The sequence below is a fragment of the Macaca fascicularis genome, chromosome 10 (genome assembly GCF_037993035.2).
Source record: "Macaca fascicularis isolate 582-1 chromosome 10, T2T-MFA8v1.1".
NCBI lineage: Eukaryota > Metazoa > Chordata > Mammalia > Primates > Cercopithecidae > Macaca > Macaca fascicularis.
This window is the reverse complement of record NC_088384.1, coordinates 35435791-35984574: the sequence shown is the minus strand read 5'-3', so window position 1 is coordinate 35984574 and position 548784 is coordinate 35435791. Positions and strand designations below refer to the sequence as shown.

At 43.9% G+C, this 548784-nt stretch overlaps 6 protein-coding genes, 6 long non-coding RNA genes and 8 pseudogenes across 58 annotated transcripts; 9 read left to right on the top strand and 11 right to left on the bottom strand.

Annotated features, from left to right (window-relative positions):
* Window positions 1-70406: 70406 nt before the first annotated feature.
* On the bottom strand, window positions 70407-417788 carry LOC102125700 (phosphatidylinositol 3,4,5-trisphosphate 3-phosphatase TPTE2-like; annotated as a pseudogene).
* LOC102124692 (putative inactive beta-glucuronidase protein GUSBP11) lies at window positions 97962-158821 on the top strand. 18 transcript variants are annotated; one of them, XR_012418368.1, is made up of 20 exons: window positions 100961-101106; window positions 106255-106626; window positions 108946-108982; window positions 109093-109177; window positions 110511-110585; window positions 111650-112133; window positions 113396-113543; window positions 122272-122339; window positions 123435-123456; window positions 126455-126555; window positions 127953-128292; window positions 130638-130747; window positions 131225-133941; window positions 134587-134698; window positions 135100-135181; window positions 145532-150895; window positions 154108-154273; window positions 155231-155473; window positions 156296-156417; window positions 158686-158821. XR_012418368.1 is itself a non-coding variant. In XM_074003198.1 (4 exons), exons 1-4 carry the CDS (start codon window positions 100280-100282, stop codon window positions 111000-111002), a joined length of 696 nt encoding a protein of 231 aa, XP_073859299.1. In that variant the 5' UTR covers window positions 98113-100279; the 3' UTR covers window positions 111003-113272. The 18 variants fall into 18 exon arrangements, 4 of the variants coding, with proteins under 4 accessions (XP_073859299.1, XP_073859298.1, XP_065378639.1 ...); XR_012418367.1 differs by lacking the exon at window positions 109093-109177; XR_012418361.1 differs by lacking the exons at window positions 106255-106626; window positions 109093-109177; window positions 154108-154273; ... (1 more) ...; window positions 156296-156417; window positions 158686-158821 and adding exons at window positions 97962-98036; window positions 100113-100290 and having other exon boundaries at window positions 100951-101106; window positions 110511-112133; window positions 145532-150891.
* On the bottom strand, window positions 141885-144530 carry LOC141407789 (uncharacterized). Of its 2 annotated transcripts, XR_012418374.1 has the most exons (3): window positions 143195-143220; window positions 142720-142841; window positions 141885-142210 (listed from the first exon to the last, which is right to left on the bottom strand). It is a non-coding gene; the product is annotated as an uncharacterized lncRNA (long non-coding RNA). The 2 variants fall into 2 exon arrangements; XR_012418373.1 differs by having other exon boundaries at window positions 142720-144530.
* On the bottom strand, window positions 145939-147244 carry LOC135965494 (ral-GDS-related protein-like). Its single transcript, XM_065522571.1, has 3 exons — window positions 147034-147244; window positions 146558-146661; window positions 145939-146065 (listed from the first exon to the last, which is right to left on the bottom strand). Exons 1-3 carry the CDS (start codon window positions 147214-147216, stop codon window positions 145939-145941), a joined length of 414 nt encoding a protein of 137 aa, XP_065378643.1. The 5' UTR covers window positions 147217-147244.
* LOC135965497 (uncharacterized) lies at window positions 159113-163768 on the top strand. Of its 3 annotated transcripts, XR_012418371.1 has the most exons (4): window positions 159113-159254; window positions 161410-161590; window positions 161693-161843; window positions 162900-163768. It is a non-coding gene; the product is annotated as an uncharacterized lncRNA (long non-coding RNA). The 3 variants fall into 3 exon arrangements; XR_012418370.1 differs by lacking the exon at window positions 159113-159254 and having other exon boundaries at window positions 159706-161590; window positions 161757-161843; XR_010578498.1 differs by lacking the exon at window positions 159113-159254 and having other exon boundaries at window positions 159706-161590.
* LOC135964388 (uncharacterized) lies at window positions 163899-178053 on the top strand (annotated as a pseudogene).
* On the top strand, window positions 174271-184203 carry LOC102146131 (immunoglobulin lambda-like polypeptide 1; annotated as a pseudogene).
* Window positions 189210-274561, top strand: LOC135964418 (aspartate-rich protein 1-like). Of its 21 annotated transcripts, XM_065522568.1 has the most exons (11): window positions 189210-189708; window positions 195368-195435; window positions 196403-196424; window positions 199441-199529; window positions 200934-200955; window positions 203666-203775; window positions 204252-204273; window positions 204576-204617; window positions 208131-208212; window positions 245965-246043; window positions 251833-252444. In XM_065522568.1, exons 1-11 carry the CDS (start codon window positions 189699-189701, stop codon window positions 251920-251922), a joined length of 636 nt encoding a protein of 211 aa, XP_065378640.1. In that variant the 5' UTR covers window positions 189210-189698; the 3' UTR covers window positions 251923-252444. The 21 variants fall into 21 exon arrangements, 6 of the variants coding, with proteins under 6 accessions (XP_065378640.1, XP_065378641.1, XP_065378642.1 ...); XM_065522569.2 differs by lacking the exons at window positions 208131-208212; window positions 245965-246043; window positions 251833-252444 and adding exons at window positions 206810-206972; window positions 207618-207733; XM_065522570.1 differs by lacking the exons at window positions 208131-208212; window positions 245965-246043; window positions 251833-252444 and adding exons at window positions 206810-206972; window positions 207607-207723.
* On the bottom strand, window positions 214911-226077 carry LOC102124288 (ral-GDS-related protein-like). Its single transcript, XM_045364080.2, has 12 exons — window positions 225260-226077; window positions 223018-223190; window positions 221454-221647; window positions 221013-221329; window positions 220029-220244; window positions 219553-219656; window positions 218991-219060; window positions 217364-217438; window positions 216808-216882; window positions 216221-216244; window positions 215746-215867; window positions 214911-215236 (listed from the first exon to the last, which is right to left on the bottom strand). Exons 1-12 carry the CDS (start codon window positions 225425-225427, stop codon window positions 215197-215199), a joined length of 1578 nt encoding a protein of 525 aa, XP_045220015.2. The 5' UTR covers window positions 225428-226077; the 3' UTR covers window positions 214911-215196.
* Window positions 218536-231711, top strand: LOC135965496 (uncharacterized). Of its 6 annotated transcripts, none has more exons than XR_010578492.2 (6): window positions 218536-218876; window positions 221220-223892; window positions 226320-226485; window positions 227443-227685; window positions 228508-228629; window positions 230578-231711. It is a non-coding gene; the product is annotated as an uncharacterized lncRNA (long non-coding RNA). The 6 variants fall into 6 exon arrangements; XR_012418369.1 differs by lacking the exon at window positions 218536-218876 and having other exon boundaries at window positions 222918-223347; window positions 223453-223892; window positions 230578-231502; XR_010578494.2 differs by lacking the exon at window positions 218536-218876 and having other exon boundaries at window positions 221247-223888; window positions 230578-231645.
* On the bottom strand, window positions 282672-285318 carry LOC135965502 (uncharacterized). Its single transcript, XR_010578503.2, has 3 exons — window positions 285155-285318; window positions 283504-283625; window positions 282672-282995 (listed from the first exon to the last, which is right to left on the bottom strand). It is a non-coding gene; the product is annotated as an uncharacterized lncRNA (long non-coding RNA).
* Window positions 287297-288063, bottom strand: LOC135965495 (ral-GDS-related protein-like). The gene is made up of 2 exons (XM_065522572.1): window positions 287823-288063; window positions 287297-287450 (listed from the first exon to the last, which is right to left on the bottom strand). Exons 1-2 carry the CDS (start codon window positions 288003-288005, stop codon window positions 287343-287345), a joined length of 291 nt encoding a protein of 96 aa, XP_065378644.1. The 5' UTR covers window positions 288006-288063; the 3' UTR covers window positions 287297-287342.
* LOC135965493 (uncharacterized) lies at window positions 306226-354277 on the top strand (annotated as a pseudogene).
* On the bottom strand, window positions 349996-352646 carry LOC135965501 (uncharacterized). Of its 2 annotated transcripts, none has more exons than XR_012418372.1 (3): window positions 352483-352646; window positions 350831-351995; window positions 349996-350322 (listed from the first exon to the last, which is right to left on the bottom strand). It is a non-coding gene; the product is annotated as an uncharacterized lncRNA (long non-coding RNA). The 2 variants fall into 2 exon arrangements; XR_010578502.2 differs by having other exon boundaries at window positions 350831-350952.
* Window positions 361584-366131, top strand: LOC135965499 (uncharacterized). The gene is made up of 3 exons (XR_010578500.1): window positions 361584-361600; window positions 363617-363738; window positions 365997-366131. It is a non-coding gene; the product is annotated as an uncharacterized lncRNA (long non-coding RNA).
* LOC135965696 (uncharacterized) lies at window positions 371633-381280 on the top strand. The gene is made up of 3 exons (XM_074003271.1): window positions 371633-371869; window positions 372003-372267; window positions 380830-381280. The coding sequence occupies exons 1-3, from the start codon at window positions 371633-371635 to the stop codon at window positions 381144-381146; spliced, it is 819 nt and encodes a 272-aa protein (XP_073859372.1). The 3' UTR covers window positions 381147-381280.
* LOC107131005 (cytochrome c-like) lies at window positions 397894-398211 on the bottom strand (annotated as a pseudogene).
* On the bottom strand, window positions 406521-406633 carry LOC135965773 (U2 spliceosomal RNA; annotated as a pseudogene).
* Window positions 417789-465961: 48173 nt separating the features above from the next.
* On the bottom strand, window positions 465962-468147 carry LOC102126086 (tubulin beta-8 chain-like; annotated as a pseudogene).
* A 30374-nt stretch (window positions 468148-498521) lies between these two features.
* Window positions 498522-499576, bottom strand: LOC102123891 (26S proteasome regulatory subunit 10B pseudogene; annotated as a pseudogene).
* Between the last annotated feature and the right edge of the window lie 49208 nt (window positions 499577-548784).

Below are 548784 nucleotides of genomic sequence, written 5' to 3'. Positions count from 1 at the left end.
ACAAAATTTTGCCCTTTTGCCTTATAAATTGAACGAATAAGAAAATAATTAGATGTGTTTTGGCATTTTCCAAATTTAATAAGCTTAAAAGTATCATAAAAACTCTTCTTTTTACTTTTAAAAATTTAAGATGTATCCTAAAAAGGAACTTCAAGTAATCCATTTTATTCGTGAGTTCTACCAGAGTTCAAGAAAGAAATCATGTTACTTTAATTTTAAGAGCATAGAAAAAGATGGAGCATTTTAAAACTCATACAAAAAGACTAACATGACCATGACTGCAGATAAAGTAAGTATTCAAAGTATCAATAGCTTTCCTTACTTTGCCATAACAAATCACAAAAGAAAAGTAGATTACAATCACAATAGGAAAAAGTAGTTATTAAATTTATAGAAATGGACTAAAAATAAATAAGATGCACTTATTTAAGCAAACTGCAAATCTTTTATGAAAAATTTAAATCTAAATCCTGAGTGTGAAACATCAAAAAAAAAAAAAAAAAAAAAAAAAGGAGATAATCTTAGTCCCGAAATTTCTATCTAAAAAGACGGAAATTTCAGGGAGTCAGAGGAAAAGGGTGGACTGGAGACAGGACCAACCTGCAGCTTCCACCTGGATGGACAGAACAGTGTGTGCAGAATCACACTGTGAACTTTTGCTCAAGAACAACTCCAGAAAAGAATTCACAGACCCTTTGAAAGCAGCATCTTGCTGCCTCAAACTCCAAGAGACAGCTGAGAACCTGAGAGCTCCCAAAGTGTGAGATGGGGAAAAGTCAGCCTCTGAACACACATCCCCATGGGGGAACCTGAAAATCCAGGTCATGAGAGAAGGAACTGACCTTACCTATAGCTGAAATGGATTTAGGTAGCTAAGTGAAATATACAAGTAGAAGAAGCAGCAGGGAGAGCCCTGTAGGCACTCACTGTCCCCAGCTCAAGACCAGGGAAGCCATTCCTGGCCATGTCTCACAGGGGTCCTTGGGGACGGCAGCCAGCAAAACTAGGGAGGGGCACAGAGTGAAGGACACTCCTAGTTGAACCTGATAATAATTTCCACTGAGCAAAAATTTTCTTGAGCAGAATTGGGGTGGGGGAGCCAATGGGAAGTGCAGATACCAGCACAGAAGTTGCAGCCAAAGGTGCAGGCAGATGGGGAGAGGTGAGGCCTGGGAGCCATGCTTTCTTTCTCAGTGAGGAGGCTTATAGCCTGGGGCAGGATTTCAGCCCTGCTTGCCGGCTGCCTGGATGTAAACTCAGTGCTGTGACTGGGGCACAGCGAGAGTGAGATGGCCTTGCTGGCTGTGTGGGAGCTGGGCGAACCAGCTTTCCTCCACTTTCAGGCAACCTTTATGATGTAGTAGAAGCAGCCATAATCTCCCTAATAACATAACTCCACTGGCCTGGGAACCACTACCCCATATGCCACAGTGGCTGCAGCAAGCACCATCCAAGGAGAGTCTGAGCTCAGACCCACCTACCTGTGTCCTCACCTGATGGTTTTTCTCTACCCGTCCTGATAGCCAAAGACAAATGACATAAACTCTTGGGAGCTCAATGGCCCCACCCATCACCTGGGAAACCCAAGTATTTATCCTGGCCAATCTAGGGCAAGCTTACATCCCCCTTCTACCGCAGCTGGTGCTGTCTTGCAAGTGCCACCTGCCGGCTGAAGGCCAACCAACTCAAGCTATTACAGCAACTCATACCAGAACAATCCTGCTCCAAAGAAGATAACCAGAGCTGTGTCCCCAATCAGCTTCACTCCTAGCACAACTAGCATTCAAGAAAGCCAGTGCACTAAACAAAACTACAACCAAGGACTCCCGCAGAGTCCACTTCACTTCCCTGCCACCTCCACTGAAGCAGGTGCTGGTATCCACGGGTGGGAGACCCGAAGACAAATCACATCACAGGACTCTTTGCAGACATCCCCAGTACCACTCTGGAGGATGGTAGCACTGCTGGGTAGCTAGACCCAGAAGGGCAGTAACGATCAGTGAAGTCTGGCTCTCAGGAAGCTCCAACCCTAGAAAAAGGAGAATACCACATCAAAGGATCACCTCGTGGGGAAAAAACCCTGAACAACTGCCCTTGAGTTCCAGATCTTTTCACTGAAACAGTCTACCTAAATAAAAAGAAATCAGAAAAGTAATTCTGGTAATATGACAAATCAAGGTTCTGTAACACCCCAAAAACATCACAGTAGCTCTCCAGCAATGGACGCAAACCAAGACGAAATCTCTGAATTACCAGAAAAAGAATTCAGAAAGTTAATTATTAAGCTACTCAAGGAGGCACCAGAGAAAGGTGAAAACCAATTTAAATTTTAAAAACAAGTTCTGAGGAGAAAAATGGCAGATGGGAAGCAGGACTAGATTCCAGCTCCCACTCAGACGAAGACAGCAGTGTGTGGAGACATGCATCACGAATTTTTGCTCCAGAACTACTGCAGGAATAATTCACGAAAGTCAAGAAAACCCACAGACCTTCTGAAGAAGTGGATTGCTCCTGCAGGACCAGGGAAACAGCTCAAATACTGTGAGTGCCCAAATTGTGAAAGTGAGAAACGGGGAGCATCTGCCCCTGAACACATACCCTCATTGGGAAACCTGAAGGTCTAGATCATAGGAGAAGGATCCAATCTTACCTGAAGCTGAGTCAATTTAGAGATCTGAGCAAAACACAGGGGTAAAGGAAGCAGCAGAAAAAGCCCTGTGGGCTCTCTGGGTCCCTTGGGAAGCTATTTAATACCTGTCTCACAGGTGTCCTTGGGGAGAGCTGCCAGAGTTACTGGGAAAATACCACAGTGAGAAGGAAAGCTCCAGCTGAACGTTGTAACAATTCCAACTGAATGTGAAGTCTCCTAGCCAAAACCTGGGGGAGGGCACGAATCCTGTGTGTAGACTCAACAGGTGGGGAAGCATGAAAGCCCTGCTTGCTTTTGCACCTGGGAGGCTGGTAGCCTGGGGCAAGTTCTCAGCCTTGCTCACTCACTTCCTGAAAACAGACTTAGAGCTGTTGGTGGGGGTGCACAGTGGGAGTGAGACCTTTTGGGTTGCATGGGAGATGGGTGAAGCCTGTGACTGCCAGCTTTCCCCAGCTTCCCTGACAACCTGCATGACACAGCAGAGGCAGCAATCCTCCTAGGAACATAACTCCATTGACCTGGGAACCACATCTTCATCTCCCAGAGCAGCTGCAGCAAGACCTGCCCAAGGAGAATCTGAGCTCAGACATGCCTAGCCCTGCCCCCACCCGACTGTCCTTCCCTACCTACCCTGGTAGCTGAAGACAAAAGACATGTACTTGGGAGTTCTAGGGCCCCACCTGCTGTCTATTCTCCTTATACTATCACAACTGTTGCTCTCTTGAAAGCGTCACCTACTGGCAAGAGGCCAACCAGCACAAAAATAGTGCATTAAGCAACTAAAACTAAGGACCCTCACAGAGTCCATTTCACTCCCCTGCCACCTTCACCGGAGCAGGTGCTGGTATCCATGGCTGAGACACCTGCAGACAGTCTACATCACAGGACTCCGTGCAGACACCCCCCAGTACTAGCCTGGAGCCTGGCAGCCCTGTTGGGTGGCTAGATCCAGAAGAGAGATAACAATCACTACAGCTCCGCTCTCAGGAAGCCACATCCCTAGGAAAAAAGAGAGAGTACTACATCACAGGAATAGCTTGTGAGACAAAATAATCTGAACAGCAGCCTTGAGCCCTAGATCTTCCCTCTGACATAGCCTACCCAAATGAGAAGGAAACAGATAAACAATTCTGGTAATATGACAAAACAAGGTTCTTTAACACCTCCAAAAAATCACACTAGCTCAACAGCAATGGATCCAAACCAAGAAGAAATGCCTGATTTAACTGAAAAAGAATTCAGAAGTTCAGTTATTAAGCTAATTAAGGAGGCACCAGAGAAAGGTGAAGTCCAATTTAAGGATATCCAAAAAATGATACAAGAAATGAGGGGAGATATCTTCAGTGAAATAGATAGCATAAATAAAAAACAATCACAGCTTCAGGAAATAAAGGATACACTTTGAGAATTGAAAAATGTTCTGGAAACTCTCAGCAATAGAATCAAACAAGCAGAAGAAAGAATTTCAGAGCTCAAAGACAAAGTTATTGAATTAACTCAACCCAACCAAGACAATGAAAAAAGAATAAGAAAAACTGATCAAAGCCTCCAAGAAGTTTGGGATTATGTTAAGTGACCAAATCTAAGAATGATTGGCGTTCCTGAGAAAGAACAGAAACCTACAAGTCTGGAAAACATATTCTGGGAAATAATCAAGGAACACTTCTCCAGCCTTGCTAGAGGCCTATACATTCAAATAAAATAAGCCAAAAGGACATCTGGGAAATTCATCACAAAAAGATCATCACCTAAGCACCCTGTCGTCAGGTTATCTAAAGTCAAGATGAAGGAAATAATCCTAAGAGCTGTAAGGCAAAAGCGCCAGGTAACCTATAAAGAAAAATCTATCAGATTAACAGATTTCTCAGCAGAAACCCTACAAGCCAGAAGTCACTGGGGCCCTATCTTCAGCTTCCTTAAACAAAACAATTATCAGCCAAGAATTTTGTATGAGGTGGACCAGATGACTCTTGCCTTGCCATGTCTAAGGTGGACAAGATGGCTATTGCCTTGCCATGTCTAAGTGGGATCAGATGGCTCTCACATTGTAGCTTCATAAATGAAGGAAAGATATAGTCTTTTTCAGACAAACAAATGCTGAGAAAATTCACCACTACCAAGCCAGCACTATAAGAACTGCAAAACACACAAAACCACACCCAACATTATACTGAATGGGGAAAAGCTGAAAGCATTCCCTCTGAGAACTGGAACAAGACAAGGATGCCCACTCTTACTATTCAGCATAGTACTGGAAGTCCTATCCAGAGCGATCAGACAAAAGAAAGAAACAAAGGGTATCCATTATCAGTAAAGAGGAAGCCAAAGTGTTGTTGCTTGCCAAAGATATAATTGTATACCTAGAAAACTCTGAAGACTCCTCCAAAAAGCTTCTAGAACTGATAAATGAATTCAGCAAAGTTTCAGGATACAAAATCAATGTGCACAGATCAGTACAAACTTTGCCGAGTTCATTTATCAGTTGTAGGAGCTTTTTGGAAGAGTCTTTACAGTCTTCTAGGTATATAATCATATCACCATGGCAAGGCGAGTGCCATCTGGTTGACAGATATGGGAAGGTGAAAGCCATTTGGTCAACCTTAGACACGGGAAAGCAAGAACCATCTGGTCGGCCTTAGACATGGCAAGGTGAGAGCTTTCTGGTCAACTTTAGACATGTGAAGGCGAGAGCCATCTTGTCAACCTTAGACATGGCAAGGCGAGAGCCACATGGTCAACCTTAGATATGGGAAGGCAAGAGCCATCTGGTTGACCTTAGACATGGCAAGGCAAGAGCTATCTGGTCGACCTTAGACATGGCAAGGCAAAGGCAATCTGGTTGACCTTAGACATGGCAAGGCAAGAGTCATCTGGTCAACCTTAGACATGGGAAGGGAAGAGCCATCTGGTTGACCTTAGACATGGGAAGGTGACAGCCACCTCACTGACCTTAGACATGGCAAGTCGAGAGCCATCTGGTCGACCTCAGATATGGGAAGGTGACAGCCATCTGGTCCACCTTAGACATGGGAAGGCAAGAGCCATCTCATCGATCTTAGACATGGGAAGGCAATAGCCATCTGGTTAACCTTAGACATGGCAAAGTAAGAGCCATCTGGTCCATCCTAGACATGGCAAGGGGAGAGCCATCTGGTCAGCCTTAGACTTACAAAGGCAAGAGCCATCTGATCTATCTTACTCAGAACAAAGCAACGTCATCTGGTTGACCTTAGACATAGGAAGGCAAGAGCCATCTGGTTGCCTTAGACATGGCAAGGCAATAGCCATCTGGTCAACCTTAGACATGTGAAGGTGAGAGCCATATGGTCGACCTTAGACATGGCAAATTCAGCAAAGCTTCAGGATATAAAATCAATGTGCACAAGTCAGTAGCTCTACTATACACCAACAGTGACCAAACTGAGAATCAAATAAAGAACTCAACCCCTTTCACAGAAGCTGCAAAAAAAAAAACCAATACTTAGAAATATACCTAACCAAGGGGTGAAAGGCCTCTACAAGGAAAACCACAAAACACTGTTGAAATAAATCATAGATGACACAAACAAATGGAAACACATCCCATGTGCATGGATGGGTAGAATTAATATTGTGAAAATGACCATACTGCCAAAAGCCATCTAGGAATTCTGTGCAATTCCCTTCAAAATACCACCATCATTTTTCAGAGAACCAGAATAAACAATCCCAAAGTTTGTATGGGACAAAAAAAAACACAAAAAACCCATACAGCCAAAGCAAGACTAAGCAAAAAGAACAAATTGGGAGGCATCACATTACCTGATTTCAAACTACACTAAAGGCCATAGTCACCAAAACAGCATGGTATGCATATAAAAATAAGCATATAGAACAATGGAACAAATAAAGAACCCAGAAATAAAGCAAAATACTTACCGCCAACTGATCTTTGACAAAGCAAACAAAAACATAAAGTGGGGAAAGGATACCCTATTCAACAAACAGTGCTGGGATAATTGGCAAGCCACACGTAGGAGAGTGCACCTGGATCCCCACCTCTCACCTTATACAAAAATCAACTCAAGATGTATCAAGGACTTAACTCTAAAACCTGAAACTGTAAAAATTCTAGAAGATAACATCCGAAAACTCTTTCTAGACATTGGCTTAGGCAAGGATTTTGTGACCAATAACCCAAAATCAAATGGAATAAAAACAAAGATAAATAGGTAGGACTTAATTAAACTAAAGAGTATTTGCCCAGCAAAAGGAACAGTCAGCAGAGTAAACAGACAACCCACAGAGTGGGAGAAAATCTTCACAATCTACCCATCTGACAAAGGACTAATATCCAGAATCCTGTATGAACTCAAAGAAATTAACAAGATAAAACCAAACAATCCCATCAAACAGTGGGCTAAGGACATGAACAGGCAATTTTCAAAAGAAGATACACAAATGGCAACAAACATATGAAAAAATGCTCAGCATCACTAATGATCAGGGAAATGCAAATCAAAACCACAATGTGATACCACCTTACTCCTGCAAGAATGGCCATAATAGAAAAACTAAATAATAGTAGATGTTGGCATGGATGCAGTAAAAAGGGAATACTTCTATACTACTGGTGAGAATCTAAACTAGTACAACCACTATGGAAAACAGTGTAGAGATTTCTTAAAGAACTAAAAGTAGAACTATCATTTGATCCAGCAATCCCATTACTGGATATCTACCTAGAGGAAAAGAAGTCATTTATGAAAAAGATTTTGCACACACATGTTGATAGCAGCACAATTTGCAATTGCAAAAATATGGAACCAACCGAAATGCCCAGCAATCAATGAATGGATAAAGAAACTGTGGTATGCAGATATGATAGAATACTACTCAGTCACAAAAAGGAATGAAGTAATGGCATTTGCAGCAACCTGGATTGGATTGGAGACTATTATTCTAAGTGAAGTAATTCAGAAATGGAAAACCAAACATCTATGCTGTCACTTGTAAGTGGGAATTAAGCTATGAGGATACAAAGGCATAAGAATGACACAATGAACTTTGGGGACTCGGGGGAAATGGTGAGAAGGTAAGGGATAAAAGACTACAAATTGGGTTCAGTATACTGCTCAGGTGATGGGTGCAACAAAACCTCCCAAATCACCACTAAAGGACTTATGTAACCAAATACCACCTGTTCCCCAAAAACCTATGACAACAAAAAATTTAAAAATAAAGCAACTAAAAACAGTACAGCATGTGGTTGAAAGAATCTCCAGAGAAATAGATATCAGGTAGAAAAGACAATCACAACTTTTGGAAATGAAAGACACGCTTACAGAAAAGCAAAACACAGTGGAAAGTTTCAAGAAGAGAATTCAAACAAATAAAAGAAAGAAACTCAGAGTTTGAAGAAAAGGTTTCCAAATTACCCTAATCTGACAAAGACAAAGAAAAAAAGAATTAAAATAAATAAACAAACCTCCAAGAAATGTGAAATTATGTTAAACAACCAAACATAAGAATGTTTGTGTTCCTGAGAAAGGAGAGAAATTTAAAAGTTTGGAAAATGTATTTGAGAAAATAATAGAGGAAAACTTCCCTGGTCTTGCTAGAGATCTAGATATCCAAATACGAGAAGCTCCAAGAACACCCTGGAAATTGATCACAAAAAAGATCACCACCTAGGCACACAGTCATCAGATTATCAGGGAAATTTAAAAATTGTTTTAATTGAACAACAATAGTGACATAACCTATCAAAACCTCTAGGATGCAGCAAAGGTGGTGCTAAGAGGAAAGTTCATGGTATTAAATGTCTACATCAAAATGTCTGAAAGTGCACAATAGACAATCTAAGCTCATACCTCAAGGAACTAGAGAAACAAGAACAAACAAAAGGCAAACCCAGCAGAAGAAAAGAAATAACCAAAAGCAGAACAAAACTCAATGAAATTGAAACAAAACAAAATGAAAAAACACAAAAGATAAATGAAACAAAAAGCTGGTTCTTTGAAAAGATAAACAAACTCCATAGACCATTAGTGAGAGCAACAAAGAAAAGAAGGAAGAAGATCCAAAGAAGCTCAATTAGAAATGAAATGGAAGATTTACGACCAATACCAGAGAAATCATTCAAAGCTACTGCAAATACCTTCATGCGCACAAACTAGAGAACCTAGGGGAGATGGATAGATTCCTGGAAATATACAACACTCCCAGATTAAACCAGGAGGAAATAAAAACTCTGAACAGACCAATAACAAGTAGCAAGATTGAAACAGAAATAAAAATATTGCCAACAAAAAAAGCCCAGGACCAGATGGATTCACAGCTGAATTTTATCAGACATTCAATGAAGAAGAGATACCAATCCTATTGAAAGTATTCCAAAAGAGAGAGAAAGAGGGAGTCCTCCCTAAATCATTCTATGAGGCTAGTATCACTCTAATACCAAAAACAGGAAGGGACATAACAAAAAAAGGAAAATACATACTGAAATACCTGATGAACATAGATGCAAAAATCCCTAACAAAATACTAGCTAACTGAATTCATTAGCGTATCAAAGAGATAATACACCATGATCAAGTGGGTTTTATATCAGGGGTGCAGAGTTGGTTTACCTTATGCAAGTCAAAAAATGTGGTACACCACATAAAGAGAATTAAAAACAAAAATCACATGATCACCTCAATAGAGGCAGAAAAAACATTTGACAAAATCCAGCATACCTTTATGATTAAAACCCTTAGCAAAATCAGCATAGAAGAGACATACTTTAAGGTAATAAATGCCATCTATGACAAACCCATAGTCAACATTATAGTGAGTAGGGAAATGTTGAAATCATTCCCCCTGAGAATTGGAACAAGATAACAATGCCAATTTTCACCACTTCTATTCAATGTAGTACTGGAAGTCCTAGCCAGAAATATCAGACACGAAAAAGAAACAAAGGGCATCCATACCAGTAAAGAGGAAGTCAAACTGTTGCCGTTCACCAATGATATGATCATATACCTAGAAAACCCTAAAGACTCATCCAAAAATCTCCTAGAACTGATAAATGAATACAGTAAAGTTTCAGGATACAAAACCAATGTACACAAATCAGTAGCATTGCTATACACCAACAGTGACCAAGCTGAGAATCAAATAAAGAACTCAACCCCTTTTAAAACAGCTGCAAATAAATAAATAAATAAATAAATAAAATACTTGGGACTATACCTAACCAAGATGAACAACCTCTACAAGGAAAACTACAAAACACTGCCAAAAGAAATTATAGATGACATCAAAAAATGGAAACACATCCCATGTCCATGGATGGATATAATCAATATTGTGAAAATAACCATACTGCCAAAAACCATCAATAAATTCAGTGAAATTCCCATCAAAATGCCATCATCATTCTTCACAGAACTAAAAAAAAATCTTAAAAATCATACAGAACCAAAAAATAGCCCACATAGCTAAAGCTAGACTAAGTAAAAACAACAAATCTGAAGGCATCACATTACCCAACTTTACGCTACAAGGTTATAGTTACAAAAACAGCATGGTACTGGTGTAAAAACAGGCACATAGACCAAAGGAATAGAATAAAGAACCCAGAAATAAAGCCAATTACTTACAGCCAACTGATCTTCTACAAGGCAAACTAAAATATAAAGTGGGGAAGAGACACCCTATTCAACAAATGGTGCTGGGATAATCGGCAAGCCATATGTAGAAGAATGAAACTGGATCCTCATCTCTCACCTTATACAAAACTCAACTCAAGATGGATCAAATACTTAAAACTAAGACCTGAAACCATAAAATTTCTAGAAGATAACATTGGAAAAGTTCTTCTAGACATTGGCTTAGGCAGAGTTCAGACCAAGCATCTGAAAGCAAATGCAACAAAAACAGAGGTAAATAGATGGGACTTAATTAAACTAAAAAGCTTCTGCACAGCAAAATAAATATTCAGTACAGTAAGCAGACAACCCACAGAGTGGGGAAAAATATTCCCAAACTATGCATTCAACAAAAGACCTAATATCCAGAATCTACAAGCAACTCAAACACATCAGCAAGAAAAAAACAAATAATCCCATTAAAATGTGGGCTGAGGACATGAATAGAAAATACTCAAAAGAAAATATATAAATGGCCAACAAACATATGAAAAAATGCTCAGCATCATTAATTATCAGGGAAATGCAAATCAAAACCACCCTGAGATACCACTTTACTCCTGCAAAAATGGCCATAATTTAAAAATAAAAAAACAGTAGATATTGGCGTGGATGTGGTGAAAAGGGAACACGTTTACACTGCAGGTGGGAATGTAAACTAGGACAACCGCCATAGAAAACAGTGTAGCGATTCCTTAAAGAACTAAAATTAGAACTACCATTTGATCCAGCTATCCCACTACTGAATATCTACCCAGAAGAAAAGAATTTAAGAAGACACTTGCACGTACATGTTTATAGAAGCGCAATTCGCAATTGCAGAAATATAGAACCAGCCTAAACACTCATCAATCACCGAGTGGATAAAGAAAATGTGGTATATAGGTATACCATGGAAGAGTACTTAGTCATAAAAAGATATGAAATAATGGCATTCATAGCAACCTGAATGAGATGGGAGTCTATCGTCGTAAGTGAAGTAGCTAAAGTCTGGAAGCCAAACATCGTATGTTCTCATTCATAAATGGGAGATAAGCTATGAGGATGCAAAGGCATAAGAATGACGCAATGGACTTTCGGGACTCAAAAGGAAAGGGTGGAGGGGTGATAGATAAGAGACTAACATTGGGTGCAGTGTACACTGCTTGGGTGATGGGTACACCAAAATCTCAGAAATCAACACCAAAGAACTTATTCATCAACCAGACACCACCCATTCCTCCAAAACTATTGAAATTATAAAAAAAAAAAAATTAAAGATGGAAATTTCAGATGTCAGTGTGTATGTGAATTAATAAAGTAGTTTTAAAGTTCATCAAGCAAAGATGCCATCTAATAGTAGCTACTTTTTTCTCCAATAGTGAGTGGAGGTCAGCTCCCACTGGACATCGGGACATATTATAATCCTAGACTACTGTGCTGATACAAAACACACCCATGGCATCAGCATGATAGTCAGTCATGACTTACATTACATATAAGAATTTAAGACATGAGAAATGCAGCCTTTGAAATCAGTAGAGAACAGAATTGTTTTGAGAAAGTTGTATATTATTTAGAACTTGAAAAAATCAAAAGTATAAATTTCAAAAAACATCAAGACATCAATAGAAAAATAAAATTAGTAATATAACTTTTTATATTCTTGCAGTAAATTATTCCTTTTACACTTGACATGAAATGCAAATATTATGAAGTAAAAGATAGACAAATGTTACTAACCAAAATGATCAAATCATTTTGTTAGCAATGTATTGGTAAATAATGTTAAAAAAATAAGTGAAAGATTGAAAGAAAATGTTTACTATATATATATAATAAAAAGATACTATTCAGAATATACAAAGAGTTCATTCCAATAAGTAAGAACTTGCAAAACCCAATGAGAAAATGGGCAAAGAATATTAAGAGGAATTGCACGGAAGAAAAAGACAAATTGTGTATAAACAAATGAAAAGCTGCTTCATCTGTCTAATGGCCAAACTGTCTATTAAAATATAAGATAGTATTTCCCCTATCTCATGGATAAAATTAAAAAGTACACATCCATTACAGAAATTACTTGTAATATCCATTACCTCACAAAACAATGGAAAGGTATTTATTTGTAGTGGAATTCTGAACAGATTCCCCAGATAAAAAAATCAATAATGACCAAACTAATTGGGAGAGTGATAAATTTAACAAACCTTATTTTTTGATCAGTGAAGACTAATTTTTTATTTATTTAAAGATTTTTTGATTTAGCCTTGGATAATAAAGTCAGCTAATATAGGGAATGTTCACTAACATATATAAATTCAAATGAATTGTTAATTTAGAATGATGATTTAATATCAATAAAAGTTGTCTAAATTTTTCAGGAAAAACAATATATATAATATATATATATATAAAACGTCAGGTAAGTTTAAGAGAAGGCAGACTGTATCCTGTTTATCATCTTGTGCCTGTTTTTATTCTGATTCAGCATACTGCATGAATTTTTTTAAAAAGCTTTATGTGGTTGTGCTGTTCCGCTCCTCTCAGGTAATATTTGATTGTTCTGTCAGAAACAATTTTAAGGTTTGCAGAGTTGTATCTCTATCAAGCAGTCCGATTAGAGGAACTTGAACCTTTAGATCATGAAAGAGCTTCCTTTTGACTTGTCATAGTTGGCATGGAGTCTGTGCCTTATGATGTAAGCAATGTGAACATCGTAACGTCTTCAAGGTTTCTATCCACGAAGACATTAGCCAAAGAAGTGGGGTACTCATCTGATGATATCCGAGATGAAGAATAAGTAAAAGCCATGTAAGAATCTTCCAGAAAACTGAATTCATCTTGGATTCTTTGGAGAAATGAATTCTGACATGGAACTTGGGGAAGGTTTTCTGTATTTACCTGAATTACATCTGACTATAGTTTGTTGAGAATTATTCAGAATTAAGCATGTTTAGAGATATTCACGGATTTTGGATATTTGAATAGCATTTCTCTGATGGCTAAAACGCTTGGAAGATGGTGTTTGTTTAGCAGTAATTCAAGAGTCAAGGCTCCCCAATTAATTGACTGTACAGCAGAAACCCAGTTCCTGAGATAGCGGCAGAAGATGTCCAGGAAAGAGTTAGCAGCAGTATAAGGGGCTTGCACTATACTATACTTGCACTTATATAAGAGGCTCTTGTCATGTCAGAACAAATCCTGGATTGAGATGATCCACATTTCTTATTGTTCTGTAGGTGAACACTGTCACACACCAATCAGCATTTTAGTCTTTTAAAGGCAAAATAAATTGACGCAATGCCTCATAGCACTTTGTCAGTTATTGAAGAAGTGTTCCTGGGATGTCTTTATTTAGATTTTGAATTTTGCACGTTAATAAAACATAATGGAAGTCCTGGATTTCAGGACTTTTCATCTTATCACATACTCTCGTCTCAAAATCTCATTGTCCATTTCTGAAACCCAACACGCTTGGAGTCATAAAGCAAAGAATTTTTAAGCTGTTGGGCTAATGTAATGTGTCAGCCAGAACAAGTAACAGCTACTTCACTGGGGTTCCCAAGCATTTGAAGCTGATATCTGTTTCTGCATGTTTTCAAGGAGAAAGTTATCATCAGATTATGTTTGTCTACTATACATGAACACAGTGTCTTCTAGTCTTGCTAAAATTGAACTATATTTGTTTGTAAAGAACCTACACACTTCAAAGTAGTTTTCTGTACATTTGATGGCCTTTATATATACATTCACCTCCCCTTTCTGATTTCTGAAAACTCAATTTGTCTATCTCTGATGGAAAACCAGCTTTTCCTCCAATCTTTCTGTCTCTTATGGTCATGACAAATGCCATTTGCAAGAAACAATCTAAAGGCACCAGATGGACATGATATTCACAGATGTCTCTCTGAAGATCCTCACTGACTTTGTTTTTCTGCTTTCCTTTAGTTCATCACAAAATGAAATGTCTTTTAACTGTTTTAAAATGGTACAATATTGGAAACCAACATGAAAGAGTTATTCAGCAACCTCATCACTGGTCAAAGTCAACTTGTACCTTTGAAAAATGCTCCCAAGAAAAGTGTGTTGTTTCACTCAAAGATTTTAAAAAATGTTTTTAACTTCTTGCATTGCATGAACTACTAATGAGAAAATATTTTAAATTTCCTTTCTGTTTCTCCGGATTCCAACTGTGTCTTTAGAGATCATCTAAAAACTTTTGATTCACCACACAGGAAGCTAAAAAAGCAACTCTTACCTGATATGTACTCAGAGGTGCTCTGGGTTTTATACTATCCATCACACATGCCAAACCAGGCTCCACAAAACAGGAAACAGGAACCTAAGTAGTTTCATTGTTTTTGTGCTCAAAAACATGGGGTGCTGTATCCTGAGTTCTGAAGCAACTGAAATCTATGTTGTCACTTGTAATACTAATGATAGGATGACTGGAGTAAGCTATTTTTTTCTGCAACTAACGACTCTTTAAATAAGTCTTAAGATTCTTGTGATCAAGTTGATACCTCAGGTAACGTGTTGTTTACAAACCTTCACAAAAGCATAGCCAGTTAAGGTTGTGTCCATATTCAAAGACAGTTTATACCAAATCAAAAACAGTCTCATACTATTTGGTTGTAGAAAAGAGAAAATGTAGATTTCTTCACCTGTGATTTACCTGATGTTTCTATGGAGGGCTCTCTTAGGGGCTATTTCAACAAACATGACATTTTCCCCTCATTTGGCTGCAGTTGTGAGAGCCTGGATGAAACCAACTGGCTCTGGAATGTTTCTGTATCAATATTTGCCAGGAGTCAAATCTTCACAAGCTGTTTTTCCTGTTGTTATTGAAATCAGTTCCATTTCTGGCTTCATCCTCCCCAAATTCCCAATGCTCTCTTTAACATCTTTGCACACTGGATCCCTTATATAATTGTAATTAGCAGCTGGAACTGACAGAATATATGAAATATCTTGCTTTTCTCAAACTGCTGAACCACCTCTTCAGGACACTTGGCTATAGCTTCTCCCTTTTCTGACAGGGTACAGGAACAAGGACTGTTAAAGGTGCCTTGCTCATTCTTTTGGAGGACACTAGAGCCTTTGAATTTCTGTTCTGAGAACCTAAAAAAGCTCTAAAAATTAAAGTCCCTTATTAAAAAATAAAATATAAATCATAACTACATACAATTAAAGGTATTACATGCTTTACTACTATATCCATTTCATAGTCACCTCCTGTTGCTATTGCAGTCAGCTCCAGTGTTGCAAGTATCCACGTAAAACACCGGGTGATGCTCGTCATCTCCACAGGAGCAGTTGGACTCGCTGGTAAATCATGTTTCACAGTGAAAAGTGATCTCTCGGGGTATTTTCTAAAATTATTTTTATGGGTGCATAGTAGAGAGATATGTGTATATATATATATATATATATATACACACACACACATGAGATATTACGCTCAAGGCATACAAAGCATAATAATCACATCAGAGTAAATAGTATATACATCACCTCAAGCATGTATCATTTCTCTGCATTACAAACATTCCATGTATGCTTTTTTAGTTTTAGGTTTTTTTTGTTTTTTGTTTTTTTTTGAAACTGTTTCACTCTTGTCGCCCAGGCTGGAGGGCAGTGGCACAATCGATCTCAGTTCACCACAACCTCCACCTCCCGGGTTCAAGCAATTCTCCTGCCTCAACCTCCCGAGCAGCTGGGATTACAGGCATGTGCCACCACGCCTGGCTAATTTTGTATTTTTAGTAGAGATGGGGTTTCTCCATGTTGGTCAAGTTGGTCTCAAACTCCCGACCTCAGGTGATCCACCTGCCTCAGCCTCCCAAAGTGCTGGGATTACAGGTGTGAGCTACCACTCCTGGCCTGTATCTTTTACTTGCTATAATCATGTATTCTGTTAAAACTTAAGATTGTAAGACATGTTGTTCTCTGTTGCCACATAGTGTTAATTATACTTTTATTGAGTGTAATAATATATTGCCTGGATATACCACAGTTCACATAATCATCTTCCCGTCTGTGAAGAATATCACTGGTATGTTGATAGAGACTGCATTGACTCTGTGGATTGCTTTGGGTAGTATGGACATTTTAACAATATGAATTCTTCCAATCCATGAAAATGGAATGTGTTTCCAATTTTGTCTCCTCTTCACTTTCTTGCAGCAATGTTTTATAGTTTTCATTGTAGAGATCTTTCACTTCTTAGGTTAAGTGCATTCCTAGGTATCTTATTTTATTTGTAGCTATTGTAAATGGCGTTAGTTTCTTGATTTCTTTTTCAGATTGTTCACTGTTTTGTATGTTGATTGTTTTCATCCTGCAACTTTACTGAATGTGTGTATCAGTTCTTAGAAGGAGTCTTTAGGTTTCTCAAATATAGGATCACATCAACTTCAAACAAAAATAATTTGACTTCTTTCTTCCCAGTTGGATACCCCTTATTTCTTTCTCTTATCTGAAAGCTCTAGCTAGAAATTCTTGTATTTTTCATGTTTAGTGAAATAGTGTGAACCACAGAACCCAAAGAAAGTACCACAAGTGATGCATAAAGTGCTCCCAAGAAGCAGAGAAATACCATAACCTTGTAAGAGAAAGCCGTGATACTTGATATGTATCATAGATTGAGGTCTGCATCTTTGTTTGCTTGCCATTTCAGATAGATGATTCATCTCAGAAACATATGAAGTAAATTTATGTTACCAATGAATTCAGTACAGTACTGAAAATACACTTTATCTTCCTCATAATTTTCTTAGTGACATTTTCTTTTGTCCACCTTATTTTTGTAAGAATATAGTATATAACAAAAAATTAGCCAGCTGTGGTGGCACACGCCTATAGTCCCAGCTACTCAGGAGGCTAAGGCAGAAGAATGGCTTGAACCCAGGAGGCAGAGGTTGCAGGGAGCTGAGATTGCACCATTGTACACCAGCTTGGGCAACAAGATCGAGACTCCATCTCAAAAAAAAAAAAAAAAAAGAATATAGTATATAATACACTGAACCTACAAAATATGTGTTCATTGACTGTTTATGTTATGAATAAGGCTTCTGGTCAACAGTTGGCTATTAGTAGTTAAGTTTTGTGGGAGTCCAAATTTATATGTGAATTTTCTACTATGCCCCTACACCCCACATTGTTCAAGAGGAAAGGAAAGGAAAACATTAGAATGAACCATGTGGGATTGGACTGAAATGGAGAGTGTCAGTAAGAACTTGGGATTTTCAACATATTTTGATACTGAAATTTGGATTAATGTAAGCATGTATGTATGTGTATTTATGTATATGCATATATTTCTCTGCTCTGTTCCAGGAGGAAGCCTGTGAGCAATGAGAACCCCCACAGCCATATACACATCTGCTTCAACTAGTGGCCAGATCTTGGTTTCTAAATATCATTCTCCCCTAAAAAAAATCTGGTCTGCCAGAAAAATGGCTGATTTCAGGCCTGGGGAAGAGAAAGCAGATGATAAGCTTGGAAGACTGTGTGGCATAAAATAAAGAAACGCTTAAAGAATAATGGCAAAACATCAGAAAGACATGAAGTCAGCCTGAAATGGCTATCACTGGCCAAGTCTGGGGGTATTTGAACACCAAAATAATGTTTTCCCTTCTCCCCTGTTTGTTTGTTTTGTTTTGTTTTGTTTCATTTTTTAATCCATGTAGAAGGTATGAAAGAATAAGAAATCATCATGCAGCCACCATCAGGCCAGCATCACTCATCATAGTTAAATTCAAGCAAGAACCATCAATGCAGCCAGGTGTGGTGGCTCATGCCTGTAATTCCAGAACTTTGGGAAGCTGAGGCTGGGCGGATCCCTTGAACCCAGGAGCTTGAGACCAGCCTAGGCAAATAGCAACACCCTAGCTGTTTGGGAGGCTGAATAAGAGGATCGCTTGGGCCCAGGAGGGAGTCTGAGGCTGCAGTGAGCTGAGCTTGTGCCACTGCACTCTAACCTAGGGTACAGAGCATGACCCTGTCTCCAAAAAAAAAAAAAAAAAAAAAAAGAACAGCAAAGAAAAAGGAAAAAAAAAAATCATCAATGCAATACTAAATCTAGTGGGTGAAATTTTGAGGTGTAACTAGATATTTATAGAGCCACAAAGTATTGTCACACAAGATATCAGTGAAATACAAAAGGTAAACAGTAACTTTACCATGGACAAACCTGACAGATACTCCTTAACCAAAGAAGCAAAGTCAACACTGTCCAGCAATGAAACCAACTGACAGCCTCCAGATATGCTCCATAAGTCTCCAGATAAGTTGTATTGGGAAGAAGTCAGCTTCACCTGTGTGACATTCCTGCCTGAATGATATAATCTTAATCTAATAATGAGGAAACATCACATGAACACAAACAGAGAGAAAAGCCATAAATAATTGACCCATACTCTTCAAAAGCATGAATGTTACGAAAATCAAAGAAAGGCTCAAAAACAGTCCCAGATTAAAGGAGAACAAAGAAAGAGGACAATTGGACCCAGCACATCATTGAATGTGAAAATCCCCCATCTTGGATTTTCTTTGGCTATAAAGGATATTATGGGGGAAACTGGCAAAATCTTAATAAGGTCTGTCAATTAGATATTAATATTGAATCAATTTCAATTTTCTGATTTTGATAATGATAATCATAGTTATGTAAGAAAATTTCTTCTTTTTAGGAAATAGGAAAGTATTTAGAAATAAAGAGGCATCATGTCTGTGACTGACAAATGGTTCAGGAAGAGAAATATATATTATGTACCTACATTTATATTTATTTAGAAAGAGAAGAAGAAAAGTGAGTGAATAAGTAAAGCAAATGCAGTAAAATGTTAACATTTGGGGAATGAGACCCAAGGATTCTTTGTACTATTTTTATAATTTTTCCTTAAGTCTGAAATTGTCAAAACAAAACATGTCTAAGAAGAAAAACAAATTTTTAAAAATATCAACAAATTATATCCCATTGCATGAAATAAACCATGCAACCATGTTGATCTAAGTAAATGAATAAATTGAAGATTTTATGAGGAACAGAGATATTTACATAGTCTTAAATTACCTCCCCACAATATATCAATTAATTACAAGATGAAAAAGTAACACTGCAGAAAAGAAATCCAGCAGATACCATCATTAATTGTCAAAGCTAATGTCACCAGTAATAAGACAAATGAAAATTATAGGTTATATGGTAGGATGCAATGAGAAGATCCCAGGATCATCGCTGAGGTACTCTTGCCAAAAATAATACAATCTAAATCTCATCATAATGAAACACCAGGAAAAGACAACTGAGAGATATTCTATACTCTGAAATTTACTCTTCAAAAGATTCAAAGTCATGAAGTCAAGGAAACCTGAGGAACTGTTCCAGACTGAAGGAGTGTAAGAGACACACATCTAAATGCAATCCATGGGTCTGAATGGGATCCGTGTGCTATAAAGGACATGACAGACCATCAAAGCTCAAAAGAAGCTGAAGATTGAATGATACGATGTAGTAAAGTTAACTTACTGATTATTAAGATTGTATTGTAGTTATGTAGAGTGTCCTGACTTGTGGGAATACCTACTAAAGTAATCAGGAGTGCTGGCCTAATGCCAGTAATTTACTCTCACATGGTTCAGAGGGATAATTATTTGTAGTATAACTTGGAACTTTTCTATAATTTTAAGAGTGTTTCCCAAAAGTTCACAAATAAAAATAAAAATAAATAGAAAAGATGAAAAGCCTAAAGCAATTCATATATTTCCAGGAGAAAAGATCTACATACACCAGTGCTTAAAATCAAGAATACGTAAGTTTGATGGCACTACAACAATTGACATACATCCAAACGTTGACAATGACCACAGTACCAATATGTCAAAAGGATGTGTCTAAATCAAAATCTATCACCATATAAAAATTACAAAATAAGAATAAACCATCAATTAACTCCACTGAAGTATTAATGACAACTTAGCTGCTTGGCTGTTTAACCAGATGGCATTTTGAAAGTTTGAGTATGTAAAACTCAAAAATACTAGTTTTCTTCTTCTTTCCTATTTTTTGTTTGGTTGGTTTTTTTTTTTTTTTTTTTTTTCCTTTTCTTTTTTTGTTTTGAGATGTAGTCTTGCTCTGTTGCCCAAGCTAGAGTGCAGTGGCATGATCCTGGCTCACTGCAACCTCTGCCTCCTGGCTTCAAGCAATTCTCCTGCCTCAGCCTCCTGAGTAGTTGGGATTACAGGCACGCGCCACCACACTCAGCTAATTTTTATATTTTTAGTGGAGACAGGGTTTCACCATGTTGGTCAGGCTGGTCTCAAACGCCTGACCTCATGATCCACCCACCTCGGCCTCCCAAGTGCTGGGATTACAGGCGTGAGCCACCACGCCTGGCCAATAATACTAATTTTCATTTGTAAGATCTACTTGAGAGTTAGTCAAGAGGACCAAGAAACATGATTTTAAATACTATATAAGTTTTCAACAGACATGCATGATACAAAAATATTTTCCTTTAATAAAGATTTTCACATGTCATATACATAATGGGAAGCAAATTGTCAGGTAAACAGACCAATAATGACATTTTGCTATCTTTCAGATATTTCTGGTTAAAATCAATACATATTTCTTAATATTTCCAAACTATATCTTAATTTATAGTTGACTCATTAGTAGGTCCTAGATGAGGAACCACATATGATTCCAATTCAAATTCACCAGCATCTGGAAAGAAAAAGAAAGAATTACTTATCTCAAATATTCCATAGTTAACTAAGTGTAAGTCAGTAACATGAGGCGAGAACTTTATCCATGCTAATAAGAATAAAAAATACATATGCAAAATCACAATACAAAATTACTATGAAATATAATTTGGTCATAGTCACAGATTGAATTATCATTGTGATTAAGTATCAGAGTTCCTGGTTTTCTCATTTTTTCATTCATTTATTCAACAACCATGTGTTCAGGAACTAGGACAAGCACCGAAATTACAAGATGAAGATGATATAGTCCACCCCTCAACATTGCAGGTTGTAGTCAACCTGAAACACAAACAGACACACAGGCAATTTCCATAGACAGTCACGGACACCATAGCAGGTATTAAACATAGCACTGCTGGAACACACAGAAAAGACATGTATCTCAGTTTCATATCAATATTGTAGGCTGTTTGCTGGAGACAATATGTAGGTTAATAGCTTAAGGACAAGAAGGAAGAACAGCTGATGGAGGGAAGAACACGTGCAGAGAGCTGGAGCTGAGGAAGGTCCCTGTGTTCTGCATAGCCGACTTTGGCGAGATGCTAGAGCGATGGGACAGAGTATGGCAAGTGATGAGAGATGAGGCTGAATAACTTGACAGGAGCCAAACTGATTTGGGTGTTTTTACTCCATGCTAGGAATCTGGAACCTTTCCTGGGGGCAAAAGTAACCCAATGACAAAGTAAATGACTGGAGATTTAAAATGTCACGTGTCACGTGGCTGCCTTTGAACTGGAGTAGCCTGACTGAGTGTTACTAGATGAGCCTGGAGTCTGTCTCTTGGCCTTAAATCACCACCATAAACCCAGGAAATCGATGATGCCTTTGTTGTCTGAGAACAGTTTCAGTGTGCTGGCTGGCAGGTCCCTAGAGATGGCAGAAGTGAAGGAAGTGTAAAGCCAGAGAAAAAAAGACAGATTTCTTGAGATTTCTCTGAAGTTATGGTACATGATGAATTAATGACGGGTTAAGTATACTTTTAATTATAAATGTTAATGCTTTCACATCTTTCATTAGTGGTGTGTATGAAAACATATTTAACATATTACCTGTTAACCAAATTATGGAAAAGGATGCTATTTACTATTTGTAGTTTGTTTCAGAAATCAATGAATTAAGTTTAATTCATAAACTTTGGCAAGATACCTTTTTGTAGCTCTCCAGTTATACTGTCTTGAAACTCCTACAGCATCTGAAATACGTCAAATATAATTTATAATGTTTAAGTTAAACAAGAGACATTATTATGAGAATGATACATCACTTACAAAAATGTAGCCTTTTATATAATAATTTCAAAGGCTAGGTCTAATTTGAGAATTGCTCAAATAAACAATAACCACATAAATAAAATTCCTACTTATTTTAAGTTTAGATAACAGAGAACATATATGTGTTATGCTGTTTAGATTAATCTGATAAAAAGTACAATTGATATATTAAAAATAACAACTATATCATGGTGAAAAGAACTAAGCTCTGATTTTTATCTTATCCAAATTCCTACCTAGGAGTCTGGGGAGTCATGCCCTAGAAACCATACATTCTCATCAGATGGGTTTTATTTAACTCTATATATTGTGACTTAATTTTCAATCTGACTCTGGCATAACATTATGAGACATGGAAAAAAAATTAACCCCAAAATATATTTCTTGCCATACCTTGAAATTGCCCTGCAAAATCTCTTATGGGAAAAGTCCACATTCTATAGAGAAAAATCCTTGCCTCTTTGTTCTTTCTTTCTTTCCTTCCTTCCTTCCTTCCTTCCTTCCTTCCTTCCTTCCTTCCTTCCTTCCCTCCCTCCCTCCCTCCCTTCCTTCCTCCCTTCCCTTCCCTTCCCCTTCCCCTCCCCCTCCTCCTTCCTTCTTTCCTTCCTTCCTTCCTTCCTTCCTTCCTTCCTTCCTTCCTTCCTTCCTTCCATCCTTCCTTCCTTCCTTCCTTCCTTCCTTCCTTCCTTCCTTCCATCCTTCCTTCCTTCCTTTCCAGAACCAGGAGATAATCGACCAATAGCCAGGCACCCTTTTAAAAACAATTTATAACCTGCTGACTCTAAAGTGTGCTATCAAAGTGCTTCCTCTGCTCAATTAACACTTGGTCTCCACAATCCTGGTTATCTTTAGGTTATCTATCTAGGCCATCCACAATCTAGGTTATCTTTAACCCAACATTCCTTTCTATTGATCCCAGGTCTTTAGACAAACTCAACCAATTGTCAACTAGAAACGTTTAAATTTACCTATAGCCTGGAAGTCCCCGCTTTCAGTTGTCCTGCCTTCCTAAGCCAAACCCATGTATTTCTTAAATGTATTTGATTGATGTTTCATGCCTTCCTAAAATATATAAACCAAGCTGCATCCCAACCACCTTGGGCACATGTTCTCAGCAGCTCCTGAGGATGTGTCATGGGCCACAGTCACTCAAATTTGGCTCAGAATAAATCTCTTCAAATATTTTACAGAGTTTGACTCTTTTCCCCCACAGTGATAATGATAACATGATAGCCAATGCCTTCACAAATTTGGGGTATAAAGACATTTTTCTGACTAACAGGTTTAGGAATAGTTTGAGAGACAGTTTTCTATAACTTTTTTTGTGAAAATAACATTATAGATAGACTTTTTTTTCAAAAATTTTTTTATTATTATACTTTATGTTTTACGGTACATGTGCACAACATTATAGATAGACTTTATAAAATGGGTAACATGACAAAATCATTACTAGCCAGGCCTTGTAAAAGTAAAAACTCAATTCCAGATAAAGGGAGAAGCGTTTATCAAAGAAATCTTACATTATCATTCATTAACACTATGTAAAATGTGCAGTTTTACATGACTTCGGCTAACAACCTACTAATGTAATGTTATTATTTTCTTTTCTTCCAGAAGCTCTTCTCCTAAATACTTCCTTTGTGTAATATATTTTATTAGTTCATGATACCGCAGTTACAAATACTTTCATAATACTTCCATGTTACTTAGATTACAAATCAAATACTTTTCTTGATAGGCTTCTTACTTTTATCCTCAAGAAGTCTTAACTCTCTAGATAGAGGATGCTTTCTGTATAATAGATTTAAGTAAAGGTCATTCTTTTCCCTCCGAACTCTACAGGGTAGAAGTAATTGTATCCTGGAGCTGCCTCTCCCTACATAAATCCTCTTCCAGCCTTTTGCTGACTTTTGAATGTTTTACCACACAAATGACGCTGAGGGCAACTGCCTTTGGGAAAGAGATACCAGCTCAGATTTGAAGGGTCAGAGGGAAAAGGGACAGACCAGAACACAGGGAGGGAACTGTTCTGAAAGGGGATTCCAAGAGCTGTCAGAAGGGTTGATGGCCCCAGTTTTATCCTGGCTGGTGGCAGGCAGGGGTAGTTCTGCCCATATTCACCAGTGAAAACTGGCAAATATGAAATGACTTTTCAAAATCTCTTTCATTTTATTCTTGCTTTACCATTAAATAATATATTTTCCAAATAATTCTCTTACTAGAAATTCAGAACTGTTGTCACCCATTGAATGACTTAAAACAGTGCCTGGTACAGGTTATAGAAGGAAGATGGAGAGAAAAGCATCTTGGTGACATTAATCACTGTCCTATTCAGTTAGAGACAAAGGTGGCATCAATGGCTTTGGAAGTGTGTAGAGCAACAGCTTAGGAGAAACTGAACATTGTCAGAGGAAATAAAAAAAGCTTAGTAAACTGCTCATCTTCATTTTATGCAATATACCAACCAAATCAAAAGCTACATTAGCTCCTAATGAATTAAAATATATAAACTTTTCATTAAACACATTCTTCCTTTCTCCATGGTCTTTCTGTTTATTTCCAGGTGGAGATTATGTTTCAGATGGTGGAGGTGGCTTCAAGTCCAACATTAATAAGGGGAACACATTTGAAACTTCATCTGTACTTTTTCATTTAAAAAATCAGTAGGTGACAAAATTATACACAGGAGAACAATGTACCAGCAAATTTTAGCTAATTAGAAACATTCTCTCATAACCGGTAGTTTTCAAACTATGTCCCAAAGAAATCTAAGGTTCCACACAGGACACTGCAGGATTAAAAGATAAGGAAGTCACAGTTTAGAGCTCCCATCCTTCCCTTAGCCAGACAACTGAACTTCTGTTTTACAGAACACAGTTTCATAGACATTTTCTTAAAAAGGAAAGCGCTATTCTTCAATATTTTAAGGTATGCCACCAGTGTAGTTAAAATCCCTAAGTTTTCATAGGAGGCAACACAGGCTCAGAGAGATTGTAGCTTGCCTGAGGTCACATAGTGAATTAGCTACATATAGGCCAGGAATGGGCTTCAGGTCTCCTTACTGAGCCTGGAGATCTATGCCAGCTGCTTCCTTCTTACTCAGAAAACGGACATAGATTTTAAAATATAACTCAGAAAATGCACATGTAAAACTGTCACATAGCTCAATAATGTTTAGGCACGATACAGAAAAGACTACTTCTCTAAATTGTAAGTTTGAAAGTTATGAAAAAAATTAGAAACAGCAATTAACGTCAGAACTTTTGTTAGTAGCAGTGAATGTACTCAATGTATAAAGAACATTTTTTTTTTTAAGTCACAGGACAGGGAACATGAAATAAAGAGCCTTTAGGTGAACTAAGCAAGCTGAAGCTGAGAAAAATTCTTCCTCAAAAGGACTATTAATTTTCTCCAAATAAAACATGGTTTACCACAATCAATCAATCAAGTCAATTATCCATGTTGTGGGTTATTTATAGCAAAATTGAAGAGGAAAAACAGATTTATCTTTTTCATCTAGCACACTTCTGTCCACCTCCTCATCATTACAAAGACATGGATTTAATTTCAATTACAATTTAAATTCAGGCAGAAGTGATAGGAGAACCTTGGCTTCCCTGACCTCACATTTCCACATGAGGACTAACACGCTCTCTACCTTCCTTGTGGGAAGATTTACCAAAAGGGTGAATTTGTGCTTGCTTGGTTCTGTGTCTCTCCTGTGAAATGATATGTCTGCCCACAGTGACATGAATTCAAGTCAGCTGTCATCTCTGCAGCAGGCAGCCTGCTTTGGGGATGAGTATCGAGCTTTCTCCACTTACAACTGTGTGTGTGAATGCCTAACCTGGGATGAAGTGTTCAGAAGCCCACTGTGCCCGCACATCTGAGCCACATCCCCCATTAGTTACTGGGAGTCAGTAATAAAAGCTAGTATGTTGATGCTCATCTGTCTGACTCCTATGTTCTCAACTTCAAAGGGGATTTGCTGCTTACCTCCCCACAGCCTTAGCAAGAAAGCTGACCTTACAACACGTATACCAATGCTTCCTTCTTCCTCAGTTACATGCTCTTACTGTACATTCTCCAACACACCCAACTTTAAGAGGAGAAAAGTCGAAAGGAAAATTTTAGAAAAAGGAATATAGTGAAATCAATAGCAATGGGAAATCCCAGTAAATACAGATATATAGTTCATTCATTCAACAATAGTGTATAGTACAGGCTACTGTCAATTAACACTTGAGATCCACTGGCTGGAAAACACTGCAGCATTTTTCGAGACTGATTTAATAAATACATGCACACCAAACACACATTTTTATAGCTACTATATTTTCAGTAACTTTTGATGTTTTCAAATTAAACTGTGACAGCATTCTCTATTTTAAGGACCATTCAAGTGTAGTAAAAGTAAACATGCACTCAAGTGCATTAGAATCAAATATGTTTGCCCATTTAAACCACTGCAATTCAACATAAATTTAAATAGGCTAATGAATGGAAGAAATGATATTCGTCCATCTGTAATTATGAAATACATATATTTTGTCACAGAGAAAATAAGTGGGGAACAGTCTGCTGATTGAGGAGCTAAAGGATTCAGCACAGAGCCACACATGTATTTAAAGACCTTGTGAAAAAAGTGAAGAGAAAGAATGGGAAGAAAGTGAGAGATTGCCTGAAACTTTCAAAGGATAAAATGAGTACTGGACATTTGACTAAGAAAGTACAATAAAGTGCAGACAGAGGCTGGGCGTGGTGGCTCACGCCTGTAATCCCAGCACTGTGGGAGGCCGAGGTGGGCAGATCACGAGGTCAGGAGATCGAGATGGTGAAACCCCATGTCTACTAAAAATACAAAAAATTAGCTGGGCATGGTGGCGGGCACCTGTAGTCCCAGCTACTCGGGAGGCTAAGGCAGGAGAATGGCATGAACCCGGGAGGGGGAGCTTGCAGTGAGTCGAGATCGTGCCACTGCACTCCAGCCTGGGCGACAGAGCGAGACTCCGTCTCAAAAAAAAAAAAGTGCAGGCAGAAGGAATTATATAGAACATATATAAATGACATAACAAAAGGTTAATCAAACACTGCCTTTGTATCCAGAGTAAACAGCATAACTATTATGATAGTTTCATTGGAGTTAAAATTCAGAGTAGACAGGCACTGCCTTCGTGATGCAAACAGGCCTCTTTTTAGTCAGGAAGAAACACAACTCACTCAGTTGAGACACAATGCTCCGCCATGAAAAAAAATCAAACATTTAGAAATGTTGTTTTAGCTTGGATGTACCCATATAACCACATTTAGCTAAAGAGAAAGCATCTTTGAGAAATAGAGAAATTACTTAAATAAGCATTTCTGAATGTGTCCGCAGTGCACCCAAAATCTAAAACCAATCAATGTAAAAAAGAGTCTTCCTATTTAAAACATTAAAAGAAAACATTTACTCAGTGACTACTGTGGGCTTTGCATCTGAAATCTTATTAAACATAAACCTGAAACCTTATTAAACATAAACTCGTCAATGTTCAAAAGTTTATTGAAGACCACAGATTCATGAAAGTAAAAACTAAACATCTAGAGAACGTTTAAGAATCTCACAATAAGAGAAGTTTTTCCCTAAATTACAAAAAATTCAAAGGTATAACATAAAATATTAATAAATTTGAATCCATTAAAAAATTGGGTTTACGCTCTGATATCTAACCTGTACACCACCCCATAGCAAGAGCCTTAGCTCTGGGTATCTTTGGATAGATGAAATTTCCCAAAGTTCTTCAAGTGCATTTTCCTGAGAATATTCTATAGATATTCTATTTTTCTAACATTTAATATTCTATAGGTATTCTACTTTTCTATCATTTTTATAATGTTGTAATAGTTACATTTATTGATATATGATCCATCAAGTCATTGTACTAAGCACTTCTATATACATCAATAAACTCATTTACCACAACTCTAAAAAGGAGAGGTTACAAATAGAAGCAAGCTGCAAGATTTTCCCCAGGTCTTCTGATTCCACTTCTAGTGCTCCTCCCCCAAATCACAGATCCTTCTGTGGTGTAAATATGTAAATACAAAAGAAGCTTATTTCTCCAAGACCCCAAAGGTAAATAAGATGAAATGTACAGAGCTCTTCTTAGAAAATCATGAGATTACTTGCTGTTGCAATAACTTTTGTTTCCTTCACAATGTTGGAAACAGTATTAAATGTGAAATAGGAGAAAACACTAAACTATCTCACTAGGAACAAAAGTAAGTATACGTTATGGTATCGTATTGTTTCAAAAAGCTTTTTGTACTGAAATAAGATACCACTTGGAGAAAACTGTTACTCTCAAAAGTAAGGAGAATCACATTCAAAATATAGTCTCTGAATTGACTGTACTTTTTTGCAAATAATTAACTTCTCCAATAACAAATCAAGGGGATGAAATCACTTCCAAAAATTAGAACATCTATTGTTAGTAGCAAGGGTTTGGAGATAATGGGGAGATCATCGATTCCTATGGAAAATATTAAAAGCCTCTCCTTAGGATGAGGCCGTCATGAGAGTCACTGCTTAACCACTGCACTCAGATGGAGTTGAATTTAAAACATGACTTTATCCAACGGCCAGAAATGCCACCACTACCACCACCCCCAACAATACAGACACACATGAATGGTTTTAAGATATTCTCTATTTGCCAAGATACATATGGTTGGATTTTAAATATATATACACGTACAAACATGTATACGCACACGTATTTGAAAATGACTGAAAGGAAATACCTGAGAATTCCTTTTCCTTCGAGCCAGTGCTATCTCCCTTTGTTTGCAAAGGTGATTGGTCAGGATTTCATCTTGTAATATTCTGGCATTCTTTTCTCGAGAAAGTTGCCTCTGGGTGTCACTCAGCTCTTGTACAACCTAGAGATACATTAGATTTTTGGTCTAATAAACATTGAAAAGTCTAAAACATTGAGAGCAGAACCTTTAAAAAAAAAAAAAAAAAAAAAACTCTTTAATAAGTAGCCTATCAAAACACAAGAACCGGCCGGGCGCGGTGGCTCACGCCTGTAATCCCAGCACTTTGGGAGGCTGAGGTGGGCGAATCATTAGGTCAAGGGATCGAGACCATCTGGCTAACACGGTGAAACCCCACCTCTTCTTAAAAAACAAAACAAAACAAAACAAAAAACAAAAAATTAGCCGGGCGCGGTGGCGGCGCCTGTAGTCCCAGCTACTCGGGAGGCTGAGGCAGGGGAATGGCTTGAACCCGGGAGACGGAGCTTGCAGTGAGCCGAGATGGCGCCACTGGACTCCAGCCTGGTAGACAGAGTGAGACTCGATCTCAAAAAGTAAACAAACAAAACACAAGAACCTTTTTCCTTGAAGAATTACACAAGCTTTAATAGTATAAGTAACACCTAAATTCATCAAAGAGCAAAAACAGTTTTTAAATACAAGCAGATACAGTGTGGTGAGGTAAAATTTCTTTGCAAAATATTTAACTAGTTTCAATACAGTTTTAAAGCTATTTAGCCTGTATTTTAACTTAAAAATACCTAACGGAACATTTATGTTAGTGATCAAACTCAACGTACCCTTCACTCAGAAAACATACTGAGCATCTATTTGATACCAAGGATATAATAAATAACTTTAGCTATAAATGTCATCGTTTATTTTTAATTTTTGATTTTTTAAGACTAAGTAAGTTATTAAAACAAAGGGATATTATAAGTAATACTGATGAAGTAAAATTAGAAATGGAAACTTTCTACCAAAGATGATTTTACCTGGTTCAAATTATTTCTTACTGTCCTCAATTCCATATCTCGTGTTCTCAGAGTCAGTTGAAGTTGTTTGTTCGCTTCAACTTCTTTCATGTACTGCTCTTCTTTTCTTCTTAAGTGTCCCGATTTTTTCATACAATGTGTTGGCATTTTTTCTCTTCTCTTCTTCTTGTCTTAAGGCAGATCTGCAGTGAAATATGTTTATCTTAATATTAGTTTCATTAGAAAATAATAAGTTCATTTTGTGATCTGGCTCTGCATATGTTGGCTGCTTTCTTAGTAAAATGTCTACACTTGTGAATGTTTTTCCTTCCTAGTTCTTATATTTCCAATTTCTTACTTCCATCTCTTCCAAATGATGCATACTTGAAAGGTAAGGAGGAAAGAACATTCTGGTAATTGGGAAGTTTCTGATCCTAGTAACTCTGGCGAATATTATAGAAAAGGATATTGGAAATTATTCACCAACACTACAGGTAGAAAAGTAATTTTTTCCCCTATACAGTTGTAATTGCTCCTCAATTAGAGAAAGTTATTTAGAGTTAGCTAATTAAAAAGAAGTTGCCATTTATAAACATGTTTATAAATTCACTAGAAATGTTCATCTTCATGAAATAGTGCAGATATCTCTAAAAATGATTTACAGTGTAAAAGAGCACCTTCATCTGTTTTTCACACATGTATCAGCAGATCGCTATAATGCAAGACTAGGCCAAGGAGTCTAACCGGTTACCCCACACTTTTGATGTTTCTTTTATGGGTGACACTTTGGACAGTATGTGTTTTTCACATAGAACTCTGAATTAATTTTATATGTGGAAAAGTGAGAGATGTTGAATAAACGAATCAGAAATCACTTTCCATTTCAACTTTTATTTCATGCATAGTAAGAATAAAACTATAAATTTAAAAGAATTAATCTGAGTTTTTTTAAAAATGGACATTTCATACCGTGTTGGCTACACTGTAAGCTAATATAAATTTTCTTGTGAACAACTGAGAAATATTGATCAAAGACCATTTGTTAAAAGTTTTTATAATTGAACAAAAAAAATCTATATTGAAGAATTTATTCAAAGTAAATAGCCAAAAATATAGAAAAAGATTTGTATAAAAAGATGTTCCTTGCAACATTATTTAAACACAAAAAACTTTAAAACCCTCAATTCAATTTGCTAAATCAATGATGAGATTGCCATATAGTAAACTCCTATACAGTCATAAAAATGATGATTTAAAAGAGTAAGCATTTAGTTATTTGTAGAAGTATTCACAGTAAAGAACTTGTTATATTATATCAAAGAATTTCATGCTCCAGAAGGCTCAGAAGTTCTCTCCCCTGTTCGGCCCCAGAAGGTAAGTCAGTAAATACCAGAATTCTTCTACATATTTTTAGCATAAAGGAAATACTTCAGCCATTTCTTTAAAACTAGGGTGCCATGCCTCAAACTGTAGAAATCTCGTTTCCATTCATCGTTTTGATGTTCTAACTGTAATTTTATTTCTATTGTTTCAGATAACTCCTTTTGTAGTACATGGATCTCATTTTCCATTTTTTTCATTTTTTCTGTAAGTAGTTTACAGTGATTTTTTTCAACTTCTATTGATCTTTCCCATGAATGAATGGCATCCTGAATTTTCAGTAGGTTAACAGGATCTGTATCAGAAAGAAAACAAGATAGACCTCAGATAAATGAGTACTTTTTGGATATAAAAAACTGCATTTTAGCATTCAGTCACTCCTCCCTGAATAAATATATATTGCCTACAATGTGGAAGACATTATGCTAAGTTCTGCAATGAAACAGGCAAGACCTCTGCTCTTGTTAGCTTCAAGTGTAGTGAAGGATAAAGACAACAAATATAACAATTTTAAATCCAGATAGATGTTGTCAGAGAAAAGAGTTTTATGAACACATAAGAGAATTTGACCTGTTTCTCTGAGGAAGAGATGGCTACCCTGAGCAATGAAGGATGGAAAGGTTAAGCAAAGGGGGAAGAAAGGCATTCTAGCCAGTCTGCGGCATGTGCTGAAGCTCTGCTGCGATCCACTTCTAGCCAAGAGGGAGCAACAGGTACTGATCTTCCTTCTTACCTGAAACAACCAAAAACAAAACAGACAACATACGTTAAGCAATGATTTTCAAGAATGTGAACTTCAGGCAAAGAAGACACTCATCCCTGAAAGACAGGAAACACAGTAAGCCTATGAATGCCCCAAGCTGCCTGCCTTGACACTTTCCAGGCCGTGACAGAGGAAGAACAAGACTGAGGTGGAGTCTACCAGATGCCTTGAGATGGAGTGATGAAGCTGAGAGACTCATAAAACCAAAGCAGAGAGACCACAGGAAAGAACACTGGACGGGAGAGCGCAGTGCGGGGAAAGAACTCTGGAGATCTGCAGAAATCTCCTCTCGGGTATTCAGTGCTGGCAAACTATCCGAGACCAAGGAAGAAAACTATCTGAAAAATTAGAGGGAACCATGCCTGGTAGTCACACAGTGCCAGAGGAGTGTCCATTTCCATGAGCCAGGATGGAAAAACTCATACTTTATATACAACAGTGGATAATCAGAAAGGTTTCACTTCAAGACTGGGCAATTGCTCAATCATAAACATAAGATGAAAAAGGATCTGGCTGTTTATAAGTGACTGAACTGGAGCTCAAAGTAAAGCTTGAGAAGATAAGTAGGGGCGTGGAAGATATTTTTAAAAACTAAATTACACTTATGGAAATACCAATTACAATGTCTGAGACAAAACTAAACTGAATGGAAATAAACACAAATTAGACATCACAAAAAACAAGATTCATGAATTTGAGATGTCAGTGAACTGTGAGAAAACTTCAGGCAGCTGGTAGGTAAGTCCCTTAAGAGGGAAGAGAGAGACAGAACAAGATATTTGAAGAGAAAATGGCCAGGAACTTTCTAAACTTAGTTAAAGTTATAATCCCACAGACACAGGATGGATCTGGCTGGGTGACAGGAAACGAAAGTATACTATTGTAATTTTCGTATACCATCTATGATGTGGTACAATATTACTTGAAAGTGGATTGTGATAAGTTAATATCATATACTATAAATCCTTCAGCAACCACTAACATAGCAAAACTAAGAGTTACAGCTAATAAGCCAAAAAAAGATTTAAATGACTCACAAAAATTACTTGACTAATCTAAAATAAAACAGAAAAAGAAAGAAAAGGGAAAAAACAGCTGGGACAAATAGAAATGAAACAGCATGATGACAGACAAACCTGACTATATTCATAATTGCATCATAAATAAAACTGGCCTGAAAAATCTCAATTAAAAGGCACATTATCACACTGGATTAAAAAGCAAAACCCAATTACATGCCACCTCTAAGAAATGCACTTTAAATGTAAAGACACAAATTGGTTAAAAACTGAAAATGATAGACCACGCTAACACTTGACAAAAGAAGTCTCAGCAGGAGTGGCTGTATTATTATTTTTTCTTCGAGATTTATTTTTTGTTTGATGAATCTGACACCAGTCGGGGAGAGGAAAATGTGGTGACCCGGCAGAAAAATACGGCCCCAGAGGAGGGGCGGCTTCTTCCTGCCTGGGTGGGTTTGGTGCTGGGGTTTATTTGTTATTATTTTTTAATTTGTTGCTGGAAGTTTTATTTACTTTTATAAATCTCTCCCCAGGCTTGTGAGCTTCCCCTCCCTCCCGCCTCCCCTTCCCCTGCCCCCAAATTTCATTTTTAAAAAGTGAGCTTGCTCGCAAAGCGCATCCCCCAAGCTCTCACAGCTGTAATAAATAAGGAGCACCTGTAAAACAGTAGCTTGCCTTGTGAAGTGACTCTGTACAACGAAGAATCTAGAAATACAGTATGTACACCGCCTCCTCAGGCCGTGGTGCTTCAAGGCCAGCGCCACACCATCCTGGCCCTGCCCACCTGTGACTCGCCACCCCTCCTGCTGAGGCTCCTTGTGGGGCAGGAGCACCTGGACACCTCCAGAGGGAATAATTGCTTTGAGTTAGTAAACAGATACACTGAATCACAAGGTGATTTTTTTTTTTTTTTTAGTTTTCTTCCTTTTTGATTTTTTTCTTAATTTTTTTCTCCTTTTTTTTTTTTCCCCGTACTCATCAGAATGGGATACTCCACAACTGTCTCACCAACTCAGTGCCAGTACACATGCTCTAGAGGACTTCTGGACTCACAGCTACAACTGTACAAGTGCACACGAGTGAGTCTACCCTGTTATCCTCCACCTACTGATTGAGGATCGAATTGCACATTTCTCTTAACCATGACAGAAGAAAGCAAACAGTGAAACAGAATCATGGGTGATTTTTCTCACTTTCCCTCTTGTTTTCATTGGTTTGTCCATACCATTCTAATTATCATGAAAGGGCTCTGCGTATAAAGAGATTGTCTCACTGACTTCCTGGATCACTGAAAACCATCAGGGTTGACGTTTCCTGACGCCCCGCAAATATTACCCCTCGGATTATTTTACACCTTGAGGGCATTTTGGTCTTCAGTTCAACACTCTTGCTCTTGCTCTTCAGTTCAGCACTCTTTCCAAAGGGGGCGCTATTTAGGGGAATTTAAAGAGAAAGCTGAGAAGAATAAACATTTACTGAGTTCTCCTGGCATTCAGTCTCTGAAAAACCACAGTATAAACTATTCATGCAGCTTCTTACATCTGTCAAATCGAAAATTAAAAGCCATAAAAGTGTAACACTGAAAATATGGCGTCAAAAAGGATAAAGGTGGCCTTTGTAAAAATAACAAGAAAAGTATATTAGCCAATAAGATATTCTAACTCTTCATTTAAAAGTGCATCCTGGGCAGGACAGACATGACTCTGAAGGGTTGGGCCTCCAGGACCACCCCTCTCCGCCGTCAAAACGTGAACAGTATAGGTCCAAAACCATACAATGCAAATCACAATTCTTAGTGTAGCAGCAAAACCACAGCAGTTTTTTAAAAGATTTAAAAAGATTTTTTGGGTTCCAATCCATATCATCTTCCAGCCTCAGCCGCTGAGACTTGAAGACGTAGCGGGGAGAATACCTACATTGGTCCTTGTGGCTTGTTCATATTTCGTTTTTTTTTTTTTTTAAAGCCAGGGGTGAAATCCCTAAGATTTCATAGCAAAAAATCTTGCCAGGAATAAACAAGGCCATTTTATAATGAGAAAACATTTAACTGATTAAGAAGACATAATGATCCTATACGTGTTTATGCACCTGATAACATAACGGCTTTATTTTATTTTATTTTATTTTCATTTATTTATTTATTTTTTTTTTTTTTTGAGACGGAGTCTTGCTCTGTCGCCCAAGCTGGAGTGCAGTGGCGCGATCCTGGCTCACTGCAAGCTCCGCCTCCTGGGTTCACGCCATTCTCCTGCCCCAGCCTCCCGAGTAGCTGGGACTACAGGCGCCCGCCACTGCGCCCGGCTCATTTTTTGTATTTTTAGTAGAGACGGGGTTTCACCGTGGTCTCGATCTCCTGACCTTGTGATCCGCCCGCCTCGGCCTCCCAAAGTGCTGGGATTACAGGCGTGAGCCACCGCGCCCAGCCCATAACGGCTTTAAAACATGTGAAGCAAAAATTGATAGAACTGGCTGAGCGCGGTGGCTCACGCATGTAATCTCAGCCCTTTGGGAGGCCGAGATGGGCGGATCACAGGTCAGGAGATCGAGACCGTCCTGGCTAACACGGTGAAACTCCGCCTCTACTAAAAATACAAAAAATTCGCCGGGCGTGGTGGTGGGCGCCTGTAGTCCCGGCTACTGGGGAGGCTGAGGCAGGAGAATGGCGTGAACCTGGGAGGTGCAGCCTGCAATGAGCCGAGATCGCGCCACTGAACTCCAGCCTGGGCTACAGAGCAAGACTCCGTCTCAAAAAAAAAAAAAAAAAAAAAAAAAAAAAAAAAATGATAGAACTACAAAATGAAATTGGTAAATTCAAAGCAATCTCAGATTTCAATACTTTTTGCTTAAGAAGTGGTAGAATAAGGAGACAGCAAACCATCAAGAGCAGAACAGACCTGAGCAACATCACCCTGCTCCAGTACCCATGGGACACCTATCAAAATAGACCACATTCCAGGCCATGCAATACATCTCAATGAAAGGATGAAAGCAAAAGGATGTAAGCCTTACAAAGTATGTCCCTGAACACAAAGTAATCAAATTAGAATTCTATCAATAACAAAAGCAACTCTTGAAAATACTCAGATATTTGAAAACTAAGTAACATACATCTAAATACCCTGGGTCAAAAAGGTAATGAAAAGATAAATCAAAAATATTTCAAACTGCCGGGAATGGTGGCTCACACCTGTAATCCCAGCACTTTGGGAGGCCGAGGCGGGCGGATCACGAGGTCAGGAGATCGAGACCATCCTGGCTAACACGGTGAAACTGCGTATCTACTAAAAATACAAAAAATTAGCCAGGCGTGGTGGCGGGCACCTGTAATCCCAGCTACTCGGGAGGCTGAGGCAGGAGAATGGCGTGAACCTGGGAGGCGGAGCTTGCAGTGAGCCGAGATCGCACCACTGCACTCCAGCCTGGGCGACAGAGCAAGACTCAGTCTAAAAAATAAAAATAAAATAAAAATAAAAAATTCAAACTGGATAAAAATAAAAAAATACAACATATCAGAATTAGTAAAATGCACCTAAAACAGTACTTAATAAACCACTTTGAGCACTGAATATCATATTACAAGAGTCTCAAATCAATGACCATGACACCTACCTTAAGAAACTACAGAAAAAGAAGAGCATATTAAACCCAAAGCATGCAGAGGAAAGGAAAAAATAAACCTGTGTCATGGTCTGAATGTTTGTGTCCCCCCAAATTCATATGCTGAAGCCTAATCACAGAGGTCATAGCATTGGGAGGTAGGACTTTTTGGAGATCGTTAGTACATGGAGGCCACAGTCTCATGAATGGGATTAGTGTCTTTATACAAGGGACACCAGAGCTCTTCTTTGCCCCTTCTGCCATTTGAAGACACAGGGGAATAAAAGACATCTGTGAATAAGGAAATGGTCCCTTACCAGACACCAAATCTGACAGCACCTTGATCATACATTTCACACCTCCAGAACTGTGACAAATCAATTTCTGTGGTTTAGAAGCTACCCCCTATAGTATTTTGTTATAGCAGGCCAAATGGACTATGACATCAAATACGAAATCAATATAACAAAAAAATATGGAAAATTAATAAGACTAAACACTTCAAAGAGATCAATAAAAGTGATAAGGCTTCCTCTAGCCAGGATACTCAGGAAAAAGAGAAAATAAAAATTGCTAATTTCATGAGTATACAGATTCTACAAATACTTAAAAAAAAAAGTAATATTATTGCTTTTATGTGAATAAACAGGACAAGTGAGATAAAATTAACAAATTCTTTGAAACACAAAAATTACCAAAGCTCCATCAAGAAGAAGTAGATAACCTGATTTGCCTTACATCTATAGAAGAAAATAAAATCATAGTTGAAAACTTGCCTACAAAGAAAACTTCAGCCCCAGATAGCTATGCTGATGAATTTTACCAAACATAGGAAGAAAAAAATTCTACACAAACTCTCCCCAAAAAGTAAAGACCAGGAGTACATCCCTATGCATTACTCTGAAGCAAAATCAGACATTTATATTACAAAAAATAATCATAAAACAGCTCCCTTGGGAACATGGATACAAAAATTCAACCAATTTTTGAAGCAACCAAGATATCCTCCGTAGGTGAATGAATATACTGTGGTACAGCCATGCAATGAAATATTATTCAGGGCTTTAAAAAACGAGCTATTAAGCCATGAAAAGATATAAAGGAACCTTCGATGCACATTACCAAGTAAAAGAAGCCAATTTGAAAAGTCTACTTACTGTATGCTTCCAACTATATGACATTCTGGAAAAGGCAAGACTATGGATATAATAGAAAGATCAGTGGTTGCCAAAGACTTGAGGAGGGTAGGAAAGCACAAATAGGCAGAACACAGAGGATTTTCAGGGAAGTGAAAACACTTTGTGTGATACTATAGTGATGGATGGATACATGTCATTATACCTTTGTTCAAACCCAGAAAATGTACACCACCAAAAGTGAACCCTGATGTGGACTATGGACTTTGGGTGATTACGATGTGTCCATGTAGGTTCATCCATCATTGCAACCGTATCAGTCTGGTGAGGGATATCGATAATGGGGAGGCCGTGCATGTAGTGGGGGGTATATATGGGAAATCTCTCTGTACCTTCCTCTCAATTTTGAAGTGAACTGCTCTAAAAAATAATCTTTTAAAAATTCTAAACAAAATTTTTAACAAATTGAATCCAATGATATATTAAAAGGATAATATATCATAAGCTAATGGGGTTTATCCCAGAAATACAGGGTTGGTTTCACATTAAAAAATCACTGTTACTCATCACATTAACAAACTAACAAAAAGAACTATATGATCATCTCAGTACATAGAGGCATTTGATAAAATTAAACATTTATTACTGATTAAGACTAAAAAAAAACTCTCAGTAAAGTAAGAATACAAGAGAACTTCCTTAGCGTGATAAGGAGCATCTAGGATAAACCTACAGCTAACACATGTCATGATGAGAAACAGAATGCTTTTCCCATAAGATCGGGAACAACACAGGGATGTCTGCTTTCACTACTTTTATTCAGTGCATTGAAGATTCTAGCCAGTGCATTCAGGCAAGAAAACGAATACAATGGAAGAAAGAGATGAAACTATTTTTATTTACAGCCATGATCACATAATAGGGGTGAGGAAACTTCAACCCGTGGGACACCTTCTTGTTTTCATAAATCAAGTTTCACTGGAGCACAGCTATGTTCATTATTTATGTATTGTCTATGGCTGCTCTCATACTTCAGTGGAAGAGTTGATTAGCTCCAACAGAGACTGGTTTGCCGCAAATCTTAGAATATTTACTAGCTTTAATAAGAGCATACTTCGAGAAAGAAAAGGTTTGACAACCTTTGGTCTATGGAGAAAATCTTATCCAATCTATTAAAAAGAAACTACGCAGAAAGCAAAGGTCAATTGAACTTCTTCAAAATTAAAAACCTCTCTTTAAAAAATATTAAGAGAATGAATAGTGAAGCCACAAACTGGAAAAAAAATTCTTGCAAAAATCATAGCCAATAAAGGAATAGAATCCAGAATACATAAAGAACTCTTAAAACTCAACAAATAAGAAAACAACAGCATAATATTTTATTTGTTTATTTTAATTAAAAAAAATTTTCCCATAAGTTATTGGAGTACAGGTGGTATTTGGTTACATGAGTAAGTTCTTTAGTGGTCATTTGTGAGATCCTGCTGCACCCATTACCTGAGCAGTATACACTGCACCATATATGTTGTCTTTTATCCCTTGCCCTCCTCCCACTCTTCCCTGCAAGCCCCTAAAGTCTGTTGTATCATTCTTATGCCTTGTGCCCTCGTAGCTTAGCTCCCACATCTCTGTGAGAACATACGATGTTTGGTTTTCCATTCCTGAGTTACTTCACTTAGAATGATAGTCTCCAGTCTCATCCAGGTCATTGCAAATACCAGCATAATATTTTAAATGGCAATAGATTTGAAAAGACAGTTCTCCAAAGATACAGATGGCAAATAAGCACATGAAATTATACTCAACATTAGTAGTCATTAAGATAACGTGCATTAAGACCATAATAGTATGCACAATACACATCCAGCAGAAAGGCAAAAAAAAAAAAAAAAAAAAAATTAAGTGTCCAGAAGTCCATGGTGTGTGTGACAATACACAGCAAGTGGAGCTGTTGTTTACTGCTGATGGGAATGGATAATGGTACAAATATTTTGAAAAACAATTTAGCAGTTTCTTAATAAGAGGATATGAAGGGGTATCAGGAGACTTTAGCGGGTGATGGATATGTTAACTATCTCCATTACGGTGATGATTTCACAAGGGTGTATGTATGTCAAACCTACCAAATTCTACATCATATACATGTGCACTTTATCAAATATCAATTATATATCACTAAAGCTACTGACAGCAGGACCACACATCTAAGACAGTGGCTGGGACACAAACAGAAAGAAGAGTATGAAATGATGCAGCAGAGAGCTGGAAAATTGAGATCTTTAACCTTATAGCGATGAGAGTAATAGCTAGCTTTCAAACAAAAGGTAATAGCTAGGTTTCAAGCAAAAGGACAGCATGATCAGATATGAATTTTAAAACATATATAATTATGGTTGCCTAACAGACCATGATTTAGGAAGGTGGGATAATAAGGAAAATAGTTCAGAAGTTATTGCAGTATTCCAGGTGGTGGACAATGGTAACCTGACCTTGAGGAAAAGCACAGGAAAGAAGCAGAGTCAACCAAAAGACTGGGAGTGCCACACACATGGAGTACAGTGGAATTAGCACAGCTCTTTGACTGAGAGTGCATAATATACAATCGTTCTTACTCTCTTTTGACATAAGGCATCCTTCTGGGATGAACATCACTATAACACCTCAGCACTCTATAGTGCAGTGCTAAGCAAAGTGTGCACACACATTACTACAGGATACATAAAAATACCTTATATTTATGTAATGGTAATGGTCCTACCTTTACAATCCATGCCAAGTTCTTCAATGAGCAATATAAACTTTTTGTAATTAGAGTAAGGCAGCTCACAACACTCTGAGGCTATTTCAGATGACCAAGTTAAGTCATCAAAGCCATCTATAGAATGGATTTGGTTTCTGACCTATGAAATAAATAACAACATATCAAAAATTTCCACAAAAAATTAGAGCATGTACTAAATGTAAAGAAGTGGTAATCACCCATCTTTTGATATGAGCAAAAATGTCAGTAAAAGAACTGATTTTTTTGATAAAAGGATACCTTTATCAATAACTACTATTTTTTTCAACCTTTGTTTTAGGTTCAGAGGGCACCATGTGCTGGCTTGTTAGTGGATAAATTGCATGTTGCTGAGAGTTGCTGTAGGAATAATCCCATCACCCAGTTAGTGAGAACAGTATCTGATGGTTAGTTTTGCAACAAATGACACCATCCCCGCTTTCCCTCTCCCCTGAGTGTCTTGATCCCATCTTTGTGTCCATCTGTATTCAATATTGAGCTCCCACTTATAAATGAGAATGTGTGGCATTTGGTTTCTGTTCCTGCATGAGTAGGCTTAGGATAATGGCCTGCAGCTGAATCTATGTGGCTGCAAAGGACATGATTTCATTCTTTTTATGGCTATGTGGTATTCCATGCTGTATATGTACCACCTTTTCTTTATCCAGTCTACTTTTGATGCGCCTCTTGGTTGATCCCATGCCTGTGCTATTGTGATTAGTGCTGTGATGAACATACGAGTGCAAGCATCTTCTTGGTAGAAAGATTTATTGTACTGTGCGTATATACCCAGTAGTGGGATCGCTGGGTCAAATGGTAGTCCTGTTTTACGTTCTTTGAGAAATCTCCACATTGCTTTCCACAGTGGCTGAAGTAATTTACATTCCCACTCTAGCAGCATATAAGTGTTCCCTTTTCTCTGCAACCTCACTAGCAACTGTTGTTTTTTGAGTTTTTAATAATAGCCATTTTGTCTGGTGTGAGATGAGATATCATTGTGGTTTTGATTTGCATTTCTCTAATGATTAGTGATAAGCACTTTTCCATGTATTTGTTAAGCACATGTATGTCTTCTTTTAAGAAGTGTTTGTTCATGTCTCTTGCCCATTTCTAAAGGTGTTATTTGCTTTTTGTGTCTTGAATTGTTTAAGTTCCTTATAGATTCTGGATATTAGACTTTTGTCAGATAAATAGCTTGTGAATATTTTCTCCCATTCTGTAGGCTGTGTTTTTACTCTGTGGATAGTTTCCTTTGCTGGGCAGAAACTCTTTAGTTTAAATATGACCCACTTGCCAATATTTGTTTTGTTTCAATTACTTTTGGAGACTCAGTCATAAATTCTTTGCTAAGGCTGAAGTTGAGAATGGCATTTCCTAGGATTATCTACTGGAATTTTCATTATTTGCGGTCTTACATTTAAGTCTTTTATCCATCTTCAGTGAATTTTTGTATATGGTGAAAGGAAGGAGTCCAGCTGCAATCTTTGGCATGTGGCTAGGTAGTTATCCCAGCACCATTTCTTGAAGAGGGAGCCCCTTCCCCATTGTTTGCTATTGTCAATTTTGTCAAAGATCAGGTGGTTGTAGGCATGTGACTTTATTGCTGGGTTTGCTATCCTCTTTCATTGGTCTATGTGTCTGTTTTTTGCCAGTACCATGCTATTTTGATTAGTGTAGCTTTGTAGTATATTTTGAGGTTGGGTAGTGTTATGTCTCTGGCTTTGTTCCATTCACTTAAGATTGCTTGGATGATTCAGGCTTTTTGGTTCCATTTGAATTTTAGAATAGTCTTTTCTTATTCTGTGAAAAATGACATTGGGGCCAAGCATGGTGGCTCATGTCTGTAATCCCAGCACTTTGGGAGGCTGAGGCAGGTGGATCACTTGAGCTCAGGAGTTTGAGACCAGCCTGGGCAACATGGTGAAACCTCCTCTCCACAAAAGATACAAAAATTAGCATAGTGCCATGCACCTGTATTTCCAGCTACTCAGAAGGCTGAAGTGGGAGGATGGCTTGAAGGCCGGGAGGTGGAGGTTGCAGTGAGCTGAGATCACACTATTGCACTCCAGCCTGGGTGACAGAGTAGGACCCTGTTTCAAAATAAAATAAACATGACATCGATAGTTTGATAGGAATAGTGTTGAATCGTAGACTGCTTTGGGCAGTATGGCCATTTTTAACAATATTGAATCTTCCTATCCATGAGCATGGAACATTATGCCATCTGTTTGTGTCATCCCTAATTTCCTTCAGCAGTATTTTGTCATTTTTATTTTAGAGATTTCACCTCCTTGGTTAGCTGTATTCCTAGGTATTTGATTCTTTCTGCGGCTATTGTAAATGGCATGTATTCTTGATTTGGCTCTCAGATATTTATTGCTGTATAAAAATGGTATTAATTTTTGTACACTAATTTTGTACCCTGAAATGTTACTGAGGTCATTTATCAGATTTAGGAGATTTTCAGCAGAGTTTTTGGGGTTTTCTAGGTAGTGATTGATATCATCTGCAAAAAATATATATATAGTTTGACCTCCTCTCTTCATATGTAAATACCTTTTATTTATTTTTTTCTTGTCTCGTTGTTCTGGCTGGGACTTCCAGTATCATGTTGTATAGGAGTAGTAAGTGTGAGCATCCTTGTCTTGTTCCAGCTCTCAAGGGGAATGCTCCCAGCTTTTGCCCATTCAGTATAATATTGGTTGTGGGTTTGTCATAGATGGTTCTCATTATTTCGAGGTGTGTTCTTTTCATGCTTTCTTTGCTGAGGGCTTTTAACATGAAGAGATGTTAAATTTTATCTAAAGCCTTTTCTGAATCCATTGAGATGCTCATGTCGTTTTTGCTTTCAATTTTGTTTATGTGGTTAATCAAATTTATTGATTTATAGTTGAATCAACCTTGCCTCCCAGGAATAAAGCCTGCACATTCCTGGTATATTAACTTTTTGATGTGGTACTGGATTCAGTTTGCTTGTATTTTGTTTAGGATTTTTGCATCCATGTTATTCAGGAAAATTGGCCTAAAAGTTTTCTTTTATTGTTGTCTACCTGGCAGGTTTTTGGTATCAGAATGACACTGGCTTCATAGAATGAGTTTGGGAGGAGTCCCTCCTGCTCAATTTTTGGTAACAGTTTCAGTAGGAGTGATACTAGCTTTTCTTTGTACATCTGGTAGAATTCAGCCATGAATCTATTTGATCTTCAGCTTTATTTTTCCATTGGTAAACTTTTTATTACCGATTTCATTTTGGAATTCATTCGTGGTCTGTCTAGGGTTTCAGTTTCTACCTGGTTCAGCCTTAGGAGGGCTGTATGTTTCTAGAAATGTTTCTTTTTCTTTTTTTTTTTTTTTTGTGGTTTTCGAGTTTGTGTGCATAATAGTCTGTGAGGATTTTTTGTATTTCTGTGGAGTCAGCGGTTATGTCACCTTTGTCATTTCTGATTGCAGTTATTTGGATCTTCTTTTTTCCTTATCAACGTAGCTAACAGTCTGTCAATCTTGTTTATTCTTGCAAAAAACCAATTATCAGTTTTGTTAATCTTTTACATGGATTTTTGCATCTCAAATTCATTCACTTCAGCTCTGATTTGGGATATTTCTTTTATTCAGGTAGCTTTGTGATTGGTTTGTTCTTGTTTTTCTAATTCCTCAGGTGCGATATTGGTTCTTAATTTGAAATTTTTCTAACTACATATGTAGGCAGTAAGCACTATAAACTTTCCTCTTTACATTGCTTTAGCTGTCCCAAAGAGTCTGCTATGTTGTGTCTCTATTTTCATATTTTTTTTTCATTTAATTTCACTCTTTATCCGAAAGTCATTCAGAAAAAGGTTATTTAACTTCCATGTAATAGTATGGTTTTGATATATCTTCTTGGTATTGATTTCTATTTTCATTGAGCTGTCAGCTGAGAGTGTGGTTGGTATGATTTTGCTTTTATGAATCTGCTGAGACTTGCTTTACGGCCACACATGTGGTTGATCTTAGAGTATGTGCCATGTGCAAATGAGATGGATGTATTAATATATTATATTTTTGTTGGGTGAAGTTTTCTGTAGCTGTCTATTAGGTACAACTGGTCACATGTCAAGTTTGATCTGTCTAACACTGTAAGTGCAGGGTTGACCTCTCCCACTGTAATTGTGTGGTTGTCTAAATCTCTGTGTATATCTCTAAGAACTTATACATCTTTGTGCTCCAGGTTGGGTGACAGTATATATTTAGGATAGTTAACTCTTCTTGTTGGATTGAGTCCTTTTTATCATTATATAATTCCCTTGTTCATTTCTGATTGTTGTTGGTTTAAAGTCTGTTTTATCTTAAGTAAGAATAGCGACCCCAGCTCTTTGTTTTGTTTTCTGTTCACCCGATAGATCTTTCTCCATCCTTTTCCTTTGGGCCAATGGGTGTTATTACTTATGAGATGAGTCTCTTGCAGACAGTTGGGACTTGCTTCTTTATCCAATTTGCCACCCTATGTTTTTTCAGTAGAGTGTTTAGACCATTTATATTCAAGGTTTGTATTTCAAATGAAAAGGATTTCATTTCTCCCTTGCTTACAAAGCTTACTTTGGTGGGACCTGAAATTCTTGGAATTTCTTAAGAATGTTCAAAATAGGCCCCCAATCCCTTCTGTCTTGTAACGTTTCTGCTGAAAGGTCTGCTTTTAGCCTGTTGGGGTTCCTTTCATAGTAACCTGCCCTTGTTCTCTAGTTGTCTGTAAGATTTTTTCTTCTGTGTTGACCTTGGAGAACCAAATGACTATGTGTCTTGGGGATGGTCATCTGGTATAACATCTGACAGGGCTTCTGTGAATTTCTTGAATTTGCATGCTCACCTCTCTAGGGAGACTGGGGAAATTTTTGTGCGCAATATCTTAAATATGTTCTCCAAATTGGGTGTTCTCTCTTCTAATCTTTCGGGATTGCTACTGAGTCATTGTTTTGTTCTCTTTACACAATCCCATATTTCTCAGAGGTCTGATCATTAAACATTTTTTTCTATTTTTCTCTGCTTGTTTTGCCTTGATGGAGCAGTCTTCAGTGTCAGAGATTCTTTCCTCAGCTTGGCCTATTCTACTGTTAATGCTTCCAATTGTATTTCGAAATTCCTGTAGGGAATTTTTACTCCCAGAAGTGGAGTTGGGTTCTTTCTTGAAATAGTTATGTCATCTTTCAACTTGGATTGTTTTACAGCTTTACTTGGATTGGGTTTCAGCCTTCTCTTGTTTCCTGATGAGTTTCCTTGCCATACAAACATTGAATTCTGTTTCGAAGATTTCAGCCATCTCCATCTGGTTAAGCAGCATTGCCAGGGAGCCAGAGTGATCATTTGGGGGTAAGAAGACACTGGCTTTTAGAGCTGCCAGAGTTCTTGTGCTGGTTCTTTCTCATCTGTGAAGGCTGATGTCCTTTCTTCCTTTTAAGCTGCTGTACTTTGGCTTTATAATTTCATGTTTGAGGGTTTGACTGTGGTGCAATGTAGTTATAGATGAATGGCTTCATTTCCGGATGCTTTCAGAGGGCCAAGGCTCAGCTCCACACTCCTGGGCTGAGTGCTCTAACCCTAGGTGGTTGCAACTAGGCCTGTGGCTTTGTTCTCCGGTCTCTTGTAGTTGACCACTGATGGCCTGGGGGAAAAGGTGCTCCCAGACCACTGGCAAGAGAACTCCACTGGGTGCTGGGGATGATAGGGCTCTGGTGAGGCAACGAAAGGCTGCAAAGAGAAGCACTCCAGGGGGCTGCTGTGGGCGGAAATGCTTTGGAGGGTAGGTGGGGATTCCTTGGGCAGCAGTGCTTTGGAGGGGTCGCTGGCTGCTGTTTCTAATTACTTTTTCAAAGTAAATGTCTTTACAATCACAGATTCTCTGTTTTTTCACTTTACCTCTTTTTTTATTTTTATTTTTATTTTTTGAGATGGATCTCGCTCTGTCACCCAGGCTGGAGTGCGGTGGCGCGATCTTGGCTCACTGTAAGCTCCGCCTCCCGGGTTCAGGCCATTCTCCTGTCTCAGCCTCCCAAGAAGCTGGGACTAAAGGCGCCCGCCCACCATGCCCAGCTAATTTTTTGTATTTTGTTTAGTAGAGACGGGTTTTCACCGTGTTAGCCAGGATGGTCTCAATCTCCTGACCTCATGATTCGCCCACCTTGGCCACCCAAAGTGCTGGGATTATATGCGTGAGACACCGCACCCGGCCAACTTTACCTCTCCTAATGTATTTTTTAACAATCATATTCACTATAACATATTTTTAACAATACCTTGTCCTTCTCATTAGATGTTTTCTTCGTAAGCCTAAAACAACAAAAAGTTCATGTCAGGCAAACGACAAATATGTAAAATACAAAGAATATCTAAAACTATTGTCTTGTGTATAAAATCTCTGTATTTGTTATGTATTTCTCTTATTCTTAAAGTTTACGGGTAATTTTTTTTTCTTCTTTTGAGACAGAGTCTTGCTCTGTCACCCAGGCTGGAGTGCAGTGGCATGATCTCGGCTCACTGCAACCTCTGCCTCTGGGTTCAAGGGATTCTCCTGCCTCAGCCTCCCGAGTGGCTGGGATTACAGGTGCGCACCACCACACCTGGCTAATTTTTGTATTTTAAGTAGAGACGGGGTTTCACCGTGTTGGTCAGGGTGGTCTTGAACTCCTGACCTCGTGATCCACCTGCCTTGGCCTCCCAAAGTGCTGGGATTACAGGTGTGAGCCACTGCACCTGGCCTACAGGTAAGTTTTTTACAGGGAATGGAAAATACAATTATTTTATACAAGGGAGATTAAACTATAAACAGAAAAAGCTACATCAAGGGTCAAAGAAAATATACTGCTAATTAACTATACAACCCAAAATTAAATTTAGAGTAAGCTTTTTGACAGCCACAGCAAAAGGAAAAACAGGTTACTTGCATTATTTGATAGAAGATATATACCACTTTTTGTTATTGTCATTTTCAATGAAAACAAGCTATTTGGAAAATATTACTTATGTTCTTATATGAGAGAAATTCCTCTTAAATGTTATTACTTAGCTTTTCAGGCCTTAGTAGGCAGTTGGATGCTTTCTTCTAAGCCCTGTACATCTTGTAAAAATGCACTTGAATCCTCACTGCAATTATGTGAGGTGGGTAATGTATCAGCTATTTTATAAAGGAAGAAATCAGGCACAGGAAACTCATGTAACTCTCCCCAGCCCTACAGCTGGTCGATAGCAGACCCAGCATTCAAACTCGGGAATTCTGGCTCCAAAACATGTGTTTCACAGCGTGCCATGAACTCAGTATTTATTTTCAGCTGTTTTTAAGTGATACGATAGCACATTAATCCAGACTTTCATTCTATTTCTGGCCAAAATTATAAGTAATATTTTCTGAATCTTGCAACTAAAAAAACTACTAAGAACTTATACATAGGCAACTTTAGAAACCTACTTTCAATGAACAAACAATTCAATTTTTTGCTAAAGATCCATCAACAGGCATTCATTCATCTATTCAACCATTTATTCCTGCATTCAACTAATGCTTCTTGAGCACACAATATATGTCAGTTGGTCCAGGAAAACATGGTTGTTATACTTCAAAACTGTATAATCTAAAAGTAATAATCCTTGATAGATCATCAGTAGCTTGCTTTTCTATTGTACATAAACAGAATCATCCTCTTCTCTCCAGAAGCTAAACAGCTATAGAGTTGACATACCTAATATTTCTGAGTACCTCACCAAATCATAGCTATTTATGATGCTATTATCAAAGGTATTGTAATATCAATCACCAAGAAATATGTAAATACTATTTGGTATGACCTAATGTTTGTACATTTATTATTACATTACTTTAAAGAATCTATCTATGATAGTTTAACTTTTCGGTCATAATTTTTATGTTCAGTTTCATTAGAATATTCCATTTCCAACTCAATTCTGAAGGAATAACCTCTTACCATAAAATTATACATGAATAGCAGAGGGAAAAGAATTAGTTTACTATAAATCTTTAAATAACACTGTATCAAGCTTTCTAATGCTTAGGCGTGCAAACCAAATTAAATCTCATAAGCATGCCCTTCTCTACTGGATCAATTACAAAAGAATACAAACATACTCTAAAAACTTCTATTTTTAAAATAAAAGAAGAAAACACCCTTGAATCCCATATTCCTTTTCACTTATTACCCATTTCTTTGTTGCCTTTCACAGACAATGTTCTCTCTAGAAATGTCTACTGTCATCCACTAGAGTCAGGGTTCCACGGTGATCATTTATTGAAACTGCTCCTTGTCAAACCCACTCATCCTTATCTTTTTTTTTTTTTTTTTTTTTTTTTGGTTTGAGACGGAGTCTCGCTCTGTCACCCAGGCTGGAGTGCAGTGGCCGGATCTCAGCTCACTGCAAGCTCTGCCTCCCAGGTTCACGCCATTCTCCTGCCTCAACCTCCCGAGTAGCTGGGACTACAGGCGCCCGCCACCTCGCCCGGCTAGTTTTTTGTATTTTTTTTAGTAGAGACGGGGTTTCACTGTGTTAGCCAGGATGGTCTTGATCTCCTGACCTCGTGATCCACCCATCTCGGCCTCCCAAAGTGCTGGGATTACAGGCTTGAGCCACCACGCCTGGTCTCGTCCTTATCTTAATCGATCTTTCAGCAGCATTGCTACTGTTGAGTATTCTGTAGCTTTGAAGTATTTTACTATTCTATTTTCAGAAAAAGTAATCACTGCTAACGTTCCTTTACAGAGAAATAAAGAACGCATCAATTTTACCTTCTTTCTTTCTCATCTATTTCAGTTAAACTGCTGTCATCAGTCACTTGCAGCAGATCATGAGTTATTAAATCGGCCTTCTTAAATACTAGCAGAGTCACAGATTCTGTTGTGATCCATTCTTCATGTTCATTTTTCTTTACTTTCTTCATATGCAAGGCAGGGACACTACTTCAAAAAATTCATTAAAAAGATAATGTTTTCTAGTAATTCTACAGACAAAAAATAGTAAACCAAATTTTTATAAAACTGCAACTCTTTTCCATCTCAATTCATTTCTTAATACAAAAACCTGTTATGAAGTACCAACCAAATGCAAGGAAATGTATATTCTCTGCTTCAAAAGACTGATAAATACACAATTATACTACAATGCAATATGTAAGAGCTGATCTATGAAAAGCTTTTCTGAGCACAAAGAAGGCTTTACAGAAGTAGCAAAATGTAAGGGAAGCGCACGAGGAAAAATGTACACGAAAGTCATCCTACTTAGAGATCAGGATGTGAGCACAAAGTCTGGGCACGTGGCATCTAGGTGATTCCTAGGAACCCGAAAAAGTGTAAAATAGAAAGAAGCAAAAAATCAGAGATGCTTTTCTGTAAAGTTTTAATGAGCAGAAAGCATCTGGTTAAAGTTGCCTTCCAGTTAGGAAAGGACTGACCTGTAGCCATGGTAACAAGTAGTTACCCAGAACCAGTTTTAAATCTACTCAATGACCAGTGGCCTCACCCACCAACCAATCAATGTCAGCTGCTTGCTTCTGACACAGAAACAATCAGAGACAAACTCACTCCAATCAGTGAGCCTGGAAATGCCAGCCAATCCACAACAATCTCACTCTGATAACCATGCTGCTCCAGGTGATGTCAACCCATTTATTCCTTTAAAACTCAGCCAGTCCTTCAACTCCACTCTTACCAAAACCCTATGTAAGATCAGCAGCTGCTCCATCAGAAGAGACTGTGCCTGACCACCACATCTCTCCCACTATAGATGGAAATGAATTCCAACCTTGCCTTTTTTTTTTTTATAATCACTGAAGGCTTCTAATGCTTTGGGAAAATGTTTTCAAGTCAATTACATCTACCACCCCTATATTTTATTTTGCTTAAGAAAATACAAATGAAGTTTGCAATTCCTTTGGTCCACAGTACCATAATTAAAACTATCGTAATTACCAGAAAAAGAATAATTTGTGAATAACCACAATATTGGGCTTTTCTCCCTAGATGGAAAGAGCCAACAGAATCCAAAATATGAATATAACTTCCAGATAAAATTGTTAAAATGAACCCACGTCAAACTGGTTTTTAAGTAAGAATCCACTTAATGTCTAAATCAATATACCCAGGGTAAATTCTATTCACTCATTTGATAAATACTTATTAAGTTGATACACACTATCTGCTAGGCACTTTTCTAGGCACTGAGGGTACAGCAATAAATAGGAATCCCACTCAAGAGTGAAGTAAACACACAATAACAAATACAATCGATAGGCAAAATATACACTACGCTAGAGGGAAAAAACTAAAGCAGGAAAATGAAAGGTTTTATGTGTTGGGGAGGAGGGCTGGTAGAAATAGTAGAATGACCAGAAAGGGTCTTGCTGAGAACATGGCTGTTAGACAAAGACCTGAAGGAACGGAAGGGGCAAGCCGGGAGGATATCTGAGGGAAAACCATCCCAGACAGAGTGAACTGCCAAGTACAGAGGTAAGTCTGGAGTGCTTCAGGAACAGCGAGAAGTTTAGCGTGGTTGGAACGGAGCAAAAGGAATAGAAAAATAGAAGTTTAAGTTGGAGAGATAACAGGTCAGGTCACACATTGCCTTTTAGGTATTAGAAAGAACATTGGCATATATTCTGAGAGAAATAAGAGGCAATTAGGTTGTGAGCAGAGGAGTGCCATCATCTAACATGTTTTAGCAGGTCCTCTGGGTTAAGAATTCATAAACAGAGAATTAAGAAAAAGAAACAAGATCAACTGGCAGTCTGTTACACTCATGGAGAATAACATGGTAGTGGCTTGAACATGTAAGATGTGACTGGCTTTTGGATATATTTTGAAGATAGGCCTCGTAAGACGTGACGACAGATTAGATGTCAGGTATCAGAGAGAAAGAAAGACAGAGAGAGATGAGTCAAGGGTGACACGAAGGTTTATTGGCAGAGCAACTGAATGAGTTGCCATGTACCCAAGTAGGAAAGACTACCTGTGGGGAAGGTATGAAGAAGAGCATCAGAAGCCCAATTTCGGACCTGACAAGTTTGCGATACTCAACAGGTGACCAAAGAGAGATGTCAAGGAGGCAGATTGCAGGTCTGAAATTAAGGAGAGAGACCTGGGCTGGAGATACACATTTGGACATCATTCTCAATATACAGGATAGTAACAGTCATGAGAAAGAAGACTGAGGACTGAGCCGTGGGACATGTCAATGTGTGAAAGGTAGGGGATGAGGAGAAGCAAGCCAAACAGACTGTGATAGATGAACTAGAAAGGCAGGAGAAGCCAGGTGAGGGAGAAAGATCCTGAAAGCCAAGTGAGGGAAGTGCTGAGAAGCAGGGAGTTCTCTGTTGAGTGAGGCGTTGCTGGTAGGTTGAATAAAACAGGGTCTCAGAAATTATGGCTGGATTTATTAAAGTGAAAATCAGTGGTAACCTTGAGAAAAACAATTTTGGAGGAGTGATGGGAGAGAAAATTACTGGAGTGACTTTTAGAGTGAATGGAAAGGAAATGTGAGCCCTCAAGTACAGGCAGTTCTTTCAAGGTCATCCTCCCTAAGTGGCATGATCATGAACCATCTAATTTACTTGTCATTTAGCTGCATTTTTCTAATCTTATATAATGAGTATACAGTCTATTTTAACACTTTGAAGATTTTTAAAATACATATGGCATTTAAAAATGCAAAACCAGGGTATTATAAGTTCATAAAATTATAGAACTAAAAAGACTACTGGAACATTTCTAGATTACAGATGCTGATCATCATTTTGCTCATATTTATAAATAAATACCACAGAAAGACTAAACGTTTCATGGGCAGTATTTTGTGCTTGATAACAGCCATTTAACTCTAGGATATTTTATCCTCATCCAATGTACAGAGTAATGACTCATATTAAAATACTGAGTTCCACAACAGGAATAAAAGGTGATCAATGAAGGAAACAATCTTATTGTATAAACCAAATTTTTGTAAATTATATAGTATGAAGTCCTTAATGTGTATGTATTAACATAAATCATGGCTTCCTGTAGGATCTAGTCCCAGCAGTGAAGGTCTCAGGTGAAAGGAATGTTGAAATTTTGACACACTACTAAATTACCATTCAAGAAGAATTTACCAATTTCATTTACCCACAGTGTATGAGAATCCCTTTTTCCTCACATTTGTCAACAATGGTTATTATTTTTAAATAAAATATTGATATAATTGAAAAAATGGTACCTCTTTATTTTTTTGCATTTTTATGATCAGGCAAGGCTGAATATCTCTTGTAAAAGTGTAAAATTTGTCAATCATGGATATTTGCCCAAATTAGGGTTACTTTTATAGTACAGTAGAAATGATCTACTGTTAAATACTGTTAAATAGGCTTACCTATCGCACTCTTCATGCTCTGTCCTAGGAATTTGCTGACCGTCAGTTTCTCCACTCTCTCCTTGTTGAATATGGTCATCAGTGGAGCCATCATGTAGGTTTCTTGATGCTTCTGTTTCATTCCTTGCATGCTTCTTCCTTTCTCCCTCAGCCTTTAGTGAAAGTTTCATAGATAGGATAATTGTTATCATTTTATCCAATTGAAAAATTGTTCTGTTTTAATTGATTGTATCACTTCACAGTTTAACTTTCACAATTTTAGTCATTAAAATATTTTGTGCTTATGTTATTATATATAGGATTATATATAGAATTATAAGATATAAGTAGCATAATTTTATCACTGACATTTGTATAAAGTTAGCTTTATTTCTGTGTGAGTGAATGAGACAGAATTTTCCAAAATTTCAAAAGGGCTCTTCTAAATTTTATCCTTTTATTTCCATCCATTCTTTGCTATCTCATATGAATTTTCATCCATTTAACTGGGAAGAAACAGAAATAAAAAGACAAAGACAAATATGCGTCATCTTCTGCCTTTACCTCCTGGATTTTACATCACACAGCCAGATTTAGAGGATGTGACATTTGGGGCTTCAGGAAGAGAAAGGAAGCCCCTTTCTTCACTAAGCTATTCTGTTTCCCACCACATTTTATAATTCTTTTTTCTTGTGGCTCCTGGGATATCAAAAAAGTGAAGGTGCTCACTGAAATACATGTATATACACACACACACACACAATCAGCCCAAAGAACACCAGATGAATACACTGAAAGACTACACCATGCCATATAGATATCAGACTGTCTAAACAGGAACGAAAAAATCCTACAATCATCAAGAAGAAAGCATCAAGTCATCTATAAAAGAAACCTGATCAAACTAACGTCAACTTCTCAGCAGAAGTCTTACAAGGCGGAAGAGACTGGGATCCTATTTTCACAATGCTTTAAGAAATAAACTGCCATCCTAGAATTTTCTCTCCAGCTAGAAAAAGCTTCATAAATGAAGGAGAACAAGTCTTTTCCAGACCAGCAAATGCTGAGGGAATTCTTCACCACTAGATCAGCCCTAGAAGAAATGCTCAAAGAAGGCCTAAACATGGAAAACAGCTGTCGATGTTCATCATTCATAAAAACACACTGAAGTGTAAAATTCATAGCTAGTATACAGTGATTCATGCATACAATGCAAGCATTTTAGGAGGCCAAGGCAGGAGGGTGACTTGAGGCCAGGGATTTGAGACCAGCCTGTGCTATGTAACAAGATGGCATTTCTACAAAAATAATTTAAAATAAATTAGCTGGATGTGGTGTGTATGCCTGTAGTCCCAGCTACTTGGAGGCTATAGTAGGCAAATCTTGTCTTGCTATAAAGGATTACCTGAGGCTGCTTAATTTACAAAAAGGGAAGTTTAATTGGCTCACAGTTCTGCAGGCTGTGCAGTAAGTGTGTCATTAGCATCTGCTCCTGGTGAGAGCCTCAGGAAGCTTACAATCATGGAAAAAGGCAAAGGGGAAGCAGGCACATCACATAGCAAGAGTGAGAATAGGAGCATGAGGAGGGAGGTGCCACACACTTTTAAACAAGCCACTCTCATGTGAACTCACTTAATAGCAAGGGGTTGGGCTAAACCATTCATGAGCCAAATGCTCCCATCATCCAATCATCTTCTATCAAGCCCCAACTCCAACACTGGGAATTATATTTCAATAGGAGATTTAAAGGGAACAAACTTCCAAACCATATCATTCCACCTCTGGCCCCTCAAATCTCATGACCTCACATTTTGAAATATAATCATGCATTCAAAACAGTTCCTCTAAGTCTTAACTCATCCAGCACTAACTGAAAAGTCCCAAGGCCCAAGTCCAAAGTTTCATTTGGAGATGAGTTCCTTAAACCTATGAGCCTGCAAAATCAAAAAGAAGTTATTTACTTCCAAGATACAAGAAAGCTACAGGCATTGGGTAACAATTCCCATTACAAAAGGGAGCTATTGGCCAAAATTAAGGGGCAAGAGGCCCCAGGCAAGTCTAAACCCAGCAGGGAAGTCATTAAATCTTGAAGCTCTGAAATAATACTTTTTCTGACTCCATGTCTCACATCCAAGGCACATGGGTGCAAGGTGTAGGCCCCCAAGGCCTTTGTCAACGCTGCTCCTGTAGCTTTGCAGGCTGCAGCCCCTGTGACTGCTGTCACATGTTAGCGTTGAATGCCTGTGGTTCTTCCAGGTGAAGGGTGCAAGATGCTAGTGGATCTACCATTCTGGGGTCTGGATGTCAGCAACCCCCTTCTGACAGCTCCACTAGGTGGTACCACAGTGGGGACTTGGTGCAGGGAATCCAACCCCACATTTCCCTTTGGCATTGCCCTAGGAGAGGCTTTTTTTTCCCTGCGAGGGCTCTGTCCTGCAGCAGGCTTCTGCCTGGACTCAGGTTTTCCCATACATCCTCTGAAATCTAGATGGAAGCCACCAAGCCTCCTTCACTCTTGCATTCTGTGCACCTGCAGGTTTAACAACGTGTGGAAGCCACCAAGGCATATGGCTTGTGTTCACTGGAGTGGCAGCCCAAACTGTACCTGAGCCCCATTGAGTCTCTGAAGCCAGAGTGGCATGGATGTGAGAAACAGTGTCATGGAGCTGAGCAGAGTTAACAGGGCCTGGGCATGACCCCTGAAACCATTATTTCTTCCTAGACCTCTGGGCCTGTAATGAAAGGGGCTGCCTAGAAGAGCTCTGGAATAACTTCAGGTCATTTTCCCTAACATTTTGGATATTAGAACTTGGCTATGTTTTAGTTATGATAATCTCTGTAACAAGTGGCTGCTCCCCATCCCATTGTATTTCTCTCCTAAAAAGGCTTTTTCTTTCCCTATTACATGGCCAGGTTGTACATTTTCCAAGCTTTACACTTTGCTTCCAGTTTAAATACAAGTTGCAACTTTAAGCCATTCCTTTTCTCCCGTATCTGACTGTAGGCTGCTAGAGGCAGTCAGGCTACTTCTTGAACTCCTAGCTGCTTAGACAGTTCTTCTGTCAAATACCCTAAGTCGTCATTTTTAAGCTCAATATCCACAGATCCCTAGGACTTGGGCACAATGCAGCCACACTGTTTTCTAAGGCATAACAAGGGTGATCTTCATTCCATTTCCCAACAACTTTTTCATTCCATCTGAGACCTGGCCTTCACTGCCCAGATTCCTATCACATTTTGGTTCTGACCACTTAACAAGTCTCTAATGAAGTTCCAAACTTTCATCTTCCTGTCTTCTGCTGAGCCCTCCAAACTCTGCCAGTCTCTGCTAACTGCCCAAACCCAAAGCTGCTTCTGGTTTTCTGGTATTTTTATTGTAACACCCAATCTTTGGTACCAATTTTCTGTGTTAGGCCATTTTTGCATTGTTATAAAGAAATACCTGAGGCTGGTTAATTTATAAAGAAAACAGGTTTAATTGGCTCATGGTTCTGCACACTGCACAGGAAACATGGTGTGAGGGCCACAGGAAGCTTACAATCATGGCAGAATGCAAAGGAAGTGCAGGTGTGACACATGTTGAGTATGAGAGCATGGAGAGGGGGAAGTGCCACACACTTTCAAACAACCGTATGCAAACTCAGAGCAAGAACTCACTTTCGCCAAGGGATGGGGCCAAACCATTCATGAGGGATCTGACACTATGATGCAAACACCTCTTACCAGGTTCCCCTCCAACATCAGGAATCACATTTCAATATGAGATTTGAAGGGGACAAACATGCAAACTATATCAGAGGCCAAGGCAAGAGGATCACTTGAGCTTGGAAACTTGAGGCTGCAGTGAGCTATGATTCCACCACTGCACTCCAGTGTGGGTGACCGAGTGAGACCCTGTCTCTAAAATAAATAAGTAAATAACATAGAATAAATTTAACAGGATTCCTAAAAACAGTTACACAAAGGGTGAGAGAAAGAAATCAAATGGCAACATGACAGAACTCCATTAGACCACAAACACAGACAGAAGGAAACAAGGAACAAAGAACTTTTAAAACATCCAGGAAACACATAACATTACAACAGGAACAAAATCTCACATATCAATATTAACCTTGGATTTAAATTGATTTAATGCTCCACTTAAAAGATATAGATTGGTGGAATAGATTTAAAAACATAACCCAACTCCATGTTGCTTACAACAATCTCACATTAACTGTAAGGACACTTATAGACCAAAAGTAGTGGCAGGGAAAAAGATACTCCATGCCAACAGAAACCAAAAGTGAGCAGAAATAGCTACACTTTTATTATATAAAACAGATTTTAAATTAAAAAAAAGTTAAAAAGACAAAGAATGTCATTATATTATAATAAATGGATTAATTTAGCAACAGGATAAAAACAATCTTAAATATATATATGCACCTAAAACTGGAGCACTCAGATTTATACAACAAATATTATTAGAACCACATATAGATAGCAACACAATCTGAGTGGGGAACTTCAATACTCCACTGACACCACTAGAGAAATTATTGAGACAGAAAATCAAGAAAGAAACATTGAACTCAAATTGGACTTCAGACCAAACCGATCTAACCAGTATTTATAGAGCATGCTACCCAGTAACTAAAGGCTATACATCCTACTCATCAGCACGTGGAACATTCTCCAAGATAGACCATATGTTAGGCCACAAAATAAGTCTCAATAAATTTTTAAACATCAAAATTATATCAGGTATCTTTTGAAAGCACAGTGGAATAAAACTAGAAATCTTAACCAAGAGAAATGTCAGAAATTATAGAAATAAATAGAAATTAATATGCACTGGAATGATCTTTGGGTCAGCAAAGAAGTGAAGATGGAAATTAAAAAAAGATTTTGACACAAATGACAATGGAAATACAGCATACTAAGACCACTGGAATTTTATGACACTAAATGCCTACATTAAAATAATACAAAGATAATGAATTAACAACCTAACATTGTGCCTTAAAAAATTAGAAAACTAACCACAAACCAAATCCAAAGCAGAAAGAAAGAAATGACAAAGATCAGAGAAGAACCAAATGAAATAGAAACCAAAACAACAATGCCTAGGATCAAAAACCAACAGCTGACTCCTGGAAAAGATGAACGTAACTGATAAAGCCCTAGCTACACTAACCAAAAAATGAGAGGAAAGTCAAATAATCAAAATCAGAAATAAGAAAGAAAACATTACAACTGATACCACAGAAATAGAAAAGATCATCAGAGACTATTTATTATAAACAATGATTCGCTAGAGGAAATGGAAAAATTCCTGGAAACATACAACCTCCCAAGATTAAACCAGGAGGAAACAGAAATCCTGAATAAACCAATAATGAATTCTGAAACAGAATTACTACTAAAAAAAACCTCTGAACAAATAAAAGCCCAGGACCAGATGGATTCACAGCCAAAATCTACCAAACATAAAAAAAAGAGCTGGTACCAATCCTCCCGAAACTCTTCCAAAAAATTGACAAGGACAGACTCCCCACTAACTCATTCTGTGAAGCCCGTATTAATCTGATATCAAAACCAGACAAGGACACAACATAAAAAGAGCACTACAGACCAGTATCCATGGTAAACAGATGCAAAAATCCACAACAAAATGCTAGCAGCCTGAATCCAACAGCACATTAAAAAGATAGTAAGTACATCATGATCCAATGTGTTTTATTCCAGGGATGCAAGGAGGGCTCAAAATATGCAAATCAATCAATGTGATTCATCTCACACACAAAATTAAGGACAAAAACCTTCAATCATCTCAATACATGTGGAAAAAGCATTTGATAAAATCCAGCATCCTTTCATGATAAAAACTCAACAAACTAGGCATAGAAGGAACATATCTCAAAATAAAAAAGGCAATATACGATAAACCCACAGTCAACATCATATGGAAGAGGTAAAAAGTTGAAAGCATTCCTCTATGAACAGGAACAAGACAAGGATGCCCATTTTCACCTCTCCTGCTCGACAGAGTACTGCAAGTCCTAGCCAGAGCAATCGGCAAAGAGAAAAGAAATAAAAGGCATCCAAATTAAAAAAGAAGACATCAAATTTTCTCTCTTCACTGATGGTATGCTCTTATGTCTAGAAAACCCTAAAGACTCCATAAAAACCTCCTTAGATTTGATAAATGAATTTAGCAAAGTTTCTGGATCAACACACAAAAATCAGTAGAATTTCTCTACTGCAGCAACCTACAGATTCCACCCAATTCCTATCAAAATCAGTGTGAGAACTGAATCAAGAAGACAATCCCATTTACAAATAACAACAAAAATAAAATGAAATAAAATACCTAGGAATCTATGTAACCAAGGAGGTGAATGATCTCTACAAGGAAAACTACAAAATATGGCGAGAGAAACTGTAGATGACACAAATAAATGAAAAAACTCATGCTCATGGATAGAAAAAAATAATAGCATTAAAACAACTGTATTGCCCAAAGCAACCTACAGATTCCACCCAATTCCTTTCAAAATACCAACATGATTTTTCACAGAATTAGAAAAAAAATCCTAAAATTCATATGGAACCAACAAAGAGCCACAATAGCCAAAGAAATCCTAAGTAAAAAGAACAAAGAAAAACTGGAAAATCATTAAAATTAGAAAATAATTTAAATTCAACTGTTAAAAATATTACTCTATGTCTAGCTCCTCCTAAATCACTGGATTATAATTAAGAAGTAAAAAATAATTCACCTCACCCTGAAGTAGGAGAGAAACATGAACCAGAAAACTGTCATTGTTTGTTTGCCCTCAACTTAATTCATGATGTGTTTCAATAGGACGGCTATAGTCAATAATAACTTAATAATAATAATAACTTAATTGTACATTGTAAAATAACTTAAAGAGTGTAATGGGATTGTTTGCAACTGAAAGGATAAATGCTTGAGGAGATAGATACCCCTTTCTCCATGATGTGCTTATTTCGCATTGCATGCCTCAGTCAAAATATCTCATGTACCCCATAAACATATATATCTACTATGTTCCCACAAAAACATTAAAAATAAATACATAAATAAAAATGATGATGTGTTAAATCTACCAAAAATGAATTAGCAGATGATTTGTAGCGTTGCAAAGTCCTCTTTTCCTAAAAAGATTTTACCATATGACACCTTAAAGGCCAAGCCCTACAGTGCATTTAAGCACTTTTTCTAAAGATTACTAACTGGAGAAGAGTAAACTTTAAATTATTCAGAGCCCAAATCAGCATCAATCAGAAAGAAAAAGCAAATTCTTAAATTTTATTTCCAATAATGTATCATAATAAGATAGTGTTATGTATCTAGATACACTCTCTGCTTAAATCCAGTTCTAATTTATTACAAGGTCCACTAATGACAGTGGGTTTTAAAATTAGTAACATTTACTGATTTCCTGCATTGAAATAAGTCACAAAGTTACTGTTTGTGTCTTAACACCAAAGATCCCAATCTGCAAAGCACGATTCTCTTCATCAGCAGTTGGGTTGACTTTATAAGACCATTTTCTCCCTGAACATGGACAACGAAGTCAACTAGAGACCAAAAGCTAAAATAAATCTTTAATGTTGGTACTAATGATCAGCAATATCAATCTCCAAATTTTGAACTCCTGGGAATGAGTGCTCCTTTCACATGAATGTAGCTCAGTGGCCTTTACTGCTCAATTGTTTATCATTTCTAATGCTAAATAGTAAAATGCAACATTTAACATTACATTCTTTATCATGTAAGGAGGTTATAAAAACGGAAGACCAAATAAAATTCTAAACATTGTTTGCCTCTATATCAAGAGTTAAACAGTAGCTATGAGATACTATAGATTCTAAGAACATTTTAAAGTTTATATATCATTAAAAATGCTTTCAAAACTAAACATTAAATTATGATCTATTGATTCCAAACAGCTAGTGTGAAAGGTAATTTCATTTGGTCTATGTCACGTCATTAAAGCAAAGCAAACAACATAAAATCAGTATTTAGGTTCAAATTTGTACACACCTGTGGCTTGTTCTTTTCACTTCCTTCAAGCTTTTCTGGCTTTTGCTCTGATGTCACTTCTAAATCTTGTTCTGCTGACAAATCCATATAGTTAGTTAAAATGAACTACGTAGAAGAGTTAGATAAAGGCTAAAGTCAATATAAAAATATTTTATAAATTGAGAGTTTAAACAAAGCTTAATGTTTAGTGAAATATTTATTTCTTTAAGAAATACTTCCAGTTATCCAAAACTTCAACAAACCCCTCCAGGACACTGGATATCACCAGTGCAAGCCACACAAAACAGCTCAAAGATTTTCTCACAAATGTATCTACCCAACATAAATAAACAAAACCATCAGAAACAAAACAAAGTGTAAAAATACACTAAGAACATCTATGGTAACACTGTATGCTGTTCTCTACTTCATAACAGTGCCGTGTTATTTATTTTATTTTTTTGAGATGGAGTCTCGCCTTGTTGCCCAGGCTGGAGTGCAGTGGCATGATCTAGGCTCACGGCAACCTCCACCTCCCAGGTTCAACTGATTCTCCTGCCTCAGTTTCCTGAGTAGCTGGAACTACAGGCATGCACCACCATGCCCAGCTAATTTTTGTATTTTTAGTAGAGATGGAGTTTTACCATGTTAACCAGGCTAATCTTGAACTCCTGACTTCAGGTGATCCACCTGCCTCAGCATCCCAAAGTGCTGAGTTTACAGGCATGAGCCACTGCGCCCAGCCCAGTAGTATCATTCTTAACGACACACTACACCTATGATCAGTGATTTCCAGAATTACTGTAACCATTTATACTTTTACCAGTGCACAGCCTGTTCTCGATATCTGAAATGTTTTCCTCTATCATTCTAACCATTTCTTTTTCATCACTCACATTGCTGTGTGAAGTATTCCTTGATTCTTGCTATCTTTCCTTAGATAAACAGGTGTCTCTTTCCTTGAGGCTGACTTAGTACTACATTGATTTTTCTAGTGTATCTTTACCGCCTGAAATGTACATTCTTTCTATGCATGTCTATTACTCCCTTTGTCCTAAACTGTATGGGACAATCTTTCAAATCACCTTTTCTTTTGTTTCATGTTTTTGAGACAGGGTCTTGGTCTGTCGCCCAGGCTGGAACACAGATGTGCGATCTCAGCTAACGACAACCTCTGCCTCCCGGACTCTAGGGATTCTCCCACCTCAGCCTCTGAGTATCTGGGACCACAGGCACGTGCCGCCATGCTCGGCTAATTTTTGTGTTTTTTCCAGAGACTGGATTTCACCGTGTAAAAAAGGAAATGAAACTATTGGGGTGCAAAATATTTTATGATTTATTACTATATAGATCTGATCGTATACCTGATTAAAGACACTGAATTTAACTGGGACATAAAGTAGAACACATATTAGATGCAGTTATTCAACAGATTATGTGTCCTAGTAAAATTAAAATGTATTTTCATGTTATTTTTAAATGACACCACCTTCCTTCAAACCAATATTCCTAGTAAATTGTTACTCATTAAAACAAGGTGATACACTATGTGGACACAGCCAAAAAGACACCATCTAGCAAATTCTCAAGGATACCATTCATACTGGGAAAGTCAATTCTATACTACATAAAGTCACAGAAATTATTAAAAATAACTTAATTTGGGGGTTTGGAAGGTGCTTTTTGGGCTACATTTTATATAGTTACAACTGATACAAATTCAGCCCTATGGAAACGGAAAAACAAAGAAACCACATTGTGTTTGAGCAGGCAATCTTTACATCCTTGCCTACATTTGCCCTCCAGTCCCAAAGTTCTATGTGTAATCCTTGGACTCACATTCAAGTTTATGTTAAACACTAGCCTAAACAAAATTACTTATCCTTCTCATTCTCTTTGTTATTTTTATGTTGCTTTGGTTAAAGGAAGAACACAAATGCCCTGCTGATAGGTCCTCTGTTTGGTTGTAGCTTGTATAAGGAGGGTGTAAATACAATACACACTTTGCCACAAAATGATTCTTTAAAAGTTACAACTATGGTGTTATGAAGCCACGTACAGCTATGCTGGGACTGAATTCTCTATGCTTCTTTATTACCTTCTTTGCTCTCTTTGTTTTCTGGTAGCTGTGACTCACACAGGTCATAGAGAGTGTAATTCCAAAATAGAAATGCAGCTGCAGTGGTCATCTTTTCTTGATCTATTAAGTTCATCTGCCCCAAGTCTGTGGATCCCAACACAGTTTTGGTCATTGGTGGAGATACAAATGGACATAGATCACTAACTTTCAAATTCTCAAATCTTTCGTGAATCTCATTACTAAAATCCAAAGCTGAAAAAGCTGAAAGTAAAGTTGTCATTATTAGAATGTAAATCATAATACAACTTGACTAACGTGGAGAAATTCCTTCTAAAACAGAAGCAGTCCCTTGTCCTCCATTCCCCCAGAAACACACCACTCCTGCATGGCTTATTGTATTCTGCATGTCCTGTACTTGCCATTCACTCACGTCGGTTTTATTAACAATCATCTTCGACATTTTTATTTTTTAGTGTTACTTACTTTGATTCACTCAGTGATATTATATATTTTGTTTTCCATGAGAGCTTTGTTTATTAATAATAAAGAGTCTTCAGGAATATGAACTTTCTTTTACTAATGAAACTTACGTTTAACCATTAGACACGTGATGGTCATAAGATCATGGGTGATTAATGGGCCGGAGTTATAATGGCTATTGGAATGCATGGAAATGCATGCTTATATTTTAAATTATTCAGCTTCAGTTTTTGATATAGTAAATAATCAATAAATACAATCCACTTAAACAAAAGCTCTTTGGAATCTGCTATCATTGTGGATTTTTTTTTAGGGTTTTTTTTTTTTTTTTTTTTTTTTTTTTTGAGACGGAGTCTCGCTCTGTCGCCCAGGCTGGAGTGCAGTGGCGCGATCTCGGCTCACTGCAAGCTCCGCCTCCCGGGTTCACGCCATTCTCCCGCCTCAGCCTCCAGAGTAGCTGGGACTACAAGCGCCCGCCACCACGCCCGGCTAATTTCTTTTTGTATTTTTAGTAGAGACGGGGTTTCACCGTGTTAGCCAGGATGGTCTCGATCTCCTGACCTCGTGATCCGCCCGCCTCGGCCTCCCAAAGTGCTGGGATTACAGGCTTGAGCCACCGTGCCCAGCCTCTGGAATCTGTTATCATTGTTTAATGTTTTCATCTTTTTCTCACCATGAAGAGAGTTTAATTAAATGTGGTAGTCATAGCATGAAATACTATAGAAAATGTAAACTCAACTAGAGCTACTTCTGAAAATAGTGATGGATCTCTTTGATCAAATGAATGGGTGTGAACAAAACATATCAACTGATTTCAAAAATATAATGCTGAGTAAGCAAAAGAAAGCTGCTGAATAATATATATAATGTACAATCATTTCTATGAGTGAAATTTTAGGACAGAAACATCAATTCTACATATGATTTATGGCCATACACATATACAGTAAAATGTATGAAAGCTGCATGACAATGGCAAACACCTAATTCAGGGTGTTGGTTACTTCTATGCAATAATTATTAATTGTACAAAAAACCCTAAGCCTATAAAGTTTCAGAATCACTCTTTGAAATGAGTGTGTCTGCCAAATAGCCATGAAAAGATGATTACTTTCCTCATTTTTGTAATCCAAGATATTCACTGCACACACACACACAATAATCAAAGCATTCGATTTGCTTCAGATTGTCAGTCTAACAACACTAGGATGAAGTAATTAAACTTAATACAAAATTGACATGTTAGCAAGGAAAGCTTTCCTCCAGGTAAAGATCAGAATTCCAACAAGCATTCCCAACACGGGAAAAACTGTAGTCTCATAATTCACCTCTGTGGAACCTGAATGAGTATAGGTATTCCCAACTGAGAACTTCAGCCTAGCAACATGTAAGAGAAGATACATCTAAGTTAGAGCTTATGTTTTAAAAATCTCTCTATATTGGCCGGGCGCGGTGGCTCACGCCTGTAATCCCAGCACTTTGGGAGGCTAGGCGGGTGGATCATGACGTCAGGAGATCGAGACCATCCTGGCTAACACGGTGAAACCCCGTCTCTACCAAAAATGCAAAAAATTAGCCTGGCGGTGGGCGCTTGTAGTCCCAGCTACTTGGGAGGCTGAGGCAGGAGAATGGCGTGAACCCGGGAGGCGGAGCTTGCAGTGAGCCGAGATCCGGCCACTGCACTCCAGCCTGGGGGACAGACCGAGACTCCGTCTCAAAATAAATAAATAAATAAATAAAAATAATAATAAAAAAAATCTCTCTATATTATGCTTCTAAGTATAATGTTTTTCAAACATAGATACCAACGCTAATATCTGCATTATATATATCAAATCTATCCATCAAATTTGAAAAAAAAGACAGGAATATGAAGACTGTTAGCATTTAAAATATTTTAATGTGCTTCTTTCCAGAGTTAAATTTGTATTGCAAATTGCAGATGAAGCCAGAGCTGAATTCTACCAGATGTACAAAGAACAGGTACTAGTTCTATTGAAACTATTCCAAAGAATTGAGGATGAGGGGCTCCTCCCTAACTCATTCTAGGAAGCCAGTATCAGCCTAATACCAAAATCTGGCAGAGAAACACACGAAAAGAAAACTTCAGACCAATTACTCTGATTAACACAGACACAAAAATTCTTAACAAAATTCTAGGAAACAGAATCCAGCAGCACATCAATAAGTTAATAAACCACAATCAAGAAGACTTCAGTCCAGGGATGCAAGACTGGTTCAACATATGCAAATCAATAAATGTGATTCACCACATAAACAGAACTAAAAGCAAAAACCATATGATCATCTCAATAGATGCAGAAACAGCTTTTGATAAAATCCAACATCACTTCATGTTAAAAACCTCAACAGACTAGGTATCAAGGGAACATACCTCTCAAAATAATAAGAGCCATCTATGACAAACCCACAGCCACCAACCGACTGAATGGGCAAAAGCTGGAACCAATCCCCATGAGAAATGGAACAAGACAATGATGCCCACTCTCCCCACTCCTATTCAACATAGCACTGGAAGTCCTACCTGGAGAACTCAGGCAGGAGAAAGAAAGAATAGGCATCCAAATAGGAAAAGAAGAAGTCAAACTCTCTCTCTTTGCTGATGATATGATTCTTTATCCAGAAAACCAAAGACTCTGCCAAAAGGCTACTAGAACTGATAAACAACTTTAGCAAAGTTTCAGGATAAAAAAATCAATGTGTAAAAATCAACAGCATTTCTATACACCAATAATGTCCAGGTTGAGAGTTAAATCAAGAACAGAATCCCATTTACAGTAGCGACAAAGAAAATGAAATACCTAGGAATGCAGTTAACAAAGGATGTGAAAGATCTCTACAGGAGCTACAAAACACTGCTGAAGAAATCAGAGATAACACAATTAAATGGCAAAACATTCCATGCTCATGGATTGGAAGAATCAGTATCATTCAAATGGCCATACTGCCCAAAGCAATTGACAGATTCAGTGCTATTTCTATCAAACTACCAATGTCATTCTTCACAGACTTAGAAAAGAGTATTCTAAAATTCATATGAAATCAAAAGAGGGCCTCCACAGCCAAAGCAAATCTAAGCAAATGGGCAAAGCCAGAGGCTTCAAACTATAAGGCTATAGTATCCAAAACAGCATGGTACTGGTACAAAAGCAGACATATAGATCAATGGAACAGAATAGAAAACCCAGAATAAAGTCTTACACTTACAACCATCTGATATTGCAAGGTTGACAAAAACAAGCAATGGGGAAGGGATTCCCTATTCAATAAATGGTGTTGGGGTAACTGGCTAGCTATATGCAGAATAATGATACTGGACCCATACCTTTCATCACATACAAAAATTAACTGGAGATAGATGAAAGATTTAAATGTAAGACCTCAAGTGATAAAAATCCTAAAAGAAAACCTCAGAAGTACCCTTCTTGACATTGGCCTTGGGAAAGAATTTTTAACTAAGTCCCCAAAAGCAATTGCAATAAAAATAAAGAATGACAAGTGGGACCTCATAAAACTAAAGCGCTTTGGCACAGCAACAGAAATGATCAGCAGACTCAACAGACAACCCACAGAACAGGAGAAAACATTTGCAAACTATGCATCCAACAAAGGTCTAATATCCAGAATCTATAAGGAACTTACACAAATCAACACAGAGAAACCAAATAACCCCATTAAAAAATGTGGAAAGAACATGAACACATACTTCTCAAAAGAAGACATATGAGTGACCAATGAACATATGAAAAAATGCTTCACATCACGAATTGTCAGAGAAGTGCAAATCAAAACCACAATGAGATACCCTCTCACACCAGTCAGAATGGCTATTAATAAAAAGTCAAAAACAACAGATGTTGGCAAGGCTGCAGAGAAAAGGGAATGTTTACACATTGTTGGTGGGAGCGTACATTAGTTCAGCCACTGTGGAAAGCAGTCTGGAGATTTCTCAAAGAACTTAAAACAGAGCTACCATTTGACCCAGTAATCCCATTATTGGATATATACCCAAAGGTAAAAAGACCATTCTACCAAAAGACACGTACACTGATATGTTCATTGCTGTGCTATTCACAATAGCAAAGATATGGAATCAACCTAGGTGCCCATCAGTGGTGGACTGGATAAAGAAAATGTGGTACATATACACGATGGAATTCTACGCAGCCATAAACATGAGTGAAATCATGTCTTTTGCAGCAGCATAGATGGAGCTGGAGGCCATTATCCTAAGCAAATTAATGCAGGAACAGAAAACCAAATACCACATGTTCTCACTTATGAGCTAAACAGCAGGTACTCTTGGACATAAGGATGGGAACAACAGACACTGTGGACTACTAGAGGCAGGTGGAGGGAGAGGGGTGTGGGTTGAAGAACCACCTGTTGGGCATTACGCTCACTACCGGTGTGCAATATACTGACGTAACAAACTTGCACACATACCTCCATATGTAAAATTAAAGTTAAAACATTTAAAACATGAGTATCATTCTGATCTAAGTTTCTTGAGTTGTTCAAAGAATCATTCATTTTGTATCCTAAGAAAGCAATACCCAAAGAGGCCTTAAACGAGTTTTCTTTGAATAAGTAAAAGCAGAATAGTGTGACAACTCATAATTTCCAGAAATTGTGGTGGGTCTTGGAGGTCTGGGGAAAAGAAACCTTAATGGTAATCTCCTTGTTTCAAAAAGTGAAATCCTTAAAATAAAAAAGGGGGTTTCCTTCCTTCCTGTATTTCTAGTATTGAAAAAGACAGATCTTACTCTTCACTGAGCCAGCTAAGTATTTTCCCCCCTATTCACCTAAACCCAGGACATACTCTGCCCTCTGTAGATTATTGCCATGTGAATTCTAAAGGAAATAGTATAGCCTATGTTGTGTCTACACATGTTTCTGTCGTATGAATGGCAGGGTGTAATATTAACATGAAAGGAATTTGAAAGCATGTTCTACGATCTTTTCCTCAAAGGGGAGCCAGATCAGGGAGAGTAAAGGAAAAAGGCCTTTAGTTGGGCTGCTGCACTGGCAGTTGGAACCTTTTCTGGAATATTTAGAGGAGAAAAAAGTCATCTGCAGCGAGGCCACTCACCAGCCTAGTGGGGCTCTGCTGCCTTCCGTGCCCACCATGGCTCAGGGCTCTACTCTCATCTGTGCCACTCTGGTACCCACAGCCCTTATATCAAGTATTTTTCTATTTCCACTCAAAAATTAAAAAGCTCCTATGGCAAACTCCAGACACTGAGCTGCTGAAGTGAGTGGTCTGAGTGGTTAGTGTGCTGGTTACAAAGTTGCTATGCTGGAGAGATTTGCCTTGAACTCTCAAACCCTGTATTTTCATGAACTGTCTTTTAGTGCTTTCTGTAGAGTGCAAGGTTTTTCAGGAATTAGTGTATCGTGTTTTAGCAGTGACACTTGTCTTATCAGTTGTTACCTTTCATTTCCTGACGAACTCATCTTGGTCTAGATTGTTGAGGGCCTTGCCAGTAAAAGGAAAATCATTCAAATAAGAATAATGTCAATAAAGCCAAAATAGAACGTTTTCAAGGACAATCATGGCCTGAAGATACAGTGGCAATAAAGGTATTTTGAATAAAGTAACACCCACAGGCTGGGCATGGTGGCTCATGCCTGTAATACCAGCACTTTGGGAGGCTGAGGCAGGCAGATTGCTTGAGTTCAGGAATTTGAGCCTAGCCTGGGCAACAATGCCAAAACCTCGTCTCTACTAAAAATACAAAAAATTAGCCGGGTGTGCTGGCATGTGCCTATAGTCCCAGCTACTCGGGAGGCTGAGGTGGGAGAATCACCTGAGCCTGGGAGGTTGAGGCTGCAGTGAACCAAGATCAACCCACTGCACTCCAGTCTCGACAACCAGAGTGAGATGCTGTCTCAAAAAACAAAAAATACAAATAAAAAATTTGTTAAAAAAAAAAAGTAGCACCCAGCACCAAAGAGGAAATAATAATGGTTTCCTGTAGACATAAGGCTAAGCAGTGTTTATAATGAAAAGATGACCTCCCTTCAGAGCTCCTCCAAGCTTAGGTGAAGTTGGTTGTGAGCAGGAGCAGTGGATTTCAAAATAATACACCTAGATTACCCTAAGAACACAAAATTCTTTTGACTTCACTTACAATTTTATACAAAAGCAGAAGTTACCAAAGATTACTTATCCTTCGTATTTACCACAATCTTTTTACCCCAACCCCTGTGTCTATGTGTAATTAAAGGAAGCTTGTCAAGTAAGCTACCTATTGAATACTTGGAATGAGAGAGGGTGTGCTGGGAGTTGGGGGACTGCTTGTGTGAAACATTTCTCTCTCCTAGATTTAAAACTTAGTCTTTGTTGCCAATCTGTTAACAGACAGTTTGTAAATGAAGGGGAAGAAAAATATATAAATTAGCTTTCTAATCAATCTGAAATTACAAATGTGAACCACAGCAGGGAAAAAATACTTGATCAAAAATATGTAAGTAAGTGGGTGCTGGGGAATCACAATTTTTAAATATCTCAAATTTTTGATATGAAAGTTCTATTTCAAAGTTTTCAAAATGATGCCGAATGTTCCTGCATACTGTGTTCCAAATGTATGTACACACAAGATGGAAACTGTGAAGTATGTGCCTTCAAAAAAGAAAAAAAAAACTGACATTTTACCTATATATATTTAACAGATTTATCAAGAACATATGTAAACATATATAAATACAGATATCTCATCAAGGAAGATTTAGGACATATGAATATGTGGCAGGGGTTGGAATGAACATAATTCTTTCCCAGAAGGGGAAGGGGGAACTATACTTAATTGGATCCAGCTACAACGTAATTGTAAGTCACTTCTCACCAAAAAGTACCTCCACTGCAAATTGTGGTGGATACATTTTCCATGTTTTTTGTTTATGTGGATTATCCAATTCATTTCTTGGTAGATAAAGCCTAAGAATAGAAAAAAAAATTATTACATTTTCTACTGGGGCTAACCGAAAAGCCACGCAGTTGGGTACCCACGTTAGAGCTGGAAGAAACAAAAAAAGAACCTCATCATGAATAGAACTTCGGCCCCTTTTTTGTGTCTCAGTTGGCTCCTTCCACCTTTTTAGTGAGACTTAAAAATCCTTTAATCTTCAGCAACACGTGAGTAACACATGCTGACTCTCTTACCATTGCTTTATATGGAATTAATGACATCCAAGTTTAATAAAATATCTCCATTTCTAAATGGGACAGAAATCAGTCAGGATAGACATGAATGAAAACCCAGGAATAAAATACTATATCTCTTTTAATTTATGTGTGAGGTTTGCAATTTTTTGAATTTTTACAATCAGACCTTGGAAATGACCTTGAGGAGTAGGATATAACTCCCACAGGCTGAGCATTCCAATAATGGAACACTAGGCATGAATTGGTTAACCCATTTATGCCTAGTGTTCTAAATGATAGAAGTTAGCATTTTTGGCTAAACAACAATCTCGTAAGTAACAAAAACAGCTTTACCAAGTAGTATGTAAATTTAAATGTTACAGAAATCTTTAGAAATGTATATAAAAGTAAGAATAAAAGTGATCTAGCTTATCACTTCTCCAAAATGAACATAGTGTTTTAAAGGAAAAAAACTATCCTTTAGCAAGAACCCCTTTTGAGGAGCAGCATCAAATGAAGCTTCACCCAGGTCTCATTTTGAGGGACTTTGCTCATGTTAGAAGAAAAAGCTTATTGCTTGTATGCATCTAAAAACAAAAAAAAACAACAACAACAACAAAAAAACTTGTAAAAACTTTCCATCAAATCCAAAGTTCACTCTATCAAAATCCATTAAATGTTTTGCATTGCAAGTATGTAGGCCAGAGGTTTAATTTGCCGTTGCCTTGCTGGACTTAAGGAGTTATTAGATCCAGTTCACATTTGAAGAAAAGATTAGGACTGGATGTAACAATAACTATCAATTCATGCCACATATAATCATAGCCACTTCTTCAACTCTGACCTACATCATTTACAACAATTTTGTCCTTTTGTATTGAAGAGTATGGTTGACACAAAAAAAAAATCTCAATTTTTCACCATCACAAAACAAATGCTACTTATAGTGGAGAACTTCTAAACTGAGAAATGAGTTTCCAAATATGGTAGAAGGTTTTTTGGAACAATAATCTCCAAGCCCAGCTAATAACTTTTCAGAAAGTTTTCCCAATTCAGTTACTAGAAAGCCACATTTAAATGGCTATTTAAATAGACTATTACTTAATGATATTTTTTAGCTATATTCCTTAATACTGTGTCTTGTAACTTCTCCTAGATATAAGTGTGTCAGTCAGCTTTTCAGCTAGCTGAAGCCTCCCTAGGTCTTGTCTCACTTTAGCACAAAATTTGGTGGTGGTTCGTCATTGGTAAATCAGCACCTACTGACGGGGACCTGCCATACTGAAGGCGCTAAGCAGACTCATATTGAACTTCTTTGAGAGGAATTTACTACCACACTAAAAATCTGATTATAATACTTTTGAACTCATAACACAGTCCTATGGCATGGACCTTGAGGATACTGCAACAGAGGGTCTCAAGAACAAACGTATTCTTAAAATAACCAAAATAAGAGGAGTAAGGCAATGAAAAATGGTGGTTCGATAATTTTTTGCTTTCTATAAATTAAGTTTATGACAACCAGCAAAAGACTTGCCATTATACCTTATACATAGACATTGAAGATTAGGCTGTTTCTATCGGTTTATATTATATTCATACCTGTTACTTTGAATAAAAGATGTGTTGAACCAGAAGAAAAATGGACAATTGTCATAGTATTTAGGAAGACTCTAAAAAGAAAAAAAAAAAAACATTCAAAGTAAAACTGATCCCAAGAACTAATCATTCCAAAGAAATTAAAGTTCCTTCCTTTATTCCTTTATATATTTATCAATTATAACCATTAAATATGTAACACTCTGCAATCTATAACAATACACTCAAGATACAAAGGAGGAGGCTTGAAGAAAATGCTATTGTATTCTTTTGCTGTTTCTATCAACATTTTCAAGGAAGAGTATTTTTCCCATGATAGGTATTTAATTTAGATGCTGATATTTGAATCTGGTTTAGATAGTGCCAAACACACTCTACTAAGGACCTATGCCTATATAGACCCAAGTATATTGTAGTGAATTCTTATCATTTTTTTGTTGCCTCAGCATCCCTTTTAAATATAAATTGGACTTTCTGATAACAGAAGTGGGGTTCAGTCACCCTCAGCAGTTTCCAGTTCACCTCCTCCCAGTTTCTCCATGTGACTGATCCCGATGTCTGTCTTATACAACCTTCTCCTGGTGACCACTTCATTATGGGACAGCTAGATATAACCTACTTGACTCACCCCACAGACCCCCATACTCTACAGGGACCATGTGGATATATCAGTGACCACCTCTCAGTCACAGCAGAGACTCATGGCTGCTTGCATGAAACCAAATTAGACCTCCCCGCAGGAAACCTGCTCAGGTAGCACCTTACATCCCAATAAAGGCTTCCACTCTCAGGTCCTTCCCCCTCTCTCGCTACTGCTCCCACCCATCAGTCGAGCACAGGTCCCCCTTCCAGTTGGCCCTGCGAAGCATGTTGCCCTCTTCTCTCTGGAATTAATAAAAAACTGCTTTGGTTATTTCATGTGTTGTATTGTGCTGCCTTCTCTGTTTCACCCAACTGAGTCACCCAAACCTAACTCTCTTTCCAGTCAGTGCTCCCAGCTACTCGGGAGGCTGAGGTGGGAGGATTGCTGGAGCCCAGGAGGTTGAAGCTACAGTTAGCTACGATCACGCCACTGCACTTCAGCCTGGGTAACAGAGTGAAACCCTGTCTCAATTTCTTAATTTTTTTAAAAAGGTGCAAAACAAAATGTAATCATTGCTATGCAGTAAAACATACTTTTTTTTTTTTTTTTTTTTTAGCATCTTGGCTTTTACTTTTTTTGTTTATTTTGTATGTTTTGTATTTGAGAATATATGAAAATTAAGAAAAATTTAGAAAATTTACAATTAAAAAACAAACAAAAATTATTTACATTACATATGCTCTTTTAAAAAAATTTGTTATAGATCTGATTTATTGTTTTCCTCCCCCTCCCTTGTTGGTAATTGTAGTAAAGCAAATCTTAAATAAAATCATTAGACCAGACAAGAACAATGGCAGAGGCTATTTTGTGATTACTCACCGAAGAGAAAAACTGCACCTTCACATCATCATACAGAGGGGGACCGAATGTCGAATACATCAGTTAATACTCTGTCTGTTTCAGTGTCATGCAATATCTGTGAATGAACACATGGAATTGAGAACTATAAACCTAGATAATGATAACAATGAGGTTCCTTTTCACTTATCATGACTTCCTATATTTATCAAGTATTTTGGTTTCACAGCCCAATCACTACATGTATAAATTATAATCTTTTCTAGTTGCAATACTATTGTTTGTGTGTGTGTGTGTGTGTGTGTGTGTGTGTGTGTGTATGTTTTCGTTTGCTCTTTATTTTTTGAGACAGAGTCTCACTGTCACCCAGGCTGAAGTGCAGTGGTGTGATCTCGGCTCACTGCAACCTCTGCCTCCCAGGTTCAAGTGATTCTTCTGCCTCAGCCTCCCCAGTAGCTGGGACTATAGGCACATGCCACCACACCCAGCTAATTTTTGAATTTTTAGTAGAGATGGGGTTTCACTATTTTGGCCACCCTGGTCTCAAACTCCTGGCTTCAAGTGATCTGCCCGCCTGGGCCTCCCAAAGTGCTGGATTACAGGCATGAGCCACTGCACCCGGCCTGTTGTTTATGTCTTTTAAAGGCCAACATGTCTGAGGGTTATCATGAACCACTTTTCTTTTTCTTTTTTTTTTTTTTTGAGACAGTCTCACTCTGTCACCAGGCTGGAGTGCAGTGGCATGATCTCAGCTCACTGCAACTTCCACCTCCTGGGTTCAAGTGATTCTCCAGCCTCAGCCTCCCAAGTACCTGGGACTACAGGCATGTGCCACCAAGCCCAACTAATTTTTTTTATTTTTAGCAGAGATGGGGTTTCACCATGTTGGCCAGGATAGTCTCGATCTCCTGACCTCGTGATCCACCCGCCCTGGCCTCCCAAAATGCCGGGATTACAGGCAGGATTACAGTGCCCTGCCATGAGGCACTTTTCAAAAGTGTTTCACTTTTCAAAAGTATTGAATTTTCTATTAGACTTTAATCAATTAAATATTATTATTTAATGTGTGTCATTTGATGTTCATGTGTTAGGGCCTTTTTTGAGAATACATTAAGAAGCTCAATTTTAAAGCTAGCATTGACATTCAAAAAGCAATGCTTAACTCATCATGGTTTTTTATTTTCTAAATTTAAAAAATAACAATGGGGGTCTGTAACACTTGGGGGTTGGGCCTGCATGCCCCTTCCAAGGGAAGGGGAGAGTGGGGTCCCCCTACTCATCATATTTTATCAGAACTCATGTATTTGTCAATGGGATCTTTGAACTTGACCAGTGCAGGCTGCTGGATGGAGTGACCAAAGATAGGTCAAGTTTTGGAATGAATGACTTTGAAGCTATATTATTTCTTTGACTCACTCTCATATAAATAATAGCACCCACAATAAGAAAGGTCTATGCGAGGCCCTGTGAAAAACACAAAAGGAGGTACAGACTCGGTTGGCCCCTTCAGGGAGCTGTACACATAAGAAACAATAGTAGAATGGTACATAACTGAATATGATGATAAAGACTGGGTTTGCTGTTAGGCACTACCGGGGACTAGTTAACAGAAGGTGCAGAATGTGAAAATTTCATTAAGAAGGTAGAAACTGAATTGGGAATGAAGCAGTTTAGATCAAGGAAGAAGAGCTCTGAAAATCCAAAGGGAGGGAAAAAGACCAGCAATAACACAAGGTAGAAATTAGAAACATGGGCCGGGCGCGGCGGCTCCCGCCTGTGATCCCGGCACTTTGGGAGGCTGAGGCGGGCAGATCACCTGAGGTCGGGAGTCCGAGACCAGCCTGACCAACACGGAGAAACCCCGTCTCTACTAAAAATACAAAATTAGCCGGGCGTGGTAGCGCATGCCTGTAATCCCAGCTACTTGGGAGGCTGAGGCAGGAGAATCGCTTGAACCCAGGAGGCAGAGGTTGTGGTGAGCTGACATTGTGCCAGTGCACTCCAGCCTGGGCAACAAAAGCAAAACTCCGTCTCAAAAGAAAAAAAAGAAAGAAAGAAAGAAAGAAAATCGGAAAAACAACAACAAACAATGTCGGGCAGTGTGGCTCATGTTTATAATCCCAGCAGGTTGCAAGGCTGAGGTGGACAGGTTGCTTGAGCCCAGGGGTCTGAAACCAGCCTGGGCAACATAGCAAGTCCCAGCCTCTACAAAAAATAAAAATAAATAAAAAAAATAAAAAAAATTGGGGGATTGCTTGAGCTCAGGAGGTTGAGGCTGCAGTGAGCCATGATCATGCCACTGCGCTACAGCCTGGGCGACAGAATGAGACCCTGGCTCCAGGCAAAAAAAAAAAAAAAAAAAAAAAGGAAAGGAAGAAAGGAAGGAAAGAAATAACCAACTAACTAACTAAATTAGAGCTGTGTTCCAAGAGCCAAAAGGGATGACCCAGTTTATTTGGAATGAAGTCTGCTGGTCAAGCTACTGATGGAAAAAAGCTCAGGTATTACGTTAGGGCCATTATATCTTAAGAGCTCAAGAGCCAAGGAAATAAGAGTGAAGGTGTTGAAAAATACGGTGGGGCATTTCCTATGGGACAGAGAGGCCTGGTAATTATCACACATAACACTTATTTAGTGATTTATAGTTTACAAAGAAACTTTCTATATATTATCTAATTTAATTCCCATCACACTTGAGATGTGATATTGATTTTACAGATAAGGACGTTGAGCCAGAGGTGTGAACTGGCTCTGACCACGGGCACACAGTGTGTCTTCTGCTCAACCTACAGTTTTTCATAATGAGAGCAATATTTCAGGACGCATATTTCACGACTCTATACATTGCATTACATAAGGAGAAAGAAAGGGTAAGGAGACCACTGCAGAAATCCAGGCATGAGCAAAGGAGATTCTGGACAATTAGTGGCAGTGAGAACAGAAAGGAAGGAGAACACTGAAAGCTCTCAAAGGCATCATCTACAGAGATTGATGACTGACTGGATTTAAGGGGCCGAGGCAAAGAGAATCAAAGCCCAAGGCCTGAGTGGAAGAAGGCTGGTGCCATTTGCAGAAGCAGAGAGAAAGCTCATTGATAATTCAGACTGGCTGATGCATTTGAGTCGGAGTGGAAACTGTTCATGTTGTAGCTCCTGCATCTACAACTCAGTGGGTGCTCAAAAATATCTGTTCAGTCAATGAATAAATAATAGTTGAAGTAAGGGGAATGGGTCATTCTTTAACTAAGAATAAAGCATTTGCTAAGAACAGAAAGCCAAGGGTCAGGCCTGGGTGAATGCTCTCAGTCAGGAGAGGCCAAAAAAGCCGGGGTGGGGGGAGGGGGAAGGGGATGGCAGGGAACAGGGTCAGTAATAGGAGAATTTGAGACAAAGTCCTGGGTAGGAATTCTAAAAGTTTATGGTTATTAGACCATGAAGGATGCTTTCTTGCTATTTCAGAAAAGGTATATAGTTTTAGGCATTTCTTCATTGTAGCAAAACATTGACTACCAGGTCCCTTTTGCTTTGGATAAAGAGGTTCCTCCTCAGTTCATTCACTCTTGCATTGTTTCTCACAGGGTCATCCCACAGAACCTCTGACTTAGAATCACTTGGGACATTGCTAAGTCTATAGATTCCTGGGCCCCATTCCAGATTTCCCAAATCATACTTTGGGGGTACAACCTAGGAATATAAATCTTTACAAGCTCTTTGGTGGTTTTCATGCACACTAAAATTTTAGAATCAGTGCTATATAATAAAAGAAAATGACTGGGAAGAAGAGAATTGGCTAAAAATGACCGGGTATGTAAATTAAAATCCTTAATACATTCCTGGGAACACACTCAGCATTTGTAGAAGTGTGAAAGGCAAAGCAACACTGAACAGAAATAAATTCTGGAAAGCACCCTGAGAAAACTGTTTTGAGCAAACAGGTTAATTTATCTCTGGTTTGCATCCAAACCCAGTGACACCAAGTTGATGGTAACCAGAAAGCGTTAGGGAATCTCTTTATGGTGAGTGATAGTTTAGGGAGGTGAACATTGCTGGTTTGACATTCAGCCTTAAAACAAACATCAGATTTTTTTCAATTCACGTGTTTTCTCTTACTGAACAATTTCCTAATGAAGTACTGGAAAAAGACAACCTTTTTCTCCATTACTGTTTGGACTTTTAGATCACATACATCGCCTGTTCCAACACCTAAATGAAATTAAAAAGGTAGGTTGGTTAGCGTGAAGATCAATATGTCTCACTAATTAACATCATGGATTAAAAAGAGAAAAAATTATCCAAGCTAACAATGTATCAGTAGTTACTTATTTGGTCTTGCATGGATTTTGTCTTTGAAAGACAAGGTTTCAAGCCAAGTTCTGTCTCCTAAAGCAGATTTTATAAGACTAGAGAAGAGAAAAAAATACATAGAGTTCAGCTTCAAAGACTTAGAATCCCATCACTTTATCTTTCCAGAAAAAATATTTAGGGAAGGTAAGATGGGCATGGTGGCTCACGCCTATAATCCTAGCACTTTGGGAGGTCAAGGTGGATGGATTACTTGAGGTCAGGAGTTCTAAACCAGTCTGGCCAAGATGGTGAAACCCCATCTCTATTAAAAATACAAACATTAGCCAGGCGTGGTGACACATGCCTGTAATCCTAGCTACTCAGGAGGCTGAGACAGGAGAATTACTTGAACCTGGGAAGAAGAGGTTGCAGTGAGCTGAGATCACACCACTGCACTCCAGCCTGGGCGACAGAACAAGACTCTGTCTCCAAAAAAATAAAAGAAAAAGAAGAAGAAAATTCAGGGAAGGTGACTTGCAACCTTTCTTGCTAATGTGTTGCTTTCTTCAGACTTCTAATCAGAATGATTCTTAATAATAAATACTGTAGTTTAACTACTTTAGCCCTACTTTAAGGCCAGTTCCTGATGCAATCTCTATAAAAATATAGGATAGTTAGATCCAAAAATTCCCGTGGTGTTCAGTGTATATTTACAGACAAAGGCTTTTTTGTTCCTTTTTTTCAATTCAAATGACCCACTTCCCTTAGCGTTTCCTCAAAGACTTGGTTTCTCAGCCAATTAATTTTTGTATTGCTTGCCTCTCAACTCTACATTAATTTTAATTCAAATATGTACAAAACTGAAGGTAGAAAATTAAAACAAATATTTTAATAAATTAGTGTATTATCTTTGATAGATCATCTCATATGCTGTTTGTTTTCATTTAATTTTGTTTTCACTAACACCATGATATTCATTTGTCATTAGAAATCACAGTATCTTGCCTCAGTTCCCTCTTTCCCATTCCAGTTGCAGAACTTCTTTCTATTGATGTCGACCAGAAATCAGTGAAATGTAGAACTAAACTCAGAAGGCTCAAAATCCTAGGCTGTCTGTGTGGACACCAGCATCCTGGCACCATGGCACCTATAGCACCCAGCACTGGCACCATCTCAGGTCCACAAGCTGGCTGCTAGCAGAGGTTTGCCTTAGGGGTTCTGAAGCATAGCCTCCCTGCTACCTCTCTGGCAGCGGGAGTGGTGAGGCCCCATCCCTTCCACGCAGACACATCCTGCTTTCCCACCTCCCCTGAGTGTAAGCTGTCAGTGAGAGGGTTACAGATGAGGAGAGAGGGGAAAGGGAGAGCCCAAGGTGATGAGAAAAAAAAATATGCCTGTAAAAGAAGGTGAGAAAATGATACGATCTGGAGACACCTTCACCAAGGCAAACTCTGAACTACAGGTGGTTTGAGAAATAAACAGTCTTGAGGGTACATGGTCCTCCTCCTCCCTCATCAGAGGCTCACTCCGCCCTGAAAAGTCCACCGTGGTTTGAGACCAGAGGAGCAATGAGAACGGGAGAGATGGGAAGGGGATGAAGTCCCCCAAATTGGTGATGGAAAAGAAAAAGTGAAGAACATCTAAGGGCTGGCAATCAATGGGCAATTGCAGGAGGAGTTCATGTGTGAGGACATGTAAAAAGACAGGTATGAGTCAGGATCATTTGCATATACAACTATGAGCAAAACCCTCCCAGAGTGGGAACATTGGCCCTCCTGTCAATTCTTCATTTATACATAAAGCACTTACCACGAATCGAATAAATAATGAATCTTTTTATAAAGAGTATCCGTCTTGGAGGGAGATTCCAGTTGTAGAGATGTTTCACTTGTGCAAAATATCCAACATATCTATTCTGAAAAGCAACAGAAACCTTACTTTAAGTGGAGATTGAAAAGTCTAAAGTCTGCATTCTTTTTTTTTTTTTTTTTTCGGATAAAGCTTGTTAAGGGAGGTAAGTAATTAAGAAAACATTTACTGGATGCCATTATATAACCAGGCGTTTTTTGGGATGCTGCCTCACAACTATCTACCTTGAGGGAAAAATACTGAATTCAGAGCAATGGGGAAGTAACAAGGATGCAGCCAGGTCCTGTTTATAGGCTGCTTAAGGTTGAGACGGCAACTAATCAGAAGCACAACAAAACAGTTACAGCATCATCAGTGTCCAGAGAGAAGCTTAGCTGTGACTGAGTTGGAGGAAGGCTTGTGGTTTGGCGAAGAGCAGCTTCCTGGGCATGAGAGAATATGGTATAAGTGAAAACTCCAGAGGATACCTCCATACCTCAAGCAGGCTTCCTGTCATTCTTCTTTGGTTCCTGACAGCTAGAATTTCTTCACTTTGCATTTCCTCAGTTCTGTTTTCACAAGGAAGCCCTGGAATTCTCTTAGCCTTGTCCTTTCCCCGGGGCAAGCTGTTCACAATGGCTCTCCCCTGAATCTTTCTTCAAGGCATTGAAGAGCTCTGGTCCTGAATCAACTGGTTCAGAATCCAAAAGTTGGCCATCATGGTGGCTCCCGCCTGTAATCTCAGCACTTTGGGAGGCCAAGGTGGGCAGATCACCTGGCATCAGGAGATTGAGACCAGTCTCGCCAACAGGGTGAAACCTGTCTCTACTAAAAGTACAAAAATAGGCCACATGTGGTGATGGGCACCTATAATCCCAGCCACTCGGGAAGCCGAGGCAGGAGAACCATGTGAAGGCAAGAGGTCGAGGTTGCAGTGAGCTGACATTGCACCACTGCACTCCAGTCTGGGCGACAGAGCTAGACGCTGTCTCAAAAATTAAAAACAAAACAAAACTCATAAGTTCACAGACTGTTCCTTAGCCATTGGGAAATGTTCATTAAAGTAACTAACCCACCGGTGTTCATTAAGGTAACTAACTGCCATACTTTCCTTTAGGAAGGGCCATTCATGAGGAAGGCTCATGAAAGTTCTTAACTTAGGAGTAGATGCAGTCCGTAGAATGGCCCACAATGCAGGATCAGAATGCAATGGTGTCTGAGAATCACCAGCAGACACAGAGGCCACTCTGTCCTGAGGTCTTGCCAACACAGCTCTCAAACGTGCAGCTGAGTCCCTGTGTTGCTTTTTCAGTGAATCAGAAGAGATTCAGTTGCAACCTTTGCTGTGCTAGTTCTGGACTAACGTTAGGGAAACTGTGCAGGACTGCAGAAGAGATGGGGATGGGGAGATGTGTGGGGAGAGTTGTTGAAGGAGCTCCATTTAGCATCCCCTTAGCTTCTGCCACTAGATTCTCCACCTCTCCCTAAGGGCTGTAAACCACCAGGGCCCTCAAGCTGCTTGTACTCCCATGCTTCCTTCTCCTACAACTTAAGACAACGTGGACTTGTAGTAGAAATTAATACAACCAACACATAGGAGGCACTCACTACAAACAAAGAGGATATTATGAGAAAAGGGTGGAAAGATGGGTAAGCCATGGGCTTTGCCTTTAAAGGGGATACAGAAGTCACCACTTCAAATAACTAGAGAATAACGCAAAGTGATGTAGTCCCTAAAACAAACACAAAGGACTTTAAGAATTGAAAAAGCAAGAGATGACTTCAGGCTGAGAAGGGAAAAGGACTCTAGGAAAAGGGGCACGGGCAATGGCATGAGGGTATCAAGTGGCCATAGGCTGGGAAACAGCACACAGTCTAAATGTGTGGCGTGTGGGATGTGTGCATGCACACAGCGGAAGAAAAGGTTGGAAAAGTCAAACTGTGGCTCCCAAGTGACAGGTTGAAACATTTAGTTTATTGCCATTGGCAGTGGGGACATAGTATGGATTTTGAGCATGGAAATGGCAGGATTAGGGCTGCACTTCAGTAAATTCACCTATTACTTTTAGCTTAGGGTCTATGACTATCTTTGTTTTGTTTTGTTTTGTTTGGGGCTTGGGTGTGGGAGGAAAGTATCAGTGGATAAGGCTGAGTTCTCCTGGCCCAAACTCAAGGTTTGGGCCCAGTAGTTAGAGTGTTCTTCTCATAGGGCCAAGAGTACTCACTCAGCTTCCACCACTTAAAGAAAAACTCATTTACAGCCACATCCGAATCTATTCAGGAATTCCCAACCCACTCTCACTTCGGTTTCACGGGCAACATAGAAAAGGCAATAGAAATGAGAGGCTGTGCACAGCGCGGGCTCCAGAGACTGACATTGAGATTTCAGTCCTTGGTTCAACAGTTACTTTCTCTGAACCTCAATTTTCTAATTTATAAGATGAAAATCATAGTAGGACCTACTCAAAGAGTTACTGAGAATATTAAATGAGATAGTGAATAGACAACTCTTAGAATGGTTCAGCAAAGTCTAGAACGTTGTAAATGCTATAGGATAAACATCCCGGTTTCTGCAATAAACAAATTACAAGTAATAAAAAATGGTGAGAAATTTATGAACTTAGATTCTTAAAAGAGAGTTAGGAGACACAGCAACCAAGCGAAATATGTGGACTTTGTTTGAATTCTGATTAAACAAACTAAATTTTCAAAGATTTTAAGACAATTTTGGAAACAACCATGGACTACAAATTTGATATTAAGGATTTTTAAGGTATAATATTTTTAGATATGATAAAAAGTGTTAAGGTTTTTTGTTGTTGTTTTAAGAGTACTTAAATGTCATACTAAAATGCTTGTGGGATAAAATGATCTGAGGACTGAAATTTCCTTTAAAATTAACCCAGATTTAGGGAAAGCAAGAGTGGAGAGTGGGGTTGGGGGGTTTGAGTGGAGTGGGAAAAGAATGGATGAAACATGGCTGGCTGCAGGCTGAAATGACTGTTGCAGCAATGTGATGACTATGTGAGGATATATTGTATGATTCTCTGCTTTTGTATATGATTAAAATTTTCCATAACAAAATATTTCTAAAAGAAGAAACAGAATAACAGTGTATATTTCCTATGGGTGTTATGGGTATTAAATGAGATATGTGAAAGTGCAATACTGTCTGATATACGGAAGGGGTTTTGAAAAGTTTATTTCCCCTTTTATTTTCTCTTTTAAAATACACCTCCCTGACAACACACAGAAAAGACACACAGAAAAGACACACACACACACACACACACACACACACACACACACACCCCAGGAGTCATCCAAAAACAGACTTTGTGATGTTTTGCAAGGGTTGAATTGCCCTAATAAGGGTTTGTGAAGGACTTGGATCTTTTTTAACATTGAAATCAAAGGCTGGTGATTTTAGATAAACTTCAGGGTCCTGGAGCCTTGGGTACTGGACCTTCCTACTTTGGGAAAAGAATCAACTCCTGAGCTCCATAAACAATAACCAGTATAGAACAGAAAGCAAGATTCTCTGGGGAGAAGACAGAGTCCCCAACATGTGGGCTGCACCTGAAGCATGACCCTCAGACTCAGGAAGGGACCAAGGCCTGTTGCAGGGCACCCAACTGCTGCTACCTGATCACCAGAGGAGAAGAGTCTAAAATGAAACCAAGTAACAGGTGGCAACCTTAACCCACTCCCCTAAAAACCAAAACTCCCACTTTTAAAAAGAAAACTTACCTGAGAAGGAGTTTCTACTCCCTGAAATTTATTGCTGTTGGTTTTATCTGTTCACCTTTCTCCAAAATAATACAGGCTTTCCTACAAAACAAACAAAAAAAAGGGTACAATACAGCCATGGTTCGTCTGCACACGTTCCTTTCCTATATTAGGTACCCTTAGTGTTTCTACACCCACCTTCTTTCCTAAAGTCAGTGATTTGTTTGTTTGTTTGTTTGTTTTTTGGTAGAGTCTTGCTCTGTGACCCAGACTGGAGTACAGTGGCAGGATCTAAGCTCACTGCAACCTCTGCCTCCTGGGTTCAAGTGATTCTACTGCCTCAGCCTTCTGAGTAGCTGGGACTACAGGTGTGTACCACCATGCCCAGCTAATTTTTTGTATTTTTAGTAGAGATAGAGGTTTCACCATGTTGGCCAGGCTGCTCTCAAACTCCTGACCTCAAGAGATCCGCCTGCCTCAGCTTTCCAAGTGCTGGGATTAAAGACGTGAGCCACCCGTGCCTGGCCGCAGTGATCTTCGGGCAGAGGCTATCCAAAATAACAAAATTAGGACTTCTCTCATTCAAGGATTCACAAATTCAGAAAATTTTAGAGCTAGAAAGACCTTAGGAAGCATCTGGTCCAACCCTTCTTTCCATATTACAAATGACAACACTGAGACCAAAAGAAAACCAAGCAATCCGCCCTGGAGATGCTGCAGCCAGTTAGAAGCAGCTCAGGCCAGGAATACAGGTCCCTGGATCTCAGTCTAGGGCTCTGGATCAATAGCTGTCAATGACTTTCAAACCGTTTGTTTTTTAAGCTGCAATCCACATTAATAAACCTAGGAGAAACACAGACACACACCAATATTTAAACCTTTTTATATTTTCTATTCTGCTCTATTCCATTTTATTTTTAAAAGATGTCAGTTACAACCCAGTAACTTTATTTTACAACTCACTGATAAATCATGATCCATAGCTTGAAAAACACCATCCTAGAACATCCATTTTCAAAATCTGTGTACCTCAAATTAGAGAAACCAAAGGTGGTGGAATTGGAGTGCTGGGCATTGTGCATAACCACCACCTCTTCCCGAGACTGTAGGCCAAACAACTCCAGCAGAGCTGCTGGAAATGGCAGCAATTCAGCAAGAAAATGGCGGAAAAGAAAATGACTGAGAACTCTGCTTGAAGTGGAAACAGCCCACCTTGTGTTATCAGAAATTTCTAGAGGTCACAGACTCCACATGTATTGACTAAGCAAAGACATTTACATTCAGGAGAGGCTTTGAGTTGTGAAATGTTGCTTTTTATCTACCTAAGAGTTGTGAGGATGGTCAAGGCTGGAGTTATCTAATTAAGCTTGATACTATCCTCATGAGGAAGGAAGAAGTCATGGTACTGGCAGGAGTAAGAGCAGAGCCACGTGAAGTGAGGGAAGCATCTTGATTACTGAATTTTTTTCATCTGTATAACATGGCTTTACTCCCCTCACCTTCATCCTTCCCCATCAGGTCTTGTCTTTATTTAAAATGTTGATATTGTATACATCATAGATTTTTTGCATTAATTTTTGTTGTTAAAATATTGCATTGAAATTATTTTAACTATTGCAATTTTTAGCATTCCCTTAAATTTTGCACCTCATTGACCTCACTCTAGTCCCGGCCCAAAGGGATTCTTAAGTCAGCTACTAACTAGTGCATGTTAAACAAGAAAGTATCGAAAACAGAGTTTCTAAAAACTGCTTCTCTAATTATAATTTTACTAAGCACCATGACTAAAATAATCATCTTAATGTCCTACCAGTGATGTTTCAGAACTAGCAAACTCAATTATCATAAGACAAAGTTTGTAGAACATCTTTAATACCTCTGCAGTTAAAAATATTTCAGAGGCAATAAGGAAGGCACAAATCATAGTTCCAGTTCTTCCTAGAAAAGAAGTTAGTTCAAGGAACATATGTGGTATAAAAATACACTCAGAAATATTCAAGGAGTGCATTTTAAGTTGATTTTCTTTCTTTTTTTGAGACAGGGTCTTGCTGTGTTACGCAGGCTGGAGTGCAGTGGCACAATCTTGGCTCACTGCAACCTCTGCCTCACAGGTGAAAAACATGCAAATTACATTTACAGTAAAAATATCTCACCACCTGTAGACAAAAGGCCACGATGAGGTTTTTACTAAATCTATAAGAAAGCAACAATTCATGTCTTTTATAATTTTTTTGGATAATAGGAAAAAAGAAAAATTCCCAACTCATTTAGTACATTAATATAACTGATTCCAAAATTGCACAAATACAGTAGAAGAAAAGATAACTTTACACCAGTCTCACATATAAATGTAGATTTAAAAATATACATATATTTTCAAAGTGAATTCAGCAATGTAGAAACACCAAGTGCCATTTCTCTTAACGATGCAAGGATGTTTTTTCCAAGATGGCAGATGACAGGCTTTTAGAATGCCTCAGTCATTTGGCAGTAGTAAGCAAGTACATAAAGACCAACTCTGTGAGCTTTCATTCAAGAAAGAAAATGGCAATTCCCCGGAATTCTAAAGGACATCCCAGATCCTGGGGAGGACAAGGCAGGCAAGCAGCCCTCATGACAGCATTCAATTGATAAAAGTGAGTGGAGTGAAGCCTCAGTATGTGAGAGAGACAGACAGCACCCCTCTATCTCACATTCCCACTGGAGATCCAAGCAACCCGGGCAGAGGAAGAGTATTGTTTCTCCCAAGCCTTGGAGCTAACTTGAGGAGAGACTTGGAGACTTTGTGAGGGAAAGACACAGGGAAACGCTGTCAGCATTTTCCCAAACCTGGACTGAGAGCTGGACAAGACTGGGGGATTTTCCCCAGCTGGCTCCACCCATCTTATGCCCCCAATCCCCCTATCCCTAGGGCTGAGGAGGCAGCTCCAATTAATGTGCACTCCGGAAATCAGCCCATTGCCTGAGGCCACAGAGAGCTCCTCCCAATAAACAAGGATCAAGTAGGTAGCCAGCAGCTCTGGCAACAGCCAGCTCTTACCCATGGCGCCATCTACTGGCTTGTAGGTCAAACCACACACCCAGTATAAAACCTGCAGACAGAAGTGCATGGGGCTACAGAAGCAAAGCCAAAAAAGCTTACCTAGCAGGCTCTACAGTCCACCCCCTAGGGAGGAGGGAAAGGAAAAGAAGAAAATAATAATAATAATAATACAGGAGAGGAAAGAAAAAGAAAAAGTCCTACCCAAACAAAAATAATTACACAAATTAGAAGTGCTAGCATCTCCAGCTAAGAAGGACCCGTGCAAGAAATCAGGCACCATGAGAAATCTGAATGCAGTGACACTAACAAAGGATCACACTAGCTCTCTGGCAATGCTTCCTACCAAAATGAAAACTGAGAAATGACAATAAATAATTCAAAGCTTGGGTTGCAAGGAAGCTCAGTGAGATTCAAGCTTGAAATCAACAAAAAGAAAATTCTAAATCAATCCAGGAAATGAAGGAAGAGATAAACATCTTAATAAGAAATCAATAGAACTTCTGGAATTAAAAAAACTCACTTAAGGAATTTCAAAATACAAGTGAAAGCTTTATCAATAGACGGGACAAAGTAGAAAACATAATTTCAGAGCTTGAAGACTGGTCTTTCGAACCAATCCAGTCAGACAAAAATAAAGAAAAAAGATTTTTTAAAAGTGAAGAAAGTCAGAAATATGAGATTCTGTAAAGTGACCAAACCTGCAAATTACTGGCACTCCCTAGAGAGAAAGAGAAAAAGAAAAGAACCTGGAAAACATATTTTGTTTCTTGAAAATAATTCAAGAAAATTTATTAAATCTTGCTAGATAGACATCTAAGTACAGTGAAGCCAGACAGCGCCTGTGAGATATATAAACAATGAACATTACCAAGGCATATATTCGCCAGACTGCCACTGTCAAAGAAAAGCCCTGGAGGCACTAGAGAAAAAGGCCAGATCACATACAAAGTTAGCCCGTCAGGATAACAGCAGACTGCTCAGCAGAAACTTTACAAGCCGGGAGAGATTGAGGGGTCTATTTTCAGAATTCTTAAAGAAAATAAATCATAATCAAGAGATTTATATACTGCCAAACTAAGCTTCATGAGTGAAGGAGAAATAAAAACATTTTTTCTAGAGAAGCAAATGCCAAGAGAGTTCATTACCACTAGATCAGTCTTACAAGAGATGCCTAAGGGAGTTCTAAACATGGAAATGAAAGAATGATACCTGCTGTCATAAAAACACACTTAAGTACATAGCTCACAGACCCTATAAAACAACCATACAATAGAAAGTACTGAAAAAAAAAAAACCACAGCTAACGATTTCATGATAGGGTGAAAATCTCACATGTCAATATTAACCTTGAATGTAAATGGTTTAAACACACCACTTAAAAGTCACAGAGTGGGCTGGGTGCGGTGGCTCATTCCTGTAATCCCAGCACTTTGGGAGGCCAAGGTGGGCAGATCACGAGGTCAGGAGATCAAGACCATCCTGGCCAACATGGTGAAACCCTGTCTCTACTAAAAATGTAAAAATTAGCCAGGCGTGGTGGCACATGCCTATAATCCCAGCTACTCAGGAGGCTGAGGCAGGAGAATCACTTGAATCCAGGAGTCAGAGGTTGTGGTGAGCCAGTATCGTGCCACTGCACTCTAGTCTGATGATAGAGTGAGATTCTGTCTAAAAAAAAAACCAACAAAAAACAAAAAACAGGCTGGGTACGGTGGCTCATGCCTGTAATCCCAGCACTTTGGGAGGCCGAGGTGGGTGGATCACCTGAGGTCAGGCGTTCGAGAGCAGCCTGGCCAACATGGTGAAACCCCATCTCCACTAAAAATACAAAAATTAGCTGGGCATGGTGACAGGCACTTGTAATCCCAGCTACTTGGGAGGCTGAGGCAGGAGAGTTGCTTGAACTTGGGAGGTGGAGGTTGCAGTGAGCCAAGATTCTGCCATTGCACTCCAGCCTGGGCAACAAGAGCGAAACTCCATCTCAAAAAAAAAAAAAAGAAAGAAAAGAAATCATTCCCTTTGCAGCATCATAGATGCAGCTGGAAGTCATTATCCTGAGCAAATTAATGCAGGAACAAAAAACCAAATACCATATGTTCTCACTCATAAGTGAAAGCTAAACAATGGGTGTTCATGGACATCAAGATGGCAATAATGGACACTGGGCAGTTCTAGAGGGGACTCAGCAGAAAAGGGCATAGGCTGAAAAACTAACTATTGGGTCCTATGCACAGTACCTGGGTGATGCAATCAATCATACCCCAAACCTCAGCATCACACAATATTACCAATAAACCTGCACACGTACTTCTGAATCTAAAATAAAAGTTACATTGTACCAAAAAAAACTAAGCTCAAAAAGGAAAAAAAAAGTGTTTTGCCCATTAAAAGACAAGTAATAAAAGAGTACAAGAATCATCCTATATCAGAAATCTATATTAATGCAATTTATATGCAGGCTGGATGGCACCCAAGCAAAGAAGGCTTTGCTTGCAGAAGGCTTGTGGAACCCTGTTGAGGCTGCATCTTCTTCACAGCCATCAGATTGTTCCCTGAGGTATCTGCTTAGCAGTGCACAGGCTATTTACATGGAGGGCTTTGGGGAGCTGTGGGGTTTGGGTTTGGCTGGGGCATGAGTGTTGGCTGTGGGATCTGTCACAACCTGGTCCTATGGGACACCCAGTCTGGGATCCTTCTTCCCAGACCACCATCCTGCCTGTCACCGCTCCTATGGCAGGTCCACAGCTGCTTGCTGGAAGGGTGTTGGGAAGTGTTGGTCCTCCAGCTGTCACATCCTCCTGTTCAGCTGAATCCCAGCGATCCTCACTTAGAGTCTGGGTCTCAGAAGGCTGTGGCCCTGGGTTCTTGGCTGGCTGAGTTGGTGCTTTTGTAGCCTCTGGGGCTCTTGTATGTGAGGCCTGACCTGAGTTGCTTCAGGAAACTTTTGCCACTGAGGCTGCCTCCTGCTTAAGAGCAGAGCCTTTGTGTGGAGATCTGGCTGGCCTCCCTGGCGCCCAGCCTGTCCTGTCCTGTTATGTCTGGGTTTGAGGCTGTGTGGAGGGCTCTCTTCCCATAGAGGAGGCAAGGCCAGTCATGTGGGTCAGAGTGAAGCATGGCGATCCCAGCTGGCTCTGCCCGTCCTTTGACTGCAGGAGTCTGAGAATGACCAGGCCTGGGGAGCTGCCCTTCCTGGGAAACAGCTTTTCTCCTCCCCTATTGTGGAGTTTCTGGATGTGACCCAGAGGGCGCTGGGCCTCTGTAGCATGTGCTGGGTGTAGCCGTGTGATTCAGGGTGGGAGGTGCAGGGGATCATCTGCTCTGAGCCAGGTAAGACCTGGACAGGACTGGGGCAGCCCTCAAAGAAGCCAGGTCTGATGGGAGAATAAGCATGGGTAGGGAGGGGACAGGGTCACTAGGGCTGTGTGTCACCTGTTCTTGCTGCTTGGTCTGCCCTGGGAGTGAGAACAGAGGTGGAGGCTGCTGTGGACCCACTTTGGCTTCCGAAAAGCAGGTGTTCATGTGGGGAGAAAGGTGGGTGGGGGACAAAGCTGGTCTCTGAGGTGTTGAGTGGTTGTTTGTATGTCTTTGTCCTTTTTCTCTCTGCTGTCCCCAACAGCTCTGCTGTACCAGCCCATTGACCAAATACATCACTCAGAGCATCCTGGTCCTACACACGAGTGTTAAGGCCCCTGAAGGGCCAGAGAGGGCTTAGGAGTTTCTCAGAAGCCTGAGCCCGGTGTGAGAGGGCACCAGAGTCACTGAGAACAGACCATTTGAAAAGTCGGGCAGAGGGATCCTGGGCCCTGAGTGTGCCTGCCTGGCCTGAGGTAACCAGGCCAACAGGGCCAGGGCCTCAATAGAGCTTAGCTGCTGAGCTTGGCAGTTGGCCAGTTGCTCTCGGTGGAGGCAGGAACATCCTGATTCCCCAACCCCTGTCTTTTGGTCTCCAGGATCCTTGGAGCAGCTGCAAGGTAGGTAGAGGGGTGTCTCTCCCAGCTGCTTGGTGAGATGAGCCTCCACCTGGCTGCCTCTGCCAGGAGAAAAGAGTAAAGACTGCAGCAGGGAGAAAAGCCAGTTGGGGCCCTTTTAGAGTCAACCCTGCTGCTCTGATTCTAATTTTCAGTTCAGATTTTGCAGGCATGAGTGTGGGTCCCTGAGTGCCCGCCCTTTGAATTCTTTTGGTGAGGACTAAGCATTCCCCAGGGGCTTCTCATTGAACCCCAGAAACACGGCCCCCATTTACCATCCCATACCTTCCCAGGACCTGCTGAAGCGCACACCTGCGGACCACCCAGACTGCCTGTCACTACAGGATGCCCTCCGCATCTCCCAGGACTTCTTTCTGGCATTAGTGATGACATTGACCCCCTGGACTGCAGTCACAATGGACTCCCAAGGGTCAGGTGAGCTCAGGGCCCAGCAAGGCCTCACACTCAGGTTGAGGAGCCCAGGGTGGACCAGATCCCCAGTTTCTTCTCTTACGGCACAGGTATCACTTTGTACCCCTGGTCTCTGCAAACCTGATCCCCCATTCCCAGCCAAGGAGAAGTCTTTGGTCCTTGGTCACCCTGATTTGATTCCCTGCGGCATTTTAAGCCCTAGGCTGAGAGCTTTAAGCCCAGTGTTTCAATAATTTTCCTAAGAATCCACTGAGCCAGAAGAGGAGACAGGCCTGGAGAGTCTCTCCATGTCCACCACACTGTCTTTGAGCTGTGTCAGAGCTGGATTCTTTACCTCGGGCAGGCTGTCTGGAGGCCCCAGGCATTGTTCCCCACACCAGGGAAGTCAGCCTGTGGGTACCTCATTCTTGATTGCAGATGCCTGCCTCTGGCCAGCGTGATGTCATCAAGGTGACCAGGGAGGCTGAGGGAGCAGGAGATCTCAGCCGCTTTACATTGGCCTGCACAAGCAAGAATCAGGGAGTGAGCCCCACATGGGGAAAGGCTAGTACTAGAGGTGGCCAAGGCCATCCACGTTGCTGGAGCATTTTACATGAGCTCCTGGATGTCAGACAGCAGTTTCCATGGGGGCCCTTTTTGGTGCAAGGGTGGGGGTGAGCTCAGTGAGGGGAAGCAACACTCAGCATTAGAGGCACAATTCACCCCTGTGGGTCAGCACCCTGGCCCAGATCAAAGGCTTCCTGACCGATAGAGGCTGTTAAGTGGCCCTTAGGAGTGAAGACTGCCTGGGTTCATGCTCCTGTGTGACATTTGTGAGTGAGGGGCGGGTCTGGAGAGTGCCTGATGGTGCATAGGGAGCTGTTTCTGTGCAGTTTCTGGTGCCACTTTGCAATATCACGGAATGTCACTAGTTTGTTTTTCTCTGGGGATATCTGAAAAATCTCTGGAAGACGTAGAGTAGCATCAGTTGTAGGTCATCTTAACCGTACGCTTTCAGCACACGCACCTACATATTGTAGTATACGTAGGTCACACGGTGTGTCATGGAGACAGGAAAGGCTGGGACAGATGGTCGCAGCCCCACAGAAGCCCTCCTGACTCTGAGGGTGGCTGAGGGGAACTATGGAAATCCTCATGGAGTGGAAACCATCCGGAGCCCAGGTGAGAGGCGGCTGCAGGTCCCCCTAGGACACTTCTGTGGCCCCAGCGACGGCAGCCCGGGGTGTCTCATTCCCTGGGTGTTCTTTTTTAAATGTGTCCACCATACATGAATTTGGCTTTGGTTCCCTTGTTGGGTCTTGTTGTTGTGTATTTTTGTGTGAATGCCAATACCACATTGTTTGGATCACTATAGCTCTTTTTGTCATTTGTAATCAGGGAGCATAATACATCCATGTACTTTGTATTTTCCAGTGGTGAGATTGCTAGATGACATAGTAGCTGTATTTTTAATTTGAGGAGGAACTGCCGACTACTGCTCATAGTGCTTGATCCTGGGAGGCAGAGGTTGCACTGAGCCAAGATTGCGCCACTCCATTCTAGCCTGGGCAACAGAGCGAGACTGTCTCCAAAACAAAACAAAGATTCTCTGCGACAACCACTGTATCGGCCCCTCAGGAGGGAGGGTTTCTCCAGGGCAAGGTGAGGGGAAGCCCAGTGATGGGAGTGCTGCCTGGAGAGGAGTCAGTTCCAGTGGCTGGGGCCCTGGGTTTTGGCCGAGGACTGTGCTTTGGCAGCTGCTCTGCCTCTCATAGCCCTTCCCAGCTGCACACATGGGGAGTGTCAGTGTGCAGTCACAGGCCTGCCTCCTTTGGGCCACTTTGTGACCATGATTTTTGCCTGTGGGGCAGGGTAATTTCAGGATCTAACTTGATGCACTTGGATGTTCTCAGCCCCAAAAGGCAGCTCTTCTCATTCTAGCCTTTTGTTTTGTTTTGTTTTGTAGAAATGGGGTCTTGCGACGTTTACCAGGCTGGTCTCAAACTCCTTGGCTCAGGTGATTCTCACAACTTGGCCTCCCAGTGAGCTGGGATTACAGGCATGAGCCACTGTGCCATGCTAATTTTCTTACTACTATTTTTTGTAGAGCTAGGGTCTCGCTGTGTTGCCCAGGCTGGTCTCGAACTCCTGGCCGCAAGTCACCCTCCTGCCTCAGCCTTCCAGAATACTGGGATTACATCCCCTTCTTACCTTCTCTGCCAGAAGAGCCCCCGTAGTGTGTGAGTGCTGAGTCATGCAGTCTTCTGGGTGCCGAACGGGCTTTGCCGATCTGGTCCTGGGCTCCGTATGTGGACGTGATCTGTGTGAACAGCTACTACACTTGGTATCATGACTATGGGCACCTGGAGTTGATTCAGCTGCAGCTGGCCACCCAGTTTGAGAATTGGTGTAAGACTTATCGCAAGCCCATTATTCAGAGCGAGTACAGAGCGACAGAATTGTAGGGTTTCACCAGGTAAAAGGTGTTGAACTTTGTGATTGCGTGTTCTCTCTGGGCAGAGATGTCACTTGCCTCCCCTGGCCTGCCCTGTGCTCACTGCAGTGCTCCCCTTGCTTCACCTTTAGGCTCACCTGCCGCTACCCCATCCACATTCCCTTCTTGCCAGCATCCAGGCCTCTGCCCCACGCGCTTGGTCCTCAAAAGTGGCCTCCTTACTGGCCTTGTTTCCAGACAGCCTCCTATCACCCGTTCCCAAGTGATATTTCTAACTCCTGACTTCAAGTGATTTGCCTGCTTTGGCCTACCCAAATCCTGGGATTATAGACGGGAGCTGCCACGCCCGGCCTGTCCTCATTTTTTTATCCCTCTCATTTTTTCATCTTCCTCACCAAAGATAGGTTGCTTTATCTTGTCGGGTTTTTTTTTTTCATGTGGATTCCTGAACCCCATCCAGCCCCTTGTTCCCTCCCCAGCCAGCTCACACTCATTTGTCACAGCTCCTGGGACTCCCGTTGACACATAAAGAACAGCCCCCCACAGTGGACTGTGCTGTTCTGTTTGCACCCTTAAATTTATCATGCTTACAGAATGCCACTCCTGCAAACTAGTCAAGAAGGGGGAAGTGGCTCGTGGATATGCACCCTTGCTCATCCTCTTTGAAAAGGTAACCAGCTCTGATTTCTTTTTTCTTTGAGAGGGAAGATCATTCTTGTCACTCAGGCTGGAGTTCAGTGGCACAATGTTGACTCACTGCTACCTCCGCCTCCCGATTCAAGTGATTCTCTTGCCTCGGCCTCCCAAGTAACTTGGATTACAGGTATGTACCACCACGTTCTCCTAATCTTTTTTTTTTTTTTTTTTTTTTTTTTTTTTTTTAGTAGAGGTGAGGTTTCACCATGTTGATCAGGCTGGTCTTGATCTTTTGACCTCAAGTGATCCACCTGCCTTGGCCTCCCAAAGTGCTGGAATTACAGGCATGGGCCACTATGCCTGGCCCCAGTTCTGAATTCTTAAGAAACTCTCGAGAGGTTCTAGGTCAGCACTGATAGACCTGGGTTCTGCAGTGCTGGGTGTGGTGGCTCACACCTGGACTGCTAGCACTTTGGGAGACCGAGGTCAGAGGCTCTCTTGAGCCCAGGAGTTTGAGACCAGTCTGCACAACATAGACCCCATCTCTACAAAAAATTTAAGATTAGTTGTGGCCAGGCAAGGTGGCTGACACCTGTAATCCCAGCATTTTGGGAGGCTGAGGTGGGTGGATCATGAGGTCAGGAGTTCGAGTCCAACCTGACCAACATGGTGAAACCTCATCTCTACTAAGAAAATACAAAAATTAGCTGGGTGTTGTGGTGTGCGCCTGTAATCCCAGCTTCTCAGGAGGCTGAAGCAGGAGAACTGCTTGAACCAGGGAGGCAGAGGTTGTAGTGAGTCAAGGTCATGTCACTGCACTACAGTCTGGGTGGCAGAGCGAGACTCCATCTCAAAGAAATAAGAAAAATAAAAAATAAAATTAGTTGGTTATGGTTGTGCTTGCCTGTAGTCCCAGCTACTTGGGACGCTGAGGTGGGAGGATCGTTTGAGCCCAGTAGGTCACAGCTGCCGTCTGCCATGATTGCACCACTGTGCTCCCACCTGGGGGACAGAGTGAGACCTTGTTTCAAAAAAGAACCGTTGCAATGATAGAAATGCCCCATATATGCACTGTGTGAAATGGTGGCCACTAGTTACATGTGGCTATTGAGGTCTTGATATATGACTAGAATAGCTGAATTTATTTAGTTTAATTAAAAATATTTTTTTTTTGATATAGCCTTACTCTGTTGCCCAGGCTGGAGTGCAGTGGCATAATCACAGCTCATTGCTCAACCTCCTGGGCTCAAATGATCCTCCCTCCTCAGCCCCCGAAGTGGCTGGAACCACAGGCATGCGTCACCACAGCTGGCTAATATTTAAACTTTTTGTAGAGACTGGGTCTCACTGTGTTGCCTAGGCTGGTCTTGAACTCCTGGGCTCAAGTGATCCTCCTACCTTGACCTCCCAAAGTGCTGGGATTATAGACCTGAGCTGCCATGCCCAGCCTGGTTTAATTTCATTATACATACATACATACAAACATACATACATACTTACATACATACATTTACTTATGATAGTGTCTCGCTCTGTCACCCAGGCTGGAGTGCAGTGATGCAAACACAGCTCACTAAAGCTTTGACCTCCGGGGCTCAAGCAGTCCTCCCATCTCAGCCTCCCAAGTAGCTGGGACCCCCAGTGTGTGCCACCATGCTTGGCTAATTTTTGTAGTTTTTGTAGAGGTGGTGTCTTGCTATATTTCCCAGGCTGCTCTTGAACTCCTAGGCTCAAGCAATCCTCCCCCTTCGGCCTCCCAAAGTGCTGAGATGACAGGCATGGGCCATCATGCCTGGTCCCAAGGCATATTTTTACTTCTAGTGTAGTTCAGCCTTAAGACTGTACCAGCAGATAGAGGAGGAAAAGTAAGATGAATTGAATATCAAATTATATTTATAAATAAAGCAGTTACTAAGTAATTACTTTCTTTTCTTTCTCTTTTCTCCTTCCTTCCTTCCTTTCTTTTTCTTTCTCTCTCTTTCTCTCTTTCTTTCTTTCTTTCTTTCTTTCTTTCTTTCTTTCTTTCTTTCTTTCTTTCTTTCTTTCTTTCCTTCTTTCCTTCTTTCCTTCTTTCCTTCTTTCTTTCAACAGAGTCTCGCTGTTGCCCATGCTGGAGCACAGTGGCATGATCTCTGCTCACTGCAAGCTCCACCGCCCAGGTTCACACCATTTTTTTTATACTGTCTCACTCTATAGCCCAGGCTGGAGTGCAGTGGCTCAATCTCAGCTCACTGCAATCTCCACCTCCCAGGTTCAAGAGCTTCTCCTGCCTCAGCCTCCCAAGTAGCTGGGATTACAGGCACTCACCATCACGCCCAGCTAATTTTTGTATTTTTAGTAGAGACATGGTTTCACCATGTTGGCCAGGATGGTCTCGAACTCCTGATCTCAGGTGATCCACCCGACTCAGCCTCCCAAAGTACTGGGATTACAGGCATGAGCCACCACGCCTGTTCCTGGACTGCTTTTTAATAAAATTTTACTCCTGCTTTGCAACTTGCCTCTATCTGGTATCTACCTTGTGACCCTCAGTCAAAGTCTTTCTTCTGAGGAGGCAAGAATTGAGGTTGTTTCAGTTGTGTATGGATTCACCACCGGGAACTCGGATACCTTCCACCTGTAACAGGTCGAGGACGCTAGGTGAAAATGTTATGGAAGCTGCATGCTTTTTACAAATGTAGTGGTTCTCATGTCCAGCCACAGCCACTGCACCTGCGTGAAAGTCCCCTGAATAAACCTACGTCTTTTTTACTGTCTCCAGATCTCTTTCAGATTCCTTCTACACAGTGCCTTCCCTACTGGAGTAAAGTGGGGTCCCGCAGGGCACCCTCTCCCTGCAATTTTTTTTTTTTTTTTGAGATAGATTCTTGCTCTGTCACCCAGGTTGGACTGCAGTGGTGCGACCTCGGCTCAGTGCAACCTTCACCTCCTGGGTTCAAGTGAGTCTTCAGCCTCAGCCTCCTGAGTAGCTGGGATTACAGGCGCCTGCTATCATGCCTGGCTCCTTTTTTTTTTTTAGTATTTTCAGTAGAGAGGGGGTTTCGCCATGTTGGCCAGGCTGGTCTCGAACTCCTGGCCTCAAGTGATCCGCCCACCTCAGCGTCCCAAAGTGCTGGGATTACAAGCGTGACCCACTGCACCTGGCCTCTCTCCCTGTATCTTCATGTATCTTCAAAGCCAAGAAGGAGCTTCTGTCCCCTTGGTTAGGGTCGGGGTCCCAGAGGTCCAGGATCAAGGCTACGGCCGCCTCCCAAGGACGTGCATCCCTGCAAGAGGCTGCATCCCCCAGTCATGAAAGAGGCTCCCGTGGGGCCTGCTCCAATTCCTGCTGGGGAAAGCAAGTGGAGGTGCCCCTTGAAGAAACGGGGATGCCACCAATCTCAGGGGTTCTGTCGTGGCCTGGGGCCCTGGATCGTCCAGCCTCTGCTGGGATGGGAAGGAGACGACTCCCTTCTTGGCTGGAGCTGAGGGTGGGGGTCTCGCTTCCCCAAAGGCCTAGCCCTGGATTCCAGCCACAGGTCCTCCTGGGCAGCACCAGGCGCCGCCCCGCCCCTCCAGGCCTGGCAAGCGCCCTCAACAAATATGGCGCCGACGGGGTCACGCGCATCACACCGCAGGCGCGTCACGCGACAGGCCCGCAGGGCTTCCCCCGGGCCGCTCTCATCCCCTCAGACTGGCTGCCAAGACAGGGAGCGGGAGGTATGACCTGGCTGGTGGCGGTGTCCTGGGCGGCTCTCAGCAGCTGTTGTGTGGCTGCCCACAGGCGCTGCTGGGCGGGATGCTGTACACCCGGGAGAGCCCGTCGGGGGAGGGCAAGGAGCTCCACTGCCTCTGAAGCTTCCCAGCGGACTTCTCCGACAACAGACGCCGGGGCTTCCAGGAGCAGATGTAGGGGCGACCGTTGGGAGGCGCCCGGAAGCCCGGCGTTGGGAATGGCGAAAGCCCCGGCGCCCTGAACCCTCCTTCACCTGAGTGCCCGGGAGTTGGGGGCCTTGAGGAGGTTAAAGGTCAACTGGCTTGGGGGCGCGGGGTTGGAGGACGGGAGAACCCGGGGGACTAGGGGGACCGGGGAGGGCCAGGGCGGAGGAGGCGGGAGGAGGAGGAAGCGCTCCTGTCCAGCCACGTCGGGAGGCGATAGCTGAGCCCGGGCAGTGTACTCTCTTTTATTTTTAATTTTTGAAATGTTTTTGAGACTGGGTTTGACCCTGCCGCCCAGGTTGGAGCGGAATGGCGCAATCCTAACTTCTGAGCTCAAGCGATTCTCCCGCCCCAGCTTTGCAAGTTAGCTGGGGCCCCCATACCTAATTTAAAAAAAAAAAAAGAGAGAAAGAAAGAAAAGAAACTTGGTCGGGCTTGGTGGTTCACGCCTGTAATCCCAGCACCTTGGGAGGCCCAGGCGGCCGGATCACCTGAGGGGAGGAGTTCAAGACCACCCCGGCCAACGTGGTGAAACCCGCTCTCTACTAAAAATAGAAAAGTTAGCCAGGTGTGGTGATGAGCACCTGTAATCCCAGCTACTTGGGAGGCAGAGGCAGGAGAATTGCTTGAACCAGGAAGGCGGAGGTTGCAGTGAGCCGAGATCAAGCCACTGCACTCCAGCCTGTGCGACAGACTGAGACTCTGTCTCAAAACAAAAACCAACTTTTTGGTTTGTTTTGTTTTTTAAGATACAGCGTCTCAGTACGTTCTCCAGGCGAACTCCTGACCTCAAGCCATCCTCCCACGTTGACTTCCCAAAGCGCTCATTACAGGCATGAGCCACCAGACACTCGTCAGGCCTGAGGGGCAGGCCCTGCACAGAGCTGGGCCCGGGGATCAGGAGGACGGGACAGTTTAGACATTCTGATGTCGGCTCTGCTGAGGGGGGAAGGTAGCTTGGTTTTCAGGGTTCAGATAGAGGACAGACAGTGACATCAGACCAAGGACGCCACCCCTGTTGCCCTCCTGACTTGGAATGTGGTCAGCAGAGAAGTGGGATCCGGTGAGGTCTGGGCCGCATTTGCCTGTTCTACCTCCTCTTTTTCTTTGTCTTTTTTTTTTTGAGAGAGGGTCTCGCTGTGTCACCCAGGCTGGAGTGCGATGGCATGATCTTGGCTCACTGCAGCCTCTGCCTCCTGGGTTCAAGCGATTCTCCTGCCTCAGCCTCCCGAGTAGCTGGGACTACAGGCGCCTGCCACCACTCCCAGTTAATTTTTGTATTTTTAGTAGAGATGCGGTTTCACCATATTGGCCAGGCTGGTCTCGAACTCCTGACCTTGTGATCCGCCTGCCTCTGCCTCCCAAAGTGCTGGGATTACAGGTGTGAAGCACCGTGCCCAGCCTACATCCTCTGTTTCTGACTTTGTGGTATTCAGTACAAGAGAAAGAGAGGAGAGGGCTGGCTGCCTGCCGGCATGGGCCTCACTCACAGTGTCCTAAGCAAACTCCCCCATCCCCCTAACCAGCCTTCCTCCCTGTGACAGGCAGTGGGTCATTTGCATCTTAGTCACAGGTCTGAACTTTCTTGCCTCAGGCTGCGATGTGCCCCTGGGTTCACCCCTGTCTCCGGAGATACTGGGTGCTATCCGCTCCAACGAGGATCTCCTGGCCCCACTGGTCCAGGTGTACAACCTGCCCTGGCAGTGGACCTGTCATCAGCAGGTTATCTGTCTTTTCCACCAGGAGTCCCCGCCATGTGTCAGAGCTTGTGCTAGGCCTGGGGGCACAGCTGTGCAGCACACTGGTCCCAGATCCCTTTGGGGGCCTAGGAGCTGAGCCCAGCCCTTCTCTTTGCAGTCGGGCCCCACCTTGGACATACCGTTTCTCTGCATCTTCAATGACATCAGCCAGGACTGGGCATTTTGTCAGCTGGGTGTGGTATGAATGGGAGGTGACCCTGCTGAAGCGATGGATCCAGGACCTGTACACAAGAGTGGTACTGAGGATTGGCAGTGCCCACTTCTATGCCATTGTGGTCAGTGTAGCCATTAGCAGGCAGGGCGGGTGGGTGGCCACAGCTGCTGAACAGCCTGGGACCCTCAGATTCCACCCACAGCCTCTCTCCTGGGTTGGGACAGTGGGGGGCCTTACCCTGCCCTGGGGGCTGTGCCCTGTGTAGGGGGATAGGTGGCCTGATCTACCCCACTGGGAAGTCTTCCCATCTGGCTGGCAGGCCCCTGAGCCCCATGCTGCGGGTTATGTGAGGGGGTGCCCGATAGCAGAGCCCCTCCTTATGCCCCGACCTGCCACCCCCTCCCCATATCTCCTATGTCTGCAGTGGGTGAATGGTGTCCACACGCTAGAGCATGAAAGGGGCTACCTCCCCTTCGAGGCTGACAGCAGCAGCGTGTTCCCGGTGGGGCCCCTGCCCTCCCGCCTCTGCTTCACTGTCGCCATCAACAGCACGCTCACCCCCCAACCCTGCCACTAGGGACCATCCGTACGTGACTGACACGTCCAAGTGGGTACCATCCTGCCTCCACTGCACGCACCCACCTTCCCGCCCCACCCTGTGGTCTTCCTGCCAGAGACAGGGTGGCCTTCGCAGAGAGGAGGCCCTGATCTGGGGGGCATGTGAACTGAGGGCAAAAGACCCGTGGCAAGGGCCCAGCGAACCACAGTCCTCCCGTCCTAGGTATCCCAAGGGTTACTTTGTCCAGAACACAGACTTTGACTTCTTCAAGTACGCGGGACTGCAGCGGTCTGTGCTTCTGTACACGACACCAACTACCTGCATCGATGACATCAACATCACCACCGGCATGGAGCGAGACAGTGGTGACGGCTTCTGGTAGGATCCTCCCTCAGCGGGGCCCAGGGTGGCTCTGTTTGTTCCCTATTTGGAAAACTCTCCCAGGAAAAAGGTTCTCCCAGCATCTCTAAACCTTCACAGGTTCCCATCCATCTACGAAGCTAAAATCCAGGCTGTCTGAGCACGCACGGGCTCCCGAGATCACTCATGTGGTTGATCTCACTTGGAGAAGAGGGGTCTGGCCTAACGTCACATAGCTCAGGGTGGCACTCCTGTCCCTTCCCCACGGTGCTGCTCTCACTCTCGCTCCCCTTGTTACACATTGTGCTCAAGGAACAGGCAGCTTTGGAGGGCCGGGTGCGGTGGCTCACGCCTGTCATGCCAGCTGTTTGTAAGGAGGACTTGGTAGGAGGATCACTTCAGGCCAAGAGTTCAAGACCAGCCTGGGCAACATAGTGAGACCATCACCCCAAAAAATTAAAAAAAATTCGCCAGGCATGGTGATATGTGCGGGTAGTCGCAGCTACTGAGGCAGGAGAATCAGTTGAGCAAGGGAGGTCAAGGGTGCAGTGAGCTGTGACCGCGTCACTGCACCCTGGTCTGGGCAACAGAGGGAGACCCTGTCTTTTTTGTTGTATTTGTTTTTGAGCTGGAGTCTCACTCTGTAGGAGCCCAAACTGGAGGACACTGGTGCATTCTTGGGTTCACTGCAACCTCCGCCTCCCAAGTTCAAGTGATTCTCCTCCCTCAGCCTCCCGAGTAGCAGCGATTACAGGCACCTTCCACCGTGTCCAGCTAATTTTTGTGTTTTTTTTTTAGTAGAGCCAGGGTTTCACCATGTAGGCCTGGTTGGTCTTGAACTCTTGACCTCAGATGACTCACCTGCCTCGGCCTCCCAAAGTGCAAGGATTACAGGTGTGAGCTACCGTGCCTGACTGGGATACCCTGTTTTTAGGGGAGGAAAAATTATTTATTTATTTTTAATATATCTTTTTCCTTTTGTGAGATGAGGCCTTAGACTGTCGCCCAAGCTGGATGGCAGTGGTGCAATGATTGACAGGTGTTTTGGGTCCGCAGTTGTAAGTTTCAAAGAATTTAGGCTAGGTGTGGTGGCTAATGCCTGTCATCCCAGCTCTTTCGGAGGCCACGGTGGGCGAATTGCTTGAGCTCAAAGGTTTGAGACCAGCCTGGGCAACATAGTGAGACCCTGTTTCAAAAAGAAAAATAATTAAAATAAATAAAGAACTTAAATAAGAATCACACAGCAAAGGTGATGCAGCATAGAGCAATTTATGTAACGGGAAAAGTATTTTGCAAGTGAAGTGCAGAATAGCCTGCGCACAGTTGCTCACACCTGTAATCCCAGCACTTTGGGAGGCTGAGGTGGGTGGATGACCTGAGGCCAGGAGTTCTAGACCAGCCTGGCCAATATGGTAAAGCCCCATCTCAAACTCTGTCTCCAAAAGAAAAAAAGACAGTGAGTTGCGGCACACACCTGTAATCCGAGCTACTTGGGAGACTGAGGCAGGAGAATCGTTTGAACCCAGGAGGCAGAGGTTGCAGTGAGCCAAGATCGTCCCACTGCACTGCTGGGCATGGTGGCAGGTGCCTGTAATCCCAGCAACTGGGGAGGCTGAGGCAGGAGAATAGTTTGAACTCAGTGATGAGAGGTTACAGTGAGCCGAGATGGAGTCACTGCACTCCAGCAATCCTGAGGAGGCTTAAGAACTAAACATAGTATGGTCTCCTGGATGAGATCTTGGGACAGGAAAAGAACATTAGGGGAAATAGTAAAGAAATCTGAATCAAGATGAACCTTAGTTAATAATAATATATCGGTATTGGTTTACTGGGACCGGGGATGATGACTCACATCCTAGCACTTTGGGAGGCTAAGATGGGAAGATCTTGAGGTCAGGAGTGTGAGACTAGCCTGGGCAACATAGCGAGACTACATCTCTCTAAATTTTTTTTTCTTTTAGTTAGTCAGCATGGTGGTATGCACTTACAGTCCCAGCTGCTAGGGAGGCTGAGGAGGGAGAATTGCTTGAGCCCAGGAGTTTGACGCTGCAGTAAGGTGTGACTGTGCCACTGTGCTCCAGCCTGGTCCAATTTTTCATTAAAAATTCTTTTTTCTTTGAGATGGGGTTTCACTCTTGTTGCCCAGGCTGGAGTGCAATGGCGAGATCTCAGCTCACTGCAACCTCCGCCTCCTGGTTTCAAGTGATTCTTCTGCATCAGCCTCCTGAGTAGCTGGGATTACAAGCGTGCCCCACCACTTCCGGCTAATTTTGTATTTTTAGTAGAGACCGGGTTTCTCCATGTCGGTCAGGCTGGTCTTGAACTGCTGACCTCAGGTGATCTGCCTGCCTCGGCCTCCCAAAGTGTTGTGACTATAGGCATGAGCCACCGCGCCCGGCCTTAAATTTTTTTTTTTTTTTTTTAACTAAAACAAGGTCTCACTGTGTATCCCAGGCTAGTCTTGGACTCCAAGACTCAAGTAATCCTCCCACTTTGGCTTCCCAAAGTGCTGGGTTCATAGGTGTGAGGTACCATGCCCAGCCAGGTTTTTTAACTGTAGCAATTTACCATAGTAATTTAAGATGTTCATAAGAAGGAAGCCAGGTACGAGGGTATGTGTGAACTTAGTGCTGTCTTGGCAATTTGTCTGTAATTCTAAAACTGTTTTAAAATTAAAAGTTTACTCAACTTCCCAATGTGCTGCTAAAGAAAAAAATAATAATAACATTAAAAGTGTTTTATTTTGAAAATATTTCTTATTTTTTTTTTGAGACAGGGTCTCACTCTGTCACCCAGGCTGGAGTGCAGCAGTGCCAAAGTCTTGTTATGCTGCTCAGGCTAGATTCTAACTCCTGTGCTCAAGCAATTCTCCTGCCTCAACCTCCTGAGCAGCTGAGACTACAGCTTGTGCCACCACAGCCAGCCAAAAAGTTTATGTTTCTTTTTTTAAAAAAGAGAGGGCTTAGGACTTCCTGGAGCACAGACTTCAAATAGCAGTTGAGTCCACCATTGTGCTCCCTTCTCTCTGGATCTTTCTTCCTGAGTGCCTGTGAAAAACAAGCTTTGGCCCTGCCTGTGCGGCTCCAGCCCACCGGTGATTGTCGTTTCCTGACGGCCAGTCCTGTGGACTCTGGGCTTGCTTAGCCAACCCCACAAATGCAGAAGCCAAGGTTTTACCAATCTATCTATCTATCTAGATGTATGTCTGTATATAGCTTTTTTGTTTGTTTGTTTGTTTGTTAGAGATGGAGTCTAGCTTTGTCACCCAGGCTGGAGGGCCCTGGCGTGATCTCGGTTCACTGCAATCTGTGCCTCCCGGGTTCAAGCAATTCTCCTGTCTCAGCCTCCCGATTTGCTGGAACTACAGGCCTACACCACCACACCTGGCTAATTTTTGTATTTTTATTAGAAACAGAGTTTCATCATGTTGGCCAGGCTGGTCTCAAACTCCTGACGTTAGGTGATCTGCCTGCCTCAGCCTCCCAAAGTGCTGGGATTACAGGCTTGAGCCACTGTGCCCGGCTAGAAGCCATCCATTTCTATATCTATGCAGATGTGTGTCACTATATGTTTATGTATCTCTGAATCTGTGTATCTCTCTTACTGGTTCTGCTTCTCTGGTTTGAACCCTAACACAACTATTTTTTTTTTTCTTTTTTTGAGGCGGAGTCTCGCTCTGTCGCCCAGGCTGGAGTACAGTGGCATGATCTCGGCTCACTGCAAGCTCCGCCTCCCGGGTTCCCGCCATTCTCCTGCCTCAGCCTCCCGAGTAGCTGGGACTACAGGCGCCGCCACCACGCCCGGCTAATTTTTTTGTATTTTTAGTGGAGACGGGGTTTCATTGTGTTAGCCAGGATGGTCTCGATCTCCTGACCTCGTGATCCGCCCGTCTCGGCCTCCCAAAGTGCTGGGATTACAGGCTTGAGCCACCGCGCCTGGCCTGTTTTTTTTTTTTTTTGAGTTGGAGTCTTGCTCCGTCACCCCAGCTGGAGTGCAGTAGTGTTATCTCTGTTCATTGCAACCTCCGCCTCCTGGGCATAACTAGTATTTTATAATCTTAGGAATTCAAATGTTTTTCAAAAGATCAAACTACATATTTAAATACATATCCAATACAAACTTTTGAAATGATATTATGAAGCATTAAGTAAAATTCTACATTATTAGGCCAGGGACGGTGGTTTATGCCTATAATCCCAGCACTTTGGGAAGCCAAGGCGAGCAGATTGCTTGAGCTCAGGAATTTGACACCCCCCTGGGCAACATAGCAAGACCCTGTCTCCACAAATATAGAAAAATGAGCTGGGCATGGTGGTGCGTGCCTGTGGTCCCAGCTGTTTGGGAGGCTGAGGTGGGAGAATCACTTGACCCTAGGAATTTGAGGCAGCAGGGAAGCATGATTGAGCCATTGCACTCCAGCCTGGGTGACAGAGTGAGACCCCATCCCACCGCCCAAAAAAAGTTAACATCATTATATAATTGTACTCTAAATTATTAGCAAAATGAAAGAAAATTAAGTATTATTTAAAAATAGGCGAGGTGCAGTGGCTCATACCTATAATGCCAGCACTCTGGGAGGGCAAAGCAGGTGGATCACCTGAGGTCAGGAGTTCGATACCAGCCTGGCCAACATGCTGGAACCCCATTTCTACTAAAATTGCAAAAATTTGCCCCTTGTGGTGGTGCGTGCCTGTAATCCCAGCTACTCAGAAGGCTGAGACAGGAGAATCGCTTGAACCCAGGAGGCGAATGTTGCAGTGAGCTGAGATGGAGCCACTGCCCTCCAGCCAGGGTGAAGGAGTGAGACTCCGTCTCAAAAATAAATAAATAAATAAATAGCTAAACTTTGGTTCGAATGGACATAAAGATGGAAATAACAGACATTGGGAACTCCAAAGGTGGGGAGGGAAGGAGCGGAAAGGGTTGAAAAACTGCTCGTTGGGTACTATGGTCAGTGTTTGGGTGATGGGTTCACTAGAAGCCCAAACCTTAGCATTTTGCAGTGTACTCATGGAACACACCTGCACATGTGCCCCCATGCATCTAAAGTTTAATACAATAAAAATAATGAACTTAGTGCAAAAGACAATTGTAGACGTTTAATCATAAAACACTTAAGATAAAATAGCACTGATTTTTTGTTTTGTTTTGTTTTGTTTTTTTCAGGCAGTCTCATTCTGTCACCCAGGCTGGAGTGCAGTGGTGAGATGTCAGTTCACTGCAACCTCTGTCTCCTGAACTCAAGCAATTCTCGTGCCTCAGCCTCCCCAGTAACTGAGATTACAGGCGCATACCGTCCGCCTCCTGGGTTCAAGTGATTCTCTTGCCTCAGCCTCCCGAGTAGCTGGGACTACAGGCACCCGCCATCACGCCTGGCTAATTTTTTTGTATTTTCAGTAGAGACGGGGTTTCACCATGTTGGCCAGGATGGTCTTGCTCTCCTCACCTCATGATCCGCCCACCTCAGCCACTATAGCCTTGAAATCCTGGGCTCAAATAATCATCCTGACTCAGCCTCCTGGATAGCTGGGGCTACAGGTGTGTATCATCGTGCCCAGCATTTTTTTTTTTTTTGACTTTTTCTGCAGAAACAAGCTCCTGCCATGTTGCCTGGACTGGTCTCCAATTCCTGACCTTAAGTGATCCTCCCACCTCAGCCTCCCAGTGTTGGCATTACAGGCATAAGCCACTGTGCCAAGCCTTTTATCACATCTTGAAGTCAGTAAGAAGTGGATCATCTTGTCTGGCCGGGCACGGTGGCTCATGCCTGTAATCCCAGCACTTTGGGAGGCAGAGGCGGGCAGATCACGAGGTCAGGAGATCGAGACCATCCTGGCTAACGCAGTGAAACCCTGTCTCTACTAAAAACACAAAAAATTAGCCAGGGTGGTGGTGGGTGCCTGTTGTCCCAGCTGCTTGAGAGGTTGAGGCAGGAGAATGGCGTGAGCCCAGGAGGCAGAGCTTGCAGTGAACCAAGATCACACCAATGAACTGCAGCCTATGCAACAGAGCGAAGAGACTCTGTCTCAAAAAAAAAAAAAAAAAAAAAGTGGATTATCTCATAGACCAGAGATTTCAGAACAAGCCAGTATTTTGGCTATTCTTGGCCCTTTGCATTTTTTTTTTTTTTCTTTGAGACAGAGTTTTGCTCTTTTTGCCCAGGCTGGAGTACAATGGTGCAATCTCAGCTCACTGCAACCTCTGCCTCCCAGATTCACGTGTTTCTCCTGTCTCAGCCTCCTGAGTAGCTGGGATTACAGGCAGGTGCCACTACACTTGGCTAACTTTTTTGTGTTTTTATAGTAGAGACGGGGTTTGCTGTGTTGGCCAGGCTGATCTGGAACTCTTGACCTCAGGTGATTCACCTGCCTCTGCTTCCTAAAGTTTTGTGATTACAGATGTGAGCCACCACACCCAGCCTGCATTTTCATATAAATTTAGAATTAGCCGGGCATGGTGGCAGACATCTTTAATCCTAGCACTTGGAGAGACTGAGGTGGGAGGATTGCTTGAGCCCAGGAGTTTGAGGCTTCAGTGAGCTGTAATTGCACCACTATACTCCAGCTTAGACAACAGAGCAAGACGCTTTCTAAAAACAAAATTAGAATCAGCTTGTCAGTATTTATTAAGAAGTATGTTGAGATTCATCCTAATGATGACTGTTTGTTTTAAAAAAAAAAAAAGCGCTGGACGCAGTGGCTCACATCTGTAATCCCAGCACTTTGGGAGGCCGAGGCAGGCAGGTCACAAAGTCAGGAACTCGAGACCATTCTGGCTAAAACCGTGAAGCCCCATCTCTACCAAAAATACAAAAGAAAAAAAGAAAGCCGGGTGTCGTGGGGGGCACCTGTGGTCCCAGCTACTTGTGAGACTGAGGCAGGAGAGTGGCGTGAATGCGGGAGGCAGAGCTTGCAGTGAGCCCAGATTGTGCCACTGCACTCCAGCCTGGGTGACAGAGCGAGACTCTGTCTCTAAATAAATAAGTAAATAAATAAATAAGAAAAGAAAGAAATCTGTTTGGATTTTGATAAGAATTACATGTAATCTACAAATCACTTTGAGGAGAACTGATGTTTATGATACTGAGTATTCCAATCCATGAACATGGTATATTTCTCCAGACTCACACAAATATTAATGAATGCAAAAGAAAACATCAGAATGGTAGGGTTTTTGATTCAGAGAACACCCATGGGAATGTCGTTCTGGCACTACTTGCCTTCTAAGGGCTGCCTCTGCTCCTTACTTCCTTTTTCTAGGTTGCTCGATTATTATGTGAACTTGTCATATGCCCAGTGCTGATTGATTCAGGGGAACGCACCTGCCCAGGCCAGTCCAATAAATGTCCTTACACAGATTTTTCAAACGGAGACAGAAAGAGAGTTGAACCAGGTTCTCTGATTGCAAAATACAAAATATAGGAGCTCCCTGTAACCATGCTTCAGATTATGTGAACTAGAGGGTTGGGGGAATTGCTGAGAAATAAGGACAAATCTCAAAGAAACGGAGAAATGACAAGAGAAGAGAGTGGTGTTTGAGTCTCTGGCTCCACAGAGTTCTTAAGGCCAATGAGTTCTGAGAGATAGTCAGAACTATCTTGTTTATGAATTCCATGAGACAGTCCATAAATCTGTCTTTAGGCTTAAGCTAGTTTGAGTGGGGTTTCTGTCACTTGGAACGAGTCCTGACTACTGCAGTGGAGTGGAGTTAAAAGGTATAACCTCAATAGGTGAGCTAGCTCACTTTAAAAGCCTTCCAGTTTGAATTACACTCCATTCCCTCTGGTGCCCCTAGAAAGAGCCTTCTCTAACACAGGCCTGGAACCAGCAGACATGCTTTTGTTTTTTTTCTTTGCAGGAATTTTACTGCCTTGGTTTGGGACAGATTATCAGAGGTGGGCACCGTTATCTTCTCTTTCATGCAGGATTTATCACTTGTAAATATTTGTCTTATGTTTGGATGCTACATTTTGGTTAGAATTTAATGATCATGTCTCTCATCAAGATTACCCACATGATCACCCTAAGGCTGTTGTAAGCCTGACAAGTACTCCATATGTCAAGATGTCAAGTGCAACCCAAAATAAGATGTAAGCACCAAATGGGACTGAGAGAGAAATGCTAGAAATCTTCACCCTTTCTGCCTTTCTTGATAATAACCATGCATGCTGTGAGGGAAATAGTGTTACAGTGATAGAAAGGTAAGGTTCTGAAATTTGAAGAGATTGGAGGCCAGGTGTGGTGGTTCATGCCTGTAATCTCAGCATTTTGGGAGGCCAAGGTGGGTGGATTGCTTGTATGCAGGAGTTCCAGATGAGCTGGGCAACATTGTGGGACCCCATCTCTAAAAATAAAAATTAAAAAAAACTAACTGGGTGTAGTGGCTCACGCCTATAATCCCAGCTACTCATGAGGCTGAGATGGGAGGATCGCTTGAGGAGGTCAAGGCTGCAGTGAGCTGTGATCATGCCACTGCACTCCAGCCTGGGTGACAGAGTAAGACCCTGTCTTCAAAAAAAAAAAAAAAAGCATTGGAGGGAAGAATTTTTGAAGATACTGTGGTGCAGGGAAAGGGCGTGCTGTGTATATGCAGATGGTCCTCAGCTTTCCAAACTTAACTCTGGAACAGGCTACCTTTCATACATTTTATATACTGTATACTGACAGACCCAACACACTTTTCAGAGGACACATTTGAGCCTTTTTGTTTTTTTTTTTAATGTTTTTAAGACAGAGTCCTGCTCTGTCACCCAGGCTGGACTGCAGTGGCACAATCTTGGCTCACTGAAACCTCTACCTCCTGGGTTGAAGTGATTCTCCTGCTTCAGCCTCCCAAGTAGCTGGGACTGTAGGTGTGTGCCACCACGCTCAGTCTGGGCAAGCAGCCCCAAGAACCCAGCCGATGTGAAGGGTCCTGTGGTCGGGCTGGTGGGACGGGGTCGACGGCAGAGCCCCAGGGTTTGTCTGGGTGGAGCCCGTGCTTCACCAGGAGAGGTGAGTGGGCCAGGTGTCCCAGGGGACAGGAAGCTCCAGGCCATGCCAGGCTTAGGCCTCCCCACACCCTGCCAGGACAGTTTTGTGTGCTGTGGGAGAGACCCCTAGATTCCAAACTTAGACTCCAGAAACCAAGAAGGAGGGAGCACAGCCTGCTGTGGGTACACACAGGGAAACTGAGGCTGCAAAGGAAATGACTGGGCCAGGACACCTGGCAAAGGTGACTTGGGAGGTCCCCTAGGAAGGTGGAGGGTTGTCTGCTCTCCAGAGGGCTCTAGTGGAAAGGAGGGAATTAAGAGGGAGGGAGAGACCCTGGGTGGACCAGATGGCCACACCATGAACCCTCCCAGAGACTTTAGACAGAGAGAGGTGCTCCACAGCACCCCACGCTACCTCTGCCATCTCTCACCCCCTCCTCTGTCCACACAGATCAGCCCAAGGCCATCCGCTCAGTCACTGTTTCCGCCATCTTCTGAGGAGATGCAAGCCAACAAGGCCACACTGGTGTGTCTCATGAGTGACTTCTATCCGGGAATCTTGACAGTGACCTGGAAGGCAGATGGTACCCCCATCACCCAGAGCGTGGAGATGACTGTGCCCTCCCAACAGAGCAACAAATACGTGGCCAGCGGCTACCTGAGCCTGACGCCCAAGCAGTGGAGATCCCACAACACCTTCAGCTGCCAGGTCACGCATGACGGGAGCACCGTGGAGAAAGACAGTGGCCCCTGCAGAATGTTCATAGGTTCCCAACCCTCACCCCACCCACAGGGGCCTGGAGCTGCAGGATCCCAGGGGAGAGGTCTCTCTGCATCCGAAGCCATCCAGCCCTTCTCCTTGTACCCAGAAAACCCTCAAACATCCTTTGTCAACCAGAAATCCTGCTCCCTCTCTTCATTTCTTATCTCTCATACAATTTGATGCTTCTCCTGGGTGCTCAGTGTGGCGTTGGGGGAATCCTGGCACCAGTGGGAAAGCAGCCTGGAGGAGAGGATCATAGGCTCCCAGGCGTGTCCCCTGGGGAAATAGGCCAGGATACGAGGAGTCGGCTCACTGAACACCGGTCCATTCATTCTCTCCCACCTCCCCTTCCTCCTTGCAGCTCACCCTCCAACTCGCTGCCTGTGTTCTGGAGGGAGCTATTTCTGGCTGAGCCTCCAGATACACCCTCTGTCTCTGTCCTGGTCTGGACCTTCCCCTGACCCACGGCCTCTCTTTCCTCAGCCTGGAAATCCTACTCTAGGCCTGGATTCCCTGTGCTTCTGGCTCTGGCCCCTGGAATGCCGTCCTTCCTCTCTGCCCAACTCCCCACCCCCAAGGGCTGGACTGTCTAGGATGCTCCCACACCATCAAATTCATGAGCTCTTAAATTTGGAGCCCACTTTGATTTTTCACCTGACAGCAGGTTCAGAGGTGTGAGAAAAATAGGAGGAAGTCAGGAAGGAAACACACATGAAAGGCCTGCAAGAGGCTCAGGACACATGTAAAAGATAGGCTCTGAGCTCCCCAGGAACCAGTGCAAGAACGGCAATAGGTGCTCCATCATTTCTTTCTTTCTTTTTTTTTAGATGGAGTCTCGCTCTCGCCCAGGCTGGAGTGCAATGGCACGATCTTAGCTCACCATAACCTCTGCCTCCCCGGTTCAACGAGTTCTCCTGCCTCAGCCTCCTGAGTAGCTGGGATTACAGATACATGCTACAACACCCAGCTAATGTTTGTATTTTTATTAGAGACAGGTTTTCACAATTGTTCAGGCTGGTGTGCTCCATCATTTCTAAGAGATTAAACAAGTGTTTGCTTGAAGGAAGTTGGTGTTTTCAATGCTGAGGCCAGGCAGCTCATCATAATTAAAAGTGGGGATGTGTTTTACCCAAGGCCTCACTACTGATGGGATTTGGGCTCTGACGTGTGCACAGGTGACTGCCTGGCAGCCCTAGGACATGGAGATTTTCTCAGATGTTTGGCACAGAAAGTCACTGACCATCTTTGGAGGAAGCATCATTTTTGGGAAACACTTCTCCATTGGATCCTGAGCCTCAGATGGATAACCAGGTCCTGTGATGGGAATTTCTCTGTGAGGCTCCCTGGGTCTGGGGCTCCAGCTGCTCTCTGAGAAGAAGGTGTAGGGGGAGAGCATGGCCCAGCCACACCCAGCCCCTCCTGCATGGTTCCTGCTGAGCAGGGTGTTAGAGGGGTGGGGGCACCACCAGTGGTCAAGCCAGTGTTTCTGATGGTGGGGCCAAGGAAGGACACTCAGGGCATCCTAGGGAGTCTCTCCGATGGCTCCTGTTTGACTTTCCTGTGGCTGCTGTCACAAATGACTGCTAATTTAGAGGCTTAAAGCATTACGTGTTGATTCTCTCCCTGGTGTGGGGTCAGACGTCCAAAATGAATCCTAGAGTGCTAAAATCAGGGTGCCAGTTAGGCCAGGCTCCTTCTGAGGGCTCTGGGGAGAATCCATTTCCAGGATTTTTCCAGCTTCTAGAGGACACCCTGGGCTCCTGGCCCCTTCCTCCAACTTCAAAGCCAGAGCTCAGCATCTTCAAGTCTCTCTCCCACGCTTCTCTCTCTCTCCCCACCGTCTTCTCTCACCCTCCCTCTTTCTCTCCCTTTCTTTCCCTCCACCCCCACACCTGCTCTCACTCTGATCCTCCTGCCTCCTTCTTTCCCTTATAAAGACCCCACCTTGGACCCACCCAGATAACCCAGGATCATCTTCCACCTGAGGCTCCTTCACATCCTCACATCTGTAAAGTCCCTGTGGCCACACAATACTGCACATGGACAGGTCCCGGGACTGGGACACAGCCATCCCTGGGCCCTAATTCAGCCACCCACAGCTCCTTTCCCTCCTTCCTCTCTCCTCCGGGTATAAGAAGGGAATGCAGAGAGGTTGGTCAATGAATACACACCTACAGTTAGATGCAAGGAGTGTGTTCTAATGTTGGATAGCAGAGTAGGGTGGCTATGGCTAGCAATAATGTATTGTATATTTCAAAATAGCTATAAGAGAGAACTTCAAATATACTCAACACATAGAAATGGTAAATACTCAAGGCCATACTCCAAATTCACTGTCTTAATGATGACATGTTGGATGCAGGGAACCAAACAGTACATGCGCCTCATAAAAATGTTCAATGTTATGTATCAGTATAATATTTTCTACGAATAAGAAAGCAAAAAAAGAAGTTAAGCATAAACTAGCTATTTGACCTAGCAATTCCAGTGCTAGGAATTTATCTAGAAGAAATGAAAGCATGTGTTCAAAAAGATGTATACATAAATGTTCTCAACAACCTCACTCTTTCCAGGCAACAACTGGAAACAACCCAAGTGTCCGTCAGCTGGAGAATAGATAGACCCATGTGGTCTGTGCATACAGTGGAGTGCTGCTCAGTTATACAAAGAAAAGAAACTATGGATACAGGCCACAGGAGGGATGAACTTGAAAACATTACAGTAAGTGAAAGAAGTTGGTGGGTATGGACATAGTTTTGAACTGGCAGAATTTTTCTGTGTTCATCGGGGTATTATGTGTTGAGTCCCTATTGATCAGGTACTGTGCTAGGTACGGCCATTAGAGAAATGAGAAGCAGACACCAGCTCCATTGTGATGAGACTCACCCGATCAGCCATTTCTGATGAACACTCAGGTACCCTAACTCTCACTGCTCACATTTATAGGCTTTACTTAATGCCACTTAAACCTCCCTATTCCCCAAGTCTTCTTTCTTTTCCATTTTGTTTTTTAGACAGAGTCTTGCTCTGTCACCCATGCTGGAGTGCAGTGGCACCATCTTAGCTCACTGCAACATCCGTGTCCTAGGTTCAAGCAATTCTCCTGCCTGAGCCACCCGAATAGCTGGGATTGTAGGTGCCCACTGCAACACTGAGGTAATTTTTGTATTTTTAGTAGAGACGGGGTTTTGCCATGTTGGCAAGGCTGGTCTCAAACTCCTCCTGACCTCAGGTGATCCGCCTGCGGAGGCCTCCCAAAATGTTGGGATTACGGGTGTGAGTCACCACACCTGGCCCCCAAGTCTCCTTTCTTTCCAGCTCCCCTCATTAGACACAGCTTTTTAAAGCAATCCCTGCCATACCCATGGCTGCAATTGTTTTTTATATGTTCTGATGACAAAAAAATTTAAATGTCATTTTTATATAGCAGCTTTATTTTACATGACACCTCATTCACTACGATTGTAAATTCAAAGTTGCTCTAAGAAAGTAATAACTAGGCCGGGCGCGGTGGCTCAAACCTGTAATCCCAGCACTTTGGGAGGCCGAGACGGGCGGATCATGAGGTCAGGAGATCGAGACCATCCTGGCTAACACAGTGAAATCCCGTCTCTACTAAAACAAAAGTACAAAAAACTAGCCAGGCGAGGTGGCGGACGCCTGTAGTCCCAGATACCTGGGAGGCTGAGGCAGGAGAATGGCGTAAACCCAGGAGGCAAAGCTTGCTGTGAGCTGAGATCGTGCCACTGCACCCCAGCCTGGGTGACAGAGCAAAGACTGTCTCAAAAAAAAAAAAAAAAAAGGAAAGTAATAACTAAAAAGTTGTCATATTTTAGTATGCAAATTTTAGGAAATTTCTGTAATGGTTTGACTGTGTATGTGTTTTTTTAAAAAACGTGACTTTTGATGTCACAGAATGGAGTTATCCTACAGAGGTTTCTATCTAACTTTCTACCAGAGAGCTCCATTTGAATGCAATACTTAAGAGTCCAAAGCTATGTCTTTTTTTTTTTTTTTTGAGACGCAGTGTCGCTCTGTCACTCAGGCTAGAGTGCAGTGGCACGATCTCGGCTCACTGCAAACTCCACGACCTGGGTCCAAGTGAGTCTCCGGCCTTATTCTCCTGAGAAGCTGGGACTACAGGCACCCGCCATCGCACCTGGCTAATTTTTGTAATTTTAGTAGAGATGCGGTTTCGCCATGTTGGCCAGGCTGGTCTCAAACCCCTGACCTCATAATCCGCCCAGCTTGGCCTCCCAAAGTGCTGGGATAACAGGCGTGAGTTATTACACCCAACTGAAAACTATCCTGAAACTGAAAACTTACCTATTCGTCTTCCTACATTCTCTGTGTAGGAGAAAGTCATTGCTATTTACCCAGTCCTTCAAACTAGAGCCTCAGCAGCCTGTTTTTCCTTTTACTTGCCCTGTTCTTCCACATCTAATCATCTAGCGCTTCCTGTTCTCTCTCCCAAATGATCACAAGACTTTTCCATCCACTGCAGTCATTTCCACTACCTTTAGCCTTACCTGTTCTTCCAGATGAACATAATGTCTCTCTCTCTTTTTTTTTTTTTTTTTTTTTGAGACAGAATCTCTCTCTTTGGCCCAGGCTGGAGTTCAATGGCATGATCTTGGCTCACTGCAACCTGTAACTCCCAGGTTCAAACAATTCTCCTGCCTCAGACTCTTGAGTGGATGGGACTACAAGCGCCTGCTACCATGCCAGGCTAATTTTTATATTTTTAGTAGAGATGGGGTTAGTGATCCACCCCCGTCAGGCTCCCAAAGTGCTAGGATTACAGGCATGAGCCACCGTGCCTAGTTGTACCAGGGTTTTGTTTTTTTTTTTGTTTTTTTTTTTTTTTTTTTGAGACGGAGTCTGGCTCTCTTGCCCGGGCTGGAGTGCAGTGGCCGGATCTTAGCTCACTGCAAGCTCCGCCTCCCGGGTTTACGCCATTCTCCTGTCTCAGCCTCCCGAGTACCTGGTACTACAGGCGCCGCCACCTCTGAGTTTCTTGCCAAGGGTGACTTCCAGTAATAACTCCCCCGCACTTTCCTCAGGACTGGAAAGCTCAGGCAGCCCAGGGTGAATAAAAGGCTGAGTAGTACCGTCACCACAGAGGGGCAGGGTGGCCACAAGGTGGGCAGCAGCAGGGATGGGCATTGTGAGGCATTGTGTGGGGCTGTGGGGCTGGACATTGTGAGTCACTAGCCTGACCTGGCTGTTTCCTGGTAAGCAGGTGACATAGGAAGCTTTGTGGTTATAGGCATCAGCCAGGGCCAGCAACCCTCCGTCGGTAGCTGGTAGTGTAAGGAGGAGGAGCTCCGACTGTGCTGTCTCACGGCAGTTTTTGTGCCTCTCGGCGCTTGTCGTGTTCATTTATTTTTCAAAGAAGACAGCAGGTCCCCGACCTCATAGATCAGCCAGTTTGGGAAGTGGCGGCAGAGTAAGGGCTGAGGCCCCAGATCTGCCTGGGGTCAGGCTGCTTCTACAAGTGCTGTGCCAGCCTCAGTAGTGTGGCTGCTAGGACAGCACCATTTCAGTTTCATCGAAGTCTCAGGCAGGAGTGGAGAGGAGTGTGGGTGCCCCATGGGGTGTATACTGACCTGTTGTATCAACTCCAGCTGTAGCTGGTGCAGGGGGAAGGTGGCACCCTGTTATGAATCTGTTATTTATGAGGCTGTGGCTGCTGCAACATCAGCATCCACTACTGTAGAGCCTGGCAAGCTGGATGTGGGAGCCACGGAGGGCCACGAACTGCAGCACATCGGCAACCAAAAGATGCCCACAGGTAAAAAAGCCACGGGTGCCGTTTACTCTCTGGCACACCCATGGCCACCCTCACCCCCTTCCCATAGCCTCATCCCCAGAGACATCCTCAGCTTCCAGCTCCCTCCTGCCCATAGCCAGCTTTCCCAGATCTGGGGCATGGGGGCAAAGGCTGACTCTGCCTCTTGTCTTTGTCATTGAGGCTTTTTTGATCTAGAAAAGGGAGAGCCCTTTTTTCAATGAAAATTCAAATACCCCAATTTTGGTATCCCCATCCCATTCTCTAGCTTACGTATCTGGCCAGTTTGGTACCTAAATAGAGGAACCAGGTAAGGGTCAGATTGTTTCTTTTCTACCATCCCTTAAGGTAGCTTATTTTTTAAAATTTTTATTTATTTATTTATTTAGATGGAGTCTTGGTCTGTTGCCCTGGCTGGAGTGCAGTGGTGTGATCTCAGATCACTGCAACCTGTGTTTCCTGGGTTCAAGTGATTCTTTAACCTCAGCCTCCTGAATAGGGACTACAGTTGCCCGCCACTACACCTGGTTATGTTTTTGTATTTTTAGTAGAGACGGGGTTTCACCGTGTTTGCCAGAACGGCCACAATTTCCTCACCTTGTGATCCACCAGCCTCAGCCTCCCAAAGTGCTGGGATTATAGGCATGAGCCACCGCGCCCAGCCCACATCTTCCATTTCTTTACACTGTGTGTGCGTCCACTGAGTCAGTGGCTGCTCATGCTCGCCCCAGCCCCCGACAGTGGGACAGTCCATCATGGGGATCAGTACCTGGCGAGTGCTGAGCCTCACTCACCCAGTTGTGCAGGAGGTCTCCAGTGAGGGTGATGGGCACCAGGCTAATGATAATGTTGTCCTGAGTTCTGATGTGGCACTGGCCCTTGTCTGTCTGCTATGGATTGGAGCATCTCTTTTTATTTATTTCTTTATTTTTTGGAGACAGAGTCTCACTCTGTCACCCAGGCTGGAGTGTGCAGTGGCTCAATCTTAGCTCACTGCAACCTCCACCTCTCAGGTTCAAGCGATTCTGCAGCCTCAGTCTCCCAAGTAGCTGTGATTACAGGTATGGGCCACCATGCCTGGCTAATTTTTGCATTTTTAGTAGAGACAGGCTTTCACCATGTTGGCCAGGCTGGTCTCAAACTCCTGACCTCAGGTGATCTACTACCTTGGCCTCCCAAAATGCTGGGATTACAGGTTTGAGCCACCACACCCAGCCATGGATTGGAGCATTTCTAAGGCTTGAGGTAGTCGTATTATGAAATACAATGCAGTATCTTCCTGATCTTCCCTGCTTTGACCAAGTGCTGAGGAATGAGCCCAGCACTGACAGATGTTGACCTGCACTGTTCTACATGATCCCTTACACTTCTCAGAATCTGTGAGCTGACCAGAAGCCTGTGGGCTTTCTATGTGTATTTCACAGTAATGTCAATGCCAACATCTCTTGTTCTCTGTACCTTTTGCTACCCAGGGTTATGTGACCACTGGGGCCCCAGTTGATGATGGGCAAAGTTTGGCAGGTTATAGGCCACACAGTTCCAGGGGCACACATACGTGCTGGAACTCCCAGGTGTGGGGTCTTATCACCAAGCCTGAGTGATGACACAGTTGAGTCATACAGACCATCAACATTGGGACCCATTTCTGGGTTCACTTTTGCCTCTTCCATTCAGGAGGTCAAAATCTGGGTTCACTCCTTTCTGCACTCTCTGTATCTAAGGAGTAGGGATATTAAACTGACTTTCAGGTACAGCTGTGGTGAGAGAAGAAAGAGGTCACTTATGTAAAGTGTATGGTGGTGCTGAAGTTTCTCTTCCTTTCTATTAGAAGAATGACATGACTTGGGAGGCTGAGGTGAGAGGACCACATAGGCCAGGAATTCAAGAAAAGTGACACTTGTACTGTGCTGGGCATGTGGGCCACATTTTAGGGATAAAACACACATTTACAGACACACTCACAATCACTACACATTGATTCACCCCTAGCTACCTTCCAGCCCTCCTGCACACAAACCCAGACCGTCTAAATGATATGGCTGTCTCCAGGGACTCTAGTGGATGATCACAGCTCTTCACTGAGCCATCTGTTTCTCACACTGCACTCCAGGTCCTCACTCCTATCAGGAACCTGAAGCCAGGCAGTCTCTCCAGACAAAAACAGGCAAGAGAGTCTCCCACAACCCATCACTTAGACTTGTCATCAGCAAGGGAGTGGTCTTAGCATATGTACAGTGTTAGAGAGGCGAATGACACACACTGGGGCCGGTCAGTGGGCAGGGGAAGGGAGAGCATCTGGATAAACACCTAATGCATGCAGGACTTAATACTTAGGTGATGGGTTGACAGGTGCAGCAAAGCACCATGGCACACTTTTACCCATGTAAGCAACCTGTACATCCTGCACATGTATCGCAGAACTTAAATAAAAAAAAAAAAATTAGGAGGTGGATGGATTGTCTGAGGTTAGGAGTTCGAAACCAGCCTGGCCAAACTGGAGAAACCCTGTCTCTACTGAAAATGCAAAAATGAGCTGGGAGTGGTGGCAGGTGCCGGTAATGCCAGCTACTCAGGAGGCTGAGGCATCAGAATCACTTGTACCCAGGAGGCAGAGGTTACAGTGAGCCGAGATCGAACCATTGCACTCCAGCCTGAGTGACTGAGCTAGACTCCGTCTCAAAAAAAAGAAAAAAGGGAAGAGCCGAGGAGAAATATCACAGGGTGAGTACTCATACCTCTGAGACCCCTTCTGAGTAGGAGTGAGCAGGACCTGGCCTTCCTGCCTGCCGAGAGCATGGTGTGGACATCATCCTAAATGCCTCAAGAATGGAGTTTCATTGCTTTCTCTTGTCATCTCCATCTCTTTGTGCAATGATGGCCGTGACACCAGCAGAAATTGGTGAGGGGTCAGAACAGGAATCAGGTCCCCGCTTGTCTGACACAGAGCAGACAGGACACAAGTCAGCAGGGATGGACTTCAGGGTCAGGACAGACACAGACAGGTCCCACGCCTGATCTTCCTGGGGCTGGAACAGATGAGTTTTTCTTTTTCACCTCTTCTGGAAGTCACTTGAGGGATGGTCCTTGAGGAGACACTGTTGGCCAAGGGTTTTCTGGCCCAGAAATGTGTGTATGTGGTCTTCCTTTTTCTTTTTTTTTTTTGAGATGGAGTCTCACTCTTGAGTGAGTGGTGGGATCTCACTGGCTGGAGTGCAGTGGTGCGATCTCAGCTCACTGCAACGTCCACCTCCCAAGTTCAAGTAATTCTCCTGCCTCAGTCTGCTGAGTAGCTGGAATTACAGGCATGGGCCAGCATGCCCAGCTAATTTTTGTATTTGTAATAGAGACGAGGTTTCTGCATGTTGGCCAGGCTGGTCTCGAACTCCTGACATCAGGTGATCCACTCGCCTCTGCCTCCCAAAATGCTGGGATTACAGGTGTGAGCCACCGTGCCTGGCTGAAATGTGTTTCAATGGGACAGACCCCCTAACACTGGGCCTGTAGCTGCAGCACTCCCGAGTAGCAGGGGAGGTGGGGAGGGACGTGAGTTCCAGTGCACCAGGAGCTCAGCAAAGGGATGGTGACGGATTCCAGAGTCCAGCTCATCCTTGCAACTCTTCTGTGGAATCCAGAACACATCAGTTTCCATTTATTTTATAGAAGGTTTGGAATCTTCAGTGTCAAACTCTATCTGTGTTGTGTCTTCCCACAGGTTGGATAGAGGAACCCTGGCTATGGGCATTTCCTGCCAGGGCAGTGACTGTGTCTTCCTCATTAGTCCTTATCCCAGAGGTCAGTCCTGGGGAGATCATGTTAGGCCCCATGGGCATTGCGGTGAACACATCCCTGGGATGAGTTCTAGGTCAGCCCTGGGCTGGGATCTAGCGCAGGTGTGGAAATGTTCCCTTCTCAGTCTGTCCAGCCTGTTGAGCCCTACACCAATCCTGGAGCCTGCCCCAGCTCCTGAGTCAGGGTCCCTGGAGATGAGGTTGAGCTATTGAGGACAGTGAGGTGCCTCTGGCCCTCGGCTCCTGCTGCTCTGATCCTGTCTAGACAGGGTGTGCAGGGCCACGCTCTTCCCTTGTGTGCATGTGTCCCCCCTGGAGGCATCCCTCTGGATCTGGATGTTGTCCTCATTGTTATATCCCCAGCCCCATACAGTGACTGGACCTTTTGCAGATGTCCATTAAGTAACCATAAATGTATGGTAGGAGCAGAGCTGCGAACTATTTTGCAAGAAAACACCAGGCGAGGGGAGTCATGTCTTCCTCATGTCTGGGTCTCCTGTGCCGTCTAGTGCAGTTCTCGGTCATATATGTGCCTCTTCATATTTAAATACATTTAAATATTTACAATTAAAAGTTCAGGGCTGGGCGTGGCGTCTCATACCTGTAATTCCAGCACTGTGGGAGGCCGGGGTGGGTGGATCAGCTGAGGTCAGGAGTTCGAGACCAACCTGGCCAACATGGTGAAACCCCATCTCTACTAAAAATGCAAAAATTAGCCCATGTGTGGTGGTGCATGCCTGTGAACCCGGCTACTCAGGAGACTGAGACAGAAGAATCACCTGAGTCCGGGAGGCAGAGGTTGCAGTGAGCCGAGATCATGCCATTGTACTCCAGCCTGGGCAGCAAGAGTGAAACTCTGTCTCGAAAAAAAAAAAATTCAGAACTTCACAACAGCCACCATGCAATCCCCCAGTAGCCTTCTGTTCATGCAGCAGAGAGATTTCCATCCCCGCAGAATGTTTTTTCACATCTGCTATAAGCCTGGCTGAGGGGCTGATTATTGAACTCCTCTAACTCAAAGCGTGCACCTTAAAATGGGAATCTCAGGGCTGTGAGATTGGAGGTGAGACCTATAATGGGCCATTGGAAGGAAAAAGTTGAAAGGTGGTTCCTTCAGTTCCTCTTTCTCACTTGAAGGCTGGCAAGTGTGAGCAATGCCTTTCTAGAGACCTCTGACTCCCCAGAGCCCAGGGAGAGTCTGACAACACCGAGGGAAGGGCAGAGTGATCTCGTACAACCCAGTGTGGCCTCACCTGGAGTAGGAGGGTGGGTGAGTTGCTCTCTGGAATAACTTTTTGTGGAGTTTTTGTCTTTAAAGATTGGCCAATGGACACCGTCCATGAGGGCAGCTGCAATGAGGCAGACCTGCAGGTAGAGCATGATAGTCTAGGAGGATCTCTGGGAGCAGTTGGGTGACACTTGTTGCTTTGGAAATCAGGAAAAGGGCAGTGAAATCAGAACCAAAGGAAATATGTGTAGAAGTGTGACTTGTTCCTTTTGTATTTTAATAAGATAGAGATGAGGTCATTTGCCTCCATGGGCTTTGTGTGCTGTGTTTGTAACCATTTTTTTTCTTGCTCTGGTGTTTAATGGTTACCAGAAGATCAGTTTTTCCTGTCTATGTCACAGCAAACATCAAAGCCTTGATCTTTGACTTGGGAATGCAGAGTCTTATTAGGTCCAGGCACTGACTAAGATGCGAGATATCTGGTGAGACTCCCTCATGCTCACTAGTTGAACATAGTTGTTTCTCTGAGATGGTCTCAGAATCTTCAGTCCCACGCTCCATATGCCGCATCCAGCAAAGCTCCCTGAGGGACCCACAGTCTCCAACCACCAGGGCACTGACATTAACTCTGTGTCCTTTTAGGCCCCCCTGAGGACAGCCTGAGTTTAAAATCTCTACCAACAAGTGAGGAAGATAATGATGATGCCCAGGTAAGACTCCCTTTCTTTGCATTCTAAGGAAATGGTGCTTTCCTGATGTGAGAAACAAACTCACCCATTGAAACCCAAAGAATGGAGTCAGAGGCCTGCAGAACAGAGAAAGTGAGAATTTTAATGATGGTCTTGCAAGATATGTATATATATAAATAAAAATATAATATATTTTTATGTAATATAATATATAATATATAATATAATATAATATATATATTATATAATATAATATATATTATATAATAATATAATATATAATATATAATATAATATAATAAAATAAAATATAAATATATTTTTATTTATATATATATATATATATTTATGGTTGTCTTACTGCATTTTGTGGAAGCCCACAATGCATTGCCATCCTAGTCAGCTTAGGAGCTCTTCAAGTATTTGACTTGTGACCTAAGTAGCTGGGCAGGCTGAGAAGAACAGACCAAGCAAGCTATTTTGCAGGCTAGTGAACTTTTAACTTAGACTGTACTTCTTTGTTAAAGTGAGGACAACTAAGCGAGGTGGAAGGGGGACCCAACAAGCCGGCATTGCCCATCCAACCATGAGCCTAGTATTTCTTCTGTGCTTTGCTGAGCTAAACAACTTCAAGGCACTTTGTCTTAAAAGTGGACCACTGTATACACTATTTCCTTCACCTGATTTCTTTCCCTCTCAATTAATTTTGGTATAAGGATATGATGGGACACATTATGTACAACATACACAATAGTCCTTCTTGGGGTGGAGTTCACTGGGAATGTCTTCCCATCTAATACATGACATGGTAGGATGTTTTTGAATGACAGCATCCATCATCAACTGTAATGCAGAGGCATTTTCGTCCACACCAGTTTCCTCTTCGAATTAGGCATTGTGAGTTTACCAATCTAAATCAACTTCAAAGAAATTCTGTGAGAAAAGCTCTTGTCTTTTCCATGCATGTCCTCTATGCTAGAGTGTTTTGTCTTTGATATGGACTCAACCACTGTTTCAAAAGTAGTTTTCTGAAGTCATCAACAGAAGAACGGATCTGTGTAAGGGGGCAGCAGAATTGATCTGATCCTCATAGCATCTTCTTTTGTCTCATTACAGATTTTACCATCACCTGTCCTGGGTACGTACCTTGAACTAACTCATTTTATGAGAAACAAATTTGCTGGCTTGAATATATAGAAACCTTAATCTGGATTCCTGTTAAAAAATGTTGGGGGTCTGTTGAGAGCAAATGATTTTGCAAGTGTATAGGTATGACCAGAGGGGCTGTAGAAATGTGTGTGAACCCAGAGGACCAACCAGGAGATTTTGTGTGAGCCAGTGAGTCTTCACCGGGAGGAGGAGAAGTGAGTGCACCTCTCACTGACTTATCCTGACGTTGGTGGTTTTAAAGAGTGGATTTTGGAAAATCTCAGCAGGGAAGAGGATGCCTTTCCAAGACTTCAGATGGGGTCTAATAAAACAGCATTTCCAAGAACCTTCATGTTATACCTGCTGCTTGGGAGGCTTAGGGAGGGTGTAGAAAGAGAAAAAGGAAAAGTAAATATAAGCCACGTTTGTTATTTTCAGACTTTAATGTCATCATCATGAGGAGTACTATGTTCATGGGCTTTTGAGTATCCTGTATTTTCAATCACCTCTTCTTGGTTTATTATTTAAAGATGATTTTTCGGAGAATACCTGCTCTTTTCTGCCTGTGCCACTGCAAAATGTCACAGCCTTTGGTTTGGGACATAGTTCTGTGACAGGCAGTTACTTAATCCTGAATATAAAACTCTTCTGCAGTGTGCCCAGATGCATAGGAGAGGTTGATCCACACCTTATGAACTTAGGTTTCATGGCAGGACATTCATTTGTCTGTCCTTGCTGTTTACCTCTGGTATCATGCTCCCTGGGTATGGAGGACAGAATGAAAATTCACTGTGGGCTCACTGAAAAGCTCCAGTGTCTTCGAAATGGAGGGAGAAACACAGCCTTGAGCACACTGTCAGCATTCCGTTTCTTCATGTGAATGAGAATATGCAGTTTTACCATCATTTGTGGAAGTTGTTTTCCTTTCCCCATTGTGTATTCTTGGCACCTTTGTTGAAGATCAGCTGTCTCTGTATGTATGCATTTAATTCTGTGCTCTTGATTCTATATCTGTGATACTTATGGGTGTCCCCCACAGTAGAAGCATGGTGTCTGAATTTTTCTTTTTTTTTAAATTTTTTTATTTTTAGATTTCAATCTCATGAATGTGCATCTTTCAACACTATTCTTTTTCAATATTGCCATGGCTATTTGAGGCACATAAAAGTTCATTAAAATCTTAGGATTATCTTTTCCATTTCTGCACAGATGGCTATTGCCAGTTTGGTAGCAGTTGTTGTTAGTCTGTAGATCATGTGTGTAGTATTGTGTGTTAGTTAGGTTTAGTCTTCCTATCCATGAATATGGGAAGCCTTTCAACTTACTTGTACGTTCTTTACTTTCTAGAATCTTTATGTTGACATCTGATTAGTTAGATTTAATGTGACTGATATGAATTTGTGATTTCTTTTTTTTGTTTTTTTGTTTTTGAGACAGAGTCTCACTCTGTCACCATACAGGTGTGCAATGATATGATCTCTGCTCACTGCCACCTCCACCTCCTGGGTTCAAGTGATTCTCCTGCCTTATCCTCCTGAGTAGCTGGGTCCACAGATGCATGCCACCACATCCAGCTAATTTTTGTATTTTTAGTAGAGATGTGATTTTACCTTGTTGGCCGGGATGGTCTTGATCTCTTGACCTCATGATCCACCCACCTTGGCCTCCCTAAGTGCTAGGATTACAAGCATGAGCCACTATGCCGGGCCAAATTTGTATCTTTTGCCAATATTTTGTCTGTCTGAATGATTATGCATCAAATAAAAAATATTATGTATGCTAGTTAACCAAAAATCACCCCCATACTCAGGGACATTTTTTCATGAATTTGCTCATTTTCTATTGGTATACATTTCCTCATTTCAGTAGCTCATGTATATTTGAACCTGGAAACTTATCCTCATGGCAGAAAGTTTTTAGAGTCATGTCTCTCAGCTTCACTGGTGTAGGTTGCGCAGGCTGTGTGAGCTTGGCCTGTTTGAATGAAGCCTGATCTTTAGCGAATCTCCTGAGGGAGAGTGACACAGCTGCTGAAGCCCTTGATCACAGGAACCCAAAAAATTGTATGCACACACCATGGTTCCAGAAGAAGACTTACAAAGAGGAAATCATGACTATTTTTAATTTTAGCATTTTAATAATTAATTTTTTAAATGACCTCTATGAAAAAGAAATTGTGATCCATCTGGTGCAGTGACTCATGCCTGTAATCCCAGCACTTTGGGAGGCTGAGGTGGGCAGATTATGAGGTCAGGAGATGGAGACCATCCTGGCTAACATGGTGAAATCCCATCTTTACTGAAAATACAAAAAAAATTAGCCAGGCGTGGTGGCGGGTGCCTGTAGTCCCAGCTACTTCAGAGTCTGAAGTAGGAGAATAGTGTGAACCCGGGAGGTGGAGCTTGCAGTGAGCCAACATCGTGCCACAGTACTCCAGCCTGGATGACAGAGTGAGACTCCGTTTCAGAAACAAACAAACTAACAAATGAACAAACAAACAAACAAACAAAACTGTGTGATCAGTAGAACAGAGTAATTTGGTTAAAATTGAATCCTTTTCACCAATAAATTAAGTAATTAATCCTTTAAAACAGATGCTAGATGTAGTACCAGCATAATTGGGTGCTAATGTACTTACACAGTCTTGAATACGTTAAGAAAATGCTGTTTGTTTCGTAGAGTTTCAAAACATTTGAGATGGAGGAAGGCACTCTTCCATTGACCCTTAGTGTGTGCTTTATTTCCATTTTGGGTTGACTGTTTTGTGTTGCTGCATGATGTCTTTAGTACAAGGCCAAGGCCTCCATGTCTCATGTCTTTCCTGATCCCCTCCTTTGCCATCCCTCTTCCACTCAGGGGAATAGCCCAGCATCAACTCAGTCCATGCTTGTTAATCAACCACCTCCATACACCACATCCAGAAAAGCTCCCTGAGTGACTCACAGTCACCAACCATCGGTGCACTGATCTTTCTTGTGTCCTTCCAGCTTTTTCTATGGACAACCTGAGTTTAGTATGCCTACCACCAAGTGAAGATGATGACTGGGGTGATGATGATGATGATGATGATGGTGGTGATGATGTCCAGGTAAGAACACCTTTCTTTGTCTTGTAAGGAAATGTTGGTTTTCTGATGTGAGAAACAAACTCACCAGTCCAAACCCAAAGAATGGACTCAGGGAGCTGAAAAACAGCAAGAGTGAGATTTTCTTTCCTTTTTTTTTTTCTTTTTGAGACAGAGTCTCACTCAGTTGGCCAGGCCGGAGTGCAGTGGTGCAATCTCAGCTCCATCTCCTGGGCTCAATGAATTCTCCTGCCACAACCTCCCGAGTAGCTGGGATTACACACATGTGTCCCCATGCCCAGCTAATTTTTGTATTGTTAGTGGAGATGGTGTTTCAGCATGTTGGCCAGACTGGTCTCGAACTCCGGACCTCAGGTAGTCTGCCCACCTCAGCTTCCCAAAGTGTTGGGATTACAGGTGTGAGCCACTCCACCTGGCAGAAAGTGAGACTTTTAATGACAGTGTTGCAAGATCTGGTGTCTGATGGGCAGACACACCCAGCACACTTTCCACAAGCAATTTATCTCCTAGTGTGCATTTCCCTCCCCTGGTTCCTCATAGGCTGAGAACTGTGGGGTCACAATCTTCCCAGGTGTTGCCTATTGATTTTTGGGGAGAGACTTTAGATATTTTTCTAGGGTTGTCTTACTGCATTTTGTTGCAGCCCACAATGCATTGCTATCCTAGTCAGCTCAGGGGCACTTCAAGTATTTGACTTATGACCTAAATAGCTGGCCAGGCTGAGAAGAACAGACAAAACGAGCTATTTTCCATGCTAGTAAACTTTCATCTTAGACTAATCTTCTTTGGTTGAAGTGAGGGCAACTAAATGGGGAGGTGAGGGGTCCCAATGAGCAGTTATTGCCCATCCAATCAGGAGCCTGGCATATCCTATTTCTTCTATCCTTTGCTGAACTAGACCAGTTCAAGGCACTTTGTGTTAAAAATGGACCACTGTATACATTGTTTCCTTCATCTGATTTCTTTCCTTCTCAATTAAGTTTGATATAAAAATATGACAAGGCACATTATGTACAACACACACTATTCTCTTTGTGAGGATGGAGTTCAGTGGCAGTTTCCTTTCATCTAATACACGACACACTATGATGGTTTTGAAGGACAGCATCCATCACCAACTGTAATGCAGAGACGTTTTCCTCCACACCAGTTTTTCTCCTTGGATGAGGCATTGTGCATTTACCAACCTAAATCAACGTCAAGGATAAATTTTGTGGGAAAAGCTCTTGTCTTTTCCATGAGTGTCCTCTATTCTAGAATGTTTGGCCTTTGACTTTGACTTTGACTCACCACTGTTTCACAGGTAGTTTTCTGAAGTCATCAAGAGACTCACAGATCTGTGTAAGGGGTGCAGCAGAATTGATCTGATCCTCATGGCATCTTCTTTTGTCTCGTTGCAGATTTTACCATCACCTGTTCTGGTTACGTACCTTGAACTAACTCACTTTCTGAGAAACAAACTTGCTGGCTTTAATATATAGAATCCTTAATCTGGGTTCCTGTTAAAAAATATTGGGGGCCTGGTGAGAGCTAATGATTTTGCAAGTGTATATGTATGACCAGAGGGGCTGTAGAAATGTGTGTGAACCCAGAGGACCAACCAGGAGATTTTATGTAAGCCGGTGTGTCTTCACCTGGGGGAGGAGAAGTGAGTGTACCTCTCCCTGACTTATCCTGATGTTGGTGGTTCTAAAGAGTGGATTCTGGAGAATATCAGCAGGGAAGAGCATACCTTTCTAGGTAGGTAAGAAGATTTCACACGCAGTCTAATAACACAGCATTTCCAGGAGCCTTCATGTTATACCTGCTGCTTGGGAGGCTGAGGGAGGGTGTAGAAAGAGAAAAAGAAAAAGTAAATGTAAGTGAAGTTTGTTCTTTTGAGTTGATGAGATTTTGAGTATCCTGTGTTTTTGATCACTTCTTCTTATTTATTATTTAAAGATGATCTTTCTAGAACACCTGCTCTTTCCTGCCTCTGCCACTGCAAAATCTCAAAGCCTTTAGTTTAGGACAGAGTTAATGCTGGAGACAAAATTCTTCTGTGGTGTGCCCAGAGGCATAGGAGAGATTGATCCTCACCTTATGAACTGTTAAGTTTCCTGGCAGCACACTCATTTGTCTGTTTTTCCCTGCTTACCTCTGGTATCAAGAGCTCTTCCTGGGCATGGAGGACAGAATGAAAATTCAATCTGGGCTCAGTGCAAAAGCTCCAGTGTCTTGGAAATGGAGGGAGAAGCACAACCTTGAGCACACTGTCAGCATTCTATTTCTTCATTTGAATGAGAATATGCAGTTTTACCATCATTTGTTGAGGAGGCTTTCCTTTCCCCCCATTGTGTATTTTTGACACCTTTGTTGAAGATCAATTTACTGTATATGTGTGCATTTAATTCTGGGCTCTCTATATCTGTGAAACTTATGAGTGCCCCTATGCTAGAAACATACTCTCTATATTTCTGTATTTTTTGTGTGTGTGTGTGTGTGTGTGCGTGTATTTCAATCTCATGAACTTGCATCCTCTAACACTTTTTTTAACGTCATCATGGTTACATAAGGCACATAAAATTCATTAAAATTGTAGGATTATCTTCCATTTCTGCACAGATGGCTGTTACCAGTTTGATAGTAATTGTGAGTCTGTAGATCATTGTGTAGTATTGTGTGTTAGTCAGGTTTAGTCTTCCTATCCATGAATACAGGATGCCTTTCCACTTATTTGTACCTTCCTTATTTGCTAGAATCTTCATGTTGACAGCTGATAAGTTAGATTTAACATGACTGATAAAAATTTTTGATTTCCTATACCAATATTTTGTATGTCTGAATAGGCATATATATATGTATGTATGTATATATATATATATATATGGAGAGAGAGAGAGAGAGAGAGACAGAGAGAGAGAGAGATGGAGGTTGACTCTTCTTGCCCAGGCTGGAGTGCAATGGCATGATCTCGGCTCACTGTAATGTCTGCCTCCCAGGTTCAAGCAATTCTCCTGCCTGAGACTCCTGAGTAGCTGGGATTACAGGCGCTCACCACCATGCCTGGCTAACTTTTTGTATTTTTAGTAGACACGGGGTTTCACCATGTTGGCCAGGCTGGTCATGACCTCCTGACCTCAGGTCATCCACCTGCCTCAGCCTCCCAAAGTGCTGGGATTACAGGTGTGAGCCAAAGTACTCGGCCAAAAAAATAATTTTTATGTAAGCTAGTTAACTAAAAATCATCCCCATACTCGTGTACATTTTTTCATGAATTTGTTCATTTCTATTGGTATACATTTCCTCATTTCAGTAGATAATGTGTATTTGAACTTTTAAACTTATCTTCATGGCAGAAAGTGGTCAAAGTCACGTCTCTCAGCTTCACTGGTGTAGGTAGAGCTGGCTGTGTGAGCTTGGCCTGTTTGAATGAAGCTTGATTTTTAGGGAATCTCCCCAGGGAGAGTCACACAGGGGGTGCTGAAGCTCCTGATCACAGGGCCCCAAAAGGGTGTGTAGAAGTCATTCCAGAAGACTTATAAATGGGAAATCATGACTATTTTTAATTGTAGCATTTTAATACTGAATTTTTAAATGATCTCTATGAAAATGAATGTGTGATTAATAGAATAGAGTAATGTGGGTAAAATTGAGTCCATTTCACCCATAAAATAGGCTTTTAATCAAGTAATAAATCCTTTAAAACAGATGCTAAATGTAGTATCAGCATGATTAGATTCTAGTGTACTGACACGGTCTTGAATACACTAAGAAACGGCTGTTTGTTTAGAAGAGTTTCAAAACATTTGAGAGGCAGGAAGGCACTCTTCCATTGACCCTCAGTGTGCATTTTAGTTCCATTTTGGGTTGACTGTTTTGTGTTGCTGCCCGATGCCTCTAGTACAAAGCCAAGGTCTCCATGTCTCATGCCTTTCCAGCTCCCCTCCTCTGCCATCCATCTTCCACTCAGGGGAATAGCCCAGTATCAACTCAGTCCATTCTTGTATATCAACCACCTCCATACACCACATCCAGCAAAGCTCCCTGAGTGACTCACAGTCACCAACCACCGGTGCACTGATCTTTCCTCTGTGTCCTTCCAGCTCGTCCTGAGGACGGCCTGTTTTTAAGATGCTCACCACAATGCAAAGATGAAGATGATGATAATGGTGATGTTGATTGTGATGATGATGATGATGATGATGATGTCCAGGTAAGATCCCCCTTTTTTGTCTTCTACATCAATGTTGCTTTCCTGATTCTTTACTTCTCAATTAATTTTGATTTGAAAACCTGGTAATGTACATTACGTACACTGTACACTATTGTCTTTGTGGGGCTGGAATTCAGTCAGCGTGTCTTCCCAACTGATACATGGTACACTATGCTGCTTTTAAATGACAGCATGCATTATCAACTGCAATACTGAGGCATTTTCCACAATACCAGTTTTCCTCCTTGGATGAAGCATTGTGCATTTGCATATCAAATTAAATTTAAAGGTAAATTCTGTGAATAGAGGTCTTGTTTTTCTATAGCTATCCTCTGTGCTAGTCTTTGGGGATTTTGACCTATGGCTCAATCACTGTAGTACCTTCTGGTTTTTTATCGTTGTCAAGAGAATAACAGATCTGTGTGAAGCGCACAACGGAATGTGATTCTCATAATGTTTTCTTTTATATAATTGCAGATAGGAGCTTGGAAAGGAAACGGTATGTACCATGAAATAACTCACTTCCCGAGGGAAAAACTTGCTAGCTTCATTGTATAGAAACCTGATTCTGGGTTCCTGCTGGGAAAGAGGCTTGGGATTCTCGTGAAAGTGATTTTGCCAGTATAGAACTCTGGCCCAAGAAGCTGTAGGAAGGTTTGTCAATCCAGAAGAAAGATTAGGGGATCAGGTAAGAAGCAGCTTGGCATGGGAGAAAAGCCCATCATTCAGCTTCAGCTAACGTAGGAGGAGTGGGTGAGTCACACTCTCTAATGACTTATCCTGGTGTTTTTGTTTCTAAAGACTTGATGCTGGAGAGTATAAGTGATGTGGAGACTCATTCAGGTAGGGAACTACGTGCCAGTAAAAACCCAATGGGAAAAGTTTCCCAGGAGCCTCCAGGTTATCCCTGCTGATTGTGAGGAGGGGCTGAAGGAGGGGGTATGAAATCAGAAGGAAAATGTAAATGTGTGTGAGGTCTGGCTTGTTGTTTTCAGTTTCTTGGCATCATGGTAAGATCTGTCTGTATGGGCTATGAGGGTGCTGCGTTCATGAGAGATTCTCTTTGCAGTCCACCTGCTCTTTTCTTTTTGTGGAACATCAGAGCCTTTGGTTTAGATTAGTCAACACTCCTTGGGATTGGTCATAAGGGGTGTAGGCTTAAGCACTGGGTGTCATCTGTGATGAAGGGAATCTGGGGGACACAGCTCTCTCACAGGCATTTCCTGGAACCTAGAGACACAGTTCTTCTGCTGTGTGTCACGGGGAAATGGAGAATCACCCTCTGAACTTTCAGGACTTGTTAGTGCACATTCATGTTTCTGTCCTCACTGTGTGCTCCTGGTTTAAAGAGATCTCCCGGGGTGGACGGCGGGGTGAATATTCACTCTAGGCTCACTGGTAAAACTCCAGGCTCCTTTGAAGGCAGAAGGAAAGTTTGACCTTGAACACATTTCCAGCCTCCACTTCCAACCCAGTCACAGATTCTGAGCTGAGGCTTCTTTCTCCCCAGTTCTCTAATTTTGGGGGAAGCCAAGAGTTCCCACAAAAGATGGTATCACACTATTTCCTGTCTTCAAAAATTTGGCTTTGGTTTTGTTCTGTAAGTTGACATTCATCACTCAAGTTCTAGACTTTTTGTTTGTTTCTTTCTTTCTTTTTTCTTTTTTTTGAGTATTTGGATTGCTGTTCTTGCCTTGGTTTGCTAAACATAATAAGCCCCAGGTCTATCCATGCTGCTTAGGACATGATTGTGTGTTCTTCTTATGGCTGTGTAGTATTGTGTGATGTGTATGCACCACATTAAAAAAAAAAAAAAACAAACCTCAAATCCACTGTTGCTGGTCACCTAGGACGCTTCCACATCTTTGTTCTTGTGAATGGCATGGCCATGAATGCGGGAGAGCATGTGTCTTTTGATAGAATGATTTATTGTCTTTTGGGTAGATACCAAGTGTCGTGGAATTGCTGGGTCTGATGGTAGTTCTGTTTTAAGTTTTTTGAGAATCTCTCAACTGGTTTGCACAGTGTGAACTAGTTTTCACATTGACCAAGAGTGTAGCAGCGTTCCCTTTCCTTTGCTGCCTCACCAGCATGTTGTTTTCACTTTGGAAAATTACCCATTGTGACCAACATGAGATGATATCTTATTGTGTTTGGGAGTTGCATTGCACTGAGGTTGTGCATTTTTTCATGTTGGTTGATCACTTGAACGTCTTCTTTTTTTTTTTTTTTTTGAGACAGTATCTCACTTTGTTGCCCAGACTGGAGTGCAGTGGTGCAATCTTGGCTCACTGCAACCTCTGCCTCCTGGGTTCAAGTGATTCTCCTGCCTCAGCCTCCTGAGTAGCTGGGATTACAGACAACTGTCACCACGCCCACCTAATTTTTGTATGTAGATAAGGGGTTTCACCATGTTGGCCAGGCTGGTCTCGAACTCCTGACCTCAGGGGATCCACCCACCTCAGCCTCCCAAAGTCCTGGGTTTACAGGTGTGAGCCACCGTGCCTGAGTAGCAGTGATTGTTTTTGTAAGGTAAAGTCAATAACAAAAACTAGAGTTTTTGACTTCTGTTGTTGGAAGTGGTTTTTTTTCTATTTTTCTCTTTTGTCTGTTGTTTGCTTTTATATCCTGTGAGCTTAGATTCAGGTTTTCCTCAACTTAAACTCACTCTGTGTTTTCCTGCAGCAGTATTATGCTTTTAGGTCTTGTGTTTAGGGTTTAATGTATTTCGAGTTTGTGTTTGTGTATTGTATAACGTCAACGTCTTATTTCATTCTTTTGTATGTGGCTATCCAGTCATTTCAGACTGCTCAATTGAACAGACTGCTGACTCCTCATCTCATCCTTTTTCCCCTTGGGGACACAGTCCCACTCATGCTGTCACCCAGACTGGAGTGCAGTGGTGAGATCTCAGCTCTCTGCCACCTCCGCCTCCTTGCTTCGAGTGATTCTCCTGCCTCATCTTCCCAAGTGGCTGGGATTGCTGCTGTGCACCACCACACCTGACTAATATCTTTTGTATTTTTACTAGAGATAGGATTTCACCATTTTGGCCAAGCTGGTCTGAAACTCCTGACCTCAAGAGGGCCACCCAACTCGGTCTCTGAAACTGCTGGAAGTACAGGTGTGAGCCACAGCACATGGCCTCATTGCATCTTCTAGGCATTCTTTGAAAAAGAATGTGTTGACTGCAGGTATGTGTTTAGATTCTCTTAAGTCCCTAGGTTGATGGATTCATTTTTATGCCACTACTGTAGTCTTTGGATGAGTGGAGGTGTTACATGTAATTTGAAATTGGGGAGTGTGTGGCCTCCAGTTGAGTTTGTATTCCCTAGAATTGCTTTGCATATTCAGGTTCCTTGGGTCTTCAGTGGATCCATGTGAACATTTAGCCGTGTATTGTTAACATTGCATAAAATGTTTGTTTTACACTTCATGTCCAGAATTAGGGGTGCATTAGGACATTGTGATACTTGTTTGTATACCTTGAGTATGGATAAAATCAGGGAGTTTCCCATGCTTGTGACCACGTGTAAGTTTGATATCTTCGATGTGTGAACATTCAGTATCCTCCTTGGTAGCTACTTTGAAAACGGCATAACCATATGGTTAAGTATCATCGCCCTGCTTTGGAGTGGAATACCAGAATGTATTCCTCTCCTGTAACTCTCTGTGTACCTATTGCCAATCCTTGAGGTCCTGTCCTCCACCTAGTCTGTGGTGACCACTACTGTATTTTCACCTTCAGTGTGTTAAAGTTTTCAGCTCCCACATGAGTGAGAACATGCAGGCTTGGTCTTTGTCTGCCTTTCTGATGTGATTGAACAGAATATCTGCAGGTGCAGCCATGTTGCTGGAAATGATAGGATTCCATGAATTTTGATGGCATAAAAGTATTCCATCCTGTCTGTGTACCAGAGATTCTTCATCCCTTCATCTGTGGATGGACAGGTAGGCTGATTTCTTTTCTTGGCTTTTGAGCATAGGGCTGAATGCCACCTGGGATGACAGATAATCTCTTCCATGTCCTGATCATGTCCTCTGTGTATATACCTAGGAATAGAATTGCTGGAGAAAATGGTAGTTGTAGTTTTAGGATTTCAAGGAACATCCAAGTGGTTTCTTTAGTGTGCATACTAGTTTACCATTTCCCACCAGATGTGGAGACAAGTGCCTCCTCCGGAAATCCACACCTTGATTGGATTGTGTTTTCATATGTTTCAACTTTTTTCTGGTAGCATCTGTTGCATGTAGAGTGAGATGGAATCTTGAGTGTGTTTTTTATTTTTATGTGTGTGTGATAAGTGGTACTTGCTATGTTATTGTGAATTTGTTTTTAATTTGTTGTGTAGGACTGGGCAGAGGACCTGAAGACATGAGGTTGATGCACAGGTCAAAGAGAAGATTCTCACCATCGCTGATGCACACAAAAGTGTAAGTGAAAATCACACTCAGATTTCATCTCACTCCAGTTAGAATGAATACTAGCAACATTTGATGGCAGTTTTGTTTCTATAGAGTGTGTGTGTGTGTGTGTGTGTGTGTGGGTATATACATTCACCCACACACACACAACCCAAGGGTGCAAGGGACATTTTGACATATGTATGTGTAGTATCATGATCAAATCATCATATCTGGCATCTCTGTGATCTTCCATCATTATTATTTCTCTGTGGAGAGAATATTCAGAACCGTATTTTCCAGCTGATTTTGAAAAAATTTTCTAGATTCTGTTGACCCTAGTCACCTAGTCACCCTGCTGTGCAATAGAACACCAGAACAGATTCATTGTGTCTCCGTGTCACTCCGTACCTGTTACCAATATCTAAGTGTGGTTTTGATTTACGTTTTGCTGTGGTTAGAGATGTTTGCCAAGTTATCATGAACTTGTTTCAATTTGATGTATAAGACTGGGCAAAGATCCTGAAGACCTGAGAAGGATGCACGGGTAAAAGATTCTGAATCAACATTACTGATCCTCACCAGAAGTCAATCAAAACCACACTCAGATATCATCTCACTCCGGTGAGAATGAGTGTTACCAAAATGGGACGGCAGTTTCATTGCCGTAGAGTAGGTGTGTATAACCAGCGGGTGCAAGGGACAATTTGATCTGTGTAAAGGTAGCATCATAATGAAGTTGCAGTGTCTGGCACCTCCGTGAGCTCTAGAGTTATGGTTTCTCTGTGGAGAGAACATTCACAACTGACCTTTGTAGCTGTTTTGAAAATTTTGGTTTTCTGTTCTTGCCTTTTGTTCATAATGGCCTATGGCTCTGTCCAGGTTTCTGGTAAGAGCATGTATTTGTGTTTTATGACTGTGTAGTGTTCCGTGGTGTGTATGTACCACATTTCCTTTCTCTGATCCACTGCTGATGGGCACCAAGGCTGATTCATGTCTTTACGATTGTGAGTAGTACTGCCGTGAACATAGGAGTGTATGTGAGTTTTGGATGGAAGGATTTTCCTTTTTATAGATCCTTAGGAGTGGGGTTGCAGCGTTGGGTGGTAGTTCTCTTTTAGGTTCTCTGAGAAATGTCCACACTGCTCCCCAGGGGATCTGAACTAGTTTGCATTTCCCCCAACAGTGGACCTGCATTTCTTTGCTCATCTGCCCCAGCAGCCTCTGTTGTTGTGGACTGTGTGTCATAATTGCCATTCTGACCAGTGTAGATCTTATCTCCGTATGTTTCTGATTTGCATTTCTCTGATGATCAGTGAGATCGAACATGTTTTCATGCTCGTTAGTTACTGGTACACCTCCTTTTAAGTGTTCATGTTCCTTGCCCTTTTATAACTTGTTGTTGTTGTTATTTTTTTTTCTGATTTTATTTGTTTAAGGTCTTTATGGTAAATCGTAGATATTAGACGTTTTTCAGATGCGTAGTTGGGGAATGTTTTCCCTCATTCTATAGGCTGTGTGCTGACTCTGTGGTTGTTTCTTGTTCTGTGCAGCAGCTCTTTTGTGTTTTAGGTCCCACTTATCAGTAATTGTTTTTGTTGGCATTGCTTTTGGGGACTTGACATATAAATGCTTTGCCAAAGCCTCTGTCAAGAAGGGTATTTGCTAGATTCTCATGCATGATTTTTTTTAATAGTTTCAGGTATTGGATTTTTATGTATTTATGTATTTATTTACAGACCAAGTCTCACTCTCTCATACAGGCTGGAATGCAATGGAGTGATCTCGGCTCACTGCACCTTCCAGCTTCTGGGTTCAAGTGATTCTTCTGCCTCATTCTCCTGAGTAGCTGGGAGTACAGGCACGTGCCACCACGCCCAGCTAACTTTTGTTTTTTTCTTAGACATCAGCTTCACCATGTCGGCCAGGGTGGTCTCAAACTCCAGGACCTCAAGTCATCCGCCTGCTTCGACCTCCCAGTGTGCTTGGATTCCAGGAATGAGCCACTGTGTCCAGCCCAGCGTTTTACTTTTCAATCTTTGATTCCTTTTGAGTTGCTTTCTGTACATGGTGAGACATAGGGGCCCAGTGGTATTTCTTCTGCATCTAGCTAGGTCACTTATCTCAGGACCACTTGCTGATAGGGAGTCCTTTCTCCATTGCTTATTTTTGTTGATTTTTTTTTCAAATATCGATGGTTTCAGGTGTGCAGGTTTATATCTGGGTCTTCTAATGTGTTCCACTGTTCTGTGGAACCGGGTCTCCAGCTTTTCAGTGAAAATGCCAATCCATTACCTTGTCTATCGGTGTTTTCTTGGAGTGTTTCCTTTGGTTTAATGTTTTTAAATACCTTTAGCAGCCTACATGTATGGATTTCTTTTCTAAAATAATGCACACCCTATGTTTTCTTGTTGGAGTTTTGTGGTTTCAGAATTGAGTTTTAGGTCTTTAATGTATTTTGCATTGATTTTTGTGTTGCGTGACATAAGGGTCCTATTTCAGTGTTTTGTATGTGAATATTCAGTTTGCTCAAAATCATCTATTGGACAAGCTCTTTTTTTCCGATTGCATCTTTTTTGTGTTCTTTTGAAAAACGTGTTCACTATATGTAAATTGGAGTTGAATATTTGGTTTACTCATTCTGTCCACTTTCTTAGTTTATGCCAATAAAAGATTGTTTGGATAATTATAAAAGTTTGTGTTTTTCATTCATGCTTTTAGCTTCTAAGTTTGTATTTTGTGACATAATTTCTATGTTTATTATAGACTAAAGGGTACAAATGCAGATTAGTTACTGTCTTTGGTATATTCCATGACACTGAGACTTGGGGTCCAAGCAACCTTATCATGCAGCCAGTGGGTGTACCCACCAGGTAGGTCTTCGGCACATACCTCATGCCTTCATCCTTTTTCATCGGACAGTCACCAGTGTCTGTTGTTTTCACTTTTACGGTAGGGTGTATTCAATGTTAGCTCCACCTTATAAGTGAGAACATGTGGTATTTGGTGTTCTGTTTTTTCCTTATTTCTCTTTAGATAAAGGCCTCCAGCTCCTTTCATGTTGCTGCCAAGGACATGATTTCCTTCTCTCTCTTTTTTTTTAATGGCTGCCTAGTTTTTTGTGGTATATGTGTAGCACATTTTCCTTTTCTGATCCACTGTTGATGGGTACCTAGGCTGATTTCATGTGTTTGCCATTGTAAATACTGCTGCCATGACCATTTGTGTGCATGTGTGTTTTGGAGAGAAGGATTTCTTTTCCTCTGTGTATACCCCAGTGGTGGGATTGCTGGGTCAGATGGTAGTTCTGGTTCAAGTTCTTTGAGCAGTCTCTCCAAAGTGCTTTCCATGGTGTCTGAACTACTTTGCATTTTCACCAAAAGTGGACCAGTGTCCCCTTTCTCTGCTGCCTCAGCAGTGCCTTTTTTTGTTTTTTAACTGAGTTATCCCCATTCTGACCAGCGTGAGATAGATTACATTGTGCTTTTGATTTCTATTTCTCTGATAATTAGGTTGAGCATATTTTCAATTTGTTGGTTGCTCATCATCATCTTTTGAGAAGTCTGTGTTTATATCCATTGCCTATTAATTATGAGGGTGGTTTTGCTAATTGATTTGTGTAAGGTCTTTAAGGTAGATTCTGGATATTAGAACTTGGTCTGGTGCATAGTTTGGGAACATTTTCTCTCATCTTGTATGTCGTCTGTCTACTCTGTGGGTAATTTCTTGTGTTGTGTGGTGGCTCTTTAGTGTATTAGGTCCCACATGTCGATTATTGCTGTTGTTGCAGTGTCATGTGGGGTCTTAGGCATATAAATGCTTTGTCAAAGCTGATGTCAAGAAGGGTATTTCCTAGGGTCTCTTGTAGGATTTTTGTACTTTGAGGTCTTCCACTTACATCTTTCATTCATCTGAGTGAACTTTGATACATGGTGAGAAGTAGATGCCTAGTGTTACTTACTCTTCTGCATATGGCTCGCCATTTATCCCAAGACTATTGAAAAGGGAGTTCTTTCCCCATTACTCATCATTGTGTATTTCATCCAGCATCAGGTGGTATGAAGTGTGTGGGTTTACAGGTTCTCTATTCTCTTCCACTCATCCATGCGGAAGCAGGTCCCTAGAGTTTGAGTGCAATTTCACATCAGGGAGTGTCATGCATCCAATGTAGTTTGGATTTCTTAGAAGTTCTTTGGAAATGCAGGGCATTTCCTGGTCTCACATGAACTTCAGCATTGTTTATTTCTATGTCTTTAAAACCAATTTGCTCTCTAGTATAGTTATACAATTAAAGAGTAGAGCGGGACATTTTAATCCATGTATATGTACCTTGTGTAATGATGAAAGCAAGGGATTGACTGACTATCTCTGTTACCTTGTGTAGTTATTATTTATTAGTTCTCTGTGGTCACAATATTCAGAATCCTTCTTTTCAGCCTTTTTTGGAAAATATGGTAGGATACAGTTAACTCTAGACATCCTGCTGTGGAGTAGAACAGCTGAATTTATTCCTGTCATCTGAGTGTAACATTGCATCCATTTCCCAGTTCCTGTGCTGCCTCCCCAACCCCCAGGCTCTCTTCACTACTATGAAATGTTCTACTAGGAGATAAAGTCGTTTAGAGACAAAGTTGATCTCATTCTCATAGGCATGGAATCATGCCGTGTTTATTTCTCTCTTCCTGGCTCATTTCATGGAAAATCATGTCCTCCAGGTTTCTGTACGTTGTTGCAGATGACATGGTTTCATGAATTTCTATGGCCGAGGAGGATTCCATTGTGTACCGCAGTTTCTTTATCCCTTTATCTATGCATGAACAGGTAGGTTGATTGGATACCTTCGCTATTGTGCATAGTGCTACAATTGCCATAAGAAGGCCGATATCTCTTCAACATAACAGATTTCATGCGCTTTCTGTGTGTAACCAGTGGTGGTATTCCTAGGTGAACGGGTAGTTGTAAAATGTTTAAGGCACCTTCAACTGTTTTCCTTCATGTGTATAGTAATGTACATTCCCACCAATAGTGTATAAAATCTCTTTTTCTGCACTTCTACATTGGCCACTGCCTGCGAATGTATGGGATTTTTCTTGTTTTTGGTAAGTTTCATCCTAATTAGAGTGAGAGGTATCTGAGTGTGGTTTGCACTTAGACATGTGTGTGATGATTAGTGAAGTTGAGCAGCTTCTCTTTGACCTGTCAGTCAATTTCGTGATTACTTTTCAGATGTGCCTGTTGAGGTTCTTTGCCCAGTTTTAGCTTGGGTATTAGATTTTGTTCATTTTCCCAGAGTAGTGTTAGTTTCTCATACATGTTAGATTGCAATCCCTTTCACAGATATGTTTCTGCTGAACTTTCTTTCAATGCGTAGGATGCCTTCTTTTTTTTATTATTATTACACTTTATGTTCTAGGGTACATGTGCAGAACGTGCAGGTTTGTTACATATGCATACATGTGCCACGTTGGTGTGCCGCACCCATTAACTCATCATTTACATTAGGTATATCTCCTATTCTATCCCTCCCCCAACCCCCGGACCCACCACAGGCCCCAGTGTGTGATGTTCCCCTTCCTGTGTCCAAGTGTTCTCACTGTTCAATTCCCACCTATGAGTGAGAACATGCGGTGTTTGGTTTTCTGTTCTTGCGATAGTTTGCTGAGAATGATGGTTTCCAGCTTCATCCATGTCCCTACAAAGGACATGAACTCATCAGGATGCCTTCTTTAATGGTTCATTGTTTCTCTTTCCCATGCAGACGCTCTCAAATGATGTATAGTCCCGTGTGTTTGTATTTATATTTGTTAGCAGTGATTTTTGTGTCCCATCCAAAAAGAACAAAAAATAAGAAAGAAAAAGTAATGCCAAATCAATTGCATGGCCTAAGGGTTTGCTGCCATAGATACTTTTTGCTGTTGTTTTCTTTCTTTTTTGCAAACTGCATGCATAGACACAAGTTTTGCTGCAATAAACTCCCACTTTTCTTATAGGAGCTTTGTGGCTCCAGGACTGGATTGAAGTGTTTATTTTGTGTTGATTTGGGGGTATCATATTTCAGACCCTGAAATGTTGATTTCTTTGACTTGTTTTTGTCTGATATACCACAATGGGGCTTGTGTTCTTGTGTTCAAATTAAGCTGTGGGACATCCTTTAGATATTGGGTTCAAACAATTCTCTCCTTCCTTGATGTTCCCTTAGGGGAGAGGTGTCAGAAAGACTGGGAAGATCCATAGTGGGAAAAGGTTATCTGTATTTCCTGGAGACTCATGGCCAGCTCCCTTGTGCACAGGACTTCTGGAGAAGGCCAGCCCTACCACTTGCATAAATACCTCCCATCTCCAGCCCTTCAGTAAATATTTAAGTGATTCATTAAATATTTACAACTTAAAAAAGTAGAGTAACCCAGTGGAACTTGAATTTAACTAGAATTTAGGTTTGAGAGTAATTGGTCAGTAGAACAAGTGACATAGATTGGGTGACATACTGTGGTTTTTCAGTGTTTTTTTGTTTGTTTGTTTTATTTTTTGTTTTCCTTAAACAGAGTTAGCAATAATTAATTTGAATAAAGAAGGAAAACGTTAAACGGTTGGCAGGTGTAACGCGAACGCTATTCCATGACTTGTTCAGCCATAGCCTCAATTTGACATGCTAGACGATGAATCCTAAAGACTGGTATACAGTTACTGCACTGGAGTTACTGTTCTCATTCCAACAACTATAGAACATTCTGAATAGTGTTTTAAAATTTTATTTTAACAAAAGCTAAGAAAAAAACCGTTACTTATACACTAAAGAAAATAAACATAAAATGGTTTCCTGCCTGACATGCAAAAGTCCCATGACCTGATCCTGGCCAGCAGGAGTATCTGGTATTGAGGAGCGGGGTCAAGATGTAGCTGAGCTGCCAGCCACCTAGATGTGATTTCCTGGTGTCTCGGGTCTGGGTGAAGGATGATGCAGAGCCAGTGTTCTGGCCAGCATCCCAATAGGGCCCCAGCCACTGCAGGATGTTTCCCGCCTACTGGGATTCGGGCTCCAGCTGACAGGACAGCTTGTAGCTGCAGGACAGAGAGGCAGCTGTGAGGCCACCATGAGCCACACATCGGGTCCCTTCTCATTGCCTGCCCAACTGGAATCCTGGGTCCCCAGCAGTCCCCATGCAACAGGGCTTGATGCTGGTGGTGGAGTCATGGCCATAGGCTCTCTGCAGCTGTCCACAGGAGAGCCTCCTCTAGGCCAGGTGGGGTGGCTGACACCTTTACTGTCAGTACTTTGGGAGGCTGAGGTGGGTGGATTGCTTGAGGCCAGGAGTTTGAGACCAGCCTGGACATCATCGTGAAACCCCACCTGTACCAGAACAACAACAGGAGAACAACCGCACACGGTGGTGGATAGCAGTAGTGCCAGCTGCTTGGGAGGCTGAGGAAGGGCTTGAGCCCAGGAGGCAGATGTTGCAGTGAGCAGAGATGGTGACACTGCAGTGCAGCCTGGGCGACAGAGCCAGACCACATTTAAAAAAAAAATGGAGAGCCTTCTCCCACCCTCTGCCCATGTGCCAGGCCCTCACCTCTCCTTTTCACTGAGCTGCTCCATTCTTGAGAAACAAGTGACAAATTTCTGCAGAGGCCGAAGCCTGTAATTCATGGCAGCCACTTGGAGCAGCTGCATTTCTTGCAGAACTCGGACCTCCTAGAGACAGAGGACAGGATGCTGACAGGGCCTGGGTGGAAGACACTGAGGGGACCTTTGGCAGGCAGGGAGAAGGGGCTGGTCCCTGGGGCCATTCTGTGAAGGGGCCCCATGCAGCCCCCAGCCTGTTCTCAGAGTTGGATGTGAACAGTCCCTCCTGCAGGAACTTGTCTTTGATTCCAGTGCCTTTCCCACTCTCTCCACTGGGATAGGTCTCCTCCTCCTCCTGTGTGTGTCAAACCCTCCCAGTAAACCTAAGATGTAGAGGATGGAGCCAGGGAGTGTCCTGCCCAGGGTGGACTGTGACGTCCACATCCCCAACCTCATCCAACGAGAATGCCCCAGCTGTTCACCTTCTTCCTCTTGTTGCTGTTGCCCTGGAAGTCAGATAGAGCCCATCAGAAAGGTCCCTGGCCCACAACAGCCCCACCCCATCCCTTCCCATGCTGCACTACTGCCAGGGCCACCAGGGTTAGGGGATGTGCACATGATAGAACTTGAACCTGCCTCGGGCTCTGGGCTCTAGGGCAGGGGTCATGGGAGCTGAGGCTCAGGGACCTTCTGCCCCAACCCTCTGAGATGACAGACAGAGAAACTGAGGTCTCTCGTAGAAAGAAAGTGCTCAGTGACCCTGGAATTGCCTGCCCTTGGAAAGGCTCAATTTCACCCTCCTATTATGGGACTACCCTAGGGAGAGGCTGAGTCCAGCTCAGCCCACAGCTCAGCATCGTTGCAGTCAGGCAGCTCTGCAGCTTCACCACTCAGGGATAGGGGCTGGTGACTGCCATGGAGCCTCTGTCAGTCAGAGGTAATGAGATGGGCCTGGCACCCCCTCCCACAGGAGCAGCTGTGAGACTCTCAGGAGAGGAGGTTTTCCAAGGGCTGAGATCTAAGGGCTCCGTCCAGGCCCCTCTCCTCCCAAGCCTCAGGATCCTGGTTCCCAAGCAGCCTGCCCCAGGCTCACTCACATCCAGATCATCCGGGATGGCCGAATCCAACCTGTGTAACTCAGTCAGAAAATCCCCCAGGAAGGGGACCACGCCCTGTGCCATGGAGGGGTGGGGAGGTGGGAGGGGTAGTGGTGATGAGTATTGACCCTGAGGTGCCTGCCCAAGGCCCTGTCCCATGAAATCCCATCAGCCCCTGTCTCCCAGAACCCCCCTCCCCAGGTCTCCCAGTTGTAGCAGCCAAAGACCCTCAGCTACCTTTCCCAATTCTCTGCCTCCTCTATTCCAGCTGACCTCCAAGTCTGGCAATCACTCCTAGTTACCTCTATGGTGGGATTTTAACAAGTCACAAGCGCCTGTGGTCCCAGCCTTACCCTTCCCCACATCCACTCTGAGTCCTGCTTTCCCAGACCCTTGCTCTGGTCTCTCCAATGGAGGTTTTCCAGGCCCAGTGGCCATAGGAGGACAGGGCTGGGGAGGAAGCCCCCGCTGTCTTGATACGGAGGTCTCCAGCTGGTGGGGAAAAGAGCCCTGTCCTCTGATCCCCTGCGGTCCCTCCATGCCACAGTCTCACTCACCTCCTTCTGCCTCCGTAGCCTCATCTGGGCTCTCTGGGGGTTCCTCTCCTGGGTGGCCACCTTAAAGCTCCCCGCCTGCCAGGTGTCAGGGACAGGGACAGTGAGGCTGTCTTCCCTTCCCCCAGTTATACCCCAGCCACCCCACACTTGGAACCCCAGGGACTGGCGTGAGTCACCTGGCACAGTGTTCATACCACTGGCCAGCTCCACACTCCCTGTGTGTGTCACCCAATCATACAGCCAGGCCTCCCTGAGACTGTTTCTTCTTCTGTAAAGAGCCATGAAAACCACAGCTACCTCACAGGGCCTCCTGAGTACTGTTTCCTGTAGCTGTTGTCATTGTTCTACCCCTCATCCCTCTGAGGAAGAACCATTCAGGAGCACCCTCCAATTGCTTTCTTTTCTCGAACCTCATTTCCACCCTGTGAGGCCCGCACTACAGGCTCAGCATCCCTTCATTTTCCAGATAAAGAAACAGAGACCAAGAGTGGGCAGTGACTCCCCAGGGCCCCAAAAGAGAGAGCACCTCCTCCCCCTACTGGAGGCTCCGTCTCGGCTGCCTTCACCCCACATCCCAGCACCACCACCCATCAGGGTCTTGTTCTCTGGAGTCTCTGAGTGTCTAGGACTCCAGCCTTGCAGAGTCGTGATGGGAAAGGGACAGGGCATTTTAGGAGACCTGGTTAAATGGCTCCTGCGTATCTGAGCCCCACCAGAGTCTCTGCCACACAAACGGTTTGCGCCATGCCAAATCCACGGTTTGGCCTCATCAGTGATCCCCCAGGGGAGTTCCATGCACAGAACTCTCTCTTCCTCCACTCAGGATGTGGCCTCCTGAGGCGACATCTCTGACGGATATGGCAGGGTTTTCCAGAATCCTGGGTGGGGTGGCATGTTGCCTTCTCATTTGCATGGAGTTTCGGAGATCTGGTTGGGGAGGATCCCCTAGGAATGCATGGATCCCCCAGATACTTGTCATGAGCCTTTGTCACTGCTAATTGTTGAGAATCCTGTGACACGACCATTTTCAGATGTCTGCAAAGCGCAGAGCGGGGAGTCCCAGCAAGCACCTACATGTGTCCTGAGTTTGCCCATTGGTACCCATAGCTGGGCAGTCTACTGGACTCCCTGGCACATGAGCTTCCTCTGTTGTTGTTTCCCCCAGTGTGGGCTGCAGTCCCTGCCCATGGAGGTGCGCTGCAGACAGATGCAGCAGCAGAGGCCTGGCTTCCTGAGGAATTGCTCCCAGTTTGAGGAAGGAAGAAAGTCCCACCTACAATGACCACCCGCCAGCCTGGAGGAAGCTCCATGCCAGCAGCATTGACCAGCATGGGAGCCAGAGCCCTGCTAATGCTGCAGCTCATCACCCCCACTCAGAAGCCCAGCAGCCATTGCCACATCCCATTTCCAGGACCTGCTGTCCCCGTGCCCCCACGCGCCCATGGACCCACACACCTTTCCTCCTGTTTGCCCAAAGTAGGCCTGGAGGGAATTTTTCAAGTGCACTTTTTGTAGGTAAGTCAAAACATTACAAAATAACCACTGCACACCGGGTCCAATGCCCTTCCAAACTCACTCTTTTCTCTGACCCTTAAACACTTGTGCCGCATCTCCCAGACTCCATTGTACCTTGATCAGCAGGTCCCTCTTCACTGCAGTGTCCTTTTTGCAGAGTTCTTTTAGATATTTTGTGCTCTTGCTATTGACAGAGGAAAGAAAAAAGGGTAAATTTGGGAATCACTTGGGAGATTTGTGAGTTCCAATCCCTTTTGTTTGAAAACTCAATGAATCTCGGCTTCCTGCGTGAGAGTTTCCAGTGGGGTCATCTGATGACAAGGGCTCCAGAGGACCAGGGTGGGACTGTCATGCTCCTCCCCTGGCCCATCTCCACTTCACATGAGCCCCTGCGTGTTCACAGTTAGCTTCCAGCTGGACACAGTTACACTGCTGGGTACAAATACCTGAAAGCCTCCAATTGGCTCCAGTCTGTTCCTGATGGTTAAAAAACCTTCCTCCTGAGTTAGAAATCCTTGCCTAGGAGTCCAGGGCAGCTTAGTGAGCACACCCACCAGCCCATCCCTACCTCCAACGTCCCTGTTCTCCAAGAACCTTTCAGAGTTTTTGAGGGCACATGGGGAGACCTATGGGTCCTTAGGTCAACTCTGGTGCTCCCGTGGAGGGAGCTCCTCACCTGGACACTCCTGCCCACGTCTTGTGTAGCCGATGTATTGGGTTGCTGCGCAGAGCAGAGACGATGGCGTGCACTGAGGAGAAGTTGTTGAGGCGTAGGCACTCCTGGAGAGGGAAGAGTGAGCTGTGAGGTCCAGAGTTGGAGTCTGACCCACTTCAGCCTCAGCCCTCTCTGCTGAGATCTCCCTTCCTGAATGAAGCAGAGGCCCAGGGAGCCTCAGGAGGGTACACCTGGGGCTGAGTGAATGTCACTCATCTAGGAAGATTTCAGTTCAACCCAAGGAAGGTCCCAGGTCAGAAGTGAGCAGCCACTACTGGGCCATGGGGGTCAAGGTCAGGGAAGCTCTGGGAAGAAGGGCTTAGGGGATGTGCAGGGCTCAGGCTAGAGATACAGATGCCAATCCTGAAAGCCGATGGCGGAGAAGAGGCAGTTCCCCATTTTGAGAGAGGGAATCCCAAGGCCCAACCATGGCTTACCCTGGCCACCTTGATCCAGTGCTCCACCACCCTGGCCCTGTCCTGGGCCCTCATGCTGTGGTCCCCGAGGCAGGAGGTGGTGACACAGTTGGTGAGCCTGTTGAAGTGTGCAATGGTGGCACAAACTGTGGGTGCCACATGCTCACTCCCCTTCTGATGTCGTTGGCCCCAGATGGAGCCCATGCATTCGTAGAGTTCCACCTTCTTGAACAGCTCCTTTGGGGGAGGAGGAGAGCGTCACGGACACAGCACAGCCCAGCTCAGAGTCACCCAGAGTCCCAGGCAGGAAGTGAGCTCACAGTCATCCACAGTCTCTGGCATGAACAGAGCTGGAGCTGAGAAAGCTTTAAAATATGCTCCAGACCTGTGGGAGTCCCTGCATTTGGTTTTCTGCCCACCGAGGGCCCTGAATGCATCATGGCCCAGAACCCAACAAGGGTGGAAAGTGAGAGTGACGTTTTCTTCCAGGCCATTCTCACTCCAAGAACTAGAAGGTGGCTCAGGCCTGCCCATCCTGAGGCCTCTACTTCCTCCCATCCCAATCAGCCCTCTACTCCTTCTCTCCATACCGGTGCAGTTTCCTTGCAGCAGCTGCAACACTGGGCTCTGTTTGGGTGTCTGCCATAGAATCTAATATGCATGAGATACCTAATTAGTGCTGAGGGTAGTGAGGCTCCTGAGCAGCTGGGTGAGTGACCCATGGCCCTGCCTGCCCCTCACTGATCACCTGCCTTGTCCTGCTTTGTCCATCCCCCGTCATTCAGTCTGCACAGTCACTCTGTGCAACTGGCACGGGTGATTTCCCATCTCTGCTGTCCACATGCAGACAGGGAAGGCTTGTGGGTGAGGAAACTCATCCAGATCCCATGGTTGGTAAGAAGTGGGGCTGAAACTGGACCCAGGGCATTGGCTGCTCTTCAGGGAGAGGCTGGTCTGAGACAGCTGGTGCCAGACGCACAGCCTGCAAAGCCCAGCTGCTCACCGCATCTATGAGGGTCAGCTGCTCTGCCAGCAGCCTGGGAGGGAAGGTGGTGATGTCAGGCCGCTCCTCAGTGTGTTGGCTCTTGACAGTCCCGGGACAGGGACAGGGTGACTCTGGGGCTGACTGTGGCTCCAGCACTGTTCCTGGAGGGGGCCCTTCCCCTGGTGCTGGTGCTGGTGTTGAATGTCGATATCCTTGTGCATCCAGGGCTACAGGTGACTCTGGCTCCAGAGCAGGCGGCAGTTCCGCCAGCAGTGGTGGCGCTGGCTCCAGGGCCAGGATTGTTAATGCGTGTTGCCCAGGAGGTGGAGCAGGATCTGGAAAAGGAGAAAAGGTCACCATTCCAGTCACTCCTCACTGGGATTTCCAAGTATAGAAATGACTGGATGGAAATTAAGGGAATTGTACCCCGAAAACACCAGCCCTGGAAAGTCTTCTCACCATCTGGCTTGGCCTCCTTGGGCTCCGGAAGCACCAACTGGCCTAGGACAATTCCCTGATGGTCCTCCAAGCCCAGTCCAGGCCAGGTGAAGGTCCTGAAGGCCAGCTTTATCCAGAAAGATGACCGTTGCAGGGCCTGGCAGCAAACTGAAGGGTTTTCAGGGGGCCAGGTGAACAAAATGGAGCCGGTGGTGCTGGTGATGGAGTGGACAGCTGAGTCAGAGGCCTGGCCTTCTCCCACACAACCCTCCAGGGCACCCTTGTGTGGTTCTGGGTCCCTGGCCTCTTGCTGCCTGTGTAGAGGACAGCCCCACCCTACCCCAAGCCATCAGTGCTGTCCTGGAAGGGGCAGACCTGGCCATGTAGCAGGGCTGTACGGACCCTTCTGCGCCCCAGCGTCCCACTGACATTCTCTTCCCAATGGCCCTGGAGCACAGCACTGTGCACCTGGGCACTCAAGACTGCAGCTCCAGGCAGATTTGTGAGCAGCTTGCTCATTAAAGCTCCAGCTCTGGTCCTGGGGTGAGGAGGGTAGGGGCAGATGTTGGGTGGAGGAGGACAGGGAGAGCTGGGAAGGCACGGTGCTGGGGATGGGTCTCTCAGTGGCCAGTTGTGACCTCAACCTCACGTCTCCTTTGCAAGGGACCTAAGTCTCCATTTACAGAACTCACTATTTGCCTCGTGCAGGGGAAGTCCCCAGATGTCAGCCTTGTTGTGGGAATTACAAGACATATGAACCCCAGGGCTCCTTTAGTCTCTCCCCAGCGAGAGTCCACATATTTCCCCCCATGTTTTGTGGGTGAAGAGGCCCTTCAGAACCCTAAGTCCCCCCAGTTGATACTTGTTGGGCTCCGTCATTCTTGTCAGGATCTGGGAGGATGCCACCATACGTAGAGGAGGCCATGAGGGTTTCACCTCTAACATTCTGAAGATACCATTTGTTTATTGTGTCTACTGTGAGCACCTGACTCTGGGTAGAATTGAGGCCCAGGGATGGTCATCTGCCTTGTTTATGAAATTATGCCAAGTCACAAGAAGAACGATGCACAAATGAAGTGTTTTGTATGTATGTGTTGAATGAGTGAACCCCAACCATTGGAGAAACTCAGTGAGCCTCTCCAGATGTCAGAGAGGGCCTGTGGCTCCTTTCTCAGCATGAAGGGACCCCACTTCTGTCTGTATCAAGGAGAAAGTCCAGCCAGAAGGAAACTCAGACATCGTTTACTAATGCCATTGCAGACTTGCTTTCTATGTGCCTTTCCAAACAGGAAGAGAGATGGGCCATTGTGGCAGAATGCTGAGAGCTGCTTCAGTGAGGGGGAAGAGAAAAGTAATAAACATGAATCACAGCACCCACAGCAGATTGTCCAGAGTTTTAGGCTCTAGGGACCCCTTTGTTTGCTGTGTCTTAGATCATTCAGTCCCTACAAGAACCCTGTGAGGTTCATCTTCTCATTACTCCCTGTTCCAGAGTAGCCAACTGAGGCTCCAAGAGGTGCATCTTCAAGACACAGCCAGTAGGGGACAGAGGCACCTCGGTGCCTTGGAGGGGATGGACACTCACCTTCTAACCAGTAGTTCCAAAAAGTGTGGCACGGTGATAAAGTCCCAGGAGGGACCCAGGCAGGTGGCATAGGAGGAGATGGGTTTAGTTAGAAAGGCTGGAACCAGGGACTCCAACAGCTTCTCCCTTGTGCTGGGCTGGAAAGTTGGCATCCTGCAGATCTCCTTTTCATACTAGGGGGACAAGGAGGGACATGAGAGTCAGTGGTAACACCATGAACCACCAGAGGATCGGGATCTGGAACTCACACCAAGAAGCATCAACCCTTCAGGGACTTGTGCATGTGGAGAACCTGGGTGCCCATGGTGAAAAGGGTTCTAGGCTTTCAAGGTAAAATTGCATGTGAGGATGGGGAAGGATAAAATGATTCATGCCTTCAAGGCATCAGCATGGTGAATGTGAGCTGTGGGGCAACAGCACCCTCTGTATCAACAGCCTGCATGAAGAGCATCATCCCTGCACTCCTCAAAAATCACCCTCATGGTGGAGAAGAGGAGACGCGGGCTTTTGGATGTCAGATGCTTGCTCAGCAGCACCCGGGTCAGAAGAGAGCACCTTCCACAGGGAGGACTGGATGAAATTCCCTCTAGGCCACCTGAGGCTCTGCTTCTTATATGGAAGGGAAGGGTCTGGGGAGGTCTCATCCCCTCCTTATTTTAGTGACAGCACACCGGACAAGATGCTCTAGAAGAACCCTTTGACTTAAAGGGATATGATTGTTTTTGTTCTTTAACATGAATGTGAGTCTGGAGAAACAGCTACGGCCATCCCAGCCCCGGTCAAGGGGAAAGTGCCGGAAGACTCCAGGGTGGGAGGAAGCGCATCCCAAGGCCCAGGATCTGCCAGGCGACTCGTGGAAGAGAAAACGCAGGCAGGTATTGAAAGCGGGAAAGCTTACGGAAATGTATGGTTTAAAGTGGAAATGAAACAAGGTGATTCTCTCTGCCACACAGACAGCAGATTGACAGAAAGTTAAGAACATGTTAGTATTCAGGGGAGGTTGTGTTCAAAGAAGCAGCTACGTTCAGAGGCTGCTGGTGACCCTGTGAGCAGCTGGAGCCCTTTTGGAAAGTCAACTGGCTACACCTGTTGAAACTTGCTATCTGCAGATCCTTTCACCCAGATTTCCCTTTCCCGGGTGTGTGTCTTCCGCAGGGGATTTGTGTATTTTATGGGTTGAATTGTGTCCCCTCCCCCAAATGTAACTGTTTCTATTCTCAACCCCAGAGACTCAGAATGTGACTGTGTTTGGACACAGAGTTCTCCAAGAGGTAATTCAGGAGAAGTGAGTTCATTAGGGTGGCCCCTAAGTTAATAGGCCTGCGCTTCTTACAAGGAGAGGTGGTCAGTGCACAGAGAAATTCAAGAGAAGACCCTGTCATGACTGAGATAGAAATCAGCCATCTCCAAGGCAAGGAGAGAGGCCCAGAGAAACCACCCCAGACTGACAGTTTGACATTGGGCTTCCAGTCTCCAGAATTGTGAGGAACCAGATTTCTGTGGTTAAGCCATTCAGTCAGCGTACATGTTATGGCAGCCCTGGCAAACTGCTCCAGCCTATTAGGACACACATAGGATTATGCTCCCTGTAGAAAGGCTGCCTAGAAAGGGAATTTTATCACGACAGGCTCCACCAGCACTGAGAGGCTGACCCGCTGTGGAGCATGGCCTCCCTTAAGGAATATTACAGTGACATGCAAGAGTGCAGCAGCTGCCTGGTGTGTCTGCAGGGATGAGTTCTCTGAGATGACACTTTCAACACAGATGCATAGAGTAGCTTCACCTTCTTTTGTTGTAATCACCACCCCCCCCCCCCATCTTGTTTGTGTAGAAGTGTTGGATTTTAAGTCCTGGAAGAGGTCAGCAGGGCAGGGGAGCTGCCTGTTGCTGGACATACACTTAGGGTGGGGAGTTAAAATGATAACAGTATGAGTATGTGCTACAATGTTACCATCATACCCAATCCTTGTAGCAACATGCTGAGATACTCCTGGCATAGCATCAAGTGAAAACAGAAGGATTTTCTCTGATCTTCCTCTGATAGGTGAAAGGGACTTTGCCTGTAACCAAGTTGCCACTGGGGACTAATGGCAGCCAGATTCCTTTGGGAGAGGACAGTGGCTCACTCAAGTGTGAAAGCCCTAGGACAGAGCCTAGGGAATCCCCATATTCGTGTTTGAGTCCTGGGCCCACCCTGGTTTTCTGGAATCCCTGTCTGTGGAGACCCTTCTGTGTCCAGTCTCACCCCAGACCAGCACTGGCCGTGGTTGGTAGCAGGGGGCCCCTGCCCTTCTTTGAAGAAGATGGAGAAATGGAATCCATCCAACAGCTCCTGCTTGATCTGCTGTGTGGAGCTCTGCAAAGAGAGTGAGCCAGGCGAAGAGGTGTCAGTGGCCTGCCTGGCTGACCCCATAGTGGGACACCCCCATGAGAACTCCTCCCTGGCACCCCCTTCCCCAACAGGATTTGGCACATAGGAGCATCTGCGTAGACCTCCAGCCAGAGGAGCTTGAGATCTCTGGCAGATGACAGCTTGAGGTCCTGGGATTCAGATCTGAGCAGACAAACTGTGTCCTCGACACTCACCTTCCCATCCTGAAGGCATGGTCTGGGCTGTGAACCTGACATACTGACCAGGCTCCCAACCCCCGACAACCTACCTGCTCCTGTCCAGGGAGGGCCCCTCTTCTCCTGTTTCCCCAAACACATGGGGAGGGGCTCAGCACTGCCCTAGTGGGCACAGTTGAGGCCTGGCCTGGACAGGCCTGCCCTGGGCCCTGTGTTACCTGTGGGTGCCTTCTGGCAAAGGGCCAGAGGCGTCGAGGGTGAGGGTTGTACCAATGTCTAGATTCTCGAGAAACAGTCTCATTTTGGCCTCTCCTGCGACGAGGAGGTCGGCAGCATGTTGGGACACAGCAGGAGAACATGTTGTTCTCTGGAGTGTCGACTATCAACTGAGCTGGAAATGGGGCTGTGTGTATAATATGGGTGCCTAGTTACCAGAATTCTAAGTTCTGTTGGGGTCTGTCAGTAAGGAAGTGAGGTCACATCTTGTAGGTTCCACAAGATGGAACCTGTAAGCACCTCCTTTCCATAAGACCTACTCAAAGGCCCCACTGGGCTTCTGGCCGCTCACTCTCCCCCATCAACTCCTTACCTTTCACCATTATGCCAAAGTGTGCCCCTTCAGCACCTTGGGAAGACCTGGATGTAACCAGGGTCCCAGGTTTGAGGAGATAGTTCTGGGTCAAACAACCTTTATCTTAGCAATTGTGAGACCCTAGAGAACTCCTTTGGTGTTTTGGGGCCTCCCCAGCATGCACAATGGGGGTTATGCTAGCATCTCCTTCCTAGGGAACTCATGAGGTGTGTTTGAGATAGATTTATAAAACTCATGGTGTGGTGTTCCCTGTAGATACTGCACACACTTACAGATGGAAGAAATACAAGAAGGGGTGAGAGGTAGCATAGAAGAGAACTCCAGTGGGACTGGGGTCCACAGTGTGTTCTCAGGAGAAGACACTTTTGCTCTGGGCCTCGTCTGTCATTCTACAACAGTGGAGATTGAGATTAAATGAAATTCAGACCTCCACGTCTGACATTGTACCTTCCAGTGCCTTCTCGTCTTATTTAGACCCAGATCCTGTGCCTCATCTCAGCCTAGGGTGGGCAGCATCCACAAAGACAGCATTGAGGGGTTAGTGACTCCCTTCTGAATGATGGTATATGACACAGATGATGGAGTCGCACTTCTGGGCTAGTTCAGGATGTTACAACAAAGAGCCATAGCCTGGGGATCTGATCAAAAACAGAATTATGTTTCTCCCAGTTCTGGAGGCTGGAAGTTGGATATCAGGGTTCCAGCCTGGTCAGGCCTTAGTGAGGACTCCCGCCCCATCACTGAGCTTTTACAGTGCTGTCCTTTCCTTGGAGGATGGCTCAAATTTAGGAGCATGGGTAGACCTCCATTCAAACCCAGCTCCCACTTGTAGCTTGGTGATCGTGAGGAAGTCATAGAACATCCCTGTGCCTGTTTTCTCCTCTGAGAAATGGTGTTAGTGAGAATTGCTTCCCTTTTTAATCACAGAAAATAAAATATGCAAAGAAGTAAACTTGGTGCCATTGGGTGGAGAGTGAGAGCCCAGCAAACCAGAGACATCAGCTTGCCCACATCAGTGGTGACGACTGCGGAGAATGGGTGAGGCTGGGGCAGGAAGCAGGCCAGCCTGCCAGAGCCCAGGAACGGGTGAAAGGTAAGAGTGAGCCCCTCAGTCTGAATTCTCAGGGGACACAGACATGCAGGGGCTGTGGGGAGCATAATCATCAGGTCTGCTCTCATTCCCCTCGTTCCCTCCGTATCTGACATGGTCCCAGGGCCCCTCTCCCTGTGTTTCCTCTCTGCCCTGCTTTCTTCCTGGCTGCCCTCCCAGGACTCATTTTTGGCCCTGATCAGGTGGAGTCTTGAGGTAACTATAGGTCTGTTAGTAACTCCTCTGAGCTTCAACCCGCCGTTTGTTGAGACCTCTGAGCTTAGTCAGAGACCTCCTCCTGCTGGGACCTGAGAGAGGGCTGGAGGGAGCTGACAGTGCAATGGCAGTTTTTCCTGGGGCTGCCGCTCCAGGGCCCAGTGACAGGTATCTGCTGAAGTGGAGCTTTCTTTTGGGTCTCTGGGGTTCTGAGGTGTGATTTTCCCTCTGAAGACAGGCGGAGCCCCTGGTGGGTGCCTTCGCCTCAGAAATGGGTCCCCCTGAGCTGGGAGCTGTGCTCTAGCCTCAGTGTGCTAGGACACCTCTCACCTGGCCCTGCCCATTCTGGCTTCTGAAGCCCACAGAGAGGGTCTGTAGAAATTGTTAGATATGAAAGGGCTACAAATAAGTCACAGGAAGTATATTTACATAACTCAGTGGTTTTCAGCCATTACTGTACTTTTATTCAGCAGAGGAGATATTTTAAAATGCGAATACTCTGTGTCACCCTGCGGAGATTTGGATTTATTTGATGAGGCAGATGACAGGCATCTTTGGTTTTTTGTTTGCTTGTTTGATTGTAACAGGATCTTGTGCTGTGGCCCAGGTTGTAGCGCAGTGGCATGATCATGGGCACTGCAACCTTGACCTCCCAGGCTCAAGGAATCCTCCCTTCTCAGCCTCCCAAGTGGGTGGGACTATGGGCATATACCACCATGCCATGCTAATTTTTGTGTTTTGTAGAGACAGGATCTCACTATTCCACCCAGGCTGTCCTTAAAGTCCTAACCTCAAGCTGTACTCCTGCCTCTGCCTCCCACAATGCTGAGTTTACAGACGTGAGCTACTGTGCCTGGCCCTGTATCTTTTAAGAGCTTCCCTAGTGCTTTGAAGAGGCACCCAAGCAAAGAAGGCTTTGCTTGCAGAAGGCTTGTGGAACCCTGTTGAGGCTGCATCTTCTTCACAGCCATCAGATTGTTCCCTGAGGTATCTGCTTAGCAGTGCACAGGCTATTTACATGGAGGGCTTTGGGGAGCTGTTGGGTTTGGGTTTGGCTGGGGCATGAGTGTTGGCTGTGGGATCGTCACAACCAGGTCCTATGGGACACCCAGTCTGGGATCCTTCTTCCCAGACCACCATCCTGCCTGTCACCGCTCCTATGGCAGGTCCACAGCTGCTTGCTGGAAGGGTGTTGGGAAGTATTGGTCCTCCAGCTGTCACGTCCTTCTGTTCGGCTGAATCCCAGTGATCCTCACTTGGAGTCTGGGTCTCAGAAGGGTGTGGCCCTGGGTTCTTGGCTGGCTGAGCTGGTGCTTTTGCAGCCTCTGGGGCTCTTGTATGTGAGTCCTGACCTGAGTTGCTTCAGGAAACTTTCACCCCTGAGGCTGCCTCCTGCCTAACAGCAGAATCTTTGTGTGGAGATCTGGCTGGCCTCCCTGGCCACCATTCCAAGCCTGTCCTCATATTTTTATCCCTCTCATTTTTTCATCTTCCTCACCAAAGATAGGTTGCTTTATCTTGGCGGTTTTGTTTTTTTTTTTCCATGTGGATTCCTGAACACCATCCAGCCCCTTGTTCTCTCCCCAGCCAGCTCACACTCATTTGTCACAGCTCCTGGGACTCCCATTGACACATAGAGAACAGCCCCCCACAGTGGACTGTGCTGTTCTGTTTGCACCCTTAAATTTATCTTGCTTACAGAATGCCACTTCTGCAAACTAGTCAAGAAGGGGGAAGTGGCTCGTGGATATGCACCCTTGCTCATCCTCTTTGAAAAGGTAACCAGCTCTGATTTCTTTTTTCTTTGAGAGGGAAGATCATTCTTGTCACCCAGGCTGGAGTTCAGTGGCACAATGTTGACTCACTGCTACCTCCGCCTCCCGGTTCAAGCGATTCTCTTGCCTCGGCCTCCCAAGTAACTTGGATTACAGGTATGTACCACCACGTTCTCCTAATCTTTTTTCTTTTTAGTAGAGGTAGGTTTCACCATGGTGGTCAGGCTGGTCTTGAACTTTTGACCTCAAGTGATCCACCTGCCTTGGCCTCCCAAAGTACTGGAATTACAGGCATGGGCCACCATGCCTGGCCCCAGTTCTGAATTCTTAAGAAACTCTCGAGAGGTTCTAGGTCAGCACTGATAGACCTGGGTTCTGCAGTGCTGGGTGTGGTGGCTCACACCTGGAATGCTAGCACTTTGGGAGACCGAGGTCAGAGGCTCTCTTGAGCCCAGGAGTTTGAGACCAGTCTGCACAACATAGACCCCATCTCTACAAAAAATTTAAGATTAGTTGTGGCCAGGCAATGTGGCTGACATCTGTAATCCCAGCATTTTGGGAGGCTGAGGTGGGTGGATCACGAGGTCAGGAGTTCGAGTCCAACCTGACCAACATGGTGAAACCTCGTGTCTACTAAGAAAATACAAAAATTAGCTGGATGTGGTGGTGTGCACCTGTAATCCCAGTTACTCAGGAGGCTGATACAGGAGAACTGCTTGAACCAGGGAGGCAGAGGTTGTAGTGAGTCAAGATCATGTCACTGCACTCCAGTCTGGGTGAAAGAGCGAGACTCCATCTCAAAAAAAATAAGAAAAATAAAAAATAAAATTAGTTGGTTATGGTTGTGCTTGCCTGTAGTCCCAGCTACTTGGGACGCTGAGGTGGGAGGATCGTTTGAGCCCAGTAGGTCATGGCTGCCTTCTGCCATGATTGCACCACAGCGCTCCCACCTGGGGGACAGAGTGAGACCTTGTTTCAAAAAAGAACCCTTGCAATGATAGAAATGCCCCATATATGCACTGTGTGAAATGGTGGCCACTAGTTACATGTGGCTATTGAGGTCTTGATATATGACTAGAATAGCTGAATTTATTTAGTTTAATTAAAGATATATATTTTTTGACACAGCCTTACTCTGTTGCCCAGGCTGGAGTGCAGTGGCATAATCACAGCTCATTGCTCAACCTCCTGGGCTCAAATGATCCTACCTCCTCAGCCCCCCAAGTGGCTGGAACCACAGGCATGCGTCACCACACCTGGCTAATATTTAAACTTTTTGTAGAGACTAGGTCTCACTGTGTTGCCTAGGCTGGTCTTGAACTGCTGGGCTCAAGTGATCCTCCTACCTTGACCTCCCGAAGTGCTGGGATTCCAGACCTGAGCTGCCATGCCCAGCCTGGTTTAATTTCATTATACATACATACATACATACATACATACATACATACATACATACATTTATTTACTTATGATAGGGTCTCGCTTTGTCACCCAGGCTGGAGTGCAGTGATGCAAACACAGCTCACTGAAGCTTTGACCTCTGGGGCTCAAGCAGTCCTGCCACCTCAGCCTCCCAAGTAGCTGGGACCCCCAGTGTGTGCCACCATGCTTTGCTAATTTTTGTAGTGTTTGTAGAGATGGGGTCTTGCTATATTTCCCAGGCTGCTCTTGAACTCCTAGGCTCAAGGAGTCCTCCCGCTTCGGCCTCCCAAAGTGCTGAGATGACAGGCATGGGCCATCATGCCTGGTCCCAAGGCATATTTTTACTTCGCGTGTAGTTCAGCCTTAAGACTGTACCAGCAGATAGAGATGGAAAAGTAAGATGAATGGAATATCAAATTATATTTATAAATAAAGCAGTTACTAAGTAATGACTTTCTTTTATTTCTTTCTTTTTTTTCTTTTCTTTTCTTTTTTTTTCTTTCTTTCTTTCTTTCAACAGAGTCTCGCTGTTGCCCATGCTGGAGTGCAGTGGCACGATCTCTGCTCACTGCAAGCTCCACCTCCCAGGTTCACAGCATTCTCCTGCCTCAGCCTCCTGAGTAGCTGGGACTACAGGCGCCCACTATGATGCCCAGCTCATTTCTTGTATTTTTAGTAGAAATGGGGTTTCACTGTGTTAGCCACGATGGTCTCGATCTCTTGACCTCGTGATCTGCCTGGCCTAGACTTCCCAAAGTGCTGAGATTACAGGGTTGAGCCACCACGCCTGGCCATGTTGTTTTTTTTTTTTAAACCTCCATTTTCTTCTGGGTTAGATCATTCCCTGGCTGTCTTTACCCTAGCATCAGTGAGTCCTGCAGTCACTACAGCCCCCTGTGAGGTCAGATATTTTCGTCACCATCAAGTGGATCTTTATTTTTTATTTAACATTTACAATTCTGCCAGTTCTGACTCTTAAATTATCTTTGCCTTGAATTCCAGGGTCCATCTCTGATATTCAGTGAAGACGACCAGAACAGTCTGCTAGAGCAGTACCATCTGGGTCTGGATCAAAAATGCAGAAAATACGTGGTTGGAGAACTCATCTGGAATTTTGCCGATTTCATGACTAACCAGTGTAAGTGGCAGTTTGGCTCATGGGATAAGGTACCCGTCCTCATTTTTTCAGGTTGCCTTGCCCTTTCTGGATATTTTGGTTGTAAAAATATTGGAAACAAAGTGAGGAAGCTGGTTTAATCCATGTAGGTCGCGCTGAGGATTTCCTAGGTAAAGGAAGTTCTGCTTAGGAAGTAGGAAATCAGTCAGGTCCCCGCTTCCCAAATACAGTCAAAAAGCAAACTGGAGAGTCTCCTACAGTGAGATGGAAATGGTTAGCTTGCCTTTTTCTTTGTCTATTTCATAGCCAAGTAGGAAGGAAAAACTGGACCTCATTATGGATTTACTTTTGGGATACACTGATTATTCAGAGGAAGGTACAAAGCCTGAGAAGCTGAAGGTATTTCAGTGTGTTGTATATTACTCACTTGAAAAAGCAGGCTCATCAAACACAGGTGAGTTTCAACACATCTTGAATATGGCAACATTTAAAAGTCTTCAGACCAGGCATGGTGACTCATGCCTGTAATCCCAGCACTTTGGGAGGCCAAGGTGGGAGGATCCCTTGAAGCCAAGAGTTTGAGACCAGCCTGTTAAGCAGAGTAAGACCCCATCTTTACAAAAAATAAGCACATTAGCTGTGTGTGGTGGTGTGTTCCTGTAGTTCTAGCTGCTTGGGAGGCTGAGGCAGGCAGATCGCCTGAGCACAGGAGTCGGGGGTTGCAGTGAGCTGTGATTGCACCACTGCACCTGAACCTGGGTGACAGAGTGACACCTGTCTTAAAAAAAAAATGGGTCTTCAAAGACCAGAAGATCTGTGCTGTCACATTGGGTGACTGACGGGCTGCAAATTTTGCAATGAATGTTTCCCATTTCTTCTTAGTTTATGGACTTAACACCCTTGGCAGTTTGGTGGGTTGGAGAAGGATATGGTGATGGCGGGAGTTACAATACATTACTTATAGGGGAAGACAGGCTTTTAAAGGTTAACGCTTAAAAGTGAGAAGGGAAAAGGGATGAGTGAATGAACAAGATGAGGTGAGAGGGAAGAGGGAAAGGGAAAAGGAGAACAAGAAGCTCTTCTCTGCATGGCACCTGGGATGAATGGTTTCTGGGGACATCCCTGATGGCAGTTTTGTGGAGAGGCACAAAGATTTCTGTGGTAAGAAATGAGCTGTAGGCCCAGCGCAGTGGCTGACAGCTGTAATCCCAGCACTTTGGGAGGCCAAGGAGGGCGGATCACCTGAGGTCAGGAGTTCAAGACCAGCCTGGCCAACATGGAGAAACCTTGTCTCTACTAAAAATATGAAAATTAGCCGGGCGTGGTGGCAAGTGCCTGTAATCCCAGCTACTCAGGAGGCTAAGGCATGAGAATCGCTTGAACCCGGGAGGTGGAGGTTGCAGTGACGGAAGATTACGCCATTGCACTCCAGCCTGGGCAACAATAGTGAAACTCCATTTCATGGAAAAAGAAAACAAAACGAAAACCAGGGGGACTGGGCACAGTGGCTCATGCCTGTAATCCCAGCACTATGGGAGGCGGAGGTGGACAGATCACGAGGTCAGGAGTTTGAGACCAGCCTAGTCAACATGGTGAAAGCGCATCTCTACTAAAAGTACAAAAATTGACTGGGCAGGGTGGCAGGCGCTGATAATCGCAGACACTTGGGAGGCTTGAACCCAGGAGGTGGAGGTTGCAGTGAGCCGAGATTGCACCACTGCACTCCAGCCTGGGCAACAGAGCGAGACTCCACATCAAAAAAAAAATAAAATTAAGTGAAGAAGGAGGAGGAGGAAGAGGAAGAAAAAGAAGAAGAAATAGTTAGGTGTGGTGGCTCAGGCCTATAATCCCAGCAATTTGGGAGGCAGAGGAGGAGCAGGAGGAGGAAAGGAGGAAAAGGAAACAGCCAGGTCAGTCGTGGTGGCTGGTGCCTGTGAGGAGGAAGAAGAGGAGGAGGAGGAGGAGGAGAAGGAGGAGGAGAAAGAAACAAACAGCCAGGCCTTGTGTAGTGGCTCATGCCTGTGAGGAGGAGGAGGAGGAAAAAGAAATGGAGGAAGAAAAAGAAAAGGAGGAGGAAAAAGAAATGGAGGAGGAGCATTAAAAAGAAATGTAGGAGGAGGAGGAGGAAAAAGAAATGAAGGAGGGGGAAGAGGAGGATAAAGAAACAGAGGAGGAGGAGGAGTTGGAGGAGCAGGAGGAGTTAGAAGAGGAAGAGGAGGTGGAGGAGGAGGAGGTGGAGGAGAAGGAGGACTTGGAGGAGGGGGAGGAGGAGGAATTGGAGGAGGAGGAGGTGGTGGGATTACAGGTGTGAGCCAATGTGCCTGGCTGGAAAGCACATCTCATCATGAGATCTGGAGGGCACATATCCGAACCACATTAGCCTTCAAGGGAAATTCCGGGCACCTAGCTATTCTTGAGAAGTGAATTAGCAAGTTGATAAGAAGAAGGTAGTAATTGGCTGGGTGCACTGGCTCACACCTGTAATCCCAGCACTTTGGGAGGTCGAGACAGATAGATCAACTGAGGTCAGGAGTTCCAGATCAGTCTGGCTAACATGATGAAACCCCATGTCTACTGAAAATAGAAAAATGAACTGGATGTGATTACAGATGCCTGTTTTCCCCGCTACTGAGGAGGCTGAGGCAGGAGGATTGCTTGAACCTGGGAGGTGGACGGTGCAGTGGGCTTAGACTGGGCCATCGCTCTCCAACTTGGGAGACAGAGCGAGACTCCGTCTCAAAAAAAAAAAAAAAAAAAAAAGAAAGAAAGAAAAAAAAGGATAGAAAAAAGGTAATAATAGCTCAGAACAATAGCCACCCAAGTCGGTTAGAGCCACAAGATATTTGATCCCCTATAGAAAGTAAAGATAACATCTTGACAAATGTCCCTAAGTTGTTTTCAGAAGTGCAGATCTCCACAGGATGAAAAATGCTGACAGCTTTCCCTTCGACCTCAGATAAGGGTGAACCCAAGACTGAACTCTCACTGGCGTTCTTTATTCCAAATTTCTTCCTGAGGGGCCTGGAGGGAATCACACTCACAGGTAAAAATTTAACACACCTTCTGCTGATCTCAAGGTTTTAGATAAAGCTTTGCTTTCTTACCAACCGTAAACTGAAGAAATAGTTGATTGGCCAGGTGTGGTGGCTCATGCCTGTAATCCCAGGAGTTTGGGAGGCTGAGGCGGGCGGATCACCTGAGGTCAGGAGTTAGAGGCCAGCCTGGTTAACATAGTGAAACCCTGTCTTTGTTAAAATTACAAAAATTTGCTGGGTGTGGTGGTGAGCACCTGTTATCCCAGCTACTCAGGAGGCTGAGGCAGGAGAATCACTTGAACTAGGGAGGTGGAGACTCAAAAAAAAAAAAAAAAAAAAAAAGAGAAAGGAAGGCATCTTCTCTGGCACCCTTTAGTCTTATTTTTTTCTTTTCTTTTCTTTCTTTTGTTTTTTTGTTTGAGATGGGGTCTCGCTCTGTCACCTGGGCTGGAGTGCAGTGGCACAATCTTGGCTCACTGCAACCTCTGTTTCCCGGGCTTCATCAATGCTCCTGCCTCAGCCTCTCATGTACCTGGGATGATAGTGTGTGCCACACCACCGGGGTAATTTTTTTTTTGTTTTTTTTTTTGTATTTCTTGTAGAGACCCTGGCTGGTCTCATTATGTTGTCCCGGCTGGTCACAAACTCCTGGGCTCAAGTCATCCTCCTGCCTCCCCCTCCCAAAGTGCTGGGATTACAGGTGTGAGCCACTAAGCCCATCCTGAATTACTGATTTTTACATACTGTATAAACTTTTGCATCCTACTTGTTCTTTCTTTTGTTAAATGTGGCCTAAAGCTGCCTCATAAACAGTGAACTATATCCTAATTTAAGAATGTAAGTATTTCACTAAAGGAATATACAAGTAAAATTTTAAAGAAAGAAAATAAGAAAAAAACATAAACATTTGAGAAAAAGCCTTTAGGCCTTGTCAGTTTCTAGAATGTGTTTATTTTCACTATGCTGGGGACTCCATTTCCAGTATTAAGGTCCATTCCCAGAAGGTGGATTTGCGAGCATGAGAAAAGGGGTGGGGGAGTAATCGTGCAAACAACTGTGTCCAGTCCAGGTTCCTAGGACCAGAGGGACCCCTCTGTATGGCAGAGGCACCCGACAGCCGTACCTGATGTGGACCCTCAGAATGACTTTATGTTCGAAGAAGAAAGTGTGTTCGGAGCCGCAAGCTAAGGAATCAGGAGTGACAAGATCCTGGAAGGATGCCAACCTGTGAAACTCTGAGTCAAGAGGTCAAGCTGGGCACTTGGTTTCTCAGGTCGACCGCTTGGCCCTCTTCCAAGTTGTGCTTTCCTTCTTTCCTTTACTTCCTGTTCTAAAGTTTTTAATAACCATTTTTTTAAAATACTACCTCACTCTATAGCCCAGGCTGGAGTGCAGTGGCTCAATCACATCTCACTGCAACCTCCACCTCCCAGGTTCAAGAGATTCTCCTGCCTCAGCCTCCCAAGTAGCTGAGATTACAGGCACTCACCATCACGCCCAGCTAATTCTTGTATTTTTAGTAGAGACATGGTTTTACCATGTTGGCCAGGCTGGTCTCGAACTCCTGATCTCAGGTGATCCACCCGACTCAGCCTCCCAAAGTACTGGGATTACAGGCATGAGCCACCACGCCTGTTCCTGGCCTGCTTTTTAATAAAACTTTACTTCTGCTTTGCAACTTGCCTCTAATGGTTTCTACCTGATGACCCTCAAATTCTTTCTTCTGAGGAGGCAAGAATTGAGGTTGTTTCAGTTGTGTATGGATTCACCACCAGGAACTCGGATACCTTCCACCTGTAACAGGTCGAGGATGCTAGGTGAAAATGTGATGGAAGCTGCATGCTTTTTACAAATGTAGTGGTTCTCATGTCCAGCCACAGCCACTGCACCTGTGTGAAAGTCCCCTTAATAAACCTATGTCTTTTTCACTGTCTCCAGATCTCTTCCTCTACTCTTCCACAGGGTGCCTTTGCTACTGGAGTAAAGTGGGGTTCCGCAGGGCACCCTCTCCCTGCAATTTTTTTTTTTTTTTTTTGAGATAGATTCTTGCTCTGTCACCCAGGTTGGACTGCAGTGGTGCGACCTCGGCTCACTGCAACCTTCGCCTCCTGGGTTCAAGTGATTCTTCAGCCTCAGCCTCCTGAGTAGCTGGGATTACAGGCGCCTGCTATCATGCCTGGCTCCTTTTTTTTTTTTTTAGTATTTTCAGTAGAGAGGGGGTTTCGCCATGTTGGCCAGTCTGGTCTCGAACTCCAGGCCTCAAGTGATCCGCCCACCTCAGCGTCCCAAAATGCTGGGATTACAGGTGTGACCCACTGCAGTTGGTCTCTCTCCCTGTATCTTCATGTATCTTCAAAGCCAAGGAGTTTCTGTCCCCTTGGTTAGGGTCGGGGTCCCAGATGTCCAGGGTCAAGGCTACGACCGCCCCACAAGGAGGTGTATCCCTGCAAGAGGCTGCCTCCAGCAGTCATGGAAGAGGCTCCCGTGGGGCCTGCTCCAATTCCTGCTGGGGAAGGCAAGTGGAGGTGCCCCTTGAAGAAACGGGGATGCCACTAATCTCAGGGGTTCTGTCCTGGCCTGCGGCCCTGGATCGTCCAGCCTCTGCTGGGATGGGGAGCAGACGACGCCCTTCTTGGCTGGAGCTGAGGGTGGGGGTCTCGCTTCCCCAAAGGCCTAGCCCTGGATTCCAGGCACAGGTTCTACTGGGCAGCGCCTGGCGCCGCCCCGCCCCTCCAGGCCTGGCACTCGCCCTCAACAAACATGGCGCCGACGGCCTCACGCGCCTCACGCCGCAGGCGCGTCAGGCGACGGGCCCGCAGGGCTTTCCCCGCGCGGCTCTCATCCCCTCAGACTGGCTGACAAGACAGGGAGCGGGAAGTATGGTCTGGCTGGTGGCGGTGTCCTGGGCGGCTCTCGGGCGCTGTTGTGTGGCTGCGCGCAGGCGCTGCTGGGCGGGATGCTGTACACCTGGGAGAGCGCGTAGGGGCAGCGCAAGGAGCTCCACGCCTCTGAAGCTGCCAAGCCGACTTCTCCGGCAACCGAGGCCTGGGCTTCCAGGAGCAGAGGTACCGGCGACCGTTGCGAGAGGCGCCCGGAAGCCCGGCGTTGGGAATGGCGTAAGCCCCGGCGCCCGGCACGCTCCTTCACCTGAGTGCCCGGGAGCTGGGAGCCCTGAGGAGGTTCAAGGTCAACGGGCTTGGGGACGCGGTGTTGGAGGACGGGGGAACCGTGGGGACTAGGGAGACTCAGGAGGACCAGGGCGGGGAAGGCGGAAGGAGGAGGAAGCACTCCTGTCTAGCCGCGTCCGGTGGCCAAGGCTGAGCCCTGGGAAGTGTCCTTTCTAATATTTATTTTTAGTTTTTGAAATGTTTTTGAGAGGGGGTTTGACCCTGCCGCCCAGGTTGGAGCGGAATGGCGCAATCCTAACTTCTGACCTCAAGCGATTCTCCCGCCCCAGCCTTGCAGGTTAGCTGGGACCGCCACGCGTAATTAAAAAAAAAAAGAAAGAAAGAAAAGAAACTTGGTCGGGCTTGATGGCTCACGCCTGTAATCCCAGCACCTTGGGAGGCCGAGGCGGCCGGATCACGTGAGGCCAGGAGTTCAAGACCAGCGCGGCCAACGTGGTGAAACCCCATCTCTACTAAAAATACAAAGTTAGCGGGGCGTGGTGATGAGCACCTGTAATCCCAGCTACTTGGGATGCAGAGGCAGGAGAATTGCTTGAACCAGGAAGGCGGAGGTTGCAGTGAGCCGAGATCAAGCCACTGCACTCCAGCCTGTGTGACAGACTGAGACTCCGTCTCAAAACAAAAACCAACTTTTTGGTTTCATTTTGTTTTTTAAGATACAGGGTCTCAGTACGTTCTCCAGGCTGATCTCGAACTCCTGACCTCAAGTCCTCCTCCCACGTTGACTTCCCAAAGCGCTCATTACAGGCATGAGCCACCAGACACTCGTCATGCCTGAGGGGCAAGCCGTGCACAGAGCTGGGCCCGGGGATCGGAGGAGGGGACAGTTTAGACATTCTGAGATCGGCTCTGCCAAGGTGGGAAGGTAGCTTGGTTTTCAGGGTTCAGATAGAGGACAGACGGTGACATCAGACCAAGGACGCCACCCCTGTTGCCCTCCTGACTTGGATGTGGTCAGCAGAGAAGTGGGATCCGGTGAGGTCTGGGCCGCGTTTGCCTGGTCTACATCCTCTTTTTCTTTTTCTTTTTTTTTTTCTGTGAGAGTCTCGCTGTGTCACCCAGGCTGCAGTGCGATGGCACGATCTTGGCTCACTGCAGGCTCTGCCTCCTGGGTTCAAGCGATTCTCCTGCCTCAGCCTCCCGAGTAGCTGGGACTACAGGCGCCCGCCACCACTCCCAGTTAATTTTTGTATTTTTAGTAGAGATGGGGTTTCACCATATTGGCCAGGCTGGTCTCGAACTCCTGACCTTGTGATCCGCCTGCCTCTGCCTCCCAAAGTGCTGGGATTACAGGTGTGAACCACTGTGCCCAACCTACATCCTCTGTTTCTGACTTTGTGGTATTCAGTACAAGAGAAAGAGAGGAGAGGGCTGGCTGCCAGCGTGGGCCTCACTCACAGTGTCCTAAGCAAAGCTCCCCCATTCCCCTAACCAGCCTTCCTCCCTGTGACAGGCAGTGGGTCATTTGCATCTTAGTCACTGGTCTGAACTTTCTTGCCTTTGGCTGGGATGTGCCCCTGGGTTCACTCCTGTCTCGGGAGATACTGGGTGCTATCTGCTCCAACGAGGATCTCCTGGCCCCACTGGTCCAGGTGTACAACCTGCCCTGGCAGTGGACCTGTCATCAGCAAGTTATCTGTCTTTTCCACCAGGAGTCCCCGCCATGTGTCAGGGCTTGTGCTAGGCCTGGGACCACAGCTGTGCAGCACACTGGTCCCAGATCCCTTTGGGGGCCTAGGAGCTGAGCCCAGCCCTTCTCTTTGCAGTCTGGCCCCACCTTGGACATACCGGTTCTCTCCATCTTCAATGACATCAGCCAGGACTGGGCATTTTGTCATCTGGGTGTGATATGAACGGGAGGTGACCCTGCTGAAGCAATGGATCCAGGACCTGCACACAAGAGTGGTGCTGAGGATTGGCAGTGCCCACTTCTATGCCATTGTGGTCAGTGTGGCCAGGAGCAGGCAGGGCGGGTGGGTGGGCACAGCTCCTGATCAGCATGGGACCCTCAGATTCTACCCACAGCCTGTTTCCTGGGTTGGGACGGTGGGAGGCCTTACCCTGCCCTGGGGGCTGTGCCCTGTGTAGGGGGATAGGTGGCCTGATCTACCGCCACTGGGATGTCGTTCTTCCCGTCTGGCTGGCAGGCCCCTGAGCCCCATGCTGCGGGTTATGTGAGGGAGTGCCCGATAGCAGAGCCCCTCCTCATGCCCCGACCTGCCACCCCATCCCCATATCTCCTATGTCTGCAGTGGGTGAATGGTGTCCACACGCTAGAGCATGAAAGGGGCTACCTCCCCTTCGAGGCTGACAGCAGCAGCCTGTTCCAGGTGGGGCCCCTGCCCTCCCGCCTCTGTGTCACTGTTGCCATCAACAGCCCACTCACTCCCCCACTGTGCCACCAGGGGCCATCCGTATGTGACCGACACGTCCAAGTGGGTACCATCCTGCCTCTACTGCAGGCACCCACCTTCCCGCCCCACCCTGTGGTCTTCCTGCCAGGGACAGGGTGGCCTTCGCAGAGAGGAGGCCCTGATCTGGGGAGGCATGTGAGCTGAGGGCAAAAGACCCATGGCGAGGGCCCAGCGAACCACAGTCCTCCCGCCCTAGGTATCCCAAGGGTTACTTTGTCCAGAACACAGACTTTGATTTCTTCAAGTATGCGAGACTGCAGCCGTCTGTGCTTCTGTACACGACACCAACTACCTGCATCGATGACATCATCATCACCACTGGCGTGGAGCGAGACAGTGGCGATGGCTTCTGGTAGGATCCTCCGTCAGCGGGGCCCGGGGTGGCTCTGTTTGTTCCCTATTTGGAAAAAGGTTCTCCCAGCATCTCTAAACCTTCACAGGTTCCCATCCACCTACGAAGCTAAAATCCAGGCTGTCTGAGCGCGCACTGGCTCCCGAGATCACTCATGTGGTTGATCTCACTTGGAGAAGAGGGGTCTGGCCTAACGTCACATAGCTCAGGGTGGCAGTCCTGTCCCTTCCCCACGGTGCTGCTCTCACTCTCGCTCCCCTTGTTACACATCGTGCTCAAGGAACAGGCAGCTTTGGAGGGCTGGGTGCGGTGGCTCACGCCTGTCATGCCAGCTGTTTGTAAGGAGGACTTGGTAGAAGGATCACTTCAGGCCAAGAGTTCAAGAGCAGCCTGGGCAACATAGTGAGACAATCACCCCCAAAAATTAAAAAATTCGGCAGGCATGGTGATGTGTGCCGGTAGTCCCAGCTACTGAGGCAGGAGAATCAGTTGAGCATGGGAGGTCAAGGGTGCAGTGAGCCGTGACCGCGTCACTGCACTCTGGTCTGGGCAACAGAGGGAGACCCTGTCTTCTTTATTTGTATTTGTTTTTGAGCTGGAGTCTCACTCTGTAGGAGCCCAGACTGGAGGACACTGGTGCACTCTTGGGTTCACTGCAACCTCCGCCTCCCAAGTTCAAGTGATTCTCCTCCCTCAGCCTCCCGAGTAGCAGCGATTACAGGCAACTTCCACCGTGTCCAGCTAATTTTTGTGTGTGTGTTTTTTTTTTTTTTTTAATTAGAGCCAGGGTTTCACCATGTAGGCCTGGTTGGTCTTGAACTCTTGACCTCAGATGACTCACGTTCCTCGGCCTCCCAAAGTGCAAGGATTACAGGTGTGAGCTACCGTGCCTGACTGGGATACCCTGTTTTTAAGGAAAAAAAATTTTATTTATTTATTTATTTTTAATATATCTTTTTCCTTTTGTGAGATGAGGCCTTAGACTGTCACCCAAGCTGGATGGCAGTGGTGCAATGATTGACAGCTCTTTTGGGTCCGAAGTTGTAAGTTTCAAAGAATTTAGGCTGGGTGTGGTGGCTAATGCCTGTCATCCCAGCTCTTTGGGAGGCCACGGTGGGTGGATTGCTTGAGCTCAAAGGTTTGAGACCAGCCTGGGCAACATAGTGAGACCCTGTTTCAAAACGAAGAAATAATTAAAATAAATAAAGAACTTAAATAAGAATCACACAGCAAAGGTGATGCAGCATAGAGCAATTTATGTAACGGGAAAAGTATTTTGCAAGTGAAGTGCAGTATAGCCTGGGCACAGTTGCTCACACCTGTAATCCCGGCACTTTGGGAGGCTGAGGTGGGTGGATGACCTGAGGCCAGGAGTTCTAGACCAGCCTGGCCAATGTGGTGAAGCCCCATCTCAAACTCTGTCTCCAAAAAAAAAAAAAGACAGTGAGTGGTGGCACACACCTGTTAACACAGCTACTTGGGAGACTGGGGCTGGAGAATCTTTTGAACCCAGAAGGCGGAGGTTACAGTGAGCCAAGATCACCCCACTGCACTGCTGGGCATGGTGGCACGTGCCTGTAATCCCAACACCTGAGGAGGCTGAGGCAGGAGAATAGCTTGAACTCAGTGGTCAGAGGTTGCAGTGAGCCGAGATGGAGTCACTGCACTCCAGCAATCCTTAGGAGACTTAAGAACTAAACATAGTATGGTCTCCTGGATGAGATCTTGGGACAGGAAAAGAACATTAGGGGAAATAGTAAAGAAATCTGAATCAAGGTGAACCTTAGTTAGTAATAATGTGTCAGTATTGGTTTATTGGGACCGGGGATGGTGACTCACATCCTAGCACTTTGGGAGGCTAAGATGGGAAGATCTTGAGGTCAGGAGTGTGAGACTAGCCTGGGCAACATAGCGAGACTACATCTCTCTAAATTTTTTTTTTCTTTTAGTTAGTCAGCATGGTGGTATGCACTTACAGTCCCAGCTGCTAGGGAGGCTGAGGAGGGAGAATTGCTTGAGCCCAGGAGTTTGATGCTGCAGTGAGATGTGACTGTGCCACTGTGCTCCAGCCTGGTCCAGTTTTTCATTAAAAAAAATTTTTTTTTGAGATGGGGTTTTGCTCTTGTTGCCCAGGCTGGAGTGCAATGGCGAGATCTCGGCTCATTGCAACCTCTGCCTCCTGGTTTCAAGTGATTCTTCTGCATCAGCCTCCCAAGTAGCTGGGATTACAAGCATGCCCCACCACGTCTGACTTATTTTGTATTTTTTGTAGAGACCGGGTTTCTCCATGTTGGTCAGGCTTATCTTGAACTCCCGACCTCAGGTGATCCGCCTGCCTCGGCCTCTCAAGGTGTTGTGATTATAGGCATGAGCCACCGCGCCCGGCCTTAAATTTTATTATTATTATTTTTTTAACTAAAACAAGGTCTCACTGTGTATCCCAGGCTAGTCTTGAACTCCAAGACTCAAGTAATCCTCCCACTTTGGCTTCCCAAAGTGCTGGGATCATAGGTGTGAGGTACCATGCCCAGCTAGGTTTTTTAACTGTAGCAATTTACCATACTAATTTAAGATGTTCAAAAGAAGGAAGCCAGGTACAAGGGTATGTGTGAACTTTGTGCTGTCTTGGCAATATGTCTGTAATTCTAAAACTGTTTTAAAATTAAAAGTTTACTCAACTTCCCAATGTGCTGCTAAAGAAAAAAAAATTAAAAAATTAAAAGTGTTTTATTTTGAAAATATTTCTTATTTTTTTTTTGAGACAGAGTCTCACTCTGTCACCCAGGCTGGAGTGCAGCAGTGCAGTGTTGGCTCACTGCAAGCTCTGCCTCCCAGGTTCAAGCAATTCTTCCACCTCAGCCTCCCAAGTAGCTGGGATTACAGGCGTGCGCCACCACACCCGGCTGATTTTTGTGTTTTTAGTAGAGACGGGGTTTCACCATGTTGGCCAGGCTGATCTTGAACTCCTGGCTTCAAACAGTTCACCCGCCTTGGCCTCCCAAAGTGCTGGGGCTATGGTCGTGAGCCACTGTGGCCAGACTATTTTTTAAATACTTTTTAGAACCAAAGTCTTGTTATGCCTCTCAGGCTAGATTCTAACTCCTGTGCCCAAGCAGTTCTCCTGCCTCAACCTCCTGAGCAGCTGAGCTACAGCTTGTGCCACCACAGCCAGCCAAAAAGTTTATGTTTCTTTTTTAAAAAAAGAGAGGGCTTAGGACTCTCTGGAGCACAGACTTCAAATAGCAGTTGAGTCCACAATTGTGCTCCCTTCCCTCTGGATCTTTCTTCCTGAGTGCCTGTGAAAAGCAAGCTTTTCACAGGAGCTGCCTGTGCAGCTCCAGCCCGCCGGTGATTGTCGTTTCCTGACAGCCAGTCCTGTGGGCTCTGGGCTTGCTTAGCCAACCCCACAAATGCAGAAGCCAAGCTTTTACCAGTATATCTGTCTATCTAGATGTATGTCTGTATATAGCTTTTTTGTTTGTTTGTTTGTTTGTTACAGTCGGAGTCTAGCTTTGTCACTCAGGCTGGAGTGTAATGGCACAATCTCTGCCTCCCAGGTTCAAGCGATTCTCCTGCCTCAGCCTCCTGATTTGCTGGAACTACAGGCATGCACCACCACACCTGGCTAATTTTTGTATTTTTATTAGAGACAGAGTTTCATCATGTTGGCCAGGCTGGTCTCAAACTCCTGACCTCAGGTGATCTGCCTGCCTCGGCCTCCCAAAGTGCTGGGATTACAGGCGTGAGCCACTGTGCCCGGCTACAAGCCATCCATATCTTTATCTATGCAGATGTGTGTCACTGTGTGTTTATGTATATCTGAATCTGTGTATCTCTCCTACTGGTTCTGCTTCTCTGGTTTGAACCCTAACACAACTATTTTTTTTTTTTTTGAGTTGGAATCTTGCTCTGTCACCCCGGCTGGAGTGCAGTTGTGTGGTCTCTGTTCATTGCAACCTCCGCATCCTGGGCACAACTAGTATTTTATAATCTGTTAGGAATTCCAATGTTTTTCAAAAGATTAAACTACATATTTAAATACATTTCAAATATAATCTTTTAAAATGATATTATGAAGCATTAAGTAAAATTCTACATTATTAGGCCAGGGACGGTGGTTTATGCCTATAACCCCAGCACTTTGGGAAGCCAAGGTGGGCAGATTGCTTGAGCTCAGGAATTTGACACCCCCCTGGGCAACATAGCAAGACCCTATCTCCACAAAATTAGAAAAATGAGCTGGGCATGGTGGTGCGTGCCTGTGGTCCCAGCTGTTTGGGAGGCTGAGGTGGGAGGATCACTTGAGCCCAGGAATTTGAGGCAGCAGGGAAGCATGATTGAGCCATTGCACTCTAGCCTGGGTAACAGAGTAAGACCCCTTCCCACCCCCCAAAGAAGTTTACATCATTATATAATTGTACTCTAAATTATTAGCAAAATGAAAGAAAATTAAGTATTATTTAAAAATACGCAAGGTGCAGTGGCTCGTACCTATAATGCCAGCACTCTGGGAGGGCAAAGCAGGTGGATCACTTGAGGTCAGGAGTTCGATACCAGCCTGGCCAACATGGTGGAACCCCATTTCTACTAAAATTGCAAAAGTTTGCCTGGTGTGGTGGTGCGTGCCTGTAATCCCAGCTACTCAGAAGGCTGAGGCAGGAGAATCGCTTGAACCCGGGAGGCGAACGTTGCAGTGAGCTGAGATGGTGCCACTGCGCTCCAGCCAGGGTGAAGGAGCGAGACTCTGTCTCAAAAGTAAATTAATAAATAAATAGCTAAACACTTGGTTCAAATGGACATAAAGATGGAAATAACAGACACTGGGAGCTCCACAGGTGGGGAGGGAAGGAGCGGAAAGGGTTGAAAAACTGCTCATTGGGTACTATGGTCAGTGATTGGGTGATGGGTTCACTAGAAGCCCAAACCTTAGCATTTTGCAGTGTACTCATGGAACACACCTGCACATGTGCCCCGTGAATCTGAAGTTTAATACAATAAAAATAGTAAACTTAGTGCAAAAGACAATTGTAGACGTTTAATCATAAAACACTTAAGATAAAATAGCACTGATTTTTTGTTTTGTTTTGTTTTGTTTTGTTTTTTTCAGGCCGTCTCATTCTGTCACCCAGGCTGGAGTGCAGTGGTGAAATCTCAGTTCACTGCAACCTCCGTCTCCTGAACGGAAGCAATTCTCGTGCCTCAGCCTCCCTAGTAACTGGGATTACAGGCGCACACCTTCCGCCTCCTGGGTTCAAGTGATTCTCTTGCCTCAGCCTCCTGAGTAGCTGGAATTAGATGCACCCGCCACCGTGCCCAGCCAATTTTTGTTTGTTTAGTGGAGATGCAGTTTCATGATGTTGGCCAGGCTGGTCTTGAACTCCTGACTTCAGGTGATCCACCAGCCTCGGCCTTCCAAAGTGCTGGGATTACAAGCATTGGTCACCGTGCCTGGCCAAATATTTTTCTTGAAGTCCTTCATCTTTAAATAATCTCATTTCATTTTGATGACTTTGAGATTATCTGACAGAATTCTTGGGGAAAAGGTTAGGACTGTAATCTTTTTATTGACAGCAAGCAGTGTGTTTTGCTCCAAAAAAATCGTTCTGCTTTCTTTTGGTCTTTGGGTTTCATCATGTATGAATGGGGAATTTTTTTTTTTTTTGAGACAGGGTCTCACTCTGTTGCCCAGGCTGGAGTGCAGTGGCATGATCGTGGCTCACTGCAACCTCCACCTCCTGGGTTGAAGTGATCCTCGTGGCTCAGCCTCCTGAATAACTGGGATTACAGGTGCACACTAACACGCCCAGCGAATGTTTGTATTTTTAGCAGAGATGGGGTTTCAGCGTGTTTGCTGGGCTAGTCTTGAACTCCTGACCTCAAGTGATCCGCCTGTCTTGGCCTCCCAAAGTGCTGGGATTATAGGAGTGAGCCATTGTGCCTGACCTAGATGGAGATTTTAATCGATTCCTCAAATCAGTTTCAATTCTGTCATGTTCATTGTCTGCTTCTTCAACAAGTCTTTGAACCAGAGTTAAGAATAATGTTCTTGTGTCAGTAGCCAGGCACAGTGGCTCATGTATGTAATCCCATCACTCTGCGAGGCCAAGGTGGGTGATCACCTGTCAGGAGTTTGAAACCAGCCTGGGCAACATGGCGAAAACCCGTCTCTACTAAAAATACAAACATTAGCCAGGCACGGTGGCAGGTGCCTGTCATCCCAGCCACTTGGAAGCTGAGGCAGTGGGTACCTGTTTGAGAGGTTGAGGCAGGAGAATGGCATGAGCCCAGGAGGCAGAGCTTGCAGTGAGCTGAGACCACGCCACTGCACTCCAGCCTGGGCAACAGAACGAGGAGTTTCTGTCTCAAAACAAAAACAAACAAAAAAAACCCCACAAAATAAAGAAGTGGATTATTTCATAGACCAGAGCTTTCAGAACAAGCCAGTATTTTGGCTATTCTTGGACCTTTGCTTTTTTTTTTTTTTTTTTTTTTTTTTTTTTATAGAAAGAGTTTCACTCTTGTTGCCCAGGCTGGAGTGCAATGGTGTAATCTCAACTCACTGTAACCTCTGCCTCCTGGGTTCACGTGATTCTCCTGTCTCAGCCTCCCGAGTAGCTGGGATTACAGGCGTGTGCCACTATGCTTGGCTAATTTTTTATTGTTTTTATAGTAGAGATGGGGTTTTGCCATGTAGGCCAGGCCGGTCTCAAACTCTTGACCTCAGGTGATTCACCCGCCTCTGCTTCCCAAAGTTCTGGGATTACAGGCGTGAGCCACAACACCCAGCCTGCATTTTCATATAAATTTAGAATTAGCCAGGCATGTTGGCAGACATCTGTAATCCTAGCACTTGGAGAGACTGACGTGGGAGGATCACTTGAGCCCTGGAGTTTGAGGCTGCAGTGAGCCATAATTGCACCACTATACTCCAGCTTAGATAACAGAGCAAGACGCTTTCTAAAAAACATTAGAATCAGCTTGTCAATATTTATTAAGAAATATGTTGAGATTCATCCTAAGGGTAACTGTTTATTAAAGAAAAAAAAAAAGGCCAGACTCAATGGCTCACATCTGTAATCCCAGCACTGTGGGAGGCCGGGGTGGGTGGATCCCAAAGTCAGGAGCTCGAGACCATTCTAGCTAAAACCGTAAAACCCTATCTCTACCAAAAATACAAAACAAACAAACAAAAGCGGGGGGGAAGGTGCGGCGGACGCCTGTATTCCCAGCTACTTGGGAGGATGAGGCAGGAGAATGGTGTGAACACGGGAGGTGGAGCCTGCAGTGAGTCGAGACTGCGCCACTGCACTCCAGCCTGGGTGACAGAGCAAGACTCTGTATCAAAAAAATAAATAATAAAAAGAAGAAAGAAATATGTTTAGATTTTGATAAGAATTACATGTAATCTAGAAATCATTTTGAGGAGAACTGATCTTTATAATATTGAGTATTCCAATCCATGAACATGGTATATTTCTCCAGACTCACACAAATATTAATGAAGGCAAAAGAAAACATCAGGATGGTAGGGTTGTTGATGCAGAGAACACCCATGGGAATGTCATTCTGGCACTACTTGCCTTCTAAGGGCTGCCTCTGCTCCTTACTTCCTCTTTCTAGGTTGCCTGATTATCATGTGAACTTGTCCTATGCCCAGTGCTGATTGATTCAGGGGAACGCACCTGCCCAGACCAGTCCAATAAATGTCCTTACACAAATTTTTCGAACGGAGACTGAAGGAGAGTTGAACCAGGCTCTCTGATGGCAAAATATAAAATTTAGGAGCTCCCTGTAACCATGCTTCAGATTATGTGAACTAGAGGATTGGGAGAATTGCTGAGATAAAGGGACAAATCTCAAAGAAATGGAGACATGACAAGAGAAGAGAGTGGTGTTTGAGTCTCTGGCTCCACAGAGTTCTTAAGGCCAATGAGTTCTGAGAGATAGTCAGAACGATCTTGTTTATGAATTCCATGAGACAGTCCATAAATCTGTCTTTAGGCTTAAGCTAGTTTGAGTGGGGTTTCTGTCACTTGGAACAAGAGTCCTAACTACTGAAATTGAGTGGAGTTAAAAGGTATAGCCTCAATAGGTGAGCTAGCTCTGGCTTTAAAAGGCTTCCAGTTTGAATTACACTCCATTCCCTCTGGTGCCCCTAGAAAGAACCCTCTCTAACACAGGCCAGCAATTGGCAGACATGCTTTTGTGTTTTTTCTTTGCAGCAATTTTACTGCCTTGATCTGGGACAGATTATCAGAGGTGGGCACCCTTATCCTCTCTTTCATGCAGGATTTATCACATGTAAGTATTTGTCGTATGTTTGGATGCTACGTTTTGGTTAGAATTTAATGATCATGTCTCTCATCAAGTTTACCCACATGATCACTCTAAGGCTGTTGTAAGCCTAACTGACAAGTATTCCATATGTCAGGATGTGAAGTGCAACGCAAAATAAGATGCAAGCATCAAATGGGACTGAGAGAGAAATGCTAGAAATCTTCACTTTTACTGCCTTTCTTGATGATAACCTTGCATCTTGTGAGGGAAATAGTGTTATAGTGATAGAAAGATAAGGTTCTGAAATTGGAAGAGATTGGAGGCCAGGTGTGGTGGTTCATGCCTGTAATCTCAGCATTTTGGGAGGCCAAGGTGGGTGGATTGCTTGTACCCAGGAGTTCCAGTTGTGCTGGGCAACACGGTGGGACCCTGTCTCTAAAAAAAATAAATAAATAACTGGGTGTAGTGGCTCACGTCTGTAATCCCAGCTACTCAGGAGGCTGAGATGGGAGGATTGCTTTAGGAGGTCAAGGCTGCAGTGAGCTGTGATCATGCTACTGCACTCCAGCCTGGGTGACAGAGTGAGACCCTGTCTCAGAAAAAAAAAAAAAAAGATTGGAGGGAAGAATTTTTGAGGATACTGTGGTGCAGGGAAAGGGCGTGCTGTGTATATGCAGATGGTCCTCAGCTCTTCAAACTTAACTCTGGAACAGGCTACCTTTCATACATTTTATATACTGTATACTGACAGACCCAACACACTTTTCAAAGGCCACATTTGAACTTTTTAAAAAATTTATTATTTTTTTAAGACAGAGTCCTGCTCTGTCACCTGGGACATAGTGCAGTGGCACAATCTTGGCACACTGAAACCTCCACCTCCTAGGTTCAAGCGATTCTCCTGCCTCAGCGTCCCAAGTAGCTGGGACTACAGGTGCATACCACCACGCCCAGCTATTTTTTTGTATTTTTAGTAGAGGCGGGGTTTGACTGTGTTAGCCAGGATGGTCTGGATCTCCTGGCCTGGTGATCCCCCCGCCTCGGCCTCCCACAGTGCTGGGATTACAGGCGTGAGTCTCCGCGCCCAGCTGGACTACTTTGAATAGGTCTTAATAGGTTTTAATTGTTAATTATTTTTAAATTGATTTCAAAATCTTCTACAACATGGATGAAACTTGAAGACATTATACTTAGTGAAATAGGCCAGACACAAAGAGACAAATGTCATTTGAGTCCACTTTTATGAGGTACCTAGAACTGGCAAATTCACATAGACAAAAAGTAGCTTTGAGGTTATCAGGGCAAGGGGGAAGGAAGAATGGGGTACTGTAGTTAATGGGTTTAGAGTTTCTGTTTGGGAAGATGAAAGAGTCCTGGAGATGGATGGTGGTGAAGGTTGCCCAAGTGTGAATGTACTTAGTGCCATGGGGCTGTACATTTAAAAATAGTTAAGTGGAAATATTAATGCTATGTATGGTTGACTGCAATTATAGAAATGGAGCCAGGTATGGTGACTCACACCTGTAATCTCATCACTTTGGGAAGCTGAGGAGGGTGAATCACCTGAGGTTGGCAGTTCAAAACCAGCCTGGCCAATGTGGAGAAACCCTGTCTCTACTAAAAATACAAAAAATTAGCCGGGCGTGGTGGTGCATGCCTGTAATCCCAGCTACTCGGGAGGCTGAGTCAGGAGAATTGCTTGAATCCGGGAGGTGGAGGTTACAGTGAGCCAAGGTTGTGCCATTGCATTCTGGCCTGGGCAACAAGCGTTAAACTCTGTCTCAAAAAAAAAGGAAATGGGGCTCTATGTAGCAGGAGAGAGAGAGGGAGGGAGAGACAAAAAATATTATACTTCTTTTTTTTTTTTTTTTTTTTTTTTTTTGTTATGGAGTCTTGCAAAAGAAAAAGAAAAGGAAATGGGGCCGAACATGGCAGGAGAAAGAGTGAGAGATCAATTTTTTTTTTTTTTTTTTAGATTGAGTCTTGCTCTTTTGCTAGGCTGGAGTGCAGTGGCGTGAGCTTGGCTCACTGCAACCTCCACCTCCTGGGTTTAAGCCATTCTTCTGCCTCAGCCTTCCGAGTAGCTGGGACTACTGCTGTGTGCTACCATGCCCAGCTAATTTTTGTATTTTTAGTAGAGATGGGGTTTCACCATGTTGGCCAGGATGGTCTCGATCTCTTGACCTCATGATCCGCCCACCTCAGCCTCCCAAAGTGCTGGGATTACAGGCATGAGCCACAGCTCCTGGCCAATATTACACTTCTTTTTTTTGAGACAGAGTTCCTCTCTTGTTGCCCAGGTTGAAGTGCAATGGCACGATCTCAGCTTACTGCAACCTCCACCTCCCATGTTCAAGCAATTCTGCCTCAGCATCCTGAGTAGCTGGGACTATAGGTGCACACCTACACCAGGCTAAATTTTTTTTTTTTTTTTGAGACGGAGTTTCACTGTTGTTGCCCAGACTGGAGTGCAATGGCATGATCTTGGCTCACCGCAACCTCTGCCACCTGGGTTCAAGCAGTTCTCCTGCCTCAGCCTCCCAAGTAGCTGGGATTACAGACATGTGCCACCATGCCTGACTAATTTTGTATTTTTAATAGAGACAGGGTTTCTCCATGTTGGTCAGGCTGGTCTTGAACTCCTGACCTTAGGTGATTCCCCCTCCTTGGCCTCCGAAACTGCTGAGTTTACAGGCATGAGCCATAGCACCCAGCCTTTTTTTTTTTTTTTTAATATTTTAGTAGAGATGGGGTTTCGCCATGTTGCCAAGGCTGGTCTCAAACTCCTGAGCTCAGGCAGTCTGCCCACCTTGGCCTCCCAAAGTGTTCGCATTACAGGTGTGAGCCACCGAGCGCAGCCCAATATTGCAATTCTTAAATACACTTCTCTATTCATTAATTGTCTTAAATGTTATATTCTCATAATTTTAAAAGAGGAAAGAGTTTTTTGGGCTGGGGCATGGTGGCTCATGCCTGTAATTCCAGGACTTTGGGAGGCCCAGGTGGGTGGATCACTTGAGGTCCGGAGATTGAGACCAGGCTGGCCAACATGGTGAAACCCTGTCTCTGTAAAAGATAGACAAGTTAGCTGGGTGTGGTGGAGCATACCTGCAGTCCCAGCTACTTGAGAGGCTGAGGCATGAGAATTGCTTGAACCCAGGAACTCAGAAGGCGGAGATTGCAGTGAGCCGAGATCATACCACCGCACTCCAGGCTGGGCAACAGAATGAGACTCAGGAGGAAAAAAAAAAAATGGTTGGAGATGGTGTCTCATGCCTGTAATGTCAGCACTTTGGGAGGCTGAGGCGGGGAGATCACGAGGTCAGGAGTTCAAGACTAGCCTGACCAACGTGGTGAAACCCCATCTCTACTAAAAATACAAAAACTGGCTGGGCTCGGTGACTCAAGCCTGTAATCCCAGCACTTTAGGAGGCTGAAGCAAGTGGATCACGAGGTCAGGAGATCGAGACCATCCTGGCTAACATGGTGAAATCCCATCTCTACTAAAAATACAAAAAATTAGCTGGGTGTGGTGGCAGGTGCCTGTAGTCCTAGCTACTCAGGAGGCTGAGGGAGGAGAATGGCGTGAACCCAGGAGGTGGAGGTTGCTGAGATTGTGCCACTGCATTCCAGCCTGGGTGACAAGAGCAAGACTCTGTCTCAAAAAAAAAAAAAAAAAAAAAAAAAAGCCAGGCGTGGTGGCACGTGCCTGTAGTCCCAGCAACTTGGAGGCTGAAGCAGGAGAATCGCTTGAACCCGGGAGGAGGAGGTTACAGTGAGCCAAGATGCCACCACTGCACTCCAGCGTCGGTGACTGAGTGAGACTCCATCCGAAAAACAAAGTTTTTCTTGAAAATAAAAAATAAAGGCCAGGCAGGGTGACTTACACCTGTAATCCCAGCACTTTGGGATGCCAAGGTGGGTGGATCACAAGGTCAGGAGTTTGAAACCATAATGGCCAACATGGTGAAACCCTGTCTCTACTAAAAATACAAAAATTAGCTGGGCGTGGTGGTGTGCGCCTGTAGTCCCAGCTAGTTGGAGGCTGAAGCAGGACTATCAGTTGAACCTGGGAGGCGGAGGTGGCAGTGAGCCGAGGTCGCATCACTGTGCTCCGACGTGGCGACAGAGCAAGACTCTGTCTCAAAAAAAAAAAAAAAATCTCGCTGGGCATGGTGGCTCATGCCTATAATCGCAGCACTTTGGGAGGCCCAGGATCTTGAGACCAGCCTGGGCAACATGGTGAGACCCCATTTCTCCAAAAAAAAATTTAAGAGAAAAATAGCTGGGCGTGGTAGCACATGCCTGTGGTCCCAGCTACTCAAGAGGCTGAGGTGTGAGGATCGCTCGAGCCCAGGAGATCAAGGCTGCAGTGAGCTGTGATGGCGCCACTTCACTCCAGTTTGAGTATCAGAGTGAGACCCTCTCTTAACAAATAAATAAGCAAATAAACAAAGAAAAATCTTATGTTCACATCACAAAACCAATCACCAATTACTAGACCAGCTTCTAAGGTAGAAACACTCCGGTCTGAACCCCTGGCAGGGAGCTTGCACCCAGTAAGCCCCAGCTCAACACCACATCCTTGTACCAAAGAGAGTTTGAGATTAAAATCCAGAAAAGCAAAGTTCACTCTTCTTGTGGTTTTAGAGTCTCAGAAGGTGGTTTTATTGTTTCTTAATCATATTGAGCCTTCTTTCAGCTTTAAAGGGAATGTCACCGGGTACAGTGGCTTATACCTGTAATCCCAGCACCTTGGGAGGCCAAGGTGGGCAGATCACCGGAGGTCAGGAGTTTGAGACCAGCCTGGCCAATATGGTGAAATCCCATCTCTACTGAAAATACAAAATTAGCCGGCTGTGGTGGTACATGCCTGTAATCCCAGCTACTCTTGAGGCTGAGACAGAATTGCCTAGAACCTGGGAGGCAAGAGTTGTAGTGAGCCAAGATCACGCCAGTCTGGGCGACAGAGCGAGATTCTGTCTCAAAGGAGAAAAAAAAAAAGGGAATGTCTAGATGCAGTAGCTAAGTACGCAGAAGCCATTTCAGTGTGGGAGGCGAGGTGACTGAGTCCAGGGACTCCAGGTTTCTGGCTGAGGGGTTGAGACCGCCCATGGTCATTGTGATGAGTTGAAGGTGGAAAATGAGCTGGGCTGGGGGAAGGTGGTCATTTCCTCTGGATGTGATTAGTTTGAGAGTCCTGTTGGGTAGTTCACTGGGCATGGTCAGTAGGCAGTTGAGCTGAGAGGGTTTGGAGCTGGGATTGACTCCAGCCTCACCATGTGGGTAATAGTAGGGGTCACAGAGTGTGAAGATGGCCAAGAAAGAGGACTGGGTGGGGGTCTGGGGGAGTCAGCAGCTGGGCATGGGCCATGGAGAAACAGATGCCAGGGGAAGAGGAAAGGGGAGTCAGACCCCAAGGGGAAAAGAGTCACTGGAAAGAGGGGCAGCCCCGTGTCACATCCAGCAGAGACACCAGGTACAGCAGAAGGACTTTGGACATGACCATGAGGAGTGCCTTGTTGGCCATGACCTCGGAGAGATGGGGGTGAGAGCATGGAGGACCACACCATGTTCCCAGCACAGAAAACAGTGCCTGGTAGACAGGATTCATTTATGGATGGACGGACAGGTAAACGGATGGATGAATGGATAGATGATAGATGGATGCAAAGACAGATGAATAGGTGGACAGATGGAATGAATGATCAGAAAAGGCTTCATGAAGAAAGTGAGACTGAGCTGCATCTCCATGGATAGATATGAAAGCAGAGGAATCTCCTCTTGAGTCGGGAATGACCCAGCAACCTGGTCCAGGGAGGAAGTCAGCCTGGCAGCCTGGCTTGACTGGGGACACTTGTGGCGTATTTCAGAGGCCCTTAAAATGGAGCCAAGTGAGGTTGGGCAGGTCTGAGCCAGCTCAGCACTCCTCAGCCACACCGCACAGCTGCCTGAGGGGATGTGTCACTCAGGGAGTTGCTCGGACTCACTGGGCCAGGTTGCCATCGGCACCAACAGCTTCAGAGAGTGGGACACAGGCTGCGGTGACTCCAAGGCTGTGGACGGCACCTGCCTCAGACAGGGAACAGGCACAGAGACACTACTGGGATACTGGGCACCCCCTGCCCTGTGCCTAGGTCACAACCTCCACACTGCAGCCCTGTGCCCCTCACACCCAGCAGGTTCCTGCTCCAGCACAACTCCTGGACTGGCCCCAGGTGCTGGCCCCGGAGGTTTCAATCCAAGCATAATTCACCAAGGCATGTGCTTGACAGTGGGACCCAGCTCACCGTTTTAGGTACGTGGCTCTGACAAGTTTCCCCAGCCTGTCCCACCCTCTCCTGTCTCTGGAAAAGTCTGCTTTCTTTCTCTGGGGCTTCTTCTCTGCCCTCCAAGTCTTAAGCATGGAACCCTTCCTTTCTCCATGGAGTCTGGGGGAAGCGGGCTAGTCTCAGGGTATCCTGCAGGAAGGGCCACCACAGTGGGAACAGCCGCCTTCAGGTTCCAACAGCAGGACACAGCCTTTGCCCGGTGCCTGGGCTGAGATTGGGCAGGGTCAGGGCTCCCCGCCTCTCCCAGGGCAGATGTCTGAGTGAGGGACAGAGGCCAGTTCTGATGAGGGGCCCTGCAGTGGTCTTGGAGACAGTCCCCTGGACCCCCGGGTCTAGGCTGAGGGCTGGGTGCTCATCCAGCCTGGGAGGGCCACACGGGGGCCTGGGGACACAGGAGTCACTCCAAGGGGAGACCAGTGGAAGGCACAGGACTCTGGTTCTAGGCTGCAGCTCTGTGGCTTGTGCTGGGTCATGAGGACATGGGGACACCAAGGGAAAGATGAGACTGGGCGAGGTCCAAGAGCTCAGCTATCCCAGGACAGTAACAAGAAAGGAGGGGGTCTCTTGGGGCAGAGATGTGTCTGTCCCTGGAGCCCCGTCACCTCTGGGGCCCACTGTCTCTCTGTTCACTGGTCAACCTCCAGTCTTCATTTGAGGAATGGCACCTTAGACTCAGGAGGTGACTAGCAGGCAGTAAACGGGGGTGCAGAGAACTCCAGGGCCACCAGGTGAAGTCCAGGGGCATCAGAGGCTGCTGGGGTGGCCATGGGGCTGCAGTGACCCAAAGTCTGGGGGAACAGCCCCAAGAACCCAGCCAATGTGAAGGGTCGTGTGGCCGGGCTGGTGGGACGGGGTCGACGGCAGAGCCCCAGGGTTTGTCCGGGTGGAGCCTGTGCTTCACCAGGAGAGGTGAGTGGGCCAGGCTGGGACACAGCCTGGTGTCCCAGGGGACGGGAGGCTCCAGGCCATGCCAGGCATAGGCCTCCCCACACACTGCCAGAACAGTTTTGTGTGCTGTGGGAGAGACTCCTGGTTTCCAAACTCAGACTCCAGAAACCAAGAAGGAGGGAGCACAGCCTGCTCTGGGTACACACGGGGAAACCAAGGCTGCAGAGGAAATGACTGAGCCAGGACACCTGGCAAAGGTGACTTGGGAAGGCCCCTAGGAAGGTGCAGGGTTGTCTGCTCTCCAGAGGGCTCTAGTGGAAAGGAGGGAATTAAGATGGGGGGAGAGACCCTGGGTGGACCAGATGGCCACACCATGAACCCTCCCAGAGACTAGACAGAGAGAGGTGCTCCACAGCACCCCACGCTACCTCTGCCATCTCTCACACCCTCCTTTGTCCACACAGGTCAGCCCAAGGCCACCCCTCAGTCACTCTGTTTCCGCCATCTTCTGAGGAGATGCAAGCCAACAAGGCCACACTGGTGTGTCTCATGAGTGACTTCTATCCAGGAATCTTGACGGTGATCTGGAAGGCAGATGGTACCCCCATCACCCAGGACATGGAGATGACTGCACCCTCCAAACAGAGCAACAAGTATGTGGCCAGCAGCTATCTGAGCCTGACGCCTGAGCAGTGGAGGTCCCGCAACATCTTCAGCTGCCAGGTCACGCATGATGGGAGCACCGTGGAGAAGACAGTGGCCCCTGCAGAATGTTCATAGGTTCCCAACCCGTCCCCCACCTATGGGGGCCTGGAGCTGCAGAATCCCAGGGGATGGGTGTCTCTGCATCCCAAGCCATCCAGCCCTTCTCCCTGTACCCAGTAAACCCTCATTAAACATCCTTTGTCAACCAGAAATCCTGCTCCCCCTCTTCATTTCTTATCTCTCATACAATTTGATGCTTCTCCTGGGTTCTCAGTGTGGCGTTGGGGGAATCCTGGCACCAGTGGGAAAGCAGCCTGGAGGAGAGGATCACAGGCTCCCAGGCATGTCCCCTGGGGAAATAGGCCAGGGTAAGGGGAGTCAGCTCACTGAACACCGGTCCATCCATTCTCTCCCCCCTCCTCTTCCTCCTTGCAGCTCACCCTCCAACTCGCTGCCTGCGTTTTGGAGGGAGCTATTTCTGGCTGAGCCTCCAGATACACCCTCTGTCCCTGTCTTGGTCTGGACCTTCGCCTGACCCACGGCCTCTCTTTCCTCAGCCTGGAAATCCTACTCTAGGCCTGGAGTCCCTCTGCTTCTGGCTCTGGCCCTTGGAATGCCCTCCTTTCTCTCTGCCCAACTCCCCAACCCCAAGGGCTGGACTGTCTAGGACACTCCCACACCATCAAATTCATGAGCTCTTAAATTTGGGGCCCACCTTGATTTTTCACCTGACAGCAGGTTCAGAGGTGTGAGAAAAATAGGAGGAAGTCAGGAAGGAAGCACACATGAAAGGCCTGCAAGAGGCTCAGTACACTTGTAAAAGATAAGCTCTGAGCTCCCCAGGAACAAGTGCAAGAACGGCAATAGGTGCTCCATAATTTTTTTTTTTTTTTTTTTTAGATGGAGTCTCCCTCTGTTGCCCAGGCTGGAGTGCAATGGCACGATCTGAGCTCACCGTAACCTCGACCTCCCAAGTTCAACCAATTCTCCTGCCTCAGCCTCCTGAGTACCTGGGATTACACGTACATGCTTCAACACCCAGCTAATTTTTGTATTTTTATTAGAGACAGGGTTTCACCATGTTGTTCAGGTTGGTGTGCTCCATCATTTCTAAGAGATTAAACAAGTCTGCTCGAGGGAAGTTGGTGTTGTCAATGCTGAGGCCAGGCAGCTCATCATAATTAAAAGTGGGGATGTGTTTTACCCAAGGCCTCGCTATTGATGGGATTTGGGCTCCAACATGTGCACAGGTGACTGCCTGACAGCCCTAGGACATGGAGATTTTCTCAGACGTTTGGCACAGAAAGTCACTGACCATCTTTGGAGGAAGCATCATTTTTGGGAAACACTTCTCCATTGGATCCTGAGGCTCAGGTGGAAAACCAGGTCCTGTGTTGGGAATTTCTCTGTGAGGCTCCCTGGGTCTGGGGCTCCAGCTGCTCTCTGAGAAGAAGGTGTGGGAGGAGAGAGCATGGCCCAGCCACATCCATCCCCTCCTGCATGGTTCCTGCTGAGCAGGGTGTTCGAGGGGTGGGGGCACCAGCAGTGGTCAGGCCTGTGTTTCTGTGGATGGGACCAGGGAGGGACACTAGGGGCATCGTAAGGAGTCTCTCTGATGGCTCCTGTTTGACTTTCCTGTGGCTGCTGTCACAAATGACCCCTAATTTAGAGGCTTAAATATCACGTATTGATTCTCTCCCTGGTATGGAGTCAGACGTCCAAAATGAATCCTAGAGTCTAAAATCAGGGTGCCAGCCAGGCCAGGCTCCTTCTGAGGGCTCTGGGGAGAATCCATTTCCAGGATTTTTCCAGCTTCTAGAGGACACCCTGGGCTCCTGGCCCCTTCCTCCAACTTCAAAGCCAGAGCTCAGCATCTTCAAGTATCTCTCCCACTCTTCTCTGTCTCTTCCCACCGTCTTCTCTCACCTTCCCTCTTTCTCTCCCTTTCTTTCCCTCCACCGCCACACCTGCTCTCACTCTGACCCTCCTGCCTCCTTCTTTCCCTTATAAAGACCGCACCTTGGACCCACCCAGATAACCCAGGATCATCTTCCACCTCAGGCTCCTTCACATCCTCACATCTGTAAAGTCCCTGTGGCCACACAACACTGCACATGGACAGGTCCCGGGACTGGGACACAGCCATCCCTGGGCCCTAATTCAGCCACCCACAGCTCCTTTCCCTCCTTCTTCTCTCCTCCCGGTATGAAAAGGGAATGCAGAGAGGTTGGACAATGAATACACACCTACAGTTAGATGCAAGGAGTATGTTCTAATGTTGGATAGCAGAGTAGGTTGGCTATGGTTAGCAATAATGTATTGTATATTTCAAAATAGCTACAAGAGAGAACTTCAAATATACTCAACACATAGAAATGGTAAATACTCAAGGCCATACTCCAAATTCACTGTCTTAATGATGACATGTTGGATGCAGGGAACCAAACAGCACATGCGCCTCATAAAAATCTTCAATATTGTGTATCAGTATAATATTTTCTATGAATAAGAAAGGCAAAAAAGAAGTTAAGCATAAACTAGCCATTTGACCTAACAATTCCAGCCCTTGGAATTTATCTAGAAGAAATGAAAGCATGTGTTCAAAAAGATGTATACATAAATGTTCTCAGTAGCCTCATTCACTACAGGCAACAACTGGAAGGAACCCAAGTGTCTGTCAGCTAGAGAATGGATAGACCCTTGTGGGCTATGGATACAGTGGAGCGCTGCTCAGTTATACAAAGAAAAGAAACTATAGATACAGGCCACAGGAGGGATGGACTTCAAAACATTACAGTAAGTGAAAGAAGTAAAACTCCATGAGGGAAGTTGGTGGGTATGGACATAGTTTTGAACTGGCAGAATTTTTCTGTGTTCATTGGGGTATTTGGTACTGAGTCCCTATTGACCAGGTACTGTGCTAAGTACAGCAATTAGAGAAATGAGAAGCAGACACCATCTCCATTGTGATGAGACTCACCCAATCACCCATTTCTGATGAACACTCAGGTACCCTGACTCTCACTGCTCACATTTGCAGGCTTTACTTAATGCCACTTAAACCTCCCTATTCCCCAAGTCTTCTTTCTTTTCTATTTTGTTTCTTAGACAGAGTCTTGCTCTGTCACCCATGCTGGAGTGCAGTGGCACCATCTTAGCTCACTGCAACATCCATCTCCTGGGTTTAAGCAATTCTCCTGCCTGAGCCACCCAAATAGCTGGGATTGTAGGGCCCACTGCAACACCCAATTATTTTTGTATTTTTAGTAGAGACGGGGTTTTGCCATGTTGGCAAGGCTGGTCTCAAACTCCTCCTGACCTCAGGTGATCCGCCTGCGTAGGCCTCCCAAAGTGTTGGGATTATGGGTGTGAGCCACCACACCTGGCCCCCAAGTCTCCTTTCTTTCCAGCTCCCCTCATTAGACACAGCTTTTTAAAGCAATCCCTGCCATACCCATGGCTGCAATTGTTTTTTATATGCTCTGATGACAAAAAAATTTAAATGTCATTTTTATATAGCAGCTTTATTTTACATGACACCTCATTCACTACGATTGTAAATTCAAAGTTCCTGTAAGAAGGTAATAACAAGGCCGGGCGCGGTGGCTCAAACCTGTAATCCCAGCACTTTGGGAGGCCGAGACGGACGGATCATGAGGTCAGGAGATCGAGACCATCCTGGCTAACACGGTGAAATCCCGTCTCTACTAAAAAAAAAGTACAAAAAACTAGCCAGGCGAGGTGGCGGACGCCTGTAGTCCCAGCTACCCCGGAGGCTGAGGCAGGAGAATGGCATAAACCCAGGAGGCAAAGGTTGCTGTGAGCTGAGATCGTGCCACTGCACCCCAGCCTGGGTGACAGAGCAAAGACTGTCTCAAAAAAAAAAAAAAAAAGGAAAGTAATAACTAAAAAGTTGTCATATTTTAGTATGCAAATTTTAGGAAATTTCCGTAATGGTTTGACTTTGTATGCGTTTTTTTTAAAAACGTGACTTTTGATGTCACAGAATGGAGTTATCCTACAGAGGTTTCTATCTAACTTTCTACCAGAGAGCTCCATTTGAATGCAATACTTAAGAGTCCAAAGCTATGTCTTTTTTTTTTTTTTTTTTTTTTTTTTTTTGACACGCAGTGTCGCTCTGTCACTCAGGCTAGAGTGCAGTGGCACGATCTCGGCTCACTGCAAACTCCACGACCTGGGTCCAAGTGAGTCTCCTGCCTTAGTCTCCTGAGAAGCTGGGACTACAGGCACCCGCCATCGCACCTGGCTAATTTTTGTAATTTTAGTAGAGATGCGGTTTCGCCATGTTGGCCAGGCTGGTCTCAAACCCCTGACCTCATAATCCGCCCAGCTCGGCCTCCCAAAGTGCTGGGATTACAGGCGTGAGTCATTGCACCCAACTGAAAACTATCTTATTCACCATACCTATTCCTCTTCCTACATTCTCTGTGTAGGAGAAAGTCATTGCTATTTACCCAGTCCTTCAAACTAGAGCCTCAGCAGCCTGTTTTTCCATTTACTTGCCCTGTTCTTCCACATCTAATCATCTAGCGCTTCCTGTTCTCTCTCCCAAATGATCACAAGACTTTTCCATCCACTGCAGTCATTTCCACTACCTTTAGCCTTACCCGTTCTTCCAGATGAACATAATGTCTCTCTCTCTTTTTTTTTTTTGAGACAGAATCTCTCTCTTTGGCCCAGGCTGGAGTTCAATGGCATGAGCTTGGCTCACTGCAACCTGTAACTCCCAGGTTCAAACAATTCTCCTGCCTCAGACTCTTGAGTAGATGGGACTACAAGCGCCCGCTACCACACCAGGCTAATTTTTATATTTTTAGTAGAGATGGGGTTAGTGATCCACCCCCGTCAGGCTCCCAAAGTGCTAGGATTACAGGCATGAGCCACCGTGCCTAGTTGTACCAGGGTTTTCTATTGAGTTTCTTGCCAAGGGTGACTTCCAGTAATAACTCCCCCGCACTTTCCTCAGGACTAGAAAGCTCAGGCAGCCCAGGGTGAATAAAAGGCTGAGTAGTGCCGTCACCACAGAGGGGCAGGGTGGCCACAAGGTGGGCAGCAGCAGGGATGGGCATTGTGAGGCATTGTGTGGGGCTGTGGGGCTGGACATTGTGAGTCACTAGCCTGACCTGGCTGTTTCCTGGTAAGCAGGTGACATAGGAAGCTTTGTGGTTATAGGCATCAGCCAGGGCCAGCAACCCTCAGTCGGTAGCTGGTAGTGGAAGGAGGAGGAGCTCCGACTGTGCTGTCTCAAGGCAGTTTTTGTGCCTCTCGGCGCTTGTCGTGTTCATTTATTTTTCAAAGAAGACAGCAGGTCCCCGACCTCATAGATCAGCCAGTTTGGGAGGTGGCGGCAGAGTAAGGGCTGAGGCCCCAGATCTGCCTGGGGTCAGGCTGCTTCTACAAGTGTTGTGCCAGCTTCAGTAGTGTGGCTGCTAGGACAGCACCATTTCAGTTTCATCGAAGTCTCAGGCAGGAGTGGAGAGGACTGTGGGTGCCCCATGGGGTGTGTACTGACCTGTTGTATCGACTCCACCTGTAGCTGGTGCAGGGGGAAGGTGGCGCCCTGTTATGAATCTGTTATTTATGAGGCTGTGGCTGCTGCAACATCAGAATCCATACTGTAGAGCCCGGCAAGCTGGATGTGGGAGCCACAGAGGGCGACGAACTGCAGCACAGCAGCAACCAAAAGATGCCCACAGGTAAAAAAGCCACGGGTGCCGTTTACTTACTGGCACAGCTATGGCCACCCTCACCCCCTTCCCATAGCCTCATCCCCAGAGACATCCTCAGCTTCCAGCTCCCTCCTGCCCATAGCCAGCTTTCCCAGATCTGGGGCATGGGGGAAAAGCTGACTCTGCCTCTTGTCTTTGTCATTGAGGCTTTTTTGATCTAGAAAAGGGAGAGCCCTTTTTGCAATGAAAATTCAAATACCCCAATTTTGGAATCCCCATCCCATTCTCTAGCTTACGTATCTGGCCAGTTTGGTACCTAAATAGAGGAATCAGGTAAGGGTCAGATTGTTTCTTTTCTACCATCCCTTAAGGTAGCTTATTTTTTCAAATTTTTATGTATTTATTTATTTATTTAGATGGAGTCTTGGTCTGTTGCCCTGGCTGGAGTGCAGTGGTGTGATCTCAGATCACTGCAACCTGTGTTTCCTGGGTACAAGTGATTCTTTGACCTCAGCCTCCTGAATAGGGACTACAGTTGCCCGCCACTACACCTGGTTATGTTTTTGTATTTTTAGTAGAGACGGGGTTTCACCGTGTTCGCCAGAACGGCCACAATTTCCTCACCTTGTGATCCACCTGCCTCAGCCTCCCAAAGTGCTGGGATTATATGCATGAGCCACCGCGCCCAGCCCACATCTTCCATTTCTTTGCACTGTGTGTGCGTCCACTGAGTCAGTGGCTGCTCATGCTCGCCCCAGCCCCCGACAGTGGGACAGTCCATCACAGGGATCAGTACCTGGTGAGTGCTGAGCCTCACTCACCTAGCTGTGCAGGAGGTCTCCAGTGAGGGTGATGGGCACCAGGCTAATGATAATGTTGTCCTGAGTTCTGATGTGGCACTGGCCCTTGTCTGTCTGCTATGGATTGGAGCATCTCTTTTTATTTATTTCTTTATTTTTTGGAGACAGAGTCTCACTGTCACCCAGGCTGGAGTGTGCAGTGGCTCAATCTTAGCTCACTGCAACCTCCACCTCTCAGGTTCAAGCGATTCTGCAGCCTCAGTCTCCCAAGTGGCTGTGATTACAGGTATGGGCCACCATGCCTGGCTAATTTTTGCATTTTTAGTAGAGACAGGCTTTCACCATGTTGGCCAGGCTGGTCTCAAACTCCTGACCTCAGGTGATCTACTACCTCGGCCTCCCAAAATGCTGGGATTACAGGTTTGAGCCACCACACCCAGCCATGGATTGGAGCATTTCTAAGGTTTGAGGTAGTCGTATTATGAAATACAATGCAGTATCTTCCTGATCTTCCCTGCTTTGACCAAGTGCTGAGGAATGAGCCCAGCACTGACAGATGTTGACCTGCACTGTTCTACATGATCCCTTACACTTCTCAGAATCTGTGAGCTGACCAGAAGCCTGTGGGCTTTCTATGTGTATTTCACAGTAATGTCCATGCCAACATCTCTTGTTTTCTGTACCTTTTGCTACCCAGGGTTATGTGACCACTAGGGCCCCAGTTGATGATGGGCAAAGTTTGGCAGCTTATGGGCCACACAGTTCCAGGGGCACACATACGTGCTGGAACTCCCAGGTGTGGGGTCTTATCACCAAGCCTGAGTGATGACACAGTTGAGTCATACAGACCATCAACATTGGGACCCATTTCTGGGTTCACTTTTGCCTCTTCCATTCAGGAGGTCAAAATCTGGGTTCACTCCTTTCTGCACGCTCTCCATCTAAGGAGTAGGGATATTAAACTGACTTTCAGGTACAGCTGTGGTGAGGGAAGAAAGAGGTCATTTATGTAAAGAGTATGGTGGTGCTGAAGTTTCTCTTCCTTTCTATTAGAAGAATGACATGACTTGGGAGGCTGAGGTGAGAGGACCACATAGGTCAGCAATTCAAGAAAAGTGACACTTGTACTGTGCTGGGCATGTGGGGCCACATTTTAGGGATAAAACACACATTTACAGACACACTCACAATCACTACACATTGATTCACCCCTAGCTACCTTCCAGCCCTCCTGCACACATACCCACACCGTCTAAATGATATGGCTGTCTCCAGGGACTCTAGTGGATGATCACAGCTCTTCACTGAGCCATCTGTTTCTCACACTGCACTCCAGGACCTCACTCCTATCAGGAACCTGAAGCCACGCAGTCTCTCCAGACAAAAACAGACAAGAGAGTCCCCGTGACCCATCACTTAGAATTGTCATCAGCAAGGGAGTGGTCTTAGCATACGTACAGTGTTAGAGAGGCGAATGACACACACTGGGGCCTGTCAGTGGGCAGGGGAAGGGAGAGCATCTGGATAAACAGCTAATGCATGCAGGACTTAATACTTAGGTGATGGGTTAACAGGTGCAGCAAGGCACCATGGCACACTTTTACCCATGTAAGCAACCTGTACATCCTGCACATGTATCGCAGAACTTAAAAAAAAAAAAAAATTAGGAGGTGGATGGATTGTCTGAGGTTAGGAGTTCGAAACCAGCCTGGGCAACCTGGTGAAACCCTATCTCTACTGAAAATGCAAAAATGAGCTGGGAGTGGTGGCAGGTGCCTGTAATGCCAGCTACTCAGGAGGCTGAGGCATCAGAACCACTTGTACCCAGGAGGCAGAGGTTACAGTGAGCCGAGATCGAACCATTGCACTCCAGCCTGAGTGACTGAGCTAGACTCCGTCTCAAAAAAAAGAAAAAAGGGAAGAGCCGAGGAGAAATATCACAGGGTGAGTACTCATACCAGTGAGACCCCTTCTGAGTAGGAGTGAGCAGGACCTGGCCTGCCTGCCTGCCGAGAGCATGGTGTGGACATCATCCTAAATGCCTCAAGAATGGAGTTTCATTGCTTTCTCTTGTCATCTCCATCTCTTTGTGCAATGATGGCCGTGACACCAGCAGAAATTGGTGAGGGGTCAGAACAGGAATCAGGTCCCCACTTGTCTGACACAGAGCAGACAGGACACAAGTCAGCAGGGATGGACTTCAGGGTCAGGACAGACACAGACAGGTCCCAGGCCTGATATTCCTGGGGCTGGAACAGATGAGTTTTTCTTTTTCACCTCTTCTGGAAGTCACTTGAGGGATGGTCCTTGAGGAGACACTGTTGGCCAAGGGTTTTCTGGCCCAGAAATGTGTGTGTGTGGTCTTCCTTTTTCTTTTATTTTTTGAGATGGAGTCTCACTCTGGAGTGAGTGGTGCGATCTCATTCGCTGGAGTGCAGTGGTGCGATCTCAGCTCACTGCAATGTCCACCTCCCAAGTTCAAGTAATTCTCCTGCCTGAGTCTGCTGAGTAGCTGGAATTACAGGCATGGGCCAGCATGCCCAGCTAATTTTTGTATTTGTAATAGAGACGAGGTTTCTGCATGTTGGCCAGGCTGGTCTCGAACTCCTGACATCAGGTGATCCACTCGCCTTGGCCTCCCAAAATGCTGGGATTACAGGTGTGAGCCACCGTGCCTGGCTGAAATGTGTTTCAATGGGACAGACCCCCTAACCCTGGGCCTGTAGCTACAGCACTCCCGAGTAGCAGGGGAGGTGGGGAGGGACGTGAGTTCCAGTGCACCAGGAGCTCAGCAAAGGGATGGTGACTGATTCCAGAGTCCAGCTCATCCTTGCAACTCTTCTGTGGAATCCAGAACACATCAGTTTCCATTTATTTTATAGAAGGTTTGGAATCTTCAGTGTCAAACTCTATCTGTGTTGTGTCTTCCCACAGGTTGGATAGAGGAACCCTGGCTATGGGCATTTCCTGCCAGGGCAGTGACTGTGTCTTCCTCATTAGTCCTTATCCCAGAGGTCAGTCCTGGGGAGAACCTGTTAGGCCCCATGGGCATTGCAGTGAACACATCCCTGGGATGAGTTCTAGGTCAGCCCTGGGCTGGGATCTAGCGCAGGTGTGGAAATGTTCCCTTCTCAGTCTGTCCAGCCTGTTGAGCCCTACACCAATCCTGGAGCCTGCCCCAGCTTCTGAGTCAGGGTCCCTGGAGATGAGGTTGAGCTCTTGAGGACAGTGAGGTGCCTCTGGCCCTCGGCTCCTGCTGCTCTGATCCTGTCTAGACAGGGTGTGCAGGGCCACGCTCTTCCCTTGTGTGCATGTGTCCCCCCTGCTGGCATCCCTCTGGATCTGGATGTTGTCCTCATTGTTATATCCCCAGCCCCACACAGTGACTGGACCTTTTGCAGATGTTCACTAAGTAACCATAAATGTATGGTAGGAGCAGAGCTGCGAAGTATTTTGCAAGAAAACACCAGGCGAGGGGAGTCATGTCTTCCTCATGTCTGTGTCTCCTGTGCCATCTAGTGCGGTTCTCGGTCATATATGTGCCTCTTCATATTTAAATACATTTAAATATTTACAATTAAAAGTTCAGGGCTGGGCATGGCGTCTCATACCTGTAATTCCAGCACTGTGGGAGGCCGGGGCGGGTGGATCAGCTGAGGTCAGGAGTTCGAGACCAACCTGGCCAACATGGTGAAACCCCATCTCTACTAAAAATGCAAAAATTAGCCCATGTGTGGTGGTGCATGCCTGTGAACCCGGCTACTCAGGAGACTGAGACAGAAGAATCGCCTGAGTCCGGGAGGCAGAGGTTGCAGTGAGCCGAGATCATGCCATTGTACTCCAGCCTGGGCAGCAAGAGTGAAACTCTGTCTCGGAAAAAAAAAAAAAATTCAGAACTTCATCTCAACAGCCACCATGCAATCCCCCAGTAGCCTTCTGTTCATGCAGCAGAGAGATTTCCATCCCCGCAGAATGTTCTTTCACATCTGCTGTAAGCCTGGCTGAGGGGCTGATTATTGAACTCCTCTAACTCAAAGCGTGCACCTTAAAGTGGGAATCTCAGGGCTGTGAGATTGGAGGTGAGACCTATAATGGGCCATTGGAAGGAAAAAGTTGAAGGGTGGTTCCTTCAGTTCCTCTTTCTCACTTGAAGGCTGGCAAGTGTGAACAATGCCTTTCTAGAGACCTCTGACTCCCCAGAGTCCAGGGAGAGTCTGACAACACCGCGGGAAGGGCAGAGTGATCTCGTACAACCCAGTGTGGCCTCACCTGGAGTAGGAGGGTGGGCAAGTTGCCCTTTGGAATAACTTCTTGTGGAGTTTTTGTCTCTAAAGATTGGCCAATGGACACCATCCATGAGGGCAGCTGCATTGAGGCAGACCTGCAGGTAGAGCATGATAGTCTAGGAGGATCTCTGGGAGCAGTTGGGTGACACTTGTTGCTTTGGAAATCAGGAAAAGGGCAATGAAATCAGAACCAAAGGAAATATGTGTAGAAGTGTGACTTGTTCCTTTTGTATTTTAATAAGATAGAGATGAGGTCATTTGCCTCCATGGGTTTTGTGTGCTGTGTTTGTAACCATTTTTTTTCTTGCTCTGGTGTTTAATGGTTACCAGAAGATCAGTTTTTCCTGTCTATGTCACAGCAAACATCAAAGCCTTGGTCTTTGACTTGGGAATGCAGAGTCTTATTAGGTCCAGGCACTGACTAAGATGCGAGATATCTGGTGAGACTCCCTCATGCTCACTACTTGAACATAGTTGTTTCTCTGAGATGGTCTCAGAATCTTCAGTCCCGCGCTCCATATGCCACATCCAGCAAAGCTCCCTGAGGGACCCACAGTTTCCAACCACCAGGGCACTGACATTAACTCTGTGTCCTTTTAGGCCACCCTGAGGACAGCCTGCGTTTAAAATCTCTACCACCAAGTGAGGAAGATAATGATGATGCCCAGGTAAGACTCCCTTTCTTTGCATTCTAAGGAAATGGTACTTTCCTGATGTGAGAAACAAACTCACCCATTGAAACCCAAAGAATGGACTCAGAGGCCTGCAGAACAGAGAAAGTGAGAATTTTAATGATGGTCTTGCAAGATATATATATATATATATAAATATAAATATATATATTTTATATATATATATATATATTTATGGTTGTCTTACTGCATTTTGTGGAAGCCCACAATTCATTGCCATCCTAGTCAGCTTAGGAGCTCTTCAAGTATTTGACTTATGACCTAAGTAGCTGGGCAGGCTGAGAAGAACAGACCAAGCAAGCTATTTTGCAGGCTAGTAAAATTTTAACTTAGACTGTACTTCATTGTTAAAGTGAGGACAACTAAGCGAGGTGGAAGGGGGACCCAACAAGCCAGCATTGCCCATCCAACCATGAGCCTAGTATTTCTTCTGTGCTTTACTGAGCTAAACAACTTCAAGACACTTTGTCTTAAAAATGGACCACTGTATACACTATTTCCTTCACCTGATTTCTTTCCCTCTCAATTAATTTTGGTATAAGGATATGATGGGACACATTATGTACAACATACACAATAGTCCTTCTTGGGGTGGAGTTCACTGGGAATGTCTTCCCATCTAATACATGACATGGTAGGATGTTTTTGAATGACAGCATCCATCATCAACTGTAATGCAGAGGCATTTTCATCCACACCAGTTTTCCTCTTCGAATTAGGCATTGTGAGTTTACCAATCTAAATAAACTTCAAAGAAATTCTGTGAGAAAAGCTCTTGTCTTTTCCATGCTTGTTCTCTATGCTAGAGTGTTTTGTCTTTGACATAGACTCAACCACTGTTTCAAAAGTAGTTTTCTGAAGTCATCAACAGACGAACGGATCTGTGTAAGGGGGCAGCAGAATTGATCTGATCCTCATAGCATCTTCTTTTGTCTCATTGCAGATTTTACCATCACCTGTCCTGGGTACGTACCTTGAACTAACTCATTTTCTGAGAAACAACTTTGCTGGCTTGAATATATAGAAACCTTAATCTGGATTCCTGTTAAAAAATGTTGGGGGTCTGGTGAGAGAAAATGATTTTGCAAGTGTATAGCTATGACCAGAGCGGCTGTATTAATGTGTGTGAACCTAGAGGACCAACCAGGAGATTTTATGTGAGCCAGTGAGTCTTCACTGGGAGGAGGAGAAGTGAGTGCACCTCTCACTGACTTATCCTGATGTTGGTGGTTCTAGAGAGTGGATTCTGGAAAATCTCAGCAGGGAAGAGGATGCCTTTCCAGGTAGGCAACAAGACATCAGATGGGGTCTAATAAAACAGCATTTCCAAGAACCTTCATGTTATACCTGCTGCTTGGGAGGCTTAGGGAGGGAATAGAAAGAGAAAAAGAAAAAGTTAATATAAGCCGCGTTTGTTATTTTCAGAGTTTAATGTCATCATGGTGAGGAGTAGTATGTTCATGGGCTTTTGAGTATCCTGTGTTTTCAATCACCTGTTCTTGGTTTATTATTTAAACATGAGTTTTCAGAGAATACCTGTTCTTTTCTGCCTGTGCCACTGCAAAATATCAGAGCCTTTGGTTTGGGACACAGTTCTGTCACAGGCAGTTACTTAATCCTGAATATAAAACTCTGCTGCGGTGTGCCCAGATGCATAGGAGAGATTGATCCATACATTATGAACATAGTTTTCATGGCAGCACATTCATTTTTCTGTCCTTGCTGTTTACCTCTGGTATCAAGACATCTCCTTGGGCATGGAGGACAGAATGAAAATTCACTGTGGGCTCACTGAAAAGCTCCAGTGTCTTAGAAATGGAGGGAGAAACACAGCCTTGAGCACACTGTCAGTATTCCATTTCTTCATGTGAATGAGAATATGCAGTTTTACCATCATTTGTGGAAGTCGTTTTCCTTTCCCCATTGTGTATTCTTGGCACTTTTGTTGAAGATCAGCTGACTCTGTATGTATGCATTTAATTCTGTGCTCTCGATTCTATATCTGTGATACTTATGGGTGCCCCCCACAGTAGAAGCATGCTGTCTGAATTTTTCTGTTTTTTTTTTTTAATTTTTATTTTTAGATTTCAATCTCATGAATGTGCATCTTCCAACACTCTTATTTTTCAATGTTGCCATGGCTATTTGAGGCACATAAAAGTTCATTAAAATATTAGTATTATCTTTTCCATTTCTGCACAGATGGCTATTGCCAATTTGGTAGCTGTTGTTGTTAGTCTGTAGATCATGTGTGTAGTATTGTGTGTTAGTTAGGTTTAGTCTTCCTATCCATGAATATGGGAAGCCTTTCAACTTATTTCTATGTTCTTTACTTTCTAGAATCTTTATGATGACAGCTGATTAGTTAGATTTAATGTGACTGATATGAATTTGTGATTTCTTTTTTTGGTTTTTTGTTTTTGAGACAGAGTCTCACTCTGTGACCATACAGGTGTGCAGTGATATGATCTCTGCTCACTGCCACCTCCACCTCCCGGGTTCAAGTGATTCTCCTGCCTTATCCTCCTGAGTAGCTGGGTCTACAGATGCATGCCACCACATCCAGCTAATTTTTGTTGTTTTAGTAGAGATGTAATTTTACCTTGTTGGCCGGGATGGTCTTGATCTCTTGACCTCATGATCCACCCACCTTGGCCTCCCAAAGTGCTAGGATTACGAGCATGAGCCACCGTGCCTGGTCAAATTTGTATCTTTTGCCAATCTTTTGTCTGTCTGAATGATTATGCATCAAATAAAAAATATTATGTATGCTAGTTAACCAAAAATCACCCCCATGATCAGGGACAGTTTTTCATGATTTTGCTCATTTTCTATTGGTATGCATTTCCTCATTTCAGTAGCTCATGTATATTTGAACCTGGAAACTTATCCTCATGGCAGAAAGTTTTCAGAGTCATGTCTCTCAGCTTCGCTGGTGTAGGTTGCGCAGGCTGTGTGAACTTGGCCTGTTTGAATGAAGCCTGATCTTTAGGGAATCTCCTGAGGGAGAGCGACACAGAGCTGCTGAAGCCCTTGATCACAGGAACCCAAAAAATTGTGTGCACACACCATGGTTCCAGAAGAAGACTTACAAAGAGGAAATCATGACTATTTTTCATTTTAGCATTTTAATACTTAATTTTTTAAATGACCTCTATGAAAAAGAAATTGTGATCTGTCTGGTGTAGTGACTCATGCCTGTAATCCCAGCACTTTGGGAGGCTGCGGTGGGCAGATTATGAGGTCAGGAGATGGAGACCATCCTGGATAACATGGTGAAATCCCGTCTCTACTGAAAATACAAAAAAAATTAGCCAGGCGTGGTGTCGGGTGCCTGTAGTCCCAGCTACTCCAGAGTCTAAAATAGGAGAATGGTGTGAACCCAGGAGGTGGAGCTTGCAGTGATCCAATATCGTGCCACAGTACTCCAGCCTGGATGACAGAGTGAGACTCCATTTCAGAAACAAACAAACTAACAAATGAACAAACAAACAAACAAACAAAACTGTGTGATCAGTAGAGCAGAGTAATTTGGGTAAAATTGAATCCTTTTCACCAATAAATTAAGTAACTAATCCTTTAAAACAGATGCTACATGTAGTACCAGCATAACTGGGTCCTAATGTACTTACACAGTCTTGAATACATTAAGAAAATGCTGTTTGTTTCGTAGAGTTTCAAAACATTTGAGACGGAGGAAGGCATTCTTCCATTGACCCTTAGTGTGTGCTTTATTTCCATTTTGGGTTGACTGTTTTGTGTTGCTGCATGATGTCTTTAGTACAAGGCCAAGGCTTCCATGTCTCATGTCTTTCCTGATCCCCTCCTTTGCCATCCCTCTTCCACTCAGGGGAATAGCCCAGCATCAACTCAGTTCATGCTTGTTAATCAACCACCTCCATACACCACATCCAGAAAAGCTCCCTGAGTGACTCACAGTCACCAACCATCGGTGCACTGATCTTTCTTGTGTCCTTCCAGCTTTTTCTATGGACAACCTGAGTTTAGTATGCCTACCACCAAGTGAAGATGATGACTGGGGTGATGATGATGGTGATGATGATGTCCAGGTAAGAACACCTTTCTTTGTCTTGTAAGGAAATGTTGGTTTTCTGATGTGAGAAACAAACTCACCAGTCCAAACCCAAAGAATGGACTCAGGGAGCTGAAAAACAGCAAGAGTGAGATTTTCTTTCCTTTTTTTTTTTTTTTTTTTTTTTTCCTTTTTGAGACAGAGTCTCACTCAGTTTGCCAGGCCGGAGTGCAGTGGTGCAATCTCAGCTCCATCTCCTGGGCTCAATGAATTCTCCTGCCACAACCTCCCGAGTAGCTGGGATTACACGCATGTGTCCCCATGCCCAGCTAATTTTTGTATTCTCAGTGGAGATGGTGTTTCAGCATGTTGGCCAGACTGGTCTCGAACTCCAGACCTCAGGTAATCTGCCCACCTCAGCTTCCCAAAGTGTTGGGATTACAGGTGTGAGCCATTCCACCTGGCAGAAAGTGAGACTTTTAATGACAGTGTTGCAAGATCCGGTGTCTGATGGGCAGACACACCCAGCACACTTTCCACAAGCAATTTATCCCCTAGTGTGCAGGTCCCTCCCCTGGTTCCTCATAGGCTGAGAACTGTGGGGTCACAATCTTCCCAGGTGTTGCCTATTGATTTTTGGGGAGAGACTTTAGGTATTTTTCTAGAGTTGTCTTACTGCATTTTGTTGCAGCCCACAATGCATTGCTATCCTAGTCAGCTCAGGGGTACTTCAAGTATTTGACTTATGACCTAAGTAGCTGGGCAGGCTGAGAAGAACAGACAAAACGAGCTATTTTCTGGCTAGTAAACTTTCATCTTAGACTAATCTTCTTTGGTTGAAGTGAGGGCAACTAAATGGGGAGGAGAGGGGCCCCAATGAGCAGGTATTGCCCATCCAATCAGGAGCCTGGCACATCCTATTTCTTCTATCCTTTGCTGACCTAAACCGGTTCAAGGCACTTTGTGTTAAAAATGGACCACTGTATACATTATTTCCTTCATCTGATTTCTTTCCTTCTCAATTAATTTTGATATAATAATATGACAAGGCACATTATGTACGACACACACTATTCTCTTTGTGAGGATGGAGTTCAGTGGCAGTTTCCTTTCATCTAATACACGACACACTATGATGTTTTTGAAGGACAGCATCCATCACCAACTGTAATGCAGAGATGTTTTCCTCCACACCAGTTTTTCTCCTTGGATTAGGCATTGTGCATTTACCAACCTAAATCAACGTCAAGGATAAATTTTGTGGGAAAAGCTCTTGTCTTTTCCATGAGTGTCCTCTATTCTAGAATGTTTGGCCTTTGAATTTGACTCACCACTGTTTCACAGGTAGTTTTCTGAAGTCATCAAGAGACTCACAGATCTGTGTAAGGGGTGCAGCAGAATTGATCTGATCCTCATGGCATCTTCTTTTGTCTCATTGCAGATTTTACCATCACCTGTCCTGGGTATGTACCTTGAACTAACTCACTTTCTGAGAAACAGACTTGCTGGCTTTAATATATAGAAACCTTAATCTGGGTTCCTGTTAAACAATATTGGGGATCTGGTGAGAGCAAATGATTTTGCAAGTGTACACGTATGACCAGAGGGGCTGTAGAAATGTGTGTGAGCCCAGAGGACCAACCAGGAGATTTTGTGTAAGCCGTTGTGTCTTCACCTGGAGGCGGAGTAGTGAGTGCACCTCTCCCTGATTTATCCTGATGTTGGTCGTTCTAAAGAGTGGATTCTCGAGAATCTCAGCAGGGAAGAGTATACCTTTCTAGGTAAGTAAGAAGATTTCAAGTGCGGTCTAATAACACAGCATTTCCAGGAGCCTTCATGTTATACCTGCTGCTTGGGAGGCTGAGGGAGGGTGTAGAAAGAGAAAAAGAAAAAGTAAACGTAAGTGAAGTTTGTTCTTTTGAGTTTATGAGATTTTGAGTATCCTGTGTTTTTGATCACCTCTTCTTATTTATTATTTAAAGATGATCTTTTTAGAACACCTGCTCTTTCCTCCCTCTGCCACTGCAAAATCTCAAAGCCTTTAGTTTAGGACAGAGTTCTATCACAGGCAGTTACCTAATGCTGGAGACAAAATTCTGTGGTGTGCCCAGAGGCATAGGAGAGATTGATCCTCACCTTACGAACTGTTAAGTTTCCTGGCAGCACACTCATTTGTCTGTTTTTCCCTGCTTACCTCTGGTATCAAGAGCTCTTCCTCGGCATGGAGGACAGAATGAAAATTCAATCTGGGCTCAGTGCAAAAGCTCCAGTGTCTTGGAAATGGAGGGAGAAGCACAACCTTGAGGACTCTATCAGCATTCTATTTCTTCATTTGAATGAGAATGTGCAGTTTTACCATCATTTGTTGAAGAGGCTTTCCTTTCCCCCGATTGTGTATTTTTGACACCTTTGTTGAAGATCAATTTACTGTATATGTGTGCATTTAATTCTGGGCTCTCTATATCTGTGAAACTTATGAGTGCCCCTATGCTAGAAACAAACTCTCTGTATTTCTGTATTTTGTGTGTGTGTGTGTGTGCATTTCAATCTCATGAACCTGCATCCTATAACACTATTTTTTTAACGTCATCATGGTTACATAAGGCACATAAAATTCATTAAAATTGTAAGATTATCTTTTCCATTTCTCCACTGATGGGTGTTACCAGTTTGATAGTAATTGTTGTGAGTCTGTAGATCATTGTGTAGTATTGTGTGTTAGTCAGGTTTAGTCTTCCTATCCATGAATACAGGATGCCTTTCCACTTATTTGTACCTTCCTTATTTGCTAGGATCTTCATGTTGACAGCTGATAAGTTAGATGTAACATGACTGATAAGAATTTTTGATTTCCTATACCAATATTTTGTATGTCTGAATGAATAGGCATCATATATATATATATATATATAGAGAGAGAGAGAGAGAGAGACGGGGGGGGAGAGAGAGAGAGAGAGAGAGAGAGAGAGAGAGAGAGAGATAGAGATAGATATGGAGGTTCACTCTTCTTGCCCAGGCTGGAGTGCAATGGCATGATCTCAGCTCACTGTAACATCTGCCTCCCAGGTTCAAGCAATTCTCCTGCCTGAGACTCCTGAGTAGCTGGGATCACAGGCGCTCACCACCATGCCTGGCTAACTTTTTGTATTTTTAGTAGAAATGGGGTTTCACCATGTTGGCCAGGCTGGTCATGACCTCCTGACCTCAGGTCATCCCCCTGCCTCAGCCTCCCAAAGTGCTGGGATTACAGGTGTGAGCCAGAGTACTCGGCCAAAAAAATAATTTTTATGTAAGCTAGTTAACCAAAAATCACCCCCATACTCGTGTACATTTTTTCATGAATTTGTTCATTTCTATTGGTATACATTTCCTCATTTCAGTAGATAATGTGTATTTGAACTTTTAAACTTATCTTCATGGCAGAAAGTGGTCAAAGTCATGTCTCTCAGCTTCACTGGTGTAAGTAGAGCTGGCTGTGTGAGCTTGGCCTGTTTGAATGAAGCTTGATTTTTAGGGAATCTCCCCAGGGAGAGTCACACAGGAGGTGCTGAAGCCCCTGATGACAGGGCCCCAAAAGGGTGTGTAGAAGTCGTTCTAGAATAAGACTTACAAATGGGAAATCATGACTATTTTTAATTGTAGCGTTTTAATATTGAATTTTTTAATGATCTCTATGAAAAAGAATGTGTGATTAATAGAATAGAGTGCTTTGGGTAAAATTGAGTCCATTTCACCCCTAAAATAGGCTTTTAATCAAGTAATAAATCCTTTAAAACAGATGCTAAATGTAGTATCAGCATGATTAGATTCTAGTGTACTGACATGGTCTTGAATACACTAATTAATGGCTGTTTGTTTAGAAGAGTTTCAAAACATTTGAGAGGCAGGAAGGCACTCTTCCATTGACCCTCAGTGTGCATTTTAGTTCCATTTTGGGTTGACTGTTTTGTGTTGCTGCCCGATGCCTCTAGTACGAAGCCAAGGTCTCCATGTCTCATGTCTTTCCAGCTCCCCTCCTCTGCCATCCATCTTCCACTCAGAGGAATAGCCCAGTATCAACTCAGTCCATTCTTGTATATCAACCACCTCCATACACCACATCCAGCAAAGCTCCCTGAGTGACTCACAGTCACCAACCACCGGTGCACTGATCTTTCCTCTATGTCCTTCCAGCTCGTCCTGAGGATGGCCTGTTTTTAAGATGCTCACCACAATGCAAAGATGAAGATGATGACGATGATAATGGTGATGTTGATTGTGATGATGATGATGATGATGTCCAGGTAAGATCCCCCTTTTTTGTCTTCTACATCAATGTTGCTTTCCTGATTCTTTACTTCTCAATTAATTTTGATTTGAAAACCTGGCAATGTACATTATGTACACTGTACACTATTGTCTTTGTGGGGCTGGAATTCAGTAAGCATGTCTTCCCAACTGATACATGGTACACTATGCTGCTTTTAAATGACAGCATGCATTATCAACTGCAATACTGAGGCATTTTCCACAATACCAGTTTTCCTCCTTGGATGAAGCATTGTGCATTTGCATATCAAATTAAATTTAAAGGTAAATTCTGTGAATAGAGGTCTTGTTTTTCTATAGCTATCCTCTGTGCTAGTCTTTGGGGATTTTGACCCATGGCTAAATCACTGTACTGCCTTCTGGTTTTTTATCATTGTCAAGAGAATAACAGATCTGTGTGAAGCGCACAACAGAATCTGATTCTCATAATGTTTTTTTTATATAATTGCAGATAAGATCTTGGAAAGGAAAAGGTATGTACCATGAAATAACTCACTTCCCGAGGGAAAAACTTGCTAGCTTCATTGTATAGAAACCTGTTTCTGGGTTCCTGCTGGGAAAGAGGCTTGGGATTCTCATGAAAGTGATTTTGCCAGTATAGAACTCTGGCCCAAGAAGCTGTAGGAAGGTTTGTCAATCCAGAAGAAAGATGAGGGGATCATGGAAGAAGCAGCCTGGGTTGGGAGAAAAGCCCATCATTCAGCTTCAGCTAACGTAGGAGGAGTTGGTGAGTCACACTCTCTAATGACTTATCCTGGTGTTTTTGTTTCTAAAGACTTGATGCTGGAGAGTATAAGTGATGTGGAGACTCATCCAGGTAGGGAACTATGTGCCAGGAAAAACCCAATGGGAAAAGGTTCCCAGGAGCCTCCAGGTTATCCCTGCTGATTGTGAGGAGGGGCTGAAGGAGGGGGTATGAAATCAGAAGGAAAATGGAAATGTGTGTGAGGTCTGGCTTATTGTTTTCAGTTTCTTGGCATCATGGTAAGAACTGTCTGTATGGGCTATGAGGGTGCTGCGTTCATGAGAGATTCTCTTTGCAGTCCACCCGCTCTTTTCTTTTTGTGGAACATCAGAGCCTTTGGTTTAGATTAGTCAATACTCCTTGGGATTGGTCACAAGGGGTGTAGGCTTAAGCACTGGGTGTCATCTGTGATGAAGGGAATCTGGGGGACACAGCTCTCTCACAGGCATTTCCTGGAACCTAGAGACACAGTTCTTCTGCTGTGTGCCACGGGGAAATGGAGAATCACCCTCTGAACTTTCAGGACTTGTTAGTGCACATTCATGTTTCTGTCCTCACTGTGCGCTCCTGGTTTAAAGGGATCTCCTGGGGTGGACGGCGGGGTGAATATTCACTCTAGGCTCACTGGTAAAACTCCAGGCTCCTTTGAAGGGAGGAGGAAAGTTTGACCTTGAGCACATTTCCAGCCTCCACTTCCAACCCAGTCACAGATTCTGAGCTGCGGCTTCTTTCTCCCCAGTTCTCTAATTTTGGGGGAAGCCAAGAGTTCCCACAAAAGATGGTATCACACTATTTCCTGTCTTCAAAAATTTGGCTTTGGTTTTGTTCTGTAAGTTGACATTCATCACTCAAGTTCTAGACTTTTTGTTTGTTTCTTTCTTTCTTTTTTCTTTTTTTTGAGTATTTGGATTGCTGTTCTTGCCTTGGTTTGCTAAACATAATAAGCCCCAGGTCTATCCATGCTGCTTAGGACATGATTGTGTGTTCTTCTTATGGCTCTGTAGTATTTTGTGATGTGTATGCACCACATTAAAAAAAAACAAAAACAAAAACTGAAATCCACTGTTGCTGGTCACCTAGGACGCTTCCACATCTTTGTTCTTGTGAATGGCATGGCCATGAATGCGGGAGAGCATGTGTCTTTTGATAGAATGATTTATTGTCTTTTGGGTAGATACCAAGTGTCGTGGAATTGCTGGGTCTGATGGTAGTTCTGTTTTAAGTTTTTTGAGAATCTCTCAACTGGTTTGCACAGTGTGAACTAGTTTTCACATTGACCAAGAGTGTAGCAGCGTTCCCTTTCCTTTGCTGCCTCACCGGCATGTTGTTTTGATTTGCAAAATTACCCATTGTGACCAACATGAGATGATATCTTATTGTGTTTGGGAGTTGCATTGCACTGAGGTTGTGCATTTTTTCATGTTGGTTGATCACTTGAACGTCTTCTTTTTTTTTTTTTTTTTTTTTTGAGACAGTATCTCACTTTGTTGCCCAGACTGGAGTGCAGTGGTGCAATCTTGGCTCACTGCAACCTCTGCCTCCTGGGTTCAAGTGATTCTCCTGCCTCAGCTTCCTGAGTAGCTGGGATTACAGACAACTGTCACCACGCCCACCTAATTTTTGTATGTAGATAAGGGGTTTCACCATGTTGGCCAGGCTGGTCTCAAACTCCTGACCTCAGGTGATCCACCCACCTCAGCCTCCCAAAGTCCTGGGTTTACAGGTGTGAGCCACCGTGCCTGAGTAGCAGTGATTGTTTTTGTAAGGTAAAGTCAATAACAAAAACTAGAGTTTTTGACTTCTGTTGTTGGAAGTGGTTTTTTTTCTATTTTTCTCTTTTGTCTGTTGTTTGCTTTTATATCCTGTGAGCTTAGATTCAGGTTTTCCTCACTTAAGCTCACTCTGTGTTTTCCTGTAGCAGTTTTATGCTTTTAGGTCTTGTGTTTAGGGTTTAATGTATTTCGAGTTTGTGTTTGTGTATTGTATAACGTCAACGTCTTATTTCATTCTTTTGTATGTGGCTATCCAGTCATTTCAGACTGCTCAATTGAACAGACTGCTGACTCCTCATCTCATCCTTTTTCCCCTTGGGGACACAGTCCCACTCATGCTGTCACCCAGACTGGAGTGCAGTGGTGAGATCTCAGCTCTCTGCCACCTCCGCCTCATTGCTTCGAGTGATTCTCCTGCCTCATCTTCCCAAGTGGCTGGGATTGCTGCTGTGCACCACCACACCTGACTAATATCTTTTGTATTTTTACTAGAGATAGGATTTCACCATTTTGGCCAAGCTGGTCTGAAACTCCTGACCTCAAGAGGTCCACCCAACTCGGTCTCTGAAACTGCTGGAAGTACAGGTGTGAGCCACAGCACATGGCCTCATTGCATCTTCTAGGCATTCTTTGAAAAAGAATGTGTTGACTGCAGGTATGTGTTTAGATTCTCTTAAGTCCCTAGGTTGATGGATTCATTTTTATGCCACTACTGTAGTCTTTGGATGAGTGGAGGTGTTACATGTAATTTGAAATTGGGGAGTGTGTGGCCTCCAGTTGAGTGTGTATTCCCTAGAATTGCTTTGCATATTCAGGTTCCTTGGGTCTTCAGTGGATCCATGTGAACATTTAGCCGTGTATTGTTAACATTTCATAAAACGTTGGTTTTACACTTCATGTCCAGAATTAGGGGTGCATTGGGACATTGTGATACTTGTTTGTATACCTTGAGTATGGATAAAATCAGGCAGTTTCCCATGCTTGTGACCACGTGTAAGTTTGATATCTTCGATGTGTGAACATTCAGTATCCTCCTTGGTAGCTACTTTGAAAACGGCATAACCATATTGTTAAGTATCATCGCCCTGCTTTGGAGTGGAATACCAGAATGTATTCCTCTCCTGTAACTCTCTGTGTACCTATTGCCAATCCTTGAGGTCCTGTCCTCCACCTCGTCTGTGGTGACCACTACTGTATTTTCACCTTCAGTGAGTTAAAGTTTTCAGCTCCCACATGAGTGAGAACATGCAGGCTTGGTCTTTGTCTGCCTTTCTGATGTGATTGAACAGAATATCTGCAGGTGCAGCCATGTTGCTGGAAATGATAGGATTCCATGAATTTTGATGGCATAAAAGTATTCCATCCTGTCTGTGTACCAGAGATTCTTCATCCCTTCATCTGTGGATGGACAGATAGGCTGATTTCTTTTCTTGGCTTTTGAGCATAGGGCTGAATGCCACCTGGGATGACAGATAATCTCTTCCATGCCCTGATCTTGTCCTCTGTGTATATACCTAGGAATAGAATTGCTGGAGAAAATGGTAGTTGTAGTTTTAGGATTTCAAGGAACATCCAAGTGGTTTCTTTAGTGTGCATACTAGTTTACCATTTCCCACCACATGTGGAGACAAGTGCCTCCTCCGGAAATCCACACCTTGATTGGATTGTGTTTTCATATGTTTCAACTTTTTTCTGGTAGCATCTGTTGCATGTAGAGTGAGATGGAATCTTGAGTGTGTTTTTTATTTTTGTGTGTGTGTGATAAGTGGTACTTGCTATGCTATTGTGAATTTGTTTTTAATTTGTTGTGTAGGACTGGGCAGAGGACCTGAAGACATGAGGTTGATGCACAGGTCAAAGAGAAGATTCTCACCATCGCTGATGGACACAAAAGTGTAAGTGAAAATCACACCCAGATTTCATCTCACTCCAGTTAGAATGAATACTAGCAACATTTGATGGCAGTTTTGTTTCTATAGAGTGTGTGTGTGTGTGTGTGTGTGTGGGTATATACATTCACCCACACACACACAACCCAAGGGTGCAAGGGACATTTTGACATATGTATGTGTAGTATCGTGATCAAATCATCATATCTGGCATCTCTGTGACCTTCCATCATTATTATTTCTCTGTGGAGAGAATATTCAGAACCGTATTTTCCAGCTGATTTTGAAAAAATTTTCTAGATTCTGTTGACCCTAGTCACCTAGTCACCCTGCTGTGCAATAGAACACCAGAATAGATTCATTGTGTCTCAGTGTCACTCTGTACCTGTTACCAATATCTAAGTGTGGTTTTGATTTACATTTTGCTGTGGTTAGAGATGTTTGCCAAGTTATCATGAACTTGTTTCAATTTGATGTGTAAGACTGGGCAAAGAACCTGAAGACCTGAGAAGGATGCACGGGTAAAAGATTCTGAATCAACATTACTGATCCTCACAAGAAGTCAATGAAAACCACACTCAGATATCATCTCACTCCGGTGAGAATGAGCGTTACCAAATTGGGACGGCAGTTTCATTGCCGTAGAGTAGGTGTGTATAACCAGCGGGTGCAAGGGACAATTTGATCTGTGTAAAGGTAGCATCATAATGAAGTTTCAGAGTCTGGCACCTCCGTGAGCTCCAGAGTTATGGTTTCTCTGTGGAGAGAACATTCACAACTGACCTTTGTAGGTGTTTTGAAAATTTTGGTTTTCTGTTCTTGCCTTTTGTTCATAATGGCCTATGGCTCTGTCCAGGTTTCTGGTAAGAGCATGTATTTGTGTTTTATGACTGTGTAGTGTTCCGTGGTGTGTATGTACCACATTTCCTTTCTCTTATCCACTGCTGATGGGCATCAAGGCTGATTCATGTCTTTACCATTGTGAGTAGTACTGCCGTGAACATAGGAGTGTATGTGAGTTTTGGATGGAAGGATTTTCCTTTTTATAAATCCTTAGGAGTGGGGTTGCAGCGTTGAGTGGTAGTTCTCTTTGAGGTTCTTTGAGAAATGTCCACACTGCTCCCCAGGGGATCTGAACTAGTTTGCATTTGCCCCAACAGTGGACCTGCATTTCTTTGCTCATCTGCCCCAGCAGCCTCTATTGTTGTGGACTGTGTGTCATAATTGCCATTCTGACCAGTGTAGATCTTATCTCAGTATGTTTCTGATTTGCATTTCTCTGATGATCAGTGAGATTGAACATGTTTTCATGCTCGTTAGTTACTGGTACACCTCCTTTTAAGTGTTCATGTTCCTTGCCCTTTTATAACTTGTTGTTGTTTTTTTTTTTTTCTGATTTTATTTGTTTAAGGTCTTTATGGTAAATCGTAGATATTAGACGTTTTTCAGATGCATAGTTGGGGAATGTTTTCCCTCATTCTGTAGGCTGTGTGCTGACTCTATGGTTGTTTCTTGTTCTGTGCAGCAGCTCTTTTGTGTTTTAGGTCCCACTTATCAGTAATTGTTTTTGTTGCCATTGCTTTTGGGGACTTGACATATAAATGCTTTGCCAAAGCCTCTGTCAAGAAGGGTATTTGCTAGATCCTCATGCAGGATTTTTTTTTAATAGTTTCAGGTATTGGATTTTTATGCATTTACGTATTTATTTACAGACCAAGTCTCACTCTCTCATACAGGCTGGAATGCAATGGAGTGATCTCAGATCACTGCACTTTCCAGCTTCTGGGTTCAAGTGATTCTTCTGCCTCATTCTCCTGAGTAGCTGGGAGTACAGGCACGTGCCACCACGCCCAGCTAACTTTTGGTTTTTTCTTAGACATCGGCTTCACCATGTCGGTCAGGGTGGTCTCAAACTCCAGGATCTCAAGTCATCCGCCTGCTTCGACCTCCCAGAGTGCTTGGATTCCAGGAATGAGCCACTGTGTCCAGCCCAGCGTTTTACATTTCAATCTTTTATTTCTTTTGAGTTGCTTTCTGTACATGATGAGACATAGGGGCCCAGTGTTATTTCTTCTACATCTAGCTAGGTCACTTATCTCAGCACCACTTGCTGATAGGGAGTCCTTTCTCCATTGCTTATTTTTGTTGATTTTTTTTTCCCAAATATCGATGGTTTCAGGTGTGCAGGTTTATATCTGGGTCTTCTAATGTGTTCCACTGCTGTGCGGAACCGTGTCTCCAGCTTTTCAGTGAAAATGCCAAGCCATTACCTTGTCTATGGGTGTTTTCTTGAGTGTTTCCTTTGGTTTAATGTTTTTTAAATACCTTTAGCAGCCTACATGTATGGATTTCTTTTCTAAAATAATGCACACCCTATGTTTTCTTGTAGGAGTTTTGTGGTTTCAGAATTGAGTTTTAGATCTTTAATGTATTTTGCGTTGATTTTTCTGTTGCGTGACATAAGGGTCTTATTTCAGTGTTTTGTATGTGAATATTCAGTTTGCTCAAAATCATCTATTGAACAGGCTCTTTATTTTCCAATTGCATCTTTTTGGTGTTCTTTTGAAAAACCTGTTCACTATATGTAAATTGGGGTTGAATATTTGGTTTACTCATTCTGTCCACTTTCTTAGTTTATGCCAATAAAAGATTGTTTGGATAATTATAAAAGTTTGTGTTTTTCATTCATGCTTTTAGCTTCTAAGTTTGTATTTTGTGACAAAACTTCTAAGTTTATTATAGACTAAAGGGTACAAATGCAGATTAGTTACTGCCTTTGGTATATTCCATGACACTGAGACTTGGGGTCCAAGCAACCTTATCATGCAGGCAGTGGGTGTACCCACCAGGTAGGTCTTCGGCACATACCTCATGCCTTCATCCTTTTTCATCGGACAGTCACCAGTGTCTGTTGTTTTCACTTTTACGGTAGGGTGTATTCAATGTTCGCTCCACCTTATAAGCGAGAACATGTGGTATTTGGTGTTCTGTTTTTTCCTTATTTCTCTTTAGATAATGGCCTCCAGCTCCTTTCATGTTGCTGCCAAGGACATGATTTCCTTCTCTTTTTTTTTCTTTTTAATGGCTGCCTAGTTTTTTGTGGTATATATGTACCACATTTTCCTTTTCTGATCCACTGTTGACGGGTACCTAGGCTGATTTCATGTGTTTGCCATTGTAAATACTGCTGCCATGACCATTTGTGTGCATGTGTGTTTTGGAGAGAAGGATTTCTTTTCCTCTGTGTATACCCCAGTGGTGGGATTGCTGGGTCAGATGGTAGTTCTGGTTCAAGTTCTTTGAGCAATCTCTCCGAAGTGCTCTCCATGGTGTCTGAACTACTTTGCATTTTCACCAAAAGTGGACCAGTGTCCTCTTTCTCTGCTGCCTCGCCAGTGTCTTTTTTTGTTTTTTAACTGCGTTATCCCCATTCTGACCAGCGTGAGATAGATCACATTGTGCTTTTGATTTATATTTCTCTGATAATTAGGTTGAGCATATTTTCAATTTGTTGGTTGCTCATCATCATCTTTTGAGAAGTCTGTGTTTATATCCATTGCCTATTAATTATGAGGTTGGTTTTGCTAATTGATTTGTGTAAGGTCTTTAAGGTAGATTCTGGATATTAGAACTTGGTCTGGTGCATAGTTTGGGAACATTTTCTCTCATCTTGTATGTCGTCTGTCTACTCTGTGGGTAATTTCTTGTGTTGTGTGGTGGCTCTTTAGTGTATTAGGTCCCACATGTCGATTATTGCTGTTGTTGCAGTGTCATGTGGGGTCTTAGGCATATAAATGCTTTGTCAAAGCTGATGTCAAGAAGGGTATTTCCTAGGGTCTCTTGTAGGATTTTTGTACTTTGAGGTCTTCCACTTACACCTTTCATTCATCTGAGTGAACTTTGATACATGGTGAGAAGTAGATGCCTAGTGTTACTTACTCTTCTGCATATGGTTCGCCATTTATCCCAAGACTATTGAAAAGGGAGTTCTTTCCCCATTACTCATCATTGTGTATTTCATGCAGCATCAGGTGGTATGAAGTGTGTGGGTTTACAGGTTCTCTATTCTCTTCCACTCATCCATGCGGAAGCAGGTCCCTAGAGTTTGAGTGCAATTTCACATCAGGGAGTGTCATGCATCCAATGTAGTTTGGATTTCTCAGAATTTCTTTGGAAATGCAGGGCATTTCCTGGTCTCACATGAACTTCAGCATTGTTTATTTCTATGTCTTTAAAACCAATTTGCTCTCTAGTATAGTTATACAATTAAAGAGTAGAGCGGGACATTTTAATCCATGTATATGTACCTTGTGTAATGATGAAAGCAAGGGATTGACTGACAATCTCTGTTACATTGTGTGGTTATTATTTATTAGTTCTCTGTGGTCACAATATTCAGAATCCTTCTTTTCAGCCTTTTTTGGAAAATATGGTAGGATACAGTTAACTCTAGACATCCTGCTGTGGAGTAGAACAGCTGAATTTATTCCTGTCATCTGAGTGTAACATTGCATCCATTTCCCAGTTCCTGTGCTGCCTCCCCAACCCCCAGGCTCTCTTCACTACTATGAAATGTTCTACTAGGAGATAAAATCATTTAGAGACAAAGTTGATCTCATTCTCACAGGCATGGAATCATGCCGTGTTTATTTCTCTATTCCTGGCTCATTTCATGGAAGATCATGTCCTCCAGGTTTCTGTACGTTGTTGCAGATGACATGGTTTCATGAATTTCTATGGCCGAGGAGGATTCCATTGTGTACCGCAGTTTCTTTATCCCTTTATCTGTGCATGAACAGGTAGGTTGATTGGATACCTTCGCTATTGTGCATAGTGCTACAATTGCCATAAGAAGGCCGATATCTCTTTAACATAACAGATTTCATGCGCTTTCTGTGTGTAACCAGTGGTGGTATTCCTAGGTGAACGGGTAGTTGTAAAATGTTTAAGGCACCTTCAACTGTTTTCCTTCATGTGTATAGTAATGTACATTCCCACCAATAGTGTATAAAATCTCTTTTTCTGCACTTCTACATTGGCCACTGCCTGCAAATGTATGGGATTTTTCTTGTTTTTGGTAAGTTTCATCCTAATTAGAGTGAGAGGTATCTGAGTGTGGTTTGCACTTGGACATGTGTGTGATGATTAGTGAAGCTGAGCAGCTTCTCTTTGACCTGTCAGTCAATTTCATGATTACTTTTCAGATGTGCCTGTTGAGGTTCTTTGCCCAGTTTTAGCTTGGGTATTAGATTTTGTTCATTTTCCCAGAGTAGTGTTAGTTTCTCCTACAGGTTAGATTGCAACCCCTTTCACAGATATGTTTCTGCTGAACTTTCTTTCAATGCGTAGGATGCCTTCTTTTTTTATTATTATTATTACACTTTATGTTCTAGGGTACATGTGCACAATGTGCAGGTTTGCTACATATGCATACATGTGCCACGTTGATGTGCTGCACCCATTAATTCATCATTTACATTAGGTATATCTCCTATTCTATCCCTCCCCCAACCCCCGGACCCACCACAGGCCCCAGTGTGTGATGTTCCCCTTCCTGTGTCCAAGTGTTCTCACTGTTCAATTCCCACCTATGAGTCAGAACATGCGGTGTTTGGTTTTCTGTTCTTGCGATAGTTTGCTGAGAATGATGGTTTCCAGCTTCATCCATGTCCCTACAAAGGACATGAACTCATCAGGATGCCTTCTTTAATGGTTCATTGTTTCTCTTTCCCATGCAGAAGCTCTCAAATGATGTATAGTCCCATGTGTTTGTATTTATATTTGTTAGCAGTGATTTTTGTGTCCCATCCGAAAAGAATAAAAAATAAGAAAGAAAAAGTAATGCCAAATCAATTGCACGGCCTAAGGTTTGCTGCCATAGATAATTTTTGCTTTTGTTTTCTTTCTTTTTTGCAAACTGCATGCATAGACACAAGTTTTGCTGAAATAAACTCCCACTTTTCTTATAGGAGCTTTGTGGCTGCAGGACTGGATTGAAGTGTTTATTTTGTGTTGATTTGGGGGTATCATATTTCAGACCCTGAAATGTTGATTTCTTTGACTTGTTTTTGTCTGATATACCACAATGGGGCTTGTATTCAAATTAAGCTGTGGGACATCCTTTAGATACTGGGTTCAAACAATTCTCTCCTTCCTTGATGTTCCCTTAGGGGAGAGGTGTCAGAAAGTCTGGGAAGATCCATAGTGGGAAAAGTTTATCTGTATTTCCTGGAGACTCGTGGCCAGCTCCCTTGTGCACAGGACTTCTGGAGAAGGCCAGCCCTACCACTGGCATAAATACCTCCCATCTCCAGCCCTTCAGTAAACATTTAAGTGATTCATTCAATATTTACAACTTAAAAAAGTGGAGTAACCCAGTGGAACTTGAATTTAACTAGAATTTAACTTTGAGAGTAACTGGTCAGTAGAACAAGTGACATAGATTGGGTGACATACTGTGGTTTTTCAGTGTTTTTTTGTTTGTTTGTTTTGTTTTTTGTTTTCCTTAAACAGAGTTAGCAATAATTAATTTGAATAAAGAAGGAAAACATTAAACGGTTGGCAGGTGTAACGCGAATGCTATTCCATGACTTGTTCAGCCATAGCCTCAATTTGACATGCTAGACAATGAATCCTAAAGACTGGTATACGGTTACTGCACTGGAGTTACTGTTCTCATTCCAACAACTATAGAACATTCTGAATAGTGTTTTAAACTTTTATTTTAACGAAAGTTAAGAAAAAAACCGTTACTTATACACTAAAGAAAATAAACATAAAATGGTTTCCCGCCTGACATGCAAAAGTCCCATGACCTGATCCTGGCCAGCAGGAGCAGCTGGTATTGAGGAGCGGGGTCATGATATAGCTGAGCTGCCAGCCACCTAGATGTGATTTCCTGGTGTCTCCGGTCTGGGTGAAGGATGATGCAGAGCTGGTGTTCTAGCCAGCATCCCAATAGGGCCCCAGCCACTGCAGGATGTTTCCAGCCTACTGGGATTCGGGCTCCAGCTGACAGGACAGCTTGTAGCTGCAGGACAGAGAGGCAGCTGTGAGGCCACCATGAGCCACACATCGGGTCCCTTCTCATTGCCTGCCCAGCTGGAATCCTGGGTCCCCAGCAGTCCCCATGCAACAGGGCTTGATGCTGGTGGTGGAGTCATGGCCATAGGCTCTCTGCAGCTGTCCACAGGAGAGCCTCCTCTAGGCCAGGTGGGGTGGCTGACACCTGTACTGTCAGTACTTTGGGAGGCTGAGGTGGGTGGATTGCTTGAGGCCAGGAGTTTGAGACCAGCCTGGACATCATCGTGAAACCCCACCTGTACCAGAACAACAACTGGAGAACAACCGGACACGGTGGTGGATAGCAGTAGTGCCAGCTGCTTGGGAGGCTGAGGAAGGGCTTGAGCCCAGGAGGCAGATGTTGCAGTGAGCAGAGATGGTGACACTGCAGTGCAGCCTGGGCGACAGAGCCAGACCACATTTAAAAAAAAAATGGAGAGCCTTCTCCCACCCTCTGCCCATGTGCCAGGCCCTCACCTCTCCTTTTCACTGAGCTGCTCCATTCTTGAGAAACAAGTGACAAATTTCTCCAGAGGCCGAAGCCTGTAATACATGGCAGCCACTTGGAGCAGCTGCATTTCTTGCAGAACTCGGACCTCCTAGAGACAAAGGACAGGATGCTGACAGGGCCTGGGTGGAAGACACTGAGGGGACCTTTGGCAGGCAGGGAGAAGGGGCTGGTCCCTGGGGCCATTCTGTGAAGGGGCCCCATGCAGCCCCCAGCCTGTTCTCAGAGTTGGATGTGAACAGCCCCTCCTGCAGGAACTGGTCTTTGATTCCAGTGCCTTTCCCACTCTATCCACTGGGATAGGTCTCCTCCTCCTCCTGTGTGTGTCAAACCCTCCCAGTAAACCTAAGATGTAGAGGATGGAGCCAGGGAGTGTCCTGCCCAGGGTGGACTGTGACGTCCACATCCCCAACCTCATCCAACGAGAATGCCCCAGCTGTTCACCTTCCTCCTCTTGTTGCTGTTGCCCTGGAAGTCAGATAGAGCCCATCAGAAAGGTCCCTGGCCCACAACAGCCCCACCCCATCCCTTCCCATGCTGCACTACTGCCAGGGCCACCAACATGAACCTGCCTCAGGCTCCGGGCTCTAGGGCAGGGGGCATGGGAGCTGAGGCTCAGGGACCTTCTGCCCCAACCCTCTAAGATGACAGACAGAGAAACTGAGGTCTCTCGTAGAAAGAAAGTGCTCAGTGACCCTGGAATTGCCTGCCCTTGGAAAGGCTCAATTTCACCCTCCTATTATGGGACTACCCTAGGGAGAGGCTGAGTCCAGCTCAGCCCACAGCTCAGCATCATTGCAGTAAGGCAGCTCTGCAGCTTCACCACTCAGGGATAGGGACTGGTGACTGCCATGGAGCCTCTGTCAGTCAGAGGTAATGAGATGGGCCTGGCACCCCCTCCCACAGGAGCAGCTGTGAGACTCAGGAGAGGAGGTTTTCCAAGGGCTGAGATCTAAGGGCTCCGTCCAGGCCCCTCTCCTCCCAAGCCTCAGGATCCTGGTTCCCAAGCAGCCTGCCCCAGGCTCACTCACATCCAGATCATCCGGGATGGCCAAATCCAACCTGTGTAACTCAGTCAGAAAATCCCCCAGGAAGGGGACCACGCCCTGTGCCATGGAGGGATGGGGAGGTGGGAGGGGTAGTGGTGATGAGTATTGACCCTGAGGTGCCTGCCCAAGGCCCTGTCCCATGAAATCCCATCAGCCCCTGTCTCCCAGAACCCCCCTCCCCAGGTCTCCCAGTTGTAGCAGCCAAAGACCCTCAGCTACCTTTCCCAATTCTCTGCCTCCTCTATTCCAGCTGACCTCCAATCTGGCAGTCACTCCTAGTTACCTCTATGGTGGGATTTTAACAAGTCACAAGGGCCTGTGGTCCCAGCCTTACCCTTCCCCACATCCACTCTGAGTTCTCCTTTCCCAGACCCTTGTTCTGGTCTCTCCAATGGAGGTTTTCCAGGCCCAGTGGCCATAGGAGGACAGGGCTGGGGAGGAAGCCCCCGCTGTCTTGATACGGAGGTCTCCAGCTGGTGGGGAAAAGAGCCCTGTCCTCTGATCCCCTGCGGTCCCTCCATGCCACAGTCTCACTCACCTTATTCTGCCTCCGCAGCCTCATCTGGGCTCTCTGGGGGTTCCTCTCCTGGGTGGCCACCTTAAAGCTCCCCGCCTGCCAGGTGTCAGGGACAGGGACAGTGAGGCTGTCTTCCCTTCCCCCAGTTATACCCCAGCCACCCCACACTTGGATCCCCAGGGACTGGCGTGAGTCACCTGGCACAATGTTCATACCACTGGCCAGCTCCACACTCCTGTGTGTGTCACCCAATCATACAGCCAGGCCTCCCTGAGACTGTTTCCTCTTCTGTAAAGAGCCATGAAAACCACAGCTACCTCACAGGGCCTCCTGAGTACTGTTTCCTGTAGCTGTTGTCATTGTTCTCCCCCTCATCCCTCTGAGGAAGAACCATTCAGGAGCACCCTCCAATTGCTTTCTTTTCTCGAACCTCATTTCCACCCTGTGAGGCCCGCACTACAGGCTCAGCATCCCTTCATTTTCCAGATAAACAGAGACCAAGAGTGCGCAGTGACTCCCCTGGGCCCCAAAAGAGAGGGCACCTCCTCCCCCTACTGGAGGCTCTGTCTCGGCTGCCTTCACCCCACATCCCAGCACCACCACCCATCAGGGTCTTGTTCTCTGGAGTCTCTGAGTGTCTAGGACTCCAACCTTGCAGAGTCGTGATGGGAAAGGGACAGGGCATTTTAGGAGACCTGGTTAAATGGCTCCTGCGTATCTGAGCCCCACCGGAGTCTCTGCCACACAAACTGGGTTTGCGCCATGCCAAATCCATGGTTTGGCCTCGTCAGTGATCCCCCAGGGGAGTTCCATGCACAGAACTCTCTCTTCCTCCACTCAGGATGTGGCCTCCTGAGGCGACATCTCTGACGGATATGGCAGGGTTTTCCAGAAACCTGGGTGGGGTGGCATGTTGCCTTCTCATTTGCATGGAGTTTCGGAGATCTGGTTGGGGAGAATCCCCTAGGAATGCATGGATCCCCCAGATACTTGTCATGAGCCTTTGTCACTGCTAATTGTTGAGAATCCTGTGACACGACCATTTTCAGATGTCTGCAAAGCGCAGAGCGGGGAGTCCCAGCAAGCACATACATGTGTCCTGAGTTTGCCCATTGGTACCCATAGCTGGGCAGTCTACGGGACTCCCTGGCACATGAGCTTCCTCTGTTGTTGTTTCCCCCAGTGTGGGCTGCAGTCCCTGCCCATGGATGTGCGCTGCAGACAGATGCAAGGAGCAGAGGCCTGGCTTCCTGAGGAATTGCTGCCAGTTTGAGGAAGGAAGAAAGTCCCACCTACAATGACCACCCGCCAGCCTGGAGGAAGCTCCATGCCAGCAGCATTGACCAGCATGGGAGCCAGAGCCCTGCTAATGCTGCAGCTCATCACCGCCACTCAGAAGCCCAGCAGCCATTGCCACATCCCATTTCCAGGACCTCCTGTCCCCGTGCCCCCACGCGCCCGTGGACCCACACACCTTTCCTCCTGTTTGCCCAAAGTAGGCCTGGAGGGAATTTTTCAAGTGCACTTTTTGTAGGTAAGTCAAAACATTACAAAATAACCACTGCACACCAGGTCCAATGCCCTTCCAAACTCACTCTTTTCTCTGACCCTTAAACACTTGTGCCGCATCTCCCAGACTCCACTGTACCTTGATCAGCAGGTCCCTCTTCACTGCAGTGTCCTTTTTGCAGAGTTCTTTTAGATATTTTGTGCTCTTGCTATTGACAGAGGAAAGAAAAAAGGGTAAATTTGGGAATCACGGGGGAGATTTGTGAGTTCCAATCCCTTTTGTTTGAAAACTCAATGAATCTCGGCTTCCTGCGTGAGAGTTTCCAGTGGGGTCGTCTGATGACAAGGGCTCCAGAGGACCAGGGTGGGACTGTCGTGCTCCTCCCCTGGCCCATCTCCACTTCACATGAGCCCCTGCGTGTTCACAGTTAGCTTCCAGCTGGACACAGTTCCACTACTGGGTACAAACACCTGAAAGCCTCCAATTGGCTCCAGTCTGTTCCTGATGGTTAAAAAACCTTCCTCCTGAGTTAGAAATCCTTGCCTAGGAGTCCAGGGCAGCTTAGTGAGCACACCCACCAGCCCATCCCTACCTCCACCGTCCCTGTTCTCCAAGAACCTTTCAGAGTCGTTGAGGGCACATGGGGAGACCTATGGGTCCCTAGGTCAACTCTGGTGCTCCCGTGGAGGGAGCTCCTCACCTGGACACTCCTGCCCACGTCTTGTGTAGCCGATGTATTGGGTTGCTGCGCAGAGCAGAGACGATGGCGTGCACTGAGGAGAAGTTGTTGAGGCGTAGGCACTCCTGGAGAGGGAAGAGTGAGCTGTGAGGTCCAGAGTTGGAGTCCGACCCACTTCAGCCTCAGCCCCCTCTGCTGAGATCTCCCTTCCTGAATGAAGCAGAGGCCCAGGGAGCCTCAGGAGGGTACACCTGGGGCTGAGTGAATGTCACTCATCTAGGAAGATTTCAGTTCAACCCAAGGAAGATCCCAGGTCAGAAGTGAGCAGCCACTACTGGGCCATGGGGGTCAAGGTCAGGGAAGCTCTGGGAAGAAGGGCTTAGGGGATGTGCAGAGCTCAGGCTAGAGATACAGATGCCAATCCTGAAAGCCGATGGCGGAGAAGAGGCAGTTCCCCATTTTGAGAGAGGGAATCCCAAGGCCCAACCATGGCTTACCCTGGCCACCTTGATCCAGTGCTCCACCACCCTGGCCCTGTCCTGGGCCCTCATGCTGTGGTCCCCGAGGCAGGAGGTGGTGACACAGTTGGTGAGCCTGTTGAAGTGTGCAATGGTGGCACAAACTGTGGGTGCCACATGCTCACTCCCCTTCTGATGTCGTTGGCCCCATATGGAGCCCATGCATTCGTAGAGTTCCACCTTCTTGAACAGCTCCTTTGGGGGAGGAGGAGAGTGTCACAGACACAGCACAGCCCAGCTCAGAGTCACCCACAGTCCCAGGCAGGAAGTGAGCTCACAGTCATCCACAGTCTCTGGCATGAACAGAGCTGGAGCTGAGAAAGCTTTAAAATATGCTCCAGACCTGTGGGAGTCCCTGCATTTGGTTTTCTGCCCACCGAGGGCCCTGAATGCATCATGGCCCAGAACCCAACAAGGGTGGAAAGTGAGAGTGACGTTTTCTTCCAGGCCATTCTCACTCCAAGAACTAGAAGGTGGCTCAGGCCTGCCCATCCTGAGGCCTCTACTTCCTCCCATCCCAATCAGCCCTCTACTCCTTCTCTCCATACCGGTGCAGTTTCCTTGCAGCAACTGCAACCTTGGGCTCTGTTTGGGTGTCTGCCATAGAATCTAATATGCATCAGATACCTAATTAGTGCTGAGGGTAGTGAGGCTCCTGAGCAGCTGGGTGAGTGACCCATGGCCCTGCCTGCCCCTCACTGATCACCTGCCCTGTCCTGCTTTCTGTCCATCCCCTGTCATTCAGTCTGCACAGTCACTCTGTGCAGCTGGTACGGGTGATTTCCCATCTCTGCTGTCCACATGCAGACAGGGAAGGCTTGTGGGTGAGGAAACTCATCCAGATCCCATGGTTGGTAAGAAGTGGGGCTGAAACTGGACCCAGGGCATTGGCTGCTCTTCAGGGAGAGGCTGGTCTGAGACAGCTGGTGCCAGACGCACAGCCTGCAAAGCCCAGCTGCTCACCGCATCTATGAGGGTCAGCTGCTCTGCCAGCAGCCTGGGAGGGAAGGTGGTGATGTCAGGCCGCTCCTCAGTGTGTTGGCTCTTGACAGTCCCGGGACAGGGACAGGGTGACTCTGGGGCTGACTGTGGCTCCAGCACTGTTCCTGGAGGGGGCCCTTCCCCTGGTGCTGGTGCTGGTGTTGAATGTCGATATCCTTGTGCATCCAGGGCTACAGGTGACTCTGGCTCCAGAGCAGGCGGCAGTTCCGCCAGCAGTGGTGGCGCTGGCTCCAGGGCCAGCATTGTTAATGCGTGTTGCCCAGGAGGTGGAGCAGGATCTGGAAAAGGAGAAAAGGTCACCATTCCAGTCACTCCTCACTGGGATTTCCAAGTATAGAAATGACTGGATGGAATTTAAGGGAATTGTACCCCGAAAACACCAGCCCTGGAAAGTCTTCTCACCATCTGGCTTGGCCTCCTTGGGCTCCGGAAGCACCAACTGGCCTAGGACAATTCCCTGATGGTCCCCCAAGCCCAGTCCAGGCCAGGTGAAGGTCCTGAAGGCCAGCTTTATCCAGAAAGATGACCGTTGCAGGGCCTGGCCGCAAACTGAAGTGTTTTCAGGGGGCCAGGTGAACAAAATGGAGCCGGTGGTGCTGGTGATGGAGTGCACAGCTGAGTCAGAGGCCTGGCCTTCTCCCACACAACCCTCCAGGGCACCCTTGTGTGGTTCTGGGTCCCTGGCCTCTTGCTGCCTGTGTAGAGGGCAGCCCCACCCTACCCCAAGCCATCAGTGCTGTCCTGGAAGGGGCAGACCTGGCCATGTAGCAGGGCTGTACGGACCCTTCTGCGCCCCAACGTCCCACTGACATTCTCTTCCCAATGGCCCTGGAGCACAGCACTGTGCACCTGGGCACTCAGGACTGCAGCTCCAGGCAGATTTGTGAGCAGCTTGCTCATCAAAGCTCCAGCTCTGGTCCTGGGGTGAGGAGGGTAGGGGCAGATGTTGGGTGGAGGAGGACAGGGAGACCTGGGAAGGCACGGTGCTGGGGATGGGTCTCTCAGTGGCCAGTTGTGACCTCAACCTCACGTCTCCTTTGCAAGGGACCTAAGTCTCCATTTACAGAACTCACTATTTGCCTCGTGCAGGGGAAGTCCCCAGATGTCAGCCTTGTTGTGGGAATTACAAGACATATGAACCCCAGGGCTCCTTTAGTCTCTCCCCAGCCAGAGTCCACATATTTCCCCCCATGTTTTGTGGGTGAAGAGGCCCTTCAGAACCCTAAGTCCCCCCAGTTGATACTTGTTGGGCTCCGTCATTCTAGTCAGGATCTGGGAGGATGCCACCATACGTAGAGGAGGCCATGAGGGTTTCACCTCTAACATTCTGAAGATACCATTTGTTTATTGTGTCTACTGTGAGCACCTGACTCTGAGTAGAATTGAGGCCCAGGGATTGTCATCTGCCTTGTTTATGAAATTATGCCAAGTCACAAGAAGAACGATGCACAAATGAAGTGTTTTGTATGTATGTGTTGAATGAGTGAACCCCAACCATTGGAGAAACTCAGTGAGCCTCTCCAGATGTCAGAGTGGGCCTGTGGCTCCTTTTTCAGCATGAAGGGACCCCTCTTCTGTCTGTATCAAGGAGAAAGTCCAGCCAGAAGGAAACTCAGACATCGTTTACCAATGCCATTGCAGACTTGCTTTCTATGTGCCTTTCCAAACAGGAAGAGAGATGGGCCATTGTGGCAGAATGCTGAGAGCTGCTTCAGTGAGGGGGAAGAGAAAAGTAATAAACATGAATCACAGCACCCACAGCAGATTGTCCAGAGTTTTAGGCTCTAGGGACCCCTTTGTTTGCCATGTCTTAGATCATTCATTCCCTACAAGAACCCTGTGAGGTTCATCTTCTCATTACTCCCTATTCCAGAGGAGCCAACTGAGGCTCCAAGAGGTGCATCTTCAAGACACAGCCAGTAGGGGACAGAGGCACCTCGGTGCCTTGGAGGGGATGGACACTCACCTTCTAACCAGTAGTTCCAAAAAGTGTGGCACGGTGATAAAGTCCCAGGAGGGACCCAGGCAGGTGGCATAGGAGGAGATGGGTTTAGTTAGAAAGGCTGGAACCAGGGACTCCAACAGCTTCTCCCTTGTGCTGGGCTGGAAAGTTGGCATCCTGCAGATCTCATTTTCATACTAGGGGGACAAGGAGGGACATGAGAGTCAGTGGTAACACCATGAACCACCAGAGGATCGGGATCTGGAACTCACACCAAGAAGCATCAACCCTTCAGGGACTTGTGCATGTGGAGAACCTGGGTGCCCATGGTGAAAAGGGTTCTAGGCTTTCAAGGTAAAATTGCATGTGAGGATGGGGAAGGATAAAATGATTCATGCCTTCAAGGCATCAGCATGGTGAATGTGAGCTGTGGGGCAACAGCACCCTCTGTATCAACAGCCTGCATGAAGAGCATCATCCCTGCACTCCTCAAAAATCACCCTCATGGTGGAGAAGAGGAGACGCGGGCTTTTGGATGTCAGATGCTTGCTCAGCAGCACCCGGCTCAGAAGAGAGCACCTTCCACAGGGAGGACTGGATGAAATTCCCTCTAGGCCACCTGAGGCTCTGCTTCTTATATGGAAGGGAAGGGTCTGGGGAGGTCTCATCCCCTCCTTATTTTAGTGACAGCACACCGGACAAGATGCTCTAGAAGAACCCTTTGACTTAAAGGGATATGATTGTTTTTGTTCTTTAACATGAATGTGAGTCTGGAGAAACAGCTACGGCCATCCCAGCCCTGGTCAAGGGGAAAGTGCCGGAAGACTCCAGGGTGGGAGGAAGCGCATCCCAAGGCCCAGGATCTGCCAGGCGACTCGTGGAAGAGAAAACGCAGGCAGGTATTGAAAGCGGGAAAGCTTACGGAAATGTATGGTTTAAAGTGGAAATGAAACAAGGTGATTCTCTCTGCCACACAGAAAGCAGATTGACAGAAAGTTAAGAACATGTTAGTATTCAGGGGAGGTTGTGTTCAAAGCAGCAGCTACGTTTAGAGGCTGCTGGTGACCCTGTGAGCAGCTGGAGCCCTTTTGGAAAGTCAACTGGCTACACCTGTTGAAACTTGCTATCTGCACATCCTTTCACCCAGATTTCCCTTTCCCGGGTGTGTGTCTTCCGCAGGGGATTTGTGTATTTTATGGGTTGAATTGTGTCCCCTCCCCAAATGTAACTGTTTCTATTCGCAACCCCAGAGACTCAGAATGTGACTGTGTTTGGACACAGAGTTCTCCAAGAGGTAATTCAGGAGAAGTGAGTTCATTAGGGTGGCCCCTAAGTTAATAGGCCTGCGCTTCTTACAAGGAGAGGTGGTCAGTGCACAGAGAAATTCAAGAGAAGACCCTGTCCTGACTGAGATAGAAATCAGCCATCTCCAAGGCAAGGAGAGAGGCCCAGAGAAACCACCCCAGACTGACAGTTTGACCTTAGGCTTCCAGTCTCCAGAATTGTGAGGAACCAGATTTCTGTGGTTAAGCCATTCAGTCAGCGTGCATGTTATGGCAGCCCTGGCAAACTGCTCCAGCCTATTAGGACACACATAGGATTATGCTCCCTGTAGAAAGGCTGCCTAGAAAGGGAATTTTATCACGACAGGCTCCACCAGCACTGAGAGGCTGACCCGCTGTGGAGCATGGCCTCCCTTAAGGAATATTACAGTGACATGCAAGAGTGCAGCAGCTTCCCGGTGTGTCTGCAGGGATGAGTTCTCTGAGATGACACTTTCAACACAGATGCATAGAGTAGCTTCACCTTCTTTTGTTGTAATCACCACCCCCCCCCCATCTTGTTTGTGTAGAAGTGTTGGATTTTAAGTCCTGGAAGAGGTCAGCAGGGCAGGGGAGCTGCCTGTTGCTGGACATACACTTAGGGTGGGGAGTTAAAATGATAACAGTATGAGTATGTGCTACAATGTTACCATCATACCCAATTCTTGTAGCAACATGCTGAGATACTCCTGGCATAGCATCAAGTGAAAACAGAAGGATTTTCTCTGATCTTCCTCTGATAGGTGAAAGGGACTTTGCCTGTAACCAAGTTGCCACTGGGGACTAATGGCAGCCAGATTCCTTTGGGAGAGGACAGTGGCTCACTCAAGTGTGAAAGCCCTAGGACAGAGCCTAGGGAATCCCCATATTCGTGTTTGAGTCCTGGGCCCACCCTGGTTTTCTGGAATCCCTGTCTGTGGAGACCCTTCTGTGTCCAGTCTCACCCCAGACCAGCACTGGCCGTGGTTGGTAGCAGGGGGCCCCTGCCCTTCTTTGAAGAAGATGGAGAAATGGAATCCATCCAACAGCTCCTGCTTGATCTGCTGTGTGGAGATCTGCAAAGAGAGTGAGCCAGGCGAAGAGGTGTCAGTGGCCTGCCTGGCTGACCCCATAGTGGGACACCCCCATTAGAACTCCTCCCTGGCTCCCCCTTCCCCAACAGGATTTGGCACATAGGAGCATCTGCGTAGACCTCCAGCCAGAGGAGCTTGAGATCTCTGGCAGATGACAGCTTGAGGTCCTGGGATTCAGATCTGAGCAGACAAACTGTGTCCTCGACACTCACCTTCCCATCCTGAAGGCATGGTCTGGGCTGTGAACCTGACATACTGACCAGGCTCCCATCTCCGGACAACCTACCTGCTCCTGTCCAGGGAGGGCCCCTCTTCTCCTGTTTCCCCAAACACATGGGGAGGGGCTCAGCACTGCCCTAATGGGCACAGTTGAGGCCTGGCCTGGACGGGCCTGCCCTGGGCCCTGTGTTACCTGTGGGTGCCTTCTGGCAAAGGGCCAGAGGCGTCGAGGGTGAGGGTTGTACCAATGTCTATATTCTCGAGAAACAGTCTCATTTTGGCCTTTCCTGCGATGAGGAGGTCGGCAGCATGTTGGGACACAGCAGGAGAACATATTGTTCTCTGGAGTGTCGACTATCAACTGAGCTGGAAATGGGGCTGTGTGTATAATATGGGTGCCTAGTTACCAGAATTCTAAGTTCTGTTGGGGTCTGTCAGTAAGGAAGTGAGGTCACATCTTGTAGGTTCCATCCTGTAAGCACCTCCTTTCCATAAGACCTACTCAAAGGCCCCACTGGGCTTCTGGCCGCTCACCCTCCCCCATTGTTTCCTTGGAGGATGGCTCAACTTTAGGAGCATGGGTAGACTTCCATTCAAAGCCCAGCTCCCACTTGTAGCTTGGTGATCTTGAGGAAGTGATAGAACATCCCTGTGCCTGTTTTCTCCTCTGAGAAATGGCGTCAGTGAGAATTGCTTCCCTTTTTAATCACAGAAAATAAAGCATGCAAAGAAGTTAACTTGGTGCCATTGGGTGGCGAGTGAGAGCCCAGCAAACCGGAGACATAAGCTTGCCCACATCAGTGGTGACGACTGCGGAGAATGGGTGAGGCTGGGACAGGAATCAGGCCAGCCTGCCAGAGCCCAGGAACGGGTGAAGGGTAAGAATGAGCTCCTCACCTTGAATTCTCAGGGAACAGAGACATGCAGGGGCTGTGGGGAGCACAATCATCAGGGCTGCTCTCGTTCCCCTGGTTCCCTCCGTATCTGATGTGGTCCCAGGGCCCCTCTCCCTGTGTTTCCTCTCTGCCCTGCTTTCTTCCTGGCTGCCCTCCCAGGACTCATTTTTGGCCCTGATCAGGTGGAGTCTTGAGGTAACTATAGGCCTATTAGTAACTCCTCTGAGGTTCACCCCACCTTTTGTTGAGACCTCTGAGCTTAGTCAGAGACCTCCTCCTGCTGGGACCTGAGAGAGGGCTGGAGGGAGCTGACAGTGCAATGGCAGTTTTTCCTGGGGCTGCCGCTCCAGGGTCCAGTGGCAGGTATCTGTTGAATTTGAGCTTTCTTTTGGGTCTCTGGGGTTCTGAGGTGTGATTTTCCCTCTGAAGACAGGCGGAGCCCCTGGTGGGTGCCTTCACCTCAGAAATGGGTCCCCCTGAGCTGGGAGCTGTGCTCTAGCCTCAGTGTGCTAGGACACCTCTCACCTGGCCCTGCCCATTCTGGCTTCTGAAGCCCACAGAGAGGGTCTGTAGAAATTGCTAGATACGAAAGGGCTACAAATAAGTCACAGGAAGTGTATTTACATAACTCAGTGGTTTTCAGCCATTACTCTACTTTTATTCAGCAGAGGAGATATTTTAAAATGCGAATACCCTGTGTCACCCTGCGGAGATTTGGATTTATTTGATGGGGCAGAAGACAGGCATCTTTGGTTTTTTGTTTGCTTGTTTGATTGTAACAGGATCTTGTGCTGTGGCCCAGGTTGTAGCACAGTGGCATGATCATGGGCACTGCAACCTTGACCTCCCAGGCTCAAGGAATCCTCCCTTCTCAGCCTCCCAAGTGGGTGGGACTATGGGCATATACCACCATGCCATGCTAATTTTTGTGTTTTGTAGAGACAGGGTCTCACTATTCCACCCAGGCTGTCCTTAAAGTCCTAACCTCAAGCTGTACTCCTGCCTCTGCCTCCCACAATGCTGAGTTTACAGACGTGAGCTACTGTGCCTGACCCTGTATCTTTTAAGAGCTTCCCTAGTGGTTTGAAGAGGCACCCAAGCAAAGAAGGCTTTGCTTGCAGAAGGCTTGTGGAACCCTGTTGAGGCTGCATCTTCTTCACAGCCATCAGATTGTTCCCTGAGGTATCTGCTTAGCAGTGCACAGGCTATTTACATGGAGGGCTTTGGGGAGCTGTTGGGTTTGGGTTTGGCTGGGGCATGAGTGTTGGCTGTGGGATCGTCACAACCAGGTCCTATGGGACACCCCGTCTGGGATCCTTCTTCCCAGACCACCATCCTGCCTGTCATCGCTCCTATGGCAGGTCCACAGCTGCTTGCTGGAAGGGTGTTGGGAAGTATTGGTCCTCCAGCTGTCACGTCCTTCTGTTCGGCTGAATCCCAGTGATCCTCACTTGGAGTCTGGGTCTCAGAAGGGTGTGGCCCTGGGTTCTTGGCTGGCTGAGCTGGTGCTTTTGCAGCCTCTGGGGCTCTTGTGTGTGAGGCCTGACCTGAGTTGCTTCAGGAAACTTTCACCCCTGAGGCTGCCTCCTGCTGAACAGCAGAATCTTTGTGTGGAGATCTGGCTGGCCTCCCTGGCCACCATTCCAAGCCTGTCCTCATATTTTTATCCCTCTCATTTTTTCATCTTCCTCACCAAAGATAGGTTGCTTTATCTTGACGGTTTTGTTTTTTTTTTTCCATGTGGATTCCTGAACACCATCCAGCCCCTTGTTCTCTCCCCAGCCAGCTCACACTCATTTGTCACAGCTCCTGGGACTCCCATTGACACCTAGAGAACAACCCCCCACAGTGGACTGTGCTCTTCTGTTTGCACCCTTAAATTTATCTTGCTTACAGAATGCCACTTCTGCAAACTAATCAAGCAGAGGGAAGTGGCTCATGGATATGCACCCTTGCTCATCCTGTTTGAAAAGGTATCCAGCTCTGATTTCTTTTTTCGTTGAGAGGGAAGATCATTCTTGTCACCCAGGCTGGAGTTCAGTGGCACAATGTTGACTCACTGCTACCTCCACCTCCTGGTTCAAGTGATTCTCCTGCCTCAGCCTCCCAAGTAACTTGGTTTACAGGTACGTACCACCACGTTCTCCTAAGCTTTTTTAAATTTTTTTAGTAGAGGTGAGGTTTCACCATGGTGGTCAGGCTGGTCTTGAACTTTTGACCTCAAGTGATCCACCTGCCTTGGCCTCCCAAAGTACTGGAATTACAGGCATGGGCCACCATGCCTGGCCCCAGTTCTGAATTCTTAAGAAACTCTCGAGAGGTTCTAGGTCAACACTGATAGACCTGGGTTCTGCAGTGCTGGGTGCGGTGGCTCACACCTGGACTGCTAGCACTTTGGGAGACCAAGGTCAGAGGCTCTCTTGAGCCCAGGAGTTTGAGACCAGTCTTCACAACATAAAGCCCATCTCTACAAAATATTTAAGATTAGTTGTGGCCAGGCAAGGTGGCTGACACCTGTAATCCCAGCATTTTGGGAGGCCGAGGTGGGTGGATCACGAGGTCAGGAGTTCGAGTCCAACCTGACCAACATGGTGAAACCTCGTGTCTACTGAGAAAATACAAAGATTAGCTGCGCGTGGTGGTGTGCACCTGTAATCCCAGTTACTCAGGAGGCTGAAGCAGGAGAACTGCTTGAACCAGGGAGGCAGAGGTTGTAGTGAGTCAAGATCCTGTCACTGCACTCCAGTCTGGGTGGCAGAGCGAGACTCCATCTCAAAAAAATAAGAAAAATAAAAAATAAAATTAGTTGGTTATGGTTGTGCTTGCCTGTAGTCCCAGCTACTTGGGACGCTGAGGTGGGAGGATTGTTAGAGCCCAGTAGGTCAAGGCTGCTGTCTGCCATGATTGCACCACTGTGCTCCCACCTGGGGGACAGAGTGAGACCTTGTTTCAAAAAAGAACCGTTGCAATGATAGAAATGCCCCATATATGCACTGTGTGAAATGGTGGCCACTAGTTACATGTGGCTATTGAGGTCTTGATATATGACTAGAATAGCTGAATTTATTTAGTTTAATTAAAGATATATATTTTTTTGACACAGCCTTACTCTGTTGCCCAGGCTGGAGTGCAGTGGCATAATCACAGCTCATTGCTCAACCTCCTGGGCTCAAATGATCCTACCTCCTCAGCCCCCGAAGTGGCTGGAACCACAGGCATGCGTCACCACAGCTGGCTAATATTTAAACTTTTGGAGAGACTGGGTCTCACTGTATTGCCTAGGCTGGTCTTGAACTCCTGGGCTCAAGTGATCCTCCTGCCTTGACCTCCCAAAGTGCTGGGATTACAGACCTGAGCTGCCATGCCCATCTAGGTTTAATTTCATTATACATACATACATACATACATACATACATACATTTATTTACTTATGATAGGGTCTCGCTCTGTCACCCAGGCTGGAGTGCAGTGGCACAGTCTTGGCTCACTGCAACCTCTGCTTCCCAGGCTTCATCAATGCTCCTGTCTCAGACTCTCATGTACCTGGGATGATTGTGTGTGCCACACCACCGGGGTAATTTTTTTTTTTTTTTTTTTTTTTGTGTTTCTTGTAGAGACAGTGGTCTCATTATGTTGTCCAGGCTGGTCACAAACTCCTGGGCTCAAGTCATCCTCCTGCCTCCACCTCCCAAAGTACTGGGATTACAGGTGTGAGCCACTAAGCCCATCCTGAATTACTGATTTTTACATACTGTATAAACGTTTACATCCTACTTGTTCTTACTTTTGTTAAATGTGGCCTAAAGCTGCCTCATAAACAGCGAACTATATCCTAATTTAAGCATGTAAGCATTTCACTAAAGGAATATACAAGTAAAATTTTAAAGAAAGAAAATAAGAAAAAGTGCATAAACATTTGGGAAAAAGCCTTTAGGCCTTGTCAGTTTGTAGAATGTATTTATTTTCACTATGCTGGGGACTCCATTTCCAGTATTAAGGTCCATTCCCACAAGGTGGATTTGGCGAGCATGAGAAAAGGGGTGGGGGAGTAATCGTACAAACAATTGTGTCCAGTCCAGGTTCCTAGGACCAGAGGGACCCCTCTATATGGCAGAGGTGCCCGACAGCCGTACCTGATGTGTACCCTCAGAATGACTTTATGGTCGAAGAAGAAAGTGTGTTCAGAGCCCCAAGCTAAGGAATCAGGAGTGGCAAGATCCTGGAAGGATGCCAACCTGTGAAACTCTGAGTCAAGAGGTCAAGCTGGGCACTTGGTTTCTCAGGTCGACCGCTTGGCCCTCTTCCAAGTTGCACTTTCCTTGTTTCCTTTACTTCCTGTTCTAAAGTTTTTTAATAACCATTTTTTTTAAATACTATCTCACTCTATAGCCCAGGCTGGAGTGCAGTGGCTCAATCTCATCTCTCTGCAACCTCCACCTCCCAGGTTCAAGAGATTCTCCTGCCTCAGCCTCCCAAGTAGCTGGGATTACAGGCACTCACCATCACGTCCAGCTAATTTTTGTATTTTTAGTAGAGACATGGTTTCACTATGTTGGCCAGGCTGGTCTCGAACTCCTGATCTCAGGTGATCCACTCGACTCACCCTCCCAAAGTACTGGGATTACAGGCATGAGCCACTACCCCCTTTCCTGGCCTGCTTTTTAAAAAAATTTTACTCCTGCTCTGTAACTTGCCTCTATCTGGTATCTACCTTATGATCCTCAGTCAAATTATTTCTTCTGAGGAGGCAAGAATTGAGGTTGTTTCAGTTGTGTATGGATTCACCACCGGGAACTTGGATACCTTCCACCGGTAACAGGTCGAGGATGCTAGGTGAAAATGTTATGGACGCTGCATGCTTTTTACAAATGTAGTGGTTCTCATGTCCAGCCACAGCCACTGCACCTGTGTGAAAGTCCCCTTAATAAACCTATGTCTTTTTCACTGTCTCCAGATCTCTTCCTCTACCCTTCCACACGGTGCCTTCCCTACTGGAGTAAAGTGGGGTTCTGCAGGGTACCCTCTCCCTGCAATTTTTTTTTTTTTTTTTTTTTGAGATAGATTCTTGCTCTGTCACCCAGGTTGGACTGCAGTGGTGTGACCTCGGCTCACTGCAACCTTCGCCTCCTGGGTTCAAGTGATTCTTCAGCCTCAGCCTCCTGAATAGCTGGGATTACAGGCGCCTGCTATCATGCTTGGCTCCCTTTTGTTTTGTGTTTTTGTTTTTGTTTTTGTTTTTGTTTTTTTTTTTTTTTGAGACGGAGTCTCGCTCTGTCACCCAGGCTGGAGTACAGTGGCCGGATCTCAGCTCACTGCAAGCTCTGTCTCCCAGGTTTATGCCATTCTCCTGCCTCAGCCTCCCGAGTAGGTGGGACTACAGGCGCCCGCCACCTCGCCCGGCTAGTTTTTTTGTATTTTGTAGTAGAGACGGGGTTTCACCGTGTTAGCCAGGATGGTCTCGATCTCCTGACCTCGTGATCCACCCGTCTCGGCCTCCCAAAGTGCTGGGATTACAGGCTTGAGCCACCGCGCCCGGCCTTTTTTTTTTTTTTTTAAGTATTTTCAGTAGAGAGGGGGTTTCGACATGTTGGCCAGGCTGGTCTCAACTCCTGGCCTCAAGTGATCCCCCCACCTCAGCGTCCCAAAGTGCTGGGATTACAGGCGTGAGCCACCGCACTTGGCCTCTCTCCCTGTATCTTCGTTTATCTTCAAAGCCAAGAAGGAGCTTCTGTCCCCTTGGTTAGAGTCAGGGTCCCAGAGGTCCAGGGTCAAGGCTACGGCCGCCTCCCAAGGACATGCATCCCTGCAAGAGGCTGCATCCAGCAGTCATGGAAGAGGCTCCGCTGGGGCCTGCTCGAATTCCTGCTGGGGAAAGCAAGTGGAGGTGCCCCTTGAAGAAACGGGGATGCCACCAATCTCAGGGGTTCTGTCCTGGTCTGTGGCCCTGGATCGTCCAGCCTCTGCTGGGATGGGGAGCAGACGACGCCCTTCTTGGCTGGAGCTGAGGGTGGGGGTCCCGCTTCCCCAAAGGCCTAGCCCTGGATTTCAGCCACAGGTCCTACTGGGCAGCATCTGGCGCCGCCCCGGCCCTCCAGGCCTGGCACTCGCCCTAAACAAACATGGCGCCGACGGCCTCACGCGCCTCACGCCGCAGGCGCGTCGCGCGACAGGCCCGCAGGGCTCCGCGGGCGCCGCTCTCATCCCCTCACACTGGCTGACAAGACAGGGAGCGGGAACTATGACCTGGATGGTGGCGGTGTCCGGGGCCGCTCTGGGGCCGCTGTTGTGTGGCTGCGCGCAGGCGCTGCTGGGCGGGATGCTGTACACCGGGGAGAGCGCGTCGCGGGAGCGCAAGGAGCTCCACCGCCTCTGAGGCTTCCCAGCCCACTTCTCCGTCAACCGACGCCTGGGCTTCCAGGAGCAGAGGTACCGGTGACCGTTAGGAGAGGCGCCCGGAAACCCGGCGTTGGGAATGGGTAAGCCCCGGCGCCCTGCACCCTCCTTCACCTGAGTGCCCCAGAACTGGGGGCCTGGAGGAGGTTAAAGGTCAACGGGCTTGGGGGCGCCTGGTTGGAGGATGGGGGAACCGGGAGGACTAGGGGGACCCGGGAGGGCCAGGGCGGAGGAGGCGTTAGGAGGAGGAAGAGCTCCTGTCCAGCCGCGTCCTGAGGCGAAGGCTGAGCCTGGGCAGTGTCCTTTCTAATATTGATTTTTAGTTTTTGAAATGTTTTTGAGACGGGGTTTGACCCTGCCGCCCAGGTTGGAGCGGAATGGGGCAGTCCTAACTTCTGAGCTCAAGCGATTCTCCCGCCCCAGCCTTGCAATTTAGCTGGGACCGCCATGCCTAATTAAAAAAAAAAAGAAAGAAAAGAAACTTGGTCGGGCTTGGTGGCTCACGCCTGTAATCCCAGCACCTTGGGAGGCCCAGGCGGCCGGATCACCTGAGGCCAGGAGTTCAAGACCAGCCCGGCCAACGTGGTGAAACCCCGTCTCTACTAAAAATACAAAGTTAGCCGGGCGTGGTGATGAGCACCTGTAATCCCAGCTACTTGGGAGGCAGAGGCAGGAGAATTGCTTGAACCAGGAAAGCGGAGGTTGCAGTGAGCCGAGATCAAGCCACTGCACTCCAGCCTGTGCGACAGACTGAGACTCTGTCTCAAAACAAAAACCAACTTTTTGGTTTTGTTTTGTTTTTTAAGATACAGGGTCTCAGTACGTTATGCAGGCGCATCTCAAACTCCTGACCTCAAGCCATCCTCCCACGTTGACTTCCCAAAGTACTGATTATAGGCATGAGCCACCAGACACTCGTCAGGCCTGAGGGGCAGGCCCTGCACAGAGCTGGGCCCGGGGATCAGGAGGAGGGGACAGTTTAGACATTCTGATGTCGGCTCTGCTGAGGGGGGAAGGTAGCTTGGTTTTCAGGGTTCAGATAGAGGACAGACAGTGACATCAGGCCGAGGATGCCACCCCTGTTGCCCTCCTGACTTGGAAGTGGTCAGCAGAGAAGTGGAATCCGGTGAAGTCTGGGCCTCGTTTGCCTGTTCTACCTCCTCTTTTTCTTTGTCTTTTTTTTTTTTTTGAGAGAGAGTCTCACTGTGTCACCCAGGCTGCAGTGCGATGGCATGATATCCAAGGGGATGGCTCACTGCAGCCTCCGCCTCCTGGGTACAAGCGATTCTCCTGCCTCAGCCTCCCTAGTAGCTGGGACTACAGGCGCCCGCCACCACTCCCAGTTAATTTTGGTATTTTTAGTAGAGATGGGGTTTCACCATATTGGCCAAGTTGGTCTCGAACTCCTGACCTTGTGATCCGCCTGCCTCTGCTTCCCAAAGTGCTGGGATTACAGGTATTAACCACCATACCCAGCCTACATCCTCTGTTTCTGTTTTTGTGGTATTCAGTACAAGAGAAAGAGAGGAGAGGGCTGGCTGCCAGCATGGGCCTCACTCACAGTGTCCTAAGCAGAGCTGCCCCTCCCCCTAACCAGCCTTTCTTCCTCTGACAGGCAGTGGGTCATTTGCATCTTAGTCACAGGTCTGAACTTTCTTGCCTTTGGCTGGGATGTGCCCCTGGGTTCACCCCTGTCTCGGGAGATACTGGGTGCCATCCGCCCCAATGAGGATCTCCTGACCCCAGTGTCCCAGGTGTACAACCTGCCCTGGCAGTGGACCTGTCATCAGCAAGCTACCTGTCTTTTCCACCAGGAGTCCCCGCCATGTGTCAGGGCTTGTTCTAGGTCTGGGGGCACAGCTGTGCAGCACACTGGTCCCGGATCCCTTTGGGGGCTTAGGAGCTGAGCCCAGCCCTTCTCTTTGCAGTCGGGCCCCACCTTGGACATACCGGTTCTCTGCATCTTCAATGATATCAGCCAGGACTGGGCATTTTGTCAGCTGGGTGTGGCATGAACGGGAGGTGACCCTGCTGAAGCAATGGATCCAGGACCTGCACACAAGAGTGGTGCTGAGGATTGGCAGTGCCCACTTCTATGCCATTGTGGTCAGTATGGCCAGGAGTAGGCAGGGCGGGTGGGTGGGCACAGCTGCTGAACAGCACGGGACCGTCAGATTCCACCCACAGCCTGTCTCCTGGGTTGGGACGGTGGGGGGCCTTACCCTGCCCTGGGGGCTGTGCCCTGTGTAGGGGGATAGGTGGCCTGATCTACCCCACTGGGATGTCATTCTTCCTGTCTGACTGGCAGGCTCCTGAGCCCCATGCTGCGGGTTATGTGAGGGAGTGCCCGATAGCAGAGCCCCTCCTCATGTCCCGACCTGCCACCCCCTTCCCATATCTCCTATGTCTGCAGTGGGTGAATGGTGTCCACACGCTAGAGCATGAAAGGGGCTACCTCCCCTTCGAGGCTGACGTCAGCAGTCTGTTCCACTTGGGTCCCCTGCCCTCCCGCCTCTGAGTCACTGTCGCCGTCAAGAGCACGCTCACCCCCCCCCCCCCACCCTGCCACCAGGGACCATCTGTATGTGACCGACATGTCCAAGTGGGTACCATCCTGCCACCACTGCACACACCCATCTTTCCGCCCCACACTGTGGTCTTCCTGCCAGGGACAGGGTGGCCTTCGCAGAGAGGAGGCCCTGATCTGGGGGGCATGTGAACTGAGGGCAAAAGACCCATGGCGAGGGCCCAGCGAACCACAGTCCTCCCGCCCTCGGTATCCCAAGGGTTACTTTGTCCAGAACACAGACTTTGACTTCTTCAAGTACGCGGGACTGCAGTGGTCTGTGCTTCTGTACACGACACCAACTACCTGCATCGATGACATCAACATCACCACCGGCGTGGAGCGAGACAGTGGTGACGGCTTCTGGTAGGATCCTCCCTCAGCGGGGCCCAGGGTGGCTCTGTTTGTTCCCTATTTGGAAAACTCTCCCAGGAAAAAGGTTCTCCCAGCATCTCTAAACCTTCACAGGTTCCCATCCATCTACGAAGCTAAAATCCAGGCTGTCTGAGCGGACACGGGCTCCTGAGATCACTCATGTGGTTGATCTCGCTTGGAGAAGAGGGGTCTGGCCTAACGTCAGATAGCTCAGGCTGGCAGTCCTGTCCCTTCCCCACGGTGCTGCTCTCACTCTAGCTCCCCTTGCTACACATCGTGGTCAAGGAACAGGCAGCTTTGAAGGGCCGGGTGTGGTGGGTGACGCCTGTCATCCCAGCTCTTTGTAGGGAGGACTTGGTAGGAGGATCACTTCAGGCCAAGAGTTCAAAACCTGCCTGGGCAACATAGCGAGACCATCACCCCAAAAAATTAAAAAATTCATCAGGCATGGTGATGCGTGCTGGTAGTCCCAGCTACTGAGGCAGGAGAATCAGTTGAGCATGGGAGGTCAAGGGTGCAGTGAGCTGTGACCGCGTCACTGCACTCTGGTCTGGGCAACAGAGGGAGACCCTGGCTCTTGTATTTGTTTTTGAGCTGGAATCTCATTCTGTAGGATCCCAGACTGGAGGACACTGGTGCACTCTTGGGTTCACTGCAACGTCTGCCTCCCAAGTTCAAGTGATTCTCTCCCTCAGCCTCCCGAGTAGCAGGGATTACAGGCACCTTCCACCGTGTCCAGCTAATTTTTGTGGGTTTTTTTTTAGTAGAGCAAGGGTTTCACCATGTAGGCCTGGTTGGTCTTGAACTCTTGACCTCAGATGACTCACCTGCCTCGGCCTCCCAAAGTGCAAGGATTACAGGTGTGAGCTACCGTGCCTGACTGGGATACCCTGTTTTTAGGGGGAAAAAAAAATTTTATTTATTTATTTATTTATTTATTTATTTATTTATTTATTTTTAATATATCTTTTTCCTTTTGTGAGATGAGGCATTAGACTGTCGCCCAGGCTGGACGGCAGTGGTGCAATGATTGACAACTGTTTTGAGGCCGCAGTTGTAAGTTTCAAAGAATTTAGGCTAGGTGTGGTGGCTAATTCCTGTCATCCCAGCACTTTGGGAGGCCACGGTGGATGGATTGCTTGAGCTCAAAGGTTTGAGACCAGCCAGGGCAACATTGTGAGACCCTGTTTCAAAAAGAAGAAATAATTAAAATAAATAAAGAATTTAAATAAGAATCACACAGCAAAGGTGATGCAGCATAGAGCAATTTATTGTAAAGGGAAAATTATTTTGCACGTGAAGTGCAGAATAGCCTGGGCGCAGTTGCTCACACCTGTAATCCCAGCACTTTGGGAGGGTGAGGTGGGTGGATGACCTGAGGCCAGGAGTTCTAGACCAGCCTGGCCAACGTGGTGAAGCCCCATCTCAAACTCTGTCTCCAAAAAAAAAGACAGTGAGTTGTGGCACACACCTGTAATCCCAGCTACTTGGGAGACTGAGGCAGGAGAATTGTTTGAACCCGGGAGGCGGAGGTTGCAGGGAGCCAAGATAGCCCCACTGCACTGCTGGGCATGGTGGCAGGTGCCTGTAATCCCAGCAACTGGGGAGGCTGAGGCAGGAGAATAGCTTGAACTCAGTGGTCAGAGGTTGCAGTGAGCCGAGATGGAGTCACTGCACTCCAGCAATCCTGAGGAGACTTAAGAACTAAACATAGTGTGGTCTCCTGGATGACATCTTGGGACAGGAAAAGGACATTATGGGAAATAGTAAAGAAATCTGAATCAAGATGAGCCCTAGTTAATCATAATATATCAGTATTGGTTTATTGGGACCAGGGATGGTGGCTCACATCCTAGCACTTTGGGAGGCTAAGATGGGAAGATCTTGAGGTCAGGAGTGTGAGACTAGCCTGGGCAAATTAGCGAGACTACATCTCTCTAATTTTTTTTTTTTGTTTTAGTTAGTCAGCATGGTGGTATGCACTTACAGTCCCAGCTGCTAGGGAGGCTGAGGAGGGAGAATTGCTTGAGCCCAGGAGTTTGACGCTGCAGTGAGGTGTGACTGTCCCACTGTGCTGAAGCCTGGTCCAATTTTTCATTTAAAAAATTTTTCTTTTTTTTGAGGTGGGGCTTTGCTCTTGTTGCCCAGGCTGGAGTGCAATGGCAAGATCTCGGCTCACTGCAAACTCCGCCTCCTGGTTTCAAGTGATTCTTCTGCATCAGCCTCCGGAGTAGCTGGGATTACAAGCATACCCCACCACATCCGGCTAATTTTGTATTTTTAGTAGAGACAGGGTTTCTCCATGTTGGTCAGGCTGTTCTTGAACTCCCGACCTCAGGTAATCTGTCTGCCTCGGCCTCCCACGGTGTTGTGATTATAGGCATGAGCCACCCAGCCCGGCCTTAAATTTTTTTTTTTTTTTTTTAACTAAAACAAGGTCTCACTGTGTATCCCAGGCTAGTCTTGAACTCCAAGACTCAAGTAATCCTCCCACTTTGGCTTCCCAAAGTGCTGGGATCATAGGTGTGAGGTACCATGCGCAGCTAGGTTTTTTAACTGTAGCAATTTACCATACTAATTTAAGATAATCATAAGAAGGAAGCCAGGTACAAGGGTATGTGTGAACTTTGTGCTGTCTTGGCAGTTTGTCTGTAATTCTAAAACTGTTTTAAAATTAAAAGTTTACTCAACTTGCCAATGTACTGCTAAAGAAAAAAATAATAAAAACATTAAAAGTGTTTTATTTTGAAAATATTTCTTATTTATTTTTTTGAGACAGGGTCTCACTCTGTCACCCAGGCTGGAGTGCAGCAGTGCAGTGTTGGCTCACTGCAAGCTCTGCCTCCCAGGTTCAAGCAATTCTTCCACCTCAGCCTTCCAAGTAACTGGGATTACAGGCATGTGTCACCACACCCAGCTGATTTTGTATTTTTAGTAGAGACCGGGTTTCACCATGTTGGCCAGGCTGATCTTGAACTCCTGGCTTCAAGTAGTTCACCCACCTTGGCCTCCCAAAGTGCTGGGACTATGGTCGTGAGCCACTGTGGCCGGACTGTTTTTTAAATACTTTTTAGAACCAAAGTCTTGTTATGCTGCTCAGGCTAGATTCTAACTCCTGTGCTCAAGCAATTCTTCTGCCTCAACCTCCTGAGCAGCTGAGACTACAGCTTGTGCCACCACAGCCAGCCAAAAAGTTTATGTTTCTTTTTTTAAAAAAGAGAGGGCTTAGGACTTCCTGGAGCACAGACTTCAAATAGCAGTTGAGTCCACCATTGTGCTCCCTTCTCTCTGGATCTTTCTTCCTGAGTGCCTGTGAAAAACAAGCTTTGGCCCTGCCTGTGCGGCTCCAGCCCACCGGTGATTGTCGTTTCCTGACGGCCAGTCCTGTGGACTCTGGGCTTGCTTAGCCAACCCCACAAATGCAGAAGCCAAGGTTTTACCAATCTATCTATCTATCTAGATGTATGTCTGTATATAATTTTTTTGTTTGTTTGTTTGTTAGAGACGGAGTCTAGCTTTGTCACCCAGGCTGGAGTGCAGTGGCGCGATCTCAGTTCACTGCAATCTCCACCTCCCGGGTTCAAGCAATTCTTCTGCCTCAGCCTCCCGATTTGCTGGAACTGCAGGCATGCACCACCACACCTGGCTAATTTTTGTGTTTTTATGAGAGACAGATTTTCATCGTGTTGGCCAGGCTGGTCTCAAACTCCTGACCTCAGGTGATCTGCCTGCCTCGGCCTTCCAAAGTGCTGGGATTACAGGCGTGAGCCACTGTGCCCGGCTAGAAGCCATCCGTTTCTATATCTATGCAGATATGTGTCGCTATATGTTTGTGTATATCTGAATCTGTGTATCTTTCCTACTGGTTCTGCTTCTCTGGTTTGAACCCTAAGACAACTTTTTTTTTTTGAGCTGGCGTCTTGCTCTGTCACCCAGGCTGGAGTGCAGCGGTTTGATCTCTGTTCATTGCAACCTCCGCCTCCTGGGCACAACTAGTATTTTATAATCTGTTAGGAATTCAAATGTTTTTCAAAAGATCAAACTATATATTTAAATATATTTCAAATACAAACTTTAAAAATCATACTATGAAGCGTTAAGTAAGATTCTACATTATTAGGCCAGGGACGGTGGTTTAGGTCTCTAATCCCAGCACTTGGGGAAGCCATGGGGGGCAGATTGCTTGAGCTCAGGAATTTGACACCCCCCTGGGCAACATAGCAAGACCCTGTCTCCACAAAAATAGAAAAATGAGCTGGGCATGGTGGTGCGTGCCTGTGGTCCCAGCTGTTTGGGAGGCTGAGGTGGGAGGATCACTTGAGCACAGGAATTTGAGGCTGCAGGGAAGCATGACTGAGCCATTGCACTCCATCCTGGGTGACTGAGTGAGACCCCGTCCCACCTCCCAAAAAGGTTAACATCATTATATAATTGTACTCTAAATTTTTAGAAAAATCAAAGAAAATTAAGTATTATTTAAAAATAGGCAAGGTACAGTGGCTCATACCTATAATCCCAGCACACTGGGAGGGCAAAGCAGGTGGATCACCTGAGGTCAGGAGTTCGATACCAGCCTGGCCAACATGGTGGAACCCCATTTCTACTAAAATTGCAAAAGTTTGCCCAGTGTGGTGGCGCGTGCCTATAATCCCAGCTACTCAGAAGGCTGAGACAGGAGAATCACTTGAACCCAGGAGGTGAACGTTGCAGTGAGCTGAGATGGCGCCACTGCACTCCAGGCAGGGTGAAGGAGCGAGACTGTGTCTCAAAAATAAATTAATAAATAAATAGCTAAACAGTTGGTTCAAATGGACATAAAGATGGAAATAACAGACCCTGGGAACTCCACAGGTGGGGAGGGAAGTAGGGGAAAGGGTTGAAAAACTGCTCATTGGGTACTATGGTCAGTGTTTGGGTGATGGGTTCACTAGAAGCCCAAACCTTAGCATTTTGCAGTGTACTCATGGAACACACCTGCACATGTGCCCCATGAATCTAAAGTTTAATACAATAAAAATAATAAACTTAGTGCAAAAGACAATTGTAGACATTTAATCATAAAACACTTAAGATAAAATAGCACTGATTTTCTTTTTCTTTTTTTTCAGGCCATCTCATTCTGTCACCCAGGCTGGAGTGCAGTGGTGAGATCTCAGTTCACTGCAACCGCCATCTCCTGAACTCAAGCAATTCTCGTGCCTCAGCCTCTCCGGTAACTGGGATTACAGGCGCACACCGTCCACCTCCTGGGTTCAAGTGATTGTCTTGCCTCAGCCTCCTGAGTAGCTGGAATTGGAGGCACCCGCCCCCGTGCCTGGCCAATTTTTTTAAGGTTAGTGGAGACGGGGTTTCATGATGTTGGCCAGGCTGGTCTTGAACTCCTGACCTCAGGTGATCCACCAGCCTCGGCCTTCCAAAGTGCTGGGATTACAAGCATTAGTCACCGTGCCTGGCCAAATATTTTTCTTAAAAGTCCTTCATGTTTAAATAATCCCATTTCATTTTGATGACTTTGAGATTATCTGACAGAATTCTTGGGGAAAAGGTTAGGACTGTAATCTTTTTATTGACACCAAGCAGTGTGTTTTGCTCGAAAAAAATCACTGCTTTCTTTTGATCTTTCGGTTTCATCGTGTATGAATGGGGAATTTTTTTTTTTTTTTTTGAGACAGGGTCTCACTCTGTTGCCCAGGCTGGAGTACAGTGGCATGATCGTGGCTCACTGCAACCTCCACCTCCTGGGTTGAAGTGATCCTCGTGGCTCAGCCTCCTGAGTAGCTGGGATTACAGGTGCACACCAACACGCCCAGCAAATGTTTGTATTTTTAGTAGAGATGGGGTTTCAGTATGTTTGCTGGGCTGGTCTCGAACTCCTGACCTCAAGTGATCCGCCTGTCTTGGCCTCCCATAGTGCTGGGATTACAGGTGTGGGCCATTGCGCCTGACCTAGATGGAGATTTTAATCGATTCCCCAAGTCAGTTTCAATTCTGTCATGTTCATTATCTGCTTCTTCAAAAAGTCTTTGAACCAGAGCTAAGAATGATATTATTGTATCACTAGCTGGACGCAGTGGCTCACGTATGTAATCCCAGCACTCTTCGAGGCCAAGGTGGGTCGATCACCTGTCAGGAGTTTGAAACCAGCCTGGGCAACATGGCAAAAACCCGTCTCTAGTAAAAATGCAAAATTAGCCAGGCACGGTGGCAGGTGCCTGTCATCCCAGCCACTTGGAAGCTGAGGCACGATAATAGCTCGAACCAGGGAGACAGAGGTTGCAGTAGTTGAGGCTGTGCCACTGCACTCCTGCCTGGGTCACAGAGGGAAACTCCACTCCACCTCAAAAAAAAAAAAAAATTATTATTGCATCAGATGCTCTGTTTTGTTGGTGTTATTTTCTGACTCTCGAAGATAGTATAGAAGTGTGAAATATGGAAAAATTATTATTATTTTTTGAGACAGAGTCCCTTGCTCTGTCACCCAGGCTGGAGTGCAGTGGTGAGATCTTGGCTCACTGCAACCTTCGCCTCCTGAGTTCAAGTGATTCTCCCACTTCCTCCTCCCAAGTAACTGGGATTACAGGCTTGTGCCACCACAGCCGGGTAATTTTTGTATTTTTTGTAGAGACGGGGTTTTGCCATGTTGGCCAGGCTGGTCTTGAACTTCAAACCTCAAATGATTCACCCGCCTTGGTCTCCCAAAGTGCTGGGATTACAGGTGTGAGCCACTGCACTCAGACTGGAAAAATTATTTTTAAATTAATTAAGTGTATCCTTGTTCAATTTGGAATTTTAGTGAATCAAAAAACTCCATGAATAGTCTCAATACAAAATAATTCAGATTTGAGATTCAGGCCAAAACAATAGTATTACACCAACAAACATACCAGTATTTCTATATTTAAAGCGAGCACAACAGGCTGCATGCGGTGGCTTGCCTGTAATCCTAAGACTTTGGGACGCAGTGGTGGACGAGTGACTTGAGGCCAGGGGTTTGACACCAGCCTAGCCACCATGGTGATACCCCGTGTCTACTAAAAATACAAAAATTAGATGGGCGCGTTGGCACGTGCTTGTAATCCCAGCTACTCAGGAAGCTGAAATTTGAGAATCACTTGAATCCAAGAGGTGGAGGTTGCAGTGAGGTGCGAGCTGCGATGGCACCACTGCACTCCAGCCTGCAAGAGTGAGACTCTGTCTCAAAAATTAAAAAGAGCACAGTGCATAAGGATATTGGAAAATCAGAATGCTGGAGACCAAGGTAGAAGGAGTAGGGTAGAACATAAAGAGAATACATTCTCAATGAATGCTTCTTGGAATAACTCTGTGATATTTTAGACCATTAACGCATCTGCCCTAAAACAGACCTAAAGCTAATGAGTGAGTTTCCTTGCTCTATTGGTGAACTAATTAATGTTTTTTTCCTGAGAGCTACTGTGTGGCCAAATGGGCATTCCTGAGTGAAGACGCGCTACGGGCAGCATTCTGCTAGGGTTTTGTTCTTTCTTTCCTTTGTTTTCTTTTGTTTTGTTTATTTGGAGACGGAGTCTCACTTTGTCGCCCAGGCTGCAGTGCAGTGCAAGCTCCTCCTCACAGGTTCATGCCATTCTCCTGCCTCAGCCTCCCGAGTAGCTGGGACTACAGGCACCTTCCACCATGCCCAGCTAATTTTTTTGTATTTTCAGTAGAGACAGGGTTTCACCATGTTAGCCAGGATGGTCTTGCCCTCCTGACCTCGTGATCCGCCCACCTCAGCCACTATAGCCTTGAACTCCTGGGCTCAAATAATCATCCTGACTCAGCCTCCTGGATAGCTGGGGCTACAGGTGTGTATCATCATGCTCAGCTATTTGTGTTTTTTTTTGACTTTTTCTGCAGAAACAAGCTCCTGCCATGTTGCCTGGACTGGTCTCCAATTCCTGACCTCAAGTAATCCTCCCACCTCAGCCTCGCAGTGTTGGCATTACAGGCATAAGCCACTGTGCCAAGCCTTTTATCACATCTTGAAGTCAGTAAGAAGTAGATCATCTCGTCTGGCTGGGCACGGTGGCTCATGCCTGTAATCCCAGCACTTTGGGAGGCAGAGGCGGGCAGATCACGAGGTCAGGTATCGAGACCATCCTGGCTAACGCGGTGAAACCCTGTCTCTACTAAAAACACAAAAAATTAGCGAGGGTGGTGGTGGGTGCCTGTTGTCCCAGCTACTTGAGAGGTTGAGGCAGGAGAATGGCATGAGACCAGAAGGCAGAGCTTGCAGTGAGCCAAGACCACACCAAGGAACTCCAGCCTGGGCAACAGAGCGAGGAGACTCTCAAAAAAAAAAAAAAAAAAAGAAGTAGATTATCTCATAGACCAGAGATTTCAGAACAAGCCAGTATTTTGACTACTCTTGGCCCTTTGCATTTTTTTTTTTCTTTGAGACAGAGTTTTGCTCTTTTTGCCCAGGCTGCAGTACAATGGTACAATCTCAGCTCACTGTAACCTCTGCCTCCCAGGTTCACGTGTTTCTCCTGTCTCAGCCTCCCAAGTAGCTGGGATTACAGGCATGTGTCACTACACTTGGCTAACTTTTTTGTGTTTTTATAGTAGAGACGGGGTTTGCCATGTTGGCCAGGCTGATCTCGAACTCTTGACCTCAGGTGATTCACCCGCCTCTGCTTCCCAAAATTTTGGGATTACAGGCATAAGCCACCACAACCAGCCTGCATTTTCATATAAATTTAGAATTAGCCGGGCGTGGTGGCAGACATCTGTAATCCTAGCACTTGGAGAGACTGAGGTGGGAGGATTGCTTGAGCCCAGGAGTTTGAGGCTTCAGTGAGCTGTAATTGCACCACTATACTCCAGCTTAGACAACAGAGCAAGACGCTTTCTAAAAACAAAATTAGAATCAGCTTGTCACTATTTATTAAGAAATATGTTGAGATTCATCCTAATGATGACTGTTTAAAAAAAAAAAAAAGCGCTGGATGCAGTGGCTCACATCTGTAATCCCAGCACTTTGGGAGGCTGAGGCAGGCCAATCACAAAGTCAGGAACTCGAGACCATTCTGGCTAAAACCGTGAAGCCCCGTCTCTACCAAAAATACAAAAGAAAAAAAAAAAAAGCCGGGCGTCGTGGCGGGCACCTGTAGTCCCAGCTACTTGGGAGGCTGAGGCAGGAGAGTGGCGTGAATGCGGGAGGCAGAGCTTGCAGTGAGCCGAGATTGCACCACTGCACTCCAGCCTGGGTGACAGAGCGAGACTCTGTCTCTAAATAAATAAATTAATAAGAAAAGAAAGAAATCTGTTTAGATTTTGATAAGAATTACATGTAATATACAAATTACTTTGAGAACTGATCTTTATGATATTGAGTATTCCAATCCATGAACATGGTATATTTCTCCAGACTCACACAAATATTAATGAATGCAAAAGAAAACATCAGGATGGTAGGGTTGTTGATGCAGAGAACACCCATGGGAATGTCATTCTGGCACTACTTGCCTTCTAAGGGCTGCCTCTGCTCCTTACTTCCTTTTTCTAGGTTGCCCGATTATTATGTGAACTTGTCCTATGCCCAGTGCTGATTGATTCAAGGGAACGCACCTGCCCAGGCCAGTTCAATAAGTGTCCTTACACAGATTTTTCAAACGGAGACTGAAAGAGGGTTGAAGTAGGCTTTCTGATTGCAAAATATAAAATTTAGGAGCTCCCTGTAACCATGCTTCAGATTATGTGAACTAGAGGGTTGGGGGAGTTGCTGAGAAAGACGGACAAATCTCAAAGAAACGGAGACATGACAAGAGAAGAGAGTGGTGTTTGAGTCTCTGGCTCCACAGAGTTCTTAAGGCCAATGAGTTCTGAGAGATAGTCAGAACGATCTTGTTTATGAATTCCATGAGACAGTCCATAAATCTGTCTTTAGGCTTAAGCTAGTTTGAGTGGGGTTTCTGTCACTTGGAACAAGAGTCCTGACTACTGCAGTTGAGTCGAGTTAAAAGGTGTAACCTCAATAGGTGAGCTAGCTCACTTTAAAAGGCTTCCAGTTTGAATTACACTCCATTCCCTCTGGTGCCCCTAGAAAGAGCCTTCTCTAACACAGGCCAGGAACTAGCAGACATGCTTTTGTTTTTTTTTCTTTGCAGAAATGTTACTGCCTTGATTTGGGACAGATTATCAGAGTTGGGCACCGTTATCCTCTCTATCATACAGGATTTATCACTTGTAAGTATTTGTCTTATGTTTGGATGCTACATTTTGGTTAGAATTTAATGATCATATCTCTCATCAAGATTACCCACATGATCACTCTAAGGCTGCTGTAAGCCTGACAAGTATTCCATATGTCAAGGTGTCAAGTGCAACCCAAAATAAGATGTAAGCACCAAATGGGACTGAGAGAAATGCTAAAAATCTTCACCCTTACTGCCTGCCTTTCTTGATGATAACCATGCATCCTGTGAGGGAAATAGTGTTATAGTGATAGAAAGGTAAGGTTCTGAAATTTGAAGAGATTGGAGGCCAGGTGTGGTGGTTCACACCTATAATCTCAGCATTTTGGGAGGCCAAGGTGGGTGGATTGCTTGTATGCAGGAGTTCCAGATGAGCTGGGCAACATTGTGGGACCCCATCTCTAAAAATAAAAAATAAAAAAAAATTAACTGGGTGTAGTGGCTCATGCCTATAATCCCAGCTACTCAGAAGGCTGAGATGGGAGGATCACTTGAGGAGGTCAAGGCTGCAGTGAGCTGTGATCATGCCACTGCACTCCAGCCTGGGTGACAGAGTGAGACCCTGTCTCCAAAAAAAAAAAAAAAAAAGGATTGGAGGGAAGAATTTTTGAAGATACTGTGGTGCAGGGAAAGGGTGTGCTGTGTATATGCAGAGGGTCCTCAGCTTTACAAACATAACTCTGGAACAGGCTACCTTTCATACATTTTATATACTGTATACTGACAGACCCAACACACTTTTCAAAGGACACATTTGAGCCTTTTTTTTAAAAAAGTTTTTTTAAGACAGAGTCCTGCTCTGTTGCCCAGGCTGGACTGCAGTGGCATAATCTTGGCTCACTGAAAGCTCCACCTCCTGGGTTCAAGCGATTCTCCTGCTTCAGCCTCCCAAGTAGCTGGGACTGCAGGTGTGTGCCACCATGCCCAGCTATCTTTTTGTATTTTTAGTAGAGGTGGAGTTTCACTGTGTTAGCCAGGATGGTCTCAATCCCCTGGCCTGGTGATTCCCACCACCGCCTCGGCCTCCCACAGTGCTGGGATTACAGACGTGAGCCTCTGCGCCTGGCTGTACTACTCTGAATAGGTCTTCATAGGTTTTAGTTGTTAATTATTTTTAAATTGATTTCAAAAATCTTCTACAACATGGATGAAACTTGAAGATATTATACTTAGTGAAATAGGCCAGCCACAAACAAATGTCATTTGAATCCACTTTTATGAGGTACCTAGAATTGGCAAATTCACATAGACAGAAAGTAGATTTGAGGTTATCAGGGCGAGGGGGAAGGAAGAATGGGGGACTGTAGTTAATGGGTTTAGAGTTTCTGTTTGGGAAGATGAAAGAGTTCTGGAGATGGATGGTGGTGAAGGTTGCCCAATAGTGTGAATGTAGTTAGTGCCACCGAGCTGTACGTTTAAAACTAAAGTGGAAATATTGATGCTATGTATGTTTGAGTGCAATTATAAAAATGGATCCAGGTGTGGTGGCTCACACCTGTAATCCCATCACTTTGGGAGGCCGAGGAGGGCGGATCACCTGAGGTTGGAATTTCAAAACCAGCCTGGCCAACGTGGAGAAACCCTATCTCTACTAAAAATACAAAAAATTAGCTGGGCGTGGTGGTGCATGCCTGTAATCCCAACTACTTGGGAGCCTCAAAAAACCCAAATCAAAAACAAAAAGAAAAATTAGCCAGGCGTGGTGATGCATGCCTGTAATCCCAACTGCTTGGGAGGCTCAAAAAACCAAAATCAAAAACAAAAAGAAAAATTAGCCAGGCGTGGTGGCACGTGCCTGTAGTCCCAGCAACTTGGAGGCTGAAGTAGGAGAATCACTTGAACCTGGGAGGCTGAGGTTGCAGTGAGCCAAGATGCCGCCACTGCACTCCAGCCTGGGTGACTGAGCGAGACTCCATCTCAAAAAACAAAGTTTTTCTTGAAAATAAAAAATAATGGCCAGGCAGGGTGACTTACACCTGTAATCCTAGCACTTTGGGAGGCTGAGGTGGGTGAATCATGAGCTCAGGAGTTTGAAACCATAATGGCCAACATGGTGAAACCCTATCTCTACTAAAAATAGAAAAATTAGGTGAGCTTGGTGGTGTGCGCCTGTAGTCCCAGCTAGTTGGAGGCTGAGGCAGGACTGTCAGTTGAACCTGGGAGGCGGAGGTTGCAGTGAGCCGAGGTCGCATCACTGTGCTCCAACATGCCGACAGAGCAAGACTCTGTCTCCAAAAAGAAAAAAGAAAATCTCGCTGGGCATGGTGGCTCATGCCTATAATCCCAGCACTTTGGGAGGCCCAGGAGCTCGAGACCAGCCTGGGCAACATGGTGAGACCCCATTTCTACAAAACAATATTACAAGAAAAATAGCTGGGCGTGGTAACACATGCCTGTGGTCCCAGCTACTCAGGAGGCTGAGGTGTGAGGATCACTTGAGCCCAGGAGATCAAGGCTGCAGTGAGCTATGATGGCACCACTTCACTCCACTTTGGGTGTCAGAGTGAGATCCTGTCTCAACAATTAAATAAGCAAATAAACAAAGAAAAATCTTATGTTCACATCACAAAACCAATCACCAAGTACTAGACCAGCTTCTAAGGTAGAAACACTCCGGTCTGAACCCCTGGCAGGGAGCTTGCACCCAGTAAGCCCCAGCTCAACACCACATCCTTGTACCAAAGAGAGTTTGAGATTAAAATCCAGAAAAGCAAAGTTCACTCTTCTTATGGTTTTGGAGTCTCAGAAGGTGGTTTTATTGTTTCTTAATTATATTGAGCCTTCTTTTAGCTTTAAAGGGAATGTCACCGTGTACGGTGGCTTATGCCTGTAATCCCAGCACTTTGGGAGGCCAAGGTGGGCAGATCACCAGAGGTCAGGAGTTCGAGACCAGCCTGGCCAACATGGTGAAACCCCATCTCTACTGAAAATACAAAATTAGCCGGCTGTGGTGGCACATGCCTGTAATCCCAGCTACTCTGGAGGCTGAGACAGAATTGCCTAGAACCTGGGAGTCAGAGTTGTAGTGAGATCATGCCAGCCTGGGCGACAGAGCGAAATTCTGTCTCAAAGCAAAAAAAAAAAAATAATAATGTCTAAATGCAGTAGCTAAGTACGCAGAAGCCATTTCAGTGTGGGAGGCGAGGTGACTGAGTCCAGGGACTCCAGGTTTCTGGCTGAGGGGCTGAGACCGCCCATGGTCATTGTGATGAGTTGAAGGTGGAAAATGAGCTGGGCTGGGGGAAGGTGGTCATCTCCTCTGGATGTGATTTGAGAGTCCTGTTGGGTAGTTCACTGGGCATGGTCAGTAGGCAGTTGAGCTGAGAGGGTTTGGAGCTGGGATTGACTCCAGCCTCACCATGTGGGCAAGAGTAGGCGTCACAGAGTGTGAAGATGGCCAAGAAAGAGGACTGAGTGGGGATCTTGGAGAGTCAGCAGCCAGGCATAGGCCATGGAGAAACAGATGCCAGGGGAAGAGGAAAGGGGAGTCAGACCCCAAGGGGAAAAGAGTCACTGGAAGGAGGGGCCAACCCCGTGTCACATCCAGCAGAGGCACCAGGTACAGCAGAAGGACTATGGACATGACCATGAGGAGGGCCTTGTTGGCCATGACCTGGGAGAGATGGGGGTGAGAGCATGGAGGACCACACCATGTCCCTAGTATACAAAACAGTGCCTGGTAGACGGGATGGATTTATGGATGGATGGACAGGTGAATGGATGGATAAATGGACAGATGATAGATGGATGCAAAGACAGATGAATAGATGGACAGATGCATAGATGGACGGATGGACAGATGGAATGAATGATCAGAAAAGACTTCATGAACAATGTGAGACTGAGCTGCATCTCCCTGGATAGATATAAAAGCAGAAGAATCTCGTCTTGAGTTGGGAATGACCCAGTGTCCTGGTCCAGGGAGGAAGTCAGGCTGGCAGCCTGGCTTGACTGGGGACACTTGTGGTGGATTTCAGAGGCCCTTAAAATGGGGCCAAGTGAGGTTGGGCAGGTCTGAGCCAGCTCAGCACTCCTCAGCCACACCACACAGCTGCTTCAGGGGATCTGTCACTCAGGGAGTTGCTGGGACCTTCTGTGCCAGCGTTGCCATCGGCACCAATAGCTTCAGAGAGTGGGACACAGGCTGGGGTGACTCCAGGGCTGTGGGCGGCACCTGCTGCAGAGAAGGGACAGGCACAGAGACACTACTGGGATACTGGGCACCCCCTGCCCTGTGCCTAGGTCACAACCTCCACACTGCAGCCCTGTGCCCCTCACACCCAGCAGGTTCCTGCTCCAGCACAACTCCTGGACTGGCCCCAGGTGCTAGCCCCAGAGGTTTCAATCCAAGCATAATTTACCGAGGCATGTGTTTGGCAGCGGGACCCAGCTCACCGTTTTAGGTAGGTGGATCTGACAACCTTCCCCAGCCTGTCCCACCCTCTCCTGTCTCTGGAAAAGTCTGCTTTCTTTCTCTGGGGCTTATTCCCCTCTGCCCTCCAAGTCTTAAGCATGGAGCCCTTCCTTTCTCCATGGAGTCTGAGGGAAGCGGGCTAGTCTCAGGGTATCCTGCAGGAAGGGCCCCCACCGTGGGATTAGCCGCCTTCAGGTTCCAACAGCAGGACACAGCCTGGTCCCAGTGCATGTGCTGGGATTGGGCAGGGTTAGGGCTCCTCCCCTCTCCCAGGGCAGATGTCTGAGTGAGGGACAGAGGCCAGTTCTGATGAGGGGCCCTGCAGTAGCCTTAGAGACAGTCCCCGGGACCCCAGGATCTAGGCTGAGGGCTGGATGGTCCTCTAGCCTCGGAGGGCCACACGGGGTCCTGGGGACACAGGGGTCACCCCAAGGGGAGACCAATGGAAGGCACAGAGAGGACTCTGGGTCTAGGCTGCAGCTCTGTGGCTTGTGCTGGGTCAGGACCTGGGGACACTGAGGAACAGGTGAGACTGGGCGAGGTCCGAGAGCCCAACTATCCCAGCGCAGTCACAAGAAAGGACAGGGTCTCTTGGGGCAGAGATGTGACTGTCCCTGGAGTCCTGTCACTTCTGGGGCCTGGTATCTCTCTGTTCACGGGTCGACCGCCCGCCTTCATTTGAGGAAGGGCACCTTAGACTCAGGAGGTGACTAGCGGGGAGTAAATGGGGGTGCAGAGAATTCCAGGGCCACCAGGTGAAGTCCAGGGGCATCAGAGGCTGCTGGGGTGGGCATGGGGGCTGTGGTGACCCGAAGTCTGGGCAAGCAGTCCCAAGAACCCAGCCGATGTGAAGGATCCTGTAGTCGGGCTGGTAGGACGGGGTCGTCGGCAGAGCCCCAGGGTTTGTCTGAGTGGAGCCTGTGCTTTACCAGGAGAGGTGAGTGGGCCAAGCTGGGGCACAGCTTGTTGCCCCAGGGGGTGGGAGGCTCCAGGCCATGCCACCCCACACCGTGCCAGACCAGTTTTGTGTGCTGTGGGAGAGACTCCTAGATTCCAAATTCAGACTCCAGAAACCAGGAAGGAGGGAGCACAGCCTGCCCTGGGTACACACGGGGAAACCGAGGCTGCAGAGGAAATGACTGGGCCAGGATGCCTGGGAAAGGTGACTTGGGAAGGCCCCTAGGAAGGTGCAGGGTTGTCTGCTCTCCAGAGGGCTCCAGTGGAAAGGAGGGAATTAAGAGGGAGGGAGAGACCCTGGGTGGACCAGATGGCCACACCATGAACCCTCCCAGAGACTAGACAGAGAGAGGCGCTCCACAACACCGCACACTCCCTGTCATCTCTTACCCCTTCCTCTGTCCACACAGGTCAGCCCAAGGCCACCCCCTCGGTCACTCTGTTCCTGCCATCCTCTGAAGAGCTCCAAGCCAACAAGGTCACACTGGTGTGTCTCATGAGTGACTTCTATCTGGGAATCTTGACCGTGACCTGGAAGGCAGATGGTACCCCCATCACCCAGGGCGTGGAGATGACCATGCCCTTCAAACAGAAACAAGTGTGTGGCCAGCAACTACCTGAGCCTGACACCTGAGTAGTGGAGGTCCCGCAACATCTTCAGCTGCCAGGTCACGCATGAAGGGAGCACCGTGGAGAAGACAGTGGCCCCTGCAGAATGTACTACTTTGAATAGGTCTTAATAGGTTTTAATTGTTAATTATTTTTAAATTGATTTCAACAATCTTCTACAACATGGATGAAACTTGAAGATATTATACTTAGTGAAATAGGCCAGACACAAACAAATGTCACCGTGGAGAAGACAGTGGCCCCTGCAGAATGTTCATAGGTTCCCAACCCTCACCCCACCCACAGGGGCCTGGAGCTGCAGGATCCCAGTGGAGGGGTCTCTTTGTATCCCAAGCCATCCAGCCCTTGTGTAGCCAGTAAACCCTCAATAAACCTCCCTTGTCAACCAGAAATCCTGCTCCCTCTCTTCATTTCTTATCTCTCATACAATTTGATGCTTCTCCTGGGTGCTCAGTGTGGCGTTGGGGGAATCCTGGCACCAGTGGGAAAGCAGCCTGGAGGAGAGGATCACAGGCTCCCAGGCGTGTCCCCTGGGGACATAGGCCAGGATAGGAGGAGTCGGCTCACTAAACACCGGTCCATCCATTCTCTCCCATCTCCCCTTCCTCCTTGCATCTCACCCTCCAACTCCCTGCCTGTGTTTTGGAGGGAGCTATTTCTGGCTGAGCCCCCGGATACACCCTCTGTCCCTGTCCTGGTCTGGAACTTCCCCTGACCCATGGCCTCTCTTTCCTCAGCCTGGAAATCCTACTCTAGGCCTGGAGTCCCTCTGCTTCTGGCTCTGGCCCCTGGAATGCCATCCTTCTTCTCTGCCCAACTCCCCACCCCCAAGGGCTGGACTGTCTAGGACACTCCCACACCATCAAATTCATGAGCTCTTAAATTTTTCCACCTGACAACAGGTTCAGAGGTGTGAGAAAAATAGGAGGAAGTCAGGAAGGAAACACACATGAAAGGCCTGCAAGAGGCTCAGGACACTTGTAAAAGATAGGCTCTGAGCTCCCCAGGAACAAGTGCAAGAAGGGTAATAGGTGCTCCATCATTTCTTTCTTTCTTTTTTTTTAGATGGAGTCTCGCTCTCGCCCAGGCTGGAGTGCAATGGCACGATCTTAGCTCACCATAACCTCTGCCTCCCCGGTTCAACGAATTCTCCTGCCTCAGCCTCCTGAGTAGCTGGGATTACAGGTACATGCGACAACACCCAGCTAATGTTTGTATTTTTATTAGAGACAGCTTTTCACCAGTTGTTCAGGCTGGTGTGCTCCATCATTTCCAAGAGATTACACAAGTCTTTGCTCGAGGGAAGTTGGTGTTTTCAATGCTGAGGCCAGGCAGCTCATCATAATTAAAAGTGGGGTTGTGTTTTACCCAAGGCCTCACTACTGAGGGATTTGGGCTCTGACATGTGCACAGGTGACTGCCTGGCAGCCCTAGGACATGGAGATTTTCTCAGATGTTTGGCATAGAAAGTCACTGACCATCTTTGGAGGAAGCATCATTTTTGGGAAACACTTCTCCATTGGATCCTGAGCTTCAAGTGGAAAACCAGGTCCTGTGATGGGAATTTCTCTGTGAGGTTCCCTGGGTCTGGCGCTCCAGCTGCTCTCTGAGAAGAAGGTGTAGGGGGAGAGCATGGCCCAGCCACACCCAGCCCCTCCTGCATGGTTCCTGCTGAGCAGGGTGTTAGAAGGGTGGGGGCACCACCAGTGGTCAGGCCTGTGTTTCTGATGGTGGGGCCAAGGAAGGACACTCAGGGCATCCTAGGGAGTCTCTCCGATGGCTCCTGTTTGACTTTCCTGTGGCTGCTGTCACAAATGACTGCTAATTTAGAGGCTTAAAGCATCACGTGTTGATTCTCTCCCTGGTGTGGAGTCAGACATCCAAAATGAATCCTAGAGTGGTAAAATCAGGGTGCTAGGCAGGCCAGGCTCCTTCTGAGGGCTCTGGGGAGAATCCATTTCCAGGATTTTTCCAGCTTCTAGAGGACACCCTGGGCTCCTGGCCCCTTCCTCCAACTTCAAAGCCAGAGCTCAGCACCTTCAAGTCTCTCTCCCACGCTTCTCTCTCTCTCCCCACCGTCTTCTCTCACCCTCCCTCTTTCTCTCCCTTTCTTTCCCTCCACCCCCACACCTGCTCTCACTCTGACCCTCCTGCCTCCTTCTTTCCCTTATAAAGACCGCACCTTGGACCCACCCAGATAACCCAGGATCATCTTCCACCTCAGGCTCCTTCACATCCTCACATCTGTAAAGTCCCTGTGGCCACACAACACTGCACATGGACAGGTCCTGGGACTGGGACACAGCCATCCCTGGGCCCTAATTCAGCCACCCACAGCTCCTTTCCCTCCTTCTTCTCTCCTCCGGGTATAAGAAGGGAATGCAGAGAGGTTGGTCAATGAATACACACCTACAGTTAGATGCAAGGAGTGTGTTCTAATGTTGGATAGCAGAGTAGGGTGGCTATGGTTAGCAATAATGTATTGTATATTTCAAAATAGCTACAAGAGAGAACTTCAAATATACACAACACATAGAAATGGTAAATACTCAAGGCCATACTCCAAATTCACTGTCTTAATGATGACATGTTGGATCCATGGAACCAAACAGTACATGCGCCTCATAAAAATGTTCAATATTATGTATCAGTATAATATTTTCTACAAATAAGAAAGCAAAAAAAAAGAAGTTAAGCATAAACTAGGTATTTGACCTAGCAATTCCATCGCTAGGAATTTATCTAGAAGAAATGAAAGCATGTGTTCTAAAAGACGTATACATAAATGTTCTCAGCAACCTCACTCACTCCAGGCAACAACTGGAAACAACCCAAGTGTCCGTCAGCTAGAGAATGGATAGACCCATGTGGTCTGTGCATACAGTGGAGTGCTGCTCAGTTATACAAAGAAAAGAAACTGGATACAGGCCACAGGAGGGATGAACTTCAAAACATTACAGTAAGTGAAAGAAGTAAAACTCCATGAGGGAAGTTGGTGGGTATGGACATAGTTTTGAACTGGCAGAATTTTTCTGTGTTCATCGGGGTATTATGTGTTGAGTCCCTATTGATCAGGTACTGTGCTAGGTACGGCCATTAGAGAAATGAGAAGCAGACACCAGCTCCATTTTGATGAGACTCACCCGATCAGCCATTTCTGATGAACACTCAGGTACCCTGACTCTCACTGCTCACATTTGTAGGCTTTACTTAATGCCACTTAAACCTCCCTATTCCCCAAGTCTTCTTTCTTTTCCATTTTGTTTTTTAGACAGAGTCTTGCTCTGTCACCCATGCTGGAGTGCAGTGGCACCATCTTAGCTCACTGCAACATCTGTGTCCTGGGTTCAAGCAATTCTCCTGCCTCAGCCACCCGAATAGCTGGGATTGTAGGGCCCACTGCAACACCCAGCTAATTTTTGTATTTTTAGTAGAGACGGGGTTTTGCCATGTTGGCAAGGCTGGTCTCGAACTCCTCCTGACCTCAGGTGATCCGCCTTCGTCGGCCTCCCAAAGTGTTGGGATTACGGGTGTGAGTCACCACACCTGGCCTCCAAGTCTCCCTCTTTCTAGCTCCCCTCTTTAGACACAGCTTTTTAAAGCAATCTCTGCCTTACGCATGGCTTCAATTGTTTTTTATATGCTCTGATGACAATAAAATTTAAATATTATTTATATATAGCAGCTTTATTTTACATGACACCTCATTCACTACGATTGTAAATTCAAAGTTGCTCTAAGAAAGTAATAACTAGGCCGGGCACAGTGGCTCAAACCTGTAATCCCAGCACTTTGGGAGGCCAAGACGGGCGGATCAGGAGGTCAGGAGATTGCGACCACCCTGGCTAACACGGTGAAATCCCGTCTCTACTAAAAAAAAAGTACAAAAAACTAGCCAGGCGAGGTGGCGGACGCCTGTAGTCCCAGCTACTCGGGAGGCTGAGGCAGGAGAATGGTGTAAACCCAGGAGGCAAAGCTTGCTGTGAGCTGAGATTGTGCCACTGCACCCCAGCCTGGGTGACAGAGCAAAGACTCTGTCTCAAAAAAAAAAAAAAGGAAAGTAATAACCAAAAAGTTGTCATATTTTAGTATGCAAATTTTAGGAAATTTCCATAATGGTTTGACTGTGTATGTGTTTTTTTTAAAAACATGACTTGTGATGTCACAGAATGGAGTTATCCTACAGAGGTTTCTATCTAACTTTCTACCAGAGAGCTCCATTTGAATGCAATACTTAAGAGTCCAAAGCTATGTCTTTTTGTTGTTGTTGTTGTTTTTGTTTTTGAGACGGAGTCTCGCTCTGTCACTCAGGCTAGAATGCAGTGGCACAATCTTGGCTCACTGCAAACTCCACAACCTGGGTCCAAGTGAGTCTCCTGCCTTAGTCTCCTGAGAAGCTGGAACTACAGGCACCCACCATCGCACCTGGCTAATTTTTGTATTTTAGTAGAGATGCAGTTTCACCATGTTGGCCAGGCTGGTCTCAAACCCCTGACCTCATAATCCACCCAGCTCGGCCTCCCAAAGTGCGGGGATTACAGGCGTGAGTCATTGCACCCAACTGAAAACTATCTTATTCACCATACCTATTCCTCTTCCTACATTCTCTGTGTAGGAGAAAGTCATTGCTATTTACCCAGTCCTTCAAACTAGAGCCTCAGCAGCTTGTTTTTCCTTTTACTTGCCCTGTTCTTCCACATCTAATCATCTAGCGCTTCCTGTTCTCTCTCCCAAATGATCACAACATTCTTCCATATACTGCAGTCATTTCCACTGCTTTTATCCTTACCTGTTCTTCCAGATGAACATAATGTCTCTCTCTCTTTTTTTTTTTTTTTTTTTTTTTTTGAGACAGAATCTCTCTCTTTGGCCCAGGCTGGAGTTCAATGGCATGATCTTGGCTCACTGCAACCTGTAACTCCCAGGTTCAAACAATTCTCCTGCCTCAGACTCTTGAGTAGATGGGACTACAAGTGCCCGCTACCACGCCAGGCTAATTTTTATATTTTCAGTAGAGATGGGGTTAGTGATCCACCCCCCTCAGGCTCCCAAAGTGCTAGGATTACGGGCATGAGCCACCGTGCCTAGTTGTACCAGGGTTTTCTATTGAGTTTCTTGCCAAGGGTGACATCCAGTAATAACTCCCCGGCACTTTCCTCAGGACTGGAAAGCTCAAGCAGCCCAGGGTGAATAAAAGCCTGAGTAGTGCCTTCACCACAGAGGGGCAGGGTGGCCACAAGGTGGCCTGTTGTATCGACCTGTTGTATCGACTCCACCTGTAGCTGGTGCAGGGGGAAGGTGGCGCCCTGTTATGAATCTGTTATTTATGAGGCTGTGGCTGCTGCAACATCAGAATCCATACTGTAGAGCCCGGCAAGCTGGATGTGGGAGCCACGGAGGGCCACGAACTGCAGCACATCAGCAACCAAAACATGCCCACAGGTAAAAAAGCCACGGGTGTCGTTTACTCTCTGGCAAACCTATGGCCACCCTCACCCCCTTCCCATAGCCTCATCCCCAGAGACATCCTCAGCTTCCAGCTCCCTCCTGCCCATAGCCAGCTTTCCCAGATCTGGGGCATGGGGGCAAAGGCTGACTCTGCCTCTTGTCTTTGTCATTGAGGCTTTTTTGATCTAGAAAAGGGAGAGCCCGTTTTGCAATGAAAATTCAAATACCCCAATTTTGGAATCCCCATCCCATTCTCTAGCTTACCTGGCAGGCCAGTTTGGTACCTAAATAGAGGAATCAGGTAAGGGTCAGATTGTTTCTTTTCTACCATCCCTTAAGGTAGCTTATTTTTTTTAATTTTTATTTATTTATTTATTTAGTTAGTTAGTTAGTTAGATGGAGTCTTGGTCTGTTGCCCTGGCTGGAGTGCAGTGGTGTGATCTCAGATCACTGCAACCTGTGTTTCCTGGGTTCAAGTGATTCTTTAACCTCAACCTCCTGAATAGGGACTACACCTGGTTATGTTTTTGTATTTTTAGTAGAGACGGGGTTTCACCGTGTTCGCCAGAACGGCCACAATTTCCTCACCTTGTGATCCACCTGCCTCGGCCTCCCAAAGTTCTGGGATTATAGGCATGAGCCACGGCGCCCAGCCCACATCTTCCATTTCTTTGCACTGTGTGTGCGTCCACTGAGTCAGTGGCTGCTCATGCTCGCCCCAGCCCCCGACAGTGGGACAGTCCATCACAGGGATCAGTACCTGGTGAGTGCTGAGCCTCACTCACCTAGCTGTGCAGGAGGTCTCCAGTGAGGGTGATGGGCACCAGGCTAATGATAATGTTGTCCTGAGTTCTGATGTGGCACTGGCCCTTTTCTGTCTGCTATGGATTGGAGCATCTCTTTTTATTCATTTCTTTATTTTTTGGAGACAGTCTCACTCTGTCACCCAGGCTGGAGTGTGCAGTGGCTCAATCTTAGCTCACTGCAACCTCCACCTCTCAGGTTCAAGCGATTCTGCAGCCTCAGTCTCCCAAGTAGCTGGAATTTCAGGTATGGGCCACCATGCCAGGCTAATTTTTGCATTTCTAGTAGAGACAGGCTTTCACCATGTTGGCCAGGCTGGTCTCAAACTCCTGACCTCAGGTGATCTACTGCCTTGGCCTCCCAAAGTGCTGGGATTACAGGTTTGAGCCACCACACCCAGCCATGGATTGGAGCATTTCTAAGGCTTGAGGTAGTCATATTATGAAATACAATGCAGTATCTTCCTGATCTTCCCTGCTTTGACCAAGTGCTGAGGAATGAGCCCAGCACTGACAGATGTTGACCTGCACTGTTCTACATGATCCCTTACACTTCTCAGAATCTGCGAGCTGACCAGAAGCCTGTGGGCTTTCTATGTGTATTTCACAGTAATGTCCATGCCAACATCTCTTGTTTTCTGTACCTTTTGCTACCCAGGGTTATGTGACCACTGGGGCCCCATTTGATGATGGGCAAAGTTTGGCAGCTTATAGGCCACACAGTTCCAGGGGCACACATAGGTGCTGGAACTCCCTGGTGTGGGGTCCTATCACCAAGCCTGAGTGATGACACAGTTGAGTCATAGAAACCATCAACATTGGGACCCATTTCTGGGTTCACTTTTGCCTCTTCCATTCAGGAGGTCAAAATCTGGGTTCACTCCTTTCTGCACGCTCTCCATCTAAGGAGTAGGGATATTAAACTGACCTTCAGGTAGAGCTGTGGTGAGGGAAGAAAGAGGTCATTTATGTAAAGAGTATGGTGGTGCTGAAGTTTCTCTTCCTTTCTATTAGAAGAATGACATGACTTGGGAGGCTGAGGTGAGAGGACCACATAGACCAGGAATTCAAGAAAAGTGACACTTGTACTGTGCTGGGCATGTGGGGCCACATTTTGGGGGGAAAACACACATTTACAGACACAATCACAATCACGACACATTGATTCACCCCTAGCTACCTTCCAACCCTCCTGCACACAAACCCACACCATCTGAATGATATGGCTGTCTCCAGGGACTCTAGTGGATGATCACAGCTCTTCACTGAGCCATCTGTTTCTCACACTGCACTCCAGGTCCTCACTCCTATCAGGAACCTGAATCCAGGCAGTCTCTCCAGACAAAAACAGGCAAGAGAGCCCCCTGTGATCCATCACTTAGAATTGTCATCAGCAAGGGAGTGGTCTTAGCATATGTACAGTGTTAGAGAGGCGAATGACACACACTGGGGCCTGTCAGTGGGCAGGGGAAGGGAGAGCATCTGGATAAACAACTAATGCATGCAGGGCTTAATACTTAGGTGATGCATTGACAGGTGCAGCAAAGCACCATGGCACAGTTTTACCCATGTAACCAACCTGTACATCCTGCACATGTATCGCAGAACTTAAAAAAAAAAAAATTAGGAGGTGGATGGATTGTCTGAGGTTAGGTGTTCGAAACCAGCGTGGCCAACCTGGTGAAACCCTGTCTCTACTGAAAATGCAAAAATGAGCTGGGTGTGGTGGCAGGTGCATGTAATCCCAGCTACTCAGGAGGCTGAGGCAGCAGAATCACTTGTACCCAGCAGGCAGAGCTTACAGTGAGCCGAGATTGAACCATTGCACTCCAGCCTGAGTGACTGAGCTAGACTCCGTCTCAAAAAAAAAGAAAAAAAGAGAGGAGCTGTAGAGAAATATCACAGGGTGAGTACTCATACCTCTGAGACCCCTTCTGAGTAGGGGTGAGCAGGACCTGGCCTTCCTGCCTGCCGAGAGCATGGTGTGGACATCATCCTAAATGCCTCAAATATGGAGTTTCATTGCTTTCTCTTGTCATCTCCATCTCTTTGTGCAATGATGACAGTGACACCAGCAGAAATTGGTGAGTGGTCAGAACAGGAATCAGGTCCCCACTTGTCTGACACAGAGCAGACAGGACACAAGTCAGCAGGGATGGACTTCAGGGTCAGGACAGACACAGACAGGTCCCAGGCCTGATCTTCCTAGGGCTGGGACAGATGAGGTTTTCTTTTTCACCTCTTCTGGGAGTCACTTGAGGGATGGTCCTTGAGGAGACACTGTTGGCCAAGGGTTGTCTGGCCCAGAAATGTGTGTGTGGTCTTTTCTTTTTCTTTTTTTTTTTTCTTTTCTTTTGAGATGGAGTCTCACTCTGGAGTGAGTGGTGCGATCTCACTGGCTGGAGTGCAGTGGTGCGATCTCAGCTCACTGCAACGTCCACCTCCCAAGTTCAAGTAATTCTCCTGCCTCAGTCTGCTGAGTAGCTGGAATTACAGGCATGGGCCAGCATGCCCAGCTAATTTTTGTATTTATAATAGAGACGAGGTTTCTGCATGTTGGCCAGGCTGGTCTCGAACTCCTGACATCAGGTGATCCACTCGCCTCGGCCTCCCAAAATGCTGGGATTACAGGTGTGAGCCACCGTGCCTGGCTGAAATGTGTTATAATGGGACAGACCCCCTAACCCTGGGCCTGTAGCTACAGCACTCCTGAGTAGCAGGGGAGGTGGGGAGGGACATGATTTCCAGTGCACCAGGAGCTCAGCAAAGGGATGGTGACTGATTTCAGAGTCCAGCTCATCCTTGCAACCCTTCTGTGGAATCCAGAACACATCAGTTTCCATTTATTTTATAGAAGGTTTGGAATCTTCAGTGTCAAACTCTATCTGTGTTGTGTCTTCCCACAGGTTGGATAGAGGAACCCTGGCTATGGGCGTTTCCTGCCAGGGCAGTGACTGTGTCTTCCTCATTAGTCCTTATCCCAGAGGTCAGTCCTGGGGAGAACATGTTAGGCCCCATGGGCATTGCAGTGAACACATCCCTGGGATGAGTTCTAGGTCAGCCCTGGGCTGGGATCAAGTGCAGGTGTTGAAATGTTCCCTTCTCAGTCTGTCCAGCCTGTTGAGCCCTACACCAATCCTGGAGCCTGCCCCAGCTTCTGAGTCAGGGTTCCTGGAGATGAGGCTGAGCTCTTGAGGACAGTGAGGTGCCTCTGGCCCTCGGCTTCTGCTTCTCTGATCCTGTCTAGACAGGGTGTGCAGGGCCACGCTCTTCCCTTGTGTGCATGTATCCCCCCTGCAGGCATCCCTCTGGATCTGGATGTTGTCCTCATTGTTATATCCCCAGCCCCACACAGTGACTGGACCTTTTGCAGATGTCCATTAAGTAACCATAAATGTATGGTAGGAGCAGAGCTGCGAACTATTTTGCAAGAAAACACCAGGCGAGGGGAGTCATGTCTTCCTCATGTCTGGGTCTCCTGTGCCATCTAGTGCAGTTCTCCGTCATATATGTGCCTCTTCATATTTAAATACATTTAAATATTTACAATTAAAAGTTCAGGGCTGGGCATGGCGTCTCATACCTGTAATTCCAGCACTGTGGGAGGCTGGGGCGGGTGGATCAGCTGAGGTCAGGAGTTCGAGACCAACCTGGCCAACATGGTGAAACCCCATCTCTACTAAAAATGCAAAAATTAGCCCATGTGTGGTGGTGCATGCCTGTGAACCTGGCTACTCAGGAGACTGAGACAGAAGAATCGCCTGAATCCGGGAGGCGGAGGTTGCAGTGAGCCGAGATCATGCCATTGTATTCCAGCCTGGGCAGCAAGAGTGAAACTCTGTCTTGAAAAAAAAAAATTCAGAACTTCATCACAACAGCCACCATGCAATCCCCCAGCAGCCTTCTGTTCATGCAGCAGAGAGATTTCCATCCCCGCAGAATGCTCTTTCACATCTGCTGTAAACCTGGCTGAGGGGCTGATTATTGAACTCCTCTAACTCAAAGCGTGCACCTTAAAGTGGGAATCTCAGGGCTGTGAGATTGGAGGTGAGACCTATAATGGGCCATTGGAAGGAAAAAGTTGAAAGGTGGTTCCTTCAGTTCCTCTTTCTCACTTGAAGGCTGGCAAGTGTGAGTAATGCCTTTCTAGAGACCTCTGACTCCCCAGAGACCAGGGAGAGTCTGGCAACACCGAGGGAAGGGCAGAATGATCTCCAGTGTGGCCTCACCTGGAGTAGGAGGGTGGGTGAGTTGCTCTCTGGAATAACTTCTTGTGGAGTTTTTGTCTCTGAAGATTGGCCAATGGACACCGTCCATGAGGACAGCTGCGATGAGGCAGACCTGCAGGTAGAGCATGATAGTCTAGGAGGATCTCTGGGAGCAGTTGGGTGACACCTGTTGCTTTGGAAATCAGGAAAAGGGCAATGAAGTCAGAACCAAAGCAAATATGTGTAGAAGTGTGACTTGTTCCTTTTGTATTTTAATAAGATAGAGACGAGGTCATTTGCCTCCATGGGCTTTGTGTGCTGTGTTTGTAACCATTTTTTTTCTTGCTCTGGTGTTTAATGGTTACCAGAAGATCAGTTTTTCCTGCCTATGTCACAGCAAACATCAAAGCCTTGGTCTTTGACTTGGGAATGCAGAGTCTTATTAGGTCCAGGCACTGACTAAGATGCGAGATATCTGGTGAGACTCCCTCATGCTCACTACTTGAACATAGTTGTTTCTCTGAGATGGTCTCAGAATCTTCAGTCCCACGCTCCATATGCCACATCCAGCAAAGCTCCCTGAGGGACCCACAGTTTCCAACCACCAGGGCACTGACATTACCTCTGTGTTCTTTTAGGCCACCCTGAGGACCACCTGAGTTTAAAATCTCTACCACCAAGTGAGGAAGACAATGGTGATGCCCAGGTTAGACTCCCTTTCTTTGCATTCTAAGGAAATGCTGCTTTCCTGATGTGAGAAACAAACTCACCCATTGAAACCCAAAGAATGGACTCAGAGGCCTGCAGAACAGAGAAAGTGAGAATTTTAATGATCATCTTGCAAGAGATAGAAATATATATATATTTATTTATGGTTGTCTTACTGCATTTTGTGGAAGCCCACAATTCATTGCCATCCTAGTCAGCTTAGGAGCTCTTCAAGTATTTGACTTATGACCTAAGTAGTTGGGCAGGCTGAGAAGAACAGACGAAGCAAGCTATTTTGCAGGCTAGTAAACTTTCAACTTAGACTATACTTCTTTGTTAAAGTGAGGACAACTAAGCGGGGTGGAAGGGGGACCCAACAAGCCGGCATTGCCCATCCAACCACGAGCTTAGTATTTCTTCTGTCCTTTGCTGAGCTAAACAACTTCAAGACACTTTGTCTTAAAAATGGACCACTGTATACACTATTTCTTCACCTGATTTCTTTCCCTCTCAATTAATTTTGGTATAAGGATATGATGGGACACATTATGTACAACATACACAATAGTCCTTCTTGGGGTGGAGTTCACTGGGAATGTCTTCCCATCTAATACATGACATGGTAGGATGTTTTTGAATGACAGCATCCATCATCAACTGTAATGCAGAGGCATTTTCCTCCACACAAGTTTTCCTCTTCGAATTAGGCATTGTGAGTTTACCAATCTAAATCAACTTCAAAGAAATTCTGTGAGAAAAGCTCTTGTCTTTTCCATGCATGTCCTCTATGCTAGAGTGTTTTGTCTTTGACATGGACTCAACCACTGTTTCAAAAGTAGTTTTCTGAAGTCATCAACAGACGAACGGATCTGTGTAAGGGGGCAACAGAACTGATCTGATCCTCATAGCATCTTCTTTTGTCTCACTGCAGATTTTACCATCACCTGTCCTGGGTACGTATCTTGAACTAACTCATTTTCTGAGAAACAAATTTGCTGGCTTGAATATATAGAAACCTTAATCTGGATTCCTGTTAAAAAATGTTGGGGGTCTGGTGAGAGCAAATGATTTTGCAAGTGTATAAGTATGACCAGAGGGGCTGTAGAAATGTGTGTGAACCCAGAGGACCAACCAGGAGATTTTGTGTGAGCCAGTGAGTCTTCACTGGGAGGAGGAGAAGTGAGTGCACCTCTCACTGACTTATCCTGATGTTGGTGGTTTTAAAGAGTGGATTCTGGAGAATCTCAGCGGGGAAGAGGATGCCTTTCCAGGTAGGCAACAAGACTTCAGATGGGGTCTAATAAAACAGCATTTCCAAGAACCTTCATATTATACCTGCTGCTTGGGAGGCTTAGGGAGGGTATAGAAAGAGAAAAAGAAAAAGTAAATATAAGCCACATTTGTTATTTTCAGACTTTAATGTCATCATGGTGAGGAGTACTATGTTCATGGGCTTTTGAGTATCCTGTATTTTCAATCACCTGTTCTTGGTTTATTATTTAAAGATGACTTTTCAGAGAATACCTGCTCTTTTCTGCCTGTGCCACTGCAAATTGTCACAGCCTTTGGTTTGGGTCATAGTTCTGTCACAGGCAGTTACTTAATCCTGAATATAAAACTCTTCTGCGGTGTGCCCAGATGCATAGGAGAGATTGATCCACACCTTATGAACTTAGGTTTCATGGCAGGACATTCATTTGTCTATCCTTGCTGTTTACCTCTGGTATCAAGACATCTCCCTGGGCATGGAGGACAGAATGAAAATTCACTGTGGGCTCACTGAAAAGCTCCAGTGTCTTAGAAATGGAGGGAGAAACACAGCCTTGAGTACACTGTCAGAATTCCATTTCTTCATGTGAATGAGAATATGCAGTTTTACCATCATTTGTGGAAGTCGTTTTCCTTTCCCCATTGTGTATTCTTGGCACCTTTGTTGAAGATCAGCTGACTCTGTATGTATGCATTTAATTCTGTGCTCTTGATTCTATATCTGTGATACTTATGGGTGCCTCCCACAGTAGAAGCATGCTGTCTGAATTTTCCTGTTTTTTATTTTTATTTTTATTTTTAGATTTCAATCTCATGAATGTGCATCTTCCAACACTATTCTTTTTCAATGTTGCCATGGCTATTTGAGGCCTTTTGAATCCTAATCCATGGCTAATTGAATCCTAATCTTAGGATTATCTTTTCCATTTCTGCACAGATGGCTGTTGCCAGTTTGGTAGCAGTTGTTGTTAGTCTATAGATCATGTGTGTAGTATTGTGTGTTAGTCAGGTTTAGTCTTCCTTTCCATGAATATGGGAAGCCTTCCAACTTACTTGTACGTTCTTTACTTTCCAGAATCTTTATGTTGACAGCTGATTATTTAGATTTAATGTGACTGATATGAATTTGTGATTTCTTTTTTTGTTTTTTTGTCTTTGAGACAGAGTCTCACTCTGTCACCATACAGGTGTGCAATGATATGATCTCTGCTCACTGCCACCTCCACCTCCCGGGTTCAAGTGATTCTCCTGCCTTATCCTCCTGAGTAGCTGGGTCTACAGATGCATGCCACCACATCCAGCTAATTTTTGTATTTTTAATAGAGATGTGATTTTACCTTGTTGGCCGGGATGGTCTTGATCCACCCACCTTGGCCTCCCTAAGTGCTAGGATTACAAGCATGAGCCACCGTGCCTGGCCAAATCTGTATCTTTTGCCAATATTTTGTCTGTCTGAATGATTATGCATCAAATAAAAAATATTATGTATGCTAGTTAACCAAAAATCACCCCCACACTCAGGGACATTTTTTCATGAATTTGCTCATTTTCTATTGGTATACATTTCCTCATTTCAGTAGCTCGTGTATATTTGAACCTGGAAACTTATCCTCATGGCAGAAAGTTTTCAGAGTCATGTCTCTCAGCTTCGCTGGTGTAGGTTGTGCAGGCTGTGTGAACTTGGCCTGTTTGAATGAAGCCTGATCTTTAGGGAATCTCCTGAGGGAGAGCGACACAGAGCTGCTGAAGCCCTTGATCACAGGAACCCAAAAAATTGTGTGCACACACCATGGTTCCAGAAGAAGACTTACAAAGAGGAAATCATGACTATTTTTAATTTTATCATTTTAATACTTAGTTTTTTAAATGACCTCTATGAAAAAGAAATTGTGATCTGTCTGGTGCCGTGACTCATGCCTGTAATCCCAGCACTTTGGGAGGCTGTGGTGGGCAGATTATGAGGTCAGGAGATGGAGACCATCCTGGCTAACATGGTGAAATCCCATCTCTACTGAAAATACAAAAAAAGTTAGCCAGGCGTGATGACGGGTGCCTGTAGTCCCAGCTACTCCAGAGTCTGAAGTAGGAGAATGGTGTGAACCCAGGAGGTGGAGCTTGCAGTGAGCCAATATCGTGCCACAGAACTCCAGCCTGGATGACACAGTGAGACTCTGTTTCAGAAACAAACAAACTAACAAATGAACAAACAAATGAACAAAAATGTGTGATCAGTAGAACAGAGTAATTTGGGTAAAATTGAATCCTTTTCACCAATAAATTAAGTAATTAATCCTTTAAAACAGATGCTAGATGTAGTACCAGCATAATTGGGTGCTAATGTACTTACACAGTCTTGAATACGTTAAGAAAATGCTGTTTGTTTCGTAGAGTTTCAAAACATTTGAGACGGAGGAAGGCATTCTTCCATTGACCCTTAGTGTGTGCTTTATTTCCATTTTGGGTTGACTGTTTTGTGTTGCTGCATGATGTCTTTAGTACAAGGCCAAGGCTTCCATGTCTCATGTCTTTCCTGATCCCCTCCTTTGCCATCCCTCTTCCACTCAGGGGAATAGCCCAGCATCAACTCAGTTCATGCTTGTTAATCAACCACCTCCATACACCACATTCAGAAAAGCTCCCTGAGTGACTCACAGTCACCAACCATCGGTGCACTGATCTTTCTTGTGTCCTTCCAGCTTTTTCTATGGACAACCTGAGTTTAGTATGCCTACCACCAAGTGAAGATGATGACTGGGGTGATGATGATGATGGTGATGATGATGTCCAGGTAAGAACACCTTTCTTTGTCTTGTAAGGAAATGTTGGTTTTCTGATGTGAGAAACAAACTGACCAGTCCAAACCCAAAGAATGGACTCAGGGAGCTGAAAAACAGCAAGAGTGAGATTTTCTTTCCTTTTTTTTTTTTTTTTTTTGTTTTTTTCTTTTTGAGACAGAGTCTCACTCAGTTGGCCAGGCCGGAGTGCAGTGGTGCAATCTCAGCTCCATCTCCTGGGCTCAATGAATTCTCCTGCCACAACCTCCCGAGTAGCTGGGATTACACGCATGTGTCCCCATGCCCAGCTAATTTTTGTATTGTTAGTGGAGATGGTGTTTCAGCATGTTGGCCAGACTGGTCTCGAACTCCGGACCTCAGGTAATCTGCCCACCTCAGCTTCCCAAAGTGTTGGGATTACAGGTGTGAGCCACTCCACCTGGCAGAAAGTGAGACTTTTAATGACAGTGTTGCAAGATCCGGTGTCTGATGGGCAGACACACCCAGCACACTTTCCACAAGCAATTTATCCCCTAGTGTGCAGGTCCCTCCCCTGGTTCCTCATAGGCTGAGAACTGTGGGGTCACAATCTTCCCAGGTGTTGCCTATTGATTTTTGGGGAGAGACTTTAGGTATTTTTCTAGAGTTGTCTTACTGCATTTTGTTGCAGCCCACAATGCATTGCTATCCTAGTCAGCTCAGGGGCACTTCAAGTATTTGACTTATGACCTAAGTAGCTGGCCAGGCTGAGAAGAACAGACAAAACGAGCTATTTTCCAGGCTAGTAAACTTTCATCTTAGACTAATCTTCTTTGGTTGAAGTGAGGGCAACTAAATGGGGAGGAGAGGGTCCAATGAGCAGGTATTGCCCATCCAATCAGGAGCCTGGCATATCCTATTTCTTCTGTCCTTTGCTGACCTAAACCGGTTCAAGGTACTTTGTGTTAAAAATGGACCACTGTATACATTATTTCCTTCATCTGATTTCTTTCCTTCTCAATTAATTTTTATATAAAAATATGACAAGGCACATTATGTACGACACACACTATTCTCTTTGTGAGGATGGAGTTCAGTGGCAGTTTCCTTTCATCTAATACACGACACACTAGGATGTTTTGAAGGACAGCATCCATCACCAGCTGTAATGCAGAGACGTTTTCCTCCACACCAGTTTTTCTCCTTGGATTAGGCATTGTGCATTTACCAACCTAAATCAACGTCAAGGATAAATTTTGTGGGAAAAGCTCTTGTCTTTTCCATGAGTGTCCTCTATTCTAGAATGTTTGGCCTTTGACTTTGACTTTGACTCACCACTGTTTCACAGGTAGTTTTCTGAAGTCATCAAGAGACTCACAGATCTGTGTAAGGGGTGCAGCAGAATTGATCTGATCCTCATGGCATCTTCTTTTGTCTCATTGCAGATTTTACCATCACTTGTCCTGGGTACGTACCTTGAACTAACTCACTTTCTGAGAAACAAACTTGCTGGCTTTAATATATAGAAACCTTAATCTGGGTTCCTGTTAAAAAATATTGGGGATCTGGTGAGAGCAAATGATTTTGCAAGTGTATAGGTATGACCAGAGGGGCTGTAGAAATGTGTGTGAACCCAGAGGACCAACCAGGAGATTTTTTGTGAGCCGGTGTGTCTTCACCTGGAGGAGGAGAAGTGAGTGCACCTCTCCCTGACTTATCCTGATGTTGGTCGTTCTAAAGATTGGATTTTGGAGAATCTCAGCAGGGAAGAGGATACCTTTCTAGGTAGGTAAGAAGACTTCACGTGTAGTCTAATAACACAGCATTTCCAGGAGCCTTCATGTTATACCTGCTGCTTGGGAGGCTGAGGGAGGGTGTAGAAAGAGAAAAAGAAAAAGTAAATGTAAGTGAAGTTAGTTCTTTTGAGTTTATGAGATTTTGAGTATCCTGTGTTTTTGATCACCTCTTCTTATTTATTATTTAAAGATGATCTTTCTAGAACACCTGCTCTTTCCTGCCTCTGCCACTGCAAAATCTCAAAGCCTTTAGTTTAGGACAGAGTTCTATCACAGGCAGTTACTTAATGCTGGAGACAAAATTCTTCTGTGGTGTGCCCAGAGGCATAGGAGACATTGATCCTCACCTTATGAACTGTTAGGTTTCCTGGCAGCACACTCATTTGTCTGTTTTTCCCTGCTTACCTCTGGTACCAAGAGCTCTTCCTCGGCGTGGAGGACAGAATGAAAATTCAATCTGGGCTCAGTGCAAAAGCTCCAGTGCCTTGGAAATGGAGGAAGAAGCACAACCTTGAGCACACTGTCAGCATTCTATTTCTTCATTTGAATGAGAATGCGCAGTTTTACCATCATTTGTTGAAGAGGCTTTCCTTTCCCCCGATTGTGTATTTTTGACACCTTTGTTGAAGATCAATTTACTGTATATGTGTGCATTTAATTCAGGGCTCTCTATATCTGTGAAACTTATGAGTGCCCCTACGGTAGAAGCATACTTTCTGTATTTCTGTATTTGTGTGTGTGTGTGTGTGTGTGTGTGTGTGTGTGTGTATTTCAATCTCATGAACCTGCATCCTCTAACTCTATTTTTTTAACGTCATCATGGTTACATAAGGCACATAAAATTCATTAAAATGGTAGGATTATCTTTTCCATTTCTGCACAGATGGCTGTTACCAGTTTGATAGTAATTGTTGTGAGTCTGTAGATCATGTCTGTATTATTGTTAGTCAGGATTAGTCTTCCTATCCATGAATACAGGATGCCTTTCCACTTATTTGTACCTTCCTTATTTCCTGGGATCTTCATGTTGACAGCTGATAAGTTAGATTTAACATGACTGATAAGAATTTTTGATTTCCTATACCAATATTTTGTAAGTCTGAATGAATAGGCATCATATATATATATATATAGAGAGAGAGAGAGAGAGAGAGATAGAAAGAGAGAGAGAGAGACAGGAGGAGAGAGAGAGAGAGAGAGATGAAGGTTCACTTTTCTTGCCCAGGCTGGAGTGCAATGGCATGATCTCGGCTCACTGTAACGTCTGCCTCCCAGGTTCAAGCAATTCTCCTGCCTGAGACTCCTGAGTAGCTGGGATTTCAGGCGCTCACCACCATGCCTGGCTAACTTTTTGTATTTTTAGTAGAAATGGGGTTTCACCATTTTGGCCAGGCTGGTCATGACCTCCTGACCTCAGGTCATCCACCTGCCTCAACCTCCCAAAGTGCTGGGATTACAGGTGTGAGCCAGAGTACTCGGCCAAAAAAATAATTTTTAATTAAACTACTTAACCAAAAATCACCCCCATACTCCTGTACATTTTTTCATGAATTTGTTCATTTCTATTGGTATACATTTCCTCATTTCAGTAGATAATGTGTATTTGAACTTTTAAACTTATCTTCATGGCAGAAAGTGGTCAAAGTCACGTCTCTCAGCTTCACTGGTGTAGGTAGAGCTGGCTGTGTGAGCTTGGCCTGTTTGAATGAAGCTTGATTTTTGGGAATCTCCCCAGGGAGAGTCACACAGGAGGTTCTGAAGCCCCTGATGACAGATCCCCAAAAGGGTGTGTAGAAGTCGTTCCAGAAGAAGACTTACAAAGAGGAAATCATGACTATTTTTAATTGTAGCATTTTAATATTGAAATTTTAAATGATCTCTATGAAAAAGAATGTGTGATTAATAGAATAGAGTAATTTGGGAAAAATTGAGTCTATTTCACCCATAAAATAGGCTTTTAATCAAGTAATAAATCCTTTAAAACAGATGCTAAATGTAGTATCAGCATGATTAGATTCTAGTGTACTGACACGATCTTGAATACACTAACAAACGGCTGTTTGTTTAGAAGAGTTTCAAAACATTTGGGAGGCAGGAAGGCACTCTTCCATTGACCCTCAGTGTGCATTTCAGTTCCATTTTGAGTTGATTGTTTTGTGTTGCTGCCCGATGCCTCTAGTACGAAGCCAAGGTCTCCATATCTCATGCCTTTCCAGCTCCCCTCCTCTGCCATCCATCTTCCACTCAGGGGAATAGCCCAGTATCAACTCAGTCCATTCTTGTATATCAACCACCTCCATACACCACATGCAGCAAAGCTCCCTGAGTGACTCACAGTCACCAACCACCGGTGCACTGATCTTTCCTCTGTGTCCTTCCAGCTCGTCCTGAGGATGGCCTGTTTTTAAGATGCTCACCACAATGCAAAGATGAAGATGATGATGATGATGATGGTGATGTTGATTGTGATGATGATGATGATGATGATGATGATGTCCAGGTAAGATCCCCCTGTTTGTCTTCTACATCAATGTTGCTTTCCTGATTCTTTACTTCTCAATTAATTTTGATTTGAAAACCTGGCAATGTACATTATGTACACTGTACACTATTGTCTTTGTGGGGCTGGAATTCAGTAAGCATGTCTTCCCAACTGATACATGCTATGCTGCTTTTAAATGACAGTATCCAATATCAACTGGAATACTGAGGCATTTTCCACAATACCAGTTTTCCTCCTTGGATGAAGCATTGTGCGTTTGCATATCAAATTAAATTTAAAGGTAAATTCTGTGAATAGAGGTCTTGTTTTTCTATAGCTATCCTCTGTGCTAGTCTTTGGGGATTTTGACCTATGGCTAAATCAGTGTACTGCCTTCTGGTTTTTTATCATTGTCAAGAGAATAACAGAGCTGTGTGAAGTGCACAGCGGAATCTGATTCTCATAATGTTTTCTTTTATATAATTGCAGATAAGAGCTTGGAAAGGAAACGGTATGTACCATGAAATAACTCACTTCCCGAGGGAATAACTTGCTGGCTTCATTGTATAGAAACCTGATTCTTGATTCCTGCTGGGAAAGAGACTTGGGATTCTCGTGAAAGTGATTTTGCCAGTATAGACCTCTGGCCCAAGAAGCTGTAGGAAGGTTTGTCAATCCAGAAGAAAGATTAGGGGATCAAGTAGGAAGCAGCCTGGGGTGGGAGAAAAGCCCATCATTCAGCTTCAGCTAACTTAGGAGGAGTTGGTGAGTCACACTCTCTAATGACTTATCCTGGTGTTTTTCTTTCTAAAGACTTGACGCTGGAGAGCATTAGTGACGAGGAGACTCGTCCAGGTAGGGAACTACGTGCCAGGAAAATCCCAATGGGAAAAGGTTCCCAGGAGCCTCCAGGTTATCCCTGCTGATGGTGAGGAGGGGCTGAAGGAGGGGGTATGAAATCAGAAGGAAAATGTAAATGTGTGTGAGGTCTGGCTTGTTGATTTCAGTTTCTTGGCATCATGGTAAGAACTGTCTGTATGGGCTATGAGGGTGCTGCGTTCATGAGAGATTCTCTTTGCAGTCCACCTGCTCTTTTCTTCCTGTGGAACATCAGAGCCTTTGGTTTAGATTAGTCAACACTCCTTGGGATCAGTCACAAGGGGTGTAGGCTTAAGCACTGGGTGTCATCTGTGATGAAGGGAATCTGGGGGACACAGCTCTCTCACAGGCATTTCCTGGAACCTAGAGACACAGTTCTTCTGCTGTGTGCCACGGGGAAATGGAGAATCACCCTCTGAACTTTCAGGACTTGTTAGTGCACATTCATGTTTCTGTCCTCACTGTGCGCTCCTGGTTTAAAGGGATCTCCCGGGGTGGATGGTGGGGTGAATATTCACTCTAGGCTCATTGGTAAAACTCCAGGCTCCTTTGAAGGGAGGAGGAAGGTTTGACCTTGAGCACATTTCCAGCCTCCACTTCCAACCCAGTCACAGATTCTGAGCTGCGGCTTCTTTCTCCCCAGTTCTCTAATTTTGGGGGAAGCCAAGAGTTCCCACAAAAGATAGTATCACACTATTTCCTGTCTTCAAAAATTTGGCTTTGGTTTTGTTCTGTAAGTTGACATTCATCACTCAAGTTCTAGACTTTTTGTTTGTTTGTTTCTTTTTTTTTCTTTTTTTTGAGTATTTGGATTGCTGTTCTTGCCTTGGTTTGCTAAACATAATAAGCCCCAGGTCTATCCATGCTGCTTAGGACGTGATTGTGTGTTCTTCTTATGGCTGTGTAGTATTTTGTGATGTGTATGCACCACATTAAAAAAAAAAAAAAAAAAACCTCAAATCCACTGTTGCTGGTCAGCTAGGACGCTTCCACATCTTTGTTCTTGTGAATGGCATGGCCATGAATGCGGGACAGCATGTGTCTTTTTGATAGAAGGATTTATTGTCTTTTGGGTAGATACTAAGTGTCGTGGAATTGCTGGGTCTGATGGTAGTTGTGTTTTAAGTTTTTTGAGAATCTCTCAACTGGTTTCCACAGTGTGAACTAGTTTTCACATTGACCAAGAGTGTAGCAGCGTTCCCTTTCCTTTGCTGCCTCACCAGCATGTTGTTTTGACTTTGGAAAATTACCCATTGTGACCAACATGAGATGATATCTTACTGTGTTTGGGAGTTGCATTGCACTGAGGTTGTGCATTTTTTCATGTTGGTTAATCACTTGAATGTCTTCTTTTTTTTTTTTTTTTTTTTTTTTGAGACAGTATCTCACTTCGTTGCCCAGACTGGAGTGCAGTGGTGCAATCTTGGCTCACTGCAACCTCTGCCTCCTGGGTTCAAGTGATTCTCCTGCCTCAGCTTCCTGAGTAGCTGGGATTACAGACAACTGTCACCACGCCCACCTAATTTTTGTATGTAGATAAGGGGTTTCACCATGTTGGCCAGGCTGGTCTCAAACTCCTGACCTCAGGTGATCCACCCACCTCAGCCTCCCAAAGTCCTGGGTTTACAGGTGTGAGCCACCGTGCCTGAGTAGCAGTGATTGTTTTTGTAAGGTAAAGTCAATAACAAAAACTAGAGTTTTTGACTTCTGTTGTTGGAAGTGGTTTTTTTTCTATTTTTCTCTTTTGTCTGTTGTTTGCTTTTATATCCTGTGAGCTTAGATTCAGGTTTTCCTCAACTTAAGCTCACTCTGTGTTTTCCTGTAGCAGTTTTATGCTTTTAGGTCTTGTGTTTAGGGTTTAATGTATTTCGAGTTTGTGTTTGTGTATTGTATAACATCAATGTCTTATTTCATTCTTTTGTATGTGGCTATCCAGTCATTTCAGACTGCTCAATTGAACAGACTGCTGACTCCTCATCTCATCCTTTTTCCCCTTGGGGACACAGTCCCACTCATGCTCTCACCCAGACTGGAGTGCAGTGGTGAGATCTCAGCTCTCTGCCACCTCCGCCTCCTTGCTTCGAGTGATTCTCCTGCCTCATCTTCCCAAGTGGCTGGGATTGCTGCTGTGCACCACCACACCTGACTAATATGTTTCGTATTTTTACTAGAGATAGGATTTCACCATTTTGGCGAAGCTGGTCTGAAACTCCTGACCTCAAGTGGTCCGCCCAACTCGGTCTCTGAAACTGCTGGAAGTACTGGTGTGAGCCACAGCACATGGCCTCATTGCATCTTCTAGGCATTCTTTGAAAAAGAATGTGTTGACTGCAGGTGTGTATTTAGATTCTCTTAAGTCCCTAGGTTGATGGATTCATTTTTATGCCACTACTGTAGTCTTTGGATGAGTGGAGGTGTTACATGTAATTTGAAATTGGGGAGTGTGTGGCCTCCAGTTGAGTGTGTATTCCCTAGAATTGCTTTGCATATTCAGGTTCCTTGGGTCTTCAGTGGATCCATGTGAACATTTAGCCGTGTATTGTTAACATTTCATAAAACGTTTGTTTTACACTTCATGTCCAGAATTAGGGGTGCATTGGGACATTGTGATACTTGTTTGTATACCTTGAGTATGGATAAAATCAGGGAGTTTCCCATGCTTGTGACAACGTGTAAGTTTGATATCTTCGATGTGTGAACATTCAGTATCCTCCTTGGTAGCTACTTTGAAAATGGCATAACCATATTGTTAAGTATCATCGCCCTGCTTTGGAGTGGAATACCGGAATGTATTCCTCTCCTGTAACTCTCTGTGTACCTATTGCCAATCCTTGAGGTCCTGTCCTCCACCTAGTCTGTGGTGACCACTACTGTATTTTCACCTTCAGTGAGTTAAAGTTTTCAGCTCCCACATGAGTGAGAACATGCAGGCTTGGTCTTTGTCTGCCTTTCTGATGTGATTGAACAGAATATCTGCAGGTGCAGCCATGTTGCTGGAAATGATAGGATTCCATGAATTTTGATGGCATAAAAGTATTCCATCCTGTCTGTGTACCAGAGATTCTTCATCCCTTCATCTGTGGTTGGACAGGTAGGCTGATTTCTTTTCTTGGCTTTTGAGCATAGGGCTGAATGCCACCTGGGATGACAGATAATCTCTTCCATGTCCTGATCATGTCCTCTGTGTATATACCTAGGAATAGAATTGCTGGAGAAAATGGTAGTTGTAGTTTTAGGATTTCAAGGAACATCCAAGTGGTTTCTTTAGTGTGCATACTAGTTTACCATTTCCCACCACATGTGGAGACAAGTGCCTCCTCCGGAAATCCACACCTTGATTGGATTGTGTTTTCATATGTTTCAACTTTTTTCTGGTAGCATCTGTTGCATGTAGAGTGAGATGGAATCTTGAGTGTGTTTTTTATTTGTGTGTGTGTGTGATAAGTGGTACTTGCTATGTTATAGTGAATTTGTTCTTAATTTGTTGTGTAGGACTGGGCAGAGGACCTGAAGACATGAGGTTGATGCACAGGTCAGAGAAGATTCTCACCATCGCTTATGCACACAAAAGTGTAAGTGAAAATCACACTCAGATTTCATCTCACTCCAGTTAGAATGAATACTAGCAACATTTGATGGCAGTTTTGTTTCTGCAGTGTGTGTGTGTGTGTGTGTGTGGGTATATATATTCACCCACACACACACAACCCAAGGGTGCAAGGGACATTTTGACATATGTATGTGTAGTATCGTGATCAAATCATCATATCTGGCATCTCTGTGACCTTCCATCATTATTATTTCTCTGTGGAGAGAATATTCAGAACCGTATTTTCCAGCTGATTTTGAAAAAATTTTCTAGATTCTGTTGACCCTAGTCACCTAGTCACCCTGCTGTGCAATAGAACACCAGAACAGATTCATTGTGTCTCAGTGTCACTCTGTACCTGTTACCAATATCTAAGTGTGGTTTTGATTTACATTTTGCTGTGGTTAGAGATGTTTGCCAAGTTATCATGAACTTGTTTCAATTTGATGTGTAAGACTGGGCAAAGAACCTGAAGACCTGAGAAGGATGCACGGGTAAAAGATTCTGAATCAACATTACTGATCCTCACAAGAAGTCAATGAAAACCACACTCAGATATCATCTCACTCCGGTGAGAATGAGCGTTACCAAATTGGGACGGCAGTTTCATTGCCGTAGAGTAGGTGTGTATAACCAGCGGGTGCAAGGGACAATTTGATCTGTGTAAAGGTAGCATCATAATGAAGTTTCAGAGTCTGGCACCTCCGTGAGCTCCAGAGTTATGGTTTCTCTGTGGAGAGAACATTCACAACTGACCTTTGTAGGTGTTTTGAAAATTTTGGTTTTCTGTTCTTGCCTTTTGTTCATAATGGCCTATGGCTCTGTCCAGGTTTCTGGTAAGAGCATGTATTTGTGTTTTATGACTGTGTAGTGTTCCGTGGTGTGTATGTACCACATTTCCTTTCTCTTATCCACTGCTGATGGGCATCAAGGCTGATTCATGTCTTTACCATTGTGAGTAGTACTGCCGTGAACATAGGAGTGTATGTGAGTTTTGGATGGAAGGATTTTCCTTTTTATAAATCCTTAGGAGTGGGGTTGCAGCGTTGAGTGGTAGTTCTCTTTGAGGTTCTTTGAGAAATGTCCACACTGCTCCCCAGGGGATCTGAACTAGTTTGCATTTGCCCCAACAGTGGACCTGCATTTCTTTGCTCATCTGCCCCAGCAGCCTCTGTTGTTGTGGACTGTGTGTCATAATTGCCATTCTGACCAGTGTAGATGTTATCTCAGTATGTTTCTGATTTGCATTTCTCTGATGATCAGTGAGATTGAACATGTTTTCATGCTCGTTATTTACTGGTACACCTCCTTTTAAGTGTTCATGTTCCTTGCCCTTTTATAACTTGTTGTTGTTTTTTTTTTTTTTTTCTGATTTTATTTGTTTAAGGTCTTTATGGTAAATCATAGATATTAGATGTTTTTCAGATGCGTAGTTGGGGAATGTTTTCCCTCATTCTGTAGGCTGTGTGCTGACTCTATGGTTGTTTCTTGTTCTGTGCAGCAGCTCTTTTGTGTTTTAGGTCCCACTTATCAGTAATTGTTTTTGTTGCCATTGCTTTTGGGGACTTGACATATAAATGCTTTGCCAAAGCCTCTGTCAAGAAGGGTATTTGCTAGATCCTCATGCAGGATTTTTTTTTAATAGTTTCAGGTATTGGATTTTTATGTATTCACGTATTTATTTACAGACCAAGTCTCACTCTCTCATACAGGCTGGAATGCAATGGAGTGATCTCAGATCACTGCACTTTCCAGCTTCTGGGTTCAAGTGATTCTTCTGCCTCATTCTCCTGAGTAGCTGGGAGTACAGGCACGTGCCACCACGCCCAGCTAACTTTTGGTTTTTTCTTAGACATCGGCTTCACCATGTCGGTCAGGGTGGTCTCAAACTCCAGGATCTCAAGTCATCCGCCTGCTTCGACCTCCCAGAGTGCTTGGATTCCAGGAATGAGCCACTGTGTCCAGCCCAGCGTTTTACATTTCAATCTTTTATTTCTTTTGAGTTGCTTTCTGTACATGATGAGACATAGGGGCCCAGTGTTATTTCTTCTACATCTAGCTAGGTTACTTATCTCAGCACCACTTGCTGATAGGGAGTCCTTTCTCCATTGCTTATTTTTGTTGATTTTTTTTTCAAATATCGATGGTTTCAGGTGTGCAGGTTTATATCTGGGTCTTCTAATGTGTTCCACTGTTCTGTGGAACCGGGTCTCCAGCTTTTCAGTGAAAATGCCAAGCCATTACCTTGTCTATGGGTGTTTTCTTGAGTGTTTCCTTTGGTTTAATGTTTTTTAAATACCTTTAGCAGCCTACAGGTATGGATTTCTTTTCTAAAATAATGCACACCCTATGTTTTCTTGTTGGAGTTTTGTGGTTTCAGAATTGAGTTTTAGATCTTTAATGTATTTTGCATTGATTTTTCTGTTGCGTGACATAAGGGTCCTATTTCAGTGTTATGTATGTGAATATTCAGTTTGCTCAAAATCATCTATTGAACAGGCTCTTTTTTTCCGATTGCATCTTTTTGGTGTTCTTTTGAAAAACCTGTTCACTACATGTAAATTGGGGTTGAATATTTGGTTTACTCATTCTGTCCACTTTCTTAGTTTATGCCAATAAAAGATTGTTTGGATAATTATAAAAGTTTGCATTTTTCATTCATGGTTTTAACTTCTAAGTTTGTATTTTGTGACATAATTTCTATGTTTATTATAGACTAAAGGGTACAAATGCAGATTAGTTACTGCCTTTGGTATATTCCATGACACTGAGACTTGGGGTCCAAGCAACCTTATCATGCAGGCAGTGGGTGTACCCACCAGGTAGGTCTTCAGCACATACCTCATGCCTTCATCCTTTTTCATCGGATAGTCACCAGTGTCTGTTGTTCTCACTTTTACGGTAGGGTGTATTCAATGTTAGCTCCACCTTATAAGCGAGAACATGTGGTATTTGGTGTTCTGTTTTTTCCTTATTTCTCTTTAGATAATGGCCTCCAGCTCCTTTCATGTTGCTGCCAAGGACATGATTTCCTTCTCTTTTTTTTTCTTTTTAATGGCTGCCTAGTTTTTTGTGGTATATATGTACCACATTTTCCTTTTCTGATCCACTGTTGATGGGTACCTAGGCTGATTTCACGTGTTTGCCATTGTAAATACTGCTGCCATGACCATTTGTGTGCATGTGTGTTTTGGAGAGAAGGATTTCTTTTCCTCTGTGTATACCCCAGTGGTGGGATTGCTGGGTCAGATAGTAGTTCTAGTTCAAGTTCTTTGAGCAATCTCTCCAAAGTGCTTTCCATGGTGTCTGAACTACTTTGCATTTTCACCAAAAGTGGACCAGTGTCCTGTTTCTCTGCTGCCTCGTCAGTGTCTTTTTTTTTTAATTACGTGATCCCCATTCTGATCAGCGTGAGATATATCTCATTGTGCTTTTGATTTATATTTCTCTGATAATTAGGTTGAGCATATTTTCAATTTGTTGGTTGCTCATCATCATCTTTTGAGAAGTCTGTGTTTATATCCATTGCCTATTAATTATGAGGGTGGTTTTGTTAATTGATTTGTGTAAGGTCTTTAAGGTAGATTCTGGATATTAGAACTTGGTCTGGTGCATAGTTTGGGAACATTTTCTCTCATCTTGTATGTCGTCTGTCTACTCTGTGGGTAATTTCTTGTGTTGTGTGGTGGCTTTTTAGTGTATTAGGTCCCACATGTCGATTATTGCTGTTGTTGCAGTGTCATGTGGGGTGTTATATGTCATGTTAGGCATATAAATGCTTTGTGAAAGCTGATGTCAAGAAGGGAATTTCCTAGGGTCTCTTGTAGGATTTTTGTACTTTGAGGTCTTCCATTTACATCTTTCATTCATCTGAGTGAACTTTGGTACATGCTGAGAAGTAGATGCCTAGTGTTACTTACTCTTCTGCATATGGCTCGCCATTTATCCCAAGACTATTGAAAAGGGAGTTCTTTCCCCATTACTCATCATTGTGTATTTCATGCAGCATCAGGTGGTATGAAGTGTGTGGGTTTACAGGTTCTCTGTTCTCTTCCACTCATCCATGTGGAAGCAGGTCCCTAGAGTTTGAGTGCAGTTTCACGTCAGGGAGTGTCATGCATCCAATGTAGTTTGGATTTCTCAGAATTTCTTTGGAAATGCAGGGCATTTCCTGGTCTCACATGAACTTCAGCATTGTTTATTTCTATGTCCTTAAAACCAATTTGCTCTCTAGTAAAGTTATACAATTAAAGAGTAGAGTGGGACATTTTAATCCATGCATATGTACCTTGTGTAATGATGAAAGCAAGGGATTGACTGACCCTCTCTGTTACCTTGTGTAGTTATTATTTATTAGTTCTCTGTGGTTGCAATATTCAGAATCCTCTTCAGCCTTTTTTGGAAAATATGGTAGGATACAGTTAACTCTAGACATCCTGCTGTGGAGTAGAACAGCTGAATTTATTCCTGTCATCTGAGTGTAACATTGCATCCATTTCCCAGTTCCTGTGCTGCCTCCCCAACCCCAAGGCTCTCTTCACTACTATGAAATGTTCTACTAGGAGATAAAGTCATTTAGAGACAAAGTTGATCTCATTCTCATAGGCATGGAATCATGCTGTGTTTATTTCTCTCTTCCTGGCTCATTTCATGGAAAATCATGTCCTCCAGGTTTCTGTATGTTGTTGCAGATGACATGGTTTCATGAATTTCTATGGCCGAGGAGGATTCCATTGTGTACCGCAGTTTCTTTATCCTTTTATCTGTGCATGAACAGGTAGGTTGATTGGATACCTTCGCTATTGTGCATAGTGCTTCAATTGCCATAAGAAGGCCGATATCTCTTCAACATGACAGATTTCATGCGCTTTCTGTGTGTAAGCAGTGGTGGTATTCCTGGGTGAACGGGTAGTTGTAAAATGTTTAAGGCACCTTCAACTGTTTTCCTTCATGTGTATAGTAATGTACATTCCCACCAATAGTGTATAAAATCTCTTTTTCTGCACTTCTACATTGGCCACTGCCTGCAAATGTATGGGATTTTTCTTGTTTTTGGTAAGTTTCATCCTAATGAGAGTGAGAGGTATCTGAGTGTGGTTTGCACTTAGACATGTGTGTGATGATTAGTGAAGCTGAGCAGCTTCTCTTTGACCTGTCAGTCAATTTCATGATTACTTTTCAGATGTGCCTGTTGCGGTTCTTTGCCCAGTTTTAGCTTGGGTATTAGATTTTGTTCATTTTCCCAGAGTAGTGTTAGTTTCTCATACATGTTAGATTGCAATCCCTTTCACAGATATGTTTCTGCTGAACTTTCTTTCAATGTGTAGGATGCCTTCTTTTTTTTATTATTATTACACTTTATGTTCTAGGGTACATGTGCACAACGTGCAGGTTTGTTACATATGCATACATGTGCCACGTTGGTGTGCTGCACCCATTAACTCATCATTTACATTAGGTATATCTCCTATTCTATCCCTCCCCCAACCCCCGGACCCACCACAGGCCCCAGTGTGTGATGTTCCCCTTCCTGTGTCCAAGTGTTCTCACTGTTCAATTCCCACCTATGAGTGAGAACATGTGGTGTTTGGTTTTCTGTTCTTGCGATAGTTTGCTGAGAATGATGGTTTCCAGCTTCATCCATGTCCCTACAAAGGACATGAACTCATCAGGATGCCTTCTTTAATGGTTCATTGTTTCTCTTTCCCATGCGGAAGCTCTCAAATGATGTATAGTCCCGTGTGTTTGTATTTATATTTGTTAGCAGTGATTTTTGTGTCCCATCTAAAAAGAACAAAAAATAAGAAAGAAAAAGTAATGCCAAATCAATTGCATAGCCTAAGGGTTTGCTGCCATAGATACTTTTTGCTGTTGTTTTCTTTCTTTTTTGCAAACTGCATGCATAGACACAAGTTTTGCTGAAATAAACTCCCACTTTTCTTATAGGAGCTTTGTGGCTCCAGGACTGGATTGAAGTGTTTATTTTGTGTTGATTTGGGGGTATCATATTTCAGACCCTGAAATGTTGATTTCTTTGACTTGTTTTTGTCTGATATACCACAATGGGGCTTGTATTCAAATTAAGCTGTGGGACATCCTTTAGATACTGGGTTCAAACAATTCTCTCCTTCCTTGATGTTCCCTTAGGGGAGAGGTGCCAGAAAGTCTGGGAAGATCCATAGTGGGAAAAGTTTATCTGTATTTCCTGGAGACTCGTGGCCAGCTCCCTTGTGCACAGGACTTCTGGAGAAGGCCAGCCCTACCACTGGCATAAATACCTCCCATCTCCAGCCCTTCAGTAAACATTTAAGTGATTCATTCAATATTTACAACTTAAAAAAGTGGAGTAACCCAGTGGAACTTGAATTTAACTAGAATTTAAGTTTGAGAGTAACTGGTCAGTAGAACAAGTGACATAGATTGGGTGACATACTGTGGTTTTTCAGTGTTTTTTTGTTTGTTTGTTTTATTTTTTGTTTTCCTTAAACAGAGTTAGCAATAATTAATTTGAATAAAGAAGGAAAACATTAAACGGTTGACAGGTGTAACGCGAACGCTATTCCATGACTTGTTCAGCCATAGCCTCAATTTGACATGCTAGACGATGAATCCTAAAGACTGGTATACGGTTACTGCACTGGAGTTACTGTTCCCATTCCAACAACTATAGAACATTCTGAATAGTGTTTTAAACTTTTATTTTAACGAAAGTTAAGAAAAAAAACCGTTACTTATACACTAAAGAAAATAAACATAAAATGGTTTCCCGCCTGACATGCAAAAGTCCCATGACCTGATCCTGGCCAGCAGGAGCAGCTGGTATTGAGGAGCGGGGTCAAGATATAGCTGAGCTGCCAGCCACCTAGATGTGATTTCCTGGTGTCTCCGGTCTGGGTGAAGGATGATGCAGAGCTGGTGTTCTGGCCAGCATCCCAATAGGGCCCCAGCCACTGCAGGATGTTTCCAGCCTACTGGGATTCGGGCTCCAGCTGACAGGACAGCTTGTAGCTGCAGGACAGAGAGGCAGCTGTGAGGCCACCATGACCCACACATCGGGTCTCTTCTCATTGCCTGCCCAGCAGGAATCCTGGGTCCCCAGCAGTCCCCATGCAACAGGGCTTGATGCTGGCGGTGGAGTCATGGCCATAGGCGCTCTGCAGCTGTCCACAGGAGAGCCTCCTCTAGGCCAGGTGGGGTGGCTGACACCTGTACTGTCAGTACTTTGGGAGGCTGAGGTGGGTGGATTGCTTGAGGCCAGAAGTTTGAGACCAGCCTGGACATCATCGTGAAACCCCACCTGTACCAGAACAACAACTGGAGAACAACCGGACACGGTGGTGGATAGCAGTAGTGCCAGCTGCTTGGGAGGCTGAGGAAGGGCTTGAGCCCAGGAGGCAGATGTTGCAGTGAGCAGAGATGGTGACAGTGCAGTGCAGCCTGGGCGACAGAGCCAGACCACATTTAAAAAAAAATGGAGAGCCTTCTCCCACCCTCTGCCCATGTGCCAGGCCCTCACCTCTCCTTTTCACTGAGCTGCTCCATTCTTGAGAAACAAGTGACAAATTTCTGCAGAGGCCGAAGCCTGTAATTCATGGCAGCCACTTGGAGCAGCTGCATTTCTTGCAGAACTCGGACCTCCTAGAGACAGAGGACAGGATGCTGACAGGGCCTGGGTGGAAGACACTGAGGGGACCTTTGGCAGGCAGGGAGAAGGGGCTGGTCCCTGGGGCCATTCTGTGAAGGGGCCCCATGCAGCCCCCAGCCTGTTCTCAGAGTTGGATGTGAACAGCCCCTCCGGCAGGAACTGGTCTTTGATTCCAGTGCCTTTCCCACTCTCTCCACTGGGATAGGTCTCCTCCTCCTCCTGTGTGTGTCAAACCCTCCCAGTAAACCTAAGATGTAGAGGATGGAGCCAGGGAGTGTCCTGCCCAGGGTGGACTGTGACGTCCACATCCCCAACCTCATCCAACGAGAATGCCCCAGCTGTTCACCTTCCTCCTCTTGTTGCTGTTGCCCTGGAAGTCAGATAGAGCCCATCAGAAAGGTCCCTGGCCCACAACAGCCCCACCCCATCCCTTCCCATGCTGCACTACTGCCAGGGCCACCAGGGTCAGGGGATATGCACATGACAGAACATGAACCTGCCTCAGGCTCCGGGCTCTAGGGCAGAGGGCATGGGAGCTGAGGCTCAGGGACCTTCTGCCCCAACCCTCTGAGATGACAGACAGAGAAACTGAGGTCTCTCGTAGAAAGAAAGTGCTCAGTGACCCTGGAATTGCCTGCCCTTGGAAAGGCTCAATTTCACCCTCCTATTATGGGACTACCCTAGGGAGAGGCTGAGTCCAGCTCAGCCCACAGCTCAGCATCATTGCAGTCAGGTAGCTCTGCAGCTTCACCACTCAGGGATAGGGACTGGTGACTGCCATGGAGCCTCTGTCAGTCAGAGGTAATGAGATGGGCCTGGCACCCCCTCCCACAGGAGCAGCTGTGAGACTCTCAGGAGAGGAGGTTTTCCAAGGGCTGAGATCTAAGGGCTCCGTCCAGGCCCCTCTCCTCCCAAGCCTCAGGATCCTGGTTCCCAAGCAGCCTGCCCCAGGCTCACTCACATCCAGATCATCCGGGATGGCCGAATCCAACCTGTGTAACTCAGTCAGAAAATCCCCCAGGAAGGGGACCACGCCCTGTGCCATGGAGGGGTGGGGAGGTGGGAGGGGTAGTGGTGATGAGTATTGACCCTGAGGTGAGGTGCCTGCCCAAGGCCCTGTCCCATGAAATCCCATCAGCCCCTGTCTCCCAGAACCCCCCTCCCCAGGTCTCCCAGTTGTAGCAGCCAAAGACCCTCAGCTACCTTTCCCAATTCTCTGCCTCCTCTATTCCAGCTGACCTCCAATCTGGCAGTCACTCCTAGTTACCTCTATGGTGGGATTTTAACAAGTCACAAGGGCCTGTGGTCCCAGCCTTACCCTTCCCCACATCCACTCTGAGTTCTGCTTTCCCAGACCCTTGCTCTGGTCTTTCCAATGGAGGTTTTCCAGGCCCAGTGGCCATAGGAGGACAGGGCTGGGGAGGAAGCCCCCGCTGTCTTGATACGGAGGTCTCCAGCTGGTGGGGAAAAGAGCCCTGTCCTCTGATCCCCTGCGGTCCCTCCATGCCACAGTCTCACTCACCTTATTCTGCCTCCGCAGCCTCATCTGGGCTCTCTGGGGGTTCCTCTCCTGGGTGGCCACCTTAAAGCTCCCCGCCTGCCAGGTGTCAGGGACAGGGACAGTGAGGCTGTCTTCCCTTCCCCCAGTTATACCCCAGCCACCCCACACTTGGAACCCCAGGGACTGGCGTGAGTCACCTGGCACAGTGTTCATACCACTGGCCAGCTCCACACTCCCTGTGTGTGTCACCCAATCATACAGCCAGGCCTCCCTGAGACTGTTTCCTCTTCTGTAAAGAGCCATGAAAACCACAGCTACCTCACAGGGCCTCCTGAGTACTGTTTCCTGTAGCTGTTGTCATTGTTCTCCCCCTCATCCCTCTGAGAAAGAACCATTCAGGAGCACCCTCCAATTGCTTTCTCTTCTCGAACCTCATTTCCACCCTGTGAGGCCCGCACTACAGGCTCAGCATCCCTTCATTTTCCAGATAAAGAAACAGAGACCAAGAGTGGGCAGTGACTCCCCAGGGCCCCAAAAGAGAGGGCACCTCCTCCCCTACTGGAGGCTCTGTCTCGGCTGCCTTCACCCCACATCCCAGCACCACCACCCATCAGGGTCTTGTTCTCTGGAGTCTCTGAGTGTCTAGGACTCCAGCCTTGCAGAGTCGTGATGGGAAAGGGACAGGGCATTTTAGGAGACCTGGTTAAATGGCACCTGCGTATCTGAGCCCCACCGGAGTCTCTGCCACAGAAACTGGGTTTGCGCCATGCCAAATCCACGGTTTGGCCTCGTCATTGATCCCCCAGGGGAGTTCCATGCACAGAACTCTCTCTTCCTCCATTCAGGATGTGGCCTCCTGAGGCGACATCTCTGACGGATATGGCAGGGTTTTCCAGAATCCTGGGTGGGGTGGCATGTTGCCTTCTCATTTGCATGGAGTTTCGGAGATCTGGTTGGGGAGGATCCCCTAGGAATGCATGGATCCCCCAGATACTTGTCATGAGCATGTGTCACTGCTAACTGGTGAGAATCCTGTGACACGACCATTTTCAGATGTCTGCAAAGGGCAGAGCGGGGAGTCCCAGCAAGCACATACATGTGTCCTGAGTTTGCCCATTGGGACCCATAGCTGGGCAGTCTACGGGACTCCCTGGCACATGAGCTTCCTCTGTTGTTGTTTCCCCCAGTGTGGGCTGCAGTCCCTGCCCATGGAGGTGCGCTGCAGACAGATGCAGCAGCAGAGGCCTGGCTTCCTGAGGAATTGCTGCCAGTTTGAGGAAGGAAGAAAGTCCCACCTACAATGACCACCCCCAGCCTGGAGGAAGCTCCACGCCAGCAGCCTTGACCAACATGGGAGCCAGAGCCCTGCTAATGCTGCAGCTCATCACCCCCACTCAGAAGCCCAGCAGCCATTGCCACATTCCCATTTCCAGGACCTCCTGTCCCCGTGCCCCCACGCGCCCATGGACCCACACACCTTTCCTCCTGTTTGCCCAAAGTAGGCCTGGAGGGAATTTTTCAAGTGCACTTTTTGTAGGTAAGTCAAAACATTACAAAATAACCACTGCACACCAGGTCCAATGCCCTTCCAAACTCACTCTTTTCTCAGACCCTTAAACACTTGTGCCGCATCTCCCAGACTCCACTGTACCTTGATCAGCAGGTCCCTCTTCACTGCAGTGTCCTTTTTGCAGAGTTCTTTTAGATATTTTTTGCTCTTGCTATGGACAGAGGAAAGAAAAAAGGGTAAATTTGGGAATCACGGGGGAGATTTGTGAGTTCCAATCCCTTTTGTTTGAAAACTCAATGAATCTCGGCTTCCTGCGTGAGAGTTTCCAGTGGGGTCGTCTGATGACAAGGGCTCCAGAGGACCAGGGTGGGACTGTCATGCTCCTCCCCTGGCCCATCTCCACTTCACATGAGCCCCTGCGTGTTCACAGTTAACTTCCAGCTGGACACAGTTCCACTGCTGGGTACAAACACCTGAAAGCCTCCAATTGGCTCCAGTCTGTTCCTGATGGTTAAAAAACCTTCCTCCTGAGTTAGAAATCCTTGCCTAGGAGTCCAGGGCAGCTTCGTGAGCACACCCACCAGCCCATCCCTACCTCCACCGTCCCTGTTCTCCAAGAACCTTTCAGAGTCATTGAGGGCACATGGGGAGACGTATGGGTCCCTAGGTCAACTCTGGTGCTCCCGTGGAGGGAGCTCCTCACCTGGACACTGCTGCCCACGTCTTGTGTAGCCGATGTATTGGGTTGCTGCGCAGAGCAGAGACGATGGCGTGCACCGAGGAGAAGTTGTTGAGGCGTAGGCACTCCTGGAGAGGGAAGAGTGAGCTGTGAGGTCCAGAGTTGGAGTCCGACCCACTTCAGCCTCAGCCCCCTCTGCTGAGATCTCCCTTCCTGAATGAAGCAGAGGCCCAGGGAGCCTCAGGAGGGTATACCTGGGGCTGAGTGAATGTCACTCATCTAGGAAGATTTCAGTTCAACCCAAGGAAGATCCCAGGTCAGAAGTGAGCAGCCACTACTGGGCCATGGGGGTCAAGGTCAGGGAAGCTCTGGGAAGAAGGGCTTAGGGGATGTGCAGGGCTCAGGCTAGAGATACAGATGCCAATCCTGAAAGCCGATGGCGGAGAAGAGGCAGTTCCCCATTTTGAGAGAGGGAATCCCAAGGCCCAACCATGGCTTACCCTGGCCACCTTGATCCAGTGCTCCACCACCCTGGCCCTGTCCTGGGCCCTCATGCTGTGGTCCCCGAGGCAGGAGGTGGTGACACAGTTGGTGAGCCTGTTGAAGTGTGCAATGGTGGCACAAACTGTGGGTGCCACATGCTCACTCCCCTTCTGATGTCGTTGGCCCCATATGGAGCCCATGCATTCGTAGAGTTCCACCTTCTTGAACAGCTCCTTTCGGGGAGGAGGAGAGTGTCACGGACACAGCACAGCCCAGCTCAGAGTCACCCACAGTCCCAGGCAGGAAGTGAGCTCACAGTCATCCACAGTCTCTGGCATGAACAGAGCTGGAGCTCAGAAAACTTTAAAATATGCTCCAGACCTGTGGGAGTCCCTGCATTTGGTTTTCTGCGCACCGAGGGCCTTGAATGCATCATGGCGCAGAACCCAACAAGGGTGGAAAGTGAGAGTGACGTTTTCTTCCAGGCCATTCTCACTCCAAGAACTAGAAGGTGGCTCAGGCCTGCCCATCCTGAGGCCTCTACTTCCTCCCATCCCAATCAGCCCTCTACTCCTTCTCTCCATACCGGTGCAGTTTCCTTGCAGCAACTGCAACCTTGGGCTCTGTTTGGGTGTCTGCCATAGAATCTAATATGCATGAGATACCTAATTAGTGCTGAGGGTAGTGAGGCTCCTGAGCAGCTGGGTGAGTGACCCATGGCCCTGCCTGCCCCTCACTGATCACCTGCCTTGTCCTGCTTTGTCCATCCCCCGTCATTCAGTCTGCACAGTCACTCTGTGCAACTGGTACGGGTGATTTCCCATCTCTGCTGTCCACATGCAGACAGGGAAGGCTTGTGGGTGAGGAAACTCATCCAGATCCCATGGTTGGTAAGAAGTGGGGCTGAAACTGGACCCAGGGCATTGGCTGCTCTTCAGGGAGAGGCTGGTCTGAGACAGCTGGTGCCAGACGCACAGCCTGCAAAGCCCAGCTGCTCACCGCATCTATGAGGGTCAGCTGCTCTGCCAGCAGCCTGGGAGGGAAGGTGGTGATGTCAAGCCGCTCCTCAGTGTGTTGGCTCTTGACAGTCCCGGGACAGGGACAGGGTGACTCTGGGGCTGACTGTGGCTCCAGCACTGTTCCTGGAGGGGGCCCTTCCCCTGGTGCTGGTGCTGGTGTTGAATGTCGATATCCTTGTGCATCCAGGGCTACAGGTGACTCTGGCTCCAGAGCAGGCGGCAGTTCCGCCAGCAGTGGTGGCGCTGGCTCCAGGGCCAGCATTGTTAATGCGTGTTGCCCAGGAGGTGGAGCAGGATCTGGAAAAGGAGAAAAGGTCACCATTCCAGTCACTCCTCACTGGGATTTCCAAGTATAGAAATGACTGGATGGAAATTAAGGGAATTGTACCCCGAAAACACCAGCCCTGGAAAGTCTTCTCACCATCTGGCTTGGCCTCCTTGGGCTCCGGAAGCACCAACTGGCCTAGGACAATTCCCTGATGGTCCTCCAAGCCCAGTCCAGGCCAGGTGAAGGTCCTGAAGGCCAGCTTTATCCAGAAAGATGACCGTTGCAGGGCCTGGCCGCAAACTGAAGTGTTTTCAGGGGGCCAGGTGAACAAAATGGAGCCGGTGGTGCTGGTGATGGAGTGGACAGCTGAGTCAGAGGCCTGGCCTTCTCCCACACAACCCTCCAGGGCACCCTTGTGTGGTTCTGGGTCCTTGGCCTCTTGCTGCCTGTGTAGAGGACAGCCCCACCCTACCCCAAGCCATCAGTGCTGTCCTGGAAGGGGCAGACCTGGCCATGTAGCAGGGCTGTACGGACCCTTCTGCGCCCCAGCGTCCCACTGACATTGTCTTCCCAATGGCCCTGGAGCACAGCACTGTGCACCTGGGCACTCAGGACTGCAGCTCCAGGCAGATTTGTGAGCAGCTTGCTCATCAAAGCTCCAGCTCTGGTCCTGGGGTGAGGAGGGTAGGGGCAGATGTTGGGTGGAGGAGGACAGGGAGAGCTGGGAAGGCACGGTGCTGGGGATGGGTCTCTCAGTGGCCAGTTGTGACCTCAACCTCACGTCTCCTTTGCAAGGGACCTAAGTCTCCATTTACAGAACTCACTATTTGCCTCGTGCAGGGGAAGTCCCCAGATGTCAGCCTTGTTGTGGGAATTACAAGACATATGAACCCCAGGGCTCCTTTAGTCTCTCCCCAGCCAGAGTCCACATATTTCCCCCCATGTTTTGTGGGTGAAGAGGCCCTTCAGAACCCTAAGTCCCCCCAGTTGATACTTGTTGGGCTCCGTCATTCTAGTCAGGATCTGGGAGGATGCCACCATACGTAGAGGAGGCCATGAGGGTTTCACCTCTAACATTCTGAAGATACCATTTGTTTATTGTGTCTACTGTGAGCACCTGACTCTGAGTAGAATTGAGGCCCAGGGATTGTCATCTGCCTTGTTTATGAAATTATGCCAAGTCACAAGAAGAACGATGCACAAATGAAGTGTTTTGTATGTATGTGTTGAATGAGTGAACCCCAACCATTGGAGAAACTCAGTGAGCCTCTCCAGATGTCAGAGTGGGCCTGTGGCTCCTTTTTCAGCATGAAGGGACCCCTCTTCTGTCTGTATCAAGGAGAAAGTCCAGCCAGAAGGAAACTCAGACATCGTTTACTAATGCCATTGCAGACTTGCTTTCTATGTGCCTTTCCAAACAGGAAGAGAGATGGGCCATTGTGGCAGAATGCTGAGAGCTGCTTCAGTGAGGGGGAAGAGAAAAGTAATAAACATGAATCACAGCACCCACAGCAGATTGTCCAGAGTTTTAGGCTCTAGGGACCCCTTTGTTTGCCGTGTCTTAGATCATTCAGTCCCTACAAGAACCCTGTGAGGTTCATCTTCTCATTACTCCCTGTTCCAGAGGAGCCAACTGAGGCTGCAAGAGGTGCATCTTCAAGACACAGCCAGTAGGGGACAGAGACACCTCAGTGCCTTGGAGGGGATGGACACTCACCTTCTAACCAGTAGTTCCAAAAAGTGTGGCACGGTGATAAAGTCCCAGGAGGGACCCAGGCAGGTGGCATAGGAGGAGATGGGTTTAGTTAGAAAGGCTGGAACCAGGGACTCCAACAGCTTCTCCCTTGTGCTGGGCTGGAAAGTTGGCATCCTGCAGATCTCATTTTCATACTAGGGGGACAAGGAGGGACATGAGAGTCAGTGGTAACACCATGAACCACCAGAGGATCGGGATCTGGAACTCACACCAAGAAGCATCAACCCTTGAGGGACTTGTGCATGTGGAGAACCTGGGTGCCCATGGTGAAAAGGGTTCTAGGCTTTCAAGGTAAAATTGCATGTGAGGATGGGGAAGGATAAAATGATTCATGCCTTCAAGGCATCAGCATGGTGAATGTGAGCTGTGGGGCAACAGCACCCTCTGTATCAACAGCCTGCATGAAGAGCATCATCCCTGCACTCCTCAAAAATCACCCTCATGGTGGAGAAGAGGAGACGCGGGCTTTTGGATGTCAGATGCTTGCTCAGCAGCACCCGGCTCAGAAGAGAGCACCTTCCACAGGGAGGACTGGATGAAATTCCCTCTAGGCCACCTGAGGCTCTGCTTCTTATATGGAAGGGAAGGGTCTGGGGAGGTCTCATCCCCTCCTTATTTCAGTGACAGCACACCGGACAAGATGCTCTAGAAGAACCCTTTGACTTAAAGGGATATGATTGTTTTTGTTCTTTAACATGAATGTGAGTCTGGAGAAACAGCTACGGCCATCCCAGCCCTTGTCAAGGGGAAAGTGCCGGAAGACTCCAGGGTGGGAGGAAGCGCATCCCAAGGCCCAGGATCTGCCAGGCGACTCGTGGAAGAGAAAACGCAGGCAGGTATTGAAAGCGGGAAAGGTTACGGAAATGTATGGTTTAAAGTGGAAATGAAACAAGGTGATTCTCTCTGCCACACAGACAGCAGATTGACAGAAAGTTAAGAACATGTTAGTATTCAGGGGAGGTTGTGTTCAAAGAAGCAGCTACATTCAGAGGCTGCTGGTGACCCTGTGAGCAGCTGGAGCCCTTTTGGAAAGTCAACTGGCTACACCTGTTGAAACTTGCTATCTGCACATCCTTTCACCCAGATTTCCCTTTCCCGGGTGTGTGTCTTCCGCAGGGGATTTGTGTATTTTATGGGTTGAATTGTGTCCCCTCCCCCAAATGTAACTGTTTCTATTCTCAACCCCAGAGACTCAGAATGTGACTGTGTTTGGACACAGAGTTCTCCAAGAGGTAATTCAGGAGAAGTGAGTTCATTAGGGTGGCCCCTAAGTTAATATTCCTGGGGTTCTTACAAGGAGATGTGGTCGGTACACAGAGAAGTTCAAGAGAAGACCCTGTGCTGACTGAGATAGAAATCAGCCATCTCCAAGGCTAGGAAAGAGGCCCAGAGAAACCACCCCAGACTGACAGCTTGACATTGGGCTTCCAGTCTCCAGAATTGTGAGGAACCAGATTTCTGTGGTTAAGCCCTTCAGTCAGCGTGGCATATTATAGCAGCCCTGGCAAACTGCTCCAGCCTATTAGGACACACATAGGATTATGCTCCCTGCAGAAAGGCAGCCTAGAAAGGAAATTTAGTCACGACAGGCTCCACCGGCACTGAGAGGCTGACCCGCTGTGGATCATGGCCTCCCTTAAGGAATATTACAGTGACATGCGAGGGTGCAGCTCCTGCCTGGTGGGTCTGCAGGGATGAGTTCTCTGAGATGACACTTTAAACACAGATTCATAGAGTAGCTTCACCTTCTTTTGTTGCAATCACCACCCCGCCCGAACTTGTTTGTGTAAAAGTGTTGAGTTTTAAGTCCTGGAGGAGGTCTGGCAGGGGAGGGGTGCTGCCTGTTGCCAGAGATACACTTAGGGTGGGGGTTAAAATGATAACAGTATGAGTATGTTGCTACAGTGTTACCATTGTACTCAATTCTTGTAGCAACATGCTGAGATACTCCTGGCATAGCATCAAGTGAAAACAGAAGGATTTTCTCTGATCTTCCTCTGATAGGTGAAAGGGACTTTGCCTGTAACCAAGTTGCCACTGGGGACTAATGGCAGCCAGATTCCTTTGGGAGAGGACAGTGGCTCACTCAAGTGTGAAAGCCCTAGGACAGAGCCTAGGGAGTCCCCATATTCGTATTTGAGTCCTGGGCCCACCCTGGTTTTCTGGAGTCCCTGTCTGTGGAGACCCTTCTGTGTCCAGTCTCACCCCAGACCAGCACTGGCCATGGTTGGTAGCAGGGGGCCCCTGCCCTTCTTTGAAGAAGATGGAGAAATGGAATCCATCCAACAGCTCCTGCTTGATCTGCTGTGTGGAGCTCTGCAAAGAGAGTGAGCCAAGCGAAGAGGTGTCAGTGGCTTGCCTGGTTGACCTCATAGTGGGACACCCCCATTAGAACTCCTCCCTGGCGCCCCCTTCCCCAACAGGATTTGGCACATTGGAGCATCTGCATAGACCTCCAGCCAGAGGAGCTGGAGGTCTCCGGCAGATGAAGCTTGAGGTCTTGGGATTCAGATCTGAGCAGACAAACTGTGTCCTCGACACTCACCTTCCCATCCTGAAGGCATGGTCTGGGCTGTGAACCTGACATACTGACCAGGCTCCCAACCCCGGACAACCTACCTGCTCCTGTCCAGGGAGGGCCCCTCTTCCCCTGTTTCCCCCAAACACATGGGGAGGGGCTCAGCACTGCCCTAGTGGGCACAGTTGAGGCCTGGCCTGGACGGGCCTGCCCTGGGCCCTGTGTTACCTGTGGGTGCCTTCTGGCAAAGGGCCAGAGGCGTCGAGGGTGAGGGTTGTACCAATGTCTATATTCTCGAGAAACAGTCTCATTTTGGCCTCTTCTGCAACGAGGACGTCGGCAGCATGTCGGGACACAGCAAGAGAACATGTTGCTCTCTCGAGTGTCGACTGCCAACTGAGCTGGAAATGGGGCTGTGTGTATAATATGGGTGCCTAGTTACCAGAATTCTAAGTTCTGTTGGGGTCTGTCAGTAAGGAAGTGAGGTCACATCTTGTAGGTTCCATCCTGTAACCTCCTCCTTTCCATAAGACCTACTCAAAGGCCCCACTGGGCTTCTGGCCCCTCACCCTCCCCCATCAACTCCTTACCTTTCACCATTATGCCAAAGTGTGCCCCTTCAGCACGTTGGGAAGACCTGGATGTAACCAGGGTCCCAGGTTTGAGGAGACAGTTCTGGGTCAAACAACCTTTATCTTAGCAGTTGTGAGACCCTAGAGAAGTCCTTTGGTGTTTTGGGGCCTCCCCAGCATGCACAATGGGGATTACGCCAGCATCTCCCTCCTAGGGAACTCATGAGGCGTGTTTGAGATAGATTTATAAAACTCATGGTGTGGTGTTCCCTGTAGATATTGCACACACTTACAGATGCAGGAAATTCAAAAAGGAGTGAGAAGTAGCATGGAATAGAACTCCAGTGGGCCTGGGGTTCACAGTGTGATCTCAGGAGAAGACACTTTTGCTCTGGGCCTCCTCTTTCATGCCGCACCAGTAGACGTTGAGATTAAATGAAATTCAGACATCCTCCTCCTCTGACATTGCACCTTCCAGTGCCTTCCCATTTTATTTAGACCCAGACACTGTGCCTCATCTCAGCCTAAGGTGGGCAGCATGCACAAAGACACCACTGAGGGGTTAGTGACTCCCTTCTGAATGATGGAGTATGACTCAGGTGATGGAATCGCACTTCTGGGCTAGTTCAGGATGTTACAACAAAGAGCCATAGCCTGGGGATCTGATCAAAAACAGAATTATGTTTCTCCCAGTTCTGGAGGCTGGAAGTTGGATATCAGGGTACCAGCCTGGTTGGCCTTAGTGAAGTCTCCCATCCCATTCACTGAGCTTTTACAGTGCTGTCCTTTCCTTGGAGGACGGCTCAACTTTAGGAGCATGGGTAGACTTCCATTCAAAGCCCAGCTCCCACTTGTAGCTTGGTGATCTTGAGGAAGTCATAGAACATCCCTGTGCCTGTTTTCTCCTCTCAGAAATGGTGTTAGTGAGAATTGCTTCCCTTTTTAATCACAGAAAATAAAGCATGCAAAGAAGTTAACTTGGTGCCATTGGGTGGCGAGTGAGAGCCCAGCAAACCAGAGAGATCAGCTTGCCCACATCAGTGGTGACGACTGCGGAGAATGGGTGAGGCTGGGGCAGGAATCAGGCCAGCCTGCCAGAGCCCAGGAACGGGTGAAGGGTAAGAGTGAGCTCCTCACCCTGAATTCTCAGGGAACAGAGACATGCAGGGGCTGTGGGGAGCACAATCATCAGGGCTGCTCTCGTTCCCCTGGTTCCCTCCGTATCTGATGTGGTCCCAGGGCCCCTCTCCCTGTGTTTCCTCTCTGCCCTGCTTTCTTCCTGGCTGCCCTCCCAGGACTCATTTTTGGCCCTGATCAGGTAGAGTCTTGAGGTAACTATAGGTCTATTAGTAACTCCTCTGAGCTTCAACCCGCCGTTTGTTGAGACCTCTGAGCTTAGTCAGAGACCTCCTCCTGCTGGGACCTGAGAGAGGGCTGGAGGGAGCTGACAGTGCAATGGCAGTTTTTCCTGGGGCTGCCGCTCCAGGGCCCAGTGGCAGGTATCTGCTGAAGTGGAGCTTTCTTTTGGGTCTCTGGGGTTCTGAGGTGTGATTTTCCCTCTGAAGACAGGCGGAGCCCCTGGTGGGTGCCTTCGCCTCAGAAATGGGTCCCCCTGAGCTGAGAGCTGTGCTCTACCCTCAGTGTGCTAGGACACCTCTCACCTGGCCCTGCCCATTCTGGCTTCTGAAGCCCACAGAGAGGGTCTGTAGAAATTGTTAGATATGAAAGGGCTACAAATAAGTCACAGGAAGTATATTTACATAACTCAGTGGTTTTCAGCCATTACTGTACTTTTATTCAGCAGAGGAGATATTTTAAAATGCGAATACTCTGTGTCACCCTGCGGAGATTTCGATTTATTTGATGGGGCAGATGACAGGCATCTTTGGTTTTTTGTTTGCTTGTTTGATTGTAACAGGATCTTGTGCTGTGGCCCAGGTTGTAGCACAGTGGCATGATCATGGGCACTGCAATCTTGACCTCCCAGGCTCAAGGAATCCTCCCTTCTCAGCCTCCCAAGTGGGTGGGACTATGGGCATATACCACCATGCCATGCTAATTTTTGTGTTTTGTAGAGACAGGATCTCACTATTCCACCCAGGCTGTCCTTAAAGTCCTAACCTCAAGCTGTACTCCTGCCTCTGCCTCCCACAATGCTGAGTTTACAGACGTGAGCTACTGTGCCTGGCCCTGTATCTTTTAAGAGCTTCCCTAGTGCTTTGAAGAGGCACCCAAGCAAAGAAGGCTTTGCTTGCAGAAGGCTTGTGGAACCCTGTTGAGGCTGCATCTTCTTCACAGCCATCAGATTGTTCCCTGAGGTATCTGCTTAGCAGTGCACAGGCTATTTACATGGAGGGCTTGGGGAGCTGTGGGGTTTGGGTTTGGCTGGGGCATGAGTGTTGGCTGTGGGATTGTCACAACCTGGTCCTATGGGACACCCAGTCTGGGATCCTTCTTCCCAGACCACCATCCTGCCTGTCACCACTCCTATGGCATGTCCACAGCTGCTTGCTGGAAGGGTGTTGGGAAGTATTGGTCCTCCAGCTGTCACGTCCTCCTGTTCGGCTGAATCCCAGCGATCCTCACTTGGAATCTGGGTCTCAGAAGGGTGTGGCCCTGGGTTCTTGGCTGGCTGAGCTGGTGCTTTTGCAGCCTCTGGGGCTCTTGTATGTGAGGCCTGACCTGAGTTGCTTCAGGAAACTTTCACCCTGAGGCTACCTCCTGCTGAACAGCAGAATCTTTGTGTGGAGATCTGGCTGGCCTCCCTGGCCACCATTCCAGGCCTGTCCTCATATTTTTATCCCTCTCATTTTTTCATCTTCCTCACCAAAGATAGGTTGCTTTATCTTGTCGGTTTTTTTTTTTTATGTGGATTCCTGAACCCCATCCAGCCCCTTGTTCCCTCCCCAGCCAGCTCACACTCATTTGTCACAGCTCCTGGGACTCCCGTTGACACATAAAGAACAGCCCCCCACAGTGGACTGTGCTGTTCTGTTTGCACCCTTAAATTTATCGTGCTTACAGAATGCCACTTCTGCAAACGAGTCAAGAAGGGGAAAGTGGCTCGTGGATATGCACCCTTGCTCATCCTCTTTGAAAAGGTAACCAACTCTGATTTCTTTATTCTTTGAGAGGCAAGATCATTCTTGTCACCCAGGCTGGAGTTCAGTGGCACAATATTGACTCATTGCTACCTCCGCCTCCCGGTTCAAGCGATTCTCCTGCCTCGACCTCCCAAGTAACTTGGATTACAGGTACGTACCACCACGTTCTCCTAATCGTTTTTTTTGTTTTTTTTTTTTTTAGTAGAGGTGAGGTTTCACCATGTTGGTCAGGCTGGTCTTGCACTTTTGACCTCAAGTGATCCACCTGCCTTGGCCTCCCAAAGTACTGGAATTACAGGCATGGGCCACCATGCCTTGCCCCAGTTCTGAATTCTTAAGAAACTCTTGAGAGGTTCTAGGTCAGCACTGATAGACCTGGGTGCTGCAGTGCTGGGTGTTGTGGCTCACACCTGGAATGCTAGCACTTTGGGAGACCGAGGTCAGAGGCTCTCTTGAGCCCAGGCGTATGAGACCAGTCTGCACAACATAGACCCCATCTCTACAAAAAATTTAAGATTAGTTGTGGCCAGGCAAGGTGGCTGACACCTGTAATCCCAGCATTTTGGGAGGCCGATGTGGGTGGATCACGAGGTCGGAAGTTCGCGTCCAACCTGACCAACATGGTGAAACCTCGTGTCTACTAAGAAAATACAAAAATTAGCTGGGTGTGGTGGTGTGCACCTGTAATCCCAGTTACTCAGGAGGCTGAAGCAGGAGAAGTGCTTGAACCAGGGAGGTAGAGGTTGTAGTGAGTCAAGATCATGTCACTGCACTCCAGTCTGGGTGACAGAGCGAGACTCCATCTCAAAAAACTAAGAAAAATAAAAAATAGGCCGGGCGCGGTGGCTCACACCTGTAATCCCAGCACTTTGGGAGGCCGAGGCGGGCGGATCACGAGGTCAGGAGATCGAGACCATCCTGGCTAACACGGTGAAACCCCGTCTCTACTAAAAATGCAAAAAATTAGCCGGGCGAGGCGGCGGGCACCTGTAGTGCCAGCTACTGGGGAGGCTGAGGCAGGAGAATGGCATGAACCCGGGAGGCGGAGCTTGCAGTGAGCCGAGATCGCGCCATTGCACTCCAGCCTGGGCGACTAAGCGAGACTCTGTCTCAAAAAAAAAAAAAAGAAAAAAAGAAAAAAAAACTAAAAATAAAAAATAAAATTAGTTGGTTATGGTTGTGCTTGCCTGTAGTCCCAGCTACTTGGGATGCTGAGTTGGGAGGATTGTTTGAGCCCAGTAGGTCAAGGCTGCCGTCTGCCATGATTGCACCACTGCGCTCCCACCTGGGGGACAGAGTGAGGCCTTGTTTCAAAAAAGAACCCTTGCAATGATAGAAATGCCCCATATATGCACTGTGTGAAATGGTGGCCACTAGTTACATATGGCTATTGAGGTCTTGATATATGACTAGAATAGCTGAATTTATTTAGTTTAATTAAAGATATATATTTTTTGACACAGCCTTACTCTGTTGCCCAGGCTGGAGTGCAGTGGCATAATCACAGCTCATTGCTCAACCTCCTGGGCTCAAATGATCCTACATCCTCAGTCCCCCAAGTGGCTGGAACCACAGGCATGCGTCACCATACCTGGCTAATATTTAAACTTTTTGTAGAGACTGGGTCTCACTGTGTTGCCTAGGCTGGTCTTGAACTCCTGGGCTCAAGTGATCCTCCTACCTTGACATCCCAAAGTGCTGGGATTATAGACCTGACCTGCCATGCCCAGCCTGGTTTAATTTCATTATACATACATACATACATACATACATACATACATACATACATACATTTATTTACTTATGATAGGGTCTCACTCTGTTACCCAGGCTGGAGTGCAGTGATGCAAACACAGCTCACTGAAGCTTTGAACTCTGGGGCTCAAGCAGTCCTCCCACCTCAGCCTCCCAAGTAGCTGGGACCCCCAGTGTGTGCCACCATGCTTGGCTAATTTTTGTAGTTTTTGTAGAGATGGGGTCTTGCTATATTTCCCAGGCTGCTCTTGAACTCCTGGGCTCAAGCAGTCCTCCCCCTTCGGCCTCCCAAAGTGCTGAGATGAGAAGCATGGGCCATCATGCCTGGTCCCAAGGCATATTTTTACTTCTTGTGTAGTTCAGCCTTAAGACTGTACCAGCAGATAGAGATGGAAAAGTAAGATGAATGGAATGTCAAATTATATTTATAAATAAAGCAGTTACTAAGTAATGACTTTCTTTTCTTTCTTTCTTTTTTTTTCTTTTCTTTTCTTTTCTTTTTTTCCTTTCTTTCTTTCTTTCAACAGAGTCTCGCTGTTGCCCATGCTGGAGTGCAGTGGCACGATCTCTGCTCACTGCAAGCTCCACCTCCCAGGTTCACAGCATTCTCCTGCCTCAGCCTCCTGAGTAGTTGGGACTACAGGCGCCTGCTACGATGCCCAGCTCATTTCTTGTATTTTTAGTAGAAATGGGGTTTCACCGTGTTAGCCAGGATGGTCTCGATCTCTCGACCTTGTGATCTGCCCGGCCTAAACTTCCCAAAGTGCTGAGATTACAGGGTTGAGCCACCACGCCTGGCCATGTTGTTTTTTTTTTAAACCTCCATTTTCTTCTGGGTTAGATCATTCCCTGGCTCTCTTTACCCTAGCATCAGTGAGTCCTGTAGTCACTACAGCCCCCTGTGAGGTCAGATATTTTCGTCACCATCAAGTGGATCTTTATTTTTCATTTAACATTTACAATTCTGCCAGTTCTGACTCTTAAATTTTCTTTCTCTTGAATTCCAGGATCCATCTCTGATGTTCAGCGAAGATGACCAGAACAGTCTGCCACAGCAGTACCATCTGGGTCTGGATCAAAAATGCAGAAAATACGTAGTTGGAGAGCTCATCTGGAATTTTGCCGATTTCATGACTAACCAGTGTAAGTGGCAGTTTGGCTCATGGGATAATGTACCCGTCCTCATTTTTTCAGGTTGCCTTGCCCTTTCTGGATACTTTGGTTGTAAGAATATTGGAAATAAAGTGAGGAAGCTGGTTTAATCCATGTAGGTCGCGCTGAGGATTTCCTAGGTAAAGGAAGTTGTGCTTAGGAAGTAGGAAAGCAGTCAGGCCCTCATTTCCCAAATATAGTCAAAAAGCAAACAGGAGAGTCTCCTACAGTGAGGTGGACATGGCTAGCTTGCCTTTTTCTTTGTCTATTTCATAGCCAAGGAGGAAGGAAAAACTGGACCTCATTATGGATTTACTTTTGGGATACACTGATTATTCCAGAGGAAGGTACAAAGCCTGAGAAGCTTAAGGTATTTCAGTGTGTTTTATATTACTCACTTGAAAAAGCAGGCTCATCAAACACAGGTGAGTTTCAACGCATCTTGAATATGGCAGTGTTTAAAAGTCTTCAGACCGGGCATGGTGACTCATGCCTGTAATCCCAGCGCTTTGGGAGGCCAAGGTGGGAGGATCCCTTGAAGCCAGGAGTTTGAGAGCAGCCTGTCAAGCAGAGCAAGACCTGATCTCCACAAAAAATAAGCACATTAGCTGGGTGTGTGGTGTGTTCCTGTAGTTCCAGCTGCTTGGGAGGCTGAGGCAGGCAGATCGCCTGAGCACAGGAGTTGGGGGTTGCAGTGAGCTGTGATTGCACCAGTGCACCTGAACCTGGGTGACAGAGTGACACCTGTCTTAAAAAAAAAAAAATGGGTCTTCAAAGACCAGAAGATCTGTGCTGTCACGTTGGGTGATTGACGGGCTGCAAATTTTGCAATGAATGTTTCCCATTTCTTCTTAGTTTATGGACTTAACACCCTTGGAAGTTTGGTGGGTTGGAGAAGGATATGGTGATGGCGGGAGTTACAATACATTACTTATAGGAGAAGACAGGCTTTTAAAGGTTAACGCTTAAAAGTGAGAACGGAAAAGGGATGAGTGAATGAACAAGATGAGGTGAGAGGGAAGAGGGAAAGGGAAAAGGAGAACAAGAAGCTCTTCTCTGCATGGCACCTGGGATGAATGGTTTCTGGGGACATCCCTGATGGCAGTTTTGTGGAGATGTGCAAAGATTTCTGTGGTAAGAAATGAGCTGTAGGCCCAGCGCAGTGGCTGACAGCTGTAATCCCAGCACTTTGGGAGGCCAAGAAGGGAGGATTACCTGAGGTCAGGAGTTCAAGACCAGCTTGGCCAACATGGAGAAACCTTGCCTCTACTAAAAATATAAAAATTAGCCGGGCATGGGGGCAAGTGCCTCTAATCCCAGCTACTCGGCAGGCTAAGGCATGAGAATTGCTTGAACCTGGGAGGTGGAGGTTGCAGTGAGGGAAGATCACGCCATTGCACTCCAGCCTGGGCAACAAGAGCGAAACTCCATGTCATGGAAAAAAAACAAAAAGAAAAACCAGGGGGACTGGGCGCAGTGGCTCATGTCTATAATCCCAGCTTGATGGGAGGCGGAGGTGGACAGATCAAGAGGTCAGGAGTTTGAGACCAGCCTAGCCAACATGGTGAAACCCCATCTCTACTAAAAGTACAAAAATTGACTGGGCATGGTGGCAGATGCTGGTAATCGCAGACACTTGGGAGGCTTGAACCCAGGAGGTGGAGGTTGCAGTGAGTCGAGATGGCACCACTGCACTCCAGCCTGGGCAACAGAGCGAGACTCCACATCAAAAAAAATAAAATTAAGTGAAGAAGGAGGAGGAGGAAGAGGAAGAAAAAGAAGAAGAAATAGCTAGGTGTGGTGGCTCAGGCCTGTAATCCCAGCAATTTGGGAGGCAGAGGAGGAGCAGGAGGAGGAAAGGAGGAAAAGGAAACAGCCAGGTCAGTCGTGGTGGCTGGTGCCTGTGAGGAGAAGGAGGAGGAGGAGGAGGAGGAGGAGAGGGAGGAGGAGGAAAAAGAAATGGAGGAGGAGGAGAAAGAAACAAACAGCCAGGCCTTGTTTAGTGGCTCATGCCTGTGAGGAGGAGGAGGATGAAAAAGATATGGAGGAGAAGGAGGAAAAAGAAAAGGAGGAAGAAAAAGAAAAGGAGGGCGAAAGAGAAATGGAAGAGGAGGAGGAAAAAGAAATGGAGGAGGAGGAAAAACGAAGGAAGGGGAAGAGGAGGATAAAGAAACAGAGGAGGAGGAGTTGGAGGAGGAGGAGGAGTTGGAGGAGGAGGAGGAGTTGCAGGAGGAGGAGGAGTTGGAGGAGGAGGAGGAGGAGTTGCAGGAGGAGGAGGAGTTGGAGGAGGAGGAGGAGTTGGAGGAGGAGGAGGAGTTGCAGGAGGAGGAGGAGTTGGAGGAGGAGGAGGAGTTGCAGGAGGAGGAGGAGTTGGAGGAGGAGGAGGAGTTGGAGGAGGAGGAGTTGCAGGAGGAGGAGGAGTTGGAGGAGGAGGAGGAGTTGGAGGAGGAGGAGGAGTTGCAGGAGGAGGAGGAGTTGGAGGAGGAGGAGGAGTTGGAGGAGGAGGAGGAGGAGTTGGAGGAGGAGGAGTTGCAGGAGGAGGAGGAGTTGGAGGAGGAGGAGGTGGAGGAGAAGGAGGAGGTGGAGGAGAAGGAGGAGTTGGAGGAGGAGGATGTGGTGGGATTACAGGTGTGAGCCACTGCGCCTGGCTGGAAAGCACATCTCATCATGAGATCTGGAGGGCACATACCCGAACCACATTAGCCTTCAAGGGAAATTCCGGGCACCTAGCTATTCTTGAGAAGTAAATTAGCAAGTTGATAAGAAGATGGTAGTAATTGGCTGGGTGCACTGGCTCACACCTGTAATCCCAGCACTTTGAGAGGTCAAGACAGATAGATCAACTGAGGTCAGGAGTTCCAGATCAGTCTGGCTAACATGGTGAAACCCCATGTCTACTGAAAATACAAAAATTAGCTGGATGTGATAACAGATGCTTGTTATCCCAGCTACTGATGAGGCTAAGGCAGGAGGATTGCTTGAACCTGGGAGGCGGATGGTGCAGCGGGCTTAGATTGGGCCATTGCTCTCCAGCCTGGGAGACAGAGCGAGACTCCATCTCAATAAAAAAAAAAGAAAAAGAAAAAGAAAAAGAAAAGAAAAGAAAAGAAAAGGAAAAAGGTAATAATAGCTCAGAACAATAGCCACCTAAGTCGGTTAGAGCCACAAGGTATTTGATCCCTTATAGAAAGTAAAGATAATATCTTGACAAATGTCCCTAAGTTGTTTTCGGAAGCGCAGATCTCCACAGGATGAAAAATGGTGACAGCTTTCCCTTCGAACTCAGATAAGGGTGAACCCAGGACTGAACTCTCACTGGCGTTCTTTGTTCCAAATTTCTTCCTGAGGGGCCCTGGAGGGAATCACACTCAGGCAAAAACTTAACACCCCTTCTGCTGACCTCAAGGTTTTAGATAAAGCTTTGTTTCCTAGTCAACTGTAAACTGAAGAAATATTTGAAATGGCCAGGCATGGTGGCTCAGCCTGTAATCCCAGGACTTTGAGAGCCTGAGGCAGGCGGATCACCTGAGGTCAGGACTTTGAGGCCAGCCTGGTTAACATAGTGAAACCGTATCTTTGTTAAAAATACAAAAATTAGCTGGGTGTGGTGGTGAGCACCTGTAATCCCAGCTACTCAGGAGGCTGAGGCAGGAGAATCAGTTGAACCAGGGAGGTGGAGGTTGCAGTGAGCCGAGATGGGGCCATTGCACTCCAGCCTGGGTGACAGGGAGAGACTCAAAAAAAAAAAAAAAAAAAAAAAAAAAAAAAAAAAGAAAGAAAGAAAAGAAAAAGGAAGGCATCTTCTCTGGCACCCTTTAGTGTTTTTTTTTCTTTGTTTTATTTTTTTGTTTGAGATGGGGTTTCGCTCTGTCACCTGGGCTGGAGTGCAGTGGCACAATCTTGGCTCACTGCAACCTCTGCTTCCCAGGCTTCATCAATGCTCCTGCCTCAGACTCTGATGTACCTGGGATGATAGGTGTGTGCGAGACCTCCGGGGTAATTTTTTTTTTTTTGTATTTCTTGTAGAGACAGTGGTCTCATTATGTTGTCCAGGCTGGTCACAACTCCTGGGCTCCAGTCATCCTCCTGCCTCCCCCTCCCAAAGTACTGGGATTGCAGGTGTGAGCCACCAAGCCCATCCTGAATTACTGATTTTTACATACTGTATAAACTTTTGCATCCTACTTGTTCTTACTTTTGTTAAATGTGGCCTAAAGCTGCCTCATAAACAGCAAACTATATCCTAATTTAAGCATGTAAGCATTTCACTAAAGGAATATACAAGTAAAATTTTAAAGAAAGAAAATAAGAAAAAGTGCATAAACATTTGGGAAAAAGCCTTTAGGCCTTGTCAGTTTGTAGAATGTATTTATTTTCACTATGCTGGGGACTCCATTTCCAGTATTAAGGTCCATTCCCAGAAGGTGGATTTGGCGAGCATGAGAAAAGGGGTGGGGGAGTAATCGTACAAACAATTGTGTCCAGTCCAGGTTCCTAGGACCAGAGGGACCCCTCTGTATGGCAGAGGCGCCCGACAGCCGTAATTGATGTGTACCCTCAGAATGACTTTATGGTCAAAGAAGAAAGTGTGTTCGGAGCCCCAGGCTAAGGAATCAGGAGTGGCAAGATCCTGGAAGGATGCCAACCTGTGAAAATCTGAGTCAAGAGGTCAAGCTGGGCACTTGGTTTCTCAGGTCGACCGCTTGGCCCTCTTCCAAGTTGTACTTTCCTTCTTTCCTTTACCTCCTGTTCTAAAGTTTTTTAATAACCATTTTTTTTTATACTATCTCACTCTATAGCCCAGGCTGGAGTGCAGTGGCTCAATCTCATCTTACTGCAACCTCCATGTCCCAGGTTCAAGAGATTCTCCTGCCTCAGCCTCCCAAGTAGCTGGGATTACAGGCACTCACCATCATGCCCAGCTAATTTTTGTATTTTTAGTAGAGACATGGTTTCACCATGTTGGCCAGGCTGGTCTCGAACTCCTGATCTCAGGTGATCCACCTGACTCAGCCTCCCAAAGTACTGGGATTACAGGCATGAGCCACCACGCCTGTTCCTGGACTGCTTTTTAATAAAATTTTACTCCTGCTCTGCAACTTGCCTCTATCTGGTATCTACCTTGTGACCCTCAGTCAAATTATTTCTTCTGAGGAGGCAAGAATTGAGGTTGTTTCAGTTGTGTATGGATTCACCACCGGGAACTCGGATAGCTTCCACCTGTAACAGGTCGAGGATGCTAGGTGAAAATGTTATGGAAGCTGCATGCTTTTCACAAATGTAGTGGTTCTCATGTCCAGCCACAGCCACTGCACCTGTGTGAAAGTCCCCTGAATAAACCTACGTCTTTTTTACTGTCTCCAGATCTCTTCCAGATTCCTTCTACACGGTGCCTTCCCTACTGGAGTAAAGTGGGGTCCCGCAGGGCACCCTCTCCCTGCAATTTTTTTTTTTTTTTTTTTGAGATAGATTCTTGCTCTGTCACCCAGGTTGGACTGCAGTGGTGCGACCTCGGCTCACTGCAACCTTCACCTCCTGGGTTCAAGTGAGTCTTCAGCCTCAGCCTCCTGAGTAGCTGGGATTACAGGCGCCTGCTATCATGCCTGGCTCCTTTTTTTTTTTAGTATTTTCAGTAGAGAGGGGGTTTCGCCATGTTGGCCAGGCTGGTCTCGAACTCCTGGCCTCAAGTGATCCGCCCACCTCAGCGTCCCAAAGTGCTGGGATGACAAGCGTGACCCACTGCACCTGGCCTCTCTCCCTGTATCTTCATGTATCTTCAAAGCCAAGAAGGAGCTTCTGTCCCCTTGGTTAGGGTCGGGGTCCCAGAGGTCCTGGATCAAGGCTACGACCGCCTCCCAAGGAGGTGCATCCCTGCAAGAGGCTCCATCCCGGAGTCATGGAAGAGGCTCCTCTGGGGCCTGCCCCAATTCCTGCTGGGGAAAGCAAGTGGAGGTGCCCCTTGAAGAAACGGGGATGCCACCAATCTCAGGGGTTCTGTCCTGGCCTGGGGCCCTGGATCGTCCAGCCTCTGCTGGGATGGGAAGCAGACGACTCCCTTCTTGGCTGGAGCTGAGGGTGGGGGGTCTCGCTTCCCCAAAGGCCTAGCCCTGGATTCCAGCCACAGGTCCTACTGGGCAGCACCTGGCGCCGCCCCGCCCCTCCAGGCCTGGCACGCGCCCTCAAAAAATATGGCGCCGACGGCGTCACGCGCGTCACACCGCAGGCGCGTCACACGACAGGCCCGCAGGGCTTCCCCCGGGCCGCTCTCATCCCCTCAGACTGGTGCCAAGACAGGGAGCGGGAGGTATGACCTGGCTGGTGGCGGTGTCCTGGGCGGCTCTCAGCAGCTGTTGTGTGGCTGCCCACAGGCGCTGCTGGGCGGGATGCTGTACACCCGGGAGAGCCCCTCGGGGGAGGGCAAGGAGCTCCACGGCCTCTGAAGCTTCCCAGCGGACTTCTGCGACAACCGACGCCGGGGCTTCCAGGAGCAGATGTTGGGGCGACCGTTGGGAGGCGCCCGGAAGCCCGGCGTTGGGAATGGCGAAAGCACCGGCGCCCTGCACCCTCCTTCACCTGAGTGCCCGGGAGCTGAGGGCCCTGAGGAGGTTAAAGGTCAACGGGCTTGGGGGCGCGGGGTTGGAGGACGGGGGAACCGGGGGGACTAGGGGGACCGGGGAGGGCCAGGGCGGAGGAGGCGGGAGGAGGAGGAAGCGCGCTTGTGCAGCCACGTCGGGAGGCGATAGCTGAGCCTGGCAGTGTACTCTCTTTTATTTTTAGGTTTTGAAATGTTTTTGAGACTGGGTTTGACCCTGCCGCCCAGGTTGGAGCGGAATGGGGCAATCCTAACTTCTGAGCTCAAGCGATTCTCCCGCCCCAGCCTTGCAAGTTAGCTGGGGCCCCCATACCTAATTAAAAAAAAAAAAAGAGAGAGAAAGAAAGAAAAGAAACTTGGTCGGGCTTGGTGGTTCACGCCTGTAATCCCAGCACCTTGGGAGGCCCAGGCGGGTGGATCACCTGAGGGGAGGAGTTCAAGACCACCCAGGCCAACGTGGTGAAACCCGCTCTCTACTAAAAATACAAAAGTCAGCCAGGTGTGGTGATGAGCACCTGTAATCCCAGCTACTTGGGAGGCAGAGGCAGGAGAATTGCTTGACCAGGAAGACGGAGGTTGCAGTGAGCCGAGATCAAGCCACTGCACTCCAGCCTGTGCGACAGACTGAGACTCTGTCTCAAAACAAAAACCAACGTTTTGGTTTTGTTTTGTTTTTTAAGATACAGCGTCTCAGTACGTTCTCCAGGCGAACTCCTGACCTCAAGCCATCCTCCCACGTTGACTTCCCAAAGCGCTCATTACAGGCATGAGCCACCAGACACTCGTCAGGCCTGAGGGGCAGGCCCTGCACAGAGCTGGGCCCGGGGATCAGGAGGAGGGGACAGTTTAGACATTCTGAGGTTGGCTCTGCCGAGAGGGGAAGGTAGCTTGGTTTTCAGGGTTCAGATAGAGGACAGACAGTGACATCAGACCAAGGACGCCACCCCTGTTGCCCTCCTGACTTGGAATGTGGTCAGCAGAGAAGTGGGATCCGGTGACGTCTGGGCCGTGTTTGCCTGTTCTACCTCCTGTTTTTCTTTGTCTTTTTTTTTTGAGAGAGAGTCTCGCTGTGTCACCCAGGCTGGAGTGCGATGGCATGATCTTGGCTCACTGCAGCCTCTGCCTCCTGGGTTCAAGCGATTCTCCTGCCTCAGCCTCCCGAGTAGCTGGGACTATAGGCGCCCGCCACCACTCCCAGTTAATTTTTGTATTTTTAGTAGAGATGCGGTTTCACCATATTGGCCAGGGTGGTCTCGAACTCCTGACCTTGTGATCCGCCTGCCTCTGCCTCCCAAAGTGCTGGGATTACAGGTGTGAAGCACCGTGCCCAGCCTACATCCTCTGTTTCTGACTTTGTGGTATTCAGTACAAGAGAAAGAGAGGAGAGGGCTGGCTGCCAGCGTGGGCCTCACTCACAGTGTCCTAAGCAAACTCCCCCATCCCCCTAACCAGCCTTCCTCCCTGTGACAGGCAGTGGGTCATTTGCATCTTAGTCACAGGTCTGAACTTTCTTGCCTTTGGCTGGGATGTGCCCTTGGGTTCACCCCTGTCTCGGGAGATACTGGGTGCTATCCGCTCCAACGAGGATCTCCTGGCCCCACTGGTCCAGGTGTACAACCTGCCCTGGCAGTGGACCTGTCATCAGCAAGTTATCTGTCTTTTCCACCAGGAGTCCCCGCCATGTGTCAGAGCTTGTGCTAGGCCTGGGGGCACAGCTGTGCAGCACACTGGTCCCAGATGCCTTTGGGGGCCTAGGAGCTGAGCCCAGCCCTTCTCTTTGCAGTCGGGCCCCACCTTGGACATACCGGTTCTCTGCATCTTCAATGACATCAGCCAGCCAGGACTGGGCATTTTGTCAGCTGGGTGTGATATGAATGGGAGGTGACCCTGCTGAAGCGATGGATCCAGGACCTGTACTCAAGAGTGGTACTGAGGATTGGCAGTGCCCACTTCTATGCCATTGTGGTCAGTGTAGCCATTAGCAGGCAGGGCGGGTGGGTGGCCACAGCTGCTGAACAGCCTGGGACCCTCAGATTCCACCCACAGCCTGTCTCCTGGGTTGGGACGGTGGGGGGCCTTACCCTGCCCTGGGGGCTGTGCCCTGTGTAGGGGGATAGGTGGCCTGATCTACCCCACTGGGAAGTCGTTCTTCTCATCTGGCTGGCAGGCCCCTGAGCCCCATGCTGCGGGTTATGTGAGGGGGTGCCCGATAGCAGAGACCCTCCTCATGCCCCGACCTGCCACCCCCTCCCCATATCTCCTATGTCTGCAGTGGGTGAGTGGTGTCCACAAGCTAGAGCATGAAAGGGGCTACCTCCCCTTCGAGGCTGACAGCAGCAGCCTGTTCCTGGTGGGGCCCCTGCCCTTCTGCCTCTGCTTCACTGTCACCATCAACAGCACGCTCACCCCCCAACCCTGCCACTAGGGACCATCCGTACGTGACCGACACGTCCAAGTGGGTACCATCCTTCCTCCACTGCACGCACCCACCTTCCCGGCCCACCCTGTGGTCTTCCTGCCAGGGACAGGGTGGCCTTCGCAGAGAGGAGGCCCTGATCTGGGGAGGCATGTGAACTGAGGGCAAAAGACCCATGGCAAGGGCCCAGCGAACCATAGTCCTCCCGCCCTAGGTATCCCAAGGATTACTTTGTCCAGAACATAGACTTTGACTTCTTCAAGTACGCGGGACTGCAGCGGTCTGTGCTTCTGTACACGACACCAACTACCTGCATCGATGACATCAACATCACCACCGGCGTGGAGCGAGACAGTGGTGACGGCTTCTGGTAGGATCCTCCCTCAGCGGGGCCCAGGGTGGCTCTGTTTGTTCCCTATTTGGAAAGCTCTCCCAGGAAAAAGGTTCTCCCAGCATCTCTAAACCTTCACAGGTTCCAAACCACTCATGTGGTTGATCTCGCTTGGAGAAGAGGGTTCTGGCCTAACGTCAGAAAGCTCAGGGTGGCAGTCCTGTCCCTTCCCCACGGTGCTGCTCTCACTCTAGCTCCCCTTGCTACACATCGTGCTCAAGGAACAGGCAGCTTTGGAGGGCCGGGTGCGGTGGCTCACGCCTGTCATCCCAGCTCTGTGTAAGGAGGACTTGGTAGGAGGATCACTTCAGGCCAAGAGTTCAAGACCAGCCTGGGCAACATAGTGAGACCATCACCCCAAAAAATTTAAAAAATTCGCCAGGCATGGTGATGTGTGCGGGTAGTCGCAGATACTGAGGCAGGAGAATCAGTTGAGCATGGGAGGTCAAGGGTGCAGTGAGCTGTGACCGCGTCACTGCACCCTGGTCTGGGCAACAGAGGGAGACCCTGTCTTTTTTGTTGTATTTGTTTTTGAGCTGGAGTCTCACTCTGTAGGAGCCCAAACTGGAGGACACTGGTGCATTCTTGGGTTCACTGCAACCTCCGCCTCCCAAGTTCAAGTGATTCTCCTCCCTCAGCCTCCCGAGTAGCAGCGATTACAGGCATCTTCCACCGTGTCCAGCTAATTTTTGTGTTTTTTTTTAGTAGAGCCAGGGTTTCACCATGTAGGCCTGGTTGGTCTTGAACTCTTGACCTCAGATGACTCACCTGCCTCGGCCTCCCAAAGTGCAAGGATTACAGGTGTGAGCTACCGTGCCTGACTGGGATACCCTGTTTTTAGGGGGAAAAAAAATTATTTATTTATTTTTAATATATCTTTTTCCTTTTGTGAGATGAGGCCTTAGACTGTCGCCCAAGCTGGATGGCAGTGGTGCAATGATTGACAGGTCTTTTGGGTCCGCAGTTGTAAGTTTCAAAGAATTTAGGCTGGGTGTGGTAGCTAATGCCTGTCATCCCAGCTCTTTGGGAGGCCACGGTGGGCGAATTGCTTGAGCTCAAATGTTTGAGACCAGCCTGGGCAACATAGTCAGACCCTGTTTCAAAAAGAAGAAATAATTAAAATAAATAAAGAACTTAAATAAGAATCACACAGCAAAGGTGATGCAGCATAGAGCAATTTATTGTAAAGGGAAAATTATTTTGCAAGTGAAGTGCAGAACAGCCTGGGCACAGTTGCTCACACCTGTAATCCCAGCACTTTGGGAGGCTGAGGTGGGTGGACGACCTGAGGCCAGGAGTTCTAGACCAGCCTGGCCAATGTGGTAAAGCCCCATCTCAAACTCTGTCTCCAAAAAAAAAAAGACAGTGAGTTGCGGCACACACCTGTAATCCGAGCTACTTGGGAGACTGAGGCAGGAGAATCGTTTGAACCCAGGAGGCGGAGGTTGCAGTGAGCCAAGATCGTCCCACTGCACTGCTGGGCATGGTGGCAGGTGCCTGTAATCCCAGCAACTGGGGAGGCTGAGGCAGGAGAATAGCTTGATCTCAGTGATGAGAGGTTACAGTGAGCCGAGATGGAGTCACTGCACTCCAGCAATCCTGAGGAGGCTTAAGAACTAAACATAGTATGGTCTCCTGGATGAGATCTTGGGACAGGAAAAGAACATTAGGGGAAATAGTAAAGAAATCTGAATCAAGATGAACCTTAGTTAATAATAATTTATCGGTATTGGTTTACTGGGACCGGGGATGGTGACTCACATCCTAGCACTTTGGGAGGCTAAGATGGGAAGATCTTGAGGTCAGGAGTGTAAGACTAGCCTGGGCAACATAGCGAGACTACATCTCTCTAAATTTTTTTTTTCTTTTAGTTAGTCAGCATGGTGGTATGCACTTACAGTCCCAGCTGCTAGGGAGGCTGAGGAGGGAGAATTGCTTGAGCCTAGGAGTTTGACGCTGCAGTAAGGTGTGACTGTGCCACTGTGCTCCAGCCTGATCCAATTTTTCATTAAAAAAATTTTTTTCTTTGAGATGGGGTTTCACTCTTGTTGCCCAGGCCGGAGTGCAATGGCGAGATCTCAGCTCACTGCAACCTCCGCCTCCTGGTTTCAAGTGATTCTTCTGCATCAGCCTCCTGAGTAGCTGGGATTACAAGCCTGCCCCACCACTTCTGGCTAATTTTGTATTTTTAGTAGAGACCGGGTTTCTCCATGTCGGTCAGGCTGGTCTTGAACTCCTGACCTCAGGTGATCTGCCTACCTCGGCCTCCCAAAGTGTTGTGACTATAGGCATGAGCCACCGCGCCTGGCCTTAAATTTTTTTTTTTTTTTTAACTAAAACAAGGTCTCACTGTGTATCCCAGGCTAGTCCTGGAGTCCAAGACTCAAGTAATCCTCCCACTTTGGCTTCCCGAAGTGCTGGGATCGTAAGTGTGAGGTACCATGCGCAGCTAGGTTTTTTAACTGTAGCAATTTACCATAGTAATTTAAGATGTTCATAAGAAGGAAGCCAGGTACAAGGGTATGTGTGAACTTAGTGCTGTCTTGGCAATTTGTCTGTAATTCTAAAACTGTTTTAAAATTAAAAGTTTACTCAACTTCCCAATGTGCTGCTAAAGAAAAAAATAATAATAACATTAAAAGTGTTTTATTTTGAAAATATTTCTTATTTATTTTTTTGAGACAGGGTCTCACTCTGTCACCCAGGCTGGAGTGCAGCAGTGCAATGTTGGCTCACTGCAAGCTCTGCCACCCAGGTTCAAGCAATTCTTCCACCTCAGCCTCCCAAGTAGCTGGGATTACAGGCATGCGCCACCACACCCGGCTGATTTTTGTGTTTTTAGTAGAGACGGGGTTTCACCATGTTGGCCAGGCTGATCTTGAACTCCTGGCTTCAAGCAGTTCACCCGCCTTGGCCTCCCAAAGTGCTGGGACTACGGTCGTGAGCCACTGCGGCCAGACTATTTTTTAAATACTTTTTCGAACCAAAGTCTTGTTATGCTGCTCAGGCTAGATTCTAACTCCTGTGCTCAAGCAATTCTCCTGCCTCAACCTCCTGAGCAGCTGAGACTACAGCTTGTGCCACCACAGCCAGCCAAAAAGTTTATGTTTCTTTTTTTAAAAAAGAGAGGGCTTAGGACTTCCTGGAGCACAGACTTCAAATAGCAGTTGAGTCCACCATTGTGCTCCCTTCTCTCTGGATCTTTCTTCCTGAGTGCCTGTGAAAAACAAGCTTTGGCCCTGCCTGTGCGGCTCCAGCCCACCGGTGATTGTCGTTTCCTGACGGCCAGTCCTGTGGACTCTGGGCTTGCTTAGCCAGCCCCACAAATGCAGAAGCCAAGGTTTTAACAATCTATCTATCTATCTAGATGTATGTCTGTATATAGCTTTTTTGTTTGTTTGTTTGTTTGTTTGTTAGAGACGGAGTCTAGCTTTGTCACCCATGCTGGAGTGCCCTGGCGCGATCTCGGTTCACTGCAATCTGAGCCTCCCGGGTTCAAGCAATTCTCCTGTCTCAGCCTCCCGATTTGCTAGAACTACAGGCCTACACCACAACACCTGGCTAATTTTTGTATTTTTATTAGAGACAGAGTTTCATCATGTTGGCCAGGCTGGTCTCAAACTCCTGACGTTACGTGATCTGCCTGCCTCAGCCTCCCAAAGTGCTGGGATTACAGGCTTGAGCCACTGCGCCCGGCTAGAAGCCATCCATTTCTATATCTATGCAGATGTGTGTCACTATATGTTTATGTATATCTGAATCTGTGTATCTCTCCTACTGGTTCTGCTTCTCTGGTTTGAACCCTAACACAACTATTTGTTTGGTTTTTTTTTGAGTTGGAGTCTTGCTCCGTCACCCCAGCTGGAGTGCAGTAGTGTTATCTGTGTTCATTGTAACCTCCGCCTCCTGGGCACAACTAGTATTTTATAATCTTAGGAATTCAAATGTTTTTCAAAAGATCAAACTACATATTTAAATACATATCCAATACAAACTTTTGAAATGATATTATGAAGCATTAAGTAAAATTCGATATTATTAGGCCAGGGACGGTGGTTTATGCCTATAATCCCAGCACTTTGGGAAGCCAAGGCGGGCAGATTGCTTGAGCTCAGGTATTTGACACCCCCCTGGGCAACATAGCAAGACCCTGTCTCCACAAATATAGAAAAATGAGCTGGGCATGGTGGTGCATGCCTGTAGTCCCAGCTGTTTGGGAGGCTGAGGTGGGAGAATCACTTGACCCTAGGAATTTGAGGCAGCAGGGAAGCATGATTGAGCTATTGCACTCCAGCCTGGGTGACAGAGTGAGACCCCATCCCACCGCCCAAAAAAAGTTAACATCATTATATAATTGTACTCTATTAGCAAAATGAAAGAAAATTAAGTATTATTTAAAAATAGGCGAGGTGCAGTGGCTCATACCTATAATGCCAGCGCTCTGGGAGGGCAAAGCAGGTGGATCACTTGAGGACAGGAGTTCGATACCAGCCTGGCCAACATGCTGGAACCCCATTTCTACTAAAATTGCAAAAGTTTGCCTGGTGTGGTGGTGCGTGCCTGTAATCCCAGCTACTCAGAAGGCTGAGACAGGAGAATCGCTTGAACCCGGGAGGCGAATGTTGCAGTGAGCTGAGATGGAGCCACTGCCCTCCAGCCAGGGTGAAGGAGTGAGACTCCGTCTCAAAAATAAATTAATAAATAAATAGCTAAACAGTTGGTTCGAATGGACATAAAGATGGAAATAGCAGACACTGGGAACTCCACAGGTGGGGAGGGAAGGAGCGGAAAGGGTTGAAAAACTGCTCGTTGGGTACTATGGTCAGTGTTTGGGTGATGGGTTCACTAGAAGCCCAAACCTTAGCATTTTGCAGTGTACTCATGGAACACACCTGCACATGTGTCCCATGAATCTAAAGTTTAATACAATAAAAATAATAAACTTAGTGCAAAAGACAATTGTAGATGTTTAATCATAAAACACTTGAGATAAAATAGCCCTGATTTTTTGTTTTGTTTTGTTTTGTTTTTTTCAGGCAGTCTCATTCTGTCACCCAGGCTGGAGTGCAGTGGTGAGATGTCAGTTCACTGCAACCTCTGTCTCCTGAACTCAAGCAATTCTCGTGCCTCTGCCTCCCCAGTAACTGAGATTACAGGCGCATACCGTCCACCTCCTGGGTTCAAGTGATTATCTTGCCTCAGCCTCCCGAGTAGCTGGGACTACAGGCACCCACCATCACGCCTGGCTAATTTTTTTGTATTTTCAGTGGAGACGGGGTTTAACCATGTTGGCCAGGATGGTCTTGCTCTCCTGACCTCATGATCCGCCCACCTCAGCCACTATAGCCTTGAACTCCTGGGCTCAAATAATCATCCTGACTCAGCCTCCTGGATAGCTAGGGCTACAGGTGTGTATCATCGTGCCCAGCAATTTTTTTTTTTTTTACTTTTTCTGCAGAAACAAGCTCCTGCCATGTTGCCTGGACTGGTCTCCAATTCCTGACCTTAAGTGATCCTCCCACCTCAGCCTCCCAGTGTTGGCATTACAGGCATAAGCCACTGTGCCAAGCCTTTTATCACATCTTGAAGTCAGTAAGAAGTGGATCATCTCATCTGGCCGGGCACGGTGGCTCATGCCTATAATCCCAGCACTTTGGGAGGCAGAGGCGGGCAGATCACGAGGTCAGGAGATCGAGACCATCCTGGCTAACGCAGTGAAACCCTGTCTCTACTAAAAACACAAAAAATTAGCCAGGGTGGTAGTGGGTGCCTGTTGTCCCAGCTGCTTGAGAGGTTGAGGCAGGAGAATGGGTGAGCCCAGGAGGCAGAGCTTGCAGTGAGCCAAGATCACACCAATGAACTGCAGCCTATGCAACAGAGTGAGGAGACTCTGTCTCAAAAAAAAAAAAAAAAAAAAAAAAAAAAAGTAGATTATCTCATAGACCAGAGATTTCAGAACAAGCCAGTATTTTGGCTATTCTTGGCCCTTTGCATTTTTTTTTTTTTTTTCTTTGAGACAGAATTTTGCTCTTTTTGCCCAGGCTGGAGTACAATGGTGCAATCTCAGCTCACTGTAACCTCTGCCTCCCAGATTCACGTGTTTCTCCTGTCTCAGCCTCCTGAGTAGCTGGGATTACAGGCAGGTGCCACTACACTTGGCTAACTTTTTTGTGTTTTTATAGTAGAGACGGGGTTTGCTGTGTTGGCCAGGCTGATCTGGAACTCTTGACCTCAGGTGATTCACCTGCCTCTGCTTCCCAAAGTTTTGTGATTAGACGTGAGCCACCACACCCAGCCTGCATTTTCATATAAATTTAGAATTAGCCGGGCATGGTGGCAGACATCTTTAATCCTAGCACTTGGAGAGACTGAGGTGGGAGGATTGCTTGAGCCCAGGAGTTTGAGGCTTCAGTGAGCTGTAATTGCACCACTATACTCCAGCTTAGACAACAGAGCAAGACGCTTTCTAAAAACAAAATTAGAATCAGCTTGTCAGTATTTATTAAGAAGTATGTTGAGATTCATCCTAATGATGACTGTTTGTTTAAAAAAAAAGCGCTGGACGCAGTGGCTCACATCTGTAATCCCAGCACTTTGGGAGGCCGAGGCAGGCAGATCACAAAGTCAGGAACTCGAGACCATTCTGGCTAAAACCGTGAAGCCCCATCTCTACCAAAAATACAAAAGAAAAAAAGAAAGCCGGGTGTTGTGGGGGGCACCTGTGGTCCCAGCTACTTGTGAGACTGAGGCAGTAGAGTGGCGTGAATGTGGAGGCAGAGCTTGCACTGAGCCCAAATTGTGCCACTGCACTCCAGCCTGGGTGACAGAGCGAGACTCTGTCTCTAAAGAAATAAGTAAATAAATAAATAAATAAGAAAAGAAAGAAATGTGTTTGGATTTTGATAAGAATTACATGTAATCTACAAATCACTTTGAGGAGAACTGATCTTTATGATATTGAGTATTCCAATCCATGAACATGGTATATTTCTCCAGACTCACACAAATATTAATGAATGCAAAAGAAAACATCAGGATGGTAGGGTTTTTGATTCAGAGAACACCCATGGGAATGTCGTTCTGGCACTACTTGCCTTCTAAGGGCTGCCTCTGCTCCTTACTTCCTTTTTCTAGGTTGCCCGATTATTATGTGAACTTGTCCTATGCCCAGTGCTGATTGATTCAAGGGAACGCACCTGCCCAGGCCAGTCCAATAAATGTCCTTACACAGATTTTTCAAACGGAGACAGAAAGAGAGTTGAACCAGGTTCTCTGATTGCAAAATACAAAATTTAGGAGCTCCCTGTAACCATGCTTCAGATTATGTGAACTAGAGGGTTGGGGGAATTGCTGAGAAATAAGGACAAATCTCAAAGAAACGGAGAAATGACAAGAGAAGAGAGTGGTGTTTGAGTCTCTGGCTCCACAGAGTTCTTAAGGCCAATGAGTTCTGAGAGATAGTCAGAACTGTCTTGTTTATGAATTCCATGAGACAGTCCATAAATCTGTCTTTAGGCTTAAGCTAGTTTGAGTGGCGTTTCTGTCACTTGGAACGAGTCCTGACTACTGCAGTGGAGTGGAGTTAAAAGGTATAGCCTCAATAGGTGAGCTAGCTCACTTTAAAAGCCTTCCAGTTTGAATTACACTCCATTCCCTCTGGTGCCCCTAGAAAGAGCCTTCTCTAACACAGGCCTGGAACTAGCAGACATGCTTTCGTTTTTTTTCTTTGCAGGAATTGTACTGCCTTGGTTTGGGACAGATTATCAGAGGTAGGCACCGTTATCTTCTCTTTCATGCAGGATTTATCACTTGTAAATATTTGTCTTATGTTTGGATGCTACATTTTGGTTAGAATTTAATGATCATATCTCTCATCAAGATTACCCATATGATCACTCTAAGGCTGTTTTAAGCCTGACAAGTATTCCATATGTCAAGATGTCAAGTGCAACCCAAAATAAGATGTAAGCACCAAATGGGACTGAGAGAGAAATGCTAGAAATCTTCACCCTTCCTGCCTTTCTTGATAATAACCGTGCATCCTGTGAGGGAAATAGTGTTACAGTGATAGAAAGGTAAGGTTCTGAAATTTGAAGAGATTGGAGGCCAGGTGTGGTGGTTCATGCCTGTAATCTCAGCATTTTGGGAGGCCAAGGTGGGTGGATTGCTTATATGCAGGAGTTCCAGATGAGCTGGGCAACATTGTGGGACCCCATCTCTAAAAATAAAAATTAAAAAAAACTAACCGGGTGTAGTGGCTCACGCCTATAATCCCAGCTACTCAGGAGGCTGAGTTGGGAGGATCGCTTGAGGAGGTCAAGGCTGCAGTGAGCTGTGATCATGCCACTGCACTCCAGCCTGGGTGACAGAGTGAGACCCTGTCTTCAAAAAAAAAAAAAAGGATTGGAGGGAAGAATTTTTGAAGATACTGTGGTGCAGGGAAAGGGCATGCTGTGATGCTCTGTATATGCAGATGGTCCTCAGCTTTCCAAACTTAACTCTGGAACAGGCTACCTTTCATACATTTTATATACTGTATACTGACAGACCCAACACACTTTTCAGAGGACACATTTGAGCCTTTTTTTTTTTTTTAATGTTTTTAAGACAGAGTCCTGCTCTGTCACCCAGGCTGGACTGCAGTGGCACAATCTTGGCTCACTGAAACCTCTACCTCCTGGGTTGAAGTGATTCTCCTGCTTCAGCCTCCCAAGTAGCTGGGACTGTAGGTGTGTGCCACCATGCTCAGTCTGGGCAAGCAGCCCCAAGAACCCAGCCGATGTGAAGGGTCCTGTGGTCGGGCTGGTGGGACGGGGTCGACGGCAGAGCCCCAGGGTTTGTTTGGGTGGAGCCCGTGCTTCACCAGGAGAGATGAGTGGGCCAGGTGTCCCAGGGGACAGGAAGCTCCAGGCCATGCCAGGCTTAGGCCTCCCCACACCTTGCCAGGACAATTTTGTGTGCTGTGGGAGAGACCCCTAGATTCCAAACTTAAACTCCAGAAACCAAGAAGGAGGGAGCACAGCCTGCTGTGGGTACACACGGGGAAACCGAGGCTGCAAAGGAAATGACTGGGCCAGGACACCTGGCAAAGGTGACTTGGGAAGGCCCCTAGGAAGGTGCAGGGTTGTCTGCTCTCCAGAGGGCTCTAGTGGAAAGGAGGGAATTAAGAGGGAGGGAGAGACCCTGGGTGGACCAGATGGCCACACCATGAACCCTCCCAGAGACTTTAGACAGAGAGAGGTGCTCCACAGCACCCCACACTACCTCTGCCATCTCTCACACCCTCCTCTGTCCACACAGGTCAGCCCAAGGCCATCCGCTCAGTCACTCTGTTTCCGCCATCTTCTGAGGAGATGCAAGCCAACAAGGCCACACTGGTGTGTCTCATGAGTGACTTCTATCCGGGAATCTTGATGGTGACCTGGAAGGCAGATGGTACCCCCATCACCCAGGGCATGGAGATGACTGTGCCCTCCCAACAGAGCAACAAATACGTGGCCAGCGGCTACCTGAGCCTGACGCCTGAGCAGTGGAGGTCCCGCAACATCTTCAGCTGCCAGGTCACGCATGACGGGAGCACCGTGGAGAAAGACAGTGGCCCCTGCAGAATGTTCATAGGTTCCCAACCCTCACCGCACCCACAGGGGCCTGGAGCTGCAGGATCCCAGGGGAGGGGTCTCTCTGCATCCCAAGCCATCCAGCCCTTCTCCTTGTACCCAGAAAACCCTCAAACATCCTTTGTCAACCAGAAATCCTGCTCCCTCTCTTCATTTCTTATCTCTCATACAATTTTATGCTTCTCCTGGGTGCTCAGTGTGGCATTGGGGGAATCCTGGCACCAGTGGGAAAGCAGCCTGGAGGAGAGGATCACAGGCTCCCAGTCGTGTCCCCTGGGGACATAGGCCAGGATAGGAGGAGTCGGCTCACTGAACACCGGTCCATCCATTCTCTCCCACCTCCCCTTCCTCCTTGCAGCTCACCCTCCAACTCGCTGCCTGTGTTTTGGAGGGAGCTATTTCTGGCTGAGCCTCCAGATACACCCTCTGTCCCTGTCCTGGTCTGGACCTTCCCCTGACCCACGGCCTCTCTTTCCTCAGCCTGGAAATCCTACTCTAGGCCTGGACTCCCTGTGCTTCTGGCTCTGGCCCCTGGAATGCCGTCCTTCCTCTCTGCCCAACTCCCCACCCCCAAGGGCTGGACTGTCTAGGACACTCCCACACCATCAAATTCATGAGCTCTTAAATTTGGAGCCCACTTTGATTTTTCACCTGACAGCAGGTTCAGAGGTGTGAGAAAAATAGGAGGAAGTCAGGAAGGAAACACACATGAAAGGCCTGCAAGAGGCTCAGGACACTTGTAAAAGATAGGCTCTGAGCTCCCCAGGAACCAGTGCAAGAATGGCAATAGGTGCTCCATCATTTCTTTCTTTCTTTTTTTTTAGATGGAGTCTTGCTCTCGCCCAGGCTGGAGTGCAATGGCACGATCTTAGCTCACCATAACCTCTGCCTCCCTGGTTCAACGAGTTCTCCTGCCTCAGCCTCCTGAGTAGCTGGGATTACAGGTACATGCTACAACACCCAGCTAATGTTTGTATTTTTATTAGAGATAGATTTTCACCAGTTGTTCAGGCTGGTGTGCTCCATCATTTCTAAGAGATTAAACAAGTGTTTGCTCAAAGGAAGTTGGTGTTTTCAATGCTGAGGCCAGGCAGCTCATCATAATTAAAAGTGGGGATGTGTTTTATCCAAGGCCTCACTACTGATGGGATTTGGGCTCTGACGTGTGCACAAGTGACTGCCTGGCAGCCCTAGGACATGGAGATTTTCTCAGATGTTTGGCACAGAAAGTCACTGACCATCTTTGGAGGAAGCATCATTTTTGGGAAACACTTCTCCATTGGATCCTGAGCCTCAGATGGAAAATCAGGTCCTGTGATGGGAATTTCTCTGTGAGGCTCCCTGGGTCTGGGGCTCCAGCTGCTCTCTGAGAAGAAGGTGTGGGGGGAGAGCATGGCCCAGCCACACCCAGCCCCTCCTGCATGGTTCCTGCTGAGCAGGGTGTTAGAGGGGTGGGGGCACCACCAGTGGTCAGGCCTGTGTTTCTGATGGTGGGGCCAAGGAAGGACACTCAGGGCATCCTAGGGAGTCTCTCTGATGGCTCCGGTTTGACTTTCCTGTGGCTGCTGTCACAAATGACTGCTAATTTAGAGGCTTAAAGCATCACGTGTTGATTCTCTCCCTGGTGTGGGGTCAGACGTCCAAAATGAATCCTAGAGTGCTAAAATCAGGGTGCCAGTTAGGCCAGGCTCCTTCTGAGGGCTCTGGGGAGAATCCATTTCCAGGATTTTTCCAGCTTCTAGAGGACACCCTGGGCTCCTGGCCCCTTCCTCCAACTTCAAAGCCAGAGCTCAGCATCTTCAAGTCTCTCTCCCATGCTTCTCTCTCTCTCCCCACCGTCTTCTCTCACCCTCCCTCTTTCTCTCCCTTTCTTTCCCTCCACCCCCACACCTGCTCTCACTCTGATCCTCCTGCCTCCTCCTTTCCCTTATAAAGACCGCACCTTGGACCCACCCAGATAACCCAGGATCGTCTTCCACCTCAGGCTCCTTCACATCCTCACATCTGTAAAGTCCCTGTGGCCACACAACACAGCACATGGACAGGTCCCGGGACTGGGACACAGCCATCCCTGGGCCCTAATTCAGCCACCCACAGCTCCTTTCCCTCCTTCCTCTCTCCTCCCGGTATGAAAAGGGAATGCAGAGAGGTTGGTCAATGAATACACACCTACAGTTAGATGCAAGGAGTGTGTTCTAATGTTGGATAGCAGAGTAGGGTGGCTATGGTTAGCAATAATGTATTGTATATTTCAAAATAGCTTCAAGAGAGAACTTCAAATATACTCAACACATAGAAATGGTAAATACTCAAGGCCATACTCCAAATTCACTGTCTTAATGATGACATGTTGGATGCATGGAACCAAACAGTACATGCGCCTCATAAAAATGTTCAATATTATGTATCAGTATAATATTTTCTACAAATAAGAAAGCAAAAAAAGAAGTTAAGCATAAAATAGCTATTTGACCTAGCAATTCCAGTGCTAGGAATTTATCTAGAAGAAATGAAAGCATGTGTTCAAAAAGACGTATACATAAATGTTCTCAGCAACCTCACTCACTGCAGGCAACAACTGGAAACAACCCAAGTGTCCGTCAGCTAGAGAATAGATAGACCCATGTGGTGTGTGCATACAGTGGAGTGCTGCTCAGTTATACAAAGAAAAGAAACTATGGATACCGGCCACAGGAGGGATGAACTTGAAAACATTACAGTAAGTGAAAGAAGTAAAACTCCATGAGGGAAGTTGGTGGGTATGGACATAGTTTTGAACTGGCAGAATTTTTCTGGGTTCATCGGGGTATTATGTGTTGAGTCCCTATTGATCAGGTACTGTGCTAGGTACGGCCATTAGAGAAATGAGAAGCAGACACCAGCTCCATTGTGATGAGACTCACCCGATCAGCCATTTCTGATGAACACTCAGGTACCCTGACTCTCACTGCTCACATTTGTAGGCTTTACTTAATGCCACTTAAACCTCCCTATTCCCCAAGTCTTCTTTCTTTTCCATTTTGTTTTTTAGACAGAGTCTTGCTCTGTCACCCATGCTGGAGTGCAGTGGCACCATCTTAGCTCACTGCAACATCCGTGTCCTGGGTTCAAGCAATTCTCCTGCCTGAGCCACCCGAATAGCTGGGATTGTAGGGCCCACTGCAACACCCAATTGTTTTTGTATTTTTAGTAGAGACGGGGTTTTGCCATGTTGGCAAGGCTGGTCTCAAACTCCTCCTGACCTCAGGTGATCCGCCTGCGTAGGCCTCCCAAAGTGTTGGGATTACGGGTGTGAGCCACCACACCTGGCCCCCAAGTCTCCTTTCTTTCCAGCTCCCCTCATTAGACACAGCTTTTTAAAGCAATCCCTGCCATACCCATGGCTGCAATTGTTTTTTATATGCTCTGATGACAAAAAAATTTAAATGTCATTTTTATATAGCAGCTTTATTTTACATGACACCTCATTCACTACGATTGTAAATTCAAAGTTCCTGTAAGAAGGTAATAACAAGGTCGGGCGCGGTGGCTCAAACCTGTAATCCCAGCACTTTGGGAGGCCGAGACGGACGGATCATGAGGTCAGGAGATCGAGACCATCCTGGCTAACACGGTGAAATCCCGTCTCTACTAAAAAAAAAGTACAGAAAACTAGCCAGGCGAGGTGGCGGACGCCTGTAGTCCCAGCTACCCCGGAGGCTGAGGCAGGAGAATGGCATAAACCCAGGAGGCAAAGGTTGCTGTGAGCTTAGATCGTGCCACTGCACCCCAGCCTGGGTGACAGAGCAAAGACTGTCTCAAAAAAAAAAAAAAAAAAAAGGAAAGTAATTTTAGTATGCAAATTTTAGGAAATTTCCGTAATGGTTTGACTTTGTATGCGTTTTTTTTAAAAACGTGACTTTTGATGTCACAGAATGGAGTTATCCTACAGAGGTTTCTATCTAACTTTCTACCAGAGAGCTCCATTTGAATGCAATACTTAAGAGTCCAAAGCTATGTCTTTTTTTTTTTTTTTTTTTTTTTTTTTTGAGACGCAGTGTCGCTCCATCACTCAGGCTAGAGTGCAGTGGCACGATCTCGGCTCACTGCAAACTCCACGACCTGGGTCCAAGTGAGTCTCCTGCCTTAGTCTCCTGAGAAGCTGGGACTACAGGCACCCGCCATCGCATCTGGCTAATTTTTGTAATTTTAGTAGAGATGCGGTATCACCATGTTGGCCAGGCTGGTCTCAAACCCCTGACCTCATAATCCGCCCAGCTCGGCCTCCCAAAGTGCTGGGATTACAGGCGTGAGTCATTGCACCCAACTGAAAACTATCCTGAAACTGAAAACTTACCTATTCCTCTTCCTACATTCTCTGTGTAGGAGAAAGTCATTGCTATTTACCCAGTCCTTCAAACTAGAGCCTCAGCAGCCTGTTTTTCCATTTACTTGCCCTGTTCTTCCACATCTAATCATCTAGCGCTTCCTGTTCTGTCTCCCAAATGATCACAAGACTTTTCCATCCACTGCAGTCATTTCCACTACCTTTAGCCTTACCTGTTCTTCCAGATGAACATAATGTCTCTCTCTCTTTTTTTTTTTTTTTTTTTTTTGAGACAGAATCTCTCTCTTTGGCCCAGGCTGGAGTTCAGTGGCATGATCTTGGCTCACTGCAACCTGTAACTCCCAGGTTCAAACAATTCTCCTGCCTCAGACTCTTGAGTAGATGGGACTACAAGCGCCTGCTACCACGCCAGGCTAATTTTTATATTTTTAGTAGAGATGGGGTTAGTGATCCACCCCCGTCAGGCTCCCAAAGTGCTAGGATTCCAGGCATGAGCCACCGTGCCTAGTTGTACCAGGGTTTTCTATTGAGTTTCTTGCCAAGGGTGACTTCCAGTAATAACTCCCGTGCACTTTCCTCAGGACTGGAAAGCTCAGGCAGCCCAGGGTGAATAAAAGGCTGAGTAGTGCCGTCACCACAGAGGGGCAGGGTGGCCACAAGGTGGGCAGCAGCAGGGATGGGCATTGTGAGGCATTGTGTGGGGCTGTGGGGCTGGACATTGTGAGTCACTAGCCTGACCTGGCTGTTTCCTGGTAAGCAGGTGACATAGGAAGCTTTGTGGTTATAGGCATCAGCCAGGGCCAGCAACCCTCAGTCGGTAGCTGGTAGTGGAAGGAGGAGGAGCTCCGACTGTGCTGTCTCACGGCAGTTTTTGTGCCTCTCGGCGCTTGTCGTGTTCATTTATTTTTCAGAGAAGACAGCAGGTCCCCGACCTCATAGATCAGCCAGTTTGGGAGATGGCGGCAGAGTAAGGGCTGAGGCCCCAGATCTGCCTGGGGTCAGGCTGCTTCTACAAGTGTTGTGTCACCTTCAGTAGTGTGGCTGCTAGGACAGCATCATTTCAGTTTCATCAAAGTCTCAGGCAGGAGTGGAGAGGAGTGTGGGTGCCCCATGGGGTGTGTACTGACCTGTTGTATCGACTCCACCTGTAGCTGGTGCAGGGGGAAGGTGGCGCCCTGTTATGAATCTGTTATTTATGAGGCTGTGGCTGCTGCAACATCAGAATCCATACTGTAGAGCCTGGCAAGCTGGATGTGGGAGCCACAGAGGGCGACGAACTGCAGCACATCGGCAACCAAAAGATGCCCACAGGTAAAAAAGCCACGGGTGCCGTTTACTTACTGGCACACCTATGGCCACCCTCACCCCCTTCCCATAGCCTCATCCCCAGAGACATCCTCAGCTTCCAGCTCCCTCCTGCCCATAGCCAGCTTTCCCAGATCTGGGGCATGGGGGCAAAGCTGACTCTGCCTCTTGTCTTTGTCATTGAGGCTTTTTTGATCTAGAAAAGGGAGAGCCCTTTTTGCAATGAAAATTCAAATACCCCAATTTTGGAATCCCCATCCCATTCTCTAGCTTACGTATCTGGCCAGTTTGGTACCTAAATAGAGGAATCAGGTAAGGGTCAGATTGTTTCTTTTCTACCATCCCTTATGGTAGCTTATTTTTTCAAATTTTTATGTATTTATTTATTTATTTAGATGGAGTCTTGGTCTGTTGCCCTGGCTGGAGTGCAGTGGTGTGATCTCAGATCACTGCAACCTGTGTTTCCTGGGTACAAGTGATTCTTTAACCTCAGCCTCCTGAATAGGGACTACAGTTGCCTGCCACTACACCTGGTTATGTTTTTGTATTTTTAGTAGAGACGGGGTTTCACCGTGTTCGCCAGAACGGCCACAATTTCCTCACCTTGTGATCCACCTGCCTCGGCCTCCCAAAGTGCTGGGATTATATGCATGAGCCACCGCGCCCAGCCCACATCTTCCATTTCTTTGCACTGTGTGTGCGTCCACTGAGTCAGTGGCTGCTCATGCTCGCCCCAGCCCCCGACAGTGGGACAGTCCATCACAGGGATCAGTACCTGGTGAGTGCTGAGCCTCACTCACCTAGCTGTGCAGGAGGTCTCCAGTGAGGGTGATGGGCACCAGGCTAATGATAATGTTGTCCTGAGTTCTGATGTGGCACTGGCCCTTGTCTGTCTGCTATGGATTGGAGCATCTCTTTTTATTTATTTCTTTATTTTTTGGAGACAGAGTCTCACTGTCACCCAGGCTGGAGTGTGCAGTGGCTCAATCTTAGCTCACTGCAACCTCCACCTCTCAGGTTCAAGCGATTCTGCAGCCTCAGTCTCCCAAGTAGCTGGGATTACAGGTATGGGCCACCATGCCTGGCTAATTTTTGCATTTTTAGTAGAGACAGGCTTTCACCATGTTGGCCAGGCTGGTCTCAAACTCCTGACCTCAGGTGATCTACTACCTCGGCCTCCCAAAATGCTGGGATTACAGGTTTGAGCCACCACACCCAGCCATGGATTGGAGCATTTCTAAGGTTTGAGGTAGTCGTATTATGAAATACAATGCAGTATCTTCCTGATCTTCCCTGCTTTGACCAAGTGCTGAGGAATGAGCCCAGCACTGACAGATGTTGACCTGCACTGTTCTACATGATCCCTTACAATTCTCAGAATCTGCGAGCTGACCAGAAGCCTGTGGGCTTTCTATGTGTATTTCACAGTAATGTCCATGCCAACATCTCTTGTTCCCTGTACTTTTTGCTACCCAGGGTTATGTGACCACTGGGGCCCCAGTTGATGATGGGCAAAGTTTGGCAGCTTATGGGCCACACAGTTCCAGGGACACACATAGGTGCTGGAACTCCCTGGTGTGGGGTCTTATCACCAAGCCTCAGTGATGACACAGTTGAGTCATACAGACCATCAACATTGGGACCCATTTCTGGGTTCACTTTTGCCTCTTCCATTCAGGAGGTCAAAATCTGGGTTCACTCCTTTCTGCACTCTCTCCATCTAAGGAGTAGGGATATTAAACTGACCTTCAGGTACAGCTGTGGTGAGGGAAGAAAGAGGTCACTTATGTAAAGAGTATGGTGGTGCTGAAGTTTCTCTTCCTTTCTATTAGAAGAATGACATGACTTGGGAGGCTGAGGTGAGAGGACCACATAGGCCAGCAATTCAAGAAAAGTGACACTTGTACTGTGCTGGGCATGTGGGGCCACATTTTAGGGATAAAACACACATTTACAGACACACTCACAATCACTACACATTGATTCACCCCTAGCTACCTTCCAGCCCTCCTGCACACATACCCACACCGTCTAAATGATATGGCTGTCTCCAGGGACTCTAGTGGATGATCACAGCTCTTCACTGAGCCATCTGTTTCTCACACTGCACTCCAGGTCCTCACTCCTATCTGGAACCTGAAGCCAGGCAGTCTCTCCAGACAAAAACAGGCAAGAGAGTCCCCGTGACCCATCACTTAGAATTGTCATCAGCAAGGGAGTGGTCTTAGCATATGTACAGTGTTAGAGAGGCGAATGACACACACTGGGGCCTGTCAGTGGGCAGGGGAAGGGAGAGCATCTGGATAAACAGCTAATGCATGCAGGACTTAATACTTAGGTGATGGGTTGACAGGTGCAGCAAGGCACCATGGCACACTTTTACCTATGTAAGCAACCTGTACATCCTGCACATGTATCGCAGAACTTAAAAAAAAAAAAAAATTAGGAGGTGGATGGATTGTCTGAAGTTAGGAGTTCGAAACCAGCCTGGGCAGCCTGGTGAAACCCTGTCTCTACTGAAAATGCAAAAATGAGCTGGGAGTGGTGGCAGGTGCCTGTAATGCCAGCTACTCAGGAGGCTGAGGCATCAGAACCACTTGTACCCAGGAGGCAGAGGTTACAGTGAGCCGAGATCGAACCATTGCACTCCAGCCTGAGTGACTGAGCTAGACTCCGTCTCAAAAAAAAGAAAAAAGGGAAGAGCCGAGGAGAAATATCACAGGGTGAGTACTCATACCTTTGAGACCCCTTCTGAGTAGGAGTGAGCAGGACCTGGCCTTCCTGCCTGCCGAGAGCATGGTGTGGACATCATCCTAAATGCCTCAAGAATGGAGTTTCATTGCTTTCTCTTGTCATCTCCATCTCTTTGTGCAATGATGGCCGTGACACCAGCAGAAATTGGTGAGGGGTCAGAACAGGAATCAGGTCCCCACTTGTCTGACAGAGAGCAGACAGGACACAAGTCAGCAGGGATGGACTTCAGGGTCAGGACAGACACAGACAGGTCCCAGGCCTGATATTCCTGGGGCTGGAACAGATGAGTTTTTCTTTTTTTTTTTTTTTTTTTTTTTTTTTTTGAGACAGAGTCTCGCTCTGTCCCCCAGGCTGGAGTGCAGTGGCACGATCTCGGCTCACTGCAAGCTCCGTCTCCTGGGTTCAGGCCATTCTCTTGCCTCAGCCTCAGATGAGTTTTTCTTTTTCACCTCTTCTGGAAGTCACTTGAGGGATGGTCCTTGAGGAGACACTGTTGGCCAAGGGTTTTCTGGCCCAGAAATGTGTGTGTGTGGTCTTCCTTTTTCTTTTATTTTTTGAGATGGAGTCTCACTCTGGAGTGAGTGGTGCGATCTCATTCGCTGGAGTGCAGTGGTGCGATCTCAGCTCACTGCAACGTCCACCTCCCAAGTTCAAGTAATTCTCCTGCCTCAGTCTGCTGAGTAGCTGGAATTACAGGCATGGGCCAGCATGCCCAGCTAATTTTTGTATTTGTAATAGAGACGAGGTTTCTGCATGTTGGCCAGGCTGGTCTCGAACTCCTGACATCAGGTGATCCACTCGCCTCGGCCTCCCAAAATGCTGGGATTACAGGTGTGAGCCACCGTGCCTGGCTGAAATGTGTTTCAATGGGACAGACCCCCTAACACTGGGCCTGTAGCTACAGCACTCCCGAGTAGCAGGGGAGGTGGGGAGGGACATGAGTTCCAGTGCACCAGGAGCTCAGCAAAGGGATGGTGACTGATTCCAGAGTCCAGCTCATCCTTGCAACCCTTCTGTGGAATCCAGAACACATCAGTTTCCATTTATTTTATAGAAGGTTTGGAATCTTCAGTGTCAAACTCTATCTGTGTTGTGTCTTCCCACAGGTTGGATAGAGGAACCCTGGCTATGGGCATTTCCTGCCAGGGCAGTGACTGTGTCTTCCTCATTAGTCCTTATCCCAGAGGTCAGTCCTGGGGAGAACCTGTTAGGCCCCATGGGCATTGCAGTGAACACATCCCTGGGATGAGTTCTAGGTCAGCCCTGGGCTGGGATCTAGCGCAGGTGTGGAAATGTTCCCTTCTCAGTCTGTCCAGCCTGTTGAGCCCTACACCAATCCTGGAGCCTGCCCCAGCTTCTGAGTCAGGGTCCCTGGAGATGAGGTTGAGCTCTTGAGGACAGTGAGGTGCCTCTGGCCCTCGGCTCCTGCTGCTGTCTAGACAGGGTGTGCAGGGCCACGCTCTTCCCTTGTGTGCATGTGTCCCCCCTGCTGGCATCCCTCTGGATCTGGATGTTGTCCTCATTGTTATATCCCCAGCCCCACACAGTGACTGGACCTTTTGCAGATGTTCACTAAGTAACCATAAATGTATGGTAGGAGCAGAGCTGCGAACTATTTTGCAAGAAAACACCAGGTGAGGGGAGTCATGTCTTCCTCATGTCTGGGTCTCCTGTGCCCTCTAGTGTGGTTCTCCGTCATATATGTGCCTCTTCATATTTAAATACATTTAAATATTTACAATTAAAAGTTCAGGGCTGGGCATGGCGTCTCATACCTGTAATTCCAGCACTGTGGGAGGCCGGGGCGGGTGGATCCGCTGAGGTCAGGAGTTCGAGACCAACCTGGCCAACATGGTGAAACCCCATCTCTACTAAAAATGCAAAAATTAGCCCATGTGTGGTGGTGCATGCCTGTGAACCCGGCTACTCAGGAGACCGAGACAGAAGAATCTCCTGAGTCCGGGAGGCAGAGGTTGCAGTGAGCCGAGATCATGCCGTTGTACTCCAGCCTGGGCAGCAAGAGTGAAACTCTGTCTCGAAAAAAAAAAAAAAATTCAGAACTTCATCTCAACAGCCACCATGCAATCCCCCAGTAGCCTTTTGTTCATGCAGCAGAGAGATTTCCATCCCCGCAGAATGTTCTTTCACATCTGCTGTAAGCCTGGCTGAGGGGCTGATTATTGAACTCCTCTAACTCAAAGCGTGCACCTTAAAGTGGGAATCTCAGGGCTGTGAGATTGGAGGTGAGACCTATAATGGGCCATTGGAAGGAAAAAGTTGAAGGGTGGTTCCTTCAGTTCCTCTTTCTCACTTGAAGGCTGGCAAGTGTGAGCAATGCCTTTCTAGTGACCTCTGACTCGCCAGAGTCCAGGGAGAGTCTGACAACACTGCGGGAAGGGCAGAGTGATCTCGTACAACCCAGTGTGGCCTCACCTGGAGTAGGAGGGTGGGCAAGTTGCCCTTTGGAATAACTTCTTGTGGAGTTTTTGTCTCTAAAGATTGGCCAATTGACACTGTCCATGAGGGCAGCTGCGATGAGGCAGACCTGCAGGTAGAGCATGATAGTCTAGGAGGATCTCTGGGAGCAGTTGGGTGACACTTGTTGCTTTGGAAATCAGGAAAAGGGCAATGAAATCAGAACCAAAGGAAATACGTGTAGAAGTGTGACTTGTTCCTTTTGTATTTTAATAAGATAGAGATGAGGTCATTTGCCTCCATGGGCTTTGTGTGCTGTGTTTGTAACCATTTTTTTTCTTGCTCTGGTGTTTAATGGTTATCAGAAGATCAGTTTTTCCTGTCTATGTCACAGCAAACATCAAAGCCTTGGTCTTTGACTTGGGAATGCAGAGTCTTATTAGGTCCAGGCACTGACTAAGATGCGAGATATCTGGTGAGACTCCCTCATGCTCACTACTTGAACATAGTTGTTTCTCTGAGATGGTCTCAGAATCTTCAGTCCCACGCTCCATATGCCACATCCAGCAAAGCTCCCTGAGGGACCCACAGTTTCCAACCACCAGGGCACTGCCATTAACTCTGTGTCCTTTTAGGCCCCCCTGAGGACAGCCTGAGTTTAAAATCTCTACCACCAAGTGAGGAAGATAATGATGATGCCCAGGTAAGACTCCCTTTCTTTGCATTCTAAGGAAATGGTGCTTTCCTGATGTGAGAAACAAACTCACCCATTGAAACCCAAAGAATGGACTCAGAGGCCTGCAGAACAGAGAAAGTGAGAATTTTAATGATGGTCTTGCAAGATATATATATATATATATAAAAATATAAATATATATATATTTTATATATATATATATATATTTATGGTTGTCTTACTGCATTTTGTGGAAGCCCACAATTCATTGCCATCCTAGTCAGCTTAGGAGCTCTTCAAGTATTTGACTTATGACCTAAGTAGCTGGGCAGGCTGAGAAGAACAGACCAAGCAAGCTATTTTGCAGGCTAGTAAACTTATAACTTAGACTGTACTTCATTGTTAAAGTGAGGAGAACTAAGCGAGGTGGAAGGGGGACCCAACAAGCTGGCATTGCCCATCCAACCATGAGCCTAGTATTTCTTCTGTGCTTTACTGAGCTAAACAACTTCAAGACACTTTGTCTTAAAAATGGACCACTGTATACACTATTTCCTTCACCTGATTTCTTTCCCTCTCAATTAATTTTGGTATAAGGATATGATGGGACACATTATGTACAACATACACAATAGTCCTTCTTGGGGTGTAGTTCACTGGGAATGTCTTCCCATCTAATACATGACATGGTAGGATGTTTTTGAATGACAGCAGCAATCATCAACTGTAATGCAGAGGCATTTTCCTCCACACCAGTTTTCCTCTTCGAATTAGGCATTGTGAGTTTACCAATCTAAATAAACTTCAAAGAAATTCTGTGAGAAAAGCTCTTGTCTTTTCCATGCACGTCTTCTATGCTAGAGTGTTTTGTCTTTGACATGGACTCAACCACTGTTTCAAAAGTAGTTTTCTGAAGTCATCAACAGACGAACGGATCTGTGTAAGGGGGCAGCAGAATTGATCTGATCCTCATAGCATCTTCTTTTGTCTCATTGCAGATTTTACCATCACCTGTCCTGGGTACGTACCTTGAACTAACTCATTTTCTGAGAAACAAATTTGCTGGCTTGAATATATAGAAACCTTAATCTGGATTCCTGTTAAAAAATGTTGGGGGTCTGGTGAGAGAAAATGATTTTGCAAGTGTATAGCTATGACCAGAGCGGCTGTATTAATGTGTGTGAACCTAGAGGACCAACCAGGAGATTTTATGTGAGCCAGTGAGTCTTCACTGGGAGGAGGAGAAGTGAGTGCACCTCTCACTGACTTATCCTGATGTTGGTGGTTCTAGAGAGTGGATTCTGGAAAATCTCAGCAGGGAAGAGGATGCCTTTCCAGGTAGGCAACAAGACATCAGATGGGGTCTAATAAAACAGCATTTCCAAGAACCTTCATATTATACCTGCTGCTTGGGAGGCTTAGGGAGGGAATAGAAAGAGAAAAAGAAAAAGTTAATATAAGCCGCATTTGTTATTTTCAGAGTTTAATGTCATCATGGTGAGGAGTAGTATGTTCATGGGCTTTTGAGTATCCTGTGTTTTCAATCACCTGTTCTTGGTTTATTATTTAAACATGATTTTTCAGAGAATACCTGTTCTTTTCTGCCTGTGCCACTGCAAAATATCAGAGCCTTTGGTTTGGGACACAGTTCTGTGACAGGCAGTTACTTAATCCTGAATATAAAACTCTTCTGCGGTGTGCCCAGATGCATAGGAGAGATTGATCCATACATTATGAACATAGTTTTCATGGCAGCACATTCATTTTTCTGTCCTTGCTGTTTACCTCTGGTATCAAGACATCTCCTTGGGCATGGAGGACAGAATGAAAATTCACTGTGGGCTCACTGAAAAGCTCCAGTGTCTTAGAAATGGAGGGAGAAACACAGCCTTGAGCACACTGTCAGTATTCCATTTCTTCATGTGAATGAGAATATGCAGTTTTACCATCATTTGTGGAAGTCGTTTTCCTTTCCCCATTGTGTATTCTTGGCACCTTTGTTGAAGATCAGCTGACTCTGTATGTATGCATTTAATTCTGTGCTCTCGATTCTATATCTGTGATACTTATGGGTGCCCCCCACACTAGAAGCATGCTGTCTGAATTTTTCTGTTTTTTTTTTTTAATTTTTATTTTTAGATTTCAATCTCATGAATGTGCATCTTCCAACACTATTCTTTTTCAATGTTGCCATGGCTATTTGAGGCACATAAAAGTTCATTAAAATATTAGGATTATCTTTTCCATTTCTGCACAGATGGCTATTGCCAGTTTGGTAGCTGTTGTTGTTAGTCTGTAGATCATGTGTGTAGTATTGTGTGTTAGTTAGGTTTAGTCTTCCTATCCATGAATATGGGAAGCCTTTCAACTTATTTCTATGTTCTTTACTTTCTAGAATCTTTATGATGACAGCTGATTAGTTAGATTTAATGTGACTGATATGAATTTGTGATTTCTTTTTTTGTTTTTTTGTCTTTGAGACAGAGTCTCACTCTGTCACCATACAGGTGTGCAATGATATGATCTCTGCTCACTGCCACCTCCACCTCCCGGGTTCAAGTGATTCTCCTGCCTTATCCTCCTGAGTAGCTGGGTCTACAGATGCATGCCACCACATCCAGCTAATTTTTGTAGTTTTAGTAGAGATGTGATTTTACCTTGTTGGCCGGGATGGTCTTGATCTCTTGACCTCATGATCCACCCACCTTGGCCTCCCAAAGTGCTAGGATTACGAGCATGAGCCACCGTGCCTGGTCAAATTTGTATCTTTTGCCAATATTTTGTCTGTCTGAATGATTATGCATCAAATAAAAAATATTATGTATGCTAGTTAACCAAAAATCACCCCCATGATCAGGGACAGTTTTTCATGAATTTGCTCATTTTCTATTGGTATGCATTTCCTCATTTCAGTAGCTCATGTATATTTGAACCTGGAAACTTATCCTCATGGCAGAAAGTTTTCAGAGTCATGTCTCTCAGCTTCGCTGGTGTAGGTTGCGCAGGCTGTGTGAACTTGGCCTGTTTGAATGAAGCCTAATCTTTAGGGAATTTCCTGAGGGAGAGCAACACAGAGCTGCTGAAGCCCTTGATCACAGGAACCCAAAAAATTGTGTGCACACACCATGGTTCCAGAAGAAGACTTACAAAGAGGAAATCATGACTATTTTTAATTTTATCATTTTAATACTTAATTTTTTAAATGACCTCTATGAAAAAGAAATTGTGATCTGTCTGGTGCCGTGACTCATGCCTGTAATCCCAGCACTTTGGGAGGCTGCGGTGGGCAGATTATGAGGTCAGGAGATGGAGACCATCCTGGATAACATGGTGAAATCCCGTCTCTACTGAAAATACAAAAAAAATTAGCCAGGCGTGGTGTCGGGTGCCTGTAGTCCCAGCTACTCCAGAGTCTAAAATAGGAGAATGGTGTGAACCCAGGAGGTGGAGCTTGCAGTGAGCCAATATCGTGCCACAGTACTCCAGCCTGGATGACAGTGAGACTCCATTTCAGAAACAAACAAACTAACAAATGAACAAACAAACAAACAAACAAAAATGTATGATCAGTAGAGCAGAGTAATTTGGGTAAAATTGAATCCTTTTCACCAATAAATTAAGTAACTAATCCTTTAAAACAGATGCTACATGTAGTACCAGCATAACTGGGTCCTAATGTACTTACACAGTCTTGAATACGTTAAGAAAATGCTGTTTGTTTCGTAGAGTTTCAAAACATTTGAGACGGAGGAAGGCATTCTTCCATTGACCCTTAGTGTGTGCTTTATTTCCATTTTGGGTTGACTGTTTTGTGTTGCTGCATGATGTCTTTAGTACAAGGCCAAGGCTTCCATGTCTCATGTCTTTCCTGATCCCCTCCTTTGCCATCCCTCTTCCACTCAGGGGAATAGCCCAGCATCAACTCAGTTCATGCTTGTTAATCAACCACCTCCATACACCACATCCAGAAAAGCTCCCTGAGTGACTCACAGTCACCAACCATCGGTGCACTGATCTTTCTTGTGTCCTTCCAGCTTTTTCTATGGACAACCTGAGTTTAGTATGCCTACCACCAAGTGAAGATGATGACTGGGGTGATGATGATGATGGTGATGATGATGTCCAGGTAAGAACACCTTTCTTTGTCTTGTAAGGAACTGTTGGTTTTCTGATGTGAGAAACAAACTCACCAGTCCAAACCCAAAGAATGGACTCAGGGAGCTGAAAAACAGCAAGAGTGAGATTTTCTTTCCTTTTTTTTTTTTTTTTTTTTTTTCCTTTTTGAGACAGAGTCTCACTCAGTTTGCCAGGCCAGAGTGCAGTGGTGCAATCTCAGCTCCATCTCCTGGGCTCAATGAATTCTCCTGCCACAACCTCCCGAGTAGCTGGGATTACACGCATGTGTCTCCATGCCCAGCTAATTTTTGTATTCTCAGTGGAGATGGTGTTTCAGCATGTTGGCCAGACTGGTCTCGAACTCCAGACCTCAGGTAATCTGCCCACCTCAGCTTCCCAAAGTGTTGGGATTACAGGTGTGAGCCACTCCACCTGGCAGAAAGTGAGACTTTTAATGACAGTGTTGCAAGATCCGGTGTCTGATGGGCAGACACACCCAGCACACTTTCCACAAGCAATTTATCCCCTAGTGTGCAGGTCCCTCCCCTGGTTCCTCATAGGCTGAGAACTGTGGGGTCACAATCTTCCCAGGTGTTGCCTATTGATTTTTGGGGAGAGACTTTAGGTATTTTTCTAGGGTTGTCTTACTGCATTTTGTTGCAGCCCACAATGCATTGCTATCCTAGTCAGCTCAGGGGCACTTCAAGTATTTGACTTATGACCTAAGTAGCTGGGCAGGCTGAGAAGAACAGACAAAATGAGCTATTTTCTGGCTAGTAAACTTTCATCTTAGACTAATCTTCTTTGGTTGAAGTGAGGGCAACTAAATGGGGAGGAGAGGGGCCCCAGTGAGCAGGTATTGCCCATCCAATCAGGAGCCTGGCATATCCTATTTCTTCTATCCTTTGCTGACCTAAACCGGTTCAAGGCACTTTGTGTTAAAAATGGACCACTGTATACATTATTTCCTTCATCTGATTTCTTTCCTTCTCAATTAATTTTTATATAAAAATATGACAAGGCACATTATGTACGACAGACACTATTCTCTTTGTGAGGATGGAGTTCAGTGGCAGTTTCCTTTCATCTAATACACGACACACTAGGGTGTTTTGAAGGACAGCATCCATCACCAACTGTAATGCAGAGACGTTTTCCTCCATACCAGTTTTTCTCCTTGGATTAGGCATTGTGCATTTACCAACCTAAACCAACGTCAAGGATAAATTTTGTGGGAAAAGCTCTTGTCTTTTCCATGAGTGTCCTCTATTCTAGAATGTTTGGCCTTTGACTTTGACTTTGACTCACCACTGTTTCACAGGTAGTTTTCTGAAGTCATCAAGAGACTCACAGATCTGTGTAAGGGGTGCAGCAGAATTGATCTGATCCTCATGGCATCTTCTTTTGTCTCGTTGCAGATTTTACCATCACCTGTCCTGGGTATGTACCTTGAACTAACTCACTTTCTGAGAAACAAACTTGCTGGCTTTAATATATAGAAACCTTAATCTGGGTTCCTGTTAAACAATATTGGGGATCTGGTGAGAGCAAATGATTTTGCAAGTGTACACGTATGACCAGAGGGGCTGTAGAAATGTGTGTGAGCCCAGAGGACCAACCAGGAGATTTTGTGTAAGCCGTTGTGTCTTCACCTGGAGGCGGAGAAGTGAGTGCACCTCTCCCTGACTTATCCTGATGTTGGTCGTTCTAAAGAGTGGATTCTCGAGAATCTCAGCAGGGAAGAGTATACCTTTCTAGGTAAGTAAGAAGATTTCAAGTGCGGTCTATTAACACAGCATTTCCAGGAGCCTTCATGTTATACCTGCTGCTTGGGAGGCTGAGGGAGGGTGTAGAAAGAGAAAAAGAAAAAGTAAATGTAAGTGAAGTTTGTTCTTTTGAGTTTATGAGATTTTGAGTATCCTGTGTTTTTGATCACCTCTTCTTATTTATTATTTAAAGATGATCTTTCTAGAACACCTGCTCTTTCCTGCCTCTGCCACTGCAAAATCTCAAAGCCTTTAGTTTAGGACAGAGTTCTATCACAGGCAGTTACTTAATGCTGGAGACAAAATTCTTCTGTGGTGTGCCCAGAGGCATAGGAGAGATTGATCCTCACCTTATGAACTGTTAAGTTTCCTGGCAGCACACTCATTTGTCTGTTTTTCCCTGCTTACCTCTGGTATCAAGAGCTCTTCCTCGGCATGGAGGACAGAATGAAAATTCAATCTGGGCTCAGTGCAAAAGCTCCAGTGTCTTGGAAATGGAGGGAGAAGCACAACCTTGAGGACTCTATCAGCATTCTATTTCTTCATTTGAATGAGAATGTGCAGTTTTACCATCATTTGTTGAAGAGGCTTTCCTTTCCCCCGATTGTGTATTTTTGACACCTTTGTTGAAGATCAATTTACTGTATATGTGTGCATTTAATTCTGGGCTCTCTATATCTGTGAAACTTATGAGTGCCCCTATGCTAGAAACAAACTCTCTGTATTTCTGTATTTTGTGTGTGTGTGTGTATTTCAATCTCATGAACCTACATCCTATAACACTATTTTTTTAACGTCATCATGGTTACATAAGGCACATAAAATTCATTAAAATTGTAGGATTATCTTTTCCATTTCTCCACTGATGGGTGTTACCAGTTTGATAGTAATTGTTGTGAGTCTGTAGATCATTGTGTAGTATTGTGTGTTAGTCAGGTTTAGTCTTCCTATCCATGAATACAGGATGCCTTTCCACTTATTTGTACCTTCCTTATTTGCTAGGATCTTCATGTTGACAGCTGATAAGTTAGATTTAACATGACTGATAAGAATTTTTGATTTCCTATACCAATATTTTGTATGTCTGAATGAATAGGCATCGTGTATATATATATATATATATAGAGAGAGAGAGAGAGAGAGAGAAAGAGAGAGAGAGACGGGCGGGGGAGAGAGAGAGAGAGAGAGAGAGAGAGAGAGAGAGAGAGAGAGAGAGAGAGAGAGAGAGAGAGATGGAGGTTCACTCTTCTTGCCCAGGCTGGAGTGCAATGGCATGATCTCGGCTCACTGTAACATCTGCCTCCCAGGTTCAAGCAATTCTCCTGCCTGAGACTCCTGAGTAGCTGGGATCACAGGCGCTCACCACCATGCCTGGCTAACTTTTTGTATTTTTAGTAGAAATGGGGTTTCACCATGTTGGCCAGGCTGGTCATGACCTCCTGACCTCAGGTCATCCCCCTGCCTCAGCCTCCCAAAGTGCTGGGATTACAGGTGTGAGCCAGAGTACTCGGCCAAAAAAATAATTTTTATGTAAGCTAGTTAACCAAAAATCACCCCCATACTCGTGTACATTTTTTCATGAATTTGTTCATTTCTATTGGTATACATTTCCTCATTTCAGTAGATAATGTGTATTTGAACTTTTAAACTTATCTTCATGGCAGAAAGTGGTCAAAGTCACGTCTCTCAGCTTCACTGGTGTAGGTAGAGCTGGCTGTGTGAGCTTGGCCTGTTTGAATGAAGCTTGATTTTTAGGGAATCTCCCCAGGGAGAGTCACACAGGAGGTGCTGAAGCCCCTGATGACAGGGCCCCAAAAGGGTGTGTAGAAGTCGTTCTAGAATAAGACTTACAAATGGGAAATCATGACTATTTTTAATTGTAGCGTTTTAATATTGAATTTTTTAATGATCTCTATGAAAAAGAATGTGTGATTAATAGAATAGAGTGCTTTGGGTAAAATTGAGTCCATTTCACCCCTAAAATAGGCTTTTAATCAAGTAATAAATCCTTTAAAACAGATGCTAAATGTAGTATCAGCATGATTAGATTCTAGTGTACTGACACGGTCTTGAATACACTAATTAATGGCTGTTTGTTTAGAAGAGTTTCAAAACATTTGAGAGGCAGGAAGGCACTCTTCCATTGACCCTCAGTGTGCATTTTAGTTCCATTTTGGGTTGACTGTTTTGTGTTGCTGCCCGATGCCTCTAGTACGAAGCCAAGGTCTCCATGTCTCATGTCTTTCCAGCTCCCCTCCTCTGCCATCCATCTTCCACTCAGAGGAATAGCCCAGTATCAGCTCAGTCCATTCTTGTATATCAACCACCTCCATACACCACATCCAGCAAAGCTCCCTGAGTGACTCACAGTCACCAACCACCGGTGCACTGATCTTTCCTCTATGTCCTTCCAGCTCGTCCTGAGGATGGCCTGTTTTTAAGATGCTCACCACAATGCAAAGATGAAGATGATGACGATGATAATGGTGATGTTGATTGTGATGATGATGATGATGATGTCCAGGTAAGATCCCCCTTTTTTGTCTTCTACATCAATGTTGCTTTCCTGATTCTTTACTTCTCAATTAATTTTGATTTGAAAACCTGGCAATGTACATTATGTACACTGGACACTATTGTCTTTGTGGGGCTGGAATTCAGTAAGCGTGTCTTGCCAACTGATACATGGTACACTATGCTGCTTTTAAATGACAGCATGCATTATCAACTGCAATACTGAGGCATTTTCCACAATACCAGTTTTCCTCCTTGGATGAAGCATTGTGCGTTTGCATATCAAATTAAATTTAAAGGTAAATTCTGTGAATAGAGGTCTTGTTTTTCTATAGCTATCCTCTGTGCTAGTCTTTGGGGATTTTGACCTATGGCTCAATCACTGTACTGCCTTCTGGTTTTTTATCATTGTCAAGAGAATAACAGATCTGTGTGAAGCGCACAACAGAATCTGATTCTCATAATGTTTTCTTTTATATAATTGCAGATAAGATCTTGGAAAGGAAAAGGTATGTACCATGAAATAACTCACTTCCTGAGGGAAAAACTTGCTAGCTTCATTGTATAGAAACCTGTTTCTGGGTTCCTGCTGGGAAAGAGGCTTGGGATTCTCATGAAAGTGATTTTGCCAGTATAGAACTCTGGCCCAAAAAGCTGTAGGAAGGTTTGTCAATCCAGAAGAAAGATGAGGGGATCATGGAAGAATCAGCCTGGGGTGGGAGAAAAGCCCATCATTCAGCTTCAGCTAACGTAGGAGGAGTTGGTGAGTCACACTCTCTAATGACTTATCCTGGTGTTTTTGTTTCTAAAGACTTGATGCTGGAGAGTATAAGTGATGTGGAGACTCATCCAGGTAGGGAACTATGTGCCAGTAAAAACCCAATGGGGAAAGGTTCCCAGGAGCCTCCAGGTTATCCCTCCTGATTGTGAGGAGGGGCTGAAGGAGGGGGTATGAAATCAGAAGGAAAATGGAAATGTGTGTGAGGTCTGGCTTATTGTTTTCAGTTTCTTGGCATCATGGTAAGAACTGTCTGTATGGGCTATGAGGGTGCTGCGTTCATGAGAGATTCTCTTTGCAGTCCACCGGCTCTTTTCTTTTTGTGGAACATCAGAGCCTTTGGTTTAGATTAGTCAATACTCCTTGGGATTGGTCACAAGGGGTGTAGGCTTAAGCACTGGGTGTCATGTGTGATGAAGGGAATCTCTGGGACACAGCTCTCTCACAGGCATTTCCTGGAACCTAGAGACACAGTTCTTCTGCTGTGTGCCACGGGGAAATGGAGAATCACCCTCTAAACTTTCAGGACTTGTTAGTGCACATTCATGTTTCTGTCCTCACTGTGCGCTCCTGGTTTAAAGGGATCTCCTGGGGTGGACGGCGGGGTGAATATTCACTCTAGGCTCACTGGTAAAACTCCAGGCTCCTTTGAAGGGAGGAGGAAAGTTTGACCTTGAGCACATTTCCAGCCTCCACTTCCAACCCAGTCACAGATTCTGAGCTGAGGCTTCTTTCTCCCCAGTTCTCTAATTTTGGGGGAAGCCAAGAGTTCCCACAAAAGATAGTATCACACTATTTCCTGTCTTCAAAAATTTGGCTTTGGTTTTGTTCTGTAAGTTGACATTCATCACTCAAGTTCTAGACTTTTTGTTTGTTTCTTTCTTTTTTCTTTTTTTTTGAGTATTTGGATTGCTGTTCTTGCCTTGGTTTGCTAAACATAATAAGCCCCAGGTTTATCCATGCTGCTTAGGACATGATTGTGTGTTCTTCTTATGGCTGTGTAGTATTTTGTGATGTGTATGCACCACATTAAAAAAAAAACAAAAACAAAAACTGAAATCCACTGTTGCTGGTCACCTAGGACGCTTCCACATCTTTGTTCTTGTGAATGGCATGGCCATGAATGCGGGAGAGCATGTGTCTTTTGATAGAATGATTTATTGTCTTTTGGGTAGATACCAAGTGTCGTGGAATTGCTGGGTCTGATGGTAGTTGTGTTTTAAGTTTTTTGAGAATCTCTCAACTGGTTTGCACAGTGTGAACTAGTTTTCACATTGACCAAGAGTGTAGCAGCGTTCCCTTTCCTTTGCTGCCTCACCGGCATGTTGTTTTGACTTTGGAAAATTACCCATTGTGACCAACGTGAGATGATATCTTATTGTGTTTGGGAGTTGCATTACACTGAGGTTGTGCATTTTTTCATGTTGGTTGATCACTTGAACGTCTTCTTTTTTTTTTTTTTTTTTTTTTTTTTGAGACAGTATCTCACTTTGTTGCCCAGACTGCAGTGCAGTGGTGCAATCTTGGCTCACTGCAACCTCTGCCTCCTGGGTTCAAGTGATTCTCCTGCCTCAGCTTCCTGAGTAGCTGGGATTACAGACAACTGTCACCACGCCCACCTAATTTTTGTATGTAGATAAGGGGTTTTACCATGTTGGCCAGGCTGGTCTCAAACTCCTGACCTCAGGTGATCCACCCACCTCAGCCTCCCAAAGTCCTGGGTTTACAGGTGTGAGCCACCGTGCCTGAGTAGCAGTGATTGTTTTTGTAAGGTAAAGTCAATAACAAAAACTAGAGTTTTTGACTTCTGTTGTTGGAAGTGGTTTTTTTTCTATTTTTCTCTTTTGTCTGTTGTTTGCTTTCATATCCTGTGAGCTTAGATTCAGGTTTTCCTCACTTAAGCTCACTCTGTGTTTTCCTGCAGCAGTTTTATGCTTTTAGGTCTTGTGTTTAGGGTTTAATGTATTTCGAGTTTGTGTTTGTGTATTGTATAACGTGAACGTCTTATTTCATTCTTTTGTATGTGGCTATCCAGTCATTTCAGACTGCTCAATTGAACAGACTGCTGACTCCTCATCTCATCCTTTTTCCCCTTGGGGACACAGTCCCACCCATGCTGTCACCCAGACTGGAGTGCAGTGGTGAGATCTCAGCTCTCTGCCACCTCCGCCTCCTTGCTTCGAGTGATTCTCCTGCCTCATCTTCCCAAGTGGCTGGGATTGCTGCTGTGCACCACCACACCTGACTAATATCTTTTGTATTTTTACTAGAGATAGGATTTCACCATTTTGGCCAAGCTGGTCTGAAACTCCTGACCTCAAGAGGTCCACCCAACTCGGTCTCTGAAACTGCTGGAAGTACTGGTGTGAGCCACAGCACATGGCCTCATTGCATCTTCTAGGCATTCTTTGAAAAAGAATGTGTTGACTGCAGGTGTGTGTTTAGATCCTCTTAAGTCCCTAGGTTGATGGATTCATTTTTATGCCACTACTGTAGTCTTTGGATGAGTGGAGGTGTTACATGTAATTTGAAATTGGGGAGTGTGTGGCCTCCAATTGAGTTTGTATTCCCTAGAATTGCTTTGCATATTCAGGTTCCTTGGGTCTTCAGTGGATCCATGTGAACATTTAGCCGTGTATTGTTAACATTTCATAAAACGTTGGTTTTACACTTCATGTCCAGAATTAGGGATGCATTGGGACATTGTGATACTTGTTTGTATACCTTGAGTATGGATAAAATCAGGGAGTTTCCCATGCTTGTGACCACGTGTAAGTTTGATATCTTCGATGTGTGAACATTCAGTATCCTCCTTGGTAGCTACTTTGAAAACGGCATAACCATATTGTTAAGTATCATCGCCCTGCTTTGGAGTGGAATACCAGAATGTATTCCTCTCCTGTAACTCTCTGTGTACATATTGCCAATCCTTGAGGTCCTGTCCTCCACCTCGTCTGTGGTGACCACTACTGTATTTTCACCTTCAGTGAGTTAAAGTTTTCAGCTCCCACATGAGTGAGAACATGCAGGCTTGGTCTTTGTCTGCCTTTCTGATGTGATTGAACAGAATATCTGCAGGTGCAGCCATGTTGCTGGAAATGATAGGATTCCATGAATTTTGATGGCATAAAAGTATTCCATCCTGTCTGTGTACCAGAGATTCTTCATCCCTTCATCTGTGGATGGACAGGTAGGCTGATTTCTTTTCTTGGCTTTTGAGCATAGGGCTGAATGCCACCTGGGATGACAGATAATCTCTTCCATGTCCTGATCATGTCCTCTGTGTATATACCTAGGAATAGAATTGCTGGAGAAAATGGTAGTTGTAGTTTTAGGATTTCAAGGAACATCCAAGTGGTTTCTTTAGTGTGCATACTAGTTTACCATTTCCCACCACATGTGGAGACAAGTGCCTCCTCCGGAAATCCACACCTTGATTGGATTGTGTTTTCATATGTTTCAACTTTTTTCTGGTAGCATCTGTTGCATGTAGAGTGAGATGGAATCTTGAGTGTGTTTTTTATTTGTGTGTGTGTGTGATAAGTGGTACTTGCTATGTTATTGTGAATTTGTTTTTAATTTGTTGTGTAGGACTGGGCAGAGGACCTGAAGACATGAGGTTGATGCACAGGTCAAAGAGAAGATTCTCACCATCGCTGATGCACACAAAAGTGTAAGTGAAAATCACACCCAGATTTCATCTCACTCCAGTTAGAATGAATACTAGCAACATTTGATGGCAGTTTTGTTTCTATAGAGTGTGTGTGTGTGTGTGTGTGTGTGTGTGTGTGTGGGTATATACATTCACCCACACACACACAACCCAAGGGTGCAAGGGACATTTTGACATATATATGTGTAGTATCGTGATCAAATCATCATATCTGGCATCTCTGTGACCTTCCATCATTATTATTTCTCTGTGGAGAGAATATTCAGAACCGTATTTTCCAGCTGATTTTGAAAAAATTTTCTAGATTCTGTTGACCCTAGTCACCTAGTCACCCTGCTGTGCAATAGAACACCAGAACAGATTCATTGTGTCTCAGTGTCACTCTGTACCTGTTACCAATATCTAAGTGTGGTTTTGATTTACATTTTGCTGTGGTTAGAGATGTTTGCCAAGTTATCATGAACTTGTTTCAATTTGATGTGTAAGACTGGGCAAAGAACCTGAAGACCTGAGAAGGATGCACGGGTAAAAGATTCTGAATCAACATTACTGATCCTCACAAGAAGTCAATGAAAACCACACTCAGATATCATCTCACTCCGGTGAGAATGAGCGTTACCAAATTGGGACGGCAGTTTCATTGCCGTAGAGTAGGTGTGTATAACCAGCGGGTGCAAGGGACAATTTGATCTGTGTAAAGGTAGCATCATAATGAAGTTTCAGAGTCTGGCACCTCCGTGAGCTCCAGAGTTATGGTTTCTCTGTGGAGAGAACATTCACAACTGACCTTTGTAGGTGTTTTGAAAATTTTGGTTTTCTGTTCTTGCCTTTTGTTCATAATGGCCTATGGCTCTGTCCAGGTTTCTGGTAAGAGCATGTATTTGTGTTTTATGACTGTGTAGTGTTCCGTGGTGTGTATGTACCACATTTCCTTTCTCTTATCCACTGCTGATGGGCATCAAGGCTGATTCATGTCTTTACCATTGTGAGTAGTACTGCCGTGAACATAGGAGTGTATGTGAGTTTTGGATGGAAGGATTTTCCTTTTTATAAATCCTTAGGAGTGGGGTTGCAGCGTTGAGTGGTAGTTCTCTTTGAGGTTCTTTGAGAAATGTCCACACTGCTCCCCAGGGGATCTGAACTAGTTTGCATTTGCCCCAACAGTGGACCTGCATTTCTTTGCTCATCTGCCCCAGCAGCCTCTGTTGTTGTGGACTGTGTGTCATAATTGCCATTCTGACCAGTGTAGATGTTATCTCAGTATGTTTCTGATTTGCATTTCTCTGATGATCAGTGAGATTGAACATGTTTTCATGCTCGTTATTTACTGGTACACCTCCTTTTAAGTGTTCATGTTCCTTGCCCTTTTATAACTTGTTGTTGTTTTTTTTTTTTTTTTCTGATTTTATTTGTTTAAGGTCTTTATGGTAAATCATAGATATTAGATGTTTTTCAGATGCGTAGTTGGGGAATGTTTTCCCTCATTCTGTAGGCTGTGTGCTGACTCTATGGTTGTTTCTTGTTCTGTGCAGCAGCTCTTTTGTGTTTTAGGTCCCACTTATCAGTAATTGTTTTTGTTGCCATTGCTTTTGGGGACTTGACATATAAATGCTTTGCCAAAGCCTCTGTCAAGAAGGGTATTTGCTAGATCCTCATGCAGGATTTTTTTTTAATAGTTTCAGGTATTGGATTTTTATGTATTCACGTATTTATTTACAGACCAAGTCTCACTCTCTCATACAGGCTGGAATGCAATGGAGTGATCTCAGATCACTGCACTTTCCAGCTTCTGGGTTCAAGTGATTCTTCTGCCTCATTCTCCTGAGTAGCTGGGAGTACAGGCACGTGCCACCACGCCCAGCTAACTTTTGGTTTTTTCTTAGACATCGGCTTCACCATGTCGGTCAGGGTGGTCTCAAACTCCAGGATCTCAAGTCATCCGCCTGCTTCGACCTCCCAGAGTGCTTGGATTCCAGGAATGAGCCACTGTGTCCAGCCCAGCGTTTTACATTTCAATCTTTTATTTCTTTTGAGTTGCTTTCTGTACATGATGAGACATAGGGGCCCAGTGTTATTTCTTCTACATCTAGCTAGGTTACTTATCTCAGCACCACTTGCTGATAGGGAGTCCTTTCTCCATTGCTTATTTTTGTTGATTTTTTTTTCAAATATCGATGGTTTCAGGTGTGCAGGTTTATATCTGGGTCTTCTAATGTGTTCCACTGTTCTGTGGAACCGGGTCTCCAGCTTTTCAGTGAAAATGCCAAGCCATTACCTTGTCTATGGGTGTTTTCTTGAGTGTTTCCTTTGGTTTAATGTTTTTTAAATACCTTTAGCAGCCTACAGGTATGGATTTCTTTTCTAAAATAATGCACACCCTATGTTTTCTTGTTGGAGTTTTGTGGTTTCAGAATTGAGTTTTAGATCTTTAATGTATTTTGCATTGATTTTTCTGTTGCGTGACATAAGGGTCCTATTTCAGTGTTATGTATGTGAATATTCAGTTTGCTCAAAATCATCTATTGAACAGGCTCTTTTTTTCCGATTGCATCTTTTTGGTGTTCTTTTGAAAAACCTGTTCACTACATGTAAATTGGGGTTGAATATTTGGTTTACTCATTCTGTCCACTTTCTTAGTTTATGCCAATAAAAGATTGTTTGGATAATTATAAAAGTTTGCATTTTTCATTCATGGTTTTAACTTCTAAGTTTGTATTTTGTGACATAATTTCTATGTTTATTATAGACTAAAGGGTACAAATGCAGATTAGTTACTGCCTTTGGTATATTCCATGACACTGAGACTTGGGGTCCAAGCAACCTTATCATGCAGGCAGTGGGTGTACCCACCAGGTAGGTCTTCAGCACATACCTCATGCCTTCATCCTTTTTCATCGGATAGTCACCAGTGTCTGTTGTTCTCACTTTTACGGTAGGGTGTATTCAATGTTAGCTCCACCTTATAAGCGAGAACATGTGGTATTTGGTGTTCTGTTTTTTCCTTATTTCTCTTTAGATAATGGCCTCCAGCTCCTTTCATGTTGCTGCCAAGGACATGATTTCCTTCTCTTTTTTTTTCTTTTTAATGGCTGCCTAGTTTTTTGTGGTATATATGTACCACATTTTCCTTTTCTGATCCACTGTTGATGGGTACCTAGGCTGATTTCACGTGTTTGCCATTGTAAATACTGCTGCCATGACCATTTGTGTGCATGTGTGTTTTGGAGAGAAGGATTTCTTTTCCTCTGTGTATACCCCAGTGGTGGGATTGCTGGGTCAGATAGTAGTTCTAGTTCAAGTTCTTTGAGCAATCTCTCCAAAGTGCTTTCCATGGTGTCTGAACTACTTTGCATTTTCACCAAAAGTGGACCAGTGTCCTGTTTCTCTGCTGCCTCGTCAGTGTCTTTTTTTTTTAATTACGTGATCCCCATTCTGATCAGCGTGAGATATATCTCATTGTGCTTTTGATTTATATTTCTCTGATAATTAGGTTGAGCATATTTTCAATTTGTTGGTTGCTCATCATCATCTTTTGAGAAGTCTGTGTTTATATCCATTGCCTATTAATTATGAGGGTGGTTTTGTTAATTGATTTGTGTAAGGTCTTTAAGGTAGATTCTGGATATTAGAACTTGGTCTGGTGCATAGTTTGGGAACATTTTCTCTCATCTTGTATGTCGTCTGTCTACTCTGTGGGTAATTTCTTGTGTTGTGTGGTGGCTTTTTAGTGTATTAGGTCCCACATGTCGATTATTGCTGTTGTTGCAGTGTCATGTGGGGTGTTATATGTCATGTTAGGCATATAAATGCTTTGTGAAAGCTGATGTCAAGAAGGGAATTTCCTAGGGTCTCTTGTAGGATTTTTGTACTTTGAGGTCTTCCATTTACATCTTTCATTCATCTGAGTGAACTTTGGTACATGCTGAGAAGTAGATGCCTAGTGTTACTTACTCTTCTGCATATGGCTCGCCATTTATCCCAAGACTATTGAAAAGGGAGTTCTTTCCCCATTACTCATCATTGTGTATTTCATGCAGCATCAGGTGGTATGAAGTGTGTGGGTTTACAGGTTCTCTGTTCTCTTCCACTCATCCATGTGGAAGCAGGTCCCTAGAGTTTGAGTGCAATTTCACATCAGGGAGTGTCATGCATCCAATGTAGTTTGGATTTCTCAGAATTTCTTTGGAAATGCAGGGCATTTCCTGGTCTCACATGAACTTCAGCATTGTTTATTTCTATGTCCTTAAAACCAATTTGCTCTCTAGTAAAGTTATACAATTAAAGAGTAGAGTGGGACATTTTAATCCATGCATATGTACCTTGTGTAATGATGAAAGCAAGGGATTGACTGACCCTCTCTGTTACCTTGTGTAGTTATTATTTATTAGTTCTCTGTGGTTGCAATATTCAGAATCCTCTTCAGCCTTTTTTGGAAAATATGGTAGGATACAGTTAACTCTAGACATCCTGCTGTGGAGTAGAACAGCTGAATTTATTCCTGTCATCTGAGTGTAACATTGCATCCATTTCCCAGTTCCTGTGCTGCCTCCCCAACCCCAAGGCTCTCTTCACTACTATGAAATGTTCTACTAGGAGATAAAGTCATTTAGAGACAAAGTTGATCTCATTCTCATAGGCATGGAATCATGCTGTGTTTATTTCTCTCTTCCTGGCTCATTTCATGGAAAATCATGTCCTCCAGGTTTCTGTATGTTGTTGCAGATGACATGGTTTCATGAATTTCTATGGCCGAGGAGGATTCCATTGTGTACCGCAGTTTCTTTATCCTTTTATCTGTGCATGAACAGGTAGGTTGATTGGATACCTTCGCTATTGTGCATAGTGCTTCAATTGCCATAAGAAGGCCGATATCTCTTCAACATGACAGATTTCATGCGCTTTCTGTGTGTAAGCAGTGGTGGTATTCCTGGGTGAACGGGTAGTTGTAAAATGTTTAAGGCACCTTCAACTGTTTTCCTTCATGTGTATAGTAATGTACATTCCCACCAATAGTGTATAAAATCTCTTTTTCTGCACTTCTACATTGGCCACTGCCTGCAAATGTATGGGATTTTTCTTGTTTTTGGTAAGTTTCATCCTAATGAGAGTGAGAGGTATCTGAGTGTGGTTTGCACTTAGACATGTGTGTGATGATTAGTGAAGCTGAGCAGCTTCTCTTTGACCTGTCAGTCAATTTCATGATTACTTTTCAGATGTGCCTGTTGCGGTTCTTTGCCCAGTTTTAGCTTGGGTATTAGATTTTGTTCATTTTCCCAGAGTAGTGTTAGTTTCTCATACATGTTAGATTGCAATCCCTTTCACAGATATGTTTCTGCTGAACTTTCTTTCAATGTGTAGGATGCCTTCTTTTTTTTATTATTATTACACTTTATGTTCTAGGGTACATGTGCACAACGTGCAGGTTTGTTACATATGCATACATGTGCCACGTTGGTGTGCTGCACCCATTAACTCATCATTTACATTAGGTATATCTCCTATTCTATCCCTCCCCCAACCCCCGGACCCACCACAGGCCCCAGTGTGTGATGTTCCCCTTCCTGTGTCCAAGTGTTCTCACTGTTCAATTCCCACCTATGAGTGAGAACATGTGGTGTTTGGTTTTCTGTTCTTGCGATAGTTTGCTGAGAATGATGGTTTCCAGCTTCATCCATGTCCCTACAAAGGACATGAACTCATCAGGATGCCTTCTTTAATGGTTCATTGTTTCTCTTTCCCATGCGGAAGCTCTCAAATGATGTATAGTCCCGTGTGTTTGTATTTATATTTGTTAGCAGTGATTTTTGTGTCCCATCTAAAAAGAACAAAAAATAAGAAAGAAAAAGTAATGCCAAATCAATTGCATAGCCTAAGGGTTTGCTGCCATAGATACTTTTTGCTGTTGTTTTCTTTCTTTTTTGCAAACTGCATGCATAGACACAAGTTTTGCTGAAATAAACTCCCACTTTTCTTATAGGAGCTTTGTGGCTCCAGGACTGGATTGAAGTGTTTATTTTGTGTTGATTTGGGGGTATCATATTTCAGACCCTGAAATTTCTTTGACTTGTTTTTGTCTGATATACCACAATGGGGCTTGTATTCAAATTAAGCTGTGGGACATCCTTTAGATACTGGGTTCAAACAATTCTCTCCTTCCTTGATGTTCCCTTAGGGGAGAGGTGCCAGAAAGTCTGGGAAGATCCATAGTGGGAAAAGTTTATCTGTATTTCCTGGAGACTCGTGGCCAGCTCCCTTGTGCACAGGACTTCTGGAGAAGGCCAGCCCTACCACTGGCATAAATACCTCCCATCTCCAGCCCTTCAGTAAACATTTAAGTGATTCATTCAATATTTACAACTTAAAAAAGTGGAGTAACCCAGTGGAACTTGAATTTAACTAGAATTTAAGTTTGAGAGTAACTGGTCAGTAGAACAAGTGACATAGATTGGGTGACATACTGTGGTTTTTCAGTGTTTTTTTGTTTGTTTGTTTTATTTTTTGTTTTCCTTAAACAGAGTTAGCAATAATTAATTTGAATAAAGAAGGAAAACATTAAACGGTTGACAGGTGTAACGCGAACGCTATTCCATGACTTGTTCAGCCATAGCCTCAATTTGACATGCTAGACGATGAATCCTAAAGACTGGTATACGGTTACTGCACTGGAGTTACTGTTCCCATTCCAACAACTATAGAACATTCTGAATAGTGTTTTAAACTTTTATTTTAACGAAAGTTAAGAAAAAAAACCGTTACTTATACACTAAAGAAAATAAACATAAAATGGTTTCCCGCCTGACATGCAAAAGTCCCATGACCTGATCCTGGCCAGCAGGAGCAGCTGGTATTGAGGAGCGGGGTCAAGATATAGCTGAGCTGCCAGCCACCTAGATGTGATTTCCTGGTGTCTCCGGTCTGGGTGAAGGATGATGCAGAGCTGGTGTTCTGGCCAGCATCCCAATAGGGCCCCAGCCACTGCAGGATGTTTCCAGCCTACTGGGATTCGGGCTCCAGCTGACAGGACAGCTTGTAGCTGCAGGACAGAGAGGCAGCTGTGAGGCCACCATGACCCACACATCGGGTCTCTTCTCATTGCCTGCCCAGCAGGAATCCTGGGTCCCCAGCAGTCCCCATGCAACAGGGCTTGATGCTGGCGGTGGAGTCATGGCCATAGGCGCTCTGCAGCTGTCCACAGGAGAGCCTCCTCTAGGCCAGGTGGGGTGGCTGACACCTGTACTGTCAGTACTTTGGGAGGCTGAGGTGGGTGGATTGCTTGAGGCCAGGAGTTTGAGACCAGCCTGGACATCATCGTGAAACCCCACCTGTACCAGAACAACAACTGGAGAACAACCGGACACGGTGGTGGATAGCAGTAGTGCCAGCTGCTTGGGAGGCTGAGGAAGGGCTTGAGCCCAGGAGGCAGATGTTGCAGTGAGCAGAGATGGTGACAGTGCAGTGCAGCCTGGGCGACAGAGCCAGACCACATTTAAAAAAAAATGGAGAGCCTTCTCCCACCCTCTGCCCATGTGCCAGGCCCTCACCTCTCCTTTTCACTGAGCTGCTCCATTCTTGAGAAACAAGTGACAAATTTCTGCAGAGGCCGAAGCCTGTAATTCATGGCAGCCACTTGGAGCAGCTGCATTTCTTGCAGAACTCGGACCTCCTAGAGACAGAGGACAGGATGCTGACAGGGCCTGGGTGGAAGACACTGAGGGGACCTTTGGCAGGCAGGGAGAAGGGGCTGGTCCCTGGGGCCATTCTGTGAAGGGGCCCCATGCAGCCCCCAGCCTGTTCTCAGAGTTGGATGTGAACAGCCCCTCCGGCAGGAACTGGTCTTTGATTCCAGTGCCTTTCCCACTCTCTCCACTGGGATAGGTCTCCTCCTCCTCCTGTGTGTGTCAAACCCTCCCAGTAAACCTAAGATGTAGAGGATGGAGCCAGGGAGTGTCCTGCCCAGGGTGGACTGTGACGTCCACATCCCCAACCTCATCCAACGAGAATGCCCCAGCTGTTCACCTTCCTCCTCTTGTTGCTGTTGCCCTGGAAGTCAGATAGAGCCCATCAGAAAGGTCCCTGGCCCACAACAGCCCCACCCCATCCCTTCCCATGCTGCACTACTGCCAGGGCCACCAGGGTCAGGGGATATGCACATGACAGAACATGAACCTGCCTCAGGCTCCGGGCTCTAGGGCAGAGGGCATGGGAGCTGAGGCTCAGGGACCTTCTGCCCCAACCCTCTGAGATGACAGACAGAGAAACTGAGGTCTCTCGTAGAAAGAAAGTGCTCAGTGACCCTGGAATTGCCTGCCCTTGGAAAGGCTCAATTTCACCCTCCTATTATGGGACTACCCTAGGGAGAGGCTGAGTCCAGCTCAGCCCACAGCTCAGCATCATTGCAGTCAGGTAGCTCTGCAGCTTCACCACTCAGGGATAGGGACTGGTGACTGCCATGGAGCCTCTGTCAGTCAGAGGTAATGAGATGGGCCTGGCACCCCCTCCCACAGGAGCAGCTGTGAGACTCTCAGGAGAGGAGGTTTTCCAAGGGCTGAGATCTAAGGGCTCCGTCCAGGCCCCTCTCCTCCCAAGCCTCAGGATCCTGGTTCCCAAGCAGCCTGCCCCAGGCTCACTCACATCCAGATCATCCGGGATGGCCGAATCCAACCTGTGTAACTCAGTCAGAAAATCCCCCAGGAAGGGGACCACGCCCTGTGCCATGGAGGGGTGGGGAGGTGGGAGGGGTAGTGGTGATGAGTATTGACCCTGAGGTGAGGTGCCTGCCCAAGGCCCTGTCCCATGAAATCCCATCAGCCCCTGTCTCCCAGAACCCCCCTCCCCAGGTCTCCCAGTTGTAGCAGCCAAAGACCCTCAGCTACCTTTCCCAATTCTCTGCCTCCTCTATTCCAGCTGACCTCCAAGTCTGGCAGTCACTCCTAGTTACCTCTATGGTGGGATTTTAACAAGTCACAAGGGCCTGTGGTCCCAGCCTTACCCTTCCCCACATCCACTCTGAGTTCTGCTTTCCCAGACCCTTGCTCTGGTCTCTGCAATGGAGGTTTTCCAGGCCCAGTGGCCATAGGAGGACAGGGCTGGGGAGGAAGCCCCCGCTGTCTTGATACGGAGGTCTCCAGCTGGTGGGGAAAAGAGCCCTGTCCTCTGATCCCCTGCGGTCCCTCCATGCCACAGTCTCACTCACCTTATTCTGCCTCCGCAGCCTCATCTGGGCTCTCTGGGGGTTCCTCTCCTGGGTGGCCACCTTAAAGCTCCCCGCCTGCCAGGTGTCAGGGACAGGGACAGTGAGGCTGTCTTCCCTTCCCCCAGTTATACCCCAGCCACCCCACACTTGGAACCCCAGGGACTGGCGTGAGTCACCTGGCACAGTGTTCATACCACTGGCCAGCTCCACACTCCCTGTGTGTGTCACCCAATCATACAGCCAGGCCTCCCTGAGACTGTTTCCTCTTCTGTAAAGAGCCATGAAAGCCACAGCTACCTCACAGGGCCTCCTGAGTACTGTTTCCTGTAGCTGTTGTCATTGTTCTCCCCCTCATCCCTCTGAGGAAGAACCATTCAGGAGCACCCTCCAATTGCTTTCTCTTCTCGAACCTCATTTCCGCCCTGTGAGGCCCGCACTACAGGCTCAGCATCCCTTCATTTTCCAGATAAAGAAACAGAGACCAAGAGTGGGCAGTGACTCCCCAGGGCCCCAAAAGAGAGGGCACCTCCTCCCCTACTGGAGGCTCTGTCTCGGCTGCCTTCACCCCACATCCCAGCACCACCACCCATCAGGGTCTTGTTCTCTGGAGTCTCTGAGTGTCTAGGACTCCAGCCTTGCAGAGTCGTGATGGGAAAGGGACAGGGCATTTTAGGAGACCTGGTTAAATGGCACCTGCGTATCTGAGCCCCACCGGAGTCTCTGCCACACAAACTGGGTTTGCGCCATGCCAAATCCACGGTTTGGCCTCGTCATTGATCCCCCAGGGGAGTTCCATGCACAGAACTCTCTCTTCCTCCACTCAGGATGTGGCCTCCTGAGGCGACATCTCTGACGGATATGGCAGGGTTTTCCAGAATCCTGGGTGGGGTGGCATGTTGCCTTCTCATTTGCATGGAGTTTCGGAGATCTGGTTGGGGAGGATCCCCTAGGAATGCATGGATCCCCCAGATACTTGTCATGAGCATGTGTCACTGCTAACTGGTGAGAATCCTGTGACACGACCATTTTCAGATGTCTGCAAAGGGCAGAGCGGGGAGTCCCAGCAAGCACCTACATGTGTCCTGAGTTTGCCCATTGGTACCCATAGCTGGGCAGTCTACTGGACTCCCTGGCACATGAGCTTCCTCTGTTGTTGTTTCCCCCAGTGTGGGCTGCAGTCCCTGCCCATGGAGGTGCGCTGCAGACAGATGCAGCAGCAGAGGCCTGGCTTCCTGAGGAATTGCTGCCAGTTTGAGGAAGGAAGAAAGTCCCACCTACAATGACCACCCCCAGCCTGGAGGAAGCTCCACGCCAGCAGCCTTGACCAACATGGGAGCCAGAGCCCTGCTAATGCTGCAGCTCATCACCCCCACTCAGAAGCCCAGCAGCCATTGCCACATTCCCATTTCCAGGACCTCCTGTCCCCGTGCCCCCACGCGCCCATGGACCCACACACCTTTCCTCCTGTTTGCCCAAAGTAGGCCTGGAGGGAATTTTTCAAGTGCACTTTTTGTAGGTAAGTCAAAACATTACAAAATAACCACTGCACACCAGGTCCAATGCCCTTCCAAACTCACTCTTTTCTCAGACCCTTAAACACTTGTGCCGCATCTCCCAGACTCCACTGTACCTTGATCAGCAGGTCCCTCTTCACTGCAGTGTCCTTTTTGCAGAGTTCTTTTAGATATTTTTTGCTCTTGCTATGGACAGAGGAAAGAAAAAAGGGTAAATTTGGGAATCACGGGGGAGATTTGTGAGTTCCAATCCCTTTTGTTTGAAAACTCAATGAATCTCGGCTTCCTGCGTGAGAGTTTCCAGTGGGGTCGTCTGATGACAAGGGCTCCAGAGGACCAGGGTGGGACTGTCGTGCTCCTCCCCTGGCCCATCTCCACTTCACATGAGCCCCTGCGTGTTCACAGTTAACTTCCAGCTGGACACAGTTCCACTGCTGGGTACAAACACCTGAAAGCCTCCAATTGGCTCCAGTCTGTTCCTGATGGTTAAAAAACCTTCCTCCTGAGTTAGAAATCCTTGCCTAGGAGTCCAGGGCAGCTTCGTGAGCACACCCACCAGCCCATCCCTACCTCCACCGTCCCTGTTCTCCAAGAACCTTTCAGAGTCATTGAGGGCACATGGGGAGACCTATGGGTCCCTAGGTCAACTCTGGTGCTCCCGTGGAGGGAGCTCCTCACCTGGACACTGCTGCCCACGTCTTGTGTAGCCGATGTATTGGGTTGCTGCGCAGAGCAGAGACGATGGCGTGCACCGAGGAGAAGTTGTTGAGGCGTAGGCACTCCTGGAGAGGGAAGAGTGAGCTGTGAGGTCCAGAGTTGGAGTCCAACCCACTTCAGCCTCAGCCCCCTCTGCTGAGATCTCCCTTCCTGAATGAAGCAGAGGCCCAGGGAGCCTCAGGAGGGTATACCTGGGGCTGAGTGAATGTCACTCATCTAGGAAGATTTCAGTTCAACCCAAGGAAGATCCCAGGTCAGAAGTGAGCAGCCACTACTGGGCCATGGGGGTCAAGGTCAGGGAAGCTCTGGGAAGAAGGGCTTAGGGGATGTGCAGGGCTCAGGCTAGAGATACAGATGCCAATCCTGAAAGCCGATGGCGGAGAAGAGGCAGTTCCCCATTTTGAGAGAGGGAATCCCAAGGCCCAACCATGGCTTACCCTGGCCACCTTGATCCAGTGCTCCACCACCCTGGCCCTGTCCTGGGCCCTCATGCTGTGGTCCCCGAGGCAGGAGGTGGTGACACAGTTGGTGAGCCTGTTGAAGTGTGCAATGGTGGCACAAACTGTGGGTGCCACATGCTCACTCCCCTTCTGATGTCGTTGGCCCCATATGGAGCCCATGCATTCGTAGAGTTCCACCTTCTTGAACAGCTCCTTTCGGGGAGGAGGAGAGTGTCACGGACACAGCACAGCCCAGCTCAGAGTCACCCACAGTCCCAGGCAGGAAGTGAGCTCACAGTCATCCACAGTCTCTGGCATGAACAGAGCTGGAGCTCAGAAAACTTTAAAATATGCTCCAGACCTGTGGGAGTCCCTGCATTTGGTTTTCTGCGCACCGAGGGCCTTGAATGCATCATGGCGCAGAACCCAACAAGGGTGGAAAGTGAGAGTGACGTTTTCTTCCAGGCCATTCTCACTCCAAGAACTAGAAGGTGGCTCAGGCCTGCCCATCCTGAGGCCTCTACTTCCTCCCATCCCAATCAGCCCTCTACTCCTCTCCATACCGGTGCAGTTTCCTTGCAGCAACTGCAACCTTGGGCTCTGTTTGGGTGTCTGCCATAGAATCTAATATGCATGAGATACCTAATTAGTGCTGAGGGTAGTGAGGCTCCTGAGCAGCTGGGTGAGTGACCCATGGCCCTGCCTGCCCCTCACTGATCACCTGCCTTGTCCTGCTTTGTCCATCCCCTGTCATTCAGTCTGCACAGTCACTCTGTGCAGCTGGTACGGGTGATTTCCCATCTCTGCTGTCCACATGCAGACAGGGAAGGCTTGTGGGTGAGGAAACTCATCCAGATCCCATGGTTGGTAAGAAGTGGGGCTGAAACTGGACCCAGGGCATTGGCTGCTCTTCAGGGAGAGGCTGGTCTGAGACAGCTGGTGCCAGACGCACAGCCTGCAAAGCCCAGCTGCTCACCGCATCTATGAGGGTCAGCTGCTCTGCCAGCAGCCTGGGAGGGAAGGTGGTGATGTCAGGCCGCTCCTCAGTGTGTTGGCTCTTGACAGTCCCGGGACAGGGACAGGGTGACTCTGGGGCTGACTGTGGCTCCAGCACTGTTCCTGGAGGGGGCCCTTCCCCTGGTGCTGGTGCTGGTGTTGAATGTCGATATCCTTGTGCATCCAGGGCTACAGGTGACTCTGGCTCCAGAGCAGGCGGCAGTTCCGCCAGCAGTGGTGGCGCTGGCTCCAGGGCCAGCATTGTTAATGCGTGTTGCCCAGGAGGTGGAGCAGGATCTGGAAAAGGAGAAAAGGTCACCATTCCAGTCACTCCTCACTGGGATTTCCAAGTATAGAAATGACTGGATGGAAATTAAGGGAATTGTACCCCGAAAACACCAGCCCTGGAAAGTCTTCTCACCATCTGGCTTGGCCTCCTTGGGCTCCGGAAGCACCAACTGGCCTAGGACAATTCCCTGATGGTCCTCCAAGCCCAGTCCAGGCCAGGTGAAGGTCCTGAAGGCCAGCTTTATCCAGAAAGATGACCGTTGCAGGGCCTGGCCGCAAACTGAAGTGTTTTCAGGGGGCCAGGTGAACAAAATGGAGCCGGTGGTGCTGGTGATGGAGTGGACAGCTGAGTCAGAGGCCTGGCCTTCTCCCACACAACCCTCCAGGGCACCCTTGTGTGGTTCTGGGTCCCTGGCCTCTTGCTGCCTGTGTAGAGGACAGCCCCACCCTACCCCAAGCCATCAGTGCTGTCCTGGAAGGGGCAGACCTGGCCATGTAGCAGGGCTGTACGGACCCTTCTGCGCCCCAGCGTCCCACTGACATTGTCTTCCCAATGGCCCTGGAGCACAGCACTGTGCACCTGGGCACTCAGGACTGCAGCTCCAGGCAGATTTGTGAGCAGCTTGCTCATCAAAGCTCCAGCTCTGGTCCTGGGGTGAGGAGGGTAGGGGCAGATGTTGGGTGGAGGAGGACAGGGAGAGCTGGGAAGGCACGGTGCTGGGGATGGGTCTCTCAGTGGCCAGTTGTGACCTCAACCTCACGTCTCCTTTGCAAGGGACCTAAGTCTCCATTTACAGAACTCACTATTTGCCTCGTGCAGGGGAAGTCCCCAGATGTCAGCCTTGTTGTGGGAATTACAAGACATATGAACCCCAGGGCTCCTTTAGTCTCTCCCCAGCCAGAGTCCACATATTTCCCCCCATGTTTTGTGGGTGAAGAGGCCCTTCAGAACCCTAAGTCCCCCCAGTTGATACTTGTTGGGCTCCGTCATTCTAGTCAGGATCTGGGAGGATGCCACCATACGTAGAGGAGGCCATGAGGGTTTCACCTCTAACATTCTGAAGATACCATTTGTTTATTGTGTCTACTGTGAGCACCTGACTCTGAGTAGAATTGAGGCCCAGGGATTGTCATCTGCCTTGTTTATGAAATTATGCCAAGTCACAAGAAGAACGATGCACAAATGAAGTGTTTTGTATGTATGTGTTGAATGAGTGAACCCCAACCATTGGAGAAACTCAGTGAGCCTCTCCAGATGTCAGAGTGGGCCTGTGGCTCCTTTTTCAGCATGAAGGGACCCCTCTTCTGTCTGTATCAAGGAGAAAGTCCAGCCAGAAGGAAACTCAGACATCGTTTACTAATGCCATTGCAGACTTGCTTTCTATGTGCTTTTCCAAACAGGAAGAGAGATGGGCCATTGTGGCAGAATGCTGAGAGCTGCTTCAGTGAGGGGGAAGAGAAAAGTAATAAACATGAATCACAGCACCCACAGCAGATTGTCCAGAGTTTTAGGCTCTAGGGACCCCTTTGTTTGCCGTGTCTTAGATCATTCAGTCCCTACAAGAACCCTGTGAGGTTCATCTTCTCATTACTCCCTGTTCCAGAGGAGCCAACTGAGGCTGCAAGAGGTGCATCTTCAAGACACAGCCAGTAGGGGACAGAGACACCTCAGTGCCTTGGAGGGGATGGACACTCACCTTCTAACCAGTAGTTCCAAAAAGTGTGGCACGGTGATAAAGTCCCAGGAGGGACCCAGGCAGGTGGCATAGGAGGAGATGGGTTTAGTTAGAAAGGCTGGAACCAGGGACTCCAACAGCTTCTCCCTTGTGCTGGGCTGGAAAGTTGGCATCCTGCAGATCTCATTTTCATACTAGGGGGACAAGGAGGGACATGAGAGTCAGTGGTAACACCATGAACCACCAGAGGATCGGGATCTGGAACTCACACCAAGAAGCATCAACCCTTGAGGGACTTGTGCATGTGGAGAACCTGGGTGCCCATGGTGAAAAGGGTTCTAGGCTTTCAAGGTAAAATTGCATGTGAGGATGGGGAAGGATAAAATGATTCATGCCTTCAAGGCATCAGCATGGTGAATGTGAGCTGTGGGGCAACAGCACCCTCTGTATCAACAGCCTGCATGAAGAGCATCATCCCTGCACTCCTCAAAAATCACCCTCATGGTGGAGAAGAGGAGACGCGGGCTTTTGGATGTCAGATGCTTGCTCAGCAGCACCCGGCTCAGAAGAGAGCACCTTCCACAGGGAGGACTGGATGAAATTCCCTCTAGGCCACCTGAGGCTCTGCTTCTTATATGGAAGGGAAGGGTCTGGGGAGGTCTCATCCCCTCCTTATTTCAGTGACAGCACACCGGACAAGATGCTCTAGAAGAACCCTTTGACTTAAAGGGATATGATTGTTTCTGTTCTTTAACATGAATGTGAGTCTGGAGAAACAGCTACGGCCATCCCAGCCCTGGTCAAGGGGAAAGTGCCGGAAGACTCCAGGGTGGGAGGAAGCGCATCCCAAGGCCCAGGATCTGCCAGGCGACTCGTGGAAGAGAAAACACAGGCAGGTATTGAAAGCGGGAAAGGTTACGGAAATGTATGGTTTAAAGTGGAAATGAAACAAGGTGATTCTCTCTGCCACACAGACAGCAGATTGACAGAAAGTTAAGAACATGTTAGTATTCAGGGGAGGTTGTGTTCAAAGAAGCAGCTACATTCAGAGGCTGCTGGTGACCCTGTGAGCAGCTGGAGCCCTTTTGGAAAGTCAACTGGCTACACCTGTTGAAACTTGCTATCTGCACATCCTTTCACCCAGATTTCCCTTTCCCGGGAGTGTGTCTTCCGCAGGGGATTTGTGTATTTTATGGGTTGAATTGTGTCCCCTCCCCCAAATGTAACTGTTTCTATTCTCAACCCCAGAGACTCAGAATGTGACTGTGTTTGGACACAGAGTTCTCCAAGAGGTAATTCAGGAGAAGTGAGTTCATTAGGGTGGCCCCTAAGTTAATAGGCCTGCGCTTCTTACAAGGAGAGGTGGTCAGTGCACAGAGAAGTTCAAGAGAAGACCCTGTCCTGACTGAGACAGAAATCAGCCATCTCCAAGGCAAGGAGAGAGGCCCAGAGAAACCACCCCAGACTGACAGTTTGACATTGGGCTTCCAGTCTCCAGAATTGTGAGGAACCAGATTTCTGTGGTTAAGCCATTCAGTCAGTGTGCATGTTATGGCAGCCCTGGCAAACTGCTCCAGCCTATTAGGACACACATAGGATTATGCTCCCTGTAGAAAGGCTGCCTAGAAAGGGAATTTTATCACGACAGGCTCCACCAGCACTGAGAGGCTGACCCGCTGTGGAGCATGGCCTCCCTTAAGGAATATTACAGTGACATGCAAGAGTGCAGCAGCTGCCCGGTGTGTCTGCAGGGATGAGTTCTCTGAGATGACACTTTCAACACAGATGCAGAGAGTAGCTTCACCTTCTTTTGTTGGAATCACCGCCCCCCCAACTTGTTTGTGTAGAAGTGTTGGATTTTAAGTCCTGGAAGAGGTCAGCAGGGCAGGGGAGCTGCCTGTTGCTGGACATACACTTAGGGTGGGGAGTTAAAATGATAACAGTATGAGTATGTGCTACAATGTTACCATCATACCCAATTCTTGTAGCAACATGCTGAGATACTCCTGGCATAGCATCAAGTGAAAACAGAAGGATTTTCTCTGATCTTCCTCTGATAAGTGAAAGGGACTTTGCCTGTAACCAAGTTGCCACTGGGGACTAATGGCAGCCAGATTCCTTTGGGAGAGGACAGTGGCTCACTCAAGTGTGAAAGTCCTAGGACAGAGCCTAGGGAATCCCCATATTCGTGCTTGAGTCCTGGGCCCACCCTGGTTTTCTGGAATCCCTGTCTGTGGAGACCCTTCTGTGTCCAGTCTCACCCCAGACCAGCACTGGCCGTGGTTGGTAGCAGGGGGCCCCTGCCCTTCTTTGAAGAAGATGGAGAAATGGAATCCATCCAACAGCTCCTGCTTGATCTGCTGTGTGGAGCTCTGCAAAGAGAGTGAGCCAGGCGAAGAGGTGTCAGTGGCCTGCCTGGCTGACCCCATAGTGGGACATCCCCATTAGAACTCCTCCCTGGCGCCCCCTTCCCCAACAGGATTTGGCACATAGGAGCATCTGCGTAGACCTCCAGCCAGAGGAGCTTGAGATCTCTGGCAGATGACAGCTTGAGGTCCTGGGATTCAGATCTGAGCAGACAAACTGTGTCCTGGACACTCACCTTCCCATCCTGAAGGCATGGTCTGGGCTGTGAACCTGACATAGTGACCAGGCTCCCAACCCCCGACAACCTACCTGCTCCTGTCCAGGGAGGGCCCCTCTTCTCCTGTTTCCCCAAACACATGGGGAGGGGCTCAGCACTGCCCTAGTGGGCACAGTTGAGGCCTGGCCTGGACGGGCCTGCCCTGGGCCCTGTGTTACCTGTGGGTGCCTTCTGGCAAAGGGCCAGAGGCGTCGAGGGTGAGGGTTGTACCAATGTCTATATTCTCGAGAAACAGTCTCATTTTGGCCTCTCCTGCGACGAGGAGGTCGGCAGCATGTTGGGACACAGCAGGAGAACATGTTGTTCTCTGGAGTGTCGACTATCAACTGAGCTGGAAATGGGGCTGTGTGTATTATATGGGTGCCTAGTTACCAGAATTCTAAGTTCTGTTGGGGTCTGTCAGTAAGGAAGTGAGGTCACATCTTGTAGGTTCCATCCTGTAAGCACCTCCTTTCCATAAGACCTACTCAAAGGCCCCACTGGGCTTCTGGCCGCTCACCCTCCCCTATCGTTTCCTTGGAGGATGGCTCAACTTTAGGAGCATGGGTTGACTTCCATTCATAGCCCAGCTCCCACTTGTAGCTTGGTGATCTTGAAGAAGTGATAGAACATCCCTGTGCCTGTTTTCTCCTCTGAGAAATGGCGTCAGTGAGAATTGCTTCCCTTTTTAATCACAGAAAATAAAGCACACAAAGAAGTTAACTTGGTGCCATTGGGTGGAGAGTGAGAGCCCAGCAAACCGGAGACATCAGCTTGCCCACATCAGTGGTGACGACTGCGGAGAATGGGTGAGGCTGGGACAGGAATCAGGCCAGCCTGCCAGAGCCCAGGAACGGGTGAAGGGTAAGAGTGAGCTCCTCACCCTGAATTCTCAGGGAACAGAGACATGCAGGGGCTGTGGGGAGCACAATCATCAGGACTACTCTCGTTCCCCTGGTTCCCTCCGTATCTGATGTGGTCCCAGGGCCCCTCTCCCTGTGTTTCCTCTCTGCCCTGCTTTCTTCCTGGCTGCCCTCCCAGGACTCATTTTTGGCCCTGATCAGGTGGAGTCTTGAGGTAACTATAGGCCTATTAGTAACTCCTCTGAGGTTCACCCCACCTTTTGTTGAGACCTCTGAGCTTAGTCAGAGACCTCCTCCTGCTGGGACCTGAGAGAGGGCTGGAGGGAGCTGACAGTGCAATGGCAGTTTTTCCTGGGACTGCCGCTGCAGGGTCCAGTGGCAGGTATCTGCTGAATTTGAGCTTTCTTTTGGGTCTCTGGGGTTCTGAGGTGTGATTTTCCCTCTGAAGACAGGCGGAGCCCCTGGTGGGTGCCTTTGCCTCAGAAATGGGTCCCCCTGAGCTGGGAGCTGTGCTCTACCCTCAGTGTGCTAGGACACCTCTCACCTGGCCCTGCCCATTCTGGCTTCTGAAGCCCACAGAGAGGGTCTGTAGAAATTGCTAGATACGAAAGGGCTACAAATAAGTCACAGGAAGTATATTTACATAACTCAGTGGTTTTCAGCCATTACTCTACTTTTATTCAGCAGAGGAGATATTTTAAAATGCGAATACCCTGTGTCACCCTGCGGAGGTTTGGATTTATTTGATGAGGCAGATGACAGGCATCTTTGGTTTTTTGTTTGCTTGTTTGATTGTAACAGGATCTTGTGCTGTGGCCCAGGTTGTAGCGCAGTGGCATGATCATGGGCACTGCAACCTTGACCTCCCAGGCTCAAGGAATCCTCCCTTCTCAGCCTCCCAAGTGGGTGGGACTATGGGCATATACCACCATGCCATGCTAATTTTTGTGTTTTGTAGAGACAGGGTCTCACTATTCCACCCAGGCTGTCATTAAAGTCCTAACCTCAAGCTGTACTCCTGCCTCTGCCTCTCACAATGCTGAGTTTACAGACATGAGCTACTGTGCCTGGCCCTGTATCTTTTAAGAGCTTCCCTAGTGCTTTGTAGAGGCACCCAAGCAAAGAAGACTTTGCTTGCAGAAGGCTTGTGGAACCCTGTTGAGGCTGCATCTTCTTCACAGCCATCAGATTATTCCCTGAGGTATCTGCTTAGCAGTGCACAGGCTATTTACATGGAGGGCTTGGGGAGCTGTGGGGTTTGGGTTTGGCTGGGGCATGAGTGTTGGCTGTGGGATTGTCACAACCTGGTCCTATGGGACACCCAGTCTGGGATCCTTCTTCCCAGACCACCATCCTGCCTGTCACCACTCCTATGGCATGTCCACAGCTGCTTGCTGGAAGGGTGTTGGGAAGTATTGGTCCTCCAGCTGTCACGTCCTCCTGTTCGGCTGAATCCCAGCGATCCTCACTTGGAATCTGGGTCTCAGAAGGGTGTGGCCCTGGGTTCTTGGCTGGCTGAGCTGGTGCTTTTGCAGCCTCTGGGGCTCTTGTATGTGAGGCCTGACCTGAGTTGCTTCAGGAAACTTTCACCCCTGAGGCTGCTTCCTGCTTAACAGCAGAATCTTTGTGTGGAGATCTGGCTGGCCTCCCTGGCCACCATTCCAGGCCTGTCCTCATATTTTTATCCCTCTCATTTTTTCATCTTCCTCACCAAAGATAGGTTGCTTTATCTTGTCGGTTTTTTTTTTTTTATGTGGATTCCTGAACCCCATCCAGCCCCTTGTTCCCTCCCCAGCCAGCTCACACTCATTTGTCACATCTCCTGGGACTCCCGTTGACACATGAAGAACAGCCCCCTACAGTGGACTGTGCTGTTCTGTTTGCACCCTTAAATTTATCGTGCTTACAGAATGCCACTTCTGCAAACGAGTCAAGAAGAGGGAAGTGACTCGTGGATATGCACCCTTGCTCATCCTCTTTGAAAAGGTAACCAGCTCTGATTTCTTTTTTCTTTGAGAGGGAAGATCATTCTTGTCACCCAGGCTGGAGTTCAGTGGCACAATGTTGACTCACTGCTACCTCCGCCTCCCGGTTCAAGGGATTCTCCTGCCTCGGCCTCCCAAGTAACTTGGATTACAGGTACGTACCACCACGTTCTCCTAATCTTTTTTTTAAATTTTTTTAGTAGAGGTGAGGTTTCACCATGTTGGTCAGGCTGGTCTTGCACTTTTGACCTCAAGTGATCCACCTGCCTTGGCGTCCCAAAGTACTGGAATTACAGGCATGGGCCACCATGCCTGGCCCCAGTTCTGAATTCTTAAGAAACTCTCAAGAGGTTCTAGGTCAGCACTGATAGACCTGGGTTCTGCAGTGCTGGGTGTGGTGGCTCACGCCTGGAATGCTAGCATTTTGGGAGACCGAGGTCAGAGGCTCTCTTGAGCCCAGGAGTTTGAGACCAGTCTGCACAACATAGACCCCATCTCTACAAAAAATTTAAGATTTGTTGTGGCCAGGCAAGGTGGCTGACACCTGTAATCCCAGCATTTTGGGAGGCCGAGGTGGGTGGATCACGAGGTCAGGAGTTCGAGTCCAACCTGACCAACATGGTGAAATCTCGTGTCTACTAAGAAAATACAAAAATTAGCTGGATGTGGTGGTGTGCACCTGTAATCCCAGTTACTCAGGAGGCTGAAGCAGGAGAACTTCTTGAACCAGGGAGGCAGAGGTTGTAGTGAGTCAAGATCATGTCACTGCACTCCAGTCTGGGTGACAGAGCAAGACTCCATCTCAAAGAAATAAGAAAAATAAAAAATAAAATTAGTTGATTATGGCTGTGCTTGCTGTAGTCCCAGCTACTTGGGATGCTGAGGTGGGAGGATTGTTTGAGCCCAGTAGGTCAAGGCTGCCGTCTGCCATGATTGCACCACTGCGCTCCCACCTGGGGGACAGAGTGAGGCCTTGTTTCAGAAAAGAACCCTTGCAATGATAGAAATGCCCCATATATGCACTGTGTGAAATGGTGGCCAATAGTTACATATGGCTATTGAGGTCTTGATATATGACTAGAATAGCTGAATTTATTTAGTTTAATTAGCGATATAGATATTTTTGACACAGCCTTACTCTGTTGCCCAGGCTGCAGTGCAGTGGCATAATCACAGCTCATTGCTCAACCTCCTGGGCTCAAATGATCCTACCTCCTCACCCCCCCAAGTGGCTGGAACCACAGGCATGCGTCACCACACCTGGCTAATATTTAAACTTTTTTAGAGACTGGGTCTCACTGTGTTGCCTAGGCTGGTCTTGAACTCCTGGGCTCAAGTGATCCTCCTACCTTGACCTCCCAAAGTGCTGGGATTACAGACCTGAGCTGCCATGCCCAGCCTGGTTTAATTTCATTATACATACATACATACATACATATTTATTTACTTATGATAGGGTCTTGCTCTGTCACCCAGGCTGGAGTGCAGTGATGCAAACACAGCTCACTGAAGCTTTGACCTCTGGGGCTCAAGCAGTCCTCCCACCTCAGCCTCCCAAGTAGCTGGGACCCTCAGTGTGTGCCCCCATGCTTGGCTAATTTTTGTATTTTTTGTAGAGATGGGGTCTTGCTATATTTCCCAGGCTGCTCTTGAACTCCCAGGCTCAAGGAGTCCTCCCACTTCGGCCTCTCAAAGTGCTGAGATGACAGGCATGGGCCATCATGCCTGATCCCAAGGCATATTTTTACTTCTCGTGTAGTTCAGCCTTAAGACTGTACCAGCAGATAGAGATGGAAAAGTAAGATGAATGGAATATCAAATTATATTTATAAATAAAGCAGGTACTAAGTAATGACTTTCTTTTCTTTCTTTCTTTTTTTTTCTTTTCTTTTCTTTTCTTTTTTTTTTTTTTTTTCTTTCTTTCTTTCAACAGAGTCTCGCTGTTGCCCATGCTGGAGTGCAGTGGCACGATCTCTGCTCACTGCAAGCTCCACCTCCCAGGTTCACAGCATTCTCCTGCCTCAGCCTCCTGAGTAGTTGGGACTACAGGCGCCCGCTAATATGCCCAGCTCATTTCTTGTATTTTTAGTAGAAATGGGGTTTCACCGTGTTAGCCAGGATGGTCTCGATCTTTGACCTCGTGATCTGCCTGGCCTAAACTTCCCAAAGTGCTGAGATTACAGGTGTGAGCCACTACGCCTGGCCATGTTGTTGTTTTTTTAAACCTCCATTTTCTTCTGGGTTAGATCATTCCCTGGCTGTCTTTACCCTAGCATCAGTGAGTCCTGTAGTCACTACAGCCCCCTGTGAGGTCAGATATTTTCGTCACCATCAAGTGGATCTTTATTTTTTATCTAACATTTGCAATTCTGCCAGTTCTGATTCTTAAATTCTCTTTGTCTTGAATTCCAGGATCCATCTCTGATATTCAGTGAAGACGACCAGAACAGTCTGCTAGAGCAGTACCATCTGGGTCTGGATCAAAAATGCAGAAAATACATGGTTGGAGAGCTCATCTGGAATTTTGCCGATTTCATGACTAACCAGTGTAAGTGGCAGTTTGGCTCATGGGATAAGGTACCCGTCCTCATTTTTTCAGGTTGCCTTGCCCTTTCTGGATATTTTGGTTGTAAAAATATTGGAAACAAAGTGAGAAAGCTGGTTTAATCCATGTAGGTCGCGCTGAGGATTTCCTAGGTAAAGGAAGTTGTGCTTAGGAAGTAGGAAAGCAGTCAGGCCCTCATTTCCCAAATATAGTCAAAAAGCAAACAGGAGAGTCTCCTACAGTGAGGTGGACATGGCTAGCTTGCCTTTTTCTTTGTCTATTTCATAGCCAAGGAGGAAGGAAAAACTGGACCTCATTATGGATTTACTTTTGGGATACAATGATTATTCCAGAGGAAGGTACAAAGCCTGAGAAGCTTAAGGTATTTCAGTGTGTTTTATATTACTCACTTGCAAAAAGCAGGCTCATCAAACACAGGTGAGTTTCAACACATCTTGAATATGGCAGCATTTAAAGTCTTCAGACCGGGCATGGTGACTCATGCCTGTAATCCCAGCGCTTTGGGAGGCCAAGGTGGGAGGATCCCTGAGGCCAGGAGTTTGAGACCAGCCTGTTAAGCAGAGCAAGACCCCATCTCTACAAAAAATAAGCACATTAGCTGTGTGTGGTGGTGTGTTCCTGTAGTTCCAGCTGCTTAGGAGGCTGAGGCAGGCAGATCGCCTGAGCACAGGAGTTGGGGGTTGCAGTGAGCTGTGATTGCACCACTGCACCTGAACCTGGGTGAGAGAGTGACACCTGTCTTAAAAAAAAAAAAAAATGGGTCTTCAAAGACCAGAAGATCTGTGATGTCACGTTGGGTGACTGAGGGGCTGCAATATTTGCAATGAATGTTTCCCATTTCTTCTTAGTTTATTAACTTACCATCCTTGGCAGTTTGGTGGGTTGGAGAAGGATATGGTGATGGCGGGAGTTACAATACATTACTTATAGGGGAAGACAGGCTTTTGAAAGGTTAATGCTTAAAAGTGAGAAGGGAAAAGGGATGAGTGAATGAACAAGATGAGGTGAGAGGGAAGAGGGAAAGGGAAAAGGAGAACAAGAAGCTCTTCTCTGCATGGCACCTGGGATGAATGGTTTCTGGGGACATCCCTGATGGCAATTTTGTGGAGAGGTGCAAAGATTTCTGTGGTAAGAAATGAGCTGTAGGCCCAGCGCAGTGGCTGACAGCTGTAATCCCAGGACTGTGGGAGGCCAAGAAGGGCAGATTACCTGAGGTCAGGAGTTCAAGACCAGCCTGGCCAACATGGAGAAACCTTGTCTTCACTAAAAATATAGAAATTAGCCAGGCGTGGTGGCAAGTGCCTGTAATCCCAGCTACTCAGGAGGCTAAGGCATGAGAATCGCTTGAACCCGGGAGGTGGAGGTTGCAGTGAGGGAAGATCACGCCATTGCACTCCAGCCTGGGCAACAAGAGTGAAACTCCATTTCATGGAAAAAAAAAAAAAAAAACAGAAAAACACCCAGGGGGTCTGCGCGCAGTGGCTCATGCTTGTAATCCCAGCACTATGGGAGGTGGAGGTGGACAGATCACAAGGTCAGGAGTTTGATACCAGCCTAGCCAACATGGTGAAACCCTGTCTCTATTAAAAGTACAAAAATTGAATGGGCATGGTGGCGGACGCTGGTAATCCCAGATACTTGGGAGGCTTGAACCCAGGAGATGGAGGTTGCAGTGAGCCGAGATGGCACCACTGCACTTCATCCTGGGCAACAGCGCAAGACTCCACATCAAAAAAAATAAATAAAATTAAATGAAGAAGGAGGAGGAGGAAGAGGAAAAAAAAGAAGAAATAGCTAGGTGTGGTGGCTCAGGCCTGTAATCCTAGCAATTTGGGAGGCAGAGGAGGAGCAGGAGGAGGAAAGGAGGAAAGGGAAACAGCCAGGTCAGTCATGGTGGCTGGTGACTTTGAGGAGGAGGAGGAAGAGGAGAAGGAGGAGGAGGAGAAAGAAATGGAGGAGGAGGAAGAAACAAACAGCCAGGCCTTGTGTAGTGGCTCATGCCTGTGAGGAGGGGAAGGAGGAAAATGAAATGGAGGAAGAAAAAGAAAAGGAGGAGGAAAAAAAAATGGAGGAGGAGGAGGAAAAAGAAATGTAGGAGGAAGAGTAGGAAAAAGAAATGAAGGAGGGGGAGGAGGAGGATAAAGAAACAGGAGGAGGAGGAGGAATTGTGGGAGGAGGAGGAGTTGGAGGAGGAGGAGGAAGTGGATGAGAAGGAGGAGTTGGAGGAGGAGGAGGAGGAGGAGGAATTGGAGGAGGAGGAGGTGGTGGGATTACAGGTGTGAGCCACTGTGCCTGGCTGGAAATCACATCTCATCATGAGATCTGGAGGGCACATACCCGAACCACATTAGCCTTCAAGGGAAATTCCAGCACCTAGCTATTCTTGAGAAGTAAATTAGCAAGTTGATAAGAAGATGGTAGTAATTGGCTGGGTGCACTGGCTCACACCTGTAATCCCAGCACTTTGAGAGGTCAAGACAGATAGATCAACTGAGGTCAGGAGTTCCAGATCAGTCTGGCTAACATGGTGAAACCCCATGTCTACTGAAAATACAAACATTAGCTGGATGTGATAACGGATGCCTGTTATCCCAGCTACTGAGGAGGCTGAGGCAGGAGGATTGCTTGAACCCGGGAGGCGGATGGTGCAGCGGGCTTAGATTGGGCCATTGCTCTCCAGCCTGGGAGACAGAGTGAGACTCCGCCTCAAAAAAAAAAAAAAAAAAAAAAAGAAAAGGAAAAAGATAATAATAGCTCAGAACAATAGCCACCCAAGTTGGTTAGAGCCACAAGATATTTGATCCCCTATAGAAAGTAAATATAACATCTTGACAAATGTCCCTAAGTTGTTTTCAGAAGTACAGTTCTCCACTGGATGAAAAATGGTGACAGCTTTCCCTTCGACCTCAGATAAGGGTGAACCGAAGACTGAACTCTCACTGGTGTTCTTTGTTCCAAATTTCTTCCCGAGGGGTCTGGAGGGAATCACACTCACAGGCAAAACTTAACACCCCTTCTGCTGATCCCAAGGTTTTAGATAAAGCTTTGCTTTCTTAGTCAACGGTAAACTGAAGAAATATTTGAATTGGCCAGGCGTGGTAGCTCAGGCCTGTAATCCCAGGACATTGGGAGCCTGAAGCGGGCGGATCACCTGAGGTCAGGACTTTGAGGCCAGCCTGGTTAACATAGTGAAACCCTATCTTTGTTAAAAATACAAAAATTAGCTGGGTGTGGTGGTGAGCACCTGTAATCCCAGCTACTCAGGAGTCTGAGGCAGGAGAATCACTTGAACCAGGGAGGTGGAGGTTGCAGTGAGCCAAGATGGGGCCATTGCACCTCCAGCCTGGGTGACAGGGTGAGACTCAGAAAAAAAAAAAAAATAGAAAAAGAAAAAGAAAAATCTTCTCTGGCGCCCTTTAGTCTTATTTTTTTCTTTTCTTTTTTTTTTTTTTTTTTTTTTGTTTGTTTGAGATGGGGTCTCGCTCTGTCACCTGGGCTGGAGTGCAGTGGCACAATCGGCTCACTGCAACCTCTGTTTCCCGGGCTTCATCAATGCTCCTGCCTCAGCCTCTCATGTACCTGGGATGATAGGTGTGTGCCACACTCCCGGGGTAATTTTTTTTGTTTGTTTGTTTTGTATTTCTTGTAGAGACCGTGGTCTCATTATATTGTCCAGGCTGGTCACAACTCCTGGGCTCAAGTCATCCTCCTGCCTCCCCCTCCCAAAGTGCTGGGATTACAGGTGTGAGCCACTAAGCCCATCCTGAATTACTGATTTATACATACTGTATAAACTTTTACATCCTACTTGTTCTTACTTTTGTTAAATGTGGCCTAAAGCTGCCTCATAAACAGCGAACTATATCCTAATTTAAGCATGTAAGCATTTCACTAAAGGAATATACAAGTAAAATTTTAAAGAAAGAAAATAAGAAAAAGTGCATAAACATTTGGGAAAAAGCCTTTAGGCCTTGTCAGTTTGTAGAATGTGTTTATTTTCACTATGCTGGGGACTCCATTTCCAGTATTAAGGTCCATTCCCAGAAGGTGGATTTGCGAGCATGAGAAAAGGGGTGGGGGAGTAATCGTGCAAACAATTGTGTCCAGTCCAGGTTCCTAGGACCAGAGGGACCCCTCTATATGGCAGAGGCACCCGACAGCCGTACCTGATGTGGACCCTCAGAATCACTTTATGGTCGAAGAAGAAAGTGTGTTTGGAGCCCCAAGCTAAGGAATCAGGAGTGGCAAGATCCTGGAAGGATGCCAACCTGTGAAACTCTGAGTCAAGAGGTCAAGCTGGACACTTGGTTTCTCAAGTCGACCACTTGGCCCTCTTCCAAGTTGTACTTTCCTTCTTTCCTTTACTTCCTGTTCTAAAGTTTTTAATAATCATTTTTTTTTATACTATCTCACTCTATAGCCCAGGCTGGAGTGCAGTGGCTCAATCTCAGCTCACTGCAACCTCCACCTCCCAGGTTCAAGAGATTCTCCTGCCTCAGCCTCCCAAGTAGCTGGGATTACAGGCACTCATCATTACGCCCAGCTAATTTTTGTATTTTTAGTAGAGACATGGTTTCACCATGTTGGCCAGGCTGGTCTCGAACTCCTGATCTCAGGTGATCCACCCAACTCAGCCTCCCAAAGTACTGGAATTACAGGCATGAGCCACTACGCCCTTTCCTGGCCTGCTTTTTAAAAAAATTTTACTCCTGCTCTGCAACTTGCCTCTATCTGGTATCTACCTTATGACCCTCAGTCAAATTATTTCTTCTGAGGAGGCAAGAATTGAGGTTGTTTCAGTTGTGTATGGATTCACCACCGGGAACTCGGATACCTTCCACCTGTAAAAGGTCGAGGATGCTAGGTGAAAATGTTATGGAAGCTGCATGCTTTTTACAAATGTAGTGGTTCTCATGTCCAGCCACAGCCACTGCACCTGTGTGAAAGTCCCCTTAATAAACCTATGTCTTTTTCACTGTCTCCAGATCTCTTCCAGATTCCTTCTACACGGTGCCTTCCCTACTGGAGTAAAGTGGGGTCCCGCAGGGCACCCTCTCCCTGCAATTTTTTTTTTTTTTTTTTGAGATAGATTCTTGCTCTGTCACCCAGGTTGGACTGCAGTGGTGTGACCTCGGCTCACTGCAACCTTCGCCTCCTGGGTTCAAGTGATTCTTCAGCCTCAGCCTCCTGAGTAGCTGGGATTACAGGCGCCTGCTATCATGCCTGGCTCCCTTTTTTTTTTTTTTTTTTTTTTTTTTTGAGTATTTTCAGTAGAGAGGGGGTTTCGACATGTTGGCCAGGCTGGTCTCGAACTCCTGGCCTCAAGTGATCCGCCTACCTCAGCGTCCCCAAGTGCTGGGATTACAGGCCTGAGCCACTGCACTTGGCCTCTCTCCCTGTATCTTCATGTATCTTCAAAGCCAAGAAGGAGCTTCTGTCCCCTTGGTTAGGGTCAGGGTCCCAGAGGTCCAGTGTAAAGGCTATGGCCGCCTCCCAAGGAGGTGCATCCCTGCAAGAGGCTGCATCCAGCAGTCATGGAAGAGGCTCCCATGGGGCCTGCTCCAATTCCTGCTGGGAAAAGCAAGTGGAGGTGCCCTTTGAAGAAACGGGGATGCCACCAATCTCAGGGGTTCTGTCCTGGCCTGCGGCCCTGGATCGTCCAGCCTCTGCTGGGATGGGGAGCAGACGACGTCCTTCTTCGCTGCAGCTGAGGGTGGAGGTCGGGCTTCCCAAAGGCCTAGTCCTGGATTGCAGCCACAGGTCCTACTGGGCAGCGTCTGGCGCCGCTCCGCCCCTCCAGGCCTGGCACTCGCCCTCAACAAACATGGCGCAGACGGCCTCACGCGCCTCAGGCCGCAGGCGCGCCGCGCGGCACGCCCACAGGGCTCGGCCCGCGCCGCTCTCATCCTGTCAGACTGGCTGACAACACAGGGAGCGGGAAGTATGATTTGGATGGTGGCGGTGTCCGGGGCCGCTCTCGGCCGCTGTTGTGTGGCTGCGCGCAGGCGCTACTGGGCGGGATGCTGTACACCGGGGAGAGCCGGTTGCGGGAGAGGCCTCTGAAGCTTCCAAGCCCACTTCTCCGACAAGGGACGCCTGGGCTTCCAGGAGCAAGAGGTACGGGCGGCCGTTGGGAGAGGCGCCGGGAGCCCAGCGTTTGGAATGGCCTAAGTCCCGGCGCCCTACACCCTCCTTCACCTGAGTGCCCTGGAGCTGGGGTCCCGGAGGAGGTTAAAGGTCAACGGGCTTGGGAGCGCGGGGTTGGAGGACGGGGAAACCGGGGGGGACTAGGGAGACTCAGGAGGGCCAGGGCGGAGGAGGCGGGAGGAGGAGGAAGAGCTCCTGTCCAGCCGCGTCCGGAGGCGAAGTCTGAGCCCGGGCAGTGTCCTTTCTAATATTTAGTTTTAATTTTTGAAATGTTTTTGAGACTGGGTTTGGTCCTGCCGCCCGGGTTGGAGCGGAATGGGGCAATCCTAACTTCTGAGCTCAAGCGATTCTCCCGCCCCAGCCTTGCAATTTAGCTGGGACCGCCATGCCTAATTAAAAAAAAAAAAAGAAAGAAAGAAAGAAAGAAACTTGGTCGGGCTTGGTGGCTCACGCCTGTAATCCCAGCAGTTTGGGAGGCCGAGGCGGGCGGATCACTTGAGGCGAGGAGTTCAAGACCACCCTGGCCAACGTGGTGAAACCCCGTCTCTACTAAAAATACAAAAATTAGCCGGGCGTGGTGATGAGCACCTGTAATCCCAGCTACTTGGGAGGCAGAGGCAGGGGAATTGCTTGAACCAGGAAGGCGGAGGTTGCAGTGAGCCCAGATCAAGCCACTGCACTCCAGCCTGTGCGACAGACTGAGACTCCGTCTCAAAACAAAAACCAACTTTTTGTTTTGTTTTTTAAGATACAGGGTCTCAGTACGTTCTCCAGGCTGATCTCGAACTCCTGACCTCAAGCCATCCTCCCACGTTGACTTCCCAAAGCGCTCATTACAGGCATGAGCCACCAGACACTTGTCAGGCCTGAGGGGCAGGCCCTGCACAGAGCTGGGCCCGGGGATCGGGAGGAGGGGACAGTTTAGACATTCTGAGGTTGGCTCTGCCGAGGGGGGAAGGTAGCTTGGTTTTCAGGGTTCAGATAGAGGACAGTGACATCAGGCCAAGGACGCCACCCCTGTTGCCCTCCTGACTTGGATGTGGTCAGCAGAGAAGTGGGATCCGGTAAGGTCTGGGCCGCGTTTGCCTGTTCTACCTCCTCTTTTTCTTTGTCTTTTTTTTTTGAGAGAGAGTCTCACTGTGTCACCCAGGTGGTATGCACTTACAGTCCCAGCTGCTAGGGAGGCTGAGGAGGGAGAATTGCTTGAGCCCAGGAGTTTGACGCTGCAGTAAGGTGTGACTGTCCCACTGTGCTCCAGCCTGGTCCAATTTTTCATTAAAAAAATTTTTTTCTTTGAGATGGGGTTTCACTCTTGTTGCCCAGGCTGGAGTGCAATGGCGAGATCTCGGCTCACTGCAACCTCCGCCTCCTGGTTTCAAGTGATTCTTCTGCATCAGCCTCCTGAGTAGCTGGGATTACAAGCGTGCCCCACCACTTCCAGCTAATTTTGTATTTTTAGTAGAGACCGGGTTTCTCCATGTCGGTCAGGCTGGTCTTGAACTCCCGACCTCAGGTGATCCGCCTGCCTCGGCCTCCCAAAGTGTTGTGACTATAGGCATGAGCCACCGCGCCTGGCCTTAAATTTTTTTTTTTTTTTTTAACTAAAACAAGGTCTCACTGTGTATCCCAGGCTAGTCTTGAACTCCAAGACTCAAGTAATCTTCCCACTTTGGCTTCCCAAAGTGCTGGGATCCTAAGTGTGAGGTACCATGCCCAGCCAGGTTTTTTAACTGTAGCAATTTACCATAGTAATTTAAGATGTTCATAAGAAGGAAGCCAGGTACAAGGGTATGTGTGAACTTAGTGCTGTCTTGGCAATTTGTCTGTAATTCTAAAACTGTTTTAAAATTAAAAGTTTACTCAACTTCCCAATGTGCTGCTAAAGAAAAAAATAATAATAACATTAAAAGTGTTTTATTTTGAAAATATTTCTTATTTATTTTTTTGAGACAGGGTCTCACTCTGTCACCCAGGCTGGAGTGCAGCAGTGCAATGTTGGCTCACTGCAAGCTCTGCCACCCAGGTTCAAGCAATTCTTCCACCTCAGCCTCCCAAGTAGCTGGGATTACAGGCATGCGCCACCACACCCGGCTGATTTTTGTATTTTTAGTAGAGACGGGGTTTCACCATGTTGGCCAGGCTGATCTTGAACTCCTGGCTTCAAGCAGTTCACCCGCCTTGGCCTCCCAAAGTGCTGGGACTACGGTCGTGAGCCACTGCGGCCAGACTATTTTTTAAATACTTTTTCGAACCAAAGTCTTGTTATGCTGCTCAGGCTAGATTCTAACTCCTGTGCTCAAGCAATTCTCCTGCCTCAACCTCCTGAGCAGCTGAGACTACAGCTTGTGCCACCACAGCCAGCCAAAAAGTTTATGTTTCTTTTTTTAAAAAAGAGAGGGCTTAGGACTTCCTGGAGCACAGACTTCAAATAGCAGTTGAGTCCACCATTGTGCTCCCTTCTCTCTGGATCTTTCTTCCTGAGTGCCTGTGAAAAACAAGCTTTGGCCCTGCCTGTGCGGCTCCAGCCTACCGGTTATTGTCGTTTCCTGACGGCCAGTCCTGTGGACTCTGGGCTTGCTTAGCCAACCCCACAAATACAGAAGCCAAGGTTTTACCAATCTATCTATCTATCTAGATGTATGTCTGTATATAGCTTTTTTGTTTGTTTGTTTGTTTGTTTGTTTGTTAGAGACGGAGTCTAGCTTTGTGACCCAGGCTGGAGTGCAGTGGCACGATCTCGGTTCACTGCAATCTGTGCCTCCGGGTTCAAGCAATTCTCCTGTCTCAGCCTCCCGATTTGCTGGAACTACAGGCATACACCACCACACCTGGCTAATTTTTGTATTTTTATTAGAGACAGAGTTTCATCATGTTGGCCAGGCTGGTCTCAAACTCCTGACCTTAGGTGATCTGCCTGCCTCAGCCTCCCAAAGTGCTGGGATTACAGGCTTGAGCCACTGTGCCCTGCTAGAAGCCATCCGTTTCTATATCTATGCAGATGTGTGTCACTATATGTTTATGTATATCTGAATCTGTGTATCTCTCCTACTGGTTCTGCTTCTCTGGTTTGAACCCTAACACAGCTATTTTTTTTTTTTTTTTTTTTTTTTGAGTTGGAGTCTTGCTCTGTCACCCCAGCTGGAGTGCAGTAGTGTTATCTCTGTTCATTGCAACCTCCGCCTCCTGGGCACAACTAGTATTTTATAATCTGTTAGGAATTCAAATGTTTTTCAAAAGATCAAACTACATATTTAAATACATTTCCAATACAAACTTTTAAAATGATATTATGAAGCATTAAGTAAAATTCTACATTATTAGGCCAGGGACGGTGGTTTATGCCTATAATCCCAGCACTTTGGGAAGCCAAGGCGGGCAGATTGCTTGAGCTCAGGTATTTGACACCCCCCTGGGCAACATAGCAAGACCCTGTCTCCACAAAAATAGAAAAATCAGCTAGGCATGGTGGTCGTGCCTGTAGTCCCAGCTGTTTGGGAGGCTGAGGTGGGAGAATCACTTGACCCTAGGAATTTGAGGCAGCAGGGAAGCATGATTGAGCCATTGCACTCCAGCCTGGGTGACAGAGTGAGACCCCATCCCACCACCCAAAAAAAGTTAACATCATTATATAATTGTACTCTAAATTATTAGCAAAATGAAAGAAAATTAAGTATTATTTAAAAATAGGCGAGGTGCAGTGGCTCATACCTATAATGCCAGCGCTCTGGGAGGGCAAAGCAGGTGGATCACTTGAGGACAGGAGTTCGATACCAGCCTGGCCAACATGATGGAACCCCATTTCTACTAAAATTGCAAAAGTTTGCCCGGTGTGGTGGCGCGTGCCTGTAATCCCAGCTACTCAGAAGGCTGAGGCGGGAGAATCGCTTGAACCCGGGAGGCGAACGTTGCAGTGAGCTGAGATGGAGCCACTGCCCTCCAGCCAGGATGAAGGGTCTCAAAAATAGATTAATAAATAAATAGCTAAACAGTTGGTTCAAATGGACATAAAGATGGAAATAACAGGCACTGGGAGCTCCACAGGTGGGGAGGGAAGGAGGGCAAAGGGTTGAAAAACTGCTCGTTGGGTACTATGGTCAGTGTTTGGGTGATGGGTTCACTAGAAGCCCAAACCTTAGCATTTTGCAGTGTACTCATGGAACACACCTGCACATGTGCCCCATGAATCTAAAGTTTAATACAATAAAAATAATAAACTTAGTGCAAAAGACAATTGTAGACTTTAATCATAAAACACAAGATAAAATAACACTGATTTTTTGTTTTGTTTTGTTTTGTTTTTTTCAGGCAGTCTCATTCTGTCACCCAGGCTGGAGTGCAGTTGTGAGATGTCAGTTCACTGCAACCTCCGTCTCCTGACCTCAAGCAATTCTCGTGCCTCAGCCTCCTCAGTAACTGGGATTACAGGCGCACACCTTCCGCCTCCTGGGTTCAAGTGATTCTCTTGCCTTAGCCTCCCGAGTAGCTGGGACTACAGGGACCCGCCATCACGCCTGGCTAATTTTTTTGTATTTTCAGTAGAGACGGGGTTTCACCATGTTGGCCAGGATGGTCTTGCTCTCCTGACCTCATGATCCGCCCACCTCAGCCACTATAGCCTTGAACTCCTGGGCTCAAATAATCATCCTGACTCAGCCTCCTGGATAGCTAGGGCTACAGGTGTGTATCATCGTGCCCAGCAATTTTTTTTTTTTGACTTTTTCTGCAGAAACAAGCTCCTGCCATGTTGCCTGGACTGGTCTCCAATTCCTGACCTTAAGTGATCCTCCCACCTCAGCCTCCCAGTGTTGGCATTACAGGCATAAGCCACTGTGCCAAGCCTTTTTTCACATCTTGAAGTCAGTAAGAAGTGGATCATCTCGTCTGGCCGGGCACGGTGGCTCATGCCTGTAATCCCAGCACTTTGGGAGGCAGAGGCGGGCAGATCACGATGTCAGGAGATCGAGACCATCCTGGCTAACACGGTGAAACCCCATCTCTACTAAAAACACAAAAAATTAGCCAGGGTGGTGGTGGGTGTCTGTTGTCCCAGCTGCTTGAGAGGTTGAGGCAGGAGAATGGCGTGAGCCCAGGAGGCAGAGCTTGCAGTGAGCCAAGATCACACCAATGAACTGCAGCCTATGCAACAGAGCGAGGAGACTCTGTCTCAAAAAAAAAAAAAAAAAAAGTGGATTATCTCAGACCAGAGATTTCAGAACAAGGCAGTATTTTGGCTATTCTTGGCCCTTGGCATTTTTTTTTTTTCTTTGAGACAGAGTTTTGCTCTTGTTGCCCAGGCTGGAGTACAATGGTGCAATCTCAGCTCACTGTAACCTCTGCCTCCCAGATTCACGTGTTTCTCCTGTCTCAGCCTCCTGAGTAGCTGGGATTACAGGCAGGTGCCACTACACTTGGCTAACTTTTTTGTGTTTTTATAGTAGAGACGGGGTTTGCTGTGTTGGCCAGGCTGATCTGGAACTCTTGACCTCAGGTGATTCACCTGCCTCTGCTTCCCAAAATTTTGTGATTACCAGCATGAGCCACCACACCCAGCCTGCATTTTCATATAAATTTAGAATTAGCCGGGCGTGGTGGCAGACATCTGTAATCCTAGCACTTGGAGAGACTGAGGTGGGAGGATTGCTTGAGCCCAGGAGTTTGAGGCTTCACTGAGCTGTAATTGCACCACTGTACTCCAGCTTAGACAACAGAGCAAGATGCTTTCTAAAAACAAAATTAGAATCAGCTTGTCAATATTTATTAAGAAATATGCTGAGATTCATCCTAATGATGACTGTTTGTTTAGAAAAAAAAAGCGCTGGACACAGTGGCTCACATCTGTAATCCCAGCACTTTGGGAGGCTGAGGCAGGCAGATCACAAAGTCAGGAACTCGAGACCATTCTGGCTAAAACCGTGAAGCCCCATCTCTACCAAAAATACAAAAGAAAAAAAAGCCGGGTGTCGTGGGGGGCACCTGTGGTCCCAGCTACTTGGGAGGCTGAGGCAGGAGAGTGGCGTGAATGCGGGTGGCAGAGCTTGCAGTGAGCCGAGATTGCGCCACTGCACTCCAGCCTGGGTGACAGAGCGAGACTCTGTCTCTAAATAAATAAATAAATAAGAAAAGAAAGAAATCTGTTTAGGTTTTGACAAGAATTACACGTAATCTACAAATCACTTTGAGGAGAACTGATCTTTATGATATTGAGTATTCCAATCCATGAACATGGTATATTTCTCCAGACTCACACAAATATTAATGAATGCAAAAGAAAACATAAGGATGGTAGGGTTGTTGATTCAGAGAACACCCATGGGAATGTTGTTCTGGCACTACTTGCCTTCTAAGGGCTGCCTCTGCTCCTTACTTCCTTTTTCTAGGTTGCCCGATTATTATGTGAACTTGTCCTATGCCCAGTGCTGATTGATTCAGGGGAACGCACCTGCCCAGGCCAATCCAATAAATGTCTTTACACAGATTTTTCAAATGGAGACAGAGAGTTGAACCAGGCTCTCTATTTGCAAAATATAAAATTTAGGAGCTCCCTGTAACCATGCTTCAGATTATGTGAACTAGAGGATTGGGGGAATTGCTGAGATAAAAGGACAAATCTCAAAGAAACGGAGACATGACAAGAGAAGAGAGTGGTGTTTGAGTTTCTGGCTCCACAGAGTTCTTAAGGCTAATGAGTTCTGAGAGATAGAACTATCTTGTTTATGAATTCCATGAGACAGCCCATAAATCTATCTTTAGGCTTAAGCTAGTTTGAGTGGGATTTCTGTCACTTGGAACAAGAGTCCTGACTACTGCAGTGCAGTGGAGTTAAAAGGTATAGCCTCAATAGGTGAGCTAGCTCACTTTAAAAGCCTTCCAGTTTGAATTACACTCCATTCCCTCTGGTGCCCCTAGAAAGAGCCTTCTCTAACACAGGCCTGGAACTAGCAGACATGCTTTTGTTTTTTTTCTTTGCAGGAATTGTACTGCCTTGATTTGGGACAGATTATCAGAGGTGGGCACCGTTATCCTCTCTTTCATGCAGGATTTATCACTTGTAAATATTTGTCTTATGTTTGGATGCTACGTTTTGGTTAGAATTTAATGATCATATCTCTCATCAAGATTACCCACATGATCACCCTAAGGCTGTTGTAAGCCTTACTGACAAGTATTCCATATGTCAAGATGTCAAGTGCAACCCAAAATAAGATGTAAGCACCAAATGGGACTGAGAGAGAAATGCTAGAAATCTTCACCCTTCCTGCCTTTCTTGATAATAACCGTGCATCCTGTGAGGGAAATAGTGTTATAGTGATAGAAAGGTAAGGTTCTGAAATTTGAAGAGATTGGAGGCCAGGTGTGGTGGTTCACGCCTGTAATCTCAGCATTTTGGGAGGCCAAGGTGGGTGGATTGCTTGTACCCAGGAGTTCCAGATGAGCTGGGCAACATTGTGGGACCCCATCTCTAAAAATAAAAATAAAAATAAAAATAAATTAACTGGGTGTAGTGGCTCATGCCTATAATCCCAGCTACTCAGGAGGCTGAGATGGGAGGATCGCTTGAGGAGGTCAAGGCTGCAGTGAGCTGTGATCATGCCACTGCGCTCCAGCCTGGGTGACAGAGTGAGACCCTGTCTCCAAAAAAAAAAAAAAGGATTGGAGGGAAGAATTTTTGAAGATACTGTGGTGCAGGGAAAGGGCGTGCTGTGTATATGCAGATGGTCCTCAGCTTTCCAAACTTAATTCTGGAACAGGCTACCTTTCATACATTTTATATACTGTATACTGACAGATCCAACACACTTTTCATAGGACACATTTGAGCCTTTTTTTTTTTTTTTTTTTAATGTTTTTAAGACAGAGTCCTGCTCTGTCGCCCAGGCTGGACTGCAGTGGCACAATCTTGGCTCACTGAAACTTCTACCTCCTGGGTTCAAGTGATTCTCCTGCTTCAGCCACCCAAGTAGCTGGGACTGTAGGTGTGTGCCACCACGCTCAGTCTGGGCAAGCAGCCCCAAGAACCCAGCCGATGTGAAGGGTCCTGTGGTCGGGCTGGTGGGACGGGGTCGATGGCAGAGCCCCAGGGTTTGTCTGGGTGGAGCCCGTGCTTCACCAGGAGAGGTGAGTGGGCCAGGTGTCCCAGGGGACAGGAAGCTCCAGGCCATGCCAGTCTTAGGCCTCCCCACACCCTGCCAGGACAATTTTGTGTGCTGTGGGAGAGACCCCTAGATTCCAAACTTAGACTCCAGAAACCAAGAAGGAGGGAGCACAGCCTGCCCTGGGTACACACGGGGAAACCGAGGCTGCAGAGGAAATGACTGGGCCAGGACACCTGGCAAAGGTGACTTGGGAAGGCCCCTAGGAAGGTGCAGGGTTGTCTGCTCTCCAGAGGGCTCTAGTGGAAAGGAGGGAATTAAGAGGGAGGGAGAGACCCTGGGTGGACCAGATGGCCACACCATGAACCCTCCCAGAGACTTTAGACAGAGACTTTAGACACGCTACCTCTGCCATCTCTCACCCCCTCCTCTGTCCACACAGGTCAGCCCAAGGCCATCCCCTCAGTCACTCTGTTTCCGCCATCTTCTGAGGAGATGCAAGCCAACAAGGCCACACTGGTGTGTCTCATGAGTGACTTCTATCTGGGAATCTTGATGGTGACCTGGAAGGCAGATGGTACCCCCATCATCCAGGGCATGGAGATGACTGTGCCCTCCAAACAGAGCAACAAATACGTGGCCAGCAGCTACCTGAGCCTGACGCCCGAGCAGTGGAGATCCCGCAACATCTTCAGCTGCCAGGTCATGCATGACGGGAGCACCGTGGAGAAGACAGTGGCCCCTGCAGAATGTTCATAGGTTCCCAACCCTCACCCCACCCACAGGGGCCTGGAGCTGCAGGATCCCAGAGGAGGGCTCTCTCTGCATCCCAAGCCATCCAGCCCTTCTCCCTGTACCCAGAAAACCCTCAAACGTCTTTTGTCAACCAGAAATCCTACTCCCTCTCTTCATTTCTTATCTCTCATACAATTTGATGCTTCTCCTGGGTTCTCAGTGTGGCATTGGGGGAATCCTGGCACCAGTGGGAAAGCAGCCTGGAGGAGAGGATCACAGGCTCCCAGGCGTGTCCCCTGGGGACATAGGCCAGGATAGGAGGAATCGGCTCACTGAACACTGGTCCATCCATTCTCTCCCACCTCCCCTTCCTCCTTGCAGCTCACCCTCCAACTCGCTGCCTGTGTTTTGGAGGGAGCTATTTCTGGCTGAACCTCGAGATACACCCTCTGTCCCTGTCCTGGTTTGGACCTTCCCCTGACCCACGGCCTCTCTTTCCTCAGCCTGGAAATCCTACTCTAGGCCTGGATTCCCTGTGCTTCTGGCTCTGGCCCCTGGAGTGCCATCCTTCCTCTCTGCCCAACTCCCCACCCCCAAGGGCTGGACTGTCTAGGACACTCCCACACCATCAAATTCATGAGCTCTTAAATTTGGGGCCCACTTTGATTTTTCACCTGACAGCAGGTTCAGAGGTGTGAGAAAAATAGGAGGAAGTCAGGAAGGAAACACACATGAAAGGCCTGCAAGAGGCTCAGGACACTTGTAAAAGATAGGCTCTGAGCTCCCCAGGAACAAGTGCAAGAACGGCAATAGGTGCTCCATCATTTCTTTCTTTTTTTTTTTTTTTTTTTTTTTTTTAGATGGAGTCTCGCTCTGTCGCCCAGGCTGGAGTAAATAGAAAAGAGAGTGGTCAACACTCTAAGAATTATCCATCTCAAGAAGTCAGGAAAAGAACAAATTAACCTAAAGAGTACAGAAGAAAATACTAAATGTAATAGTAATTGATGAAATAAAAAATGAATAAATAATAGAGACCACCAAAAAGGCCAAAAATTTGGTACTTTTAAAAGACTAGTAAAATTGATAAATCCCTGATGAGACTAATCAAAAGAAAAAAGGGGAGAAGGCACCAAGAAAGCAATGTAAGGAATAAGAAAAGGAACACCTCTGTAGACATTAAAATGGTAAAATGATATTGTGAACAATTTGATGTTAAGACATTTCAAAGTTAGATCACATGGACAAATACTGGGAAAACTATAATCTACCAAAATGGGCAAAATAAATAAAATTATTTAAAAATTCTATATGTGGAATTGAATTTAAAGACTTCTCTCCAGAGAAAACTCTAGGCCAATGTGCCTTTACTGGTGAATTTCACTTTACACTTAAGAAAGAAAAAAATCAGCATGTGTAAATTTACCTAGAGAATAAAAGCAGAGAAAATGAAATCTAACTCATTTTATGAAGCCAAGATTTGAAGAAACTATGAGAAAGGAAAATTATAACCAATTGCCCAGATTACATGAATTTAAAAATCCTAAACAAAATATTAGCAAACAGGATCTGGCAATTTAATAATAAAATAATTTAATAATTATTTGACTAATATAGCACAAGTAAATTATGTTTATTCCAGAAATATGTTGGTTTACCACTTAATCAATGTAATTAGCCACATTTATTAATAGGATAAAGTAGAAAAATTAGAAAAATTATCATCTCAAAGATTCAACATCCATTCATGATTGGAAAAAAAAAAAACCAACTCTTAGCAAACTAAAGGAATTTCTTTTTTCTTTCTTTTTGTTTTGTTTTGCTTTGTTTTGTTTTTTGAGACAGAGTCTCACTCTGTCATCCAGGCTGGAGAGCAGTGGTGCGATCTTGGCTCACTGCAACCTCTGCCTCCTGGGTTCAACTGATTCCCTTGCCTCAGCCGGAGTAGTTGGCATTGCAGGCATGCGCCACCACACCTGGCACATTTTTGTATTTTTGAATAGAGATGGGGTTTCACCATGTTGCCTAGGCAGGTCTTAAATTCCTGGCCTCAAGTGATTTGCCCCCCTGAGCCTCCCAAAGTGCTGGAATTACAGGTGTAAGCACAGCACCCAGCCAAGGAATTTCTTAATCTAATAAATGGTAGCTAACACACACACACTCATAAAGCAATTGGAGAGATGTTGAAAGCTTTTCCTTTGAGAATGGAAATGTTGATGGTCACTATTGCCACTTCTAATTCTACACTGTACTAAAGGTTCTAGCCAGTGCTAGAAGAGAGAAATGACTGAAATAGAAAAAATACAATGTATTATTTTCGTATGATGTAATCATGTACCATAAAATCCAAAAGAATCTATAGATATATTAATAGAACTAATAAGTGACTTTAGGCTGGACACAGTGGCTTAGGCCTGCAGTCCTAGTACTTTGGGAGGCGGAGGATGAGGCTGGCAGATCACTTGAGCTCAGGAGTTTGAGACCAACCTGGGCTATATAGCGAAACCCCATCTCTACAAAAAAATCAAAAAATTATCTGGGCATGGTGGCACCTGCCTGCGGTCCTAGCTACTCAAGAGGCTGATATGGGAGGATCACCCGAGCCCAGGGAGGTTGAGGCTGTAGTGAGCCATGATCGTGACACTGCACTCCAGCCTGGGTAACAGAATGAGACCCTACCTCAAAAAAAAAAAAAAAAAAAAAAAAAAAAGTTAGTTTAGGAAAGTTGCTAATTGCAAGATGAATAAATAAAATGAACTGCATTTAAAACAACAAAAAAAAATTAGAAAATAAACATTTTAAAGGGATATCATTTAACCACACAAAAAAAATCTAGGCATAAATCTTGCCAAAAATATGCAAGCTTTCTATACAGAAAATGAGAAAGCATTGTAAAGAGAAATTGAAGAGGACCTAACTCAATGAGAGAATACCTCTGTTCATGGGTTGGATGAGTCAATATTGTAAAGACTCGATTCTCCCCAGGCTATAAATTCAATGTAATTCCAAACAAATTTCTATCCAGTGTGTGTAATTTGACTAGTTGATTCCAAACTTTACATGGAAATGTAGATGACCTAAAATACCCAAACAATTGTGAAGAAAAAGGAAAAGATAATTATACTCCATGACTGGAAATGAGGATGTATTAGAAAGCCACAATAAGATAGTTGTGCTATTGGCACACAGATGAAAAATCGATGAACAGAACAGAAAGGTCAGAAACAGATTCATGTTCTGCAAGGTGGTAAAGAAATGAAAATCTTCTCAACCAGTGTGCTGCAATAATTGGATAGCCATACATGGAAAAAGATGAAACCTGATGCCTTCCTCACACCACACACATAAATCAATTTTAAAAGGAATGAACCTTCTAGAAGAAAATATAGTAGTAAAATGTCCTTTAAACTCAAGGAAAATTGTCTTAATCAGGACCCAAACACACAAACTTTATAAAGGGAGAGCATGGTACCTATGACGGTAATCCAACTAAGAACCTCTGTCAACCAAAAGATACTCCTGAGAGAGAGAAAAGGCAAATCACAGAGCAGAAAAGCTTTCTTGAAATACATTTATGATCAATAACATAATTGAAATCAGAATACATAAAGAACTCCTACAATCAAGAGAAAAAAGATGAATAACCCAGGAGAAAAATGGTTAAGAAAATTTAAAATTTACTGTACAAAAAAGTATATCCAAATACTTAATAATCTTAAAGAAACTTCCTCAGTTTTCTTAGTAATTATAGAAATGCAAATGATCACCACTGTAAGATGCCATCACACAAACACCCAAAGGCTAAAAATAAAAATACTCAGAATTGCAAGTATTGGGGAAGATATGGGATGCTTGAAGTATACAATACCAGTGCAGTAAAAATTTGTACAACTGTTATAGAAAACAGGTGACATTATCAAGTAAAGTTCAAGATTCATTACCCTAAGACAGAACAATTTTAGTCCAAGGTATATACTCAACAAAAATGTGGCCACATGTGCAACAAGAAGCGTATATTTTTAAAACCAGTATTGGGCTAGGCGCGGTGGCTCATGCCTATAATCCCAACACTTTGGGAGGGAGAGGAAGGCGCATCACTTGAGGTCAGGAGTTTAAGGCCAGCCTGGACAACATGGCAAAACCCCATCTCTACTAAAAATACAGCTGGGTGTGGTGGTGGATGCCTGTAATCCCAGCTACTTGGGAGGCTCAGGCACCAGAGTTGCTTGAACCCAGGAGGCAGAGGTTGCAATGAACTGAAATCATGCCACTGCACTCCAGCCTGGGTGAAAAAACAAACCCAGGCTGATACAAACAGCCTGGGTGATAAAAACAAACAAAAAAAGCCGTATTATTTATCACAGTAAAAATTGGAAACAACCTAATGTAACAGAAAAAAAGATGCCATTTTCAGTTACAATTTGTGTAGGAACGAATTTTTGAAAAGATATGCAAAGACATGATGAAAAAAGTATAAAACATTATTTAAAAAGGAACAAGATAATTCATATGTACAACTCAATATTGCAAAGTTGTCAGTTCTCTCAAGTTAATCAATAATTTCAATGTAGTTCCAACAAAAATCCTAAAAGCGTTTTATTATGGCATTTCACAAAATGACTTTAAAACTGAACATAATAATAAAGTTCCAAGGAGAGCAAGACTATTCTGCCTTTATCAAACTACATTATAAAGCTACAAATATTACAAAAGTGTGGTAGAGAGAAGTTAGAAACAGTTTTGAATATTTATAGAAATTTAGTATATTACTGAGAGGGATTACAAATTAATGGAGAACAAAATAGCATGCAATTGATGGTGTTGGGACAATTGGCTATCTATATGAAAAAAATACCTCTCCCAACTTCCAATTAGATTAAAGACCCAAATATTAAAAATAGAACTTGAATATTTTTGAAGAAATGTGGAATATCTTCACTACATTAGTATAGGGGTGAATTTCTTAAACATGACAGAAAAGCATGAAATACATACACACACATAGATGAACAAATTTTACTACCTTCAAAATTACAAACTCCTCTCCAGGCACGATGGCTCATGCCTGTAATCCCAGCACTTTGGGAAGCTGAGGTGGGTGGATCACTTGAGTCCAGGAGTTCGAGACCAGTGTGGGCAACATAGTGAGACCCTGTCTCTACCAAAAATACAAAAATTAGCCAGGCATGGTGATGCTCGCCTGTAGTCCCACCTACTCAGAGGGGCTGAGATGGGAGGATCGCTTGAGCCCCAGGAGTTTCAGGCTGCAATGAGCCGATCGTGCCACTGCACTCCAGCCTGACAGAGTGAGATCATGTCTCAAAACAAAACAAAAATTTACAAACTTTTGTACAACAAAATAAATCACAATCAAATTTAAAAGGCAACATGTTGGGAGAATGTAATTGCAATACTAAGAAAAATTGGCATTCAGATTCTTGATGAACTCCTATAAATCAATATAAAATATTTTTACTATCATGATACTATTGGTAACCTGCAGGCAGCAACCACAGAAGACAGCAAGACTAATATGAATGAACACTTAAAAAAGAGGCTGCTCTGGTACATACCAGCTGAATGTTAATCCTCTAAATAACCTTTAACAAAATCAACAAAATATTATGTGAACACAGAATAATGTAAACCCCCTCTCAGCAAAAAAGAAAAAAGTCAAATTTGAAACGAATGCTTTCCTTCAAGCAAGGAATTAGCATTAGTTAATAGAAAACTGATGCTAACTTCTTGAATGATAACATTTTAGGTTGGGCAATGTGAAACGGCCATTTTTAAAGCAAAAGATGGTTTAAAACTGGCAATTTCAAATGATTCAACCTCTATATTCTTAATTTAACTATGGTATTGTAAATTGCCAGTTTATACACAATATTCCAACCTGTAGAGCTAAACACAGAACCTGTATATCAACTAATATACAGCTAAACACAGAACCTGTATATTAACTAATGGGCTTGAAACTAGTCAATAAGACTAAAACTTGATTTTACTGAATTATGTAAGTCAGTTTACAGTGTTATGTTTTCCTGGAATTTGATATAAAAATTGATTTAGAGCCCACTAAAAATGTAATTATTTATGTTTGTCAAAAATTGTGAAATATGCTTAGATGATTAGTTAAAGCCTAAACCTGAAGAGAGAAAATCTAACTAAACTTAAATTGGTTGAATTTACAAAATTGGCCTCTTTATCCCCATTTTAACCCCACCAATGTCAACTTCTTTGTATCATTACACTATAAAATTTCCAGTATAATTTTTGAAATAGCATCTCTGTTGGTTCCCTTAATCTAAAAGGTTTTCACAAAGTTTAAGAACAACCTTAAATATTACTGGAACAAAAACAGACATGTAGACCAATGGAACAAAATAGAAAGCCCCAGAATAAATCCATGCATTTATAGTCAGCTGATGTTCGACAAAGGTGCCAAGAATCCAAGATGGGGAAAGGACAGTCTCTTCAATAAACAATACGGGGGAAACTGAATATCTACTTGTGGAAGAATGAAATTGCAACCTTTCTCACCCATATACAAAAATCAACTCAAAGTAAATGCTTAACTGTGAAACCTGAAACTGGAAAACTACTAGAAGAAAACATAGGTGAAAATCTTCTTGACATTGGTCTGGGACAAGATATTTTTGGATATGATTGAAAAACATAAGCAACAAAAGAAAAAGTAGACAAATGATACTGTATCAAACTAAAATGCTTTTGCACAGCAAAGGAAACATTTATAGAGTAAAGAGACAACCTACAGAACGGGAGAAAATATCTACAAAGCATACATTTGATAATAGGTTAATAGATTTTTTTAAAAAAGGAACTCAGACAACACAATAGCAAGAGAACAAGTTACTTCTCTAGAAAATGGGCAAAGAACCTGACAAGGTATTTCCCAAAAGAAGACACACAAATGGCTGAGAGGTATATGAGAAAATGCTAAACATCATTAATCATCAGGGGAAAGCAAATTAAAACCATAGAGATATCCTCACACCTGTTAGGATGGTCATTAACACAAAGACAAAAGAAGAGTTGGTGAGGATGCAGAGAAAAGGGATCCCCCTTGTACACTGTTGGTGTGAATGTAAATTAGTAGTTATTGTGGAAAACAGCACTGATTCCTCAAAAAAATAAAAATAGAACTACCATATGATTTGGAGATTCCACTTCTGGGTATATATCCAAAGGAAATGAAATCTGCACTCCCATGTTCACTGCAGCATTATTCCTAATACCCAAGCTATGGAGTCCATGTAAATGTCATCAATGGATGAATGGATAAAGGACATGTGGTATGTATAAATAAAGGCATACTCTTCAGCCTTAGAGGATATCCTGTCACTTGAGATAATATGGATGAATCTGGAGAACATTGTGCTAGGTGGAATAAGCCAGGCATAGAAAGACAAATATTGCATGTCTCACTTATTCATGGAATCTAAAAATGTCAAATTCATAGAAGCAGAGAGTAGAGTGGTTACCAGGGTTACCAGGGACTGGGGGGACAAAAGTGGGGGGATTGTGGAGATGTTGGTTTTTACTTTATTATTATTATTTTTTTAGATGGAGTTTTCTTCTTGTTGCCCAGGCTGGAGTGCAATGGTGCAATCTTGTCTCACTGCAACCTCTGCCTTCCGGGTTCAAGCGATTCTTCTGCCTCAGCCTCCGGAGTAGCTGGGATTACAGGTGTATGCCACCGCACCCGGCTAATGTTTTGTATTTTTAGTAGAGATAGGGCTTCACCATGTGATCCACCTGCCTCAGCCTCCCAAAGTGCTGGGATTACAGGTGTGAGCCACTGTGCCCAGCCTGAGATGTTGATTAAAGGATGCAAAATTTCAATTAGACAGGAAGAATAAGTTCAGGAAATTTATTGTACAACATAGTGACCATAGTTAATGATAATGTATACTTGAAAATTGCTGAGAGAGTAGATTTTAAAAGTTCTCACCACAAAAATATGTGGAGCAATGAATATGTTAATTAGCTTGATTTAGCCATTTCACAATGCTTATATACATCAAAACATCATATTGTACATCATAAATATATCGATTTTTATGTTAATTTAAAAATTTAAAAAGATCAGCCTTAAATAAAACAAAAGTACTCTGACATTCTAAAATTAAAGACTGTTTCTATTTTGAGAGATATAAACTGGCAAAGCAAAAATAAAGAAATCCAAATACTAGGAAAACGAGGGAAAATATGCTCAACCTTCCATAGTTCTTTTTTCCTGCTTTCTTTCCTTCCTTATCCTCTCCCTGTCTCCTACCCTTCCTCCTCTCCTCTTTCCTTTCTCCTTCCCTTCTTTCAGTCTTGGGGCTAATATTTTTAAATGCTAACAATTGTTAATATGTATTAATAGCAATATGTATCTTGTTCTTGTACTTTATCTATATTTACATGTCTTTAGAAAGGGAGAAATAAAAAGGAAAATGTTATTACCTCGCCTCCTTTACAGCTAATCGCTACGATGTTTTCAAGATCTTGAGCCATCTACTCATTTACTTCCTTGGTGAAAACCACCATCTCACTGATTTCAAGTTTAAGATTTTTAGTTAAAATATTTTCAAAAAATCAAGCCCAATATAATTAGCCCTCTTCTGATAGTAAACTTAGCATAAAACTTACTGTAGAGTGGGGACATTATGATCATCAATCATGATTCTACTGACCCTATTATGCAAGTGTTTAGGATCATAAGCTCTTTCACCTAAAATAAATAATATGTATGTCATATCTCTATAGGGAATAATATGATAAACAATGAAGTTATGAATAAATTAATATATCTTATTGGAATTCCTTATCTATCTTCAAAAAGAGCTTTCCAAGTTGCTCCTGCCACTCTAAAATAAACGCAGGGGTCTCAAAAACGTAAGGATGGTAGTGGTTTATCCATCTCATGTAACCTAAACTCAACTTATTTTTGTTTAATAGGTATAATTTTTAACTTTCTAGCAGATCATTCATTATATTATTGCAGGGTAGTTAGAAACCACACAAGAGGCAAATGTAGCTGACCAAAATTATTGCCCCCTGAAAATGTCTATTGAGTATACAGGTAGAGGAAAAAATCAAGAGAGACAGAATATTAATCTGGGTTACAACCTATTTTCCACAGAGTTTTTTGCTTTTTTCCCATCTAGGGCTCTGCTCTCATCACAGCCCACTGCTGGTGGGGCAGAGGACTCGTTTGTTAAATTGTCTATGTCCTCATAACACAATCTGGCAGGAAAAACAGAAAGATTTTCCTAAACCTAATATCGCTAGAACAGAGCTTCCCGAAAATGGTTTGGTTCCACTCCAGCCTCACTGGTCCTGCCAAAAGCCTCCTCCTTCACAGGGAACTTTGTGCTGCTGGGCTAACTCCTTCTACTAAATGGGGCCAGTCCAAGATGGGGATTTTTAAATTCATTCCTTGCCACCACCAAATACTTACGATTAAATGCAAGGTAAAAAGCATAATCATCTTCTTACATACAGTAAACTGTTTTCTATCTACAGTAGCAAAATATAGAGTAATGTACATACTGCATAGATTGTACACTCGATAGTGGTTTGGATGTTTCTTATCTAGAAACCGCACGACTTCCTAAAAAAGACAAACACATATCTTACATATTTACATGGCACCAACATAAGCTATTTCCTAGGGGGAACCTAAAATGGTTATTGCTTTCATTAATTTGTCTCTCACTAGCATCTTCTAGGGGAGATTTAGGGAATACAAGGTATGCAAATTTCAAGTTCTAATCCACTGTGATTTTTCAAATAGTCCACAAAGTGTGTTTGGCTACTCAGATGAATCTCTTGTAAATACACACTGTTTAAGCTATCAGATAAGGAAATTAGCTGGTTAACTAACTTTAAGTAATTTGTTCTAAATCATTAATTCACAGTTAATGTGGTTCTTGTTTAAATCTAATTCATATTGGAGTTCTTATTTAAATTTAATTATGGATAGATACATCTTTAGAGAGTGATCTTCATATTACAGTCTACCTAAGCACTATGTAAACAAATAAATGCAAAAAGCATATAGTGTTATTGTGTGTATGCATGATAGAAAAATATAAACATATCAAATTTTAAATAACTGGTAACAATATGGAGACTGTTTTGGCTCATCTGTTCTCTTATTTTTTAAAATGAAGATATATGTGTACCTATGAGTGTGTGTGTGTATATATATGTATATATGTGTGTAACCTTTAAAATGAAAAACAAATAGTAGTTATTATTTAAAATACAGTTAATACCACTATATGAATCCAACTTTCAGTAAATGTACCTTTCTGAAACATATACACACATAAGTATATATCTCTGTGCAACAACAAAAATGACACAAAATCTTAAAACTGATTAGTATGTTACCCTCAGAGCAATGTTTACTGGCTTAATATTGAGAAAAATAAAATTAAGGTATCAAAATCATCCATTTATTCAACTAGCTATCTCTGTTAGGAAGAAATAATAAGTCAAAAAGATGAACACTCTGAATCTACATAGTGGGGGAGGCAAGGAAAAACAGTTTTATATACTTCAGAATTCATGGAATTTCTTACATAAAATTCATATGGGTTTAGAAATCACATATAAAAACTACAAATGTCTATGAGATATTTAAGCAAATTTTAATCAGTTCTTTGGATGAGGAAGAACTGAAAGTGTTGAATCAATGGAAGATCAATAGGCTTAGGTTTGACTTCATAAAAATCTGAAATTTCAGCTTAAAAATGCTATAATGAATAACAGGGGAAGCGATTTTTCAGAAAAATGGACTGAATGAGGACTATGCCTAGTATGATAAATTAATAATTCATTAACAACTTAAATATTACTCACCTTATAGATAAATGCGCCAAGGACATAAACAATCCATAAAAGAGAAAATCTAACTGATTAACAACCTACATAAATATTCAGTGTCACCAATAAAGAAGTCAAAACAATGATATGCCATTTGCACCCATGAAATTAACCCTTTCCCTTTTAATGAGAAAATCCAATGTTGGCAAAATAAGGCATGAAATTTAAAACTTTGATTTATTGTTGATACAAGAATACAACTGCTCTTGGATTTGGCAATATATATTAAGAACCCTAAAAATATTCATACTCTTAGCTAGGTAATGTCACTCCTAGCAATCTATATGGAAAAAGCCTTACGTGCAAAGATGTCTGTTACTGTATTATTGATTATAGTGACACTTAAATGTCCAACATTAGAGGTTAATCACAGAACTAATGAAATATCATGCAACCATTAGAATACAGTCCTGTCCTTCGTTTCACTTTATTTTATTTTATTTTATTTTATTTTGAGATGGAGTTTCACTCTTGTTGCCCAGGCTGGAGTGTAATGGTGTGATATCAGCTCACTGCAACCTCTGCCTCCCAGGTTCAAGCAATTCTCCTGCCTCAGCCTCCTGAGTAGCTGGGATTATAGGCGCCTGCCACCACATCTGGCTAATTTTTTGTATTTTTAGTAGAGACGGGGTTTCACCATGTTAGCCAGGCTAGTTTTGAACTCCTAACCTCAAGTGATCCACCCTCCTCAGCCTCCCAAAGTGCTGGGATTACAGGTGTGAGCCACCACGCCAGCCCCTGTCCTTCATTCTCTCAACAAGTATCTCACAGTGGTAATTTGTGTGTAGCCTTCCTTAGTATACATATATAGAAAAACAGTCAATATTTGCTTTTTCATGGGAAAACAAATATACCTGGATGGTTAAGCTTTAGGGATTTTTCTGAATCCACTTCCTAGTTCTCTCAATGTCTAAAAAATTACATATATATAATTTTTGTAATCATATAATATATAATTTTTATAATCATATATATATATCAACTCAATATTTAGATGATTTACTGCTGTGTTTTCTGATCTAAGTAGTTTACTGAAGACTCTAAATACCTCTTATCCAAATTAGGTGAAAAAGGACATAAAGAATCTAGAAAAAATTTCAACTCTGCTAAGAATCTACATTTTTCTGGTCACAATCTGTCAACAGATGGACAGTTTCTGTTTTCAGCCAGAATAAAGCGATTCAATTCTACCAAGAACAGAAATTAAAAGATGGTTAAGAAGATTGTAGGAATGTAGGTAATTGCATATCTGATTCTTCTCAATAGCTCAGCCTTTGCATGGGCTCACTAAGTTTATAATTTCTGAAACTCTTCCTTGTGATGCAAAAGTAGAAAATGCTATCTACTCCACAAGGCCAGGTGTGGTGGCTCACACCTGTAATCCCAAGCCTTCTTGCAACAAACTCCACCTCCGGGTTTTCCTAAATCTACCAAACTCTTCTCTCTGCCTATCTTAGTACATTCCTTGATTTGGAGGCAAAGGTATACTTCTGTACTTGCATGAGGTGGTAGCAGTGGCCAAACGTGTTGATGCTTCCACCATAGTGCTTGTCTCTCCACTAACTCTATGGGTCCTGCATCTCTAAAGTTTCTGCTACTTCAAGGCAGCATCTGACATTTCCCCACTAGTCAATTTACCACTTATGAAACTGTAATGTCTGCTTTGCATATTCGCTGCTGTTCAAAATGTAACCCTGCAACTTTATTCCCTTTTAAGAATAAAGGGGAATCACATGACGGTTTAGCATCCTCTCAGGAGTTAAGTATGCCTGGATTTGAATCTTCTCCCTTTTAGCCAAAATTGATTTAATACACTTTGTAGATGGTTCTCAAATATGACAGAGACACTCCCAGTGCAGGATATGCTGTTATCATTGAACATGCAATCACTGAAGTGCTCCATGGCCTGATTCCCAGCCTGCCCAGTAGCTGAACTAGTAGCTTAGATTTGGGGCTGCACTCTGGCAAAGTTGAAAGACTAAATATTAATATGGATGGTAGATTTGCTTTTTGGGTGGTTTATGATTTGTGGAATTTATTAAAAACACGTGATTACCTCCTTTTTGGATACTCTGATTAAAAGTGGTAAAGGAATCAATGACTTATTAGTACTTTGTCAATGCCCCAAGGAGATAACAGTTTAATAACTGATAGAAACCAAGAGTCTAGAGATCACCCCAGAAGGAAATAGTCATGTCTTTGTTTTGATTTACATGCTAAAAGTTTTTGGCTTTTTAAAAACACCCCAGCTAATATTAAGTGTTGCCAAATTTGTATTAGTCACCACCAAATCTACTAAAAGAAAATTGGCTCAATTTAGACATGCTATAATTAACTCACAGTTATTAGCTTAACCTGCTTTAAAAAACAATATTAGCAATCAAGAGATGTTTTACTCATAAAGATGGAATTTGAAAATTTTGGGATGGCTGCCCTCAAGTGCCATGACCCATCCAGTGGGCCCTAGTCACGTTACTCCATGACTGTGCCCATTAAGAGCGACAAAAAGTAATTCCACCTCCAATAAATAGTTTGAAACAATTTTCAAAATTGGCCAAGGGAGTGGTAGAGTCATGTCTTAGCCGAGAATAGCATAACCTGGGTGAGATGTGGTTCAGACCCTTCTCTTCAAGGTTTTTAGGTATTTACAAATGTACTTTTATACAATTGCTGAAGTCTTGAGTCTCTGACTATATATTAGTTATTTCTTGTGAACTATCTGCATGTATAAAAATGCTTCCCTGCCTGAGAATAAGGTAGAATCATTCCATCAGTGGTCTCAATTCTTCACCTTTTCCTGAATCCAAGCCCTCGTATTTCACCTCGTAGTACCCTTTCACTCTAATTTTGTGTTCCATTATGTGAGTTGATTTGGCCACTGGGATGCCACAAAGGAGAGGCCTGCAAAAGCACTGGCAAGATTCCACTCTAGCTCTTTTCTTTTGCCATTACCATGAAACATATCCATCATATTCATCCGGATGGAGAATGAAGATGAGTTGAGCAGATAGGAGTTACCCAAGGCACTTAAGCTAAGGTAATTGTAGGCCAGCTGACAAAGACATTTCAAGGAAAGAAAACTACATGTCACTCATGAACACAGATGAAAAGTTCTACATAAAATATTAGCAAACAGAATCTAGTGTTATATAAAAAAGATAATACGTTAAGACCAAAAGGAATTTATTCCAAAAATAAAAAAGGTTAGTTTAACATTTGAAAATCTCATTAATGGAATAACAGAAAAACATTTTGATTACCTTGATAGATGCAGAAAAAATATCTGATATATTCAATACCAATTCATGATTCAAAACTTTTAGCAAACTAGAAATAAATGGACTGTGTTAATCTAGTAAGGAATGACTACAAAAGCCTATAGCAAACATCATTTCAAATAGTGAAGCATGAAATTCTTTCCACCCAAGTTTAGGAACAGGGCAAGGCTGCCTCCTCTTACCACTTCTATTCAATATTACAGTGAAAGTACTAGATAATTCAATAAAGAAAGAAAATAGTATAAAAAGTGGGAAGAAAGTAGTAACTTTATATGATCATATACATTTAAAAAATCCCAGGGAATCTACACATTCATTATTAAAATGAATGTGTGAATTTATGAAGGATGCTAGATGTAAAGTCAACATACAAGGCCAGGTGTGGTGGCTCACACCTGTAATCCCAGCACTTTGGGAGGCTGAGGTGGAAGGACTCTTTGAATCCAGGAGCTCAAGACCAGCCTGGGTCAATGAGACCAGAGAGACTCCTTCTGTACAAAAATTAACTAAAAAACATTAGCCAAGTGTGGTGATGCCTGCTTATAGTCCCAGCTATGTGGGAGACTGAGGTGGGAGAATCGCTTGAGCCCAGGTGCCACTGCACTGCTGGCACCTGTGGTGACAGAGCAAGGCCCTGTCTTAAGACAAACAAATAAACAATAGTCAATATGCAAAAATTAGTTATGTTCCTATATACCAATAGCAAATATTTAGAAAATGAAGATCTTCAAATATCATTTAAAATAGCATAAAAACTTATCAACTACGTAGAAATAAAACTAACAAAAGATGTGTAAAACCTGTACACTACAAACACTGCTAAAAGAAATAAAAGAAGATGTCAGTAGAGAGATGTATTATGTTCATGAGTTGGAAATCTCAGTATTTTTAGATGTCAGTTCTCTCCAAATTAAGCTATGTAGTCAATGTCCAAGTCAAAATACTAACAGGGTGTGTGGGGGGTGGGGAGTGGGGGATGGAGGGGGCGTTGAGTGGAGGTGTGTGTATGTAAATTGCCAAGATGATTCTAAAATTTATATGGAAATTCAAAAAATCTAGGAAAGCCAAGATAGTTTTTAAACAAAGAAGTATACAGTTGGAGGACTTATAGACAAGTTTTCAAGAGTCACTACAAAGCCATAATAATTAAAACTGTGATCTGGACTTAAGTACAGACAGTCATAATGAAAGGACGAAAAGCCCAGAAACAGACCTATACATATATGTGCACGTTATTTGCAATAAACACACCTCTGCAATTCATTGGGGGAAATTATGCTTTTTACAATAAATGGTACAGGAGGAATTGATAGCTATGTGAAAAACATGAACCTTGATACTTTATATCTTTACAACAATTAATTGGAGGTCAGTCATAGACCAAAATATTGATAGAGGTGTTAGTTACATGTATATATACTTACGTATAATATCATCAAGATAAACACTTGGTTAGTGAAACCTACTATATGTGTTATACCTCAATAAAAATGTGGTTATATATGCATGCATGTATAATGTATACTTACATCAGGCATATGTATATACAGATAATTTTATATATCTTTTTTACTTCAACTTTTATTTTAGATTCAGGGGTACGTGCACAGGATGTGCAAGTTTTTTACATAGGTAAATGTGTGCCATGGTGGTTTACTGCACAGATCATCCCATCCCTAGGCATTAAGCCCAGCATCCATTAGCTGTTCTTCCTGATGCTCTCCTTCCTCCATCCCCTCCCTCCCGACAGGCCCCAGTGTGTGTTATTCCCCACCGTGTGCCCATGTGTTCTCATTGTCAGCTCCCACATATAAGTGAGAACATGCGGTGTTTGGTTTTCTGTTCCTGTGTTAGTTTGCTGAGGATAACAACTTCCAGCTCCATTCATGTCCCTGCAAAGGATGCAATCTTGTTCCTTTTTATGGCTGCACAGTTTTCTATGGGTGTTTATGTACCACATTTTCTTTTTGTTGTTGTTTTTTAAGTGTTAAATACTCTTTATTTGAAATTACACAGAAACCACACAAAATGCCTTTGAATCAGTAAAAGGAATCATCTTAAATACAGGGCATTCTAATTAGATTGGCATAGTTAAGGCCAAAAATACAAAGTAGACATTGCTACCTTATCCTCAACCCTTGCCTGTAAAAGGCAAATAAACACAAAATACAGGTGAATCTTGCTTGGTTCTGAGACAGTGAAGAAATTTCCCCAGTATTTAAATATATTCACATAACCAGTCATATAAATCTAAATATAAAGCAATATAAATATAAAACCAATCTCCAATAAGTTTTAAGATGGTACTCACCATCTTTGTGAAAAGTTGAACATTATTAACAAAGTCTAATCATATCTTTAGAAGGGGTAAGCAGTGATAGCATTTACTGAATTGGAATCACTATTAATATTCAAGAACCAGACTTACTCATTTAACCACAAGCCAGTCTTAGTTTTAAATCAGGACTGCCCAACAAAATATTCTGACAGTCATTCATAATCTGAATTCTGGTGTATGAGATCTACTAAATTATGGTACACATAAAAAAGTCATGAGACATTTCTGTTTTGTAATATAAGGCAGTGGCCAATTATTACTCACTTGTAGCTTTTTTGAGATAAGCTATCAAGTCTGCCCTTTCTGCCTTCTTCTTAATGCTGGCAAAGATCATTTTTGTTCCAGGAATGTACTTCCTGGGATTCTCCAAATACTCTGTCAGTGTATCCTCTCCCCAGGTGATGCCTTTCTTCTTACCAGTGTCTATGTAAGAGAATCCAATGGCCTGACCTGTCTTCCACCTGAAGAGACCATGGAGATTAGGCCCAGTCTTGTGCTTGTCTCCTTTTTCCACAGTGTGGCACTAGGCACACTTCTGAACAAAAATCTTCTTACCTTTCTCAACATCACCCATATTTAATTCTCTCTTTCGTCACTGGCGCTACAAAGGTTCCTGCTCAGAAGCCAGAAGTCCCACTCTATGTACCACATTTTCTTTATTCAATCTATCATTGACTGGCATTTAGGTTGATTCAATGTCTTTGCTATTGTGAATACTGCTGCAATGAACATATGTGTGCATGCATGTATCTTTATAAGACAATGATTTATATTCCTTTGGGTATATACTCCATAATGGGATTGCTGGGTCAGATGGTATTTCTGCCTCTAGGTCTTTGAGGAATTGCCACACTGTCTTCCAAATGGGTTGAACTAATTTACACACCCACCAACAGTGTAAAAGCATTCTTTTTTCTCCGCAACCTTCCCAGCATCTGTTGTTTTTTGGCTTTTTAATATAGCCATTCTGACTGGCATGAGATGGTATCTCATTGTGGTTTTGTTTGCATTTCTTTAATGATCAGTGATGTTGAGCTTTTTTTTTTCATATTTTTGTTGACTGCATGCATGTCTCTTTGGGGAAGTGTCTGCTCAGATCCTTTGCCTGATCCTTTGTCTGTTCAGATCCTTTTTAAAGGGGTTGTTTTTTTCTTGTAAATTTAAGTTCCTCATAGACCCAAAACGAGGTATTACCAGCGAAGGCCGCGAAACAGCAAAGATGGCAGCCAGCTCCTTCCTTTGGAAGCTCCAACCCAGGGGGATACTGACCTATAGCCAGCCCACACACACCTGCAGGAGGTGGCTGGAGACCTCTGTTGCGCGTTCTCACCCAGTTAGGAGGCATGGGATCAGGGACCCCTCCAAAGAAGCAGTCTGGTTGCTTTGGGGTAGAGTAGGTGTGCCGCATTGTGGGGGATACTTCCTCCTGCAGCCCACCCGTATTCTCCAAAGCCAGCAGGTTGGAGTGGCTGAGTTGGCCAAACTACAGAGACGGCAGCTGCCCCTCCGGCCAGGAGCTCCATTTCAGGGAGAGATCAAAGCTCTGTCCATAGAACCATTGCTGGAGTGGTTAAAGCCCCACAGGGATTCCTGCCCAGTGAGGAGGAATGAATTGGGGTCCTGCTTAAAGAAGCAGTCTGGTCACGATCTGGCAAGCCAGCTGTGCTGTGTTGTGGGGAACTCTTCCTTGTCCAGACTGTATTCTCCACAGCTGGCAGGCTGGAGTGGCTGAGTCTATGAACCACAGTGATGCCGGCTGCCTCTCACCACCTCCCCGGGAACTCAGACCCATCTGAGGTGGATTCCAGCCTGCTGCTTTTGGCAGGCTAGGATTCCAAGCCAGTGGGTCTTAACTTGTGAAGTGCCATGGAAATGGGGCCTGTAGAATGACGCTGCCTGGCTCCCTGGATTCAGCCCCCTTCCCAGAGATACATATGGACAGATTTCCCACTGTGCTGAAGATCCCGGGTGCTAGAGTGTGTCAAACTCCTGGGTTTCTGTGTGTGCCTGAGCAGCTGATGTGCGCGACTCCATACAGTTCTGTGTAGCAGACCCAAGGCCCTGGTGGCATGGGCTCACAAGGGGATCTCCTGATCCATGGCTTGCAAAGATCCATGGGAGAAACAGTTTCCTGGGCAGGATTGCACAATCCCTCGCTGCTTCCCTTGGCTGGGAGTGGGGGTTCCTTTGGCTCCATGCTGCCCCTGGCTGGGCCATCGCACCCTCTCCCTGCTTTTCTTCGTTCTCCATTGGCTGACCTGTTCATCCAGTCAGTCCCAACGTGAGAACCTGGATATCTCAGTTGAAGGTGCTGAATTCCCTCGCCGCTTTTCATTCCTCTTTGTGAGCGCTGCAGACTGCAGTTGCTTCTAATTGGCCATCTTGCATCACTCTAAACATTTCTTTTTCAGCCCAGTTCTTAATTCCTATAGTCCCTCGTTTATCACCAGTTTCTTGATAAAATAATCTGTCCACGTTCTCCAGTCATGGGATGATGACTCAGGCCGGGGGTCCAGGACATTTTCTGGGAAGCAGCTGAACTTGCAGCCCTGCCCTGTTGGGAACTGAGCTAACGCACCGCAGAGAGGCGCTGTCCTGTTGGGAACTGAGGTAACCCACCGCAGAGAGGCGCTGTCCTGTTGGGAACTGAGGTAACCCACGGCAGAGAGGCGCTGTCCTGTTGGGAACTGAGCTAACACACCGCAGAGGGGTACTGTCCTATTCGGAACTGAGCTAACACACCGCAGAGAGCTACTGTCCTGTTGGGAACTGAACTAACACACTGCAGAGAGCTACTCCTTCCACCTCTCAGCAACTGATGCCGGCCCTCGATAATTATACTTTTATTGAGATATAATAAGTATTGTAAATTACATAAAATTAAACAATGATCCTTTCAGCTGGCATTTCACAGTAAACAGCATTATATGTTTGAAATTAATTTAGTCATCCACAGAGCCTAAACCAGTATGCCCTCACTATAATTTAGGATCTCAACCTAAGAATACCCATTTTGGTTATAGCATCCCCATCTGTCTTCCCTATGGCAGACTATCAAAAAAGGCCACAATTCTTTATAATTCCTTTTATCAAGAATTCGAGTTTATTTTCTACTCCTTGAATCCAGACTGGTACTGTAATTTGCATTGTCCAGTAAAATAGGGTAGAAGTAATATATAATTTTGAGCCTGGGCCTTAAGAGGATTTGCACTGCTTTGTTGCCACTCCAGGGACTCTTGCCTCTGCCATCATGTGAACAGGACTGAAGTAGCCTACTGGAGAATGAGAGACCACCTGGGGCCATTCAGCCAAGTCAGGTTATTTTCTTTCCTTTCATTAAAAAAATCTGTTTCCTTCATTCTTTAAAAATATTTTTAATCGACACATAACACTTGTTCATATTTAGAAGGTAGAGAGGGATATCTCAATACCTATATACAACATGTAATGATAAAATCAGGATAATCAGCATATCTATCACCTCAAATATTTATCATTGTTTGTGTTGGGAACACTCAACATCCTCTCTATTTAAAAATATACAATAAATTATTGTTAACTGTACTCACCCTACAGCACTATAGAACACCAGAACTTAGTCCTATCTGTAAGCTTAAATCCGATATTTCTTTGTTGATTTTCTGTCTGGATGATCTGTCCCATGGTAAGAGTGGGGTGTTAAAGGCCCCAACTGTTACTGCATTGAAGTCTATCTTTCCCTTTAGATCTAATAATATTTGCCTTGTTTATCTGAATGCTCTAGTGTTGGGTACATATATATTTACAATTATTATATCTTATTGCTAAGTTGATCCCTTTATTATCAAATGACCTTCTTTGTCTCTTCATACAGTTTGACTTAAAGTCTGTTTTACCTGATAAGTATGGCTACCGCTACTCGCTTTTGGTTTCTGTTTGGCTGAAATAATTTCTTCTATCCCTTCGCTTTCAGTCTATATGAACCTTTACAGGTAAAGTTAGTTTATTGTAGGCAGTATACAGTTGGGTCTTTTTTTTTTAATTTTGGCAGCCAACTCTATATCTTTTAATCGGGAATTTGATCTGTTTATATTACATTCAAGGTTACTATTAATAGATGAGGCTTTATCCTGTCATTTTGTTCAATTTTTTTCTGGTTGTTTTGTATATCCTTTGTTCTTCCCCTATTTTTTTTTTTTTTTAATCTTTGTGGTTTGGTCATTTTCTGTAGTGATAAAGTTTGATTCCTTTCTCTTTCTCATGTGCATATCTGTGCTACCAGTGAGTTTTATACTTTCGTGTGTTTTCACAATGGTAATCATCCTCTTGCTTCCAGATGTAGAACCACCTTAAGCAGTACTTATAAGGCCAGTTTAGTGGTGATGAATTCCTTCAGTTTTTGCTTGTCTAGGAAATACTTTATTTCTCCCTCATTTCTAGGGGATAGCTCTGCTGGGTATAGTGTTCTTGGTTGACAGTTTTGTTTATTTTTTTCCTTCAGTACTTTGAATATATCATCCCATCTCATTGTCTACTGACCTGTAAAGTTTCCACTGGGAAATCTACTGTTAATCAAATGGAGATTCCCTTATATGTGACTTGATGCTTTTTTCTTGCTGTTTTTAATATTTCCTTTCTTTTTTGGATACAGTCTTGCTCTGTCACCCAGGCTGTAGTGCGGTGGTATGATCTTGGCCCACTGCAACCTCCACCTCCTGGGTTTAAGCAATTCTTGTGGTTCAGCCCCCCAAGTAACTGGAAGTACAGGTTCATGCCACCACACCCAGCTAATTTTTTTGTATTATTAGTGGAAATGGGGTTTCTTCATGTTGGTCATGCTCATCTTGAACTCCTGGCCTCAAGTGATCTACCCGCCTCAGCCTCCCAAAGTGCTGGGATTACAGGTGTGAGCCACCACACCTGACGAATATTCCCTCTTTTTGACTTTTGACAGTTTGACTATTATGCACCTCAGAGAAGAACTTTTTGGGTTGAATCTATTTGAGAACCTTTGAGCTTCCTAGATTTTGGCCATATCTCTCCCATGTCTGTTTTTAAACTTCTTGATTGCCTTTTTTTTTTTTTTTTTGAGATAGGGTCTCGCTCTGCCACCAAGGCTGGAGTGCAGTGGCACAATCTTGGCTCACTGCAACCTCCACCTCCTGGGTTCAAGCAATTCTCATGTCTCAGCCTCCCAAGTAGCTTGGATTGCAGGCATGCGCCACCAAACCCAACTAATTTTTTTATCTTTTAGAGACAGGATTTTGCCATGTTAATCAGGCTTGTCTTGAACTCCTGGCCTCAAGTGATGCACTGCCTTGGCCTCCCAAAGTGCTGGGATAACAGGTGTGAACCACTGCACCTGGACTCTTGATGGTATTTTTATTTTATTCCTTAAATTCTTCAGCTCCAAAATCTCTGTCTGGTTTTTAGTGACATATATATATCCTTGTTGAATTTCTCATAAGATCATAAATTGTTTTTCTAATTTCATTGATTTGTCTATCTGTATTCTCTGTATCTCATAGAGTTTCCTTAAGATCATTATTTTGAATTTCTTAGCCATTTGATATACTCTTAAAATTTAGGGTCTGTTCATGGGGAATTATTGTGTTTCTTTGGAGGTGTAATGTTTCCTTGCTTTTTATGTTTCTTGGGGCCCTAAATTGATTTTTGCACATCTACGGGAACAGTTGCCTCTTCCAATGTTAGAGAGCTTTCATAAAGAAATACTTTTTCCAATAGTTGTCCCCTATAGTGTTCATTGAGCAGGGTGCTTTGACTTTGGTTCTGGGTGGGTGCAGTAATATAGTCTTCATGCGACTTTTTTGGCTATAATCAGAATTCAGTGGTGTCTGTGAGTGCCTCAGTGGTCTGATGGTGAGTGTGGAGACAGTGGTATGGTTTTTCTTGGTGTGGGAGCCATCATTCAGATGAGTTCTCAGGCACTAAGCATATGCATGCTAAGTGTAGTGGCTTTGCTAGTTGTGGCATATTGCCACCAGCAGGGTGGGCACCAGGCAGGCCAGTCCTCAGTGCCTTAGAAGTGCATGCAGCATATGGTGGCTCTGCTGGTGAAGGGGGTGGAGCTGTTAGCAGCAGTGAGTGCCAGATGGGATGGGCCTTGGACCTTAGGGGGTGCATGTAGCATGTAGTGGTTCTGTCAGTTAAGGGTAACCAAGTCATTTTAGACTAGTCAGTCCTCAGATGACCCAGTAGCTGCCCATAGATACATGAATGAGCTTAGTTGAGACAGGAAATCCTTTCTGCAGTCACCTGAATTGGACAGTTAAGCCCATGCCAAATTCACAAACCATAGTATCATGAGCCAGATAAATAGTTGCTGTTATAAGCCAGTAAGTTTTGGGGTGGTTTGTAACCACTGGCACAATTGTAACTGGTATTAATCCATTATGATTTTTTTTTTTTTTACTTGAAAGAGTACATTTTTAAAAGAATACTGCCGTATCTGGGTCAATAATAAACTCATGACTACACAGCCTACATTCACTGAGAAATGAGTATTTGTCAGATAAAGGCCCTTTCCTCAATTAGATTTCTATAGAAAGACTGCCTTCCAGAAGATGGCAATGACATAGCGATAATACGTTCTGAAAACCAAAACCATCACTATTACAAACATTATTATAGATTTCCTATAACATACAAAACATAATTTATTCATGATCACACTCCATTTTCACAGAAAAAAAAAACTTTTAAGATTGAGGTTAACAGAAAAGAGCTAATACTCAGGATAATCAAATAACATATTAAATGATCCAACATAATGACAATTAAACTGGCATGGCGTTCTTAAGACTCCACTAGTACTAACCGTATGCCATGTACTTATGTTGGCCTCAGTATGAAGCTCTCCCTGTTCTTAGAATTTATTTCTTATCTTAAATACCAGAGAAAATCCAAGAGTTCTGGGCACCAGTGATGGTGGGAACTCCCAAGGTGCTTTGCAGCCCTCTGACTCAGAAAACCTGAGATCTACCAAGCACTGACCTCATTCTCTGGGGTTCTAGGATGCGAAGAGGTCTCTCTGGGATCCTTGAGACTCAGAATAACTACTAGAGCTTAATAAATTGAAACTCAAACGGAGTCGGCTGAAAATCCATTCAAGTTCCTATGCTGCAACCGAGTAGTCCTGAAATGAGAAGGCATGCAGATCTTCCATTGCCAGGGCTAAACCACAAATATGTCACACTATCACAGTGGCATATATCCTCATGAATAAAGAATATTTTGAATGAATGTGTCTTACATGAGGCAAAAAAAAAAAAAATACAATTACAAGAAAAAGTGAAGTAATACAAGTAAATCAACAGTTAAGTGTCACAAACCTGTAACATAAGTGAGGTCTAGGTCAAATCCATCCCTCGTGTATCGCCTTTTGTTTTCTGAAACCTGAGAGTTTAAAATCATCATTAGTTTGTGAAACATTCATCAACATAAAAATAAAAACATTATACAGTATAGATATCAACCCTTGCCAATGGGTCCCAAAACACAAAATATTTTTTCTGAATCATAAGCATGTTTTGCCACTTACCAGCCTTCTCATCAGCTTTTCAAGTTGTCTTTTTTGACGAATCAGATGAAAAATTCTTATCAGAATAACAAGTCGTAGAAGTCGAACTAAATGTGTTCATCTAACAATAAATTTAAAAGATCGATTTTTGCTTCAGAAACAGAATTTTATCAATATAAACTATGTCTAGAGCAGCAGTTGTTAACCAGAGGCAATTTTCCCTCCTCTCCCCAATTACCTACCTACCTTGGGAATATTTGGCAATGTCTGGAGGCATTTCGGTTTTCCCAACTGATGTGTGTGTGTGTGTGTGTGTGTGTATGTGTGTGTGTGTGTTACTTACATCTAGTGGATAGAGGCCAGGAATTTTGCTAAACAGCCTGCAGTTAATGTAACTGCTCACCACCCTCTCATGACAAAGATCTGGCCCAAAATGTCAGCAATGCTGAGGTTGAGAAATTCTGGTCTAGAGAAATAGTGATACAACAGGCTCTTCGCATTTGTTAATTTAATTTTGGGATTTAAGACTAGCATTTTCAATTTTTCCACATCAAAACAAATTGATTATTCTTGTTCATCTTTGTTATTCCCATGAGTAACAGAGGTTCACTACAGCTGCTAATGCACATCAGGCAGGCAACAGATTGAGATACTTCCAAAGTGTGCTAGCTGGTGTCTCTCCTACCATCAGAAACACTGAAGAAGAGAACTGATGGTCTGGACTAGTGCTTCTCTGATTTGGGCACACGTAAATAAGAGCCATCTGGAAAAGCTTGTTAAGCTGCAGATTGCTGGGTCCCAGAGATACTGATTCAGTGGGTCCAAGGTGGGGCCTAAAGTATTTTTCTTCTTGTATTTCTAGCAAGCTCTCAAGTGATGCTGAGGTTTCTAGTCAGAGGACCACATTGGCTAAGGTTATTTTCAAATAACTCCAAAAGCCTATCACTTAACATGCTTAGTTGGGGCCTGAGCTGTAGTCCAGGGAAGCTAGGATACAAAAAGAAATCAGCTATTTGACCCATGAACAAGCTTAGGAAGCCACCATCTACATCCCAGTATACATTTGCTCTTTCATTTTCCTCATTGTCACAATAAAAAAAGAAAAAAAAGTCACCAGGTCCTCATACACTCTTTAGTTTCCTAATCCTAACAGTTCTAACTTTGCCTAAGCTTTCTTTGTGTCTACCACAACTATACTGCAAAACTCTACCATTGTGTTGCCACACGTGTCATCTCCTAGTTTCTGTTCTGTTTGCTATTTTTTAGAAACTCATGATTGAAGTCACTCAAATTTTGCATATGCTCAAATAGATTCCCTCTTGGCTGTAGGAAAACTCCAGACAGAACATTATGTGTAAGGGATTTGTAGTTGAAGCACAGAGGGGAATTGTTTTTAATATAAAATTTTTTTTACATAGCAGATATTAAACTGATAAAAATATTATACTTGATCTTAGCCAAAAGGCCAAAAAAAAATGATACAAATGGGAATTTGATGAGAACTTCAAAATGTAGAGAAGTTAAAGTTAGTACAAGAGTAAAAAGGTCCTTCTTTGGGTACTCCATCTTCTTCATTCAATTAATGGTACTTAGTGTGGATGCTCTTCACTGGTCCCCAAATGTCACCATCTTTTAGTTTCAAAGTATGTGTGAATTTACCTAAACATTTCATTTTAAAGCAATGTATTTGGTATAGAATGAGAACATCTGAAGTTTAAAAGATTATATAGAAGGCTGGGCGCGGTGGCTCAAGCCTGTAATCCCAGCACGTTGGGAAGCCGAGACAGGCAGATCACGAGGTCAGAAGATCCAGACCATCCTGGCTAACACGGTGAAATCCCTTCTCCACCAAAAAATACAAAAAATTAGCCGGGCGAGGTGGCGGGCGCCTGTAGTCCCAGCTACTGGGGAGGCTGAGGCAGGAGAATGTTGTAAACCCGGGAGGCGGAGCTTGCAGTGAGCTGAGATCTGGCCACTGCACTCCAGCCTGGGCGACAGAGCGAGACTCTGTCTCAAAAAAAAAAAAGATTATATAGAATAAAAGCCACAGAAAATGTAAAATTAATGAAAAACTTTAAAACTTTAAGAGAGGTAAGCCTTACATTTCATACCTGGGAATATTCCTAAGAAACTTAATGTCAAAAAAAATGTAAATGACATCAATCAGCAGAGGAGTCACAATAATGGCAGTATCTAAAATGTTAAATAAGTCAGAAAAATACTGCTGTCTCCTGTAATATTAAAAAAAAAAGTTCATTCCCCCCTGCAAGAAGAGCTAGGAATATTTAAAGAACACAAACTATTGACTCATCCACATTAAGAATTCTACTTTCATTAATTATTTAAAATGTATTTTCTAGAGTAGACTAAGAGAAAAATATAACATTCATGGGATGTTTTCAAACAATAAAGTTATATTCATCATTTGACACATATATATGATTAAAGCACCAACATGGCAATTCAAGTAGTTAATATTTTTGATTGGCTCATAGTTTAGTCTCTCTACTTAGAATAAGAGTAGTTTATATATCATAGTTACAGTGTTCTAACATTTTGCATTTTTCTGTGTACCTACTATCACCAGTGAGTTTTATATCTTAAGGTTGTTACTTACTGCTTATTAATGTCCTTGTCTTTCTGACTGAAGTACTCCCTTTAGCATTTCTTCTAGTACAGGTCTGGTGTTGATGAAATCCCTCAGCTTTTGTTTATGTGGAAAAGTCTTTATTTCTCCCTCACTTTGAAAGATATTTTCACCGGATACACTGTTTCAGGGTAAATGTTTTTTTCCTTCAGCACTTTCAATATGTCATGCCACTCTCTCCTGGCCTGAAATGTTTCTACTGAAGAGTCTGCTGCCAGATATATTATAGCTCCATTGTATATTATTGGTTTCTTTTCTCTTGCTGCTTTTAAGATCCTTTCTTTATCCTTGATCTTTGGGACTGTGATTATTAAATTCCTTGAGGTCATCTTCGAGTTACATCTGCTTGGTGTTTTATAACTTCCTGGTACTTGGGTATTTGTATCTTTCTGTGGGTTTGGGAAGTTCTGTTACTATCCCTTTGAATAAACTTTCTACACTTCCCATCTCTTTAAGGCCAATACCACTTTGATTTGTCCTTTTGAGGCTATTTTCTTGATCCTGTAGGCATGTGTCATTGTTTTTTATTCTTTCCTTTGTCTGCTCTATGTATTTTGAAATAGCCTGTCTTCAAGCTCATTAATTCTGTCTTCTGCTTGATCAATTCTGCTATTAAAAGGCTCTAATGCATTCCTTGGTGTGCCAATTACATTTTTTAGCTCCAGAATTTCTGCTTGATTCTTTTAAATTATTTCAATCTCTTTGTTAAACTTATCTAAATAGAATTATGAATTCCTTCTCTGTGTTGTCTTGAATTTCTCTGAGTTTCCTCAACACAGCTATTTTGATTTCTTTGTCTAAAAGGTCACATATCTCTGTTTCTACAGGATTGGACCCTGGTGTCTTATTTAGTTCATTTGGTGTGGTCATGTTTTCCTGGATAATGTTGATGTGAGCAGATGTTCTTTGGTGTCTGGGCATTGAAGAGTTAGGTATTTATTGTAGTTTTCACTGTATATTGTAGTTTTCACTGTCAGAGCTTGTTTGTACCCATCTTTTTTGGGAAGGCTTTCCAGATATTTGAAAGAACTTGGATATTGTGATCTAAGCTGTATCTGCTTTAGGGGACACCCCAAGCCTCCTAAACTCTGTGGTTCTTGCAGACTCACAGTGGTACTGCCTTAATGGTCTTGGACAAGATCCAGGACAATTCTCTGTGTTACCAAAAAAAGACTCTTGTTCTCTTCCCTTACTTTCTCCCAAACAAACAGAGTCTCTCTCTCTCTGTTCTGAGGCACCTAAAGCTTGGGGTTGAGTGACACGAGCACCCCTGTGGCCACCACTACTGTGACTTCACTAGGTCAGACCTGAGGCCAGCACAGCACTGGGTCTTGCCCAAGACCTGCTGTAGCCACTCCTTAGCTATTGCATAAGTTTCCTGAAGGCCCTGGGGCTCTACAATCATCACATGGTAAAAACAGCCAGGCCTGTGTCCTTCCCTTCAGGATGGCAAGTTCTCCCAGCCTCTGGGTGGATCCAAAGGTGCTGCCTGGGAATCAGGGCCTAGATCAAAAACTTTTAAAGTCTACCTAGTGTTTTATTGTGCTATGGCTGAGCTGTCACTCAAACCACAAGATGCAGTCCCTCTCACTCTTTCCACCCCTCTCCAAAGGCAGAGGAGCATCAATCCATGGGCACCTCAAACACAGGCCATGGTGGGTACTGCCAGACTACCGCCAATGTTCTTATAAGGCCCAAAGGCTCTTAAGTCAGTTTGTGGTGAATGCTCCTGTTAATTATTTTAAAATGCTTCTTTTTTTGTTTTTTGTTTGTTTGTTTGGTTGGTTTTTTGAGATGGAGTCTTGCCCTGTCACCCAGGCTAGAGTGCAATGGTGTGATCTCAGCTCAGTGCAACTTCTGCCTCCCAGGCTCAAACGATTTTCCTGCCTCAGCCTCCCAAGCAGCTGGGATTACAGGCACCCACCACCACACCCAGCTAATTTTTCCATTTTTAGTAGAGACGGGGTTTCACCATGTTGGCCAGGATTGTCTTGAACTCCTGACCTTGGGGTCCTCCCACCTCAGCCTCCCACAGTGCTTCTTATAAAAGTACAAAACAGCATAATGCATTATAAAAATAATCAAACTTACCCTTCGACAAATACTCGAAGAAGAACATCCATGAGAAAAAATAAGGCAATAGCTAGAGAAATAGAACGATGCACCAAAGGAATATAAAGTTTGCTATCATTGAAAATTAGGTCGGCAAGGAGGAGAGTGACATGCAGTAAGACCAGGAAAACTCCAAATATTCTAAAATAAATAAATAAATAAATAAATAAATACAAAGATAAAGGGGCTTTTGTCCCTCTAGCTATACTGTATTTAGGCCACTGATCAGGTACCAAAATGTTATTATTTAGTATTAAGCCGCCCAGTGTCAGGAAAAACTGTAATGCCTTAGAATCTCAGAAAGTCACTGTTTTCACCCAATAGAAGCAGTTCTTAATAAACAAAATTCTCACCAAACCACTTCACAAGATATTATCATGCCCTTTTATAGTAGAAACATCAGACCAACACCTCAAGAGAGAAAAGTAAAACTGAATTAAAATCACCTGTGTCTGTTTGGAAACTCTTCTTAAAATTTGAGAATTTTATAAGAAATTTATACCAATTTCTCATAAAAAATAAACCCTCAATCTGGATAATTCTAAAGAATTTATTAATAAACACCAAATGAAAGCATGAGTAACATATGCTCATAAAAGACCAAGATTTTTCATCAGTGACATTTTCAACAAGTACATGATTCCATATTTATGGGTGCTTCTAGCATAGTGATGGGCACGTGAGTCTTGAACTCTAAAGTACCTCCTGCCACTTGCTGTTACATATTCTAAATACATTCTCCATAAATTGATTAGACTATTTGCCTAATCCATGAAGATGAATTAGTCTTCGAAGTACTTTTTTAAAAACTTGCAGCTCAAATTAAAATAGTATTAATTCAAAAGGAAACAATTATATTGCATAAATCTATATCATAGTATGAAATCTCACTCTTATGTAGAGAAGAGTCTAAGTAAATTATTTCCAGAATTAAAGAGTAAGTCTAGATGTATACGGTACTTAATAAAACACTTAACTTATAGAATTTTAACATTTAATTTTCATTAATGTTACTTTTGCAGATGGAAGAAAAACAATATTAATATGTTACTATTAATCTTAGGCAAAAGCCATTTATTTGCAAGTCTTAATGTCCAGCTTAAACCAGAATTCCATGATAAATTAGATTACATTAGAAGGGGCACATGGCTACTTAGCAACTGATGGAAGGTGGAAATGCTTTTTTGTTTTTTTATTTCAGTCTTTCTCATTGAAGTATTAAGTCATATATATATATATATATATATGTCATATATATATATGTCATATATATATGTCATATATATATGTCATATATATATATGTCATATATATATATGTCATATATATATATGACATATATATATATATATATATTTTTTTTTTTTTTTAAGATGGAGTATTGCTCTGTTGCCCAGCCGGCAGTGCAATGGTGCAATTTCAGCTCACTGCAACCTGTGCCTTCTAGGTTCAAGCGATTCTTCTGCCTCAGCCTCCTGAGTAGCTGGGATTACAGGCACCCGCCATTATGCTCAGTTAATTATTGTATTTTTAGTAGAGATGGGGTTTCACCATGTTAGCCAGGCTGGTCTTGAACTCCTGACTTCAGGTGATCTGCCCGCCTCAGCCTCCCAGAGTGCTGGGATTACAGGCGTGAGCCACCACGCCAAGCCAAGTCTCAAATATATTTAACACATGGTGTTTTCTATGTCCCACATACCCAAATGCAAAGGATGATACAATTGAATGCACAATTTTCTTAATCTTGCTGCTGCAAAAAGAAGTAAAAATAAAATTAATCAGATTTCTTCTAACATATATGGTAAATTTAACCAAAAAACAAAGGCCTTTATAAATACAATTTAAAAGAAAATTATTCAGAAGTTGTATAACAAAATGCTTTTTACTAATCGCTAAAATTTCATTCTTTCTGCTCCATGAGTATTTCACTTTGCTATCCAGAATATATGCGAATAAGACAGTAAACTTTGGATGTTTAGTAACATTTCCATTGCATGCAAAGCCCCAACCCCAACTTTATGGCAATACTAAACTTAAACTTGTGGTCATCTACTCAGGGAGTATAGCATGAAGACAGAAAAGGGTGGTAGAAGACAACCGTATTTTAGTGCCAGCCTGGGCAAGTCATCAAACTTTGGCCAGATCTCAGTTTCCACCACAATAAAATAAGGTATTTCAGGAATGAGCATAGGGAGTAAATGATGCTTTTGTCATCTCTTCAAACGAGACACCTAGTAAACAGACACATTAGCAAGAGTCACATTTGAGGTTGCAAATGAACTTCAGAGGTAAGACATTTTAGTAAGATATACTGCAAAGGAGAAACACCCGAAAGACTGGGCCCCTTCCATTAATCAAAGGAAGGAGAACCTGTTTGATGGAGCCTCCAATAATGCCTCATTTTACCTTATGGCTGGAGACAAGGTAGCTGATGAGGAACAATTGTTTTGTCCTACTGAAGCCTCGTGTGTTGGAGGCTCTTTAGAAGGAGAAGCCTCCAACACAGGAGGCTTCAGTAGAAGTCTTCAGAAAGTTTCTGTCATACTGAAGCCTCCAACACAAGACTTAAGTTCCACCCTGAGAACCATGAATCCTAAGACAATGCTCACAGCCTGTGCCTAAGACTGGAGAACAAAGAGGGCAGATACTGAGCAGAACTGGGGCACTGCCAAAATTGGCCTTTGACATGAACAGACATTTCTCAAAAGAAGACATACATGTGGCCAACAAGCATATGAAGAAAAGCTCAACATCACAGATTAGAGAAATGCACATTGAAACCACAATGAGATACCATTTCACACCAGTCAGAATGCCTATTACTAAAGAGTCAGAAAATAACAGATGCTGGCAAGGTTGCAGAGAAAAGGGAACACTTATACATTGTTGGTGGGAGTGTAAATTAGTTCAACCATCATAAAAAGCAGTATGGCAATACCTTGAAGAGCTAAAAGCAGAACTACTATTTGACTGAGCAATCCCATTACTGAGCATATACCCAGAGGAATATAAATCATTCTACTATAAAGATACATGCATATGAATGTTCACTGCAGCACTATTTACAATAGCAAAAACATGGAATCAACCTAGGTAACCATCAATGACAGACTGGATAAAGAAAATGTGGTACATATATACCATGGAATACTATGCAGCCATAATAAAAGAATGAGATCATGTCTTTTGTGGGAACATGGATGGAGCTGGAGGCTATTATCCTTAGCAAACCAGTGCAGAAACGGAAAACCAAATACTGAATGTCGTCACCTATCAGTGGTAGCTAAATCATAAGGACTTATGAACACAAAGAAAGAAACAGACACTGGGGTCTACTTACGTGGGGAGGGTAGGAGGAGAGGGAGGAGCAGAGAAGATAACTATTTGGGTACTGAGCTTAACACCTGGATGATGAAATAATATGTGGAAAAAAAAAACACCTCCCTAACATATGTTTACCTATGTTACAAACCTCTCATGTACCTCCAAACCTAAAATAAAAGTTAAAAAAAAAAAACTGGCCTTTGCTGAATGATATTAGGTTAACCTGAGATAAAGGAAATCCCCAATCCTTCTAATTTTCCCCTCTCCACCTGGACCCACCACCTCTGCCCAGGCTTGGAGAATTAAGGCTGATGTAGATGGAGAATCAATTGGCCAAAAGAGGTGAATTCTCTCCTCAAGTTGCCATTCTCTTACTATAAGACCCTCTGATCCCACACAGTCTACTGGATCTCTGGGTATCAAGGAAATATAAATCTGAACTCACTTGACAATGTCACCATACAGAACCAAGCCTGACAGATTACGAAGGCATGAAGGAGTGGCTTGGGTGGCTTTAGCCCCTTAATCTGTTTCAGCGTCCACTGAAACTATATCAAATAAATATAGAGTTGAGACTTTTTTGGTTTAAAAAAGTGTGCTATGTAAATGCAGTTTCAAGCAGTTATGTGCAGAGTTTGCAGGGAAATAACTATGACCCAATAAATCCATATCCAGGAAAAGTACTTTTCACACTTGGGAGCAATAGACAGACACTCCAACATGCAGCAACTCGAAGCATAGCCTCCATGTACCTTTCCTAAAAACAATTACTCAACGGGCTTGAGTCAGCTGAGCAATGAATCAAAATGAAGAACATAGAAATAAGGAAGATGACTTACTGAGAAAAGATGGTACATAATATAAACTCAGAATTAGGTAAGTCTAAATAATAATTGTTAATGTAGCATAAAAACGTAGCAGGTGAAAATGTAAATAAATGATTCTAAAAGTAAAGATAAATCATATAAAATCACGAATAATAGTATTGATTTGAATTTTTAGGCATTCTTACACTAGGATTCAAGGTGTGGAAGAAGATAGAAGTAAAGGCAGGTTGCATTTCTTATCTTTCACAGGTACAAGTCCAGTTTTATTCTCGATATTGATGGAGAAAAGTGATATAATTATATTCTCTATATGTTTAAATATAAACATTGATAGACTAGAAATGGGCTTCTGACTTGCATACGAATAAAAAATGCAGGAGATAAAAACAAATCAATAGCAAAAAATATAGACCAATTTAAAAAGAAAATATCAAAGTATTTTTAAAAAGAAAAAGATGATAAATAAAACCAAACATACCAGAAATCATAAATACAAACATATTACTCTCATATTGCATATTGAGAAATACTCTCAGATAACTTTGAAATTAAAGGCATTACATGCTACACATGAGAGACAAAAACTAAATTTAAATGATAATTTAAAAATAAAGAGTGGCCAGGCGCAGTGGCTCACATCTGTAATCCCAGCACTCTGGGCGGCCGAGGTGGGCAGATCGCGAGGTCGAGATTGAGACCATCCTAGCCAACATGGTGAAACTCCATCTCTACTAAAAATACAAAAAATTAGCTGGGCATGGTGGTGCGTGCCTGTAGTCCCAGCTACTCAGGAGGCTGAGGCAGGAGAATCTCTTGAACCCCGGAGGCAGAGGTTGCAGTGAGCTGAGATGGCGCCACTGCACTCCAGCCTGGTGACAGAGCAAGACTCTGGCTCAGAAGAAAAGAAAAAGAGAGAGAGAGAGAGACAGAAAAAGATATGCGATACTAAACCTTAAAACACTAAAAGTTCCAATATCAATATCAAAGTTGAATTAAAAGCACAAATATTAACTATGAACATGATTTATTTTTTATCAATAGAAGGTGGGAGATACATGACACTAACCAGACCATGTTTAATGAAGTGGGATTTGTACTGGAGGCAGGTGCTGTCTCTCCCACTGGACACATTTTTCTCTGGTACAGACTCTAGGGGAAGGGAGATGGCCGTGATGCAAAGCACTAAAAACACTGTAGTGACTCTGGTCTTCCTGCTCACTCTAGATCACTAAAACACGGTAAAGACAACACAGGGGGATGCCATTTTCATGCTGAGAAAACTATGAGTCACTTAGGAGAAAGGTAAATTTCTACACTTTATACCTTAAGACAAAGAAAATTCAGGGCAGATATTTTATACAAATGAAGAAAATACATTCAAAACAGAAATTTTGGTGAATACATTTAAAATCTTGGGGTAAGAAGGACTTTCTGAGAATAACATTAAAGACAAAATCACAAAGAAAAGTACAGATACATTTGATTAGATGAAGATTAAATACTTTATATAGTGAAAAGCAAGACAACATGGGAGAAATTACTTATATTACATAAAATAGAAAAAGGATCAATAGATTTAACTTTTCAGTCCAAAGACAGAAAAACACACCAATTTTAACTGGGCAAAAGTAGTTTGCAAATGATGAAATATTAACTTAGAAAGGGTAAATGAAGGTGTGTCAAAGAATGTGCATTAGAAAAAATATATTTACTGATATCAAAGAAATCAATGATGGTTAGTGCTAAGTGTGGGAAGGGAGAAATGTACACTTGCATCTTGATGTTAAAGCACATATCAATATCCATAGCGTCACAATCATTCCCTTTGACACAGAATTTCCACTTCTGAGAATTTATAACAAGCAAATAACCAACAATATACGGAGATTTAGCCTCAAATATATTCATTTTTTGTAACACTTAAAAACTTGTAAAAAAACTTAATTGTTCAGCAATATCTGACTATTAAATGAATTATAGCACATCTACACCATGAAATATTTCATGGTATATTACTTTGTAAATATAACAGTTTGTAAAACAACTGTTACAAATAATGTTGTAAGTGCACATGAATATATATTAACAAAAAATATAGTCATGATGTCATGAAGTAATAAGGTTATTTACAAAAGAATAATAATAAGTATGGTCTCATATCTGTAAACAAAAAAAGTATATGCTTAAAGAACTTAGAAGTGCATGCATCCAAGTTTAAGAAGGACTATACGTGGGTAGATTTGTTGATTGTATTTTCTGATTTTCCTTTAATGAACTCTTATGTTATTTTCAGTTTTTAGAATAAAACCTATTCACAAAGCTACAGAGTTTTCAAAGTATTTTTGTGTGTTATTTTAGTTTTATTACTAATTTTTTACAATACAATATCCAATACATAGATAGCATCATAACCAGTTTACATTTGAATAATCTGAAAGTTAAAAAGGTTTAGTGACTTGCTGAGTATCAGGTGAATGAATATATGATGTCAAAGCCAAGCACTGATTCCAGCTTTTACTATAAATCCAAGATCATCCCCCTGGTATGAAACACCAGCGTTTCTCACAGGGACTACTATATCTATTCCTATACTATATCTATGTAATGAGAATTTGTAATTTAAAAATAAAATAAAATGAAATCCTGCTTTATTTTGTTTGGAGTGGGGAAAGAAGGAAATGCTTGCCTTGCTTAATCTGTCTAATTTTGCTTCATCCCTGGGCAGCTCCATTACAGAAAACGTATAGATGATTTGCAGACACACAGTTTAATTCAGTGGCAAATTCAGGGTAATTTGAAGAACTATTTGTATTTGCCCCCTTTGTTTCCAATCTTTGTTTAGACAGACACCAACCACTTACAACCATGGTGAGTTAACTTCCTCTATGGCAGGACTTGGTCTCCAACATTGACACAAGCTGGCAAATGGTTATACAACTGGGCAAGAAAGAAGCAGAAGAAAAATTTCCTGAATATGTCTGCAGTTCAGACACAAGCCAGTTTAAGAATGTATTGTTTCATTACAGTGAGTACATGATAAAATGCCTTCAGGTCAGTGCAACAGGAAGTACTCTAGTGAGATTAGAAACAAATAAGAATAAAATCCCAATGAGCATAAAGAGGCCTTTTTTTTTTTTTTTTTTTTTTTTTTTGAGACGGAGTCTTGCTCTGTCGCCCAGGCTGGAGTGCAGTGGCCAGATCTCAGCTCACTGCAAGCTCCGAATAAAGAGGTCTTTAGTCAGCAAAACATGTTTGCTTTTGCTATCAATACCATTTGCTCATAGGCAAAATCTACAAAATTGGAAATCACACAATATCCGGTAAAAATGAGAAATGTTCACTAGTGATGAGTTAAGTAGCATTCTGCATTCCTGTGTTTTTTTTTTTTAAAGAAAACTTTTAATGGAATTAATTTCTTCTAAGAATACTTTTTACATTTTCAAGCTAGAAGAACATTTATTTCTGAATGGATGGAATTTATTTTTCAAAATAATACTTGTCTAATAATTCAACTGGAGTAAATACGGTGTATGCTCCCACCCATACATTTTGATATCTTTCCATAGTTTCCCTTTTTTCTTCTTGCCTCAGCATAAGCTCTGTTTAACTAAAGATAAGAGATCCATCAATGGCTCCCTCCTTTCAAACTTCAAACTGACTTACTCATATGAAGCAACACTTTCAGCATCTTCAACTTCAAACTTGGAAAGTCGTTCTAACATACTTTATCTACCAAAAAAAAAATGCAAAAATATATCATTAGATATTTGCTACACAAAATAGTGATGAAAAATATATTTGAATAACAAGAATCCCATGAATCTAAACGATATAGTAAACATGACTTAGCTCACTGGAAGACTTAATATTTAAGAAAGAAAATTACAATCATTAACCAGAAACTCTTTCTTCATGGATACTCCCAACACTGAATTTTGCATATTTTTGTCTTCTTTGCTCTATCTCTTTCTATATATATGTATATAAAGATATATAAAAGAATATGTATACAGATGTATAATATATAAATAATATGTGTATAGACATATCTCAAAGACATTGTGGGTTTCATTCCAGACCACTGCAATAAAGCAAAAACTGCATTAAGCAACTCACACAAATGTTTTGGTTTCCCTGTGCATATGAAAGTTATATTTACCCTACACTGTAGCCTGTTAAGTTTGCAATGGCATTATGTTAAAAAAATTATGCACATAACTTAATTAAAGACTACATTATTGGTTAAAAAATGCTAATGATAACCTGAGCCTTTAGCAAGTCCTAGTCTTTTTGCTGGTGGAGGGCATTGTTGCCTCCATGTTGATGGCTGCTGACTGATCAGAGTGGTGGTTGCCAATGGTTGGGGTGGCTGAGGCAATTTCTTAAAATAGGACAACAATGAAGTTTGCTGTAGCAAATGACTCTTCCTTTCACAAGTGAGAATTAAGTGGTGAAGCCATCAGGTCCTGGACTTTGTTGAAAGCCTTTTTATTACTGGTTCAATCTCATTACTTGTTTATGGTCTGTTCAGGTTTTCTATTTCTTCTTGGTTTAGTCTTGGTAGGTCGTATGGGTCAAGGATTTTGTCCATTTCCTCTAGGTTTTCAAATTTATTGTAGAGTTGCTCATAATAGTCTCTAATAATTATTTTTATTTCTGTCATGTCTGTTATGAAGTCTCTTTTTCTGTTTCTGAATTTACTTATTTGTGTCTTCTCTTTTTCTTAATTAGTCTAGCTAATGGTTTGTTGATTTTTTAAACCTGCTTTTTGTTAACCTTTTGTAATTTTTGCCTCAAATTTGTTTATTTCTGTTTGGTCTTCATTATTTATTTCTTTTTAATAATTTGGGCTTTGGTTTGTTCTTACTATTCTAGTTTCTTAAGGTAGAATTGTTCAGTAGTTTATTTGAAAGTTTTCTAGTGTTTTTGATCCACACATTTATTGCTAAAAACATACTTCTTAATAACTGCTTTTGCTGTGTCCCCTAGTTTTGGTATGTTGTGTTTCTAGTTATATTTGTTTCAAGGAATTTTTAAATTTCATTCTTAATTTCTTTCTTCACTCATTGTAACTCAAGGGCATGTTGTTTAATTTCCATATGTCTGTATAGTTTTTAATGTTCCTCTTGCTATGAATGTCTAGTTTTATTCCATTGTGGCAAGATAAGACACCTGACATAATTTCAATTTTTAAAAATTTGCTGAGACTTGTTTTGTAGCCTAACATACGGTCTATCTTGGATAATGTTTCATGTGCTGATGAAAAGAATGTGTATTCTGCAGCTGTTAGGTGAGATGTTCCGTAAATGTTTGTTATGTCCATTTGGTCTATGGTGGAGTTTAAGTCTGATGTTTCTTTGTTGATTTTCTGTCTAGATGATTTGTCCAGTGCTAAGAGTGAGATACCGAAGTGCCCAACTCTTATTGTAACTGGGTCTATCTCCTTCTTTAGATCTAGATATTCGCTTTATATGTCTAGGTGCTCTGGTGTTTGAGTGCATACATATTTACAATTACACACATATTACAATTATGTTATATTTCTTGTGGAATGGAACCCTTTATTATTATATAATAATCTTGTTTGTCACTTTTTATGGTTTTTTAACTTGAAGTCTGTTTTGTCTTATACAAGTATAGCTGTTTCTGCTCACTTTTGGCTTCCATTTGCATGGAATATCTTTTTCCTTCCCTTCATTATCAGTCTATTTGTTTCTTTACAGGTAAGGTGAGTTTATTTTAGATAAAATATAGTTGGGTCTTATTTTTTAATCCACTCAGCAAGTCTCTATCCTTCATGGTATATTTAATCTATTGATATTCAAAGTTATTATTGGTAGGTGAGGAGTTACTTCTGACGTTTTATTGTTTTCTGGTTGTTTTGTATATGTTTTCTTCCTTTCTTCCTCTCTGTTTACTTTTGAAGTTGGGTAGTTTTCTGTAGTGATAAGGTTTCATTCCTTTCTCTTTCTCCTTTATGTATTGACTCTAACAGTGACTTAAAGTTTTGCATGTTTTTATGATAGTGGTTATCATCTTTTTACTTCCAGATGTAAGACTCCCTTGGGCATTTCTTGTAAGGCTGGTCTAGTAGTGATGAATTATCTTTGTTTTTGTTTATCTATGACAGATGTCTTCTTCATTTGTAAAGGATAGCTGTGCTGGGTATAATATTCTTGGCTGAAAGATTTTTTTCTTTCAGGACTTCAAATATATCATCCCATTCTCTTCTAGCCTAAGGTTTCTGCTGAGAAATCAGCTGTTAGTCTAACGGGGATTCCATTATAAGTGTCTTACTTCTCTCTTGCTATTTTTAAAAATCTTTGTCTTTGATTTTTCACAATTTGATTATAATGTCTGGTTGAATGTATTTGGGGTTCTTTGATCTTCCTGAAACTAGATGTCTAGCTCTCTTTCAAGAGTTAGGAATTTTATGCTCTTATTTTATTAAATACGCTTTCCTCACATTTTCTCTTCACTTTTCCTTCTGGAATGCCCATAATACGAATATTTGATCAAATTAATGGTGTCCCATAAATCCTGTAGGCTTTTTTCATTCTTTTTTATTCTTTTTTGCCTGCCTGTGTTATTTCAAAGGACTTGTCTTCAAATTCAGAAATCATTTGTTCTGCTTGTTCTTGTCTGTAAAGCCATTGATTGTATGTTTTCATTTCATCCCTTGAACTGTTTAGCTCTTAGGGCTTCTGTTGGTTCTTTTTAGGGTATCTGTATCTTTACTGAATTTCTCTTTCAAATCCTGTTTTCCTGATTTCATTGACTGGTCTATCTGTATTACCTTATATCTCACTGAGTTTCCTTAAGATTATTCTTTTTTCTGTCATTTCATATGTGTATGATTGGGGTCTATTACTGGATAATTATTACTTCCCTTTGTAGGTGACATGTTTGCTTGCATTTCATGGTTGGTGTGTTTCTGTGTTGATTTCTACGCATATGGTGAAAAAGTCACCTTTTCCAATTTTATGGAGTAGGTTTACTTGTATGAATTTATTTGTATGAATGGGTCTTGGATGTCAGTTCATTGGGGTATATTGGCCTTGGTTCTACACTTACTTGGATGCAGTAAGTGTAGTCTCCATGTAGTTTATTCAGCTGTGATCCACACTAGTAACATTTGCAAGTTACTCAGTGGCCTAGGCTAAGGAAGTTTGTGGTGATGGTGGTGCAGCTTTGCCAAGGGTGGGCTCACTGGGCTGTTTCTTAGGGTAGAGGTGTGTGCAGGCATACAGTGGGTCAGAAAACTTGGAGTATGGCTTTATGTGGCTGACCATGGTGCTGTCACTCTAGCCAGGAGCATGGGGATGCAGTTGCTCAACCAGGGCATGCCAGCCAGATGTGCCTTGCAGGACAGTTTCTCAGGCCCAGGATGCAGGCACACAGCTGTTTGCCTGGCCTGGAAGCGTGCACTCCCAGAGTGGCCTGAAGGGCTGTTTCTCATACCTGGTATGTGGGTACACAGCTGTTCATCTGGCCTGGGGCCAGTCTGCTGGGGGAAACTCATGGGCCAAATATATAGCTGCATGGCTGCTAAGCTGGACTGAAGGTATCTTTGCCATGGCTGACCAAGAGGGGGTGTTTCTCAGGCCTGGGATACAGTCAAATGACTTCTCAGCTGTCCTGGATGTGTGTCTGCTGGGGGTAGTCCATAGGACTATTCTAGCTCAGGATGTGGGCACACTGCTGCTCAGCTGGCCTGTGTGGTACCTGCCAGGGGAAGCCCACGGGACTGCTTCGATGACCCAGGATGTGGGCACGAGGCTGCTTGGCTGGCCTAGGGGCATGTCTTCTGGGAGTAGCCCATGGGGCTCTTTCTCAGGTCCAGGACATGGGCATTCATGGCTGATTGGCTGGTCTGGAGGTGCATCTGCCAGGAATGGCTACAGGACTATTTCTCAGGCTCAGGAAAGGCTGCACAGCTGCTTAGTTGGCCTGGGAGTGTTTCGGTGGGGTGTGGCCTACAGGGATGTTCCTCACCTGGGACATAGGTGTGTGGCTGCTTAGTTGGCCTGAGGGTATGTTGGCCAGAGTAAGCTCCCAGGGTTGTTTCTCGGCCCTGAGACTTGGGCATACACAGCTGCTTGTCTCTCAGGTCTGAGACACGGGTGCAAGGCCCACTCAGTGGTGTGCCTGCTGGGGGCAGCCTGTGGGACTGCTCCTCAGGCCCTTATTAAAGGCAGAGGGCTCCTGGGCAGGCCAGGAGCATGTCTGTGGTGGATGGGGCCTGCAGGGCTGTTTCTCAGGTCCTGAGCATGGGCTCATAGTCACTCTGTTGACCTGGGGGTGTATCAGATGCTCAGAGGCTTAGGGGCCTTTCCCACTTGGGAGAGGGCAGCTAGTGGTTTGGCTGGCTTAAGAGCGAGTTTACCCTGGATGGGACTGCAGATTATTCCTCTGTCTGGAAGTGTGGTGGTGGGGGTTGATTTCCCTGCTCTGCAGTACTTGAATTACAGCCAATCCTGGGACCAAGCTCCACACAGCTGGGATTGTGGCTTTAACCCACCCATGTGGGCTTGGTGTACTGAAGTTAAAGCTCCAGCGGTGGAGAGGCACAGTGGCTACTGGCCCCCAGAGGAGGGCACACTCCAGAGATGACTCTGGTCTCAAGATGGTGCTGTGCTGCTGCAGCTTAGGTCTCTGGGGGTGGGAAGTCTTCAGCTTGTACTCCTAGTTCAGGACATGCAGTTGCGTAAATTCTTGGCAGTACTCCACATTGGCCTCAGGGCTTGCAAAGACTGTGAGATTCTCCTGTTGTAAAGACTTTGTGTTTGTGATGGCGGTGGGGCTGGTGGGGATCTTTTGCTTACCTTCACCCTGCAATGAGAAGTCCCTCCTCTCTCTGGGCTGATTCAATCCAGATGGGGGAGAAGGGGCTGCAGAGGCTGAGTGTTTCCATGCTGTGGGGACTTCCAGTCACCACAGGTGTGTCTCCACTCTAGGACTATCCCTTTGATACTCTAATCAAATCTTAGATGTGTATTTGTTGCCTTGGTTCTTTCTTGTAGGGGAGACAAGCACCAGGCATCTCTAGTCACCCATCTTGCTTGATTTAGCATAATTCATAGGGCCCTAGGATTTTCAGAATAGTCAATGATTGTTGGCTTCAACTTAAAGCCACCAGCTTCATTAGCCACTAACAAGAGAATTGGTCTGTGCTTTGAAGCTTTGAAACCGTGCGTTGACTTCTCCTCTCTAAATACTAAAGTCCTAGATGGCATCTTCTTCCAATAAAAGGCTATCTTGTCTACACTGAAAATCTGTTGGTTAGTGTGGCCACCTTCATCAATTATCTCAGCTAGATCTTCTGGATAACTTGCTGCTGCTTCTGCATTGGCACTTGCTGTTTACCTTGTACTTTTATGTTGTGGAGATGGCTTATTTCCTTAAACCTCATGAACCAACCTTTTAGCTTCAAGCTTTTCTTCTGCAGCTTCCTTACCTCTCCCAGCCTTCATTGAATCAAAGAGAGTGAGGGCCTTGTCCTGGATTAGGCTTTGGCTTAAGGGAATGCTGTGGCTGGTTTGATCATTTATCCAGACCACTAAAACATTCTCCATATTAGCTATCAGACTATTTTGCTTTCTCATCATTTGTATGTTCACTGGAGTAGCAGTCTTAATTTTCTTCAAGAAATTTTTTGGCTTTTTCATTTTGTTTTGTTTTTGTTTTACAATCACAACTTGGCTGAACTGGTGCAAGAAGTCTAGCCTTCCTCACAATCATTTCTAGCTTTTGGTTTAAAGTGAGAGACATGTGATTCTTCCTTTCACTAGGACACTTAGAGACCATCATAGGCTTACTAAATGGCCTACTTTCAATATTGTTGTGTCTCAGGGAATAGGGAGGCCCAAGGAGAAGGAGAGATGGGGGAATGGCTAGTCAGTGGAGTAGTCAGAACCAACATATCATTGATTAGGCTTGTCGTCTTAATATGGGCGTGGTTCGTGTTGCCCCAAAACAATTACAATAGTAACATCAAAGATCACTGATCAGAGATCACCATAACAGATATGATAATAAAAAGTTTGGAATATTGCAAGAATTATTAAAATGTGACAGAGACACAAAGTGAGAACATGCTGTTGGAAAAATAAAACCTGGAGACTTGCTCAATGCAGGGCTGCTACAAACCTTCAGTTTATAAAATAGTAATATCTGAGGGGCAATAAAGTAAAGCACAATAAAACAAGATATATATGCATACACACACATATATGTATATATAACCTATATATGTATACATATACATATATAGGCTAAAGGATATAAACATATGCTTTCATATATATACACATGCTTATATATATTAAATTATATATGACTACTGATGTTATTAATTTGGGTCAGTGCTAAAGAATATATCTATATATAGATATATACACACACATTTAAATATGCACATATATAGACATATGTATAGCGCTATGTGTATCTACATACACACAAATACATATTTATATACCTATATATACTACATATATAGCTAAAAGATATATCTGTATATATATACACACACACACATATATACGTGTGCATTGTGTGTGTGTGTGTAGATAGATCCTTTAGCAGTGACCCAAATTAATAACCTCAGTAGTTTTCAATGACACCACCATTGAAAGGCGAGTTATATCAAAGATATATCGAAGTAGTGAAAGACTACTGATGTCATTTTATCCGGGCCAGTGCTAAGGATTAAAAATATACAGGTCAGGTCAAGTGACTTCAGAGACATACTTTTCTGGTTGAAGTTATGTACTATCACACTACATTTATAAACTGGTTGAACTCTGAAAATGTATATGTCAATGATTTGGAGTCTACTATTAATATATCATTTTTTCCTAGAAGAAAACCTTACATTATGTAAAGGTGCTCTTGGGCCTTAACAGTCTAATGAATCACAGCTTAAGTGCAGTTCTTTATTACTTCATTTGTGAGTGAATTTTACCAGTCTCAATATATCCCTATCTTCTTTCTCTCCATATTTTGAAATCTCACCCATCATTGATGACTACCACACATTACTCTTTTTAATTCAATGGGGTAGTAGCTAAGGGATTAAAAATGCACATAGCAAGACTCCACATGTTATCCTAGACTTAATTTTCTGATACAAATTAGTGATAATTATTCTATAATTTATAATCTAGTTACCCTGAAATATTGACATTAATCAGTTATTTATTTGAAACCTGGTATTTAATTTTTCTCTGGAAATGAAGTTTTAGATGTTTGTAATGAAATTTTTCAGCCTGTGAAAAAAACTTAATGAAACAAGTTTATTTACATTTCTTCACTCCTAAACGTAATCCCCAAGTTACTGTTTCTGGCAAAATTTACATTAATTCAACTTCAGTTTGTAAATACCCACCTTGCTTGTCCTTGTAATTTTCTGCCTTTTCACATTCAAATACCACCAGTAACTCTTCACCAATCATGGATGTCTTTCCTGCCCCTCAGAAAGGGCTAAGTAACTACAGACCCAAGGCAGGGCCTCCATACAATCTGATGGTGGGTTTATCTTTGGGGCAGTAGCCTCCTGTGGTAACAGACAGAGAGACCAGGGGTCTATTAGCTTTGTTCTTTTCTGTTGAGAGCTCCTCAGCTCCCTGTCCACTGTTACCTCCTCCTTGCTCCAAATAGGACTGTTGCCTCTTTTGGCTTACTCTAGTAGAGTGTCATACAACACACACATTCTCATATTTTCCTAAGGTTTCAGGGTGCTGCTAAATAAGCAGTGGAATAGGAATGGAATAGGAATAAGAAGCATTCCTCTTAAGACCTATTCCTCTTTTATCCAACTAGATCAAAGAAAGAAAGGTAACTACAGATACTACAGTAATAAGACTTTAGAAAACAGTGCCTAAAACACCTGTATTGTTATGGATACTCCAGACCATGAACTTCCCAAATCTGAATCTCCCTTTTCTACATGTATGCTTTTGTGTGTGTCTATGTGTGTATTTACATATATGTTTTCATCTAGCTTTTTATTTACTTAAACCTCAAATTTTGTTGAAAGTCCCTTCATGTGTTACCTGTTGTCATTTCACTGAAGGCAGTGCTGATGGAGCAAAAAGGTACATGGACATATAGTGAATTTCTCTTTTTTGACACTATTAGCAAATACATTTTTTGTACCAAAAGAAGTAGATTTTCTATAAATATGAAGTACGTACATATATAATAAGTGAGGGTATGCAAATACTACCACATAAGCCCAGTAAGTAAAGTCCAACAATTAACAAAGACTCATTTATCAATGGTCAATTCATCCGAGATTAAACTATATATAAATTAAACCTATGTACATATTAGAAATACATTTTAGCCAGGTGCGGTGGCTCATGACTGTAATCCCAGCACTTTGGGAGGCCGAGGCGGGCAGATCATGAGGTCAGGAGTTCAAGACCAGCCTGGCCAATATAGTGAAACCCTGCTCCTACGAAAAATACAAAAAATTAGTCAGACATGGTGGCACGTGACTGCAGTCCCAGCTACTCAGGAGGCTGAGGCAGGAGAATCACTTGAACCTGGGAAGTGGAGGTTGCAATGAGACGAGATCGTGCCACTGTGCTCCAGCTTGGGCAACAGTGAGACTTCGTCTCAAAAAATAATAATAATAATAATAGAAATACATTTTAATTTGCCCATGCCTCCAATGTCCTATAAAATAAATTCTTTTAAAGATTTACTTATTGGCTTAAAAATCAATACTACACACAAAACTCACATACTATTGCTTCATGAGCAACTACAGAATTCTCACCTAGATGTTTCCTTAATCAGCCACTGATTAAACACAGTCCTTTTATTCCTTCTATAAAATCTCATTCATTTTTGCAAATTTTCTTGAGCATTACACTATAATTAACTTGAATCAGGTTTTCCATATTACTTACACCTTTATGATTTATTTCCAGGAGAGGTTTTCACATGACTGGGAAAACCCTTCATCACCTCCTTCCCTTCATTGATCATGCTAGTCTTTCCTGCCCATGAAACACAGTGAAGTACCTGTGCACCTAAGGAAAGCGGCATCCAACGAGGTGGTGGGTTTGAGTTGGGTCTGGGCACCAACCTCACATGTGGATAGAGCTCTTGAGGGTGTGGGACAAGTCCACATTCCATTAGCTCCATTCTTTTTTTCCCAGGGCTTCACTACTCCTTATTGGCCGCCATCTCCTCCATGTTGCAAATAGGATTCTCTCCTTTCTTGGCACACTATGGTAGGGTCTCAAACTCAGGAAACCCAAATCCCTTAAAAAATTGCCTCAGAAATTGAGGGTGACAAATACACTAACAGGAAGAAGTGGCTCTCCTATGAACTGACTTCCTTATACAACTCCATCAAAAAAGGATGCGGTTACCTACAAATGCTACAGTGAGAAGAATTGGAAACCCTGTTAAAAACACTCTGTATGGCCATGCAGGCTCCTGAGAGTAAATTCCACAAATGTCCATCTGTCTCCATGTTTTGTGTTTCCATTGTGTGCATGGGTTTGTGTGTGTAAATGTGTTGACAGAAGTGAGTATGGATGGAGATGGATCTATTTGTGTATGTGCGTGTGTGTATGTGTATAGCTCTATGCACACTTATGCATACATGTGTCTTTATGGATTTATAACTCACCTTTTACTGATAGGTGACACCAGGGCTGCTCCTTTACATTCACTGCTGTGTGGGCTAGAGGATGATAAAAGAATACAGTCAGCTAGGAGACACGATTCTAAATTCACTTTTTTGGAAAAATTAGCTTTTATTACTCTAGACAGAAACCAATTAATTTCTGTCAGGAAATCTGAGTCCCATAAAAAAACTGCTTACTAGGAACTAAGGGTGACACATACACTAACAGGAGGAAGCAACTCTCCTATGACCTGCTCCTCTTTATACAACTCCACCAAAGAAGGATGCAAAGTTACTAGCAGATGCTACAATGAGAAGAATTGGAAACTCCATTAAAAAAAAAATCTATATGCCCAGACAGGCTCCTAAGTTCCACAAATGTCCATCTGTCTCTTTTCTCCTTGTTCTAAGTTTCCACGATGTGCATGGATTAATTTGTGTATGTGTGTTGAAGAGAAGCGTGGATGGATGGATGGAAGGATGGATGGATGGATGGATGGATGGATGGATGGATGGATATATTTGCTCATGTGCCTGTGTGTGTTTATAGTTCTATGCACACTTATGCTGATGGATGTCTTTATTTAACCATTTACTACTTACATATCATTCGTAAGTGTCTCCTCGGTTGCTCCTTTAAATTCATTTGTCTGTGGACTAGCAGATGATAAAAGAATACAGTCAGATAGGAGGCATAGTTCTGAAGTTATATTTTGGAAAAAATACCTTTCATTACTCTAGACAGAAAGCAATTAATTTCTGACTATTCATGTGTATGGCACTATTGGAACATGGAATGTCTTTTTTCTTTATTAGAAATGAGGATTTATATGACGACAACCAAAATCATAGCCTGGGGAAAATAGTAATGCTTCGCAATTTAAGTCAACCTCTTTATTATGACCTCAGTCCCAGTGTGTGACAGACTTTGTGGTGACAGTAATTTCAAACTCAACTCAGTTTGTAGGTAGTCAGCCCTCTTATTCCATTCAATGTTCTGCTTCAAAGGCCGTCCATTAGCTCCTTACCTTCACCCAGCATGATGGTTTCTCTAGTCCCACAAAAAGGGTCAGGTAATTAGAGGTCTGACACAGGAGCGCAATCCAAATAGGATGGTGATTTGAGGTTTGGAGCTCCAGCCTCCGTGGTGGCAGAGTTCTGGAGGGTGGAGAACAACTCCAAGGCTCTTAGCTCTGTTGCTTTCTGCCGAGGGCTTCACAGTGCCCTGAGCACTCCTACCTCCTCCTCACTCCAAACAGGATTCTCTCTTCCCTTGGCCCACTCTGGTATGTCTCATACACAGAAAATCAGAGTTTCCAAGGCATTTGACTGCTACTAACAAATGATGCAAAGACAGTAACAGACAAGAGCCTCTCTCTGTAGTCTGTTTCTTTTTTTCTAAACAACTGTAAAAATGTGGAAGTTATCTATGCGTGATACAGTGAGACGACAAAGAAAGAAACTGTGTCAGAGACACTCTGTGTTATCCTGAACACTTCTGAAAGTGAATCTCACTAATCTCAGTCTCTTTCCCTGTCACTGTTTGTGCGTGTGTGTGTGTGTACACATCTTATTTATTTATTTCTTTATTGTGACAAAGTTTCGCTCCTGCTGCCCAGGGTGGAATGCAGTGGCGTGGTCTTGGCTCACTGCAACCTCCACCTCCCCCGGTTCAAGTGATTCTCCTGCTTCAGCCTCCTGAGTAGCTGAGATTAGAGGCACTTGCCACCACACCTGGCTAGTTGTCGTAGTTTTAGTAGAGACAGGGTTTCACCATGTTTGCCAGCCTTGTCTCGAACACCTTACCTCAGGGTATCTGCCTGCCTCGGCCTCCCAAAGTGCTCAGATTACAGGTGTGAACCATTGCACCTGGCCATGTGCATCTTTTATAACTCATCTGTCACTGGGGCTTCTCTCAATGATGACTCCCTCCAGGGCATTTGGATTGGGACTAAAGGACAAATATGGTCAGAGTCAGACACAATGCATAATTGTAATGTTTTTCAACAAATAGCCAGTTAGACTATGCGTTATTCCCCAGTTACACTGTAATTATTCACATGTATGTACATCACTAAATTGACCTGGGATGGCATTTGTTTTTTATTAGAAATGAGGTTTTTTTTTTATTTTTAATTTTTTTTAGGCCAGACAGAAAGTTTTATTTGTGGAATGCCATTATCAAGAATGAGGCACATGAAGATCTTTAATTCTCACAATGGTCAGAGTAGTTATGACCCCCATTTTCCAGAATAGGAAACTGAGTTGCACAAAAGAATCAGGAACTTTCCCAAGGTCACACAGTTTTTAAGTGGTGAAGGAATTTAAATCCGGATCTGCTGAAGTCCAGAACATGGCTTAGTACCACTGGGGCTGTAGGCGGAAGTCCAGTAGATAAAATTGTGAGTTGGGGCAGGCACAGTGGCTCATGTCTGTTATCCCAGCACTTTGGGAGGCCAACGCGGGATGATCACTTGAACCCGGGAGTTCAAGGCTGCAGTGAGCCGTAATTGCACTGCTGCATTCCAGCCTGGGCCACACAGCAAGGCTCCATCTCTCCAAGCTTATCAAGGACCCAAGAGACAGCTTCCACAGGTCATGTCCACAGAGAACACGTGCGGCATAACTAAGGCAGCGGCGGCATGGCGGCGGTGGCAGCAGCGCCTCTCTGGGCTTGGAGGGTGGGTTCCAGAAATGAGGTTTTATACACCAACAGTGAGTATCTTAGGCTTTGAACCTACTGATGCATCCAGATTAAGTAAGGGCATCTACACCTCAATGTGTAGCAGCATTTCTGGAGAGCATTTAATTCTAGTTCAAATTTTGTTTGTAAGTTCCTCTTCTTATAATTGCATCTGAGTTCCTCATTCTCTATGACGTCCAATCACCTCCTCGCTTTTCACCCATCCTAGTTATCTTTCCTGACCAAGAGTTGTGGCCAAGTAGCTACAGGCCTCAAGCAAGGGCTCCATCCCATGTGAGGGTGGGTATGAGCCAAGGCAGTCAGCCTCACATAAAGGCAGAGCTCAGGAGGGTGTGAAATAATGCCAGGGTTGTTAGTTCTGTTCTTTTCTTTGGCTGGCATTTCTCTGATCTTTGTCCACTCCTATCTTCTTCTCACTCCAAGTAGGATTCGCTTTTCCCTTGGTCCACGCTACTAGTACAGTCTCATTCTCACAGAAAGGAAATGTGACAAACACTAGCATAAAAACCTCCCTCTATGAGTTCCTCCGCATTTTCCTACCTCCATCCAAAAAAACAAAAGAATATTCCATACAAAGCTCATTCTGAGAGGACTCTAGAAATAGTTTCCAGGGAACTCCTTGTTCCCATGGATGCTTGTGACAGTCAATAGTCCAACTCAATCTCTCTTGTGTGTATGAATGCATGTATGTATGTGTTTGTTTATGCATATATACATGTATAGCTGTATTCCTTTATATCACATGTTGCACTGGCCAGCCTACTAGAAGATACTCTCAATTCACACACAGGGTAGTGCCAAAGAACTTAAAATGTACATAGGAAGACAACATGTAACTTCCTGGACTTAACGTTTTCAGTTCAAAAGAGTTCCAATTGCTTTTTGTTTTTGTTTGTTGTTGTTGTTGTTGTTGTTGTTTGTTTTTTGAGACAGAGTCTGGCTCTCTCTCCCAGGCTGGAGTGCAGTGGCACGATCTCGGCTCACTGCAAACTCTGCCTCCCAGGTTCAAGCAATTCTCCTGCCTCAGCCTCCTGAGTAGCAGGGACTACAGGCACCCGCCACCATGCCTGGCTCATTTTGTATTTTTAGTAGAGACGGGGTCTCACCATGTTGGCCAGGTGGGCCTTGAACTCCTGATCCCACTATCCACCCGCCCTGGCCTCCCAAAGTGCTTGGACTGCAGGCCTGAGCCACTGCACTCGACCTTCCAACTACTTTCAACCTGTAAACTGCCTTACCTTACAGAAGTCATGTGTGTATTTGGTTCTTTGGAATCTGCCATGCCATTTACCCTACACATCATACTTTATATGATTGCAGCACATACTTTACACCTATCTGAGGCTCACTGACTCAAGAGTTCACCAAAACTCTCTACCACTGGAGCTGGCCAATCCTCGACAGCCTTTTGTGGGTAAACTTCTTTTAAATTCAACTCCACTGTGTAGGCATTCCTCCCTCTAATCCCATCTATGGCCCACTTCCTGGATCTCTCCATCACCTCTTTCCTTTCACCCATCGTGCTAGTCTTTCCTGTCCAGGAGACACAGGCAAGTAGCTTGGGCCTAAGGAAGGGCTGCATCCAATGAGGTGCTATGCTTGCGTTTGTGTTGTAGCACCAACCTCATATGTTGACAGAGCTCTGGAGTGTGAGGGACAAGTCCATGCTCCATTGGCTCCATTCTTTTCTTCCAAGGCTTCACTGCTCCTTGTCAGCTGCTATCTCCTCCATGTTGCAGACAGGATTTTCTCCTCCCTTCTGTCAATCTCACAGGCTCTCAAATTCAGGAAATCTGAGTCCTTTAAGAAGCTGCTTACTAGGAACTAAGGGTGACAAATACACTAACAGGAAGCAGCAGCTCTCCTGTGACCTGCTCCTTTCTATATGACCTCCATTAGAAAAGGATGCAATGTTACCTACAAAGGCTATGATAAGAAGAACTCGAAACCCTGTTAAAAACCACTCTCTACGGCCATGCAGGCTTCTCAGAATAAACTCCACAAATGTCCGTCCACCTGTCTCCTTGTTGTATGTTTCCATTGTGTGCATGGGTTGCTAGTGGATGTGTGCTGAGAGAAGTGTGTATGGATGGACGCATGGATGGATGGATGGATATATTTGTTTATGTGCCTGTGTGTGTGAAAACTTCTATGCTCACTTATAATTACATAAATAAAGACACATGTATGCATAACTCACCTTTCATGGATACGTGCCTCCGGGTTCGTGCCTGATAATTCATTTGTGGGTGGACTGGAGGATGATAAAAGAACACAGACAGGAGACACAACTCGAAATTCACTTTTCTGATAAAACTCGCTTTCATTACTCTGCCCATAAACCAGTTAAGTTCTGACTATTCATGTGTATAGCACTATTTGGTTCTGAAATGTCATTTTTTATTAGAAAGGAGGATTTATACGATGGCAACCAACATCTTAGGCTGTGGAAAATAGTAATGCTTCCAGATTTAAATAAACCTCTTTGTTATGACCTCAGTCCCAATGCGTGGCAGCCTTTGTGGTGACAGTTATTTCAAACTAAACTTTTGTGTGGAGGTAGTCGGCCCTCTTATTCCACTAAATATGCTGCCTCAAAGGCTCTCCATTACTTCTTTACTTGATCGTCTGTCTTGGTCCACAAGTAGGGTAAAGTAACTGCAGGTCTGAGTCAAGGACACAATCCAATATGATGGGGTTTGGGGTTTGGAGTATCACCCTGTATTGTGGCAGAGTTCTGCAGGGTCAAAAACATTTCTAGGGTTGTTAGCTTTTTTCTCTTCTTCGGAGGTCTTCACTACTCTCTGTCCCCTGCTATCCTTTTCTGTTTCCAAAGAGGATTCTCTGCTGTCCTCAGCCATTGTAATGAGGTCTCACATATAGGCAGTCTGAAAATTATTTTTGATTGTTACTCAGAGTATCAAACAGACTAGTAAGAAAAATCATCCTTCTTATTATGTGGTCATCTTTTATCTAAATTCATTCAAGAAGCCATAAAGGCACCTTCGTATCCTATAGTGAGATCATGTAGACACGTGTAAAAGTTTTTTGTTTTTCCATTAATGCCCTTGAATCTTCCCTAATCTCAACCTTTATATTTCTCTGCAGTACCTGTGGGTGCACCCTTGATTTAATATGAATCCATATAGGCTTATATAAATGGTATATAATTGTTTCCTCCTATGCTCATATATCCTTATATCTGTATTGATTGATTTCTGTCTCACAGTTCATTGATAGCTCCATTCCGGGGTAGTGATTTGAATTTAGACTTGGCAGTGCTACAGAATTTAAACGTATATATATGTGTGTGTGTGTGTGTGTATATATATATATAGTCCAACACCAATATGACATCCTAGACTTCACTTTCTGGTTTGAATTACTCACAAGTAATGTTTAGTTGCTACAATTGAATGAAGCACAAAGTAAGCATTTGGTGGTTTACTTTAATTCAAATTCAGCTGCAGTTTCTATGTACAAATCCCTTTGACCTCATCTCATTTCCTGACACTAAAATCCCTTCATCAGTGCCTTGTTTTCACCATCATAGGTGTCTTCTCTGCTCTCACACAGGGTCAAGAAACTGCTCCGTACCATGTGATGATGGGTGTGGGCTTGTAGTGTTAGCCTCACATGGTGGTAGAGCTCTGGGTGTGAGGAACCCTGCCAGGCCATTAGCTCTGTTATTTTCCCTAACGGCTCCACTGCTCCCTGCCCACTGCTACTTGCTCATTGCTCTGCATAGGATTTTCTTCCCTTGGCCCACTCTAGTATGTCTCATACACAGGAAATCTGACTTTCCTAAGTATGTGCCTGCTACTAAGGGTGACAAGACAATAACAAGAAGTTTCGGCCGGGCGCAGTGGCTCAAGCCTGTAATCCCAGCACTTTGGGAGGCCGAGACGGGCGGATCACGAGGTCAAGAGATCGAGACCATTCTGGCTAAACCGGTGAAACCCCGTCTCTACTAAAAATACAAAAAAACTAGCGGGGCGAGGTGGCGGGCGCCTGTAGTCCCAGCTACTCGGGAGGCTGAGGCAGGAGAATGGCTTAAACCCGGGAGGCGGAGCTTGCAGTGAGCTGAGATCCAGCCACTGCAGTCCAGCCTGGGCGACAGAGCGAGACTCCACCTCAAAAAAAAAGTTTCCCTTTTTTGACCTGTTCCTTTTTATCCAATTTAATCAAAAAGTTGGATAAGGGACCTGCAGGGCCTATAGTGAGGTGATTTATAAACAGTGTGAAAGACATTCTGTATGGCCTTGGATGATCCTGAGAGTAAAGCACATAATCTTCATCTTTCTCTCTGTTGTTTCTCTCTCTCTCTTTTCTCTCTCTCTCCCTGTTTCTCTCTCTCTCTCCCTGTGTTTGTGTGTCTAGACAGACAGAAGTATGCATACATATTTCTTTACATATGTATTTCTTTACATATTTGTGTATATATATTTTATAATTCACATTTCATTGGTGGTTGTATCATAGGTTATTGATGTCAATTCATCTGTATGCAGGCTAAAGGAATATAAAAGTAGATAGCTGGACACACATGTAATTCTAAACTTACTTTTTGGATCAAACAGCTACAGTTACTCTATAATGTACTATCTGGTTGATGTTTAAATATTCACGTGTATTCACTAATTCGAACTTTTTTTTCGAACTTTTTTAGATGTATCTTTTTTTTTTTTTTTTTGGCAGAGTCTCACTCTCACCGAGGCTGGAGTGCAGTGGTGTGATCTTGGCTCACTGCAACCTCTGCCTCCCATGTTCAAGCAATTCTCCTGCCTCAGCCTCCTGAGTAGATGGGATTACAGGCATGCACCACCATGTCTGTCTAATTTTTGTATTTTTAGTAGACACAGAGTTTTGCCACGTTGGTCAGGCTGGTCTCAAATTCCTGGCCTCAAGTGATCTAGCTGTCTTGGCCTCCCAAAGCGCTGGGATTACAGATATGAGCCACCATGCCTGGCCAGTGGCATTTATTTCTAATGTAACTGCAGTCTGTAAGGAAACATGCCTCTTACCCCATCTAAATTTTTGATTCCTAAGTCCCTCTGTCACTTCCTTACTTTCACCCATCATGGCTGTCTTTCCTGCCCAGAAGATATGACCATGTAGCTGTAGGCCTGAGTCAGGAACTCCCTACAAAATACTGTGGGTTTGGGTTTGGTTTGGGGCACCAGCCTCACATGGTGGTAGAACTCTAGAGGGTGAGGAAGCCATTAAGGTTTCATGAACTCTGTTCTTTTTGATGAGTGCTTCACTCCTCCCTGTCACCTGTTACCTCCCCATTGCTCCAAATAGGATTCTCTCTCCCTTTGGCCCACTCTAGTAGTAGTAGAGTCTCATAAATGGGAAACTTCAAAGGTTCCTAAGGGATTGAATACTAATAACTTAGAGTGACAAATATACTAAGAGGAAGAAGCATCCCTTTCATGACTTCTTCCTCTTTCATCCAATGTGGTCTGAAAAAAAAATAGAAAGTTATCTATAGACCCCACAGTGAGAAGATTTCGACATAGTGTCAAAGATACTCTGTATTTCCAAGGACATGCCTGACAGTGAATTTTACAAATATCAACTTCTTTCATTGTTTTATGTTTCTGTGTGTGTATGTGTATGCATGCGTGTATGTTGATAGAAGTATGTATTTATGTGTATATATGTGTATATACACTTACATGTATATAAATCTTTGTTTTTAACTCACATATCATGGGTGGCTCTATCATAGGTTACTACCATCAACTCAATTGGCTGTGGGCTGAGGAATTATAAAAGCATATTATTCAGATACAAACATAATTTGGACTTACACTTTTGGTCAAATAGCCGCAGTTACTCTAGACATGAGTCTACCTGCCAAGGAATGCTAAAGATTGCCAGCAACCAGCAAAAGCTAGCAAAGAGGTATCAAACAGATTCTTCTTTATAGCCCTCATAAAAAGCCAACTCTACTGACAACCTCAATTTCAGATTTCTAGTCTCTAGGACTATGAGATGATTCATTTTTGTTTAAGACACTTGGTTCGTGATACTTTGTTAAAGCAGCCCTAGAAACGAATATAGCCCAACCTGGCAGAGTCTCATACATAGGCAATCCACCAGGTTTCTAAAAGTTTTGGCTACTAGTCAACTCAGCTAGGAAGAAGTAGACTTTTTGTGATCTATTTATCTTGTATCCAACTAGACCCAAAAAGAAAAGGATGTTACATACAGAAGTTGAAACTACCAGTACTTTAGAAACAGTGTCCAAGAAACTCTATATTTATTTAACATTTGTTAGCTTACTTAAGACCTAATTTTTTAGAAAGAATTTTAGAATCAGTGTCCAGAAAACTATTTTCTCATGAATAATTCTGAGACTGAATTTCACAAACCTGAATTCCTCCCATCTCCAATATATATTATGACATCACCTTTCATTGTTGACTCCAGCACAGATTTCTGATGTCAATTCATTGGAATCAGTGCAAAGGATTGAAAGGTAAGTAGTAAGAAACAACGTAAATGCATACACGACTTTTTTTTTGGTTCAAATTGGCTATGATTGTGCTACAAATCACAATGTGTTGTCCCTAAAAATTATCATGTAAATCTGTTACTTGGCACCTGGTACTTCATTTTTCTCTAGAAAAAGGTCTTTATGTGTTGATAGTAAAAATTGTTTAGGACTCTTAAAAAAGTTTAATGAAACAAGATTTAAATACAATTCTTTCTTACTGAATCTGGTCATTGTGTGTGACAGCAAATTTAACTTAAATTTGCTTCAAATTCATGTTCCATTTGTAGGCACACGTTGTTCTTGCCCATTTTGATTTCCTAATTATCAAGTCCCTCCACCACCTTCATGCTCTTCATGAGTCACAGATATCTTTGCTTCCCTTCAAATAGGATCAAGTGACTAAACCTGAGACAGGGGCTCCATCCAATGTGATGATGGCTTTGAGTTTGGGATACCAGCTCTGAAGGGTGAGGGACAGATACAGGGTCTCTTAGCTCCTTTCTTTCTGCCAAGGGCTCCTCTGCTGCCTGTCCAATGCTACCACCTTCTTTCTCCAAGTAGGATTCTCTCCTCTCTTGGATTGCTCTTGAGAGAGTCTCATACATGGGCATTCTGATAGTTTCCTAAGGGTTTTGGCTGCTAATTACTAAGGGTCACAAACAGTATTTGAGTACCAAGTGTGCCTCTTCTGACCTGATCTTATTTTTTCCACTCTGGTTCAAAAACAATGTTACCTAAAGATGCTTAAAGTCTCTTATAGAAAGCTGTTATTACCATTGATACTCTCAGTATTTTTCACCACTTAGATCAGTCAACTCACCCATTGTGGTCATAGCTGTCAGAGCATACAGTAGGATCTGTTAATGAATCCATAATTCTACCAAAAAGTAAAAAGCACATACAAAAAATAAAGTCAGATATTATGAAAGGCAATCAGGATGTTAATCTCGACAGTATTTCAGGACATGAAAAATAAAATCAGAGGAATTTTGACAAGAACTAAAGAAACAATCTCAGGGTACAGTACTAGAATTTGTGTTTTTTTTTTTTTTTTGTGTGTGTGTGTGTGTGTGTGTGTGTGTGTGTGTGTGTGTGAAAGAGAGAGAGAGAGAGAGAGAGAGAGGACACAGAAAAAACAAAGAAAATGTAAGAATAATGAATGTTTTGATATCAATGGCTAGTTCCTGGTCATCCTTGGTAGGAAATAAACAAGTAGGTTAAGTCAAGCACAGCCTAAATTATGTTTAAGACATTTTGTGAACTTAAAGTAGATTATATGTTTAGAAAGATTTTGTTTTCTATTTGTCTGTACTCACTTTTTTAAAGTTATATGGCTATATTTTACAAAATCAAGACTTCCCAGCACCGAAACCCCTGGCTTGGCTAATTTAATCTCTCTACAACTTTATTTCCTCATCTGCAAGTTAAGACACATACAAAATACACTCCACTCTGTCAGCTTCATAAAACCACGCTGAATATTCAACATTTTGCAAATATTGGTTTTTAGACAACCTGCTGTCTACACCATTTATTATGCCATAAAAGTCAGTATGTGACAATATAAACTGATACATACTTTAGTTTCAAATACACAAACATTATCATCAAAGTAATACACTCCCCAGACTCAAGAATTAATGCTCTTTGCCACAATTTTCTAACTTTTCAAATGTTTAAATAAGTTTAAGAAACTGATCACACACATTTTTTTGCTGCTGATAAAAACTAGGATTCTCTAAGAATGTGCTGAGGTTTCACTAGCAAAGTTTCAGGTGTTAATTGAGATGGGACCACTGAAGCCCTTTTGGTGGCCATCTCTGTGAAGGCTTCCTGAGCTGAACTCCAGCTCTATTCCTTGAACAGAGCTTCCACCATTAGGGCAACCAGGTGCCCCTGTAGGAAAGATTAAAGTGACCAGTGTATGCATACTATTACACTGCCTAAAATGTCATATTTTTAAGGACATTAACAGGCATAGTATGAGGCTTGTTTTATTTTTTAAATGTTTTCTATTTCTATTATTTTTCTATCTAATTATTTTTCTATTTCTATTTCCATTTGCTGGGTCACAGACAGCAGCAAATTCCATAGTTTCGGGGTTATACCAGTTCATCTGCAGTAGGAGTACAAATATCAAAGCTCTCAGTCTACCACCTTGTGCTCCAGAGATACGGCCCAAGCAGATCTTCGGATGTGAACCAGGGCAACCCAAGGCAGAGCTGGATTTCTGGGAGTTTCTCCCTGTAAGCCCTGGACCTGCTTACCTGTAGGCCAGACTGCTTCCGGCGCCACGGCCGCTCAGAAGAGGCTGGGGTCAGTTCAGCTGCTAGAATAACACAAGTCTCAGGTCTTGTGTCTTCCGTACAACATTCTCTAAGAGGGAGAAATTTAATTAAGATCCTGTTAGCAGTTTTCTCTTCTGTTGCCTTTCAGGATTATGGCTTTTCCTTTTTTCATTTTCTAGTTCCCAAAATCAAGCTCATTAAATCAAATCTTTACCCAATTCCTGGCAAGTAACAAGGTTACTGCTATTTGGCCCTATGCCCACTGGTTGTCCCCCAGTACCCTGAGGATAAGAGGACTCTGTAAGGTCCCTGGGAGGGGAAAGGAATGTCAATTAGTGTTCTCCCCAGCTGGGTATAAGCAAACTTTCCTGTCTATGGGCCCCAGAGACCACCATCTAGTTCCCCCACCAAAACTTTACATGATTTTAATTCTGATGAGGATGAGAGGACAACATGAGCCAACAGAGAGGGCAGAGGGTGGGGTGGGACTCCCTTGCTCAGAGACCCTCACCTCTAAGTCTTTACCTCATATTGAGAATAAGTTAGTTCTATAATAAGAACTCTATATCCATGGCAACCCCAAACAGAGTCCTGGTGCTCTTGTGATTCTTGTAGAGTGGGGCATAGAACGAGCTTGGCCCAAGACTGCAGAGACTTAAAAACATGCTGTTCTGTCAAACATACAGATACTCATTAAAGACAAGGGAGAAGGGCATAGGGTAGGGTAGAATGTACCAAAACCAAAGACCACAGGATAATAACCTCAGAGCAGAGACTATCTCTCCAGTTATTTTTTCTTTTGTATGTAATGGAGGGGATTCTTCTTATTTACTCTGATGAAGAAGTTTGCATCAGTGTTCAGCTTCCTTTGCAGGTTAGAGAGAATAACCAGAGGGCTCAGTTATTATCTCTGAATAACTGTGTTTTGTCTAGTATTTTTAGACAATATTAAATTTCTCTAAAATAGACAAGATTGATAGGACTTGGGGGGATACTTCATTGACTCAAGTTATCATTTCATAGGATTGTGAGAAAACAAAGAGTTGTACATTTAAAACACACTCATATTCTAGCTAGAAGAGAGGATTTTGAATGCTCTTACATCAAAGAAATGGTAAATGTTTTAGGCAATGGATATGCTAATTACCCTGATTTGATCATTATGCAATGTAAAATGTACTGAAGCATCACATTGTACCTCATAAATATGTACAATTTATTATGTATCAATTAAAATTTTGAGTATAAGAAAAAATAAACTTCAATTGTAAGAAAACAACCCAACTTTTAAAAAATGGGCAAAATATGTGAACAGATATGCCACTAATAAAGATTTGCAACTGGCAAATAAGCAAATGAAAAAATGGTCATCATCACTAGCTATTAGAGAAATGCAGATTAAAACTACAACAAGAAACCACTAGATACCTATTAGAATATCTAAAATTAGAAAGATGGCGTGTTGACAAAGAGAGAGAGAAACTGAAACTCTCATACAATGCCGGGAATGTAAAGTGCTAGATCCACTTTGGAAAACAGTTTGGCAGTTTTTTAAGAAGTTAATTAGGTCTTTCAGTTCCCATTCCAACATGTAGAAAACTTGGAAGTCATCACTCCCATCTTCACAACAGAAAAAAAAGATAAACTGAAAATCAACAACTTTTCTTAGATCTGCCTGAAACTAGAGGTCACAGGGCAAACCACTTCTTCAGAAAAGAGAGATGGGTGAATATAGAAAATCACAGTTTACCTGAGACCAGAAGCCACAGAGCCAGTAATTGGTAGGAACACTTAAAATGGTAATCAGTAAATTACTGGTGGCTGAGTGTGGACTAGCTTGAGAGTTAAAAACTTGTTGGTGTCCCGCCTTGGGGGCCCCTTATACTTTCATGAATTTTACTTCCAGAAACCCCACCAGGTTCTCATGATGAAGGCTGAAGAAAATTTCCTCAGGCCCTTTACACAAGGAAAAGGGAAAAGCAACCATTTCAAAATATACCCTAATTGGGGGATAGAGTGAGTGAGTGCGTATAACAACCATTTTGAAATATGCCCAGAGCATTCCATTCTCTGTGTGAAAGACCTGCTCTAAAGAAAAACTGCTTCATCAGAGCCTTGTCTGACATAGGGGAAAAGCAGTAAAACAACTCTAAACCCCTCTAGCTTTCCTGTTCCACATAAAAGGAGAGGAAAAAAAAAGAAATCATTACTAATTCAATATCATAAAAATGTACACCTATGTTTTTGTCTAAGAGCATAGTTTGGGATCTCTCATTTAGATATTTCTTCCACTTGAGGTTAATTTTTCTGTATGATATGAGAAAGATCTAACTTCATTCATTTGTATGTGGATATCCAGTTGTTACAGCACCACTTGCTGAAGAGACTGTACTTTCCCACTGAATGGTCTTGGTACCCTTGTGGAGAATCAATTGACCTTAAATGTATGGATTTACTTCTGGACTCTCAATTCAATTCCATTGATGTACGTATCTATCCTGATTCTAGTACTACACAATTTTAACCACTATAGCTTTATAGTAAGGTTTGAAATAATAAAGTGTAGACTCTGCAACTTCATTGTTCTTCTTCAAGATTGTTTTGGTTACTCAGAGTCCCTTGTATTTTCAAATGAATCTTAGATCAGCAAGTCAATTTCTGCAAAAAGAGAAGCTAGGATCTTGATAGGAACTGACTTGAATATGTAGATCAATTTGTGGGGTACTATCATCTTAATAGTAATGTCTTCCATTCAATAAATACAGAATGTGTATCCATATATTTAGGTCTCAATCACTTTCAATAATGTTGTGTAGTCTCACATTTCTTTTGTTTTAGTCTTATCTTTAACGCTATTGTAAATAAAACTACTTTCTTAATTTCATTTTGAGCCTACTCATTGCTAGTGTTTCTCATTATAACTGATTTTTTGCACATTGATCTTTTATCTTTTGTGAACTCAATTGTTGCTCCAGCAGGTTTGTTGTTGTTGTTGTAGGTTCCTTAGATTTTCCATATACAACATTATTTATCTGCAAAAAATAGAGTTTGATGTTTTCCATTCCAATCTAGATGCATTTTATTTCTTTTTTGTGGTTGGTTTTGTTTAGTTTTTGTCTAATTATCCTGGCTAGAATCTCCAGTACAATGTTGAATAGAAAAAGCAAGCAGGTATCCTTGTCTTGTTCCTCATTTTAGGAGAAAAGATTTAAGACTTTCACCACTAACTTTAATGTTAGCTGTTGGTTTTTCATAATCTTTACTAGATTATCTAAAGGTTTAGGTTTTTTGTCATTGTTGTTGTTTACCTAACCTAAGTTATTTACCACATTTTTGAGTTCTTTTCTTTTTTTTTCTTGATCAGGCTAGCTAAGCTATCAATTTTGTTGATCTTTTCAAATAACTTTTGGTTTTGTTTATTTTCTCTATTGTTTTCCTGCTTGCTGTTTTATTTATTTTCACTCTACATTTATTATATCCTTGCTTTACTTGCTTTGGTTTCAGTTTGCTCTTCTTTTTCTAGTTTATTTAGGTGAAAGTTAAATTATTGATTGAGATCTTTCTTCCATTCTAATATAAGAATTCACACCTATAAATTTCCCTTTAAGCACGGCATTAGCTGCATTCCATAAGTTTTGAGATGTGGAATTTTTGTTTTCATTCATCTCAAAATATGTTCTGATTTCTCTTGGATTTCTTCTATGACCAATTGATTATTTAAGTTGATTATTTAAGATACATCCATGCATTCCCCTAGGAAGGGGGCTAAATCCAGGGAGCCACGTGGCATCATTCTGTGGGCCCCACTCCCATAGCACGTCACAAGTTAAGGCCCATTGGCTTGGAATTCCAGCTGGCCAGCAGCAGCAGGCTAGAAACATCCAGAGATGGACCAAGTTCCCGGAGGGAGGGGCAGCCACTATATCTGTGGTTTGAGTTGGCCACTCTAACCTGCTGGCACCAGGGACCAGGAGGAGTTCCCCATAACATAGCACAGATGCTGTGCCTGATTGTGGCCAGTCTGCATCTTTAAGTGAGACCGCAATCCATCCCTCCTCACTGGACAGGACCTCCCCATCAGAATTTTAGCAAATCCAGCCAGAGTTCTATGGACAGAACTCTGATTTCTCCCTGGGATGTAGTCCCCAGGGAGAGGGATAGCTGCTATCTCCCCAGTTCAGCCGACCTAGCCTTTCCAGCCTGCTGGCTCTAGAGACTCCTGGGCGTCAACACAGCACACCTGTTCTGCCAAGGGGCAGCCAGACTGCTTCTTTAAGCAGTCCCTGATCCTGTTCCTCCTGACTGGGCGAGACCTCCCAACAGGGGTCTCCAGACACCTCCTACAGAAGCATTCCAGGTGGCATCAAGTTGGTATCCCCTTGGACTCGTGCTCCCAGAGGAAGGATCAGGCTACCATCTTTGCTGTTTTGCAGCCTTCACTGGTGATACCTCCAGGTGCAGAAGAAACTGAGGCGACTAGGGTCTAGAGTGGACCCACAGAAAACCACAGCAGCCCTAGGGAAGAGTGGTCTGACTGTTAAAAACAAACAGAAAGCAACAAAAACAATATCAACAAAAAAAACCCCACAAAAACCCCGTTCAAAGATCAGCAATGTCAAAGATCAAAGGTAGATAAGGCCACAAAGATGAGAAAGCATCAATACAAAAATGCTGAAAACTCAAAAAGGCAGAATGCCTCTTCTCCTCTAAACGACAACACCACCTCCCTAGCAAGGGCACAGAACTGGCCGGAGGCTGAGACGGCTGAATTGACAAAAGTAGGCTTTAGAAGGTGGGTAATAACAAACCTCACTGAGCTAAAGGAGCACATTCTAACTTAAAGCAAGGAAGCTAAGAATCATAAAAAATACAGGAGCTGATAACCAGAATATTCAGTTTAGAGAGGAACATAACTGACCTGATGGAGCTGAAAAACACAACATGAGAACTTCACAATGCTACCACAAGTATCATGAGCAGGATAGGCCAAGTGGAGGAAAGAATCTCAGAGCTTGAAAACTATCTGTCTGATATAAAAGACAGGAAGAGAAGAATAGAGAAAAAAGAACAAAAAATAATGAACAAAACCTTCAAGAAATATGGAATTATGTAAAAAGACTGAACCTAAGACTGATAAGGATACATTGGTCCACCATGATCAAGGTGGCTTCATCCCTGGGATACAAGGTTTCTTCAACATAGGCAAATCTATAAATGTAATTCATCACATAAACAGAACTAAACACAAAAACAGTGCGATTATCTCAAAAGATACAGAAAAGGACTTCAATAAAATTCAACATCCCTTCATGTTAAAAACTCTCAATAAACTACTAGCTATTGAAGGATCATATATCAAAATAATAAGAACCATACATGACAAACCCACAGCCAATATCTACTGAATGCACAAAAGCTGGAAGCTTTCTCCTTGAAAACAGGCACAAGACAAGGATGGTCTCTCTCACCACTCCTATTCAACGTAGTATTGAAATTTCTGGCCAGGGCAATTGGGCAGAAAAAAAAATAAAGGAGTTTAAATAGGAAGAGAGGAAGTCAAATTATCTTTTTCTGTAGATGACATGATCCTGTGTCTGTAAAACCCCATCATCTCAGCTCAAAAGCTTCTTAAGCTGATAAACCACTTCAGCAAAGTCTCAGGATACAAAATCAATGTGCAAAAGTCACTAGCATTCCTATACACCAACAATAGGCAAGCAGAGAGCCAAATCATGAATGAACTTCATTCACAATTGCTACAAAGAGAATAAAACACCTAGGAATACAGCTAACAAGAGAAATGAAGGACCTCTTCAAGGAGGGCTACAAACCACTGCTCAGAGAAATCAGAGAGGACACAAACAAATGGAGAAACATTCCATGGTCATGGATAGGAGGAATTAATTCATGAAAATGGCCATACTGTCAAAAGTAATTTGTAAAATAATTCAATGTTATTCCCATTAAACTACCATTGATATTCTTCAAAGAATTAGAAGAAGCTATTTTAAAATTCTTATGGAACTAAGAAGGAGCCCAAATAGTCAAAACAATTCTAAGCAAAAAGAACAAAGCTGGAAGCATCACACTACCCAGCTTCAAACTATACTGTAAGGCTACAGTAACCAAAACAGCACGGTACTGGTACAAAAACAGACACATAGACCAATGGAACATAATGGAGAACTCAGAAATAAGACCATTCACATACAACCATCTGATGACAAACCTGACAAACAGAAGCAATGGGGAAAGGATCCCTTATTTAATAAATCATGTTGGGAAAACTGGCTAGCCATTTGCAAGAAACTGAAACCGTACGTCTTCCTTACACCTTATACAAAAATTAACTCAAGGTGGATTAAAGACTTAAACATAAGACCTAAAACCATAAAAACCCTAGAAGAAAACCTAGGCAATATCATTTAGGACATAGGCATGGGCAAAGACTTCATGACTAAAATGCCAAAAGCAATGGTAACAAAAGCCAAAATTGATAAATGGGATCTAATTAAACTAAAGAGCTTCTGCACAGCAGAAGAAACTGTCATCAGAGTGAACAGGCAACATACAGAATGGGAGAAAATTTTTTCAATCTATCCATCTGACAAAGGGCTAATATCCAGAATCTACAAAGAACTTAAACAAATCCACAAGAAAAAAAAAAAACCCCGTCAAAAAAGTGGGCAAAGGAAACAAAGAGACATTTCTCAAAAGAAGACATTTATGCGGCCAACAAACATATATATAAAAAAAAAAAAACTCATTATCACTGTTCATTAGAGCAATGCAAATCAAAATTACAATGAGATACCACCTCACACCAGTTAGAATGGTGATTATTAAAAAGTCGGGAAACAACAGATTCTGGAAAGGATGTGGAAAATAGGAATGCTTTTACACTGTTAGTGGGAGTTTAAATTAGTTCAAAAATTGTGGAAGACAGTGTGGCAATTCCTAAAGGATCTAAAACCAGAAATACCATTTGACCCAGCAATCCTATTACTGGGTATATACCCAAAGGATTATAAATCAATCTTCTACAAAGACAAATGCAAACATATGTTTATTTCAGCACTGTTCACAATAGCAAAGACTTGGAACCCACCCAAATGCCCATCAATAATAGACTGGATAAAGAAAATGTGACAAACATACACCATGGAATACTATATGCAGCCATAAAAAAGGATAAGTTTATGTCCTTTTCAGGGACATGGATGAAGCTGGAAACCATCATGCTCAGCAAACTAACCCAAGAAAAGGAAACCAGGCCAGGCACCGTGGCTCATGCCTGTAATCCCAGAACTTTGAGAGGCTGAAGTGGGCAGATCGCCTGAGGTTGGGAGTTTGAGACCAGCCTGACCAACGTTGAGAAACCCCATCTCTACTAAAAATACAAAAAAATAGCCAGGCGTGGTGGCACATGCCTGTAATCTCAGCTACTTGGGAGGCTGAGGCAGGAGGATAGCTTGAACCCAGTAGGCAGAGGTTGCAATGAGCTGAGATTGTGCCATTGCACCCCAGCCTGGGCAACAAGAGTGAAACTCCATCATGAAAAAAAAAAAAAAGAAGATGAAGAAGAAGAAAGAAAAGAAAACCAAAAACCACATGTTCTCACTCATAAGTGGGAGTTGAACAATGGGAACACATGGACACAAGGAGGGGAACATCACATATCAAGGCCTGTCTGGGGGTAGGGGCTGGGGGAGGAATAGCATTAGGAGAAATACCTAATGTAGATTATGGGTTCATGGGTGCAGCAAACCACCATGGTGTGTCTATACCTGTGTAACAAACCTGCATGCCCTGCCCATGTATCCCAGAACTTAAAGTATAATAAAACAAACTTTACATAAATGCATAAAGTCCAGTATAGTTAATACATTATAATGAAATGTCAACTATAATCCAAGCTCAAAAAGAACATCACAAAATTAAGAAGGCCTTTCCACAAATCTCTAAATTTATGTCCTCATAAGATTATATATCTATTCCTTTATAAATAATTTCCTTATTTTAGCTATGATTTAGTGACAGTAAGATGGTAATTATGGGGAGAAAATTCTATCACTCCATTGAGAAAATCCTGCCTCATTTCACCACACACCTGAGTCTTAAGCAGTCACTTCTTTTTTTTTTTTTTTTTTTTTTTTTTTGAGACAGAGTCTCACTTTGTCGCCCAGGCTGCAGGCTGCAGTGCAGTGGTGAAATCTGGCTCATTGCAAGCTCCATCTCTCAGGTTTATGTCGTTCTCCTGCCTCAGCCTCCTGAGTAGCTGGGACTATAGGTGCCTGCCACCACGCCGGGCTAATTTTTTGTACTTTTAGTAGAGATGGGGTTTCACTGTGTTAGCCAGCATGGTCTCCATCTCCTGACCTCATGATCTGCCCGCCTCGACCTCCCAAAGTGCTGGGATTACAGGCATGAGCCATCGTGCCCGACCAAAGCAGTCACTTCTAATGCAGCTGAATAATACTCACCCAGCTGAGTCTATGAATTAAATCCATGTATGTGAGATAAGGTCCCCAAGAAGTGGTAATAAGCTGGGAATGCCATCAGCTCATCTTTCAGGCCTATATTTGTCATTGTCATTGTCATTGTCACTTATAGAAGCAGGACAGCCCTGGCATTGAGATTGTTAGAAACAGAGTGTATCAAAGGGAAAACTGAACTCCCCTAATTTTTGAAAAACAGCAGATTGGAAACAGATGGGTTCCAGCGTTTTCCATGTGTGAGGTCATTGTCCCAGGTAACCTTGCTCAGGACCACATTTCTTGTCAGCATAACAGAAGTCAAACAATATTTCTACCTTCCAAGAGAATAGAACGTAATGTCAGATTTTCTCATGGATTCCCCCAAGTTCAAGACAGTTTCATGGCCTTCATTTATTTCTTCTTCAGTGGCCTCAGGGTCACCTAGAAATAGGTGACCAACAAAGCTACTTTGTTGGAATTTGGAGATACATCACACTCCAAAATTACTTAAAAGATGTGCTTTTACTCCCTGGGAACACAGCCCCAAGTCAAGGCATCTGGCATGAGAAGCAGAATGTAGGTTGCTTTTCACCTCTCATATAGTAGGCCTGATATATTTATCAAGGGGAGAAGAGGACACCTTCATTGCAGGCAGCACTGATGACTGAGATGCACACTGTCCTTCTTTATATATCTTATTTTGACATAAATTTCCAGGAACTTGTGTTTGCCATCCCATTCCTTTTTCTCCTCTACTGTCTCTAGTCATGGGGATATTTTATTTCACAAACTAGAACGCCCACTTCTTGGCAACAAATTTTTTGCTTTGTGACACCCACCAACCAAACCCGAAATATAACTTTAACCTTAATCGTGATTATAACTGCCACATTTAGGATTCTTTTAATTAAAAAAAAAAAAAAAAACACTTGATGTTATAAGGGTAGTTTTTCTTCCCATAAACCTACATATCTTAGCACAGAGCACAAGCTCAGTCTGTTTGGGTTTGGCATGGTGTGTTCTCATGCATTGTCTTTGATTCTATAACAAACAAGTGTTCCAACCGGCCTCATTTAGGACACCCTCACGCTCAGACTTCTACTTTCTGTAAATACAATTCTGCCTGAGCTCTTGACTGGGTCCATTCTGTCATTAACTGCCATAACTACAACCTCAATACTCAGTCTTTGTTGTTTCTTAGCTGTTTATTTGTTCATTTAATTGCCTTATTTGAAGTTTCTCTATTTCTTCTTTTCAAAAGTTCCTTGGCCAGTGCTCACAGAAAAAAAAATAAAACCGTCAACTAAGAATCCTACACCTATCAAAGCTATGTATCAAAAATTGAGGATTGCTTGAGCTCAGGAGTTCAAGACAGACCTGGACAACATAATGAGACCTCATCTCCGCTAAAAATAAAAAAAATATGCATTAGCCAGGTGTGGTGGCGTACACCTGTAGTCTCTCAGCTACTTGGGAAGCTGAGGTGAGAGAATGACTTGAGCTCAGGAGATCTAGGCTCCAGCGAGCTATGATTGTGCCACTGAACTCCAGCCTGAGTGACAGTGAGGTACTGTCACAAACAGACAAACAAAACACCACCACCACCACCACCAACACAGAACCTTCGGGAATCTAACAAAAATGTAGTTTTGGTCAATTCTTCCTATTTTAAATTCCTGATATTTCCTTACATGCTAATGCAAAGGGAAATGAAAGCACTGGTGAGACCTAGGCTGGAGGGGCTTGCCCTAGGCTCACCATATGTTACCTCTGGGTGACCCCTTCAAAATCTCCAGAGACATCTGGGGTGAGGAATAAGCCAATGTCAGCGTCTCAGAAAAGGTTTTCACTTTAGGCCTTCCTGAAGCAGGAGCCTAGAGCATTGGGATCTAGCTGGAGCATATTGTGCTCTCTTAAGCATTTCCCAGCAAGTGACCTGGATACAGGGCTGCCTCTAGGATGTGGGTGATCGGTTACCAGAGTTCTGAGTTCAGTTGGGGTCTGTCATCAAGGAAGTAAGATCACTTTTTCAAAGTTTCATCCTCTAGGCTCCTTGCTTTCTTCCATAAAACCCATTCAAAGGCCCTGCTGGGCTACTGGCTGCTCACTCTGCCTGCATGTCAACTCTTTGCCTGTGCACAATTATGGAAGCACAGCCCTCCTCAGTTCCTTGAAAATATCCGAATGAAGCCAGGGCCTCAGGTGTGAGGTCATAGATCTGAGTAAGAACCTACTTTTTCTTATTAGTTCTGTGACACTAGAAAAGTTAGTGTGGGTTTGGGGGCCTTTCAACCTGTGCAGTGGGTAGCATGCCAGCATCTCCTTCCTAGGGAATTCATCACGTGTGTATGAGATAAAACTTGTAAAACTCATGGTATGGCACCCTATGTAGATAAATGAACACACTTAGAGATAAAAGAACTGTAAGGAGGAATGGGAGGTAGCATAGAATACAACTCAAACAGGCCTGTATCCAGCAGTGTGATATTGGCAAGTCGCTTCCCCTCTCAGCGTGTTTTCATTCTGCACCAGTAAGAGTTTGAGATACAATGAAAAGCAGATGTTGTCATCCTCTGACATTATTCCTGTCAGTGCCTTCTCATCATATTCAGAATCAGACCCACGTCCTTCATTGTGACCCATGTGGTGCGCAGACCACAGGAAGGCTCACCACACTAAGCGGTCCGTGGCTCCCTTCTGACTAACAGAATACAATAAACGTGATGGGATAACACATCTGTCTTCGATCAGGCTGTTGTAGCAAAGATAGACTGAACCACTTAACAACAGAATGTTCTTTCTCACAGTTTTGGAGGACAGAAGTTGAAGATCAGAACGTCAGCATGATTGAGGTCTGGCGAGAACTCGCTCTTCTGAGCTTCAGACTGTAGACTTTACATTGTGTTTTTACCTGACAGATAGTGGAGGAGGGAGCTCTCTGCATTTTTTTTTTTTTGTTTTTGTGTAGAGAGCCAGTAATCTTGTTCCTGAGGGTTTCACCTTCAGGACCTAATTACCTCCCACTTCCTAGTACTGTTACACTGGGGGCTAGGATTTCAACATGCACCATTGTTGGTGGGGAAATGTTCAGTCTATTGTGACTCTCATTATGTCCTTATCAAAAAAGCTGTCATTTTCTCCTGTTGACTTTCTCCTGTGTTTCCTCCCTCAATCTCTCTCGATTTCTCTTATCTCTTCTACTTACTCTGTTCAGTGTTTTCTCCCTCCTTTTCTGCCAATGTCTTTCTCTTTCTCTGTCAATATGTATTTCTCTCCCCGTCTTTCTACTGCATTCCTCATGTTCAGAAAGCAAGCTCCAGTGTTATAAGCTGCCTATTCAGCAGCCCACACAACAGAGAAAGAGGGAGTGCCCAGGCCCCGGGAGACCCTCAGGCTGTCAGTCTACACTGAATCCGGCCAATACCCACATGAGCGTGCTTGGAAGCCAATCCTCCCGCAGCCCAGCTTCAGCTAAGAACAGCCCCAGCCTCATGGAGCCCCATGTGCAGGAAACCAGCACAGCTGTGTCCAGATTCCGGTCCACATAAGTTGTGAAACAGCAAGCATTTGTTGTTAAAGGTGTTAAGTTTGGGAACAATGTTGCCAGAGAGAAGCAGATCACTAACTTCTTCTTCCAGGCCCCAGAGTCCTCCTTCCCTCTCCTTTTCTCTTCCCCAGGCTCCCTCTGGCCCCCACTGACCTCTTTATCACATCCTCTGCCAAAGTCACTTCTGCCTGCGTGTCTCTGTACCAGGAGTGGCATCTCCCTGACACGTTATTCCCAGACTTGTGCAGGGCTGGCCCTCTGTTGTCATCCTGGTCATGGCACAAATGTTACCTCAGTGAGGCATTTGGGTCCCTCAAATGCTATGGCCCCCCGCCCTCCCTCCCAACATCCTACTTTAATTATAGCATTTACTCTTTTACATGTACTTGCTTTAGTGTTTTTGTCTGTATGTCCTCAGACTGTGGGCTCCTTGAGTGGGGGAAAGGGCCACTCAATCATCTCTCAGCACCACATGCTGGGCTCACCAGGGCAATTGGCACAGGTTTACTTCTGTGGCAGTGTTGCTGAGTGAATAAATGAGGAATTGTCTAATCTCCTTGTCTGCTTCTGATCACCTCATAATGACCTATTTATTTCTTTTAACAATAATTATAGTTGATAGTAAAATATAAATGGCAAAATAATTTCTGAAGTTTCCTGTTGAGTATTTGTGGCAGCTTTTATTATATAAATAGCCCCATGAAGATTTTACGTTTTATAGCTTTTACATATTGATTTTTTATAAAAAACTGTTTTAATTCTGAGTTGTAACAATAAACTTTATAGTCTATCTCCAAATTCTTCTATAGTTTAATAATTTTATTCTAATTTTTATGAATGATTTTCATCCCAATATTTATTTTGGAAAGAGAAATTCTACAAGTTTCCTAGCAGGTCAGGCCAATCACAGTTTGTCATCCAGGATTTAGCATCTTATGTTCCAATTAACAGGTGTACAAGTCGGTATGTCAAGTAACCCTGGGCCATATGTGCCCTAAATAATTCTAAATTATTTGATGAATATTTAATTTTCTTTAGTTTTTTAAAATCGTTAATTATAACTTGTTCATGTACAACTCTGAACTCATGCGCTAGATTTAAATTCTGCAGTTGCTTACAAATCTGGCTCATAGTAAAGGTTGATCTTTAGATGAAACAAACAATTTGGGGAAGTATGACAGTTGGGAAAATAATTTCAGAACAAAAAGCAAGAAGGAGAAGTCAACGGTGGAGCAAAAGGAGAGGGATCAGAATGATAAGGGGCAGGAGGGAGAGCTGCATGCCAGGAGCCAACCGAAGGACAAGGAGGGGAAGGATTTACCAAAAAATGTGTCTAGTTTTTGTTGCTTCTGATTGTAAATTTTTTCATCTTTAGCCACAACGTATTTTAGTGGAGCAATGTTTAATTCAGAATTACATGTAGAGCCTTGTGCCTACCAACTAAAAATACTGCCCATTGGACCTGAGGAATCTTTGTTTTCCTAAAGTGCCTCTCAAAGGAACAATGTTTCTCTAGTCAACATTCATTAATGTGGCCATTAAAGGTTCAAATAATCCTTGATGAAGAAATGCTATTCAGAGAAATAAGTGTAAGAATTGTAAAGTATATATAAGTACCAATAGTTTTATCCTAAAATGAGGAGTGTTTAGAGTACAGTTTGTGTGTAATCCTGTGTACCTAATATCTCAGCCCTAATGCAATGGTTGGCCATATCTTAAAGCAGAAAAAAGCCTATGACTCTAGTGGGTATAAAACCATAGAAAACATGCTATATGGATTAAATATTTTTTAACATGAAAAAAGTGAAAGGAGAATGTAACCAGTTTCACAGTAACTGACAGTAACATTTATCCAAATTGATGCTGATCGAGGGAAAAACCACTAACTGTCCCCTCTGTGAGGTTAGCTGAAACAATTGGCACAAAGGTCCTATGCCTGTGGTCTACCCTCAGATTGTTCTTATAAAAATGTAGCTTTAGGCATTATAACACAGAACAGTAACACAAGGATAGCACAATGGGATGAAGATGGCCTGATTCTACCAAGAATGTCAATGAAATGGGGTCTACAAAATCTAGGTACCAAACTGAGAATAAATAGTTGCAGAACTCAATAGAAGAGAACAGAGTTCAGCTCTTGTGCTGACTTACCACATTATCATGCACTTGACAAGTCAGGAAAAGCAAGGCAAAGGCAACGTTCATGGGTGGTGCACATAGTCAAGGCTGCCACCTATGGCAGTGGGTAGTGCAGAATATGTTTCAATGGAATCTTCATGTGACCATGAAAATTAGCAGACCACCTGAGGTAAGTGCCCTATTCAAGTGTACCATTTTTACATATTTTATAACATAATTTTACTCTGCCTTTTCTGCTTATGTACACAAATGCTGACCATTGTGTTACAATTGCCTACAGTATTCAGCAAGGTAACATGCTGTACAGGTTTGTAGTTTAGGAGCAATAGACTATACTGTATAGTCTAGGTCTGCAATAGGCTATACCACCTAGGTTTGTGTAAGTACATTCTATGATGTTCACACAATAATCATATTATACAATGGTACATTTCTCAAGATATATCCCCATTATTAAAAATGCATGATTGTATAAAAAATAAAATGAATGTTGAGAGTGTGAAATTGCCATCTATTGTTTTACAACATGTAACCCCAAAACTTGTGGCATAAAATCACAAGATTTATTACCTAATTGAGTTTCTGTAAATGAGAAATTCAAGAACGATTTATCATGGTGGTTGTGCCTCAGGACATCTCATGTTATTACAGTCAGATTTCAATTAGGTCTGCCATTCAAAGGCTTGACCGAAACTAGAAGATCCACTTTCAAGTTTGCTAACATTCATGGCCTGCAAGTTGGTGGGGTTTGTAGTTGAAGGCCTCAGGTTCTCTCCACATAGATTTTTTGTAGGGCTGCTTGACTGTTCTCACCAAATAGCTACTGGTTTCTTCCAGAATGAGTGGCTTAGGAAAAAGCAATGCATTACTGGCAAAATCTTTTATGACCTAGACTCAGAAGTCACACATAGTCACTTCCGTCACATTCTATTCACCAGAAAGGATTTTTAAGTTTGACATACCTTCAAAAAGAAGAGAATTAGGGTCTATGAGAGGACTTCAGTAAGTCTGTGAAAAAGTGAAAGTAAAACACAAAAATAAAATATGTAAACTTTATTTCTCAACATAAGCTTCATCAAGTTCAAGACACTTTTATAAGGAATAATACCAGCCTTTAGTCTATCCCTACAAAAAGTAAGGCCCTGGGAATTTAACCATGTCAAGAAAATATTTTTTACATTATTAACTGTAGAAAAATTGGTATCCTTTAAAGTTTTTTTTTTTAATCAGAAAAGAAAAAGAAGTTAGAGGGAGCCAAATCAGGGCTAAAAGGTGGATGCTTAATAATTTTCTATGGAAACTTTGCAAAATTGTCTTTTTTTTTTTTTGAGACGGAGTCTCGCTCTGTCGCCCAGGCTGGAGTGCAGTGGCCGGATCTCAGCTCACTGCAAGCTCCGCCTCCCGGGTTTACGCCATTCTCCTGCCTCAGCCTCCCAAGTAGCTGGGACTACAGGCACCCACCACCTCGCCCGGCTAGTTTTTTGTATTTTTTAGTAGAGACGGGGTTTCACCGGGTTAGCCAGGATGGTCTGGATCTCCTGACCTCGTGATCCGCCCGTCTCGGCCTCCCAAAGTGCTGGGATTACAGGCTTGAGCCACCACGCCAGGCCAAAATTGTCTTTTTTTTTAATGAGAGGAATGAGGAGGAACATTGTTGTGGTGGAGAGGAATTCTCTGGCAAAATTTTCTGGAAATTTTTCTTCTAAAGCTTTGGCTAAATTTCTCAAAATACTCCATAACAGCATGTGTTATTGGGTTTTTGTTTGTTTGTTTTGGGCCCTCTAGAAAGCCAAGAGGCAAAATGCCTTGAGCATCCTAAGACACCATTGCTATGAGCCTTGTTCTAGACCAGTAACCTTTTGCTGGGACTGGACCATTTACACCGCTTGGTAGCCATTGTTTTGTGTTTTGTCTTGAAAATTTCACTGGAACATCTGCGTATGACTTCCTCACACAATTATTTGAAGAAATGCTTCAGCATCTTGATTGCACTTATGTACAATTTCAGTTGAAAGCTCTGCTCCTGTCTGCAGCTGATCTAGGAACAAGAGTTTTTGCATCTATTGAGTGGAAAATTTTTCAAAATTGTGTAAATTTAATCAGTTGAGATAGCTGTGGTGTTGACTGTTGTTTATACTGTTGTCATTCCTAAAGCAGGGCATGAACAAGATTAATTTCTTTTCTGGTGAATTAACATGAATCGTCTGCCGCTGCAGGCTTTATCTTCAACGCCTTATCCCTTCTTAAATGAGGTATTCATTTGTATACTTGTGAAAGTTGGGGGGACATTGTCCTCATAAATTGTTATAAAGAATCAGTGATTTTACTATTCTTTCACCCAAAATTGCCATAAATTTGATGTTTATTTTTGCTTTACTTTTAGCAGAATTCACGCTGCTGTAATAGGATCTCTTTTCAAACTGGTGTCTTACTTTCCTTATTATAATTCCTCAAATTAGATCCTGTTCAGACATGTTATAACAAAGTTAGTACAAATTTATTCAGGTGCAAAACATTTTTGAAATCTATGGAGTTTCTTCATAACATGCATTTCCCATGAACTTTTTGAAGATCCTTCATACTTTTTGAAGAGTTTCAAATAATTTTGAACATATTTTTAAACTGTTACAAGAAAATTTTCTATAGAACTGAATTTCAGATTTATCAAGTTTGTAATAGATATAATAACCAATGGAAATACCAGATGGGCAGCTTAGCTATTGAAATAGAATTGGAGTTAAATGATTATAGAGAAATTCAGTAAAGACCTGCAAGCATTGAAAAGCATTAAAAAATTTAGAAATAAAATAGCAGGATCATAGGTACCATTTAAGAGGAGAGAGATCAGAAAAAAATAAGAACATGGAGAAGGACCAATAATAGAAAATGTTATGTAAAATTTAAGTATAGTGAAGCCATTGCTGTTCTCCACAGGAGCACTGACATTTCTTTGTCAATAGTATCACTGAAACTTCTGCTTCCATTTCCAAAATCTTGTCTTTGTGAAGCAGGTTTTTTTGTTGTTTTTTGGTTTGTTTGTTTGTTTGCTTGCTTGTTTGTTTGTTTTGTGCAATGATGGCAATCAAAATAAGAGTATAAAGTAGACTGGACATAAGCACCACATTCTGGGGGTCGCTGTCTCCCATCACCCTGATAGCACTGTCTAGTTGCAGGGAAACAAGCTCAGGGCTCCCACTGATTCTACATTATGGTGAGTTGTATAATTATTTCATTATATATTACGATGCAATATAATGAAGTAAGAAATAAACGTAATATACTTGAATCATCCTGAAACCATCCCCCTGCCCAGTCCATGGATAAGTTGTCTTCCATGAAACTAGTCCCTGGTGCCAAAAAGATTGGAGCCTGCTGCAATATAGAAAGAAAAATATAAAGAGAGGAAAACACAAAATCTATAACACCTTTAATAATATATGCACTGATGCTCTACAGAATACACTAATTATATTCATTTATTTAAGTATCAACCAATACCTACAAATCAATACAAATGCCTGGAATTGTTTTAGGAGAACAGTGAATGAAAGAGCAAGAGAGAAAGATAGCAAATTAAAAATATACATGTATGATTATGAAAGCAAGACCCCATCTCTATAAAAAATCTACACATGCACGTCAAGTAGTAATGAGTACTAAGAACAAAAATGAGGAATGAGAGAAGAAAAAGACGGATAATTTAATTCATGTCGAATGACCAAGGAAGTTTTTCTGCAATTACAGTGGTTACCATCGCAGGTTTTAGAGTCAGACAGAGGCCAGTTTTAATCCTGGCTCTGCATCTTATAGCTGGGTGTCCCATGGACAATTTATTCCACTTTTAAATCTTATTTCTAATTTTTAATTTCTAAATGTTTATTATTAGAAATAGAAGCACAGGAACAAACATAAACAAAGAATCAAGCACAGAAAAATGATGAGACTGTATAATGAATCAAGAATAATGATTATAAAAATGGAGACAATAAAACTGCCAAACTTATTAGACAATTCTGAAGATTAGAAGATACATATATATAAAGAATTTAGCATGTCATGTGGCATATAGTTAACTCATGGTAACTACAATTATTATTCTCATATTACTAAGGGAAATATGTATCATACTTGGGCATTAAAAAAGCTGTGAGACATACTTTTTCAAATTATGCAAACACATAATTAAAAATTCAATTTTATGTTAAATAGTTCTACCTTTAACATTTTTAAAAGATTCCTTGAAAGCATATGTCAAAAATCTCATGTAATGCTTTCTGCTTCTTAACCAAAGTTTAGAGAAACTTAACAATCAAGCTCTTAAAATGTAGTTACATTAAATAAACTATTTAAAGCAAGAATAAGCACAAGAGCTTTAACTTCTTAAAAACTGCTTAAGCATTTCAACTGAAAAATCATTTGTCTTTCAAATACACAGGAATCTGTTTAGAAAAATTTTAACTAGAAAAAGTTGGAATTCTAAAGTGAAAAGTGCCTAAGGCCATAAAATTTTTTTACAGATTTTAATTTAGATGTCAACTGTGGGGAAAAAAAATTCTCTGAAGTTTGCTTTTATACCATCAAAGACTTATTTTTTATTACCAGCAATACAGAGTGACTCATTCATGTTGAATTTTGAAGTTGGCTAATTTTTAAGGATTTCTCAGTCACCTACCACGATTTCATCTCAGAAACCAAGATCTCAATTTCATATAGACATTTGGAATATTAAAACAGAAGGTTAAATGCTTCAAAATAATATTCATGTAGAGGCTTGCATATGTGGACCAGGAATCTCCATGTATTACAAAGTTTATGGGAACATAACAAATGTTGATACACATATTTAATTCTGAAATAAAAACTTACAACAAATAAAATTTTAACAAATCAAGAAAATTCTGTAGGTTACACATTTTATGTCTAAAAATACATGTATTAAACACTGAAGGATGGATAAAAGAAGAAATCACAAGAGAAAAAGAAAATATCTACAGACAAATTGAAAATATGAAATACTGAAAGTTAAGAGACATCAAAAACAGTAGCATAAGAGAAAAATTTATAGCCACAAATGATTATAAAAAGTAGGATATCAAATTAAAAACTTAACTTTATACCTAACGAATTAAAACCAGAGGGAAAAGGAGGGAACTAAAAGCTAGCAAAATTTTAAAAAATGTTAAAGATAGCAGTGGAAATAAGTGAAATAGAGAATAGAAAAATATCAACAATCAACAAAACCAAGTTTGTTCTCTGAAAAAGTTCAACAAAACTGACAAACCTTTAACTAGATGGACTAAGAGAAAAAAGAATACTCAGATTACAAAACTCAAAAATCAAATGGGTACATTACTACAAATTTTTGGAGTAAAAAAGGAATGTAAGAGAGAACCATAAGAAACTGTACTCTTAAAAATTGAATAACCTAAATAAAATGAAAAAATTCCTAGAAACAAAAACCTACTAAGACTGAATCAGAAAAGTTGAATAAACCTATTCAGCAAGGAGATTCAGCAAGAAGACTGCATCAGTAATCAAACACCCAGCAACAAAAAAAGCCTGGACCAGATGGCTTCACTGTTGAATTCTACCCAAAGTTTAAAACAAAATTAACACCAGTTTTTCTCAAACTTTTTCAAAGCATTGAAGAGGATGTAACATTTTCTAACTTACTCTACGAGGCCAGTATTACCCTGACACCAAGTCAGACAAAGACACCATAAGAAAACTACAAACAAACATCCCTTACAAATGCTGATGCAAAAATCCTCAACAAAATACCAGCAATTCAAATTTAGCAGTGCATTAAAAGGATTATACACTATGAATGAGTATAATTGACTCCTGAAATAAAAATATGTTCCAACACATGAAAATCAGTATAATATCACATTAACATAAAGAAGGAAAAAACCCTCATGTGATCATTTAATCAAAGAAAAGCATTTGTCAAAATTTAACCCACATTCATGATAAAATATACTTAATAAACTATAAAAAGAAATAAAACACCTTAACTTAATGTTATATTTTAAAACACACACACACACAGAGCTAACATTATGGTGAAAGACTGAAAGCTTTTACCCTAAGAGTAAAAACAAGGATGCCTGCTTTTACTACTTCTATTTAATATAGTACTGAATGTTCTAGTTAGTTAAAACAATAAGGCAAGTAAAATAAAAGATACTCCAATTTTTTAAAAATTAAAATTATCTGTTCGCAGATGACAATCTTATATGTTAAAAATCTTTTAGTTTCTGTGAGATAAACAGTCAGATGCAATAAATAAAAGTCAGCAATACTGCAGGATACAATATCGATACACAAAAATCAGCTGTATTTCTATAATCACAATAAACTATCTGAAGAAGAAATCAAGACATCGATATCATTTATGATAGCGTAGCATCAAAAGAATACTTAGAAACCAACTTAACCAAGGACATGAAAAACCTGTACAGGAAAAACTATAAACATTGCAGAAAAAATATTAAAGATGATACAAATAAATGAAAAGACATCATGTGTTGATGGATTGGAAGACAAAAGCTTGTCAAGATGCCATTGTTTTCTATAGTCATCCATGGATTCAATAAAATCACTATGAAAATTCCAATATTTGCAAAAATAGAAAAACCTATTCTAAAATTCAGATAAAATCTCAAAAAACTCCAAGTAGCCAAATCAATCTTAAAAACTAACAAAGTGAGAGGACTAACACCTCTTGGTTTCAAACTTACTGCAATGCTTCAGTACCCAAAACAATGTTGTATCAACATAGAGACAGACATAAAGACCAACGCAATAGAAATAAAGAACCAAAAAATGTGGTCATGATTTTTAACAAGGGAGCCAAAACTATTCAATGGGGAAAGGACAGTATTTTTTAAATGGTGTTAACAAACAAATATTTACATGGAAAACAATGAAGCTGGAAACCCTTACTTTACACCATATAAAAAACTTAATTTCAAATGGACCAAACATCTAATTGTAAGAGCTGAAACCATAAAACCCTTGGAAGAAAACATAGGAAAAAAGTTTCATAACATAGAATCTGGTAATAATTTCTAGGATATGACAGTGAAAGCACAGACAACAACAGCAACAAACAACATACATGAAAAGAACTTAAAGTGAAAAGCTTTTATGTATCTGAAGATACAATGAATAGATTGAAAATACAATTCACGGAGGGGGAGAAAATACTCACACATTATATATTTGATAAGTAATTAATATCCAGGCTATATAAAGACCTGAGCGACAACAACAAAACACTCAAATTTAAACATGAGCAAAGGTTTTAAAATATACATTTCTTTAAAGAAGATATACAAATGACCAGTAAACACAGTATAAGGTGCGCATCACTAATCATGAGAAAAATGTAAATCCAAACCACAATGCAATACCAACTGACACATATAAGTACAGCTACCATCAAAAAACCCAACACCACCAAATCAAACAACACAGCCCCAGAAAACAGCAAATGCTGGATGTGGAGAAGCCAGGACTCCTGCACACCGCCGGTGGAAAAGTAAGATGGCACAGCCACTGTGGACAACAGTAATCACAATAGGATCCAGTAATTCCACATCTGGGTATATACCCCAAAAAACTGAAAGCGCGAATTTGCACACCCATGTTTATAGCAGCATTCACAAGAGCCAAAGGCTAGAAAAAGCCCAAAAGTCCATCTACAGATGAATGGATAAGCAAATATGATCAACATACACAATGATGTATTCAGCCTTGAAAAGAAATTCTAATACATGCTACAACACAAACCTTGAAAAGATTAAAACAAAAAATGCAAATATTCTATGCTTTCCACTTTTATAATGTACCTAGAGCAGTTAAATTCACAGACACAGAAAGTAGGATGTGGTTTCCAGGGGATGGGGGAAGGGAAATGGGAGCTATTGTTCCGTGGATATAGAGTTTCACTATGGGATGATAAAACAGATTTGGAAATGAATAGTGGTGATAGCTGCACAACAATGTATTTGTACTTCATGTTCTAAAAAATTCTGTTATACATATTTTACCAAAGTAAAAAAAAATTAATATTTAAAAATCTACATGCTTCTTTGAACTGTTTCTTTACATCCCTTATCCATTTTTCAATTTGGCTGTTGGTCTTTTAATATATAGGATATATATATATATATGTAACCCAAATCAGCATTTTGTCTGTCACGTATGTTGCAGATCTATTTCCCCAGTTTGTTGACTTTTGACTTTGAGGCATTTTTCTCTCATAGAAAGTTTTAATTTTTATGGAATCAAATGCATCCGTCTTCTATTCAAAGACTTATTTATGGGCATAGTGTTTCAGTTTAGGATGATAAAGAAGTGGTAGATATGGATAAAGGAGATGGTTGTACAACACTGTGAATATACTGGATGCCGCTGAGCTGTTCGTTTAACCATGGTTAAAATGGTAAGTTTTATGTTATATGTATTTTACCACCAAAAAAGGGCCAGGCTTAGATGTTTATAGGTTAGGGGTTTGGAGTACCTGTAACATGTATTCCCCTCCAGGGCTCTAATTTGTAAAACACCCACACAAGAAAAGTAGACACTGACTTCACAAATCTCCTTACAAGTCCCACAGCAGAGGCTGTCTGGGAAAGCAGAGGTGGAAAAAGTCACATAAACTTGAGGTCGATGTGAGACCTCCCGTCCCCTGCTCTGGAATCAGATGGAGGAAGGCACGCATGCAGGCCTAGCTGGAGAGATGAGCTGAGGTGGGCAGAACAGTCCTCCCACGAGCCTAGACCTTAAGTGCTCTCACGTGCTCTCAGGAATGTATCGAACCAAGAAAGCAGGCTAGGAGGGTAACACATCTACCTGTATACAGGCAGCTATGAAATGTCTGAGCTGAGCAAGTGATGCACAAGGAGACGGAAGCAGTATGACCTTTACACAGTGACCTGGCTCAAATCATTTCAGGCTCTCATTAACCAGGTGAGCCCCTCTTTCTCTCTGAGGTAGGTAAACTTGAGGGGGTAAAGTGGGATTTGGGGATAATGGAAAAGAAAGCCTGATAGCATTTCTTCTAACTCTTATAAATAAAAATTAAAACATAAATGCCCTTCCTCAGGGCCCACATGTTAGGTGAAAAAAATGTTTGTCATCTCAGTCATGTGACGTGCACTTTAGCAGAGCAGTACACACGTGGTCATTTATCCTTTCCCTCTGCATGTTTTATGCGTTTTGTTTTATAATGTACCTGATCCACTTGTCTCATCATGCTAGTTGCAAACAAGGCCACTGAATGTCACAGCAGGTGGCCAGCGTGTCTGTGAAGGGCAGAAACTGGGGCAGCCAAACGGCTGGCAGAGGCCAGCTAGCAAGTACCCGATGCCCACTCCATAGAGGACTCCACACTTGAAAGACAAGGTAAGCAAGTGTCAGGCTGCCTCACTCGTTGTCCCCCCAAATAAAAAAATAAATAAAAGTAACTCCTCCAGGGAACGTGTGTACACATCAAAGTACATGCACACAGCTACACGCAAAGAGGAAAGGCTGGGAAGCAGTCAAACCCACCTCTGAACACCAGTTACTTGTGGGGAAGGAGCAGGTGAAGCCGGTTGCCAGCATTATTCACCTTTTCCACTCATGAGCTTGCATCAGTTTTGGCAATTTCTCATAAAGGCAATTTTTACTCCCTGGTGATCACCCAGGTCCCGCAAAACTGAGCCACCAACAACCACCTGCACCATTTCCCATGAGGCCAAATAATGGCTTCCCTCAAAGCTCAGCCCTCCCACCCACCTCCCAGTCCTGTCCCATGCAGGGGGTACTGGCCTCCTGGGGTTCAGGAATCCAGGCCAAACCCAACCCATAGATGGTTGGTGAAACCAGCATGTATCCAAGGGCCTTTCCCCAAGCTGGACCGTGTGCCCACTGCATAGATATGCCTGTGCTTGCTCCCCTAGGACAGAAGACTCCCTTTTCCTACAGTTGGAATGAGAGATGGAGAGATTTGGTGGTGTCCTCTACAGGTCGGATGTTAATATGATGTGGTGCTCTTGGAAAAGCTTGCCTGAGTTAGGCGCTTTCTTAGCATGTGGTGTGTGCTGCCCCTTCAAGCTGCTGAAGTCCCAGAAGATAAGGGCTTCTGCAACCCCCATCTACTGGTGAGCAGAGGTCAGGTGATCTGCAGCCAGCCAAGCAGCTGCTTACTGGCCAACAGGCTGGATCTGCATCTCACTTGCAGAGGCCCTGCCTGGCTGCTGGGGTTGCCCTGAGACTCCTTCTGCCTCCTCTTCCCTCCACAGCTCTCCCGGCTTCTATTCACAGCTGTGGTCCAGGTGGGGAACACCTATGGATGCACAAGGGGGCAACTCCGCAGACTCCAGTGTGCAGAAGGGCCCCGGCTCCATGCTGTTTCCATATCCAAGCCCAAGCTTCATAGAGCTTCAGCAAATCCAAACCTCCCTGAATTCCCTGCAAAACCAAACTGAGCCCTACAACCCCCACTACACTGGTTAGCTGCCAGTCCCAGCCCCTGCTCCCTCATGGGCTGTCTGTACAGTTCTGAAGTTCTACAAGAATGTTGAGGTCCTAAGCCAACTCCCACCCAAAGAGGTAAACAACCCGGGGCCTCCAGGGGCAGAGAACATACCCAGACAAGTTCTGCTGCCTATAGGCTTGATGTCCTTCCCCTACAACAGGCCATGCTTGCCAGGTTGGGAGGGGGGGCTCCAGAAACTTGGGAAACCTGGGTCTGAAGCTAGCATATAGAAAAGGGCCTGGAAAAGCACCACTCCTGTCCATGAAGCCCCTAGACGGAACCAGGTAACTGGGAAGTACATGGGCACCAAGCCTGACCCCCACTCAGAGCCAGGTGGGAACTGCAGCAGTGACTTGCCCCCTCCGCCACTCTGTCTGTACCCCTACAGGAGGGAGGAACATCTAATCCCACGCGTGAGTGGAGACACTAGGTGTGGGCAGGTTCCAGTGGTTGCTACAGCTGAATCTTCCCAACCAGGCCCCATGCAAGGCCATCTCAGATGGATGCACACCTGGGTTGGGCAAGGACACCCCTCAGAGTGAGAGTCACTGAGGAGGACTGTCACTGAGGCCCCTTTTCCTGCTCTGAGAACAGGCTGGGGGAGTGTGGGGGACCTCTCCCACCTTCCAGATGCTTCCAGGAGCCACTTCTTTTGAGATGAGGCACTCTCCTGCCTGCCTGTTCCCATTTGGATGTAATAGGCCATTGCCAACATTCAGAGAACAAAAAGAAAGGGGCCTCGCCTGTCTTCCCTGACACATCTGAGGCAGGTGGGTATGCCCAAGTGGGCTAGAAACCGTACATCCGCCCACCCCCAGGCTATGCTGGCTTCATCTTATCTGTGTGATGGGGGTGGGGGGTGGGAATTACCAAGAGGTCATCACACAGGGCATGGACAAGTTCTACAAAAGCCAGGTTGAAGAGCACTGGCCTGGCATGCTGCCCAGCACCCAGCTCACACACCTATCTCTTATTTGACAGCTTCCCCAAAGCAGGCTTTGAAGTCCCCCAAGAAGCCTGGGGAGGAGACTCTGCCCGGCTAAAGGACCTATCACCACAAGTCTCATCCTGATGATCTTGGATTATTGTTGCCCTGAAGTTCTGGAGTGGGGGACAGAGGCAGCAGACGGTGCGCATTAGCCACCTTTCCAGAGGACATCAGCCCTCCAGACTGGGGCGGGTCAGACCTCCACTCTGGTGTTTTTCTCACTGATTGCCAGTTAGGGGAAGCGGCACTTGTGAGCACCTGCCTCTCTCCCCAGGTCCTGTTCAGAAACCCCATCTGTGCCTTTGGAGAGACTGCCCCGAGCACACAGGCCCAGCAACCACCATCTACGGCCCCCAGGACCTAATCCCCTTCTACATAAGGTTCAGTGCATGTGAGCATACACTGGGCTTGATTCCTGCCCACTGGTCCCTGCCAGATGTCCCATGCCCACCTCATTAAGAGAATGAGGCCACATGGACACACCCAGGCCATGATGATGATGGAACGGCTGGGGTCCTACTTGCCCACCCTTCATTGCTGGTTCAGAACCAACTGTCTGATCACATTCCTACCCTGGGGACATTATTGTCTACCAGGGTCACTGATCACTTTTAAAGTTCCAGAAACAGAGGGCCAGCTGGTCCCCTAGAAGTTTGGTACATGGGATAAGCCAAGCCTTGCCTTCAGGAACAGGTTTTCCACCACGTAGCTGCCCAAGGCCCAGGGCACCCCCAAGTTCATGTGAAGCCTGACTACCATGTCCACAGCCCATGCCGACCCCTCCTGGAACCACTGGAATGCTTGTTCCTGGGCGTGTGATAAGCCCAGACAGCTTCAGCCTTGCAGGACAACTATGCGCATCTGGCAGCAGTAGCCAAGAGCCTATAGAAAGAAGTTGGAGGTGAAACCAGATTCTACGAAAATACTTTATTAGGCAAAACCACATACTAAAAAACACTTTAAAATGCATCAGGAGAGGTGAAGACACAAACTAGTGTGTAGTGACACATGACTGTCAGAACACACTAAAGAATCCAGTTTCCCTACTCTACCCAGAAAAAGAAAGTTCTAGGCCACCTCCTCCTCAACACACTCAAACTCCTCCTGCTTGGCTGTGGCATCCTCCTGTTCTTGATACTGTTTGGCTAAGTAGTTCATGTTGCTCTAGGCCTCTATGAAATCTGTCTCATCCATTCCTTCGCCTGTGTACCAGTGGAGGTAGGCCCTGCTCCTGAACATGCTGTAAACTGCTCTGAGACACGCTTGAAGAGTTCCTTGATGGCCGTGTTATTCCCAATAACAACAGTCGAAGTTTTTAGCCCCCAGAGTGGGATGTTACAGAAGGCTGTTTTAATGGTCAGCAAAGTTGCTACTATTTTTATTTTGAAAGTTGAACATTTGTTCCTTCACCTCTCTCAGGCGTATTCGACCCCTGAAAATGGCAGCTGCCATTAGGTAGCTGCCATGACAGGGGTCGCAGGCTGTCATATGCCTAGTATCAAACATCTGCTGGGTAAGCTCAGCCACAGACAGGGCTGGGTACTGCTGGCTGCCCTGGCTGGTCAGTGGGGCAAAGTTAGGAATGAAGAAATGCAGCCGGGGAAATGGGACCATGTTCAGGGCCAGCTGCTGCAGGTTAGCATTCAGCTGGGCTGGGAAGTGCAGGCACGTGGTGACCCCACTCCTGGTAGCAGATGCCAGGTGGTTCAGATCACCATAGGTGGGTGTGGGCAGTTTTAGGGTGCTATCGCAGATGTCCAGTAAAGCTTCATTATCTAAATAGAATGTCCCATGTGAGTTTTCTATGCGCTCATTAAATGAGAGTGTTGTGTTATAGGGCTCCATCACGGTGTGTGACACCCTTGGGCGAGGGCAGGACGCTGAATGTGTTTATGATCTTGTCTGGATACTCCTCCCAGATCTTACTAATAAGAAGGGTACCCATCCCAGATCAAGTCCCCCCACCCAAGGAGTGGATCAGCTGGAAACCCTGCAGGCAGTCACAGCTCTCAGCCTCCTTTCTGACAACGTCCATCACTGATTCCATCAGTTTTGCGCCTTCTGTGTAGCGCCCCTTGGCCCAGATTTTTCCGGCCCCACACTGACCTGTAAGACAGTACAGCCAGTCACTCGATGGCCAAGTATACCGTCATCAGTGGTCACCACCACAATGCAAAATGGGCCAAGCATCACATGTGAGATGAAAGCGCCATTCACCCTGGAGGTGGAGCAAATGAACCCCCCTCCCCCAGAGTCACAGCAGCTTCCCCTGTTAGAAATCAAGTCGGGAGTCAAACCTGAGACAGGCTAACAGAACCTCCTGCAGATGGCTCCTGCCCATTTTCAGGGAAGGCAGTAGACAGGGCCCCAGCTCAGCTCCCTGCAGGGAGTTTACAGCAGTAGCTCCACACCTCGAGGAGACACCTGGGCCTTCCTCCCAAAACCCCTTTAGGAGAGGCAGATTGAGCGACTCGGAGGATAGGAGGGTGTTCAGGGGCCCTGGCTCCACAGTTCCCACAGCAATGACCTTGGGGCATTCCTAGATTTTGAGCTACCCTGGCTAAGGAGCCGCACCCCAGTCCTCACCCCCGCGCCAGCTCACCAAAGATGAAGTTGTCTGGCCTGAAGATCTGCCCCAAGGGCCCCAAGCACCGAGTTCATGGGGCCCGGCTCCAGATTCACGAGCACAGCGCGGGACATGTACCAGCCACCTGTGTGGGGCGGGAAGGCATTAGCGAGGGGAGGGCCGCCATTCCCAGGAGGGCCATCGGAGGACTGGGGTCTCACCCCTGGCCTCGTTGAAGTACACGTTGATGTGCTCCAGCTGCAGGTCGCTGTCCCCGTGGTAGGTGCCAGCGGAGTCGACGGCATGTTCATCAGAGATCGCCTCCCAGAACTGCAAGAGATTGGAGGGGCCAGACAGACCAGGGCTGAGTCACGGAGGCCTGGGAGCTGGAGGCACCCCAGCTCCTGTCCTAGCTCCTCTTCCACCCCCAGCCTCATCCACACCCCATCCCTAGCCTCCGTGTCCCTGGGATCCATCCCGGCCGCCTCGCCAGTCGCCCAGTTCCACCGTGTCCCCAGCAGGGAGCCCAGGGGTCGCAATGCAGGAGCACCGCCCCTCCACTGCTACTGCCAACATCTTCCCTGGCCACCAGGCAGGCCCGAGCTGGGCCCTCAGAGCCCCGGATGCCAACCTTGGTGCCGAAGTTGTTCCCGCATTGCCGGATCTGCATGAGCATAATCTCCCCCATGGCCTAGGTGGGATTAGAGCAGTAGGAGAAAGGCCAGAAGGAGTAGCAGATGCGCAGTGACCCAGCACGCCCTCCGCCAACCCTTACATAGCCGGGTGCCCACGTGCCTCAGCCTCGGATTGGGCTCCCAGAAGAAGCAACAGCTTTACTTCCACACAGGTGTACCCACCTGTGAATCCCTTGGAGTTGAACGTCCATTGGGGAGCTCAGGTGGGCTTGCTGTGGTCCTTTCCACGTTGGGGAAAGCTGGTCAGCTGGAGAACTTCCTCCCACGTCTTTAGTAAGACTAAATCCCTAGCTGACCTGAAACTGAATTTTCCAAAGCCTCTTGTTTCCATATTCACAGAGTACCTTTGCAACTGTCCTAGACCGATGACATATTTTTTTGTAATTGATGAGCCTTTTCATCTATTAGGAGATCTGTGGTTAGGAAAGGACACAGATGTTAACTCGACAGGACTTAATTGTAAGTTTGACTTTGGAGCAGTTCAAACCCACAGTAAGCTACGGGTGTTAGAGATAGGCCTCTGGTTTAGCTAGTCTTCTTTAGAGTAGGATTAGCCCCTTCACCTTTCCAGAGGACTGCGGTCTCCACGCAGAGTGAAGGTCATATTGGATTCCTAAAGCTGAGCATAGGTGTTGGGATAGGCCTGCTGTGAAAGATGGGCCATTGTCACTTTGCAGGCTTTTAGATGACCCAAACTGAGGAGTTATTTCTTCTGGTAAACACTTTTCAGATGGGGTGAGGAATGCCTCGATCTAACCAGCGAAGGTATCAGTAAGCATTAGCAAACATTTGAATCTCCTGCAGAAAGGCATGTGAGTAAATTAGAGTTGCCAGTTCTCACCTGGATAGGTTCCTCAATTTTTGGACAGGTTTAACTGGAGAAGAAGAAAATTGCTGGCCGTTTGGGTCATGTCAGGCACAGAGCTCACAGGGCTGAATCACCTGTTTTAGTGTCTTGAAAAGATTTACCCCTATAAACAAATGAGACATTAACAGAAACAAAGAATTCCTTTGTTTCTTGGCCCATTCAGTGCAGGGGCCTTGGCTGGGGCATCTACAAGGGCATTTCCTTTTACATGGTCAGTCTCTCTTTTGATGTCCTCAGCAACTAGTTATAGTCACTTTTTGGCAGCAAAACAGCATTTTAACAAGCTCAAAATCTGCATGATGTTGCATGGAAAAGCCGTTGGGGGTCAGGAGTCCCTACCCATTCCAAATTGCAGCATAAGCATAAAGCACTAAAAAATCATACTTGGAATCAGTGTCAGTGTTAACTTTTAAATCCTTTCCCAACTGCAGGGGCCTAGTAAGTTCAATTAACACAGCTTTTTGAGCTGAGGTAGAGGCTAGCAAGGCTTGTGCCTTGATTCTCTTGTGCTGACTAATAATAACATATCTAGCCCTCCTGTTTTCCTGATGCATAAAACAACTTGCATCTGTTAACCACTCTTCCTTGGGATGGTCAAGGGATTCATCTGTCTTAAGTCTGGCCTGCTAGAACAAATTTGTTTCATGACCTGTAATATGCTTTGGCTGTGTCCCCACTCAAATCTTACCTTGAATTGTAGCTCCCATCATTCCCATATATCGTGGGAGGGACCCAGTGGGAGGTAATCGAATCGGGGGATGGGTCTTTCCCATGCTGTTCTTGTGACAGTGAATAAGCCTCATGAGATCGGATGGTTTATTTATTTATTTATTTTTGAGACACAGTCTTGCTCTGTTGCTCAGGCTGGAGTGCAGTAGCATGATCTTGGCTCACTGCAACCTCTGACTCCTGGGTTCAAGTGATTCTCCTGTCTCAGCCTGGGATTACAGGCACCCACCACCATGCCTGTCTAATGTTTGTACTTTTAGTATAGACGGGGTTTCACCATGTTGGCCAGGCTGGCCTCCATCTCTTCACCTCAGGTCATCCACCGCCTTGGCCTCCCAAAGTGCTGGGATTGCAGCTGATGGTTTTATAAAGGGGAGCTTCCCTACACAAGCTCTTTTGCCTGCTGCCATGTAAGAGATGTGACTTTGCTCCTCATTTGCCTTCTGCCATGAGTGTGAGGCCTCCCCAACCATGTGGAACTGTGAGTCAATTAAACCTCTTTTTTTTATATAAGTTATCCAGCCTCAGATATGTCTTTATTAGCAGCATAAGAACAGACTAATACAACATGTATGCCAGAAAGGCTGGGAGCACCTGTGGACTCTGGCAGATAAGTAGCTGGGTTTATGGTTTGGCAGGCTTTAAGGGTTATGTCTGCAGTGTCTAGCAATAAGGCCTGATACTTTCATAAATATTCTCCTATTATCCACTGGTGCCCTTTAGCTTCTAGGACCACCTCCCCTTGGTGTGGGGTCAAAAACCTGTAGGTGCTGTTCTAATGTTAGTTTATTAGCTTTGCCTATGAGAAAAGTGGTAGCAGCAATAGCTCTAAGACATCAAGGCCACCCTGAGGTCACCTCATCTATCTGCTTAGAAAATTAGGCTACTGGCCTTGGAATGTCCCCCAGTTTTGGGGCAAGATTACCCAAGGCCTATGCCTTGCTTTTTGGCCACATAAAGAAAAAAATGGTTCATCCAACTTGGGGACTCCCACAGCTGCAGCAGAGCCCAATTTCTCCTTGAGAGTATTGAAGGTTTGCTTGCAGTTCTACTTACATTCTGGGACCTCTAAATCTTTCCCTTTAGTGTATCATATAAAGGTTTGGCTACATGTCCAAATCTGGGCACCCATAAGTAGCAGTACCCAGCTATCTCCTAAAAAAGCCCATAGTCATTTGTTGGACTGGGACCCTTACATGACTAAAATAACTTTTTTATCTTCTAGGGATGTTGATCAGTTCCAGAGGCTAAGACAGATTTCAAATAATTAAGTCTTTGAGTCAAAATCCGAGCCCTGTATGGTGATGCCCTATATCTGCAAGTTCCCAGGAAATTTACCAATTTAACAGTATTATTATTTGAGTCTTCTTTAATTGGGCTAGCAATGAGCAAGTAGCCTACATACTGAATAATTGTGTCCTTTCCAATTGTAGATTTCCTAAGTCCTCAGCTAGAGCATTTTCAAATAAATAGGGGCTATGCCAGAATAGCTTTCAGAGATGGCTGTCCAGGTTAGTTTTGAGGCGGAATGTATATCTGAATCAGTCCATTCAAAGGCAAACATATTATGAATCTGGATGCATTGAGATGCAGAAAAATGCATCTTTCAGATTTAAGGATGTAAACCAGCTTGCATCCCCTGGGACTTGGTAAGTATTGGGGACAATGAGGTGTATGGAGACAACTGCATTTATTAATGCTGTAAGGTTTCTGACAAATCTGTACTTCCCATTAGCCTTTTTATCTGGTGACATGAGAGTATTGTAAGGAGACTCTCATGGCCTTAATAACTCATATGGCAAGAATTTGGCAATAAGGGGTTGAATTTCCTCTCATGCTTCTTGCCTTAAAATGTATTGTCTCTTCCGAGGGCGAGGAGCACTAGGCTGAAGTTGGATTTGAATGGGGGAGGTGTTTAGTGCATTTCCCAGAGCCTGTGTGGCCCAAACCTCAAGATTTACTTGAGACAACACTTCATGTGGTAAATGTGACAACTCATTCTCAACTTCTTTTTTCCCGTGAGGGGTTGGGAACAAAAGTAACACTTCCTATGCTTTATGATCTGTGAAGGTGACCATGACTTTGTCTCCTGAGTCAATAAATCTCTCCCCAGTAAGAGGTCAGGCATTCAGACAGTACTAAAAAGGCAGGTGAGAAACCCAGAGGCTCTGGAGGACAACTTAGAAGATTTAAAAAAAAGCAGTGTGTTTGGGCTTGTCCATCATGAGAAGACAGGAGCCCATTGTATTGAATCAGGACGGAATCATCTGCTCCCATACCTAATAAGACGTTAACACTCCTACCTGCCACTTTAAGAGTCACCTGAGGCTCTTCCATCTCTCAATAGCTAACAGTCCAATGGGAGCAGAGGCAGGAAGTATCAGGCCCTATCACTTTTGGATCTGCTGGGCTCTGATGATGGCTCCCTTGGAAGCGCAGTGCATTTGCTTCGGCAGCGGCCTACCGTCTTACAGAAGGCACATTGATTTATATCCAAGGCACAGTGGCCCAGAGGCACAGACTGCGACTTTTACCTTCTCACTTCCTCTGCGAGGGCCAGGGCTTAAAGGACTGCCTCTGAAGTGGTGGAGAGCACAAGGCTGCAGCTAGAAGCAGGGCCTCTTTGGAGATTTGCTTTATTTTGGGTTTTCTCTGCACTATTCCTGTGATGGAAAACTGCAAAATCCAAGTCTAAAAGCTGATCCATGGGAGTCTGAAAGCCTAAGGCTGCTTTTGGCGGCTTCCTGCAGATATCAGAAGCAGACTGGGCTATAAAATAAACTCCTAGGAATGCCTGTCCCTTCTTGGAGTCAGGGTCAGTGTTAGTGTATCTCCTCAAAGTCTAAATTATCCACCCTAGTAATAAGGCTAGGTTTTCATCTTTCCCCTGAGTAATTTTCCAGACTTTATAAAAATTAAAAAGCTTTATCACACTTTTTTTTTTTATTCCTTCAAGGAGTCAAATGATCATAATTTTTTCTCTATATATCCCACTTTTTTCCTAATTCATTTCTCTTTTCTAGATTCTAGTTCTCTTTTGGGTCCTGGTCAGGCACTGCTGTGCCTCCTACCTGATAGGTGCCACGTCCCTGGTTACAGGCTGCCACCCTATTAGCAGGTGCTCTAGCCACTCCCGTAATACACTGCTTTTCTGCCATGCAGCAGGTAAACATAAATATATGCAAATCTTGCCTGCTTAAATTTGTCTGTGAATTTTCCCAGAACCTCTGAACATTGTTTTAGTTTTTCCTTGCATATGATTAATTCAGACATAGAAAAGGGTACATATACCTATATAGTGCCCCTATTATCATCTGTCACTTCCCAGAGAGACCAAAAATTCAGCTTTGACAGCTGACAAGAGGCCCCACTGTGTGTTGTTCTGGGGAAGCTCGGGTGTTTCGAGAGTGGGGTATGTATGTAAGATAGGACTCGAAGGGCAGGGGGAAGATGATGACTGGACACTAGATAACCGTGGAAAACTAGAAGGAATGAATAACATGCTGCACACCTCACCAGAACTGGAAGGAGTCTGACTGTATTCTTATGGGGTGCTTGGACTGGCAGGGGAGAGTTCAGCCCCAGCTGAGAAAAGCCTAATATTAAGAGGCACTCGCATTAGAAGGGTAATCAATTATTTGCTGTCCCTATTTTGTCTTTTCCTCCATCATACATATAGGAGCCCATTTTAATTTTTTATCCTGACCAAGCATCAGAGAAGCCTGTATATAATGTATTTCCTCCCACTTAGTTTCTCTTCTATAAAACAAATTAAGCTGCAAAAAAAATGGAGTCATATTGAACAGGGGAAATGGGAAGGCTGTAACTTGTATGTTGTAATGTATGAGTCCATTTTCACACTGCTATGACAAAACTGACAAAACTCTTTCAGGGAAAAAGTGACATGCTGGGTTTAGAAAGAAGAGTCCAGCTGCCCTATACCAGCTCATCAAAGATGACCTTATGGTTAAGAAATGAGAGAAAACTGTTAAGAAAAAGTCTCATGTTCTCCATCTTGAGCCTAATCGTTTGCAGGGGTTTGTCATAAAAGAGCCTGTCACTAAACAGGCATATCTGAACTTATCATGTAGGGCTGTTAAATATCACATTTCAACTTCTAGTCATAATGATGGAGAGGTTATTGTTGATTTTTTCTGATAACTAAGGTACAAAAATACTAGGTTCCCAGACATCTGTTTTTTTCAGTGTCACTTGGAGCAGTGGCAAATTAAATAAGCAATCAGCTAAAAGTCAGAGGATCGTTGAGGAAAGTAAAAGCTAAACTGTTTGGGGCCTCTTTCCTGGGGCAGCCTATAGGCTACCATAAAACAGAGGTGGTGAGCAGAAAGGTGACAAGAGGCAGAGCACTCAGGTGAGGGACAGAGAGCACAAGGTGGACAGTCCAAAAAGAGAAAGTGGCAAACATCTTGTTTAGCCAAACTCATTCTTCTCAATGTACCCCAGGGCATCTAACCTTGGGATCTTGGCCTCTAATCTGAGTATGACACCCCCAGCTCTCTAACTTTTTGGGCTGAGTCTCTCACCCTAACATTATACCCTAGGGCCTCTCACTTAAGTAATAGTGGATAATCATTCTTGCCCACCTGAATGGCTTCACGACTCTAAAAGGCGACCCACTTGCCAGCTGATTGCTTCTATGTGGATTGTTTTCCTTGGAGTGGGGGTCTGGTCTTGGTGTCCCTCCATGGTGTCACTGAAAAGTGTTGCTAGAAAAGGATCCTGATACAGACCACAAAGTAGGATATTAGATCTCGTGCAGGAAAAAATTGGAGGTGAGTCAGAGAGCACAGTGAAAGAAACAAGTTTCTTAGAAATGACTCCATTACAGAGTTGGACACCCTCAGAAAACAAGAGCAGGAATGCATTGTCTTCTGTTAGTGCCTCTACTTATAAGTAACTACAAAGAGAAAGAGTTATAATGAAACGTGGAAGGTTCAGATGTACTCACTAAAGTCAGGGGCTATTGGTTTTGACATTGACCATTAACCCGTTGACCTAAGCTAGCTCATCAATATTATCTTTAAGAAAAACTGCTGTACTCCTAGGACATTTATACATTTTTCAAGCTTGGTGGAAGATGTCTCGTATGACCATAAATATTCTGCAATTGTAATTTGTGGCCAGCTAAAAAATGTGGCTATTTTCAGACCATTAGTATTAACTTTCTAGATGCCTTGTGAGTATCTAGCTACTCATATTAAGATAGAATATTCTAGTCATGTTTATTAAACTAGAAGCTTGGTAACCATGCCTCTAACACAGCAAGTCTACTCCTCAAGGATAGACTGTATTTCTCAGGAATTTTGTCCATTTTGTTTGATGGCGTTTGGTATGTTTACCAAAATGTGGTCCTGGTTAGTCTCAAACCCCTGACAGCAAGTGATCTGCCCACCTTGGTCTCCCAAATTGCTGGGATTACAGGCATGAGCCACCGCTCCCAGCCATAATTAAATTGTTAAATAATTCTAACTGATTTCCTGCTGTTGAGCAGGGAGCTGAGCAAATTCAACAGATCATGGAGAAGAACAGATCCTCGGAGAAGACCGAGGACAAACTCTCTAACACATGTGACTAAATTAATTACAATCAAAACCAAATCACATTTAATAAGGCTGTACCTCTTAGTTTCAAGATGTTTCCCATCATTTTGGAATGTGGTATTATTCAGTGGAAAAGAAAAACAGTGTTTATCTCCAGAGTAAAGAACAGGGTTCCCTGCAGGGGTTGACTGAGAGCTGTGGCTCAGGACTAAACATTCTTCTTTTTTCCACTTATAAACTAAAAATTAATTTCTAAGCCCCTGTTGACTAAATGGACCCCTCTCCTTGGATAAGGACATTCCAAAGTTAACCTGAAAAGCTAGTTCAAGCCATGGGTCACACATGCCTCATTATACTTTCCCCCCTTTGGTTTTAATTTTAATTTTAATTTTTAATTTATTTTTATGGGTATATAGTTTAATTTATATTTTGTGGGTACCTAGTTGGTGTATATATTTATGGGGGTACATGACATAAGTCATGGGGGTACATGATACAGGCATGCACTGAGTAATACATAATAAAAAATGTATTTTTATTTTTTTTAAATTTTATTTATATCCCCTCAAGCACTTATAGCTTGTGTTATAAACAATCCAATTATACTCTTTTAGTTTTTATAAAATGTATAGTTAAATTATTTTTGACTATAGTCACCCTGTTGTCCTATCAAATACTGTCTTATTCATTCTTTCTAACAATTATTTGTACCCATTTAGCATCCCCACTATCCCCCTGTTCCCCCATTGCCCTTCCCAGCCTCTGGTAACTACCCTTATACTCTCTATCTCTATGACATCAATTGTTTCAACTTTTAGCACCCATAAATAAGTGAGAAGATGTGACATTTGTCTATCTGTGCCTGATTTATTTCACTTAACATAAAGACTTTCAGTTCCATTTATGTTATTGCAAATGACAGACTCTCATTCTTTCTTATAGCTGAATAGCACTCCATTGTGTATATGTACCACATTTTCTCTATCAACAGTCATCTATTGATGGACATTTAGGTTTCTTCCAAATCTTGGCTATTACCAGTATTTGTTTCTGACTGACTTCTGGATAAAAGCCCCCTTAACTGGGGTGAAATGATATCTCATTTTGGGTTTGATTTGCATTTCTATGATGATCAGTAACGTGAAGCACTTTTTCATTTGCCTGCTTGCCCTTTATATGTCTTCTTTTCATAAATGTCTATTTAATTTTTTGTCCACTCTTAAATTACTGTTTTTTTCTATACAATTTTTTGAACTCAATATATTGTAGTGTATTCGTCTGTTTCTGCACTGCTATAAAAAAATAAATTAAAAAAACCCAGAGACTAAAAGACTAAAGACTAAAAGAAAGGGGCCACAGGAACCTGCAAGTCTGAAACCCAGAAGGGGAGTTGTTGAATTGTAAGGCTCCAAAATAATTATTTTTGATTCACGTTCCATTTCCAGGGCACACTAATGCCTTGGGAAGTTTCGACCTTGTGGCTTGGCATGGTTCAGCCCCCACAGCTGCTATCATGGGCTGGCATTGTGTGCCTCTGACTTTTTCAAGTGCAAGGTGCAAGCTGTAGCTAGACCTATCACTCTGGGGTCTGGAGGACAGTGATCCTCTCCTCACAGATCTACTAGGCCATGACCCTTGGGGAGCCCGCATGGGGACCCCACATTTCTTCTCTGCATTGTTTTAGTAGAGGTTCTCCATGAGGGCTCCACCCCTGCAACACACTTCTGCCTGCACACCCTGACTTTTTCCATACATCCTTTGAAATAAAGGTGGAGGTTATCAAGTCTCAACTTTTGCATTTTGAACACCCACAGGCCTAACACCACATGAAAGTTACCAAGGCTTATGACTTGCACCCTCTGAAGCAGTGACTATAGTTGTAACTGGGCCAATTTGAACTACACCTGAGCTGGAGCAGTGGCCAGGATGTAGGGAGCCATGTTCCAAGGCTACCCAAGATAGCAGGTCCTGGGTCTAATCCCAGAAACTATTCTCTTCTTTTAGGCCTCAGGGCCTGTGATGGAGGGCTGCCTTTTAAATTTCTAAAATGCCTTCAATTCCTCTTTCCTATTGTCTTGGCTATCAACCCTTGCTTTTTTTTTGAGTTTATACAAGTATCTCTAACAAGTGGTTGCTCCACAGCCTGCTTGAGTTCCTCTCTTATAAAAGCTTTTTATTTTTCTGCCACATGATTAGACTGCAAAACTCTCAAGCTTTTACACTATGCTTCCCTCATAAGTATAAGTTACAACTTTTTTTTTTTCTCCAACATGTGAGCATAGGTTGTTACAAGCAGCCAGGCCACATCTTGAAAGCTTTGCTGCCTAGACATTTTTCCAACAGAAACATGTGAGCATAGATTGTTACAAGCAGCCAGGCCACATCTTGAATGCTTTGCTGCCTACACATTTTTCCAACAGAAACCCTAAATCATCACTTTCAACTTCAAACTTCTATATATCCCTAGGGCACTACAGAAATTCAGCCAACCACTTTGCTAAGACAACATGCATGACCTTTGCTTCAGTCCTAGTAAGTTTCTTTTTTTTTTTTTTTTTTTTTTTTTTTTTGAGACGGAGTCCCGCTCTGTCGCCCAGGCTGGAGTGCAGTGGCGCGATCTCGGCTCACTGCAAGCTCCGCCTCCTGGGTTTACGCCATTCTCCTGCCTCAGCCTCCCGAGTAGCTGGGACTACAGGCGCCCGCCACCTCGCCCGGCTAGTTTTTTGTACTTTTTAGTAGAGACGGGGTTTCACCGTGTTAGCCAGGATGGTCTCGATCACCTGACCTCGTGATCCGCCCGTCTCGGCCTCCCAAAGTGCTGGGATTACAGGCTTGAGCCACCGCGCCCGGCCCAGTCCTAGTAAGTTTCTAATTTTCATCTGAGACCTCCTCAGCCCAGCCTTCTCTGTCCAGATCACTATCAGCATTTTGGTCACAGCCAAACAACCAGTCTCTAAGAAAATCTCAACTTCCCCTCATTTTTCTGTCTTCTTCTGAGTCCTACAAACTCTTCCGATCTCTGCCTATTTACCCAATTACAAAGCTGATTCCACATTTTCAGGTATTCTTATAACAATTTTCCACTCCTCGGTGCCAATTTTCTGTATTAATCTATTTTTGCATCACTATAAATACCTAAAACTAGATAATGCATTTTTTTAAAAAGGAGGTTTAAGTAGCTCATGATTCTGCAGGCTGTAGAGAAGACACAGCACTGGCATATGCTTCTGGGAAGGCTTCTGGAAGTTTACAGTCATGGCAGAAGTTGAAGCAGAATCTTACACATAACAGTGCAAAAAGCAGGAGCAACAAACAGAGGGTGAGTTGTTACACACTTTTAAATAACCAGATCTTACGGGAACTCAGTCACTATCATGAGGATAGTACCAAATGGGATGGTGCTAAGCCATTTATGAGTAGTTCACCCGGATAGTTAAATCACCTTTCAGCAGGCCCGCATCCAACATTGAGAATAACATTTCAATATGAGATTTGGGAGGGGATACACATTCAAACCCTTTCAGAGGAATCTTTATGTCTTTTCAAATATAAGATTATATCGTCGGCAAAAAAGATAATTTGACCTCTTTTCCAGTTGGGATGCCTTTTATTACTTTCTCTTGTCTGATTGCTCCAGACAGGACTTCCAGAATTATGTTGAATAACATAATGGTAAAAGTGGATATTCTTATCATCTTCCAGATTTTAGAGGAAAGGCTTTTAGTTTTTCCCCACTTAGTATGATACCAGCTGTGGGTCTGTCGTATATAACTTTTATTATGTTGAGGTATCCATCCTTACCCAGTTTTCAAAGGGTTTTTTATTATTAAAAATATTAAATTTTTTCAAATAATTTTTTAGCATAACTGAAATGATTATATGGATTTTTGTCCTTCATTCTGGTTTTTTTGTTTGTTTGTTTTTCTTTTGATGAAGTCTCCCTCTGTCACCCAGGCTGGAGTGCAAAGGCATGATCTCGGCTCACTGCAACCTCTGCCTCCCAGGTTCAAGTGATTCTCCTGCCTCAGCCTCCCAAGTAGCTGAGATTACAGGTACCCACCATGGTGCCTGGTTAATTTTTCCATTTTTAGTAGAGATGGGGTTCCACCATGTTGGCCAGGCTTGTTTCGAATTCCTGACCTCAAGTGATTCACTCACCTTGGCTTCCCAAAGTGCTGGGATTACAGGCGTGAGCCACTGTGCCCGGCCCCTTCATTCTGTTTATATGATATATCACATTGATCGATTTGCATGTTGAACCATCCTTGCATCTCTAGGATAAATCTCACTTGGTCATTATGAATTGTCTATTTATGTGTCATTTAATTCAGTTTGCTAGGTTTATTGCAAATTTTTGCGTCAATATTCTCAGATCAAAGAATGAGTTTGGAAATGTTCTTTCCTTCTCTATTTTTCAGTCTGGTCCTACAGACTTTTTTATTATGGTTTTAACTTTGTTATTTGTTATTGGTCTGTTCAAGTTTTTAATTTTTTCCCAGTTCAATCTTGGTAAGTTGGGTATGTCTAAGAATTAATTTCCTCTAGGTTTTCTACTTTGTTGGCATACAATTGCTCATAGTAGCCACTAATGATCCTTTGATTTTCTGAAGCGTTACTTGTAATGTCTCCTTTTTCAACTCTGATTTTATTAATTTGCATCTTCTCTGTTTTTCAGTTAGCCTGTCTAAATATTTGTCAATTGTTTTACTTTTCAAAAAAATCAACTTTTGTTTCATTGATCTTTTGCATTATTTTCTTCACTTTAACTTTATTTATTTCTGCTCTAATCTTTATTATATCTTTCCTTCTAATTTTGAATTTGGTTTGGCCTTTTTATTCTAGTTAATTAAGATGAATTGTTAGGTTATTTACTTGAAGCATTTCTGTTTTTTATGTGTACATTTATGGTTATACATTTTCCTTTTATAATAGTGCCTCTTTGCTATACTATGGTTCCATTATCATTTGTTTCAAGAAATTTTTCTATTTTCTTTTTAACTTTTTGTTGACCTACTGATTATTCAGGAGCATATTTTTAAATGTTTAATATCCAAGTGTTTGTATAGTTTCTGAAATTCATTTTTTAATTGATTTCTAGTTTTATTCCATTGTGGTCAGAGAAAAAGCTTGATGTTACTTCAATTCAAAAAAATTTTTTGAATGTTTTTAGACTTGTTACTTAACACATGGTCTGTTCTTGAGAATAGCCCATGTGCTGAGGAGAAGGATGTGTATTCTGCAGCTGTTAGATGAAATTTTCTGTAACTATCTATTAGGTTCAGTTGTTATATAGTGCAGATTAAGTCTGATGTTTCTTTGTTGATTTTCTGTCCGGAAAGTCTATCCATTGACTAGAGTGGGGTGTTGAAGTGTCCAGCCATTATTGTATTGAGGTCTCTTTCTTTAGCTCTTATAATATTTTCTTCATTTATCTAGGTACGTTAGTGTTAGGTGCATATATATTTCCAATTATTTTATTCTCTTGATGAATTGATCTCTTTATTATTACATAATGACCTTCTTAATCTCTTCCTACAGTTTTCTGTTGAAATCTATTTTTGTCTGGTATAAGTATAGCTATTTCTGCTCTTTTGTGGTTTCTATTGGCAGGGGGTAACTTTCTCCATCCTTCTATTTTCAGTCAAATGTATCTTTATAGGTAAAGTATGTTTTTTTTTTTTTTCCTTAGGTCACAGATTATTGTCTTGCTTCTCTATCCATTCATCCACTATTTGTCTTTTGATTTGTGTATTTAGTTTATTTACATTCAATGTTATTACTGATAAGCACTTACTCCTGCCATTTTGTTATTTGTTTTCTGATTGATTTTTGTCCTTTTGTCCTTCTTTTCTTTCTTCCTGTCTTCCTTTTAGTGAAGGTGATTTCTCCTGTAATATAATCAAATTTCTTTTTTCTTACTTTTTGTACATCTGTGGTGTGCTTTTTGATTTGAAATTACCATAAGGCTTGAAAATAATATCTTATAACACATGATTTTAGACTGTGGACAATTTAACACTGATTGCATAAACAAAGAAACAAGCAAAGCAACTAATAAAAACTCTACACTTTAATTTTATTGCCATTCTTTTAAACTTTTTGTTATTTCTCTTCAATCCCTATTTTACTGTTCATGTCTTGGAAATATGTTGCAGTTATTATTTTTTTACTGGTTGTTTACTCTATTTGAGATTTTTGCACACCATAATTACCATGTTATAATATTCTGTGTTTTTTCGTGTGCTATTACTGAGTTTTGTACCTTCAGATGATTTCTTATTGCTCACTCACTTTTTTTCTTTCAAGTTAAGAATTCCCTTTAGCATTTCTTGTAGGACATGTCAGTTGTTAATGAAATCCGTCAGTTTTTGTTTGTCAGGAAAAATTCGTATTTCTTCATCAGGTTTAAAGGACATTCCACTGAATGTTATTTGCGTCTCTTCTCTCACTGCTTTTAGAATCATTTCTTTATCCTTAACCATTGGGAGTTCAGTTAAGTGCCTAGAGGTGGTCTTCTTTGGGTTAAATCTGCTTGTTCTGTAACTTTCTTGTACTCGAACATTGATATCGAATGCTGGGGAATTGCTAAATATTATTTAACACCATTTCTTTAAATAAATGTTTAATCTCTTTTTCTACCTCCTCTTTAAGGGCAATAACTCTTAGATTTGCTATTTTGAAGCTATTGTTTTTAGATTTTGTAGGCATGCTTTAGTTTTTATTCTTTTTTGTCTCCCCTGACTTTGTATTTTCAAATAGTCTGACTTCAAGTTCACTAAATCTATCTTCTTCTTGATCAATTCTTTTAAGTAATTCTGATACATTCTTCAGTATGACAATTGCATTTTAGCTTCAAAATTTCTGCTTTATTCTTTTTATTTCAATCTCATTGTTAAATTCATCTGCTAGAATTTTGAAGTTTTTTCTCTGTGTTATATCGCATTTCTTTGAATTACCTCAGCCAGCTTTTTGGATTTCCTGTATGAAAGGTCACATATCTCTGTTTTTTCAGGATTTGTCTCTGGTGCCTTATTTAGCTTGCTTGGTGAGGTCATGTTTTCCTGGATGGTCTTGATACTTGTAGATGTTCATCTATATCTGGGCATTGAAGAGTTCAGTCTTTATTGTAGTCTTCAGAGTCTGGGCTTGTTTGTGCCCATTATTTTTGGGAACGCTTTCCAGGTATTCAAAGAGACTTGGGTCCCAAACCCAATAACACAGTAGTTTACACAAACACGTAGAGGTACTGCCTTGGTGGCCTTGGATTAACATTAAGAAAAAATTTTCTTGATTTATCAAGTAGAGACTCTTGTTCTCTTCCCTTACTTTATCTCAAACCAGCAGAGTCTCTCTTTCTGTGCAGAGGCATGTGGAGCTGGAGTTGGGGTAACACAAGGACCGCTGTGAACACCACTGAGACTGTGCTGGTTCATACCTGCCAAGTTCACAGAACTTGGTCTCACCCAAGGCCCACTGTAACCACTACTTGGCTACCATATAAGTTTACGCAAAGCCTAAGACTCTATGATTAATAGATGACAAAGTCAGCCAGGTTTGTGTCTCTGCCTACAGGGTGGCAAGTTCCATGAGTGGGTCCATAGATGCTATCTGGAAGCCAGAGATTAAAGTATAGAGTCTTCAAATTTTACCTGCTTTTCTATTTTACTGTAGCTAACCTGGCACTTAGGGGGTTCTGCCCAAGGACTATTTAGTTAGCTTGTGATAAACTCTGCAATGCCTGGGACTCAATCTTTGGCCCAGGGTAAGTGCAGAAATGCTGACCAAGACCCTAGACCTGGACTCGGGGACTCTAAGAATCTGCTTGGTGCTCTACCTCACTGTGGCTGAGCTGGTATATGAGGTGCAACACAGAGTTCCCTTTACTTTCCCCCCTGCTTTTCTCAAACAGAAGAAGTCTTTCATCATAGCTACCACAGCTGGAAATGTGCTGGGTCACACCTGAAGTTAGCACTTCTCAGGCCCAGTACCCATGGTGTATTGCCTGGGTATCACTGTTTTATCATTCTGGGTACAGGAGTTCTTTAGTCAGCAGGTGAGGAATTCTGCTAGGTCTTTACTGACATGGCAGCACTGACTTTAATGTTAAGTCCCCCAGTCACTGTGCTCTCGCTCTCCCAAATTCACAGGTTTCTCTGTGTTGTGTGGCTGCTGCTGGGTGGGGGGGTGGGGGAGTGGTGGTGTGAGCACTCCCTTAGCTGCTCTGGCTGGTGTCTCAGTAGGCCACATTCTCCCCACCCTCTACATTCCACTGGCTCCAAGCCCAACTCAGCAGTATGGCTTGCCTAATAATTGAAGTCCTTGTGGCCTAGACTGCCCCTTAAGTGTTCTTAGGGTCCAGTAGCACTTCAACTCATGACAGCAAGGCTTGTAAAGACTCAAGCTCCCAACACTGAGATGGGAGATTTTTCTCTTGCTGGGGCCAATCCAAATGCTCCCTCTGTTGGCAAATGTCAGCTGAGTACAGTCTGGTTCTGCTTTTTACTGTGACAGGCTAGTGCTGAGTTTATTGCAAAGTCTCACAAACTGTGCTCTCCCTCTCCCAAACATTCGATCTCTGCACCATGTGGCCACTACTGGTGGTTGAAAAAGAGGTGGCATCGGTGTTTCCAGACTGTCATTTTTTTGTGTCTTCTCCAATGTCTCTTTCAGTGATATGAAGTTAACACCAGGTACTGTGAGCGCTCACCTATTTTTTGGTCACTTTGACAGTGCTTCTTGAATATAGTGAGTTGTGAAAATTTGGTGCTTTGGTATGGGGATGAGTGGTATAGGCTTCTATTCTGCCTTCTTACTCTGTCTCTGCCTTAAATTTTTTAGATTCAGGGAATACATTTGCAGGTTTGTTACATGGATATATTGTGTGATGTTGAGCTATGTGGGATATTACTGATCCCATCACCAAGGTACTGAGCATATATTGTGGGATATAATTGATCCCATCACCAAGGTACTGAGCATATATTGTGGGATATAATTGATCCCATCACCAAGGTAGTGAGCATAGTACCCATAGTTTCTCACCCCCTGCCTTCCTCTCAGTGTCTATTGTTGACATCTTTATATTCATGAGTACCCCATGTTTAGATCCCACTTATAGGCAAGAACATGTGGTACTTTGTTTTCTGTTCCTGTATTCATTTCCTTAGGATAATGGCCTCCAGATACACCCATGTTGCTGCACAGAACATGATAGTATTCTTTTTAATGTGTGCATAGTATTTTATGGTGTTTATGTGGCATATATTTCTATCCAATTTATTGATTCACATGTAAGTTAATTCTATGTCTTCCCTAATGTGAATAGCAATATGATGAATGTACAAGTGCATGTGGGGTTTCTTTTTGTAGAATTTTTAATTTTCTTTTGGATATATACTCAGTAATGGAATTGCCGATTTAATGGTACTTCTGTTTTAAATTCTGTGAAAAATCTCTAAACTGCTTTTCACAGTGGCTAAACTAATCTACATTCTCACCACAGTGTATAAGCATTCTATTTTCTCTGAAGTCTAACCAGAATTTGTTACTTTTTTACTTTTCAATAGTAGCCATACTGAATAATATGAGATGGTATCTTACATTGATTTGCATTTCTCTGATAATTAGTGATGTTGAACATTAAGAAAACCACGCATTAAAACACTGACAAGGGATATAAGCAGACACTTCTCAAAAGAAGACATACAAGTGGGATTCTTATTCTATCACAATAAGCTGCCTTTCTTTTGAAAAATACAAAATCAGACCACTTGGAAATTCACTTTAATTTTAGTGATTGACAGTATGTTTCCCCTTCTCTATCTCCTTTTCTTATTTGTGAATTTTTTTCTGATCATTATGAATCCACTCAGCAGAGTAACCTCCATTCTTAATCTGTGTGAATTGTGCTGATGAGCTAGTCAGCTCTCTTAAAATCACCAACAAGGCCGGGCGCGGTGGCTCAAGCCTGTAATCCCAGCACTTTGGGAGGCCGAGACGGGCGGATCACGAGGTCAGGAGATCGAGACCATCCTGGCTAACCCGGTGAAACCCCGTCTCTACTAAAAAATATATAAAACTAGCCAGGCGAGGTGGTGGGCACCTGTAGTCCCAGCTACTCGGGAGGCTGAGGCAGGAGAATGGCGTGAACCCGGGAGGCAGAGCTTGCAGTGAGCTGAGATCTGGCCACTGCACTCCAGGCTGGGCGACAGAGCGAGACTCCGTCTCAAAAAAAAAAAAAAAAAAAAAAAAAAAAAAAAAAAAAATCACCAATGAAAGAGTTTTAAATTTCCTAGTTGGTAATACATTTTTAGTGTGCCACAGGGTACTCTTAGAACAATGATTTCTGGTCCAGGCATTATGGATTATGATGATTAGTTCTCTGGATTTCTATAAGTTTTGAAATTAAGAGGTATAAATCTAAAATAAATTGGACTTCATACTCTTTACACATTTATTGTGTTTGTTAATTATTCCATAGGAAAACAGACAAAAGACTTCTGTAGATTTCAATTCTGTTTCACCATATTTAGGGTTACAAGAAGGGAATTACATTGACGTAATTGAGACACTGAATTAACCTCAGTCATCACATGTGATTTTTCTAGAGTTTTTTAATGGTACTGACGTTCTTTTCAATATGTCAATGCCTAGTTTGGGTTTCTGGGGGAGACGTGAGTAGCTAGTACTATCCATCTAAAACATAATATTCATTAGTTGGAATAATAGTGTGATAAGATAGTCTTCAAGATGATGCCCTCAATTCCTTTCCTCCCTGCACGCACATACTGCTCTTTACATTGACAGGTAGAGTCAAATCTCCCATTTCTTGAATCTGTGCTGGTCACAATGACTTGCTTTACCAATGATGCAGCAGAAGTCATATTCTAGGACCTCCAAGGCTAGTTCATAATAAGTTTTGTAGTATTTCCCTGTGTGTCTTGAGACCAACTACCACGTTGTGAGAACTCCAGATAATGTGGAGAGGTCAGATAGGCATCACACACAGCAGCCAATGTGCACTGCCAGCCATGTGAGTAACCCGTCTAGGATCTTTAGCCTAGTTGAGCTCTCAGGTAACTTCAGCAGCAGCCAACAAACAGCAATGCCAAGAAAGACTCCAAAAGAGAACTTTTGTAGCGCCCGTCAACCCACAAAACCATGAGAAATAATGTTATTTAAAATTACTAGACAAATAATAACAGTAAACAATATTAAACAATAAATAATTCCTTAAGTTTTGGAATAGCTTACTATTCTGCAAGAGAGAGCTAGAACAAGTACTAAATATTGCAAAATACTGAACAAGTATAAGTTTACTTGTGTAATATACTTGTATATTTTAAAGCCATTGACATTTCTGGACAGAGTGTAAAAGTGAGCACCGATTAAATGACTCCCAAGAGAAGCTGTCTGTTGTCTCTCAACATCATGATTTACCAATGGGAGCTGTATTTTGCTTTTGGAAAATATACCTTTTAAACTTCATTTAAAAAAAATATACTAACAATTGTTTAGAAAGGCATATGCTATTTTGAAAAAAATTTGAGAGAACCAGAAAAGTGTAAACTTCAAGCCTCTAATCATATTTATATGCTATTTAACCCATAAATCCAAAGTCTGATGGCAAATATGCTTATGTTACACTGATATTTGGATAAATAAGTTAAATTAACAGTTTCCTTTTTAAATGATAGGCCTTATAATTGGTATAATGTTGAGATGGCTGCAGTGGATGGGCTCATCAGCATAATAATATTTTCTCTTTAATACTTTTTCAGAACATTAAGTGACAACCAGAGAGTCTAAAACTGGGTTCCATAGCAGTAATAAAATCAGAGGGACACTTAATTTGCAGCAACGGGATTGGAATTCTTGCTGTTGAGGTTGGTGGTAGCAAACTCAGTTATGGGTGGCTTCTGTTTCATGCTTAGATGGTGTGTTGGAACATTTCCTGTTTAGAACTTCCTAACGCTTCCTGACTAGAGCTGTTTACAACAGAAACAAACCCCTCCGATTCTGAATTTAGCCAATTTACTGTTATAATTTGTTCATGTGTTTCTACTTTCATGTAGACAGAAATTGTATCTGATACCTCTTTTTCTTCAGCAATGGTGTGCCTGGCACCTAGTTGAATTGTCAGGTTTGTTGAATAAGTAAAGTAAAATTTCACCAGAAGTAAATTATTAAATTTATCAACTTTACTCCGAAAACATATAGCTAAGTAAGATGTATGAATTAATTCACTCACTTATTCAACAAACATTTATTAAGTGACTACAGTATACTATGAGCTAGGAATATGGCAGTAAACAAATCTCACCTTGTCTCAAACTTCAGTGGATCCAGGAGTCTCTAGAAGTTTGATTCTTGCTCAATCAGCAATTCCTTTTCACTGAAGACTTGACAAGAAAGTTGGAGAAAGCAAGTGTGTGTGAACCCAGCAGATGTTTGTGTTGCACCTACTGTGTTCCAGAAGCTATAGCGTCACAGGATCTGCCTGTCTCCTAGCAAAAGTGAACACTAAAAACATTATTTTAAGCAACAAAAAATGCCAAGTATGCCAAGCGATGAAGAGGCAAAGCACTGGGTCCCGAGAGTATAATGGGCACTGAGCCTAGCGCGGGGTCCAGACGTCTCTGGCATGGTGCCCTCCTAGGTTGTTGTTGTCCCTCCTTGTTGCTCCTGCTGTCTTCTTCAGTTACATCTGCTTCTCTGCATTTCTTCATTTTACAGTGTGTGGGATGCAGTTATCTCCGAACAGGAATAGGCAACTGTACACCTGTTACGTTGTGCTTGATTCTCTGCATTGACGTACACTGGGCCCAGGTTTCCCTGGTGGACTGCTTGGGCCATTCTTGTCATCTGGCTCTGAAGATTTTGTACACAGAGATGTACTTGCCAGATGGGGAAGCCAGAGATCTGAGGTCCTCTGTTGAGGCCACTCTCACCCTGCTTATCTTCCCTGACATACCTAACAGATGAAGCTCAGGTGAGCGATGCACGTCAGGCCACAGTGTGGACCATGTACAATTCTTCAAGCTCCAGCTTTACCTCTCTTTCTTAGTGCTCTCTTAGGACAATATATTTAGATGGAAGTAAATGAAAATAATGTTATTAGAGGATAAGATTCAAATCAATCCCATTTGTAATAAAAGGAAGTAGATTATTTATGAACTGTAATACTTTATTTTTAGTGAGACATCACCTTAAAATTTGGAACCTAGGTACAAGATAATTACTTCATTCTGCAACTGTTCAAATGTTTAGTAGCAAACTATATGCCAGGACTGTGCTAGGTACTAGGGATACATGGTTGAATATATAGTCTAAGATTCCTTGGAGTTTCATATAAATGGCTAATGCAGCATATAGACATGGTAAAAAGAGACGTCTGAGATGCACAGAGGACAGGCAATAAAGCGTCTTTGAATGGTGGATAAATGTGCTTGGACATTTCACTCAGGGCTGTCAGAAGTTTTTGAAAGTCAGTGGTCTCAGAGTTTTGGCGTTTTCAGGCCCTGCTAAGTACTTTATTTCTAGCTGATTATTGGCCACAATTACTGATCATCAATTGGCTCTGTCTGATCCAGTAACTCCACCACTGAGTATCTAAACAAAGGAAAAGAAATCAATGCATCAGAAAGATACCTGTACTTGTATGTTTGTTGCAACACTCTTCACAGTAGCACAGATATAAATCAACCTAAATGTCCATCAACAGACATAAATTTATAACCCATAAATTTATACACAAAATGTCTTAGACCTCTGTCTCTTCTCTCATAAGCCTCAGAGGCCAGTGATCCCCTTGGATCGCCTCAGTCTGCTAAGTTTTGGCTTTCCTTCCTAAGGTGATTTTGGGGAGAGAGAAGGGAGTGTTTCAGGAAGATGCTCTCAGGCACACTGCTTCTGCAGAAACATTAGAGGCCCTTGTGGTGGCCTTTATCTATTCACTGCTTTAAGCAAGGAATAAAAGATCTGAGGCTAAAATGAAAAAAAACTGTGTTTCCAACCCACCCTTCAGACCTGACAGAAGTGATTTTAGAATTTTAAGGGAACAGCTTTTTCCTGACCCAAAGGGCACAGTAATGCAAAGGCCAATGTCATGTAAGGTAAGTACCTTTTCCCCATCTGTAACGTAACTCTAAGATGCTATTCCCACAGCTGGAATCGGTACAATGTTCTGACTGAGGTACTGGAAAAGCCTATGAGCTCATTATCATTTGAGCATAAGAATAATGTAAAATTTGGCAGAATTTTATTTGAAAGAACTATTTATGCAATTTTTAGTTAGCTGATTTATATTGCGGTTATGTCAAACAATAAAAATCAGGTTGGTATGTTGTTAGCTAGAAATATTTACAGTAACACATGGTCTTGATGATCTCACATGATGAATTGAAGATTAAAGCAAAATAATTTATCTTAGGGAACTTTGTGACAGTTTCTGTTTAACTTTGCCTAATAATGACTTCAAACTGTTGTGCATATATAGAGAACTGACTGAAGAGACTTTTTTTGACTATTGTGCTACATTTATTATTGTAACTTTTTGAGATCTGGGGGAACATATCTTTTTTTTTTTTTTTTTTGTTGAGACGGAGTCTCGCTCTGTCGCCCAGGCTGGAGTGCAGTGGCGCAATCTCGGCTCACTGCAAGCTCCGCCTCCCGGGTTCACGCCATTCTCCTGCCTCAGCCTCCCGAGTAGCTGGGACTACAGGCGCCCGCCACTGCGCCCGGCTAATTTTTTCTGTTTTTAGTAGAGACGGGGTTTCACCATGGTCTCGATCTCCTGACCTTGTGATCCGCCCGCCTCGGCCTCCCAAAGTGCTGGGATTACAGGCGTGAGCCACCGCGCCCGGCCCATGGGGGAACATATCTTTAGTCTCAGTTGGCCCAGTAAATGTTTTGGAGTAGGCTTCTGTGTTATGTGCTGAGTATTGAAGCGACAGTGGAGACAAGGCTGCTGCCCTCGCAGAGTCTGGAGGAGAAAACCTGATGGAGTATGGCAGGGAACACGCTGGGAGCATCCCAGGATGCTAACAGTGCACACAGATGGAACACCTGCCCTAGAACGGGGGAGGGTCGGACAAGGAGAGGTGTCAGGAAAAACAAGGAAAGATCTGCAGGAATAGAAACACACTTGAGAAATCCATGGGGAGTGAAAAGAGAATGGCTGAGCAGCAGCAGACTGTCAAGAAGGAAACCAAGAAGGAGCAGCCAAAGAGGTTGATGGAGAACGAGGAGAAAGACGGTGACACTGAAGCCAAGGACAGGAAGCTGTTTCAACATTTCTGGAAAAAAATATCACAGGCTCTGCCTTAACCTTGCTGTTTTATGAGTCATATAGCCGCATTCCAGGTTCTGAGATGTCCAGCACTAAAGATTTTTCTTTTAGTTTGCTTAACCCAGCATTTGCCAGAATAACCTGGGCTCAGTGTGAGTGTGTGCATGTGTGTGTGTGCGCGCACGCCTGTGTGTTCCACTAATATCTCACTGGGGGCTACTGTTCTATACAACATAATTTTTAAAACACTAGTTTTATCCATCCTGTGTTCAGCTGCAGCAATACTTACAAAGGTCAACCTTGATCATGTGTCTTAGTTACTAAAGAAAACAAAACAAACCAATGAATAAAGCCCATCCTGCAGTGGCTCCTCACTACCTGCACAATGGAGCCCACCCGGCTCGGCCTGGGTGCCCTGTGCTGACCTGGCCTTCCTGCCGTCTGCCTGCTCCTTTGCCTCCCCTTTCCTCCTGGAGAAGGTAGGGATGCTCTGAGCTTTGGCCAGCATGGAACATGTGCCCTACTCCTAAAGCAGACCATGTTTTCCTGAGTGCACTTTAATCTCTTTTAAGGGTATAGATCAAACAATGTATATTTTCTGGCCTCTCTTTGTCTCCCCTTCCAATCTCCATACAGAGATCTGACCTTTCCTTAAAGTTTTTCATCAGGTCTCACTCTGTATGCAGTTTTCCTGCCACTTCTGCAATGTATGCACTTTACTGGTACATAAATTTTGCTATACCAGCCTGGGTCTTTCATTTATGTATCATTTTATATCATCTTTTTTTCTTAGAGCTTACTTCACTTATTTATTCAATCTCTCCACAATATAATTGTATGTCATATAATTTTATATTTATTTTCATTGGTATTTATATATCTTTTCTGTAAAAATGGCGACTTTCTAAATAGATCTTCATTAATGTTGAAAGAAAGTTTTAAGTCTTTATCTCAGCCAAAGGAGTTCCCCGCATGAATGAGGGAATGAAACACTTGCATTGTTGCATTAGATATTATTACAGAGAAACAGAAACGCGTGTAATGGAAAATTGCTAACTTTGCCTCAGGGAGATCAGGATGATTCACTGAGAAAGTTTGAACTGGTTTAGAAAGCATGGTTCTGAGTCATCTAGGAGAAGGAGAAAAAGTTAGAGTAGGGCATAAGAAGTAATGCCCACATCAAAAAGTTAGAAAGATCTCATATGAACAACCTAACATCACAACTGAAATAATTAGAAAAGCAAGAAGAAATCAACCACAAAGCTTGCAGAAGACAAGAAATAACTAAAATCAGAGATGAATTCAAAGAAATTGAGACATAAAAAACTGTTCAAATGATCACTTAATCAAGGTTTTTTGAAAAAAATAATAAGATAGATAGGCAGTAGTTAGACTAATGAAGAAAAGAGAGAAGATTCAAATAAACACAACTATAAATGATGAAGAGAATGATACCACTGACCCCACAGAAATAAAAATAACAATCAACAACTACTATGAACACTTCTACACACACAAACTAGAAACCCTCGAAGAGATGAATAACTTCCTGGACACATACACCCTCTCAAGACTGAACCAGGAAGAAATTCAGTCTCTGAACAGACCAATAATGAGCTCCAAAAATTGAATCAGTAACAAACAGCCTACCAACCAAGAAAAAAAAAAGAAAAGAAAAGAAAAAGAAAAAAGCCCAGGACCTGACAGATTGACAGTCAAATTTTAACAGATGTACAAAGAAGAGCTAGTACCATTCCTACTAAAACTATTTCAAGAAATAGTGGAGGAGGGACTTCTTCCCAACTTGTTCTATGAGGCCAGCATCATCCTGATACCAAAGCCTGGCAGTGACACAACAAAAAAAGAAAGCTTCAGGCCAGTAACCTTGATGAACATCCATTCAATAATCCACAACAAAATCCTTGCAAACCGAATCCAGCAGCACATCAAAAGGGTAATTCACCACAGTGAAACCCCGTCTCAACTAAAAACATAAAAAATTAGCTGGGCATGGTGGCAGGCGCCTATAATCCCAGCTATTCAGGAGGCTGAGGCAGGAGAATGACTTGAACCTGAGAGTCGGAAGTTGCAGTGACACAGGATTGTGCCATTGCACTCCAGCCTGGGAGACAGAGCAAGACTCCATCTCAAAAAAAAAAAAAAAAAAAATTACAAAATGTAGCCAGGCATGGTGGCAGGCACCTGTAGTCCCAGCTACTCGGGAGGCTGAGTCAGGAGAATGCCGTGAACTCAGGAAGCAGAGCTTGCAGTGAACTGAGGTTGCACCACTGCACTCCAGCCTGGGAAACACAGTGAGACTCCATCTCAAAAACAAAACAAACAAAAAACACTGCTCAACGAAATCAGAGAATACACAAGCAAATTTAAAAACATCCCATGCTCATGGATAGGAGGATCCAATATGACTAAAATGGCTATACAGAACAGCAATTTACAGATTCAATGTTATTCCTATTAAATACCAATGAAATTCTTTACACAGCTAGAAAAAACTATTGTAAAATACATATAAAACTGAAAAGAGCACAAATAGACAAGGCAATCCTAAGCAAAAAGAACAAAGCTTAAGGTATCACATTACCTGACTTCAAACTAAACTACAAGGCTACCGTAAGCAAAACAGCATGATACTGATAAAAACAGGCACACAGACAAATGGAACAGAATAGAAAGCCCAGAAATAAACAAGGTTGCACATCTGTGACCATGTGGTCATAGACAAAGCTGACAAAAGGAGCAATAAAGAAAAGATTCTTCATTCAATAAATGGTGTTGGGACAAGTGGTTGGGACAACTGTGGAAGATTGAAGCTGGATCCCTTCTTTATACCATACACAAATAAATAAATAAACTCAAGATTGATTGAAGACTTAAATATAAAACCTAAAATTATAAAAACCCTAGAAGACAATCCAGGCAATACAATCCTGGACATAGGAAAGGGCAAAGCTTTCACGACAAAAATCAATAGCAAGAAAAGCAAACACTGACAAGTAGGATCTAATTAAACAAAAGAGCTTTCGCATAGCAGAAAAAAAGAAAACTATCAACCGAGTAAACAAAGAACCTAGTGACTGGAAGAAAACATTTGCAAACTATGCATCTGAAAAAGATCTACTATCCAGCATCTATAAGGAACTTAAATTTATAAAGAAAGAAACAACCTCATTAAAATGTGGGCAAAGGACATGAACAGATATTTTTCAAAAGAAGACACACATATGGCCAATAAATGTATGAAAAAAACCTCAGCATCACTGATCATTGGATAAATGAAAATTAAAACCACAATGAGATGGCCGGGTGTGGTGGCTCAGGCTTGTAACCCCAGCACATTGGGAAATCGAGGCAGGCAGATTATGAGGTCAAGAGATCGAGACTATACTGGCCAACATGGTGAAACCCTGTCTCTACTAAAAATACAAAAAGTACCTGGGTATGGTGGTGCACACCTGTAATTCCAGCTACTGGGGAGTTTGAGGCAAGAGAATCACTTGAACCCAGGAGGCAGAGGTTGCAGTGAGCCAAGATCATGCTACTGCACTCCAGCCTGGTGACAGAGTGAGACTCCGTCTGAAAAAAAAAAAAAAAAAAAAAAAAAAAAAAAAGAAATCACAATGAGATACCATCTCACACTTGTCAGAATGGCTATAGTTAAAAAGTCAAACAATAAATGCTGGCGAAGTTGTAGAGAAAAGGGAACTTAAACACTGTCGGTAGGAGTGTAAACTGGTTCAATTACTGTTGAAAGCAGTTGGGCAATTCCTCAAAGAGCTAAAAGCAGAACTACCATTCAATAGATCTGCTCGCAATCCCATTACTGTGTATATTCCCAGAGAAATAGAAATTATTCTACCATAAAGACACATGCATGCAAATGCTCACTGCAGCCCTATTCACCACAGCAAAGGCATGGAATCAACCTAAATACTATCAGTAACAGACTAGATAAAGAAAATGTGCCACATATACATTATGGAATACTATGCAGCAATAAAAAAGAGATTACGTCTTTTGTGGCAACACGAATGAAGCTGCAGGCTATTATACTTAGCAAACTAACACAGGAACAGAAAACCAAATACCACGTGTTCTCAGTTGTAAGTGAGAGGTAAATGATAAGAACTTAGAAACTCAAAGAGAAAAACAACAGACATTGGGGTCCATTTGAAGTTAGAAGGTGGGAGGAAGGAGAAAAGTAGAAAACATTGCTATTGGGGACTGGGCTTAATACCTGGGTGATGAAATCACCTGTACAGCAAACCCCTGTGACATGTGTTTACCTGTGTAACAAACCTTCACAGGTACCCCCAAACCTACTATAAATGTTTTCAAAAGTTAATCCTTAAAACCTCTTAGCAAAAAGCATAAGCAAAAATCTTATAACATTAAATTTGGTGATAGTTTCTTGACTGTGACACCAAAAGCATAGGCCACAAAATATAAAATAGATAAATTGGACTTGATTAAAATGTGAAACTTTTCTGGGTTTTTTTGATATGAAAAACCCCTGTTGTTCATGGTTTTTGATCAAAAATAACCCTTCTCTACTAAAATTTGTTACAAACAGCATGAACAACAGAGTGAAAAGACAATCAGCAAGTGGGAGAAAAGATTCGCAATGTATCTGACTAGGTACATAAGGTATAATATAATAAGCGGAATATACAAAGAACTTCTAAAACTTAACAACAAAACAACAACAACATTTATAAAAGGGCAGAGGACATGAATCTATATTGGGTCACTAAGTCTACAGAGAAATGCTCAGCATCACCGGTCATTAGGGACATGCAAATCAAAACCACAACGCAATATCACATTACATCTATCAGGGTGGCTATATAAAAAACAAAACAACAAAAATGAAAAAGAGCAAGTACTGGCTAGGATGTGGAGAAAGTGGAACCCTGGTGCATGTCTGGTGAGAATATAAAATGGTTTATCGACTGTGACAAATAGTTTGGCAGTTCATCAGAAAGTTCTCCGTAGAATTACTGTATGTTCCAGCAACGGGTGGAGCAGTTCCATGTGTTCCAACTACAGGTGTATCCAAACTAATCAAACGCAAGGACTTAAGCTGCAACCTCTGCCTCTGGGGCTTAAGCGATTCTCATCCCTCAGTGTCCCGAATAGTTGGGACTAAAAACATGCACCACCACGCCCAGTTAATTTTTGAATTTTTACTAGAGACGAGGTTTCACCACGTTGATCAGGCTGGTCTTAAACATGAGCTTAAGTGACATGCCCGCCTCAGCCTCCCAAAGTTTTGGAATTACAGGTGTGAGCCACCATGCCTGGCCTCTGTTTTTCAATCTAAGAACTGCTGCCCGGGCGTGGTGGCTCACTCCTGTAATCCCAGCACTTTGGGAGGCCGAGGTGGGCGGATCACCTGAGGTCAGGAATTCAAGACCAGCCTGGCCAACATGGTGAAACCCCATCTCTACTTAAAACACAAAAAATTAGCTGGGTGTGGTGGTAAGCACCTGTAATCCCAGCTACTCGGGAGACTGAGGCAGGAGAATCACTTGAACATGGTAAGCAGATATTGCAGTGAGCTGAGATCGTGCCACTGCACTCCAGCCTGGGGCACAAGAGCGAGACTTTATTCCCCCACCAAAAAAAAACCTGCATGCAGAAATGTATTCAGGTTTTAAAATTTTATTCACTTATGCACTGATACTTTTACACCAATTTTTATAGCAGCATCATTTATAGCACAAAATGTAAAAACAAATCCAGATATCTTCTAAGAGATAAACAGGCAAAGAAAATTAGGTATATACACACAACAGAGTATTATTTAGCCTTAAAATGAATGCAGTGTTGACGGGCGTGGTGGCTCATGCTTATAATCTCAGAGCTTTGGGAGGCAAAGATGAGAGGATCTCTTGAGCCTGGGAGTTTGAGACCAGCCTGAGCAACACAGCAAAATCCCATATCTACAAAAAGTACAAAAATTTCTAGGCTTGATCGTGTGTGCCTGTAGTCCCAGCCACTGGGGAGGACCATCTGAGTCAGAAGGATCAGTTGAGCCTGGGGAGGTTGAGGCAGCAAAGAGTCAGGATTGCATTGCTGTGCACTCCAGCCTGGATGACAAAGAGAGACTCCATCTTAGGAAAACAACAACAACAAAAAAAAGCAATGCTGATACATGCTGCAACATGGATGAACCTTGAAGACATACTATGTAAAATAAGCCAAATACAAAAGAATAAACATTTAATATCAAATTTTGTGTGTAAAGGAATGTCATATGAGGCTGGCCAGTTCTCAGCAGGAGCAGATTGTAGGGATGTTAGAATACTGGTGGCTCATTACGTTTACACACCAGGTCATGGCTGGCAAAGTAGGGAGGCAAGTGCTGCTTTGTTACCCATCTACCCCAATGATTGTTCTGAGTCCTGGGGCTGTTATCTGGTGCCTTCCAAGGCTGAACGTCTGTGTAGATATAATTCTGTGCCTCATCTGGGAAGCAGAAAGTTGCATGGGGTATAAGGAGCAGCAATGATGGCCAGCAATAGCTCTGAGGCTCCCAAATCTGGCTGCCAGTTACTGTCTTTGCAGAACTCCACACAGGAGACTGGCAAAAAGGTGTTAATGGGGCAACACTCTGTTTCCTCTGGTGAGAGGCAGAAACTTGCTGCTGCCAACAAGGGCCAGCATTGAAATGAGGTGAGCGGAAGAACAGAAGGTTCTCCAAACCAGTCCATAGATGGCTGAGAAAGGGCCTCTGCACAGACACCGCCATGACAACTCTAAAGAGCTCTGTCCCATATATTAACACACACATATATATATATACATATATGAATACACACACGCGGATATAGACATAGAGGTAGATATTTATTCTATTGCTTCTATTTCTCTGAATAAGTCTAATACAACCTGTAACAAGCAAAAGACCACATAAGTTATCAAAAATATACAACAAGAAAAGTCCAGAACCAGATGGTTTCACTGATGAATTGTTTTAAACATTAAAAGTTGTAACTCCAATGTTTCTCACTCTAACAATTGCAATTAGTCAATGCAATATACCAACTCAGTAGAATGAATTTTAGAAAGGAACATGATCATCTCAATTAATAGCGAAAAAATTTGACATAATCCGAAACACTTTGATAAGAGCACTTAGTAAACTATATATAGACTAAAACTTTTATATGTACCTCAATAAAAGGTACATATAAAAAACTCAAAACTACCATTACATGCAATGGTGAAAGACTTAAAAACTTTAAGTTTGCCAGAATAATTGAGCAATACAAGAAAAGAAACACTACAATTGGAAAAGTAATAAGCTTATTTCTACGTAGAGATGTTATAATTATATATAATGTACACACATACATATAATTAAAATCCTAAGTAATGATAACACTATTAACACCAACAATCAAATTCTGCAAAGTTGTAGGATACAAGATCAATACATACACATTCATGGACTAGAATTAAGGGTCAGGAAATAAATCCATACATGTAATTTTTTAACGTAGACTTGACAAAGCTGCAGGAACTGTTGGAAACAATCTAGTTCATGTATTTTAGCCCAGTTTTTTATTTTTATTTATTTATTTTTTTAGGAGAACTAAATCAAACAGATTTTATTCAACTTTTTAGATGAGGAAAACAAATGATACAAAATAAGTCATAAGAAACGCTTTCTTATACCACTATCTCAAACAACTTTCATTGTTTTACAAAATACACAGCAAATATGAAAAGCTTCAACACTCTTCCTTTGTAACTTGCTGCAATAAATGCAGCTTTAACAGACATACAAATTTCTTCCGTATCTTAAAAGTTGAATTACTAATTTTTATGATGTTACTCATATTTTTATTCATATACTTTTAATGACATCATTGCCAATACATAATTTTCTTTAACTTTATTTTTACATTAAGCCAACATCTGTCATGCAGCCATCAAAAATCTTACAGTAAATTACACAGGTTTGTAGTCCAATTTAGACTCTAGCTTCTTAGAATCAGCCACTTTTCTGACTGCTTTCATGAAGTCGTCCTGTACTACAAAATCATGATCAGCACGAATCGCGAACATACCTGCTTCAGTACAAACATTTCTCAGGTCTGCTCCATTAAAGCCATCTGAAAGCTTCACAATTGCTTCATAATCTATTTCACCATGCTTTGTAATGGGACCTGCATGGATTTTCAGTATGTCTAACTTTGCTTGTTCATTTGGCGAATCAATATGTGTTTTTCTATCTAATCTCCCTGGACGCAGCAAAGCAGGATCCAGTGTATCTGGTCTGTTTGTCGCCATGATCATTTTAACTCTGTGCAGAGTACCAAATCCATCCATTTGATTCAGTAACTCCATTAACGTTCTCCGAATCTCTCTGTCAGCTGAAGTACCCTCAGAAAACCGACGACCACCAATAGCATCTATTTCATCCATAAAAATGAGGCATGGTTGACGGTCTCTGGCATAATTAAACATTTCTCTGATCAAACGAGCACTTTCACCAATGTACTTGTCTACAATAGAACTAGATACAACCTTTAAGAAATTGCAGTCCAGCTGGCTAGCAACGCCTCATGCCAAGAGTGTTTTTCCCGTACCTGGTGGTCCATATAACAAATAGCCTTTTGGAGGTATGATTCCTACACGCTGAAATAACTCCGGGTTTGCAAGAGGTAATTCTATCACCTCTCTTAATTCCCGGATCTGTTCTGATAGCCCTCCAATCTCAGAATAAGAAACATTCCCAGGGTCCTCATGAGACATGTTATAAACCAATGGATCCACCTCTCTTGGCAAATATGTCATGAGAGTTAGTGTAGTCATATCCAAAGCAACTCTTGTTCCTGGCTTCAGCTTACTTTTGTCAAGCTGTCGACGACAACCCACAACATATCTTGGTCCATTGGTAGCTTTAACAATGAATTTTTCTTCAGTTAACTGTTTAAGCACTTCACCCACAGTCTGCCCGACACTTTGTAGGGCCTTCAGATCATTCTCAGACTTTTCCTACTGCTTGGTAAGTTCTTTTAATTGTTCCCTTAACTCCTTAAGACTGCCGTCGATCTCCTTGTGCTCAAGCAGCTTCTTGCAGTAGTCCCGAAGCGCCTCATCTCTAGGGTCCGCCGTGATGAGAAGCCGTCTCCTATAGGGGATGCCGGGAATGGCTGGTTTTTTGTTTTGTTTTGTTTCGTTTTTTGAGACGGAGTTTCAGTCTTGTTGCCCAGGCTGGAGTGCAATGGCCTGATCTCGGCTCACTGCAACTTCTTCCGTCCAGGTTCAAGCGATTCTCCTGCCTCAGCCTCCAGAGTAGCTGGGATTACAACCACGCGTCACCACGCTCGGCTAATTTTGTATTTTTAGTAGAGACGGGGTTTCACCAACTGTAACCAATCCTTTACCTTGGGTTGCTTTCTCATGAACCTTATAAAAGCCTTTCCTTCATGCCCCTGGGGTGAACCACAAATCACGGCTGGGTGCTTTCCATTTCACCAACCACTGCTGAAATAAACTGGTTAACATTTTAACAAGGACTCCCTTTAATCCCAGCACTTCAGGAGGCTGAGGGGGGTGGATCAGCTGAGGTCGGAAGTTTGAGACCAACCTGACCAATATGGAGAAACCCCGTCTCTATGAAAAATACAAAATTAGAGAGGCATGGGGGCGCATGCCTGTAATCCCAGCTATTCAGGAGGCTGAGGCAGGAGAATAGCTTGACCTTGGGAGGCGGAGGTTACGGTGAGCCGAGATTGTGCCATTGCACTACAACCTGGGCAACAAGAGAGAAACTCCGTCTCAAAAAAAAAAAAAAAAGCAGCAATGTATCAGTGTATCTGTAGCATAATTTAAAAGTTTCTCTAGTATTACTTGAATGCTTATTTTTAAAAATTTTCTCATTAAAACTCTTTATGAGTAATTATGTGTTTCCTTTGAAATGTTGCTGCCCTGACTGTATTCAAAGGATTCAAAATTCATGATGTGCATGGACGCACAGTTAGAGTTGAAAATTTTGTTATCTAGAATTCTGTTCTATGTTTATACAGGGTTTTATGGGTTAAAGTTTCTCTTCATTATGTTTTGTATTTATATTTCTGCATTTTTTAGAGTGGGCTCCTCATATCAGTTGTGTTTCTAGTTTCTACTTATTGTGGTTTTGAATTACAGTATTCAAAGCAGAATTTTGGGGGTTAATGTTAATTTTAACTTTGTTTGCAATTTTGTATTGGTGTGTTTCATTTTTTAGGGTAGTCCACCTTACATAAATTTAGTTTTTAGTTTTAATTTATATATTATAATTTTGTATGACAATATTCAACTCTGTACACCTTAAGACAGTGTGGGGCAAAAGTCAACTATGAATCAGCCCTATGTCCTTTGTCAGTAAAATTATCTAAGTGTTTGTTTGCTTGTATAAATATTACCCCTGTTTTGTTTATGATTGGTATGTTTTTCTTCTTGCCTGGTGGCCAATAATTGATTCTGTCTAGGTGAGTAGTCATGGAAATTGTATTAATTTCAACATCTTTATCTTACATTATCTTAGTGTGAAAGAAACAGTTTTTTGGTTTAATTATTCAGAAAGTTTGTAACTCTATCTCTTTTAGGTGTCTTATTTATTTATTTAAGAAAGAGTCTTGCTCTGTTGCCCAAAGTGCAGTGGCACAATCTCGGCTCACTGCTGCCTCCACCTCCCAGGTTCAAGCAATTCTCCTGCTTCAGCCTCCTGAGTAGCTGGGATTAAAGGCATGCACCACCATGCCTGGCTAATTTTTGTATTTTTAGTAGAGATGGGGCTAGGCTGGTCTTGAATTCTTGACCTCAAGTGATCTGCACACCTCAGCCTCCCAGAGTGCTGGGATTATACCCATGAGCCACCCACACCCTGTCCTCAGGTGTCATTTTTAATTTTGATTGTGGTAAAAATACATAACATAAAATTTAGAATCTTAAATATTTTTTCTTATACAGTTTAGTCATGTTAAGTGTATTTACATTGTTATGCAGCATAGCTGTAAAACTTTTTTGTTGCAAAACTAAAACTCAATAAACATGAAATAAATTAATAATGCCCATGTTTTTTACCACCTGGCTCCCAATTAAAAACCATTCCATTTTCTGTTTCTAAGAGTTTCAATACTTTAGATATTACATATAAGTGGAATCATAGAGTATATCTTTTATTGTGGCTAGGTTTACTTAGCATCACGTCCTCAAGGTTTATCTTTATTGTGGATGTTACAAGATTGTCTGCTTTTAAAAGCTGAGTAGTTTTCCAATACTTTTATATTACAAATTGTATTTATTCATTCATTCAGTGAGGAAAGTTTGGCTTTCAAATATTGGCCTTTGTGAATAATGCTTCAATGAATATAGGTGTTCAAATAACTATTTACCCATATGTACAAGGTTAACATTTGTGCTACATTGTGTTTTACTGGAAAACTTGTCTGTCTTTATGCCAGAGCCAAACTGTTTTTATTACCGTAGCTTTGTAATGTGCTTTGAAATTAGAAAAGGTGAGGTCACTAACACTGTTTCTTTTTTAAAACATTTTTGTGCTCTTTATTGTCCCTTGAGATTCCATATAAATTTTTGGTTGCTTTTTCTATTTCTAAAAGAAAAAAAAAATTGTTAATTGTAAAGGGATTGCATTGAATCCATAGCTCACTAGGCAGCACGAACATCTTCACAATATTAAGTCTTACAATGTTTGAAGATGAACATGCTCAAAAGTGAGTTAATTTCCATATGTATGTTGACATTTTTGTTTTCTTGTTATTGATTTCTAGTTTTATTCCATGTTTATCAGAAATAATCTTTAAGATTTATATTTTTAAAAAATTGTTAAGTCTTCTTTTGTGGCCTACTAGGTGGTGTATCTAGGAGAATGTTTTATGAGCTATTGAGGAAATTGTATGTTTTGCTGTTGCTGTGTATTCTGTATATGCCCACTAGGTCTAATTTTTCTCTAGTGTTTTCAAACCTTCTGTTTCCTTATTAATATTTTGGCTAGCTATATTAATTATTATGAAAGTTTGAATTAAAATATTCTACTATTATTATTTTTATCTATTGTAATAATTATTTCAATGTTCGCTTTATACATTTGGGAACACTGGTTGAGAATTATATATATATATATATATACACACATATATATAAAATAAAATTTCATAAGTTCTCAGTGAATGAGCCCTTCTATTATTATTTAATGGCCTTCTTTGTCTCCTGTGACAGTTTAAAGTTTATTTTATGAACTATGACTAAAATGCATTTTGCCTAACACAGTTATGACCAGCACTGCTTTCATTCGATTACCATTTACATCAAAAGTCTATTTTCATTTTTTTATTTTGAGACGGAGTTTCGCTCTTGTTGCCCAGGCTGGAGTGCAATGGCGTGATCTTGGCTCACAGCAACCTCCGCCTCCCAGGTTCAAGCCATTCTCCTGCCTCAGGCTCTGGAGTAGCTGGGATTACAGGCTTGCACCACCACGCCGGCTAATTTATTTTTGTATTATTAGTACAAACGGGGTTTCTCCATGTTGGTCAGGCTGGTCTTGAACTCCAGACCTCAGGTGATCCTCCCACCTCAGCCTCCCAAAGTGTTGGGATTACAGGCATGAGCCACCATGCCCGGCCCCCAAAAGCCTATTTTCATCTTGCTACTTTCAGTCTAGTTTTGATATTAGATCTAAAGCGAGTCACTTATGGAGAGGATGAAGTTGGGCTTTGTTTTATTAATCCCTCTATTCAATTTACATGTTTTGATTGAAAAATTAAGTCCATAAATATTAAAATAGGTTTTTGAAAGTGAAGAACTTACTTTTGTCATTGTTTTCTCTGATTTTTATAGTTATGTGACCACCTTTACCACTGTTTTTAATCTTCCTTTTTGTGTTGATTTTTATAGTGACATGCTTTAATGTATTTTTTTGTGTGTGTGTATCTCTCTAAATGTTTTCTTTGTGGTTGCCATGGGGATTACATAAAATCTTTTTTTTTTTTTTTTTTGAGACAGAGTCTCACACTGTAGCCCACGCTGGAGTGCAGTGGCACGATCTCAGCTCACTGCAACTTGTGCCTCCTGAGTTCAAATGATTCTCCTTCCTCAGCCTCCCAAGGAGATGGGATTATGGGCGCCCACCACCACGCCCGGCTAGACTTTTTGTATTTTGAGTAGAGATGTGGGGTTTCACCATATTGGCCAGGCTGGTCTCGAAATCCTGAACTCGTGATTCACCCGCCTCGGACTCCCAAAGTGCTGGGATTATAGGCGTGAGCCACTGCTCCTGGCCCATAAAACCTCTTAAAGATGACAATATATTTTAAATTGGTAACACTTAACTTTTTTTTCTTTTTTTTGAGATGGAGTCTCGCTCTGTCGCCCAGGCTGGAGTGCAATGGAGTGATCTCAGCTCACTGCAAACCCCACCTCCCTGGTTCAAGTGATTCCACTGCCTCAGTTTCCCGAGTAGCTGGGATTACAGGTGCCTGTCACCATGCCCAGCTAATTTTTTTTGGTATTTTTAGTAGAGATGGGGTTTCACCATGTTGGCCAGGCTGGTCTCAAACTCCTGACCTCAGGTGATCTACCTGCCTCAGCCTCCAAAAATGCTGGGATTTCAGGCATGAGCCACCGTGCCTGGCCAGTAACAACTTTAGTTGCATACAAACATTCTTCCTCTTTCCATCTGCCTCACCTTTATGTTATTGATGTTACTAATATCTTTTTATATTATATATCATTAACAAACTTTTTTGACTATTTTTACACTTTTTTAAAATTATATAACATATTACATATGTTTTAGGAACCATCATTTGAATTCATCAGAATTTTATTTTTGTGCCTGTATATGTCTTTTCTAGAGAGTTATGTACTGTCATGTAATTTTGCAATGCTGTTTAACATCACTTTATTTTTAATGAGAAAAACTCTCTGTAGCATTTCTTCTAGTGCCGGCCTAATGGCGATATGCTTTTGTAGTATGTGGTCATCATGAAAGGACTTTACTTTTTCTTCATTTTGACAAACAGTTTATCTGGATATAGTATTATTGCTTAAAAGTTTTTGTTCTTGGCCGGGCGCGGTGGCTCAAGCCTGTAATCCCAGCACTTTGGGAGGCCGAGACGGGCGGATCACTAGGTCAGGAGATCGAGACCATCCTGGCGAACACGGTGAAACCCCGTCTCTACTAAAAAATACAAAAAACTAGCCCGGCGAGGCGGCGGGCGCCTGTAGTCCCAGCTACTCGGGAGGCTGAGGCAGGAGAATGGCGTAAACCCGGGGGGCGGAGCTTGCAGTGAGCTGAGATCCGGCCCCTGCACTCTAGCCCGGGCGACAGAGCCAGACTCCGTCTCAAAAAAAAAAAAAAAAAAAAAAAAAAAAAAAAAAAAAAAAAAGTTTTTGTTCTTTTAGCACATTGACTGTATTACCCATGTCCCTTCTGGCCGGCAAGATTCCTGCAGCTAGGTTCACTGATTATCTCATAGAAGCACCCTTATAAATAACATAGCTTTTCTTTTTTGGCTTTCAAGATTATCTACTAGTCTCTGACTTTCAAAACTTTGCTTATAATTTTTCTCATTATGAATCTTTTTGTGTTTATCCTCGTTAAAATTTGTTGAACTTTTTAATTTTTGTTTTTTTTCTTGTTTGATCATTTCTCAGGCATTCTTTTTATATTCTTCAACTCCATAATTTGCTTTTAACTATTTTTTATCTTATTGTGTATGTTCTCATTTTCCTGATTTTATTTAGTTGTCTGTGCTCACATTTTGCTGAGTACCATTTAGATAATTATTTTAAAATTTTTTAGGTAATTTATACATCTCCATTTCTTTAGGGTAGATTTCTGGATATTTATCCTATTTTTCCTATTGGGCCATAATACCCTAATACTTTGTATATATTGTAATTTTTGGCTGATTATATTACATTATATATGTCCATTAAACTTGGGCATTCAAAAAAATTACCAGTCACACCTTTTACATAGTGGCTTTGTCCAGAGGGAGTCTGACACAAACTTGTTGGCCAAGAAATTCTGAAGGTCTCTCAAAGCTTTTTTCTTTTCTTTTTTTTTTTTTTTTTGAGACGGAGTCTCGCTCTGTCGCCCAGGCTGGAGTGCAGTGGCCAGATCTCAGCTCACTGCAAGCTCCACCTCCCGGGTTCATGCCATTCTCCTGCCTCAGCCTCCCGAGTAGCTGGGACTACAGGCGCCTGCCACCTCGCCTGGCTAGTTTTTTGTATTTTTTAGTAGAGACGGGGTTTCACCGTGTTAGCCAGGATGGTCTCGATCTCCTGACCTCGTGATCCGCCCGTCTCGGCCTCCCAAAGTGCTGGGATTACAGGCTTGAGCCACCGCGCCCGGCCTCTCAAAGCTTTTTTCAAGATTCATTTTCTTTTATTACCTTTGGTCTCAGCCAAACCAAACTGTCATTCGAAGTATACCACCCTGTCTTTGAGCATTCTGTGTCACGGCAGACAGAAACCACTCTTTGGGAAAGGCCCAAAAGCCAGAAGTAGGAACATACATTCTACTATTCTTTTCCTTCTTTTTATTTTATTTATTTTTTTGAGATGGAGTTTCACTCTTGTTGCCCAGGCTGGAGTGCAGTGGTGTGATCTCAGCTCACCGCAACCTCTGCCTCCTGGGTTCAACGGATTCTCCTGCCTCAGCCTACCAAGTAGCTGGGATTACAGGCATGCTCCACCACACCCAACTAATTTTGCATTTTTAGTAGAAACAGGGTTTCCCCATGTTGGTCAGGCTGGTCTCGAACTCCCGACCTCCGGTGATCCGCCTGTCTCGGCCTCCCAAAGTGCTGGGATTGCAGGCGTGAGCCACCGCGTCCAGTCACAAACATTTCTTCTTGTGAATGTGGAGGACATGCATGTGCCTGACAAAAAGTTTTAGACTTTTAAAAAAATTTTATATGGGGCGGGTGATAATCTAACCACTGATACCTACAAGAAATCCTCATGAAATTTTGTCAGCTGTGAAGCAACAGCACCCAACAGTATTAATAGCCTGTATGAAGTGCATTTTCCACTGAGTTCTCCAAAAAAGTCCTCAGTGCAGAGATGAGAACACACAGGCTTTGCAATTCAAATGGCTGCTGAACAGCACATGGGTCAGAACTAAGAACCTTCCACAGAGAGTACTGCATGACGTTCCCTCTAAATTACCTGAAACACAGTGGCTTCTGACATTGAGTGCAAGCACCTGGAGAAGCCTTATTGCCTCTCCATTTTGGAGACAGTGAACAGAACAAGACAGACAAGACAGATAACTTGAGGAACAGAAAACCTAAATCCATATTTAAAATTACATCTAAAAGGTGACTCAAACATATCAGTTGGAAAGCTGGAAATAGAAGGAACAATGTGTTTTTATTTGACCCACAGACATGAGATTGTCCAAAAATTCAAAGAATGTTAACATCCAGGGAAGGCTGGGTCCAGAGAAGCAACTAAATTCAGGGACTGTTGATAGCAATGTACTTGCCACAGACCTTGTGGAAAGTCGTCCGGCCGTAGCTATACAAATTTTACATACGTATATCCTTTCACCAAGTAATCACTTTCCTGGGAATCTACCATCAACAGGGGGTTAATGCATCTTATGTTCTAAATTGTGTCTCTTTGGAAGAGATGCAAAAGTACAACAAAGTTTCTGTAACTCCTCCTTATTCCATTCCTTATCCTGAATTAAACCAGGTAAACATTCTAAGGAATGCCTATTTGTCTTATCAGATCCTACTGCCTCAGTAATTGGAAACTCTTTCCTAACACCAGACTTCTGAAGAGTTTCTTTGATGGAAGGTCTAGCTTTCATTTGTTTGATATAAAATTCATTTTCACTTTCTTCAGTTTCAGGTTCCAAAATCACTGGAATATTACTTGTGTTTCTTGTGCTCTTTCTCAGGTGAACCACTGCTTCTTTGGTGTTTCCTGCTTTGGTTTTCTTAACTTCAGCTTTCCTTTTAATTTCTTTTTCTGTTTCACTTTCTTCACTTGACAAATTGGGTGAGGACTGATGAGAGGAAATACATGGAAAATCCCAGAAGAAAAGGATCCCATAAACATGTCACTAAGAAAAAGCCAGCCAATCCCAAAGGCCAAAATGGCAAGCGAGGTGATGCTGATCAGAAACAAACTATTAAGATAACTGCCAAAGTGGGAACTCTTAAAAGGAAGCAACAGATGAGGGAATTTCTGGAACAGTTGCCAAAAGATGACCATGATGATTTTTTCAGTACAACACCTTTACAGCATCAAAGAATACTGTTGCCAAGTTTACAGGACAGTGAAGATGATGATGATATTCTGCCAAATACAAACAAAAATCTAACAACTCTATCATCAGTTATCTTTCCGTTGGTAAAAACTCCTCAATGTCAGCATGTCAGTCCTGGCATGCTAGCTTCTATAAATAGGAATGATAGTGATAAATATGTTTTTCCTATGCAAAAATATCATAAAAGTAATGGTGGTATTGTCTGTGGCAACATCAAGAAAAAATTAGTTGAAACTGATTTCTCAACTCCAACACCAAGAAGGAAAACCCCACTTAACACAGATTTAGGAGAAAACTCTGGTATTGGAAAACTTTTCACTAATGCTATGGAATCTTTAGATGAAGAAGAGAAAGATTATTATTTTTCAAACTCTGATTCTGCATAGTAAAATGAGAAAATATGATTCCTGGGATTTTTACCATAAAGCAGACAGGGTGTTTGTATTTTCAACTGGAGTACATGTGTTTTCTTTGTAAAGTAGCTTCCTATGAAAATGTGGACTTTTTTGAAGGTTTCATGTGTTTGTGTTCAAAGTAAAATATCCTCATTGCTGAAGCTTACTAAAAATGTAAAGAAAATTGTTTTTGCTTGTGTAGATATCTGTACATTTGTTTTTGCATATTAAAATATATATAGATACATTTTAAATAAGCATCCAAGTCTGTTTACTTTAATAAAATCATTTCCCAAACAGTTTTTTTTTTAATTTCAAGAAAATTTTGCTACCATTTAAGTAAGGGAAGGTGAGAAGGATGACAGAGGTTGTACTGGTAGCTGCTGAATTCATGAAAACTTTTAAGTTAGCATTTGCTATCAGTTATTATCCAAGCCAGAGTAGGATTTGTTACCAGTTGTTATCCAAGCCTAATGTTTAAATTACACATTGTTGGAATTAAATTACACACGTTGACATGCTTCTCTCCTGATTGTTTTTATTTTATGTGATTGGCATATCTATGAAACCTAAGTAAATTTAGTTTATTGTTTTGCCATTATTTTACTAGGTAAAATTAGAGGACAGATTTTGTTCTTATTTACATATGCAGATATAGCTTAAATATTTTGACTAGATTAGACAGTTAATAGATCCACCATTAGGAATCAATATGTTATGTCATAATAAACATCCTTTTTCTTTCACTGAAATTTCTTTTAGAAATAAACTTATTTTCACTTGTTATGTTTTGAAACTTGACATAGGATATTTTCCCTCTGGCTACACATTCACCTACTCTCGTTCTCTGTTTAGATTATTCAAATAAAGTTAGTTTGCTTTAAAAAAAAAAATTGTGTCTCTTCTCCCAAATTTATATGTTGATATTCTAAGGCATATATAATGTAATCGGCCTCAAATTGTGAGTGAGTGTTTGGACATATGGTCCTTAAAGAGGTGACTATGATTAAGTAAGTTAAGTAAAGTGGACCCCAATCTACTATGACTGGAGTCCTTTTAAAAAGAGTAAAGACACAGAGAGGCTCAAGGGAAGAGCCTGTGAAAACAGAAATAGAAGGTGGTCATCTCATCTCAAGTAGAAAGAGGCATTAAAGAAATCACTCCAGCCAATAGCTTGATGTTGAATGTCTAGCCTCCAGAATTATGAGACACTCAGTTTTCATTGAGACCTTCAGTCCGTGGTACTGGGTTATGGAATCCAAGCAAACTGTTCCAGCCAATCATGACACACAGATAATGTGTTCTGCATTACAGCCAAAATGAAAATAGAAGGTTATCATGGCAGACTCCAGCAGCATTGAAGGGCTAAACCACTCTGGGAAATGACCTCCTTTTATAGAACATTACAAAGACACAAAGACATGCGAAGGGACAGCTTCTGCCTTGAACTCCAGGGATGAGTTCTCTGAGATGACACATTTCAGACAAACGCATGGAACAATGTAACCCATTTTTCATGTAACCTCTTCCCTATTTTTGTGTAAAAGCCTCCGTAGTCATAGTCGTGGCTTTTAAGTCTCGGAGAAGGTCTGGCAGTACAATGAAGCCACCTGCTACAGAAGATACCTGGGGTAAATAGTTAAAACAATACAAACTGTAGCAACATGAATAAATTCAGCCTAGTGTAAAGTAAAAACAACACAAACACCTTCTCTGATATTTCCACAAGTATGTCAACAGGGACTTTACACCTAACCAACTTGCCATTGGTACTAATGAAGGCTAGATTTCTGGGGGTGAGAACTTTGGGTCACTCATAGAAAACAGCACTAAGACAGAGTGGAGAGAGAGTCCATATTTGAGTCTGGGTCCTGGGCCATCCTGGTCTTGTCAGGCCCCTGTCTGTAGACACGCCCATGTGTCTGCTCTCACCATAGCTTGCTGTGGGCCATGCTTGGTGCTGTAGTAAATCTGCCCCTTCTCCAAGGAGATGGAGGAGTTTAACCCATCAAATAGCTGCCCATAGGTTTTAATGCAGCTCTGTAAAGAGAGTGCCCAGCAGCCAAGCCAAGACAACAACAAAAAGTTAATGGTCTGCCTTATTTTCACCACAAGGTGACATTCCCATTAGAAATTCTGCTCCCCGGATCAGGCACATAGCATCTGCATAGACCCCCAGGCAGTGAGGAAACCAGAAGACAGCTTAAGGCCTTTGGATTCACATCTGAGTAGACAAACTTGGTCCCCCAACACTCAAATTTGTATTCCACCAGCCATGACCTGGGTGTGAACATGACAGACAGATCCACCAGGATTGCAACGCCTGACAACCTACCCCTGTCAGGGAGAGCCCCCTCCTTTCCTGCTCCTCCTGCAACACACGGTTATGGTGGGACAGGTGGGGTTGCCCAGTTTAGATGACGAGAGGTCTGGCATGGACAGACTTGCCCTGGGCTACACTGTGTTACATGTGGGTACACTGTCTTACAAATGGACAGAGGCATTAAGGATGCAGACGGAGCCAATGTCTACATTATAAAAAAAGGTTCTCACTTTGAGCCTTTCCAAGGCAGCAGCTTAGAAATGTCACCATATAATGAGAACATAAGTGCTCTCTTAAGCATCTCCCATGAAATGAGATAGGTATAGGGCTGTCTCTAGAATGCGGGTGTCTGGTTTTCAAAGTTCTAAATTCTGTCAGGTTCTCTCACAAGGGAAGTGTGTTAATTCTTCAAGGTTCCATCCCCTGAGCCCTAGTCTTTCATAAATCTATGCAAAGGCCCACACCGCTGCTGATTACTCACCTTCCTCTCCCATGTCAACTCCTCACCTGTACACAATTAGGCAAACACAAGCCCCTTACCCCCTGCAAACATCTAAATGCAGGCAGGGCCCCAGGTTTGAGGGAACAGAGCTGGGTTAGAACATTCATTTTCTTTTCATTTCTGTGATCATAAAAAAGTCATTGTGTGTTTCAGGTCTCCCCAGCCGTGAAATATGCACAATGGGGATTATGCTAGCATTGACTTCCAAAAATATTCCTTGGGTATATATGAGATAGAATAAATAAAATTCAGTCAGGTGCAGTGGCTCGTGCCTGTAATCCTAGCACACCGGGAGGCCAAGGCACGTGGATCAACTTAAGGCAAGGAGTTTGAGACCAGCCACAGCCAATGAGGCAAAAACCCAGGAGGCTGGGACAGGCCAGTCACTTGAACCAGGGAGGTGGAAGCGGAGGTTGCTGTGAGCCAAGATTGCACCATGGCACTCCAGCCTGGGTGACAGAGTGAGACTCTGTCTCAAAATAATAATAACAACAATAATAATAAGATTAGCTGGGCATGGTGGTGCATGCCAGTATTCTCAGCTACTCTGGAGGCTGAGATAAGGAGAAGATCACTTGAGGCCTGAAAAGTCGAGGATGCAGTCAGCCTTGTCCACTCTAACATGGGCAATCCTGTGTAAGAGAGAGACAGAGAGGGAGGGGAAGGGGAAGGGGAAGGGGAAGGGGAAGGGGAAGGGGAAGGGGAAGGGGAAGGGGAAGGGGAAGGGGAAGGGGAAGGGGAGGAGAGGAGAGGAGAGGAGAGGAGAGGAGAGGAGAGGAGAGGAAAGGAAAGGAAAGGAAAGGAAAAGGAAAGGAAAGGAAAGGAAAGGAAAGGAAAGGAAAGGAGAGGAGAGGAGAGGAGAGGAGAGGAGAAGGAGGAGAAGGGAAGGAAAAAGAAAGAGAACCAAAGAAACCAGTGTGCAATGTGCTATGCATAGATGTTCCACATTTATTGATAATGAAAGGGCTACTGACCATGGGGTCAATTTGATACAATGGCAAGGCTACACCAACCTAGCAGGGAAACTGCAATCTGGCTGGGCGCAATGGCTCATGCCAGTAATCCCTGGACTTTTGGTGGCCGAGGCAGGTGGATCACGAGGTCAGGAGATCAAGACCACCATGGCCAACATAGTGAAACTCCGTCTCTACTAAAAATACAAAAATTAGCTGGGCGTGGTTCGGTGTGCCTATAATCCCAGCTCCTCAGGAGGCTGAGGCAGGAGAATCGCTGGAACCAAGGAGCCAGAGATTTCAGTGAGTCGCGATCCTACCACAGCACTCCAGCCTGGCGACAGAGCAAGACTTCGTATAAAAATACAAAAAAAGAAAACTGCAAACTGCAATCCAAGCTTGGCCACCACCCCATGTGCAGCTCATAGTGGATCTACCCATTTGTCAACTCTGAGATCTACAGTCCTTCCTTCCTTCCTTCCTTTCCTTTTCCTTTTCATTTTCCTCTTTCTCTTTCTCTTTTTCTGTCTCTCTCTCTCTCTCTCTCTCTCTCTCTTTCTCTCTTTCTTTCTTTCTTGACAGGGTCTCACCTTGCCACCTCCGTCTTCCAGGCTCTAGCGATTCTTGTGCCTCGGCTTCCCTGAGTGGCTGGGATCGTAGGCGCATGCTACCACACCTGGCTGATAATTGTATTTTTAGTGGAGATGGATGGAGTTTTGCCATGTTGGCCAGGCTGGTCCACTCTCATCTTCATTTTTTTAAATTCATTTTTTTGGAGACAGAGTCTTGCTCTGTTGCCCAAGTTAGAGTGCAGTGGCGTGATATCAGCACACTGCAACCTCTGCCTGCTGGGTTCAAGTGATTCTTCTGCTTCAGCCTCCCAAGTAGCCGGGATTACAAGTTCCTTCCACCGCGCCCAGCTAATTTTCATATTTTTAGTAGAGACGGGGTTTCACCATCTTGGCCAGGCTAGTCTCGAACTCCTGGCCTCGTGATCCACCTGCCTCGGCCTCCCAAAGTCCTGGGATGACAGGTGTGAGCCACCACCCCCGGCCCTACTCATCTTTAAGATAACTACACTGTACAAGAAGGAAGGAAGGAAGGAAGGAAGGAAGGAAGGAAGGAAGGAAGGAAGGAAGGAAGGAAGGAAGGAAGGACGGAAGGAAAATGTTTTTGGTGCCAATAATATTTGTGAAATAATACGTGGAATTTTGCTTTAATGAAATAGTTTTAACTAAGTAGTGACATGATCTGCTTAAGTGTATTGACCCTACCAATCAGAGGCCTCCAAATCCCCACCACGACTTTTCGGTTACATTTGACAAGCATTGATTCTCCTATCATACACACAGGATAGTCAGAATTTCAGAATTCCAACTCTCGCTATGCTATTTGGGCACATTGCGCAACATCTCTAAGACTCGGTATTTTTACTCTTAAGATACTACTAAGAATAGTACCTAGCTTTTATGATATAATGTGTATCAAAAGCATTATACTTTCAGGCAGATAGCATTTCTCAATAAATATTTGCTAATATTTTAGTACAAACAGGAAAATTGGATTATGATATTTATGACACTGTTGATTCTTCTTCTAGAAACACTCATTTCTAAAACTTGTTTTCAAGTTACAGCACTATTTTGTGTTCAAACTGAAAACACTTTATGTTCAGACTTTTTAAAAAACAGTATTGCATGAATGTTTTAATAAAAATATTCCTAAATGAGCTTGAGCAAGGAGGACAGGGGAGATACGTGAAATAAGGCTTTGTGGCATAGGAGACATTTGGTGGAAATCTTTCAGCTCAACTAAGATTTGGGGAAAAAAAAGAGAATTTTTATAAAAAATGTAAAGGCAGGATTTACCCTGATGATCTTGTGGAGAAAATACAGAGTCTAACGTAATTCAAAAGAGCTTTTAAGGAAATATCTTTAAAAGTAGCTTTTAAGGAAATATCTTGAAGAGAGAGAACATAAAATGAAGATCAGGTATGTAATTATTTTAATAATCTATTCATGAGATTAAAAAATTGATTTTTTTTTATTGGTCAAAAAGGGACAATAGTTTCAAGAACCATTCTTTGTTCAGCCTAAAGAGGATTTTACATTTTGAACCAGCGATGTATTGTGCTACATATGATAATATCCAAATCCGTGTTTATGTCAACCATTTTGTTCTCAATAAAAACACTTTATTCACACAACTGATGATTATCTGAATTTGATTTAGTGCTGAAATGCCAAAGGGGGACTAATAAAAACAAAATATTAGAGTTACAAGTGGCTTAAGTGGAAAATAATGATCATATTCAACTCATCATTACTGAAACAAGAAAACAAACCGAAAAATAAATAAGAAAAAAATTGACTACATGAACATTTGCTTCTCTCCTAAGATTCAAAATCCTTAATTTGCTGTGGCAAAAAAGCATCTGGGTCCATGAACCCATGCAAAAGTCAACTGTTTCTGGGAGACAAGAAGCAGCAAAACACATCAGCTTTCAGAGAAGGTTAAGAAACCTATCACACCCTAACCCACCCTACCTGAGACCAGGCAAAGGCTCACTGTTTCTGGGGGAGGGATGGAGGAAAAATACTTCTCCATCAGGAAAGGAACAGGGATTGTTTTGGGGCCCAGGATTTTGCACTAATGCAGAGTTGTGCTACTGTGGTAAAGGGTTGGAAAATCTCCATCCAGTGACCACAGACAAAGGTGCATTGTTCCTATGGAAGGAGAAATAAGAGTTTGTCCTTATTGTGGGGCTGAAAACTTGCAATGATATAAACCAAAGGTTTTCTACCACTGATCTGGGAGGAGGGCAAGGTATTATTTCTTCCTCAAAAAACAACACAGATAAGTAACAGTTTGACTTCCACTAGAATAAGAGTCAGGAAGTGCTAAAAATACCCCTTCTCTGAGTGTCAGATGATGAAACTGGCTCAAAAATAACATGAATCATCCCTCTGCCCTCAACCTGAATTTTCTGCCTAGTCACACACATACACATACACAAAATGATGTTCTACAGTTAGAGAGGAACAAGAAAGTGGAGAGAGACCCTATCTATGACACAGGTGGTAAGGACTACCAAAAGCTAACTGTGGAACAGGACATTGGCATATGCCCTCCAGAGCCTAAGGCCTCACACAAGGCACATGATATAGCAGCCTACTGCTGGAGAAATTTGAGTTACATGGTTCACTGAATGTTTCAGACACCACAGCAAGAAGCAACCTTTGTTCCTGTACACACTAATAACATGACACACACCAAAATGAAACAGAAATATAAAACAATCTGGACATAAATAATTGTCTCATCTACTGTTTTTCTACATCTGATGATTTGCATTTTTTAGAAACTGAGAGACACATGGCCGGGCGCGGTGGCTCAAGCCTGTAATCCCAGCACTTTGGGAGGCCGAGACGGGCGGATCACGAGGTCAGGAGATCGAGACCATCCTGGCTAACACGGTGAAACCCCGTCTCTACTAAAAATACAAAAAATTAGCCGGGCGAGGTGGCGGGCGCCTGTAGTCCCAACTACTCGGGAGGCTGAGGCAGGAGAATGGCGTGAACCCGGGAGGCGGAGCTTGCAGTGAGCTGAGATCCGGCCATTGCACTCCAGCCTGGGCGGCAGAGCGAGACTCTGTCTCAAAAAAAAAAAAAAAAAAAAAAAAAAAAAAAAAAAAAGAAACTGAGAGACACATAAAAGCAAGTTAGAAATTTGAGTTATGAGTTACAATATTTTCAAAAGATAAAAAGTCAACAGAATCAAATTCAGAGGTAATTCAGATGGTGGAACTAAATGCAAGTAATTTAAAACAATAATGATCAAAATGTTAAAGGATCTAGTTTAAAAAACACGATGTGAATGGAAAAATGAGGAATTTCAGCAGAGATGGGAACAGTAAAAGGCAAAAGCTAGAAATAAGTGAAAGCATGAGAACAGAGATGAAGAATTACATCAGCAAGCTGATTAGCAGACTGGTCATCAGAGTTAAAGAAAGAAGCAGTAAATTTTATACTGGGTCAATACAAATTATTTGAATGGTAGCATGAAGGAAGGAAAGAGAAAAGCAAAATAAACCAATGAAGCAAGCAAATAAATACCCCAGTGAATCCAAGAATTCTCTGGTAATATGAAATTAACTAAAATACAAAATTTTTAAATAACTGAAAAAAAGTCAACCCCCAATCTTATATTCATTAACTATATAGCAAAAATAACAATTAAATGAAGACATTTTCAGATTAACACTGGAAGAGTCCCTTGTTAACAGGTCTGCACTAAAATAAATGTCAAAATGATTTCTTGAAGCAAAAGGAATATGGAAGCAGATGAAAGTTGAAACTACACAAAGAAATAAAGAGTGCCAGAAAAGATATAAAGATATATCACCCAATGATTTTACAGTGCTCTAAAGATAATTGTCTATTTTGTTTTAAAAAGAGTAACTTTATATTATGGAATTCACAATATTTGAGACTATAATGCATGACATAAATAGTACAGAGGAGAGAGGAAACAAATATACATTTTAAGGTTTTTATACTACAGTTGGTATAATACAAATTATAGGTTACTTTAATAAGCTAGAATAGGTATTGAAATCTCTACAGAAACCATGAACATTTTAAAAAGATGGTATGTGCATTAATGTTTTCATAGAACTTCCAGCTTTTATTTGTTTTTATTTATTTAATTGTATTTATTTATTTATTTATTTTTGAGTCTCACCCTGTTGCCCAAGTTGGAGTGCAATGGCATGATCTCAGCTCACTGCAACCTCTGCCTCCCAGGTTCCAATGATTCTCTTGCCTCAGCCTCCTGAGTAGCTGAGATTACAGGTGCCCACTACCATGCCCAGCTAATTTTTGTATTTTTAATAGAGACAGGGATTCACCATGTTTGCCAGACTTGTCTCAAACTCCTGACATCATCATTGGCCCACCTCAGCTTCTCAAAGTGCTGGAATTACAGACTTGAGACACTGTGCCAGGCCCCAGCTTTTAGTTTTTAAGGTAGTTGTTGTGTTATTACATGTGAAGTAAGGTTATTCTTAAATATCCATGTTTTGAGAATTAATGATAATGACAAATTATCTCAATCTAAATAACATTTTAATATTAAATATTTAAATATTTTTATTATTTTTACTTTTTAACAGAAGTCATTCTAACTGGTGTGAGGTGGGATTTCACTGATATTTTGTTTTGCATTTCTCTGATGATTAGTGATGGTATATATGTGTTAATATATTTGTTGGCCACATATGTGTTCTTTTGAAAACTGTCCATGTTCTTTGCCCATTTTTTAATGGAGTTATTTATTTTTTGCTTGTTGATTTGTCTAAGTCTCTTATGGATTCTGGATAATAGGCCTTTGCTGTATGCATAGTATGTGAATATTTCTTCCATTCTGTAGGCTGTCTGTTCAATCCCTTGATAGTTTCTCATGCTGTGCAGAAGAAGCTCTTTAGTTTAATTAAAACACATTTGTCAATTTTCATTTTTCTTGCAATTGCTTTTGAGGACTTACCCATAAATTCATTGCCAAGTGCAATGTCCAGAAGAATATTTCCTAGGTTTTCTTCCAGGATTTTTATAGTCAGAGGATGTAATCTTATGCCAATGGGTCTCAATAATCAAATGACTCCACAGTGAGAATCATTACTCTGAAAAATCGATTTTGTTATAATGATGGAAATTTAAATATTTGAAAGTAAAAACAGATGCCACCTTTTTGCTAGAACTCTACAAGGCAAATTGCTATGAGAGAGGCAGAGGAAACACAACATATATATATATATATATCTCCAAAATATAATTTGCAATGAAATAAATGAAAGCACATTATAAATAAACTTACCTGATTTTACAAACTAACCTGTAAAGGGATTTCTACTAATTTTTCTATTGCCTGCATTGCCCTTTCTTCTAGATCTGATTTATATTTTTGTATTTCACCAATGTCTCTTCACCAATGTGTACTTCCCATGTTTCTTAAGATTTAATATTTCTTCTTCCAACATTTTTATCCTCCTCAAGTTTTTTACATTCCTATTGTACTTTTTTCATAGATAATAATTCCTGTTGAATAACTTGATTGTTTTTAGTCAAATAGACATATTTTGAAGATACAGCTTCCAGCTCTGCTGTAAGATCATCAAACTACAATAATAAAATCATATATCTTGATAATGAAGGAGGATGAGGATAATCTCATACAAAACCAATAACAAATTTTCAAATACATTTACTTGCAATAAAATGTTATCTATAATATAGATTCTTTAAATGTTAACCCTTAAATTACTCAGAAATTCAAGAACAAAGTAAAAGCCACCATGAGTCACAAACATATATTCTTTACTATCATCATCTTTGCCACAGAACTTTTACACTTGATCTTTCTTTTATTTTTCTGATAATTTGCATTTGTTCCTCCATAAATGGCTCTAAGTTAACTCTTATTACAAAGTTTCAAACCCCCTTCTCTCATTATTATGCCCCAAAATTTGTCAAAAAAGGTATCAGAGATATTACATTGAGTTATTTAGGCCAAAGTCAATAAATGGCTCTTAGAATAAGACTTTGAAAATAATGTAATACTCTATGCTAGGCATGGTGGCTCATCCCTGTAATCCCAGCACTTTAGGAGGCTGTGGCAGAAAGATCACTTGAGGCCAGGAATTTGAGACCAGCCAGAGCAACACAGTGATACCACAATCTCAAAAAAAAAAAATGGCTGAATAGGAACAGCTCCAATCTCCAGCTCCCAGTGTGAGCGACACAAAAGACAGGTGATTTCTGCATTTTCAACTGAAGTACCAGGTTCATCTCACTAGGGAGTGCCGGACAATCGGTGCTGCTGGTCAGCTGCTGCAGCCCGACCAGCCAGAGCTGAAGCAGTGCGAGGCATCGCCTCACCTGGGAAGCACAAGGGGGAAGGGAATCCCTTTTCCTAGCCAGGGGAACTGAGACACACAACACCTGGAAAATCGGGTAACTCCCACCCCAATACTGCACTTTACCAAGGGTCTTAGCAAACGGATACACCAGGAGATTATATCCCACACCTGGCTGTGAGGGTCCCACGCCCACAGAGCCTCCCTCATTGCTAGCACAGCAGTCTGCGATCTAGGCAAGGCAGCAGCGAGGCTGGGGGAGGGGCACCCACCATTGCTGAGGCTTAAATAGGTAAACAAAGCTGCTGGGAAGTTGGAACTGGGTGGAGCTCACAGCAGCTCAAGGAGGCCTGCCTGTCTCTGTAGACTCCACCTCTGGAGACAAGGAACAGCTAAACAACAACAATAACAACAACAACAACAACAAGCAGCAGAAACCTCTGCAGATGCAAACGACTCTGTCTGACAGCTTTGAAGAGAGCAGTGGATCTCCCAACACGGAGGTTGAGATCTGAGAACAGACAGACTGCCTGCTCAAGTGGGTCCCTGACCCCTGAGTAGTCTAACTGGGAGACACCCCCCACTAGGGGCAGACCGACACCCCACACCTCCCACGGTGGAGTACACCCCTGAGAGGAAGCTTCCAAAGCAAGAATCAGACAGGTACACTTGCTGTTCAGTAATATTCTATCTTCTGCAGCCTCTGCTGCTGATACCCAGGCAAACAGGGTCTGGAGAGGACCTCAAGCAATCCCCAACAGACCTACAGCTGAGGGTCCTGACTGTTAGAAGGAAAACTAACAAACAGGAAGGACGCCCACACCAAAACTCCATCAGTACGTCACCATTATCAAAGACCAGAGGCATATAAAACCATAAAGATGGGGAAAAAGCAGGGCAGAAAAGCTGGAAATTCAAAAAATAAGAGCGCATCTCCCCCGGCAAAGGAACGCAGCTCATCGCCAGCAACGGGTCAAAGCTGGACGGAGAATGACTTTGACGAGATGAGAGAAGAAGGCTTCAGTCTATCAAACTTCTCAGAGCCAAAGGAGGAATTACGTACCCAGGGCAAAGAAACTAAAAATCTTGAAAAAAGAGTGGAAGAATTGATAACTAGAATAATTAATGCAGAGAGGGCCATAAACGAACTGACAGAGATGAAAACCATGACACGAGAAATACGTGACAAATGCACAAGCTTCAGTAACCGACTCGATCAACTGGAAGAAAGAGTATCAGCGATTGAGGATCAAATGAATGAAATGAAGCGAGAATAGAAATCTAAAGAAAAAAGAAGAAAAAGAAATGAACAAAGCCTGCAAGAAGTATGGGATTATGTAAAAAGACCAAATCTACATCTGATTGGGGTGCCTGAAAGTGAGGGGGAAAATGGAACCCAGTTGGAAAATACTCTTCAGGATATCATCCAGGAGAACTTCCTCAACCTAGTAAGGCAGGCCAACATTCAAATTCAGGAAATACAGAGAACGCCACAAAGATACTCCTCGAGAAGAGCAACTCCAAGACATATAATTGTCAGATTCACCAAAGTTGAAATGAAGGAAAAAAGGTTAAGGGCAGCCAGAGAGAAAGGTCGGGTTACCCACAAAGGGAAGCCCATCAGACTAACAGCAGATCTGTCAGCAGAAACTCTCAAAACCAGAAGAGAGTGGGGGCCAATATTCAACATTCTTAAAGAAAAGAATTTTCAACCCAGAATTTCATACCCAGCCAAACTAAGTTTCATAAGCGAAGGAGAAATAAAATCCTTTACAGACAAGCAAATGCTTAGAGATTTTGTCATCACCAGGCCTGCCCTACAAGAGATCCAAAAGGAAGTACTAAACATGTATAGGAACAACAGGTACCAGCCATTGCAAAAACATGTCAAAATGTAAAATCCATCGATGCTAGGAAGAAACTGCATCAACTAGCGAGCAAAATAACCAGCTAATATCATAATGACAGGATCAAGTTCACACATAACAATATTAACTTTAAATGTAAATGGACTAAATGGTCCAATTAAAAGACACAGACTGGCAAATTGGATAATGGGTCAAGCCCATCAGTTTGCTGTATTCAGGAGACCCATCTCACATGCAGAGACACACATAGGCTCAAAATAAAGGGATGGAGGAAGATCTACTAAGCAAATGGAAAACAAAAAAAAAAAGCAGGGGTTGCAATCCTAGTCTCTGATAAAACAGACTTTAAACTGACAAAGATCAAAAGAGACAAAGAAGGCCATTACATAATGGTAAGGGATCAATTCATCAGGAAGAGCTAACTATCCTAAATAAATATGCACCCACTACAGGAGCACCCCGATTCATAAAGCAAGTCCTTAGAGACTTACAAAGAGATTTAGACTCCCATACAATAATAATGGAAGACTTTAACACCCCACTGTCAACATTAGACAGATCAACAAGACAGAAAGTTAACAAGGATATCCAGGAATTGAACTCAACTCTGCACCAAGCGGACCTAATAGACATCTACGGAACTCTCCACCCCAAATCAACAGAATATACATTCTTCTCAGCACCACATCACACTTATTCCAAAATTGACCACATAATTGGAAGTAAAGCACTCCTCAGCAAATGTACAAGAACAGAAATTATAGCAAATTGTCTCTCAGACCACAGTGCAATCAAACTAGAACTCAGGACTAAGAAACTCAATCAAAACCGTTCAACTACATGGAAACTGAACAACCTGCTCCTGACTGACTACTGGCTACATAACCAAATGAAGACAAAAATAAAGATGTTCTTTGAAACCAATGAGAACAAAGCTACAACATACCAGAATCTCTGGGACACATTTAAAGCAGTGTGTAGAGGGAAATTTATAGCACTAAATGTCCATAAGAGAAAGAAGGAAATATATAAAATTGACACTCTAACATCACAATTAAAAGAACTAGAGAAGCAAAAGCAAACACATTCAAAAGCTAGCAGAAGGCAAGAAATAACTAAGATCAGAGTGGAACTGAAGGAGATAAAGACACAAAACACCCTCCAAAATATCAAAGAATCCAGGAGCTCGTTTTTTTTTAAAACATCAACAAAATTGATAGACTGCTAGCAAGACTAATAAAGAAGAGAGAAGAATCAAATAGGCGCAATAAAAAATGATAAAGGGGATATCACCACCAACCCCACAGAAATACAGACTACCATCAGAGAATACTATAAACACCTCTATGCAAATAAACTAGAAGAAATGGATAATTTCCTGGACACTTACACTCTCCCAAGACTAAATCAGGAAGAAGTTGAATCCCTAAATAGACCAATAGCAGGCTCTGAAATTGAGGCAATAATTAATAGCCTACCAACCAGAAAAAGTCCAGGACCAGATGGATTCACAGCCGAATTCTACCAGAGGTACAAGGAGGAGCTGGTACCATTCCTTCTGAAACTATTCCAATCAATAGAAAAAGAAGGAATCCTCCCTAACTCATTTTATGAAGCCAACATCATCCTGATACCAAAGCCTGACAGAGATACAACAAAAAAAGAGAATTTTAGACCAATATCCCTGATGAACATCAATGCAAAAATCCTCAATAAAATACTGGCAAACCAAATCCAGCAGCACATCAAAAAGCTTATCCACCATGATCAAGTGGGCTTCATCCCTGGGATGCAAGGCTGATTCAACATACGCAAATCAATAAACGTAATCCAGCATATAAACAGAACCAAAGACAAAAACCACATGATTATCTCAATAGATGCAGAAAAGGCCTTTGACAAAATTCAACAGCCCTTCATGCTAAAAAGTCTCAATAAATTCGGTATTGATGGAATGTATCTCAAAATCATAAGAGCTGTTTATGACAAACCCACGGCCAATATCATTGTGAATGGGTAAAAACTGGAAGCATTCCCTTTGAAAACTGACCCAAGAGAGGGCTGCCCTCTCTCACCACTCCTATTCAACATAGTGTTGGAAGTTCTGGCTAGGGCAATCAGGCAAGAGAAAGAAACAAAGGGTATTCAGTTAGGAAAAGAAGAAGTCAAATTGTCCCATGTTTTGGCACCGGTACCAAAACAGAGATCTAGACCAATGGAACAGAACAGAGTCCTCAGAAATAATACCACACATCTACAGCCATCTGATCTTTGACAAACCCGACAAAAACAAGAAATGGGAAAAGGATTCCCTATTTAATAAATGGTGCTGGGAAAATTGGCTGGCCATAAGTAGAAAGCTGAAACTGGATCCTTTCCTTACTCCTTATACAAAAATCAATTCAAGATGGATTAGAGACTTAAATGTTAGACCTAAAACCATAAAAACCCTAGAAGAAAACCTAGGTAATACCATTCAGGACATAGGCATGGACAAGGACTTCATGTCTAAAACACCAAAAGCAACGGCAACAAAAGCCAAAATTGACAAATGGGATCTAATTAAACTCAAGAGCTTCTGCACAGCAAAAGAAACTACCATCAGAGTGAACAGGCAACCTACAGAATGGGAGAAAATTTTTGCAATCTACTCATCTGACAAAGGGCTAATATCCAGAACCTATAAAGGACTCAATCAAATTTACAAGAAAAAAACAAACAACCCCCTCAAAAAGTGGGCAAAGGATATGAACAGACACTTCTCAAAAGAAGACATTCATACAGCCAACAGACATATGAAAAAATGCTCATCATCACTTGCCATCAGAGAAATGCAAATCAAAACCACAATGAGGTACCATCTCACACCAGTTAGAATGGTGATCATTAAAAAATCAGGAAACAACAGGTGCTGGGGAGGATGTGGAGAAATAGGAACACTTTTACACTGTTGGTGGGACTATAAACTAGTTCAACCATTGTGGAAAACAGTGTGGCAATTCCTCAAGGATCTAGAACTAGAAATACCATTTGACCGAGCCATCCCATTACTGGGTATATACCCAAAGGATTACAAGTCATGCTGCTATAAAGACACATGCACACGTATGTTTATTGCGGCACTATTCACAATAGCAAAGACTTGGAATCAACCCAAATGTCCATCAGTGTCAGACTGGATTAAGAAAATGTGGTACATATACACCATGGAATACTATGCAGCTATAAAAAAGGATGAGTTCGTGTCCTTTGTAGGGACATAGATGCAGCTGGAAACCATCATTCTCAGCAAACTATCACAAGAACAGAAAACCAAATATTGCATGTTCTCACTCATAGGTGGGAATTGAACAACGAGATCACTAGGACACAGGAAGGGGAACATCACTCACCGGGTCCTATTGTGGGGACGGTGCGGAGGGATAGCATTAGGAGATATACCTAATGTAAATGACATGTATACATATGTAACAAACCTGCACGTTGTGCATGTGTACCCTAGAACTTAAAGTATAATTAAAAAAAAAAAATTAGCCAGGCATGGTGGTGGGCGCCTGTAATCCCAGCTACTCAGTAGGCTGAGCTGGAGAATTGCTTGAACCTGGGAGGCAGAGGTTGTAGTGAGCGACATTGTGCCTCTACACTCCAGCCTGGACAACAGAGTGAGACTCTGTCTCAGAAAAATAAATAAATAAATAAATATTTGCATATATAAATAGACATTTGTGTTTTCTTCTGGTGCTTTTCTTCTTTTGTATATTTAAAATTTTTAATCAATACTCCAGGAACTTATTTTTGTGACATAAAAATCTAGCTAGTTTTCTCCAAACAGCATGAATTATTCAGCATTGATGAATAATTCATCTTGTTTTACCAATAAGAAACATCACCATTATCAAGTGATAAATTCTTACATGTATTTGGGTATTTCTGGATTTCCTATTCTGTTCTATTCATTGATGTCTTTTCAGCTGTTAGTAAATAATTTGTGGAAATAGCACATGCACATTTTGATATCTGGAAAAGCAAGTCTTTTTCCATTCTGTTGCAAAAAAATTAATTTATCACAATAATAAAATACAGCATGTCCATTTTAAAAACGCTAAAACTTCGCTATTTTTATTTGGCTTACATAAAAGTGATAAACACAGAAGAAGCTCACATCTTCAGAAAAACGAATCTTCCTATTCAAGGACACGAACCATACTTCCCATTTCAGTTTCCTTTTACGGTTCCTCAGTAAAGAACATATTTGCGAAGGGTACATCGATATAAAATCCATGTTGGATTTTATTTGAAAAATATTTAGCCCATAAGTTGATGTATTATGGGACTTAGTTCTCAATATACACCTTTCTATAATGTATAGAACATTGTTTTCAAATGTGTACATTAAAAATTATCTGCTGCATCAACTTAATTTTGCGAGTTAAATCACTTTAAAACAGATTATTGGTGTTCTATAAGAGAAATAGTAATTGGATTGGAATTCAGCTACAGTTTTGTTTTTGTGTTGCTGTTCATAAAGGGCCTGTGCCCTGTCCTCTCTGAGGTTTCCACACCCAGGGAAGTGTGGGGCCTGCGGAGGCGAGAAAGCCAGTCTCCCCACTCTCCCGCCAGGAGGGTATGTCTCCATCATCCCCCCACGTCCTGCCTCCTCCCAGCCCAGGCCCGGTTACCTCTTTTGCTTGTCCCTCTTGTTCACTTCAGTGCCCCTGAGCATGAAGATGAGATCCTTTCTGGGGACTTTACCCCATCAGGCAGCTCTGTGGAGCTTGCCCATATCTTCTTGACGGACGTGGTACCGGGGCTCCATGAAGGCGCTGTCGTCGTAGTCTTCCCAAGCACCCACGTTGCTCTTGCCGCTCCTCCTGCAGCAGGGGAAGCAGTGGCAGCACCACTTGCCCATCTTGCTCCTGAGACCAAACGGCTTCTTCATAGAGGAGGCAGCAGGCATTGAACAAACCTCAGCCACCACCTGCTTTTAACAGCCAGGGGAGGCCGGTAGTAGTGAGCAGATCGCGTCTACCAACCAGTTTCAACAACTAGCAGGAAATTCTGGGTTTCCAATCTGCTCTAAGAGAAAGGTCAATCCCAACCAAAACCTGCCAACCCCAGCTGGGGAGCCCAACCCAGCCCACCCAGGGAAAACCCACACCTGCCCGGGAAAGCCCACGCCCACCAGGGGCGACCCAACGCCCACCCCAGGAAAGACCAAGCCCCCCACCCCCAAGGAAACACCCAGCCCAGTCAAGGGAATACCAAACCCAGCAAAGAAAAGGTCAAGCCCAGCAAAGGAATGCGAGGGAGGAAATGCCAATCCAAGCAAGAAACTCCAGGCAAAGCGACTAAGGCCAAGCCAAGCTACGAACGCCAAGCCAAGCTAGGAACACAAAGCCAAGCCTAGCACGTTACAGGCAAGCCAAGCCGGCGTGCGCGTGCGCGTGCGGCGTGCGCGTGCGGCGTGCGCGTGCGGCGTGCGGCGTGCGGCGTGCGGCGTGCGGCGTGCGCGGCGTGCCTCAGGCTGCGTCATTGCACGTGGCGCAGACAGTGGCTATGTGTGCAACCCGCGTGCGCAAGTCTTGGCGCCACAAATGTCAGTGACAGCTTTGTGTTATCGGCAAACTTTATGGGAGTTGGCCGAGCATTCAGGCCACTGAGGAGAGGCCTCTGGTGGGAAAAAGCCCCTTGAAGCAGGACTGGGGCTAGAGCACCTGGAACTTGAGGATGCTGACAGACTCCTCTGAAGAAAGCCCCCAGGACACGTGGTGGTGCTATTGCGGGTGGCCGCCGCTGCGGCTCAGAGCTCGGGTTGGCAGAGCTGGATGCAAATGGCCTCAAAATCGCTGAGCACAAGACGCCCAGGGAGCCCAGGGCCTGCCTAAGGGCCTTGGACACCGCTCCTCCTTGGTCCACACCCCGAACACAGCACCATCAGCGACTGGGCACTCCGGGTCACAGAATCGCGGCTGGGCGGCCAGCTCCTGCTCTGGTGCCCCCTGCCTGGTGTCCAAGCCAGGGTCAACAGCTGTGGGGCTTCTGGCCCGGGGTGCTTCGCTTCACTGGCATGCAGTAGGGCTGAGGTGCAGGCCGCTGTCTCCAGGCCTACAAGAGGGGGTCTGGAGGAGCATGTACCACCGATGGGGAGATGCAAGAAGGTAACCCCCATGTGCAGATCCTGGGAACAGGACACTGCCAGCACCAGGGAGCAAGACCCGTGCCTCCTGGAGGCCTCTGAGCTGGACCCAGGCAGGGGCACCTTGACCCTCCTGCCGGGACCCTCCTGCTGTGCAGGCTTATGCAGTCAGGCTCCAGGCTGCTTCGCCCATACCGCAGGTGCTTTGATGTGGAGGAAAAATGGCTTCTGGCCGGTTGCGGGGCTGACGCCTGTAATCCCAGCACTTTGGGAGGCCGAGGCAGGCGGATCACGAGGTCAGGAGATCCAAGACCATCCTAACACGGTGAAACCTCGTCTCTACTAAAAATACAAAAAATTAGCTGGGCGTGGTGGCGGGCACCTTTACTCCCAGCTACTCGGGAGGCTGGGAAGAGGAAGAGAGATGGATTCTAAGCCTGGGACACCAACCTGCTCTTGCCAACAAAAACAGAGGGGAAGCCAATTACAAATGCAAAAAAAAAAAAGTTTTTATTTCAGTGGGACGAATACCTAGGCGTGCAGTCACTGGTGTAAACTTCACTGGGGCATGCTGTGTAATTCTTTGTGTATATTGCTGAGTTCTACTGCTAATGTTGTTAAGAATTAGTATATCTATGTTCAAGAGAATTACTGGACTAGAGTTTACTTTTTTGTACTATTTTGATATCACAGTAATGTTAGCTTCATAAAAATGAATTGTGAAAGATTCTCTATTTTCAGAAATGATTGTGTGTATTAGTGTCAGTTCTTTAAGCAGTAGGTAAAATTCTTCAGTAAAACCATTTTGTCTTGGAGATTTCTCCTTCAGCAGTCTTTAAAATTAGAAATTAAATGTCCTTAATTTTTTTTTTTTTTTTTGAGACAGAGTCTCGCTTTGTCGCCCAGGCTGGAGTGCAGTGGCCGGATCTCAGCTCACTGCAAGCTCCGCCTCCCGGGTTTACCCCATTCTCCTGCCTCAGCCTCCCGAGTAGCTGGGACTACAGGCGCCCGCCACCTCGCCCGGCTAGTTTTTTGTATTTTTAGTAGAGACGGGGTTTCACCATATTAGCCAGGATGGTCTCGATCTCCTGACCTCGTGATCCGCCCGTTTCGGCCTCCCAAAGTGCTGGGATTACAGGCTTGAGCCACCGCGCCCGGCCAAATGTCCTTAATTTTTAAGGCTATTAAATTATCTACTTTAGATTGGGTGAATTTTGTGGTAGTTTCTGTTTTTCACGAAATTGGCCCATTTTCTCCAAGTTGTCAAATGTATGTTAGTGGAGTTGTTCATGACATTCCTTTATTATCATTTTCATGTCTTCAGAGTCTGTAAGGATAGCCCATTTCATTCATGAAATTGGTTATTTAAAACATCCCTTTTTTCTTTGTCATTATTAGAAAAGATTTGTCAATTTTATTGATATTATCAAAGAACCAACTTTATTTCTTTGCTTTTCTTTGTTGTTTTCTTTTGGCTGTTTCATTTATTTCCTGCTCTTATCCTTATTATATTCTTTCTTATATTTGTTTTGGTTTTATTTTGCTACTATATTCTACTTTCTTGGTATGATAGCTTGAATTTTTATTTGAGAAATTTCTACTTTTCTATTATACACATTTAGTGAAATACCTTTTCCTCTCAGCACTGACATTAACTGTGTTAAATCAAGTTTGATATGTTGTTTTTTTTATTCAGTTCAATATATTTAATTGTTTCCCTTGAGACATTCTCCTTAGAGGTGTGCTTGCTGTTTAGCACTATTCTCAATAGCAAAGACATGGAATCAACCAAAATGTCCATCAGTGATAGAATGGATGAAGAAAATGTGGTACCCATACAACAGGGAATACTATGTAGCCATAAAAAGGAACGAGATCGTGTCCATTGCAGGGACATGGATGGAACAGGAAGCCATTATCCTCAGGAAACTAATTCAGAAACACGAAGCCAAACATCGAGTGTTCTCACTTGTAAGTAGGAGCTGAACAAAGAGAACACATGGACACAGGGAAGGAAACAACACACACTGGGGTCCATGGATGGAGGAGGGAGAGGGAGAGCATCAGGAAAAACAGCTAATGCATGCTGGGCTTAATACTGAGGTGATGGGTTGATAGGTACAGCAAAGTACCATGGCACAAATTTACCTATGTAACAAAACTGCACATCCTCCACCTGTACCCCAGAACTTAAAATAAACAAAAATGTAAAAAAAAAAAAAAAAAAAAAAAAAAAAAAGAAGAACTAAAAAAGTGTGCTGCTTATTTTTCAAGTATTTAAGATTTTGCTGTTATCTCTTTTATTTATAATTGATGCCATTTTGGTTGGAGGATACATTCTACATGATTTCAGTTCTTTTAAAATTCTTAATGTTTGTTTAAATCCAGGACACAGTCCATCTTGGTTTATGTTCTGTGGGTACCTAAATGTTCTGCTGTATTCTGCTGCTAGGTGGAGCACTTTTTTTTCTCTCTCTTTTTTTTTTTTTTTAGGCAGATTCCTGCTCTTTTGTCCAGGCTGGAGTGCAATGGTGCGATCTTGGCTCACTGCAACCTTTGCCTCCCGGGTTCAAGGGATTCTCCTGCCTCAACCTCCCGAGTAGCTGGGATTACAGGCACCCACCACCACACCTGGCTAATTCTAGTATTTTTCGTAGAGACGGGGTTTCGCCATGTTGACCAGGTTGGTCAACTCCTGACCTCAGGTGATCCACCCACCTTGGCCTCCCAAAGTTGTGGGACTACAGACTTGAGCCATCACGCCCAGCCGGCATTGGAGCACTTTATGAATGCCAGTGAAATCCTGTGGATTGATGGTGTTGTTGAGGTTTTTTTTTTTTTTTTTTTATAACATTGATAGTATTTAGGTCTAGTTTTTCTACCAATTATTGAAAGATGCTTGTTGAAGTCTCCAATTGTAATTGTTGATTTGTGTATTTATTCTTTCAGTTCTATCAGATTTTGCTTCACATACTTTGTAGCTCTGTTATTGGTTGTATATACATTTAAGATTGCCAAGTCTTTTTCACGAACCAAATCTTTTTTTTTTCTTATGTGATGCCCTTCTCCGTCTCTCCCAATTGTCTTTGCTCTGAAATTAATTTTAGCTGATATTGAGATAACACTCCTGTTCTCCTTTGATTAATGTTTATACAACATATCACCTTTCCTCCTTTTACTTTCAACCGATCTATATTGTTATTATTATTGTGTGCTAGTGTAGACTCTCATTGCTTCATCTTCTTATGAGTTTTAAAGAAAACTCCTAAGACTGGTTATAAATAGCAAAATAGACCAAATGGTAATAACCACATACCCACTAAATCTTGTCATGTGATATTCCTGTATATCATACTTGCACCTTCTCTCTTCAATGATTGTGACACTTCAAAGAATTTGGCAGGTTCAGCACAGTTTCTTATATACATAACTAATTGCCCAACCTTTCTCAAGTTTCCAGTGAAATCTTAGCTCTATTTATGAAACATATATTTTGGATAGCAAACTAAAATTTATTTTTTTACTAAACTCCGTATCAATTCCTCTCTAACAGCCACTGTAACTCTTTCTTTCCTGGTATCCAAAAGACACAACCTTGGCTGGCTCTGATTAACATTTGCTTAGACATGCTGATAGGCCCACTAAATTATGCAATTATGACAATAATATTAAAAAGCTTAGAATTAATCTGTTTTCAAGCCCAAGATTCTATGAAAACTATAGAACATTTACCAATTAACTTTGTATTAGGCACTTCACACATTTGTCATGTTCTTATTTAATCCTTGTAATCGCACAAATGATCTTCTGCAGTAGGCATCATCTTCTCTTCTTAACAGCTGAAAAACTGAACTCAACATCACGTAGCTGGAATTAAGCTGGACTTTTACTGACACCCACCTTTGTGCCAGTCTTTGGGAGATTGTACATCTGACTAAAATGTTTACACTTCTCTGAATCCACTCCATGTGCAGTGTCCTTTTACTATGGCTCGGTGACCTAGGTTTACTCCTGGGGCTTGCTTTGACCAGTGGAACTTCAGCAGGTATTACACAAGCAAAGGCTTAAATGGAGTTTGCATAATTAGACTTGATTTGTGCCTCTTTCACTACCGCGAGACAAACATATCTCAGCTAGTCTCTTGGTTGCAGGAAGATGAAAGAAAGGTGGTGCAGATCCTCATTAGATAATTTGCCCAATGCAAGCCAGTAAAGAATAGAGCTCCCTCCAGTCAGTAAACTGCAGAAGCACAAGTTCAGTCAACCCCAACTAGGTTCAACCTAGATCAGCTTGGTCTTAGATGTTTCCAGATACTTGAGCTGAAAGGATAAATGATTATTTGTTTTGAGCTGTGGGGTGGTTTGTGATGCTGCAGTTGATAACCAACACAAAATTGTAAACTCTTTCCCCTGCTTTTTGCAGATGATGAAATGAAACACAATGTCTGATAGGAGAAGCTTACAGAAGTGTTGAAACATCTTTGCTGTCTGTGCATAAGAAAAGTTCAACACTAATGTTAAGAGGCAGGAAAGAGTGATATTAAGTGGCTTGTTAGTTTTTCTATCTGAAAACGGTACTTGATGTTCTCTATTAATCTAGGACAAAAGATGAGAACCAAAAGGAAAGGAGAGAATACTATCTATGATGTACCGTAGTAACACACCAGTATACTTCTGAGTATATAAAAGTCAAGAAGAAGTGTTCTGACTCGCTCCTCTCTGTATGCCCTGCTGGAAGAGGTAAAATATAACAGGCAAGACTCACTTTTCCAGTTAAAGTAACCATGGAAATTTTAAGTGTTCCACCATGGATTAACAAACCATACCCCATAAGCCAAATCTAGCCTGCTGCCACTTTTTATTAAGCTTCACTGAAGAAGACAGCCATATCTGTCATTATATATTGCCTACTGCTGCTTTTGCTCTACACTGGCAGAGGTGAGCAGTTGCGAGAGACATTACAGCACATAAAACTTAACATACTTACTATCTGGTTGAGTTTAGAAAATGTTTGCTGACCCTTGCTGTAGAGTGCTGTAGGAAGGCATGGCTGGAAGATGTTAGACTAGAGCAGGAAAGTACAGCTGATCATGTGAGGAAATCGTGTAGCTATAGTTGTGGCTGTGGTTGTAGTACTGTGATTGTGCTTAACAAATGGGAAAAGAGACATGATTTCAGGGAATTCTCACTGGGGTCCACTGTGAAATTTGAGGTCAATGCTTCTGTCATTCACCTGTTGTAGAAAATTACTGAATGGCTTATCTACTTTAAAAAACCTTCTTTTGATGCAGCATCTTTACAACATTAGTGTCATCTCAAAGATTTGACTTGATTTCTAGGTGGAAATTGGAACGAAGAGAAATGGGACACTCTGGAAATGTAGCCAGGCCCAGATGTATTTTCTATAAAACATCATGCGTGTGTGTTTAAAAGGTATCAGTCAGATATTGCCCCCCAAATACATATGTTTGGATCAAGCACAAAGTGTAGACATAACTACAAGGTATATGCTGTCAGACCACATTTCAGAGCACTCTAAATTGTTTGTTGTGCGCATCCTCCAGCTCTGACAAATCCCCAAGGACCAAATAAAGACTACACTCCTCTCCACTTCAAAGTTCCTGTGAGTTTTACTGTTCAAATTACGGTAGTGACTGCTTTCCCCTTCTCTATTTGCTTGTCCTTTGTCTGTTTCTTTTTTTTTTTTTTTCTTTTTCTTTTTTTCTTTTTTGAGATGGAGTCTTTGCTCTGTCACCCAGGCTGGTGTGCAGTGGTGCAATCTCGGCTCACTGCAAGCTCCGCCTCCTGCATTCACGCCATTCTCCTGCCTCAGTCTCCTGAGTAACTGGGACTACAGGCGCCCACCACCGCGCCCAGCTAATGTTTTGTATTTTTTAGTAGAGATGGGGTTTCACCGTGTTAGCCAGGATGGTCTCGATGTCCTGACCTCGTGATCCACCCACCTCGGCCTCCCAAAGTGCTGGCATTACAGGCGTTAGCCACAGCACCCGGCCTTGTCCTTTGTCTGTTTTCAAACTCCTCCCGGCTGTGTAATCACTTATTCTCTCTCACTGATCACAACCTTTCCCAGTCCTGACTATGCTATCTCCCCATTTTTGTCATGGTGCACTGGTACATTACAAATTCAATCAAACTTCTTACGACATTGCAGCTTTTGCCCAACACATCCCAGCTTCAAGGTTGAAAGATTTCTGATATTACCTCTGATACCAGTTCTTTCCCATTTATCAACAGTATCCGGACTAATGCAGTAGTGTTGCATTAATTAAAGGAAGCATGTACTACTACTGCTCTTTTTGCCAGTCTGACACTGAATCAGGAGTCTAATGCCTGCTCATGTTTTAAGAACCATTTATCACCCATGGCATCCCAAAGCAGCCAGCTGTCTGAGCCAAGCCTCATTTGCATTTCATCAACCACAGGCTCTCTTTCCCCATCTCACTCTCATGTCCTTGTACTGCAGCCTTAATTTTTTAAAGCACATTTTTCAAAGAAGGAGCTTAGCTAAAATTACATGCTCCATAGAAAGTTGATTTCAATACCACACACAAGTCTCCATACTGATTGTGGTCAAAATGAGTAACACAGACTGTGCCTTGAATTTGTTCTTTCTCTTGGTCAGGTGATGGAGAGATGGGGAGAGCTGTAACCACTACCTCGCTCCCAAAATTGGTACAGAAATTTTATTGATATTTGAGTTTGATAGTAAATCTAAAAATTCAATTTCATTTTCTGATTATGAAAATAATTTATTACAGTAACAAATGAAACATATTTGATTTCATTTCATAATTCATTTTGCACTTGGCCCTCTGTTCTTCCTACTCTCTCCAGTCGAACGTTATATAACTTCCCTACCCACCAAAGCTTTCTAGACATATCTTGACAATAGCCCACATTTCCCAAACCAATGAAAACTCAACTAATGAAACTGCAATTTGAAGCTATTTCAAAATAAGTTCAGCGTTGATCTTCATAATTTCAAAATCTGTTTCTTTCATGTACACATTTTATTTTTTACATATGTCTTTACTATATCCTCCTTTTCTATCCGTTGATCCAAATTCTAATACCGTTTGAGAAAATTTAGCTTTTTCTTTCCAAGGAAAAAGTAATACTTCTCCCTTTCCTTGAATCTTTTTTTTTTTTTTTTTTTTTTTTGAGACGGAGTCTCGCTTTGTTGCCCAGGCTGGAGTGCAGTGGCGCAATCTCGGCTCACTGCAAGCTCCGCCTCCCGGGTTCACGCCATTCTCCTGCCTCAGCCTCCCGAGTAGCTGGGACTACAGGCACCCACAACCGCGCCCGGCTAATTTTTTGTATTTTTAGTAGAGACGGGGTTTCACCGTGGTCTCGATCTCCTGACCTTGTGATCCGCCCGCCTCGGCCTCCCAAAGTGCTGGGATTACAGGCGTGAGCCACCGCGCCCGGCCTCCTTGAATCATTTTTATAGTAAACACCTTTTCAGAAAGCTTATGCAGAGTGTGTATGTGTGTGTGTGTGTGTGTGTGTGTGTGTGTGTGTGTGTGTGTGTGTGTTGGGGGGTTGTTGGTTGAGGTATGTATGGAGAGTGGGGTGGATGAGATTATGTTAACTCACTGTGCCATAGACTTGTCCAACCTCAATGTCTGACCTAAATCAAATCCCTGGAGATAATTTTTTTAGGGGCAATCATCCCCTTTTATGTTCTTGCTTTTAAACTCAGATGGTCAGCAACAGTGGACACCTGTCTCCTACTGAGACCATTTGATAAAGGTCATTTAACAGTTTTTCCTGACAATACCCTTTAGTCACCATGGGGTTGGTTTCAGATTCCATTCGGTGACCTAGAAACTTGAAAGCTCTATATCCATAACTAATGCTTTGGGATTTCTGGTCCTCAATAGGGAATTATTGCAACGAGTTTCTTTTTGAAAAGTAAATGACCTTTTGGAATTTTTATTAAATTGAATGGGGAAATAAGAATTTTGTATGTATTAAATCTAGTTCACATCTCAAGCACAGTTTAAGATGAATATCACTTAAATTTTAATCAACCATGTATCATTTAGAGCACAAGAACAAATACTTTCCAATATACTATGTAAAAAGAGGTTTTACCTAGGTAATACCACTCAGGACATAGGCATGGGCAAGGACTTCATGTCTAAAACACCAAAAGCAAAGTCAACAAAAGCCAAAATTGACAAATGGGATCTAATTAAACTAAAGAGCTTCTGCACAGCAAAAGAAACTACCATCAGAGTGAACAGGCAACCTACAGAATGGGAGAAAATTTTTGCAATCTACTCATGTGACAAAGGGCTAATATCCAGAACCTACAAAGAACTCAAACAAATTTACAAGAAAAAAACAAACAACCCCATCAAAAAGTGGGCAAGTGATATGAACAGACAATTCTCAAAAGAAGACATGCATACAGCCAAGAGACACGTGAAAAATGCTCATCATCACTGGCCATCAGAGAAATGCAAATCAAAACCATCTCACACCAGTTAGAATGGCGTGATACCATCTCACAACAGTTAGAATGGCAACCATTAAAAAGTCAGGAAACAACAGGTGCTGGAGAGGATGTGGAGAAATAGGAACACTTTTACACTGTTGGTGGGATTGTAAACTAGTTCAACCATTATGGAAAACAGTATGGTGATTCCTGAAGGATCTAGAACTAGAAGTACCATATGACCCAGCCATCCCATTACTGGGTATATACCCAAAAGATTATAAATCATGCTGCTATAAAGACACATGCACACATATGTTCATTGTGGCACTATTCACAATAGCAAAAACTTGGAATCAACCCAAAGGTCTATCAGTGACAGACTGGATTAAGAAAATGTGGCACATATACACCATGGAATACTATGCAGCCATAAAAAAGGATGAGTTTGTGTCATTTGTAGGGACATGGATGCAGCTGGAAACCATCATTCTCAGAAAACCAAACACCGCATGTTCTCACTCACAGGTGGAAACTGAACAATGAGATCACTTGGACTCGGGAAGGGGAACATCACACACCGGGGCCTATCATGGGGAGGGGGGAGGGATTGCATTGGGAGTTATACCTGATGTAAAGGACGAGTTGATGGGTGCTGACGAGTTGATGGGTGCAGCACAGCAACGTGGCACAAGTATACATATGTAACAAACCTGCACGTTATGCACATGTACCCTAGAACTTAAAGTATAATAATAAAAAAGGTTTTAATTTGATTAAGTGTAATTTATTGTTATGTATTTGATAATCTTCCTAATTCATTGTCAAAACACCTTACATTTTCAGAGCTATAAAATGTGCTTCAGTAAGAAAAGTTATGTTCTAAAATCCCTTTTAATGCAGTGAGGATACTCTAAATTATTGCATAAACACTGTACACTTATTTTCCACTGACTTGAAAATGCCATATTGGTACTTCTGAACTAACATTCATTTTTCAAACAGTAAACTGGTTTTCTGTAGCTTCTATGCTGTCATATATTCACAAGGATTCATAAAAGAAATATTTATTCTTATATATTTTTTTCATATCTCTTAGTACCTTTATTTTCTCTTTATTTTCCTTCAGATTTGTGAACTAAGACGTTAATGCTTGAAGCTGAAACTTTTTCCGTCAGCTTTTGCACATGTAAATCTCTTTTTATATTACAACTCTTCCTGCCATGTTCAAGGTTATTAAAATATGTTCACATTTTTATAGATAGATTGTTTTGCTAATAACATTTTCGTGAACACTTTCCCTTTGACCACTTTAATTTGCTTTCATATTTTTTCATAATCCTCACAATATCATGAATTTTGAAAACATGGAATAAGGGCTTCTGACTTGAAGAAGAATGGGTTTAATGAAATCAAATAATTTGGTTTCTGAGTATATTTTGCCCCTCTAGCAAAACCATCATAAAATTGGGATAGAAGATGTCTGTTAGTTGTATGGATGGATTGCTTTAAACACTGGCTGGATATGCATATATAGTCATTTCTATTTTTATTTTTATTTTTATTTTTTGAGATGGAGTCTCACTCTGTGGCCTAGGCTGGAATGCAGTGGCACGATCTCAGCTCACTGCAAGCTCTGCCTCCCAGGTACACACCATTCTCCTGCCTCAGCCTCCCAAGTAGCTGGGACTACAGGCGCCCGCCACCACGCCTGGCTACTTTTTTGTATTTTTAGTAGAGATGGGGTTTCACCGTGTTAGCCAGGATGGTCTCGATCTCCTGACCTGGCGATCTGCCCTTCTCAGCCTCCCAAAGTGCTGGGATTACAGGCGTGAGCCACTGCCTCCAGCCTATATAGTCATTTTTTAAGATAGAATTTTAATTTTAGAATAGCTTTAGATTTCTAGTTGGAAACATTAACAGCAGTATAGGCAAGCTGAGGTAAGAACGTCAGAGCTTGAAGACTGGTTCTTTGAATCAACTCAGTCAGAGAAAAATAAAGAAAAAAGAATCTTAGTCAATGAACAAAATATCTGAGAAATATGGGATTGTGTAAGGAGACCAAAACTACAACCCACTGGCATTGCTAAGAAACAAGGACAGAACGTAAGCAACCTCAAAACCATGTTTGAGGTTATAGTCCATGAAAAATTCCCCTATCTCACTAGAAAGGTTGACATGCAAATTCAAAAAATTGAGAGAATCCCTGTGAGATACTATGACCATGCAAAAGGCACATAGGTCATTAGATTCATTCAGGTGAAAGCAAAAGAAAAAAATCTTAAAGGCAGCTAAAGAGAAGAGGCAGATCACTTACAAAGGGAACCCCATCAGACTAGCAGCAGAATTCTCAGCAGAAACCTTACATGACAGAAGAAATTGCAGATGCTATTTTCAGCATCCTGAAAGAGAAGAAATTCCAACCAAGTATTTAATACCCCAACAAACTAAGCTTCATAAACAAAGGAGAAATAAAATCATTCCCAACAAAAAAACACTAAGGGAATTTGTTACCAGTAGACAAACCTTATAAGAGGTTCTTAAGAACATGCTAAACATGGAAGTGAAAGAACAATACCTGCTACCACAAAAGTTCACTTTAAACACATAGCCCACAGACACCATTAAGCAACTAGATAATCAAGTCTATAAAACATCCAGCTAACAACATGATGGAAGGATCAAAATCTAACATATAAATACTAATCTTAGATGTAAATTGTCTAAACACCAGACTTAAAATGCATACACTGGCAAGTTGGATAAAAAATAAAAGGCCCAACCATCTGCTGTCTTCAAGAGACCCATCTCACATGTGGTAAACACCTAAAATCAGTGAATTAACACAGTAATGATACAACTTTTCAGTAACATTTGTCGATGTCAAAATAAAGGATGAATTTCTAAATTTAACGTTTTATTTTTGGAAGCAACAGTTGCAATTCAGGACATATACACAGGTGGTCTTTGGTATATCTGAAGAACAAAGAGAAGTTTGGGGGTTTTATTTTAAAAAGAAACATTACATATTGTTTTGAAAGAAGGCTCATGGGCACTAGAGAAGCTTTTGGGAGCTGGAAAGCTCTGATTGGTGAGTGATGGTGGCAGGTAAAACTGGTCTTGGTGTCAAAGCAGGAAGTTTCATCAGTCACTAGGTAAAACCGGTCTTAGGCTGACAGCAGGCCATTTCAGCAGCTGGACTTGTGGAAAATAAAATTCTTGGAGCAAGTGCTATGTTCCCTTAGTGCTTTCACCCCCTGGTCCCTAGAGTCTGATTTAGTTGAGCATAACAAGAATTACACAATTTATAAACTTTCACACATTATTTGATTCTATTTTTAAACACCTATCTAAAAACACTTCACTGCACACATTATATACATGTGTTGAAATAACTTGATAAAGCTAAGTTTTTAACCTTAATGGTAAGTCGTATGTTTAAAGAAGTATATGTAAACACTTGATCATTTAGTTTACAGTTAGGTAATCATATAATCACTAAATAGGCACTGTTAACAAAACATTTTTAAGCAACATTATTATAATCATCTTTTATGCATGTATGTATGCACAAACACTTCACCATACATTACAATGCTCTAAAATACCACACTTCAGCACATTCAAGCTTTACGTCCATATGGCACCCAAAATGTTTAAAGAAGTATTTTCAAACACTTCTTTACCTAGTTTACAGTTTGGTACACACTTAAGTTCACTCATGTACCCTACCACCACATTGCAGAAAAAAAGAGCATCATTTCCGACTTACTGTTCTGGAATTCAGTTTTCTCTTCCTTTTTGACCCCTGGTGATTCTCCCTTACTGTCTTGCAAGTTTAGCTACATACTAAAAATTAGTTTATAAAGCAAAAATTGCCAAACACACTAAGGGCCAATTTACCATGAATTGGCAGATGCAACAAACAAACAAAACATCTGGTATCTACTTGGAACTTCTCAGCTTTTCAAACTTCACAAGAGACAGAGTTGTTTAATAGTCAGAGCTACTTAAAATGGAATAGGCTGCCTAGATACCTCCTGAGCTCCCTGTCACCACAGGTGGATGAACAGAGGAGACAGGACTTCCATTTGTTGGAAATGTAGCCCAAGGTTTTGGCATCAAAAAGGAGAAAAATAAAGAGCTCTGAGCTTCTGAGACTGTTACTGTTTGTTTCCTGGTAGACTGTGAGTTTCTGGTGGGCAGGGACCACATTGTTTTGAGCTCTTTGTCCTCTGTACCCAGTACATGTCTGCAGTGAATGAGAGAATATCATAAAAGCATTACTGCAGTGTGAAGAATGCTATAATATAAGTATGAACAAAGAGGAGGGAGCATGGCCCTGTACTGGGCACTGAGGGAAACCCAAGACGAGTGAGACATGGGTGTTGCACTCTGGGTACAAAAGGTCTGATCTAGGTGATAAGATGATCTGCAAATACTTATTACTAGCAGGTGCATGGAGTTAAACTTTATAATACAGGTACAGATAGCTTAGGGAGCCAACTTGAGAAGATTCTGGAAAGCATCATAGAGAAGAGATCTAGCAGTTAGGACTTGACAGACAGGAACTGGCAAGAGGGGGTCGCTCCAGATGAGTCAGAAGAAAAGGCACAGAAGTGGAAATACCCAATTTCAGTTTGGCAGTAGTGTGTCGGCAGAGTGTAGGGAAGATCAAAAAGATCAGCAGAGAGCAGTGCTCTGAAAACTAGGCTGAGTCATTCTGCATCATCCAGCAGACCTGGGCATCTCCACATTTCCACCAAACTACTTGATATCAGAGTAGGGGACTGACCCAAAGCAGCCTGACATGAGCTCAGAGTCTCTCTACAATCTCATTGTACCTCAGAGACTCAGCTAAGCAAGGAGGTGAAAGATTACTTTATGGCGAATTACAAAACACTGCTGAAAGAAATCAGAAATGACACAAATAAATGGAAAAACATCCCATGCTTATACAAGAAGCAACATCGTTAAAATGATCATACTTCCCAAAGGAACTTACAGATTCAATGTTATTCCCATCAAACTACCAACATCATTTTTCACAGAATTAGAAGAATTATTCTAAAATCCATTTGGAACAACAACTACAGCAACAACAACAACAAAAAATCCCTGAAGAGTCAAAGTAAGCCTAAGCAAAAAAAAAGAATACAAAACAGAACAGAAAACAAAACAAAAAAGTGGGAGGCATCACACTACCCAACTTCAAACTATGCTATGGGGACACAGTAACCTAATACTGACTGGTACAAAAGTGGATACAAAGACCAATGGAACAAAATATAAAAGCCAGAAATAAAGCTGCATACCTACAACCACCTGATCTTCAACAAAGTCAACAAAAATAGGCAATGGGGAAAGGACTCTCTATTTAATAAATGGTCCCGAGTAACTGGCTACGCATATGCAGAAGAATAAAACTGGATCCCTATTGCATTAGTCAGCTTTCTCTAGAGGGACAGGACTAGTAGGATAGATGTACATATGAAAGGGAGTTTATTAAGGATTGTTAAGTCACACAATAATGAGGTGAAGTTCCACAATAAGTCGTCTGCAAACTGAGAAGCAAAAAAGCCAGCCCTAGTCTCCAAACCTAAAAAGTAGGGAAGCTGACGGGGCAGCCTTCAGTCTGTGGCTGAAGGCCCGAGGGCCCCTGGCAAACCACTGGTGTAAGTCCAAGAGTCCAAAAGCTGGAGAATTCGGAGTCCAGTATTCAAGGACAGGAAGCAGCCAGCCTGGGAGACAGATGAAGGCCAGAAGACTCAGCCAGTCTAGTCCTTCCATGTTCCTCTGTCTGCTTTTATCCTAGCTGCACTGGCAGCTGATTAGATGGTGCCCACGCAGATTGAGGGTGGGTCTGCCTCTTTCAGCCCACAGACTCAAATGTTAATCTTTTCTGGCAACACCCTCACAGACACACCAAGGAACAATACTTTGCATCCTTCAATTCAGTCAAGTTGACACTCATTATTAAACATCACACCTACCTATCATCACATACAAAAATTAATTCAAGATGTATTAAAGACTTAAGTGAAAGATCTCAAACTAATCAAAATCCTATAAGAAAACCTAGGAAATATCCTTCTAAATATAAGCCTGGGCAAATAATTGTGGCTATGTCCTCAAAAGCAATTGCTACAAAAACAAAAATTAACAAGTGAGACTTAATTAACTAAAGAGCTTCTCCACAGCAAAGGAAACTATCAAGGAAGTAAACAGACAACCCACATAATGGAAGAAGGTATTTGCAAACCATGCATTCAACAAAAGTCAAGTATCCAGAATCTATAAGTAATTTAAACACTTGAACAAGCAAAAAGCAAATAACCCCATTAAAAAGGCAGCAAAGGACATAAACAGCCACTTCTCAAAAAAAGACATACAAGAATATTCATGAAAAAAATGCTTATCATCACTAATTACCAGAGAAATGCAAATCAAAACCATAAAGAGGTATCATCTCACACCAGTCGGAATGGCTATTACTAAAAAGTCCAAAAATAACAGATTGATGAGGTTGTTGAAAAAGGAGTGGGTATATACGGTTGATGGGAATTTAAATCAGTTCAGTCACTGTGGAGAGCAGTGTGGAAATTTCTCAGAGAACTTAGAACTACCATTCAACGGTAGTTTTTTTTTTGTTTTTTTTTTTTTTAACAATAGCAAAGACGTGGAATGAACCCAGGTGCCCATCAATTATGGGTGGAATAAATAAAACGTGGCACATATACACTATGGAGTACTACACACCTATAAAAAAAGAATGAAATCAAGCCCTTTGCTGCCACTTGGATGCAGCTGGAAACCATCATCCTAAACAAACAAATGCAGAAACAGAAAATCAAATATCACATGTTCTCACTTATAAGTGGGAGCTAAACATTGGGTATGCATGGTAATAAAAATAGGAGCAATAGACTTTTGGGAATACAAGAGCAAGGAGAGAGGGAGGGGTGTAAGGGTTAATAAAAACTACCTATGGGTCTCTAGGTTCACTACCTGGGTGATGGATTCACTCGTGTTCCGAACCTCAGCACCATACAATATACCCAGGTAACAAACCTACACATATACCCTGATTGTAAATTAAAGTTAGACAAAAAGACTCAGGCATGTAGTTCATAATTATAAACACTTGTTTTAACATAAATGCATATTTTTCTTTGTTGAATATTAGAGAATATAGCTCCAGGAAAAAGTGCTACATTTTTCCTGTGGCTTTACATACCACTTGCCAACAAGCCAGTTTGAGAGTCAAGACAGAAAAGTATAGGATTTTACTGTTTATGAAATTCTTCCACATGTGTTCTAAAAGCACATTATGGTTTGGATATATGTTCCGTTGCACACAAGCTCTGGGAAGTGCTTGTACCAAGGCACATGCATCAGGCTATGCCAGTTTCTCTGGGAGCAGCAGAGCTTGCTCAGGGGGCCATCATATGTAAATTTCCAGAAGCATTAGGAGCTTAAGAGTAATTTGGGGAATTGTTTTATTTTCTTAAAAGTATGAAGTTCCATTCTATGGGGGAAAATGGCATTCGATAATCTTTTTTCTGTTGTGAATATTTTTCCCTCTCTCTCTCTCTCTCTCTCTCTCTCTCTCTCTCTCTCTCTGTATGCATATGTGTGTGTGTATAGGTTCTGTCCATCCGTCTGCCTTTCTGTCCCTATTTGTTGATATTGTGTGTGGGGTGAGGAAAAACTGGATAGGGCAGAATTACAAGAAAAAAAGAGGGACTAAGAGAGAAGATGCTGTTATCTCCCCTCTGGCAGCTCTTTTGATCTTTTTAAATCATCTGTGGGAGGTGATTGGCTAATCTGATATGTTATCTAATAAATGCTCCTGGGAAATGAGTGAGTTAAACCACTGCTCGAGCAACGTCTTCTGCAGTAGTCAGAGGACGTGCACTGGGGAGATGAGGGTATTGGGTGTTAAGCCAGCTCGAAGCTCTGTGGAATCTTGTACAAATCTAGGGCACTGTACTCAGGATCTGAGGACAAGAATAGGGCTAGAGTAACTGTCATAAATGCTCCTTAAATCAATTAAGAAACACTACATTGTGCTTAGGTGTTTTCTTTAAAATATATCATTATTAGAACTAGTGCTTGGTGATATTGCTGCAGGTGCAGCTGTATAATGTGATAAAGGGTAATGAGGGGAAAGCTTGCTCATGACCAAGGACCCATACCACAGAACCCCAGCACACTCCCATTGACCTGACTGTAGGATCATGTCCCAAGGGGGTGACTAATTGTCTTGCAAGTTGACTCTGCAAATCTAAAAGTAGAAGACGAAAGCAGGAACATGACTGCGGGTAAGCACCATGGAAGAATAGAACGCCAAACTAGTAGAAGGTAGACATATCCTCACCTGAGAGATGAGGAAATCCAGGCCCAGGGAGGTTTACAGGTTGAGTCAGAGACGCTCACTGACCATGGCCAGACAGCAAGTGAGGACGAGCACGGGGGCTCACACCGAGGTCTTGATGCCACTGGATTTGGCCAATGGACCAGGGCTGTAGCTGCTGGGCTCCTGTAGGAACTTATGAATCCTTCATTCACTGCCATGTGACCTGACCAATTCTTTTCTCCATCTGAATCTCAGTCATTTAATCGATAAAATGGGCATTACTTTAAGGTGGTACGAAGTGAAAGGTCACATAAAAGGCCCTCATGTCAAGATGAGAAGCTGGACTGTGTTTGCAGGCAGAAGCTGTTGGCACCATTTGTAGGCAGTTTCTCAGGACTCCAGCCAGGTTGGATGTAGTGAAGACGACTTCCCAGAGGAGGTGACTGTTTTCTAGTCCAGTTACTGGGCTGATTCTGGTGCCCACTGCCTTGCCTTGTTTCCTCCTCAGGACTTTCATGTTCCCAGTGAGGATTACACTAAGCAGCAATTATGGTAGGAGGCCTGGACCTCACAGGAGAGCGAGCTGACTGGCTTCTGCCCTGAGCACATGGCCAAGTCAGATACGGGCAATATCGTTTTAATCAATCTGGGTGCCCCATGCTGCGTGAACAGCATCCCTCAGGCCTTGTTCGTGGTTTTTGAATAGACGCTGATTTTGCACTTCCTGTCTGCCCTTGGTTCTCCGCACTATGGTCAATGGTAGATGGTAGAAAGGAGTGAGAATGTGGGCTGGAGAGAGTGGGTCTTGCTTTGCATTGCTGACATGATCCCCTGAGGTCTGTGGATACGTGAAGGCCCCAGAGGGCCTCAAGCCATTGTCAAGGTAGTAGGTAGCAACGGGATAAGAACTCAAGATGGGCACAAGGGTAGGCGGGAGGAGGGGTCCTCGCTGGCTGCTTGACATCACTGACTTTTCTCCATGAGTCCATGGTGGTGGACTGCGTCCTCCTGTGTGGAGCTCCCATTCATTCTGGTTTCAGACACGTTTTTGTTGAATGCAACAAACGCAGTATTTACTATCTATGGCTACCTATTCACTTTATGGCTTGCTTAAAAATCACTCAAAATTTCAGCTTTGATTCTGTGAAAGTAAGCTTTGATCCAGGTTTATAGTATGACCTCAAGGCAATTTCTCCTCTGTGAACTTCAGGTTCAGCAGAGGAGGAGGTTGGCTATGATCTCTGACTTCCCAAGCTGCGGCTCCTTGTTCTTCTCAAACTTCCTGGTGAAGGACTTGTTTTTTTCTAATTTTGGTCTGCTGCAGACCATTACTTTTGTAAAATACAATAAAATGACTTACCAAAAAAAAAAAAAAAAAAAAAGACCCTGTGTTTATGTGGCCATGGTAATATCACAATGCTTTACAGGTTTCTAAAGGCTTCCTCCATTTCTGAACTTACATTGCCTTGAAACAGCTGAGTGGCCCACACTTTAAGAAGTGCTATTCTGTGCGGTGGGCCGTTTGGAGAAATGCATGACTGATCTTTCCAGATTGTCTAGTGAGAAGAGAAACAAAGCTGGGATCTGGAAATCAGCTTGTTCCAGGGAATATGGGCATGAAGAGGATCTCCTTCCTGTCTCCCATAGGACCACACCTCTGCCATCAGAAGCCAGTGTACACCACCATGTCCTCTTCTGTCAGCATAATTCTCATACTGATGCCTGCCTTTCTCATTTGAAGGCAGGGGGATAACTTTGGGTGACTCTAGGGCCAGGGTGCTGAGCAGGGCTGCAGGAGTGGACTGGGGGTGGAGTTGGAGCCAGAGGCACCGCTCTGCATAGGTCTGAATGCCCTGTCCCAGGGAAGCAGGGAGAAAGTGGTGTGGGTGGAAAAACTCATGGCGGCTCTAGGGCCACGCCCCTGAACAGGAGCTGCAGCAGTGGACTGGGACAGAGGTGGAGCTTGCTGCTTTGCAGGGGTGTGGATGCTCTCTCCTGGGGAACCATGGAGAAAGGGGTATGGGGGCTGCTGTGGTTGGAATGATGTTGACATGAACTCCGTGGCAGACCTGAGCCCCAGCCTTAGAACCCTGGTACCACAAGACCTTAGGACACACTAATCTTTGGCTCCTGGGGCTATGGGATGTCAGAGCTGGAAGGGACTTCAGGGGTTACCTTGTTATACCGCTTATTTTCCAAACCAAGGTCATTGCTGTGTTTCCAATCCCAGACACTCTGGGCCAAGTGTTCACCTTCTCTTCCTCCGGGTCCCATGCCTCCAGCCTCACTTTGAACTAGAAATGCCTGTTCTGCCTTTGGCCTGGAGACCATGGGTGAGTAGAGGCTCCTTCGGGGCCTTTGCTTACCCTGGGCACTCCTGCTTTTTTTGTGAAGCTTCAAACACTCTTGGCTTCATTTGAGAACAACTCACAGCCTTTTATTTCCAGGCTGCAGTGGCTCTTTGCCTTCCTGGATCAAGCCTCCCGCTGCCAAGTGTGTGCAGCGGGAGGCATGGGTGGAAAGGTAGCTCCGGTCAGGCCCCCACAGTGACACCCTCCCTGCCCCAGGACCCACCTGCATGTGACTACAAGAGCCTGCTTCATGGAAGAAGCTATTAAGCCTTTGTCCATGCTAGCACAGGTTCATGATGGAGCCTCTGGGGCCATGGCAGGGCCCCCTAGAGCCCCATTCTGTGCTGTGCTGCCCAATTCTCTCTCCAGTGATTCCACCTACTGCATTAAGTCTGGGGCCTTCACGTGCTGTAAGTATCATTCATCTACTGTCAACTTTGAGCACCCACATTGCCAGGCATCCCTGGGCTGTTGAGGGTACAGAAGTGAATGAAGGGGGTGAACAAAAAGGGGGAGAATGGCCTGGGACCAGGGACCCACAGGGACACCACTGCCCTCTCTGTGAAAGCGTTGTGTGGTCTCCAGGGCTCCAGCTTTGACTTGAACCTGGTCAACTACTTCCTGTTCCCTCACAGGCTGACAGCAGAGAGCTGCTGCTCCAGCGAGGTGGGTGCTGTCCCTAAGAGTGTTGAACAGACAGGGGCCTGAGCCAGCGGCCACACTACCTCATCCAAAGATTGCTGTGCTTCCCCTTCGATGCGGGAACTGCAAGATCCTGGGTGACATCGCTGCCCACTTGCTGGTGCCAGGCCAGAGCTGTCAACTAGCACTGAACCAGCACTCTCTGGAGTGTCCCGGGAGAGCTGTCCCAACCACTGCTACGCCCGCAAGGGTGCTGCTGCCCAGCCCCTATGGGAAACTGCCCACACAGGTGGCCTTCTCCTGCTGTCTACTGCAATGTCCCATCCCTCTTATGCAAGGAAAGTCTGTGTGCTCTTTTACCAGCAGTGGCCCAGGGAGGGGCCCAAGGCTGAGCCGGGCTCTCCCAGAATCTGGACCACGTCCACCCTCCACACGGCTGGACGGAAGCCATTTCCAAGGACAGCAACATCCTCACCTGTGGGAGAGCAGACCCACCAGATTCCTGGATTTGATCTCCTGGGTGGAGATGCATCCAGTCTCAGCCAAGCATTGGGTCAATATAGTATTTCCCTTCACTTTGAGTCTTTTAAAAATCCATCCATCCATTCATTCATTCATTGCTCAGTGTCGGAATATATTGGTGATCCAAACAGACCTAACCTCTTACTTCAGAGGAACAGACATTGCATAACGAATTACGCAGTTATTTAGTAAGTGTGCTGTTCTACGAGTGTGAATGGCCAAGTGTCAGTGGGAGGTTAGTTCTAGCTCCTAACTGTGCCTGTGACTCCACCCTTTAGAGTTAAGGGTGGTATCAAAATATTTAACAACTGGAACAGCAAAGGCTTTGGTCAGCAGGATGAGTTTTAGCCATGGACAACCAGAGCAGTACCTGAGGGCTGAGCGGGGGCAGTCCAGTGACCTTCTTGTGCCTTGACCCTGCTATAGCCCCTTTTCTACGAAGAGAAAGACCCTTGTTCTCAAACAGTATGAAACCAGCCTCTCTGGAGCCTTTGAAAGCTGTTGCTCTTCCTGTATGCTGTACCCTTGATTTCCTCACTGCATCTGGGCAGCCTGATAGGGACCCGTGCTCCTCCTTGGTAAGGCGAGGACATACCCGTCCCCTTCACTTGAGATACAGCATGGAGTGAGAGCCCTGTGTGCTGAAGGACTTGCCTAGTTCTGAGGCTGGGAGGACCTAGAGGATTGAATGGAAGAGGGAGGAAGGGTGCACAGGATGCGGCATCCCAGTGGAATACTGTGGAGGGGACTCACCTCTCAGGTGCACCTGAAACCCAAGTAACTGGAGATGTTTCAGACCCAAGAATTCTGGACTGCCCACAAACACCTGTTGCAGATGCCACATTCCTTTCCTCGCACCTAAGAAGCTGGGGAGGTTGAGAGGGGGTTGTCACATCTCCAGAGCTGGACTTGACACGGGTCAGGGCTAGCTGGGAGGCAGCCCCGTTTCTCCGGAACTCAAACCCATCTCCTTCCCGTGGGCACCATCCCATCCAGGAGCTGAAGCACACGAGCAGCCACACTGGCAGGGCCGAGGACTAGCTGTCACACAGGGCCATGGTGCACCCACCATGGCTACACCCAGCTCCTTACCACAGGCACCATCCCATCCTGGAGCTAGAGAAACGCAGGAGCAGCCACGCTCACAGAGCCCAGGATCAGCCTTCACCACAGGTTTCCCACTCCAGAGCCTGCACCCGGCTCCTTTCCTGGACCCCACCCTATCCTGGAGTTGAAGCAGAGAAGTGGGGCATGTACTGAGCCTGGGAGCAGCCCTTACCACTGGGTCCCCAAGCACCATGCCTGCAGTGCCATTTGGGAGAACATGGTACAGGTAAAAAGGCACCAGGGACCTCAAGGGCTGCCCCACTTGTGCAGTGGGTGGAGGGGAGCTGTGAGATGTCAGACCTCAGGGACCTGTGCCAGAGGCCCAG

What these genes read in the sequence shown, in the direction of transcription:
- LOC102124692 (XM_074003197.1), top strand. Translation starts at nt 100,200, where the DNA reads ATGGGAGGTGACCCTGCTGAAGCGATGGATCCAGGACCTGTACACAAG. An exon ending in CCACTTCTATGCCATTGTGG is followed by an intron (nt 100,292 to 101,007) that starts TCAGTGTAGCCA and finishes CAAGTACGCGGG; the next exon opens with ACTGCAGCGGTCTGTGCTTC. An exon ending in TTTGGGACAGATTATCAGAG is followed by an intron (nt 108,983 to 110,510) that starts GTGGGCACCGTT and finishes CTGTCCACACAG; the next exon opens with ATCAGCCCAAGGCCATCCGC.
- LOC135965494 (XM_065522571.1), bottom strand. Translation starts at nt 147,216, where the DNA reads ATGGGCTCCATCTGGGGCCAACGACATCAGAAGGGGAGTGAGCATGTG. An exon ending in ACTGGATCAAGGTGGCCAGG is followed by an intron (nt 146,662 to 147,033) that starts GTAAGCCATGGT and finishes TTCCCTCTCCAG; the next exon opens with GAGTGCCTACGCCTCAACAA. An exon ending in ACGTGGGCAGGAGTGTCCAG is followed by an intron (nt 146,066 to 146,557) that starts GTGAGGAGCTCC and finishes CTCTGTCAATAG; the next exon opens with CAAGAGCACAAAATATCTAA.
- LOC135964418 (XM_065522568.1), top strand. An exon ending in TTTACCATCACCTGTCCTGG is followed by an intron (nt 196,425 to 199,440) that starts GTACGTACCTTG and finishes GTGTCCTTCCAG; the next exon opens with CTTTTTCTATGGACAACCTG. An exon ending in TTTACCATCACCTGTCCTGG is followed by an intron (nt 200,956 to 203,665) that starts GTATGTACCTTG and finishes ATGTCCTTCCAG; the next exon opens with CTCGTCCTGAGGATGGCCTG.
- LOC102124288 (XM_045364080.2), bottom strand. Translation starts at nt 225,427, where the DNA reads ATGGGGTCAGCCAGGCAGGCCACTGACACCTCTTCGCCTGGCTCACTC. An exon ending in AGCTGACCCTCATAGATGCG is followed by an intron (nt 220,245 to 221,012) that starts GTGAGCAGCTGG and finishes CCTCCCCCAAAG; the next exon opens with GAGCTGTTCAAGAAGGTGGA. An exon ending in ACAGCAACAAGAGGAGGAAG is followed by an intron (nt 215,868 to 216,220) that starts GTGAACAGCTGG and finishes CTTTGTCTCTAG; the next exon opens with GAGGTCCGAGTTCTGCAAGA.
- LOC135965495 (XM_065522572.1), bottom strand. Translation starts at nt 288,005, where the DNA reads ATGGGCTCCATATGGGGCCAACGACATCAGAAGGGGAGTGAGCATGTG. An exon ending in ACTGGATCAAGGTGGCCAGG is followed by an intron (nt 287,451 to 287,822) that starts GTAAGCCATGGT and finishes TTCCCTCTCCAG; the next exon opens with GAGTGCCTACGCCTCAACAA.
- LOC135965696 (XM_074003271.1), top strand. Translation starts at nt 371,633, where the DNA reads ATGGCCGCCTCCCAAGGAGGTGCATCCCTGCAAGAGGCTGCATCCAGC. An exon ending in CGCTGCAGCTGAGGGTGGAG is followed by an intron (nt 371,870 to 372,002) that starts GTCGGGCTTCCC and finishes CACGCGCCTCAG; the next exon opens with GCCGCAGGCGCGCCGCGCGG. An exon ending in TGGGCTTCCAGGAGCAAGAG is followed by an intron (nt 372,268 to 380,829) that starts GTACGGGCGGCC and finishes CTGTCCACACAG; the next exon opens with GTCAGCCCAAGGCCATCCCC.